Source organism: Pristis pectinata, chromosome 17, assembly GCF_009764475.1.
Source record: "Pristis pectinata isolate sPriPec2 chromosome 17, sPriPec2.1.pri, whole genome shotgun sequence".
NCBI classification, from domain to species: domain Eukaryota; kingdom Metazoa; phylum Chordata; class Chondrichthyes; order Rhinopristiformes; family Pristidae; genus Pristis; species Pristis pectinata.
The window spans coordinates 7,004,466-7,505,149 of NC_067421.1; the positions used below are offsets into that span (position 1 = coordinate 7,004,466).

The 500,684-nt window shown below is 42.8% G+C and overlaps 6 protein-coding genes across 16 annotated transcripts; 3 read left to right on the forward strand and 3 right to left on the reverse strand.

The window, feature by feature from the left end:
- Positions 1-21,699: 21,699 nt before the first annotated feature.
- Positions 21,700-65,462, reverse strand: patz1 (POZ/BTB and AT hook containing zinc finger 1). 4 transcript variants are annotated; one of them, XR_007957648.1, is made up of 6 exons: positions 63,893-65,353; positions 47,857-47,920; positions 47,224-47,395; positions 40,094-40,276; positions 36,097-36,792; positions 31,983-33,807 (listed from the first exon to the last, which is right to left on the reverse strand). XR_007957648.1 is itself a non-coding variant. In XM_052031848.1 (5 exons), exons 1-5 carry the CDS (start codon positions 65,101-65,103, stop codon positions 36,326-36,328), a joined length of 2,097 nt encoding a protein of 698 aa, XP_051887808.1. In that variant the 5' UTR covers positions 65,104-65,353; the 3' UTR covers positions 31,983-36,325. The 4 variants fall into 4 exon arrangements, 3 of the variants coding, with proteins under 3 accessions (XP_051887810.1, XP_051887808.1, XP_051887809.1); XM_052031848.1 differs by having other exon boundaries at positions 31,983-36,792; XM_052031850.1 differs by lacking the exons at positions 31,983-33,807; positions 36,097-36,792; positions 40,094-40,276 and adding an exon at positions 21,700-21,842 and having other exon boundaries at positions 63,893-65,462.
- Positions 65,463-94,801: 29,339 nt separating this feature from the next.
- drg1 (developmentally regulated GTP binding protein 1) lies at positions 94,802-108,471 on the forward strand. Its single transcript, XM_052032010.1, has 9 exons — positions 94,802-94,962; positions 98,170-98,293; positions 99,825-100,000; positions 100,529-100,598; positions 100,718-100,887; positions 102,121-102,251; positions 106,208-106,375; positions 106,464-106,586; positions 106,711-108,471. Exons 1-9 carry the CDS (start codon positions 94,924-94,926, stop codon positions 106,808-106,810), a joined length of 1,101 nt encoding a protein of 366 aa, XP_051887970.1. The 5' UTR covers positions 94,802-94,923; the 3' UTR covers positions 106,811-108,471.
- An 831-nt stretch (positions 108,472-109,302) lies between these two features.
- eif4enif1 (eukaryotic translation initiation factor 4E nuclear import factor 1) lies at positions 109,303-153,143 on the reverse strand. Its single transcript, XM_052032336.1, has 18 exons — positions 152,853-153,143; positions 152,395-152,486; positions 147,488-147,561; positions 145,838-145,971; positions 137,116-137,405; positions 136,214-136,415; positions 131,942-132,108; positions 127,795-127,933; positions 126,021-126,209; positions 125,079-125,314; positions 121,037-121,208; positions 120,003-120,082; positions 118,494-118,642; positions 117,891-117,978; positions 117,257-117,383; positions 115,124-115,459; positions 113,016-113,198; positions 109,303-110,869 (listed from the first exon to the last, which is right to left on the reverse strand). Exons 2-18 carry the CDS (start codon positions 152,482-152,484, stop codon positions 110,817-110,819), a joined length of 2,709 nt encoding a protein of 902 aa, XP_051888296.1. The 5' UTR covers positions 152,485-152,486; positions 152,853-153,143; the 3' UTR covers positions 109,303-110,816.
- A 9,817-nt stretch (positions 153,144-162,960) lies between these two features.
- On the forward strand, positions 162,961-186,847 carry LOC127579597 (protein SFI1 homolog). The gene is made up of 9 exons (XM_052032488.1): positions 162,961-163,177; positions 166,057-166,504; positions 167,290-167,460; positions 173,746-173,817; positions 178,823-178,933; positions 181,189-181,283; positions 183,155-183,272; positions 184,847-184,948; positions 186,817-186,847. The coding sequence occupies exons 2-9, from the start codon at positions 166,401-166,403 to the stop codon at positions 186,845-186,847; spliced, it is 804 nt and encodes a 267-aa protein (XP_051888448.1). The 5' UTR covers positions 162,961-163,177; positions 166,057-166,400.
- Positions 186,848-187,775: 928 nt separating this feature from the next.
- Positions 187,776-308,176, forward strand: LOC127579282 (protein SFI1 homolog). 2 transcript variants are annotated; one of them, XM_052031965.1, is made up of 26 exons: positions 187,776-187,927; positions 193,212-193,373; positions 193,913-193,983; positions 194,851-194,943; positions 203,112-203,209; positions 204,412-204,478; positions 205,229-205,342; positions 213,656-213,786; positions 215,651-215,732; positions 216,365-216,543; positions 218,537-218,612; positions 224,825-224,920; positions 228,101-228,177; positions 231,586-231,688; positions 232,613-232,709; positions 249,059-249,219; positions 256,000-256,074; positions 256,816-256,890; positions 272,190-272,366; positions 274,743-275,032; positions 276,835-276,927; positions 293,640-293,961; positions 295,449-295,608; positions 299,644-299,737; positions 303,408-303,507; positions 306,743-308,176. In XM_052031965.1, exons 1-26 carry the CDS (start codon positions 187,792-187,794, stop codon positions 306,848-306,850), a joined length of 3,237 nt encoding a protein of 1,078 aa, XP_051887925.1. In that variant the 5' UTR covers positions 187,776-187,791; the 3' UTR covers positions 306,851-308,176. The 2 variants fall into 2 exon arrangements, with proteins under 2 accessions (XP_051887925.1, XP_051887927.1); XM_052031967.1 differs by lacking the exon at positions 205,229-205,342.
- Positions 308,177-308,325: 149 nt separating this feature from the next.
- Positions 308,326-401,236, reverse strand: pisd (phosphatidylserine decarboxylase). 7 transcript variants are annotated; one of them, XM_052031969.1, is made up of 8 exons: positions 401,158-401,236; positions 393,195-393,274; positions 380,023-380,204; positions 317,865-318,101; positions 316,483-316,621; positions 314,853-314,999; positions 310,087-310,247; positions 308,326-309,091 (listed from the first exon to the last, which is right to left on the reverse strand). In XM_052031969.1, exons 1-8 carry the CDS (start codon positions 401,211-401,213, stop codon positions 308,867-308,869), a joined length of 1,227 nt encoding a protein of 408 aa, XP_051887929.1. In that variant the 5' UTR covers positions 401,214-401,236; the 3' UTR covers positions 308,326-308,866. The 7 variants fall into 7 exon arrangements, with proteins under 7 accessions (XP_051887929.1, XP_051887932.1, XP_051887931.1 ...); XM_052031972.1 differs by lacking the exons at positions 393,195-393,274; positions 401,158-401,236 and adding an exon at positions 326,051-326,216 and having other exon boundaries at positions 380,023-380,144; XM_052031971.1 differs by lacking the exons at positions 380,023-380,204; positions 393,195-393,274; positions 401,158-401,236 and adding exons at positions 326,051-326,216; positions 368,828-368,918.
- Between the last annotated feature and the right edge of the window lie 99,448 nt (positions 401,237-500,684).

Here is a 500,684-nt window from a genome sequence, read left to right on the forward strand (position 1 = left end):
AACTTTAACCCCGAGAGTTGCCCGCCAGGAACGGTTCCCCGCGGTAAGTTTCCCATGGGAACGGGATATCCTGAAGCCAGTCGCCGCCTGAAGTGCGAACAAGGTACAGGTCCTCTCCGCGTTACGGCAGGGAACTGTTCGTAACGCGCAGCAGTCCTCTAATCCCGCCGGTCTTCCCAAAACGGGCAGTACATAAATCGGGCGTCGCCTGGGGAGGACCTGTAACTCGCTTATTGATGAGGCTGGACCGCTCTGTGCGGGTTGTTCAGCTGCTCCGCACATCTCCAACACTTCACAACCAATGGATTATGTCAACCTTGTTAATAGAACAAACAAGGAGACTAATTTGCTGGGAATATCCCATAAATAAGGACAGGATAATGACCGTGTAAAGCCGGATAGTAGCTCATGAGAGGTTCCGTCCTTGAAGGAGGGACCCACTACTGCAGACACGTTCGCGCTGGGAGTTTGGTGTGTGGATTCACCCTCATCCTGAACTCAGTCCTCACCAAGTCTGATCCCGCCAACCCCTCCCTCACCCCACCCCAGGACATTATTCTGCATTGACCATTTAATGTCACATCTATCCGAAGGTCACGACCGCACCACTTTCAAGCCGCATCTCCTCTCCCCGCAGTTCTCTGAGACGGGTTTCACGTTTACCCTCTTCACCCTATCCGTGATCAGTGGGGGAGGTGAGGTGTAAACTGCCCCAGGACCACTCCCCCTGCTTTGTTCTGGCTGCACAGGTCAACAACCTTTGCGTTTTGTTCGGCGCTCTGCGCGGCCCACAACCCATCCCGCCAATGGTTGGATACACCTCCCAGCCAAGCGCCGGTATTGTATTATATAATATACTGTATATACAAGCGCCAGGACACCGGCAGCTTTTATCCCCTTGCACTGATCAATTTAGTGGATCTCTCTATTTCACACAGAGTTGGTCCATTTCATGGACTTTTCCCTTATCAAGTAATAGTGTGGAGGGCTGTCGGAGTTTACAGAGGGATATTGATAGGATGCAGAGCTGGGCTGACGTGGCAAATGGAGTTCAATCCGGAGAAGTGTGAGGTGGTACACTTTGGAAGGACAAACTCCAAGGTGGAGTACAAGGTTAATGGCAGGGTTTTGGGCAGTGTAGAAGAGCAGAGGGATCTGGGGGTTCATATCCACAGATCACTGAAAGTTGCCACACAGGTGGATAGGGTAATCAAGAAAGTTTATGGGATGTTAGCTTTCATAAGTCGTGGGATCGAGTTTAAGAGCCGCGAAGTAATGATGCAGCTCTACAAAACTCTGGTTAGACCACACTTGGAGTACTGTGTTCAGTTCTGGTCACTTTATTATAGGAAGGATGTGGAGGCGTTGGAAAAGGTGCAGAGGAGATTTAGCAGGATGCCGCCTGGATTAGAGAGTATGGATTATGAGGAGAGACTAAGGGAGCTAGGGCTTTACTCTTTGGAGAGAAGGAGGATGAGAGGAGACATGATAGAGATATACAAAATATTAAGAGGAATAGATAGAGTGGACAGCCAGCGCCTCTTTCCCAGGGCACCAATGCTCAATACAAGAGGACATGGCTTTAAGGTAATGGGTGGGAAGTTCAAGGGAGATGTCAGAGGGAGGTTTTTCACCCAGAGAGTGGTTGGTGCATGGGATGCGCTGCCTGGGGTGGTGGTGGAGGCTGATACGTTGGTCAAGTTCAAGAGATTGTTAGATAAGCATATGGAGGAATTTAAGATAGAGGGACATGTGGGAGGAAGGGGTTACATAGTCTTAGGTGTGGTTTGAAGGTCGGCACAACATGGTGGGCCGAAGGGCCTGTATTGTGCTGTATTGTTCTATGGTTCTATGGTACACTTTTAAACAACATCTGGAGACAGCAGCTTGTGGTCCATCTCACTCTCTCTCTCTGTTACTCTTACCGATTCGTCCTGCCTCTCTCTCTCGGCGTTACTTTCTCTGTCTCTGGCGCTTTCCCGTTCTCTCTCTCTCTCTCTCTCCCCCTCCCCAGCCCTTCCTTCCCGCCTCTCCCATCAGTCGGTCTCTTGGACTCTTTCCCTCTCTCCCACCTTCCCTGGCGGAGCGGGAATTCCAGCTAGCGAGGCCCAGGTCGGGATGTTGGGAAGGAGTGAGAGGTGACCGCACAGGGAGACCGGAGTACCCGGGGGAGAGTCCCGCTCTGCGCCGGGACCTCTCTGCTTTGGAGCAGGTTGTCTGCTGGTCCGGATTTGCGGGGGATGGAGGGAACATTTCACAGCCGAGAGCCCCGGTGGAGGGGACGAGATGTCGGGTGGGCGATGCAAGGGAGCAGGGGTAATTCCAACAGATTCCTCCAACAACCAGGCGCCACACTGGCATTCAATGTTTAGGTGGCTGGGAAATCAGGGTTTAGGGCTGCGTGACACATGCGGGTAACGTGTTAGAGGAGGCCTGTGAGGAAACACTTGCATCTAACTTACTGCAGAGCGGCGCAGCCGCCTCACAGCTCCAGAGACCCAGGTTCGATCCTGACCTCGGCTCCTGTCGGTGTGGAGTTTGCAGGTTCCCCCAGTTTCCCCGGGTGCCCCGCTCTCCTCCCACAAATTAGTAGATTAACTGGCTGTAAATTGCCCCGAGTGTGTAGGTGGGGGTAGAATCTGGGTGGGGGGGGGGAGATGAGTTGATGAGAACGGGTTGATCGGAGGGTTGGAGTAAATGGGCGCTTGGTGGTCGGTGCAGACTCGGAGGGGAGAGGGACCCGTTCTGTGCTGTGTGACTCCATACAGCAGGGCATCCCGAAGATTTGTCAGTCAGTGATGAAATGTGGTTGCAATTATAATGGAGGCAAATTTACCCGTAAAGACAATATGAGCGATCAGCTGTTTTAGTGTCGTTGGTTGGGAGACACCAGTTCACATGGATGGAGGCGCGATGGTATTGACACCAGCCTCCGAGGACAGAGGGGCCCTTGGTTCAATAGCTTCTCCCGGAAAGACGGAACCTGCGGCAGTTCAGCGCCCCCCGGACACTGCTCCGGTACGGCAGCGACCATTGCGTGGTCAGGTCTCCGCAGGTGGGCTTGAACCCCCAAGGTGCGGGCTTGGAGAGACGGTGACAGTTACCTGCGCTGAATGGAGATGAAGAGATGCTCCCCGATTTGTGGCCAGTCCTCCGTTTGTCACTCGCTAGTCCAGCTTGTCAGTGACTGGGTTTACAGAAGGCACAGCTCCCTTGTTGAAATTGAATATTTTCTCCCGACAACACCATCAGTGTCGAAAGCTTCACCTACCGGGTGACGTGTTGACCTACATTACTGTAACACTGCGTTATTGTAATACTTTGTGTTACAAGGGCCAATGGACCTTTTACTGTAAGATGCGTGCTCCGCTGAGGGTAGGCAGGTCTGCTCAGTTTTTTGGAGGTTATTTAATCTGGAATGTGAACACAGAACTAAGGAACATGGAAAGAATACTCCAGACTCTGCAGATGAACCTCTTTACTTTATTAATTCATTAATATGTCGAACGGAACCCGAGCTAAAGCGAGCGTCAATGTTGCTTAACACCTTCAAAACTACCCGCAGGGGAATGAGACAAATGGAGATAAAAATAAGAGAGATTATTAAATATCGGGCAGAAATGTCAACGGTCAAGAAGTAAAGAAGCCACCTGCAATAACGCCAACACAAGTTCTCACTGATTTCCATGAAGATCAAAGGACATGCTAAGTTTTTATGCAAATCGGTTGGTGTGGAAAGAGTAAATCGGTAAATTAGTTTATTATTGTCACACGTACCGAGGTACAGTGAAAAACTTTGTTTTACATGCCATCCATACAGATAATTTCATTATACAGTGCATTGAGGTAGTACAAGGGAAAACAATAACAGACTGCAGAATATAGTGTTACAGTCACAGAGAAAGTGCAGTGCAGGCAGACGATAGGGTGCAAGGTCAATACAAGGTAGACTGTGAGGTCAAGGGTCCACCTTATCGTACTAGGGGACTGTTCGGTAGTCTTATAACAGCGGGTTAGAAGCTGTCCTTGAGCCTGGTGCTACCTGCTTTCAGGCTTTCGTATCTTCTGCCCGATGGGAGAGGGGAGAAGAGAGAACGTCTGGGGTGGGTGGGGTCTTTGATTATGTTGGCTGCTTTACCGAGGCAGCGAGATATGTAGACAAGAGTCCATGGAGGGGAGGCTGGTTTCTGTGATGTGCTGAGCCGTAAGTATGAAAGTATTTCTGTAATTAGAGGGGGCTGCGGTGAGGCCACATCTGAGATACTATGAGCAATTTTGGTCTCCTTACCACAAGAAGGATATACTTACCTTAGACATGGTACAACGTGAGCTCATCAGTTTGATTCCTAGGTTGAGAGAGCTACAAACTTACACAATTAATAGAAGTACATTCTTTATTTTCTATTGATGTCAAGAGAAAGTAGAAAGAGGTGGTGTGTATCTTTAGTTCACAGCCATACAACCTGTTCATACACTGATTCACCCTTTCCTCTCCACCAGTACCCACTCTCCTTCCCATGCCACTGCTGGAGGTGCAACATCTGCCTTACCCCCTTTCCCATCACCCATGGAACTAATCAGTAGTTGGGACCCAAGTATTTCCGATCAATACCTAAGGGAGCAGCCCCTTGGGAATGCTGAGAGGGGGGGGAGAGCAGAAGATGTGCCTTTTGGCAGTGTCACTTTGTGGGATGTGACTGAGGAATCCCCCCACTCTGAAGGCCATGGATGCTCAGTTGTTCAGTTTATTCAAGGCTGAGATCGATGGAGTTCAGGGCACTGAATTAAGGGATATGGAAATCAGCCGAATCAATCATCGATGTTATATATTAATCTGTATTAATTTGGAAACTAATAAAAAGATTGAAAAAGAAGAAAGTAAGTAAATCAGCTGGAAAAGTAGAGCTAGTATCCAACCACAGCTTTCATCCTATTGAAGCTATTACCTTGTCTGTTCCTGGATATGACACTCCTTCCAGGTAAAGTAGTGTCTCACTTGTACTTCTTCCAATTTGGTGCACAGCATCCAGTGCTCACCACGCAGTCTTCAGTACCACATTGGTATTGGAATTGGTTTATTATTGTCACTTGTACCGAGGTAAAACTTGTCCTGCACGCCGTTCATACAGGTCAATTCATTACACAGTGCAGTTACACTGAGTTTAGTACAGAGTGCATTGATGTAGTACAGGTAAAAACAGTAACAGTACAGAGTAAAGTGTCACAGCTACAGAGAAAGTGCAGTGCAATAAGGTGCAAGGTCCTAAACAACGTAGATTGTGAAGTCAGAGTCCATCTCATCATATAAGGGAACCGTTCAATAGTCTTATCACAGTGGGATAAAGGCTGTCTTTAAGCCTGGTGGTTAATGCGGGTTGGGTGACCACCCAGAACACATCCTCTCAGTCTGCAAGGGAAGTCCCGAGCCTGTCAGCTTAAGTCTCCATCCCATTCTCTATCTTCTATGGCTTGGACCTCTTACATTCTTCCAAGGAAGCCCAAATGGAAGCTCGAAGAACAACATCTCATCTTCTGTCTGGGCACACGACAACCCTTGGGATTCAATGCTGAATTCAACACTTTCAGATAACCAGCCTTCCCAGTTTGGTATCCAACATTTCCTATATTTAATGACCTTTCTCTCCTCTTCTGGTATTTCAGATTTCATTCACCTTCTCCTGGTTTCCCCTCCTCCAGCCACACTCTTTCAGCCATCACACTGTCACCTTTCCCTCCAGCTCTCCATCCTATCACAGACATTCCTTTTTATTTGCTCTACCCCCCCATCCTTTTCTGCAACTTTAAATTTCTTTCCTTTCTACCTTTTCCCAGTTCTGATGAATGACCATTGACCAGAAATGTCCTCATTCTCTCTTCACAGATGCTGCCTGGCTTGCTGAGCATTTTCTGTTTTTATTGGAGAATTTTCTCCTCATCTCTGTACAAGATGCCCAGAAACTTGTCCTGAAACAACATGCTCTGTGTCCCAAGCTTCCTGCAGGTCTGTGAAGGGTTTTCTCTGTTTCCATCAGATCATCTTTCATTCTTCCAAATGTTACGAACCAGCAACAAAAGAAACACACTGAGTCATGATTCAGTGTTAAAAACTATTTTATTACTCACTACTTAGGATAATAAGAAAAAATAAAAGTAAAAATGTTAGAATGTTAGAAGTAAAAACGTTAAACCTTGAACATTAACCCCAAAAACTAACCTCATCGTGTGTGTGTGGCAAAGTCCCAAATTCTAAGTCCAGGAATTGTTCTTAAAGTTCAGTTCAGCAAGCCATAAGGTGAAACATGAGCAAAGGCTTCTTCAACACCCACCGTTGTCTGAAGATAAGACGTAGATGTAGAGAACATAGAGAGAGTAATTATGAAATCCAAATGTTCCACGATGGAACCCAAACGACACCTCAGTGTTTACTCGGTAGTGACTTCCTCACCCCGAAAAGCATCCGACTCGTGGTCGTCCACACAAATACCTGTTTCCTTCTACAAGTCAGCAACAAAGTGAACTCCACTGGATTACTCCCAATTTCCATACGTAGATTGCAGTGACAGACACAGTTATTGTTTCTCATCAATCGATAGAGAAACTAGCAGGCTGGTGTCTCTATCCCTCCCCCCCCCTTTCTCTCTGTGACCTCGACTGACTTCTTCAACAACGTCATTATGTCCTTTATCTTCTGTTGACGTAAGCACCACACACACACAAACACACACACACACACACACACACACACACACACACACACACACACACACACACACACACTCCTACTACTCTATCTTAAAGGGACATTCAGTGAGTCGGTAACACAAACACCTGAGAATATAACTTCTCCTCAGAATGGGCTTCTCAATGAAATGACTGGTTGATCTTCTTTGCACTTCCTCTGAAGATAAGTAAATATATAGAACCATAGAACCATAGAACCATACAGCACAAAACAGGCCCTTCGGCCCACCATGTTGTGCCGTCCATCAAACCACCCTCACACTACCTAACCCCTTCCTCCTGCATATCCCTCCATCTCACACTCCTCCATATGCCTATCCAACAAACTCTTGAACCTGTCCAATGTATCTGCCTCCACCACCACCCCAGGCAGCGCATTCCATGCACCAACCACTCTCTGGGTGAAAAACCTCCCCCTGACATCTCCCCATAACCTTAAAGCCATGCCCTCTCGTCTTGTGCATTGGTGCCCTGGCAAGGAGGGCTCCTAAGGGAAGTGGAACATAACTGTACACGTAACCCAGGTGTGGTCTCACCAGATCCTATATAACTGGAGCAAGTCTTCACTCTTGCACTTCAATCCCCTTGCACCAGTTGATGTATCATTTTCCTCACTGTGCCCACACTAACTTCCTGTGATTTGTGCATGAGGACAACCACGTCACATTGGCCAACATTTCCCAGTTTCTCACCTGATTTTTCATTGTTCTACCTTTCAAACTCACCCTCTGCTATCTTCTTGCCCAATCACTTTACCACTTATCTCTCATTGCACCCTCTCTGCGTCCTACTAATATTCTTATCAATAAGCAAACTTAAAATTCAGTTTAATTATCTGTCATTGATATCGATTGCAAATCCTTTGGTCTCAACTACTGATCTCCATTAGTTACACCTTATCTAGTTACAGTGCAAGTTACTCTCTCAAAAAGCTCTGATACATTTGTTGAGCCCCTTTCATGAATCATAATGATTCATCAAGGAAGGAGGCAGACACAAAATTGCCCTCCCTTTCATACCTCCTGGACACACCAGAGACCCATGATATGGATGTTACACTGGATGATTAGCTATGCACAGTATTTGAGGGCTATTAAATACTTTGCAGGTGAGGGTATGTCCAGGATGTTTGTTGTTGGTGTAAGGTGTGTGATCAGTGGGACAAATAGAAAGCATCTTACCTGGATGTATCATGGCTTGGTATGGCAACTGCTCTGCCCAAGACCGCAAGAAGCTGCAGAGAGTTGTGGACACAGCCCAGCGCATTAAGGACCCCAGTCTCCCCTCCTTGGACTCTGTCTTTACCTCTCGCTGTCTTGGTGTAGCAGCCAGCATAATCAAAGACCCCACCCACATGGGACATTCTCTCTTCTCTCCTCTTCCATCGGGTAGAAGATACAGGTGCCTGAGGGCACATACCACCAGGCTTAAGGACAGCTTCTACCCCACTGTGATAAGACTATTGAACGGTTCCCTTATACAATTAGATGGACTCTGACCTCACGATCTACCTTGATGTGACCTTGCACCTTATTGCACTGCACTTTCTCTGTAGCTGTGACACTTTACTCTGTACTGTTACTGTTTTTACCTGTACTACATCAATGCACCCTGTACTAACTCAGTGTAACTGCACTGTGTAATGAATTGACCTGTACGATTGGTTTGTAAGACAAGTTTTTCACTGTACCTTGGTACAAGTGACAATAATAAACCAATACCAATACCAATAAAAGTTTCCACCTCAGCCAGGATTTCATGCATTACAGTAAAAGATAATCGGCATCAATATGATAACAAAAAGATAAAGTTTAGACTTGCATTTTGTGTATCTTCCTGTTAACACCATGTTAACGTGAGGAATGGAAACAGCAGACATTGTCCTCTGGATATCTGTGTCTTTGTCTTTTTGTTGGATGAGTATTTTGCACTCTCTGTTCTTTCCTCACTGACTCAATCCTCTCAGTGGGGGCGGCACATGGGCTGAGGAATTGTCCGGTCCATTGGTCAGGAAAGACTTGGTATTACTTGGTGAATGCCAATCCCCTGTGCCGAGGTTTTTCACTTAGGGACAAGGTGACAAGCAGCTTCAGTAAGGCCCTACAAATATTTCTGACAACACTTGGGATCTTCATTTATAACCAACCTCACTGTTGTAATCTATTCACAAACAACAACAAGGCCACCTGCTCAACAACATCATCGTCATAGAGTCACACAGCACAGAAACAGGCCCTTCAGCCCATCTTGTCTATACTGACTATCAATTATCTACCTATACTTATCCCATTTTCCAACACTTGTTCCAGTGCTTTCTCTGCCTTGGCAATTCAACTTATCCAGATACTCCTCAAATGCTCTGAGACTTACTGTTTCCACACTCACTCAGACAGGGTGTTTCAGATTCCAACTATCCCCTGGATATAAAAAAAGTTCTTCCTCAGATGCCCTCTAAACCCTTTACCCCTTATTCTAAATCTACGCCCTCTAGTTATAGATACATTGGGAAAAGTTTCCGAATACCTACCCTATCTATGCCCTTCATTACTTTTTGCACTTCTGTCAAGTCCCCACTCAACCTCCAGCTCCAAGGAAAACAAACCCAGCCTCCCCAGTCTCTCCTCATAACTGAAACACTCCATCCCAGGCAACACCCTGGTGAGTCTGCTCTGTACCCTCTCCAGTGCAGTCACATCCTTCCCGAGATGTGTTGATCTGAACTATAGAGAGTACTCCAGCTGTGGCCTAACCAATGTTTTATAAAATTGCACCATAACATCCTTGGTCTTATATTCCAAGCCCTTGCTAATGAAGGTAAGAATCCAATATGCCTTCTTCATCATCTTATTGACCTGCTGCTGCCTTCGGGGAACCTTGGACTTAAGGTCCTACTATTCAGTGTGTACATCTTTCTCTTAGTAGTCCTCCCAAAATATCACTTTGCACTTATTAGGATTAAATTCTCTCTGCCATTACTCTGTCCATCTTACCAACAGATCAGTATCCTCCTCTATCCTAGGACCATCCTCACTCTAAACAATGTCAGCGACTTTTGTGTCATCAGCAAACTTTACCAATCATACCTCCTGCATTCACATCCAAGTTGTTAACGTAAGGGTCCCAACATCTGTGGTACATCCCTGGTCACAGGCTTCCAATCTCAAAAATTAACCCTCCACCATCTCCCTCTGCCACCTATTACCAAGCCAATTTTGAATTCAATTTGCTTACTGGCCTTGGATCCCTTGGGCTCTAATCTTTGCACCAGTTTCCCATGTGCGGCCTTGTCCAGGGCCCTACTGAAGTCCAGGTAACCATAGCAACTACGCTGCCCTCAAGAATACATTTTATCTCTTCAAAAAATAAATCAAATTAGTCAGACAGGATTTCCCCCAAACAATGTTGAGTATCTTTAATCAATCCCCTACCTTTACCAGTGCAATGTAATCCTGTCCCTCAGAACTTTTTCCCCAATAAACTCCCTACCTTGTCATTGATCTTCTTAAGAGAATATATTGTTGTCTCAATTGTCGAGTGACTAACTTAATCCTGTGGTGTAATATTCCTGCTAAAGGTATCTTGGTATTGGTATTGGTTTATTATTGTCACTTGTACCGAGGTACAGTGAAAAACTTGTCTTGCAAACCGATCGTACAGGTCAGTTCATTACACAGTGCGGTTACATTGAGTTAGTACAGAGTGCATTGATGTAGTACAGGTAAAAACAATAACAGTACAGAGCAAAGTGTCACAGCTACAGAGAAAGTGCAGTGCAAGGTCACAACAAGGTAGATCGTGAAGTCAGAGTCCATCTCATCGTATAACGGAACTGTTCAATAGTCTTATCACAGTGGGGTAGAAGCTGTCCTTAAGCCTGGTGGTACGTGCCCTCAGGCTCCTGTATCTTCTACTTGATGGGAGAGAAGAGAGAATGTCCCGGGTGGGTGGGGTCTTTGATTATTCTGGCTGCTTCACCAAGGCAGTGAGAGGTAAAGACAGAGTCCAAGGAGGGGAGGCTGGTGTCCGTGATGCACTGGGCTGTGTCCACAGCCAAAATTCTTTGCCAGAATTCTGCAATTATTCATAACAATCTCCAGACAGCTCCATTCAGAATGTTAGAAGTGAGTGTGTAGATTTGGTGTGAATTGGATGCCAGGCTCAGGAGATCAGTGGGCACTCTGAAGAACACACAGGAGCCGAGACCACGCTGTGGATCCAGAGTGGTGGTCTGCCGATCGAAAAGTCGGGTTTTTAAAGAAAGTAATTTTCCTGCCATAATTGCCATTATAGCATTTTCTTTCTTAACGTTAATTTCCAACTAGATTAGGCATTGACTGTTAAGTATTTGCACTAAAATGCTTGTCAATGTGCTGATTAACCATTAGCTTTATCACCCATCAACAGGAGCCTCCGTCATACTATGGCTGGTCCTATGTAGGTTAGAAGATCAGCGTTGATCCTTTAAGTCAATCATTAAACAGACTCCCAGTGGATCACTGAGCAGCTATCTAAGTATTTCTACAAAACATCCACTTTCAACATGTATAAGCTGCAGAAAGGGTAGATAATATAGAAGGATCCTCTCTAGAGTCAATATGGGTGGAAGTTAGGAACAAGAAAGAAGCAGTTACTCTACTGGGAGTATTCTATAGGTCCCCCAGTAGCAGTAGGGATACTGAGGAGCAGATTGGGAGGCAGATTTTGGAAAGATGCAGAAATAACAGGGTTATTATAGTGGGAGATTTCAACTTCCCAAATATTGATTGGCACCTGCTTAGTGCCAAAGGTTTAGACGGGGCAGAGTTTGTTAAGTGTGTCCAGGACGAATTCCTGTCACAGTATAATGACAGGCTGACTAGAGGAAATGCAATATTAGATCTAATTTTAGGTAATGAACCAGGTCAGGTGACAGATCTATCGGTGGGTGAGCATTTGGGGGACAGTGACCACTGCTCCATAACCTTTAGCATTGTCATGGATGGGGATGGGAGCAAAAAGGACGGGAAGATATTTAATTGGGGAAAGGCGAATTATGAGGCTGTAAGGCGAGAACTTGGGAGTGTAAATTGGGATGATATTTTTGAAGGGAAATGTACGGTGGAGATGTGGTCGATGTTCAGGGATCTCTTGCAGGATGTTAGGGATGAATTTGTCCCGGTGAGGCAGAGAAGGGATGGCAGGGTGAAGGAACCGTGGGTGACAAGAGAGGTGGAACAACTAGTTAGGAAGAAGAAGGCAGCATACATAAGGTGCAGGCAGCAAGGATCAGATAGGGCTCGTGAGGAATATAGAGTAGTAAGGAAGGAACTTAAGAAGGGGCTGAGGAGAGCGAGAAGGGGACATGAAAAGGCTTTGGTGAGTAGGGTTAAGGAGAATCCCAAGGGTTTTTACTTGTACGTGAAGAGCAGAAGGATGGCTAGAGTAAAGGTGGGTCCAATTAAAGACAAAGGTGGGAAGATGTGCCTGGAAGCTGTGGAAGTGGGTGAGGTTCTCAATGAATACTTCTCTTCAGTATTCACCAAGGAGAGGGGTCTTGATGATGCTGAGGACAGTGTTGGTAAGGGTAATATGTAGATATCAAGAGAGAGGATGTGTTGGAGCTGTTAGAAAATATTAGGACAGATAAGTCCCCAGGGCCTGACGGAATATTCCCCAGGCTGCTTCGTGAGGTGAGGGATGAGGGAGGAGATTGGTGAACCGTTGGCTAGGATCTTTGAGTCCTTGTTGTCCACGGGGATGGTACCGGAGGATTGGAGGGTGGCGAACGTTGCACCCTTATTCAAAAAAGGTAGTAGGGATAGTCCAGGGAATTACAGACCCGTGAGCCTTACGTCTGTGGTGGTTAAGCTGTTAGAAAGGATTCTAAAGAATAGGATCTATGAGCATTTAGAGAATCATGGACTGATTAGGGACAGCCAGCATGGCTTTGTGAAGGGAAGATCTTGCCTCACAAGCCTGATAGTTCTTTGAGGAGGTGAATAGGAAGATTGATGAGGGTAGTGCAGTAGATGTGGTCTCCATGGATTTTAGTAAGGCGTTTGACAAGGCTCCGCATGGTAGGCTTCTTCAGAAGGTCAGAGGCCAAGGGATCCGGGGAGGCTCAGCCGTGTGGATTCAGAATTGGCTTGCCTGTAGAAAGCAGAGGGTTGTGGTGGAGGGGGTGCATTCAAATTGGAGGGCTGTGACTAGTGGTGTCCCACAGGGATCGGTTCTGGGACCTCTGCTTTTTGTGATATTTATTAATGACTTAGATGAGGGAGTGGAAGGCTGGGTTAGCAAGTTTGCAGATGACACAAAGATCAGTGGTGTTGTGGATAGTGTGGAGGGCTGTCGAAGCTTAGAGGCATATTGATAGGATGCAGAGCTGGGCTGAGAAGTGGCAGATATTCAATCCAGAGGAGTGTGAGGTGGTACACTTTGGAAGGACAAACTCCAAGGCGGAGTACAAGGTAAATGGCAGGATTCTGGGCAGTGCGGAGGAGCAGAGGGATCTGGGGGTTCATATCCACAGATCACTGAAAGTTGCCTCGCAGGTGGATAGGGTAGTTAAGAAAGCTTATGGGATGTTAGCTTTCATAAGTCGTGGGATCGAGTTTAAGAGCTGCGAAGTAATGATGCAGCTTTACAAAACTCTGGTTAGACCACACTTGGAGTACTGTGTCCAGTTCTGGTCGCCTCATTATAGGAAGGATGTGGAGGCGTTGGAAAGGGTGCAGAGGAGATTTACCAGGATGCTGCCTGGATTGGAGAGTATGGATTATGAGGAGAGACTAAAGGAGCTAGGGCTGTTCTCATTGGAGAGAAGGAGGATGAGGGGAGACATGATAGAGGTGTACAAAATATTAAGAGGAATAGATAGAGTGGACGGCCAGCGCCTCTTTCCCAGGGCACCAATGCTCAATACAAGAGGGCATGGCTTTAAGGTAATGGGGGGGGAGGTTCAAGGGAGATGTCAGAGGGAGGTTTTTCACCCAGAGAGTGGTTGGGGCATGGAATGCGCTGCCTGGGGTGGTGGTGGAGGCTGATAAGTTGGTTAAGTTCAAGAGATGGTTAGATAAGCATATGGAGGGATATGTGGGAGGAAGGGGTTAGATAGTCTTAGGAGTGGTTTGAAGGTCAGCACAACATGGTGAGCCAAAGGGCCTGTATTGTGCTGTATTGTGCTATGGTTCTATGGTATTACCTCACTCCCATGTACCAAACACAGTATAGACCCCATCAATAAAAAAGATGGCAAGTTGGCAACAAGCGTGGTCAAGAACAATTGTTGGACTGGTTATATCATTGGAACTGATAGGGCCCTGCAGCAGGGTGGGGGGAGGGGAAAGGGGAGGTGGTCACAGAACAAAATTCAGGCTTGGGTTTTAAATAAACTGTGGATTGTACAACTTTAAGCAACGTCATAGCGAAACGTTCCAAGCTGCTTCACAGAACCGTAATTAGACGTGGTTGCATGCCAGGTCATAGGAGGCAATGTCAGGAATATCAGAGCTTAGGGCCAATGCAGCTGAAGACACGTTCTCCAGTAGTGTGTGGAGGATTCACAAGAGCCCAGAGTTTTGCTGCAGGTAGCTATAAAGCTGAGTATGATTACAAGATGGGAAGGCTAAATCCATCGAGAGAATTAAGCGCAAGAGTGGGAATTTTACGTTGGAATTATCTAAACCAGTGAAGATAGAGGTGCCGGAAACCAGAACATTTGAACAGGGATTGTATGGAGATATCTATAGAGTAGTTATTGTTCCTACTTAAAACAGACATGTGTAGACTTCCTACAACAGTTGTGTGGATGGTACCAATACCAGTGTAGAGTGAAACTCTGATAACCTGGCATGCCAGGTGGTGCTGGACTAGTAGATTTTCTGGTCTATTAGATGTAGCTTCTATCCCAACGCAGTTTAGGTACATTTTTCCAAAGACGTTTATAATAAATACTGTGTAACCAGGTAAGTTTAAAGGGAGCACGGGAACTGGACTCTGGGGGTGCAAAGGAAGGACAGAAGCCACAGTCCCAGCTAATGGGAAGGGAGTGTTACAAATATTAGCTGGTGAGCCAGATGCCCAACCATCGTGATTTGCAAGTCGTTAGATAGTGGATAATCAGAGTTTTACTGTAGACAATATTGAGTGCTGTTCAGGTGAAGTGAGGAGATTCGATTGCATTAATTGAAGAAGACTAATTGGTGTCCTGGCTAAATAGTGACTCTCACCCAACACCAGCATTGCAGCTTAACTGATTATGTGCCTTCTTCCCTGTCCAAGGGCCCTGTGGTGCATAAGTTGTCTCCACATTGACACTCCATTAACAGTTCACTGGATGTGAGAGGGTTAGATTGCTGTGAAGATGTGAAAGCTGGGGATAGATTGTTACTATGACATATTCAGTCCAATTGTAAGATGGAATAAAGATTTATTAATGTAAAGGAAAACATTGTGCTTCACCAGAAAAAGTTTTCAGATGAAAAAATAATTAAACTCTCCAATAAAGGGGGGCAAATAGACAGGAATAGTTCTAATAATAACCATAATGTTTGAAATTGTTTGGCAATGCTTGGAAAATTTGCTTTGCTCTGATTAATAATTTACATAAAGGTTGCATGAAATTTAGCAATTTACAATTTGTTCCCAAATTATTATGAAAATTAACAGAAATGAACATCAGCTTGGAGAGGTGTACGGAATAGGAGAGGACCTTTTTATAATTCACTGTGAGAACATTCTGTCAGAAACAGGGCGAGAAGGAGCAGTCGGTGACACTACAGGTGAAAACAAGATAACTGGCACCTATTGTTTCTAACCCTTAAAACGATTGGCAATGGAACCAAATTATGCCATTGATCTGCGTCACTGGGAGCTAATATTTTATTTGCAGTTCAAATTTCACATCCAACCGATGACATGTTTGAAAGACTTGGTGTTTTTAATTGGACTTTTGCCCCATTTTCTGAGAAGTTTGTGTTTTGATTAGAAAGGCCCAGCAGAACGCAGCAAGGGGGAGCAATTGAACTATTGGCCCGGCACTCAGCCGCACCGTTAATACTTGACAAGTGTTTAAAATTAGACCTCGGTGAAAATACACTGGAAATAAAAAGGAAAGTATGGATGGGAGGGGGAAGAGTAATGTGGAAATGATCCAAAGCTCTTACTTTGGAAATTAAATTTGGACAGGTATTGTGGTAATGACTGGAAGTCCATGTCATTTTGAAGCTGTCTTTCATTTTGCGACCACACTCATGCCCCAGAGCCCTTTCCACATCACCACTGGAATATCATTGTGTACATAACTAGAGCAAACAGAAGGGTCACAGCAACTGCTGCACAGAATAGGTTTTTTTTAAAATCGTGGAGTTCAGTGTTTTGTTTTTAAGTGGTGCGTCATAATCACAAACATTTGGTTTTCATATCTCGCTGAGTAAAGAAGATATTGAAGGGCTTCATTCAAAAGTGTCAATAATACCCTGGCTGCTGATTAAGTAGGTTGTAGGGTTAAGGTCTACTCCAAACACCAGAGTCTCAACAAAAATCTTTCACCTCAGCAACATTTACATCCGAGAGAAAGGGTACAAATTAAAAAGCAGAACCTTAAACTTATTAATCTATGTACTTATTAATCTATGCATTTTTATCTGGATGATGTGGAAATTAGCATTGGGAATTAAATCAGGAGTGCAAGAGTGGCTCACAGGGGCACACCCACAAAACACTGAGCACATACGTGAGTTTATACAAATAAATTTGTTGAAGGCCTTCGTCCAGAAATGGTCAAATTCCAGCACATCCGTGGTGTGTGAGACAGAGGAACTGACATTGGTAATCGAAAGGGGGAGCTGTTCTTCTGGGATGAGCTTCACTTTGTAGGCAGCAGAGTAGCGTAGCGGTTAGCGCGATGCTATTACAGCGCCAAGTGCCAGTGATCGGGGTTCAATGCCCGTCGCTGTCTGTAAGGAGTTTGTGCGTTCTCCCGTGTCTGCGTGGGTTTCCTCCGGGTGCTCCGGTTTCCTCCCACATTCCAAAGACGTACGGGTAGGTTAATTTGGGGGTTTAAAATGGGTGGCACGGACTTGTTAGACCGGAAGGGCCTGTTACCACGCTGTAAATAAAATTTTTTTTTTAAATTTTAAAAATAATTAAGGTGGTGGAGCTTTAAAGTAGCACAGGGAGGCTGTTTAGTGAGGTCAAATTTTATCTATTTGAAGCAGAAAGTCAAGACAAGGAACACGAGTGAAATGGATCGAAGGGACAATGAGTTTGATAATGCTAACAGGTTTTAGGAATGAAGGCCATGAAAGATAAAATTACAAAAGACTGAAAGTTAAATGTACAGAACAAGACAGACAATTTGACAGCACAAATGATTTTGATCTAATAGTTATTGCTTGAAATGGCGAAAGGTGACCACTGTTGGTGACTAAATATCACAGGGTACCGAGGCAAAATAGAACTGGCAAAGGTAGCACAGTGATGTTAATGTTGCTACATCACAGCTCTGGGGAATCAGGTTCGATCCTGACCTCGAGTGCTTTGTGTGTGGGTTTTTCACTTTCCTCCCCGACTTCCTCCCACATCCTCAAGATTCGGGGAAATAGATTCAGGACGGAGAGGAGGAGAAACTGCTTTTCCCAGAGAGTAGCAAATCTGTGGAATTCCCTGTGCAGGGAAGCAGTAGAGGCTACCTCATTAAATATATTTAAGACACAGTTAGATAGCTTTTTGCACAGTAGGGGAATTAAGGGTTATGGGGAAAAGGTAGGTAGGTGGATCTGAGTCCACGGCCAGATCAGCCACGATTTACTGAATGGCGGAGCAGGCGTGACGGGCCAGATGGCCTCTTCCTGCTCCTATTTCTTACGTTCTTATCCCAAAGACATGCCGGTGGATTAATCGATGACTGCAAATTATCCCTTAGTGTAGGTTAATAGCAAAAAGAATCCAAGGGGAGTTGGCAGGCATGAGAGAAAATGAGTTCCAAATACACTGGGTAAATAAGGAGTAGGAGGGTTGGCAAGAAATTGGATTAATGGTTTGCCCCTCTGGGAGCTGGCATGGACTTAATGGGTCAAATAGTTGCCTTGTGTTGTTATGAGATAAAGTGTTGTAGCCCAAAAAATCCAGTAGTCAGTTGGTTCATCATTAACAAAGGGTGATGAATCATTGTGAAAGCTCAGTGACTGGGTACATGTTCAATTTGAGGTTTTAATCAGAAGGGAATGAAGGGATATGGGGAATAGGGCTGGGAAGTGGAGGGACGGAGAGTGTTACTGATTTTACTGAACAGTGCAGCAGTTGGCAGAGGCCCCCTATTTCTTCTCATTTCCCCCTTCCTCAAGCTCTCCTAGCTCCTCCCCAGACCTCTCCCACCCTTCCCACCAACCTCCCCATCTCTTTGTAACAAAACTCGTACACCCATCAGCAGTGAATCCGCAATGTCAACAGCAGATGCAGGCCTGGAGAGAAAGGGTAAGGAAACAAGAAATTTTGGAGTACATGTGTTGTTTTGGGATACAACTCTCTGGTGGTGTGGATTAAAACAGATTTGATGGTAAATGAAAAAAAGCTGCAGGATGCCGGAAAACTGAAATGATCCACAATAAAGACTTAACAAACATTTAACTAATTTCCTTTTGAAAATTACTATTGAATCAGAAATAAAAACAGAAAATGCTGGAAACACTCAGCTGGCTCGGCAGCATCTGTGGAAAGAGAAGTTAATGTTTCAGATCTAAGACCCTTCATCAGAACCCTTGCCCAGTTCTGACAAAGAATCTTCAAACTGAAATATTTAAACTGTTTTGCTCTCCACAGATGCCGCCTGACTTGCTGAGTGTTTCCTGCATTTCTTGTTTTTATTTCTGAATCAATAGTAATTTTCAAAAGGGAATTAGTTAAACGTTTGAAAGGGCTATGGTGAAGCAGGGATGTGAGGCTAATTGGATAACATCTGGTACAGCGAACACAGGTACCAAATGGCTCTCTTTTGTACAGTAACATTTGACAAAAGTGGCCTGTGATGCATGGGCCAGGCAGCAGCCGGGAAAATTGCTTGGGTTAAAACTGCACGTCATTTACAAACAATGTTATGCAAATTGATCCTAACAACAACAGAAGCCAGATTAACTTCTAGACAAATTAATCCAACCATTTCTGTACTGTATGACTGTGAAAATACACTGTGTACTAAGTTTTGAGTCTGCCTATCCTTTGTCACCAATGCCCTTCATGGTAGGCTGTGACATCTGGAGGAACTTTCAAACCTTGAAGTCTGCATTAGACTTGTTTCATCTTCAGGAGTTAGTGAATCGCAGCACCCCCTTTTGCTCAACTATTACTCATGCATGCCCACCTACTGCCACTTGATGCCGATTCATCTCACACATTTTATGTACGCCCAACACTCACTTTAGTGAGCTGCTGTGCTGTGGCTGCTCTCTGCCAGTCATTGGGTTGTACCTTTCCTGTCCTCGACACCTGGAATCTTTGTGGTAGTTTCCAGCAAGGCAAGAACCATCCTACTGCTTAGAAGCTTCTACTGTATAAAGACAGTAGAAATAATTCTTGCAGAAGAACCTGGAAGTCCATTTCACAGCTAAGTTTCTTTGGGAAGGAGTAAGAGGTGAAACTGGAGGAAAGGAGAGCTGTGGAGATTGGTGGTGGGAGAGGATAAAGGATGTGCTGGGAATCCAGGGATTTTGCAGCATTATTGATGGTAGATACAAGGAGGAAAGCTGGAGCAAGACAGCTCTGAGGGAGGGAGGCAAGGATAACCGAGGGACAGGGAATGCGAGGGTAATGGTGACTATCTGAGGCAAACAAGGGACGTAAGCCGAGTGGTCAGTGGTAGAAATGGTGCAGGGGTTACCATGGGGGAGGCTTGAGGAAAGGGATGGACCATGTATTGTCTTTGCCCAACAACGCACCAGGCATCTGAACAAGAGAAAATTAGTAATGATAGAGGAGCAGAACAGGGATAAGGGAAAAGCACAAGCACGGTCAGGGCGACAGGGATGTAGAAGGTCTGCAGTACTGAGCAACATAACACTTGATCCACTGGGGAGAAGAAATAAGAGCTCTGCGTTTGCTCTAGACATTTATTAATAAGTCATATTACATCCATCCTGTAAATACACAATACAGGGAATATAACTTGCAAGCTAGTACAAAAACAACACATGCCTGTGGGACTGGCATGTACTCACTTTACAAAATGCAAATAAAAACACTTCTAGTTTAGTAACAGATGGTCAGGATAACACTGGTACAGTTTTAAAATCCAATTCAGAATGCCTGGGATAAATGATACAAAAACAAATGCAGACTAAACGGATTCTCATATATAAACTGTACTCCAGTCAACATTATAAGTATCCCATTGAAGGCACATGGTAACAGATCCGCATCACTTATGTATTGTCGCCACATAATCAATATTGGAGTTTAACAAAAGATAAAGGAGGTGCATTTTTCTTATGCAGAACTACAGTGTGATCAGGTTATTTCTAATTCTTATATACTTATGGCTAAAACAGTCTTCCAGCCAGCATTATTTCAGCAGTCTGAATTATCAGACAAGCCCAGAAAAGGTGGGAAAGGAGAAGGAAATTTACATAAATTTGCTTCTCTCTTAACTTCTTGAGAAGCCATCCAATATCATCCACCTGATCATTAAATCAATGGGGTGTCCAGCTTTTAGCTGGCCCAAGGACTCTATCCTGTCAATCCAGCCTCACGAACTGTAGGCTGTTTACTACTCTCTGTGCTCCATCATGTACTTGTGGCTTTGTGCTGTTCAGATATTGTAGCTTTGCTGTTTTGACAGTGGCTGTTCTTGGTTCTGTTGTCCCTGGGAGGAGGAATTGGAATCCCCTGCTCGGTCAGTATCCACTTTGTATTATGTGAAGCTTCACAGAAACTTTACACATGAGCCCTAGGGCCCCAAGGTATATACCTAAGCAACCCACAGAGACCAACAGATTGGGGTGTCACTGATTTATCACAATAGATGGGTGATGGAGGTGGGCAAAGGAGGGGGATAGCAAATGTAATAATCACACAATTAAACTCGCACCAGCACTCTCTCCTTATTCATCAGGGTTAAACTTTAGGAAATGGTATCACTGTAGTGAAACAGTGAGCACCACAGTGGAGAGATGATTAAAATGCCACTGCGTTTAATTAGAAACAGCTCCTTCTGTGTCAAAGCACAGACTGGTGCAGTGTTGCTTATTCACCAGCAGTAACCATCACATTACCTAGTCAAACTTTCTACCCACGCCCGAGTCCCTTAATAATCCTAATAAACTGATTGAATGATGGTCTTTGATTAATCAAATTGCTACAAAATAGGTTAGTTCCAACAACTCTCTTATCCTTTTGGAAACCAAGTAAAATCACAAATACAAGGGGATCAATCACTGTCTGGAGGACCTGACAGACATGAAGAGCCCTGACTATAGGCGTCTTCCATGGGGGTTACAGCACATGGAGCTTTCATTTGGGGCAGGTGAAACTGCACGTGCGGAGAAAATGGGAGACACCCAATTGCTACAGAAATGCCCAGTTTAGTGTACTGGAAAACAGATGCATTCAGTCTCAATCAATGGAAACAGCATTTACAAGTTCTGATCTGTTGCTATGGAAAACACTGTATACATATCCTATTACAGAGACAAATTAGCTAGGATTTCTTTTACAGTGCTGGAACACATGTTGCATATCTTGGCTGCAGGAAGATGCAGAAAACTAAGTGACACAATTCTGCATGTTTTGCTTGAGCTACATCTGCCTAGATGTCAAAGTGAGCAACTGTGCAGAATGCTGTGCCCTGCACCAGCCCACTCTCCTGACAAGGGGCTAGAACACAAGGTATCTGACACAAGGCACCCACCTCCATCTCAACTACCACACAACCTCCATTCCTGATAGGTCAATAGGAATTAGCAAGCACCATCCTCCTTGCTGACAACATAAAATTGATCAAAAACTTACAAAAACATCAGTGCATTCCTTAACCTGGCTACTCGCTGTGGCAGCGTGACCTGTCTGGACTCTGTAAACCATCCTAGTGTTCCACAGTTTGAAATTCTCTCCCTGGACACAGCCCAGGCCTGAAAGGGAAAATTCGACAATTGTATTGAGGGGTACCTTCAGTTAAACTGATGAATTTCTACATGCCTACTCTACAGTTTACTGGTATTTTGGATAAAATACTGCACAGGCACACAATTCAGTTCATAACAGTGAACAGCAGATGTCATCAATGGATCTAAAACTCAAAATTTGACCAATAATTAACCAAACAGAAACTAAAATGCACCGTAGTTATAAGCTGTCTGTAAAATAACTCATATTAAATGCGAACAATGGAGTAGATAGATTATCTGGGTACAGAAGCTTCCCAATCTATGTTGTGAATGAGGGTTATTGGACAGGTCTCGTCTGTGGGATATACTAAATATTCCACCACTACAGCATTTTAAGACAGTTAAATAATTAAGACACAGACAATTATTAAACATATTTAAAAAGTTGCTTTTAATTACATGGAAACACAAACTAAAAGGTAATTCCTCAGGTCATGAGCACTACCATCTGAATTCATCACCCTCCTTTTCCCCAACATCCACAGTATAAAAATATTGAACAGATTACATTACATCATCTACTTCAGCTTTCTACAGTTTACAAGCCATTTTAGACCAAAACAAAGGCTTGTCTCTCAAGTAGCTTTGCAATCATCAGGGTCTGTACATGGTACTGAATAACCTATAAAAAGAAAAAGTTAGTAAATTTCTAAACAGTCACAGGATGAATATAACACATCTGTTTGTATGGAGGGTGAAGCACGCACCAGGAAATTTATTATGTTCTACTAAACCTGCACACATCACAAGTAGAGCACAGGAAGCAAGCAGTTTAAGGTATTAACAGAATGTAGGGTTCAGATTTAGCATATAAAATGGTTCATACTTTTAGTACTTAAATGCCTGTGACTTCCCATCCACCTACCAATTACTGTACATGTTAAGAATTAATGAACTTACACTATTGTACATTTCCTGTCAAAAGCATTTGAAGCGAAACACTCCCAGTTTACATTACCAATGGGATTACTGTACATGCTGGTGCCAGAGCTACCTCCCTCTCCTGTATTTTGCACTAGCCTTCAAATATTGTTTTAATTACCTATGTGAAGCCCTGTAGCTTCAGTGACTGCCTAGAGATACTCTCTTAGATTGCTCTAAGCGAGGCAAATCGTTCTTGGAGCTCTCTATTGTGAACAAACATTTAAAAGGTGTCAGACATAATGGAAGCCAACTCTGACCTGGGGCCCTAAACCATTGTTTGTATCCTCTGGCAAACTGCACTGCGTCAAAGGACCATCCCACCAGCCGCACCAAAAGACCGGCTGAGGGCAAGTAAATAAAGGGGCTAGAGCAGAGTATCAAAAGAAAAATGGAAGTACTTGTGCTGAACCTGCAAGCAAATCAGTGGGTTGTAAGGAGTGAATATTCTGTTGGTGTACCAGGTGAGGCCCATACCCTGCTCATTGTACAGTGCTGTTTCCAATGACGCGCTTGCCATCAGCAATATTTTCAATACTGTTTCTGAGCACAGACACAAAGACTCTTCGAGTACACTTGAGGGCAAGAGATCCATTGACAACTGCTAAGGAATAAACCTCCAATAGGTCCAGCATTTAGATTCCACCTGTAGGCACCCTTAGTGATCAGCAGAGAACTTACGACATATACTGGTTGCACAGATTCCATCCTGATATTGAGAGACAGCTGCAGGTGAGAGGGAAATGAGCACACATTTAGTGTGTGTGGAACTATTCCAACAGTCAAAACTCCCCCCTGCCTTGTAGTACAAACAGGGAGAATACAGCTGGTTGGAACAGCCACACATTGACATACGCTATCAATGCATCTGATAACTCTAGTCACAACTGGAGCGTGTGCTCCTGCTTCATGCTATCAGACTGGGGCTGAGTAATTCAAATTCCTGAAGTAAACTTTGTCGTCAATTTTTTCCTCCCAAGAAACTGATGCCAGAATCAAGTTGGTAACTCTGTACCAACCAATGACCTCACCTGGTAATGGAGAACCAATGAACCAGAATCAAGGAGGTAACTTGGGATAAATCAAGGAAACATACCAACCAATGAACCAAGCTGGTAATGTGGGTCCAACCAACCAATGAAGTTGGTAATGAAGTACCAATGACTATGCCAGTAACAGAATACCAACCAATGAAACACAGTAATACTGTATCAACCAACAAATCAAGCCAATAACATAGGACCAACTGATAAATGAAGTTGGTAATGTGGCAACCAATAGACCAAGACAGTAATGTGGGCCTATCCATATCTAATAATACCGTACTAAATGACCAAGCCTCATCTCCACTCCAGCTAATGATCTGAGAAATAACGTTGTATAAACCAATGGCCGAAGTGGATAATGTGGGCGCAATCAACAAATTAAACTGGTGGTGTGGTACCGACCATTGTAGCATCCCTTATGCTAGAGGGAAGGAGACTTAAGAGTGAAGGGACGGAGAGGGAGTGATGTGGTGGCGGCTGTGTTCAGCATGATTCTACATTAAAAAGGCTTTCATACAAATCCAGCTGGCTTCTTCAGGAAATTCTGTCCATGAACCAAAATCCTTTATTTTTCTATAATACTATTTTATATTCACTACCACAGACATACCTGTTAAATAGCAGATTGGGGCGACAAGGTCATCCCCGAACTTTGACCCCTTAGTGAACAACCTCCGCCAGCGTTGGTTTGGTCCTGACAAAATTAAAGTATCAGGAAATCCTACCTTTAACAATAGAATTTATTAACTACTCAACGATAACTTTTATTTCTCTTTGTAAATCACAGTAAATAAAGCAGTGCAGATTGAATGTTTTCCAACTCTCAATGAATGTGCTGCAATATTGGTTTGGACAATTTTAGAAGAAAAATTAAATCAGTTTCACTGGAGTTTATCTGTTTGGGGGGGGGGGGGGGGTGACTGACCAGTTATGTCCACAATCCCATGACTTTACTTTTGTCGTTTTGCACTGAGACAGCAAATCACTCTACATATTGTAAGTGGGTTAGTCCTGAAACACTAAAATAACTTGAAAAGGTTACTTAAAATTTCACAATGCCCTGACTGCCAAGTGAGCAAATGAAGTACCACCAATATCAATAATCACCAAGGCATCTCTGCAGCTTTATATTACTGTTCCACACTGGTACCAAAAGGAAGCTCACAGGAACAGGTTTGGAGCTGTTAACATGATTGGGCTTAGTTGTGATGCAATGAATGGTCAAGCAGGATATCGATGTTCACAGGAAGAACACAGAAATAAAATAAGATAGGCCGCCAGCACCAGCAGGGAACAATGTCCCAGCCAGTCAGTACTGGTGGGGACCAACGTCCCAGCCAGTCAGTACCAAGTTGGTAATAATATCCCAGCCAGTCACTATTGGTGGGGACTGGTACCCATCCAGATGGAGTACTGGAGGAATCAGAACACCAGAAAAGCTATTGCTATTCCAGCCTGTCTGTACGAGTCGGGATCAGTATTCTGCCAGAGTCAGCTCCAGCAGTAAACTGCCTGAGTTATGACTTGCATTCACTTTGTTTCCCTAAAAAAGCCACAGCTGCTGCACAAACAAAAGGGTCAATTGGACAGGGGAGGAGGGAAGTAGCGTGGACCCAACCTCTGAATGCACAATGCCAGTTGATTAAAGACAGCTAGCACTAACAGGAGGATTAGTGCTCTGATACTCAGCCAAAGAACCCACCTTCAGGCAGAAAAGTTAAGGCTTGATAAATAGAATTGCTCTTTCAACAGACCTATTTATTTCATGCCTCTCATACGAGAGAAACTTCAAACTATGAAGTGACAACCCTCACCAGTGCAATGAGAAACTGTGGACACAATATTACATTTCATTTATATTAATGACCTGTAGGCGAATGCAGTGAATAATTTCAAAGTCCGCAAATCATACAAAGATTGGAAATGTGGCAAACAATGAGAGGATAGCAAAAGAATTCAGAAGAACGTAGACCAACAAAATGGACAGAGACATGTCATGCAAACAAGTGCAGAGTGACATATCTAGGTAGAAAACATGATGGGTGGCACAATATTGAAGTGGGTGCAGGAACACAGGACCCTGAGATAATTGTGCACAGAACTTTGAAGGTGGTGGGATAAGCTGGGAAGCCAAACGGTATCCTGACTTTATTAAGAATACAAAGCCATGCCGAACCTTTATAAGCCACTCAGAAGATCTCATGGTTTATCATATTAACGTCCTGGCAGCATCCTTTACGACTGTCAAGGGCCTTGAAGGTGTTGGAGTGATTTACCACAATGATAGCAGGGATGAGAGACCTCACTTCTGTGGAGACAACAGAGCTAGGGTGGTTCCCCTTACAGCTGAGAAAGGCAAGAACAGATGTGGCATAAACTTTCACACTCATGAAGGATTTTTACTAACGTACGAAAGGGAAAACAGGGAGAGGCACATCAGACCAGATGAGACATGAAGAATCAATTTTTTTTTAAAAACCATTTAAAAAAGGTGGGAGAGAAAGCAAATGAGGAAGTACACACCAGTTAGCCTGACATCAATAGTAAGGAACATGCTGGAATCTATTATTGCGGCAAGGATAACAGTGTTCTTAGAAATTAATAACAGGACTGAGCTGAGTCAACATGGATTTATGGAAGGGAAATCACGTTAAGAGTATTTAAAGGTTGTAACTGGCAGAATAGATAAAGGGGATACATATACAAGTCATCGAATGGACTGTCAAAAGGTCTTTGATAATGTGACACATAAGTTATTACACAAAATAGCGAGAGGTTGAAAGGAATTGGCATTGAGGTGGACCTGGGTGTCCTCGCAAATGAATTATTTTAAGTTAATGTGCAGGGACAAAAGAAATCAGGAAGGAAAAATGCTAAGTTGGATATTATTATGAGAGGATTAAAGTACAAGATTACAGATGTCTTAGCTGCAATTATACAGAGCATTGCTGAGATCACGCCGGAATTACTGCGTATGTGGAGGCGTTAGAGAGGGTGCAGAGGAGATTTACCAGGATGCTGCCTGGATTGGAGAGTATTGAATATGAGGAGAGGCTTAAGGTGCTAGGGCTTTATTCACTGGAAAGGAGGAGGATGAGAGGAGACATGATAGAGGTATGTAAAATATTGAGAGGAATAGAGTAGACAGTCAGCGCCTCCTTCCCAGGGCACCAATGCTCAAGACGAGAGGTCATGGCTTTAAGGTTATGGGTGGGAGGTTCAGGGGAGATGTCAGAGGGAGGTTTTTCACCCAAAGAGTGGTTGGTGCATGGGATGCGCTGCCTGGGGTGGTGGTGGAGGCAGATACATTGAACAGGTTCAAGAGCTTGTTGGATAGGCATATGGAGGAACGTGAGATAGAGGGATATGCGGGAGGAAGGGGTTAGGTAGTGTGAGGGTGGTCTGATGGACGGCATGACACGGTGGGCCGAAGGGCCTGTTTTGTGCTGTATGGTTCTATGGTATAATTTCAGTATACCTACACAAGGAAGTATATATTTGTAACACAGGGAGTGATTGATTCCTGGCATTTGGGGTTTATCCTGAGAGGTTGAGGAGACTAGCCCATACTCTCGATTCTAGGAGAGGCAAACTAGTGGAAATGGGGAAACGCTTTCAGGGTTCATAGATTAGATGCAGGATGATTTTTGTTTCTTGGCTGGCACGTCTAGAACCAGAGGTCACAGCTTCAAGATAAGTGGCTGACCATTCAGGACTGCAATGAGAAGAAAGCGTAATGAATCCATCTGCACAAGAGGGTATGGAGGCTCAGTTGGTAGCATATTCAAGATAAAAATCAATAGATTTTTAGATATTAAAGGAATCAAGAGATATGAGGTTAGTGTAGAAAAAAAAACAAAGTAAAAGATCAATGATCTTATTGAATGTCTGCCTATGGCCTACTTCTGCTTCTATTTCTTATGCCCATTAAATACTGAAATTGATAATAATGTACAAGAGAGAACTGGATAAATACTTGAGGGAAAATGATTACAATTTATGGGGGAAAGAGGTATGGAATTAATTGGATAGTTCTATCGAAGATCTTTGGATTGATCAGCTAATGGGCTCCATCTATGGAAAATGATTCGATAAACTCAACAAAATCTGCTTTTTAAAAATAAGCACCTTTATAATTTTGCTAGACAATGCAGAAGATTTTCTCCTTCACATTTGTGCACAGTTATAACAAACAGAGCAGTCCCATGCAAATATACTCAAGTCTGCTCTACAGTTTAACTTTTAATAAGATATCTTTACTATGCACATGTACATCGAAACACACAGACTTCCTGGAAATTCTGCAGAGGTCTAGTCTACAGCTGATAAACATTAAAAAAAATCTTCCATATCCTTTCTTGCACTGGTTTTGCCTCCACCTCACCAACACTAGGAAAACCTACCCCTGGAACCTTAACCTGCATTTCCAGTAGGTTCTCCTGTTTCTTTTGCCCATTCTAATTGTGCATGGGCTTCTGGTATTCAGGCAGGCAGTAGATGGTGCTGCAGAGCAAAGGACATTTACTCATGGTTTCACTGTAACCTTGTAAAGGCGATAGTGTGCTGCAACATCACATGAACAAAAACTTTCATTGTGAAATGGGAGGGGCTGGGAGGATGGTGGTGGGGTGGAACCAGACTAGCCAAGTAAATGATATAAAAACAAAGTTGTGGAAGGGTTCAGTAGGTCAAAGCAAATCAAAAAGAAACTAGGTGCTAGAAATCTGAAAAACAGAAAATGGGGCTCACAGAGCAGCCTGGGTCCCACAGAGCAGCCTGACTTGCTGAGTATTTCCAGCATCTTCTGTATCTGTCTATGCTCAGCAGATCGGTCTATATTTAAGGAGAACAATTAATAAACAACTTGAAAAGTTAACTACTTCTCTCAGATATGGCTTATTTCTTTTCCATAAAACCCACCACAAGTTTATGTTGGTATTTTTGACCACCTTATCCCCTACCCAAAGACCACAACTTCTCTCATTATTTGAAGACATCTCTTGGCCTTCACTCAAGTTTGGTCATTATCTAATTCAGAAGAGGGAGTTAATCAACCACAGAGGAGGTAGATATTGTTGCCAAGTGTAACTCAGCCACGTTTATATACATGCAGCTCCTAATGGTGACTACGAGTGGGTAGCAATCATGTGGAATCTGATTTTCTTCCTTCCTGGATTAAAGAAAGGAAACTAATTACAGCATTTCTACTGCTTCTTCTTTTGAGATAACTCAGCTTGGTACCAATCAGGCTGACATCAACCATGCAATCCACCTGTTTTGTACAGCTCCCAGTAGCATTAAATGACATCCTAACCAGTGAAAGCATCATGCGCCCTGCATCAGAGCCTTGCTGCATCACCAGTATGTATATTTGGCCACAGCTTTTCTAAAGAAAACATCACGTAACCAAATATTGCTGGACTCAAAAGAGCAGGCAAGGCTTCCATTTTTACAAAGCCACTTAAACCTGGAACTTATTGATTCAGAGGTCAGTCTCCTATTAACAAACTATGGCTGACATGATTCCTTCCTTTGCAGACTGAGTGAAGTGGCAGGATCCTGATCAAAAAGATGCGGTCTAAAGTTTCTCCATTAGCGTTAGACTCCAAACTCCACACAATTTCAGATACATTTCCGGAGATGAGCAATACAAAGTAGGCACAGAAAAGCCCCAAGCAAAGAGCTTAAGCTAAACTCCAACAACAAACATTTACAGTATCCACGCCCGGGTGTTGGATCCCACATAACAAGTATATAGAGGTAGTGAAGATGCAAACAAAAAAGTGTACATGATAGTGCCAAAACTGAGAGGCCGTACCTATCAGGAAAGGCTGAAGAGACTGGCCTCTTGGTCAGAGAAAAATACTGAGGGATAGCTTTGCAGAATTTTAAGTTTGATACAGTATATATTTTATGTGCAGAAGCTATTTCTACATGTCAGGGAATGTCAAAATTTGAACTCGATATCAAGATATCCATTAATAAATCTAAGAAAATCAGGAGAACCTCCTTTACCCAGAGTGATTAACTTGCTACCAAGTTAGCAGTCAAGATGAATAGCACAAATGTACTTCAGAAGAAGTTAAATATGCAGGAGGACAGGAATAGGTTACATATTGGCTTAGATGACACAGGGTGACAGGACGCTCACGTACAACCAAAGGCTCACTGGACCAAGTAACGCTTCACTGCTGCAAGTTCCATGTTGCACACCTGAACTAACAATCAAAATTTCAGATTTCCCTAATTATTTAATCTTGACTAAAAGTAAATAATCAATTCTAAAACAGAATGCCATTACGTTATGGCATCCAAGGAGCCGTCACACTGGTGAAGCAGAGTTCAGAAACTGCAGGAATTCTAACAGTTTAAAATATACCCAGGTCTGATTTCATTTTTTTTGCATTACTAAATGCAAACTTTGCCCTCTCTCCTCGAAAATGCACATGTATTTCTGAGCATAAACAGGTGCTACCACCACCAAACTTCCAGCCAAGGAGAGATGACCCAATTGTTGCCACCGCACTGTCGCCCACCTGAGGTCAACCAGCTTGGCAAAAGTCAGGATCAAACTCACTTGATAGGCTCTTGTCATCTGGTGCTATATTTTAGACCTGATCAAAGCACCGTCGGTACTGCAGAAATGATGCTCTTTGTTTAAAAAAAATACAAGATGTTAGATGCTAAAAATCAGGAATAAAAATACAGAATGCAAAGTTCTTATACAAATAGGAGTAAAAGAAAACTACAAAATTTTATAAAACCTTCAAAAGGACATTGGTCCCAGGACAGAAATCTGTACAGGAGTGTTTAGCACCCAATACTTCACTCCTCTAAGGCAACTACCTGAGCCAAAGCAAACTCTTGGGAAGTTAGCTCTTCAACTTCATGACACTGTCTATCATTATAGATTTGTAACTTTTTAAGTCGCTTATGCCTGCCATTTAGTGCTTTATAAATAATACGGCACCTGCAAGTTACCGGCTACTAAATGCTTAATGGGAGGTGAGAAATCACACTTTGTAAGGTGCCATATAATAGTTTGAGCAAAACTTAAATAAAATCCAGTTCGGGTTCACCATTTCTTTGGTAACATCCACACCCACACAACAGAACAATGATGATGTTGCTTATCAAAGGTTTAAACAAAAAAGGCTTTTCTGATTAAATGTAGATTTTATGTTATTCCCATCCATGTATGCTACTATTTGTGAGAAAATGTATAATAGTTTTCACTCAAATAGTTTTCATCTGTGAATCAATTATTCTTGTTAATCAAGCATCCCCTTCAACAAAAAGTATCCAATAGGGTAGAGAAACAAAGGACTGCAGGTACTGGAGGAACTCAGCAGGCCAGGCAGCATCCGCGGAGAAAAGCAGGCGGTCAACGTTTTGTCCGAAAGGACTGAAAATAGGAAAAGAGGAGGCCTAATATATAGGAGGGAAAAGCAGAGCAAGTGATAGCAGGTGGTCAATGTTTCGGGTCAGGACCCTTCTTCAGGACTGAAGATAGGAAAAGGGGAAGCCCAATATATAGGAGGGAAAAGCAGAGCAGTGATAGGTGGACAAAAGAGGGGAGGCAACATGGGAACAAGGTGGTGATTGGTAGATGAAGGTAAGAGATGGTGATAGGCAGGTGTGGGGGAGGAGGGGAGAACAGATCCACCGGGGGATGGGTCAAAGGGAAGGAAAGAGAGGGAAATAAAAAGGTAGAAAATGAGGTGTTGTTCCTCCAGTTTGCACTTGGAATTCTGCTCATTTTCCATCTTAGAACCTTGCAGCCTAACGGCATGAACATTGAATTCACCCACTTTAAATAACCCCCACCCTTCCCCACAACCTCCACCATGCTTCTTCTCTTCCCTTTCCTAGCCTCTTTTCTACCTCCCCCCCCCTTTCTCTCCTTCCCTTTGACCCATCCCCTGGTGGATCTGCTCTCCCCTCCTCCCCCACACCTGCCTATCACCATCTCTTACCTGCATCTACCTATCACCACCCTGTGCCCACCCCGCCTCCCCTCTTTTGTCCACCTATCACTGCTCTGCTTTTCTCTCCTATATATTAGGCTTCCCCTTTTCCTATCTTCAGTCCTGAAGGGTCCTGACCCGAAACGTTGACCGCCTGCCTTTCTCCACGGATGCTGCCTGGCCTGCTGAGTTCCTCCAGCATCATGTTTTGTATCCAATAAGGTACTTAAGAAGCAAAATAAAAACCACAGATAATGGAAATCTGAAATAAAAACAGAAAACGCTAAAAATAGTCTGGCAGCATCTGTGGAAAGAGTTACAGAGTTAATGCTTTGAGCCAATGACATATCAGTAGAATTTACTTTCCATCCTCTCCCCATTATACTAAATTCTTAATATAAAAAAGCCTCCTGCATATATTTCTGTTAACTACTTTTATAAAGATCATGGCATTTTCACTCAGTGATGTTCTTCCCTCTGCTCATGAAGGCACTGAGTTTTGAAGGACACAATAGCCTCCAGTACCATAATATTTTGTGTGAGCCAAGACGATGGAGTGGCAGCAGTGATCTTAACTGGGATGAGAAAAACACAGCCAGACCTAATCCTGTGGCCACACAAGCAAGTTCAAGCAAAGTCATTGCATAATGATCAGGAGAATGGCAGTAATTTGGTGCACTGTCCATGACTACAGGGCTTTCTTCAGGGTGCTCCAATTTCCTCCCACATCCCAAAGACACGTGGGTTGGTGGATTATCTGGCCACTATAAGCTGTCCCTAGTGTGTAGGTTGTATGGCAGTCTAGGGATAGTTGATGAGAATGTTGGGAGAATTAAAAAAAATGGGATTAGTGTAGAAATAGTGTAAACAGATGTTGATTGGCACAGACTTTGGGAGCTGAAGGGCCTGTTTGTGTGCTGCATCTCTCTATGATTCCATAAGTGTTAGCAGGATAGTTCCCAGTGTTTGGAAAGAAAATAATTCATCATAGTCCTCTCCACACTCGACAACCCGAAGCAGTTCCCAAAGGTCACTGAATAAGTAATCAGGAGGACTGCGAGGTCATGTATCTCACCCATTACACCATTAGGGTGAGGTGAGCCTACTAGTTAATGATCAAAACTTCAAACCTGGAAACTGAACAGGTCTCATTCAAAATTTGTAACAACATGATAAAAATGAATAATGTACATAAGTAATAAATTAGTCTTTGAAATGTAAACAGACCAATAAATCTTAATCTAAACAGGACATTTATTGGGAAACTATTTCTGGGTTTATCAAGATATTTTTAATCCAGTGACAAATGAAGGATGACTCTTAAGTTTTAGACATTTAAACAAATGAGGCAAAAAAAGGGAGTGAATCAGATATGTGTCCCCTGCTCTTTTATCTCCAATATGTGGATTAATATAGATGATATGGAGGATGATCTTTCTCTGCAGGGTATGAAGCCATTAAGTTATAAACACCTTCAACTAGTTCCCAAGAGGTGTCTCTGGATCACAATACGTTAGTTCTACTCCAGAGAAGCTGCAGGGGTAGCTGATAGACAGGAAAAGGTTTTATTTGAAAAACATTGTGGTGCACATGCCAGACCTGACCCGAGGAAGTGTTCCAAACTCATGAGTCATCCAAGTAGAAAATTCCCCAGTACAAAGCCTCAAGAAATATATAAATACATATACATATTTAAAAAAAACAAAAAGACAAAACAGGATAAATAACCACGCATTACTAAAGTATCTATAATATTAATTTAAATGGGAAAGTACTAATGGCAAAAGAATTTTAATCCCATCCAAATAAAATCACAGAAACTCGAATGAAAAGGGCAGGATCCAGATTCAGCCATACCTGCAGTCAGATGGGGAACTACACTTGGGCCTGGGTTTCTTTAAATATACAAGTGGTCTCCTGTATCAAAGCTCAATTGGTATCTCAACCATCTCTGTGACCCTTCCGCCCGATCAGTTTTGGACATGATTCTGGCGACTGAAAGACAACTTGAGTTTACTTGCAATTAGAGTTTGTAAACATTGTGTTTCTTTGAAATATTTTTAAAGTTTTCTTTTTCCTCTGTTGATTTCTCCTCACTAATCACCTCTGCTGCCCCTAACCCACCCCCCAGTTCTCCCATGCTGATTCACCACCTTAAATCCTTCTCCCGTCAGGTGCTACAGCATTTACTGCAACTGTCAGCTTCAAGGCTCCACAATCAGCCAAAAGAAAAAAAGCACTCAAACAAGGCCAGTTATCCACATTTACCCTTCATGTCCAGATACTGGAGCAACCAATCCAAAAATAACTGATAAGCAACTCCATGACTGAAATGACCATCCTTTGGTTGGAATCATCAATGTGGTAATTAGAATGAGTACCACGCCCAAAGAATTCAGTTTGCAGCTTAATTTTAAGGTGAGGCCAAGTTTATAAATGTTAAAGCATTTACTATCATTCTACTGTAAAGAGAATAGATGGTTTGACATTAGCCAAATAAACACCTAATTTTAATCACATTACTAAGTAATAGGCATTTCTTTACACTGCACCCTTTAGCTCTGCTACATTTAAACAGGGGTTTCATTGGTTAAACAGTTTTTAGATGCACATCTCAGGCTGAAGACATGATGTACAAGATTCAGAATCGAGGCATCAAATATATTCAGTTCCTTTTTCCCTCTTTCTTACCAAAGACAATTTTACCAAAGCATCACATAACTGTTTTTATAAATTCACTTAGTTCAATTTCACCCCATTGGCAATCAATAAATTATCAATAAACTCCTAGAGCTGCATTTGCCCTGTTATTGACGAAATGAAAGTCTGGTGCAATTGTCCTCAAGAACCTTGAAGAATTGACATGCCTAATGGCCCTTTTTCCCATCTCACACATTTTTATTCCACATATTTCAAAGGTTTTATAACCAAACTTCAGGCTTCCCATAACCTGGACAAAAAGCTCAAGTGCCCACCCAGATTCTTTTTTTTCCATTAATTATTTAAATTAATATAACATTTCCAACAGAATTCTTTCATCCTATTAGGATGTAGTCAATCACTACTCTTAAGAGGTGACTAGTAAGTAACCTGGTGGTGTCTGATATCAAAAGATCACAACATTGGTTAAAATGCACAGGAAAATGATACAAGAATGAAGCCTCAGGTAACTTAAACTGGTTTCATTAAAAACTGAATTAGATTGAAGAGCTTTTGTGCGTTAAAAAGCTTCAGTGAAGAAATGCTTAAAAAAGGATTAAATTACCAAAAGTCTGGACATAAAACATTGTAGCGTGCTTACAAAAGACTACAGGCTCTTTCCACCAGTAGTTAATAACTGAAGATAGCTTTCAATTTGAAACTTGACAGCATACTTTGTAGTTAAACATACATCAGTAGATTTTTGGCTTATCTTTGTCTCAATGAGCTTGTAAATATGTTTACAAATAATTCTTCTTCTGATGTCATCTAGATACATTTTTCCACAACTTAGCCACAAATACCAAACTGGATATCAGCACAAACCCATACGGCAATCAGTTGAAACCCTGCCAGAGAGGTTTGGATTTTGAGAAGTTTTTTTTAAATATAAAGGAGTTGTAATAGACTGTTCAAAACCTAAATACTGCAGATGTAGAAAATTTGAAATAAAAACAGAAGATGCTGGAAACACTCAATGGGTAAGGCAGCACCCACGGACAGAAAAAAAAGTCTTAACGTCTCAGGATGATGAACAGAAACGTTAACTCTTTTTTTCCCTCTTCACAAATGCTGCCTGACGCCAAGTATAGAAGTGTACTTACTCTACAGGTGAATCCATGGCTGACTCTGACTTTCACTCTCTATCAACTAGAGCACTCAAATAATATTCTATTTGTTGTGCACCTAAGTCTTTGCAAAGAGGGAACCCAAAAAGAATCAATGGCTTCTGCAAGAGATGCTCCTTCTGGGATCTGAAGTTACAAATACTTTTAAAAAAAAATCACAGTTTATTACTAAAATGATTTTAACACTTGTTATCTAATTCATTCCATAATGTCCTTTCTAAATTTTAAAAAAGACATTATTGTATATTTTTAGTATGTTAAAAATACAAATTGCTCATTTTGAACAAATTTCATCAGACTGACACTTGCTAGCTGGCATTGGGGTATATCACTGCAACAATCTGATTAGAATCAGTCAAATGGAAAATTCAACTGCAGGAGCCAACTCCTGATTCACATATTGAATGAGGTACAAATACACCTGCTGCATCCAAGATTTCGGGCAACTGATACCTACTGTGCAAGGAATCATCATTTGCCCAAGGCAATGTCCTGGAGTACACAATATCTGATCACGATGGTACAGACCACACCATCCACAAGTTACTGTCAGCTTTTCAATCCCACCCCAACCGGCACTGTTTTGTTTTGGATGTCTTCTTTAAAAAAAAATGTGGTCATTCTGAACACTGCTTCTCAACCCTGACCATGGTTTGTATTTTGAGGAGTTGCTCCTGAACAAGATCTCACTTTTGGTCAGCAGGGTCCTCAGTGCTCTGCTTGGGTTCTTGATCTGGACTAGGATCAGGATCTGCCAAGGTTGAGCCAAACGCATTCTGCACAATCTGAAATCCAAACGACTCCAAGAGAGACATGTTCTGATGGGGTGAAAAGGGAGAGCTTAGGCTGGTAGGCAAGTCATTCAGTGGCCCCTCGCTGGGTTTGACGTGGGCCTTTAGCATATGCTTATTCAGGTAGGACTTGGACTTAAACACAGAGCCACAGTCTGGGCAGGTGTACTTCTTCGGTTCTGCGTATAGTTCAGCGTTGGTCTCAACTTTAACTTTCCCATTGTTGAGGTCACACTGAAAGGACTCATCCTGGTCATGTTTCAGAGGAGACTTAAGGTCACTGATATCTGAGAGATCGCCAAAGGAGTCAGAGTTGTCCTGCGAGTCCTGATGCTGGCACTTCAGCCCATCCATCTCACCATCTGCAGAAACACAAGGAAAACAAAATGCTACAGCTTGTCACGGTAGGAAATTCAAACACAAATGTTCACCTTCGCTGACTTGTGCCACCACATTGCACCAATATTCTGATGCAACTACAGACCGAAAGACATTCTTCTTTTCAAGCACGCATTTCCCAATCAAAGCTGTTGCATTCATTGACACAACTGACCCATCAACAAATAGTATTTAAATCAAGTGAAGGAACCACAAGAAGTAGATTTGCTTAAAGGGTCTAAAAATCAATGATGATTCCTGGAATAATAATTTTCCAGTACTTATTTGTGCAAGAGGATTAGAACCCAAACAACAAGGCATAGTCCTACCTGCCTCACTGGGCATCAACACAGCACTCTCTGAAAAGTAATAAGCAGTTAAAATGATGGCAGAATGACTGAAACATAGGTGCACAGAATGTGGCAACTTAAGTTTTCAATTCAGCCAGGCTCCCAAAATAAAAGGCAGAGGCCAGGAGACAGCGAGACACAAGACAAAGCGTGAGTAGGCATTCACTCACGTCTACTCTGTGCCATTAGCAGAGCAACTCTGGTATCTACAAGGTTGGACAAGACAAGAGATCAGTATCATGATTTCAGAATCCTGAAAACACGTTTCCTGTATTCTCCCTCAAAGAAAGAAGACAAACAGTGAAATTTAAAGCAATTTTTAAAAATGTTAAATAAACTAGAGTTATACATTAAGGAAACAGGCCCTTTGGCCCAACTCATCCATGCTGACCTAGGTACCTTCCTGAGCTCGTCCCATACCTAAACCTTTCCTATCCATGAACCTGTTCAAATGTCTTTTAAACATTTGTCTTTTAATTGTACCTGCCTCAACCACAATATTGGTAGTGCATTCCATATACCCAGCACCTCTCAGTGTGAAAAAACCTGCCCCTCAGGTCCCCTTTAAATCTTTCCCTTTAAACTTACGCACTCTCTTACCCTGGGAAGAAGACTGTGGCCATCCATCTTATCTATACCGCTCATGATTTTATAAATTCTATAAGGTCACCTCTCAGCCTCCTTCACTTTGGGGAAATCAGTCCCAGCCTATCTGGTCTCTCCTCATAACTTAAGCCCTTCTGTCCCGGCAACATCCTTGTGAATCGTTTCTGCACCCTCTCTGGCTAACTAAACAGAAAATACAAATAAAACAAGTTGTGAATGGATATCTTTTTGAAATCTGCTCCACAGCATTGTTCAGTATTTATAACAAAATTCACTCAATAAACAAAGTGTTACTGAAGGACTGGTACCAATATATTGTAGGAAGGCTTGGTGGGAGTCAAAACTAGGCTGATAGTAGTCATCATCTTGACCTGATGCAACTCAACAAAATAATAAATAAATTTTAATACCAGAATGGATTATAATAAAAATAATTTCATCAAAATTTGTCAGGAAAGCAAAAGTTTCATATGATCAGATCACTTCTGTGTTGCAGTATGATTGGTCTGTTTGGACAGTTCTTTCTAAATGTCAGTGAACCATAAGCAAAGGTGATCAGAAATTGTTTGACATAAATATTTCTCTTCTTCTTCATGAAATATTAGGAGAACTCAGTTCTAGGTCTGAATGACAGATGTGTGAGAAAACATTTATATAAAGTTTCTAAATGTAAGTTTTATAATTTAACATTTTTATAATTAATTTTCAAAGTTGTCGATTTCTTTCCAAAACTGAAAGGTTCTCTGTTTAAAAAACTACTGGTTTGAATTTATATTTTATGGTAGTCAATGAACAGTGGAGCACATTCTCAGGAAACCCTTCTGCCTCCTAATTTGATGATGATTAACCCAGTTAATCCAGTGATTTAAATCCATTATAGACTACCACCTGGAGGAACAGCACACAAATATGCATCACACAATGCCATTTCTTCATCTAAAACTCATTTTAGTCTGTTCTCTTTGTTTATTAGCTTCTCGCTCTACAAACCATCACATTCCCTTGACACAAAGTTTAGCTAGATGCTTGCTGAAATTTCTCTCCAGGTGCCATACTAGAAGCTGAAAGTGTTCGGTCCCCTCATAACTCAATGCATTTTTCTCTTCTGTCTCAACTCACTGCACAGTGAAGATCATGACAATGTCCTACAGGAACTTGGTAAACAAACACATGCCACCCAACAACCCACCTCCGTAGTAATTTAGCATTTCAGGGTGGCATAGCTGAGAAGCATCAAGGACCTAAATCCAAAAGGTAGTTAAAAAGTGTCAACAAAATACAACAGCTACTTCTGTGTGGAACAGCGAGGGAACCAGGCTCTCATAAACTCTTGGCCTCTCTGACTTTTCATGGAAATAGGCTCTAAATTAGCTTTGAATTTTTTTAATGGATGACCAATATTGTACTAAAGAAGCATTCTATATTCTGTTGTATATTAAGGTGAAGCTTTTTCCTCTCTCCACAGATGCTGCCAGACCTACTGCGGCATTTCCTACATTCTCCTTTTGGCTTCAGTTCACTGCTGTGGATCTGAACTGCATTTCAGAACTTTTACAAGGCTCTAAATTTTTTATCCTCTTTTTTTCTAACTGCCCTCAATCTATCAAGTAGGCAGCTTCATAAACAGCAACCCTGGCTCACATTTTCAAAAAAATATTCCCTTTGTCTAATCTATCCTCTCACTCTGCAACTTAAAATTTGTTTTCTCACTATTCCAGATCTGGTGAAAGGTCTTTGATCTGAAACACTAACTCTGTTTCTCTTTTTTCAGATGCTACCAAAATGCTGAGGTTTTTTTAAGCATTTTGTTTTATTTCATATTTCCACCATCTGCAATTATTTTTATTTTCAATTAGATTCCATCAGGAGTCACTGAAACACTTAATCAGAGCTTAGATAGCAATGTTGATCCTTTTCCTTTGTTCTATCACCCCCATCCTGCTATAATTACTCATATTAATGAACGATGACTCCCTACTCTGCATATTTTCTTGCAAAAAAGAATGCAATACTGTGGTGTAGCATTTCAAATCCCTTTTTGATAATCTTTTCCTCTTTATGCAGATTAATCCATACTCAAAAGCTCTGACTGTTGGGATTGGTTAGTCAACCTGGCAAAAGACTTCATGGGTATACAGTATATCTGTGCTTTGCCATAACAGGAAAATTTGCAGTTGTTAATATAACCATTGATAACATCATCTCCTTAGTAAAACACTTATTCCATATCAGGTAAAGATAGGATTTACAACACGATTTGTGTTATACAACTATTTCTGCACATTTCTGCCCACTCACACAATACAAAGAATGATGGCCGTTAGCTTGCCTTGTAACGAGCGTGTTCTGTCAAAGTGAAAAGCCATCTCCCCGCTCTGCGTTTGCTTGTGAATCATGATCTGAGTCTGGGGCTTGCACCGCCTGTCACAAGGATCAGAAGTGTGCGAGGTGGGAAGAGGGACACCATGGTGGGTTTTAATATGGACCCTTAAGTAGGAAGCAGTAGAAAAACCTGAGGAAAAAGACAGAAGAGATTCTGTCACTCCATCAGATGAAACCTCAGCACCCAGCCTTCTGAACACCCAAGGTTAAAATATTCCAGAATTTGAAGATTAAAATATGCTTTTTCTAATGGGGCTACTTTATGTTCAGTACATTTTCTTCTCAGCAGCTTCTTCCAGTCATTTTCTTCAAATATATGTGATACTTGATGTCAGGCAGTCTCCTTCAGTCTGGAGTGGAATGCAGCAACTTTTTCAACTAGTTTTATATCACACATTGGTATCAGGGCATTTTACAGGTATATAAAAAAACATACTTGCATCATTACACTTAAATGCTTGGTGATTCTCACGTTCTCAAGCAGGTCCAGGCAATGTTACCACCAGCGAGTCCCATACCCAGCAGCACTTCTGCTGTTCCAAACTGTCACTTTGGCAACTCAAGTTTAGAAGAACAGAGTTTAAAATTGTGAAGTATTTTCTTAAAACAATTGTAAAAACTCTTTACTTTCAATCTAAAGATTTTCAGGTTTGGCATTACTCCAATCCACCCACCTCAGTTCAGGCTTGTAGCCTTTATTGAATGCTGTGTACAAACTAGGCCTTGATGTGAGGCAGTGCTGATGTATATTAGTTACACTTTTAGCTGGGCCATCAGTTAGAATTAAGAGATAGGTTGGCGAGAAATTAATGCTGAAACAATGTGGTCCCAAAAGAATACCAAAGGCGTTCTTCCTTCACTCTGAAGGAAGCTAGAGGAACCAGCTTAACAGAGTCTGAAAAAATCTGGCTTAGTTGACCTCGCGACACAAAATGAGGTACAGTACATTAACGAGCAGCTACTAAATAGTTGAAAGGGTACAGGCCTGGACTTCAGATTGAGCTCATGAACATAAACCCAACTAGGATTTGCAATGGGGAAAACAAACTTCAGCGTTAGAAAGGCTGCAGCAGTCTACTTTGGTGGAAGGTGGGAACGCTGTATGGATGGCATCCCTTCTGTGGATCTCTCTAAATTGAACTGCGTGCAATTCTAAGGACACAAGTATGAAAGGAATAAGACTAAGGTAATGAAATAAAAGTGGGTAATACTGTGCATTTTCAATGTAGAGTACATGAAATGTGTCTTTTAAGTTAGAAAGGTCTCTGCAAAAAGAAAATCCTACAATGACTGATTTTCTAGATGTTAGATTGCCCAATAAACAGTCAGCAGCCATCAACAGAAAACATTAATACACAGAATAGAGAGCTGGCAGAACCACCAGCCATCTGGAGGAGCAAAGCAGAAAGAAGTTAACAAAGATTATGTTGACTGATCATAATCACCAATCTCAGCAGATCTTGCAGCAGAGTAACTCGCACTACTGAGGAAAAGTGACAGTGTAGTCAATGACATAACTGCAACATGCATGTGCTTAGCTGACAGATCTTTGATATCAGTAACTCTATGCTGTCAGGATCAGACAGTGCAATAGCAGAGGCGACAGGTGATTGTCACAAATGCACTTCTCAACTCTCACCTCTTTTGAGCTAGGAAGGCATGAAAACTACAAATAATCAGCTTGAGATGGCTGATTTCTACTCCTATGCTGGAGAATGAGAATCCTTGCCCTTCAGTGTCAAGAGCATAAATCTGAGTATGGAGACAATGGTCCATGGATTGCCCCTGTTTTTGGAACAGAGTTTGCAATATACTTCTATTTCATTCTATCTAAAGATACTTCAAAAACTTTCATTAAATAGTCAGGCTAAATTTTAAACTTTAAGTTTATAAGCAAGACTCAATTGCAGAATTAAAGTAAAAAAAAATCCTGAGATGACTTTCACCTCTTATCAACTGGTATATTGACTTCAACCTACTCTAGACTAAACTATGAAATAAATTTGTCCAGCTCCATCAAGAGATAGTCACTGTACTCTAACCAACAGTGAACACAGGATGCTATAAAATTGTTTCCATTTCAGGCTTGAATACAATTATAATAATTGAATAACCTTATTAACAACAGATTGTTAATAAACAAATTCTAGTACACAGACCAATTGCCCACAGTTTTCATCACCGTTTAATACGGTTTGATTTAATCCCAGCCTATTTGAGCACCACGTTGGTCCTAGTATTAATATGCTGTGTGGAGGGGGATCCAGCTGTGGAAAGTTAGACTGACATGCAATTCTGAGGAGCTGTGCATGAAAAGTAAGCACTGGAAGGCAGTCAGCGATTACAAGATCACTGATAAGTGGCTTCAGGATTGGAAAGAAAATACAATAGGAAAATGGCAGGTGGGATCAGAATAGTGTTTTAATTAGGATGCTACTTCTCCATTGTCCAATCATCCCCCATCAAGTGTACCTGATCTGTAGTCCAAGGTTTTAAGGAACACATTTCAAACAAATCTACAAATGGCAAGGCTTTGTATCACGACTAGCTCTAGATATGAACTAGATCTTCATTTAGATACTGCAACATAAACTTTAAATGAAAATGCTGCAGCAAAAATTTTAGTTGCACTTGGTTGAGCACTAAGACTAGAGCAGGATTTCAATTACATCTCCTGTGTAAAAGATTAAAGCATATTTAATGAATAGGTGCCTACGTCACACTAAAATAAACACTCAGAACATTAAACATGTCTCAACACACATGGGAGGAAATGTTATGCAAACCAACTGATTTAGTGCATAACCCAAACAGTCCAATTAGATCTTTTTCTTGACTTCAGCTACTAGGTCTGAAAGGGCTACATTTTCATTTCTTCTGGGTACAGTGAAGAATTATAGTTAAGAGAAAACTTCACAAAAATCCTGCTTTGTTGCATTTTTAAAAAATCAAATCAATGATTTTTACATTATTTTTATCCCAGCTGGTAAAGCAACAGTGACACTGGTTAGAAAATTTACCTACTCTCAATCTTGGTGGTATGAGGAATGTATATACTCATATGAAGGAATAGAAAATCTTCCAACATTCAGAACAACTTTACCTATCTCCACGATGCCTCAATTAATCAATACAGTAAAACTCTGATAATCTGCTTCCCCAACATTCAGAAATCCCAATGGTTCAGCATCTAGTTCAGGTGAAGTTTCCTGCATTCCCTTCAAACTCACTTGGTTCACTGGAAAATTTATTATGATACTGTGTAACATCTAAAAAGTGAATTGAAAATATGCTGAGGTATTAATGGGAATAATATCCAATAATCTGGAAAATCTGCCAGTCCAGCACCACCAAAGTCCCTAGCATGTGGGATCATTGAAGTTTTATTAGATTGTGATAGCAATAAGCACAGGGATGTATTTAAACTGGATCATGCACCAGTAGCCCTGGTCTCCTCAATGTTACAATACACACCAATTATCGGAAATATTTGAAATGACTGCCATCTGTGAAGTTGGATATTGTTTGTAGGATTATCTGAACAACTGCACTCTGAGATACCCTCCACACACTGGGAGTAACATCTCCATGGTTCCAACGTTGAGTGCTATGTTTATGGTATATGCTCAATTCTTAAGTAAAAACATCATCGTATTCAACAATCAAAATCCAGTTCAACAGGAACTTCACTCAGAGGCCACAGGATAGCTGATAGGGAAAGCATCATACTGGCCCTCTACATCATGGGGCCACAGTTGTGCAGAGGGAAAGTTCTTCTGCATCTAAAAGTCAACACTGCATGTCCTAAAAGATTGCCCAGCCTAATCTCTCTTTTCCTGAGTTGTGCGATTCAGGAAAGGATAAGACCCTCAGAATATTAGCAACATCAGTAATAGGATCGACCTGTACAATAGTCAAATTCAAACAGTGTAAATATAAAGCTTGTAAAATGTCATAGCTTTATAAAGCCCAGATAGTGGGCATGAAAAAGCCATCAATTATTTGCTGGATTATTTCCCTACAAGGTGGTAGCAGTGTACAAGGGACACAACCACCCATTTAGTTACCTGGCTCATATCTATGCACTGCACAGGTAAACAATTGACTCCTACACAAATGCCATAATTGTGATATCTTCAAGAAAGTGGATAAGTCCAAATGACATGGGGAGAGTCTCTAAAAGTGTCTTCCTCAACCATCTTCTCGTCGCACTCTGAACCACAGTGTGGATTCTGTCCATCTAAAAGGCACGACGGGCTTGATATTCAAGAGAAATGCAGGAAGCAGAAACAATCACTGTACATGCCCTTCTTCTACCTCACAAAAGCTGTCAATCAAGGGGAACTGTGGAGTATCCCTTCAAATATGCCTGCCCTCAGAAAATAGTCTCCACCTTATGTCTCCTATGTGATGTCATGCAAGTCATGATATTAACCAACAGGTCCACAACAGACCTAATCTTAGTGCAACCTAGTGTCAGGCAAGGTTGCATAACTGCCCAACATTTTTCTCAAACTTTCTTGCTGCAAAGCTGCACCTCATCTCCAACAAGCTTTCCACTGGAATGGAACTACAGGATAAAGGAAACTTACATCACTTCTAGTCCAGAACTAAAGTCACTTCAACCACAGTCATTGAGCTGCAGTATACAGACGATGCTTGTGAATCCAAACACTAAATTGTCAATGACTCATTTAATGAAGCACATGAGAGAAACAACCACAAATCTCCCAGTAAGTATCTTATATGCTTCAAATGCTATCGTTCCCGCAACTTCTGTTGGAATTCCGGTGATTCCAGCATAGCCAGCTCTCTCTGAACAGCAACTTTTCAACTTCTGATCATTTAGAAAATACTCGACTTCTGTATTTTTCAACCAAAGTGGACAATTTCACACTTTTCCATTTCATTTTCTATCTGACACGTCCTTTCATTTAGATTTTCTATATCCTCTTGAAATTTTTCTGCATTCTCTTCACAACTCAGACCGCCACCCATTTTTGTATTATTAGAAACACACTTGGTCCCCTCATCAAAATTCCAAACAACTGGGTTCTCAGCATTCATCCTTCTAGTTACAGCATGCCAACCTAAAAACAACTTTTTAAAAACATTTCCTTTCCCCTTACTTTGTTTTCTATTAACTATTCCAATCCACACCAGTATGTTACTTCCAATCCTGCATGTTCTTTCTTTATTAACAATGTCTTATGTTGCACCCCTACTCAATTACTTATGATATCAGAAAATTATAGATAAAATATACAGAAGTATCTGTGTCAAGCAAAAGAAGAAACTATTGTGTCTTCACTGTACAGATTGGGAGTAACTAAAAGCAAGAGTAAAACAGATTTAGACTAAGATTATTTTCCATCCACATGACTCATTTTGCTACAAAAACTAAAATTATTTTCTGACTAAATAATCTTTTGGGATACTGGAGATTTAAACATATGGAGCTTCAATCATCAATTAAGCCCCAATTTCTCAATTATTTCACAAGACAGATTTGGATTAGTTATAAAGTTCATGCAGCAATTTCAGCATAGTCTTGTAGAAAGCCCCTTTACCCATCTCCATTCCACAATCCCCTTTCAATCTTAACAAATACTTGTTAATTGCTTCTTGAGTGTTGATTAAATGTTTGCAATGAAAGACAAGGAAGATTAGGTATAAATTTAGGAATTAGTTGCTGCCACTATTAAAGCAACTAGACTAATAACAATGAGTAAAGCACTGAAGGGACAAAACACAATTTTACACACTCTCAACACTGGGGTATCACAGCATTATGGCTGGGTTCCTGGACTAGACTTCTTGACCACTGACCAGACACGTGCTCAAATTTTACCATGGCAGCTGGGGAGTTTAAATTCAAGTAATAAATAAATCTGAACTTGAAGCTAGTTTCAGAAAAAGTAACTTGGAAGTACTGAACTATCATAAAAACCCATCTGGTTCACTTATGTATCTCAAGAAAGGAAATCTGCCACTCATACTAGAGACAATCCCAGTTTGGTTACTAAATACTGTGAATGAATAAATAAAGCAAAAACCTTCCTAACCCTACTCCAGGAAATAGCTGGAGTTCATGCCCCAGTCCATCTCAAAGCAAAGCAGCTAATCATATCCAGAACAATAACAGGAGCATTACTACTTAATCATGTTAAAGATAGAGCAGAAAAAGGATCAGTGAAGTTTCCCACTCTTGATCACCTCTATTAAGGTGCACTGGAAATTTGCTGGTATGGTGGACATCAAGCAAGGGAAAAGTTCATTGGCATTGCCTGAAAATAGTTTCCAAAATTCACTGACTGGATTCACCATGTTGCAGAGAACACGGATCAGCAGAGTCAGCGTCCAGAAGAAATAAAGAGGAAAAGCTCCTGGATGGGGCAAGGTCATTAGGAAGGAGGAAAGATCTATGGCACCTCACCTGGAGACTGGAGAAAGCTTCCAGGGTAATCCAGCAATAATTACATCAGTGGTACATTTACAATTCTTTTCCCCCCTCGTGTTTAGAGAATTCAACCAAAATACATCAAACAATTTAATGCCTAGCCATATATATATTGTCAGAACATATTTTTGAAAAAATTCACATTAGTTTCCCCTTCACAACTGTTCACTTGAAGTTGTACTTTTCAGTGAGTTTCCACTTTTTTAGTCAATCATCCAACAATATCTAAATACATACCTGACTATTTGACATTAAATGTGACAAATATTTTGCATATGTGACACTCTGAAGTACAACATGCATTTCTAAAACAGTTCAGGCTTATAGCACATACAACCTAATCACATAAATGTTACTGACACTTCGGTGACAAAAACATCTATTGTTTCTGTCATTTATTTTAAAATCAAAAACCAATCATGTTCTAAAGCCATGTTATAAATCCATGAATGTTGGCACCACCCTTTAATGTAAAGATTCTCAAAACAACCAGGTACATCAGTTGAGTAGAATTTGCATCTCTACGCAATAACCTTTAACTGAAGAGAAGAGCCTAGCAACTTGGACTTCCCTTTTTAAAATGAATAATTTGGTTGCTTTTATCTTTAGAAAGTTACCTTTGTTACAGATGTTGCAGATGTTATTTGGTCCTTCATTGTGCTTTTTGATATGATCAGTCATATAGGCTGCACGCAAGTACTTCCCGCACACCTGACATGGAACTTTCTCTTCATGACATGTCAAGTGAGAGCGTAGACGGTCTTTGGTAGCAAAGGAAGCTTCACAGGTCTGTAAGAACACACCAGCGATAAGGAAACTGTTCAGACAAGTCAACCGTCACTATCTACTGAACACTTTAATTTCAAATCAACATTTAGAGATTAAGCAGGCACAATAATTCCCTTTAATTCTACCAGCATAGACTGATCCAGAGAAGTGGAAGTGGCCTCAGCATCATGTTGAGCTGGGAAAGCAATTGTATCGTGGAGTAGGGGAAGTTATTATGAATTAGAGTTTCTGCATCAAGATTCTATTTAGTAGCCTCTATCCTATTTTTCCACAATAGAAAAAAATAAGTATGTGGATCTATTGGGTGAAGATAGATACGACTTTCTGCAAACATCTCCATAATCAAATCAAGCTGTGAGTTTCAGTGGTAGAGGGGCAACATGTGCTTTGGAGAAAGGCATGGAGTTACCTTAAATCACCATTTTTCTTGGATGATGCAAAATGTTGAAGCACCAACTCACCTGACATTTAAAGGGCCTCTCTGCAGTGTGCACTTGTTTGATGTGGCCATTCAAGTGATCCGGTCTGGAAAAAAAAGGGAAGGTCAGCTAGGTACTAAAATGCAAGACCACACACAGCCTTGGGAAACTAGGCATCTCTGACGCAAAATGTCAACTTTTTTTTTGAAAGGTTATCAATTTTTGGGACGTGAACATCACTGAGAAGACTGGTATTTATTCCAAGTTGCACAAGAAACTAGTGGTGAGATTCTTCCTTGAACTGCTGCAGTCAGTGTAGTGAAACTCTTCCATTGTTGTCATTGTGCTGGGTAGAGAATTCTAAGATTTGACTCAATGATAATTAAAGAATTACAATACACATTCAGTCAAGATGATCCCACCATGCACTTGCTTTCCTTGTCATTTTAGGTGATTTGAATGGTTCTGTTAGAGAAGTCATTGCAACCCCCTTGATGATTCCTTGGGGTGAATGGTGAACAGAAGAGTCGATATAATCTGAGAGAGGAATAAAGGAAAAAGATTTTGCTTGTGTTAACAGCACTTTCAGCCTGTAAATGAATGACAGGCTGACACATTTGTTGAAAATTTTTAATTCATCCTTTCAAAGTGCTTTCCCAATGGTCACCAATGTATCCAAGCTACATTGCACTGAATATGTGCAAATCTTTAGCAGAACAGACTAATTTAGATTTTAAAGATGTAATGTACTGGCTTCAAATTCTTGAGGCTATCAACACGGCACTGTCCCATATACAGTGAACACCTCACACACACAAGTGCAATTCCCAATGTACAGAAGATAATACACTGCTACACTGCACTCCTGATTCAGTATTCTTTACAGTGGAGACCACATACAATTAGACACGCCACAATCTACTATGCTGGCAATCCCAAATATTTAACTAGATTAAGAACGCAAGGAATAGCAGCAGGAGTAGGCCATCCAGCCCGTTGAGCTTTCTCCATCATTCATTAAGATCATGGCTGATCTCCCTCAGCATAATTTTCCAGCACCTCCCTCAATTTCCTTAATGTCCAGAAATCTATTGAGCTGTTGAATACAACATCTTCCATCTGAACAGGATGCAACCTTCCAGACTCAATATCAAGTTCTCCAACCCAAGGTAACTTGCTCTGTCTGAATAAGAACTGGCCATTTCTGCCAGTCATCCATTTGTGATTTTAGCTCATTTTTCCTCTCTCTATTAGCATGCCCTGCTGGGCATGTCATATAGCCCTAGTATTAGCAGCACATAACACTGACAAAGCATACTCTGCTCCTTACTGCCACAATAACTCACTGTTTCAAAGATACTCTCTGTCTTTAAAATCCCCTCCCCCTCCCAACCTTCTCTGAAACTTGTTTCCCTTCTTTCCCAGCAGGGATAACAGGTCTCTGACCCAAAATTTTAACTGTTTCTCTTTCCACAAATGCTGCCTTAAGGACTGTGTGTCTCCAAAATTTTCTGTTTTCTTGTGACAAGCAATAAGGCACTCTAAGTACTGCTTTGAAAGCACCTTGAGAAACCATAGTAAATCGAATGAGTAAAGGATTGGAAAAAAGTACAAGAAATAAGTTGAGGTGAGCTTAGCAGTGATTAGGTGACACTAAATTTTAAAGGCATACCATTTGCCGACAATGGCAACAACTGAAGTGAGGAGCTGTAAATAGTAAATGGATTAAAATAAGGGACTTATGAATCCTGAGAAAGAACACATAGGACAGAATACCTGGAATTACAAAAGGTAGCAGCAACTTTCATGCATTTAACAAAATAAAAAGAAATGGAATAAGGAGAAAAAAGGTAATGATAACTGGTAATAATAGTAAGAATTAACATGCAAATTATCTGTCATGAACAGAAGATTTGGTTCCTGCTCCAAACTGTAAGCAAAGAACAAAAACTGATGTTGAATGTACACTGAAGTCAAACACTTCAAGTCAAACTATCAAACATGCAAAATGTGGAGATTTGTTTCCAGATGAAAATACCAAAATGTCACCTAGTTACAGCTGCTGGAAATTACTAGAGTCAAATGGTCAATGATGTTTCTGAGACCTCAGGACACTTTAGCATTCAATTTACTTGTTCTGTTAAGAATTTTAAATGTTACCCCAGAATCAATTGTTTTCATTTTCAACTTCTCATGGCCCTGATCCAGATCTCGATAATTTGGTTGCTCCTTTCCATCTTCTCTCCATTATCTGAATATCCTCATTGTGGTACAGCAGCTATTGTAGATCATAGACCCAAATGTCAATCCAGTCACCATTTTGTCATTTATATGGATACTTCTTTGTTGGTCAAAGACCTGACTAATGAACACCCAAAGGATAGTGAAATGTAGCCTGATACTTCATTGACTAGTGTGGCAGATTATATAACATTTGCGATGTGGTTTTGAGAGTTGATGTCAATTAGCTGTATGGCATTGTGCATCAAAAGCCAAGTCATTACAATGGACATCTAACCTGTTTCCAACATGTATCAATTTCAGCAGGATAACAATGCAAACTTTCAAACCCTGACAGTTAGTGCTTATAATCTGTTGCAGGTTCTTTTGAAGGCTGGGCATGATACATGGAAGTTAACAGATATTCACTTGCCCAGATTAAACAATGGGAAGTCCAAAGCCAATGGCAACAACTCCTGTCACAAATTATATAATCCGTGGAAAAACTTCATTCTACTTCCCAGGCTGCATCTCTGATCTCGTACCTCAGTGGAGCAGCACATGACACAGCTAGTACAGCTACTACCTCACAGCCCATGATCCAGATTCAATGCTTATCTCTGTAATGGCTGCGTAGAATGTGCACATTCTCCATGTGACTGTGTGCGTCTCCTCTGGGTGCTCTGGCTTTGCCCCACATCCCAAAGATGTATTGACTGGTGGGTTAACTGGTTACTGTAAAATTGCTGCCAGTATGTAGATGAGTGGTAAAATTTGTGGAGAGTTGAATGGAATGTGGGGAGAATATGATAGGATTAATATAAATGGGTGCATAATGGTCAGTGTGAACTCTGTGGACCACAGGGACCTGTTTCCATGCTGTAACTATGACCCAAAGCTAAACTTCACATGTCCTTTTTACTACAATTACCAATTCATTCTGGTCTGTCCATATGTTTCTGAAACTCCTAATCATCTCTTGCCTTGGATATTTAAGTCTTTTCAGCTCTCAAAACTATTCATTCCTCTGAATATTAGCCCGTGTACATTCCCTTTCCCTATGGCCACAACTACCAACATTGTTTAGCTGTCAAGACCCCATGTTTTGGAATTTTTTTTCCATCTTCCTCTCCTGTTTAGACTACCTCTTTGGTCAACATTTGCCATCCTAACATCTCCTTCTGTTACATTTCCATCTTTGTCTGATTATATTTCCATGAAGTACCTTGGAACTTTTTTTCTCTACTAGATAAATTAATCTATTATGAAATTTATAATCTTTAATGGCATCATTTTCATTCACAAGTAGCTGTTTGAGAATTCTGATAGCAAATAATACATCAAATAACTCATTTTGATCTTCAAAGTTTATATAAGAAATTGTGATCTAATATTTGCTATTTATCTTCACCAAATATTATTTAACACTAAAGAGTAATCAAGATGTCACTAAACTGAAGTTCATTTGATGATAGAGTCCCTCATGCCTTCTAGAAGCCTTACAAGTTACACCAGTGATGGAACTGACCACTATGGATCTTTACTGGCAATTTTTCATAGGTCAAGAGTTCTAATCAGTAGAATCATTTTTGTGCAGGGAACAGAACAAAATTTTGACTCCCATATCTCAAGTTATTTTCCAAGTGACTTCCTCAGGAATGGATACTGAGTCAATAATGTGCACTCTGAATCACTTCACTAAGTAGTGATAGATATCGGAGCCCTCACTAATTGTGCCATTATTGCATATACATAGCAGAGACCCAGGCCAGACAATACATAGGACAGCAAACCTTTGCCTGGGGCCACTTGTGACGAGGTACTTAATCTGTGCCAACCACAGGTGTGGGGGGGGGGGGGGGGGGGTGGGAGCTAAGAAAAGGGTAGGAAGGGGGTACTTTGGGCTGCGATCATGCACACTGAAGCTATACTGATCACCCCCTCCTCCAACATCCCAATCCATATAGACACCCTCCTCCTCAATTTCTCTCAACTCCACTGCCTTTTATACCATGACAGCAGCAGAATACTTTGCAGCCAAGACCCCAGTAGCAGAGGTACTTGCTGTGATCCCTGTAGACAACTGGAGTCAGAAGCTGCACAGGCTAACATGAGATTGTGGAAAGCACTCCAGTGATGTTTTTTTAAAAACTGTAAATTTCTCCAAATTTAAAAAAATCTTTTGAAAAGGGCTGGTGGTTGCCCCAATTGGGTGACAGACAAAACATTGTACCCGTTTCAAATCCCAAAGGTGCATTTAGACTCCAGCCTTGATGAAGACTATTCTATTCCATTCAGCCCCGGAGCAGATGGCTTTGGATTTCGCCACCTAAAGGTCAATATATCACACTTTAATTCAACCTGTACATGCATAGTGAGGGTTGCAAGGAGGATGCAGAGAGGCTTCAGGGGAATTTGGACAGGCTAAGTGAGGGTATGGTAGAAGGCCTGGCAAGACCTTCCAATGGCATCTAAAGTATGGGAAGTATTAAATCTTAAGCAGGCAAAGGTTGGTAGCATCACAGTTAAGTCACTGGACTGGCAGTCAGCATTTTGTGCCACTGCCCCAGAGATGTGCCCACCACCCTGGCAGCTGGGGGATTTAAGTTCAACTCACCACATATATTTGGATTTAATATTGGTTTCAACATAGTGACCACGGAATAGTAGTTAGGATTCAACCAGTTAAGTCATCATGCTACAGAACCATTCTTGATGATGGTCATTGAAGTCACCACCCTGAATACATTCTGGATCTTGTTACCCTCAGTGCTTCATCCAAGTAGTAGTTTCAACATGTGGTAGTAGTCAAATGCTCAGCATGAGCCTGATGGAGCTATTGGATTTTCAGTTCTTATTGTCATAAATAGCAAGGTTCATCAGTCTGGTTGAATACAGATCTGTGTCATGTGGGGAAACCCAGGATTCTTCTTGCATCCTGAACAAGCACGCATGCAAGAAATGTCACCAAATGAATGAGTTGAAGATCTGTATTTTGGACATTAAGCAGTGATCAGCATCACTACATTCACAAGGCCAAATGATGGGTGGATGGCATGTTCCGGGGTAGTCACCCCACAACTCATGGTCTACAGGCAGAGAGGGAATGTTCCTTCAAACAAGGTGGCCTGTGTAGTGCAGGAGTCCCCCAAGTACATCATGCTCTCTAACAGGCATCCACTCCCTAATAATATTAGAGAAGGCCAAGATTCCTCAGGGGCCACAGTCACAGGACAGCCACAGTCAAGACCATGGCACTATGGCTGACTTAGCTAGGTGGGAACAAAAAGGAAAACTATAAGGGATTCAATGAGCAGGTATGGAGTTGGACATTTCTATGGCCATGGTCATGATTCTAAGGTGGTTCGGAGACAAGAATCTGCAGATGCTGAAATCTGGAGCAAAAACCAAACTGCTGGAGGAATTCAGCAGGTTGAGCGGGTTGGGTGGAGAAAGGAATTGTCAACCCGAAACATGGACAATTCCTTACCCCCAACAAATCGTCCTTGAGCCACTAATTTCTTCCAGCAGTTTGCTTTTTCTAAGATGGTACGTTGTCTTCCTGGTGCCACCAGCTACAAAACATTGAGGGGATACAACCAGAGGCTGCGGTGTTCATTGGTACCAACGGCATAGGAAGAGGAAGACTTACAGGCAAATTACAGGGAGGTAATGACAAGATTAAAAAGCAGGATCTCAAAAGGTAGCAATCTTCAAATTACCCCAAGTAGCACCAGTAAGTACAGAAATAGGATAATGAAAATGAATGAGCAGGTGAAGAGGTGGTACAAATAGGAATGGTTTTGATCCCTTGGACAACGAGGCCACTTCTGGGGAGGTGAGACTCAAAAGTGGAAGGGTTGTAAATCAATCTGGCTGCGGCCAACATCCTTACTGGAAGGTTTGTTCACACTGCTGGGGTTTAAATTAGGCTAGTGGAGCAGAACTGCGGTGAACATGACAGCAGTTTCATAAAGAATGCAAAATTGGGGTTTGGAAGGCAGAGGAATAAGTTTGGAAATCAGAGAAAACAAAGATGGGAAAGAAATACAAAAGTTTGGCAGTACTTACATTTACTTTATAGCAGGGAGTCTTGGAAGTAAAGGCAATGAACCGAGGACATGCAGGAGTATTATATACTGAAACATGGCTCAAATAACAGCAGGAAAGGCAGCTCAATGTTCCTGTTTATAGAATTTTCAGATGATACAGAGAAGTGGTGGGGGTGGGGTAGAATGTAGGGGTCACAGCAATATTGTTTGATGGAACAATTAGAATTATGTTGGAGAAGTAATATGCTAGAAACAGCAACACATTAGGCCATACGAATTGTACTGATGAACAAAAGGGCCAGTCACATTGCTGAGAGTGTACTTTAGGCCCCAACCTACCAGAGATAGGCAAAAAAAGCAGATATGCAAGCAAATTCTGAGAAGTGTGAAAATAGCAAGGCAGTGATGGTTGGGGATTTAAACTACCCTTACATTAACTGGGACAGATACAGATCAAAGCTATAAAAAGTACAGGATTCTTGAAATGCATTCAAGAGATTTTTTTTAAACATTAGTACACAGCAAGCGCAACCACAGGAGTCCATTTTAGGGAATAACCTGGGCAAATGGAAAGGGTAGTAGTGAGACAGCATTTTGGAAACTGCTATCCTAATTCTGTTAGACTTAGCAATAGTTATGGAAAGTGACAAAACTAGACCAAACCAAATGTTCAAAATTAAAGCGAGGGGTGTGATTATAGTAAAAGTGACTGAAAGTAGCTACTTGAAGGGAAATAAGTATCAGAACGGTGGGAGCCATACAAATAAGATGGAGAAAGCTCAGACCAAACTCGTCCCCAGTAAAAAGATGAACCCCCAAATCAAGACCCCCATGGCTATCAAGGATAGGATAACACAAGAAGGGGAAAATTATGACAAATACTAAGAACTGTATTCCTCTGCAATGGTAAGAAGGTGCAGGGGCGATATTACGAAGGCAAAGAGGATGCATGTAATACCACAGAAAACAAAGCTTTTTTTGTACAAATATGTGAAAGGAATCAAAATAAATGACAGGTTAATCAAGGACTGTCAGCAATGATTTATTAAAGGAAGGTTATGTCTAGCTAACAATTGAATTTTTTTAAGGCATAAACAGAGAATGGTGATTAGGACAATGCCTTTGATGTAGTCCACATGGATTTCAGGAAGGTGTTTGAAAAAATTCCATATGGCAAATTAAATAGGAAAGTGAAAGCCCATAAGATCCAAGAAAACGTGAAAAATTGTACTAACATTGGCTTAGTGTGGGGAAAACTAAACAGTAATGTGTTACTGGAGACACAAGAGACGGCAGATGCTGGAATCAATGGAGGACTGTACATAATAGAATTGCACAGCATTCAGTTCTAGGTACTTTACTTTTCATGATTTATATTAATGAATTGGATTTAAAAGCAAGGGCCTTGATTTAGTAGTTTGCTGCTGATTGTAGAATTGCCACTGTGATTGATACCAAGTTTCTAGGTTACGAGAAGACAACAACGGACTAGATCGGTGTGCACAAAACTTGCAAGTGAATCAAATCCAGTGAGGTAATGCATCAGACAACAAAATACACAACACATGGTTGAATACTGCGATGTGTAGAAGAACCAACGGATCCTGGAATGCATGTCCACAGATCCTCAAAGGTGCAGTTCAGGCAGAAAAGGGCTGTCTTATGGGATATTCACCCATTTTTCCTGAGACATGGAATATGAGAGCAGGGATATCAAGCCAGAAATATTTATAACTCTGGATTAACTGATGTTTGAGTACAATGCATAGTTCTGATCACCATAAGGTGTGATTTTACAAAAAGAGGATGCAGAGGAGATTTCCCTGAATATTGTCAGGGCTAATGGACTTTTGGTACAAGGAAAGACTAATTAGGCTGGTGTTATTTCCATTGGAATAAAGGAGGACGAGGGGAGATTTACATACTAAACTACGAGGGTCCTGGACATGGTAAATAAGGAGGACTTACTTCCCTTGGCAGTGAGGCTGATGACTAGGGGATATTGATTTAATTTAATTTGTGGAATTAGAGGAAAAGTGAAAAAACATATTTTCATCCAAAGAATAGTAAGAAACCAGAACTCACGGCCTAAAAGAATGGGGAGGTGGAAACTCTCATTATATTTAAATGGTACATAGATGAGCCCCTGAACAACTGCAAGGTTACAGGCCAAGGGCTGAGAGGGTAACTTAAATTTGCCTGACGTGGGCCAATGGTTTCCCTCCATCCCATAAGATTCTACAAGTACTCATTCATCAAATCACAGAGGGTGGTAATTGATTTACTTGCACAATTTAGCTGATACAATTTCACCCCAAACAAAATCAACATAGTCTTGCAAGGCCAACCTTACATAATTAGCCAGATCAGGCAAAAGTGGTTTTAGTGGACAGTAGTGAGACTGATATATTTTCACCATGATAGTTTTACATTTATTGCTATTTATATTGGCATTTTATTCTTGATTATTTAATTAACTGATTTTAATCTCTCCAACCACCAAGGCAGAAATCAAACTAGTGTTCAAATCATTGGATCTCTGGTTACAAGTGCAGTAAGGTAACCATTATGCCACCATTCTCTCAGAGCACGTTTGTGAGATAAAGGATAATTGTCTCCACCTATAATTTACTGCAACAGATGCAAAAACAGATGGGTATGAGAGATGAGCAAGCAAACCATTTCTCTAGTAAGCTCTGTATTTCAGCAGACTATTAAACAGAGGCCTGGGAGATTGTCTTCTCTGCATCAACTTCCACTCGGTCGTGATGTGGCAATCAGAAAATTTTTAAATTATGTCTGTGTCCCTGAAAAGATCATATCCTAGCAATAACCACTTCCTCTGGCAGCTCATTCCATTTACTTAACGCCCTCTGCGTGAAAAAGTTGCCCCTCAGGTCCCTTTTAAATCTTACTCCTCTCACCCTAAATCTATGCCTCTTAATTTTGGGCTACCCTACCCTGGGGAAAGGACTGTTACCATCCACCTTATCTATGCCTCTCATAATTTTAAACAATTCTATAAGGTCGCCCCTCATTCTCCCATGTTTCAAGGAATAAAGTCCTAACCTGGCCAACCTCTCCCTTTGACATGCTTGGATAGGAACATGGAGGGGCGGAGCTTAGAGGCATATGGGTTGAACACAGGAAATTGGGACTAGCTGGGTTGGCACCATGGTCAGCATGGACTCGTTGGGCCAAAGGGCCTGTATCCATGCTGTATTGCTCTATAACTTTGAAGTACTGTGGTCATGTGCTGCTACCCTGTTGCAGCTGTGTTGTTTAAAACTAATACAGTATCCATCAGCATTAAAATTTAAAATAGTCTTGCATTACCCAACTATTCAATATTGTTGAAAGTGAGAAAGTGTCATTTTAATTAAATGCTCATTAACCAATTGATTCTGCAGTATGAAGGGAGTGTAAGATGATGGCTACCAAATCATGAGGGCAGGGGAGTAGGAATTCCATAATCTGGTACAAACTCGACAGACTGAACGGCTTCCTTCTGTGCTGTGAAATTATGCAACATTGAGGGTGCACCGATGTGTGAGGCACTTTTCTTTCAGTATTTGAAGGAGTATTTCACACTGAGTTGGGAGGGAAGTCTCCAATGTGGAGGGAGTATTTCATACTGAACGATAGAGAATTCTGGAATGCAAGTCAAGTCATTCTTCTAATGATAGTAATACATTAAGGGAACATTAACTTTAAACAAAAGTGTTTGTGCTCATCGTGGGGAAAATGTACATTTTTCAGATTTAAGCAACGTTCTCCACAATTGTGGCATTTTACATTTCCTCAAAGCATTCTAAACGGCCGCCAAGGAATTACTTTTTAAAGTTAATTCACTTTTAATTTTTTGTAGTCAACTTGTATATCATAAGATGCTACAATTATTAGTAAGATAAATAACTAGACAAATCTGTTTAGTGAGCGCACTAGAATTTCCCACACCTCCAATAGGCAGACAGAACTTTGTTATCCGATTGAAAAGGCAGCATCTGATAATACAGCTCTCCATAGTACACACATAATCCACACTGCCGAAAGTGCATTCATAATTTTCTGACTTGCAGCCATCACAGCCATTTCTGAGCAAAGTGCATTTGTTCCTGCTTCTGCTGACCCTACCTAGAGGTCTGTTTTCAGGAAGGTGAGGGTGGTAAGAGGGGTGAGCCTACTTAATAGTTCTGGCTGCAAGTAGGTGAGAATGAGCAGGACAGCAATTGAGAGCAAAATGGTGGTCCACAGAGCTTCCATTCCCCTTACCACCCATGCCGCTTCACTTAATGTGATCAAAAGTCAGAAATTTAAATAGTCACAAAATCAAGCTGTTAAGTGCAAAACCAACTGAAATCCAATGACTTTTTTTTAAAAGAAAAAAAACACCCCCTGGGGCATGAGCCCATTTTAAGTGTCCAATGTCCTTGGAGTTTAAATTTCACCAGGTGTTTAACCCCCAGGTTCTTGTGCAAGATGACAAGAGCAGAGTTATCAACATTTCAGTGCAGTACCTTAGTTCAGTTATATTGCATTAATTCCAAGCTTTTTTCAAAAAAAAGTTTATTACATTTAACTATTATCAAAGTATTAGTACAAAAATCCAGTCCTATAATGCTTATGCAACAGTTGCTAAGGAAACGATTTATTTTATATGGGGGCATCTCTTGACTTGAGACAGTGACTCCTCTAGTTGGTGAAAAATTTCTTAATTTGTTGCATAAGTAACCAAGTCTGTAAGCAAATTTAAGGGAAGTAATTTGAAGTTCAAAAATTGACAAGAATTTGCAGTTTCATGAGAAACAATTAAAATATCACAACACATTAAATTGGAAGCTATTCTGATCATCCCAGTTCATTCAAAGTACACCGTCTCTTCCATCAACTATAACATCCAGCTATTTCTTAAAAGTTGCTAGGATTTTTGTTCCGCCCAAAATTCTGCTCACTCTGAAGAGCTTTCTGGCAGCATTCCTGAATTTGTCTAGTTTCTACTAGTTTGTGATTCTATCCCTCCTCACACCAGGACCCCATCATCCTTACAAACTACCAAACCCCTCTCCAGCTTCCCTATTCGCTCTGAAAATCTTTGAACATGATGAGTATGGATTTGTAAGGCAACATCTCTGTAATCACACATCTGAATTGCTCAATCAGATTTCCTCACCTGCTGCAGTGCTGAGAGTTAGAATGAACATTCTTTTGACTGTGAGCATTTTAAACTAAATCTTCTCATTCTCTTTGGTCTTTCTGGAAGTCTTTGACTGCACCATCCTCCTCCACTGCATACCATCTACCATCCAGGGTGTGGGTCTGCCTTTGCCTTGTTCCATGCTTATCTACTGAATCACAGCCAAAGAAACATCTAAAATGACTTATTTTCCTGTCCTTCTCGTTCCATCTCAGGAAAATATTCCAAGCTCTATCATTACCACCCTCCTATTTCTCATCTACTCACTGCCTCTTTATGATATCATCCAAACCCATGTTGGATTCCACATAAGTGCCGATAATATTCAGCTCTCTCTTTCTACTACTTCCCCAGATCTCTCTCCATTGGTTCCGATCTGTCCAGTCTTGTATGACAGCCAGTACTGGGCAAATAGAAAGGTCCTCCAATACCTCACCAATAATGGGAAGCCTGAAAGCACTAGCTTTAGTCTCCTTAGACTACGTTCTGTGGAAGCCTGAAACCGCTAGCTTTGCTCTGCTTAAACTATGTTCTGTGGACTATTTATTTTCATTTCCCCAACAACCATCTGAAGTCCAGCCAGACTGTTTACAACCTTGGTGTCCGACCCCAAGGGAAGCTCTGACCTCTTGTCTACTCCAGCACTAAGATTGCCTAATTCCACAACATGACTCGAATGATTATGCCACAACTCACCTGCTACTAAAACATTTGTCCATGCTTTTATAACAATCAGAACTGATATTCAAATACTCTGGCTGGCCATCAATTTCCACTCAAAACAAAAGCACTCTTCAAAACCCTGCTGCTTGTATTTAACCTTAAGTCTTGTTCACCCGGTTTCCCTCTATATGACTGTCTTAAAATCCTTGTTTCAAATTCCCCCATGGTCTCCCTTCTTCCTATTTCTGTAACTTCCGATTGCCCCTTTGAGACCTCCGACCTCCTCTCCAATCTGATAGCTTGTATGTTCCCTGTTATTACAGGCCTCATCATCTGAAATAAAAGCACAAAGTGCATCAAGCACGGTGGATTTCACAAACAATTTATGGAACACTGCCATTCAGTCTGCAAGTGACCCACACATTGCTTCGGTTCTCAGGTCCACCCTAATCTCTCTGTCCCCAGACATCTATACAGTTCCAATGGTGCTCAACAAAACTGGAGGAACAGCATCTCATCTTTCAGGCACCTTTCAACCTTCTCAACTTAACACTGCATTCATTGCTTCCATATAAGCCTCTTCCAGACCCAAATTGTACTTACCTACTTTGTGTGGTTGTATACTCTATTAGTAATTATGGCATTGTGTGGTATACAAATTTGTCATAAATTTCACTTGTTTTTTCTTGAACTATTTAACCCTAACCTCTTGTGTGGAATGATCTGTCTGGATGACACACAAACAAAAGCTTTTCACTGCATCTTGGTAAATTCGTTTATTATTGTCATGTGTACTGAGGTACAGTGATAAACTTTGTTCTGCATGCCATCCATACAGATCATTTCATCACATCAGTGCAGTACAAGGGAAAACAATAACAGAATGCAGAATAAAGTGTTACAGAGGAAGTGCAGTGCAGACAGATAATAAGGTGCAAGGCCATAACAGAGTAAATTGTGAGGTCAAGAGGCCATCTTATCATACTAGGGGACCATTCTATAGTTTTATAAAAGCCTGGTGGTACGTGCTTTCAGGCTTTTGTATCTTCTGCCTGATGGGAGGGGGGAGAAGAGAGAATGTCTGGGGTGGGTGAGGTTTTTGATTATGTTGGCTGCTTTACTGAGGTAGTGAGAAGTGTAGACAGAGTCCATGGAAGGGGGAGGCTGGTTTCCGTGATGTGCTGAGCTGCGTCCACACTCTCTGTAGTTTCTTGTGGTCTCAGGCAGAACAGTTGCCATACCGAGCCGTGATGCATCCAAATAGAATGGTGAGGGTGAAAGGGGACATGCCAAATTTCTTCAGCCTCCTGAGGAAGTAGAGGCATTGGTGGGCTTTCTTCGCCATGGCACCTACGTGACATCCAAATGACAGTAATAGGCCAATTCCTTTTTGTTCTTTCCTTCTGCCCTGACCATTTTTTCCTTGCCTCTATGCTTGCTTAGAAACTGTTATGCAACTTTTTACCATTCTGATGTTTGGCAATTAACTATCAATATTAGCTTGCTTTCCCTCTTCAAAACGGCTGCCCAATCCGAGTATTTTCAGTTTTTATTTTGGATTTTACTATAGGCCCTCAGTCACACATGTGCAGCTCAGAAGTAAAATGCTCGTTACTCCTGCATCAACTCACTTTTGCTTCAACAACGGGAGGGCAGTATATTTAACAATCTTCTATTTCAGTCTTCTATTTTGATTTGCTCCCAAGCCTGAATGAGGAGGGGAAGTCAGTCACTTGGAGACCCAAGTGGCATACGGTGACTGTTGTTCATTTTCTCTCCCTGCTCAAAATTTTTCAGGTCATCTCAATTCTGCCCCCACTTTAGAACCACATGGTTTCAATCAGAAATTCACCACGTAGGAGGTACAGACAAACTGCATTCAAACTGCTCTCTATAGTACATAACACACTTTGCTGGTGACCCAACTCCTTGGCTGCATTACCTTATAGACTCAAAGTCATACAACACAGAAACAGGCCTTTTGGCCACCATGTCCATGGCAACCTTTTTGCCCCATCTACACTAAACCCATTTGACCATACCTATTTAAGTTTGTGCTTAAATGCCTCTTAAGCGTAGTAATTGTATCCAAATCCCCCACCTCCTCTGGCAGTGCATTCCATATATCAACAACTCCTTGTGTAAAACAAGCTATGCTTGTTCAGCGTGTGATTCCACTAAGCTAAAATTTCAACGTGCAAATCCATACATATTGTATACCAGGACAGACATTCTCATGTTACCTAAACACACACACACACACACTAAAGCTGACACATGAACCATGAGCACCAACACCAGGTTTCTTTAAGGCAAGACAAAAATGCACCAATTTGTCCCTCAAATTTTTCATACTGGACACACCTGCAATGAACAACATTCACATTGTGTTCTACAGAAACAAGATAATAATGAGACAGTCAAGGGCAGATTCTTCAGAGATCACCTATAAATCTAATACCAAAAGCATGAACTATTTTGGTTTTCTCCCCCCCACAATTCCATAAAAAATTTCTATTAGATCCATATGACAATACTGATTCAATCTGAAACATAGGGAAAAAATATCAAACTTAAGAATTAAAAGGCTGGTGCAGTTCGAGAATCAATGCACTAGGTCATAAAATGATTAGCTGTGCCATTAGATACAGCTCCCCCATAATGCCAGTCTCAGTCACACTTCTCAGATCAGGCCAGTTACCTGGTATATTGGGTTGACAGAGGGAGTGAAAGATGGACAATGCCCTGACCAGATAGCCAGTTTTATGGTGCCATTAGCTAAGCCTGCATGCCACCTGACCTTCCTCCCCATCCCAAAGCCTTGAGGAAAATCACAAAATGCATCAGGGAAAATAAAATTATAGTCACAATAAAGAGAAAGCAGTCCAATGGTACTGCATTAGGGTGCAGGTTAGGAAAATATCTGCTTGTTAAACCTCTGCTGGGAATTTTGGAAAGTAAGAAAAAGGTAAAATTCAGAATTTGACTTAAATAATGATTACTCACAAGTTGCTTCTGGGTGTTAGTCCCACACTGACAATCAGATGCCTGTAAATGGTTTGCCCACCAATGCTTTGATGATGAGGCAAGGATGAAGTGGGGTGGAGGGTGGTTGGGAGTGAATGAAATTTGGTTTTAAAACAGCTTACCAAATGGCAGAAACTGCAGCAGAGTGTCAATTTTTTTGTTAATACAAGTAATAAAATAAATACTCTTTTATTAAAGCTCCAAATTCATGTTCACAGATTCAAACTTTTGTCACTGTTAGGCAGAGCTTTTAAACTCTTGCTTATTTGTTTAACATTTCTATTCATATACAGCCCTGCACAACAATGATTAAATTTTATATCACATGCTATTGAATATTTCCTTTTTTTGGTCCAAAATCAAAAACCCAATTCACTTTGAGTATGGCACTGAAGCATAAAATTTGAGTTCCGTAGTAGTACAGTACACGTGTTTTGCAATAATAAACACCACAGAAACATTTCCTGACAACAATACCACTTAGGAACAATGTCGTTCAGGATGTCTGTCATACTTAATACCAATTGCACTTTTTTTTGGATCACCAAATATGTTTAAACGTGAACCTCTTGCGAATTAACTTCACTTTCTTTTATTAACTCACATTTTCAACAACCAGAGTGTTCTACCTCCCCCACCTCCCCACAAACTAGGACCTGTTGTTGGCGTTACAGTGCTCTGTAAAATGCACTCTCAAGATATACAAGTTTGAAAACTATAATTACATTGTTGGGAGATTTTCCACAGTTCAAGGGACAATAACGTGAAAGTTCCACACTCCAAGGATGACAATTTTAGTTATTATCATTACATTTTCTGTTTTTTCAGACTGGCTTGTTTCCACTTGCACGGTACTTGCTATGCTAATCGGACGGAGTTCTTTTATAGCACAACAACCTTTTCATTAACCCTTTCTACTCACCTGGAAAAGCCCTTCCCGCAGCTGATGCAAATGTAGGGTTTGCCCACTGCTCCGTCGTGAGACCGAATGTGATAGGTCATCCGGTCCTTCCGCTTGAAACGCTGGTGACAGATGGGACATTCAAATGGCTTTTCCCCTGAATGCGAGAGCTTGTGGCGGTTCAAGTGGTAAACATCCCTGAAAGCTTTGCCGCAGAGCTCACAGGCCACGTTTTTCCTCATTCTGCCTCTCTTACGGGGACTGTCGAGGCTGCTCGAAGAGGCTAGCAGATTGTCCCCGAGTCCTGGAAGCTGATTCTCCCCCGACCCCAGTTCCACATTCAGCCCTGTGTGCTGCGCCTCATGGAGCAAGAGGCGGTTGGCGTTCTTGAACACCTTCCCACAGAAGCTGCAGGGATAAAACCCCTCGTCCCTCATGGCCAACGGAGCCGTGAGCAGCGGCAAGTCAAACAGAGGAGCCTTCCGAGGCCGCCCTCGCCCCCTCTTGACCACCTTGGCATGGTCAGTGCCCACCGAGTTCACCGGAGCCTGGAACTGACCGGCCACGAGGGTCGGTGCCGCAGGCGAAGTCACCAAGCCATCCATCACAGGTAAAGAACCCTGCAGGGGCGGCAGGGCAGGAGCTGGGGCTGGGGCACCAGGGCTACCTACCTTGACATCACCAGCACCCTGCAGGTGTCCATTTTCCCCCACAAAGTTGCCATTGGCACAAGCAGCAGCAGCCAAGTCCAGGGCAAAGCTGAAGTCCACATTGGCAGGGCGGAAGACCATCATGTCTCCCCTGGCTGGTGGCACCATGATCTGGACGTTGGACTGCTTGATGACCTCCTGGCAGATCTCGATGACCGACCTCATGAGCAGGAACTTGGCGGCCGTCATGAGCTCGGGGAAGCTCTCTAGCCTCACCACGATGCGGGAGGTGTAGGCGAAGTCCAAGATGTCCCTGAAGACCTTGGCGCTGATGGTGTGCATCTCCAGCTCACGGCCTTGGGCCTCGTCGACGGGCGCGCCGAACACCGACTCGAAGTAGTCGCTGCAGGCGGCCAGCACGGCCTTGTGAGCCGGGAAGCTCTCGTCGCCCACCCGCAGCACCACGTCGCAGAAGCGGCCGCCGTTCTTCCTCTGGCCGTTGAGTTTCTTCAACATGTCGGCGCTGTGCTGGCTCACCTGGTAGGTGTAGCTGTTCCAGGACTGCTCGGCAGCCCTTTCCATCGCCTCCGCCGAGTCCGAGCCGCGACGGGAAGAAAACGGCCCCCCTCAAACTCCGCCACTGAACAGCACGGTTCAAACCCAGGGAGGTTTAAAAAGGAGCGCGCGGTGCCGAGCTCCGCCTGCCGCCGAGCCGAGCCGAGGGAGGGAAGGCCGCGCAGCGAAGGCCGGGGAGCGCTCGGCGCCGCTTTTGTTCCCCTCACAGCCGCCGGGCCCTGGCGCCGCGGGAGGCTCGGCAACATGGCAGCGCGGCGCTTCCTGTCAACTGCGACCCCTCCCGGGGGCCCGGGGAGGCACTGGCTCAGGGTGGGAGGCACTGGCAGCCCGCACTGGCTCGGGGCAGCCCGCACTGGCTCGGAGCCGGAGGGCTCCGCGGTGGGCTGATGGTGGGAGACGGTGCTCGGGGTAGGTTGGGGTAGGTTGGGGTAGGTTGGGGTGGGTTGGGGTGGGTTGGGGTGGGACCCTAGCAAAATAGTTGAGGGTGGGGAACTCTGGCTGAAGGTGGGAGACGGTGCTGGGGGTGGGGACTCTGGCTGAAGGTGGGAGACGGTGCTGGGGGTGGGGACTCTGGCTGAAGGTGGTGCTGGGGGTGGGGACTCTGGCTGAAGGTGGGAGACGGTGCTGGGGGTGGGGACTCTGGCTGAAGGTGGGAGACGGTGCTGGGGGTGGGGACTCTGGCTGAAGGTGGTGCTGGGGGTGGGGACTCTGGCTGAAGGTGGGAGACGGTGCTGGGGGTGGGGACTCTGGCTGAAGGTGGGAGACGGTGCTGGGGGTGGGGGCACTGGCTGAAGGTGGCGGACGCTGGCAGAGGGCAGGGAATATTGTCTCAGGTGGGAACTGCTGGCTTGGAGCGGGTGGTCTCTTCATGAGATTGGGAGACACTGGTTGATGGTGAGAAACTTGCTCATCGTTGGGGGGGGGGGACAATGGCTCAGTGTGGAAAATAGTTGAGGGTGGGGAACTCTGGCTGAAGGTGGGAGACGGTGCTGGGGGTGGGGGCACTGGCTGAAGGTGGCGGACGCTGGTAAAGGGCAGGGAATATTGTCTCAGGTGGGAATTGCTGGCTTGGAGCGGGTGGTCTCTTCATGAGATTGGGAGACACTGGTTGATGGTGAGAAACTTGCTCATCGTGGGACACTGGCTCAGTGTGGACAACAGGTTCAGGATGGTGGTCACTGGCTCAGAATGAGGAACACTGCCTCAGAACGGAGCACACTGGCCGACAATGGGAGACTTGCTTCGGGTGGAGAATAGTAGCCGAGGGTAGGAGACACTAGCAGAAGGTGGGAGGCACTGACTCATTACAGGGGATACTGGCTGAGATTGGGAGACACTGGTTGATGGTGAGAGTGTTTAAGGCTGAGGATGGGGAAAACTGTGGAAGGAGGCATTGACAGAGGGTGCAGCATACTGGTTCAGAGTGGGCCATGCTAGCTGAGAATAGGGGACATCCACTGAGGCCAGATAATAGGCTCAGAGTGGAGTATATTAGCTCAGGACAAACGACATTGGTTGAGGGTGGCAGAATTGCTCAGAATGGCAGATACAGATAGAACAAGGTACACTGGCTTAGGATGAGAGGCACTTGCTGAGGATGGGGGACACTGATGGTGGGACACATTGCTTCAGGACGGGTGACTCTGGCTCAGGATGGGGAACGTTGACTAAGGGCAGGAGACACTCTGTGGGACATGTTGGCTCAGGGTAGAGGATACTAATTGAGTACGGGGGAAAATGCTTGCTGAGGACAGGTAATAGGCTCACAGTGGAGAATACTGACTTAGGACAGAGAACGCTGGCTGAGAGTGGGAGATACTGGCTCAGGATAGAGGACACTGGCTCATGGAGGATAAACTAGTTTGAAGCTGGGGTTACTGGCTTAGACTGGAGATACCAGCTCAGGATGGAGCACACTGGCTTAGGATGGGGGAGGCAGGTTGAGGCAGGGCACACAGGATGGGGCATCCTGGCTAAGGAAGGGGGACACTGGCTCAGAACAAGGGAAACTGGCTCAGAGCTGAAGGCACTGAATGTGAGATACTGGCTCAGTGTGGAGGATGGTCTGAAAGTAAGGGAGCACTGGTTCAGGGGAATACTATGTTGGAGGAGGCATTCATACAGGGGAGACACTGGCTGATAGTGGGGGATACTGGCTCTCGAAGAAACTAGCTGAGGGCAAGAGACCTTGGCTCAGCAAGTGCATAAGGTACGGGAAGACCACAGATACGTGAATGTCAACAGCTGGAGGAGCTCAAAATCTAGGCTTTGGAATTTGAGCAACAGCTACGGTCACTCAGGTCCATTAATGTGTCTGAATGCATGTTTCAGAGAGAGTGCAATCAAAGAGGGAAAGAGTGATGGCCAGACAGAGGAGACAGGTAGTTCAGGAGAGCACTGAGGGCATCTTGTTCACTACCTACTATTTGGTTCTGAATACAGATGGGGAAGATGGCCTTCAAGGGGACACAGTCAGAGCCAAGACAATAGTGCCTTGGCTGGCTCGGTTGTAAAGGGAGGCAAGAGAATGCTTAAGGGACCAATAGCTACGGGAGATTTAATAGTCAGGGCAGCAGACAAGTGTTTCTGCAATCCCAGACATAATTCCAGCATGGTACGTTGCCTCCCTGGTGCCAGGGTCAAAGATATCACTGAGCCATTGCAGAACATTGTGGAGGGCGAAGGTGACCTGCCAAAGATTGTGGTCCGTTTCTGTGGCCACAACATAGATAGAGAAAGGGTTTAAGAAATACATGCTTATTTATTTATTCAGCTTTGGGGGTATAGATATGTCAGCAAGGCCAGACTTATTGCCCATCCTTAATTGCCCCGAGAAGGTGTGAGGTTCAACCTTGTTGAACCTGCTGCCATCCTTCTGGTGAAGGTACCCCCACAGCACTCTTAGAGAGGGAGTTAAAGGAATAGTGATGATGGAACAGAGATATATTTTCAAATTAGCATGCTGTATGACTCGAAGGAGAACTAAAAGGTTGTGGTGTTCCCATGCACTTATTTCTCAACCTTCTTAATGGTGGGTTTTGGAATGGTGATAAATATCCCTGGATAACCATAGGTGCCACACATCAATGAGTGTAGAAACAGGAGGATTGTAGAGGTGAATACATGGCAGGAGAGATGGTGCAAGAGTGAGGGCTTTAGATTCCTGGGGCACTGGAACCAGTTCTGGTACAACCTGTACGGGCTGGATGGGATATACCTCAGCAGGTCCATAACCAATATCCTCATGGGTAGGTTTGCTAGCACTGTTGAGGTGGTTTAAGCTAACCTGGCCTGGGTTTTGGAAGCTGAGCAAAGATTCAGAAGAGAGAAACATAAAACTAGAAATGGAAGGCAGAAAACTAGTGAGAGTTTGAAGACAAGGATTAGAAAATAAACCAAAAATGAATCTGGTTGTGTTGCTTGGAAAAAATCTAAGTGCAGGAAATAAGGCAGCTGAACTGCAGGAACAGATAGACATGTGAAAGTCGATATTACACCTATTATGGAAATGTGTTTTAGATAGTGTCAGGATCGGAAGCTTAATGTTCCTGGGGACAAGGTCTTCAGACAAAATAGTGGCATTAAAGAGTGGTGAGTTGGCAATATTAGATAAAGAAACAATCACAGCATTGATTGCTTTTACAGGGAATGTTTTATTAAAATGGGGTTGGGAGTGTGTTATACACCTCCAAACAATCATAAATTGCCTTCTGGAGAACTTTTTTGGCTAGTATATTGCAAGCCCAACAAGGTAGTGTGGGATGGGGAGGGGATCAAATTGGGTGGAAGTTCTGAATTTCATTTTAGGCATTGAAGCTACGCAGGAGGGGCTATCAGTGGTAGTGATCACAATTCAATCAATCCTCTTCCCTCTCAGTCCTGATGCAGGGTCTCAGCCTGAAACATTGAATACACCTACAGCCTCCGTGGATAATTCACTCCTGGGAAAGGAGAAACAGGAGTAAAGATTCTAAATTGTGATAAGGGCGATTTTTACCACATTGCAAAGTGATTTTAGCAAAAACAGACGAAACAGTTAATTGAAGGTGACTCAGTCTTGAAGCAATGGGAGGCAGCGGAGAAGGAAGTCCAAGGGGTGTAAGGTAAACGTATTTCCAAAGAGAACAAGGGTGGGACTGCAAAATCTGGAGACCCCTGGATGACAAGATGTACTCAGGGTCGGATATGGTAAAAAAAGAGCTTTTTGCCGTATCCTACCATCTGTGCAAGTGTCATATTGGCCTTTATTGCTAGGGCTTTGGAGTTTAAAAATAAGTATTGTTACAATTGAACAGTGTTAGTGAGTTCTCACCTGGAGTACTGCGTACAGGTTTGGTTACCTTATTTTGAAAAGGATGTACTGGCATTGGAGGCAGTCCAGAAGAGATTCACCAGGCTAATTCCTGGGATGAGAGGATTGCCTTATCACTAGCAAGTAAAAGTTTAGAAGAGTGATCTTATTGAAACATATAAGATCATTTTACGGCATGATAAGGTATGTATTGAGCTGTTTCTACTAGTTGGAGAACCTCAAATTACAGGATATGGTTACCAGATAAGCGGGCAATCTTTAAAACTGAGGTTTTTAGGAATTTCTCTACCCCAGAGGGTTGTGGAAGTCAGATTAAAAGAGGTATTTAAAGAGGAGGTAGATACATTTTTGAAAGTTTGGGGAATTGAGGGTTGTGTAGAGCTGGCACAGACGACATTTAAGACCTGGGGCAGATCAGCTATGACCATATTGTGAGGCGGAACAGGCTTGAGGAGCAGATGTTCCTATTTTCATGTGTTCTCGTAATACTGCAGAAAGCCTAGAAGTGTAGGAGTGAAATTAAAAGGGAAATTAGGAAAGCATGGAGAGGTGTGATACAATAATGGCAGGTAAAATTGAAAGAAAATCCAAAAGCATGAGGATAACTGAGGAAAGTGTGGGGACTGTTAGAGACCAAAAAGGTAATCAGTGTGCAGAGGTGAAGTATGTGGACAAAGTTCTTAATGAATATTTTGCAATTGTCTTCACAAAAGGTGAAAATAATGCTAATGTTGTGTTTAAGGTCAGTGAGTGTTAAACATCGGATGGGCTAAATACAGAGAGGAAGGATTGAGGTGTTTATCGTGTTTGAAAGTGGATAAATAACCAGGCCCAGGTGAAATATATCTCAGGCTCCTTTTTAAAAAAAAAGTGGGAGGAAAATACGGAGGTTCTGACTATAACCTTTCAATTCTACCTGGTTACAGGAGTGGTGTCAGAGGATTGGAGCCCTACTAATATTGTAGTATTATTTAAAATGGGGAGCAGTGATAAACCAAGTAATTAAAGGACAGTTAAGCTTAACTTCAGTGTTGGCAATTATCTGAGTTAATTCTAAGGGACAGCATAAATCTTCATTTGGAAAAGCACAGATTAACCAGGGACAGTCAGCATGGATTTGTTAAGGGAAGTTCATGTCTAACTGATAACTGAATTGCAAAGGTATCAAAGGGAGTCAATGATAGCACTGCATTTGACACAGTCTATGTGGCTTTCTGAATGACTTTGGTAACTTCCCATATGGCAGGCTGGTCGTAACAGTAAAAGCCAATGGGATCCAAGCAAGAGTGGCAAATTGGATCCAGAATTGGCTCAGTGGCAGGAACCAAACGGTAATGGTTGAAAAGGGTCTGTGTGGATATAAATATATATTTTATAATTTGGATCCAATGAATATGGCTTGATAAAGAAGTTTGCAGATAAAACTAAAATTAGTCATGTGGTTGACAGTGAGGAGTGGAAGTTTTTGGATCAGGAAGATGTAATTGGGCAGAAAAATTGGCAATTGAAATTTAATCGAGAAAAGTGTGAGGTAATGGACTTGAGGCAAGGTGTGGCAAGGCAAGAGAATATACAATTCACATGATAGGAGGAATGTGATTGCACTGGAGAGAGTGCAGAGGAGATTCACCAGGATGTTGTTATAGGAGAGACTGGATAGGCTGGATTTGTTTTCCCTGGAGCAAAGGAGGCAGAGGGATGACCTGATAGAAGTATATAGGGTAGATGGTCAGAATCCTTTTCCCATGGTAGTGACATCAAGAACAAGAAACATTGGTTTAAAGTGAGAGGAAGGACTTTTAAAGGGGATCTGAGGGCTAAGTATTTTTTTACCCAGAGGCTGATTGAGATTTAGATAGACACTTAAATAGGCAAGGCATAGATGGATACGGTCCCAATGCGGGATAATGGGATTTGTGTAGGTGGACAAAAAGGTTGGCATGGACACGGTGGGCCAAAGGGCCAGTTTTGGTGCTGCACAACACTATGGCTGTATGACAGTCATTGGGAGGAGATTGAGAAGCATGAGGGAACACAAGGAACCTGAAGTGTATGCTCACACATCCATGAAGGTATCAGGACAGGTAAATAAAGTGAATAAAAATGTACACAGGATGCTTTCTTTAAAAAGCTGGTTGGTTATGCCGGAGCCAGAGGCACACAAACATTAGTCTAGGAGCAGGCAACAAGGGTTCAGGAGCATTGGGAGTGGAGGACACTGGTTCAGGAGCAGTGGTAACTGGGGACACTGGTATGAGACATTGGTGAGGCCAAATATGGAGTACTGCGCGCAGTTCTGGTCACCTAACTATAGGAAGGATATCAGTAAGATTGAAAGAGAGCAGAGAAGATTTACTAGAATGTTGCCGGGTCTTCAGGAGTTGAGTTACAGGGAAAGCTTGAACAGGTTAGGACTTTATTCCTTGGAGCATAGAAGAATGAGGGGAGATTTGATAGAGGTTTACAAAATTATGAGGGGTATAGACAGGGTAAATGCAAGTAGGCTCTTTCCACCTAGATTAGGAGAGATAAGTATGAGAGGACATGGCTTGAGGGTGAAAGGGGAAAAGTTTAGGGGGAACTTCTTCACTCAGAGAGTGGTGGGAGTGTGGAACGAGCTGCCATCTGACATGGTAAATGCAGGCTCGCTGTTAAGTTTTAAGAATAAATTGGATAGGTATTTGGAGGGGAGAGGTCTGGAGGGTTATGGACCGAGTGCAGGTCAATGGGAGTAGCGGAATAAAGTTTCAGCACAGACTGGAAGGGCCAAATGGCCTGTTTTCTGTGCTGTAGTGTTTTATGGTTCTATGGTTCAGAAGCAGTGGGAGAGGAGGACACATTCTCAGCACAGTAGTGTGGCTCTGCAATCTTATCATCGTAAGAAAAAGTTTCCAGAAAGGGAAGGGGAAATTTCTTGCTGGTGAAAGGCTGATGAAGGTGTTTCCAAAGAGCAAGATAAATATAAAATAGAATGCAGTAGAAGAACAAAGGAAAAGTTCTGACTGTGGTTGGATATTAACCATAAAGATATACTCGTGCAAAATATATCTCGGTCACATCTTTTTCACTTGATGTAAAGTCTGAAGGGTCATGGACTTAAGTGTGCTTTGTTTTCTTCAACCATGTGAAAGCATTTATTTCCTGGCAAACCTCTCCTCCCCTCTAACAAAGATGTGTCCTGTATTTGTAGGAAAACCATGATAATGTTTCCATAATTACAGTGCACATGCTTTTCTTCTGTTGTTCTATTTCTCCTTTTCCACATTTTAAAAATCAGACAAGTATTTGACCGTATAATATGTATTGATTCATGGGTCACATAAAAGGACTGTGCAATTGGGCAATTCAACAAGTTGCACTGTAAATAGAGCTGACCAAAGTTGATCCCTGTTCCTTTATCACAAACAGCTTGTTTATATTTAATTTTGAAAACATCTTTGGGGGAAATTGCTACAAATTGGGGGAAATTGTCCAAAAAATGGAAGTTTTCAGGTAAGTTACTTTCTGGACCTACTTGTGCACTCTTGTTTCAGTCAGAGGGAAAAACAAAGTTGTCTATATTTTTATGTTACACTGCATCTTTACTACATGTTACAATGATTCCAATAACCAAACCTATGAAAGCGCACCTTTATTTTAAAATAAAGCTTTACAAGTGTTGTTATCCATAAGACCATTGTTTGTGGTTTAAAATATCATCCCCGATTAAAAATGTCAAAATAAAGTTCTTTTATTAGTACAGAATTATATTTTGTATTTTAATATTTAGAAATCAGATGTGGTGTTCTTTATTTCCATAGACTGGTGTCCCACTGCATACACATTCCATTGTCAATCAAGCGTGAAACTGATATAGTTCTCTTACATCTAGACATTTTGAAGAATAAGAATTTTCTTGACAAGTTCAGAATGATTCATTAAATGCAAAATAAGATGGATTGCTTTTACTTTGTCTCCTGCATATTCCAGGATGCTCCAAACTGTTTCACAGCTAGTGGACCACTTTTTGTAACGTATGTGTCATATGTAATGATGGCTTGGAAGAATCATTTTTTATTAAGGCAGTACCACTCAAAATGACCCCATTGTGTGACAACCACTTTCTCCGTTCTTGCAATCATGTTTAAAGTTGAATGTTCTAGAGTTTGTCTGCCTCTGTAGAGAAAGCCACAGTAAGGGAATGTTCTCCTGACCTGTAAGTTTTTTTAAAATTTAATTATCCCTCTGTGTTAGGTTGAAATAGCAACCCAACCTATCTTCCAGGATTTTGGAGAGGTACAGAAACACTTACAGATGTAGCTAGTCATTGTTATCATACAGCAAAACAGAAAATCATCTGGAAATGCTAATTCCAAAATAGTATGCAGCTTTCAATACTGAGATTAATAATTTTTTTTAAAAAATAAAGTGGTGGAATAAAGATGGGAAAATAGAGTCAGGATGCATATCAGCTATTAACAATTGAATGGGAACAGAAATAAGACATTACTCCTCCTCTATCATTGGCCAGCATAACCAGAGAAATCACTGGTCTCCTTCAAATGGTGCTGAGTCCTTTACGTTTCTACCAAATATATGTCTCAAAGGTTGAAAGATTACATCTTGAATCAGTACTATGTGGTGAAGTAGCAGCCCAGTTTATTTGCTGGAGTCTCAGCTTGAATTGATTTCACATTGCTGATACAATTGGCAATATATGCATAAAACATTTCCAACATACCAAATGAACTGAAGGGAAAATGAAACAAGATGTAATTATAAATTATGCACTAATGCTTGTTTCCAGGTATCACATTTGATTTTGTATTATTTCTGGGGTTTCTTTAAAATAGCATACCTCTATTTTGGAGCGGCCATTGGAGTGGCCGCGTTTTGGAGCGGCCACTGTCGGAGTGGACAGAGTCAGAGTGAGTGGCTTTGGCACAACAGGCTTCGGCATCAAGAGGCGGAGGCCATCTGCGACAACACTGGTGAGTAGTTGGTAAGTAAAGGTAAGGTTTACTGTTATTGTTATAACTTTTAAGTAGACTACATATTATATGGTCAAATACTTGTCTGATTTTTAAAATGTGGAAAAGGAGAAATAGAACAACAGAAGAAAAGCATGTGCACTGTAATTATGGAAACATGATCACGGTTTTCTTCCAAATACAGGACACGTCTGGGGAGGTGGATGGGGCGGTGGAGGAGGCAGGTACATTGGTCAAATTCAAGAGATTACTAGATAGGCATATGGAGGAATTTAAAATGGGAGGAAGGGGTTAGATAGTCTAAGATGAGGTTTACCTTAGGTGAGGTTATGAGATGAGGTTTATCTTAAACCTAAGGTGAGGTTTAAGGGTCGGCACAACATTGTGGGCCGAAGGGCCTGTATTGCGCTGTACTGTTCTATGATCTATTAAATGCATACTTCTGTTTTAATTTCGTAAAAGATACTGGGATTAAACTGATTATGGGTGATTTTCTTCAAATAAACAAAGTAGTGAAAATATAAAGCAATATTTTGTATTAATTACAAAAAGATAACCGACTAACTGTGTGCGTCAGGTTATTTACTCACATCCTGCCCCATCTTGCCGACTGGGAGGCTCAGCTCATTATTGCATAGAGACTGTTCAGATACATGTTTTGTAGAAAATGAAGAAAGGAAACAAAAGGAGAAGTATGGGAAAAGTATTATTAATGTGCCACTGGATTCTCATTCACACCAATTGTTTACCCTAAATCACTGTTAAGTGCCAGTGATGGAGGTCCATTATCTTTCTTTAGTCACAAGGACTACCTTTTGAATTAATTGCTCAGCAACCTTTCAGGTATAAAGCATTATTTAATGTGAAATAATATTTTCTGGTGTCTGGTAACTTACCTCATTTCCTAGTTGCTTTAGGCAAACTGGTTGTTGCATTTCCCTACGATTACAACAGCCACAACAACTTATTGACGGTGAAGCACTTTGAGCTGTCCTGAGGGTGTGAAAGGCCCGAGATGATACAGTTCATTTGAACAGGTCCATCTTGGCATTGTTCATACAGAACTGGCAATGTATTGTTTCCCAACGTTGGGGGTGATATTAGTTACAGATTATTTCTGTGCTATATATTTTACTATATTTCTTTATAACACAGGAGGCCATTTGGCCCATCAAAGAGCAAACCTATTTCTCCAATAATTTTCCCGATAACCTATTCCATGTTCCAATCAACTCCCCCCATATTCCACCAATCACCTACACACTAGTGGCAATTTTCAGCGGCCAATTAACCTATCAATCCACACTTCCTTGGGATGTGGGAGGAAACTGGAGCACCTGGGGGGAAACTCACAAAATCACGGGGAGAGCGTACAAACTCCATACAGATAGCATCAGAGGTCAGGATTGAACTCAGGTGGGTGGAGGTGTGAGGCAGCAGCCCTACTAACTCTATCACTGTGCCAGCCCTACCACAGAATGCGGTGGTGTATATCTCTACTGCTGCTGATGGTCCGCAGATGCCCAGTTTTGAGCTGCCAGATCTGTTCTCAGTTTATTCAATTTAGCATGCTTGTAGTGCCCCACATCACATCGTTGTACTCACAGAATCATCTCTTACAGACAGCAGACCAAACTACTTTACCATGGTCCCAGGGCATGTAGAACATAGAACATTACAGCACAGTACAGGCCCTTTGGCCCATGATGTTGTGCCAACATTTTATCCTGCTCTAAGATCTATCTAACCCTTCCATCCCACATAGCCCTCCATTTCTCTATCATTCACGTGCCCCCCCCCCACAGTTCATCTTCCACCCACAGTATTACTTAGTCCCTTCTTTTCTCCCTCTGAACTTAAGATTGCCCGAATCTGTGCTCAGGCTTCTATATTTGCTAATCTGTAATCAAGTACAAAAGCCTAAGCAACTACTTTACAGGGCAATTGTTGTGAAACAGATTCTGGGTCTCGAAGGACAAGGACTCTGAACACAGTCTTAGGGTTAAATGATTTATTTACAAAGATAAACGCGGGGAGAAGGTAACGGGGGCAACACACATACACACGCGCACCGGTAATAGCAAGCGTGGGAAAATCGCAACAGGGATAAAACACACACGCACACACAATGAACTGGGTACAGACAATCAAGAAAAAGCAATACGATACCCGCCACCCCTGGACTCAGTGCAGGCATGGCTCTACGCTACCGGGAATACCAACTGGAACACTCCTAACCCTGTTGGTGCACACCTTACCAACGGTCCCTCCAGCGTCGTTTCACGATTCCTCGGAGCAATCAATGATAGTGAACCAGGCACATGTAGCACTCTTTATAGTGCTGGCATTATCCAATGAAAGGACTGCCCCACCAGAGATGGAAGAAACAGTGGTATGCAGGGTGGAAGGACAAGCCACGGGTGTCCTCAACATCAGTTCCAGACCCCTTGAAGTCTCATGACATCACGTCAATCATGGGCAAGGAAACTCCTCATGATTATGATTATGCACATTGAACAACACTTGTAAGGAGCACTGAAAGTAGGAAGGGCACAACACCTTCCTATGCAACTTCTGGGGATGCAACACATTCCCTTGCTGTGTGCACCATTTACTAAATGCACTGCAGTTCACCAGAGATATTTCCTCCGAGGTCTGACATCACCTCCCAAAACTAGAACCTGTACCATCTTCGGCAGATGCTTTAGCACATAGGAACTCCACTGCCTATATGCTTCCCCCCCCCCCCCAACAATCACACAACATCTTGATTGAAAATATATCACCATTCCTTCATCATTGCTACATCTAAATCCTGAAACTCCCCATCCAAAAGCACTGTGGCAGAACTTGAACAGAGGGACTGCAGCAGTTTAAGAAGGTGGCTCACCAATGCCACCACAGCTGACCATGAACCAATGCCTGTCTGTGGGCACGGAAATAATCTGCGTGCAGGACTTGGTGTGAATATGAAGAAAGGCAAACTTTAGAAGGAACCTAAATGTTACAAAGGATGCAAGATAGGAGGCCGCTGGGAGAGCATTCGTGTAGTCAGGTGTGTTAATAAGAAAGCCATGGATGCAAATCAGATGAGCGAAGGAAAGCACGAAATTAGACAATTTTCCTGCTGACCATAGAAGACTTTGAGGTGGAGAGGATATGACATCAGAAATTTAGCTCGGGGTCAAATAGGATGCCAGGGTATGTACAAAGGAATTTGTTTTGTCGGTCAAACCTGCGTAACATTCAAGGTTTATCTGTGAGCTAATTTCACAATCCAGGGATTAACAACCAGTTGCATATTCTCTTTAGGAATTAGTCTCAAATTGCCCTCAATGCCATTGACTTAAACCATCTTCCTATATAGAGTACTTTTGAGATCCAAGCATTGTAGAACACAACTTTAGTGTAGCAGCCAAATATGACAATCATATGATAGTGATTGAATCTCCTAGCACTCATAGTGGCACAGCACAGGGTTAGAGTTAGGGACCCCATCAAGAGATAATTTCAGAGTCCGAAGTCCTGCAGGCAACATGTACTTTAAGGATGTCCTTTCAGGGTCCCATCATTAATCAGTCATCCCAAACAAACCCCCCGAAATAGGCATTAGAGTGCTTATATATGTGTCTTAAACATCTTCTCTGGCCTTAGGTCTCTTATATGAAATGCTCACAGTGTCAAGTTTTTTATTATATTTCTGATAAGCACTTTGGAGCATTTTTCTATGTTAAAGGTATGGTTGTCATTGTCCAGAGTATTGTCAGGAGATAATGGAAACATCAATAAAACTGACATTTATTCAATAGCTGTCTCTCAGTAAACTCAGGTTATTGCTGGTGAATGTGTTATTCTTCCTCTGAGGGAAACATGGATGGAATAAATTGCTTTCCTCCTTTTTTAATCAGCTTTAATTGTTTTAAAATGATGCTAGGAATGGCAATACATATCCATGACAATAAAAGCCTGGACACCAAGTCTGAATGAAACAAAATGTTGGATAGAAAATTGCAAATGCAGAGCCAGTTTCGACTTCACGGGATGAGTTTGTGAACTACCACACCCGTTTGTGCAGAACTTCAGACAATCATTAGCCAGCACGGAGAGTTTAAATGTCTTGAAATGAAAAATAATCTTTTATATACCAAAATAAATAATTGTTTTTAGCTTTACTACAAATAGCTGCTGTTCATTGACAAATTCCCCTCCCAGGGAGCTGATATCAATCAACATGCCCTTCTCCCACCTTACTCAATAAGTGATCTTCAGTCCATGGATTTAGTGCTTCAAATTCTGGTGCAACAAGTTCCTTCTCAGGAAGATAGTTCAGCAATTTAAACAAAACCATTGTCATGGAGAACCTGCGAAACATGAGAGTGAGTGTAGAACACATTTTGAAGCATGATGTGGTACGTATAATATGGTGGCCAAAAGAAGAAGATGGCATCTGTTAGAAAGATGTGCAGGAAGTTCCAAAAACACAAGTGTGATAATGAGAGGAAAATAACCCATTACACAAGCACCAGTGAGTGAGTGAGGATATCACTGATTGATTTGAGTTAGGGAGAAGATTAAGTAGGTTCCGGTAACAGCAATGTGGAAGGCATAAAACCAAATATTTCTTACCCTACGACAGCTCAGGAGGAGTTACAACTTGTTGTACCAAACCTTGCACAACCATTACATGGCAGCGAGAACAGTTTCAGACTGGTTAGCAATATAGAAACAATGTGCCTTGAGGACATCATAAATAATTGGATGCAATCTTTGGTGTATATTTTTTGAAACAGAATTGTTGAGCATGTGCATTTCCCTCCATGGATGCTGCCTGACCTGCTGGGTTCTTCCAGCATTTTGTGTGCGTTGCTTCAGATTTTCCAACATCTGCAGAATCTCTTGTGTCTCCTTTCCTATCATTCCCAAGGTTGAGGATTCATGATAGTGAAGTTCAACGATTTGTGAATATAGCTAGTTTTACTTCAATTTGTTGCCATTATTCCACTGAATTAGGATTGTAAATCAGTTAGGATAAAACACTATAACTAATTTTTCCAGTGCAGTATTTTCCAGTTATTTACAGATGGTCCCAGCCAGTCAGTTCAGAATCAGGGAACGTTTAGGTGAATGTTGTCACTGTGTGCTATCGGACTTAAATGCGGTTCTGTCATTGTTTCATGTTAAAACTGTCTAAGGTCTATGAGCGAAATGGCCTTTAACATTTTGTAGAGTTAATCCATTCTTTGCATGTTTAGTAAAATATTCACCCAATTTTCATCTCTCTTTGTTCACCTCTCCTATCTCCTCCCCCTACCTGGTTCCATCTGCCGATCATCCCCTCCTAATCTGATTCCACCTATCACCTATGCACCCCCCCCCCCACCCCTGCACTAATCTTTCCTATTCCCTTTTAGTCCAATCCTGATGCAGGGTCTTGACCCGAAATGCTGACTTCCACCTTGTGCCTCCGCAGATGCTGCCTGACCCGCTGAGTTGTTCTAGCATTCTGTTTCAGGTTCTAGCATCTGCAAGTCTCTCTTGTCTTCTGAAAAGAAGGGAAACAGGTTTAACATCCAATAGTCTGGAAAATCTGCTAGTCCAGCACAATCAACCACGGGTGCTAGATTATTGGAGTTTAACTATTCTATTTCCAAAATCCTTTCCCAACAAAATTCTTTCAGTCTCGGTCTTGAAAATAGCTCACGGCCTTTCATTTATGAGGGAAAGTTTACAGTTTCACTACTCCATCTGTGAAAAGGTGTTTCCTAGTTTTACTCTTTATTTCCAGAGATAACTTTAATATTTTTGCCTAGAAATTTCTTTCTAAGTTTGTGCTGGAGCTGAAACAGTGTTTTTAAAAGTCCCATTAAAATTGCAATCTTCTTACTCAGAGGAATATTGTCAAGTTTCCCTGTGTGATGCTGGGTTTTGTCAGTTTCAATGCACACTCCTCTTCTCAGACAGACCATCAGTGCTGAGAAGGACTTGCTTCCACTCCAGATCTCTGCGTTCTGTGGTGGCTGCTGAGGTCAGTGTGGGAACTGCCGACTCCGCCACAGGTGGAGCAGGAGGTGCTGACAGCGTGGGTGGGTAACTTGGAAGGTGATGCACTCCTTCCGCCATTTCCATTGGGCCTCTGTGTTCTCCTGACGAAGAGGCTCCAGGTTATCAGTGGTATCCTGTACGCTTCTTCTCCATTCTTCAAGGAGGCTCTGAGAGTTTCTTAAATCTTGTCCTCTACCTTCCTGATGATCTCCTGACATGACAAAGCTTAGAATACTGTGCCTGTCACTTTTGGGAGTATTATGTCAAGCCTATGAAAATGTGCTAGAGAAACAAAGGACTGCCGATGCTGGAATTCAAATGGAAAAACAACAAGATGCTGGAGGAACTCAGCAGGTCAGGCCGCATCCGTGGAGAAAAGCAGATGGTCAACCTTACGGGTCCTGAAGAAGGGTACTGACCTGAAACATTGACCGTCTGCTTGCTTTTCTCCGCGAGTGCTGCCTGACCCGCTGAGTTCCTCCAGCATCTTGTTGTTTTTTCATCTCTGAAAATGTGCCCTGCCTAATGAAGCTGACTGAGTGTAAGCAGACCCTCAATACTGTGCACTCTTTTTCTCAGACTGCTAAAGCACGATAGACAATGGTAAATGGTAAATTTCATTATCAGTGTCATAATCAATATTAATGAAAAGTGGTTCCTGGGATAGGGGATGTGATCCACAATTTCCAGGAGTGGGGTCAGGTTGGGAGAGGTCTTTGTTTTGTAAGTATTTAATTTAAGGCTCATTCTCTTGTGAAGTTCTGTGACTAAGTCAACAATGATACGGAACTTGGTCTCAAAATGTATGCATATGCAAGCATCTGTGTACTGCATCTCAATGACCTTGGTTCTAGAGAGGAGGAGATATAAGTTGGATGGTTTCCCATTTGTTGCGTAGATTAGCTCTTCTCCAGCAGGAAGCTCGCTGGAGGTGAGGTGCAGTATTGCAGGAGGAAAGATTGAGAACTAGGTTGGAGTGTTGGCACTCTCTGCTTGACAATTGTCTGCACCAAGATTGGGTCTGTGATAGATCAATTGGTTAGGATAGCAACTTGCATCATGTAGCAGACGTCAGATAAAGATGAGCTTTTGAGGGCAGCTAAAATTGAGAAGGATTCTCCACAATCCCTCCTGGTTCATTGAGCTGAAGTCAGCAAAGGCTCTGCTTAGTAGTTGGTGCTTCTCCCTGAATTCCTCTAAATGGACAGAATCCACACAGTAATTGCGTGAGCATCTTGTTGGCTACTGGGAGGAGACAATGGTGATGATTTTTCCTGTGGAAGAGAGCAGAGACAATTGGTAGTTACTGCAATTGAATTTACCTCCATTCTTTAAGATGGTTGTGATTATGGCATCTCTGAGGTCTCCTGGCATGTCCACTTCTTTCTAGAGCAGGGAGATGTGGCTATGAAGTTGAGTCAGAAGTTCCCCTCTGCCAAGTATTAGAACATCAGCAGGGATGCTGTTTGCTCCTGAGGCCTTGTTATTTTTCAGTTGTCATATGGCCATTTGTCTTCTTGTCAGTATGAGGTGGTGGTTAGGCTGCAACAGACAGTGTGCTGTAAGATGGAGTCAAGGATATTAGTGTTAAAGACAGAGCTGTGACTGAGGAGTTCTTAAAAGTGATTCTTCCAGTGGGCACTGACTTTGATAAGCATCTCCACTTTTGGCTCTTGGTGGGTGGGCCCTTGTATATTTGAGCCATGGGTGAAGGTGCTGAAGAAGCTTTGCATGTTATGATTATTAACAAGTTGCTGGACCTCCGGTGCTCATTCTTACCATGGTCTATTTGTTCTTAGGATTTTTATAAATCTCAGCATGTAGGTACCTGTACAGCTGTTTCTCTTCCCTTGCAGCATAACAGAGTTTCCATTGCAAGAATGCCTTCTGCTTGTAGTTAATTAGTTCCTAGACCTATTGGTTGTTCTTGTCAAACCGCGCTGGAGTGTGCCAAGAGTCCTTTCACAGGTGCTAATTACGGTGGACACAGGGCAGTTCAGGCACCGTGGACACTCCTGTAGGTTGGAGGCATTGTTAAGGTGTGCATGGTGCAGGCGTCTTTGAGGTCCTTCACTCACATCATGACATATCCACTCGATGCCTCAATGCCTGGACTGGGGGTGTTGACATGAAGCAAGCACTCTTAAACTCCTTCACTTACTGAAATATTTTTGCTGTCTTCATGGGAAGTTTTGCTATCAGAATGATCTGGTCTGGTGTCTCAATGAACTCCCCACGACTTTCCAGCTCACTCTAGTATAGAACATCATGTTGATGTCAGTGTCAGAGTGTATGAGTTCTTGGCTATGACTGTTGAGTAACATTCAAGTCTGTTGCTGCCAGGATAGTCAATAAGGGCCCTGACCTCCTGGGTCCCAAATATCATAGTGAGGGGTGGGATTTGCTATGTGTACCTTCTTTTAACATATTGGATGGCCATTGAATACTATCACATGGACTGGATAGAGTGATACATGAGGGTTCAAGGTGATTGAACATCAAGCTCTGCTTCATGGACATTAACACACATATAAGAGGAGAAATGCACAAATGCCTGTCTACACAAAAACACACAGACACACAACCTTGCTCACTTCCTCCTTCTTGGACCCACCTCTCTCACCCACCCTCTGCTTGACCCATCTCACCTTTGGTCACCCCCACCCCCAATATTTCCTTCACTACTGTATTGTGTACTCTGCTGTACTGTTCTTTTGCAAGATCTTGCAGCTGCAACCTTGGAATGCAGCCCTTAAGGGGGCACACAATAATACAAGCAATACTCTTCCAGCCATTGGACAGTGCTGCTACTTCAAGAATGGATACTGCAATGATGGTCAAAGAGATGGAGGGTGTTACTGGACAGTCTGGTCAACAACATTACCTGAAGGAGGCATGTTTTCTCTGCAAGGATTCCCTCCAGTGACAGCCTGATGCTCCTGACAAGTTGTCTGCGAGGTTTCTGCAAGGATGAATATTCCATGAGTGCAGTTTATTAATACAGAGATAGTTAAGTTTGTTGTCATGTGCACAAGAATCGTGAGGTACAGGCACAGGCACAATGAAAAACTTGCTTGCAGCAGATGACAGGCACATAGATTCGACAACACAGCTGAACATACCTGGACTTTGAGGAAGTTGCAATGCCAGCAAATCTCCTTGCCTACTCTGCCTTCTGTGCACAAGAACTTGAGGAGACTGCTGCACCACAGGATTTCCCCCACGGCAGACCTTTGGGAAAGTGGCTGATGCTTAAGGATGCAAAGTCCTTGGAGGAAATCCCTTGTCACTACTGAGTCGAGGGGCTCTCTACCCAGTCCCACAAAAGGAAGTGCATCTGTCTGTCTTTGATGTTCTCGTGTTCCTCAAAAGGTACCTTGAAGGGTCAAGGAGAAGAATATGCATGGCATGTGGACAAGGAAGAGAGGCACGGTAGTGTAGCGGTTAGCGTAATGCTATTACAGCGCCAACGAACCAGGTTCTATTCCCGCCGCTGTCTGTATGGAGTTTGTACGTTCTCCCCGTGACTGTGTGGGTTTCCTCCAGGTGCTTCAGTTTCCTCCCACATTCCAAAGACTTACGGGTTAGGAAGTTGTGGGCATGCTATGTTGCCGCCGGAAGCATGGCGACACTTGCGGGCTGCCCCCAGAACATTCTCAGTAACGCAAAAAGATGCATTTCACTGTGTGGTTCAGTGTACTTGTGACTAATAAATACATATCTTATCTTATCAAAGCCAATCTGAAGGCAGGTGAGGACGGCAACATCAATGAAAATGCAGATGTTGAGGATGTGAAAGTGCCAAAAACACTCAGCAGTTTAGGAGCATCTGTGGAAAGTGAAACAGTTACAGTTGAACACACTTCCAGGAAATTGAGGGCGGTGATGCTAAGAGCTAAACTTGTTGTTTCATGAAACCGCAGTCAATGCAGTACTTCCTGCACCACAGCTGTGGGAATCCTTGAGCAGCACTGTGAAGAGTGAGATATCCCAGCTCTGGGACCATGGAGCAACACTGCATAAACTGAGTATTCCAATTCCTGGAATCTGGGAGGAGAGTGGAGAAGAATGCACACCAGCTCCAAGAAAATAGGAGAAGTGTTTGGAACATCATACACCAGCTCTGGGCATCTGAGAACGGCAATCTTGTTAACAAAGGTCAAGAGGAAACTTCAAATGTCAATCACTTGGGTCCTCCCCCCCACAACATTGCCTGCTTCTCCACAGTGGAGTTGGTAGCTGAAGCAGATCAAGACCCGTGCCTCAGACCTGGTCAGTTGAGGTAGTTCATGCACACCATGGGCATGATGGAACAAAGAAGCTAATTGTGATGTGACATTAGTCTGTATATGTTGTTATTAAAACTGGGATTAAAGATTGCATCTATAAACATGAGTAGTGTCAAAAGCACCATGCATTGTGTTGTGACTATAGATTACCTCACTAAGGTCAAGGTCAACTTGCTTGACTTCAGGTCATCAGGTCAATGACTCCTGGTCATTGACTTCAGGAAAGGGGGCGGTGTACATGCACCTGTCTACATCAATGGTGCTGAGGTCGAGAGGGTTGACAGCTTCAAGTTCCTGGGAGTGAACATCACCAACAACCTGTCCTGGACAAACCATGTAGATGCCACGGCCAAGATAGCTCACCAGTGCCTCTACTTCCTCAGGAGGCTAAAGAAATTTGGTTTGTCCCCTTTGACTCTCACCAACTTTTACCGATGCACCATAGAAAGCATCCTATCTGGATGTACCGTGGCTTGGTATGGCAACTGCTCTGCCCAAGACCGCAAGAAGCTGCAGAGAGTTGTGGACACAGCCCAGCGCATTACGGACACCAGCCTCCCCTCCTTGGACTCTGTCTTTACCTCTCGTTTTCTTGGTGTAGCAGCCAGCATAATCAAAGACCCCACCCACCTGGGACATTCTCTCTTCTCTCCTCTTCCATCGGGTAGAAGATACAGGAGCCTGAGGGCATGTACCACCAGACTTAAGGACAGCTTCTATCCTACTGTGATAAGACTATTGAACGGATCCTTTATACAATGAGATGGACTATGACCTCACGATCTACCTTGTTGTGACCTTGCACCTTATTGCACTGCACTTTCTCTGTAGCTGTGACACTTTACTCTGTACTGTTATTGTTTTTACTTGTACTACATCAATGCACTCTGTACTAACTCAATGTAACTGCACTGTGTAATGAATTGACCTGTATGATCGGTTTGTAAGACAAGTTTTTCACTGTACCTCGGTACAAATGACAATAATAAACCAATTCCAATACCAATTTTTGCAGGGGAGCAACTTACTGACAGTGATGATGACCCCATGGGCAATCAGTCTGGTTATGACGCAATAGTAATGGTTCCTCTGGCCTGGGTATTTTGCTGTGGGGAGTGAACTTCACCGTTGCTGAAGTCAGAGAACTGGGAGAGAGTCATGTCCTCATGGTAGGCGTAACGAACAAAGATACCCTACTCAGGATCATCAAGGTGTATGCCCTGGCTTGAAGGAATAAAAAGATGATCATTTTCCAGCAACTTCCACTGCTGTTGGCAATATCCCGGCCAGTCATTCTGGGCGGTGACTTCAACTGCATTATTCATGTGGCTGAATGATCTGGCAGAGATATCAGCAAAGTCAATGCACGTCCAAAGTGTTGACCGGAATGGTAAAAGGTGCAAAGTTGTGCAGTGTCTTCAGGAACCCTGCAGAGGGAGCACTGTGACATTTCACCCGCTTTAAATGGGAAGAGTGGGTTCAGTTTCCTTTCCGACTATTGCTTCCCGATGACTTGATTGACAACTCTCTCATCTTTCTGCAGGTGACAGAGGTTATGGAAGTTGAACATCAAACTGCTAACCCTAGGAAGTGTAGAGGAATTTAAGAAGGACCATGCCATTTGGGGAACTATAAAACCACTCTTTGATTCCCCAGAGCACTTGTGGAAAGCAATAAGGTGAACGTCAAGGATGTTCAGAAAGGCAAAAAGAGGTGCACGTTGCCAACTCCAGGAAAGGATGCAGAATCAACTCCTTTGATGGGGGTGGATATTGAAGTGAAGCTCCACGAGGTCAGATGCTTGCAAGTCTTGGTCCTTGCCTCGGACTCCTCCAGGATTACCTTTGGTTCCAGAGTCTGGTCCATGGAGCAGGATGAGATGCTGGCACTTCCTCTTACAAAAGGTTCACAGAAGGAAATGATGGGTCAGTAACATCCTAGCAACCAGATATTTTAAGGACTTGCAACTTCTTCTATAGTGGGCTATATAATCCAAAGGTCATAGACAGCACAGCCTCCCAGAATAGGATTTGGAGAGTTTCCTGTTTTCTATCTCAGAGGCTTTAGGTGACAGAAAGTGGGGAAGTCAAACCGACTGTTGACCTCAGCAAGCTGACAAGGTCAGTCCATTTCTTCAAGCAAGTAAAACGTCTGGAAGTCTGAAAAAAAAACTTTGGAGGTTTCGTGTGTTTCGCTTCAGCAGGCATGGGAACTTCGAAACACCTAAGTTTTTCTTTTTTTGTTATAAGGTTTTTATTATTTGAGGTTTTTTTTAATAAGTTTTTTTTAATATAAGTTCTCGTCGGGAATAGTGGGGGCAGGACTGCGCAGGCGCGTGACGTCAGCAGGTAAAGCGCGGGCAGTTTTAAAAGCAAACCGCCATATCCAGTGGGGAGTGTCGGAGCGGGCAGCAGAGTGAGAGGGAGCAGAGTGATTTGGGCTTTGGCTCAAGGGGCTTCGGCTTAAAGGGGCAAGGTGGGAGAGTAGCTGGTAAGTAGTTTTACCTGTTATAAATTTTTAAGTAGGAAAAACTAGGTAGGGAGAAAAAAAGGAATTAGTTCAGATGGAGGACAGGGTGGTGTGCTGCAGCTGCTTGATGTGGGAGCTCGTGGACCTTGCTGTGGTCCATGATGACCACGTATGCAGTAAGTGCTTGAGGCTGGAGGAACTTCGGCTCAAAATTGATGAGCTGGAGTCACAGCTTCAAACACTGCGCAGCGTCAGGGAGGAAGAGAGTTATGTAGATGCTGTACGTCAGGAGACAGTCACCCCCCCTTAGAGCAGGTACTTCTGGGGTCCAGGAAATAGACAGAAGGGTGAGTGTCAGGGGAGGGAAAAGGAAAAAGAAAACGAACAGGCAGATCGAGCAGAGGAGCCCGGAGGCTGTTGCCCTCAATAACAGGTTTTCTGCTTTGGAGGCTGTTGAGGGGGATGACTTGCAGGGATCAAGCAGCAGTAGCCAGGTCCCTGGCACTAGGACTGGTCCTGCTGCTCAGAAGGGAAGGGAGGAGAAGAGGAAGGCAGTAGTGATAGGGGACTCAATAGTCAGGGAAACAGATAGGAAGTTCTGCGGCAGTGAGCATGAATCCTGGATGGTATGTTGCCTCCCTGGTGCCAGGGTCTGGAATGTCACTGGATTCTTGAGTGGGAGGGAGAACAGCCAGAAGTCGTGGTTCATGTGGGTACTAATGACATAGGTAGGAAGAGGGATGAGGTCCTGAAAAGTGAGTTTAGGGAACTAGGCAGAAGGCTGAAGAACAGGACCTCAAGGGTAGCGATCTCGGGATTGCTGCCAGTGCCACGCGATAGTGGAATAGGAGGAGATGGCAAATAAATGCGTGGCTGAGAAGTTGGTGCAGGAGGGAACGTTTTAGATTTTTGGATCATTGGGATCTCTTCTGGGGAAGGTGGGACCTGTACAGAGAGGACGGGTTACACCCGAACCTGAGGGGGGCCAAAATCCTTGCAGCCAGGTTTGTTAGGGTGGTTCGGGAGGTTTTAAACTAGTTTGCAAGGGGGATGGGAACTGGAGGAGTAGGTCAGAGGAAGAAGGGGATGGGGAAATGTCAGATCTCACAGGTAGAGAGGGTTTAAGGAAGGAGAAGCAGAGTACAGGCTATAAAAGTAGTAAGGTGGATGGGCTAAAGTGCATTTACTTAAATGCAAGAAGCATCAGGAATAAGGGAGATGAACTGAGAGCTTGGATAAGTACATGGGACTACGATATTGTGGCTATTACAGAGACGTGGCTGACACCAGGGCAGGAATGGATATTGAATATTCCTGGTTTTCAGTGTTTTAAAAGGGATGGGGGGGGGGGAGAAGAGGAGGAGGGGTGGCGGTACTGGTCAGGGACACTATTACAGCTGCAGAAAGGGTGGATAGTGTAGAAGGATCCTCTCTAGAGTCAATATGGGTGGAAGTTAGGAACAAGAAAGAAGCAGTTACTCTACTGGGAGTATTCTATAGGCCCCCCGATAGCAGTAGGGATACTGAGGAGCAGATTGGGAGGCAGATTTTGGAAAGATGCAAAAATAACGGTTATTATTGTGGGAGACTTCAACTTCGCAAGTATTGATTGGCACCTGCTTAGTGCCAAAGGTTTAGATGGGGCGGAGTTTGTTAAGTGTGTCCAGGACAGATTCCTGTCACAGTATGTTGACAGGCCGACTAGAGGGGATGCCATACTAGATCTAGTGTTAGGTAATGAACCGGGTCAGGTGACAGATCTATCGGTGGGTGAGCATCTGGGGGACAGTGACCACTGCTCCATAACCTTTAGCATTGTCATGGACAGGGATAGGAGCAGAGAGGACAAGAAGATATTTAATTGGGGAAAGGCGAATTATGAGGCTATAAGGCGAGAACCTGAGAGTGTAAATTGGGATAACATTTTTGAAGGGAAATGTACTGTGGAGATGTGGTCGATGTTCAGGGATCTCTTGCAGGATGTTAGGGATGAATTTGTCCCGGTGAGGCAGAAAAAGAATGGCAGGGTGAAGGAACCATGGGTGACAAGAGAGGTGGAACAACTAGTTAGGAAGAAGAAGGCAGCAGACATAAGGTGTAGGCAGCAAGGATCAGATAGGGCTCGTGAGGAATATAGAGTAGTAAGGAAGGAACTTAAGAAGGGGCTGAGGAGATCGAGAAGGGGACATGAAAAGGCTTTGGCGAGAAGGGTTAAGGAGAATCCCAAGGCTTTTTACTCGTACATGAAGAGCAGAAGGATGGCTAGAGTAAAGGTAGGTCCAATTAAAGACAAAGGTGGGAAGATGTGCCTGGAAGCTGTGGAAGTGGGTGAGGTCCTCAATGAATACTTCTCTTCAGTATTCACCAAGGAGAGGGGTCTTGATGACGCTGAGAACAGTGTTGGTAAGGGTAATGTTCTGGAGCATGTAGATACAAGAAAGAGGATGTGTTGGAGCTGTTAGAAAATATTAGGACAGTTAAGTCCCCGGGTCCTGATGGAATATTCCCCAGGCTGTTTTGGGAGGCGAGGGAGGAGATTGCTGAACCGTTGGCTAGGATCTTTGCGTCCTCGTTGTCCACGGGGATGGTACTGGAGGATTGGAGGGTGGCAAATATTGTCCCCTTATTCAAAAAAGTTAGTAGGGATAGTCCAGGGAATTACAGACCCGTGAGCCTTACGTCTGTGGTGGGTAAGCTGCTAGAAAGGATTCTAAGGGATAGTATCTATGATCATTTAGAGAATCATGGACTGATTAGGGACAGCCAGCATGGCTTTGTGAAGGGAAGATCTTGCCTCACAAGCCTGATAAGGTTCTTTGAGGAGGTGAATAGGAAGATTGATGAGGGTAGTGCAGTAGATGTGGTCTACATGGATTTTAGTAAGGCATTTGACAAGGCTCCGCATGGTAGGCTTCTTCAGAAGGTCAGAGGCCAAGGGATCCGGGGAGGCTCAGCCGTGTGGATTCAGAATTGGCTTGCCTGTAGAAAGCAGAGGGTTGTGGTGGAGGGAGTGCATTCAGATTGGAGGGCTGTGACTAGTGGTGTCTCACAGGGATCGGTTCTGGGACCTCTACTTTTTGTGATATTTATTAATGACTTAGATGAGGGGGTGGAAGGGTGGGTTAGCAAGTTTGCAGATGACACAAAGATCAGTGGTGTTGTGCACAGTGTGGAGGGCTGTCGAAGCTTACAGAGGGATATTGATAGGATGCAGAACTGGGCTGATAAGTGGCAGATGGAGTTCAATCCGGAGGTGTGAGGTGGTACACTTTGGAAGGACAAACTCCAAGGTGGCATACAAGGTAAATGGCAGGATTCTGGGCAGTGTAGAGGAGCAGAGGGATCTGGGGGTTCATATCCACAGATCACTGTAAGTTGCCACACAGGTGGATAGGGTAGTTAAGAAAGCTTATGGGATGTTAGCTTTCATAGGTCGTGGGATCAAGTTTAAGAGCCATGAAGTAATGATGCAGCTTTACAAAACTCTGGTTAGACCACACTTAGAGTACTGTGTCCAGTTCTGGTCGCCTCATTATAGGAAGGATGTGGAGGCGTTGGAAAAGGTGCAGAGGAGATTTACCAGGATGCTGCCTGGATTAGAGAGTATGGATTATGAGGAGAGACTAAAGGAGCTAGGGCTTTACTCATTGGAGAGAAGGAGGATGAGGGGAGACATGATAGAGGTATACAAAATATTAAGAGGAATAGATAGAGTGGACAGCCAGCGCCTCTTTCCCAGGGCACCAATGCTCAATACAAGAGGGCATGGCTTTAAGGTAATGGGTGGGAAGTTCAAGGGAGATGTCAGAGGGAGGTTTTTCACCCAGAGAGTGGTTGGTGCATGGAATGCGCTGCCTGGGGTGGTGGTGGAGGCTGATACGTTGGTCAAGTTCAAGAGATTGTTAGATAAGCATATGGAGGAATTTAAGATAGAGGGATATGTGGGAGGAAGGGGTTAGGTAGTCTTAGGAGTGGTTTGAAGGTCGGCACAACATGGAGGGCCGAAGGGCCTGTATTGTGCTGTATTGTTCTATGGTTTAAGTGAGGGCTAGCCAGTTGAGTTGTACTGGGCCCTGTGGTACTGGCTGTGTCCAGACCTGCTGGAAGTATACAGCGTTACGCTTTCAACTGGCAGCTTGCCAGAGTTTACGAGCAAGGATGTCATCACAGTCATCTTTATGCAGAACTAGGAGAGGGACCAAATCAACAACTGGCAATCCATCTCCCTGCTTAATGTCAATTACACGAGGCTCTTCAAGGCTACCATCAATGGAAGTCTGTTCTGGGTCTGGTGATTCACCCGGACTGGATTAGTGCCACATCCAGCAGGAAGATCTCTGATAGTTTTGTGCTACTTAGGGATGCCTGCCTCAAGGTCAATGGTCAAACATATTGTTAGACAGCTTGGACCAGGGGAAGCCCTTTGACAAAATATCACATGTACGTGATGGATATGCTTTCCAGAATAGGATTTGGTGAGGTAATGTTTAATGCAGGCACGGTAGTCTAGCGGTTAGCGTGACACTACTACAGCACCAGCGACCCGGATTCAATTCCCGCTGCTGTCTGTAAGGAGTCTATATGTTCTCCCCGTCTCTGCGTGGGTTTCCTCCGGGTGCTCCGGTTTCCTCCCACATTCCAAAGATGTACGGGCTAGGAAGTTGTGGGCATGCTATGTTGGCGCCGGAAGCGTAGCAACACTTGCGGGCTGCCCCCAGAACATTCTGCTCAAGAGATGCATTTCACTGTGTGTTTCGATATACATGTGACTATTAAAGATCTTACCTTAGATATGACTTCCCTATGCATCAGTAGCATAGTCCTAATCAGTGGTTGGAAAACAGAAAGCTTCCCAATCAAAGCTGCAGTTATGCATGGTTGGCCTCTCTCTTCATTGTGCATTGCATAGAGCCTTTTGTTGAGTCCATCAGGAAGGATGAAGTTTGTAAGTATAAGAGGGGTGACAATCCCAGACAGCTAGAGCACTCAAGTCAAAGCCTTCCTGTACACAGACTAGCTGGGATATGCACCAAGAACGAGGTGGAACATGTAGATCAGGTGAAGAACAAACTGATACACTGCCAACAGCACTCACAGTCGATCACGGGAAAGAGCCTGATCATCAGGCTGATATTCCAACCACACGTGGAAGATCTAACTCTGGGCATGCAAAAACCAAAAGTTGCTGCTTGCTGAGGTCTGTATGTCCTCAGTGTTGTGAAGGATGGGTCTGGACAAGTTGCCGTGAAATGTTCCTTTAAATCGGACCACTCTGCATCTCCAATACCTAACAGAATGCTTTATTCCAGAATAATATTTGATCTTGGTGTTACTGAACCTGGTGCAGGTGTGGCCTATACCCAACCGCTGCACTGTAGCATCATTCTGTTTCATCTGGACCTCAGAATGGAATGAGTTTGCAGACACTTGATGCATACACCTCAATAAAGAGGGAAAAATGTACCCAACAGCCCTCATTCTGATGGCTACCTTTCTGTGTGCTACATTAAGCTGTATGTAGACCCTGGGTATGTGAACAGCAAGTGTCACAATGTGCTAGGGTTCTATCTGCCTCTGGTGTTGTAAAGGATGGGTCTGACCATGTTCCCTTGGGATATTCCTTTAGTTGGACCAGTATGTATCACCTGTCTTTAGTAGAACACCTTATCCAGAGGAACACCTTTGTTCACATATCAGTGGTCTGCATGAACTGTTATCAGAGGCCTGAGCAACAATAGACAGTGGATCCTGTGGGGTGGATAACTGAACAAATTGACAAAAAGTCTTTTGTCAGAATTCCTCATCACCCAAACATTCAAACAAAACCTTGCCTGGTTCATCGTGAGAAAGACCCTCCTTGTCAGATCTCTCATGTATGGTCAGAATATCTGCCACACCGTGTGCTGCCCTTGTGATAGCTGCACTGGAAATGAGACTGATTCCCATCTCCTTCCTGAATTTCCCTTTTTCAAGAAGGTCTGGAAAGAGACGTAGTGGCATTTTGAGAACTTCACTCTGAATCACTATATAACACAGGACTCGGCACTGTTCCCAGGGACACACACACAGACAAATATCAGTTGCTGCTGCGATACCACCAAACACTGAGAGGAGTCTTTCTGCTATATCCAAAACTTCCAGGTGTTCCAGAACATGGCATTGTCCATGACTGAGTGCTGCAAACTGGCACACTTTAAAGTTCAGGAGTATGCACTGAATCTTGGTGCAGTCACTGCAAGAGCTCTGTGGGGACGGGCCACAGTTTAGGGCCGCCAATGCACACATTGGTTGAAATTTGTGTCAACACCTCATGACCTAATTGCTCAAGGGTTGTATATGAATGATAACTGATGACATGCTCATGTTAAGTAGTGGCAATAACATGATTTAAATGTCCTATATTGCATACAAAATATTTTTTGTGAATAAAATATATTCTGAAATATGTAAGAGATATGACCCTCCAACCAATGGATGAGATCAAAGCTCTGCAGTCCTGGCACATCGAGTTGTCAATGGTGGTGAACAATTAAACATCTAATAGGAGGGGGAGACTCCAAGAACACCTTCCTGCTCATCAAGGTAGGTGCATGTGAGTGATGAAAACAAAGCTGAAACACTCGTAAGCATGTTCATCCAGAGAACCAAGTAGATGATCTATCTCAACTACCTCCAGAGATCCCTACCATCACAGAAGTCAGTTTTTAGCCAATTCAACATACTCCTGGTGGTATTGAGAAATGTCTGACAGCACTGCAAGCAGAAAGGGCTAAGGGACCAGGCAACTTCCCGGCTACAGAACCAAAGACCTGTGCCCCCTGCCACATTGGTTCATTGGTCATCTCACAACACACAAGACCAGAATGGAAGCAAGTCATCCTCGATCCCCAGGAACTGCCTAAACAGAACGCCGTGCCGACCAGAGAAAGTCTCCTCTCTCCTTCCTGTCAGCCAGCGCATCACCCATGTTATCTCCTTCACCATGAGCTTTTATTTATGAGGGCACGTACCACCAGACTTAAGGACAGCTTCTACCCCACTGTGATAAGACTATTGAACGGTTCCCTTATACAATGAGATGGACTCTTGACCTCACGACCTACCTTGTTGTGACCTTGCACCTTATTGCACTGCACTTTCTCTGTAGATGTGACACTTTACTCTGTACTGTTACTGTTTTTACCTGCACTACATCAATGCACCCTGTACTGACTCAGTGTAACTGCACTGTGCGATGAATTGACCTGTATGATCGGTTTGCAAGACAAGTTTTTCACTGCACCTCAGTCCAAGTGACAATAATAAACCAATACCAATACTTTCCACAATGACCTTTGATGTGATGCCCCATTGGTTCCCCAGAGCCAAAGCTTTAGTCAGTCACTACGTCTGCAAAGATCGCTTTTAAACTTTCTGCCCCTGACATAAAACTTGCTGCACAAACGAGGTTCCAACCTGCTCGTCCCTTTGGAGACGGACAGCGCCTGTCCCTTTAAGAGACCGAAGGCTTAGGCGGGGAGGCGTCGCCGAGCAACCGCGGCGGGAGGGCGCATGCGCCGATTGGCCCCGTTCCTGCCCGCCCCCCCTCCCTCCCCTTGTGCCGCCGAATCCCGTCGGTCGGTTGATCTCGCGAGTTTTGCGGCAGTCGGCGGCCTGAGGTGGGAGCGGGCGCCGGTCTCTCGCTGAGGCGTCCGTCCGGGTGTAGGTCGGCAGCGGTCGGGCCCGCCGAGGGCGCAGCGCCGGGATGAGCATCCTGCAGAAGATATCGGAGATCGAGGCCGAGGTAAGGGGAAGCCGGGGCCGGTCACCCACCGGGGGCTCGGCCCAGTCGGCGGCGCCCACGCTGTCCCCCCTGCGGCCTGGGTTTCTGGGGCACTTCAGCCGCGGCTGCTGTGAACACGCGGGGCCGCTCCCTCCCGCCTGCAGATATCGTCTCATCATCGTGGACCACAGCACAGTACAGGCCCTTCGGCCCACAATGTTGTGCTGACATTTTATCCTGCGGTAAGATCTATCTAATCTTCCCTCCCACATAGCCCCCCATTTCTCTATCACTCATGTGTCTAAGAGTCTCTTAAACGTCCCCAGTGTATCTGCCCCCACAACCTCTGCTGGCAGTGTGTTCCACGCACCCACCACTCTCTGTGGGTGTAACAAAACTCACCCCTTACACCTTCCTCCAATCACCTTAAAATTATGCCCCCTCGTGTTAGCCATTGTCGCCCTGGGAAAAAGTCTCTGACTGTCCACTCGATCTGTGCCTCTTGTCATCTTGTACACCTCTATCAAGTCCCCTCTCATCCTCCTCCTCGCCAAAGAGAAAGATCCCTAGCTCACTCAACCTATCCTCATAAGACATGCTCTCCAATCCAGGCAACATCCTTGTAAATCTCCTCTGCACCCTCTGTAAAGCTTCCACATCCATCCTATTAATGAGGTGACCAGAACTGAACACAGTACTCCAAGTGTGGTCTGACCAGAGTTCTACAGAGCTGCAACGTCACCTCGCGGCTCTTGAACTCAATACCCCGACTAATGAAGGCCAACACACCATTACATCCACTGACTTTTACTGTTAAGCCACTGACGTGAACCATAGTGGCATATATCTAAGCTGTGATGGTCAGTCATCTTGAGTTGATGGGAACCCATGCACTTGTTCCTTTTGGGCTGTGTTTGGGTGGTACCTTTCATGTACATCTTGCAGGTGGTGTGTAGGAGGTGTAAAGTTTATTGTCCTTTATCCCATCTGGTTTACCTTCGGATGACCCCAGAGCTACAGCAATATGGTTCCCTGCTAACTGGTCTCTGAAATGGTCGATCGAGCCACTGTGTTCATCAGACTATGAAAATCTCAAAAGTTGATGAACCTCCACGCATTGACGTGGGTAGTGCATACAACAAAGCTGGATGAGTCCAGTTGACTCAACAACATCTGGGGCTTTGTCCCAAAATTGAGAGCTGTCTCATTAATCAAGTAACAGCTGGATATAGCCAAACAGGCTTTCCCCAGCTAATGAATGCCTGAATTATGGACACCCCCTACATACGAATGAGGTTCCATAATATTAAATTCAAGTTTGACTTGTACATACGTTCGTTCCTATGAACGGCAGAACTAGTTTCCTCTCTCACTCCACTTTTACTAATTGTTCTCTCTTATCAGTCTTATGTGCTTTTGACACCGGTTGTTACAATACAATGGAGGTACGCTGACCATATCAAGTGATTTTTGTGTATTTTCCGATTTATGGACAAAATCAACTTATGGACGTCTGTGAAAACAGAATCTGTTCGTTATCCAAGGACGTACTGTTACACCCTGAGCCTTTCCTGTCATCCACACTCTTCCGTTGCAATCCCTGCATATGCCCTGTCCTGCCGAAAGGACAGACCTAGGAGGTGGTGGTATACAGTGGGGAGTGGGAAGCCCTTGGGGTTCTTAATAGTGAGGAAGTGTCCTACTGCTCTCCCTCAGTTGATGAAACTGTATTCCCGTAGTGTTGAATGCCACGTGGAAGAATTACTGACAGTAGCAGCTGAGTGTTGAATACACTCTGTTATTGAGGTAGGTGGGGTGTAGTAGTGGGATCCCAAAATTCATCCCCTGAAGTAGTTTCTGACTCTTTAAGGGCATGGCTGCCTGATTGGTCCCAAGGCACATGGGGAGAGAAGCAATTCAAGGGATGTGCTTGATCTTCTTACCAGTCTACCTGTCACGGAAGTATTTGTCGGTAGTGTGGAGATGAAGTTCTGTCTTCACTGAGCTCAGCCTCCACTGCGTGGCACTTTCACTGGATTAAATGCGGACACTTCAGAACAGACCCCGCAGTTCAAAGCTGGCCATGAATGAGGCTTTCTGTTTCCATCTATTTCAGCAGAGTTATATTCCATCACAATCTATAATTTGACAGGACATATTCAGAAGGGTGTGTAGAAAAAGGTACTAGGCATACCTAAAATGAGGTGCCACCAAGATGAAGCTACAACGCACATCCACGTACTGGCTAAGCAGTGGGACCATACTATAGATAACAAACCAATCCCATTAACTGAATGGATTAGTGATCTTCGATTGTCACATTCAGTTGTGAATGACAGAAGACAATTAAGCAGCTAACAGAGGAGGAACATCTCCATCCTCAATGATGGTAGAGCTCAGCCAGTGAGTGCAAAAGTCAAGGCTAAAATATTTGCAACCAACAGTTGCTGTAACAGAAAATACTGTTCATTTAATTTGCTTCATTGTTCATGAAATCAAGAAATGGTTGCAAGCACTGAACTTGGCTAAGGCAGTGGGCCCCAACAACATCCTAGCTCCTGTGCTCCTAGCCAGTGTGTTCTAGTACAGCTGCAATGACATTTGTTCAACCAAGTGAAAAATTTCCTAGTAATGATCTGTCCACAAGAAGCAAGACAAATCTAATTCCATCAATAGCTGCTTCAACTTATTCTTAGTCATGGCAAAGTGGAAAATGTTGTCAACGCTGTTGTTCAAGCAGCACTGAACTCACCAATGCCTCATCAGTGTTTGGTTTGGGATTTGCTTCAAACCTCCTTATGGACTTAATCAAACATGCACAAAAGAGTTGAATTCCAGGGGTATGGTGAGCAGACTGCCACTTGTAACAAGGCAGAATCTGACTGAGTATAGTGTCATCTAGCCCTTGTTTAAGGTGTTTGCTTTCAGTAAGAGGGGAAATGACCCGAAGAATAAAATGTCACACTTGTTTCAACTTAGCATTACAGTCTTTTGAGTTTGGAGATTTTAAATCCTGTTATCAGTCTTGCATGTCAGAAGTTCCACCCCTCCAGTAAATAACTCTCTCTGAATATGGTGGTGATCTTTCTGTTGGATGGCATTGTGTCAGTTATCAAACTGTTCAATAGTAATGATTGCAAAGCTGCTATTATGTACATGTATTGGTAACAAAAACCAAACAATGTGGTGCAATAGTTCAATAAATCTCTTCCTTGGTCTCTTGATTAGATGGCCAGGACACAGAAAAACAAAGCAACAGCTCACCACTTGGGGCTGCTGAAAGCCCGTTTGGCCAAACTTCGCCGTGAACTTATTGCTCCCAAAGGAGGAGGTGGAGGAGGACCCGGTGAAGGTACTGGATTCATGTTAGAATATCTGAGGAAGCGAATTTACATGCTGTGTTATTTGATCAAATTTGGGAGATCTACAAATGTTGATTTTGACAACATGTTTGTGAAGATTAATGCTTTCAAAGCCATCATGTATTGTTCAGAGTCCTCCCTCTATCCTGCTGTAACTGTAGCAAAATAATGCATTTTCATACGTCATAGGACGAGCAGCGTGGTATAATTGGAGAGAATGGTGTTGGGAAGGATTCTGAAAGTCAGTATAGTTATGAGGGAGAGAATTTGCAGTGACAATAATACCATGTTTGCTAGCACTATCACTAATATTGGAGCAGAGGTTAATGATTGGAAGAGGTGAATCAAGAAGGAATTCAAGAGCAAGGTGAGGGCTCTTGAGGGAGCCAGTGCAGCTCAGCAAGGGCAGTGGTAAAGGAGGGTGGTCGGAAAATAAACTGCTGGAAGGACTCAGTGGATTCGTGTGGAGGCAAAGGGAGGGTTGACCTTTCGGGTTGAAACCCTGTATCAGGACTCAGCCTGAAACCTTGACCATCTCTTTGTCTCCACAGATGCTGATTAACCCAGTGGCTTACTTTTTTTCTCCAGATTCCAGCATCTGCAGGAGTCTTGTGTCTCCGTAAAGGAGGCTGAGACTCTTCCAGTCCCTTTGGGGGAAAATGAATTGGTTGGATTGAGCTGGATCAGGCTCGCCATCTGCAGTCCCTGCTTGCCTGACTTCCCTGGGCCATATGTGGAGTTCTGAATGCTCTGACCCTTTGCCCATTGCAAGGTGTAATGAGGCCTCTATGGAAATAGGCATATGGCTGAGGATCTGCCCAGGACAGCCTTTGAAGGGGGCAAAATTTGCTGACAAATCCTTGTCTCCTGTCAAAGTCTATGCATGCTTTGTAATGGTTTTGAAATGTCTCAGATGTTAAGATTGCTTTAAATAGTTTGAAATTTCTAAAGTAATATTAATTTAAGCACATTGAAACTGGGAAATAATTTAACACATTCAAACAAAATATCTTGGTTGGTGGGGTTGGGAATCCCCATCCAAATGAATGGGATTGCTGCTCTTATGCTAGAATGTGAGAGCACATTACCCAACAGTGTGGCATCACAAGTAGACAGAGTGGTGAAGAAGGTGTTTGGCACGCTGGCTTTCAGTCAGGGTATTGCGTATAGGAGTTGGGATGTTATGTGACCTATGTCTTGTAGATGGTGAGTGGCTTTGGTGTCAGTAGGTGAGTCACTTGTCTCTGCTATCCAGCCTCTGACCCTCTCTTGCAGCCACAATACATGCAAAGCTGGTTAATTTTCTGGTTATTGGTTATCTCTGAGGTGTTGATGGTAGGGGAGTAGGCAGTGGTAATGCTACTGAATGTCAAGGATAGGTGATTAGACTGTCTGTTGTTGGAGATGGTAGTTTTTGTGGCACAAATTAAAAGATGTTCTTTTATAATTTATGCTGAATTTTTATGCTGGTGTGTTTTCATTGATTTCTCCCTCTCTCGCTCTCTCTAATGTTGGTACTAGGGTTTGATGTTGCGAAGACTGGGGATGCCCGGATTGGGTTTGTGGGTTTTCCTTCTGTTGGGAAATCCACATTACTAAGCAATCTGGCTGGAGTGTACTCTGAGGTAGCGGCCTATGAGTTTACTACTTTGACCACGGTACCAGGGGTGATTCGCTATAAAGGAGCCAAGATACAGGTATGATGTGAACCCACCTGGGTAATTGTAGGTAGAGTTAAATTATGCAAAATTTGGTTATCCTTCAAACTCACCAACATAGTCTGTGTGAGCTTGGTATTGCAAATGTCAGTCCATTATCCCCTCTGCTGGTGTGTTTAAGCATCCTTAGTTTACTGCAGTGAAAAGAAAATACCTGGCCACAGTGACACTTGTTACCTTCAGTAAATGTGGCCTTTTAATTGTGTGATGGAAACAGTAATATGGAGGGAAAGGTCCATAAACGTGCTGTATAAATGCATTGTGTAAAACCATTTAAACGTTCGTACAGAACAACAAGCATGTGCTTGAAACTGAGAGCTGATCTCGGCCAAGGAAATGATGGCCGTGGGATCCGGTCTTCTGGAAATGATGACAGGAGTTGTGGGGGGACAGTGTATTACAGTGAGGGTGGGAGACGATGTTGGGATAGAAGTGGAGAGCTTTTTGTCTGATTTTGTGCACTTTTTTGGACACTTACCATTTAAATGTACTTGTCTTCCTGCTCAGCTGCTTGACCTTCCAGGTATCATTGAGGGCGCCAAAGATGGCAAAGGCCGTGGGCGACAAGTTATTGCTGGTAAGTTGCTGGTTTCAACGTATGATTAAAGATCAAGCCCATTTTTGAGTAAAGAACTGGTCTATCCCAGCATATCTTGTGTGTAGGAGAAGGTAACCAGTAACCCTCTTGTCTCATAGTGGCTCGAACCTGCAACCTAATCCTGATTGTACTTGACGTGCTGAAGCCCCTGGTACACAAGAAGATAATTGAGAATGAAGTGGAAGGGTTTGGAATCCGGCTCAACAAGCAGCCTCCCAACATTGGGTTCAGGAAGAAGGACAAAGGAGGAATTAATCTGACATCCACGGTGGGTGATAAGAATTAATTAAAAAGGTTGAAATTAGTTCAAAATTGTGAACTAATTTGATCAATGTGGGGGTGGAGAGGATCTTACTGGAAATTGATAACAGTTGTTTGGTGCTGGTTGTGGTTGTGCTACGTTACAGTGTTGGGTTGCAGTGTTGTATTATCCATGAATATTGTGGTCTTTAAATTTCGTGGTGTAATATTAGCACGTGAATGGTTGTGAAGTTCATTTAGAATCATTGAGTTATACAGCACAGAAACAGGCCCTTCAGTCCAACTGGCCCATGCTGACCAAGGTGCCTTTCTGAGCTAGTTCCATTTGCCTGCATTTGGCCTGTGTCCCTTTCCTATTCATGAACCTGTCCAAACGTTTGTAAATGCTGTCATTGTACCTTCCTTTATCACTTCCTCTGGCTGCTTGTTTAATATACCCACCACCTGCACACAAGCACTCTTCCCCCTCCCTCATTATAAAAAATAAGGTGTCTGCAGCTTGATCGAAGGTGACCACAATGTTGCTGTTGGCTGGTCCACAAGATGAACACACAGATGTTAAATACGTTCTCCATCCTGGAGCATTTCAGTCACTGTTTTGCAACTCTCATTAGTGCTGGTTCTATTTATCATTTCGCTGCTCTGCTGTGTTGAGAGCTGATAAGTGACTGTTCTGATTGTAAAGAATTCAAAAAATGTGTGCAGATCAGAGAAGAAATCTACAGATATGTCTATAATTTTAGATAAGAACTAGCCTGTGACTGTGTGCTCCTATTTGGAGTCCCTAATGCTAAATTATGCACATCTGAGTTGAGTGTCTGAATGCTTATGGTGAACTTAGCAATTGATTCAAAGGTGGACACAGCACTTACGTTTGCAGGGTCGATCAGCTCTCTTTTATGCAGAGCCTTGATTTTTCCTATACTATTATGTTCCTGTTGCTTTACAGAATAATCTCCGGGCTTCCCAGGTCCTCATTGATCAAATGTCACTGAGCTACAAAAAGAGCCTAAAATGGCAATACCAGTAAGAACTTTCCCATCAAAAGGCTGAGTTAGCACAAACATGCAACTGTCTACTGGCCATGCCAGTGAGCTGAAGAATTAACTGATCTTGTGTTTCATCTTCTGAAGCCCAGTTTTTGTCACTTGGTAAAACTTCACATGCTTCATCTTAGGAAATGATGTGTTTAGTTACCTTTTTATATATCTCTTTTACTCCTTGTTTTTGCTCTATATAGTGTGTGCAGTCCGAGTTGGACATGGAAACTGTGAAAAGTATCCTTGCTGAATATAAAATCCACAATGCTGACATCACATTACGGAGCGATTCAACAGCAGACGACCTGATTGATGTGGTTGAGGGTAATCGGTAAGTGTTCTGGATTAGCATCTGCATCAGGTGCTGCCTTTGAATCAAAATTCAGACCATTATATATAGAGCTAATGGTGGTTGGAGTTTAAAAATAGAGAAGCCACACCTGGAAATCTGAAATAACAACAAATTGCTGGAAACATTCAGCAGGTCAAGGCAGTATCCATGGAAAGAGAAACAGAGGACCCTTCATCAGAACTGTGTACAATTTTGGTCCTCGTTATTTAAGAAAGGATATACTAGAGATGGAGGCAGTCTGGAAGAGATTCACTAGGCTAGTTCCTGGAATGAGAGAGTTAGATGTGTACACTTTAGAGTTTTGAAGCATGAGGGGTGATCTTATTCAAACATAAGAGACCCTGAGGGGTCATGACTAGGGAGATGTTGAGATATCCCCACTAAGTGGAGGATCTTGAATGAGGGGACAGTTAAAGGAAATGGGGCGATTATATAAAATTGAACTGCAAAGGAATTTCTTGGGTGGCGAATCTGTGGAATTCTCCACCCCAGGGGGTTGGGGAGGTGAGATCACTGGAGATAAGAGCAGGTAGATGCATTTTTAAAACACTGGTGAGCTCGCAGAGGAGTTGAGGTCTGGGGCAGATCAGCTATTAGCACAATGAATGGGGAGCAGGCTCGAGGGGCTGGGGGCCTGCTCCAATTTTGTGTGTTTTGTGTATTTGGGCTGCTAACCTAATTAAGCACTGATATCATGATGCTTTGTAATTTGAATTTGGGATTCAGAATGTATTGTAACCCATCTCACAATTTCCATATACCACAGAGAGGGATTTAGCTGACAGATCTTTGTCAGTTGCTCATTCGCCTGCCTGCTGGAAGTTGTCAAGGGTAATCGCTCCACTCTGTCCAGACCCCTTCATCATCATTTTGTATCCTTCTAACAAATCTCCCTTCAGCCGCCTCTAATGAAAACCGGTGACAACCTCTCCAATGTGTTCGTTCAACTGCAGTCCCTCACCCCAGAATCCATTTTTGTAACTCCTTTCTGGATCCTCTCTAATGCCTTCATGCCCTTCCTATAATACTGCCACAATTTGGGGTAGCACAGTGGCACACTCATCGACACCAGGGGCAGTTTACATTGACCAGTTAATCTACCAACCAACCAGCATGTCTTTGATTTGTGGGGAAATCAAATGGGGGTAAAATCACGAAGGGTGTAGATAGAGGTGAATAGTCACAATCTTTTTCCCAGGGTAAGGGAGTCTAAAACTGGAGGACATCGATTTAAGGTGAGAGTTGTGAAGGGAAACCCATGTGGTTAATGGGAGAATGTGCAAACTCCACACAGACAGCAAAAGCATTGCTCAGCCACCTTCATCGGTCGGGGCATTGAGTACAGGAGCCGGGATGTCATGTTGCACAAGATGTCGGTGAGATCATACTTGGAGTATTGCGCTCAGTTCTGGTCACCCAGCTATAGGACGGATGTCATTAAGCTGGAAAAGGTGCAGAGAAGATTCACGAGGATATTACCAGGACTGGCAGCCTTGAGTTATAAGGATAGGCTGGGGCTAGAGTGTGTGGGAGGCTGAGAGGTGACCTTGTAGAGGTATATAAAATCATGAAGGGCATAGACAAAGGTGAATAGGCACAGCCTTTTTCCCACGTAGGGGAATCTCAAACTAGAGGACATCAATTTAAGGTGAAAGGGGAGAAATTTAAAAGGGACCTGAGGAGCAACTTTCTCACGCTGATGAGTACATGGAATGAGCTACCAGAGGAAGCTGTAGAGAGGTACAATTACAATGTTTAAAGGACATTTGAACAGATACGTGGATAGGAAAGGTTTAAGGGGATAATGGCCAAATGCAGGCAAATGAGATTAACTCAGATAGGTTGGCATGGACGAGTTGGGCCAAAGGGCCTGTTTCTGTGCTATATAACTCTGACTCTTTACTAGAGTCTGTTCATCCATTCTCGATGTGTGTCATCTCATATCTCTGATAACTCCTTTGTAAATCATGAGTTATACAGCACTGAAACAGGCATAGAAACCAGCCCTTTAGCCCACCATGTCCATTCCAAGCATCAAGCAGCCAACCACATTAATCCCATTTCCAGGCACTTCTATGTTTGACAATTTAAGCTGCTTCTTAAATGCTGTGAGTCTCCCCTCTTGGTCAGTGTGTTCCAGATTCCCTCTGGGTGGAAAAATTCTTCATCAGATCTCCTTTAAACCTCTTCCCCCTTACCCTAAATCTGTGTTCTCTAGTTTTTCCACACTGGTTATGCAGAAAAATTTCTTGCTTTCTACCCTGTCTATGCCTCTGGTAATTTTTGAAACCACAGTCAGGTTCCCCTCAGCCTCGTCTGCTCCAAGGAAAACAAGCCCAGTTTATCCAATCTTTCCTCAAAAGTGAAACACTCTATCCGTGGCAACATCCTGGTGAATCTCCTCTGAAAGCTCTCCAGTGCAATTACATCCTTCCTTGGTGTGGTGACCAGAATTATACACACTGCTCAAGCAGTGACCTACGCAATACTTTATGAAGTTGTACCCCAGCTAATGTATTTTGTGTGCCACCTTCACCACCGTTATCTACCTGTGCTGTCACCTTCAGGGATTCTTGGTCTTGTAGACCAAGGTGCCTCTGTTCCTCAATACTCACTGGGGCGTTACCATTCATTGTGTATTTCCTATTTGTATTAGTCCTCCCAAAGTGCATCACTTATCAGGATTAAATTCTGTCTGCCTTAGTCTGCCCATTTTACCAATTGATCAATATGCTCCTGTAACCTGAGATTATCTTCCTCAGTATAAACAACACCATCAATTTTTGTGTCATTTTAAAATTCATACCTTGATTTGATATTTTAATCAGTGGTGCACTTTTAGTGATTGGTGTACTTGAGAGCATTTTGTTCTTCTACTCCACATGAACTCGCATTTTCAAAGAAATAACTTGCTTCCTTCCTACCAAAATGTACGGCCTCGCAATAATTTGTATTTAACTTGATCAGTAAGTTTATGAAGATCCTCCAGTAATTTGTTGGCATTCTTGTTCATATTTACAAGCCCCCAGTTTGATATCATCTGTAAGTTTAGACATTGTTCTAGATAGTTAATGTAAACTGTGTACAGCTGTGACCCCAGTGGAACACAACTACCATTGCAAATAGAGATGCAAGAGACTGCAGATACTGGAATCTGGAGCAACAAACCATCTGCTGGAGAATAGTGGGTTGAGCAGCATCTGGGAGGGGGGTGGTGGTGGGGGTAGGAATTGTTGATGTTTCGGGTCAAAAGTGTGCACCAGGACTGCTGTTAGCTCAGAAAGAAGCAGAGAGCTATAAAAACTTCCTGGTGGGGGATGAAGGTATATAAAGACTGGGAGATCTTTGCTGCAGAAAGACACACATGACGCAGGGTTTCAACCCGAAACGTCGACAATTCCTTTCTGCCCATGGATGCTGCTTGACCCGTTGAGTTCCTCCAGCAGATTGTTTGATGTTCCGTTTGTAAATAACTACAGTACCTTTTACTCTTGCTCTCTGCGTTCTGTTCTGAAGCCAGCTATTAATCCATTCTGCTGTTCGTCTCCTGGTTCTGTAAACTCAGATTATTCATTAGTCGAAGTGATGGAAAATCTAGCTATAATTACATTTTATGTATTACCATTGATGACGACTTCTGTTACTTCAATGTTCAATATCTTTAGCCATGTAAGATTTACCAACTTAAAATCTATTCTGACTTCATTATTATACTTTTTGTTCACCCTTGTATTACTTCATGCAGTATCTTAATTATAAAAGAATGTAAGTCATTAACTGAACATCCAGAATATTAATTGAGAGGCAATGCCTAATTTTAAAATGTATACCTAGGCTATATTTTAGTGAAAGTAATTCCATGTGGAGATAATGAGTGTTTTCAAGCCTTATCTTAGATAATGCACAGACTCAATATCCTGTTTTCTCCACTGCAGGGTGTATATCCCATGCATTTATGTTCTAAACAAAATAGACCAGATCTCTCTGGAGGAGCTGGATGTCATTTATAAAATACCACACTGCGTACCAATTTCTGCACATCACCGTTGGAACTTTGATGATCTCTTGGAAAAGTTATGGGACTACTTGCAACTTGTTCGTATGTAGGTAGCACTTGAATGAGGATGGGATTCATCTGCTGTTTTGTTGGGATTCTTTAATATTAAATGGTCTGAAATATTGTTGTTGCAGTTATACCAAACCCAAGGGGCAGTTACCTGATTACACTTCCCCAGTTGTATTACCACATCGAAAAACTACGGTTGAGGATTTCTGCATGAAAATCCATAAAAACCTAATTAAGGAGTTCAAATAGTAAGTAATCCTTCCTCCACTGTTGTTGTTATAGCCAAGGTGGTTGAGAAAGAATATGAGACAAGATAAGGATTGCATGATGGACGAAGTCCTTTTGGTAATGACTGTTTGTTTTCTGTTCCAGTGCTTTGGTGTGGGGTTCCTCTGTGAAATACAATCCACAGAAGGTCGGCAAGGACCACGTGATGGAAGATGAGGATGTAATTCAGATAGTCAAGAAGTAAAATGGGACATGATTTCCATCTTTCATCAAAGTTCCTCTATCCTATTTCTTTGATGGTATCAATTTATCACATGAAGCTCTGCACAATGTAACATGATCTGGACTGGGCCCCTCCCTTCAAACTACAGCCAAAGTGTTTCATCCAAAATAGTTGCATAGGTGGAAGCAAAAGGATCTTGATCTTGACTTTAAACATTTCAATTGTATAATTCAGCCAATAAAAGACAACTGGACATTGCAACTTAGTACCAGAACAGAATATTAACTGCACCTAATGTTTTGGCAGTATTAAATTAAGTACCAATAAAAATGCTTGATAGCTTCTTTTAGGGTGGGGATCAAAGACACTCTGAATTGAAAATTCTGGTTGCTTTCCCACTGTATAGAGGTTCATTGCAGAGGAAAGTGGCCACTTGCTCACTAATATTCTTCCTTGTAAGATTAAGGTGTGTTAAAGTTTCCTATCCTGACTTTTCAGTACGATTTATGGTTTAATTTAGTCTGTCCTACCCAAATCTGCACAGGGACTTAAACATGGCAAGTAACTGCTGTCTCTGGTACTCATGAGTGCCCTGTAACTATTTTTGTTAATCTGCCATTTTGTCAGGGGAGGGGAGAGCATCGCATCAGGCACCACTTAATTTTCATGGAGGTTATGCATCTATTTAAAAGTGTATTCACATGTTGGGGAAAGTAAACTTAATACCTAGTATTCTTGTACCTATTATCAGCTCAGATCTTAGAAAATAGAATCAGATCCATTAACCAGCAGTAATTAGATCTGTGTGCATTTGGGTTCAATTTTGATTGGCTTAATTGTTTAAAAACCTGTAACTCCTGGAAGCAAGTACAGGAAGAGTATAGAAAGACATGCACAGGGTTCAGAATGCACAAGGGAGTGGATTAGTCCCTGCCATAGTAGGAAGACAGTTTCAGGGGACTGCATAAACAGAGGAAGCTAGCTGAAGAGGATGGGACAGAGGCAGATTAGAGTTGTAGATGGCTGAAGTAGAATATAGCTGTTAGAGAATATGGTTCAGAAAGGAAAAAAAAAGTGCAAGATATTAAATCCATCTATTATTTACAACCTTGTGCTAAAAGACACTGTCCTTGTACACATTTTGAAGTGTAATCAAAATGGCTTGATGATAGTTTCAGGAGCCTTGGCATCAATGAACCAGTTATCTAGAAATAATTCAGGAGGACCTATGACCAAACAGTTTCACCTGCTTTTGGGTGAATTCCTTCTCCCTACAGCCAGTCTGCTGTTGATTGCAGGGTCAATATTAAAAAACACCCAAGTGCCAATTAAGAAATCTGGCAAAGATCTCATCCAAGGAAGTTCATTGCAGGTTAAGGTAATAAAGTGGTTTTAAAATAAAAAAAAGGGTTTGGAGGCACAGAATTCAAAACCAGGACAATTCTGGTAACCATAAATCATGGGTTAGGCACCAGCTACTGTTGCATCTAATTCCAGAAACATTTCAGGACAAAGTCAAGAGTTGGGTGCAAGTGTGAAGGGGGTGTACTGAAAGGTGCAAGACCTTGGGATAACAACTGAAAAATAGGATTACTAGAGTAGAGCAGTGTAGTCGATTTCAATTGTTATGCTTCCCTTTAACAAATTGTTTTTTTTAAAATAAAGCTAATTTTTGGATTGGGTAGAGATGGAATTTGACATAATCTATCCACCATTCTATGTGGTGGATTCTTTTTATAGTAACTTTCAAAAGTAAATGGATACGTCCTACAATAGAGAAACAAAGGACTGCAGATGCTGGAATCTAGATGAAAAACACGATGCTGGAGGAACTCAGCAGGCAGGCAGCATCCATGAGGGGAAAAAAAAAGCAGGCAGTTAATGTTCAGGTCAGGACATTTCTTCAGGACTGAAAATAGGAAACCCATATACAGTATTGGGGGGGGGGGGGAAGAGAAGAGAAGAGGAAAAACGAGGAGAAAAAGGGAGGAGGGGGGAAGGAAAGGAAGAACAGGGATAGATGGGCGAGGAGTGGAGGTGGGGTGGGCACAAGGTGGTGATAGGCAGGTGCAGGGAATGGGGGGATAGGAGAGTTGAAATGACTGGCAAACAGGGAGATGCAGACTGCAGTTACAGACACAGCACAGGTGTCTGTGAAATGGTCACCTAGTCTGTGTTTGGTCTCACCAATGTAGGTCTGACAAATTACTGCACTGTTGTGCAAGCACCACTAGAATCAGCTAGAAACAACTGAGTTTCAAGGGGAACAAGTCCATTCAGTAAATCTTAAATAGCAGTAACTAGAGCAGAAGATTGTTACCTATGTGGAGTTTAAAACTACACTAGTGCCATATTGGAGTGTTGTGCCATAGTAAGTCTATACCTCCAACCACCTCAGGTGGATGTGAACAGTCACACAGCACTGTTTGAAGAGAAGAAGCATCCTTCCCAGCATTCTAGGCAATTTTGAACCACAGGTATCTTGTCATTACTGAGATTGCTCTGCATATTTGGCTGCTCTGCATGTTTAAACATGTAGCTGTGTCAACACAAGTGTTTATGTGTATCTATTTGAATTTGGCACTATAGAACAAACTCACCTGTTTTTGTCATAGGACAGGTATTCAAACACTGCCTGCAATTCTAAATTATAAAAAGGCATACAGCCTTTTGGAGAAACAAAATTTGCATTAATTGGAAGAAACTTAACATTGAATTCATATTTTATTGTCATTTTGAAAGTCACCTTTGTGCTTTTCCCTTCCCTAAACAACAAATTCCAGCAGTCATGGTCACATTACTTAATGCAAAGCAGAGCTTTACAGTGTAGTGAGAGGACAGTACATTAAATTGGTTTGGGAGAGGGGAGGAGAGAAGATAGCATTTTAAGCCACAGAACAAAAAAGGCACAAAAAAAAAAACACTACTTCCTGAACACTAGAGGCAACATTGTCTGTATGGGTGCTGAGGGCCTTCATGCCAAACTGGTAAGCAAATTTACAACTCAAGCACTCAGCCATCTCTTTGCAAAATGAAAGTTACCAAATTCAAGCTTGCATCCCCCACTCCCCTGCCCCAATCCAACCCAAGCAGTCTGTGTGGACATCAGGGTCAACTAGACGAGTAGGGATGACTTCATGCTGAAGACTTGGTTCCCAGCCCAATAGCACTAAACTGGATCCAATCTGACCTAGTTTTTTCCAACAAAAAAGTTTACAGCATTTTCTGCCATTTCCTGCTCCCAGCATCAAATCAAATCTAGTATATACAGAACATTCCCAGTACAGAGTTGCCTGCTTAATTACTACCTACTGGTCAATGTTCACAGGCCTGCTCAGGAACCATGTAGTGCATTGGAAATTAAAAATATTCATGCTGCAAAATTCCACAAAAAAATTACAAAATTTCAGCAAAACTGGTGTACAAGTCATTGCATTCATCCTTCCAGCAGTTTTATGTACAGTCAGCCACTGCATATGTACAGATGTGAGCAGTGTTATTTTACACAACAAGTTTCTGTACACAAGGTCTATACAATTCTCACGGTGGCCTACATTTGTAAAACCCCTCAAAACCCACTTTTTGCTGCTTTAAGAGTTCACTGGATTCTTAAAAGTATCCAGTGTTCAAGACAGGCATTTGCCACAGAGATTAACTGATCAAACTTTTCTCCACCTATCTTACTGTTGGGATTTAGTTGCTTCCCCAGGTGGTCATGCTCCCAAGTAGCTTTTTTTTCTCCAGTCAAGGGGGTCAGGAAACACTGGGTAACAAAAACAATCCACTTTCAGGACCATTCCCCTAGTACTTTGATGCCTGCAGCTCCCTTCTTAAACGGTCTCATCTTTTCACATATTTTTACATTGCCACACTTCTACTGATGGAGTTCAAGTTCATCCACACTGATCACTTTGCTGGGCATAGACGGCAATGGCTGTTGAAGGACATCACTGCCGAACCACTTGGAGAGATTGACAGGGGATCCACTTCTCTGATGGAGAGGCTGCAGTGTAGAAATTCTGCTGGTTCAGATGCAGGTGGCTCCAGGTCCTTGGCCACTTGTGTTTGGTGACTGCAGCACTGAGTTAGAGAAAAATATTAGATGTAAAATCTCTCTCAAACTTGTTAGAACTACACACATCCAGGCAAGTGGACAGTATTCATTCATCGCTTTTGGTTTGTACCTTGTAGCTGGTGGAAAGGCTGTGGGATGTCAGGAGGAATCACTTGCCATAGAAAGACCCAAGCTCTGACTTACTGTTGCTGCCACACAATATTAACCGATCCATTTGTTGCTACAAGGAACTAAGGAGTCTCCCCCACAAGCCCACCAGGTATGGTTGGTGGGGATTCAAAAAGTAAATTGGATTGAATGTTAAAGGATAGGGAGAGGTTAGAATCTTGGCTGGCATTGTGGGAATTTGTCTCGGCCTTGTTTATGCAGGCATGGACTGCATTTACCAAGTTGAAAAATGGAATTGAGTAGCACAATAAGCAAGCATACCCATTATAAAGTGACATTGAAGCAGCAATTGAAGATAGTTGGGCCACTGACACTACCCAAGGAACTCCTGCATTGATGTCCTAGGTCTGGATGATCAAACTCCTAACAAATCTTCCTTTGTATGACTACCATTTGAGTGTTTTCCCCTAAATGTCTATTGACTTCAGTGTTACCAATGCTCAAAATGCTGCCTTGATGCCAGAACAGCACCCTCACTCAAATTCAGTTTGGGTCCATTTCAGACAAAGGCTGATGAGACTGGTTTTCGTCAGGACTGCTGTTCCCAAACTTAACAGCAAACAGGTCAGAGTGCAAGTGCTGCTTGATAATAGTTTCATGTTCCATCAATTGGCCAATGAAGGTGCCCATTTCATACAGGATATAGCTGTGCAAATTTCCACTTGGTTGGTGGATTCCAATAATGCAATTACCAGCTCAGCCTTCAATTAGGAAATGTTAAAGATCAAGACTCAAAGCCAAAGCTTATTCCCTGTATGCTTAGGAGGCACAGAGAACCTCAATATTCTAAAAGTACTACCAGCACCACCTCAAATTCTCCAAAACCATTGTCCCGATGAACACAGCATCTTTGTCTCTGGTCACACAACCAGCAGCACGCTACCCTCTGCGTGGCCAACAGACCCAGCAAAATAGTGTGAAATTCCTGGTGTGACCACTGAAATGGAGGAGCAGAGTCCATACACTAACAAACAGAAGCACATAACACTTCCAGCTAACCACCAGTGGCAGAGTCTGAAGGTCATGCCTATGACACTGTGGGTAGAGGTGGCTGAAGTAGAAGTCATTAATCCAGGAGGGACTTACAATGTTTACGGAATAGCTGGAGGCACAGCAAGTTCTGGAGCTCAAATCTTAAGTACTACAGCTGAAACAATGTCTGGTCCCATTGCAAATACCTGCCCTCAACTCCATTTGTCAAAAATACTAATGCTTTAGATTTACTTCTACACAACTATTAAAACACTGAGCAGCTTATTTTCCACCCTAATGTTTGCTGCCACTATGGTGCACAATGCCATTCACTACCTCACAGTCTAGTACCCTTAGCTCCAAATAAAAAACATTCTTACTTTTGGATTAGTCAGTAACTGTTAAATTCTACTGACTCCTATTGACATTGCTTGCGAGTCGTTTGATGCTGCATATGGCTTTGCCAACTGGAGCAGAGCATAGCCCATCTTCAACATGCACTACAGGAGTCTTCAATGCAATCAAATGAGAACTGGCAAGGTGTTTTTTTTTAAAAATTTATTCCATCAAGTGTCTCAGATCAGAGGCAATTGGGTGAAGTGCATAGCTGGGTTTTGATTCAAAGGTTAAACATGTTAAGCATGGTAAACATGCATCAGATGGAGTTGTAACGAAATGGGTTTCATCGTTACCACATCTTCAGCTCAATGTTATGAATTACTTGAATTCAAGTGCCCAGCTGCCATGGAGATTCAAGCTCATCTCTGGATCAAGGGTCTAGGACTCTGGATCATAGCCAATAGCAACCACCCCATTCCCAGCCTTCCTTCTTGGAGGGGTGAAGGTCAAATGGACAGCATCACAATCAAATCCAAACAATCTAGAAGCTTTCCTGCCAAGTCAAACTTCCAACAGTTGAAGAAAGATGAAGTTTTCTATCAATGTGATTGATTTTTCCCAATGATAATCCAAATTTGAAACTTCAAGAGAAGTGCAAAATTGAACTTTTACCTTGTCTTATCATAGCCAGGTGCTGTAAGGATGTTCCAGATGCCTGAATTTGTGCTGCAGAGATTGCAGCTCGAGGGTTCAGGAGAGGGAGTCCACTTGCTGGAAGAGGGTAGAAGGTCTGCCCAAGGAGAGTTGGAGGGAGGCTCTGCAAATGTGATAGATCCACACCCGACTGAAACATACCTGCCACAGAAGATTTGGGAGATAACTGGTTTACAAATCGTAGATTTCTGAGCTGTTTGCAATTCTTGCATACAGCACAATTTACTGGAGACTTCAGCATCTTTTCATAATGCTTAACAAAGGCAGACTAACAAACAGCATTCTGACATGGAGGTTAGCCCTCAATTGCTAAGAGACTGTTAATCAGCTTTAAAAAAAAAAGCACTGTCTGGATTAATAAGCAAATTAAAATGCACTTTCAGTTTCTGATGTTCCAAGCATTTCAACCAAGGAAGCTGCCAAACCAATCCCTAACTAGCAAGGAGCCCCAGGAACCCAGGGCTACCATTGTAGCAACTCCCCTCCACCCAAGATTAACATTTTATGTTCTCCAGCCTTGTGCTCACACAGCTTCCTTGCTTCTTATTCCTCTATTCTAGAATGGTTCCCTCCTCCCCTCTTGTCCCATTAGAAACACACTTCCTCATCAGTGCTCAGATGGTCATGCTGTCAGCTTCAGTGTAGTGGCAGCATTCACCCCTCCACATCAGGAGGTAACAGTTAAGCTTTGCATCTGAAACTTGAGCTCGAGCACAATCTGGATTGGCAGCCCCATACAGTATTAGTAGTGGGGGGCAAGCAGCGCCATTGGAAGCACCAGCACAATAAATCAGTATTCAGTGGCTGTAAGACTTGGTCAGAGGTCATGAAAGGCATTGAATACACACACTTGAGTGACAGTCATCTCACAACAAGAGGCAGGGTGACAGGTGGACTGAGATCAGTTAGCCATTTTCTTATGGCCCAGTACATACAAGTGGTAGAATATTTTGGGGGGGGGGGGGGGGGGGGTGTAATTGTTGGGAATGTCAGGATAATGTTGTTGATTGGTGTAAATGGTGCTTGGTCACAGTGGATGATGTGTGCCTAAAGGGCCCACTTTTGTGTGTGACAATGATATTGTTAGAAAACAAAAAGATGTATCTGGCCATTTGAACATCTTAACCAAGCAGCTCAGACCAGCAAATGATTCAGCCTGTATCTCATTGCTAGTTCTGTGGGACACAACTTGGATTCTTCATATCCTTATCAAAATTCTGACAGTTATGTAGTTTGGCATCATATCTGTGACATGCAATGAAAAACTGCATACAAAAATCAATACTACACAATTCTTAGAGCTAGCACTGTACCTTGCAGGGCAGAAAGAATATCAGCACAGGGAGTTTGACCAAGCCATTGACTTTTCGATACAAGTTGAAAAGCTGAGTAATGTACACACATTTTTAATCACCACCTTAACATGAAATTGGTACAAAGTCCATTCCAGTTGTATCCTGTAGCTAATCAACAATCATCTATTTCTAAAGAATCTGATAAAAGAGATACGTGATAGATTTTGACTGCAGGCAAACCACAGACATGCTTGCAATCTTAGAGAACACCCAAGCTACGAGGGGCAAAATGAAACTGCTGTTTCTGTCTGCTTGGGTGTTATAGTTTCTTCCCACATCCCAAAAAATGTGCTGGTAGGTTAATTGGTCACTGTAAATTGCCTCAGGTGTGGGGGGGGGAGTGGGAAATCAGGGTAGAGTTGAGAGAATGAAATGAGAACAGTCTGAGAGTTATACTTGATGGGCTGAATGGTCTCAAGTCATGAGAAAAATTTGAAAAGTTACGCATTCACCTGACTTACACTTGGGTCAAATTTGACAACTCATTCAGTTTCATAGGAAGCATTTACTCCAAACACATCTTAAGTAGGTATGGAGCCAATTTGATTCCAGTAGAAACTAGTTTGAGGCACTCAATGTTTCACACAAGTTCCTCCACCTCTGGTTAGGAGGAACAGAAAAAGCAAAGCACCTCCATGTTCTCCTGCCCAAAATTTACTCAATTCTATTGTCATGATTCAAGATTAACATATTGAATTGGTCTGCACTCACCTGCATGAAGTAGCTGTTGTGGTGAAATGCCTTGTGCCAGCATCCTCTGAACTACCCCCGGAGGCAAATGAGGGGGAGACTGACGCACAAGCGGTACGTGTGACATGAAGGATAGAGGACAAATGGGTCGAGGAAATGAAGACCCAGGAACTGGAGAAGCCCCAGTTGGGGTTTTCCTTCCTGTGGATCTAGGTCTATAGTCTTGGTCTTTGGTGAAACGCATCTGGTTTAACTGAGGAGTTGTACATGCAGATCTGTGATAGGTTGACCTTGTTCCTCCTATTGGAGATGCCCCCCTGTTTGTATTTTCCTGTTGAGAACCAGGTGACAAGTGGCCTGCAAATGTGAAGCAGCAAAAAGTTGAATTTAACATTATGGTTAAAAAAGCCCAAGGAAATATCCACACATTACTGAGTCACAGAACAGTTACAGCATGGAAGGCCCATCAAACACCCTGCAATCTTTTTCAGATGCCAGTCTTCTTGACCATTGTGTTAATTGTAGTTTTCACGATACGTTATAGCATTATGTTCTAGATCTTAACTGTTCACATGGACAGAAAAGTTCAATATCATTTTTGGTTTTTGCCTTCATTCTATGTCCCACCTGCCAATGGAAATAGGTTATCTATTGTAAATACCCTTTGAGATTTTCAATACCAATTTCAACAAACCACCGTACATATGTGAGGTGGTGCATATTGAGGTCAAATGCAAGGGGAATGTATACAGTAAATGGTAAGACCCTTGGGAGCAACAATGTACAGAGGAATCTTGGGGTGCGAGTCAGTAGCTCTCTGAAAGCAGCCACACACGTGGATAGAGGAGTAAAGGTAGCACAAGGCACATGTACCTTCATTGATCAGGGAATGGAGTATTAAAATTAGGAAGTCATGTTGCAGCTGTCTATATATAAACTTTGGTTAGGCCACATTTGGAGTAGTGTGCACAATTCTGGTTACCATAGCTATAGGAAGGACAGGGGGCTTTGGAGGGGGTGCAGAAGAGGTTCACCAGGATGTTGTTTGGGTTGAAGAGTATTAGCAGTAGGGAGAGGATGGCCAAACTTGCCTCGTCTTCTCTGGAGAGTCGGAGCCGAGAGGTATACAAAATTATGAGGCACAGTCTTTTTCCCAGGGCACAAATGTCAAATACTAGAGGTTATAGAGTGCACTGCCAGGGAAGGTAGTAGAAGCAGATACTATAGCAACATTTAAGAGGCATTTAGACAGACACATGAACAGACAGGGAACAAATAGATATGGACCACGTGCAGGCAGATGGGATTAGTTAGGTCGGCATCATGGTCGATGCAGACACGGTGGGCCAAAAGGCCTGTTCCTGTGCTGTACTGTTCTATGTTCTCCAGTCTATTCACATAACCATGTCCCCCACATTTAGAATAAAAACAATGCACAGGTCAGACTAATGAAAGACTGGCATAAATCGTTAATGCTTCCCTTCTCCACCGATGCTGCCCACAGTGCTTTTATTTCTGATGCCCCACTTCTGCAGTCCATTTATCCTTAAATTTTGGCAAATTCCTTCTGCACTTTAAAGCACTTTACACCTTAGTATGATGATCACAACTGTAGCCAAACTAAGAATCAAAAGATTTGAGACTCCCTTGCGAACCCTGCCTTTTATTTAAAAGTCAGATGCCAAAGACTTGCTTTCAAAAAAGTCTCAACCTCACTGACTTGTACATTGTGTGCCTCTCCCTCTATCAACTCCATAACCCTACCCAACACCAGATCTGTTCGTGCACCTTATGGTACTGTAACCTTAGGTTTATACTACTTCTTAAAAGTTCTCAGCATATTTCATCTGCTTCCCCTTTCCTCATTTAAACAGCCTATCACTCACCTCAACTCCAAAGGCCTCAATTTTGCTCAGATACAAAATGTTTTTCCAAATGTGGTATTAATCCAACAGAGGTGAAGCAATATTAGTATGTACTGACTTTACCAGTGTAAGGAATAGTCTCAAAGAGAAGACACTTGTTACTGTCTGATGAGTTGCAAGTACAGTAACTGGAACTCCCACCTCTCTATTTGCTTTCTGGGGGTGGTGGGGAGAAGGATGAACAAAATATTAATTGGTAATGACAAATACATTTAAAGCTCTGAAGTACCTTCCATTAGGCCGTGTCCATCCTCCACAAAGTCCTTCACTGGATGGCTCTCCTTCCCATCCTTGGCTTTGTCCTTGCTTTCAAACATCTTTCTGATTACTGAGGTAGGAGTGAATGATGGAGAAAGCTTCATGTGGGGAAAGACAAACATGGGAGAATTATAACCTGGAAACCTTTGCCTTGGTCTGCCTTAGTGTTCATCTACATTTGCTTCCAATGTCAAACCTTCCTTCCACCTTTTGTCTCAACCCAAAACAGTAATGCGGTCTTTGTTTGAGACAAGTTTCTCTAGCTTGGAGCAAAATTTGTGTCTTAAATGTTGCATCGACAGCTCCTCATTTGACAATGACTGCTGGAAATAATGGGAACATCTGTCATAGCTGATTCAGTAAAAATAGAGGTCAGAAATATGAATTTTGTGTGCTAAAGTTTGTGTGGAACCTTAACTCAAATTTGACAAGAGCAGCTCTGAGGGTGCTGACCAACATGAGATGTTGGTCTGTCTGCTTTCTCAGGTTGGCAGATTCTGTGGACTCTTTCAAAGAACAATACTTCTCTCATTTTTCTGGTTGTTTTACCCATCTGCACAATTCCATCCCTTCTAGTCCTCTGATGAAAAATTATAAATTCTTACCATGTTTGTGAACGAGGAGGCCTGCGATGGTGATGCTGCATTCAATCTGTGCTGACTAGCTGGTCCAGGCGACCTAATTCGCTGCTGCCTAAAACCAGGAGAGGGTGTTAGAGAATGGAGTATGCATTGTTACTTGGTACAGTAGTCTGCAGACTCAAGTCAAGAGTACTTCAGATACAAGACCATGTGGATCACTCGATTATATAACTGGAGTATGAAAAGGAAACCCAATCAAGTTCAATCACAGAAGTTACCCACTTAGTCCCATTTCAATGCTCCTTCCAAAACTCTAAATTTGAAGGGGAAAATTTGCAGAGTTATTGAAAGTTTCTATGTACTACTTCCTTGAGGTAAAAAGTTTTGACAAAAAAAAAATTGATCCCTTTAGCAAATTAAAATCAGAAAGGAGTCTTCAGGTTAAACTGACCATTTACAGTAAATACCTCAGATTTAAAATTTATAATGTCTTTGCCTGAAACCAATTAGCAAGTATTTAAGTTCATGCACAAATTAGTCTATGATCTGCCAATCCAAGTTAGAAAGTTGTATTTATTGAACTAATTTACACTTCATTACAGTAAACTTACATTCTAAATTCCATACCTGACACTGTAGCTATCCCTGCTGTGTTCATGGTGTATTTTCCCATATCCAGGTTGGTAAACATCCCCACCAGGCATGTGCAGGTCTTGCGCAAAGGGAAGACGTTCCATGGCTCCCTGTCGCATATCCATTTGGGATGAACTATCAGCCTATTAGATCAAGGACAGGATCAGAGGCAGCTACTGGCCCACAATTTATATGGCCTCCTCAGTTTTGGTACATTACATTCTGCCTTGTCTTTATCCACCTACTTAACCCATTTCCCCATATAGTCTCCCTTCTCAACCCACACTTCCTCCCAGCTTCCCATCAGCAAATACGAATATATTATCCTGTATCCCAATCATAAATTGAGAGCCAATACCATGGAAGCAATCCCTGTGGCAGTCCACTTGACAGTATTACAGCCCTGCAGCACACCAAATCCATACCATCAGGCACTTAACTTTATATTGATCTCATTTTATTTTTCCCACATCCCCATCAACTTCCTTCCGATTCTACCACTCACCTATACTCCAAGGCCAATTCAGAGTGGACAATTAGCCCACTAATTTGCAAAGATGTGCAATGTGGAAAGAAACTAGAGCATCCAGCAAATAAAGACGAAGTTACAGGGAAAGACCAGAAGTCAGGATTGAACCCAGGTCTCTGGAACTGAGGCAGCAGCTCTACAAGCTGCACCACTATGCCTCCCCAGTAGTATGCCAGAAGTTGGGACTCAAACCCACACAACTACAAATAGGGACCATAAAAAAAAATCACATTGCGACCTTTGACAATGGCTAGGATTGACTCTGGTGCCTTAGGCAACTTGGTCATCCCATCATGGGTTAAGCCAAAAGTGAATTATTTGCTCCTACTGTTCTGCACCCATTTACCAATCCTCAATCTACACCATTATCCCAATATCATGAGCTCCAATTTAATAACTTTGGCACCTTACTTATTCCATCAGTTACTACCTCAATGCCAGATGTTAGTTTCTATAATTTTTTTCTAAAAAGATTAGACTGGGCAGATCCAAGTGCCCATTACCACTTAGATACTACAATCTTCCCTTCAACCATCAGGCTAACTGGTCAGGTTCATAAATTTCATCCTACTACCTTAGTGGAAGCAATACTAGGAATTCCATAGCCACCCCCTTCAAAAGCCCAGGATAGTCGTCATCAGGTCCTGGGACATTACGTTCAAACCCAACTTGTTTTTACTAATGCCAATTTGAAAAGCATTCTTTTTGAAAAGCAAAATCCATGTCTTGATGCAGGGTTTCGACCCAAAGCGTCAACAATTCCCTTTCTCCCAGATTCTACTCGACCTGCCGAGTTCCTCCAGCAGATTGTGTGCTGCTCCTGACTTCATATTGTTCCAGGACCAAAATATATAAGTGAAACAAAAAGTTTGAAACTTCTATCATATCCCAGCTTTATTCTGAGCCACTGAAAACAAGCAGTGATCTGTCTGAATTTCAAATTGTCAAAAAAAAATCAAGTGACTGACACCTACCTGTGGAATAGGAGAGACGTTTTTGGACAATGGCAGTCCTTGGTAGTGATCTTGAACATGGGTAGAATTTGGGGGATAACCTACAAAAAAGGTAGAATGGGATGAGTTGACTTGGCTTGCATTTTGATGGCAGTTGTACAAAAATTGACCATAACTAAACAGAACCCAATTTGAAGTTTTTTCCTGTAGTTGCAAGGCGTCTTCAGACAGCCAAACCAAACCCACTATCCCTTTCCAAATGAGGAGCTATATGTGCCTACAGCTCTTTTTCAGAGCACACATTTTCAGTAATCTTCACTCCCCTTTAAATTTGTGCTAAATCACTGACTGGCAACCTAACCCATTAAGCCTTTTATTTACTGACTGGCTCCAGCCACCCCATCTTTACAATTATGGGAGTACTTGCTACTTAAATCATGCAAGGGAAATGCCTACATTTCTCCTTCCAGTTTTGAAACTTGTGGTTATACCTAGCCAATAATACTAGCTGTACTCACTAGAACAGCAAGTGAAAACAAAAATCAAGTGAGGGGTCCTTTTGAATTGATGATCACATACCACAGGCTCAAGGACAGCTTCTAGCCCACTGTTGTAAGACTACTGAACGATCCCTTAGTACGATAAGATGGACTCTCGACCTCAATCTACCTCATTATGGCCTTGCACCTTGTCTGCCTGCACTCTCTCTGTAACTGACACTATTCTGCATTCTTGTTTTCCCTTGTTCTACCTCAAAGCACTGTTGTAATGAAGTGATCTGTCTGGATGGCATGCAAAATAGTTTATCACTGTACCTCAGTACATGTGACAATAATAAACTAATGTAGTGAATGGGAGCTGATGAGCAATAAAAGATTTAGAGATAAAAACATTGAGAATTTGCATGCCTCGTGGATAAGTGAAATTTAAATAAAGCCTACCAAGATTTAGAAGTGTATAAGCATCTTGTCTATCAGATTGTCATTTTAGTCTTGAAGCACAATGGGTACTGAGATTCATCAACATTATTAACTAGATGCAAACTTTATGCTCACCAATCGGAGACTTGACTCTGAAGAATTCCGATGGGGATGGCTGCTGGAATGCTGGTATGGGGGACGAATGGCCTTGCTGATTTAGGACTGGTGTATGATGATTCTGACTGCCAAGCAGGTCACCTAGAATATCTGGGGATGGAGGCCCCATTACAGGGGGTGGTAGAATTTCCTGTACAAAAATTCACAATTTGATCCAAGCAGTTACACCACACAAAGTATTTAAAATTAAGCAAAGGCCACAGAACTAGAGTACTGAAGCTTCCAAAAGTGAACAGACTTTGCCAGAGGTCATATCCTGAAATTAAAATTTGGTTTCTTTGCAGCCACAGTGGTAGTTGAGAATTGTAATACTCCTGTCAAAACATACATGCAGTGGCTAGATGTACAGCAAAAATTTGGCATTCAGGACAAAGTTGAAACTCTCCAAAATTTGATGTTAAAGCTATGCAACACATACTAAATTGATTTCAGTGCCTGTTGCTTCATTTAAGTCCTGCATCAGGGAAAAAACTTTGCAAGTTGATCAGTGGTGCCATGCATTATACTGGAGGTTGTGTGGAACACTGAAGTCAGTCTCCAAAAACAAGCATGATGAACAAATCAACCTGCCCTTCCACATATCATTACAACCATTATCACTATCAAGACTCAACTCTTCTTCTGGATGATTCAATATGGATATTACTTTGTATTTTAATATCAGTGGATCATCACACCCCCCCCCCCCCCCCCCCCCACCCCCCCCCCCCCCCCCCCACCCCCCCACCCCCCCCCCCCCCCCCCCCCCCCCCCCCCCCCCCCCCCCCCCCCCCCCCCCCCCCCCCCCCCCCCCCCCCCCCCCCCCCCCCCCCCCCCCCCCACAAGCTCAAGAAACATTAAGTACTTTGAACACTCAGCAGTTCAAATTATATTCTGGCTAGATTACCATTTGCCCTCAGTTGCCAAAACCAAGGAGAAAATACAAGTCAGAGACTGCCTTTCCACCTTTACAAATCTAGGATTGAATTACAAGAAAGCTGACCAACTACAAAGGATCACATGGTAAAATTAATCCAAAAAAGTTACTGGTGCAATGACAATTTACGAGTAATGGAGTGAAACAGAAGCACCAAGAAACAAATAAAAACAGGAATATTCAAAACTGTCAAATTCAAATGATGTGCAGTCCTACATATTCAAATCATTAATGTTCAAATTTAAATACAAGTTATTGCTAAATGTTGAATTCACTAGTGAAATCAAATCATGTTTGCCTTCTGCAGGTTATAGCCAAGAAATTAGTTACACAAGTTGAAGCAACACATCAGCAAAGAGAAATAAGTTCTTCCTTAAAACAGTTAACTCTACATGAACCAATGCTACTGGGATTTATACAGTACTTCTGAATGTGGAGATGCCCAAAATGTGGAAAACATCAGTTACTAAGAGGCTAGATCAGAAGTGGCTTAGAGAGAACTGTTTTGAAGTGTGCTTGGTTCAAAGGAAGGAGAGGAATTTAGGAAGGCAATTTTATAATTTGGGCCCAAGCAACTGAAGGGACAGCTGTCCTTTGTAAGTGGGGAAATAATTAAAGTGTAGAAAAGATACCAGGGGGAAGAAAAAAAACAGGTTGGGGTGCAAAGAAGGGAACAGAGAATCTGGACACTGCAGGACCTAGGTTTATGTCAGCAAGTTTGAGATTCTGGCCAGGCAATACTCATTTAGGACAAAAGGAAAAAAAATTGGCACCAGCTGAAATTGAGGTTGACTAGTGAAAACCCAGGGTGACAAAGGATGACTATTAGATCAGCCAAGAGACGTTGGCAGCAAATGATAACGCAGGGCAGTTGAAATCAATCTTTAGTAAGTGAGAACATTTTGTAAGGTTTGAAATAGTGGTCAAATTGGACTAACTGAACAAACTCCAAGTTAATTTCCAGGCAGTAGAACAGGTGAAGGAAGTTGTTCAAAATGTTGTAATGCTTCAGTGGCACATGTCTCAAAGAAGAATGCCAGGCAAACATTCAACACACGAGCAGCATTGATTTCTTATCTGCGAGGTCATTGCCTGCAAGGGATGGAAAATTTAACAAGGGAATGGGAATAGATGTCTTATCTGGAGCTGTCCTGGCTACAAGTGGTTCTGTGAAAACTGCAACCAAGTGAGAGTAAAAGATGGACAAATGTTGCAGTTGCTGACTAAACTTAATAGAAAGGGTGCCAAGGGTCAAGAATGAACTTGGGAAAAGAGACTTGCATCAGTTCTCACGAAATAACAGGGTGGAAATACAATTACCAGTTAAGTGCTTGAAAAACAAAAAGGCAGGAAAACTGAGCAAGGCTAATGGACAAGGCTTCAGTCAAAGGTCAGCCACCATACAAAGTTGGGGATAACAAGATGTTCTAAATATTAGATTCACTCCATTCAAGGACAATCCTAACACAGGAAAGAGATGACCAAGGACCATGCTCCTTGAACCGATGTGATATTGGGCAACCTGATGGGCTCCATGGAGTCTGGAGACAGTCAAATGGACAAAAATTTGAGGGGAAAGGCCACAGTGAGAATCTGCAGTAGAATCAGGAGGAATAAGACACAAGTGGCTGATGTTGGGATCTGGAGATTCAAAAATAAAAAAAGGGCCCCAACTAGAGTTGTAAAAATTAGTGAATTGAAGTCCAGTCGATTATGAAGGAACTGGCGACAGGCAGCAGAGGTACAGACTTCTGTGAATCTGTCTAGTGCATAGGACTGGTTCTGAAGGATGGAAAGCAGAGATGAGTCTCACTACAAAGAGCACAATGTACATAAGCCACAATTGAAAGGCTAGAATCTAGAGAATAAACTGTGCAGTGGCAAGCAGCAAATAATGCAATAGGGGTCTTCAAGTCAGAAAGATACAAGTGAGAATCCAGAGAACAAACCAAACCAAGAATTTGGGAGCAAGTGTTATAGCCCAGTAGGTAACAAGGGAAGGATGGCTACAGTAGGCCGAAACAAGTTACTTAAAACTGTCTTGCATCCATAACTCTGATCTGCAAGGTTCTAAATGGGTGAAGTTCAGGGCAGTACAAGTCCCAACTAAATGGTGCTGTGTGAAAATGCTCCCACCTCGTCTGCTAAGTTGACAAAGTTTGCCATAAGGTGTCCAAATAGTTTCAATTTACCAGAGGCTGACCAAATTCACTGAACATTCTTTCAAAACATCTTTCTACAGATACATTGTTTATAGCAAGACAAGGACCGAGAGCCATAGCATGGAAACAGAACCTTCAGCCTTTACCAACCATTAACCCATTTACACCAACTGTACAGAAACCCATTTTATTCTCCCCACATTCCCATCCACCTCACCTGCACAAGCAATTTATGGCAGCCAATTAACCTATCACCACATACCTTTGGAGATGCACAAATCAAATTAGAATAACTGGAAAAAACTTCGCCAAAATGAAGGTCACCTAGCCAAATTAGGTCAAATGCAGCTTCTGTTGCTCCCAAAGAACAAGCTTGCAAAAGCTTATTTTAGCAAGAGGTTTCAGGAGAAATTCACATCCTCAATGGATACAGCCAATGGATAGATGGGCCATTTGAGAACAAATTACTTGGAGACAAGAAACTGCAAATGCTGCAATCTGGAGTCTAAATTACTTGGGAAACAATTCCCATATTAGTTTCCAAGTGAAATGAGTTTGCATTTCCTGTTGTAATATTTGAACACTATGCCCTGGTAAAAAGGATATTTAAGAATGCATTTTGTTAACTTGATTACATAATGTTGCTGAATTTACATAATCCAAAAGGAACTGTACAAAGCCAATGATAAACAAGCCCCATTAGGATGCCAGGTTACGAGACAGGCAGGAACTTGGTATAAAAGGTGTTGACCTAGCCAGATGTCCAAAAAAATGTGAACGTTTGACAGTGAGTGTCTGCTTCAAATTTTCAATGATACTGGTCATTATGCCCATCACCAAGCATGAACTACAAAATACTCAAACCATTACGAAAAACGTGTTCAAGTTTATGACTTGAATCTGCAGTCACATTTCTACTTACAGGGGGTTTTGATTGTGAAGGCAAGGTTCCACTTGCCTTCATACTGTTAACTAGTTTATTGAAAGCAGTCATATCTGTGTCTTTTTTTTGTATTTGTTTGGGACCAGATGATGCAGTGAGAGTCTGTTCCAGATGTTCCACCATGAATGGGGTGGCAAGCTTCCTCTCAGATTCCATTTTGAGACCTTTCAGTTCTGCTTCCACCTCTTCTACAGACAGAACCACTCCAGTCTGTGCTGCAAAGCAGAAAGAAACATTATACACTACATCTTGAAACAACCCATCAATAATCGTAGCAATTTAAACAGTCCAGTTACAAACTGGGTACTTTATGCATCTGCTTTTAATGTTCAAAGAACACCAATCATACATGGCAACTTCATAATCAGTTGTGGATACTGGACTACACTTCAATAAATGAAATACATCAATTTTTGCTGGTGAAATACAAAGTTTCTTGAAGCTTAGCTCCACGTTCACAGGGAAAACAGGAAATACCTCTTTGCAGGGTTATTAAATCCCTTTGTGGCAGTAGCTAATGCTTTCACGATTACTGAAACTGCTGACAAATAATAAATGAGCCATGTACCGTCTTTCCACAAGTACAAAAAATGTTAATATAATCAAAGCAGGTGAAGAACTGGCTAAGAGCACAGTTACTTGGCACCACAGTAAGTGTCGGGGGCAAGGAAACATTGCCTTTCAGCCCAAGCCTGTACCAACAATTACATGCCCATTTACACCAATTCTAATTTTATCCTACACATTTTCATCAACTCTACACCCCCCCCCCCCCCCCCCCATTCTACAACTTGCCTGCATACCAGGGTAGTTTAAAATGGGCAATTAACCTCCCAGTCCTTAAAACTATATCACATAAAGAGCAGCATTAATGCAACTTAAAATGTAGTCAGTGAATAATATGCAGAAATAGACACATACAACTCTCCTTTAGTTTCTCCTTGTTGGCAGTGAGACTGGACAGCAGTGGTTTCACATCCACATTTGCTTTTCGCAGTATCTCTAAAATGTCAACCTTTTTATTAATCTCCTTATTATCTTCTCGTGATTGAATGGGAGCAAAATAGTTTCCAAGTTGTGAAACAGGAGTTGGGATCCTCTGCTCCAGACCTGCACCCACCAAAACAAAAACTTGTTAGATTTAGTTAACTTATTTAGAACTTAAATGTTAACATGGCTTAAAATAATACAAGTTGTAAGCTTACCCAATACAACTTGGAGCCAATGCATTGTCAGATGGAGAGGCAAGAGTTGGGACTATTTAGGCATAGGTAAAAATCTAGCTGTCAGCTGAGTATTGCCAGTTGTGTGGGAGCACTTCACCTCTGAAGTTACCCATAAACAATTTCTATACTCCATAGTCGTACTTCCTTAAATTAACAAAAGAGGCTGGTACTTATGTACAGATAGATGCATCTTACCATAAGCAAGAAAACTGCACTAATTTATACAGCTTATGTTATGCAATTAGTTGTTTGTGCCAAGACATTGTCCCATAATGTACCTGTGAAATGCTGTAATCTAGTTCTGATGAGCCAACAGGCAAAGTGTAACAACTGAAAGTACCAGTGTTTGGGGTTTCGTTAATGAAAAGTACCACTTAGTGTGAACATCAAAAACTGCAGATGCTAGAAATTTGGAAGTGCTGGAAGAGCTCGGCAGGTCAGGCAGCATCTGTGGAAAGAAAGTCAAATGTTTTGTATCTGGAACCTTCAGTCAGAAGAGACCATTTCTTTCCACGTATGCTCTCCAAGCTTTCCCAGCACTTGTGTTTGTTAAAATAAAATGCATCTTGCTCAGCTGAAAAATAGATTCAAGTAAATTCATATTCAGAGCCTAAATTTTCTTGATTTGACTTAAAACAGCTTGTAACTTCCATAATGTGCATAGGACATTAAAAGCAGTATTAAGAAACCAAGGCAACTCAAAGCCAAGTCTATATATAGTCGCCACTCTGCTACCAGGAGCAGGTTCCAGACAGATCTCAATTAATCCTGGAGTATGTAATAGTGAAAGATTGAGCAGCAATAAGTGCTTTTACAATGGTATTTTGCTGGAATATCATAATGTGAATTTCTTATTACTTTTGAAAGTTACCAGCCAGATATAAATATTCTAGTTTATTGTTAATGCAACTCAAGCATTCCAACAAGCCACCATCATTTTAAACAAATCATGCTCAATTATGGAGTTTTCATACTTTATCTGAACATTTCTGCAAACCAGCTATTGTCCATTTGCTTTAATTTTGATGAGTTTATTACCAAGGTCTGCGAATTAGAAACCCAAATACTTACCATCTGAATTTTCCAATAGATAGGAAAGTTACTTGTGCCTTTAAACCAATACATTAATTGTACTTCAAGAAACAGGACAAGTTACTTTGGTTTTGTGTCACTCATTTTTAGGCTCTGAGAAGCTTCATTAAATTTCCACTCCTTTGCAATACTAAACCTTCACATGCATCTTGCCCCAATCCATGCTGAAAATTGTACTGCTTATTCCAACTTCACAAACTAAATTTAATCTTTTTTTTTGCAATATTACCCAAGAAATTAGAGGTTTTGCTACACCCCCTGAACCCTAGAGGGGGGTAATTGTTGCAGCCTGTTATTCAAGACCCAAGAACACAACCATATTTGCATTTGGAGATATTGGGAGCAGGTTTTAACCATATTAGACAATAACTATTTACCAGCAAGTCTCTCGAGTTCTTCGTGTGGGGTAGATCGCAGGCTACTGGAGCGACTACCTGGTCTACTTAAGTTACTCGAGAACCATTGACTGAACCGGCTGGATGACACTGATCCTTCACCAAGCACCTCTTCAATCATCTAGTTAAAAGAAAATCAAAATTAATGCCACACTCAAACCAAATGCAACGAGGAAGTGATGTAGAAGAGAGTTTTGAACTTACATCATCACACAGCCCTTTGGTGCTAAATTTTGAGCTCGATTTCCCAACGATAAATGGGGCTGCAGAATGCATCTCCACCTTGCTGCTTGGTTGCTTTTCAGTATTAGTGTAAAATAAAATAAATCACCCCTCCCCCGAATAACCACATTACCATTTAAGTTTAATTTCACACATATTCATCATTAGTGATGGGCATAACAAATGCATTCAGTCTTCACTGGCATTCCTAATTTTATTTCAATAATTCATAGTCAGGTATTAAATATTTAGATTTAATATACCCAAAAGATTGGAGTGTTCCTGCTTGTCCTATAACATTGGCATCAATGTATTTGCAGCACTAATTTAGCTATAAAGGTTTTACCATCCCAAAGAAATAAAGTTAGGTTTTAGAGACTAAGCAACTATCCCAATCAACATCCACAGACCCATTTTTTATTATTCAAACTTGAAGATGTATAAAATCTTGCAACTTTGATATGCTAGAAAGCCAAAACCACATTTACCCCCTCTTAAAACCAACTTGGAAGCTTTATTGAGCCAAACATCCAAGATCTTCACATTTGAACAGCAACAAAATGTAATTTCAAAACTATTGCACACAAATTGAAAAATTTTCCCCAACTTGCACTTGTAATATTTGCTGAAGTTACATGTATTAGTCTCAAGGAAACTTAGAACATTAAGCACATCATACTTTGAATGTTGCAGTCAAGCTCTGTAAAGCAAAATGGATTGCAAAAAATCCCAGATCGCTGACCCATAAAATATCTTGAAAGATGTTGAATGCTGTACAAACTAAACTAGTAATGGTTGCTCATTGAAGGAACAGTCCTCAACTACACCATTTCAATTCCATGAACAATTTAAAGTTCTCCCAAATGGGACCAACTGTCAAAGACCACTTTTGCTGCACAAGATTCTATTCAGAAATTCAGGCTTTCCAGGGAAGTAAAGTTATAAATTCACTAAAGTTCAGAGGCTCATGCAAAAATCCCTTCCATTTTTATGCATTTTTCTGAAGGATATCCATGGCTGTTCATTTATTTCTCCCTTTAAGAACATCATGTCCCAAGAGGTTTCCATTCAAGGCTGACCACTCACTCACTCTGGTTTTGTCAAATCAACCCCAATTTGGAATCTCATTACTGCTTGTGCAACCTCAAGATTTCCATCTACCCATGTTTACTTCAAACTCAGATAGCCACTTATCCTTTTATATTAACATTACCCCTTCACATGTTTGATATTCTCCATCAACCCCAAATCAAACAGCCAAGCTCCTTCAGGACCACAACTCACGATGCATGAGAAAGCACAAGTGTACCCCGATGAAAAAATATTGACCTCATAAGGGCCCTACTTTTCCCCAACATAATGAATGCACTTCATCTTTGGTCCCAATATTTTCACTGCCCAACACCTGGATGACCACCAATATCAAGCAAAATATTTCAGTACCTTAACCTTGGAACAAATCAGGTTTTATTCCCCTCTCCATTTACATGCTCTGCTCATCAATTTTGTACCCTACCCAATCCATGACTGGAGTCGTTCACATTCTATAGACTACATTCTCTAGAAATAGCTATCCCAATCTGTTCCAAGATTTTTAATGAAGCTTTTGTAGGACGTGGAATACAAACATATTGCTTGAAAGGTTTAAAAGTAGACAAACAACATCTCTTCAGTACGGTCAGAATTCTTTCACCAGCAAGAACTCACTTGGAGTAGCAAGGCTGCAGTAACAGGGGGCTGCATTTGGCAATTTGAATTTAGTTTAAGCACTGTGGAGCACAAGCAGAGTAGCCAAAACTAATCCACCCTAACAAAAAGCACTTTGCTACCAAAGTAGTCACAACCAACCTTGGTCCTGGAGAGTGAGAACCAGAGTTGTTACTGATGCATTGCTATAGGACAAGTACAATGCATTTTGACTTCACTGAAACAGTTCCTTTTGTACATAAAGCCAAGTACTGGGGGAGGGGGAGAAGACAATTTAGCTACATTTTTCTACAAGCAACTGAAATGGAAAAAGATTTTTGTTAATGAGAAGGTTCAGAATCTACCCAACATCCTTGGAGTAAAGATTTTGGACTATTTTACAGATCACTAGATATTTAACAAGTCTGATCGAGTTAAAAATACTGCATATTAAGTTATCACAAGCTTGTTGCAAATATGCTCCTCAGGACACAAGAACACAGAATTAACAAATTGTTACAAATAAAAGGCTTCTGAAGGCTAGGACATCCCCAGAACTAGAATAGGATTGGTACTCAGATTGGTAGCAATGAACCACAAGAACGTTGTGCTGTCAACTAACAAGTGATTTAGATGGGAGAGAAAACCATGACAGACAGTAAGATAGCAAGCATCTAGATATAGGAAAAATATGGAACCTGGGTTGACAATTAGACAAGGAGGGCATTCAGAAAATCTTAAAGGACAGAATAACACATTTTAAGATGTTGGAAAGTTAAATCTGGGAAATCCAAAGCTTCTTTTGGAGGAGGGGGCGAGGCAGGTAGTAGCATGCATTAGAATTGTTAGGGGCAGGTACTGAAAATAAAGCTAATGTCAGGCTGGTCAACCCAAAAGCTGGGACTTTGCTTTTACATGAGGCAGTTTCTTTGCTAGTGCTTATGGTTTAAATAGGCAATGACTTCTTGCTTTCATCTGTGCTGCAGACTTCCCCATTGGATGACTCAAAGCCAATGGGGTAGCGGCATGGTCTTCTGCAAGTTGGGAAAGCAGCCCCCAAGCCTGTGCTGATTAAAATGTGGCACAAGCAAGTGGGAAATATCAGTTCCCAGAGAAGCTGCTTCAGTTTCTCCTATGTTCATTTTAAATGTTTTTAAATTGATACCAGTGCTTTAAACTCCAAATATTACAAAATAAAACATCCCTTCCATATTGTTAGTGTTTGCAAAAACATTAAGCCTTCCACACAAACATTAAAAGGCTCCCGTCATAGTTTTAGCAGCCTGTGTAAGGGGCTGGGCTTCACAGGTTGTTAAAGTGGTTTTGAAGGTGCAGCCAGCTGCCCGTGCTGAGGTAGTATCAATGCAGTGCAGTCTTTTAAGTGCTCAGAACTGGGGCTCCCAAGTGAAAACCTCACCCAGATAAATAGACAGGCAGCACAGCAGCAAGAGCAAGATCTGCCTAATGTGTTCTTTCACAAGTGTGGTTTAAATTAATATGGTCAGTGTTTTAGCAACAGGATTAACTTTTTACAAACTACAATTGTTAATTTTTTTTTAAAATGTAGGGCTTGTGTTAATCACAGGTATTAAAGAATATAGGTCAAGTGATTAAGTCACTGGATCAGCCATTTTATCAATAGCAGAGCAAGAACCACAGGCAAGTATCCTCCTGACCAACATAATCTTTTAAACAAGGTCCAAAAGACAACCCTGTGTAATTTCAGGAATCAGAGGACCTGCCATTTCCCGTAAGTATCTTGCTTTTAATGCTGCATACAATTTTTGTAAGGGCTTGAGCAATGCAGCAAAATAAACCCCATCAAGAGGGGAAGATGCTCTTAAACACCAAATGGGAATCAACTTAATGCCCAGGACAGAAACAAAATGCCAAAAGACTCAAGTCAAACAGCATCTGTGGAAAGAGAAAGTGTTTCAAGTTTGATATTCTTTCATCAGAATATGTTAACCATTCCTTTCCACAGATGCTGCCTGACATACTATGAGCTTCTAGCATTTGCTGTCTGTTTCCAGTACTTGCCTTTTTTTTTTATTTGCTATGAATGCCTGGAGGATTGAGATTAGTGGAAGATTGTATAAAGTGCACCACCAGCAAATCCGTGAGTCATTACCTTCCCCTCGGTTCCATAATAATCCAGCTACAGCGATTAGCTGTTGGTGGATCATTACACTTTATCCCAACACCAAAAGTGCCAACTAACCGATGCTAGTCCAGGTACACTTTTCTCCATGTTGAAGAACTCATTGAAGTCAAAATCTCCTAACGAGGGTTCAGGCAGAACTGCTTCCTGGGGAACTTCTTGGTCAGCTTCTGATGCAGAAGCAGTAGATACTTCTGTTGCTTGGACAGCACCATTGCATTCTACACCTAGAAAACAATGAACGTTTCAGAAGTATTAAGCAATCTGTTATTCCTTACATTAGCAGTAACCCAAATGAAATTCAGTTACTGCAGTGTTTAGATTCAGCACAACTTTAAGTTAGTCAATGCCATACATTTCTTGTACTGTCGTCTTTTTGCTTCACCAACTCATTTAATCCTGAAAATTGACAGTTGCCTCAATTAATTGCAACATGCAAATGAACCATGTCAGCACAAAACATTTAAGTAGTGAATCACAATGGAATAGTAGAGAATGGGAGAAAAGAGTCCTGCAGCAAGTCAAATGTTCAATTAATTAAATGAATTTAGATGTAATGATTCTTGGGCAGTCTTAAATTGTCCCCATCTCATTTTACAAAGTCCAATCTATTTTTTAATCCATGACCCAGACTGGAGCCTGAAATATCTGCTTCCTTCAACAGCCAGATCTAGTTTCTAGAATATGGATACAGAGCAAGCCATTTGTCCCATTACGCCTGCTCTTAAAGCTATCTAAATTTGCCCTTCTCACTTCTTACCCCATTGTGCTTTGAATCTTTTTCCTCATTTACGTAGATATCCAATTGCCTTTTGAAAATGGGGTCTTTGAGAATGCTTTGAACAGCTTCAAAGGTATTTCACAAGCTCAAGTGCTTAGGATGTCCAAAAACCATAAAATACTAAATTCATTGTTTTTCCCTGCACAGATCACTGCTCTAATAATTTCTATTAGATTTTGAGAGTTACCATAAACATGCATCTTCAGGTTACCAGCCTTTTTGCTGCTTGTTAATAATTTATTCAACTGATATTTGTCCAAAGTCTTCACTACTGTAAAATTAAGGTTCAACACCTAGTGCAATGCTTAAAAATAGAATTGTTCAGCTGCCAAACCAACCTTCAATACAATTTCCTTGATTTTACATTCTATGGAGTCAATAACATTGTTCAATGGTCTTAATTCACAAAAACTCGTGGTACATTTCCAGATCTCTTCCTGCACATGCATATTTGCTGACCACACATTCCTCAGCATATGGACCTCTCCAGCCGACTCCATCTTGTACAAACTTTAGTAGGAAGCATCTAAAGCACTCTACTGTATTCACTGGTGTTCCAATTTAATCAGCAACTTCGCACCCTCCACTGGACAGTTCAAGTTTTTGCACCTCCCTACAATTCACCAGTACAAAAAATTCAACCACCTTCAAATAATTGCCTATATACATAATGGTAATCTAAATAACTGACAGGTTCACATTTTTACGCAAATGCAAGTAGACAATGTGGAAACCTTCAGAGACCAAGATCTTAGCTGATCAGATCTTACTTTGACACTCTGCCCATTTCCCATAATCTTCAACTCCTCTATAGACCAGCTTCTCAACTTTTAATATATTCAATGTTTAACCCAAATTCTCTCCCACATAGCGAGATTAACTCCTCTAAATTCTTCATCCATCAAATGAAGATCTAGCCCTAGATTTAAGTTTCAATAAAAATCACCAACTCTAAACTGCTTTACCATTCAAGACAACCCCTCCATCCCAGGAATTAACCAACTGAATTTCCTTTAACCTCCATTTATACCATCTTGAAAGAAGAAGAAAACTACATACACAGAACTCTGGGTGTAGCCTTACCAATATCCAGTATGTTATGGCAAATTTCATTTTTCCTAATCACTTCCTTATCTGCTTGTTATTTCATAGACTCAACCCATTAAGCTGGCTCTGCCATTCAACTCTGCATTCCCTTCAACCACCAGTAACCTTTCACTCCTTGATCATTAACTATCTACTTCTGCCTTATTCAGAGAATTGCTCCAAGTAAAAGCAGAGACCAAAAGGCTAAATCTCTTCACACCCTTCTCGCTTCACACTGCCCCCTCAATATCACCTGCACTCGTTCCAATTCACTCACAATAGTAAACATCCTCTCTACATACACCCATCAACTGTCAAGAACTTCCAAGATTCCATTTAATCAAGTCCAGCAGAAGAAAGCCTAGTCTGTGGAACATTTCCCAAGACAACCACACCAAACATGCCTCCCTAAACCCAATTACAGGTACTAGTTTAGTAAACCTTCTCTGAGATGCTTCCAACAAAAGACCAATGCTGTACAGTACTCCAAATATAGTCTCAGCAGTGTCATACAAAACTGAAATCTAACCTCAATGCATTTTCCTATTCAACTCCCTCTCACCACCCACTTCTCCAAGTGCCTAGGAAAGAAATGAAACATTCTATTACTTGAAGCAGCACACCAGCCTTTTGTGAATCATGCTCTAGGACACCCAGATCCTTCTGCATCTCAGCTCTTCACTCTCGCCAAGAGGTTTTCCCCCTGCCTAAATGGGCAATTTCACTTTTTTTCCTCCACATTTTTTGTTCACGTTATAATCACATCTTTGCTCACTCATTTCCACTAAAAATCCTTATTGTAACCCCACGTCCAAACAAAGTTTTCCTAGGCTTTGTGGTATCAGCAAACTTAAGTCATGCCTTCAATGCCTTTTCCCCAGTCATTTATGCAAAACTTGCGAATCATCAAGGCCCCAACCACAATCTTAACAGTGCACTGCTTGCTACATCTTGCTAACCAGATGACCCATCTGGCCTATTGGCTGCTTAACAAGGAGTCTAGTAGGTTACCTCCAAAAGCATGAACATTCATTTTCCTCTATAGCCTTTGATGTGGCACTTTATGAAATGCCTTCTGGAAATCCAATAGTCCCCCTTTTCTCCCCCCACAGGATATGTTCCATCTTCAGCCAGCTCCAATAAATGGGACTTCTGAAGGGAAATGTTTGCCTTTCTATTAAATCATGCTGATTTTGCTTATTATCTTGAATTTTACTTTATCTGCTATAACATATAATAGCTTCAAACATCTTTCAGAGGGAAAATATTAATTTAACTCACATGTAGTTCCTGCTGTCTTATGCAAAAAGGTGAGGAAAAATTTACACTTGCTATTTTCTGATCTAAAGGAACCTTGGAAAATTAAAATCAATGCATCAACTCACCAACCACCCTTAGGATCCATTAGGACTCAAACTTGTCAGCCCACAGCTGTTCAGTACTACTTCCCCAGGTGATCATATTTTGTCAAGTTACTCATTCCCTTCCAATTTCCGAGTTACAGCCATCTCTGGAAATTTAATTCCCCATGATGCAAAATACTTCAATCTGTGTGCCATCTCCTCGTTTTCCATACCAATCCCATAGACCAACACTCGCTTTAAAGCATTAGATATGATTGAAAACTATTTCTTGCTCACTTTACCACATACTAATTTTTCCCTTATTCTTTTAATCGTACCTTGCTATTTTTGTGTCATTCAATCTAATCTGCTACCCATCTTTGCACAATCACATGCTTTAACTTAACCATACATGGTTTCATGTACAAGGGCACCTAAATCCCTTTGTATACCAACATATTGTTTTTATTTAAACAATATTCTTTCTACTAATGTGGATAACTCAATATTTTAAACTTGGTAACACTATCCCTTGGTAGACTCCACACCTTCCTCAGGCAATTTTATTATAGGTGGAAAAGCAAGCCAAGTACATCTGAGACACTAAATGGTCAAGTACCCAATAATCCTTGGGCACCCACTTGTTAGTTTACAAACGAAGTGAACCCATCCTGGCTTTTGTTAGCCAATTCTCTCTCCATACTAATATTATCATATCTTGCATTATGTGGCACTTGATTTTAGAAATCAAGATACATTTACCCTACTTATATCAACCTCAAAAGAACTTTGTCAAACATTCCTGTTTCACAAAACTATCTCGATTCTACTTGATAGCATGATCTTCCAAATGCCTTCCTGCTTCTCCCAGAATAATGGATTCTAACATTTTCCCCTGAATGTTAGCTTATTTTCCTAAATTTACTGCCCCTTGTAGAATACCTACAAAAAATAAGCAGCAAAAATGATGAAATCCCTATAACTTTAGCCCATCAAACAAGTCTACATAAGAGGAATTTGAGCAGGGACATTTATAGAATGCTAAACAGAATTCAAAATATGAAACTGTGTTTAACATACTGTGCTAATCACACAAGTATTTTCAAGAAGATCAAAACTTGCCTTCTTTAAGGGTTTCCGATCGCTTCCTCCACCTCTTTGCCCGTCTCGGATCCTCCAATAGTACTTTATCATCAAAGCCAGTCAGCTCTATTGTTTCTGACTGACTAGTGGGGCCAGCGGAGAACCATTCTGGCTCCTCTTCAGTGTAAGAATCACATCGCCTTCGCTCACTAAAAATACGTTTGCCATCGCCAAACTCCCTCTGCAGAAAAGGGAGACAATAAGACTAAGAATCAACTAGTTTCCCACCCAAGTGGTGTGCTTAGCAGATTAAGGAATATTCCTAGATCCTATATTCAAGATTTAAGACTGCACTACCTGATATTATAGTTATCATTAATACAATTTGTTTGGAAGTTTGAATGAAGTTACAATCTTTGAATCAAAAGATCAACTTGACAAATTCCTTTCAAGTCATGGCACAAACAATTCCCCTGAATGAATGGGGGGGGGATACCAAGATCTTAATTGCTCAACACACTCATATTTACTACTTGTAAAAAGCAGTCATATGGTTGCTAACAGAAAAATATAACACAATGTGATCAAGCTTAATAGTGCCACAAGTAGCCCAAGACAATGATGCTGTCAAGTGCTACTATCAACTGCCTTTAAGGAAAAGAATACTGCCAATTAACCCTTCAGCATAACATTGATCAAGTTAATTCTTAGCAAGGACATAACAGTTAGTTCTCCACCCCCCCCCACTTTTACCAATGGATTACATTCAACATTCCAATCCAGTGGCCACATGTCCCCTCCAAACTACTCTGCTTCAAGTGTAGCCAACTGGATTTTAGGACCAATGGTCTCAAGTCACACTTATCTGGTGGTCAATTTCCACCTCCCCCCCCCCACCAAAGTCATGATTATGTACATGTAGAATCCAGAGCAAATCTAACCCTAAAACGCTTCTCCTTGTAGTCTCGTTCCCTTCCTTCTCTAGCATCTCTGTCACGCAAGTCTTTGTCTCTGCCATCCCGATCAAAGGTTCTTGATGTTATTATGCGCCCACTTCCAATTCTCCGCTGGCAACCCAACCCGCGAATATTTTCATTCTCTTTATTTTCCAATGGGCTTCCAGATCGTCGACTATTTGATGTATTGGTCACATGACAGCCACCGCCAAAGCTTCGGCGTTGAGGACTGAGTACAACATCAATATCTTCTTCCTTTATTCTCTCTCGTGGATCTAGAACAAGGACAGATATTTGATCAATGTACTTGCATGGTCAAAAGGTAGACATTAGGGTGCAGCTTCCACCAAGTTCCAGATTTAGATCAAATTACCGACATTCCATGTCATAAACACCAGATATGGGACTACTTAGTTAAAAACGAAAGGCCATTTAATGCTTGAACTTAACTCAATGTCAAACAAAATCAGGACCCATGTCTCTCACTTGCAGTCAAGCTACTGAAGATAACTCAACTACCAACATATCTATTAAGTGTAATGAATGAATTTGTATTTTTATATCCCGGTTCCAATTGCAAGTCAGCCATTGGGTCCTTAGAGTCTATCCTGCCATTTAATACACTCTGGCCGATCCACTTTTTCTTGATGCCTTGTCTAGAAATCCATTCTCCTCAAATATATTCAATAATTTAGCTGCCAAAGCCTTGACAGAATTTCATAGCTCAACTGCTCTGGGTGAAGAATGCTCTCATTTCAGTCCTAAAGGTTTTAACCCATTCAAGACTGCAATCCCTTGTTTTAGATCTTCTGCCATTCAGAAGGAAATGTTTTCCCTGCATCCAACTCACCAAGCTCTGCTGGAATTTGCTAAGTTTCAATAAGCCAGCCTCATCCTTTAAACTAGAGAATACATGCCTAATTGACCCCTCATATACAATCCTGTCATCCCAAGAACAAGTATAGTGAATCCAAGTACATCTTTTCCTCGGTAAAGAGACCAAAACTACACAATTCTGTAGGTCTTAGTTTTGTATAATACATTCTTGCTTCTGTACTGAAAACAAAGTGAAAGCCAATGCAAGATCTCTTAACTGCTTGCAGCACTTGCTTTCAGTAACTCATACAAGGACACTCGGGTCACTTGCTACATAGTTTCCTAATTACCATTTAATATTCAGCCCGTTTTCCCCTTACCAAAGTTGGTAACTTCATTTATCCACCATAAAGCCATATCTACCATCCATCTGTCCACTCATTCAAACTTGTCCAAAACCCCTTGACAACATTTTGCACCCTCCTCATAACCCCACCCAGTTTCACATCCCCGGCAAACTTAAGTGTATAGTTCCCTCAAAAAAATCATTGACATGTCATGAATAGTTGGGGCTGAAGCATCAATCCATTACTTACCGTCTGCCACCCTGATGTTTCTCATTTTACATACCGACTTTCAGTCTATGCCAGTACATAATCCCAATTCCATTTACAATTTTGCACACCAATTCATTGTATGGGACTTCAGAGAACTTTTCAAATATATTAGAAGTGAGAGTTCCTCAGGGGGCCAAAAGGGAAGTCTTTGTATGGTGTGGTGCTTGAAGGACCAGGGAGATGGAGAGTTAGGGGAGGGGTACACTGACAGTTTAAGAACACATGCCTCAGGATAGAGGAAGTCTTGAGATATTGACACATTAAGGTGGACAAAACCCAGGGCCTGATGATATCTATCCTAAGGTGTTACGAGAAGCAAGGGATGAGATTGCTATGGGGCCAATGGAGATTTTTATGAATCATTAGCCACAGGTCAGGTACCAGAAGACTGCAGCTAATGTTGATTCTTATTCAAGGAGGGCAGTATGGATAGGGATAAGCCAGAAACTGCAGGCCAATGATCTTTAGACAAGTGGTACAGAAACTATTGGGGGAAAAAGATCTTTAAGGACAGGATTTATGATCACTTGGAAAGGCAGGGACTGATTTCAGTGGGTGAGGAAGAAAAAGAGGGGGGTGGAGTCAGGAGGATTTTGTACATGGAAAATCCTGCTTCAAGTCTTTTATTATTTTTGATGTTACAAAGAAAATTGAAGGCAGTAAACATGGTATACATGGACTTTAGCAAGGCTTATGACAAGGACCCACACAGTAGGTTGGTCCAGAAAGTTAGGGATCCAAGGTGTTTGGGCAAACGGGATCCAAAAATTGGCTTGGGAGATAGTGAGGTTGAAGATCGAGGTGGAGGGTTGTTTTTGTGACTGGAAATCTGTAACCAGTAGTGTACCACTGGGATTGATGCTGGACCTTTGTCTGTCATTTACACAGGTGACTTGCATGAGAATGTCCATGGCCTGATAAGAAAGTTTGCTGATGAATAGTGGAATTGTAGAAAGCCAGAATGGTTGCCTAGGGATAGAGGGAAATTAATCCACCGCAAAGTTACACGGAGTGGTGGCAGATGGAATTTAATCCAGACAACAGCAAGTTAATGCACTTTGGGTCATCTAATACCGGCCAGACATTCACAGTAATTGGCGGGTGCCTTAATGTACAGAGGAATCTTGGGGTGCCAGCTCATAACTCCAAGAATGGTGACACACACAGATAGGGTAGTGAAGGCATTCAGCATGCTTGCCTTCAGGTGGGGTATTGAGTACAAGAGTAGAGATATCACATTGCAGTTGTACAAAACACTGGTTAGGTCATGCTTGGACTATTGTGTCATTTTGATTACCACACTATAAAAAGGAAGTGGTAGAGCTCAAGAGTGCAGAAGAGATTCACCAGGGTGTTGTCTGGAATGGAGATGTGATATTAGGAGATTTGATGGGATGAGATCATTCTCACAACATTGCAAGAGGAAGAGGGGTTCATAAAATTATGAGGGGCACAGATAGGGTAGGTAGTCTTTTTCCAAGGGTAAGGCAGCTTAAAACTAGAGGACATAGGTTTAAAGTGAGAGGGGAAATATTTAAAGGCGATATGAGGGGCAATTTTCCCCTCCTCCCCCCACCACAGATGGTGGGGAAATGGAACAAGCTGCCAGAACATGATAGAGACAGTTTAAGCAGCATTTGAACAGGTACATGGATAGATGAAGAGGGGGATACAGGCCAAATGCAGGAAAGTGGAATTAGCAAAAATAAGCATCAGTCAGCATGGACAAGTCAGGCCAAAGGGCCCTGCTTCCATGCTGTATGATTACGATTCTGACATGCAAAAAAAATATCACTTCCACGAATCCTCCCTTATCTGTTCTACCAGTTACATCTTCAAGTCTGAGGGTTGTCAAACAATTCCTTTCACAAAACAATGTTGACTTCTGATCTCATTAACTGTTATCACATTTACAATACTTGAGCATTTTCCTCATCACCTGGCACTAGTGTAACAGCCCGCAGTAACCAGACACATATAAAGTGAGGCTATATTTCCCACCTTTTAATTTGCAGGAACCATTGCTAATTTTCATTTGACTTGTTTACCATACATTTTTTTGGCAGACATCTTCTCACATGGAGACAAAAACCACTATTTAATTGCTCATTTTGTTTCCCATTATGAACTGCTATTTGACTTTTATTGTCTGCTTAAATTCTTTGCAAGTCTGCTCCATTTTACCCCCTCAATCTTGAGATCACTTTTGCGGGGGGGGGGGGGGGGGGGGGGGTGATGGGCGGTGATTCTAAACTGTTCCTAAACTTCAGGCTTCCTACAACTTCTTTTGATCCAATACTACGAATTTTCTGTTCCACTGTAATATTGTGCCTGAATGAAAATTTTAAACTGTTGAAGTTCCTACATGTTCCTTAAGCATTCGCCATTGCCAATTCATCACCTTCATGACTGAATAGAAGGAAAAGAGATACAACACCTACAACCTCGTTTCAATGCACACTTGTACAAATGCATGGCTTAACAATGACAACCAAAACAGTTTACAAGGACATGGAAAACAAGAAGGAAATAGCTCAGGGAAAGAGTGGATGAATTGAGACGAGATACTTATAAATTATAACAGCAACCATTAAGCAATTGTATAGAATATGGGTTTACATTGTGGTACATCCTTAATCACTCAACTGAATTTGGTTTGCTGGGCCTTTTCACAGGATCAAGTACATTAGCCTGGACTTGGCAAAAAAAATCTAATTCTTCCCATGAAGGTAAAAAAAAAAGCAGATGGTGTTTAAGTGTCAGTAGTTTCATCAAATGCTGGAAATAGCAGCTTACACAGCATTGCTAGAGAGAAACCTTAATGTTTCACGTTAACAATCTTTCAGATGAGAATTTAAGTCATGCAGAAACATTAACTGTTGCTCCCTGCCTTATCTGCTAAGAGCAGTTGTGTGCAGAAAGAGGCCAGGAGACTGAGCAACTTGCTGACAGCCCACTATTCATGGGTTCATCAAACACTCAAGGCCCCACCTCAGAGTTAAGCACAGCCAACAATCAGGAAACAGATAGTCAGCAACCACAGGGCAAACTCAAGACCTCTTCAATCATCTCTGCCCATCTCAACTCCATTCTACAGAAAATTTGGTCCAGCCTTGCCACAAGTGATTTGATATTTGCCAAAAATCAATCAAGATCAGAAGTTGGCTGGAGTGATTGTTGGCAGAGGGTAGTTTTTCCTGATGAGATGTTTGTAACCAATGGTATACTGCAGGGATCAGTACATAACTGACTTGGATGAGAAGGTACAATACCCGATTCACAACTCAGCTGACATGAAAATTGGTGGCATTGTAGAGGGGGAAGGTTGTACAAGGATACAGAGGAACACAGCTTAGCTGGAAAGTTGGGCAAAGCAGTGGTAGATGGAATTTAATTCAGATGATAGACAATGCACTTTGGGAGGTCAAATTCTGGTAGGACAGAGTATAAATGGCAGGGACCTTCAAATCCTTGATGTACAAAGACTTTGGGGGTACTAGCCCATAGTTCCCTGAAAGTGGTGACACAAGTGGTCAAGGTAACAAGAAAGGCATTCAGTATGCTTGCCTTCATAGGCAGAGGCATTGAGAATAGAGTTAGAATGTTACGTTGCAGTTGTACAAAATATTGATTAGACAGTATTTGGAGTATTGTCCTGTTCTGTTGCCACACTACAGGATGTAGTACCAATTGAGAGTGCATAAGAGATTCACCAGGATGTTGCCTGGAATGGAGAGCTGTAATTAAAGGAGAGATTGGATTATTCTCACTGAAATATAGGTAGCCGAGGGATGATCTTGTAGAGATTAATAAAATGATTGGGTAGATAGACTTCACTACTAGGAAAAAGACTAAACTAGAAGGCATAGGTTTAAAATGAGACGAGAGAAATTTAGAGGAACTGAGGGGCAAGATCCCCCCTACCCTGCCCACCACAGAGGGTGGCGATTATATGGAACAAGCTGCCAGGAGGCAGATACAATTACACATGTTTAAAAAGGCATTTAGATGGGTACTTGGATAGGAAAGGAGAAATATATATTGGTCTGAAGTAGGCAGATGGGATTAGCATTGTTAGACAATGGTCAGCATGGATGAGATTGGGCAAAGGGCTCATTTTGGTGCTCAAAAGCTGTGATTAGCACAAAATAGATTGTCAACTGGACAATAATGAAACTTTTCCTTACACCTAGACCTGGATGACTTGCAGACATCCCAATTTACTGGAAAAATACCACCAACACCATCTCTGCCAGATCCCCAGCAGGACAAGGAACCCAATCTGTGTTCTTCTGTCAACATTTCTTCTGAGGGAGAAATGATACTCAGTTGGCTTTAAAGGGCACACCACAAACTCCTAAACCAGATACTATTAGCAAGAGGACAAAAAGAGTTCAAGGTTTTCAAAACTTCAAAAAATCCTCACTGTCTGCATTTAACTGGAGCAGAAAAAAAGTCTTCATTTGATCTTCAAGGGTCTACCAAAGATTTAGGAAATTAAAACAAGACACTAGCATACTAATGATTCAAGGATGCTTTAAAAACCAAAGTGTTTAAGTAAAAAAAAAAATTGCTTTGAAGTCCTTTCCAGATAGCCAAAGACATTATGCAACTCTGGTAACCCAAGAGGACAAATTATAGTTTTGCTGAATTTAACAATATTTAATTCAGAACTGAATGCAGTCAAGCATCCCATTGTTATGAGGATGGAGAAAATAGCACTCAAACAAAAAAAAAAGTGGAAAATGCTGCAGTTAGGTCAGGCAGCATTTGTGAAAAGAAACAAAAGTAATTTTTTAGGTCAGAGACTCTTACTTCAGTGCTTCAGAAACTGACCTTACCACAAGCAAACAGAGGCAACCCAATATTCTTCTGTACAAAAAAAAAGTTAGCCTCAGCCTATTTATTACCCAAGTAGAACACTCTCTGCAACCCACTGCTTTTTCGAACAAAGAATACCATGTCGAACTGTTGAAGAAGAGCCAAGTTGACTTTTAAGAACTGGATAAATACTTGGAGTGCAAGCCACAGTAAGACAATAGGGGAGTGGAATTTCTTTGGTTGCAGAAAAGGGACCACAAATGCATGGATTAAATAAGTTCTATGTCATTGGTTGCCCTGAACACATGACAACATGAAACACTTTGCAGCCTTGAAGTCATTTTAAAACCATACATTTGAGCTAAATACCCAGCTGAAGCCTGAATGATCACTACAATGTTGAACACAGGAATCCATAACTTTGGACAGACTGATATTCTATGTCCTAAAGACAGTACTCAACAACAATGCACTCAGATGACTTTATTTTTAAAATACATGTCATTTTTACTCAAGTAATTTAACCAACTGAACCAAGCTAAAAGTCAAATTATTCCACATCATTTATACACCTTGGATAAATTTTAGGAATGTGACTAATAAATATTTTACATCTTAAGATATAGGAAGAGGTCAACATTTTTCAGTGTCTTCCTATGAATGTACTGTCAGAGGACAGTGTGGTGCAGCAAGGCCAGGTTGGCAGATGCCCTTTGCTTTGTGGATATTGAATGCAAAACCCATCCTCACATGCTTTTGGGAAAGCATTGATGGCTTGGAGCTTGCTGAGTTTAGTTTGACACCAGTCTTCACAAGAAAAATTGTTGTAGACCCATTGGTTACTATCATGCTTTGTAATGAACAAGATGGAGATATTTCTGTGGGCAATTGATTTGATGTGTGTTCCACACTGCCACCCCATTGCTGGAATCAAAGGCTCGAGGGATCAATAAAGGCTGCTGCTGTTTCCTCGGAGTTACTACTAGTGACGATTACATGCCTCTGTTGTTTCAAACAGGATTCAGGAAGCAGCTCTATGGCCAATGGAAGGCAGCAGCCAATGTAAAACTCTGGCAATGGCTTTTCTTGTGGCAGACAGCAGGGAGATCCCTCTGTAGGTAGTTGAACTCATCTCCTTTCTTGATGATGGTCACAAATACAGAACAAGGTCCTCTGGAATATCCTTTTCCCCCTGCACTGCTCCCCCCCCACCCCGATGTGTGAGGTGAGACCTCGGTTGTCAAAAGATGTGGAAGTTCTGAAGGATCCCACAAAGCTAACTCTTCAGACAGCATCTCAAAATTCATCTAATCAATTCCCAGCTTACAGAAGATAGAGTCCACAGCTTACAGGCTGCCCCATCAGCATTGGGCCCATGAATGGAGTCTTGGTTTCTTTCAGAAAAAAAAGTATGATAAGAATGATTAACAGGTAGAGGAATTGACTAACTGCAAACACAAGGTATTCCTAGAATGAAAGTTCCACTTTTCCCTCAATGTGGAAAGAAACAGCGCTTTCCAGTAACCCAAAGACAGAGGGCCAGCTTAAAACAGAACACAAAGAACAATGGAGGATGGAGAGTACAGCCCTAAGTATAGGTGCTTCAGTATAAAATCCAATGATCACAACACCCAGAGGCCCATCCCACTGAGCCAGGAACAGAGGCAATCAACACCTGCTGGAAACAACACTTGAAAGACTTCCTCAACTATGATTGTCGTCAATGTGATTGAACTTCATTCCGAGTTAGCCTTGCTGCCATTTCTGTTGAGAAAACCATATGCCTGCTAGAAAAAAAACTGAGGAAGTTTCACTGCTGAATTCTAAAGACCATATTTTGATTGTTATACTTGAAAATAATGTTATGCGTTAAACTCATCTCAATAAGCACCAATGTTTTAATGGCAGGTGGGATATTTGCTTTGAGTCCTGGAAAGCAGGAAATCCATAACCTCAGGCTTCTCACAATCTTAAAATGAAGAACATGAAGCCACCGAGGAAAAGGAGCTCATGGCTAGAATCATCATCAGCTTAATTACAGCCCTTCAAATATTTTCACTTGTTTGACATGCCATCTTTACCAACTCAATAATCCTTCATCTTACAAAATACCAGAATGCCAAGATCCATGCTTGCCAGGTTTAACACTCTGAAGACATGTGAAATGGGCCAATTAGTTACAATTGATATTACCATTCGAGTTATGTGTTGGGAACCAGAATCTAATTATAGGATAAAATTATCTTCAAAGCATACAACATTGGCTGGACTAAATGGTCCATTTTTTGCACTGTACATCCCATGTAATATTGATCCTTAATCAATAAGATTCATTATTCAGCCAGCCAAACTATTTATTCAAGATGTTAGATTTGGCCTAAAAGGAACAAGCTGTAAAAAAAAATACAAACCAACTTAAATAAAATGAACCCATTGTTTTCCACCACGCTCACCTGCAATTCTTCGCTTGAGAACTGCTCTCTCCAAATCTGAAGCATAGTCCCTCTTAGTTCCATCCAGTGGCGAACTCCTGCCAGAACTGGGATACAAGGATGCATGCCACTTTTCAGGATCCCAGATGCCTTCACTAGAGAAATACCAGTCAAGAAATTACTCAGTTCATTGGAACTTGACTAAAGATAGACTTCTTGATATGCAATATGCTGAACAAATTAAAACAAAGTAAAATTGCTTTTTGTTGCAATTCTGCTGGCAGCCTTAAACTGTGGGCCCTTAAAAAAAAAACTGGTCTTAAGGGTGTATTTTTCTGCTTTGAACAGCAATCCCCAAGTTGCAGATTATCCCACAACGAAAAACCCTCACCACATCCACCCTGCCATTTCCCCATAGGATCTTGTTTCAGTCAAGTACCCACTTAGTCTGAACTCCAGAGAAGATGTGGAAAAACTTGCCCGGGCTTGCAAGATAAACTTATTCCAAATAGTGCTGTAGAAGGCCTTCTCTGAACTGCTTCCAACATTTGAATGTTCCTCCTTAAGTCACAGTCCTCCAGACTTGGTCTCAGTAATCCCCAGAACCTAAACCTAACTATGTATTTTTCTATCCAATTCCTCTCGCAATAGAAACACTGACATTGTTAGTTTTCCTTCTTGTACCTACGTACTAACTTTTGCACTAGGACACAGATCCTTCCTCATCTCCCAGTTGTGCAAACTCTTGCTATTTAGATACTGCCTTATTTTTCCTGCCAAAATGGATAATTTCATATTTTCCATATTATAGTCTGTCACACCCACTAATCCAACTCATTTAATAACCTCACATTCTTAACTGGCTTGCTATCATCTTTCCTTTCTTTTAAGAGGTATTTGTCCGTGAAGTTGGTGTTCCCGGGTTTAAAAACGCAGAAGTTTGCTCTAGGTTTGGCATGCAGATATCCAAACTTAGAATTGTAGAACAGTACAGCACAGGAACAGGCCCTTCGGCCCACCATGTCTGCGACAACTATGATGCTAACCCAACTAATCCCATCTGCCTGCACGTGGTCCTTATCCTTCTATTCCCTGCCTGTCCATGTGTTTGTCCAAATGCCTCAAATGTTGCCTAACTTATTGGCTTTCTACTACTCCCCTGGCAGTATGTTCCAGGTACCTACCAAATGTTTTTGAAACACTGATTGTACCTGTACCTACAGCTTCCCCTGGCAGCTCCTTCCATATACCCACCTCCCTCAGAGAGTTACCCCTCTGGTCCCTTTAACTCTTTTCCCCCCTTCTCAGCTTAAACCTATGCCCTCTAGTTTTAGGCTCCCCTACCCTGGGAAAAAGGCTGACCATCTACCTTTATTTACTTACCTCAATTTTATACACTTGTATAAAACATCACCCTTCAACCTCCTATACTCCAGGGAAGAAAAACTTGCTTCGCTAATCTCCTTTAAAAATTTTTCCCCCTCTCACCTTAAACCTATGCCTTCTAGCACTTTGCATTCTACCCTGGGGAAAATATTCTTGAATACTTACCCTGTTTTCTGCAGAAAGTGAAAATTGTTGAAAAGTTGACCAAAATACAAGACTTTCCTCACAGCTTCGTTTCTCACTGAAAATCTACTCATTTCAATCAAAAATGATGCAAGCCTTTACCTGTCATATTTTTCCAAAAGACATGCTGGTCTCTGCTTTGCATATGGGTACTCTTTGATTTCTAGCAGCTTTTCCTGGACAAAAATGGAAGACTGTTAAAAACCTCACATCTTAAAACACTCTGGCAAACTAACAGACTTATGTTGCATCTTTTTAATGTGTGCATACAGCAGTGCTACTAAGCTAGTTCCACATTTCAATGTTCAACTGGGGTATGTATATAACTCAGCATTATAAAAAGGCATATACTGCTTGGCCAAAATTAAATGTGTCTTGTTAGATTGGTTTCCATTTGGGAAGAAAAGTCTATGAAAATACCAGCGAGTATTTAATAACTTTGTAATGACCCTGACCCCAGAATCCAGTGCAATTTTGTTTTGCATGGAGGCAAAAATTGAAAAGGGACAGGGGGCTTCAGTTATAGGAGATTTGGAGGACCAAAGTTATTTTGATTGTGGATTTCTATGATCTTGTCTCCAACTTTGTAGTGTTCAATCTGCCAGGAAAGTACAAATGTGTCATGTCATCTCAAGCTATGAACTTCCATTTGGCATACCGATGGTGGCAACTTTGGATTAATTTCAAGTACTGGAAGCAGTGACCCTCCCCCTCCAAGGGTGGGGGAGGTTAGTTTAAAAAAAAACAGCATTGTCAAAGTGTAGCCAAGATCAAAAAATATATTTAATGGTATTTAACATTTGTGCTGTTTCAAATCTCATCTTAAATTTAACCAAAGTTGGATTTGCATTTGAATGTCTTAAAAAAGTTTCTCTCCCACCCCCCCAAAAGTCAAATTTAACCACCTGGTACAAGCAGAGCAGACCAGCAATTTCCTTGTTGATGACTGTACAGTAAAAACAATTCTTAATCTATTGGACTACAGAAAAGGAACTTCATAAGTTTTTCAAACGATGCAGCACTTCAAAAGCAAATCATGAAACACACAAGGCTACACAGGTGGCTTTAGCCTGCAAAAACTGATTTTGAAAAAAGGGGGTTATGAAATAACTAGAGATTGTGGATGCCTTGGGATTGATTTCTATGGCATTCTAGAAGACAATTAGCCCATATTCTGTTATGAGGGGCTTAAAAGTCACAGAACTGAAGGAAAAATTGATCTGGCTAGGAAATTACTAACAGCAAGAGATTATTGCAAAAGAACTAGAGTAGACAGGCACCCAAATTGGAAGGATAGGATTCTGCGTCTCAAGATTGCACTATCCTACAAGTATTGTCAATATTTGTCTGCCCAAAATTTGCTCATGAATAAAGACCAATGACATCTTGAGCAGTATGGGCAGAAGCTTAAAAGGGGAAATGGATTTGGTAAATCTGTAAACTGCAAAAGGATAGATCACTACTTTCTAAATAAGCAGCACAGCATCAGATACTTTGCAGTCAATATGATTAAAATGTCAGACAGGTACAGAAGAAGTTTAATAGAATTTTGACATTTGTATCCAGAGATAGAAACAGGGTGGTTGAAGTTAGGCTACAAATCAACAAACAGCTGGTTTATACTGCATTTAGAACATTGAACAAGCAGTGCTGTGCACACTGTGCATGAACTGAGCTGACAGCCAATCAGACTCTAGGGTTAAATTACAAAGAACACAGAAGTTAGGGTTGTAAATCCATTGTTTAGGGGATTATTTGATTAAACTTTTGAAAATACAAGATGGAAGAATAGAGCATTTCTAATGCCTGGGAAGGTTTATGTTTGGAGGCAAAGTCCAAATCAGAATACTTACAATGGCAAGTGTGGTAGAAACAAGTTTACATTTCCAAATTTTGCAAGTGGAAACTTAACCATAAAAGCTATAGACTATTAAGTCAACAATATGAAATGGGGGGGTAGTTACAATTTTTTCAGCAATAGTGAAAAATTTGATCTCAGCTCTTAATGACTACCCATGCATGCCAGAGCTTCACCCTCTCCTAGTCTAGGTTCCCAATCTTAAGTGCCCAGTAGCACAGATAAGAAGACAAGATTTAAAGTCTAATGTAGACCTGTTTTTATTCTGAAATTTGCATTTATTTGGATATATCCAATCTACTGACTATTCTATAAGGTCAATGGGTGGGGAAAGAAAATCTTGTATCCATATGCTTACTTTTGCCAAATTCAATAAACTCTCACCTATACTGAATTTGGGTATTGATGCATTTTCAAAATGAGGTTATTGTTCATGAGAAAATCAATTGCTGAATTCAGCAAGTAATTTAATAAAGTTCACAATTTGCATTTTACAGTTTAATATGACAATTTATTCATAACCAGACAGTGAAGTATACCATTCTTTCAGACAAAGTTGTCATTTGGAAAGCATGGGTGAATAAGAAAGGTGACACTGCTTTTATGATAAAGAGTAGATTCTATTCAATAAACTCAAGAACTGTGATTAAACAATAGGTTTGCTTTGGCTAATTAAGTTCCTACTGTGTATGCATGCACGGTGTTTGATCAAGTGGCACAAAGGTTGGATTTCAAAACAGCAAATTCAAAATATGAGCACCACAAATATTAAGTTACTTGAGAAATAAGTGGTGAACAGATCCCAATTGCAAGTATAAAATTGTTACTACTAAGACTAGCACACTGAATTATAATAAACACTGAAAGTATTAACCCAACTTCAAGAGGACAGTGGTGAAAATAAGTGTTGCATTTCAAACAAAGAATAAACTTATGTAAGAAAATGATAAAGATAATTCAAGCAGGTGCTTTTATAAAAAACATTTGGAGTTGTTAAAACAAATTGACAAATAAAGGCATGCATATTTAGGCTGATATATGTGTACTGAAGTTTATAGCTGATCCTAAGCACCAAACCAAGGATTTCAACATTTGAAGAGAATGCAGAGCTTTATTAGGCCAGCAATCAGGACAAGGGAAAAAAGTGAAAGACTGTTTGAAATCCATAAGGGTAAAAGGGCTTCAAAAATCTGATGGATTGTCAAGTAATTTGGGAACAGCTGGTCTCACTGGAGGAATGACTTAAATAGAGGGGTTTTGAAGTAATTGACCTAAAACCAAAATTTTTTTTTTAAAAACAAAAAGCTGTACTACTCCAGATCTGCATAGCAGAACCTCAAATGTGGTTGAAACCATCGGCTTAAGTACCTGAAAAGCAATTTGCAGCAGGGGCTTGTGCTGGCAGTGTGGAAGGAGAAGAATGAGTTCGTAGTGTAAAGAGGAGACACAGACAAGAGTGACTCATTGATAATTATTTGAAAGCACAATGGTCAAATACCATAGTTCTATGTTGCACTGCCAGAGAGGAAAAGACCCACACAAAATGGGGGTAGTTAGCCTTTGTCTCAAAGCATATCTGCTTAAAATTAAGGGATATGGCTCATTTTTAGTTAGTATTTTTAAAATAAATTTCTAGTGTGTAGTAAGTTCTAGATCGAGGGTGTGATTTAATTAAAATCCAATTTGCCCAGCTTCACTCAACTTACAGTACTCTTCAAACAACTTCCAATCCCTGCCCATGTTGAAAGAATGGAAACTCAACGTGACCAATTTAGCGGATATCAATAAACCAAATTATGGAGTGTGCCGCTATTTAGTATGTGTTTTTTTTTAAAAAGTTATGCACAGACAGACACTTAGTCACTAAATACCATTCTTGTAAAAATAGTTTGGCTTGAGTGCCATTGTCCTGCCTCATCTGTTCCTCACTGGCCCCTGCCAATACATCTCACAGGTACATTGTGATATTTAACTCAGTATTTTTTCCCAAGAATATGTTTTCATTTCTGCAAATGTATACACCAAGGGTTTTCATCAACTCACATGTAAATGGAACTTTATTCTGTATTGTAAAGATTCATCTGAAGTAGTGAACAGTTAGTTTCAGCATTACCACCCAGCTTTTCATTACATGCAAAGTAGTATGATTAAAATTTTCTGTCTCCATCAGCTAATTTTCCCACCAATATGCAAGTTTTATAGGGAATTCACAAGACCACAGCTGATGTACAATATTGTTCTATTTAAAGGGTGCAATTCAGAAATCTTTACTTAAATTGATACCCGAAATGGACAGGTTATTTTTGCGGAAAGATTTGGATGGACTAGGCTTGTATCTGCTGGAGAAAAGCAAAAGTCAACCAGATTGAAACATACAAGAACCCAAGTTTGGGGTTGGGGGATTTGAAAGCATAGATATGCAAAGGATGTTTCCCCTTGAGAGAATCTGAAACAAGGTCAATTACTGTCAAAAAAAAATTTACAAGAGGCAAAAATTTCTCCTCCAAGGGGCATGAGTCTTTGGAGCTCTTCCTCACAGGATGGTAACAGAGTGAATATTTTGAGGTAGAGGTAGTTACGTTCTTGAGAAGCAAGCAATAAAAGGTTACATGGTATAGATGGGAACAGGGTGGAAATCACAGATCAGCATTTCTTGTTGTGTGATCAACCTGGAGGGGCCAAGTGGCTGACACCTAATTTTCATGTTTATATCCAAACTGATTGAACCAAGCTGGCCAAGAGCTTGTCATGCAGATTCCCAACCTGAACAGGTTGGCAAGGTAGTCCCAAGTTAAATTTTAGCAGTTATCAGTTTCTGATGAAATCTTAAACTGCTGGGATATGGTGTAATGTACACTTCCAAGATGCAAATTTTTGACCACACGGCATTTTTATTTATTTTGCTTATCTTAGTACAGATACTAGGCCAAAGAAAGAACCATCATCAGATTATTCACATGCAATACTTGAAAGATAACTGAACTATTAAAAAATGAAAACACTAAAGCCAGAAATATGAAATAAAGTGGAATATAAACAGCAATCCTAAATTATCAAAATACATAAATCCTACAAATATTTCACAATAATAGCAAAAGTTCCTAGGAGTTAAACCTACCTAATTAAAAAAACACTAAATATTTGAACTTACCTTGGAATATCTATATGGTTTTTTCATGCCACACATTTTTAATGTATCATTTAATTGATCTTTTTCTTCAATCCATTCTTTTTTATCCATGCCTGCCATGAAGTTTAAAGACATCAAAACAAAATTTACAAACTGTTGCACCAATAGCTCAGACAAACTACAGTCCTAAAACGATCACAATACAAACAGCAAATAGGCCCTTCAGTACACCATTTCGCCCAACAAACCTACAGACTGCATTTCATTCAACGTAAAAAGCCCAAATGCAGGGCAACGCAGACGTACAATATCACCCACACTACAGAAGAGGCAAGGCAAACCGAAACATAGCTTTGACCATTTAGTTCGGAAGAGGGGAGAATGTGCAGACAGAGTGGCTTCAATTCCAAGAAACAAAAACCCATCCCTTCTCCCACAGCACGAAACCCAGACCACTTCCTACACGCAAGCACACGTACCTGAAAAGGCAACAAGGCACCTAATCTTGCTTATTAGGCGCCTGGCTGAGGAGGCAGGGGAATGAGGGGGGGAAGGAGAAGTTGGTGCTGGGGGAGGGAGAGGGGACACCCAACCGCTCCCCGGGTTACCCGGCAGCTTGTGCAGCGGCCCCGGGGCAGCCCCAGCCCGCCACACGCCAAGTGGCGGCCGACGAACGCACACGCACACTCGGAACACGACCGGCCGAGAGAGCGACAACACCCAACGGCAACCGACTGCAGGCTCCGAGCGCCGAAGACGGGGACCGAAGGCTGAAGCCGCCGCCGAGCCTCAGCAGCCGCCTCCGCCGCTCCGCTATGAACCCCCCCCCACCCCCCTCCCCCCGGCAGCCGCGTCACGCGCCCGGATGTACGGGCCGCCCGCCGCCCGCCCTCACGCAGAGAAAAAAAATATTCAAACCAAAAGTCTTCAACATTAAAAAAAAGACACATCGAATCATCATTTTAAAAACTCTTTACTTTATTTTCAGACTGTTTATGTTTCGTACTGATTATGTATTTTAAAACGCAAAGGACCTCCAGGCGAATCAAGTGGACGACTATAGTTGGCTGGGCTCAGCCAATCAGAAGGGCGGGTTGGTGGCATCGTGCCGCCAGCCGGAGCACCGTGCGGAGCGGTGCCGCCTCCTGTTGCCGCTGGTCCCGCCAGGGTCACTCCGGGTGTCACCGCGCACAGCTGCTCCGCCTGTGGTCGTGGGATGTGCCTGGAGGATCTCTGTCAGTCTGCTTTGAGATGTGAATGGACTCCTGGGGTCTGCAGTTTCCGTGGCCCATGTTCCTTTCCCATTGCTGCTGATGGTTGTGTGTCTAAACCCTGGGGATCTCGCTGCCCTCCTGGCCAAAGGCGCAGTGGGACCGTCTTCACTACAGGGGCTCAGGAAGGTAGTTCATCGCCGTCTTGGAAAGGGTAGTAAGGGACGGGCAGTAATGCTGGCCTTGCATTATTGCATTTGGCTGCAGATATGCTCTGTATTCCTCATCACTGGCCAATAAATGAGGAGGATTTTAAAAATGGTGCAGCTGTAGGTGCTCCTGGGCCTGGTCAAAGTGCTGACAATGAGTCAACAGATCAAAAGGAACAAGGAGTAGAGAGGTTTGTTTAGGTTGACTATCTGCCCCCGATCTGGAGCTCTGCTTGTGCTTTGGTGTCTGTGGAAAGGGGGCGCACGCTGTCAAATGGAAAATTAAAGTCCTTCATTGAATCGTGGACAACTGAGGTGCTGAAGTGCATCATGGATTCCTGGGACAATATTTTAGAACATAGAACAGTACAGCGCAATACAGGCCCTTCGGCCCTCAATGTTGTGCCAACCTTTAAACCTTTTAACTTGATTTATGTACTTCAAAAATATACTCCATTTGCTTGTTGACAATTATTGCCACATTGTAAATATGTATTTTTGTAATTTATATAAATATTTTCTGAGTTGAACCCCTGAAAAAACAGGAATCATTTATGTTAACAATAGCTCCTCCACTATTTATACCCAATGAGAGAATAAATAGATTTATTGCCAAAAAGGCCATTGCATCAGCGTGATGGTAATGATCAGCATTTTCCTTGATCTAAATTAATTGATACTTTGAGTCCATGAATGGGCCCATGTTGGCTAATACTGTTAACTGTTGCCTCTCCTCAGGTGCTGACCCTACTGCAGGTACTGACAACATTAGCCTCCCCCCAAAATACTTGACTCCAATAGCTTTGCAAGCTCCAGCCCCATTTTCAACCTCATTAATGCCTGTGAATGTGTTCTATTCCCTGAATCTATGCCAATCTTTCCCAGAACTTAGTCTTAATGTATCCCGTCAAGTTTGCATCTTTCTCATTGTGCTGGCACACATTAACATTATAAATGTGATTAAGAAGGACCATAAGGAAAGTTGCAATCTTTCCCAAGTCATTGATGTGCTTTATCACAACATTCTCCTCATGTCAATTTCTGCATCAGTGGCTTGGTATACATGTGTAAGCCAGAATTGTGACCTGAGATTGCATAGCCTAAAGTATGCACCAAGGTCTCTGGAGATTCATGAATTGCTGGAAAATCTCTGTCAAACTCATAGGATTTGCAGATGTGCACTGTTCCAGAGTATTCCAGCTGGGAGAGATGTTGCTACCCAGTAATTTTTTTTATTTATCCAGCAGTAGCTACAGAATTGACTGTCTGATTTCTCTTTCCCCTTCAACTCTGTTGTCTCCTACCTATCTCTAACCCTTCCCATTCTCAAATACCTACCCCCCTCCCCACCCATAATGGTATTTGAAAACACACTAGGTTCTGTGTGTAGGTTGGTGAAATGTAGCTTAACCTCTTCCCCACTTAACCCTTGCATACTCTAAATTATTAGATACTTGTTTGTTGTACAGTATTGGATGAGTAGAAATTTTCTTTAAATATCTGGACTATCACTGGCATTGTTTTCAACACATTCTTGGCCAGGGTCCCATATTCCATCATTTTTAAGGTCTTCCAGAGCTTGCCCACCCATATTCCAAATTGTCCTTTGTCTCTTTCATTCATTGCCCTAGGCTCATATGTATCCTGCTGATTTACCTACATGAAAGTTTTAATGTTCTCACTACCTTCATTACTTCACTCTATCAACCATGGCTTCAGCTGCCTAGGCATCTCTGGAATTCTAAACTTAAACCTCTCTCTCTTCTCTTTTGAGATGTTTCTTAAAATCTGCCTCTTGGCCAAGCCTTTGGTTTTTTGCCATACCAGCAATTTAGGTGGCTCAGTATCAAATTTGGTTTAATAATCCTCCGGTGAAACACCTTGAAATGTCTGCATTAGTGTTGTAATGAAACAAGTTGAATATTGCCGTGTTTTCTATCAGTGGTCAGTGGAATTTAAAGATTTGATTTATATTACAAGAAAAAAAATCTTGCATTTAACCACCCCAGGATGAACCAAAACATAGCCAATGATGTGCCTTTTGAAGTGCAGTCATGTGCTTTACTAGAGAAAACAGAAAAGCTAAGATCTACACTGCACTTTTCAAAAATATCTATAAAAGAATTGACGAGGTAATCTGTTTTACTAGTGGGGTGGTTGTGTGATGAACATTGGTCTGGACATCTGAAAGCATTTATTTCCCTGCTCTTGTTGGAAATTGTGCCAAAGAATATTTTATTCTGAGGGGGTAGATGGGCCATCAGTCTAACATCTCATTGAAAACACAGCCCCTTCAATATTGTCACACCCTCTCAGTACGTCACTGGAATATTCATGCCTCTAGAGTTGGACTGGGACCAACAAGTGTCTGATTTGGATGAAAGTACTCCAATGGAACCAAGACTAAACCAAAAATAGTGCTCATCTGGTTCAGACAATGCATCACCAAAGCCTTCATGATCTTTGTTACTTTCTTAAATATTTGCAAACATTCAAATCTCACTTCACTTTGGTTACAAGGAGAAGCTGGTCAGCAAGAGAACATGATCCTGGGTGCATGAATGGCAACATGCACCAATATCACAACTTGCAAAAGGAGTGGTATTTTTGTTCCACAGTTGTCAGACTTTTGACCATTTCTTAATCTATTTATTATGATGGAATTAACTCTATTTCATACACAGTCATCACAAATAAAATGCTCTGCTCTCAATGGCATACGTAATGAAAATAGAGGCTGTGAAACCAGTTTGGGATCAAGTTAGTTAATCTTTGCACATAGGTAAAAATTGCAAATGGAAACCAAAAGTAAGATTGTTCCTGTTCTTCCTTAATTGTGGAAACAGATACACGCAGTTCCCAGGTTTTCTATTTGGGTTTGTGCAAATATAGATAGCTGAAATCTTAAATTTCTGTTAATTTAAGATCACAGCTATGTACATTGATGCAAAATTGCATTACAAGTGCATTGTAGGGCATTCAGCGAAGATCAACAATGGAGACTAGCTCATTGGAAGTATTTAAAGTGGAGGTAGATAAATTTTTGAAAGATCAGGGAATTGAGGGCTATGGGGATCTGACACAGAGAAGGAGTTGAGGCCTGGGGTAAATCAGCCATTCTCGTATTGAATGGTGGGGCAGGCTTGAGGGGACTGTTCCTATTTTCTTGTGTTCTTGTGATTCTAGGACATGGGATTTATGAGTTATGAAGAAACAGTCATTTTTACAGTTGAAGTGTAAGAGTTATTTTAAGTGCTGAGAGAGTTTAAAATGGGAGAAAATGGAGGCTGTTTAGCTTAGATTATGCAGAAATTGAGCTGATAAAAGTAAAAAAAAAGGAAATTGATTGCAAGAATGAAGAATGTGTTTAAGATATTACTCAAATATTTGCTGAATGCAAATTGCTTTAAAAGAGCTCATTTGGTAAACATGGTAAAATGGCAAACATCAGGCAGTCAGGTCCATGACCTTTCATCAAACACCTGATGAAGGAGCATTAACTGAAATGCTAACTGCTTCCATTTCCACAGCTGCCTTAAATGCTGAGTATTACCAGCATTTTCTGTTTTTATTACGGATAATAAGTAATGAGATCAGGAAAAAGCAAGTTTAAACATTTGACTCCACAATTTGATTATATTTTGGTTAAGGGACATGCTTTTGAATACTTCCTTCAGGTAAATTAGTAAAATTCATGATAGGGCACAGTAAGAACCATCTGTAGAATGAAAGTTTTGAAGATGGGATGGCAAAATACGAATATTAAAAAGAAACTACGGACATTGAACCTCTCAATGACTGCAAGATGCACCAAAGTATATTACAGCCAGTGAATACAGCCAGCATAATCAAAGACCCCACCCACCCGGGACATTCTCTCTTCTCTCCTCTTCCATCGGGTAGAAGATACAGGTGCCTGAGGACACGTACCACCAGACTTAAGGACAGCTTCTACCCCACTGTGATAAGACCATTGAACGGCTCCCTTATACAATGAGATGGACTCTGACCTCACGATCTACATTGTTGTGACCTTGCACCTTATTGCACTGCACTTTCCCTGTAGCTGTGACACTTCACTCTGTACTGTTACTGTTTTTTTTACCTGTACTACATCAATACACTCTGTACTAACTCAATGTAACTGTACTGTGTAATGAATTGACCTGTACGATCGGTTTGTAAGACAAGCTTTTCACTGTACCTCGGTACAAGTGACAATAATAAATCAATACCAATACTTTAAAAGTGTAATCACTGTATAATTTAGGAAATATGCCAACCAATTTAATCAGCAAGCACCCACAAGCAGCATGAGAAACTAACCAGATAATTACCTAAAAATTTGATTTCATCTTCTTTTGGTGCACAACACCAATTAAGTCTCCCAAGAAGATTGTAAAATTGCTTTTAAACCAGTATGCATGCATTAACTTGTAGGGGAATGGGAATGGTCTCAATCTAGAGCAAAAGTCATAGAAGGGGAAGTTGCCTATGGCAGGCAGACAGTAGCACCCTGACAATAGTAGCATGTTATGGCTGCAGTCATGGAAAGAGCACCATGGTTATCATGTTGGAAGGACTGGTGAATGGGATACATGGCAGAAGAAAAAAGACCCATGCACAATGGAGCAATGATGGACAAATATAATTACATCATTGGATATGTAAGGATAACTTTTAGAGGACTAAGTGCTGCTGTTTAATGGTGACACTTCCTCCCTCTCGCACACAGAAACACTCTTTCACCGTCTGTAACTCCCAGTAACATGAATAGGTCACTCATACTGTCCTGCCATCAATTTACTTGTACCTCAACTGCATTTTCCCTTCTTTGGTCCAGAGCACGTTATTGACTGCAATCTTGAAAATTTTAACTGTCCCCTAGCAGCCTTCAACTTTAAAACAGATAGCTCAATATTTTCACTAGCCTTTATCTTAAAAATTTTCTTCCAGATTTCACTCAAATAGCCAAACTCAGATTTCAAGATTACACCTCCTTATTCTGGATTCCATCTCAGAGAAAATAATTGCTCAATATCAATGTATCGAATCCTTTTATAAATTTGATTACCCCTTAACCCTCTAAATTTAAGGGTATAAAAGTTAAATGCATAACTTAATCATTTAAACCCTGATTTTTGTTCTGGTAATTCTACATTGTGCCCTTATAATCATATCAAACAACAATATATAATTCTTGTAGTGCAGTAGCCAAAAATCACACAGTGCTCTTGTAAGCACTACCCACTTCTGATGGAAACAGGTGGGGGAAGGGTGGGGATGGGAAAGGGAGAAGAAACCCAGGTGGATATGTGTGTGGGTGTTGGGTGGATGGAACCAGGAAGGGAAGGGTAATGTTTACATAATGGGGCTGGGGGGGGGGGGGGGGAGGGTGGAAATGATCAGGCGAACAGAGAACCTGGGTGGAATGGTGGGGTTTCTTCTCCCTTGATTCACCTTTCCTCTCCCCTCTTTATCCCCTATCTGGTTACATCTGTCCATCAACTCTCCCTTATCTGGTTCCACATATAATCTTCCAGCCTCTCTCTCCACCCTCCCCACCCCACCCCAGTTCCATCTGCCTAATTCCACCCCCCCCTCCTTTTATTTGTTTCCACCTATCACCTACCAGCTTCTGTCTCAACACTCCCCTGGTTCCATCTGTCCATCATCCCCACCTCAGCTGATGCCACCTAAAATCTCAAGCTTCTATCTCACCCCTCCCTCTCACTTCTATATACTGGTCATCTTCCCTCTATACCTTCACTCCTGATGCAGGGTCCTGACCCAATATGTTGACCATCTCCTCACAGATGCTGCTTGACCTGTTGAGCTCTTCCATCAGTTTGTTTTTTTGCTCCAGATTCCAGCATCTGCAGTCTTTTGTGTCTCCATCGTACCCGCTCCCAGGTGTCTGACATGAAAATAGCATTAACACTAGTCTGTGCTGAGCTGAGAAATACTTATTTCACTAATTCAAACATACATACTTCTTTCCTTCTCCCAGCCTGGTATCCAATCACTTCTAATAGCTTTGTGTTTACCATATAATTGTAATATAACATCACATATCAAATAGAAGCAGGAGTGAGCATTTGGCTTTTTGTGCCTTCTCCATAATTCAGCAAGTACATTGTTGATATTTGACCTTGGCATTGCTTTCTGCACTAAGCCCAGGCCCACTGAATACCTTAATATCCCCCCAAATATTGATCTCTGTATCGAATGCACTCAGTGACTGAGTCTCTGTTTTTTTACTGAGGTAGAAAATGACAAAGCTCGATTACTTTTTGGGTGAAGAAATGGAGAAACAAGAGACTGCAGATGCTGGAAATCTAGAGCAATACACAAGGGTGCTGGAGGAACTCCACGGGTCAGGCAGCATCTACAGAGGGAAATGGACAGTTGATGTTTCAGGTTGAGACCTTTCATCTGGACTAGAAAGAAAGAGGGGAGATAGCCAGTACAAAAAGATGGAGCGAAGAGCTGGCAGGTGATAGGTGGAACCAGGTGAGTGGGGTGATAGGCAGATGAGAGTGGGAATAATGTTAGAAGCTGGGAGGGGATAGGTGGAAGTGACAAAGGGCTGAATATGAAATGAAGACTGACACAAAATACTTATTCAGTTTGTCCGCCATTTCTTTGTTCCTCATTATTTCTTCTCCAGTGTCATTTTCCAGCTGTCTGATGTCCACTCTTGCCTCTCCTTTACTCTTTATATATCTTTGATATCCTCTTACCTTCATATTTCATCTTTTCTCCCCTTATTGCTTTTTTTAGTTGCCTTCTGTTGGTTTTTAAAAGCTTCCCACTCCTCTAGTTTCCCACTAATTTTTGCAATAGGATACACCCTCTCTTTTGCTTTTATGCTGTCTCTGACTTCCCTCATCAGCCATGGTTGCCTCATCTCCCCTTTAGAATGCTGTTGCTTCTTTGGGATGAACTGATCCTGCATCCTCCAAATTACTCCCAGAAACTTCTGCCATTGCTGCTCTACCGTCATCCCTGCTACGGTCCCCTTCCAATCAACTTTGGCCAGCTCCTCGCTCATGCCTCTGTAGTTACCTTTACTCAACTGTAATATTGATACACTTGATTTTAGCTTCTCCTTCTCAAACTGCAGGGTGAATTCTATATGATCACCGCCTCCTAAAGGTTCCTTCATCTTAAGCTCCCTAATCAAATCTAGTTCAATGCACAACACCAAATCCAGAATTGCCTCGATTGCAAATGTATCCTTCCTCAGATAGGGAGACCAGACCTGTAAACAATATTTCAGGTGCAGCCTTATCACAGGATAATTGGAGCACGATATCTCTCCTCTTGTGCGGAAATACTCTTGCTGTAAAGGCCAACAACCCATTCACCTTCCCAATTGCTTGCTGTAACTCTGCAACCGTGATTTGTGTGCAAGGATACCCGTTTCTTGCTGAACACCAATCCCTTACTATTAAAAAAAGTTTTTTTTTTAAACCGAAGTGGCTGACCTCGCAATTTTCCACACAATGTTCCTTCCACCATGCCCTTACACATTACCTTAAGCTGTCCATATCTCTGCATCTTCAAAGCCCACATTGCCAGCCATCTTTGCATCATCACAACTTGATCCCCTCATCCAAAGCATTGATAAAGATTGTAAACATCTGTGGCCCCCGTCACCAATTTACAGTCACTCATTAGTCATAATCTTTCAATCCAAAAATGATTTACTTATTCCTATTCTCTGTGTTATTTCCATAGACCAGTCCCAAATCAATCCCAATATATCTCACCCCCCGCCCTGAAAATTGTGCATTCTAATTTTGTTGAATAATTCCTTGCGTGGCATCCTATAGAAAGGTTCCTGAATGTCCAAATACACCGGGGAACCAGACCCTGGTGAACTGAAAGGGAGCCCGGGAAATGAGGTCAGTGAGTTTCAGAAAGCGTGGCAAACATTGCCTGGTGTACCAGATGTCGAACCGAAGGGATTTCCATTCAGCTGGACAGCAGATTGTAGGTGTTTTGCTGCAGTCATTTTCAACGCTTCCTATATCACTGCACTTTACCTTCTCTCACACACATGCCCATCAAATGTTCAATTCTTTGCATTTGCCATTAATCTAGTCTAAGGAGCAATTTACAATAACCAATTAAACCACCGGCACGCCGATGGGTCGTGGAAAGAACTGGAGTACGTGACGGCACCTGAGGTCAGTATTGAACACGAGTCCCCAGCTAATCTTTTCTGTTTTACGTGTCTTTACAAGCTCTGAACTACGTTCCTCACAAGTCTACTCTTGTATTCTACTTTGCATTTCGTTGTTTTTGGCTTTGGTTCTTCCTTTGCTGAATTCTGAAATTTCCCAAATCCTCCAGGTTATTTTTGTTTCTTTGGGGAAACATTAGATGCCTTTTCCTTTGACCCAATACTGTTAACTTCTCTTGAAAGCCCTGGTTGGATCACTTTTCCTATTGAGTGAAAAATTGTACCGTGGCTCAGACCTCTTCGTGAATATATTGTTACGTTAGAAATATGACCTAGTCCGGAGTCGGTTGCCCGTCGTGGCACAGGCAAACAAAATAAATGCTTTCTTTCTTGCTCTTACCCTTTCCTTCGTTCTAAGTTCTCCCGTTTAATAAACCACTCTATTAATTTAACCTCAAAAACAGAAAATGTTGGAAATAAGCTGCACCTGTGGGAAGAGAAACAGTTTCAGGTCGGGGACTCTGCGTCAGAATTGAATAGGATATTTTCCAGTATTTTTTTTGTTTATATATCCAGCATTTACAGTTTGTTTTTCTGCCTTTAGTTTAACTTACTAGCTCTCCGCTGTATCATTGAAAGTGACGTTGGATAGTTAGTCCACCCAGCCTCGGAGCTTCTCGTTCGTCCCGCCCTCTTCCTCACCGCTCTCTGAATTTGTCTACAACCTGCCCCATCCGATGGCAGGGCAGGGACCCGAACCGTTAACTCTGTTTCCCTGCGGAGGCCTCGAAAGAAACGCCGCCTGACCCTCTGGATGTTGCCAGCGCCCTCTTGGCTTTTGCCTCAAGACCTCCACCGTGTGCGGCGTTTAATATTTTGACTGCTGAGAGGAAACATCAAAGGTGTGTGTGTGTGTGAATAGTCCCGCCCGGCTGGGGTGGCCGCTCGGCCCGCCCTCGGGCTGGCCCGCCCCTGCCGCATGGCGGCCGCGGTTGCCATGGCGACGCGGGCGATGCAGGATGGGAGTTGGGCGCCCGGGCGGGAGAAATGGCGCCGACGACCGGGAGGCAGAAGCTGCCGCTGCTGCTGACAGTGAGAGAGCGGTGGCCGCTACGTCGTGAGATGTGTACCGCCGCCCACTCTGAGTCGGTGTCGTTTGCTTGAAGGTTTTGTGTTTGCTTCGGCCGGTGCCGGTGAGAGAGAGAGCTGCCGTTCTTGTTTCCCTGGGTACTTCGTGCGGTAACCGCGGCCTCTCTCACCCGAACATGCCGGCCTCCCCTTCGACCTGATTGGCCGGTCCCGGCAGGGGCAGGTCATTCAGATGGCGTGTCGGCCTAGCTCATCGTCTTGACACAAACTCGGTTTATTATTGTCACTTGTACCGAGGTACAGTGAAAAACTTGTCTTGCAAACCGATCGTACAGGTCAATTCATTGCATAGTGCAGTTACATTGGGTTGGTACAGAGTGCATTGATGTAGTACAGGTAAAAACAGTAACAGTACAGAGTAAAGTGTCACAGCTACAGAGAAACTGCAGTGCAATAAGGTGCAAGGTCACAACAAGGTAGATCCATCTCATTGTATAAAGGAACTGTTCAATAGTCTTACCACAGTGGGGTAGAAGCTGTCCTTGCCTCTGGTGGTACGTGCCCTCAGGCTCCTGTATCTTCTACCTGATGGGAGAAGAGAGAATGACCCGGGTGGGTGGGGCCTTTGATTATACTGGCTGAATGCCACTCGGGTGCAGCAGCCCAAGTTGTAGTGTGGTTAAAGTGGAGAAGGATTCATTACGTGTTATGTGATTCTGGCTCTCAAGTCCCAATTTGATGTTTGAATCGTGGTATGTCAAACCAACAACAGAATCTGAGCTTATGAAAGCAAAATGTTACTTACATTTTGGGCCAAATTCAAATAGATATGGTTCCTTCTTGCTGATTTTTAATTGAGTTCCAGTGTGTAGTGGTAGTAGAGCTTAAACTGTGACCTTTCCCCATAAGCCTTTTTGTGGTTGCTTCAGTGGTACCGTAGCATAGAGTCCCGGGCCTTGGAATGCAGCATTCTGATGTCAACAGCTTCTTTTTCTAAAAGACAGTGAAGTGCTGGGGACACCAAAGGGCCTTTTTCACTTAGCTTGGAATCTTTCAGTGGTAGTTGTTGTTTGTCTCAGTATATGTCCCTGGGAACTACAGTGCTGTCATATTATGTAGATGTTCAGGTGACCGTTGAAGACCACTGCATCTCTTTCCAGACTTTGGTATTCAAGAAGGAGATGGATGGCACTCCTACCTGTGGCAGTGGTCTTGAGATATGTTGGGATATGCTTAAAGATTTGACAGGGAGGGCCTTATCACCACCAGCTAAGCAAGATCTTGGTGTTGTTTGAAAGTTCTGGTGATGTTCTGCAAAATAAATTTGATAGTCTGCTCTGGGAGCCACAATCTTATTTACCTCAAGGCCATTTTGTGCAGATCACTGATTGATTGTCTTATGCTTAAAGGTATTGTTCTGCACAAATATTACTACAAGGAACGCATGTTATTGCCTAGTCCAACCGAATGAAGAGCACCATGGCTGTATCCATCCTAACCCCAGCACGGGTGACAGATTGAACTTCAACACTTGGTATTTGCATACTTGCAGTTTAACGCAGCCATGAATAAAAGTAGTTATCAGGATAGGAGCCACATTTGGGTACAGTGTTTTTCACCCTTTCCCTGGAGATTTATACATAGCATCTTTGTGGACACAATCCATTTTGAAGTCCAAATAAAGTAGGTGTCTGCTGCACCATGGCGTGGGATATGATCACACCTGTGCCACATACAGCAACTCCCAGAGCACCTTGCACCTGATAACTGGGTTCTTTTCCCTTAATTTCGACCATCACTTTCACATTACTAGTTTTTACTTAACCTTGGTTATCTGCTGTTTCTAGTTCTTGATTTGTAGTTTCTCTTTTGAATCGTATTCCCAGCACCTTTAAGCAATAGGACCTGATGGCAGTTGTCAAACAACTTTTGTGGCCATTAACTCAGATGGGAAGCCATTTTCATGCTCATCAATCTGCGGTCTGACAGTGGAGGGGTGTAGAAGATGGCAGCAACATTCATGTCCAGAGAGGTTTTGACCTGATTGCCTTTGCTGCCTAGGATTGTCAGCCCCCTTATACCCACATTCTTACTGATTGGCTCAGTAAAAGGCTTGATAAAACATGCAAACAAGACAGCAGAGAGGCTAACATTGCCCAACTCCAGATCTTATTGAGAAGCTTTAAGTTTCCCATCCTTTAACTAGAGCTGCACCACTGATATCCGTGTAGAGTAGTTGTATGCAATTGTAGCTCCTTCCTCACATGGAGCACACCATCCTGTACGTATGCAATACAGGAAGTCCCCGGATTATGAACGAGTTCTGTTTTTGAGTCTTCGTAAGTTGAATTTGTATGCAAGTCGGAACAGTTACGGACAGTTCACATCGAGCGTCAATTAGTATATATTTTACCTAAAACATCATAAATATAATAATGCAGTAATAATAATAACGTGCAGTGTTTTGAGCGTCGCGCAAAGTACTCCGCCCGTTTGTTAGTATGAACCATTGTGTGTAACTTTTTTTAAATACTAGGCTTTACTGACGTCAGTTCGTAAGTATGGGCGTTCGTAAGTCAGGTGTTCGCGACCCGGGGACTTCCTGTACACTCTCTCAAAGATCTTGTTCTGGTCCAGGCTGACGAAGAAAGTGTCCACATGTCTGCCCCACATGTAGGCATTTGTATCCATGTTTAGAGTAAGGCAATTAGAGATCTTTAGGTATCATGCAGATCTGATCAGATGAATTGTCAGCTGCAGGGCAGACTTGACTCAGTTGGCTCTGACCTGTGACAGTCTCATAATCCACTTTAAATAGAGATATTGTGATGTGTTTCAGGAGGCTGCACAAGACTTCCTCTTGTGTCAGTGGTTTGTGTATCCTTTTTTCTGTGAATGGATCTACCTTAATGTTAAACACTGTAACAACTTATATTTAGGAAACACAGGATTCATTATTTTTATTTCTTTTTGTTTTACACAGGTAGCCAGTGAGCTTCGTTGAGAATTTAGTGACCTGCTGGACAAACAGCATGTAACTGACAGCAGTTAATTACTTGCCTAACATGTACATTTGTTTCATCTCTTCGAGCATTCAAGCTTATTGAACCCTGTTGGTGATCTCTCAATGGGACATCGTTGACTTTTCTTTGAGAAATTTATGATAGTCAATCACATGATTTTTATGATCACATGAACCCTTGAGTATGACTAAGAGAACTGCTAGCTGAATCAGATGGTGTTGCTGTTTACAAAACAAAACTTCACAAATCTTATCCCAGCACAGTTGGTGCTCAACTCCAGTGCTAATTTCATTATCGTTTGCAAATGGATCCAAAACCAAATAGAACTGCTTTGAATCCTGCAAAGCATCCAGTTCGGAAGGACCTGCAGATGAAGAAATGTGATTTCTCAAAGAAAGCTCATCAGAGGTAAGTTTAGAAAAAAAAATCAAAAGACTTTCTGATTTTAAGATCTGCCAGTTAGACGGCTTTTACGTTGGGCCATATAGAGAAATATTATGGCCAGGGTTCAAAAGCATGCTCATTTATATTTTTAATTATTTAAAAAGAGATTTGCTCGAATTAAATCTTGGGATAACCAAAAGCCATTTTCTTCAGTCTCCCTCAAAACGTTATTCCCTGGCATTAACATTCACCATGTCCACAGGTTGGTAGCATTATAATCTGGATTAGACTAATTTTCTCAAGGTGCTGATTAGGAATATGCCACCAGGTGATCCTGTTTAGAATGGGGAAAAAAAATTGCTTTGGATATTGATGTGCTGTGCACTAAACCGTTGTTTGACTTAGTACAGTTAGTGCCTTTGATTCCATGTATAATAAATTTCTAGTCTCAGCTGTGCTATCTGGAAAAGTTTGAGATGATTTGTGCTGAAAAAATTGAAAGTTAGACATAGCAATTTATGTTACAGGGAGCCATTTGATCCATCATGTTCGTAATGATAATATGAAAATGCCTTTTTGGTGTGTAAATATTGTGAGTCATGTTAGTGCTAATGATGCAATACTTAATATTTTGGGCATTCAGTAGTAGCATTTAACACACCTGGATGATACTTAGTTCTGGTGAAGAAATGAGTGAAAGGATATTGTTGGGTTTCTTATTCATTGACTGTTTCTGGGGATTAGTTGTGAAGTTAAACATTTTCTATAAGAGGTAGATGTTCAACTGTTTTTTTTCCCTCCGCCCCCAGTAACGTGACAGCAGGCCTAATGGTGCAAGCACAGCTTCCCAGAAGTGCATCCCAGCAGCGTGCCATGAAGCATAATGGGAGTAATGTGCAGCGTGTAAAAAGAAGCTTGATTCCGTATAGAGTCAATTACAGCTGGAACAGAGGTGGGCGATTAAAGGAACTTCGAATCAGGTAAGTCTGCTGCTATTTCATTAACAAAGCCCATTTGGGATTCAACCCAGATTGGTGATAGAAGTAAGGGTTGAAATTGAGGAATTGTCCATAACTTCGGTTAAGTGTCCATAACCAAGACATGGGTGAGGCTGCATTTGGAATATTGTGTTCCATTTTGGTCACCCTGCTATAGGAAATATGCCATTAAGCTGGAAAGCGTGCAGAGGAGATTTAAATGTATGTTGCTGGGACTCGATGACCTGAGTTATGGAGAGAGCTTGAGCAGATTGGGACTTTTTTCACTGGAGTTTAGGAGAATGAGGGGCGTAGATAGAGTGAATGCACTTTGTTTTTTTTCCTAGGGTTGGGGAATCAAGAACTAGAGGGTATATGTTTAAGGTGAGAGGGGAGAGATTTAATAGGAACCTGAGGGGCAACTTTTTTTACCCAGAGGGTGGTCGGTATCTGGCATAAACTGCCAGAGGAAGTGGTTGGGACAGGTACATTAACAACATTTAAAAGGTACTTGGACAGGTACATGGATAGGAAAAATGGGCCGAGGGGTATGGGCCACACGTGGGCAATTGGGGTTGGCTGAGATGGGAATCTTCGTCAGCGTGGACCAGTTGGGCTGAAGGGCCTGTTTCTGTGCTCTATGACTCTATAAACTTTCAAATATTCCTTGTCCATGGGCATGGTGCCAGAGACTGGCAGATGTTCTGCTGCGTTGGGGGGGAAGAAATTAATATAGGATGGTACAAAGGCACTGCAAGTAGTGCAACTGTCTCACAGCTTCAATGATCTGGGTTCCATGGTAACCTCCTGTGCTGTCTTTGTAGTCTGCATGTGGGTTTCTCCTAGTGCTTTGATTTCCTCCCACAGCCAAAAGAGATGCTGATTGTTAGGTTACGCACCCTCTCTTTAAATTAACTGGAGCCCTGTTTCCTATGCTCCCTTTAAAATCACCTGGTTATATTTCCCTCACTCCCTTTAAACACAACAGAACTCTGTTTCCCACATTCCCTTTCAACTCTTCACAGTGCTTTTTTTTCAGTGCTTCCTTTAAGGCTGCCTGTTTCCCACACTCTTTTTAAAATTATCTGTTCACTGGCAAATTTATACCTCGTAACATCTACAGAAGTGTGAATTAAAAGTGTGTTGTGGTATTAATTTCCCCAGGGCTGAATTGGTGGCCACAAGAGGACATAGGTTTAAGGTGCTGGGGAGTAGATATGGAGGAGATGTCAGGGGTAAGTTTTTTACTCAGAGAGTGGTGAGTGCGTGGAATGGGCTGCCGGAAACGGTGGTGGAGGCTGATACTATAGGGTCTTTCAAGAGACTGTTAGATATGTATATGGAGCTGAGTAAAATAGAGGGCTATGGGTAAGCCTAGTAATTTCTAGGGTAGGGACATGTTCGGCACAGCTTTGTGGGCTGAAGGGCCTGAATTGTGCTGTAATTGTTCTACGTTCTAATAATTATTAACATCCCATAGCCTGGAAAATCCATTGTTCTGGTGCTGCCAACATTCCGAATGTGATGGGTTAATGGAGTTTTATTGTATTGTTAAAGAAAAATTATGCTTAAGTTCATTTTTTTTGATAACATCAGGGTTGATTAGAACAATGTGGTTGATGTGTATATGGAAAGAGTGGCACATGAGAAGTTTGGAAAATTAAGGCTCATTTAAAAAGGCATCAGTGGTATCAGTACAAAACTGCTCAGAAACAGGAAACAATTGTGGTTACTGGCAGTTTTTCAAACTGGAGGAAGGTAGGTTTAGGTCTTCTGCAAAGGTTGGTGGTTTTCTAGAAGCATGCTAATGTAGACTTGGATTTGGATGTAAAGAGCAAAATATCAACATTTGCAGATGATACAAGAGTTGTAAGAATGAAGTGCATGATTCTGAGAGCCTCGAGGATTTATGGAAATATCTGGAATTTGTGGGCATGGTTTTAAAAAGGGGAGCAGAATCACGGTGTGATTATGGCACAGGAGACCTTCATACCATTAAGACTCTGGTTCTCCAGAGCAAATCCATGCACTCCATTACCCTGCTCTTTCACTGCAGTGTTACAAATTATTTGCACTCGTACTTTTCCAGATTCCTTTTGAAAGCATTCCAAATTGTAAAATTTCCCTGTGTTTTAAAACAAAACATATTTCCCTAAACCTCTGACCGCCATGCCCCCCTCACCCAATTCTATGAATTTATATCCCCAGTCCCCAAAGTAATCAGAACATATTAATCCAAATTATGAACAATAGTTGCAGATTAGCATTTTGTAACATCTGAATTGAAATTAACCAAACTCATTTCGCAGCAACCTTAGAAACCTCTTCCTCATCTGAAAACATAAAATAAAATGGAGACTTGGATTTTGTCGGTAAGGATTACAAAGCCAGCCAAGTCAGTAAATGGAGTTGAATATACAAGATTGATCATGATCTGTTCAGATGGTATAGAGGTTGAAGGTGGTGAATGGCTAACTTTGTTCCACTTGACTGTAGTAGAAGTCAATGGGCATGAGAAGGAAAACACCAACAGCTAAAGTCTACATAGCACAAAGGAATATGGTTGTGGTTGTCAAAGGCCGATTATCCCAGCCCCAGGGCATCACTGCAGGAGCTCCTCAGGGTGGTGTCCAAGGCCCAGCCATCTTCAGCTGCTGCATCAATGACTTTCTTTCCATCATGATTCAGCAGTTAAGATGGGCATCTGACTGAAGTCCCCTGGACCTGATGGCCTGCATCTTGGAGTCTTAAAGAGGTGGCAGCAGATATGGTGGATGCATTATTATGACGTTGCAAAGTTCTTGGGTTCTGGAAAGGCCCTGGCAGATTGGTAAAAATGCAAATATAATATTCTCGTTCAAGGAAACAGAAAGAAAGAACTGATAGACCACTTAACCTGACATTAATCATTTGGAAAATGTTGGTATCCGTTATTAAGAAAGTAGTAGCAAGGCACTTTGAAAATCAGCACTATTGAAGAGAGTCAGAGTAATTTTATACTTTTTTGTAGAAAGGATGCAGAATGGTTTATCTGGTGGGCAACAATTTGGTAGATGTGGCATATTGTGACATTGGCTAGAAAAATTACAGAAGCGGATTATTGTTTTAAAGGAAAAAGGCTCCAAAATGTTGCCCTTGTACGTAGAATAAAGCAAGAAATTAGGAAGGCCAATGAGATCTATTCCCAGAGATCCTCATGTTGAAATGTATCCAATCATTCACTCTCCATGTTTTGATCCATAGGGGAACTGAGGATTATAGGAAATGGGCAGGAAAGTGGAGCCAAGGCCCAGATCAGATTTGCCTAATTGAATGCTGGAGCAGTTCAGAGAAGCTGGCCCGTTTCTTATGTTCTTCCAATGTTCTAAAGTTTGAAAGGAGAATGATGTAATACTATTTCTATTGGTTTGTTGAACAAATAAAATTGTTCTGATGAAGGAGAATACAGAGATTCCTTGGCAACACAAGAAACTACAGATGCTGGAATCTGGAACAAGAAACAATCTGGTGGAGGAACTCAGTGGGTCCCCTTATGGGGGCGGGAGAATGAATTGTCTAAGTTACAGGTAGAAACCTTGGATCAGGGCTGAGAGGGGAGATGGCCATTATAAAGAAGAGAGGGGGAGTTATGAGACTGAGGCCAGAGGTGATTGGTGGACTGAGGTGGGGAGCGGGTGTTGAACGATGACTGGCAGATTGAGCCAGATAGGAGAGGGGGAGGGGGTGGGAGACATGATGGATAAAGGCAGGTGAAAAAAGGGAGGAAGGTGGAGCCAGGAGGGGATTGGGGAGGGTGAAGGTGGAGACGGCTGCTGGAGGGTGATGAGCAGGAACACAAAAGCTATCAGTGCTGGAGTCTGGATAAGTAAGGACAGTGCTAATGGGAACGATTAGGGGAGAAGTGAAAGGCAAATGGAACATGACCAGATGGGGGACAAGGGGATAGCCAGTGGGTGGAATGTGTATGTAGTAGGTGGATGGAACTGGGAGGGAGACGGATGTGTTACGTACCAGCGACAATAGAAACACACCGAGTCATCAGTGTTTAAAAACTATTTTATTAATAACTACTTAAAATAGTAAGAAAAATAAAAATGTTAGATTTCAAATATAATCCCCAAAACTAAACTCGAAGTGTGTGTGTGGCAAATTCCCAAACTCCAAATCCAGGAATAGGTCTGAAAGTTCAGTTCAGCATGTCATAAGGTGAAACGTGAGCAAAGGGTTTTGCAAAACCTCCGTTGACTGAAGACAAAATGTAGAGAGAGAATAGAGAGAAATTACAAAATCCAAATGTTCCACGATGGAACCCACACGACACCTCAATCACTGATGATCTCCACTGCTTTGTTCCGAAGTATCTGCCACCCTGAATGGCATTCGAGACGTGGCCATCTACACAAATACCTGTTTCCCTCTACAGGTTAATGACAAAGTGAACTCCACTTGTTTGCTCCAAAACTCCATACATGGATTGTAGTGACAGACGCAGTTCTTGTTCTTCATCCATTGTTACGCAGTCAGTCTCCCCCCTCCCCGACCAAAAACCGTCAGCACGTTGTAATCTTGCTGTCGTGACGACACCATACACACACTACTACTGTACTGTACTATGTCTTAAAGGGACATTCACCAAATAGCAACCTGATCCGTAACAGATGGAAATGGGTGACATTGGGGCTGGTGGGTGGTGTGGAAAAGGGGACAAAAATAGTGGGACCAGAGGAGGATCAGAAGGAGAAAGAGTCAGAGCGAAGGGGGTGGTTTGAGTGGGGGGTAATACTGGAGGTGAGGGAATATGAGGTGTTCCTTTAGTTCGCATTGGGTTTCACCCTGCCAGTGGCACCCAGGATGGAGGGGTTGGTGTGGGAAGGGGAACTGAAATGGCACGCAACTAGGAGATGGGGATGGCCATTGTGGACCAAGTGCAGGTGCTCTGTGAATTGGTCACCCAGTCTGTGCTTGGTCTCGCCACTGTATAGGAGGCCACGTTGGGAGCACTGAATGCAGTAGATGAGGTTGGAGCAGGTGCATGTGAATCTTTGTCTCACTTGGAATGGCTCTTTAGGTGCCTGTCTGGTGAGGGAGGAGACGTAGGGACAAGTGTTGCACCTCCTGCACTTGCAGGGGAAGGTGCCAGGGGTCTGGGAGGGGTGAGTGGACCAGGGAGTCATGGAGAGAGTGGTCCTTGTGGAAAGGGGTGGGGAAGAGAAGATGTGGCTAATAGTGGGATCTTGTTGCAGCTGGCAGAAATGATGAAATGACCGTAATTCCTTTGTTGGGTGGGCATGGTAGTGTAGTGGTTAGCATAACGCTTTACATCGCCAGCGATCCAGGTTCAATTCCAGCCGCTGTCTGTAAAGAGTTTGTACGTTCTCCCCATGTCTGCATGGGTTTCCTCTGGGTGCTTTGGTTTCCTCCCACTTTCCAAAGACGTACAGGTTAGGAAGTCGTGGGCATGCTCTGTTGGTGCTGGAATCGTGGCAACACTTGCAGGCTGCCCCCAGAACACCCTATGCAAAAAATGCATTTCACTGTGTGTTTCAATGTACTTGTGACTAATAAAGATATCTTATCTCTTAGGAATGCTAAATGTATAAATTTTCCCTGTAATGCTCCAGTGTACGTGTTCATTGACAAAGCCTTTTTTTTTTGCTACGGAGGGAGGCATGGCGAAGGGTAATTTGGCCCAATTTCCTGCCGCTGAAGACCTCACTGAGGGAAGTTGAACAATTAAATTTACTTCAAATAGTTATTGATTCTCCAGTTATATCTCACCTTTTTTCCTGCTCCCCTTTGATTTGTAGCTAAGCCCTGCAATGTAAAATCAAATTGTAGAAAATAAACACTCCTCCCACCACTTTGAACTACATTATTTCATTTTCAGTCTAACTCCATGATATTATGTCACTTATGAACTGTAAACTAAGTAGTTTGATTTGCTTCCATTGGTTGTAGACAATTCATGATAACAGGCTTGCTTCAAATGTGGATGTTTTGTTATCTTCTAAGAATAACTCAATAAAATGTGACAAGAAACTGCAATGACAACTACAGTTTCACCAAGGAGAGTTGGAAGAAATTGCAGTCTTTTCAGTGAGGTGGAAACCTACTGATTTAATCATTGAGATTAAATCTCTTCTGGTTTTCAGGCTGTGTTACAGATAATGATGAATCGGGTGATGATAATCATCAATATTTTGTCTAAAACCTCACGATTGAGGAAGTCAATGTGTATGACCTTATAGGGAAACTACACCAAACAATAATGCAATCCTGTCATTCCAGGCACCTTGCGAGGAAGTTCCTGCACTTATGGGTGCACAAGACATTTGGCAGAGTCCTTCCATCCAAAGCAAGGTAAGATTCTACTTGCTTTCCTTCAGTTTGTTTAGATAGAAGAGGAAAAATGGACAAAGAGTTTCAGGGTGCAAGCAGAGAATTCTTAATTTACAGATGTGGTAGAAAATAAGAACGCTGAAGGTTAGGAGGAAACACGTCAGCACGGACAGAGAAATGGTTAAAGCAAAGGGCAGGAATGAAAGGATTATTTTCAGATTGGCGGACTGTTACATGTGGTGGGCCACTGTGGTCACCTCTGGGCCCTCAACTGTTCACAATTTATTTAATGACATGGATACATCACACTCTCTTTTCCAAGTTTGTTGACAATACAAAGCTAAGTGGCAAAGGTGAGCTATGGGGAGGATGTAATGAGGCAGCATAGGAATTTAGACAGGTTAATGGAGTGGTTAACAGAGAATTACAAATGATATAATGCACAGAAATGGGTGAGTTGGCCTAGCCAGTCTATGCAGGGTTTATGTTCCATTTGAACCTCCTACCATCCTTCAAGATCTAAATTGAACACATAGTCCTTTATTTCCTTCTCAGTTAAATGCTTGTCCAGGCTCTCTTGAAATGCATATACACTCTGTGCTTCAACCACTTACTGTTACAGCAAATCTCACATTCTCAGCACTCTTTGGGTCAAGAAGTTTCAATTCACTTCAGTGACTGCAATTAAGCAGTTGTTGACTTACCAGGTTGCAGGTTAACCGTGCAATGTTTCAAAGCCTGCACTGTCAATTTCAGAGACCCATCTCCAGGCAATACACTGAGGTGTTTTGTTCTAAGAATCATGCAATAAAATGTGACAAGAACTTGCAATGACAACTGCAGTTTCACCAAGGAGAGTTGGAAGAAATTGCAGTCTTTTCGGTGAGATTGAAACCTACGGATTTAATCATTGAGATTAGTGGGCTCTGGGTGCTCCGTGACTGAGCACGTTAAAATATGAGATTAATACACCTGGACAGTTTGGGAGTTGGAAGAAGTCAGGGGTGCAGCTAGTAGAGCTGATGGCTCGCTGCTCCAAACAACTCTGATTCAATCCTGATCTGTTTGGGTTGCAGTCTGTGGAATTTGCATGTTCTCCCTGTGTTTGGGTTTTTCCCAGCTGCTCCGGTTACCTCCCACATCCAAAAGAGACACAGATTGTTAAGTTAATTTGCTACTGTAACTTGCCCCTAGTGCATGTTGACTGACAGAATTTGGGTGGGGTTGATTGGAATAAAGAATGGTGCTTGATGGCTGATGGAGACTCGGGCTGAACCCCTTTTTTCCATGCTGTATGACTCTGACTCTAATAGAGGGTTTGGCAAGAAAGTGCAGAAGGCAAAGGATCGAGCATGGTTTAATTAAATGGTGGAGCAGGCTCGAGAGACAAAATGGCTGATTACTACTATATCTTGCGTTACAGTGTTCCTTTTTAGTAAGTGCCCTACACTTGGATTTTCAAATAGACTTTGAAAAGGAAAGCAAAATTGACCACAAGAAACAAACTGCTGGAGGAACTCATTGGGTCAAGACCCTGCATCTGGAGTCTGGATGAGTTGAGACCCAGACAACAGGACAAGGAGCAAATGTAGAGTTGATAAATGTAGAGTTGGAACAAATATCAGGATTTGGAGTTCAAATAGAAGTTGGCCAGGTCAGGTTTTTATTCCTTGGAACAAGAGAATGAGGGACAACCTAATAGAAATGTTTAAAATTATGAAAGGCATTGATGAGGTGGATGATAAGTCTTTTCCCCAAGGTAGGGGAGTCCAAAACTAGGGAGCGCAGGTTTAGGGTGAGGGGAAAGATTTTAAAGGGGACCTGAGAGGAAACTTTTTCATGCAGAGGGTGGTGGGTATATGGAATGGGCTGCCAGAGGAAGTGGTTGAGACAAGTACAGTAGTATCATTTAAGAAGCACATGGATAGGTACATAGAGGGGTGGGGCTTAGAGGGATATGGGCCAAAACGCAGAAAATTGGGACTAGCTGGGTGGGCACCGTGGTTGGCGTGCACTGGTTGGGCCGACGGGCCGTATATGTGCTGTATTGCTCTGTGACTCTATAACTTAGTTGGAGAGTGATGCACCACAAGGATTAGTGCTGGCAATACTGCTATCTATATGGAGACACGAGAGAATGCAGGTGCTGGAAATCTGGAGCAACACACAAAATGCGGGAGGAACTCAGCGGATCAGGCAGCTTCGTGGAGGGGAATAGACAGTCGACATTTCAGGTTGAGATCCTTCATCTGTCCTGAAACGTCGACTGTCCATTTCTTTCCATGGATGCTGCCTGATCTGCTGAGTTTCTCCAGCATTTTGTGTTGCTACTGCTATCTACATTTTATGTAAACTCTGGACTAGACAATTTCGAAGGTGATTGAGACTAACTTTTGGGATATATGGAGGAATGATCAATACTAGGAAAGACCAACAAAATATAATCAATAAATAACAAAGATAAATGACGAATGACTTTAAAGAGATAATTGAGAGTAGGGTTCAGCTACACAAATCATAAAATAGTGACTCAAGTAAATGAGACTTTATGAAAACAAAAGCACAAAAAGAATTGGGATTCATCACTGGAAATACAGAACTGAAAATGTCAATTTCAACAGAACGGACTGCATTTGATGTTCTGTGCAGTTCCAGTCTCTATTATTTTAACTATGTAGAGGAACTGGAGAAGGTGCAGGGAGGAGAAGTTGTAACAATTAGGAAAGGCTGAACTGACTGAGACTGTTCTTCTCTGGAGTGGAGAAGGCTGAATGGTGAGTTAATAGAGGTTTGCAGAACTTTATAAGGGTTTTATAGATGGATACAGAGGTGATGCTTCCACATAGAGGAATCCAAATTGTTGATCACAAATATAAGGTAGTTCGGAATTCAGGAGAAATTTTTTAATCAAGAACAGTGATGCACAACGTATTGCATGTGGAGTCTCCTGTCTGCATGCAGTATTGGTTCAGAGAACAGATAGAAAGTGGCATTCTATCACTACCACAACTCATTAGAGCTATTAAGAACAAATATTCTCATTTTGTTTCTTTCATTGACCATCGTTTGTTCTGGCAGCTTCTGTATGAGAGATCTGAACTACTAAAATGTGCAACCTGATCCAGATTGGGGTTAACACTGGGCTGCAAGTTCAGAGCTCTCCAAGTAGTGACAGAGGTGGATAGGGTAGTGAAGAGGGCATTTGGTAGGCTTGCCTTTGTAGGCCGAAGCATTGCGTATAAGAGATGGTATGTCACGTTGCAGTTGCGCAAATTATCGATCAGACATGATTTGGAGTATTGTGTACAGTTCTGGTTGCCACACTCTGGGAAGGATGTGGTAGCATTAGAACGAGTGCAGAAGAGATTCAACAGGATGTTGCCTGGAATGGAGGGCAGTAGTTATAATGAGAAACCCGGATAAGCGTGAAGTAATACACTTCGGGAGATCGAATTTGAAGGCAGAATACAAGGTTAACGGCAGGACTCTTAGCAGTGTGGAGGAACAGAGGGATCTTGGGGTCCACGTCCATTGATCCCTCAAGGTTGCAGCGCAGGTTGATAGGGTTGTCAAGAAGGCGTATGGAGTGTTGGCCTTCGTTAGTCGGAGTATTGAGCTCAAGAGCCGTGAGGTGATGTTGCAGCTCTATAAAACTCTGGTTAGACCACACTTGGAGTATTGTGTTCAGTTCTGGTCGCCTCATTATAGGAAGGCTGTGGAAGCTTTAGAGAGGGTGCAGAGGAGATTTACCATGATGCTGCCTGGATTGGAGAGCATGTCTTTTGAGGATAGGTTGAGTGAGCTAGAGCTTTTCTCTTTGGAAAGGAGGAGGAGGAGAGGTGACTTATAAGCCTGTACAAGATGTTAAGAGGCATAGATTGAGTGGACAGTCAGAGACATTTTCCCAGGGTGACAATGGCTAACACAAGGGGACATAATTTTAAGGAGATTGGAGGAAGATATAAGGGAGATGTCAGGGGTAAGTTTTTTTTTACACAGAGTGGTGGGTGCATGGAACGCACTTTCAGCAGAGGTTGTAGGGGCAGATGCATTGGGGACATTTAAGAGACTCTTAACCACGTGAATGATAGAGAAATGGAGGTCTATGGGATCTATATTGGAACAGGACAAAATGTTGGCACAACATTGTGGGCTGAAGGGCCTGTACTGTGCTGTAATGTTCTATGTTCTAAATTGGATAGACATTGTTTGTTCTCACTGGAACATAGGAGGCTGAGGGGTGACTGTAAGGAGATTTGTAAATATTATGAGGGATATAGATAGTCAGAATCTTTTTCCCAGGGCAGGGGAGTCTAGAACTAGAGGGTACAGGTTTAAGGTGAGAGGGGAGAAACTTAACAGAGATCCGAGGGGTAAGTTTTTCAGAGGGTGGTGAATATTTGGAACGAGGTGCCAGAGGAGGTAGTGAAGGCAAATTCCATTACAACATTTAAAGTGCATTTGGACAGGTACTTGGATAGGTAAAGAGTAGAGGGATGTGGGCCTAATGCAGGCAAATGGGATTGGCGTAGATGGGCATCACGTCCGGTGTGAACGAGGTGGACTGTAAGGTCTCATTTCTGTGCTGTAGGTTTCTATGATTCTATGAACTACTTGGAGTGGTTGAGAAGAATGGCAGGTTGTTAAGATAAAACAAATAGAAGGGACAGTCATTTTAGTTGCTGTTGGGGGAGAGGAGATATGTGGAGCATAAAATACTCTCCAACACAGATCTACTTTTGAGCTAAATGCTCTGTTATTCTGATGGAGAGTAAATGTGCTTTGGTGGCAACAGCCAGATCTTGAAACAACTTTCTAAAAAGAAGGCTGAAACTATAACAACATTTAACTTGCAGCTGGATGGTATTTGAAAAATTTTAAAAAAATCTTTAATGGATGGCAATATGAAGATCTAATTCAGGTGGTATTGTGTCGGCTTTACAATCTATACTTAGCCATTTAATAAACATTTTCAAAACGAAATTGCAATCAGCTGTTAAGTGATGCTGTCCTTTTCTTTTGCCAGGTCCCATTACTGTCATGCATTGCTGAATAAAACATTTGATGAATGGAAGGAACAATGGTGGTGTGCTCGTATAGAATGGAAGCTGATGGTTCGCGCAGATTGTCACTACAGGTACTTTTATTTTTCTTCTGCTGTATCTGTGTCATGGGTTAGGGTGCACTCTTACAGCTGCTCAGTCCTTGTTATACTTCATCCAGAAGGTGTATACAATATTACCAATCCAATCCAAACTTCAATTGGATGCATTACTGGATGGCTAGAAAGCAAGGACAGGAGCTGTGGATAATCACAAAAACTGCTCTCTGAGATTGCCTAACTCTGGACACAGTTGGAAAAGTTTCAAAATAACTTGTTTTGTACAGAAGGATGTACTTAAGGGTTGTATTTATTACCTTACCACTGTAGTGAAATGTGCTTGAGAACCAGTTCCCTTGATCTGTGAGTTTAATCAATTTAGGCAAAGTAACTGGTGACTGAAAATGATTGCTCCACCTAAGAAGCTCTTTATTTTGTTGACATTTTTCTAGTTTTCTCTCAGCTTTTTTTGTAGCTGTCCAAAGGTGCAGTTCCACACAATGCTGTCAGTCTTGGGCTACTTCTTACAGATTTTGCTGTCCCATTTGCAACCCCAGTTTGAAATCTGGCAAATTATTTGGGCTGTGGATGGATCACAGTCTTGCTAGATCTTCTCAGAGTCAGAGTAATACGACACAGAAGTGGGTGTTTCTCTGGTTCCCCCTTAATTGCATCTGTGCTGGTCGCTCTAGTAACACTTTTTTGATAGTGAAATGTATTAGCTAAATAGAGCCATAGAGTCGTCTAGTAATACAGCACGTAAATGGGCCCTTCGGCCCAACTTGTCCATACTAACCGAGATACCCATTTCCCTCTAAACCTGTCCTATCCTTGCATCTGTCCAAGTGTCTTTTTAAATGCTGTTATTGTATCTGTCTCAACCACTTCCTTGGGCAGTTTGTTCCATATATGTACCACGCCCTGAGTGAAGAAGTTACCTCCCAGGTCCCTTTTTAAATTTTTCTCTCTCAACTTAAACCTATGCCCTCTAGTTTTCGATTCCTTTTCCCTGGGGGGAAAAAGACTTGTCTATGCCCCTCATGGTTCCATACAGCTCTGTGTGGTTGTCCCTCATGATTTTATACAACTCTCTATGGTCACCCCTCAGTCTCCTATGCTCCAAGGAAAATACTCCTAGCCTACCCAACGTCTCCTTATAATTCAGGCCCTCGAGTCCTGGCAACAATCTTCTTTGCACTCTTTCTGGCTTAATAATGTCTTTCCTGTAACAGGGTAACCAAAACTGCACACGGTATTCTAGGTGCAGCCTCATCAACGTCTTGTACAACTGCAACGTGATGTCCCAACTCCTATACTCATTGCCCTGACTGATGAAGGCCAGCGTGCCAAATACCTTTTTCACCACCTTGTCTACCTGTGATGCCACTTTCAGGGAACTATGTACTTGTACTCCGAGATCCTTCTGTTGTGCAACACTCCCCAGGCCCTACCATTCACTCTGAAAGACTTGGCCTTGTTTGACTTCCCCAAATGCAACACCTTGCACTTATCTGGACTGAATGCCATTTGCCATTCCTTGGCCCATCTACCTAGCTGATCAAGATCCCCTTGTAATTTTGATAACCTTCTCCACTGTCTACGATGTCACCTATTTCAAGGGAAGGTATTTTTACATGTACATGTGCACGGTAGTGTAGCGGTTAGCGTAACACTATTACGGTGCCAGTGACCCAGGTTCAATTCCGGCCGCTGTCTGTAAGGAGTTTGTACGTTTTCCCCGTGTCTGCATGGGTTTTCTCCAGGTGCTCTGGTTTCCTCCCACATTCCAAAGACGTACAGGTTAGGAAGCCGTGGGCATGCTATGTTAGCGCCGGAAGCGTGGCGACACTCGCGGGCTGCCCCCAGAACGCTGTACGCAAAAGATGCATTTCACTGTGTGTTTCGAGGTACATGTGACCAATAAAGAGATCTTATCTTGTATACTTTCCAGCAGCATTTTCTGGCTGTTGATCAGAAATGGGAGCCCTTCAGTTCCTATCTTAAGCTGCTGGTCTATAGTTATTGAGATCACCAGGAGCAATTCCGTCATGGTTAACTTAACAGAGACGTAGGATTGAATGAGATATCTTCTCTGGCAATTAACAATGGATCAAAAGGGCTGGGAAAAACGATGATATTTTGACTGCCTTGCATGCCAAGGTCCTCACTAGTTACAACCTGTCAGTTTGCAAATGACTTGTTTATTCCTAACCCTTGTGACCTTATGTAGAATGCTTCTGATTGATAGTCTCCTACTTTTCTGTAATCTGCCCCATTTCTGTCCATAACAGGTACTACATGTACAATCAGACATGGAGAGCCTGGCAGATGTATGTTCTTCAACACAAGAAGAAGAAATCCAAATGCAGGATTGCCTCTTCACATGGTATGGGGCGGAGATGCTGACAGTTGATGACTGAACCCTTTTCAGAGGCAAAATAATGCAAGATGATTTTGAATGGCATTTGAGCTGCATTTCAGTATATAAATACAAAAGCAAAAATACTGTGGTTTCTGGTATTCTGAAATAAAAATAGAACACATAGGGAATACTCAGCAAGTTAAGCAATAGCTTGAGACAGAAACAGAATATTTACAGCATTTTCTGTTTTTAAAAATTCCAATCCACAACCTTCCCTATTCAGGCAACTCTCAATCTTGGGTTGCATTTACTTGTAGTAGTTGGTAGCATGACATTAAAAACACATTAATAGAATAATATACTATAATTTTCTGTTAAAATAATGGTGAGCTCATGTTGTACTGTCACTTCTACACAGACTATGTCAATAAGCAAGCTGGTATCTAAGTTGCCCTGTTCTGCAGTTGGCTGAGCAAAAACAGGATTCAGCTACCTGCTTCACTTTTGAAATGCATTGTTATTTTAACATTTTTAAAAATTAAAAACCATTTTAAAATGCATGCAAGTCGATGTATTAACCTGGGAAATAACAATTAAACTTATTACAGCAAGTTGAAGTTGTTCATTTAATTCCAAATACCCTTCATAGACATGAATTTGTTGAATTCTGCCAATCAGCCACTTTCAGTTTTGGGGACGGGAACAGATTGTAGATGTATATCTTTTCAGAAAAAACAGGGAAAGCAGTGCCAAACAAAAAAGAAGAGACAATGTTAAGATCTTGAAAAAGTAATCGAAGGCAAAATGAGTATAACGGTAATTTAAATAGAAATGAGAAGTCGAAATAAATTATTACTTGGAGGTTTTTCTTTGAATAACCATTATTTTGACTGTGCCTCTATTTACAGCTGCAGAGACATTTAGCTGCCATTAACAACCCATCACCATCCCCTTTCACTTGACATTATTCTGTCATCTACTTTCTTTTGATCTCTGTTCTTTCACAAACATTACCTCTTCTCTTCTCCTCCCCTCCCCCACACCTCACCCCTACCCCTACCCCACCCCACCCCCAACACCACTTACATAAAACATCTGTTCTGTAATGTTTCCTGGTTCGAATGAAATTCATTGAGCTCGAACACTTCTCTCCCTGCAGATACTGCCTATTCTGTTGAATATTTCCAGCATTTTCTGTTTTTATTCCTCTTATGTTGTGACTCGTACTAAACACACAAAATCATATGTTTGAACCATTATGCCTGTATTGGCTCCTTGAAAGTGCTGTCTAATTTGTGCCTCTATTCTTTTTTCTAATCAATCCACATATGTCCAAGTGCTCATGTCCTTGCTTTTTTTTCTCAGGGTCCTGTTCATGTTGATTTTCCCATAGAATATGCTTCCACCGTTCTTTAAGGTAGTAGATTTCAGATGATCAGAACTATATAGACTGAAAGAAATTATCTTTTTTCTTCTGGGTACCAATTCTCCTGCCAGCTTCTTAGTTACTTGATCAAGATCTCTCGGTTGGTAGAAACTGAAATTTTAGCAAATTGCCAAAGAATGATTGGGACAAAAAGTTGCTAGGTCACATTTGTTTTCAACTGGCTTTCCTGTGAAAATGAACAAATTGATGCACTCCTTCGGAGTTCCATTTCCACAACAGCCTCCTTTTGAGTTCTAACACTGGGTTTGTGATAAGTTATGTTCTTTGGCCGAGGAGCAAATTGATCCAAATTGAAGTTGCCAGTCTAGGTAATATTGTCACCACCATACACTGCTGGCTCTGCCTAAGTGATATAAGCATCACTTGCGTATGCTTAAGTGATATTTACGTTAGCTGTGTCCTGGTTAAATTTTATCAGTTTACTGATACTCCTTTTTGATTCTTTCAGCTCATTTACAGTTGCTGCATAAGGTCTGGATCCGGTGGTGCTTGTACATAAAAATTCGCAAAACCAAGCATTTGATGCAGGTTGAGGCACAACTGTTCCGTATAAAAACTATTGTTCGGTGAGTGTAAACTGTTATTTTAATTAATTTTTATTTTGGATGAAGTACTACTAATGAAAAACTGGTTTGCTTTGGCCACTTGGTGTCAAAATGATCAGACACTTGAGGTCCAGTCAAATACATTAGCATCTGTTACTGGAATCAAATTACTTGCACAATGGTCAGTTTTAATAGTTTGTACTAAAACTGAACTATCTTTGCAGTAACGATATCACGAGTATAAATTGGCAGCATTGTTGCACTGGGCAGGAGGTTCTGTGTCTGTACATTTTCAGTGTTATGATTTTAAATATTGCTCACATTGTTGGCATTTTAGTCTGTTTTGTAAATGCCTCCCCTTTTTTGTAGATTTGCCTTTTCAATCTTCCAGGGTTTTTTTTAATGTTTTTTTCTTGATAGGTTCTAATTACAAATCTATTTCTATTAGGATTACTGGCTCCTTATTGTTTTCAATAACATTTGTATAAAGTCTTTAGTGTTGTAAAGTATCCCAAGATGTTAGCAGAAGCATATTCAGACAAAAATTGATGAAGACAAAGAAGAGAAGGCAGCACAAGTAACTAAAACTTTGCCAAAATTGTAGGTTTTAAGTAGGCTTGTTAACAGGAGAGAGGGAATTCCAGAGCTTTGAAGCTGAGCCAGCTGTAGACACAGTTGTCGGTTGTAAACTGAAGTTGCAAATGTACATGGCCAAAGTGGGAGAAATGTTTTTGGAGGGTCGTGAGGCTGGAGATTGGCAGAGTTGGGAGGAAATAGAAATGGTTGTGCAGGGTGAGAATTTTAATTTTGTGTCCTTGATTTTCTGGTGGCTGGTTTATGTCATTGAGCGCAAGGATAACAATTGAGGGGAACCTGATGTGAGTTACGATGTATGCAATATGAAGGCTTTATTAAGTTAAGTTAAACTGTTTTCAGTGGCCTAAAGGTTTTTTTTAAAAAAAAGAGTTCACAAAATTAAATTGATTGTCAAAACAAGCAGTATTGAGGCAAAACTACTACTGCCACACGTAGTTTGTATTTGGAATGGATTGCCTTATTGAAATTCAGTAGCATCCTTCAAAAGTAGTTTGAGTAAATACTTGGAGAAAATATAGTTTTGATATGTGGAAACGCTGGGGAGTTGGAAAATCTGGATTATTCTACTAAAAGGCCTGGGAAAATTTGATTCCAAATGTTGTGGGTGAATTGAAGTCCTTGGAATGTGGAAGGAGAGGTCAGTAGAGAGAACTTAAGGTAAGTGAAGTCTATGATCAATAGAGGTTAGATGAGAGTTTTCTACCTGAAGATCACAGCTCATCTAATGTATTATTTGGAACAATGTTCAATGTTTTACCTTCCATCGTGCTAGGAAAGCATTATTGAATGCATCTACAATTTCCTCCATAAGGGTCTGTCAGAATTGGCATTATTCCAGGCTATTTCTGGATAATTTAAATTCTTCACCCCTTTACTCCACAGGTCTTTGATGTTTCAACAGGTCCCATTTGCTATGCCTTTGTCAGTATTTGATGTAATCTTTAATGGTTAACCACGAATAATCAAATATTAACAAATGAACTTGTGTTTCTTACTAGGAATGTGTGGTCCATTTGGACTAAACAGTTGGTGAGGAAGGAAGGAAATCGTGCAATGGATGGCTTAGCAATGCAGCACTGGGCAGAAACCTGCAGCACAGGGTAGGTTTGAGGACGGGTATTTCAGGTTTTGATATACAAGGTTTGTGTACCTTAACATTGAGGAAGTTTGTGATCTTTATGTTGTATACGTAACTTTTTTTTTGAATGTGTGCACAAGATATATCTGGTGAGTTCTTCCCTATGCATGTAATGGGGAATTGCTCAATTGTGTGGCATTTGTCCCATATACGTTATTTCAAGCTTTTCAGTATGGTGGTTCCAAAGGTGTTCTGAGATCTTATTCGGTGGTCATAAAATAAGCCAAGTCAGTAAGTGTCAGCAAAGGGCAACAAAGTCGTGGTGTATCTAATCCCGTTTTGAGCTGTTGTCCACTTCCAGTCACATTTTACCCAGGAGACCTTGATTAGTAATCTGGAATGTTCACCACCGGAAGGTCAGTGAAAGCACCCCTTCTACATTTTAGGTTGTGGAAGTCTCTTATTTTGTATCATTGAATAAAGTTGTGGACTAGCAGCTTTTTTAAAAATAAAAGCCTTATTGGTGTCAGACTAACACATTACATGGTTAACAAAGCAAAGCATTTTAGTAAGCAAGATTAATAACTGTTACCTTTACCTATCTTTTCCTGATGGAACATGGAGTGTTTCAATGCAGAAAATGCTTGAAGCACATTTTGAAGTATGAATATTGGGAAGAGAAGCAATCTGAATTTGAGATTCCAAGCTGCTTTGGTCATGTAGTCTCCAGTTAAAAGTTCAACCATCTATTTTAGTTTTTCTCTGCACTTGAATATGCATAGGAAGTGGAAAGTGGAAGCCTTTTACTACTTTGCCATTCTGTCAAACAAATTTTCTAACCCATGTTCCATGATGCTATCATCAGACACCTGATGCCAGACAAAAATGAAAATAACATCCATTTCCCAATTGATCAGGGTGTTCCTTCCATCTCTGAGCTGAAGCTTGTCTGTTTCGCACTGTCTGAATCCGAACCTACATTTTACAGCTTTTCTAGGTTCTTCGTTTAATCTCTTCAGCATTTCACAAGATCACAAGACAAGGGAGCAGAAGCAGGCCATTCGGCCCATCGAGTCTGCTCCAAGGAAAAGGGAAAAAATAAGAAATGGGGGGGGGGGGGGGGGGAAGAAGAAAAAAAACTATTCTAATCCCAATTTCCGGCCTTATCCCCATGCCCCTTGATACCCCAACTATTTAGATATCTATCTATCTCTTCCTTGAACGCCCCCAATGATCTGGCCTCCACTGCTGTACCTGGCAAGGAATTCCACAATTTAACCACCCTCTGGCTAAAGAAATTTCTCCTCATCTCTGTTTTGAAACTGTACCCTCTAATTCTAAGACTGTGCCCTCTGGTCGTGGACTCACCCACCAAGGGAAACAGCCTAGCCACATCTACTCTGTCCATTCCTTTCAACATTTTAAATGTCGCTATGAGGTCCCCTCTCATTCTTCTGTACTCCAGTGAGTACAGTCCAAGAGCCGACAAACGCTCATCCCCTGGAATCATCCTCGTAAATCTCCTCTGAACCCTCTCCAACTCTCAATTATTTATTTATATATCAAGTTATTTAACTCTCAATTGTATCACCTTTCGCATGAATCCTTCTCTGGCAGCTTGTTCATTTAGCAGGTCCAGACTAGGGCAAGGTAACAAGGCACCTTGACCCTCCATAACCATGCCCAACAAGACAAAGGGAGGAGCATTGATAAGAAGGCGAAATCAAAATGAAATCGAGCTTTGTATAGAAATTGCATGTTTATTTTATTATATAAAAAATGTAGTAGAGGTAAAGTGGCTAAAAGCAATCTTTATTTCCTTTTCTGCAGCAATTTTCCAGATTTCTGTCCACGTGGTTGTAAGTGACTGAGCTGTGTTAATGTGTTTAGCCAACAGGTGGCAGCCTTGTTTGTGACATGAGCTGTTATTTACAGTCTACAAAACGACTTAACAACCGTTGATGAAACTGGTCAAATAATGTGCATGGAACATTCTAGAAGCCTTAAGTGAGACAGGAGTACTTTGTGTTAGCTGGTTGGGTTTAATTTATATTTCTTTTCACTCCATCTTCTCCCTTTCCTGTCCATTGTTTTTCTTACTGGTTTGCAGTTTCACAGATACCAGCGTTTTCCATTCCTTACATGTATCCATATTTGCTGAGTAAGTTTTGATAGCGAACATTGACAGGTTGTTTGACCAGAACATGGACTTTGAATTCAATTCTTTTCTTCCCTGACATTCTTATCAATGCTCACCAGTAGGAATCCCCAGACAGTGATTTGCCACCCTGTTTTGTTTTCTTTTTATAAACCAGATTTACTGAAGCCATTTGTTGAGTACCTTCTGCTGAGTCTGATCAGGATTAAGACAAGAAGAAATTTCTTGAATTGGAGGGTAGTGAATCTTTGGAATTCTGTACAGTGAGGCCTTGGCAGTTCAGTCGCTGAGTATATTTAATAATCTTTGAATATTATAGAGTATGGATTCATGCAGGAAAGTGGCACTGAGTAAAAAGGCAGCCCTGTTCTAATTGCAAGCATGAGTGGCTTACTGGCCTACTCCTGTTTCCAGTTCTTGAGTTCTGCCTGAAATTAGCTTATGTCTTGAAAATAACATTAGGGGAGTTCTAAGTATGATGCAAAAATAAAAGACTTTAGTTTTCAAGTACTGACTGTATTTTGAGCATTAGCAGTTTTTAGTTCTGTGCTTTACAATATTTTTTAATAGCAGCATAGTTTATTACTTTTCCTTCAATAGGATTGAATATTTTGACGAATGCTGGAAGGATTTATTATGTAGGTTGTGTGCACTGTTAACTGGTAACGTCTCCGCTTTGAGTGCAGGCTTGGCTTCAATGGAATGCAATGTTACATCAGTTGATAAAAGATCAGGAAAGTGCTGCTCGAGCTCAGCAGATACATCAGCGTCGGTGCCTGCGCCATTCATTCCTGGCTTGGCTGGTTTATGTCCAGGTTCGCAGGGAGAAGAAATGTCAACACAGTAAGTTTCTGGGACGAAGGCTTAAAATCTGTGTGCATGTGGGTTTCTTGAACCTCTATAAATGTTGCCTTCTGAGGTCCTGAGTTATAATTTGAGTTCATTGGCTTGATGGTGTCAATCATTTATAGTGGTACTTAAATGGATTCTTCAATTCTAGTGTACTGACTGAGCTGAGACAGGATGTTTGCAGCTAGGTTGTATTGCCTGGTTTTAAACATGATGAGTACTCTTTTTCATTATCCCCTCACTTCTGATCTGTGAAGACCACAACTTACTATAGTGTCCAACTTGTAAGGGTGTTCCTGGCCTTCAATCTATACAGATCAATATTACACTCCGCAGTGATCAAACAAAGAAGTAGATTTTTTTAAATCTTAAATTTGAAGTATCCATTAATGACTTGCATAGGGAAAAGTGGATGTGAGCTTCAGAGTGGTGAAAGCTTGGTTGCACAGATAGTTTTTAAGTGATTTTTAAAAGACCAATGTAGAGGTTTTTTAATGAGAGAATATCAGATAAGGATAAGCAGGCTGAAGACATGAGTATCTTTTATGGGGAGAATAGTGGTGGAATGAATGGAAAGCTGGAATTACAGGAATGGATAATTGTGGAGTAAGTAAGGTGATGAAAGCCAAAAGACATTATGTAAATGGTTTGGAGCACGATACAAGTGATTTCAAGATGACAACGTTGCAGAGCTGGGAGCAGATGGTGGGTGTTGAACAGGAGTGATTTGATGCAGCAGTGTTGTAAAAGGTTACACTTTATACAGGGTGGAGGAACCATTGGGGGGGGGGGTGTCTAAGGCTCTCGGTTCTGAAGTTGAAAACTGCTCAGATGATTTCTCATTTGGGGCAAGTGATTCAGTAGCAGTGAAGTGGATGCACCTAGCTAATAGAAGCCAGCTAATTATCCAAGTAGTGAGGAGGGTTATTCAGAGAGGAGTCAGTGAGGATTCAAAGCTAATACTTCGGGTTGAGAAGCTATATGGTATTGTGGGTTTCATAAATAGAGCCAGAAGGAACAAGAAGATTATGTTAAACTTAAGTAAAACACAGGTTCATCTGAAGCTGTTGTTCAAAGTTTGTTCACCACTCTCTGTTGAAAAGATGTAAAGGTCTTAGAAACAGTATAGGATAGAATTTTCATAGAGATGAGGGATTTTGGTTCTACTGAAATCTGGAATGCTTTCCTTGGGGCAGAGGAGGTTGAGAGGTGATTTGATGGAAGTGTTCATTAAGTGTCCAAACACAGGACAGAATAAAATAAAATATATTGCATGTAATCAGTAGGTCAGGCAGCATCTATAGAGAAGGAAAAAGTAATGATTTCAGGTGGATGACCTTTCATCAAACCAGGAAAAAAGAGAAACTGTTTCCATTGGAAAGAACCAGAGGACATTGATTTAAGATGCTTGGCTAATCGTTGACGTTAGGATAAACTTTTTCAAGCTGCGATTAGATATGCAATGGAATTCAGTGCCTGAAAAGGTGGTGGAAACTAATTCAATCGTCGCATTCAAAGGGAACGACATTGTTCCTGCGTGGAGCCAGCACATGCTGATAGGCCAAATGGCAGCAGCCTCTGCTGTAACAATTCTACAATTCATATACTTTCAAAACAAAGAAGGCGGGATTATGAATGCAGTTGCCTGGATGTCAAGAAGTCAAAAGGGTAGGCCAAGTGAAAGAGAGAGGCTTGTGTCAGGTACTCGGGGCTCAACATTGAAGTAAGCTAAGAAGAATATCGATAGCGCAGGGTGACATTAAAAATGAAATTTGGGTATCAAAGAGAGGACAAGGAAACATTGCTAAGTAAAATAGAGGAAAACTCAAAAGTGTTTTTAGTGCAAATGGAGCAAGAGGATGACTTAGGAAAGATTGGGGCTAGTTAGGAACCAAAAAAGTTAGTGAATATGCTTGGAAGCAGATGATAGGGGTTTGGCTCTTATTGATTCTTTGTGTCAGAGAAGAAGGGAGATAGATATTAGTTTGGTTGAAAGAGTGAAGTAGTGGATTGGGTAAACATAAAGGGGGAAATGTTAAGTTTAATATCCTTGAAGATAGATGAAACACTAAACCCAGATGAAATGTATCCCAGACTCTTTAAAAAGTGCAAGGATTGTATAGAGGCTCTGACTGTCATTTTGCTATCACCTCTGCATTCAGGGTTGGTGCTAGAGTACTGAAGACCACAAATAAAAAGCGACAAAGGAGTAATTATTGTCAGCCAATCTAACCTTGGTGGTGGAAAAACAAAGTTTTTGTGGGTCAGTGTTAATTGCCACTTAGGCTCAGATTAATCAAGAATGTCAGATTGGATTTTATGGGGAGGATCGTGTCTGACAACTTGAACTTTTTGTTGAAAAAATAAGAGGCTTAATCGTAGTTCATTTGATGCAGTCTATGTGAAATTTGCTGATGCTGCTAAAATTGGCTGTGTGTTCGCTAGTGAGAAAGAAATCTATTTATTGCAGGAATAAATCAGTAGACTGGTCAGGAGGCAAATGGAATTTGGTTCTGAGAAGTGTGATATGATGTATTTGGTGGGGAGGGTAGCAAGTGAATACACAGTAAGTTGTAGGATACTGACGATATATGGAGGAACTGAGGGATATTGGAGTTTTGAGAAGATCCTGGAAAGTAATCAGAGGGAGTGAAGTACCATCTTGTTGGGCAGCACTGTGGTGCTGTAGGTAATACAATTGTTAATAGTTTGAAGAACCTGGATTTAGTTATGTCCTCAAGGGTGCCCTGTGTGGAGTTTGCGCTGTTATGCTGAATTCGCTTATATTAAAGATACACCACTGACAACCAGTGAAAGGTATAATTAGCTTTATTTGAACTCTTAATGGCAATGACGACATGCAATCATTCACACATTGCACAGTGTACTGCCTGTCAAGACACAAAGGGATCTCGATCAAACTTGTGGCTTCCTTGTGTTCCCTGAGTCCCAGACTCTGGGAGGGGGCAGGGGGTGTTCTCTCCTTGTGAGTGTTGGTCCTAGGATCTGCCTATGATCCCAGGTTCTCGTGCTGTTCCAGGGTTTAGTCAGAAGTTTCCAAGACCCATCTCCCCACTATCTGTTCTCCTCCAATGAAGTTGTTTAAAATATCAATTAAGCCTTAGTCTTGCAGTTCTGGTTGCCATGTTATAGAATGGATATGAGAGCACTAGATGTTGGCAGACTTCAGAATTTTAGAAAATATTTGATAGAATGTGGTGTTTATTTTCTTTCGGGACAGAGGAGACTGAAGGAAGATTAAATTGAGATGTATAAAATTATGCCTGGAAAACAAAGACCCATTTCCCTTCACGGAGATTGATAACCAGGGGCCTTAGATTTGAATTAATTGACGAAGGGTCACAGGTATTGAGAATTTTAATTTCACCCAGCAGGTGATTGGAGATGGAGCTTGTGAGCTGAAAGAGTGGCAGAGGCAGGAATCCATATGCAATTGGTATGCTATAATCTATATGACTTCAAACCAAAGTCTGAAGTGGTTTCAGCTCACAAGTTCCATCTCCAATCACCTGCTGGGTGAAATTAAAATTCTCAATACCCTGTGACCCTCTGTTAATTAATTCAAATCTAAGGCCCCTAGTTACCAATCTCTCTGAAGTGGGAATAGGATTGATAATAGGTCTTTGTGATGGAACCTCAAGAATGAAAGGCAGGCAAAAGGTAGAATCTAGCAAAAAGAATGTGCTGGGAGGTTGAGAATGGGGTGATCTGATTGAAGTGTTTACATTTCTAAAAAGGATTAGGTAGGGTGGAATAATTATATATTTCATGTAGCTGTAATGTAATTGAATTGTAGAGCAGCCGGAGAGGGTGAATAGGCTACTATTGTAAGCCTATTAGGAGCAACTACCTGTTACATCAATGTGGTAATTTCTTTTTCATTCTTGTCACCCATGTTAATGTCCCAATTAATAATTCTCTAATTAAATGCCCTCTGAGTTGTAGCGAAGCAAACTGAGGCCTGTTTATAAATCACTTGGGATTTGATTGACTGTTGTACCTGGGAGCTGTGAAATGGTACACGAGAGACTTCAGATACTTGAAATCTGGAGCAACATGCATGAAATGCTGGAGGAACTCAGCAGGTCAGGCAGCATGAAATGTCGGCTGTTCATTTCCCTCTGATAGGTGCTGCCTGTCCTGCTGAGTTCCTCCAGCATTTCGTGTGTGTGGCATGAAATGGTAGACCATTCCAGCCCGCCTTCACCTTCTGTCCTCGTGCTCTCCTTTGCACCATGCTTGTACCCCTGCCTGCCCTCCCTATCCCATTCCTCCCCTTGTGCTAGGCATCCCTACAAGAGGAAACATTTTACTCTGTCGAGCCCCCTCAGAATCTTGTTTGTTTTTTATTGAGATCACACTTGTTCTTTGAGCAGAATGTGACTCAACTTCAATCTCCTCATAGGACGCATCCTTTATCCCAACATCAGCCCAGCGAACCTTCCTTTATACTGCCTTCAAGGCAAGTACATTTTTTCCTTAAATAAGGAAACCAAAACTGTTTTCCTGGTGTGGTTTTGCCTAAACTCAGTATAGCAGTAACAAAACTTCCCTACTTCAGTTCTTTTTCAAATAAAAGTTAACGTTCCATTTAACTTCCTAATTCCTTGCTGTTACTGCACGCGAACTTTGTGCTGCTTGTGTGAGGATACTCAGTTTTCTCTCACTCCAACTGTAATGGTTCCACGCAATTTAAATAGCGTTCTGCTTGCTAAAATGATTAATCTCTCATTTTGCCATGTTTTGCCCAGTTACTTAACATGTTTATTCTGTTTTCTTCGCATGACTTAGTTTGCCATTTGAATTTAGAGCAGACTTGAACATATTACATCCATCTAAGTCACTGCAATTAGCTTGGCCCTCGGCAATAATCCCAGTGGAATCTGAACTTTCAAGCTTCACTTAAAAATGGCCTGTTGATCCTGAGTCGGCTTTCTTTCTGTTAGCCAATCCTCCATATGTGCTAGTATATTTCTCTGAACTCTTGAGACCTTACCTTGTGCAGTAAGTTTTATATAGCACCTCCATGAATACCTTCAGGAAAGCAAAATATACTGCATCCATTGGCTTCCCTGAGTTGGTCTTTAAAAAAACGAAGTTTAATTTTTCCATTTTCAGAAATGGACACTTTTTCCATTTCTATTTAAAGTGGATGGATCATTTACACTTGTTGCATTCTGAATGAAGCATGGTAATGCAGCGATATGCCTAACATCCCTCAAATTATTATTGCCGTCTTTTCAATCTCTTCACACAGGAGTAGCTGAGCAGATGTACACAAAAAATGTTGTGTCACGATACTTTTCTTCGTGGTTCTTGGCCTGGCGTCTTCGAAAGAGCGCCCATGCCCTTGAGACTCGCATCAGTGAATTGAGCAGGAGATGCAGGCTGCGGAGGACCTTTCAACATTGGAGTCACTGTATCCTTTCACCTTAACTCTTGACTTAAATCTGTTTAGGTTGCATGGTAAACCATTAAGAATTACTTCAGGTCAGTTGAATAATTTAGTATTGCTAAAAGGTGTTCAAACTAAACGTAAACTCTGTGATGAGGTGATGGGAAAAAAAACAATATTGCTGAGAGAAAATCTACAGTTATAGTATATGAGAGAGAAAATTCATCACTACACAAAGGTTGATTTAAGGCTTTAAGACTGCAAGTTCAGCAGCACTAATGGCTTGTGGGCTAAGGGAGATATCTGTAAAAGGGGACGTATGAATCACTTCTCATAAGCATTCCTCTTCTCACAGCCTGTCATGCAGAACCTTATGAAAGTGCTTGCTGAAGTCCATGTAGAGAATGTCTCTGCCCTGCCCTCATTGACCTTCTGGGTTGTGTTTATTTCTCATTTGACTTTGTGTTTATCTCTGAAGGGCCTCAGCCTTTCTTATTTTGCAACAACAGCTAATTGTTAGCTTAATTGTGTATCTGCTGGTGATTCCATTAACTTCAATGCAGACATTGTTCTGAGGGCTGAAAAGATTGCACTGTGCAACTTAGCAGATCGTCATTACCGCTGTTACCTGCTGGTAAGGTTTAGCTGTATCATACCCCCACAGCAAAATCTTGTATTGCATTTTTGCTGAGTTTTGTATTGCTGAAATGTGTAATTGCTTTATTCAGGCACCAGTGACATTTTTATGTTCTATTGATATTCAGTATTTGAGTTTTGGATTTATTAATAACTTAGCAGCTCAGTTATATTCAGGTTAGACTTCAGGACCATCGATCCACAGACATGAATTTAAATGCCACCATGGCTGTTGGGAATTTAAATTCCAGAAATGAAATAAATATAGAATGTTTAAAAGAGAAATTACAAGCATCAGTAACGGTAAACACAATGCTACAGGAGCATTGTATAAACCCATCTGATTCATTAATGTCCTTAAGGCGAGGAGACCAACTGTCCTTGCCCAGTCTGCTGTGTATGTGATCCAGATACTTCAATGTGGTTGACTGTTAACTGTTCCCATTTCAGGAGCGTTTAGGAAGGGGCACTGAGTGCCAGTGTTACTGGAGACGTGCACATCCTGCGAATGAATAAAAAAAGATGAGTTGCGTGTACTCAGTACATAATACTATAGAAGTTTGAGTTAGTTAATGTGGAGATGGAGCTAAATTATTTAAGATAGAATCAAAGAAGAATTGTACAGATTTATAATATGCTATGAGGCCAGTGGCTTATTGTGTCCATGCCAGCCAAATACTCTGATTAATTCTAGCTCTTGGCCTGTTGGCTACAATGCTTCAACTATTCATTCAAGTACTTTTCCAATGTGATTGCTTCTGCCTTCTACATCTTTTCAGACTCAGAGGACCATGATTGGAGCTAAACCATCCTGTTTGATGTTAGAATGCACTTTATTTTAAACTAATTTATTCTCTCTTACTAGCAATCGAGCATTGTTGCTCTGAAAAGTAATGTGGGAAGCATTCGTCTGAAACAAATGCAGAATAACTTGGCTTACCAGCAATCAGTCATATGGGTAAGATTTTTATTTTTATTTGCATCTTATTCTGGACACTGAAGAAAGACCATTTGGTGACCAACCCCCTCACTCCACAGATGATGTAGCATTTTACATTATCAGGGAATCTCACCCATACAATGTGATTGAGAATGGTTGTTTCAGGGCAGGCTTCCTGTGGTTGTTCCAGTATGACAGAAACTTGCAGTAAGCAATGGAACCAAATAACAGCTTGGAGCTTTTTGTAAATGTTTAAGAAATTCTGGACTCATTTAGAGTCAAAATGCCAGCATTATGTTGGAGCAAAGAATCTATTTATAACTAGTTGAATGTGAGACCTTGAGCCATGTGTATGCAATCTTAAAAAAAATGCTGTATTTCTGAAAAGAGATATTTCTCATTTATTTCATTTTGACACACGTTTCCAAGGTTGTATTGCTCAAGTGACTGTTCTTTATCTACGCTAGTAGTGTTAGTCTATTCAAATACTTGGGGGGGGGGGGGGGGGGGGGGGAGTCACAGCTGAACTTAATTTGTCAGCGAGTGACCATTTATGCACATTAGCTGGTAGGGGTTAAGGAATAGTAATTGAGGAACTGTTGGTTGTGAGGCTGTTTTACCTGCTTAACTTTGATGGGTTATACACTCTAAGCATTTGGAGAAGAGCAGTTGTTTCAATATGAGTTGCATGCTATTAATCTGATTTAAATTATGTGATTCCAACATGTGTTAACAAACTCAGGATTTTGGGTATGCCAGTCACAATGTAATAGTTAATTAACTGTGTGAAGCATTGGTGGACTAAAATTGATTCTTGACATTCCTGTAATGTTAAAAAAGATCTGAGTATAGGATGTGAGTTCAGTTGCTATAGTTATGTTGCTTGCAATATAATTTTCTCATATTATTCCTTTTGTATAACATCACTAATTCAAGTTAAGGAATTTTAACTATCCTTAGTAGCTGCAGTTCATCTTGTGCTCCAATTAATGTGATCAAAGCAAAACGTGACTTTCATTGTAGGAATTATGATGGGGAGAAAAAAGCAAAACCTGATGTAATTCATGAGAGTAGGAGGAGTTCCTTTGTTTATGGCATTTATTTATTTGAATTTGCATCAACCTTTGAACAATTTGATTAAGTATAGTCTTTTTGCATTGATCTTTGTTGATGCTGGCAGTAGTTTGATGCACCTATTTTTTTTGTAGGTGAATTATTGCAGGTTTTATTCATTGATTCAAATGTGCACTGAACAGGAATAAACCATTTGGAATTAATGATGGTGCCGTTCCAGCAGCCTGTAGCTCTGATCTCGATCAGCTTGGATGTTGCTCTTTTCTAAACTGGACGTTTGAGTTATAAAGAAATATGTTGTGGTCTCTTTTGATGTGGTTCTGAATATATAAAAATGGATTCTGTTTGAATCCCAAGAATTTGCCAATTTAGCTGCTCCCAGCTACTGCAGGATAAAGGTCCTGCTGTTGAATTCATTGTACTTTGCCAGCTCGGCAAAATTTCCCATTCGTGATTGCAGTTCAGTAACTCGTGGACAAAGGTTCCCGTGAATGTCTGTGGTTTGAATTGTGCATGGGTGAGGTATCTTTCAGAGTGCCACTGCTCCCTGTTACTTGCTCTTATGTGAAAGAGAGCGATCTGGCTATCCTTCTAGGACTGCGGTCATATTGTTTGAAAGATGTTTTAAGACTTAACCATTTGCACAATGGCTCTGTGAAGTGCTCCACCAGCACAAGCTCTCAAGTTACATGATGGAAATACTACAGCAAAGAGTGAGTGTTTGAATTAGCTTGGCAGAATTATGCTGCAGTAATGGAGCTGTAGCAGAAAGTGGAATGAGTTTAGGTAGCAACATTTATCGTGATGGGGTTGGAATCACGTGAAGTTTATCCTACTTGGATGGACTGGGCAGAAGCCGGATATAAATTTGAGAAGGAAAAGAAAGGTGCCGGTGAGTCATATGTATAATACATTACTCCCTGAAGTAATGCTGACTGAAGGGTGTGAGAAGCTTTAAGAAACTAACTTGATCTCAGAGGAAAAAAAATGATATTTGTCATGCAACAGAAAACTTAAAAGTTGTTCATGAGCTGACAGGGCAGAATTGGTAGGGATGACAGGTGAAAGCTGCAAGTTAAAGCTAAAGAAGCCCCTAGGATGCAAGAGTTTTGGATGGAAACGCAAGATCTACGGCAAAGAATTGTGTCCTACTTTGAGTAAAATAGATAGCACTTAGAAGGATCTTGCAAAGAAATGCTTGGAAGGGAACCATGTGCACATAAATGGTCAACCAGAACAATCAATGGGGATTCAGGAACAAGTTTTCATTGTCCGTCTGATTAGTGCTGTTGTTTTGGATGATAAGTGCTGCACTTAAAGTCAGGCAATTACGGGAGACTTCAAGTGGATGTGGGAGACCAATGCAATTTCATTTCATTTGGACAAGAAAGTAACCAAAGATTTTAAACTGGCAAAGATGGAATCACTTGTGTCTGTGATTACGGTTTATGGTAGGGCTTGTCTTCATGTTACTGTTTGTGATACACATCAACAATTTGGATTTGGGAGATATCAGTAAGTTTGCAATGAAAATTAATCCTCTCTTTGACGGAGAGGAGGATAGGCTACAAGATGATACTGATGAGTTGATAAGATGGGCTGAGTATTGGCAGGTGGAATTCAATCCTGACGTTGAGGCACTTTGGGGAAAACTAGTAGGGGTTGGACCCAAGTATTGAATGGTATGGCCCTTTAGGAGTATTGAGGAACAGGAGGACCTTGTCAAGCATCCCTGAAGGTGGCAGCATAGATAGATAAGGTGGTGAAGAAGGCACATGGGAGACTTGCTTTCATTAGCTGGGGTATAGAATAAAAGAGCAGGGAGGTTATGGTACAACTTTATGAACATGGGTCAGGCCTCTGCTGGAGTACTGTGAGCAATTCTGGCCTCTACACCATGTTGCCCAGGAGAGGGTGCAGAGGAGATTGCTAGGATGCTACTTAAGATGGAGTGTTTCAGGATGGATGGGCTGGGTTTGTTTTCTTTGGATTGGAGGAAAATGAAGTGGAACATAATTGAGGTCTACAAAATTACGAGGGGTGGAGAGTGAGAAGCTTTCCTCCATTTCAAAGTGCCTGAAACCAGAGGGTATAGGTTTAAAGTAAGACGCTTCAAGGGGAACCGAGGAGGATTTTCAGGCAGAGGATGGCTGGGATCTGCAACCCACTGCTTGAGGGGCGGTTGGAGCATTTAAGAAATATCTGGATGAGCCATTGAATCGCCGAGACACAGATGGCTACGGACCAAGGGCTGGTAAATGGGATTAGTGTAGATGTCCATACTAACCATCAAATGCCCATGGTGGGCTGAAGGGTCTATTTCAATGGTTTGGCTCTCTGACACTCTGGTCTCAGAAACAGTAAAACTGCTTGAATCAGTTCAAGGGTAGCAAGGTAAGATAAATAAGATATCTTTATTAGTCACATGTACATTGAAACACACAATGAAATGCATCTTCACTGATATGTAGTGGCATGCAAAAGTTTGGGCACCCCTGGTCAAAATTTCTGTTACTGTGAATAGCTAAGTGAGTAAAAGATGACCTGATTTCCAAAAGGCATAAAGTTAAAGATGACACATTTCTTTAATATTTTAAGCAAGATTACCTCTTTATTTCCATCTTTTACAGTTTCAAAATAACAGAAAAGGGAAAGGGCCCGAAGCAAAAGTTGGGGCACCCTGCATGGTCAGTACTCAGTAACACCCCCTTTGGCAAGCATCACAGCTTGTAAATGTTTTCTGTAGCCAGCTAAGAGTCTTTCAATTCTTGTTTGGGGGATTTTAGCCCATTCTTCCTTGCAAAAGGCTTCTAGTTCCGTGAGATTCTTGGGCCGTCTTGCATGCACTCTCTTCTGAGGTCTATCCACAGATTTTCGATGATGTTTAGGTCGGGGGACTGTGAGGGCCATGGCGAAACCTTAAGCTTGTGCCTCTTGAGGTAGTCCATTGTGGACTTTGAGGTGTGTTTAGGATCGTTATCCTGTTGTAGAAGCCATCCTGTTTTCATCTTCAGCATTTTTTTGTTTACAGACGGTGTGATGTTTGCTTCCAGAGTTTGCTGGTATTTAATTGAATTCATTCTTCCCTCTACCAGTGAAATGTTCCCCGTGCCACTGGCTGCAACAACAAGCCCAAAGCATGATCGATCCACCCCCCTGCTTAACAGTTGGAGAGGTGTTCTTTTCATGAAATTCTGCACCTTTTTTCTCCAAACATACCTTTGTTCTATTTTAACTTCATCAGTCCACAGGACTTGTTTCCAAAATGCATCAGGCTTGTTTAGATGTTCCTTTGCAAACTTCTGACGCTGAATTTTGTGGTGAGGATGCAGGAAAGGTTTTCTTCTGATGACTCTTTCATGAAGGTCATATTTGTGCAGGTGTCGCTGCACAGTAGAACAGTGCACCACCACTCCAGAGTCTGCTAAATCTACCTGAAGGTCTTTTGCAGTCAAACGGGGGTTTTGATTTGCCTTTCTAGCAATCCTACGAGCAGTTCTCTTGGAAAGTTTTCTTGGTCTTCCAGACCTCAACTTGACCTCCACCGTTCCTGTTAACTGCCATTTCTTAATTACATTACGAACTGAGGAAATGGCTACCTGAAAATGCTTTGCTATCTTCTTATAGCCTTCTCCTGCTTTGTGGACATCATTTATTTTAATTTTCGGAGTGCTAGGCAGCTTCTTAGAGGAGTCCATGGCTGCTGATTGTTGGGACAGGATTTGAGGAGTCAGGGTACTTATAAAGTTTTGAAATTTGCATCACCTGGCCTTCCCTAACAATGACTGTGAACAAGCCATAGCCCTAACAAGCTAATGAAGGTCTGAGACCTTGGTAAAAGTTATCTGAGAGCTCAAATCTCTTGGGGTGCCCAAACTTTTGCATGGTGCTCCTTTCCTTTTTTTTCACTCTAAAATTGTACAAAAATATTACACTAATCTTGCTTAAAATGTTGAAAAGAATCTTTAACTTTATGACTTTTGGAGATGAGTTCATCTTCTACTCACTTAACTATTCACAGTAACAGAAATTTTGACCAGGGGTGCCCAAACTTTTTTGCATGCCACTGTAAGGTATAAGGTACACTGAGGTTTAAGGAGGATTGATCACTTTGTGTATGTTTAGATCCTAAAGACATGAATAACACTTTTGAAGGAAAGTATTATTCACTGCCAACTATAGAAAATGCAGCTGCACTCATTTTGTGGTGCCAAAATATCTACAGTTATAGATACTCTAAATGGATTTTGGCATATGACCTTGCATGAACACTTGTCATGTTTAATTAAAGATTAAAAAAGGCTGCAGATGCCAGTAATCCAAAACAAAAACAAAGTGCTCAAAATACTCAGCAGATCAGGCTACATCTGTGAGAAGAGAAATAGGACTTTTCCACATATCCCACAAAAAAAAAACAGCCATAGTTTGGGGAAATGTGAGTAGTTCCAGCTTTGATCTGGACAAAGTGAATGCTGTTGAAGGAGAAGTTTTTCAATGTGAGAATAAGTTCAGCCAGGCAAATGAGTGTGTTGGTGACGGGGAACTGGTTGGGCTCTGCTCCAGGAAGAAGTCGAGGTCCTGAGACCATCCTGAATTGAGATGAAAAGGTCCTCCAGACTATTACTGCTAATTTTTCTTTGCCAAGTTTATAAGTAGAAAAACTCCTTGATAATTATTAGAACAGTACAGCGCAGGAACAGGCACTTAGGCTGACAATGTTTGTGCCCAACGTGATGCCAAATTAAACTAAATCTTTTCTCCTGCACGTCACCCATATCCCTCCACCCCCTGCATATTCATTCACGTGTCTATCTAAAAGCCTGTTATTCTGTCCTTTTTGCGTGTATATTTAATGTCTCGATTTATACCTTGCCTTGTATTGCCACTGCTAGTTTGGGGCTTGCATACAGTTTCCACTAATGCTTTCTGCCCCTTGTTGATTTGTTTGTTCTACCTAAGCTGAGTCTATTTGATTTTTTTGGAGCTAAAATCCTTTCTCGTTTGCCTTTATTCCATTCTTTCATATTCCATTTTGCCTACTTTAGAGTTAAGTATGGAATAAATAATTCTCTGTCTTGGCTGATTTGTAACCATGTTCTGTAATGGTGATTGGTTGTACCCATTTATTTCTCTTTGTGCCATTAGTCGATCCATTTTGTCACGAATGCTGCGTGCATTCGGATGAAGAACCTCTAGTTTGGTCTTTTGTCCTTTTACTCCACTCTGACTCTAATTGACTGTTTATGTTTGTTTCTTCTGACACCCCTTTGCTACCCCTTTTGTCCTTTTTAACTTTCTGAAATATCCCTCAACAGAACGTGTCTCCCCACTACTTAGTTTAGTGTCCAATCTGCATTCCTCATTTTTGGTTTGGTAGGACATTGATTCCTTCCTGATTCATGAACTGCCTCAATGGGGAAGCCATTGAAAATCAGTAAAAAAGCTACAGATGGATCTTCAACTTAAAACTTCAGCTGTATTTATCTTTCCATAGATGCTGTCTGACCTGCTGAATGGTTTCACTATTTTCTATTTTGTCAACAGAACAGTTCTATCTTTTCCCAGTGCGGTTCCCATTTTCTCTTGAACCAGTCTTTGAACCACACATACAGTTCTTGGATCCCGTTGACCTTATGCCAATCTGCATGTGGCTCAATGGGTGTCATGGTGGCACAGTTGATAGAGCTGCTGCCTCGGAGTGCCAGTGACCTGGGTTCGATCTGATTTCTGGTGTTAACTGTGTCAAGTTTGCACGTTCTCCTTATAACTTATGACTCTGTGAGTTTCCTACCACGTCCCAAAGATGAACAGGTTTGTCGGTTACCTGGCTGCTGTAATTTGCCCCTAGTGTGTAGCTGAGTGATAGAATCTGGGGAGATTGATGAGAATGTGGGGAGAATAAAATGGGATTCCTGTAAAAGGGTGCTTGATGGTCAGCATGGACTTGGTGCATTTGTTTCCATGCTGTATGACTCTATGACCTTATCAATCTAATCCATAGATCATTGCCTTTATGGTTATGTTTTTTCTATTTAACCTAAGTTTCTCATACTCCTTCAGTGGAACCTCCAATGTTATTGGTTCCCAAGTGGACCATGACAACTGGAATTTTCCTCTCCCACTAAGTTCCTCTCCACTGGGTAGGCAGCACAAGAATCTACCTTTTGAATCCCCTACTTGTCTCACTTGTCACATCCTTCTGTCTCACTTTACAGATCTAAAGTACTTGATCTAAGTAGGGTGATTGATTGTCTCCTGGAATAAAGTATCTAGGTAACTTTTACCTGGAGATCAGCTCATCAACTCTGACATGAAGTTCGTTGAGCTGCAGATATGATTCCCTTGGATCCCAATTATTTCCAGCAGCTCCCACATACCACAACTATAACACACGTCCTGCCATGTCTGCCCATCTTAAAATAATTTTCTTAATTGATTTGATTAATTCTGTCTCCAACCCCTGAATCTCACAGATGTCTCTTAGTTACCAATATTTAAAAGGGAAGACTTCAAAATTATGAGGAAAGCAGGGATTAATTGCATGCATCTTTCAAAGAATTGATACCGGTATTATGGGGTGGAAAGTTGCCTCTTTCTGTGTTAAATGTTTTACCATTCTGTGAATTGAATATAATGCAAGCTAAACCTCAAAAGTGCTACACTTGATGCATCCTGTGGTTTAGGCAGTTGAATTACGTACTTCAACCATATTCTGGCATATCTTTGGAGTGTAGTTTAAAATACTGTCTGTTCCCTTGACTTGTTAAGAGATGTTATTTCATAACGAGAGGGAAAACACAAGAATTCAATCCAAGGCTTTGTGCAAGAGAAATTGTAGCTTTTGTTCCGTCCTTCAAAAATCTGCAACCAAGATTATTCTCTAGCTCCTAAATTGTCAGTTTTTTATGCAAATGAGCATCAGCCATGGGTGAGGACAGAAAGCAATTAAAATTCATTTGTGTGAACCTGTGATTAAAACAAGTTGATGAATGTGTTTGTGATTAAGTTGCTATGTAGCACCTGGACCCAATCAACAGACCAGTTCTATAAATACATCTGTATTAGGGCCTGAGCCTGTATTTCTGCTTTCACAATTTGCCTTGTTTGAACAGATGATGCAAAGGTGCTGGAATCAGTGGAAGTTACGTTCGGAGAAGCAAGAAGAGCTTGAGCTTGAGGCACAATCTGGAGAAGCCCAAAATCACTTCAGGTATTCTAATGCCCATTGAATTTCTAATGCTTAAATTTCCATGCTAAAGGTAGCTTCTAATGTTATGAAAAGCTGAAAATGTCCTTTGTATTCTGAAACCTTTGTACTTCTACTGACCGCACTTGATTTGCCAAGGTCCGCATAAAGGTGCCTTTAACATTTTATGGTATTTTGGTTCTCAGATGTATACTAATGAGAACTAAAATTCATAAATAGGGGCACTGTTCTTCACATTTCACAGCATGTGAAATGATGTCACTCTTGCAACTTATTTGATCTTTGTGACTACTCCAGATGATTAATTATGGATTGTTGCTGAATCTTGGACTTAATGATTGCACATTTCCAGTTCAGTCAATGGTCAGTGTAAACAAGGTTGAGCAAAAGCCTCAGAGGGCAGCCTTTTCTGATAAAGAGGGTACTTTCATGCCAGTGCTCTGATGGGAACATAAATACATGAAGGTTGTGAGGGTAAGGCAAGTGTGATCTCTGGAACAGACTGCTGATTATGATAAACTTTGATTTTTCTGAATTCCTCTGAGCCAAAACCGGATCTGTGTTCTAGCTGAACTGCAGCATGCCCTGGGTAAGTATTACATCCCCCTCACTGACCTTGATTTTGTCATCTGGCTATTCATCTCTCCCAGAAGATCACATGCTGCCAGGCGAATAGGGAGAATCCACAGTGTGATGCACAAAATCTTATGTTTTTGTGAGATACCTAGGTGGGCCAGTAGTCATACCCTGTCAGTATGCTTGCTTATTTATTTTCTGATTGAGGGCTGATTGGAACAGACTTGCCCTGATAGAATGATCTTTGCTGTTGGTGATCTGTGATGCTTCCTATGCTATAGTAGAAGTTAGCTGTCTCTGGAAAGTGCTTACCATTTGCAGCTGACAATTGCATCCATATTTAAGCAGAGCAGCACAGTCTGGAGCCTCTTCAAGTGCAATTGCAACTTGCACAAAGCAGCCTGAAGACACACTAATTTTATTGTACAGGAAGGTAATAATTTAGAATATTAAGTCTCTTAAGTGTAATCAATGGAGAAAACAAAATCAGTATTCTGTTTCTGTTTGGAAGCTAATCAGCCATTTCATATTTGACTTAAATTCTCCAAAAATGTTGATTATGTCTTCTGTCTGCAAGCCTGCTTCATGATACTTTTTTTTACTGAAACAATTACATCTGTCTGTTCCAGGAAGGTATTGTTGAAGAAATCTCTGCACTATTGGATGAAACACATTCAAGACAGGAAGTGGTATGAGGTGAGGTATCAAGTGGTTGTGATTGTGAACAAGAATGTTGAGAGTGAGTAAGTCTGTCCAGTAGTTACAGAGGTCCAGAAGCCAATGGCATAATGATCTTGGGTTTAATATTCAGCTCTCAGTTAATTTTTAGCTTTGGAATGGTGTGAGAGTTGAACATTTCAGTTCCACCGCTGGATTTGTACTAGATTTGTAATATTTTTACTTTTTCTGATGTGAGGATTTAAACAAATTAAAATCTACTTCTGCCCCACACTGTAGTGTGCTCTGCTTCTGTTGCATTCCCGGCCGTCAGCGATAAATTTCTTGGACTTGTCTCTTACTTCCTGGCTCTCAAACCAACCCCTCACCCTCTACACCCCTTTCTTGGTCTCAGCCACGTTCTAGGCAGCTTGGTAAGCCTGTTTTGACTGAAGTTTTTGGGACCCATGCCCTTCATTGCATCAATCCCTGGGCCTGCCACTGTCACATGGGGTCTGTGGGGATGTATACTTATCCCTCCTGCTGCCCCATTCCTTCAGCCTACACTGCTCCTACCATGCTTCCTGGGCCAATTCCAAGCTCTGGGGTTGCTTTGCCACAATAGGACAGTTGGTATTTTCTTCATGTGACTAGGCTGCTCATAAATCAGTATTGAACTTCAATTCTTAACAACTTCTATTTAGAATCATGGAGAGCTGAGATGTATGACTCTTGAGTCCACACCCATTTTACACCAATCCCATTTTATTCTCCTCGTATTTTCATCAGCTCCCCTCAGATTCCACCACTTACCCACTTTGCATTGTGGGAGAAAACCGGAGCACTGGAGGAAACTTGTGCAGACACAGAAAATGTGAAAACTCCACACAGACAGCACCAGAGGTTAGAATTAAATTCAGGTCACTGGAGCTGTGAGGCAGAAACTTTATTGGTTGTGCCATTGTGCCATCCTTGCAATATGTAGTGCGTAAGTCTCAAACAAGAATAATGATGGAGAGCTTTGAAAGGGGGTGTGATCAAAGACAAGATCAGAAATGGGTTTTAAGGTATATCTGAAAGGAAGAGACACTGTGGTTAAAAGCTGAAAATGTTGGACATAATCCATGATGAAAGATCATTGACCTGAAAGGTTAACTCTGGTTTACTCCTCTCAGGTACTGCCTGACCTGCTGAGTATTTCTGGTATCTTATGTTTTTATTTCAGATTTCCAGTATTGGTAGTTTTTGTTTTCAATTAGAAACTGAGGATTTGGAAGGAATTCTAAAGCTTGGGGTCCTAACAGCTGAAGGCAAAGTCAATAATGTTGCAATTACTTTCAGGGCTGATCAGGAGACTGGAATTGGAGTATAGCTTTCTTTGGGGTCTTTAGGACTTGGGGTGATTACTGAGATCAGGAGGGGCAAGACCATGAGGGACAAGAATTTTGAAATCAAAGTGTTGCTCAGCCAAGAGCTAGTGAAGGTCGTGAGGGATGAATAGCACTAAGTGTGAGTTTGTTCAAGAATAATAGAGTTGAGGATGACCTTGGGTTTATGGAGAACAGGATGAGGGAGGCCAGGTAGGAAATGTATTGGAGTAATCAAGTCTAGAGGTAACAAGTATTTGGAATTGACCATTTCAATGCACAGCTGTGTTGCTGTTCAGGAGTGCAATTTGACAACTTGGAAAGTAACAAGGAACTGTTGTGAAAAGTAATTAATTTTCAGCTTGTGAACGAGTCCCAAGAGAATTATGCTGTTAAAGTGTTTCTTGATTCATAGTTGCATGCTGATGTATAAAATTGCTCCTGAGGTTTCTAATTGCCTGATTAAGTTGCTGATCTCATGACTTGAATGGCGCACCACTGTTTCACTTTTGTTTAATAATGGGTAATACAAAAAAAAATGTCTGGGGAGACTATACTTTCTACAAGCTTTGCAAGATAGCTGAAGTTACTGCTTTCCCAGAAAAGTGATACACAGAAAAATTACAATCTGCTCGCTTTACACTGCTTTGGGCATGTATTTCTGTGATATTAATCTTCTATGGAAAGGCATTGTTACACTCAATTTATTTACTCTGCTCTATGAATTTGCTTCAGCTAGATACAGAATGAACATATATCTTATTTCGGCAAAAAGATTAATTAAAATTTTGCACAAGGTACTTTCTACCCATCAGACTTTTTACTTTCTACACAATTTTTGCTGATACTTTCGTGTCAACATTGACTTTTATTTTATTACAACATTCATCGTTGATGGATCAATCAAATCACTTAATGTTTTGTTAATAAATTTTGTATCATTCATTCAGTTAAAATTTCTAATGGTTCAGAGCAAAACTAACAATGTACATTCATAACATAAGCAAATTGTCTTTTGTGGTCTTTTAGTAGCATCCGCAGATTTTACTTCAAAGCTGCAGCCTGGTCTTTGATCAGATTATTTTTAGCCTTAATAATTGAGAGAGCTTTGTTCATTTTGAGCATGTGCAGAGATGCAGAATATTTTGCCATGAAATTTTGCATCAGTAGTTGAACAGAAGAAAAAAACTGAATTCCTATCCTTCAGCTTCTATCCCGCTGTTATTAGACTATTGGATGGTTCTCTAGTACGATAAAATGGACTCTTGACCTCATAATCTACCTCCGTTATGACCTTGCACCTCATTGTCTACCTGGACTACTTTCTCTGTAGCTGTGACACCTTTACTCTGCATTCTGTATTGTTTCACCTTGTACTACCTCAATGCACTGTGGAATTAATTGATCTGTATGAACGGTATGCAAGACAAGTTTTTCACTGTACCTCGGTACAAGTGACAATAATAAACCAATTCCAGTTATCCCAAAACACTTCATATTCCATTTGTTATTCTTGAAATTTGCCTGCTGTAGTCACATAAGCCAGCCTGAGAGCCACTATATCAATAGTTTCATGAATAGTGAAGGGGTCAATGTGTTTTTATTATTTGGGGAGTGCATGTTAGTCAGGTAGGAGACCTTCTCTGCTATTCATGCATCCATGGGATCTTTTTAAGTTAACCTGAATAGACTTTTCCAAAAAGGTGCTATGTCTTGTGATTCCACACTCGTTTGGTGTTACACCAAAATGTTACCCTGGATTACGTCTTGGGGTTCTGGAAAGGGGCTTGACATTTATGGAACATCTTCCTGAGGAAGATGTTGAAAGAAAATAGTGTTGAATTATTCAAACACAAATAAGTAAGTAAAGTAAGTAGATATGTTTTCAATATAATTTGATATTTGATGCATGTTAAGCGGAGCATGCTTAGCAGGAGCAGATGACTGATTTCCTTTGCATCTTTAATTTTGCACAGCAAGAAGTCACTTGATCTATTATGCCCACCCCAGCTTAGGATGTTAATCAATGAGTCTAACAGCCTTACTCTACTTTTGTAGTCCAACAGAAATTTGCTTTCTAAGGATGTATCCACTTCTTTGAAAATTATTTTGGAATTTGCTTTAATTAGGCTATCGTGTACATTTCAGAGACTGCTTGTGTACAAAAAAAAACTCATCTTCTTTGAATTCCCATGAATTAACTTAAATTTATCTCTTGTGGTACCTGCCCTCCTGCTGCTGGTATTGCTTTCTCCCTACCTATTTGATTAAAAGCTCCTTTGCTCCAAGGAGAATAATCCCAGCATTTCTAAATCCTCCTTGCAGTTACTTCATCCCTGGTACAGTTTGGTAAATATCCTTTGCACCCTCTCTTGGGCCATGATATCTTTTTTGCAATGTGATGCTCAAAATTAGATAGAATACTCTGTTGGAGTTCTAGACAACAATTTATGAAGGTTTAATTTTATTACTTTGCTTTCCAACTATAGTTATAAGCCAAGGAACTTGTATGATTTTTTTTCACATGTCCATCTTTCTAAATGTGAACCACTGAATCACACAAATTTATGACATAAAAAGAGACCATTTGGTCTATTTTATACAAACCTCCCAACAGTGGACACCTTATAGAATCAGAGCAATACAGCACAGATACAGGCTCTTTGGCCCAACGAGTTCATGCTGACCATGGTGCCCACCAGGTGATTCCAATTTCCTGTGTTTTGCCCATATCCTTCTAAGCCCTGCCCCTGTGTCTGCCTGTCCAAGTGTTTTTTAAATGATACAATTGTACCTGCCTCAACCACTTCCTCTGGCAAGTTGTTCCATATACTTCCCCTCCCCCCCACCCCACATGAAAAAGTTGCCCCTTGGGCCTCTTTTAAATCTTTCCTCTCACCCTAAACCTATGCCCCCTAGTTTTGGGCTCCCTGATCCTGGGGAAAAAGACTGTTACTGCCCACCTTATCTATGCCTCTCATAATTTTAAACACTTCTGTAGGGTTGCCCCTCATTCTCCTACGTTGCAAGGAATAAAGACCTAGCCTGGCCAACCTGTCCCTGTAACTCAGGCCCTCTAGTCCTGGCAACATCCTCGTAAATCTTTTCTGCACTCTTTCCAGTTTAACCACGCCTTTCCTATAACAGGGTGACCAAAACTGTGCACAGTACTCCGAGTGTGGCCTCACCAATGACTTGTACAACTGCAACATAATGTCCCAACTCCTATATGCAATGCCCTGACTGATGAAGGCCAGTGTGCTAAATACCTTTTTCACCACCCTGTGACGCCACTTTCAACGAACTATGCACTTGTACTCCTAGGTCCCTCTGTGCCCTGCCATCCATAGTGTAAGTCCTATGCTGGTTTGACTTTCCAAAATGCATCACCTCACACTTATCAGGATTGAAATTCATTTGCCACTCCTCGGCCCACTTTCAAGGTCCCCCTGTAATCTATGATAACTTTCTTCACTATCAACAGCACTCTACAAACTTGCTAATCAAGCCTTGCGCATTTGCATCCAAATCATTTATATAAGTAACGGATAACAAGGGTCCCAATACAGAGCCCTGCGGCACACCACTAGTCACCAGCCTCCATTCTGAGAAACAATGTTCAACAACCCCCCCCCCCCCCCCCCCCCCCCCCGCTTCCTAACTCTGAGCCAATTTTGAATCCACCTGACTGGCTCTCCCTGGATTCCATGGGACCTAACCTTCCAGACCAGCCTACCATGTGGGACCTCATCAAAGGCCTTGCTAAAGTCCAAATAGACAACATCCAGTGCCCTACCCTCATCTACCTTTTTGGTTACCTCTTCAAAAAAAAATGTTAAAAAGCTCGTCAAGCACGACTTTTCACACACAGACCCATGCTGATTCCTCTCATCACAATCTGTCTATCCAAATGCTGGTAGATCCTGTCCCTTAGAATTCCCTTCAGTAACTTCCCCATTACTGATGTCAGGCTAACTGGCCTGTCGTTCCCTCGCTTGTCCTTGCTACTCTTGTTAAACAACGGAACAACATTAGTCACCTTCCAGTCTTCAGGAACTTCACCAGTGACTAACAATGAAGCAAATATCTCTGCAAGGGCCTCTGCAATTTCTTATCTAGCCTCTCACAAAGACCAAGGATACACTCTGTCAGGCCCTGGGGATTTATCCACCTTAATGTGCTGTGAGACTGCAAATACCTCTTCCCTGGTAATATGAATTTCCTCCAAAACATCTCCACTAATTTCCCTTCTCTGCTGAGCAACCGTGATCTTCTCAGTAAACACAGAGGCAAAATGCTTGTTAAAAATCCCACCCATCTCCTGCAGCTCAAGACATAGGTGGCCCTGCCGATCTCTGAGGGGACTTGCCCTCTCCCTAGCCACCCTTTTACTCTTTATATAGCTATAGAACCTCTTGGGATTTTTCTTAACCTTGCCTGCCAGATCCATCTCACACCTCCTCTTTGCCCTCCTGATTTCCCTCCTAAGAGTATTCTTAATCTCTTTGTAGTCGTCAAGGGATTCACTCATCCCCACCCTCCTAACCCCAGTGTATGCTTCCTCCTCCTTCTTGACCAGAGCTTCAACATCCCTCATCAGCCAAGGTTCCCTAAACTTGCCAGGTTTACCCTTCACCCTAACAGGAATATGCTGCCCCTGGACGCTTCTATCACATTCTGAAAAGCCTCCTCCTTGCTATTTGTTTCTTTCCCTTCAAACAGGCTCACCCAATCAGCCTCTGCTAGATCCTGCCTAATTCCCCCAAAATTAGCTCTGCTCGTTTAGGGACCCTAACCTGTGGACCTGTCCTATCCCTTTCCATCACTAATGGAATTATGGTCACTCGAGCCAAAGTGTTCCTTAACTGCCACTTTCGTTACTTGCCCTACCTTGTTCCATAAGAGGAGGTCCAGTATTTCACCCTACTGAGTAGGGTCCTATATTTATTGACTTAGTTAATTCCACTTTCTGGTTCTTAGTCCTTAGTCCTGCAGGATGTAGCTTTTCAATTGTCTGCTCTTATTATGTATGGTGAGGGCTTCTGTCTTTTTAGGCAGTGACTTCCACAACTCATCAGTGATATAACTTTTTTCAACCCCACATTACCTTGAGTCTTTGGAACCTCCGCTAAGGGAAGTAGGTCACTCTTATAATTTTATTCTCATATTCTTATTTTTTTTAAAACGGCAAACGAGTTCATTCAGCCCATCAAATCTATGATGCCATTTAGAACAATCCCATTATCTACTTAGCCTGCTATCTTTGTGGATTTGTGAAAATGCTCTCCAAAATCCCTTTGTTCCACTACACTTTTTAGTAATCTATCATTTACTTTGAATTCTCTCGCTGTGTTTTTCCTTCCCAAATGCTTTATCTTATGCTTGTTCAGACTGAATTCCATTTGGCACTCTTATCTCCACCTAGTTTACACACAGTCAATCCCATGGTCAGTTTTGGTATCGTTGGTGAGCATCTTAATTATGGCCCCAACAATTGTCCAAATCACTTATATAAATTATGAAAAGCAAGGGACATAGTACCGAAAACATTCAGTTGATTTTGTTCTTGTTCATACTGGGATGATGGAGTAAATGGCTTTGTGGCTAAGTTTGCGGATGACACCGAGATAGGTGGAGGAGCAGAGAGTATTGAGGAGACAGGAAGGTTGCAGAGAGACCTAGATAGTTTAGGAGAATGGGCAAGGAAATGCCAGATGAGATTCAATGTTGAGAAATGTGCCGTTGTACACAGAAATAAACGGGCAGATTCTTATCTAGAAGGAGAGAAAATTCAAAGTACAGAAGTACAAAGGGACTTGGGGGTACTCGTGCAGGATACCTTAAAGGTTAACCACCAGGTCGGATCGGTGGTAAAGAAAGCGAATGCTATGTTGGCATTCATTTCGAGAGGTATAGTGTATAAAAGTAAGGAAGTGTTGATGGGGCACTAGTGTGGCCTCGTTTGGAATACTGCGCACAGTTTTGGGCCCCATATTTTAGGAAGGATGTGCTGATGTTGGAGAGGGTTCAGAGGAGATTTACGAGGATGATTCCTGGAATGAAAGGGCTTGCGTATGATGAGCATTTGTCGGCTCTTGGACTGTACTCACTGGAGTACAGAAGAATGAGAGGGGACCTCATAGAGATATTTAAAATGTTGAAAGGACTGGACAGAGTAGATGTGGCTAGGCTGTTTCCCTTGGTGGGTGAGTCCAGGACCAGAGGGCACAATCTTAGTATTAGAGAGTACAGGTTTAAAACAGATGAGGAGAAATTTCTTTAGCCAGAGGGTGGTGAATTTGTGGAATTCCTTGCCACGTACAGCAGTGGAGGCCAGATCGTTGGAGGCGTTTAAGGAAGAGATAGATAGATGTCTAAATAGTCGGGGTATCAAGGTATATGGGGATAAGGCCGGAAATTGGGGTTAGAATAGTGTGTTTTGTTTTTTGCCCCCCCCCCCACCCCAATTTCTCATTTCTTTTTCTTTTTTCCCTTTTCTTTGGAGCAGACTTGATGGGCCGAATGGCCGCCTACTGCTCCCTTGTCTTGTGATCTTGTGACATGTTTGTTATACAAGGTGAGATTGAGTAGACTGGGCTCACTAAATTCACTCTAATTTAGAAGAATGAGGAGTGATCTTGGTGAAATTTAAAATATTCCTGCAGGGCATGACAGGATGAATGCAGGAAGGGTGTTTCCCCGTCTAAGGATCACAGTCTCAAGGGGAAGACCATTTAGGACTGAGATGAGGACAAGTTTTTTTTTCATTCAGAAGGCATTGAACCTTTGGAATTCTCAACCCAAGAGGGCTGTTGAGGCTCAGTCATTAAGTTCATTCAAAACGGTGATCAGCAGATTTCCGGATATTAAGGGAGTTAAGGAAGTGAAGCTGACATTGAAAATAAGCCATGATTTTGATGAATAGCAGAGCACACTCTCTGGGCTGGATTGCCTGTTCCTGCTCTAATTTTTATGTTCTAATGTGACTGCTTTTCATTTTTTAGTTTGAAATGCAACTTTTTTTGATAGCTCATGTTTTCCTTGAGCCTTTTATAGACTGTTTTGGTGCTTGCCTTTATTAGACATCTGCTCCTTTTTGTCACCAACAGCTCCTTCAATATTGTCTCCATTTATGTTTGTACCTTGCTGCCCTTGCAGTTTCTCGGAGTTCAGCTTCCAGTTAGAACTCTATTCTGGGCATTTCTGTGCAGTGGTCTTCATCTATAACTGGATGCACTGCAAAGATTTCCAGATGCTATCTTAATGGAGAATGGAGGTTCCCTTCACATGCTTCGTTCAAACCCTGGTGGAATGTCATCATTGTGAAATTTCATTTGTGTTCTGTAGTTTTCTGTTGTGACTTGATAGAGGTGTATAAGATTATGAAGCATAGATAGGGTGGACAGCCAACACCTTTTTCCCAGGGTGGCAATAGCCAATACCAGAGGACATCCATTTAAGGCGAATGGAGGAAAGTTTAGGGGAGATGTCAGAGGTAGTTTTTTTTTTACACAGAGTGGTGGGTGCCTGGAACGCAGTGCCGGGGGTGGTGGTAGAGGCTGAAACAATAGGAACATTTTCAAGACTCTTAGATAGGAACATGGATGTAAGAAAAATGGAAGTTTATGGGCTGTGTAGGAGGGAAGAGTTAGACTGATCGTGGAGTAGGTTTATTTGGATCGGCACAACGTCGTGGGCCGAAGGGCCCGTACTGCGCTGTACTGTTCTATGTTCTATAAACTTGTTTTGAAGCCGGTGATACCCAAGTGGAGATGGAGGGGTTGAGTAGGTAATGTTACTGATTGCTTGTGACTTCTTTGTTTAATGTAATTGTTGTTTACTGCTTCAGGTTCAAGAAAAAAAGGCTATGGCTCACTACAGTAGGGTGCTGTTACCTCTTTATCTGAAAAGGTGGAGATTGTTTGTGAGTGAGAAGAAACGTCTGCACCAAATGAAAGAGACTGCAGGGGTATTTCACAGGTACTGTCCGAACACTAGGTACAAAGAATGGCTTTTTTCTTTGTTGCATCTTTGCCCTTTCCACTCCCTCATGCACTGGATAGAAGTAAGTGATCTCGCAGCCAATGAATCTGATTGCAGCTGTACAATCCTCCAACAAATACTTGAGTAGTGGCAGGCAGTTAAACAGATAATGGGAAGGGGGAGCTCTAAGAACATCCGCATCCTTAACGATGTGGAGCCCAGCATGTGAGTGCTGCAAGGGCAAGGATGAAACGTTCACAACCAGGTTCAGCCAAATGGGATATTTGCTTTCCACATCTCAGCTTCCCCCTGTGATCACCACTATCGTAGAAGCTGGTCTTCAGCCATTTCCATTCACTTCATGTGATATTGAAAAATATTTGAGAGCACTTGATACAGCAAAGGCAATGTGACCAGACAACCTCCCAGCTGTGGCACTGAAGACCTGCATTCCAGAATTAGTTGCAGCTTTGGCTAATCTGTTCCAGTACAGTTACAACATTGACATCTACTGATCGTGTGGGAAAATTGCTTGGGTATATCCCCTTCACAGAAAGAATGGCATAATCTGTCTAGTTATCATCCAATCAAACTACTCTGTCATCAGCAAAATGATGACGGTGTCATTGACAATGCTATCAAGTGGTACTTACCAATAATCTGCTCACTGATGCTAGTCTGGGTTTACCAGGACCTCTCAGTTCCGGACTTTATCACAGCCTTGGTCCAAACATGTTCCAAAGAGCTGAATTCCAGAGGTGAGATGAGATTAATATCAATTGACCAAGTGTAGTAATCCAGGATCCCTGGATTATGGATTCCATATTGAATAATGGGTTAAATGCTGCAGTGGTTGAAATCATACCTTGCACAAGAAGATTGTGATTGTTGAAGGTCAATTATTACAAATCCAGGACATCACTGCAGGAATTTCATGGGGCATTGTCCTAGGCCTGACCATCTTTAGCTGCTTCATCAATGACCATCGTTTCATCATGTTATCAGAAGTGGAGATGTTTGATAATTGCACAATATTCAACTCCATTTGCAGCAAATGAGCAAGTCCATGCCTACATGCAACAAGACCTAGACAACAATCATGACTAGACAGGTAGTGTGTGCCACAAATGTGCCAGGCAATGATTAACCCCAACGAGAGAAGTCAAACTGCTTATCCTTGACAATCAATGGTATTGCTGAGTCTCTCACCATCAATATCCTGGGGGTCACCATTATGCAGAAACACAACTGGACCAGCCACGTAAATACTGAGGCCGCAAGAAAAGGTCAGAAGCTGGGTATTCTGCAGCAAGTGCCTCCTGACACCCGAAAGCCTTTTCACTATCTGCAAGGCATCTCAGGAGTATGATGGATGAGTCAGCTCCGACAGTTCTTGGTTCCAGGTCAAAGCATCCCCATCCACCATTCTCAACATTCATTTTCTTCAGGACTGGCATGCACAATAGCTGTTATGTGTACCACCTGCAGAATGCACTGCACTTATGTGCCTGTGGTCCTCTGCCAGCACATTGAAAGCTGCAACCTCTGTCACCAATGAGGACAGAAGCAGCAAGTGCCCAGGAACACCACAGCACCTGCAAGTTCCCTTCAAGTTGCACAGCTTCTGATTTGCAATTGTCATGGTCCTTCTAAATCCCAACAACAGCACTGTGGGAGTTCTTTCACCGGAAGGGCTACAGTGGTTCAAGACAGAAGCTCACCAACACTTTCTCGAGCAGTTAGAGATGGGCAATAAATGCTAGCATTGTCACTGATGTGCAGATCCTGAAAAATGAATAACAAAAATAAACTGTGACTGTCTGTTATCATATACTATAACAATTAACAAATTTCTTCACAGGGAGATGGTGCAGAGATTGGCTTTTTGTACTTGGTGGAACACGATGTATCATCATCGTGAGAATCGACTGGCAGAGAGACTGGTAAATATAACTTGTATTCTTCTCATGGTTGATCATAACTGTTGATAAACTAAATTTGAGCAATCCTGTTTTGTAGAAATGTTCTGTTGTCGGTTCAACCTGAGGAAGTTTTTATTTTGCTGGCCATATTTAAACTTGTAGATTGCAAATATATAACTACTTAATGTGTCAGCTTTAGCTTAGTGGGTGGTACTCGCCTCTGAATCAGAAGGTTGTGGATTCCTACTGCAGACCATAAACTATCACGTGTTTGATTGTAGCTCCAAGAGGTTGCTGCTTGAGGGATATTGCCTTGGGGCATTAAAACGGCCTCCTGAAGTGATTGAAAATCATATGTGCTATTTAAGGAATTGTGTGCTGACTAATATCTACTCCACAACTAACAACAGTAAAACAGTATCTGATCTCTTTTTTGGGATCTTCCTGTGTGCCAGTGGCTGTTATGTTTCCATGAATGGCAACAATGATCAGTTCAGAAATAGTTTTTAAGCTGAGAAATAGATTTGTAAAGAAGCAGTGTCTTATTCCAGTGACGAAGGTATTGCTGCTCTTCTACTGGCTTTGCTTCATTGGGTTCTATTAAGCAGGATTGCAATGGGAGAGAATTGATGGACGAATTTCCATTTCCGCAGGCAGTGATTCATTCTGATCGACACATGTTACTTCGTTACTGGTGTTGCTGGCGTGTGCAGACTGCTGTCTGCGTGGAGGAGAGAGAGAAGGAGGTCACTGCTGAAGATTTTTTTAGGCGTCAGTTGCTGCTTAAGTTTATTCACTTTTGGAGAAAGACTGCGGCAGAGCAGAAAGCAGGGTATGGAATCACTGGGCTTCATTGAATGTTTCCATTGTTGAACCAAGTAAAAGGTTGGAATCTAATGGTTGAGTGTGTAAATAACTTTGTGGTGCAACATGGAAACACAAAATAACTTGGATGTTTTTATCTGTTGAATTAGCTGGGCTGACGGTAGGATTGAGATTGTTAGCAAAGGATCCCTCTTCAAGTAATTATCCAGTAAACCGATGATGAAAAACATGCAAACTTATGAGGTAATCAACCAATGCCTAGAAGACCTCAATGTAAAACTGCCTGCTGACATTTTGTTCTGGGGTTCTCAAAAGGTGACCATGTGCAAGGTTCCAGAAGGCTATTGGAGAGAGATAAGAGATACAATATCTTTATTAGTCACATGTACATCGAAACACACGGTGAAATATACCTTTGTGCATAGTGATTTGGGGGGCAGCCCGCAACACCCCAAGATGAGTAATATTTTAAAGATGTTGAGAAAACTTAAGCTTTTGCAAATTTACTGTTGTATGATGGCACCCAAGGGTTGAACCTCAGTAGTTCACATTAACATTGAAGGAGCAATTTTTCTTTCTATTCTCCCTTTTGCTTCTTACTCCTAAAGAAGCCACTCTGGACTGCTGCTTTGCGCTTTGACCCGACGGTCATGTTAAACATTCATCAATTTTCATGCAAAACAACACCTGATATATAAAGTGCCTCAAATATACTACATGCCTAAAGACTGTGTTCACAGGAGTATTAACAAACAAAAATGAAAGCTAAGCCAAAGTGAGTATCAGAATAGGGCAGCCCACTGGAACTGTTCACCCAGCAGGATAATTACAAATGAAATACCTTGAAATTTGGCTTGTATCTGCAGGGAAGACTTTGTATGACAAAAGTATAAGAAACAGTTTGCTGATCCTAAGTGATCAGTGTCAAAATTCAATTTCCATAAGAACTGTAATGCCCTGTGTCTGCTTGTTCCATTATCTCTTATTGCTCATTTCCTTTATCCCCACCTTTCAAAATATTCATAAGCAATGTTTTGCTCTCTGTTTTTATCAATAGCTGTGGAACTTTAATTCTATAATCTCACAACTCTTTAGAACTAGATTGATATGCTCAAGGGTTCAAGTCTGATTCTGGTCCTACTGGTCTGTCACCAGAAGTAGTATTGATAGAAAGTATTTGAAGTACTTTCACAAAATTGATTTATAACATTCTGCCGTGTTGGTACCAATATGGCAAATAAATCTTGTGATTGACTCATAGTCATTGAGTTGTACAGCACAGAAATGGGCCCCTTGGACCCCTTGTCCATGCTGACCTTTTAGCCCATCTGCACTAATCTCATTTGCCTGCATTATGACTATCCTTCTATGCTTTGCATTTTTAGATGTCTGTATGAATACTTCTTAATCACAGTAATTGTAATCTGATTCCAGCATCCCCTCTGGCAGTGTGTTCCAGATATCAACCACTTTGTTTTAAAAAAAAAACTTGGCCGTCGGATTCCCCCTTAAAAATCCTTCCTCTTACCTTTATAACTATGTTTTTGATACCCCTACCATTGGGAAAAAAATTTTGACTCTTTATCTATGTCCTTCATAATCTTATATGTTTTATCAGGTCACCCCATAGGTGCCTTCTCTAGGGAAAACAAGCCCAGTCTCTTTGATCTCTCCCCATAACTAAAGTCCTCCAATTCGGGCAATATCCTGATGAATCTGCTCTGCACTCTCCACAGCACAACCACATCCTTCCTGTAGTGTAGTGACCAGAACTGCATTTAATACTCCCAAGTGGTGCCCAACCAGTGTTTTGCAAAGTTGCACCATAACATCCCAACTCTTACAGTTCATGCCCTGACCTTTGAAAGTGTGCATGCATTGGTGACATCTTTTTGCATGCAAGTTTCAAATGAGTTTGTGTATAAATATGTCACTGGAGACCAAAGATTGGTATAATTTTAATTCTTGGACCTTTTATTTCCCCCCTACCTTTGCTTTAGACGAGACAAAGAAATGCAAGCTGTAAGGCACCGGTACAAGTTTTGCTTGCAGAGGACCTGGAATGCTTGGCGGCAGGTAAGAAATTAGCCCTACTTAGGTGGGTGTATGATACGAAATAGCAATCAAACTAGAATGAAATAAAACCAAATGGATCTGACTGCCAATGTGTCTTGGTATAAACAGGTACATGAATAGGAAAGGTTTAGGTAGAGATATGGGCCAAACACGGGCAAATGGGACTAACTAAGATGGGCATTTTGGTTGGCATGGACTGGTTGGGCCGAAGGGCCTGTCCCTGTGCTGTATGACTCCAGGATGGTCTTGAGCTTTTTGAGAGTTGTTGGAGCTGCAGTGATACAGGTGGATCATTCCATCACACTTCTGACTGTGCCTTGCGGATGGGTATAGGCTTTTGGGCTGTCTTTAGAGTCCTATAGCCCAGAGACAGGCCCTTCAGCCTACCACATTCACGCTGACCATCCAGTACCTATCTTTACTAATCCCATTTACTGACATTTGGTCCATGTATGCAGTGTTTTGGTAGGTCAAGTGCTCGTCCAGATGCTGCTTAATTGTTGTGAGAGTAGCTGCCTCCAGCGCCTTTCCAGGCAGTTGATTCCAGATTCCGATCACATGGAGGTGAAAGAAATTCCTTAAGGTTCCCTCTAAACCTCTTGCTCTTCACCTTTAAATCTATGCCGTACTAACATCTCTATCAGACCCCCCCCCCCCTCATCCTCCTCTTCTCCAAGAAAAACAGATGCAGCTTATCCAGTCTCTCCTCATAAACTTTCCATCCCAGGAACCATCCTGCTGAATCTCTTCTGTATCCTCTCCAGTGCAGTCATGTCCTTCCTATAGTGTGTGGACCAGAATTGCACACAGTACTTCAGCTGTGGCCTAACCAATGTTTTATGAAGTTGTACCCATTTTGCTCTTGTACTTTATGCCCCAGCTAATGGAGGCAACCATCTCTATATTAATCATACCTCCTACATTCACATCTAGCTTGTTAAAGCAACCCTCCACCCTTTATCTCCTATTACCAAACCAATTTTGGATCCAATTTGCCAGCTAATGAAGACAACCATTTCTTTTTCACCACCCTATCAACCTGTACTGTCGTCTTCAGGTATTTTTGGACTCCTGCACCAAGGGTCTTAACATTCATGTTATATACCCTACATTTATTAGACTTCCAAAGTGCATCACCTCACAGTTAACAGGAATGAATTCCATCTGTCATTGCTCTGCCCAATATACCAGCTAACTAACATCATTCTGTAGCCTAAGACTACCCTACTGTCAATTAACAACACTACTAATTTTTGTGTCATTTGCAAACTTATTAATCGTTTCTCCTACATTCACATCTAGCTTGTTAAAGCAATCCTCCACCTTTTATCTTCTAGCACCAAGCCAATTTTGGATCCAATTTGCCAGCTTACCTTGGATCCCATGGTCTCTTACCTTTTGAACCAACCTTCCACGTGGGACCTCGTCAAAGACCTTACTGCATTCCATGTAAACCACATCAACAGCATAACCCACGTCAATATATTTAGTTACCTCTTTTAAAAAAAAGACTCAGTCAGGCAGGATCTCCCATCCACAAATCTGTGCTGACTATCCCTGTTCAGTCCCTGCCTTTTCAAGTGCAGATTAATCCTGAACCTCGGGACTTTTACCAGTAATTTCCCTACCACTGATGTTGGGCTCACAGGCCTATAATTACCTGTCTTATCCTTCCTGCCTTTCTTGAATAAAGGAATCATATTTGCCGTCTTCCAATCATCTGGCACCTCGTCTGTGGCCGGCAAAAAATCTCCTCCTTTACCTCTTATGGCAGCCTGCATTATAGCTCGTCAGACACCGAGAATTTATCTGCATTTTGCCTGCTGAGGCACCTAAAATGTCCTCCTTAATCTTAATGGTGTCATGAGGTCTTATGCAAAGCAGATGCCAATCTGCATTTGGTTTCTCCACTGTAGTTAAAACGACATTGTGAGTATTTAATCGTGAGCATTCTAAATTAGAAGAACAAATAAGTTGCTACTTCAGCTGGAAATAATGTTTGTGTCCCAGGACAGGATATGTGATATTTGCCTTTAGCTGAGGCACAGAGCTTGAGATCTGTGGAACTGTACAAAAACATTAGTTAGACCACAGCCAGAGTACTGTGTGCAGTTTTGGTCACTACACCACAGAAATGATGTGAAATACTAGACGGGACATGGGGAAAGTTTATGAGGACATTGCCATTGTTGGAGAATCATGGTTATCAGGGGAGAGTTGTAAGGCTGACCGATATACCTTCATATAGACCAACGCATATAGATTTAATTTAACTGGTGGAAAGGTTGGAGAAGAGCTGAGCAAACAACTTTTAACCCAAAGAGTAGCTGGAGTCTGAAGCTTGCAGCCTGAAAAGGAGATGGAGACCTCACACATTTCAGGAATACTTGGAGGATTACTTGACAAACCACAACCTGCTTGGCAATGATTAAGAGCTGGGAGGATCCCCATTTATAGGCTTTTCAGGCAAACTTGTGTTACAGACGTTTGGATTATGGAAATTTTCCCTTACAAAATTCACAGTATGAAATCATAAAGGTTGTAACACAAGCAGCCATGCATGGCATTGTGTCAGTGTCAATTGAAAATGAGCTACCCAGTCAAGTTCTACCTTTCAGCACTAGGTAATGGCCTTGCAAGTCACAGTTCTTGTACACATCCAAGTACTCTTTAAATGTGATAAAGGCTTCTACCTCTACCACCCTTTCAAACAATGAGTTACGGACTATCAGTATTGAGTTTTTTTTTATCATCTCCCCGCTAGTCCTTGTATTACTTACTGTAAATCTATGCCCCATGCTTTTGATCCCTCTTATTATGGAAATACGAATCCTTCCTATTTACTCTTTCTAGGCTCCTCATAATTTTATAATTTCAATTAAGCTTTCTCTGTTCCAAAGAAGAAAACCCCAGCTAATCTGATCTTTCCTCATTGCTGCAATTTTCTAGTCCTGGTAATGTTTTTGTAAGTCGTCTTTGCACTCCCTCCAGTGCAATCATGTCTTTCCTGTAGTGTGGGTGATCAAGTTGTAACCTAACTAGTATGATGTGCAGTTCTAGCATAGCCTCCCTGATCTTGTATTCTGTGCCTTGGCTAGTAAAGGAAAGCATCCTGTATGCCTTTTTAACCACCTTATTGACTTGTCCTGCTACCTCGAAGGATCTGTGACTGTACATCCCAGGGACCCTACACAATGCTCAATATATTGTCGTTAAGGTTCACCAGAGACATTCCTGGGATGGGAGGATTGCCCGAAGAGAAGTTAAACTGACTAGGTTATGCCCTCTAGATTTTAGAAGAATGAGAGGTGATCTAATTGAAACCTACAAGACTCTTATGGGACTTGACAATGTAGAGAAAGGAATAATATTTTGCCTGGTTGGGGTGTCTCGATCAAGAAGTCAGTCTCTAACTCCATAATTGACTATTCAGGATTGAGATGAGAAGAAATGGGTTTACTAAAAGGTAGTGAATCTTTGGAATTTTCTATCCTGGATGGTTGTGGACGGTCAGTTGCTGAGTATGTTCAAGACAGATCAATAGGTTTTTGTTTTAGGTATTAAAGGAATCAAGGAATATGGGTTAATAAAGGAAATTGGTGCCCAGGTAGAAGATCAGCCATGGCTTCATCAAATGAAGGAACAGATGCAAGTGTCCAAATGGCCTGTGCCTGCTTCTGATTCTTGTGCTTTGTGCCTTGAAAAAATTTTGGATTCAACTTGCCGCAGTCTTTCCTGGCTACCATGCGTTTTTACTCTTTTGATCAGCCTGTTAAAAATCTTACTAACATCTGTGTAGCTGTATCAAGCACACTGCCGGCCACGGCCCTCCTTGTAACAAATTCATAAAATTCAATCAAGTTTGTCTGACGTGAGCTTTTTCTTAAATCCATGCCGACTATCTTTAATTTGTGCCTTTCCAAATGAAGATTTTATTGTTCCTTACAATGGCTTCCAATACTTCTCCCACAATCAAATTTAAACCAACTACTGTGTAGTTCCTTGGTTTATCCCCTCCTTTTTAAGTAACAGTACGATATTAATCGTCCAGTCCTGTAGCCAGGGAGGATTGAAAAATCGTAGAATGAGCCTTCATAGTTTATTCCCTTGTTGATTTTTAACAATTTGTGATGTATTTCATTTGGGCCAGGCAATATATTCATTTACAAAGCAGCTAAATCCCTTGCTACTTCCCTTTTTTTAACAATGTTTATCTCATTTGATTTTTCATACTCATCTGCTTTAACTACAACAGTATCCCCCCCCCACCCCCGAATCTTGTGAAAGTAGCAGCAATTTATTAAGAACCTTGCCCACGCACTGTATTTTCAGCCATTCTCTTTCCTTATTTTACTTCTTGTTCTTTATGTACTTAAAACATCTTTGAGTCTTCTTTGATTTTATGTGCAAGCAAGTTTTTTTTTACATACCCTTTCTTTCCAACTTTTCTTCACCCTTCCCCTCCAGAGGTTCTGCGTCTTCTGAGTGACATCTTTGACCCTGCCACTAGGGAGGCAACATATCCTGGAATTACATTTGCAACTGCAGATACACTTGTCAGCTACCCTAATTGTAGAATCCTGTATAACTATTGCTCTCTTGAGCTTTCTCCTTTCTTCATCCACAGCTTATATATCCATTCTACAATGGTTTTAGCTGTGGCAGCACTCTCCAGGGCACACTTTCTCTCTGCTCAACTTTCAGGACTGACTACACATTGTAGAGCAGTGCCCTCTGGGGTCTCCTGAACTGCTGGCCTGTTTTTCTTATATTTGTCTAGCTGTCACCAATTCCCTCTCAGGCCCCATTCTCTTGAGTTGGGGAGTGGCCACCTCCTGAAATGAAGTGAAGCTTTGTGGATGGACTGCAGTAATATCAGCAGTTGTTTTGTCTTCAAAACTCAGCTCAAGCTCCTCCAGCTGATAATGTCTTGTACCTGTGATTGTCCATGACACGTCAACAACCTGGATTTCCACATGCACAGATCTATGCTTGCCATGGGTCTGAGGTGCCCAACCATGCTTTTATTTATTATATCAACTTGCTAGCATAAATTAAGTACCAGACTGCCCCCTTCCTCCACACCCAAGCTCTGAATTCCACACTCACCAAAACCTTGAGTTTCATACTAAAGAAGCAGTACTCCGTGCAACTGGTCTCAATGGTACCTCAAAATCAGTGGGCCAAGTGGACTTCTAGCTTAAGCTGGCACAGATTCAGCAGACAGAGGTCTTGGTGCTGGGTAGCCACTGGGAGTTGGTGATCCTCTGGTGGAGCCTATCTGTCTTAACATATCATTCACAGTTCTCTTGTCAGAGGTGATTAGCTGTGTGGAAATTTTGGGCTTCTGCAATCTGGAGTCCCGAACATCCACAGTTAATTAGATAAAAAATGGCAGTTCTAAACTGAACTGCTAGCCTTTATTGGAAAGCATGCGGCTGTAATGTTTTCTCTCTTTGTAGATGTTAGCTCAACTGCTGAGTATTTCCAGAATTTTCACTTCTTGTTTGCTTGTGCCTTCAGTTTACCACATTGCAATTCCTGCTCACAGGTCTCCTCTACTTTGGGGAGGCTCAATGCAGATTGAGTGTTTGCTTTCCAGAACATCCCTTCTCAGTCTGCAAGTGTGACCCCAAGCTTCTGGCCATCTGTCACTTCTCTGCTGTCAGCTTCTCCTGTTGTTCAAATGCAGCTCAGTTAAAACTTATTGAACAGCACCTCGTCACTTGGCAAATGACAACTTTTTTATCTCAAAGTTCGGTTCAGCAATTTCTGACAATGGTTTTGCTGCTTTATTCACATCCCCTGTGGGTTCATCTTTTGTTGTTTAATGTTCATTACTATTTCCCTTTCCCTTGTGGCAGCATCCCATTTTCCACACAATTGTCCTGCTTTCCACCCTATTCCAGACTTTCCCTTTTGTTCTTTCTGTTTGCCCTTTTCACTGTTTCTTGAAAGAGTTAAAGATAGAACAATTTTTGTTTGGTTCTAATCGAACATCATCAATCTGAAATCTTAACTGTATTTCATTTCTCAAAGGCTGCCTGATATATTGAGCATTTTCAGCATTCTCTGTGATTATTGAACAATGTAAGGTAATTTGAAAATGGAGCCTATGGCTATAAATTTTTGGCCACCCAAGAGTGTTAAAGGTGAACTCAATGAATTTAACATTGGAGTGTCAAAAAATACTATAATTTGCACTTTTCCAGTACGTGCAGAAAAAGCACGAGAAGTGGAAGAAGATGATGTGTGCTGATGTCCATTTTCACCGGGTATTGCTCTGCAAAGCTTTAAATGGATGGAAGGTGAGAGACAGACATTGCAAACTCACTGCAGCATTTCTGTAATACATGCCGAATGAAGGCAAGTTGTGCTGTCCAGCTGGACAAAAACAAAGTTGGTATTTTAAACTAGATTTGAACTCCATATGTTGTCAAGTATACTGTTGAGGATTTGGAATATCACACATCGGTACTGGATGCTTGCATATTGAGGAGGTGACTTTTCATTGATACTTTGGAGTGTGGCAAAATTTGGATCAAATTTGGGAATACTCTTTAATTGTTCCTCCGAATTTTTTCTCTGGAAATGATATTTAGTCCTTTTTGAATACTCCTTAAAGCAGAATAGCACAGTAGCACAGGGAGTGGAGCTGCTGCCTCACAGTAGTGAGTCAGTTGTGCCTGGTATTCCAAAATGTTCTCCCATCATGGGTACTAACAAGTTGCAGGGCTATAGAGTAATAAGAAGAGGGAGGATCGGACTAAGGGATTGCTCTGCTGGGAGCAGGCATGCACCCACTGGACAAAATGGCCTCTTTCCATGTTGTGATCAGTAAGACTAAGTTTGCTTACTGCATAATTGAGGGTGATGAGAACCAAGTTCCTCTACTGACCCGTCCCTTAGCTTGTTTACCCAGTCCATCTTGGACAACTAGTATTATACTCATACTAGTATTATTCCCCTTATTTAAACTGAAGATGCTAGTTTTGGACCTATGGTGTTCATCCTCAAACTGCATTTGGAATTCTATCCTATTGTGGTCCCTGTTCCCCTAGGGGATCTTTAACCACAAGGTCCCTCATTAATCCTTCCTCATGACATAAGACCAAATCTAAAATAGCCTGTTCCCAGGTAAGCTCCGCAATGTACTGCTCTTAAAAAAAACAATCCCCGATGTATTCCACAAATTCCTCTACGACACCTTTGCCAGTTTGATTTGTCCAATCAATATGTAGATTGAAATCTACCATGACGATTGCAGTTCCCTTCAAACATGCCCTTTTGTTTTCCCCATTTATGCTCTGACCTATTGAGCGGTGTCACCTTGTGGGTCTATAGATGACTCCCACCCGTCTCTTCCTTCTCCTGCTGTTCATGACTTCAACCTAAGTGGATTCCACATCTCTGTCCACAACCTTCGGGACTTTGTCTTTGCTGCAGAGAACAGTGTCTACTCCATTAACTATGACTACTCCATGACTACTACATTTTTCTTTCCTCCCCCTCATTTGAATGGCGCCTTGTCCCATGGTGCTATGGACGGTTTGCCCATCCCCATCCAGACAGGGAGCAAGAACCCGATAGTGGTTAGGCAAGTGTAAGGGCTGAGGCTCCTCTGGAACTATGCTCTATATCCTCCTCCTCCTCCTCCTCCCCCTCTATAGTCACACCGTCTTGTCCCAGACCATTTGGCAATTTAGAGGTAGTTAATTTAAGGGGTATGACTGCCTCCTAAAATACCATGTCCAGGTAATTCTTCCCTTCCCTGATGTGTTGCAGTGTTTGGAGCTTGGACTCCAGCTTTTTGACCCTGAGCCAAAGTTCCTCAAACAGCCGACACTCTCTGCCTATATGGTCACTTTTTATTACGATGGGTTCCACCAGTTCCCACATCTATAGTACATCGCCTGCCCAGTCATCTGTTCTAATTTAGTTAGTTGTATTTAGTGGTTGAATTAGTTTATATTGGCTGTTACCATTTTAAGAATATAGACTTTGTTCACACTAATGTACTCTGATTTTTAAACATGACCAATCAGAATAGGCAGAAAGAAAGCAAAAGAAAAATACCTGCCAATCATTTACCTAGTTACTGCAGTCAGCTGATTCATACTGACCAATCAGCTGTCTCCTATTGCCACACTTCACTTTCTGGAGATAAAATATTTCTATCTTTTTGAATCAGGTTTGTTTATCGCTGACATACTGTACATTGTGAAATTTGTTGTTTTGCAGCAGCAGTACAGTGCAAGACATAAATTACTATAAGTTACCAAAACAAACTAATAAAATAGTGCAAAAGAGGAACAACAAGGTAGAGTTCATGGACAGTTCAGAAATCTGATGGCAGTGGGGAAGAAACCGTTCTTGAAATGTTGAGTGTGGGTCTTCAGGCTCCTGTACCTCCTCCCTGATGGTAGTAATGAGAAGAGGGCATGTCTTGAATGGTGAGGGTCCTTAATGATGGATGCTGCCTTTTGAGGCACCACCTCTTGAAGATGTTCTTGATGGTGGGGAGTGTTGTGCCCATGTTGGAGCTGGCTGAGTCTACAACCCTCTGCAGCCTCTTTTGATCCTGCACATCGGAGCCTCCATACCAGGCGGTGATGCAACCAGTCAGAATGCTCTCCACTATACATCTATAGAAATTTGCAAGCGTCTTTGGTGACATACTAAATCTCCTCAAACTCCTAATGAAGTAGAGCCACGGGCGTGCCTTCTTCGTGATTGCATCAATGTGTTGGGTCCAGGATAGATCCACTGAGATGTTGCCGCTCAGGAACTTGAAGCTGCTCACCTTTTCCACCGCTGACCCCTCAGTGAGGACTGGTGTCTGTTCTCTTGACTTCCCCTTCCTGAAATCCACAATCAATTTTTTTTACCTCTGGTTAATTTTTTTAATATTTAGTTTTTTTTAACTTATTTTCTTACTTGTAGTTAGTTATCTGACCAATATACAGACATCTGAGGAAGGACTTTGATAAACGTGAGTTGATAACCTCTATTGACAATGGACATTTCCCAGAATGTTAACAATCTTTGTTCATTCAATTTAAGCATCCTGCCTTCTTGGTATCCTAAAATAACAAGTTTTAACTTCACTGAAAGTGAAGGAGGTTGTCAAAAGAGGAAAGCCCTGTTTCCTGAGCTACATATTTGGTTTTATACATACAAGATGCTGGAGGAACTCTTGATTCTGCATATTCAACTTAATAGTCCTCCAGAATACATCAGGAATGCTAGCTTGGTCAGTGCGGTCCATAGCAGCATTCGATCACGTAAGAACTGAAAAAGTGTTTCAACCATCAGTTTGACATTCAGGGTTAGTGCAGGAATGGCTGTTTTATCTTTAACTTTGAATTGTATACAAATTTGGAATTTTTCTTATTGTTCTCTGTTGAGTATGTTTGTTTTAATCCCAAATAGTCAAGGCTTAATGTGACCCAGAAAGTTCTCCTATTGCAACCCTTTCTCTCATTCAGGTTTACCATCAAATCACTCAGCAGATTTTATATAAGGTGGATGAGAAGGAGAAAAAATGGAGGCGCAATCTCTTGAGGTAATACACCTTTGTCATGCTTTGTGTTTGGAAGATTTATACTACAAATAACAATCTGTGTGTTTTACATGGATTAAAGTTCGCATGGCAGAACGAGATCATTTCATATAATTGTATATTTTAATGAATGAATCATTAAATGTAATTGTTACTTTTAAAAGTGACCTCTATAATATCACCACCTTCCAGATCATTGAATCTATTTAAATCCTGGGTATTTTATCCTCATTGTTAGTTATTTAAGAACCAAGCATGCGTTCCACTTGCTTCCTATTGCCCTTTCCTATCTAGTATACTTTACATTTTATAGAACGTAGCACAGGAACAGACACTTTGGCCCACAATATCTGTGCAGAGCATGGTGCCAAATTAAACTAAACCCTTCTGTCTGCACTTGATCCATTTCCCTCCATTCCCTGCATATTCATGTGCCTATCTAAAAGCCTCTTGAATGCCACTATCATACCTGCTTCCACTACCACTCGTTCCAGGCCCCTATCCCTCCGTGTATATTTAAAAAAAACGTGCCCTGCACATCCCCTTTAAACTTTCCCCTCTCACATTAAAGCTATGCTCTCTGGTATTCAACATTCCAACCCTGGGAGAAAGTTTTTTTTTGTGGCTGTCTACCCTACCTTTGCCTCATGATTTTATAAACTTCTATCAGGTCTTCCCTCAGCCTCCTGACACTCCAGAGAAAACAATCCAAGTTTGTCCAATATCCCCTTATAGCTAATACCTTCTAATCCAGGCAGCATCCTGGTAAACCTCTTCTGAACCCTCTCCAAAGAACTCCATATCCTTCCTATAATGGGGAGACCAGAACTGCACGCAATACACCAAGTGTAGCCAAACCGAAGTTTTATACAACTGCAATACGACTTTCTGACTCTTAAACTCTAGGCCCCAAGCATGCCAAATGCCTTGTTTGCCACTCTATCTGCTTGCGTTGCCACTTTCGGAGAACTATGGGCTTCAACCACAAGATCCCTCTGTACATCAATGCTGTTAAGGGCCCTGCAATTAACTGTGTACCTCCCCCTTACATTTGACCTCCCAAAGTGCAACACCTCACACTTGCCCGGATTAAACTCCATCTGCCATTTCTCTGCCTATAACTGTGACATATCTAAGTCCTACTGTATTCTTTGATTTCCACCTTCACTGTCTGCAACTCCACCAATTTTTTGTTGTCTGCAAACTTACCAACTAAAGTTTCCCTGGATCCCATACCTCCTGACTTTCTGAATAAGGCTTCCATGAGGAACCTTATCAAACACCTTATTAAAATCCATGTACACCACATCCACTGCTCTACCTTCATCAATGTGCTTTGTCACATCCTCAAAGAATTCAGTCAGGCTCATGAGGCACGACCTGCCCCTCACAAAGCCATGCTGACTGTCCTTAATCAGCCTATGCTTCTCTAAATGCCCATAAATCCTGTCTCTAAGAATGAGGACATGAATCTCATTCCCACAAGCAATGATCGAGAGCACGCCTATGGACGCATCAATGGAGAATGCGATTAAACATGAGGAGGAATGAACGTCAGGGTGAGGTGAAGTAAGGCCTGTGTGGTGCATAAACCCCATGGAATGTGGGCCAGGCTTATTGACTAGCTAGTCCAATACCACACGGTCATCAATGTGATATTGTATAGAACACAGGAATGTGAGAATGTGCTGCCCACTCTCCTCTCACCCCCAGGGTTCCTGAGATTTTCCCTGCCATCTCCCCGTGGCTCCTCAGGGGTTCCAGTGTGACCACGCTGGGAGAACTGTGCATGATTCTGGTTTCCAAATCCCTCGGTTAGACCACAATCAGAGCTCCGCACACAATTCTGGTCTCTGTATGACACGAGCACTGTGGTGTACATGGATTTTAATGAGGTGTTTGATAAGGTTCCTTCTGGAAGGCTTATTCAGAAAGTCAGGTGGTATGGGATCCACGGAAACTTGGCTGGGTGGATTCTGAATTGGCTCGCCCATAGAAGACAGAGGGTGGTGGTAGATGGAGTGTATTCTGCCTGGAGGTCGGTGACCAGTGGTATTACGACAGGATATTGATAGAATGCAGAGCTGGGCTGAGAAGTGGCAGATGGAGTTCAACCCAGACAAGTGTGAAGTGATACACTTCGGGAGATCGAATTCGAAGGCAGAATACAAGGTTAATGGTAGGACTCTTAGTAGTGTGGAGGAACAGAGGGATCTTGGGGTCCACGTCCATAGATCCTTCAAGGTTGCCACGCAGGTCCATAGGGTTGTTAGGAAGGTGTATGGAGTGTTGGCCTTCATTAGTCAGGGTATTGAGTTCAAGAGCCGTGAGGTGATGTTGCAGCTCTACAGAACTCTGGTTAGACCACACTTGGAGTATTGTGTTCAGTTCTGGTCGCCTCGTTATAGGAAGGATGTGGAAGCTTTAGAGAGGGTGCAGAGGAGATTTACCAGGATGTTGCCTGGATTGGAGAGCATGTCTTATGAGGATAGGTTGAGCAAGCTAGAGCTTTTGTCTTTGGAGAGAAGGAGGGTGAGAGCTGACTTGATAGAGGTGTACAAGATGATAAGAGGCCTAGATCGAGTGGACAGTCAGAGACTTTTTCCCAGGGCGAAAATGGCTAACATGATGGGGGCATAATTTTAAGGTGATTGGAGGAAGATACAAAGGGGATGTAAGTTTTTTATATATACACAGTGGTGGATGCATGGAACGCACTGCCGGCAGAAGTTGTGGGGGCAGATGCATTAGGGACATTTAAGAGGCTCTTAGATAGCCACATGAATGATTAGAGAAATGAAGGGCTATGTGGGAGGGAAGGGTTAGATAGATCTTAGAGCAGGATAAAATGTCGGCACAACATTGTGGGCCGACGGGACTGTGCTGTAATGTTCTATGTAACCCACCTACATTTGGTTTATTTTTAAATTACATCTGCCACTTTTAAATGCGGCACTTAAACAACGAAACAGCAAATTTCATGACGTATGTCAGTGATAATAGACCTGATTCTGATTCACTTTGGCATTTTGATTATTGTAATTTCTCAACATCAGTGTTGTTTGACATCCATACTAGTTCCTTCCAGTGTTGACCTGACCACCTTCTGCTTTACAAGTTCTTGTAGAGGGTGGTGAATTTCTGGAATTCTCTACCCCAGAGGGTTGTGGAGGCTCGATTATTGAGAGTATTTAAAGAGGAAATAGACAATACTTTTTTAAAGATCAGTAAATAGAAGGTGAGAGGGAACTGGCACAGAAGAGGAGATGAAACCTGGGGAAGAATTGCATCGATCATATTGAATAGTGGGACAGGCTTGAGGGATGGAGTGATTCACTTCTGCTCCCAGTTTCTAATCTACACAGTACAATGTAGGTTTGCTTTTCATTGATTTAATCTTTTATTACCCAGATTTTCTTTCTCCACTTGGAAACAAAATGCACATGCCCTGGCTGATGAAGCAAGGAAGACTGCCAGAGCGGATCATCATTATCACCATGTACTTTTATCGACGGTATGGCTCAGTTTCTTTACGAAAGAAAATTGGAAGAAATTTCTTGAGTTGAATGTGAGAGATCATGATTTTTTTCATTAGCTGTGTTGCTTGCCATCAGATTTTACCTTTGAATTCTTATTTTAATTTTTTTGTTTTATTTTAATTATTTATGCGAATCTTCTCTTTCCTCTGCACGGAATCGACACACAATAGTAAGTTCCACCCAGTTGCCTCCGCTTTTGATGCTCTATTGTCAGGTTGTTAGGAGGAGCAGAAGAACATCTTGGGGTAATTTCCTGTTTTCTTTCCACAGTCTCATAGTTATTAGCAAATAGCTTTTTCTTAGCAAGTAGGTAATCTGCATTACAGAGCATGGGACTGGGGTGTACTAGAAAAACCCCATGGTTGATTATACCAACTGTGTGCTGTTATTTGATGGAAATCTGGTTGCTACAAATGGCCTCAGTACCCCTCTCACAGATTGAGGAGTTTAAGTAGACCTTGATAATGGGCCAGAAAGGGCAAAAAAAAGCCAAAGGTTCTGCTGCTAATCTCTATTCATTGGTCAGACTCAGCAGTGATCAACTCATCTGCAGCCACATACTGTCTGGATATCAATATGAGTTGTCCCTTGGAGGAAAGTTGTCAGCACTTATGGAAACTTAGCAATTGGTAGTGCATTTAGAAAAGGAGTGTGTGTATGTGGACATGAAAAGAAATGGATTATCCTCTCTCCCTGTAGTGTGCCCTGTGCCTTTAGCTTGATATCTGTGCACAATGACTTCGATTATAGTGAGTCTTATTCTGTCTTGTAAAAATCAGCTTGGAGCCAAATTTTAACTGTTCAGTATTTTCAAGTGTTGTTTTGTAAGTTTTCTGAGTCGTTAGCACGAGGCAGTTGTATGAAGACACTGAAGGGTATGTGACTTTACCTTTATAAAGGTTCTTGGGTGCTGGAGGGATGCGATCTCGATTCAAGTATATCGACGACAACAGAAGGAAAAAGTCGTGCTGAAAGCAAAACAACATATTGATTTTGGTAAGAGAAAATACAATTCATGTGTGCGTAAAATGTACCAAGAAATGTTCTGCGAAACCTTTTGCGTCTCTATGTATTGGCATGGCAGTGTGACTATATACTCAATTTTACACCTGTTTCGTTTGTCTCTGTGGAGACTTGAAAAGGACCCAGAGCACTTTTGTTCTTGTATTAGCAGATTTGTACTTCATCATTGTGTTTTCCTTATCTGAAGGTGCATAAGACTCTGCATAGAGTCGCACAGCACAGAAACAGGCCCTTTGGCCTGCTTTGTCCATGGTGACCATCAGGTACCCATCTATACTTGTACCAGTTACCAGCACTTGGTCCGTGGCCTTCTATGCCTTGGTGATTCAGATGCTCATCTAGATACTTCATAATGTTGTGAGAGTCTCAGCCTCCACCATCTTCTCAGGTAGTGCATTCCAATTCCAATCACTCTGAGTGAGAAAATGCTTACTCTCATTCCCTCCAAATCTCTTGCTCCTTACCTTAAACCCATGCCCTCCCGTTACAGACACACCTAATATGGGCAAATGTTTATTCCTATCTACTCTATGCCTGTCGTAATTTTGTACACCTCTATCAGGGTCCCCCTCAGCCTTCTCTGTTCCAAAGAAAATAAACCCAGGCTATTCAATGTCTCCTCATAACTGAGACACTCCATTCCAGGCAACATCGTGGTAAATCTTCTCTTCACTCTCCAGCACAATCATGTCCTGTTGATAATGTGGCTCCCAGAAATGCATATGGTATGTGGCCTCATCAATATCTTATAAAGCAGTACTGTAACTTGCCTTCTATTCCCAGGTTAATGAAGGCTAGCATTCTGTATGCCATCTTGACCACTATATCTACCTATGCTGCCTCTTTTAGGGATCTTTGGACATACACCAAGATCCTTCTGTTCAATACTCCCTGGGGCCCTACCACTCATGGTGTATGTGCTATCCTTATTTGACCTGCCACAATGCGTCACTTCACACTTAGCAGGATTAAATTCCATCTGCCAATGCCCTGCCCAATTTGCCAAATGATCAATATCCTACATTAACATCTCGGTTATTAAGGGTGTCATTACTGATCCCTGTGGTACACCACTGGTTACGGGCTTCCAATCACAGAAGCAGCCCTCTACCATCACCATCTTTCTCCTATTACCAAACTAATTTTGGATCCAATTTGGTCTTGTGCCTTGGATCCCATTGGCTCTAACCTTTTGGTCCAGCCTGCCAAGTGCGACCTTGTTAATTGCCAAACTGAAGTTGTATTGTCCTTCCTCAAGGTGTTTAATGGACATCCTTTATCAAAGCAAATAATTCCTTAGGGTTGGATGCTGTTTATCCCATTGTTGACAGGAGATGAAATTTCTTTGGCACTGAAATAGTCATTTGGTGATTGATACCAGCAGATTGTAAATGTTACTACATATAAGCAAAAGAAAACCAACAAGCATTCAATCTTGCATAAATTAATAAAATATATTCTCAGGAAGAAGATGGGAGATAATTTGTTCACTAGCAAATTACTAGTAAACTATAATTCTGTTGTCTTAGATGCCATAGAAAATGCCTGACAGCCCTTACTTATTTCTTTGAGGGGGTCATAGCCAAGTGGACTACATTGAACTCTACTGTCTGCTAACCTGGTCGTTCTACCTCCTTGGGAGACCTGAGAGATTTGGGGATAATCTTTCCTCAAGTCCAATCGATGCTGGGTTGACCTTATCTGGTACAAATTGGTTTAGCCATCTACTTTCAAATCTGGCTGACTACATCGATTGCTATTGGCCATTTTAGACCACTGCATTGAATGCTCATAATGTCAGGATTATACGAACTTCACTCCTGTTTTTATTCTCATTACCAGCTGTCTCCTTTGTTTTTGTTATGCCTCCAACATCAAGCGTGAGAAGCTTGTGGACTTCCTTCTCGTGAAGATCAAGGGTATCCATTTTGTCTCTTGCCTTTGCTGCAATTCTCCCTTCCTCTTTCTCTCACATGCAACCTCACCCAAGGCATGCCCTGCTCACACATTGTCTCATTTTTGTTTCTTTCCTGTCTGTAATGGGTGTAGTTACATATTGTAAGGTCACTGGACGAGCATGCATAGGTCTACACCATAGATGCAGGAACACGAGTTCAGGTTCCCTCAGTTGGGAAATTTAAATTTAAGTAATCAAATAAATCTGGAATTAAAGAACCAGTTTCATTCATAGTAATCATGAATCTACTGGATTGCTATAAAAACTCACCAGGTACAAGGAATCTGGCTTGTATGTGACTTCAGGCCAACCATGTGGTTGACTCTTCAGGTGGTTAGGGATGGAAAATAAATGCTGCCCTTGCCTGTAACACACCACATCCCACAAATGGTTGCTTGAATGGGGTGTCAGTGCTGATTGCCAGCATGGAACATTGATGAAGTTTGCCTTAATATAGTTGCAGTTTTACTAACTTTGATTTGCTTGGAATTTTTTCCCAGACCACAGTGCACCAATATCTCTTTAAGGTATCTAAAATGGAGAAGAATTTGCTTGAGTAAGGCAATTGACAAGGTTCTACATGCAGGCATGTCAGAATGTAACTTCCAATATTAATACGAGTCACAAGATCACAAGACAAAGGAGCAGTAGTAGGCCATTCGGCCCATCGAGTCTGCTCCGCTACCTCATTATGAGCTGAACTATTCCCATCCAGCCCCAATTCCTGGCCTTTCCCCAATATCCCTTGATACCCTGGCTAATTAGATACCTATCAATCTCCTCCTCAAATACCCCCAGTGATTGGGTCTCCACAGCTGTACGTGGCAACGAATTCCATAAATCTATGACCCTCTGGCTAAAGAAATTTCTTCTCATTTCTGTTCTAAATGGGTACCCTCTAATTCTAAGACTGTGCCCTCTAGTCCTGGACTCACCCACCAAGGGAAACAACTTAGCCATATCTATTCTGTCCAGTCCTTTCAACATTCGAAATGTTTCTGTGAGGTCCCCTCTCATTCTTCTGTACTCCAATGAATACAGTCCAAGAGCTGACAAACGCTCATCATATGTGAGCCCTTTAATTCTGGGAATCATCCTCGTAAATCTTCTCTGAACCCTTTCCAACATCAGTACATCCTTCCTAAGATAAGGGGCCCAAAACTGCACACAGAGTCAGCAACTACTTCCTGACTTTTTGACCTGTCAAACTGGGGAATGGCTAGAGAGTGTGCCTTTGTGGTTAATGCCCTATTTCAACAACAGTAGCCCATTGATAAGACATGCATGGCTTATTAGTGAAAATAATTGGGCTTTATAGTGGATTGATCCCTTCTGGTTTGGTTAAATGGCCACAATCTTGTTTTGATATTCCAAGTACCTCAGTAATCCTATCTATAAAGGCCCAGAACTGGGATGGGGTGACTGTGGAGTACTTGTCATGTTTCTCAATGATATACACTAAATGGCAGCTTGAGACAGGATTTTGTAGCCCTTTAGACAGGAACCACCATAGATAATGGTTAATGCAGTCCATCACTGAACTTTACTGACTCAAAACATCACTTCCCGAAGTTCAAACTGATTATATGTTATCATACAACTGGGCAGAGGAGAAATATTGATGAAGTCAATGGAGAAGTAGGAAGAAAGCTTGCCCAGCAATCTGTACAGAACTGTCAAAACTGGCAAGAGAAAGCAGAAAGCTAGGTGTATCAAGATTCTAACTCCTGAATGACAGTAATAGACAACTCACTGTTGATGAGCATTAATACTTTATACATCCTGTTCCTACAATTGGTGCAGCAGAGTGACTATTTTACATTAAAGGGGAAGGGGAGTGCACAATGAGTCATGCTTTCAAGAGACCTGTACCCATCACTGTAGTAACAGTTGAGTGGAACTCTGTTCTGGGCACCACAGCTCTGGGAGGATGTGTTGGATAAAATTATTAGGACAGGTTGCATGGACTAGGCTTGTATTTTATTATATATAGAATGATGTAATTGAAGTTTTAAAATGATTGACGAAGCTGATGGGTAAATAGAAACATTTGCCTCTGGTGGAGAGTCCAGAACAAGGTCAGAAACTGGAGCTGGATGACTGGTGGAAGAGTGGATCTCTGACCCCCAGAAGTTGTTTTGAGAATAAGGTCATTTGGTCTTTCACACCTCTCTGCCATTAAGTAAGATCATAGCTTGGCTTTTACTGAGGCATCACTTTCCTACACTAAATCTATATCCCTGGATTCCCTTAATTATGATTAATTGATAATTTGAAAACTGAGATAAATGAGGTCTTTTTTGATAAGCAAGTTTATATTGGTCATAGAACCAAGATAGGTCATTGGACTCGATGTAGACTGGCCATAATCTCATTGAATAGCACATCAAGTTCAGGGGCTGAAAGGCTGACTCGTAGTCCAATGTATTCTATGTGGGCGGCACAGTAGCGTAGAGGTTAGCGTGACGCTATTACAGCGCCAGCGATCGGGGTTTGATTCTCGTCGCTGTCTGTAAGGAGTTTGTACGTTCTCCCGTGTCTGCATGGGTTTCCTCTGGGTGCTCCGGTTTCCTCCCACGTTCCAAAGACGTCCGGGTAGGTTAATTTGGGTTTAAGAAGGGTGGCACGGACTCGTTGGGCCTGAAGGGCCTGTTACCATGCTGTAAGTAAAACTTAAAAACTTAAACTTAAAATGTATAGCCTCACTCAAGCAGCCAGTCAAAATCACCATGATCTTCTGATGCTCTTGCCTCCATCCCCAACCACTGAAGTGTGATCATTGAGCTATGTAGTTAATAGTTTACTCACAGATGTTAGAAATTCCCCAGTGGTAGCCCGGAGGCAGATGTTATCTGTAAATGCAAGAACTACATAATTTTACACATGCACATTTTCAGAAATAATGAAATTGTACATTTTAGTTACAGTCACATGGTAGACTACCATGCGGGTGGCACAAGCCTTTATCCAGTCTCAAAATAACCAACAGCCTATTACTCTTTACCCTTTCCTTCCCCCGGCTTTTTAAATCTCGATGGGTAAATTCTTGGTTCTGAGCCAGTAAGGCCAGACACCAGTGTAAAATGTGATGTTTGTGTCGCTAACTTGACTGTTGACGTGCACTTCTACACAAAAAGGTGAGATGTTGGCAAACCAGAGAAGCAAAGGATTGCGGATGCTGGATTCTAGATGAAAAACACAATGATGTTGGGGGAATTCAGCAGACCAGGCAGCGCCTGTGGAGAAGAGCAGGCGGTCAACGTTTCGGGTCAGGACGCTTCTTCAGGACTGATGATAGGAAAAGGGGAAGCCCAATATATAGGAGGGAGAAGCAGAGCAGTGATAGGTGGACAAAAGAGGGGTGGGCATAATGTGGTGATAGGTAGATGCAGGTAAGAGATAGTGAAAGGCAAGTGCAGGGGGGAGGAGGGGAGAGCAGATCCGCCTGGGGGATTGGTCAAAGGTCAGGAGGAAAAAAGGGTAGAAAAAAGAGGCGAGGAAAGGGAAGAAAAGGCATGGTTGGGGGAGGAGGGAGTGGGGATGACTTAAAGTGGGGGAATTCAATGTTCATGCTGTTAGGCTGCAAGGTTCCGAGACGGAAAAGCAGAGCAAACCAGTGGGGTCGTGTGACATTCAGGAGTCAGGATCAATTTTTCTGTCATTTATTTCCAGGTCCTTCACAAACTTTACTTCTAAAATTATATTTTTTAATATTTCATTGAAAGGTATCACTTATCAGAAACTGTCTATTAAAATTTGAGCCTGTGGTCCAGGGACTGACACATGAAGCTCCTGTTTTCCCCATGGAATGTAATTAGCCTTTTTTTTGTGTGAATTTATTGGGAAGGCAATAGCAGAAGAAAATAATTGGTTGTGAAATCTCCTATGAATCAGGCTCTGGTAGAAGCTAGTAATTTTGGCCAGACCATGCCTGATTTCTGAGCTTCCTCTGTTGGAACCTGCACCAGTTCTATTTAGGTTGACAGATTAATTAAGGACAATTACAGAATGAGTAATGAATGTAAAATTTCTCTAAAAAGACATTTAACCATTTGATACAATGACCAACTCAAAACATAATGTTTATTTTGGTGTTTTCGTAAAATAATTAATTTAGAAGGCTTATAAAGAGTTCCCCGGTCTCTCAGATATTTCTGCTGCAATTCACAGGCAGTCAAATTTAATAATGTTTTGTAAAATATCAACTTAAAATAAAAATTGCACATTGTTAATGCAGAATTGAAGAATCTATATGATTTAGAAATTGATGGTTGTTACTGAGAAATGGCAGAATTTCACCATGTAGCTTACTTTGTCTTTTACTTTTTGCTCAGAGAAAACAAATCAAATCAAGCAGTTTGTTCTGTAAATGGAGGGCTATGTCGTGTTCACATTGTATTATGTTCCTGTTTCCACCACACTCTGTGACGGCTAAAAGAAATTATTGACTTGTGCAAATGGGACACTGGCAAAAGCATTTTAACCATATGAATTAATTTTAGTAAAAAAAATTCCTTGTGCACATCTAGACAATACAGGTAAATTTACTTCACAATATTATTAGGTTTTAAACATGAAAAGATGAAGAAAAATCAGCAATGAAACTGCTCAACTGGAAGGGAGTTTAAATTAATTGGAAAAAGATATGACCTGGGAAGACGGGAATCGAGCATTGTGAATTGAAACAAATGTGCAATGGGAGGCATTTTGAATGGTTTCAGACAAGGTGTATTCTCGTGAGGATTACAGAAAAACTATTTGTGACTAGCCACTCATTGATTTTAAAAAAAAGAACAGAGAAAGAGAGATAATAAAAATGTAAGTTCTGAACTGCATTGAGATAAAGTTGAATGTTTTTCAAAAAAAAAGTACAAGGGAGAACTGAAAAGGAATTAAGATGTGCCATGTAACTATGAATATTTATAACATAAAATCTTATACAAGCAATATAAATAGTCATAAAACAGTACTCAAAGGAAGGGTGAGGCTAATTGGGACCAAAGAAAAACAGTCATGTGGAAGGCTTGGTAAAGATACTAAAATGAGTACTTCCACAAAGAAGTGGATGCTGTCAATATTGCAGTTAAGGAATAGGTGCCAGATAAATTGGATGGTATAAGAAAATGAGGAAGTATTTAAAAATTGGCAGTACTCCAGCTGGAAGTGTTTACAAACTGCACCTAGGGCCATCTATACAGAAAGCTTGGAAGTTAGCAGCACAAGTTGAAAAGACTGCTTAAAAAGGCACACAGTGTGGAGTGTTGCCTCAGGGGTTGGTGTTGTGACCTCTTTTTGATTTGTGATTACTGACTGTGGTTAGGATAGGAAAAGTGTAACTTAAAAGCTTTCAAATGGCACAAAACTTGGAAATGCAGTCAACAAAGAACTCAGTTTATATAATGCCATAGGTTATCCCTAAATATATTTCGAAGTGCCATTAATGTTGTCATGTGTAACTGTGACAATCAATCAGTTGGGGCACAGCAAGCTTTTGTAAACAACAATATGGTAATAATCAGATTTACTTAAGTGCTGTTGACTGAAGGATAATGTTGATGTGAGTAAATGATTTTTGCTCCAAGTGATGTCATGAGGTTATTTTAGGTGGTTCTTAGAGACCAGGTGAGCCCTTGGTTTAATGTTTAATTTGAAAGTGGAGCACAACCTCATTTATTGAACTGGGGCATTGGCCAAGGTTTTAGTGTTGGCTCTGGTTCATATCTTCTGATTCTGATGGGGGATTGCTACTAACTGAGGCTTGACTGGCACAGGAGGATATTAACATACAGCAGTATGTAGACTGGTGGAGTGGTCAGGTACATGCAGATTAAATTTAATGTAGTGGGTTATAAAGGAATACATTTTAGCAAGAAGAATGACAAAAAGAAATATAAACCGAACTTTAAAACTTTTAAATTTTAGGTAATATTTCTTTCCTCTTTCTTCCTGCCAGATGTAGTAAACAAAGAAATGAAATGAGTGTAGGAACAAGAAGTCCTAGGACTGCCTGTACACCAGTCAGTTGAGTTGGCTATACAAGGTCAGAAGGTTATTTAAAAAAAAAATTGGCTACTTGTTTTAACAAAAAAACTGTTGTGTTCAAAATACTGACCAGGCTATCCAATTCTGGGCACCTCAACTTGGGAAAGATGTCAAGGCCTTTAAAATGATACAGAGAAATTTATTTGATTAATATCTGAGAATAGGGGCTTCAGTTAGTTGGGAAAAGGTGGGGTTTCCTTGTTTGAAAGAGAAGGTTCTCAGGCAGTTTGCAGAGATGTTCAAAAGCACGAGTACTTTTGATAGTGAATATAATTCAGAACCCATTGTTTGCAATCCCAGCAGGGTTGAGAATAATTTAAGAGCCAGAGGTGCTATGAGGAAGATAAACTTTTACAGTGAATTTTGATCTGGAATGCAGTACTGAGATGGTATTGGATTGAATAATTTTACACAGAATGATTATATGGAATGACACCATTAGATCTATTATGTACACATTAGCTGTTCAAGTAATTGAGCCATTCCTGCTGACCTACCCACCTAAACCCCACAGCTCTGAAAAGTCATTCCTTCCAGATACTTACTCCAGCTTCTGTTTGAATGCAACAACTGAATCTGCCATCACTACTGCCACTAACCCTAGCGATGTATCCTAGACCCTAACACTCACTAAAGACCATTTTCCCTCCTGTCACCTTTGGTTCTTTTGACAATCATTTTCATTCTCTCCCCCTGCTCTCCCCAGAACAGTTTGTCTTTATCCTTCATGATCATAAATACTTCAGCTTCACCCCCACCATAACTTCCTTAGTTCCAAGAACAACCAGTTTCTTCAGTCTATCTATATTACTCAAGTCTCTCATTCCCGGAACCATTTTAGTAGAGTGGTAGAATGATGACAGTCATAGAGTTATACAGTATGGAAATAGGCCCTCTGGCCTAACTTATCCATGCTGACCAAGTTGTCTACCTGAGCTAATGCTGCCCCACCACTTTAAACAGACTATGCACATAAACCGCCTGATTTCCATGTTCTTAAATCTCTTTTAGAGTTGCGTTCTCTATTTTGTCTCTTATCTTCCTTGCCAAAATGGAACACTTTCTTACCATTAAATTGCTACCTATCTGCTCATTCCATCAGCCTGTCTCTACCTCCTTGAAGTACACAACAATCTTTCATTCAATACGACTACCTTCCGTTCAATACACTTCCAAGTTTTCTATCATCTGAAGATATGGAAATTGTGCTCTATATTCCCAAATCTGAATCATTAACATAATCTAAGAAAAGTAGAGGTCAGAGTCATACAACGTGGGATCAGTTCCATGAGTGGCCCTCAGTTCACTGAGTCTCTGCCAGGCATCAAGTACCCTATTTTTTATTAAATGAATATTTTAAAAAAAAAACTGCAATCTGAAATAAAAAAAACAAAATGCTAACACTCAGCAAGTCAGGCAACATCTGTGGGAAGAAACAGTTAGCACTTAACATTTCAGGCCTGAAACCCTATGTCTGAGACCCCACCCTACATCTGTTAGACACAGGTAGAGTCATACAGCCCTGGAACAGGTCCTTTGGCCCAACTGGTCGATGCCAACCAAGATTCCCATCTAGTTCCATTCGCCCAAGTTTGGCCCACATCCCTCTTAAACCTTTCCTATCTATGTACCTGTCCAAGTACCTTTTTTAAATGTTGTTAATGTACCTGCCTGCATCTGTTAACTGTTTATTTCTCTACCGATGCTGTCTGACCTGCTGAATGTACCTATATTAATCCCATTTTCTACCATTCAGCCTTCTATGCTATGGTACTTCAAATGATCATGTGAATACTTAAATGTTGTGAGTGTACCTGCCTGCAGCACTCCCTCAGGCAGTGCATTCCAAATTTCAACCATCATTGGGGTGAAAAAAATTCTTTAGATCCTCTCCAAATATCTTATCCCTTAAACCGATGCTCTCTGGTTGCACTGGTGCTGAGAGTGAAACACTTCTCAGTATCTGCCTCATCTATGCCCCTCAGTTTTGTTTACTTCAGTCGGGGCTGTCTTCAATGTGCCAAGGAAGATAAACCCAGCCTGTCCAGTCACTTCTGATAGCTGAACCACTCACCCCCAGGCAATATTCTGGTGAATCTCCTCTGCACCGTCTCCTGTGTAATGGCATCTTTTATAAAATGTGCCACCCAGGACTGCACACAGTACAATGGTTGTTGCCTAATTAATGTTCCATAGAATTGTATCTTAACGTCTCTGCTCAGTACTCGGTGTACCAGCTAATGAAGGTACGTATTTGGTGTGCCACCTTAACCGTCTTATCTATCTGTGTTGTCACTTTCAGGGATCCTTGGACATGTACACCAAGGTCCATCTATTTCTCAGTAGTTCCTCGGATTCTACCATTCATTGTATATATCCTAGCCTTACTAATTCTCCCAAAACACATCGCCTTGCTTTTATTGGGATTAAATTCCACCTACCATAGATGTACCCATCTTACCAACTCATCAATATCTTTCTGTAATTGAAGGTAACTTTCAATACCACCAACTTGCGTATCATCTGCAAAATTACTAATCAAGCTTCCTCCATTCACATCCAGATTGTTAATGTGTATAATGAACAACTAGGGTCCCAACCCCAATCCCCATGGTGCACTACTGGTCACAGGTTTCCAATCATATTGACCACTCAGCTGCCACCCTCTGCCTCCTATCACCAAGTTAATTTTGGATCCAGTTTGCGAATTTGCCCCAGATCCTATGGGTTCTTAACTTTTGGACTAGTTTGCCATAAGTGTGTCAAGAGGGTATTGTAGCTGATGTAATCGATATGGACTTCAGTAAGGACTTGCCTTACTTACCTCTTTTAAAAAAAAATTCAATCAAATTAGTCAACAGGATCTTCCATCTCCAAATGCAGATAAATCCTGTCCCTCAGACTTTTTTCCAATCACTAGTCTCATAGTACAGAGTTCTGGGAAATCTATTGCTTGCTTCCCTCCAGTCCAAAAACAATCTTTCATTCTGCATTTATGTTACTTAACAATTTTCCATCCATGCTACTGCAGCCCTTTTATTCCAATCCTGATGATGAGCCTCTGATGTGGGCCTTTTATCAAATTAAAATTAATAAGTACCACATCAAAAATCATCCCTATTTTGCAAATTTGAAAATGTGGATGATATGACATACATGATCTTACAAAAAAATATTATCTTTTGGAAGATCATATATACCATATCACCCACATTTCCCCTGGCACTCTCTTTTACTTTGTCTCTTATCAAGTTAATTGGAGACTCATTGCCTCCAACAAATCCATGCTGGCGTTCTCTAATTAATTGAGATTTGTTTAATTGATTGCTAATTCTCTCCAATTATCATTTCTGGAGCTTATGATATGAGAGAGGTTAAACTGACTGTTGCTGGATTTATCCCTACACCTTTTTGAACAAGGCATCAACATTTACAATCTTTCAGTGCCCAGACGTAAGTCATCAAAAGATATTTTGAAAATTATGTTCTGGGCCTATACAATTTCTTCCTTTGCTTCCCTCAGGAACCTGAGGTGCATTGCACCTGGACCAGGTGCTTCCATTTATTTTCAGTGCAGCTGGCCTTTCCTGCACAGCCTCTTTATTGATTCTTTTAAAAAAAAATATAGTTCATCCAGAATTTCAGCTACATCTTGCTTTGTTTAATAACTGACATAAAGAACTCTTTTAGTAACTCAGCCATGCCCTCTGCCTCCAAAAGCAGATTTCCTTTTCGATCTCTGGTCAGCCCCATCTCTCTCATAAGTGTTTTCACGTTCACTTGCCTAGCAACTATTTTTGGATTCTTTTTCGTGTTTGTTGCTCATCTTTTTCCATGCTCTTTCTTATTTCCTTATTTACTTGCCGTCTGAATTTTCTGTAATCCCAATTCTCATTTATGAAAACAACCTGACAAGCTTATTTTTCCTGCTCTATGTTTTAATATTTGAGGGAATACTTGCTTTAATTTCCTTGCTCTTTTTCCTTGTGGTGATGTACTTGGACGAGAGCTGAAACATCTCTACTTTGAAGGCCTCCAACTGTTGAATTACAGTTTGGGCTGTTCAACTTTGATTCCATTTTCCCTGGACAGATCTATTCTCCCCTGAATGAAAGTGGCCCTTGTTTAATCGTCTGTTTTTACTTTGGAGTGCTCCACATTCTTTCTATAACTATTCTAAAGCTTGTGATACAGAAATGGATAAATTCTTGAAGAGAGAAAACTTGCATGGCTATGAGGTAAGAGTATGGGAGCTGGCACAGACATAATGGGCTGACTGGCTTCATTCTGTTTTCATCATTCTGTGATTATTTGAGTTTATTTAATTACAAACTTAAGTTGCCACAAGGATATAAAGCTCTCAAAACTATCATAAGGAGCATTCAACACTCGACTTTTTGTCTTAGCAGAGACAAAAACTTGTGCTGTCTGTATTATTCTGAATTTAGTGCTCAATTCTCATCCACCCCACGATCTGGGAAGATGCACAAAACCTACAAATCCACTGACTCCCACAGCTACTTGGATTATAGCTCCCCTCACCCTTTCGCTTGTAAGGATGCCATTCCTTTTTCTCGGTTCCTGTCTCCACCGCATCTTTTCTCAAGATGAGGCCTTCCACTCCAGGACATCTAAGATGTCTTCCTTTTTCAGAAAAGGGGGTTTCCCCACCCCCCACTATTATTGATGGAGGCCTTACCCACATCTCCTCAATTTCCCGCACTTCTGCTCTTACCCCATTCCCTCTCAGACGGAACAGAGACGGAGTTCCCCTGGTCCTCACCTATCACCCCACCAGCTTACGCATCCAGCGCATCATTCTTTGCAACCTCCGCCAGCTGCAAAGTGATCCCATCACCAGCCACATCTTCTCCTCCCCACCCCTTTCTGCAGGGATCACTTTCTCTGTGACTCCCTAGTCTGCTCATCCTTCCCCCTCCCCAGGCACTTTCCCCTGTAACTGTAGGAGGTGCAACACCCGTCCCTACACCTCCCTCACCACCATCCAGGGCCCTAAATAGCGCATCCAGGTGAGGCAGACATTCTGATCCCTCTCCTCTGGCTTTGTTTATTGCATCTGGTGCTCCCGATGTGGGCTCCTCTGCATCGAGGAGACCAAGCACAGACCAGGCCACTGCTTTGTTGAGCACCTGCGCTCTGTCTGCCTTGGCTGTCTGGAGCTCCAGGTTGCTAGCCATTTTAATTCTCCCCATTCCCACCCCAACGTATCTGCCGTCGGTCTCCTCCACTGCCAGGGTGAGGCTAAACACAAACTAGAGGAACAGCACCTCATATTCCACCTGGGTAGTCTACAACCCAATGGCATGAACACTTGAATTCTCCATTTTCAGGTAAACTGCTCCTACTCTGTCCCTTTTCTTTCTCCTCCTTGTCTATCCAGTTCTTCCTACACTAACCCCAGCCCCTATCACCCTGTTTCTTTCCCCTCCACCCACTCCATCTGTCCATCTTCCCCACACTCCTTCCCCCACTGTTCCCATCTGCCCTCCCCACCTCCCTTACTTGATTCCATGTTCCACCTATCAGATTCATCATCTTCAGCCCTGTTGCCTCCACCTCTCACCTCCCAGCCTCTCCACTCCATCTCCACTCTCCCCTCCTCAATCTGCCCATCACCCCTCCTCACCTGGATCCACCTATCGCCTGCCAGCTCTTGCTCCACCCCTTCCCTTCACCTCTTTATACCGGGTATCTCCCCTCTACCTTTCAGTCCAGATTGAAGGGTCTCGATCCAAAACGTTGACTGTCCATTTCCCTCCACAGATGCCTGGCCTGCTGAGTTCCTCCAGCATCTTATTTGTTGCTATAGATTCCAGCATCTGCAGCCTCTTGTGTCTCCAGACTCCGTTCTGACTCTGATTCTGACTAGATACAAGTTTAAGGAGAAGATCAGGAAAAAAAATAAAATTACAGTATAAAAACAGGGAGGAGCCCACTGAGGTGTATATAAGATGTTAAATCATAAGAACAGAATATCACTGAAATAAATCAATAGAATCAGATATTGATGTATAAGAGTACATTTTAAATACATCACAGGCCATTTGGCCCTCCTTAACTCTTCTTGCCAGAGTCCTGATCCAGAACTAGAGGCCAAACCAATTATACCCAGATATGAAACAATGGTGGTGGTAAGTTGTCCTGTCCAGTGTTTTCCTGACAGCAGCTGTTAGAGTAACTGGCCTTGGGTCCTGTGATTCCTCACCCTCTCCTTTCTTTGGATGGTAGTGTCCTAGGCCCAGCCATCTCCAGCTGCTTCATCAGTGACGTTCCTTTCATCATAAGCTCAGAAGTGAGGATGTTCACAGATTACTGCAGAGTGTTCAATACCATTTCCCAACTACTCACAGTCTGTGTTTTCATGCAAGACTGAGATAATATTCAGGCATGGGCTGATAAGTGCAACTAACATTCCTTTCACAAAATAGCCAGGCAGTGACCAATTTCAGTCATGACATATTATGGCATTATCGTCCAGGGGGTAACCATTGACCAGCTCCCTAATACTATGAGAGAAGGTCAGTGGTTGGACATCCTGTTGTGAGTGACTCACCTCTTGACACCCTGTAGCATTCCTGCCATTTATAAGGCACATCAGGAATGTGATGGAATATCCACTACTTGACCAGGTGAGTGCAGGTCCAATAACTCTCAGAAGCTTAATGCTATCTGCTTGATTTGTACACTGCCCACCACACTAAACATTGCTTCCTTCTATTGGTGCACAGTAGGTGAACTGTGTACTGTCTACAAAGTGCAGCACATTACTCTCCTGAGCTACTCTGGTAATGCTTCCCAAGCCTATCTCCTCTATGATCAACAAGGGCAATGTCTTCAGGCACAGGAAATTCCATCACCTGTGGATTTCCTTCCATGTTGCACATCATCCTGACTTGGAAGTACGTTGTTGTTCCCTCATTGCTGGGTCTAAATACCAGAGCTCCTTCCCCAACAATTACATGGAAGTACCATTATCAGAGGGTTTGCAGCAGGTCAAGAAGGTGACTCACCATTACCTTCCGGGGGCATTTGGGGATGGGCAATAATTTCTGGCCTTCAAGCAATGTCCAGATTATGGAAAAATGAACAAATATGTCAAAAGCCTTGTCTCAGTTAATGTGACCACCTTATATTCCAATGTACAAATTTGCAGCTCTTCATTCTTATTAGTTACACCCCTCTTCCCCTCCCCTGTTCTGTTCCTCATCTTCTGTCCATTTTGTTCCTCACCCTTCTATCCCTCCTCCTCTCTCTTGTTTTCCTTTGCCGTTACCTCCCTGCCCTGCGGTTCTCCCCCTCCCACTGCCCCATCAGGTTCTCTTAGTATCCAGATGAATTGTTGTTTTAATCCCTCATCAATCCCAGACATGGTTACTCAAATCCTCACTTCTCTCTTCTTGCAGTGTCTCATCCAAAAGAAAAACTATTCTTGTTCTCTAAGCTTGGCATTGAGTGTAGCCAAATTTTTTGATAACAAGCTCAATGGTGGCCAAAGAAAATAGGGGATATGCAAGAAGTTAAAACTGAAAACTAAATACACATCTTGGGGTTAAAGGACTGATGGAAGTTACAAAGATGGGGGGAAGCCTGCAGAAGAGTTTGAAAATGATGAGATTTTTGTCACACCAGAAGTCATTTTGGTGAAGTATTTTCTACAGGACCATTTAAAATTAAAACACATGTTGTAGAATGCTCTAAGCTATTATTGTTTAACACTGTAGTTAACTCAATATTCATTCTTTGTAATTGCAAGATTAATCCTGATTTTCTTTTAAATTACTGGGCAGCCCTAGTTTAAACCCATCAATTTTGTTTTCATGCAATTAACTTGTTACGGTCATGGTGTGAAGTGTTAGATTTGGTATGTTCTATAATTTCAGTGGGAGATTAACAGGATTCTGAATTTGTGAATTTATCTGATTCAACCCCCCAACCCTCCAAATGAGAGCAGTGAGTCAAAGCTGAGAAACAATCCCTGACACTTAATTGCTTCTTGATGTACTGCACCATGTCAGCGCCCTGCACACTTGAGGAGCCATTGGAAATACAAAGCAGGCAGCTCTCAGCTCCAGGTTTGGAATGCTGAGCTCTGATCTTCACTAATTTATTCCCTGCATACTTTAGAGAGAGCGATGTTTTAAAAGAAAAATTAATAATCACTTTATTGGAATTTGAGCAGAATGAGTTGTAAACTCCACACTCCCCCCCCCCCCCCCCCCCCCCACCCCTCAGCATCTTCACAGACAATCTGTCGGGTTATCCAATTGATCCGAGATGAGAGTTTTATTTTCGTCTTCCCCAGTTCATTTGCAGCATGCGTTTTCTCACTGGAAACGGCTCAGTCAAATAACAATGACTCAGCGAGGCAAATTGGAGGCTGCTTCACAACACTATAGACAGCAGATTGCCAAAAAATGCCTGATGTCATGGAAACGGTATCACGACCATTGTGTAAGAGTAATGGTGAGTAGAAAAAAAAATGATTTGTACAACAGATACTGTTCTGATTATAGAAAAATTACATGATAAAAAGGACCTGGAAACTATGTGACACATGGTCAGAATTTGGGATTAAGAAAATTCAGCGTCAGGAGCAGTCAGTTCTTTTCCCATTTTTTTTTCTTTTCCCATTGAGACTATTTTATGGGTTAATTTAAATTTTTTTCATTTGCTGACTGGACTTGCATCTCCTCACTTGGGCTTAACACAGCATGAACTTCAAAACTGGTTGTAAATGGTATGCAGTTCTTTAGGCTGAGATATGGATATTTTGAATTAAAAGTACCCTTGTTCAGAATCACCAAGCAAATTATTTGCTTTCTATGTTGATGACCCATTTCCAGTTTTATTTAAAGTGCATTAAATTTATCATAAATCTTAGCTGTTTCTATTTATCTTTTAGAGGGTGGTTTGACAGATATCTGAAGTTGCAGTTTCCAGATGTCAGCCCATGATATGTTTGGGGTTGGTGTTGGGTGTGTTTGTTTAAAATAGCCTTTTTTTTTTACTGTTTATTCCACTTTATTACAAGTGCAACAAATCTGTATGGGCAGGTGGTTTTAGGAAGCTTTACAACTCGTGGACCATGAATGCCTTAACTGCAAGGAAGTAAAGTTGCAGAATAGCTGGGCACCTGAATACAAAGAAAATGAATGAATGCCTGGAAGAATGTATGTTGAATGGCATTTATGCCACAAGATGTTGACATAGGATGAGATTGCCATGTGTTCAAGACTAGCTGTAGAATAAAGGGTGACAATATTGAGAGATACATTCGCAGTGCAGCACATCACTCTCAGATGGGATGAGAGACCTATGGACAAAGGTTTCGTAAAGTTCTGCTGACCAGGAGTAATGGTATTGTGTACGTACTTGAGGGAAGTCCTGAAAACCCTGGTTCAGATGGAATGCGTTGTTTTTCTGGATGACAAGATGATTTGAGTTGCTGGTAATTGTGCTGAGCTATATCCAAAGATTGGCCTTGAGCAGAGACTGGATCAGAACACTTTGGTCTGAACAATATGTCTACTGAAGTGGAATAAGTGCTAACAGTTCTTTTTACTTCCAGAGTTACCTACTCTGCTCCAGATTTGTTGCTTCAGATTCTAGCATCTGCAGTCCCTTGTATCTCTATTTCCTACTCTGCCTTGCCTTTGTGCGATGGAGAGAGAGCAGAGGTCTAGGCAATCTACAGCTTGGTTTTGAAGCAAAGGGGAAGATTTGCAAGCAGAATGGGCAAATTCAGGAGCCAGGGAGAATTTGCCAACATACATTAAAATGGAGGAAAAGGACAGACACTTGTGAAAGAACAAAACAAGACCAGGTGAAGTAATACCATGAGATTACAATTAAAAAGGTGTGTGGTGTTGGAAAGTTCTTGAAGTACAGGGGCAAGGGAGGTGAAGTAGATAGTACAGAAGCTATTGTGAATCTTGAAGGAACACTGGACCACACTGGCAGGAAAGGACAGCTGTGAACGACTGACTTTGAGAGAGAACTGACAGTTGTGTGTTCTGCTATGTGTTAGAAATTTGGAAAGAAGCTTGAGGAATTGAAGAAGTCATTAAATAACTTTTTGGCCGAAAAGGAACTTCTGGTTGTTGATGTCCAGATTCAGGCTCTCTGAATTTGGTTCGATTAAAATTTGAAACCAAGAAACTAGGATAGATGAGACAAACTTGATAAAGAATGCAATAAAGGAGACGATCCAAGAAGACAAAGGAATTGCAGACATTGTCAAGAACCTTCTGTGCAACGTAATATAGAGTAATCCTAAAGAAATTTTTGAAGATTATATGAGCATTAAATTTCCAGTCTCATGATTTTTCAGGAATTTGAGACCTTGTGCATATTGAATTTGAAAACACAGAGGCTTTAGAAAAGTATTAAAACAGAAAACTGAGGTCCAGGTGAAAACTGAAGGGCCTTAAGAGGTTGGTTATGGCTAGAATTAACTCCTACTTGAGCAAAGACCTGGACCCACTGCAATTTGCTTACCGCCGCACAGGTCTACAGCAGATGCAATCTCACTGGCTCTCCACTCTGCCTTGGAGCACCTACATAATGGCAAAACATTATATCCAGCTGCTGTTTATTGATTACAGCTCAGCATTCAACACTGTCATCCCCTCAGTATTAATCACCAAGCTTCAAAACCTGGGCCTCCGTACCTCCCTCTGCAACTGGATTCTCGACTTCCTTATCGGGAGACCAGAGTCAGTGCCAATTACTGCCAATCAACATGGGTGCACCTCAAGGATGTGTGCTTAGCCCACTGTTCTATTCTGTCTACACTCAGCTGTGTGGTTAAGCATTGCTCAAACGCCATCTATAAATTCGCAGATGACACCATTATTGTTGGTAAAATCTCAGATGCGACGAGGAGCCATACAGGAGTGAGATAAATCGGCAGGTTGAGTGGTGTCGCAACAGCAACCTGACACTCAACGTCAGCAAGACCAAGGAACTGATTGTGGACTTCAGGAAGGGGAAGTCAGGAGAACACACGCCAGTCCTCATTGAGGGGTCAGCGGTGGAAAGGGTGAGCAGCTTCAAGTTCCTGGATGTTCAACATCTTGGAGGATCTATCCTGGGCCCAACATATTGATGCAATCACAAAGAAGGCATGCCAGTGGTTCTACTTCATTAGTGGTTTGAGGAGCTTTGGTATTGTCACCAAAGATTCATGCAAATTTCTATAAATGTACAGTGGAGAGCTTTCTGACTGGTTGCATCACCGCCTGGTATGGAGGCTCCAGTGTGCAGGATCGCAAGAGGCTGGTAGAGGGTTGCAGACTCAGCCAGCTCCATCACAGGCACAACCCTCCCCACCATCGAAGACGTCTCTAAGAGGTGGTGCCTCAGGAAGGCAGCATCCATCACTAAGGACCCTCATCATCCGGGACATGCCCACTTCTCGTTACTACCATTGGGGAGGAAGTACAGGAGCCACACACTCAACGTTTTAGAAACAGCTTCTTTCCCTCCACCATCAAATTTCTGAACGGTCCATGAACACTACCTCATTCTTCTTTTTTGCACTGTTTGTTTTGTCTTGTCTTTGCACTGTACTGTTGCCACAAAACAACAAATTTCATACAAGTCAGTGATAATGAACCTGATTCTGAGGTTTGGTCCATCAATAATGAAAGTTCATTTAATGCAAAACGGAGATAAAATATTCCCATATTTGCATATTAAACAACCTACCATATTCTGTTACAGAAGTACTTCTTAAGAATACTCTTGAAAAGGCATCCTTGATCAAACTGCCAAGCAAGAATAGAAAACCCAAATCATTTGCAGTTGTCTAATTTCTATCTGTTGAGGATGTAAAAGGGATTCTGTATTATTACAGCAAAACCCAAATACGAAGGAGGTTGAAATTTGTCACTTGGGGACAAGGAGACTCTAGCTATTCATGGTCTTTGACACAACTGAGGAAACTGCAAGAAAATGTTGAAGAAGCTGAGAGCACCAGAAGTAAGACATAGATTCGAGAAACCCATGTTTCTGGCCTGAAGATCCTTGCGTCTAATAAAGATTGAAAATAAGGCGGTGGGTGGGGAAATACTACTGTCAAATATGAAGAAGCTCCAGGGAAAGTGGCAACGGAGCCTAAGAGAAATTCTGCTGAAACTTAAAGGGGATGGACCAGTTGACTTTCAAGTGAAAGGATAAGATTTGGGGGACATAAGCATTGATGCAGAGGTCTGAAATAGAGACAAGACCCATGGTATGGTTAAGTCTATAAAAGTGATGTACAATGTGAAATAAATTTTTTTTTTGAGAGTATGGTATTTATTGGATTATTTATAAAAGGACTAATTCATTTAAGTACTCTTAATACTGTGTCATGTCATGTTCTCTGAACTGTTACATTGAAGCTTCCAAAGCTAGAGACGCGAGACTGCAGGTGCTGTAATCTGGAGCAAAAAAACAAACTGCTGGAAGAACTCGGTGGGTCAGACAGCATCAGTAGAAGGAAATGGACAGTCGACATTTCAGGTCGAGAGTCTTCATCAGTCTGGATGGAGGGTCTCAGCCCATAGCATTGACTGTTAATTTCCCTCTGCAGATGCTGCCTGACTCACTGAGTTCATCCAGCAGTTGGTTGTTTTTTTTTGCTTCTAAAGCCAGTTTTGAAGCTCCTAAAGTCTGGATTTGTTCAGCATCTCACTAGCCACAGAGAGCCTAGACTCTGCATTTACAGCATTTTAAATTTGCCCTGACTCTTTCACAGTTTCTGTCGCACTCAACCCTTTTATGCCATTAAGTGAGGGATTGGGGCAAAAATGTAAAACTGCGGAAGGAATTGTAAAAGGGTGAAGGAACTGTGGGTGACGAGAGAGGTGGAACAACTAGTTAGGAAGAAAAGGGTAGCATACATAAGGTGTAAGCAGCAAGGATCTGACAGGGCTCGTGAGGAATATAGAGTAGCAAGGAAGGAGCTTAAGAAAGGGCTGAGGAGAGTGAGAAGGGGACAGGAAAAGGCTTTGGCAAGCAGGGTTAAGAAGAATCCCAAGGCTTTTTTCTCGTACGTAAAGAGCAGAAGGATGGCTAGGGTAAAGGTAGGTCTGATTAAAGACAAAGGTGGGAGGATGTGCCTGGAAGCTGTGGAAGTGGGTGAGGTTCTCAATGAATACTTCTCTTCAGTATTCACCAAGGAGAGGGGTCTTGATGATGCTGAGAACAGTGTAGGTGAGGGTAATGTTCTGGAGTATGTAGATATTAGGAGAGAGGATGTGATGGGATAGTTAGAAAATATTAGGACAGATAAGTCCCCGGGGCCTGATGGAATATTCCCCAGGCTGCTTCGTGAGGTGAGGGAGGAGATTGCTGAACCGTTGGCTAGGATCTTTGAGTCCTTGTCCACGGGGGTGGTACCAGAGGATTGGAGGGTGGCGAATGTTGTCCCCTTGTTCAAAAAAGGTAGTAGGGATAGTCTAGGGAATTACAGGCCCGTGAGCCTTGCATCTGTGGTGGGTAAGCTGTTGGAAAGGATTCTAAGAGATAGGATCTATAAGCACTTGGAGAAACATGGACTGATTAGGGACAGCCAGCATGGATTTGTGAAGGGAAGATCTTGCCTCACAAGCCTGATAGGGTTCTTTGAGGAGGTGACCAGGAAGATTGATGAGGGTAGTGCAGTGGATGTGGTCTACATGGATTTTAGTAAGGCGTTTGACAAGGTTCCGCATGGTAGGCTTCTTCAGAAGGTCAGAGGCCAAGGGATCCGGGGAAGCTTGGCAGTGTGGATTCAAAATTGGCTAGCCTGTAGAAAGCAGAGGGTTGTGGTGGAGGGAGTGCATTCAGATTGGAGGGCTGTGACTAGTGGTGTCCCGCAGGGATCGGTTCTGGGACCTCTGCTTTTTGTGATATTTATTAATGACTTGGATGAGGGAGTGGAAGGGTGGGTTAGCAAGTTTGCAGATGACACAAAGATCGGTGGTGTTGTGGATAGTGTGGAGGGCTGTAGAAGCTTGCAGAGGGATATTGATAGGATGCAGAGCTGGGCTGACAAGTGGCAGATGGAGTTAAATCTGGAGAAGTGTGAGGTGGTACACTTTGGAAGGACAAATTCCAAGGCGGAGTACAAGGTGAATGGCAGGATTCTGAACAGTGTGGAGGAGCAGAGGGATCTGCGGGTTCATATCCACAGATCACTGAAAGTTGCCTCGCAGGTGGATAGGGTAGTTAAAACAGCTTATGGGATGTTAGCTTTCATAAGTCGTGGGATCGAGTTTAAGAGCTGCGAAGTGATGATGCAGCTTTACAAAACTCTAGTTAGGCCACACTTAGAGTACTGTGTCCAGTTCTGGTCACCTCATTATAGGAAGGATGTGGAGGCATTGGAAAGGGTGAAGAGGAGATTTACGAGGCTGCTGCCTGGACTGGAGAGTATGGATTATGGGGAAAGATTAAAGGAGCTAGGGCTGTTCTCATTGGAGAGGAGGAGGATGAGGGGAGACATGATAGAGGTATATAAGATATTGAAAGGAATAGATAGAGTGGACAGGCAGCGCCTCTTTCCCAGGGCACCAATGCTCAAAACAAGAGGACGTGGCTTTAAGGTATTGGGTGGGAAGTTCAAGGGTGATGTCAGAGGGAGGTTTTTCACCCAGAGAGTGGTTGGCGCATGGAATGCGCTGCCTGGGGTGGTGGTGGAGGCTGATAGATTGGACAAGTTCAAGAGATTGTTAGATAAGCATATGGAGGAATTTAAGTTGGAGGGATATGTGGGAGGAAGGGGTTAGATAGTCATAGGTGTGGTTTGAAGGTCGGCACAACATGGTGGGCCGAAGGGCCTGTATTGTGCTGTATTGTTCTATGGTTCTATGCTGCTTCTGATCGTCACCCAGAAACAAGAAAGCATTTCTCATGCCATGCCATAAATTATTTCCCAGCTAATTATTACATTTGAAATGCAAACATTAATGTCATAGCCAGTTTCTATGCTGTGACCTTCCTAAAGAGCAATCTATTAATGCTGCTGTTGGATGGAAGATGAGTGCTTGCAGGAAAGTTGGAAAATCTTTCTTTGCATAGTAACACTCGCTTTGGAATTGTTTGGATGCCTGTGAAAATGGGATTGCTGGCACTTTGTAAGTTTAAACGTGAGGGGACCAGATGGGTAAAGTGTCTGAGCGTGTGCAACCATGGAATTATACCCCAGTTAGGAATTGTGCTTGCCTGTATTGTGATTAAAACAAGTAAAAACTTTTGCTTTTGATTGTGTTCTAGCTGTTACGGCGACAGGGACAGTGGTTTCAGGCATATCGACTTTGCAGATGCTACTTCACAAACTGGAAAGTAAAAGTAAGAAGTTAAAATTGTAGAATTTCATTCAGTCCCTGTGCTTGTTCTGAGTTTAATTTGGGCATGGTACACCATTAATATATTTATCCAAAAGTTCCGGTGATTTTGGGTTTTACTTTTGGCCCATTTTTTTTCTCCCTCTCCTGGCTACATTTATTTATTATCAATGGGCCTTCCCAAGCAGATATCTTCTATGAGTGGCTGATTCTGCTCCATGTCAGCTGTGTGGAGGATTCGTTCGTAGGTACAACAAATGCTGCTGTTATTTTTTTTAAGAAACATATCCTTGTGAATCTGCCCACACTTAGTTTGAAGAAATAGTTCTGTTGACATAAAAATTACCCCACCACAATTCCTGTTTCAAATTTCCAAATCTTAAGTTAGCTTAGGATTTAAGATGTGAATATCAGAAAACGTAAAATGAGAAATGGACTTGGCTACAATGTTGTTCCGTCCGCTTGACTGAATAGATTGCCAGTATTTGTTAAGGAATGTACAGAAGGACTGGCCATTCTATTTAAGTACTAGGGCATCAACTGTCCTTGGACAAATAGCAGAAATATTTCTCCTTGGCTAAGCATCTTCCTCTGTCTTCCTCTTGACTCCCTGCGATAGATACTTGAACATGATTGTGTTATAAAATCGGGACTGCAATGGACTGCTGTGTTGTTCTGGTTATTTCTCACCGTGCACATACATTTCATTTGGAATGTAACTTGTTTTATTTTATTACTTGTGTAGCTGTTGGAAAAACATCGAGAGGACAAGCAGACAGCAATAGCTTTATGGCACTGGTCTATCGTACTTCAGGGAAAGGTGAGACACCACGTGAACTAAACTTTCAGTGGAGAATCAATTTTGTGTGTTTGCACTGCCCACACACACAGCAGTTAAATTTATCAGAGCTAAACATCATTTGCCAGTCCTGAGTCAATCACCTAAATCTTTAAGATCTCCTGAAGCAGATTATATATACTCCTGAAATTTGTACTGCTCATTGTACCATCAGCAGGTTTTCAAACTGTATTCCCCTAAATCTTGATAGTGGATTCCTGATGCTATGGTCATTCTTATTTTCTCTACAACCTTTGAAATATTGGCTGCAATCAGAAATTTGATGGCAAATGATAACAGTAGTCCAAACACAATTTTCTATCAGGCTTCCAACAATGTTTCATGCTCTGCACACTTAGTGTAGGTGAGTGGTAGAATCGAGGCAGTGGCCTATTTGGTAGGTGGATGTAACCTGAGTAAATCAAATCTTCAACCAATGTAAAAGATCATTGTATTTGTACGTTCTCCCCCTGTCTGCGTGGGTTTCCTCCGGGTGCTCCGGTTTCCTCCCACATTCCAAGAGACGTACGGGTTAGGAAGTTGTGGGCATGATATGTTGGCGCCGGGAGCGTGGCGACAGTTGCGGGCTGCCCCCAGCACGTTCTCAGACTCTGTTGGTTGTTAACGCAAAAAGATGCATTTCACTGTGTTTCAATGTACATGTGACTAATATTATTATAAATATTATCATTATAACTAGTCTAGGAGATCAATCTAGTCCTGGATTCCATGAAATATGCACTTTTTGAAAAGGTGATGTCAGCCCCAATCAGAAACTGATCCAGCTCTCTTGTTTAAAGATATTTAGCAAGTTGGCATTCATTGAGTGAGACGACAGCCTGTTCTGGCTTAATGTTCCTCGGAGGGTAAAAATCCACCTCCTGATACTTATCACTGAGATGTGGCTTGATGCACTTTAATATTGTGAGCCCACAGTTTTCCCTTTTCAATTGGAATACATTTCTAATTTGAGAGATTTGTGCACCAAAATGTGTGTATATTTTTGTCCACTTTTTAATGCTTTAGGAATTGGTGGAGAATCAATTTTGTGTGTTTGCACTGCCCACACGCATAGCAGTTAAACTTATCAGAACTAAACATCATTTGCCAGTCCTGAGTCAATCACCCAAATCTGTAAGATCTGAAGCAGATTAACTTTATATATACTCTTGAAATTTGTACTGCTCATTGTACCATCAGCAGGTTTTCAAACTGTATTCCCCTAAGTCTACATCAAGATCATTAATAAAAATAGAAAAGACCAACAGTCCCAACATATATCCATGAAGACTAGTCTCCACATAGATTCAAATCTATCCGTACTTATTTGTTTTTCCTTCTGCTATCAGCCAGTTGTCAATCCAACTCAACATATTGTCTCTAACATCGGAGGCTCCAGTCATGGGAAGCCTGTGATGTGGCAACTTATCAAGAGCTTTATGGAAGTTTAAGCTGACAGCTGGACATTCCTCATCCCCTGACTTCATGTCTAATAGTATTTTTAAGTAGTTTTGTGTGATTATTATTTTAATGAAACCATGTGCCTAACATGGGTTTTCTTTATCCAAACAATCGTATTTGCATCCCTAATGATTCTCCGGTATCTTTTCTGTTAATAGTGCCATCTAAGGGGCCTATTATAACTGAGGTGTGTTTTGTTGCCTTATTGTAAAGATGTGGTATATTAGGGTCTTTCCATTCTATAGGAAGAGTAGTGGAGTAATTTAAAAAGCTGGATTGGTGTTCACTGAGCCATTTCCCTGTAGACATTTAGTGGACATCAGTCTTTCTGATTACTCTATTTTCAGTTTCAAATTCTACCTAAAGCAAAGTTTATCTAATTTAATGCCATTGATCTTATTATTCATTCAAGTTTATTGCAAACCATCAAGTCAGGGGATGAGGAATGTCCAGTTGTCATACTTCAGTTATCAACAGAATTTTTTTGTAACCTGCCCTGTAAATCCTGCAGTGGCCTAGGACATTCTCTGACAATAAATTCGGGTGTTGTTTTTAAATTCCTTCCTCCCTTTTACATTCTGATTTCCTACAAGATTTGGTATGTTCTTTACATCCTTCACCACAAATATATGATATTTATTTCCCCTTACTGATTCTCCTGTTTCAGCTTCCTGGAAACCATTTTTGTTAAGGCTCTGACTATTTTTGTATTTCTTATTATTTTGCTCACATACTTTGTTTTTCTGTCTTGATTAAATTCTTCCAGTCCTCAGGCCTACCATTATTCAATGCGAAGTCGTAATTCTTTCAGCCTTTACTCAGTGGTGCCTATCTTTGTTGAGAGTTATGAAATATTTCTTTAAATGTCTGCTACTGCTTACCCACTGTCATGCATTTTTTAATTCAGTTTCCCAATCCATTTATATCCATGTAATTGCCTTTATTTAAGTTAAAGACCTTGGTTTTGGAATTGTCACTGAGAAGTTTAATGTGAAATTCTATCATGTTATGATCAATATTATACAAAGGGTCGTTCATTATGAGGTCAGTAATTATTCCCACGTGACCAGGTGAGAAATAACTTGTCCACAGGTTGGGTCCACAAAGTATTTTTCTAGCAATTTGACTTGAATACATTCCATGAATTCATCCTTGTGTACCTTTGCCAATTTGATTTATCCATTTTCTGAAAATTTAAGTCATCCATGATTGTGTTACCCATGTTATAAGCCCCTTTTATTCTTTGGATATCCTGACCAACAAGTTTAGCCCTTATTAAAGGGAGTTTTGCCAAATCCCACCAATGATTTAATTTCTTGGTTATTTCTTGCTTCTACTCAAATTGATTCTACTTGGTAATTTTCTGTGCTAATCTCATTTTTCACTCCAGTCCTAATATCGTCCTTTATTATCAGAGCTACTCCAATTTCCTTTCCATTCTCCCTACCTTTCCAAAACATCAGATGTCCTCAAATATTCACATTCCAGCCTTGGTCACCTTGCCTCTGCAACAGCTGCTAGATCAGACAAGTTTATCTCCTATTTGTGCCATCAATTCATCTATTGTTATGGTTGCTTCAAAGGAATGTGTACAATAAACAAAATGAAGCGATACCATAACTGTCGGATCAGATCAAAGCTCTCCAGTCCTGATACATCTAGTTACGAGTGGTGGTGGACAATTAAACTACTGGAAGCGGAAGCTCCAAGAATATTGGCAGCCTCAGTGATGGCAAGACCCAGGTTGAGAGTGCAAAAGGCATGGCTGAGGCATTCACAACCGTCATCAGGCCGAAGTGCCAAATGGATGATCCATCTCAGCTTCCTCCTTTGACCCCCACCCCCATCACAGAAGACTATCTTCAACCAATTTGGTTAATTCCATGTGATATCAAGAAAAATCTGAGAGTGCAGGATACAGAAAAGTCTGCAGGACTAAGCAAAATCCTGATACTGAAGACTTGGGCTCTAGAATAACATATGCCTTTAGCCAAACTATTTGGAAAATTACCTGGATAGATTGTGTTCTCAAGAAGCAGGGCAAATTTTGAATTACTACCGGTAATCCTGTGAATTACTGCCTGATCAATCTGCTTTCAGCCATTGGCAGAGTGATGGAAGGTGACAGAGCACCTGACTCCTGATCTCATTGCAGTCTTTATTCAAACATGGACCAAAGAGCTGAATGCCACAAATTTCAAACAACAAATTTCACGACACATGCCATTGATAATAAACCTGATTCTGAAAGCCAGAGGTGGGGCAAGAACTAAGAAGGAGGTTTGGCTGTAGAAGCTTTTGGGTTCAAGTTATGAATCAGGAAGTTAATAATATCTGAGTTACAACTTGAGCCATGTGCATATTAACACAGTATCAATAAAATCAGAGAGTTGAATGTATGTGGCTGAAAAATCAGGATGGGAGAAGTGTGTGTCACTTTATGGAGCACTGATACCAGTACTGTGCAAAATGGGAAGTGTTCCAGTGGGGCAGACATCACTTGAATTGATCTGGGACCAATGAGCTAATGAATTGAATAACTGAGTACCAGGGATTGCATTCAAGTGAGTAGAAATTTAGAAAGCGAGAGAAAACACAATGTGATTGTGCAGGATAGCAGAATGGATAATGACAACCAGTTCATCAGGAAGGGACAGAGCAACTTAACAGCATAAATGGCAGTGATGCTTCACTCCCCGACGAGCTGAACGCCTTTTATGCATGCTTTGAAAGGGAGAATAACCCTACACCTGCGAGAATCCCCATAACATCTGGCAGCACTGTGATCTCTGTCTCGGAGGCCGACGTCAGAACGTCCTTCAAGGAAGTGAACCTTTGCAAAGCAATGGTCCCTGATGGTGTACCTGGCTGGGTACTGAAAATCTGTGCCGACCAATTGGCTGGAGTGTTCAAGGACATCTTCAATCTCTCGCTGCTGCAGTCGGAGATTCCCACCTGCTTCAAAAGGACAACAATCAAGAAGAGTAGGGTGAGCTGCCTCAATGACTACAGCCCAGTAGCACTCACATCTACTGTAATGAAGGGCTTTGAGAGGTTGGCTATGGCTAGAATTAATTCCTGCCTGAGCAAGGACCTGGATCCACTGCAATTCACCTACTGCCACAACAGGTCTACAGCAGACGCAATTTCACTGGCTCACCACTCTGCTTTGGAGCGGCAGTTCGGCTTCATTCATGGTTTGAGGCAATTTGGTATGTCACCAAAGACTCTTCGAAATTTCTATAGACGTATGGTGGAGAGCATTCTGACTGGTTGCATCGCGGCCTGGTATGGAGACTCCAATGCACAGGGTTGCAAGAGGCTGCAGAGGATAATACTCAGCCAGCTCCATCATGGGCACAACCCTCCCCACCACTGAGGACTTGATCAAGATGCGGTGCCTCTCTAAGGACCCTCACCGTCTGGGACATGCCCTCTTCTCATTACTACCATCGGGGAGGAGGTACAGGAGCCTTGAAGACCCACACTGAACCATTCAGAAACAGCTTCTTCCAACTCCGCCATCAGATTTCTGAATAGTCCGTTAACCCATGAACACTACCTTGTTATTTCCTTTCGCACTATTTATTTATTTTTCCAATTTATAGTAATTTTATTTCTTTGCACTATGCTGCTGCCGCAAAACCACAAATTTCACGTCGTGTAAGTCAGTGATGATAAATCTGATTCTGAAACACACAAGCATACTTGCAGTTTGAGTCAGACCAGGGAAGGCTTTAATCTGAATGCATGCAGTATTCATAACAAGATAGATGAATTAATGACAGTAGTGGAAAAGTAATGTGTGCGACTTAATAGCCATTAGAAAGACGTAACCAACTATGGGAGGTAATTATTCTAGGACAGTTAACTTTTATGCAAACTGGAAAAAGAGGTGGGGAGCACAGATAATAACCTGATGGAATAAAAGCAGCAGATAACTACATTAAAATGTATATTTTTATTAAAAAAAAGCAACGACTAGCATTTAATGAATTAAAAAAAAACACAGCAAATTAAATATCCCTTTAAGGCACAAAACCCAGCAGAAAAACTGGTCCAGCTGCAGCTAATAAGTTAACATTCAATCAAAGGAAAAGGCTTGTAATGTTAGCAGTAATTAGCAATAAACCCGAGCATCGGAAAAAATTCAGAATTAAACAAAAGGGGACTAAGAAATTGATAAGCAAAGGGAATGTATATTATAGCAATGATCTAGTAAGAAATTTTTTAAAAAACACGTTGTAGAAGTTACAATAGATATGTAATTTCTAGGGTAGGGACATGTTCGGCACAGCTTTGTGAGCCGAAGGGCCTGAATTGTGCTGTAATTATTCTATGTTCTATCTTCTATGTAAAAAGGAAAAGATTAGCAGAAGTTACTCTGCTTCCCTTACAGACTGAAGTGAAAGTATCAGAGAAATAACGAAGAAATGACATTCATTTTCTGTCTATCTATACAGAACACGTCCCGGAAATAGAGAACAGCAGGTTAGAGAGAAAGAGGTGCTGAAATAAACTTAACATTTGGGGGAGAAAAAGTATAAATTAATGGGACTGAAAGCTAACACCTGATTACCTTCATCCTTGAGTTTTGAAGGAATGGATGTAATGATAATGGATGTATTGGTTGTCAACTTGCAAAGTTCCATAGATTCTAGAATGGTTTTCAGGGATTGGAAGGCAGCAATTGTAACCCACTATTTAAAGCTGGGAGCCATAGACCAGTTAGACTGACATGAGTAGTTGGGGAAAATGCTAGAAACTAAAATTAAGGAACTGTTAACAGGACACTTAGAAAATCACAATAGGACTGGGCAGATTCAACATGGATGAAAAGGAAAACATATTTGACAGATCTGTTTAAAGTTTTTTTGAGGTTATAACTAGCAGGTAAAGGGGAGCCACTTGATGTTGTGTATCTGGGGTCTGAGAAGATGTTTGATAAGGTGCTACACAAGAAGCTATTAAACAAAATTTCATCACATTTAGTTAATAGAAAACAGATTTGGAACAAGCAAGTTTTGTTTGGCTTGGGAGGCTGAGAGAGGTGGATTGGTGCTTGAGTAACAGTGCTCACAATCAGTGGTTTGAATGAATGGACCAAGTGTATGTGTCCAAGTTTGCTGATAATACAAGGGTTGGTTTACCTTAAGTGAGGACGTTGAGGACTCTTCTTTACCATGAGGGAGATCAGCTTCAGTCAGCTCAGATCATTCCTTGAATTGAAATCAAGAAGCTTCAGGTTACTGCTCAATCCTCAGCAACAGACATCTACGTTTGTATCATTAATTTTACTAACATTTCACCAGCTAAATTAAATAATAAGCAGAAAACATGATTTTTTTTTTCCCCTCAATGTGATCAGGTAGATTTACAGGCACAAGAGACTGCAGCTGCTGGAACCTGGAGCATAAAATGAACTCCTGGAACAACTTGGCAGGTCAAACTGCATAAATTTGCACTTCTGTTTGAGCCAGGTTGTGCTAAATTATGGCTGGTGTTTCCCAAAGGGATTGTTGACTATCAGCCACTGATGCCTCAGCACGTATGGACTTCTGCGCATGCGCTGTCAAACATGGAAGTCTGAAGTCCAGATCATGGCCATCCAATTGGCTCCTCTGTCACAGAGCTCACCATTGAACCCAGTGGTGAATCAGTCACAAGCTGAACAAAGGGTCCAGATGTCCTTCAGTTTCATGGTAGGGAGGGCTGGCATTTGAATGGGATTGCTGACCCAGTAGGGGGATGGGGGGGTGAAGATAAGCATCTCCTTTATTTTACCATTTTTAATTTATGTAATCTTTTTAATTATTAACATTTTAATATGCTTTTTTAATTCAATTTTTTTTAATATTTAAGTATTTGATTAGTTTTTAGATGTCTATATCGGATCCAATTAAAAGCTGTTTAAAAAGCCCTTTGACAGCAGTGAACTGTGAGGGTGTTCTGTGTGGGGACAGGCAGGGTATTGGCACAGGAGCCTGATACTTGCACGCTGCTTGGGTTGCTCTACTAAATTGGGCACCAGTCGGGGTTGGGGAGTGACAGGTCAGCTTTTCCAGCCCTGTCCATCCAGGAAAGGTGGGGGAACCACAGGTGGTGAATCCAAGCAGCAGGGTGGTTTTGGTGATTATTATGGGAATAATTTTGATCTCATCAGCTCTAAAATATGCTATTTTAATCAGTAAGTCATCTGCCTGCAAAAATTTTTTCTTAACTGTTAGTTTCCAAGGAGCAGCTTTGTTTCAACAGTTTACCTTTTCCCTTGGGGATTAAGTTTAAAACTTGGGGAATTAGAAGAACAAATATGCAGCGAGATTGTGCAGAGTCATAAGAATAATAGGGTTGTCATAGTAGGGAATTTTAACTTTCCTAACATAGACTGGGACTGCCGTACTGTTAAGGGCTTAGGTGGGGTGGAATTTGTTAAGTGCATTCAGGAAAGTTTCCTTGGGCAATACATAGAGGGCCTTACTAGGGAGAAGGCAAAGCTCGACCTACTCTTGGGTAATAGGGTGGGGCAAGTGACTGAGGTGACAGTGGGGGTGCACTATGGGACCAGTGACCATAGTTCTATTAGTTTTAAAATAGTTATGGAAAGGGACAGAACCAGTCCACAGGTTCAGGTTCTAAATTGGGACAAGGTGAATTTTGAAGGTATGATATAGGAGCTGGCGAAGGTTGATTGTAGTAGGTTGTTTGCGGACGAAGAGTCCACAGGCAAGTGGGAAGCTTTTAAAGGTGAGATAGTGAGAGCTCAAGGTCTGCACGTTCCTGTTCGAGTGAAGGGCAAGGCTGGCAGGAGTAGGGAACCCTGGATGATGAGGGATGTTGAGGCCCTGGCCAGGAAAAAGGAGGAGGCATGGGTCAGGTACAGGCAGCTTGGAGTAGAAGGGATGCAGAAGTGTTCTCAGGAACGAAATCGGGAGGGCAAAAAGGGGACATGAGATAACTTTGGCAGAGAAGATTAAGGCAAATCCAAAGAGATTTTATGTATATTGAGGGAAAAAGACTAACTAGAGAGAGAATAGACTCCCCTCAGAGACCAAAGAGAACACCTTTGGATGGAGCTGCAGGAGGTGGGCAAGGTCCTTGATGAATGTTTCTTCTCTGTTTTTACTGTGGAGAAAGACGTGAAGACTTCAGAACTGGGAAAAGTAAATGGGAAGGTCTTGGGGATAGTCTGCATTACGGTGGAGGAGGTGCTGGATGCCTTGAAAGGTATGAAAGTAGACAAATCTGCTGAGCCTGACCAGGTTTATCCAAGGACACATTGGGAGGCTAGAGAAGAAATTACGGGAGCCCTGGCTGTGAGATATTTGCATCATCATTAGCCAGGGATGAGGTGCTGGTAGACTGGAAAGTAGCGAATGTTGTGCCTTTATTTAAGAAGGGCGGCAAAGAAAAACCTGGGAACTATAGGCCAGTAAGGCTAACATCTGTGGTAGGTAAGTTGCTGGAGAGGATTCTGAGGGATAAGATGTACGTACACCTGGAAAGACGGGTTGATTAGGGGTAGTCAGCATAGCTTTGTGTATGGGAGATCATGTCTTGCGAACTTGATTGAGTTTTTTGCAGATTAATGAGGGCAGGGTGGTAAACGTGGTTTATGGACTTCAGTAAGGCCTTTGATAAGGTTCAACGTGGTAGGCTGCTCTGGAAGGTTAAATTGCATGGAATCCAGGGAGAGCTGGCTAATTGGAATTGGTTTGCTGGTAGAAAGCAAAGAGTGACGGTGTAAGGTTGTTTCTCGGACTGGAGGCCCGTGACTAGTGGTGTGCCTCGGGTCGGTGCTGGGCCCATTGTTATTTGTCATCAATATCAATGATTTGGATAAGAATGTACAGGACATGGTTAGTAAGTTTGCAGAAATAGGTGGTATAGTGGACAATGAAGAAGGTTATCAAAAATTACAGGGGGATCTTGATCAGCTGAGTAAGTGTATCGAGGAATGGCAAATGGAGTTTAATTCAGATACATGTGAGGTGGTGCGTTTTGGAAAGTCAAATCCAGGTAGGACTTTCACAGTGAACAGCAGGGCCCTGGGGAGTGTTGTAGAACAGAGGGACTTTGGAGTACAAGTTCATGATTCACTAAAAGTGAAGTCTCAGACAGGGTGGTGAAGAAGGCTTTTGGCACACTGGCCTTCATAAGTCAGGGCATTGAGTATAAAAGTTGGGAGGTCATGGTGCAGTTGTACAGGACACTGGTGAGGCTGCACTTGGAGTATTGTGTTCCGCTTTGGTCGCCCTGCTGTAGGAAAGATGTTATTAAACTGCAAGGAGTGCAGAAAAGATTTACAAGGATGCTGCAGGGACTTTGGACTGAGTTATAGAGAGGGGTTGGACAGGCCAGGACTTTATTCCTTAGAGCATAGGAGACTGAGAGGTGATCTTATAGAGGTGTATAAAATGATGAGAGTGCAGAGATAGGGTGAATGCACTCAGTCTTTTCCCCAAATTGGGGTATCAAGAACGGGAGGGCATAGGTTTAAGGTGAGAGGGGAAAGATTTAAGAGGACCTTAAGGGGCAACTTTTTTTACCCAAAGGGTGGTATCCATGTAGAATCAGCTGCCAGAGCAAGTAGTTGACGCAGGTACAACAACTTTTAAAAGACAATTGGACAGGTACATGGATTGGAAAGGTTTAGAAGGTTATGGTCACAATGCTGGCAAATGGGACTAGCTTGGATGGGGCATCTTGGTCAGCATGAACCAGTTGGGCCGAAGGGCCTGTTTCCGTGCTGTATGAATGTCTTTCCCTTCCTTTCCAGAATTCCTTAGTGGTTTACATTTTATGGTTACAAGGTATCATGTTGCATGGAAAAGCTAACCCATTTTGATTGTAAGATTATGATATTAGTGCCCTACTCTTTTCTAAGTTGTGATACCTCCCCATATTCTTCCATGTATATCTACCCTATGATGGCTGTGCATAAATCCAGTACAATTAATGTTAAACCCTGCCTGTACATTCCTTGTGTTTTTCAAGTGGTCTGTTGATCATGATTGCAGTCTTCAGAATTCATTTTTCAAGATGTGGGGTGTCCCTGCCAAGCATTTATTGCCATCCCTAGTTCTTGAGAAGGTGGTAGTGAAGCTGCTTCCACAGTGTTGTTGGATACAGAATTTCAAAAGTTTAGTCTATACCTTGGCTGGTTCCAAGTTTTTACATTCTGCTGACTTTTTAAAATTTTATACACTATGATGCTGAAGAACATCTGCTGTACTGGCCGAGTGACAATATATGTAATGTACACATTGTAATAATGATCCTTTCATTATTTAGAAGTACATTGCATCACTCAGTTTCTTTTACTTCTGTCAGTTGATTTCTTTTGTAAGGATTTTGAAGTAAAACTTGACGCACCCTTCATTGTAAACTCCATCTGATGAAGACCATTGAAAACAGAACAAGTTTGAGAAATGTAGAAATTCTATTTCTCAATTGCAACAAGTAATATCTAATTTGACTGTAATGATAAACTAACCATTTAGTCTTTTCACCGAGGCATCGATATTTTCACGTTTTCTCTCCAGGTAGATTGCTTGTGTATGAGGAATATAGGCTTGAACAGCCTTTTGTACGGCACGCTTCTTAACATAGCAATTTTGCACTTTTCAACTTTTCATAAGTACACTCCACCTGTAAGTGAGCAGAACTCGTGTGATTTGGTATTGTGTGGACCAGAAGACCTCAGGCTTTCCCTCCACGATGTCTCTGTCAATTCCTCCCACTCTCTGAAGATCAAAGGGGTACCCATAGGCACCCAAGTGGGCCCTAGCTACACCTGTCTTTTTGTTGGTTATGTGGAACAGTCCTTGTTCCAAGCCTATTTGGTCACTGCCCCTCAGCTCTTTTTCTGCTGCATCGACAGCTGCAGCCGTGCCACCCTCCTGAACTTGTGCAGAACTAGGCAATTTCATCACCTTCACCAGCCTGCCCTTCAATGTACTTGGGCCATTTCTGTCACTTCCTCTTCCTTTTGTGGATCTCTCTTTCTCCATTTCAGGAGACAGACTTACCACTTGCATCCTCTGTAAAGCCACTGACTCTCAGAGCTACCTCGACTATCCCTCCTCCCACCCAGTAAGGATGCCAACCCTTTTTCTTAATTTCTCAGTCTCCACTGCATCTGTTCTCAAGATGAGGCCTTCTGCTCTGGAGCTCCTGAGATGTCTTTTTTTTCTGGAAGAGTGGTTTCCCCTCTGCCATGATTGATAGAAACCCTCGCACATAGTTCCTTCATTTCCCGCACATCTACTCTGACTCACCCCTCTCTCCCCAGATTTCCCTTGGCCCTCGCCCTTCACCTCACCAGCCTCAGCATCCAACACATCCTCCAGCATTTCTGTCAGCTTCAACACCATCTAGTAAATGCTGTCTAATTTCCAGCTCTCCATGTTGGATTTGCCATTTGTTAAATGCCAAATAATTAGGAATTCAGGCTAGTTTTCTGTTTCGACATGTGTCTACTAGGAGCTGTAGTGGAGGTGCCCAAAATTTTCTTTTATTTCCCTCCTGTTAGGGTATAAATATTCAGCATAAATTGCATTTGAATCTAATATGCATGGTTTCAAGATCCAGAAGGAAGGAGATGACCCTCCATATGCACAGGTTAATCAGACTTATTCACAGTTTCCTTGTGAGTCGATAATGTTTGCCTGGGGACCCCCCCCCCCCCCCCCCACACACACCTTTTGTAATACGAAAAGATCACAATTGATTGACACAGACCCTCCCTTTATGATTGTCCCTTCCATCCCCTCTTTATTCCTTATAATTCGAGCATTGTTTTGACGGGAAAGGGCTCCGAGCTTATCAGCACCTAGAAAGTATTTTTTAAACTCTACAGAAACTTTGCAGAGAATCAGACTGCAAGGTCACTGTGGGGAAACAGAATGAAAATTGTATCCTTGAGTTAATCTTGTTTATGAAAGAGAATGATTTTTCTTACAGATTCTTGAGCTCGCATCCTGTTGTTTCAAAAGGTCCACTGGTTTCTCAGAATCTTTGGTCACTGTTGATTCATCAGGAATTAAATGCACATCTTGCAGAAGGTACTTGTGTCAGCATTTTGTTTAGCAGTTTTTTTTCAGAAATGGAAACTGTTAAGTCAGTTCAGGCACAACAGGGGTAAATGAAAATATAAAATTGTTATGTGGAGACAGCTCAAAAGTAATTCCAGTGGCTGGTCAGTATCCTGGGGTCGAGGTGATTCGGGAGCGAGTCAAGATCTGAAGTAGGTTTGGGTCCGTTCAGAGTTATGGAATTTGATTACGACATGGTGTGATGGAGGAGTACGTAATAAGTGGGCATGACTAAAGCCTGTTTGCCATACTTAAAGAACATTGTTTTGTTTTATTCACATCAAAGGGAGATGTTTACTTCATTAGTTTTGTGCTGGATCAGATGGCTTTTCTCTTTTGGAGAGGAAAATGTGCTGATTTCAATCATTTTTTGTGATCCATTCCTATCAAGAATTGATTTCTTAAAAAAAACCTGAAAAATTACTTGTTTTAGACATAATTAGACAAAAAGCTCTTAAGTGAAAGATTGGAATCCTGCATCATGAATAAGGGACCAGTCATTTAAAACTGAGGTGTGTAGAAATTTATCCTCTCAGAGGAGGGTAGTGAATCTATGGAATTCTCAGCCTCCTCCGAGGGTGGTAGAGGCCAAATCATTAGACATATCTAAGATGGAGATGGAAACCTATTTGAAAGATGGAGGAATTATAGGGAAATGGTTATGGGGAACTGGCACAGAAGAGGAGTTGAGGTTAGTTAAGATCAGCCATGATCATATTGAATGGCGGGGCAGGCTTGAGGGGCCCAGTGGCCTTCTGCTCTTACTTTCTTGTGCAGTGCCATGTTACTTCACAATAATGACATTCCATCTATTTACTGGTGACCTTTTTGTTTTTTTTTGGGGAACTGCCATCTTGATCAGATGACAGAATTATTTAGTACAGAAACAGGCCTATTGGCTCACCGTGCCATGCTGACCATCACATACCTATCTATAATAATGCCATTTACTAGCATTTGGTCAGTAGCCTTCAATGGTTTGGAGATTTATGTGCCCATCTAGATAATTATTAAATGTTGTGAGAGCATCCACCTCCACTGCCCATTCAGACATTGCATTCAGATTCCAACACCCCTGTGGGTGAAGATGTTCTTTCTCAGATCCCCTCTAAATCTCTTGCTCCTTGCCCTAAACCTATGCTAGCTTGTTTTTGAAACCTCTGCTAAGGGGAAAAGTTTCCTACTATCTCCCCTATCTATGCCCCTGGTAATTTTGTATACCTCTGTCAGGTCCCCCTCAGCCTCCTCTGCTCCAATGAAATCAAATCTAGCCCCGCACTCATCAATACATCTTGTTACCTCTTTTGAAAACAATTCAATCAAATTGGTCAAACACAACCTCCCCATTATCTTTGATTAATCCCTGCCCTTCCGAGTGCAAATTTATCCTGTCCCTCAATTTCTTTTTCCTCCATAATTTACCGACATGAAGTTTAACAGAATTGGGTTGATAACAAGGAGAAAGGCTGTAGATTGCAGATGGTCAATCTAGAAAATAACTGTGAGTTAATACACTCAGTGGTGAATAAAAGCTGTAAGTGAATGTAAGGTAAATAGTTGGATACTGAGATGTGTAAAAAAACACACACACACACACACACACACACACACACACACACACACACACACACACACACACACACACACACACACACAGACTTGAGAATTCAGCCTGAGCCTTGTATTTCCCAATCCAAAAGACAAGACATTCGGTACAAGTAGCCATTAATCTGACTTGTAGAAGGAGCCATTCATTTCTTTATTTCCCACCCCCATTGTCAGGTTGGTTGCTAGGGAAACAATATTTGCTTTAAGACCAAACAGTACCAGGCTGAGAGAGGCTTGACATAGTTCTAGTTGTTCCTTATATTAATTAAACATAAAACTGTCAACTGCCATCAAAGGAAATTTGATGAACATACCTTGTTTGGGACAGGACAGATGTAGGTATATTATATGAAAGTATATACTTAGCATATATTCATTTTATATCCAAAGATGCAGTCATTCTGGTGAAGGAACCTTTCTAAATTCTGTAACTCTATCCTACAAGGTTAATGGGCGAAGACTTAAAGGACTTAGACCCTTACTGATGATGAAGGAATGGTGAAATATTTCCAAGCTGGGCTAGTGTCCTCTTGGAAGAGGAACCTGCAGCTGGTGCTGTTCTGTGTGTCTGCTTTTCTTGGTGGCAGAGTTTCGGGGTGTTGTTGGGAGTACCCCTGGTGAGTAACTGCAGTGCATTTTGTAAATGATACACACTGCAGCTCCGGTACATTGGTAGTTCGAATGAATATTTTAAGTGGTTGGGGTGCCAATCAAGTGTGTTGCTTCACTTGAGACACAAGAGACTGCAGATGCTGCAATCCGGAGCAATAAAAAATCTGCAGGAAGGATTCAGCGGGTCGAGCAGCATCTGTGGGAGGGAAGGAATTTGACGTTTTGGGTTGAAACCCTGCAGCTTTTGACCCGAAATGTCGACAGTTTCTTTCCTCCCACAGAAGCTGCTCGACCCGCTGAGTCATTCCAGCAGATTGTTTTTGGTGCTGCTTTGTATCTTTTTCATTGACAATCTTATTACTAGTGATCAAATACTACCATGGCAGTGACTTGATCTGTGCATCAGCTTCTGTATTTTACAGTCTGTTTTCCCTTTGGAATGAGAAGCCTGAAGTTGTACTCCTCCTGTGGTTAAGGTCTTTAGTCTTCAGCTTGTTTCTTTTTCAGGTATTTGATGCCTGGCTAATATATGTGCAGGAGCAGCAGAGAAAAAAGTTGCGCATTGCAAAAGCAGTGGAAAACTATAGGAGTCACCTTTTACGAATGGGAGTTGCTGCAGTTCTTCAGTATACCTCTGACATGATCCATTTGCGCAACCAAATTGCTGCTGAACATCAAGTGAAGGTAAGAGGGAGGTTTGAAGTTGTTATCTGTGAATCTCACTGAAACTTTGCACTCTCAAGCAACAATACTATAAGGAGCAGTAAATCTGTTTTTGGTGATTAAAAACAGAAAATTCTGCGAACACTCAGCAGGTCGGGTAGCATCTGTGGAAAGACAAACGGCAAACATTTCAGGTTGAGACCCTTCATTGGAACTGGGAGGTGAAAAGCAGGTTTAAGTTACAAAGAGGGAAGGGAAGGAACGGCCAGGTCAAAGGGAGTATCTGATATGGTGAGCATTGTTTTCGAAATTGTCTGAGGACAGCTGGAGGGGGAATAAAACAAACAAAGGGACTTGTAAAACTACAAAATACAGTTTAGAGTTGTTTGTAGTGAATGGAAATCAAAAAGAAATGCTGGAAATACTCAGTGTCTATGGAGAGAGAACAACTGAGTTAGCATTACAGATGGATAATCTTACAGGAGAAATAACTAGTTCTAATGCATACAGAAAAAAATAAGTAACCTGAAATTGTTGAATTTGATGTTGAGTCCCAAAGGCTGCATCATGCCCAGACAGAAGGTGGGATGCTGTTCCTTAACCTTGTGTTGGTCCTTGATGAACATTGTAAAAGGGTACAGACGGATGAATCAAAGTGGATGTGAGATGGAAAATTAAAGTGACAGACAACTGGATAGTCCACAAAGCGGTCATCCAATCTGCATTTGGTTTCTCCAATGCAGATGACACTGTACGTGAGCACTAAATGCAGTACGGTGGATTGGAATAAGGGCAAGTGAATTGCTGCTTCACCATCCGTGCACCCAAATAGTCCTTCCAGGTGTGAAGGGAGGAGGTAAAAGATTAGGTGTTACATCTCCATGGGAAGTGCTGTTAGAAGGGGAGCGGCTGGTGGATACAGAAGAGTGGAGGAATCGCAAAGGGAACTGTCCCTTAGAAGAGAGGGCAGGATGAATCTGGTAGTGGAATTTCGTTGAAGGTGAAGGAAATTGCAAAGGATGGACCATTTACTGCAGGGGCTGGTAGGGTGGAGAGAGAGGACCATCAGAACTGTTATCATTGCTCTGTCTGGAAGGAGAGCAAAGGTGCAGGAAATAGCTGAGACATAATTGAGGGCTTTATCAAATAGTTAGAGGGAAAGCTATGATTATGAAAGGAAGCAATGTTGGTTGAGTGATAAACATTGAATAGGGAAATGGAGATGACGTGGGACTTTGTTTGCATACACTGAGGGAGCTGGTACAGCAAGTGCTGTAGTGCACCAACATTTAAACTGATACTCCAGTATAGCAAAGAAAAGACAAGCCGGTGGACATCACTGAATGTCAGCCAACAGTAAACATCAGCCAACTCATTTGCATGATGTTGCCCTTTATTTGCTGTACTGGAGAGTCAGCCCTGAAGTTTGGACTAAGGCAGTGGAGTAGTGAGAAGGCATCAAAACACGATGGAAAAATAATGGTATGTAAGTGGATTGCACTGTTATAGATGGTCAAGTTGATCCAGCAAGTTCAAGAAATACAAGGATACACTTTGAGCGGTACTGAAGTCCTGGCCAATATTTATTTGTAGAAAAGTGGGGAGAGAATGATTTGGATTAAGGCAGACAAACGGGAGAAAATTGACAAACCTGAAATTTTAAAAATCTGTGAATTTACCATATGCTAGAATAAGATTGACTAGTTGAAATTGGACCAGAGAATTTGCTTGGCACTGTATTAATGATGATTCTGTTTTTTAAAAAAAAGTACATTTGCATATTCCCTAATTTTGGTAATTAGTAATTGGTTTGTTATTGTCACATGTACCAAGAACGGTGAAAAACTTTGTTTTGCATGCCATCCATACAGGTCATTTCAAGTACATCGAGTAGTAGTACAAAGGGAACAGAATGCAGAATATACAGTTACAGAGAAAATGCAGTGCAGGTAGACAATAAGGTGCAAGGGCCACGACGAGGTAATTGAGAGATCAAGAGTTCATCTTTATCGTACAAGAAATTTTCAAGAGTTTAATGGAAAATTGATTTGCAAATCCAAGAGGTGCTTAATATTGTGAAGTCTTTGAGCAAGATGCCATTTATGTGAGGCAGACTGCTGGCCTTCATAAATTGACCAGCAAGTTCTGGAGATTTATAAATACCTCATTGTTCCTTTTTTTTGTTGGAGTTGAGAGTACCTTTCCCCAGAGGGGTTGCAGTAATTTGAGAAGGTGGCTGACAACCACTTCAGAGAAGATTAGAGCTGGCAATTAATGGTGGTGTTGTCAGCGATGCCCACAACCTGTAAAAATGAATAAGAAAACAAATATTGAGCAATCTACTAATCCGAACGGTTGATGTTTAATCTTCACTGAACCTCAAATATTTCTCTCCAGACTGCTTATGGCCTTCATCAAATTGTCTATCGTTGTGCAATGATTTGGAAGCAAAAAGTGCTCTGCAAAAGGGAGAGGCTGAAACAGAGGTCCACTGCTGTGACACGAAAAAAAAATGTGGCTTTCAAGCTTCCAGTTGCTGATGTTTGCAAAGAGAAAGATGTCAGTACGAAAATCGGGATCTCGAAGAGTGCATCTAGGAAAATGATTACAAAGGCTACAACAAATCCACTCCAATGTGATAGCTTTCCAACAATGCTACCTGGTGGTGATACGGACTTTGCCAATTTGTAAGTGAACTTTCTGTCTTGTGATAAAGCAGTGGACTCATGTCGACACATCAGTAGTCAGTAATATCGTGAGCCATTGCTGCTGACCTGAAGTGCTTATGAGATGCGGATACTTGTAAAAACCTAATGGTTACAAAGAGACACCTCCCATAAACTGAAATAAATGGAGTTGAAACTAAGACTGGAAAAATATAAGTACATAATATATGAAGAATAGAATGATGACATCATTTGCCCTTGGTGTCAATTTCAGTGTCTGCAAAAGATGGGCGCAAATTCTTTCTGTAAAAATGATAAGCAGCAACCATAACTAAGCTGTGAGACGTTCCATTGGTAACTGCTGATAAGGTCTCTGTTCACATAGAATTATATGTTAAGTATAGCTACAGTTGCAGGTCCACTTTGATGCACGCTCACTCGCGCCCTAGAAGTACAGAAAATACCCATAAAGGTTAATTCCTAAAATTCAGGAAGTCTTCTTTGATAAGACTCTGCTCAAGATGACCTCATTCCGTGGATGTGCAAAGATAAGGAGCTGTTCAGTCTGTAGCAACACAGAAAGGAGCCAGAGGAACTGAGCGGGTCAGGGCAGCATCTATGGAGGGAAATGGACAGTCGACGTTTCGGGTCGAGACCCTTCATCGGGACTGGAAAGGGAGATGGGAGATTTCCAGTCTTGATGACGGCTGTCAACCCGAAACATTGACTGTCCATTTCCCTCCATAGATGCTGCCCGACCCGCTCAGTTCCTCCGGCTCCTTTCTGTGTTGCTACAGATTTCCAGCATCTACAGTCTCTTGTGTCTCCCCTGTTCAATCTGTGCCACTTTTAAGGCTCTGGTCTCTTCTTGGTAATCGTTCAATGAAATCCATGTGTCTGTAGTCTGCCCATGTTGAACAGCTGTAATATACTGCTGAATAGACTACTGAAGGTTTAGTGATGCATAGAGTACTTGCTTTGCTGCCTCACCCAGTGCCCATTTCATGTTCTCCCTGAATTGGATCGTTGTTCTAATATTTTTGAGGTGGTGGTGATATGTTAGTGAGTAATATGTTAGTTAATTATCTAGGGTGATGCTCAACTTGTGTTGACGCCACTGTATGTCCCAAGCTGCCACTTTAGGAAGCAAACTTCACTGAGCTTAAGGTGACATACCAGATGCACTTCAATTTGGGGAAAGTCAGACCACTGGACTGCAAGAACAAAATTGTTTCTCTATGTAAGATTCTTTGAGCTTCATCAGGAAATGCATAAAAGTATTATAAAACACTGAATGTTGAACCTCTATTAGCCCATGATAATCTGAATATGGCTTGTTTACTCCCTTAATATGTTGTACCTAAAGCTATTTGTTACTAATCATTATTAAGCTATGGTGTTCTGTAGAACAAATTGTTTTAGACTCTTTGCTCAGCTATACGATAAGCACAGGAAATACCCCATTTCTTGGTATTGACCCCCTTTGTGTTGTCCCTCTCCTATTCAGAGAATTGTAAAAGGAGAAAAACAACTTTGTTTTGTGCACCCATTGCTCTGCAAAAGTTGAGAGATTAATAATGTGGGCAGTGGGTCACTATACCTTGTGGCGCAAGAACTGTTGGCACGTAATTCTGGAATGAAGTGTATTATTGCAAGTTTCTCATTGGAAGTGAGTGATTGGAGTGGAATGAGAGCACCAAGTGAAACTGTAATAACAGAATTATCAGAAACTATTCAGAAGGAAGTTAATTGCAAATGATTTTGAGAGAAGACTATGGCATCTATCTTTTGAAGATTAATTCAATCCTTCAATGTATCAATAGACACCTTGCACGTCAGGCAAGACTACAACCAAGAAAACCAACGTTTCTGCTCAAACCATCACAAAAGAAAAAGCTGGACAGTGGCAACCACAGGTATGAATATATTACAGAAACAGTCCAGTGTTATCCATTGTTCTATGAGAAGTGGTCCTCACTAATTCAAAAATACAAACATGAGCTGTGTCTTTCTTGTAGGCCGCATTCACTAACTCATCAAAGTAAAACAATTCCATGTTCTACAGTGTATTTCCCATCTTTCCATCCCTCTGTTCTATTCTCCTTCCATATTCTCACGCACTTCCATACCCTTATCCTGAATCACACCTTTCCTCTCATTTCTGCTGATCCCTTTTTATTCCCTCTCTCTTATTCTATTGTTTTCCCCCCCCTCCCACTTTCCCTCCAGCTTTGACTTGTATATTCTGTCTCAAGATCTCCACTCACACACCTTGTTCTTGACAAATCTTTCTATTATTGAGAACAGGACTTGTGGAAATGAGTTTCTGACAGATAACCAGTCCATTATCCTACTCTCTAAAGATATCGTACCTTGTGTTTTCTTTCTTATTATTAAGCAACTCTTGCCAGTATAGGAACCAGACAAAACTCTTCAGTGCAATCCATACCCAAATACCTCCTGGGAATGAACAAATTAAAACCATTTTGTGATATAGGGTGGTGTATCTTCCACTTTCCCCGTAGCATTTCTTCCCCTCTGTCCTGTTCTCCCTTTCTTCTTTGCTTCCTCTCTCTTTCCTCCCCACTTTCTCTCCTCCTGCTCACTCACAGGTTTCCCCTTCCCCCTCTTCCTCCCCTTCCCCTACCTGCTGTTGCAGCATCAGCACCATCATGAAAATGAAGCGTGCAGCAAACAGCATAGTGCTTGAACAAGAATTATCTAGTGAATGCATAAGGGTATAAATTAACAAGGATATAAGAGACGAAAATTAAATATTTTTCAATTAATGTTCATTAAACAAGGGTGAATGTAAGCCTCATCTTTATTCTGACTTGCCTTACCTAGTTTCTTTGTAGAGTGGATTGCAAATCTTGGTAATTCAGTGGATGCTCAGTCATTGAATCTGTTCAAGGCTGACAGTGATAGATGTTTGGGTACAAACACAATTAAGACTGTAATAATTGAGTGGGAAAGGAGTCTTGAAACACAATGAGCCACAATCCGATTGACCCGTGAAGCAAGTTTGAAATACCTGGTGGCCGACTCTGTTTCCATTCCTTAGATGAGCTACAGGTGTAGCTGTCCACGATCAGTAATGACCTCCTAATTCCAGTGCCCAGTTTCACTCCTGCCATATCTCATCTGTTGATGAAACTCTCGTGCATATTTCAATTCCTGCAGACCTGACCATTCCAACTCAATGTTGACTGCCTCCCCTTGTTCCACCCTTTGTCACCTAACTTATTCCAACTCATGGAAAACTAGAAGATTCCATTTTCAAACCAAATAATGAATACACAGGAGTCCATTTAGTACACTACAACCAGGCTGGCCTAAAAATACTTCTTAAGGTTATTTCCACTTTCCAGCTCTCGGTCCATAGCCTTGTAAGTCATGGCTCTTCAAGAGCTCATCCAAGCAATTTTTAAATGTGGTGAGACTTTGTCTCCATCGCCCTTTCAAGCACTGCTCTTTGAATGAATTTATTCTTCTCATCTGTGCTCTAACTCTTCAATTAATTAACTTAAATCTCCGTCTCCTAGTTATTATTCTCTCCAAGGGAAAGCCAGTCACATTATGTTGGCCTCTCATAATCTTATTCAGCTTAATTAAATCTTCCAGATTCCTTTGCAAAGAAAACAACCTGAGTCTACTCAGTTTCTCATGAGTACAATTCTCCAGTCCTGTCAACCTCTTCACCTTCTCTAGTACTGTCACATCCATCCCTCTTGTGCCATAATTAGAACTTTACACAACAATTTAACTGTGGCCTAACTGGTGTTTTTCGCAGTTCTAACATGACTTTTCCCTCATCAGGACCATTCCATTTCCTGCACTTCTGCTCCCATTTTTCCTCCCTCTGAACCGGGATGTTTCCCTCTATCGGCATTCTTCACAGCATCATTTTCCATGTTCAGTGAATCATCCTCTGCTATTGCTGGCAACTCCAGCAAAATGCTAAAAACAAATAGATCTTTCCCTCACCTCCCCTTCAGCATTCTGACGGCCGGTCCCTTGGGGAGACTGGTTCACTCCTCCATCAGTGGTTGTGCATTTTAAAATTTCACTTATAAGTATCCCATAATTTATTGCATATTCTCTTGCCTTGTATACTCTCCCAAAATGTATTACCTCACACATTTCTCTCAAATGAATTCCATTCACTACCATTGTACCCACCCAACCAGTTCACTGATATCTTTCTGTAGTCTAGACCCACCTTCCTCTCTTCAACCTCGTTGCTAATTTAAGTGTCATCAGCAAACTTCTTAAACATAGCCTCAACTTTTAAGTCTGTGTCTTGACTACATATTACAGAATTGAAGGGATTTTGTACTAAACCCTGCATAGCCCCACTAAAACTCTGGTTGATCATTACTCTTTGCTTTCTCCCAGAGTCGATATTTAATCCAACACCGATTCCTCTTCGATCACATGGGCTTACACTTTCCTCATTGATCTACCATCTGGGATCTTTCCTTCCTAAAATCCATAAAGGTCATGTCAATAACACCATTCACACCTCAAATAAATTCGATCAAAATAGGCATGACCATCCCTGACTACTCTCAACTAATCTGTGTCTAGTTAAATGTTAATTACTGCTGTTGCTCAAACTGTTCTTGCAATAACTTGGTGAATTTATTTGATCTTTCACCTTCATCTTTTTAAGCAATGACACCACATTAGCTATTTCCGAGATCTCCAGCATCATACCTGTAAACAAGGAGAATTGGAAAATGATAGATCCTGTACTGTTTCCTCCCTTAAATTTTTTTTTAAGAGTTTGGGATACATTTTAACTAGGCCTGGTGATTTATCCATCTCTCCTGTGCTGATTCATAACACCTAGGTAATCGAAGCCTTCGTAGTCTTATTCTCAAACCTTTCATGGCTTTAATACTCCCTATCTCTAATATCTGGCCCTACAGCCCTCAAAATAGCCACTCATCCAATTCTGGTTGCTTAAGTATCCACAATTTTAATAAGTCAACCATTAGTAGCCATGTCTTTAGTTATCTAAGTATCTCTCTTTGCCTCCCTACCACTCATTCTCCCTTTGAGGTACACCTTAAGCCTCACCTCTGACCAAGCTTTTAGTCATATGCCTTAATACCTCCCTAAAGGCAAATTTTGTTTGATATTGTTCCTGAGAAATACCTAAGGACATTTCACACTATTAAAATGTGCTGTATAAAGTTTTTTTTGTCACTAGCCAAATAAATTCTGCAATCTGAAAACAACACTAACTCAGGTGATCCAGTCATATGACAATTTTGCAGGATAGTTATTAGGTTTAACCACTCCCTATGGATAGATACAGTGGGAGGCAGAGGAAATTATTATTGTCTCCACAAAGGACACAAGTGAGAATACGGTTGCTAATGAATGTCTGGGCGTATAAAAACAATTCTGTTCTCTAGGCTTCTTTGAGGAATAAAAAATGATGAATATCAAAGAGTACAACTATGCAGAGAAACAAGTTTCATCAATTCTAAAGAAGTACTTTAAAAACCTTCAAAAAAATGTGTGGGATGAATAGCACTAAATACATCAGTAAATGTTAATCATATTCTTTTAAACATATCCGTAATATTCGTAATACAACTTCATTAGAAAAGGGCCTCTCCTCTTCCCAGGATTTTATCAGAATCAGGTTAATTATCACTGACATATGTCGTGAAATTTGTTGTTTTGTGGCAGCAGTATAGTGCAAGACATAAAGATGTAAAAATTACTATAAATTACAAAAATAAATAGTGCAAAAGAGGAATAACGAGATCATGTTCACGTGTTCATAGACCGTTCAGAAATCTGATGATAGAGGGGAAGAAGCTGTTCCTGAAACGTTAAGTGTGGGTCTTCAGGCTCCTGTACCTCCTCCCCGATGGTAGTAACGAGAAGAGGGCATGTCCCAGGTGGTGAGGATCCTTAATGATGGATGCCACCGCCTTGAGGCATCGCCTCTTGAAGGTGTTCTTGATGGTGTGGAAAGGGTGGGGGTTGTGCCCGTGATGGAGCTGGCTGAGTCTACAACCCTCTGCAGCCTCTTTCGATTCTGCACTCTTCTGATTGAAGCCTCCATACCAGGCTGTGATGCCACCAGTCAGAATGCTCTCCACTGTACATCTGTAGAAATTTGTAGGAGTCTTTGGTGACGTACCGAATCTCCTCAAATTCCTTATGAAGTAGAGCTGCTGCTGTGCTGCCTTCATGATCGCATCAATGTGTTGGGCCCAAGATAGATCCTCTGAGATGTTGACACCCAGGAACTTGAAGCTGCTCACCCTTTCCACCGCTGACCCCTCAATGAAGACGTGTGTGTGTGCTTTAGCACATCTTAACGTCTTCTGGACTTGACATAGTTCAAGAATTTTAGATAATGAGTATTTTCTACTTTTATTTGAGATTACAGCACCCACAGTATTTTTCTTTGACAATTTCAGGTAAACTTGCTGCTCACATTTATGCTTCCCCAAACCATTCTTTTTTCTAATACCACACTTGCTGAAGCATCACTTTGGTTTCTCTTTCCACAATGGTACTGACTGCTGAGTATTTCTAGCTTTTTCCTTCTATAATCATTTCAAATTTCCATCATCTTGTAGGTTTTTTGTTAAAACTTTGTATTTAATTGAAGCAAGTTTCTGCTTTTCCTTTGCTGGGTTCCAAACAGTCTGACAATTTGGAGATAGTGGAAGGGCTAAGTGGGGCGTCCACATAGTAATGTTGGGTGTTATTAGTGCACATACGGGAACTCTTTTTTTTTTTTGGAATGATACTGCACAGAGGCACCAGAGGTAATAGTGTAGGAGCAGATAAAGAAACCAGCTGAATCTCTGTTGGGACTGAATGGAGCCAGGTGAGCACAGTTGCTTGATTCAGATGGACAATAGTGAAATAAGTGTCTGCAGAGGATGGTATTCCAGAACCATGTCAAAGGCTGAAGAAGTATCGAGAACAAATTGGAGGGACTTCGTCACAATCACATAGAAAGATATTGTGATATTGATAAGAGACATCTTGGTACTGTGGCAAGGCAGAATGCCTGATCAGAAGGATTCAAGAAGTTCCATATACAATGGGCAGAGGGTTGGGAAGCCACATGGGAGAGTGATGTTGGAGGTTTGCAAGGATGGGGGAGGGTGGGGTTGAGTTTTTCTTGAGTTAGCAGATGGAAGATTTGAAGTAGAGAGGAACAGTACAGGTATAGGGTCGAAAGAACAGGATCTAGAGGTGGGGACTTGTGGGTCAAGGTAAGCTGTCAGAGGCCATGAGAAGAGACAGGTGAAAAAAAGCTAGAGAAGGATTTTGTGTACGAGTCAAAGAAGTTGAAGTTCTGAGGAAGTTTGGTCCAGTGGGGTCTAGGGAAGCAGCAAAACTACAGTTGTGACTGATGGAATGCTCTCATATTTAGAGGCATGCGAGTCTTTGAGCTCCTTGCACATGTTTAGGAGATGACGATGGCTGAGTTGGGAGAGGAGATTAAGAAGATGATCTTTTTGTGAAGCGAGGTAGGTGAAGTTATCTTTGCATTGCAGAATGATCCTAGAATAGACGGTGATTTTTTTGCAAATAGGAGTTGGAATCTGCTAAATGTAACATAATATACGTATGCAAGGCCATGTGATAATTCTTCATGCATGAACCTAGACAGTAATGCCAGCAGCATATAGTTAACTGCACAAGGCAGCCAATAAACTAGGTTTGGCCCTCACCTGATCTCTGCAGCTACTTTCCAACAGAGCTTCTTAGATAGTGATTATGTTTGAGATCTTAGAAAACTTTAGTTACCTTCAGCAGCTCGGAAATCCTGAAGCAATTATAGCAACTTGTGATGAAGGTGTGCACTCCACTCTTAGCAGTGTGGAGGAACAGAGGGATCTTGGGGTCCACGTCCATGGATCCCTCAAGGTTGCCATGCAGGTTGATAGAGTTGTTAAGAAGGTGTATGGAGTGTTGGCCTTCATTAGTTGGGATATTGAGTTCAAAAGCCCTGAGGTAATGTTGCAGCTCTATAAGAAATCTAGTTAGACCACACTTGGAGTATTGTGTTCAGTTCTGGTCACCTCATTATAGGAAGGATGTGGAAGCTTTAGAGAAGGTGCAGAGGAGATTTACCAGGATACTGCCTGGATTGGAGAGCATGTCTTATGAGGAAAGGTTGAGCGAGCTAGGGCTTTTCTCTTTGGAGTGAAGGATGAGAGGTGACTTGATAGAGGTGTACAAGATGATAAGAGGCATAGATCGAGTGGACAGTCAGAGACTTTTTCCCAGGGTGAAAATGGCTAACATGAGGGGGCATAATTTTAAGATGATTGGAGGAAGGTATAAGGGGGATGTTAGAGGTAAGTTTTTTTTTTACACAGAGAGTGGTGGGTGTGTGGAACGCACTGCCTGCAGAGGTGGTGGAGGCAGATACAGTATATTAGGGACATTTAAGAGACTCTTGGATAGGCACATGAATGACAGAAAAATGGAGGGCTATGTGGGAGGGAAGGGTTAGACTGATCTTAGAGCAGGATAAGATGTTGGTTCAATATTGTGGGCTGAAGGGCCTATACTGTGCTGTAATGTTCTATGGTCCAATCAGCTGAGTTGAGGCAATTTAGGATAGATGGATCAACAAGGGCTTACCAGTTTATATAATTTGACACAGCAGTAATTAGTGTGTCCCTATATTTATCAAACAAGATAACCCATATCCATTATTTATTTGAAATTGTGGATTATTGTCAGGGCCATAGGTTAATGGTAATTGAATAAGCTAAATTCTGTTTTGGTCGTGACTTAGGAATACATCTGGATTTATTGGAATAAGTTTGGTAGTTTTTGCCTAATTTTAATATTTAAACCTGTAATTATTTCTTATTATTTCAAATTGTGGGCTTTGATATTCATGCCCGAGGTCTTTTGTAGACCCATTCAAAATGCTCCTCTTATTTTTTCATGATGTGAGCATCATCAGCAAGGTAGCAATTATTACTAACCTAAAATTCCCTTGGAAAGATGGCAGTGAGCCACCTTCTTGAATGGTTGCATTTCTTCTGCTGGAGGTACTCCTGCAATATTGTTGGATGGAGAGTTCCAAGATTTAGATACAATGATGAGGAAGGAATTACGATATATTTCGGAGTCAGGATGCAGCCTGATTTGGAGAGGAACCTGCAATTGCTGGTTTCATCTCCCCGTTTCCCTTTTGATTGGAGTGGTCACTAGTTTGGGAGGTGTCGTTAGAGTAGCCCAGGTGAGTAACTGCAGTGAATTTTGTAGATAACATGCTGCAGCCATAGTTTGATGATTTTGAAGGGAGTGAATGTTTAGGGTGGTCGATGACACTGCTTTGTCCTTGATGGTGTCAAACTTCGAGTGTTCTTCAAGCTGCAATCATCCAGGATGGTTGATCTCTAACAACCCCTGTGCAAGGCTCCAATGATTGCAGTGTTTTCTTCATGATGGCCATTGACTTCAGTTTTACTGGGGCTCCTTGATGCGGCACCTAGTCAAATATTGCACTGATGTCAAGGGCGGTCACTTTCATCACCCCTCAGGAATTCAGGGCTGTGGTCCACATTTAGACCGAGGCAGTGATGAGATCTGGAGCCTTGGTCCTGGCAAAACCCAAAATATGCACCAGTGAGCAAGTTATTGCTAAGACATTTGGCAATATGTTCCGTCATTTCATTAATGTTTGAGTAGACTGATTTGGCAGTAACTATCCAAACTGGACTTGCCTCGAAAATCAAAAAAACCTCCAGATGCTGGAAATCTGAAATAAAAACAGAAAATGCTGGAAACATTCAGTAGGTCTTTCAACCTGAAATGTTAACTCTTTCTCTCTTTCCACAAATGCTGCCTGATCTGCTGAGTGTCTTCAGCATTTTCTGGATTTATCCAGCATTTTGTGGGCAAGAGAAACCTGGCCAATTTTCCTCGTACTGTTTGCACAGTCTTGCAGTAATTGCTCCTGGTTATGAATGTATTTTTGGCAAATTTTGGACAGCCTTGCATCTCTGAGGCAATGCTTCACTTCACAATCTGAAATAAAGCTAAAACTTGCAATAATATAATTTTGGGTTTTCGCTGTGTGTTTTAAAGTCAAATACACCAGTATCTCGTGTAGCACTTTGAGGTCCAAGGAATGAGTACACCAATGGAATCAGCATGAAAAGGGGTCAGTATATTGTATATTAGGAACTGTGTTACTGAGAGTGCTGCTGAGCTGGAAACCTGGCTGCTGTCCTATTGGATTTGCTACCATAGAGAAGTCTCTGGGCTGGGGAAAGCTGTGCAATGAAACAAGGAGAGATGGAGATGGCAGCTCTCGTCACATTCAATAGGAGGTGATGAGAGATGATGGGATCTGGGAGGTCTGTCAACAAGTGGAGCAGGCTCACTGTGCCAGCCAGGGTGCAGTCTTGAGCCCCACATCTCAACACTGAGCAGCCACATCATTCTCCTCAGCCCTCGCAGGCAGCCCTTCCACATTGAGCTGTGTGGAGTGGGAGTGACAGTGCCAGGTTCCTATCTCAACACTGAGCAGCAGTAAGGAGGGCAGGAGGGTGCATCAGGTTCAGCCCTACACAACCTGAGTGGATGGCTTTTTCAAAGAACAGGGGTCTGTATACCTGTGACTGTTTGGACTGAAGGGCCATGAATGGTGTAACGAATTGGCACTCGGTGAGGTAGAATTAAGTGGTTCTGAAGAGTAGTGTAGTGAGACCTGCATCCATGACCTCTGATATAGATGTATATTTGCTCTCAACCGATGTTGCAGTGTGTACTCTAAGCTGCAGCCATCTTAAAGATGAATAGTTAAAATACAATCATCTCTGTACCACGAAGTGGATGCTAAAAAAATAATCCTATGACGTTATTTGAAGAGCAAATAATTCAGTGGTGTCTTGGCCAATATTTTTCCATCACTGAATTAGTTCCCTGAAAGTGGTCACACAGGTAGACAGGGTGGTGAAGAAGGCATTTGGCATGCTTGCCTTCATCGGTCAGGGCACTGAGTACAAGAGTTGGGATGTCATGTTACAGTTGTACAAGATGGCAGTGAGACCACACTTGGAGTCTGGTGTGCAGTTCTGGTCACCCAGCTATGGGAAGGATGTGATTAAGCTTGAAAGAGTGGAGAAAAGATTGACGAGGGCATTGCCAGGACTGGAGGGCTTGAGTTATGAGGAGAGGCGGGACAGGCTGGGACTGTTTTCCCTGGAGTGAAGGAGGCTGAGGGGTGACCTTGTATCAAATGCTGAGGGGCATATAGATAAGGTGAATGGTCACGGTCTTTTTCCCAGGACTGGGAAGTCTATCACTGGAGGGCGTGGGTTTATGATGAGAAGGGAAAGGTTTAAAGGGGACAGGAGGGGCAAGTTTTTCACACAGAGGGTGGTGGGTATATGGAACGAGCTGCCAGAGGAAGTGGTAGAGGCAGGTATAATTACAACGTTTAAAGGACATTTAGATGGGTACATGGATAGGAAAGATTAGAAGGATATGGGACTAGCTCAGGTAGGAACCTTACTCGGCAGAGGTGGTCTGGTCTGAAGGGCCTATGCCCATGCTGTATAACTCTATCACTCTGTGACCTAGTAACATCATATCACATTATCTGCTCACTTGTTTCATTGCTGTTTGTGACACTTTGCTGTGTGTAGATTAGTGACATTTTTCTCAACTTTAAAACAAAGCAGCTCAAAAGTGCATCAATAGCTGAGAATCATTTTCAAATGTCTTGAGGTTATGAGCTTCATTAATTCCTCCTTTCTTCTGTACATATTTTTAATTCCATGTTTTTTTTAAATCCAATGTACAATTGCATTTGACCTTTCACTTTATCCTTGCTTTTCTACCCCCACCCCCCACCCCCTCTCTTTCCAGTGGAAACAGCCTATGCTTACTGGCCACCTGTACCTTGCACGTGCCTGCATAATCTGACCATGCAGAACGTCACTGCTGAGTCTGATCCCAAACTTGCACAACATCCACTTTCCTGCGGGAATCACTGGCTAACGATTAGAAATGGGGATGTGGCTGAGTTTATTTTTGTCTCTCTCCTCCCTAATTTACAGGTGCTGGTCTTTGCTGAAGCCTGACTTTGCTGAGAGCACGTAACTTGGTGCATATAGAGAATCACAACTGAGGTCGATAGCGGCAGGAAGTGCTTTTGTCTGAGTATTGCCTGATATTTTCTCTTGTTTATACATTGCATGAAAGCTGTGTACTGTTAGATGGAAACTCCCACGATTATTAAGAGTGTATCTTTTTACTTAATCTGCTATGTAAAGTAGTTACATGTTTCCTAGGTGACCAGGAAGTGACTCAATGTATTGCAAGTTCTCCTTGAAAAAGATAGTTGTACTGCTTCCGCCTTCCTTCAAGGGTAGAGCAGTGGTTAATTTACCTTACTTGGTTACGGACTTAATAACCCAGAGATGTGAGTTCAACTCACTCAACAGCTGCTGTGGAATTTAGTAAAGACCACAAAAAAAATACCTGGCTCACTAATGTCCTTCAAAGGAGGCAATCTGCCATTCTTCTGCTCTGGCCAAAATCTGACTCCCCAAATGGCCCAGCAAGCCACTCAACAATATCAAATCCTTGATGTTAGAACAGTAAAAGAACCAGATGGACACCTGAATTCGGGCACAGCAAAGTAACTCCCAGCGCAGTCATGTTCACAGTCAGAAACGTGGAGATTGAGGTCAAAACTGGGAGAACTGTCCCACAGATCAGTCCAGCAATACCATACTCAAAGAATCGTACAAACTGCCAGACTTGTGTCAGACTCTTCCAAACACAGTCCCTAGGTGTGTCCTGTCCCACCAGCAGCACAGACCCACCAGATGTGGTGGTACCGTGGTATACAAGGAGCCACCCTGAGAGTCCTTAACATTGACTGCAGACTTCATGAGGTTTCATGGCGTCGGGTCCAACGTGAAACTCCTGGTTGCCACCCCTTGATAAATCAGTGTTCATGTTGAACAACAGTTGGAAGAAGCACTGATTGTAGCACCCGACCTGCTATACAACAGCTTTAGGTGGTCAATATGTGCTTTGGCTGGGGGACTTCATTGACCATTACCAAAAGTGATTTGTTAGCACCAATGCTAAGCGAGTTGGTTGAGCCCTGAAGAACGTGGGTACCAGACTGGATCTGTGGCAGACACTGAGTGAACCAACTCAAGGGATAAACTTACTTGATCTTATTCTCACCAACATACCTGTGGCAGATGATCCGTCAATGATAGCATTAGTAGGAGTCACCACAGTCATTTATGGAATTTTCTATAAAGATTAAAAATCATTTAGTTTAATCTGAGACTAGGGTTTTATATTCATACAAAGCAAACTACAGAGTTTTGCAGTGTGAGATGACTATGGTAGATTGGAAAACTACATTAAGGATTGTGACAGTAAACAAGGAATTCATAGTTTACAATAAATGTGAATCCCTTCAAGGCACAAAAACCCAATAGGGAAATACTCCAGCTGTGGCTCACAAGATTAAGATAGTATTAGATCAAAGGAAAAGGATTATTCTGTTTCCGAAAAGAGCAGTAAGCCAGAAGATTGGGAAAATTTTGGAATTTAGCAAAACGTGTCCAAGAAATTGATAAGGAAAGGGGAAGTGGAGCGCAAAACTAACAAGAAAATAGCAACAAATGTAAAAACAGACTGTAAAAATTTCTGCAGCTTTGCAAAATTCTTCTTCAGTGCTTGGCCTCTTCTACCTTTCACCTCACAGCTTATTACATCTTCCCCTGCCCTCTACCTTCCCCCCCTTGCCTGGACTCTCCTATCACCTGATTTCGCCTATCCCCTGCCCGCGTGTACTGCTCCCCTCCCCCCCCACCTCTTATTCTGGCTTCTGCCCTCTTCCTTTCTGGTCCCAATGAAGGGTCTCGACCCGAAACGTCGACTGTTTATTTCCCTCCATGGATGCTCCCTGACCTGCTGAGTTCCTCCAGCACTTTTTGTGTATTGCTCCAGATTCCAGCATCTGCAGAATTTCTTGTGTCTCCATTTAACAAAAGTTAATATGGGTCCCTTACAGACTGAGACAGGAGAAGTTATATTGAGTATGGAAATAGCAAAGAAGTTAAACAATGTCTGTCTTCAAGGAAGAAGAAATGGAAAATCTCTGTGGAGACAACAGGTCTAGAGAGACTGAGGAACTGAAGGAAATACATATTAATTAAAAGGTGATATTGGAAAGATTAATGAGACTGAAAGCCAGTAAGTTCCCAGGGCCTGTTGAGCTAAGTAGCAAAGTCTTGTAAGAGATGGCTTCCATAGATTCTAGAATGGCCCCAATAGCTTAGAAGATTGTAAATGTGACCCCACTATTAAATAAAGGAGGGAATTACGTCAAGTTAGCCTGATATCTGTGCAAGTGACCTTCAATTTACAAAGAGCTTACATTCAGGTTAGATACGATGTTAAGTGAAAATTTGTAAATCAAGAAAGTATTTCCTATTAGTTTCAATGTAAAAATATTAATTGCATTCTGGAACTCAAGTAGTTCAGTCAAAATAACTAAACGCTTAAAATATATCAACACAAGTGTTTGGAATAGTTTAAGTACTGTTTCATTAAGAAATCTTGGATTCAAATAAAAATATCTCTCATTGTACAAGAAGTCACTCTCGCCCTGCTGTCAGTCTCGTCCCCCCCCCCACCCCCCACAACAGAACTCCCAGCTTTCACTCTTGCTGTCTCCCTGCACCCCCACTTGGGTTGGGTGTGAGGGGTAGAGGTGGAATGCATTACTTTTAATTTGCCTTTTCTTTTAGATGTAGCACAGTAGTATAATTTTTCCAGTGAACCAGGTTAAAGGACAAGCAGGAAGGAAAACCAGTGAGTGCAGAGGGATTTGGGGAAACACTCCTGCTGGCTGTGTGGTATTCCTGGTGGAAAATGCCAGTTTGTGGAAGCCTGAGAAAATGGTGAGATTGCTGAGCGTCCCATTGGCACTCGCTGTTTGTGCCAAGACTGGGAGACATGGAGAGGAAATAGTAAAAATAAAACTGGTTGCTTTCCAGATGAGGCATGCTGGCATACCTTGTGTCAGTGAGAGAGCAGCACTGTCAAGGAATAAAAGCACCCTGAGAGAGGGGCATGTGAGATGTGACATACGAAATCTCAGAATAAGAAAGTAACCTGAAAATACTTGCAAAAGGTATCCTGACCAAATTAGTAAGCGCACAGAAAGAGAAACTGTGTGAACATTTCGGGTCCTTTTATCAGAACAGGCCTAAAAAGTGTCTTCCTCGCAAATACTGCTTGACCTACTAAACTTTGCATCATTTTCCGTCTTCCTGCGTCTTCAGAGTTCTGGATTAAGACTTCAACAGCTTTAGGACTAAATACTATTTAACATTGATAGCAGTGGTTTTTTTTCCTCTTCTGAAGTTGCTAAGTTGGCAAAGCGCAATTCCAGCAAGTGTGGATTCTTAATGGTTCCCCAAAAGCTGTTGATGGGTGATTGGTGAGGATCCCAACAGGTGCATGGTCCTCCCTGAGGTAGATTCCAACAGGTGTGGATTATCGGTGGGCGAGGGTTCCAGCAGGCGTGGACTGGTGCTGGGCGAGGGTTCCAGCAGGTGTGGACCTTCCATGGATTAGGGTTCTTGCAGCTAGCAGCTGATTAGTCTTTTTTTTTGTTGTGTTATGGGACACTGTTACGGCTGTGGAAAAGATGGATGTTGTAGAAGGATCATCTCTAGAGTCCGTATGGGTGGAATTAAGGAACAAGAAAGGAGCAGTTACTCTACTAGGAGTATTCTATAGGCCCCCCGGTAGCAGTAGAGATATAGAGGAGCAGATTGGCAGGCAGTGTTTGGAGAGAAGCAGAAATAACAGGGTTGTTATAATGGGAGACTTCAACTTCCCAAATATAGACTGGAACCTGTTTAGTGCCAAAGGTTTAGATGGGACGGAATTTGTTAAGTGTGTCCAGGAGGGATTCCTGACGCAGTATATTGACAGGCCGACTAGAGGGAATGCCATGTTAGATCTAGTTTTAGGAAATGAACCGGGACAGGTGAAGGATCTATTGGTGGGTGAGCATTTGGGGGACAGTGACCATTGCTCCATAACCTTTAAAAATTGTCATGGACAGGGACAGGTGCAGAGAGGACAAGAGGTTTTTTCAATTGGGGAAGGGCTAACTACGAGGCTATAAGGAGAGAACTTGGGAGTGTAAATTGGGATGTCCTTTTTGAAGGAAAATGTACCATGGAGATGTGGTCGATGTTCAGGGATCTTATGCAGGATGTTAGGGATAAATATGTCCCGGTGAGGCAGAGAAGGAATGGCAGGGTGAAGGAACCGTGGGTGACGAGAGAGGTGGAACGACTTGTTAGGGAGAAGAAGGTAGCATACGTGAGGTATAAGCAGCAAGGTTCAGACAGGCCCGTGAGGAATATAGGGTAGCGAGGAAGGAACTTAAAGGGCTGAGGAGAGCTAGAAGGGGACATGAAAAGGCTTTGGCTAGTAGGGTTAAGGAAAATCCCAAGGCCTTTTTCAAGTACGTGAAGGGTAGGAGGATGGCTAGGGTGAAGGTAGGTCCGATTAAGGACAAAGGTGGGAGAATTTGCCTGGAGGCGGCAGAAGTGGGAGAAGCTCTCAATGAGTACTTCTCTTCGGTATTCACCAGGGAGAGGGGTCTTGATGATGCGGAAGGGAGTGCTGGTAGGGGTAATGTTCTCGAGGTTGTTGATATCAAGAGAAAGGATGTGTTGAAGTTGTTAAATAATATTAAGACAGATAAATCTCCGGGGCCTGACGGGATTTTCCCCAGGCTGCTTCAAGAGGCTAGGGAGGAGATTGCTGAACCGCTGGTAAGGATCTTTGAGTCCTCGTTGTCTACAGGGGTGGTGCCGGAGGATTGGAGGGTTGCGAATGTTGTCCCCTTGTTCAAAAAAGGTAATAGGGATAGGCCAGGGAATTATAGACCGGTGAGTCTCACGTCTGTGGTGGGTAAGCTGTTACAAAGGATTCTAAGGGATAGGATTTATGAACACCTTGAGAATCATGGACTGATTAGGGACAGCCAGCATGGCTTTGTGAAGGGAAGATCTTGCCTCACAAGCCTGATAGGGTTCTTTGAGGAGGTGACCAGGAAGATTGATGAGGGTAGTGCGGTGGATGTGGTTTACATGGATTTTAGTAAGGCATTTGATAAGGTTCCTCATGGTAGGCTTCTTCAGAAGGTCAGAGGCCAAGGGATCCAAGGAAGCTTGGCTGTGTGGATTAGGAATTGGCTTGCGTGTAGAAAGCAGAGGGTTGTGGTGGAAGGAGTGCCCTCGGATTGGAAGGCAGTGACTAGTGGTGTCCCGCAGGGATCGGTTCTGGGACCTCTACTTTTTGTGACATTTATAGATGACTTAGATGAGGGGGTGGAGGGCTGGGTTAGTAAGTTTGCGGACGACACTAAGATAGGCGGCGTTGTGGATAGTGTGGAGGGCTGTCGGAGCCTACAGAGGGATATTGATAGGATGCAGAGCTGGGCTGAGAAGTGGCAGATGGAGTTCAATCCGGAGAAGTGTGAGGTGGTACACTTTGGAAGGACAAACTCCAGGGCAGAGTACTGGGTGAATGGCAAGGTACTTGGCAGTGTGGAGGAGCAGAGGGATCTGGGGGTTCATATTCACAGTTCACTGAAAGTTGCCTCACAGGTGGAAAGAGCAGTTAAGAAGGCCAATGGGATGTTGGCTTTCATAAATCGCGGGATTGAGTTTAAGAGCCGTGAGGTGATGATGCAGCTTTACAAAACTCTAGTTAGGCCACACTTAGAGTACTGTGTTCAGTTCTGGTCGCCTCATTATAGGAAGGATGTGGAGGCGTTGGAGAGGGTGCAGAGGAGATTTACCAGGATGCTGCCTGGATTGGAGAGTATTGAATATGAGGAGAGGCTTAAGGTGCTAGGGCTTTATTCTCTGGAAAGGAGGAGGATGGGAGGAGACATGATAGAGGTATATAAAATATTGAGAGGAATAGATAGAGTAGACAGTCAGCGCCTCCTTCCCAGGGCACCAGTGCTCAAGACGAGAGGTCATGGCTTTAAGGTTATGGGTGGGAGGTTCAGGGGAGATGTCAGAGGGAGGTTTTTCACCCAAAGAGTGCACTGCCTGGGGTGGTGGTGGAGGCAGATACATTGAACAGGTTCAAGAGCTTGTTGGATAGGCATATGGAGGAATGTGAGATAGAGGAATATGCGGGAGGAAGGGGTTAGGTAGTGTGAGGGTGGTCTGATGGACGGCACAACATGGTGAGCCGAAGGGCCTGTTTTGTGCTGTCTGGTTCTATGGTTATCCATTTACTCTCCATTGATATAGTTTTTAAGTTGGTGTTAGAATAATGAATTGTTAGCTCAGCATTAATTATTTTGTGTTTAAAAATGGAAAGTGCTGCTAAAAATGTCCTGAAATCATGACGAGAGAATCAGTAAAACATTTTAGTTTCCTCAGAATAATTTCTTGATCGATGAGCTTTTCTCTCTCCACAGATGCTTCCAGTTCTGTTGACTGTTTCCTCAGTTTTCTGTTTTTATTTCTTATTTGGAGCACCTGCAGTTTTTTTTAATTGATTTGTCCTTGTGTTTTACTGTTTGCAGTGGCAATGCTTTGGTCCTGGGCCCTTCAATGTCAACAACCTGTCTATCAGAAGGCAAAGTGGAGGCTCCAACACAATCCAAAGTTCATGAAACAAGGACTCGCACAAGCCGAAGGATCGGGTCTGAGAATGAGACCGTTGAGCATGTTACCTGGCAACCACAAACAGCAAACCCACTGACTGTGCAGTCACAAGTGGCCTTGCGTGTTGCCCACTCTGTTGCTTCATGGCCCACCATGGGCAACCTACAGGAGCAGCCAGTGCCGAAGGAGGTCCTTCTGCCTCCCTCAGCATTCCTGTCCCTGGGGAAGGAGAAAGGGAGTGTAAGTCACTGTTATTCAGTTGTGCTCTTCTGCCAATCTTCTCTGTTCTTCTGAGGATGCTGATTCTTGCTTTGCATACTGTCTAATCCCAGGTTCCCTTCTGGTACCTTGGCTTGGTTTCCATTCCATATGTGTGCAGTATCTACTCCACTCTCCAGTTGACGTTCCTCTCCATTGACTATAATGGCATAAACATTGTTTGCTGGGTACTGCAGTGCAAAATCTGTTCGGTCATTGGAGGAGCTATTGTCTTTGCCTGTTGCCTAAATAACTTGTCTGATGTGGAGAATAATGAGTGTAAGATTACACCTCTCGTATTTGGAAACTGTTCTGCAGTGGGGAAGATTAGTTGTGAGCTGTGTTACACAGTTAAAGGCTAAAACTTGTATGTCCAGATAGTGGTAACGTGCATGAGATTAGATACTGGTGATATTCAGCTCTGTCTCTCTATTATTCTACTTGATTCTACATCTGTCTTGCTGTCCAATATTGAAAGGTGGAAGAATTAAAATCTCCTTCAGTAAGTGTCAACAGGACTGAAGACAACGTATTCTCCTCCACACAATATTTTTGCCTCACATTACTGATTCCATCTTCCCAGCTGGCAGTTTAATCAGAACCTTTGGTATGGTATACTGTTGGCAGAGTTTCAAACATCACCACTCGTGAGTGTTGGAACCAGGCCCCCCCCCCCCGTGTGTTAACGGGAGTGCGGGAGCCGGGGTCCCGGTGTGTTAACGGGAGCATGGGAGCCGGGGCCCCAGAGGACCCTAGTTTCCACCATCAGGATCTCACTGCACACTGCTAGATCACTCAACCACACCTTCACCAGCACAAGGCTCAGTTACTGAAATGCTCTTCTACTCAATTATCCATGCTTGTAAACAACAACATGCCTCAGACTCCTGAGCATCCATCATTATCCTACAACATGCCTCCAGTGTCTTTGGCTCTTATTTATGCATAGACTGTGTGAGAATAAATTAATGACAAAAACTAGTTCAAAACATAATCATATGTGAGGTAGTTTAGGTTGAGCTTAAGATGCCAAAGAAATGTGAAGTCTTTCCATATACAGTGAGTTGCTGGTCCCTGGTTCCCATGCTCCCATTAACACACTGGGGCCACGGTTCCCATGGTCCCCAGAAACTTACTGGGTTTGCTGGAAAATTCATTGTAGTACTGAGTAACATCTTACAAAAAAAAGTGAATGATAAGTGTGTTAATAGTTGGAGTAACATCCAATAGTTGCAAAATCTGGCAGTCGGCAAATTGTTGAATATGCCAGATTAACAGAGTTTTACTATCGTTCAACTATAGTTACTGATGGTGATGTGCAGAAAGAGCTGGGGGTGAACCTGTCATGTGGGCCGAAGGACCTGTATTGTACTGTACTGTTTTATGTTCTATGCTGGTGCTCCTGTCTACCAGTCATCATTATAGGGGATAGAAATGGATCTAATGGTCTCTTCCCATTTTGATTTTAGACAAATGAGTATCACAACAGGAACAGTGGGTTTGGTGCTCACCAAGTTCAAAAGGATAAGAGAATTTTGACTAAGCAGTCACACACAACTCAACAGCTGCTCTCTCCAGATCGTTTGTGGGACAGATCAGAATTCCTCAGTCTAACTTTCCAGGACACAGGTAAATGGATAACTGGTAGGAATACTTCTCATAGAGACATGCAACACAGAAACAGTACCTTCAGCCCACACTGTCCATACTGACCATCAGGTACCCATCTAGACTACTCCCATTTACCAGCACTTGGTCTGTAGGCTTCTATGATGTTTTGAATGAATTGGTGACTCCATAAGGAGACTCCATAAGGAAACTTCATCTCAGGCAGTCCCTAGGGATCGTGGATATCCCACTGCCACTCCAGTGTTTTGGTTTCTGAATTGACTAATGTGGCCAATGTGGAACCCCACAGACTCTGCTGCAGATGGGGCAGGAGGTGCGTGATGGGGTGGGCAGGTGGGTGGCGCATTTCTTGTACCATTTATGTTGGGCTTCTGTGTGCTGCCAGTGTATGGACTCAAGGAATTCGATCCTTCTATTTCACTTTGGGTGATCGTGGGCCGGGTATTCCTAGGAATCGGTGGGGATGTGGCACTTTTTCAAGATTTTGAGTATTTTCAAGGAGATTTTGAGTACATCCTTAAATCATTTACTCTGTCCACCTGGCAATCCCTTGCTGTAACAGAGCTCAGAATAGTGCGTCTGTTGTGAGATTAAGCATGTGAGTGATGTGGTCTGCTCAACAGAGCTTAACGTAATCACGGTCTTGATACTGGAGATGTGGCCTGGCAGAGGATGCTGATGTTAGTTTGCTTACCACCAAATCCACTGGTAGGGTATCTCTCCAGAGCTTTGAGATGCCTGATTTAAGTAACCCAAGACTTGGAAACACACAAGAGGACAGGGATCACTGCTGCTTGGAAACCATAACCTTTGTACTAGGTTGGAGATGCTCTTTTCCCCCAAAGGCTGTACTGGTCCACTGAATTCAATAGTGAATTTCATCATGGATGTCAGCCTTCGCTGTCAGAGAATGGTGTTCCACAGTGGGGGCAGGTTGGTAGAGGACCTTTTGTTTTGCAAATGTTTACTGCAAGGCCAGTCCTCTCATGCTTCAGTGAATGAATTGATGGTGACTTGGAGCTTGATCTCAGATTTTTTGCCACATGCGCATATTCCAAGTTGAAAATCTTCCGGTTCTTGCAGAGGACGCTCTTGTACAGACGGCCTGATGATCCCAACACATTGTCCTGAACTCCATCATAATTAACACCTGTGAAGATGCTGATGGCTTCTCTCCCAGAAAACGCCAGGAATGATGTGATGAGAATGAAAAGGAGATGCAGGAGTTAACCAGCCGCAATCTCAACGATATTGGAATGCCTTGGGTTGGGCGAGGGTGCTGGGAACGAGCTCCAAGGGCGCTTGAATGCTGGGTTTGAATGGAAAAACCTGTGGCGATTGGAAGGAGTGCAGAAGGTCCAGCAGCTCGCTGATAATCGTTACGAGTGGATTCTTCAGAGCCACAAGACCCAAACGCCCAAGGACCCAGAAACTTTTCAAGGACAGGGAGGTGGTCAGTGCCTGTTGGAAAGAAAACTTAGAAGACTTCCTTAACTGCATGTGCCCTTGACTCCTATTCCACAACAAACTCTGGTCCAGCCTCACCGCCACTCCTGACTGACAAGGAGTTGAAAAGCATCTGGAAAAAAACAAGGAGGACCTGGGAGGAGATGCCTTCCCTCAAAGTTCCAATACTTGGCAGTGAGAAACTTCCATCAGAAATTCACAACTTCATCTCCTTCGTCTGGGAAAAGGGCAACCTCTGAGATGTTGTAATGTGACCATCTTCAAGAAAGGGGACAAATCCAACAGTGTTACCTACAAGGGAGTTCCCTGCTGTCTGCCTTGAGGCAACTCACCCCCAGGGTCCCCCTCAACCACTGCTTTGTCGTGGCTGAAGAGCTGCTCCCAGAGCTGCAGTGAGGATTCTGTCCAGCACTACATGATAACGCAGGGAGGAACAGCGACACGTGGCCTTTTTATACCTTTTCTAAAGCTTTTGACTCCATCAGTTGAGAAGGACCCTAGAAGAGTTTGGCTTCCAACAGAAATTTGTCTCTATCTTATCTTTTCTTTCCTTTAGCTCATGGAGCAGACTTTTTTTCCCCGTTTCTCATTTCTTTTTTTCTTTTACCCTTTCTTTGCTTTGGAGCAGACTCGATGGGCCGAATGGCCTACTTCTGCTCTCTTGTTATCTTATATTTACGCCATCTTGGCATGAAGGCTTGATCTTAATCATTGGGTCCACAGTAGATCCAATCTCAGTGCAGACCTGTACCAAACAAGGCTGCGTCATCGCCTCAACATCTTCAAGAGGCGGTGTCTCAAGAAGGCGGCATCCATCACTAAGGACCCTCACCATCCGGGACGTGCCCTCTTCTCGTTACTATCATCGGGGCAGAGGTACAGGAGCCTGAAGACCTGCACTCAATGACTTAGGAACAGCTTCTTCCCCTCCGCCATCAGATTTCTGAATGGTCCATGAACACTACTTCATTATTCATTTTTATTTGCGCTACTTATTTATTTTGTAATGTATAGTAATTTTTATGTCTTGCAACTGTACTGCTGCCGCAAAACAACACATTTCGTGATATATAAATCTGTGATAATAAACCTGATTCTGAACACTTTTAGTTTTTCTCACCACACTTCCAATGAGCTTCCCACTGGAATGGAGCTAATCTACAGGACCAATGGGGAAGCTATTCAACCTGTGTTACCTCCACTCCAGAATCAAAATCACTCCAATCTCAATGGGCAAATTACATCATGCAGTCAAAAAGGAACCTTTCACCGAAATGAAAAGGAAGCTGATGTTCAGCCCAGTAGTTAAAAGGTCAGTGTGCAGACTACATCAGTGCTGTTCCAAAGTTCATTACACGTCACCTTTGCAGTATTGTTGCCATGAGTCAAAATGTCCTGGTTTCAAACACTGCACCGACACTTAATGCAGCCTGACAGTAGTACAGCACAGATCAGGTGGGTGTATAAAAAAACATCTTGGTGTACTTTCGAGATCAAAGTTTTTGTAGGTTGATGGGCGAGGCAAGATTTGCTTATGTCCTGTCCATTGTTTTTTTGCAATCGGTGAACACTTAACTGCTCTTTGTGAAAACACACTTTGTGCAAATTGGCTGTCATATTTCCCTGCAAGCAAACGGTATACATGTTTCAAAAGTATTAGTTCTGCAACTCTGGAAGAAGGTATACCCACACCTTGTTGTTTAAACTGGCAATCTCATGCATTTGGTGTCTCACTCAGTGCAGTGATATCAGCATTAAAACATCTGAGTTCCCAAGCTATGATAAAGTGGCATTCAGTCTGTCGCTGCTGGGATTGTCCTTGAGGATCTTTGCGCTCCAGTTCCAGAATAGCACATGGAGTGGTAGCTGCTTGCGTGGTTTATTTTGATCTGCAGTGACCATTGCACACCAGCTACCACATGGGCTTCACAGGGCAACGCTTTGACCCAGTAGTATATGTACAAGAGCAACAATATCACAATGAACCTTTAGGGAACAGTAGTTTGGCCACACATGAAGTTTTAGGCCTAGTTCTGAATGATGCACTTTAAGAAAGATATAAAGGCTTTGGCAAGGCAGAAGCGATCTACTAAAATCTAGGGATTACTAGGAATGAGGGACTTCAGTTATGTGGATGGACTGGAAAGCTAGGATTTCCTTCCTTGGGTTGCAAGGGCATCTGATTGCAGAGGAAGCTGGGATGCAGAGAGACCAGGCAGGGAGGAGCAGAGAGACGAGAGCATTCATCTCCACACAATGTTGCTGGAAACTGTAAAGAGGTTCTGGGGTCGTACTTGATGGGGAAGGGAACAGTGTGCATCATAATCTGTCTCACGTCATGAGCACGTAAACACGGAGGCCCCTAGAACCAGTCATACTAATCTTTAGTATCTTTCACGTACACAGAATGGTCTTCATTGCACAAAATGCAGACTGCAGTGTACATTTTTTTTTGCTCTGATGTTCTGAATGTTTAATGTGAAGGTCAGGCTCGTTTTGAGAGAAACGAGCACCTGCAGCAGTTGAAGAGCTGCTTGTGATTAATCCTTTTCCATTCCCGTAATTCAGATGCTGCCTCTGATGAATGTAGTCAGCTGGAGGCTGAGCTGCAGGCAATACGTCAGCAGATGCGGAGCTTCCATGGCAGCAAGCTGAAGCTAAGGTAGGTTGTCTGGGAAGTGCTCTGTTTTTGGCACTTACTACTAATACCTGCAGCTGCAAGAGTGGATGAGCCAAAATGCTGTCAGCCTCGGCCAAATGCTCCTGGCATTAGTGCAGTCAGGCATGTAATTAAACCTCCCCCCACCCACCACAATCCATCTCTCTGCCCCAGAGGAGATATTCTATACTTAGCCAACGAATGTCCCCCAAAGGGAATGCTGATTCAGAAAAAAAAAGTGTTCAAGGACGTTGCTGAGACCCTCCCTCACCCCCAAATGTTGGCTCGCCTGCATTCATTCACTCCCCTTCTCTCTGCCCCCCCCCCCCACAGCCTTCTCCCTACTCCCACCCTCAAATCATATTGCTTCCCTCCCTAAGCCTCTTCTCTGCCACCCCCCACCTTTGTCCCTCTGCCCTCTATAACATCTGTTAACTGTCTGTATCAGAACAGGCCATTTCCAACATGTCATCCATCTTATCCACAGGGCAACCCTGGCCTCACCCTGTCACCGATGGTCTCTCTGTTCTATTTTCCTCCAACCTTCTCTGCCACTTAAAACTACTTTGTTTTTCTCTCCCAGTTCCGTCAAAGGATCTTCAACCTTAAACATTAACTCGTGATTCTTTTACCACAGATGCTGCCTGACCTGCTGAGTGTTTCCAGCATTTTCTGTTTACATTTCAGATCTCTCACTATTGCAGTTTGTACTTGATTTTCATTTACTGTTGAATTCACTGCCACTTCCCTTCCAGGTACACCATCCTTGTAGAATTTCTCCTCCAGTCTTCAGGGATGTTTCTGTCTGTCCACTTTGCCTTGTTCACTCTCACTGGTCTGTTTCCCCTCTTGTTTACGATAAGGTGTTCTTCCAAAACTTGTTTCCACAGCCACATCCCTTACCTTAGCTTCTTCCCACCCATATGGATTTCAACTGAAATTCCACCCTTCACTATTCAGGTGCAGCCAGGATTACAGGTTCAAACTATCCAGTATTTCTCAAGGCAAGTGTTCTGCTTGTATCCTGAGATCCACACTTGGATCGTGCTGGAAAATGTATGCTCTTGACCTCTCTCTACAACATCAAATCACTCTCATCTCTAAGCTGTGATGGTCCGCCTTTCCACTGTGTCTTGTGATGACTTTTCTCCTCCTTTTCTGACACCAAAAATCACAAACCACATTCTTGAGGTCCGTTACCCGTCCTGAACCTTTCTCCCCTTCCACCTTTCTTTGTGTTTTCTCCATCCCTTTTGATTACCCCCCTCTGATCCAGAGGAATCAATTCCCTATCGAGGCCTCAGCTTTGCCCCCTACGGTCAACTGCCAGCTCGACATGGCACTGAGCTTGCTCCCACTCCCATTCTTCGCTCCAGACTGTGGCACCTTTCTTGCATCTCCAGAATTCCAGATCCACCTGGACACCTCTCTCTGGCCTCATAACCTCTCTGGGTCTGTTCACTGCTAACTGCTGATGTGACATTGACCACCATGACCTTTCCGCTCCCCTCACTCGCTCAGACATACAATCTATGAACTTGTGACACTCCATTCGCTAAGAACAACCCTAATAAGAACTTCGTTCTCCCAATTCCTTCACCTCTGTTGTATTTGCTTTGATGATGAGATTTTCCATACAGGAGTTTCTGAGATGCCTTCTATATTCCCGAACCATAGCTTCCTCTGCACCATAATTGGCAGAGAGCTTGCTTGCTTTTCCCCCTATTTCCTCCACCTCTGCTCTCTTCCCCTCCTCCCCCTGGAAATTGCAAAGGTAGTATTCCCCTTATCCTTGTCTTCCATCCCACCAGCTTCTGCATTCAACGGATCATTCTTCACAATTTCCACCAGCTCAAATAAGATCCCACCACCGGACAACACATCCCTTTCAGCATTTCAAAGGGATCACTCCCTGGTCTGCTTCTGATCCCACCTATCACTCTACTTTTTACGGCACATTCCCATACAACCCGTCCTTTCCCCTCTTCCCTTCCCACCGTCCAGTGTCCAGACAGTCCTTCCAGATGAAGCAGTGATTCGCTTGCACTTCTAATCTGATGTACAGCATTTTGTGTTTGCAACGTGTTTTTCTTACTGTTCCTGGTCTGACACACAAAAGTTCTTGGCCTTAACTCTGTTTCTCTTTCTTCAGATGCAGCCGGACCTGCGTGGCCGGAAAGGATGCTGTCAGTCCCACTCCCAGATCTTTCCTGGTGTCCTCGCAAGTTTTTCCTTTCTTAAGGATAGACCCAAAATCCTTCTCAGAACTATCATTAAGTCAGTTCCCACCTTTTCAGACAGTGCACTCCAGGTCATCACAGCTTACTGGTTAAAAACATATGTGCTCACTTCACCAATCCTGTCCCATCAGATTTCCTTTGCTTTTGTCTCATAAATCCATGCCTTTTTTGCTCCAAGGAAAACCTTTTCTTGTGTTTCTCCACATAACTGACTGCTTTTATCCTGTTACCGGTCTAGTAAGTTGCTTCTGCTCCCCTTGAAAAGCCCAGGATTGCTGTAGTAGTAGAAGAATACTTAATATTCTCGGTATCTTTTTGTTCTTGTCTCTAGGGTGCATTTTTGCAAGTGTAATATGCTTTTGGCTGTTTCACTGAGTCCTTGTATCTTCCCTGTACAATCATTTTAACTCCCGCCCTCATTGCCTCATTCGTCCACCTCTGGTCACGTTTCCATTTCTTGGGGTTGTGTTGTCAGCATCCATCTTTGCTGTAAGGATGTATTTCAGGATTTTCTGGTCATTTTCTCCAGGCCCATCCTTCCTCTGCAGGTTCCCATTTTTGATGGTAATAGAAACTACAGAGATATTTGATTCCAACAGAACTAATTCAATAATAATCAAACATCTCTAGTAATCAGGGGCTGATGCTCCTTTTGGAAAGATGTGTAAGAAATCAGCACACATTTTTGAAGGTGACTTTTGATGTAGATACTTTTATGGGTATATAAAAGTGTCATTTGACTCCATTCATACTCAAAATAGATTGCTCAGCCTCACCATAAGGCGGCTGAAAGAATTTTGTGAGAGATGAACAGCTCCTTAAATGTGCTTTCTGGTGCTACCAGCTAATCTGATATTTTAGGCATATTTATGTTGGCTGGTGTCTGAGTACCACTCCTGTACCGAGTGAGTTCACTGATCAGGACTCCAGTGTGGATGTGATTTCTTGCTTTTGAGATCCATAACATGGTTTATTGCAAATAGGGCTGATTCAGGTCTCCCATTATTGCAATTTATGCACATCCTTTGGGACGACCCGGTGGAGTGGAGAAAGCTTTAATCTGCATTTAACAGTGCTGCCTGGATTACAAGTATTGAAAACAATGCTCGGTGGCTCAGCTACTGAAGCTGTTGCATCTCAGCTCCAACGCTCTGGTTCATTTCTGGCCTCCAGTGGATGGAGTTTGTGTGTTCTCCCTCTGGGATGTCGGAGGAAACCTACACAGTCAAAAATGTGCTAGTTGATAATTGGCCACTATAAATTGCCGCGGGGTGTAGGTGGATGGTAAAATTGATGGGAATGGGGGAAAGGATAGTTGCAAATAAAATGTGTGAGGAAATGGGATTGCTCTGTGAGCTGGAATAGACTTGATGAAGTGAATGGTCTCCTTCTGTACCATAAGGAAATAAACATTCCATTGCATTTCCTTCCAGAATCTGGCAGAAACAGGCTGCTGTCCTGCAGAATTGGCTTCAAGTAAATGCAACAGAAGAGGGAGAAGAAGTATTGCAGATGAGGCAGGAACTAGAGCAGGTAAATAATTACATGTCCAACAGCAGATCCATTCACAGATACATTGAACTGACTGGGATTAAAACATTTATGGTGTTAGAGACATTATTTCATTATGTAGGGACAAGTCTTTCCAACCTTGAATTCCTCTCAGTAAGAGGTGGACAGCTGTTGAAGGTGGAGAACTATTCTCTTTGTACTGATGCCATTCAGCTTTCCTCACTTCAGAGTACAAGTTGGGCTTCTGTTGAAAAGTATCACACAAAAAATCGGTTAATGTCATCCAATGATCAGCTAGTTGTGGTCATGGGTTAAGTGAAGCAGAAACTGGGCAATATTCTTGAAATTATCGTTCCAAGACCTTATCTCCCTAGAAAGTTCATGTGTAGGTCGAGGATGAAGATGTGCTTCAGGACAGAATTGGGCTTCTCATCCTAACAGCAAAGTATAGCTGTTGCTGGGGTAAAGGCAACAATCAGTGTCTATGGAGGTGTAACTGGTCCCGGGAAGGTTATAATAGGGGAAATAAGTTATTAGATTTCTATATATTTTTGTTCCTGGTGTGTGTTATGCATCTTCTGTAGAGGCTTAACAGGTTTTTGTTTGGCTGGGGGTATCTCATTGTGATTATCCTTTGCAATGATGTATTCAGGTTTTAATCTATTGTCAATTGATGGGATTTATCATTATCTCTGTCTATTAAATGCTGACAGTGGGGATGGAGCTGCACTGACATGAATAGAAGGAGGGCTGGACTATGATTTGTGGTCCGCTCTGTTTCCAATTCACAGCAGCGGGGCCTCCTTGCCGGTGGGATGTCGAAGGAATATGGAAATGGATTGTAAATGTGCCATTCCCAGCAGCTGTGTCAAACCAGATAAAATGAACCCTGTGCAAAATCCCCATCCCCTTCACTGCCAGCAGCAGACTCTGGTAATTCTCCACGAAGCACATTTTATTCCAACACAGCAGTCACAAAAGAATACTACACAATGCTAAATTTATTCATTTATTTAGCAGACTTAGTTACTGATGCAGCAGAATCTGAGGAAAATCAGTGCTGGAAAGGTTAAATGTGTCTTACAGATGCCATCAGCAACTATTCACATTTGGCTCAAAATTTCTGATGAGAAGGCCATAGTTCATGTATGTTAGGAGGCAACACATTTACGGGATGGGAAGAGCTCTGTGGTGAGGTGAATATATTTTCCACACTTTCCCTTGTTTGGCCTTAAACCACAGAAGCAAAATTCTACTAGTGTTGCCAAAAAAAACAGTACAAGGCAATATATTACCTCATTCCAGAGGTCAGCCTAATGAGACAAAACACAAAATGGTGAAGGACTCAGCAGGTCAGGTCAGGCACCAGCTCTGCTGGGAAAATAAAGTTAATATTTCAGGTTGACGACCTTTCATCAGAACCCGGTTAGAAATTAAACATACTTTAAATTGCAAAGAAGAGGGAGAGTGGAGAGAACAAGGGTAATCTCTGCTGGAGACTGACTGACATAAGAGTGGTGGTGCGAGCTGAGAGAGGGTGGTGAAGGTTTGTTAGTGACAGCTGATCTGTCTGGAGGAGGGGTAAATGGAGAGTGAATAAGAACAGAAGAGAGGAGAAATACTACAACTGAACATTTCCAGCACCTGCAGTTTTATATTTGCTTTTCCATGAACTTTGTGGACCTTCTCTGAACTGCCTCCAATGCAAGCATATCCCTTGCAACTTATGACCCAACTGTGCATATGGTCTCAAACCCCTGTACAGTTGTAGCAAGACATGATCCTCCATCCCTTGCAAACAAGACTCAAGTTTCATTTGCTGTTTTAATTACTTCTAGTACATGCATGCTGTGTGTCTTATACAAGGACACCAGCAGTTAATAGGTTTTATTTAAATAAATTCAAGCACAATTGAACATGTAATCTATTTCAATACCAGTTGGTCTACTGCTCACCCTTGATTGACGTGGAGCACCAATGTGTCTTCTGAGCCATTCCAGCAGCTTAAAAACAGTCATTGTAAAATGAACACTGAGCAGACAACTGATGATGGTCAACCTACCAATTGCATCAGTTGCTGAGGGCTGCCTCTTTACAAAGGGAATCCAAGACTGTTCCAAGAACTGCAAACTTGCTTCACCGGTCCATATTACTGTGAGGGTTGTGTTATTCAGAGTCTCACTGAGAAAGCCATTCCACTTAATATTTCTGAGTTGTGTAGTGGGTACAGCTAGCCCGTCTCAGGAATTTATTGGTCGGTTCAAAAGTTCTCTTGGAAATAACACACATTACAGTTGCTTTTAATTTAATAAACATTGATAACTTGACAACTGTCTGTTTTGAGGATCTGCCTTATTGGGAGGCATTTCTCTTTCCCAGCTAAAGATCTCCCTTTTATTCTATTACTGATATCCTGCTTTGTGGAAGATCAGAATGAAAAGATGGTACTTGGCAGGCATGTCTTCAGTCATCAAGTGAATTGCCCATCTCCTTGTGCCTTGAAGATGCTGTATGCTTCTAGTGTTCTGATTCTTTGATGGATGTTAAATGAAAATGGCATTATGTATTGTGTGATATTGGCTTGTGCTACAGCAGCACATTTCATCCAATTTTATGTCCTAAGGATAATTTCCTTAATCCAAGTTAGATTGACTGTTGAGGCTATAGTAAATGAGATTCTATATTGGTAGGGTGATCTGCTTTACATCAATACTTATAGGTGTCTATTTCAGTCAGGCATGGGGGAAACTGTGTTCCCAAAATGAAACTGTACTATAGGGTAATAGTATGCTTAAGATTTCTGCTTTAAATTTTGTACAATAGGAGTGAATAGGGATAGTTTGGTACTGCTTTTAATTAGAATTCATGTACAGCATGATGTTTGACATCAGATTGGAACATGGTAAATTGACCAGCAGTACTGACAGGGTTTTGGAAATTGACCCCTTCCTGATACTCCTGCATACCACTAGATTGCTAAGAAGTTGCAGGCAAAAACCTGTTTTTTTTAAAATACACATCCTTCTGCAATGACCAGCTTTGAGTTATCCCCAGTTGCAGGTTTTCTGCTATTTGGTATATTGCTAGACAAAGCAGCACTGATATAATTCAGTTTATACTCCTCACCATATTTGAGCATGTACATAGTGTTTATTTCATTCTAATAAACACTGTTCAAATACTCTACATGTAATGTGTAGGAGGTTGGTTCTTGGTATGGTGAGAGACTTTGACTATCTTTTGCATTCACTTTAAGCTGGAGACAGACATCGAAATGCTTTCAATGAAGTTGAAGAAAGATGCACCATTTATACAGCGCCACATTGCCAGAGTGCAGGAGATCCAGGACAGCCTGACTGTATGATGGCATCCATCACCATTTTGCTATCTTTGGTACGGTGGATTGAAGAACCATTGTGTACATCATCTCTTGGAGCTTTGTGAGGCCATGAGAATGGCTAAGGAAAGGGGGTACAGTGGTGGTTGAACTTTTTCAAAGCCTATAGATATGTTTAAAATATATTTCATATTTTTACATAAAGTAAACCACTTGTATAACCTTAAGTTTACTCCAAAATACATGGCTCTGACAAGGACAGCTTTTGTTGTGGCCCAGTGCTGCATTTCACAAATACTTAACCAAGCTCCCACATAAATTAGAGAGGTGTACAGCACCCTTGATTATAATCCTTTTCTTGCCTGCCTTCAACCAGGCTTTCTGCAGTGCAGTAGCTGAATGGACCAAGGTTAATTCTCGAGGGGGCGGTGGGGTGCAGGCAGAAGGAGACACTGTTTAGAGGAATACATGGCAGAATGCTGGTGAAATTTTGGAAAAATCTCAGCAGATGATGGACAATAACCCATGCACAGAATCCATCATACATTAAGGTTTCATACCAAAGATGTGAGGAAAATTTAAAGCAATAAATTAAAAATACTTGTGAAATACTAGTTTATTTTATTCCTTGGTCATTGTTCACTATTCCACATGAAAATAATCCTGCAGTGAATGGCAGCAGGTTTGAACCAGACACTCCTGAACTATAGAAACAGATCACAAAAAAAAAATACAATTAACTGTCAATAAAATCTCCTGTTCCTTCTAATGCTGCAGGTAAGAGATGCTTCGCACCAATCTGTGAAAGAAAATCTAAGGAGCCCTAAAAGGACATTTGTTATGGCACTGGTTTAGTGCTTAAGCCAATAACTGAATAGCAGTCTCCAGAACACGCAAGGGAGGTCACCAAGCACTAGCAGAATTTAGTGACACTGTTAACCAAGGGCCTGCTGATGTGCACTCTTTGGTGGTGGTTTGATATAAAAGCACACTGACAGCAAAGAAAAAAAAAAGTCAGCAACCTGGGTTTGCCCCCACCTTTTTAAACCTCATTTATGGATCAACAACATGATTTATATTAAAAGTAACAGAGAGCAAGGAATAATTGTCCCTTAGATAGTTTAATTGCAGGTACCCCAACATGCCTGCTCTATTACCCTCAATCATGCATTATTTCTTAGATGCTACAATCCAGGTCTAGGAAGCTGGTGCTCAGACCGAGATAGATAGAGGTTGAATCACGAATGCAGCAGCTTAAACAGGGCTAAAGCCAAATTGTGAACTTGTAAAAAATATAAATTTATCTTCATCATTTGGATGTTAAATACTAATCAGTGACTTGTTTTACACCTTGCACCTGATTTTGTTTCCCCTATTTGTTCAATGCCCACCTGCAAGATTGACATCTGGATGAACACTTGCAGCACAAAACAGCACTCGTTTTAGCATTTTTCCCCTCAGCCCTTTTAAAAAAAAAACAAAAAGAGCTCAGCAGCAGTAGGTTTTGGTACAGTCATTTTTATTTTCTCTGAAATGTAATTTGATGAGATTTATTTTTAAGGATATAAAAATACTGCATGAACTTAGAATGACCCACTTGCATGGAGCTATTCAGCAAACATTCTTGCGTCACCAACTCCTGCAACGTTTCACGGGATCCCTTGCCGTGCCCCTTTAGACTTGGGCCCTAAAATCTCAGTCCATCTTTCAAAGTTCTTTTGTTCCTGGTGACCTGCCAGGTTCCTCCTTTGCACAGAAAGTATGGCACTGCACATGCTCAAAACCCTATCCTCCCATCAGCTTCCTATTTAAAGGGGTAACTGGGTAGGGTCAGTACATGTTTCAAGGGAGACCATTGCACCAGTCATGGTGCAGCTGCTCCCTTAGATGGAGGCTGTGGGAGATGCTTCTGCAGTAATGATGAAAGGAGGAGCAGCCAGAACTTAAACCATATTTCAGTACGGCCATTTCTCATGTTTCCTAGTCCGAACTCACTCCTCATTACTCCATTCCGATTTGAGATGTGTTTTGATGGTAATGCTATTAGATGGACCCGAGAGCCTCTCCAAACCTGATCTTCTGTCCAGGTTTAAGATTAAAGGTGAAGTCTTTTGGTGCCTCAAAGATGAGAACAATGGTGGAACCCAAATTGAACTCGCCCAGATGCTCTCCTTTCCTCATGGTAACCCCTTCTTTGTTGTTGTTTGTGACAAAACTGAAGTCATTGTAGGAGCCCTTCATGTAGCGAGGGCTGTTGGTGTGCAGATCCTGTGCAAAATAAAAGGTACAGTAAGGTGTTATTTTCCTGCTGTGCCCTCCCACTCCATGCTCAATGGCAGACAATGACTTCAACAATATTGCAGTCCAAGTGTTAACACTGGGGCTCTTCATCCATGCAGAAAGCTGCCCACTGAGGGGCGAGTGTGCAAGGTAATGGTTCAATTTCCACTTTCGACTGAAAAACAGGATGCCTATCCCACTAGTTCAATGAGAAATTGTGAGGAAATTGGCTAAGGAAACACACTAACCTAATATTAATGAAGTATGCGATTCTTAAAGTAAACAAATAGAGATAATGAAATCGGGCCACAGACTAACATGCCGGGCGAAGGGTAGGATACGAGAATCTGCTGAAATAGGTGAAAGATTATGAACAGCAGAAAGTAGGCAAGAGATGACACTAGAAGAACGAGTTCCAGAAGAGACAAGTTTCTTTCTGTAATATATATTTTTCAGAGGTATGCGACTCCTAATCCACACAGATATTACCTTTAACTGGCTTATCGAGTCATTCACTTCTATCAAAGCTGCTGCATCTAAAGACAAAGCACGACTGGACCAACCACCCAGCACTAAGCCTGTGACCTCCAGAATGTAATTTTCTGTCCCTCCCACTTACCGTGCAGACCTGGTAAATAGTCACCATCAGAACCATATTCTGTTTCTCTCTCTCCTACTGGTGCTAGCCAACCCACTGAGTATTTCCTGTACTTCCTTCCGTCACATTTCCAGTATCTGCAGTGTTTTGAATTTCTATCTATTGTTTTGTGGATAGCCTGTTTCTTCCTGTTGATTTTGGTGGAACTACTGTACTTGTGCCAGGTCTAATCAAGCACAGGCTCAGAGGGCAGATTTGCTGGCCTTTTCTGATTTTATTTCAGACTTTCAGCAGCTGATTTTCACTTGTCCCAGGCACAGGGCAGCAAGCAGAAAAACCCTTACAAATATAGGGTTTCCTTCCCGTAACCGTTCACCATACTCACGTTGTCAAAGTAAATGCGAATAGATCCAACATTTGTGGCACCGACTGCAGTGAGTGAAAAGAAGCCGTGAGTCCAATCTCCAGCCAGGACAACCCGCTCATTGTGGCAGAAAAGCTCCTTAATCCAACGAGCTACTCCAGGATTAACCGACATAAGGGAGCCTGAAGGAAGACAAGAACAAATATGCAACCTGGTTTTATACGTGCAGCTGTAAATACACAGCCGTTGTTACAGTTTCTGCCAAGTGTGCACAATGAAACACACATCTAGCCATGTGTTCTTCCTTGTAAAAAATTGTGTACAATTTATGCTTGTTTTTCTTGTGAATGCTGCTTATCTGATGCTGTGTGCCTGTGATGCTGCTGCAAGCAAGTTTTTCATTGCACCTGTACACACAAGGACTTGTGCATGTGACAACAAACTCAAATTTGACACGTCACCCTTCCTGCCTCCAACTTGAACAGAAATTTGCTATTGAAAAATGGGATGTCTGTCCCACAACTAGTTTAAAGACATCGAAATACTGCTATTATCCTTTGTAATTCCAGAATCTTTAAATTGAACAAGGCCATTTCCGCCATCTTGGCTGTATCCCCTCTTTAAAACAGGCATCAATTAATCTCACACTCTTGTTCTTGCCCTGTAACCTTGAATTTTTTTTTTCCATCCAATTTCCTTGATATTGAATCTCTTTTCAACTCTGCAGCAGAGAGTTCCAGATCATTGCTCAGAATAAATAAAAAATCTCACTCCCTCCCCTCCACTGATCCTGTCTCCAATTATCTCAAAACCGTTCTTTTCGGTGACTGACACCCTGCTGGTGGAAGGAGGTTTTTCTCTACCAAAATCCCATATCATTTTGATCTTCTTTAAAGCTCCTTTTAACCTTCTGTGCCCTGAGGAGTACAATCCATTTCTCCACTCTCACCCCAGCTGAATGGACCCTGCAATTTTCAAGCAGGAAACTTTTGTACATTTTTATTTACGTTTTGGATTATTGAGCTAGAATCATGTTGAAAATCCAAGTTATTTCATTCAAGAGTGTCTCTTTCACCTTTTACTGTTTCAGGTTTAAATATAGGACTCAGTGAGCCAGATGAAGCCCAAAGAGCTGATTACCAACAGCTCCACAAATCTCATTTAGAGATTAACAGAAGAAACTCCCCACCCTGCTGTCAATCTTCAGAGAAAGCGGTTCTATTTTGGCAGCTCTTTTGACCATCAAGGAGATTTCATTAATACCAAAGTGATTTCTGATTGAGGTCGCGTTTTAGACCCATATCCTTCCGGACTAGGAGTTAGCACAAGTAGCTGGATTCTAGCCTGTGTTATGGAAGCTGATTCAGAAGACCAAGGACCTTTTTTTTATTTACAGTGTGGTAACAGGCCCTTCCGGCCCAATGAGTCTGCGCCACCCATTTTAAACCCAATTAACCTACCTGTGCGTATTTGCAATGTGGGAGGAAACCGATGCAGACACGGGAGAACGTACAAACTCCTTACAGACAGTGACGGAAATCGAACCCTGATCGCTGGCGCTGTATTAGCATTGCGCTAACCGCTACACTACCGTGCTGCCTCCATTGTCTGTCACTGGATACTTGCCAACAGCAATGTGCTGAACTGGGCTGAGAGAAGAGCATCAAGACCCACAACACAATTGCTGGCCGCTGGGAAAGTTTCGGAGACTAGCTAATGGCTCAGCCCAGCCATTGCTTCCATAATGATTTGATGAGAATCAGAGAGGAACTGACCAGGACCTGGAAAAGACACCAAACTACAGGGTCCAAGGACCACTGATCGCTGACCCTGAACCCCAGGGCCGCTGACTCCTTTGGCCACCAGTCAATACAGCTACTATTAGGCAGGAGGTACAGAAGCCTGAAGTCCCACATCATCAGGTTCAGAAACGGCTGCTTTCCTACAACCATCAGGTTCTTGAACATAACTGCACAACCCTAACCCTACCTCAGCAACCGAACACCTTGGACCACCTCTTGCACTGCCATACATGTGTCTTTGATTATGCCTTTGTTTTTCTTGGACTAAGATCTTGCATTTTAACAACCTTTTTTCACTGTATGGTATAATTTTACGTGCAGTTTATATCCTGTGTGTTGTCTGTACCTACGTGCCTGTGATGCTGCTGCCAAGTTTTTCAATGTACTTGTGCACATGACAATAAGCTTGACTGGACTTGAAATGACCCTGAGCCCCTGACCCCAAGTGCCACCAGCCCATGACAACATTTATGTTCCATTCAAGCTTCCCCCAACTTTACTCAGCTAAAACCATTAGTCAAACTCTCTATTCCCTTCTCCCTCATCTGTTTGAACCCCACCCCCCTCCCTTAAATACACCCATAATATTCACTCCAATCACTCTTTGTAGGACTGAGTTCCATAGTCTCACTAGCCTCAGTAGAGAGGTTTCCCTTCAGTTCCCTGTTGGATTTTTGGTGTCTTGTCATATTTAAATGGTCTCTGGTCATCTTTTCTCCATAACATCTGCATCCATTCTGCCTTGATAACATTACTACTCAAGTGAAGAGTGACCCAGTTAGTTCCTTCTCACATTTCTGGTACCATCCTTGTATAAATCTTCTCTGCATTCTCTCACTACCTTCGTATCCTTTTCACAACATGTCGACCAGAACGGCACAAGTTTAAGTGTGGTCTAGTGATCCCTCCAAAAGAAACCTTGCTGCTTGATGTGCTTCTTTTTACTAACATGTGATGTAACTTTTAGTGATTGGTGAATGTGTACTTCCAGATCCCTCTGTTCCTCCACCATCCTCCCAATTCCTCTCCACCAAAGTGTACTCCCTCCATGTATCTTGTGTTGAAATTCATTTGCTAATTATTTGCCCATTCTTCAAGTTTATTAATGTTCTCCAGTGATGTGTCAGCGCCATCAGTACTCAAAGGCTCCCAATTTATTATTACCTACAAATTTAGAAAATGTGCTCTCAATCTGTGCTTTAATCATTAATACAAACCGTGAATAACCATCCTTTTACTCCCACTCTGCTTTCTGTCCTGAAATCAGCTTGCAGTCCATTCTCAAACTTATCCCTGGGCTCTACATTCTCCAAGCTTATCCATTAGTCTACTACAAGGGACCTTACTGAAAATCCATATAAATTACCTCAACTGTATTCAGCATCATCTGCACCAGATTGGCCTTTTTGACATCACTGCTGACTAATCTTTATCATACTTTGACCTTCGGTTTTTTTTCTCCTTTTGTAAGAATTCCATTAGTTTCCCTATCGAGCTGACTGGCCTATAGCACAAAGATAAAACCACACCACCAGAAGGTGTCCTCAATGTGAAGACAGGGCACTGTCTCAGTCACAAGATTATGTGGTCACACCCACAAACACTGTTGTGGACAGATTCAACTGCAAGAGATTGGTGAAGATGAGGTTATCCTCGCGTTGTTTACATCACCAACGTGTGTAGACCCAGCCCGGTAGTTATGTCCTTCAGGGCTTAGCTAGCTGGGTCTGTGGTGGCACTGGCAAGCCACTGTTGGAGATGGACATTGAAGACCCCCAGAGTACATTCTGTGCCCTTACTCCTTTCAGTGCTTCTTCTAAGTGTGTTCAACATGGAGGAGAAGTGATTCATCAGCTGAGGGAGGGTGCTGGGCAGTAATCAGGAGGGGGTTTCCTGGTTTCATAGGGCTCAGTGTTGAGGGCTCCCATCTGCTACCTTGATTGGTCTGTCCTGGATTGCACAGGGCTCTGGGATGCTGGCCGTAAAGTACAATGTTGTGAAAATTACTGTGTCAGACTTATTTAAAACTTCATTTATGGGAGGTGGGCAGTACTGGTAAGGCCAACATTTAATACTCACCCAGCAGGTGAACTGACTGGCTTCTGGTGGCCTTCAGGGGGCAGTTTAGGATCAACCACATTACTGTGGGCCACGTGCAACTCACACTCAGTCATGAAGACATACTTCTTCCCCAAAGGAAATTAACCAGATGCAAGTTTCCACACGATCCAAGCTCACTATTACTTGCACCAACTTTTCATTCCTACGTAATTAATTGAATTTAAATTGCACAGCTGCTGTGAGTGGATTCAAATTCATGATTTCACTCATCCACCCTCTAGGATGCTAGTCCAGTGACTAACCACTAAGTTACCACATCCTCGACACCCACTGATCTTCCTGACTAAAAGAGCAAAATACAGCGGACGCTTGAAATCTAATCAGAAAATTCTCAGCAGGCCATGCAGCAGCTGTCGAGAGAGAGAGAGAGAGAGGGAGAGAGAGAGAGAGAGAGAGAGAGAGAGAGAGAGGGAGCCATTCATCACCAACCTGAAACATTAATTCCAATTTGTCTGACCAGCTTGCGCAACCTCTCCCTCTTCAGACACCGGTGTGCAGATGTTCACAGAAGGATTTTACAAGGTTGGAGTATTTTCCAAGTCAGTCAAGCTTGTTAACTGCTTCTCTCTCTACAGTTACTGCCCAACTTGCTGAGTATCTCCAGCACTTTGTTTTAATTTCATTCCAGCAGCTTCAGGTTTTATTGATTTGGAATTTTTTCATGCCTGAATTTGATACTGGTTGGCCTGTACATTTTTATTATTTACTGTTTTTCAGTAACAGTTTAATACAAAGGATTGGTTTAATGCAGTCAACTGGGCAAACCTGGTAAGAGAATTCAAGGTCACGTCACAGTTTCATGGCCACTCCCAACATCATCAATTCAATTCCAGAGTAAAACCCAGGTGAACAATGAATTCTTACCTGGGAAATGCCGCCTGTGAGAGACTCGCCAATCAGTTGGTGAATGAAAACAGTGATAATCTCCAGGGGCCAGGTAGATGACACAGTGATAGAGATCATTGCCTTCCTTCGTCACTAGGTGTTCCTGGAACGTTGTCTCTGTGTTATCTGTAGGATTTCATAAATTACACAGCAAAGAGTGCATTAAAACAAGATTCTACAAGTCACCACTGTACTTTGGACATTACACTAAGCAGCTGGTGTGGCCCAGCCAGAACCACAGACAACGCTAGTGACTGTGCAGAGAGTTCTGTCCAGTTGAAGAGTGGTTTAGATTGTAGTTTGGAGGAACTGAGCTGTGCATTTTACTTGCAATCTATATTCCAAGAGCACAGCACCTCACAGATTGTGCACTGGATCCATCTTTTATTAGTCCTCTTGAATCGCCCCCATGCTGTCTCTCAGAAACATAAAACTACACGTGTGAGTCAACTTCCAAATATACATAACAAGAACTCCACATCTCAAGCACCCTCAACCATTTTTGCACCATCATTAAGTCTTGGATGAGTTCTAACTTGCTCCAGTGCAATATTGGGAAGATCAAAGCCATGGCCTTTGATGGCCCCACAAGCTGTGCCTCCTGGCCCTCTCTCTGGTACCATCTCATACCTAATCATTGTCCAAAATCTAAGGATTTGAACCTTTTAGCCTTAAACCAACCATGGCCTGATCACTTTATCCGTGCAAACTCACCTGGCAATACATACCCATCCCTTCCTGACTATGGTTTCTGGTTCACTCACTCTACAACATTAGTGGTAGAGCGTTCAGCCATTGGCATCTTGCACTCTGGAACTCCCTTCCTAAAACCCTTCATTATCAACTTGTTAGGTTTAAGATGGTCAAAATTCATTACATTTTAGTCATCTGCTCAAAACATCCATTGCAGATTTGCCTTCCGTCCCTCTTAAGCCTAACCAAAAGGGTCTTGGAACTTTTCAATCAGTAGAGAAACTTTCTATTAGAGCTGGAAGGGTACACATACTCAACTTCCTACCCCTCCCATCCTCACTGCCAAACCCAATACAAGCCTGCAACTGTTCCAGTGTCACTGTAATAGAAAACTTGCCGAACCCTGCCTGTGAAAACGTCATCTCTAAACAAACAGACACCATACAACTCTGACTCTGAAAAGCATTCCCAATTATTGCCCCACATCCCTGACCCGGGGTGCTGTCAGTGGTGATCAACATTTTCACCACTGCCCAGTGATTACAGAGTCATAGAGAAAGAGAGAGAGAGAGAGAGCACAGATACAGACCATTCGGCCCACAGATGTCTACCACCCACTTACACTCATCCTATGTTAACAGAGCCTGTGATTTTGCATCACAGCCCAACACACACACAATTCACGCTTTCCTCTGGAGCCCTGTAAAAACATGCTTCCTCTCACCTTCTGCTTTCCACGTTCAGCTGCAGTGGAACAAGTTGTCCAATATTATGCACACAAAGGATTTTAAGGATATAATTCTGGGTAACATCTATTGACATAAGCCAGAGAGAAGCTGAGTGCTTCATAAGGGTCAATTCAGAATTTTGAACTGTCTGAGAACGTATGCAAACCAATATTCAGAAATGAACTTACTGTTGCTAATCTCCAGGTTCTCTGACCAGGTCTGAGGGCCCAGGAAAGTCTCCAGTGAGTAAGTCACACCCTTCACTTGCTCCACTTCACAGTTCTTCACCCTCCCAAAGTGCAGGATTTTCCCATCAGAAGGGCTGATCTAGGAAACAGCAATGAGGAGAGTGGCCATTGTTGTTAGGTTGAGAAACATTCACCACACACGATGTTTAAATGTTAACCTGCCCATTGCATGGGACCAAACACAAGCCAGTCCTCACATTAAGGAGCTGATTGTGAATTTAAGGACAAAGGCTGGATATGGAGGATGTCCTGGGCAGCATCTAATGCACCCACATGGTGATGCTACTGTACCCAATTATCTGAGCACACGTTACAGAGATAATGCCATGATTCAGTACATGTGAAGCTGCTGTAGGGGTTTTGCCATTGATTCCTCTACTTTCTCCTTTGCTGAAGAAAAGGGCTTCTTTATCCTCATTCTTTTACACTTCACTACGTACACTTTGTTTTACTGCGTTTCCTTACAACGTGACTACATTGTCAGAAATTCTTCACTGGCTATTCAGTATGTTGGGATGGCCTGAGGTCATGAATAAAGCTGCATAAATGATATTCATAGATAACAGAAAGACCTTTATCCCTACCTCTGAATATTTTAGTGAACCAGCTCAAGCAAAAACTAACAAGATGTGATAACACATTCTGTTGTTCACTGTAAACCCATTACTGACACATTGAGGTGCTGTACTATAACTTGCTGCTGACATAAGGGGATTAATTAACCCTCGCATTGCATTTCCCCTATAGATGTGGCAGGAAAAAATATGGCAAAAATAAAACCAGATTTTCACTAAACAGGAGCCTATAGTCTTTACACTGCTACTAAGGTGTTAGATATGAACAAAAATTCTGTGAAGCCTAGTGCAAAACCTGGATGCAGTTGGACGCACTGTGCTGTAATTCTTCTGCAGACTGGCAGTCCATCCTTACCAGGTAGCCCTCCAGTCACTGTGTACAAGGGCAAGACAGGGCAGTCGGGGAGGAAAGCCACCACTCATGGCAAGTCACCGGACAACAGTTGGGACCAAGAACCCCTTCTGATTTCTTGCCCCCATCCCCCCTGCCCCATTTGAGAGAGAAACTAGCTCCTCTGGGATTCAGAATATATCTAAATACATGTCAGAAGTTTCTGTAGCCAGAAGTCACTGCAATGGGCAGTGTGACTTATCAACCAGACACAGTTCAAGCACCGGAAGCAAAGAAATCTGAAGGAGAATCCGAGAAGAGGCAGAGAGGCAGGTAACCTGTATTTTCTTTTGATAGGTTCTTCAGAATGTCACTGTTGTACGTGGAAACATTGAGCACCAATGAACACAACTTACCACACAGTGAGAGTCACAAACAGGACGTGCCTGCGGCTTTAGCTTTCTGCGGAAGAATTCACTGAGGTTTCGATAGTGCTGCAAATCTTCAACCGCTGCTTCCTTCATATTGACCCCAAATGTCCATATGTACAGATTATAGACTGGCTTCCGCATCCAGGTGGGTAACTCCACCTGATTGAGCCGGCCCCACGCACGAGACAGCAACCGGGTGGGAATTGTTTTATACAAACCAACCTGCAAGATTCAGACGGGCAACATTACACACTGGACACCGGCAGGGCTGCGGCTTCAGCTGGGGGAGGGAGAGTAACGGCTGAAGTCGCAGTCAGTAAAACCAGTCCTGCACGGAAAAACAGTGCCAACTCTTAAGGATGTCAAATGTTTTAGATAACAACAAATTTCAAAGCATACATTTAGGAGAATGGTTTTACATAAGAGCCTACTTCACAGAGGAACAATTACACATTAGCACATTACTGACAGATCACACCCGTTGGGAGAAATCCCCAAACATAATTTCAAATGAGTAAAAGTTACTACCTGAAGCAGAGGTACTTTGCTTTTGAAAATTAATTTATATGTTAAGGAGGTCAACTCCAAGCATCAAACCTGCAGAGATGTTACCAAGCTGTCCCCTGATAGCTCACACCAAATCAATTCCCTACTGTGTGCTCCCAGGGAGATGGATAAGGCAGTCAGCATCAAAAGGGAGACTTCTCCTTGCTTCAACATTGCAATTCCTCAGCACCAACTCGTGCGCTCTGTCAATCCCAAAAGAGGGCCGAGAAGAACAGGCAATATTACTGGCCAATCCAGTGCTGCCAATCACAGGGAAATGTAAAATATCTGCCGGGGAGGGGGAGGAGCTGCCAGGAACCGGCCAACCCTGTCTGCTTCCTTCACCTTTGGCAGAGGGCAGCCTCAGGTAGCATCTGTTTAATGAACAAACATCAGTCATTGTTAATCCTAAACAGGAAACAAACAGGGACAGTCAGCATCCGTAATGTTCCAACTGCAGAACTCTGCCAGAATGAGAACAAAGGCTCCACACAACTATAGAATTACCTTATCTGCTCTAAGACCAGTGACTGACCTCCTGAGCAGTTCCAGTATTTTCCTTTTGCTTAGTTATTGGCAAAAAGAACATAACGTGTGTGAGAGAGAGAGAAAAAAATTTGTATATACTCAGGTCAGAGAATAAAAGCAGAGTTAATGATTCAGTCTCCACGGATGCTGCCTGACCTGTCGAACACTTACAGCATTGCTTTACAAACTTATATCGGCTGCGGTATTTTGCTTTTCATCTCCCATTTATACAGTTCCTTTTAAAATACAAACTGTCCCAAATTGCTTCACAGGAATGTTATTACACAAGATTTATTAGTCTCATTAGATATTAGACAAAGGCATGGTCAAATAGATGGGTTTCCAAGGAGTGTCTCAAAGGAAGACAAGTTTAAGGAAGATTTAGAGAGCCAGGGAGCCAACGTGATGGAGGAAACAAGATGAGGCACCTACAAGAAGCCAGTATAGGAGAGCAGGGCAGGGATCATGGGGTTTGCAGGGCTGTGGGAGGTTGCAGATTGGAAGTGGGGGAAGCCACAGGATTTGAAACCAAGGATAAAAATTTTGAATGGGCTCCAGACCAGGAGCCAATATCAATCAATAGGCTCAGGATGACGGCTCAACACCTGGGTCCAAGTCGGAACGCAGGCTAGAGATGTACTGACAGGATGCACGCTGCCTAGGAGAGCAGTGGAAATGATGGCTGTAACCAAGTAGTTAAGGCGTTAATAAGCGTGGAGATGGGTGATAGAACAGAGGTGGAAACAGGCAGTAATAGGGATGAAGAAAACATGAGACCACCCCTAAGGCTGCTGCCAATTCGATTCAATCTCAGGCAGCCTCCAGGGAAAGTATTAAATATTTTACTGGGGCCAAGGGACTTGGCTTCAGTCTTCAAACATTTAACTTGCAGTAGAGTGTGCAGGGAGGGGGAGGAGGGGGAGGGGAGAGGGACACACACATCCTCCATAAGCCTTGATGGTGCTGCAGTGTTATGGTTAGGAGAGTGGGGAAAAGCATTGCAGAAAATTCTCTGGGTACATCTATCTGTTGAGGAAGGGAATGCAAGGAAAATCCCACCCAAGTGGCAAATGGAGGAGAGGAGCCAGAGGAATATTGCATGTTCACTTGTGGCAAAGACTTCAGCTGAGGCTGAGGAGAAGCAGGGTTAATTTCAGTGCTCTGGCAAGGTTTCCAAAATGAAAGGAACAACAGAGGTTCGTAACACCCCTCAAACCTACTCCACCATTCAGTCAGATCATGGCTAATCTGATCTTGGTCTTATCTCTACATTTTTCCCCAAATCCTTATAACCCTCCATTCCTTTGAACTACAAATCCATTCCAGCCTTGAATATCCACAATCATCCCGTCTCTGCAACTCCCCTGGGGCGAGAAATCCCAAAGATTCATACCCTGCTGAGAAGAAATTCTCATCATCATATATGGTTGACCCTTTATCTGGAGATGATGCTCCTTGGCTCTAGTTTCTTCTCCAGAGGAAACATCCTCTTAACATTTGCTCTGTCGAGTATCCCCTCCCCCACAGGATCTTTTGAGTTACAATAACTTCATCTCTCGTTCTAGCTTGAGAGCACAGGCACAACCTGCTTAACCTTTCCTCAAAATGATCCCTTCATACCTGGAATCAACTGAGTGAACCTTTTCTGCACTACTGCCAAAGCAAGTTTATCCCTTCTTAAGTAATGAAACCAAAACACACACAGAACTCCAGGTGAGGTCTCACCAGTGCCTTGTACACTTGTAGCAAGCCTTCACAACTTTTATATTCCATCAGCCCTACAATTATGCCGATATCCAATTTGCCTTCCAAATTACATGCTACATCTCCAATGTATTTTTGTGTTACTTCTAAAGGAACACCAGAATTAAACAGTCTCATTACATTTAAAAAATCCACTTTTCTATTTTTCCCCAGTAGATGATTTTGCAGTTCTCCACGTTATTTGCCCACTCATCTATTTATATCCCTCTGCAGACTCTGTATCCTCACTTTTCCACCTATCCATAAATCCTCAGCAAAGTTCAGACACCCAGTCCCTTTGTAAATAGCAATTCCTGTGGCATCCCACTAATTAAGGTTCACCAACCTGAAATGACCCATTTTTTAAATTTGAAAATATACTTTATTCATAAATTCAGAATCAGGTTTATTATCACTGACATATGTTGTGAAATTTGTTGCTTTGCGGCAGCAGCACAGTGCAAGACATAAAGACATCAAAATTACCATGTTACAAAAATAGTGCAGAAGAGGAATAACAAATACAGAACATTAAGTCAACATTTTCATGACATGGTTATTCCATTATTTAACATTAATACATCTTCAGATATCATCCATTTGCAAACTTAAATAGTTCATGGTGTTTTAGCAAAGATTTTAACTGATTCACACGCGATTGTAGGGCCCTAACTTGTGGCCCTTCCCCAAAGAGATTATCCCTACCTTGGCTTTCTGTCAGCAAACCCAAGCTCTATCACTGCACACGGAATGATTTTTGAAATGGAGATTTGCTCAGGTATAAAAGTTAAAACCTGACCGAAATCCAGTCTGACCACAACCATTCTGAATCTTTCCAGTTGTTCATTTTTCAGGATCTATACACCATTTCAGGGCCGGCACTTGTGCCCTTGAGGTGGTGGTGGTCTGAGTCACATTAGTAATAGAGTTGAACAGCACAGAAACAGGCACTTCAGCCCACCATGTCCACACTGACCTTTCCCACACCTACACTAATCCCACTTGTCCAGCTTAGGACAGTATCCTGCTATGCCTTGCCTATTTAAGTGCCTGTCTAAATGAATCCCAAACATAGTGATTGTATCTGATTTCATCAGCTCGTCTGGTAGTGTTCTCAATATCAACCACTATGGAAAAAAAAACTTGCCCCTCAAATCCCCTTTAAAACCCTACAACCCACCTTAAACCTATGCCGCCTTGTTTTTGATACCCTACCATAGGAAAAAGATCTGACACCTCTTACAATTTTATATGCCCCCATCAGAACACCCCTCAGCCCCCTCCACTCCAGGGAAAACAATCCCAGCCTATCCAATCGTTACCCATAACTAACATCCTCCAATCCAGGCAACATCCTGGTGAATCACCTCTGCACTCTCTCCAGTGCAACCATAGTCTTCCTAATAGTGTGACTACCAGAACTGCACACAGTGCTCCAACGCCATTCTTCAACCACTGCAGTCCTTCTGGTTAAGGTACTCCCACAGCACCGCTGGGCAGCAGGTTCAAGGATTTGAAGCCAGCAATGAAGGACCAAAGCAGGATGACGTGTGACTTTCTGGTGTTCCCATACACCTGCTGTTTGCCCCTCTTGTTGGTAAGGGTTGCTGATATTAAGAGTGCTGTCAGAGTAGCCTGGGTGAGTAACTGCAGTGAATTTTACAGATGGTGCACATTGCAGGCACTGTGCAGTGGTGGTGGAGGGATTGAACATTTAGAATGTTGGAAGGGTTCCCATGAATCAGGCAGCTTTCTCCCGGATGGTGTTGAGCTCCACTCATCCAGGCAAGTGAAGACTATTCCACGGCACTCCTCACAGTGGTGCCTTGTAGATGATAGAAGACTTTGAGATGCCAAGAGGCAAGTCACTTGCTGCAGGACATCCAGCTTCTGACCTGCTCTTGTTGGAATAGTATCGGTCCAGTTCAGGGTCTATGGTGACCCCCAAGATCTTGATGGTGGGGGACTTGGTGATGGTAATAGCACTGAATATGGAGTAGGTGGTTAGACTCTCTTGCTGGAGGTAGTCATTGCCTGGCACAAGTACTACTTGCCACTTCCTAGCCCGTGCCTAAATTCTGTTTAGGTCTTGCTGCCTGTGGGCATGGACGGCTTCAATTGTTGAGGAGCTGTGAATGGAATTGACCATTGTGATCTTCGATGAACATCTCCTCTTCTGACCTTATAATGGAGAGAAGGTCATTGATGTAACAGCTGAAGGTGATTGGGCCTAGGATATTTCCCCAAAGAGCTCCTGCAGTGATGTGGGGCTGGGATGATCGACATGTGACAAAGTATGACTCCAAACACTGGAGTTTTCTCCTTGGTGCCTGGTTTTCCTCGGGCTCTTTGATGCCACAGACAAATACTACCCTGATGTCTAGCATGGTCACTCTTACCTCACTTCTAGAATTCAGCTCTTCGGTCCATGTGTGGAGCAAGGTTGTGATGAGGTCTGGAGACAACTGGTCCTGACAAAACCCTAACTGGGTATTAGTGGGCAGGTTATTGATTAATTGTTGCTTGGTAACCTGTTGATGAGACCTTCCATCACTGCTGCTGACTGAGCAGCAGCATTTATCCCATTTGGATTTGTCCTAATTTTAGTGAACAGGCAATTACCCACATTATTAGGTAGATGTCAGTGAAGTAACTGTACTGACCAGAGGTGCATTCAGTGCTTGATCATTGGTCTTCAGTAACATCGCCAGATTGTTACCTGGTCCCGTAGCCTTTATTCATCCAACGCTCTCCACTGTTTCTTCATATCATGTGGAGTGAACAGAATTGGCAGAGGACCGGCTTCAGGAGGATGCCTAGAAGTAATATCGACTTCTGGATGAATGAACACTTCAGACTGACCTCTAGCACTCATATGCTTGGTCATTGACGATGGGAATGTTCCTGCAGCCTCCTCATCCTGTTACCGAGAGATATTCTTCCGATGCCCCACCAAACCACAACAGAGAGTCAAGCTCTGAGAGGCTTGGGCCTGGTAGTCAAGCTCTGTTTTGAAGATCCAAGTAAACTGCATCCACTGATTCCCCATTGTTCACACTGTTCAAAAAACTGGTTTTCAAAACATGATCTCCCTTCCTTAAGCCATTCTGACTCTGCTTAATTATTTTATGATTTTCTAAGTCTTCTTTCACACATTTTCAAAAATGGATGCCAGCGATTTGTCCAACTTTTAACCCGATTAGAGGAATTCAGACACAGTGTTTTGGGAACAACAGCATCAATTTTAGGGTCAAGAAATTGGTAAATTGGTTTATTATTGTCACATGTACCGAGGTACAGTGAAAACTTGCCTTGCATACTGTCCATACAGATCAATCGATTACACAGTACAGTGAGGTAGTACAATATAAAACAATAACAGAATGCAGAAGCGTTACAGTTACTGTATAGAGAAAAGGCAGTGCAGGCAGACAATAAGACATAACGAGGTAGATTGAGAGGTCAAGAGTCCATCTCCTATTCTTACTGATGCTCCTAAACTGGGAGTTTCCAGACTGGGGCCTGTGGGTTACCTCTGTAGTCCAAGCCCTGCCAACCCACCATCTGAAGCCTCTAAATCCTCAGTATGATTTCATTTTTTCATTCTGCAAGTCGTATTGGTGTTTTGCATGGCCCTCTCTACCCTGTGGATTTGAGTGCTGTTTCCTTTAAGAATACAGTCTTAACGAAAGGGAAGTGAAGTTTCTTTTTAATTGACCATAAACAGTGCCATTAATCCATCAGATAAAATATTGTACAACAGTTTCCTTCTTAAACTCTAAAACTAAAAAAAAGTTTGGTAGGGGCATTACTTAATGTGGGGGAAAAATTCTCAGGACCTTTCAGTACTTATACTTCAATCAATGGAAGCCAACAACAAACCAGAAGAGATATTGGGAAGAGTGCCCACAGCTTGGTCAGTGAGACAGCTTCTGATGTTGAATGTTTAAGAGAGGGTTTTTCAAAGTTTCATTCCCAGATGGCTAAACTAATAATGATATCAAGGACATGGTACATGAACCAATCAGTTGACCTGCACTGAATTCTCAGTTTATCTCATTTCATCAGATGAACAGGAGGACCACAGAAAAAAAACTAAATTATCAATCAACTCTTCCAATGTCTAAAACAACCATCCACATACAAGCTCAAATTCTGATGGTCCAGAAGAGAAAATATCGTAAATCATGTTTTGAATCAGACACAATGGCCCAGCAACAGAACTGGATGGAGGCCAGTGACCTGTTTAACATTTTAGCCAAGCTTATGCCGTTAGTGCTGACGGTAGTAACTGCTTGGGAGTGGAGCCACGCCAAGAACGTTACAATGCTGGCATCGTAATGTCTGCATGTTGCAACAATCTGGGCCGCACCTTGCGTTTCTATGAAAAGAGAATATGGTCTGATCATAGTTTATATCCACCCATCGTGCCGACTGATGATTTGTTTCTTTGTTTTGGTTATAATGGTGTGTACTCAACTATAGGTACGCACAGAAACAATCTGCACCAAAGGAGGTGGCCACCCATTGATGTACCTGATGAATACCTGCTACGTTCAAATCCCACTGTGTGTAAATTTCTAATTAACACAATTCCACAGCTACAATGTGACGTCAGATCTTTTCAACCAAGCAGGCTGACGGAGAAGTTAATTCAAATTAATGACAGACATAATAATAAAACAGAAAACACTGGAACCACTCAACAGGTCAGGCAGCATCTGTGGTAAGAGAAACAGTTAACATTCTGGGTGAAAGACTTTTCGTCAAAACTGGGAAATACCATCTTCCACTCTTCTTCCACAGACACTGCCTGACTTAAGTGTTTCCAGCATTTTCTGTTTTTATTTCAGATATCCGGCATTTGCAGTTTGTTGATATTAATCATAATGACCTGCATTGATACAGCATCTTCAACATGGTAAAATTTCCCAACCTGCTTCTCGGGAGTGTAATCAGATGAAAATTAAACACGACGGTATATGGACTGATCAACACAGAGGCAGATTTTAACAGGTACCTTTCTATAGCCTGAGACCCAGACAGCACAGAGGCACCGACAGTGGGCCAGTATCGGGGCATGAATGAGTTGGATAAATGCAGAATACACAAACACAGTCGAAATATAGACAGTTGCTCACTTTATCAAAACAATCGTTAACATATTGTTACCTACATGCCACCGCTGGATAGAGAAACAGAGTACAAGTATTGGTGGGTACACCAGAAACCACAGCACATTATACATCGGAAACATACATTAATTTAAAAACCAGGCAAGCTGTGGATGCTGGGATTTACCCTCTCCTCACCTTACCCCACCCACCACAAACCTAAAAATAACACACACTTACCCTGCTTGTTGGCCGCCATCCTACCTTTGCAAGAGGCTTAAGGACACTAAATGGCAGGAAGAAATAGAGAAAAGACAGAGGCCAGGTACGGAGCTTGAGTGCGGGCTTGGACATACAGCTCAGCTGGCCTAACCTGCGCCGCAAAGCCAGCTGGGGGAAGTGCAACCTGTGGAATTACACATACACAGCTGATCAGGCAACGCGACATCCCAAACATAACGCGACAGCCTAAACATAACCTCACACACAAAACCACTCTGCTACAGGGCTTGATGATAGCTCAACTGCCCAAATGGCAGGACACACTACTGTGTTTTTGAAGCTCCTTCTCACCACTTAATCCCACGTACAACACATGGAACTTAAATTGATGAAGGTGAACCACAGAACGGTACAGCACAGAAACAGGCCATTCGGCCCCTCTAGTCTGTGCCGAAACTTTATTCCACTAGTCCCATTTACCTGCACCGAGTCCATAACCCTCCAGATCGCTCCCCTCTATATATCTATCTAATTTATTCTTAAAATTTAAGAGTGAGCCCGCTTTTACCACATTAGATGGCAGCCCGTTCCACACTCCCACCACTCTCTGAGTGAAGGAGTTCCCCCTAAACCATTCCCCTTTCACCCTAAAGCCATGTCCTCTCGTACTTATCTCTCCTAATCTAGGTGGAAAGAGCCTACTCGCATTAACTCCATCTATACCCCTCAATTTTGTAAACCTCTATCAAATCTCCCCTCATTCTTCTACGCTCCAAGGAATAAAATCCAAACCTATTCAGTCTTTCCCTGTAACTCAACTCCTGAAGACCCAGCAACATTCTAGTAAATCTCCTCCGCTCTCTTTCAATCTTACTGATATCCTTCCTATAGTTAGGTGACCAGAACTGCACACAATACTCCAAATTTGGCCTCACCAATGTCTTATACAACCTCACCATAACATCCCAACTCCTATACTCAATACTTTGATTTGTGAATGCCAGGAGACAAAAGCCTTCTTTACAACCCTGTCTACCTGCAAAGGATGACAATTGTACCTCCCCTCTTTTTAGACAATGAGCTCCTACAGATCAGCACCAGCTCAACAGTGCTCGTCCATATTGCTCTCAAAAACCCAGGGCTAAAAATAAAACATGCACAATAGCATTGCCATCACACTGGGGGATAAGCATAGATGAAAATGGCTTTAATTTGGCTGCCTAAAACTCACTTCATTGGAAACTTTCTCACATTTCTGGAACACAGCACAAGGGCTAGGAGCATGGGTAAGTGAACTGGCCTTTGAGCCTGCTCCATCAGGATGCTGATCTTCTCCCATTTTCTAGCAATACATCCCTGGATTCCCTTAAATATCCAGAGGTCTATTGATCTCTGTAGTTCACAGTTATATGCATGTTTCTTTTAACCAGAGGAGATGATTCCAAATTCTGAGCGACCCAAGTTAGTTTTTACGATATTGGCTTAAACTCCCAGTGAAGAAATTTCTCATCTCAATCCTAAACAACCTACCCCTCATTCTGAAACCGTGCCCCCTGGTCCTAGATTCCTCGGGTAGGGGAACCTTCCTCCCTGTATTTAGCATGTAAAGCCCTTTAAGAATTTTAGAGGCATCAATGAGTTCTCCTCTAACTTTTCTAAACCTTAGAACAAATAGGATGAGTTTGCATAACTAGTTCCTCTCCCAGCATGCATTTTTGTACAACTTAGCTCACTATGCTGCTTGCCAACTTTGTGAATCACGTTCTCAAAAGGATTTATTCAACAATAGCATAAAAAGTCCAGAATGAGATTCCAGAGATTTTATACAGATTCCATTCCACAATATTACCTCTATTCTCCCAAAACAGCATAGCTGGACAATTAGACAAAAATAAGTTTATCTCTGGCTGAAAAGGTCATCAGACAATTGGGGAAGTACAAATCAAGCATAACGCCCAAAAACAGAACCCAAAAATTAGACCGATACGAAGCAATTTTGTGGGAGCTAAGTTGGGTCCTCGCTCAGAATTTGGAACAATCTAATCCGTTAATCAAAAAGCAACCTTGTAAATGTCAACTGTAAAATAGCATCTTCTGCATTTAAGTTAGCATGTGGCCTGAAGCAGCTCCTCCCTTCTACATTAGTAGGGCAACAGTTAGATCGTGCCCAACTATATTGAGTGATGTCAAAGGCTGATGATCTCAGATAAGCAGTTGTGAGGAGACACCAGAGAAATGGGGGCTTTATCTCTGAACAGTCAATGTTAAGAGCTCGCTTTGAAGTCTGCATAAGGCAACTTTCCTCTGGTTAACAAGTGGAGATGTATCCCTGACTGGCCAAAATGAAGGGAAGGGTGAGGAGAAATTAATACTAGGTTATTAGGACAAGGCAGTGCATCAGCAAAATCGTTAGTAATAAAAGGGATCTCAACCAAATATTCAAAGAATTTATAAAAATGCTCAGGGAAAAGGATCGAGAAAGGCGTTATACTACAAAATCAGCAAAGCACGTTGGATTGCAAGGCTCTTTCGGCAGCACAATAGTTATCTCTTCACTCCAACCCACCCTACTTTCTCTGCACGAGGCTCAAGGTTCACTAGTTTTTTCCCCAGTCATCGATCTGAGAGATTAACCCTTCCTCTTGCCACAAATTCTGCCCAGGTTGATGAGTTCTTCCCGCTTTTACTTTTTTACTTCTGGTTTGCGTGTGTCAGGTATCGTCTTTACCTAATTTGTCTTTTTTAAAAGCTTTAACCCAAGTGTTGCCAGCAATTTGGGCTGATTCAGAACACCTTGCAGAGCTCAGACAGCTGTAGGAATGGTAGGGGTAATCAGTTCAGTGCCATGTTGGGAGAATGGCTTATCGGAGGAGGTTGTGGAGAGTTGCCAACATCTTACACTGTCCGGGGGGTGGAGGTAGAATGCCAGCAGGATGCCAAACCTACTGAATTAATGGCATCAACAGAATACATTTACAGAACCAATTCTATCCCCCGAGGATGCTAACCAGGCAGTTCTATAGATTCTAGTGCTACCCAAGTAGATATATCTCACATGAACCTTGAGAGTGAGTGTCAGCAAGGTACTTGATGGTACCTCGGTCAAGTCTGTCTTTGACAAAATCCATGTAATTACAAATTCCAGCAAATGTTACTGAATAGCATTTGGGACTGGGAACCCTGACACACTTCCTCCATTTGCCTAGAGAGGCTGTGACCAATTATGAAGGGGAAAGGAGTTTACCCCAGGCCATTTTGAACGCAAAGCAAAGCTCGTGAGTCGTTGTGGTATGTGCACACTGGATTAACAGAGACCTTACTGTAGTCAATGACGAAAATGAATGTGTTAATTCAAATAGGGCCCCTTCAGGCTATAATAACTAACACACTATGCCCACAGATAAATTAGAAGCGGTTGGTTAATCCTTAACAAAAGGTGGAACAAATCGGCACCTAGAAGGCACATTGTTGTTCCCACTGTGATCACAATCGACAAGTCCCTCCCGATTCCTATGCAGTATGGAATCGATCTCTCCTGTGCTAAAACAAGGTATATTTCAGCCAGAAGTAATAAGGACAACCTAGCCTGTGCCAGCTTGTCAGTGCGTGACAGGCAGCTTACATGCTGGTACTGGAGAGAGGTGATCTCACTGCAACACATGATTCTAAGGGGGCTTAATGGGATTGTTGCCATGAGCACATGATCCCCTGGAGGGATAAATCTAGAATTAGAGGGCCATAGTCTCAGAATAAAGGGATGGAGATGAGGAGGGATATCTTCCCTCAGTGTTGGAGTCTTTGGGATTCTCTATCCCCAAGTCATTAAGTATATACAAGGCTGAGAGACTTTTTTGCACTAGAGGGAAATTCGAGGCTTATGGGGATCAGGCCGGGAAGAGGAACTGATCAGATCAGATCAGACGTGATTTTATTCACCAGCAGAGCAGGCCCAAGAGTCAGTCATATGGCCAACTGCTGCTCCTAGTTCTTATGGTTTCACATCTTAGGCAAGGGCTCAAGAGAATGAGTGGCTGCTGTATGAGGGGAGAAGGCAGTGGACACAGCAGAAAAACAGAATACAAAAGACAATTCTTGGTAATGGCAGTCATTTAAAATATCCAGGATCTTTCACAATTAATATTAAAGCATGCAGTTCATAAAGATTGCATGATGTGACACCAATAGTCATATGAGATACACTGGACAAGGAGAAAGGCTTCTACACAGGGCCAGAAAAGCGAGACTTGCCTTGGGCTAAAAGGACACTGCGCAGTATGTTAACAGAACCATCCACAGGAACTGGAAAATGCTCATTCGTAGAGGAGGGGCAGGATGTCTTGACAGAAAATCAAGTCAGTGCTGCCCCATTTAATACATTTCGATGGGCTAGAGGACAGGAAACACATGAACAAACTTTACACGAAATCAGAACCTGGGTGGGACGGGAGTGAATGAGCGAGGCATGCAGCGAGAGGGCGAATGAAATGGTCAAGTTCCTAATCAATTCAATTTGGCTAAACATGCTTCCATTTTGATTCAGCAAGATAATAAAAAAATCTAGCATGTTTTGAGTTAATTTAATTTCAAGCCCTTCTGTAAACAAGAATGACTTTCCCGTGCACAACAGATCGATAACTACAATTCATTTTGTATCAAACACGTCGGACACAATCCTGTAATGTACTCATGATACTGATATCCCACATCTCCCAGTCAAACGTCTTAAAGCTAAGAAATTAGGTCCTGCATAATCCAAAAAACCCAAATCATTAAGCTGCAAGCTTCATCAGATAAGTTTTTGGTCTCACTGCCAGAACATTTTCATTTTGTTTGAGAAGCCCTGTGCATGTCTGGTCCTCAAAGGGTTAAATTATCAAGTGGCTTGGGAAGTGAACTTTGAGCAATACAGTGATTATAATTGAGGGATCAGGTTTACTGAGTAACCCCACCTGGGGAAACGTGTCGAGTCCAATGTTTCAATGTTTTAAACTGATACCTAACAACCTGCGGTACAGACTGTCAGTAACAAAGCTGTGCCCACCCTGAAAGGATAAGCTTGACCGGGAGGGGACTGCATCTTAATGGGAAGGAACCAACATCTTTCTTCACACCAAATGTTGATATATTGAGGCCAGTTTGCAGTGCTCCCCATTTCACCCACACAATGGCAAGGCCCTTTAATTCCTACAACTAGTTCTGCGTTCTTCTTTGCGACATCCTGTATATTTCCATGACAGATAGAGTGGTAGTTACTCCTCCCCACCTTTCACTGCTTCTGATCGTCACAAAGTTATATTTTGTGTTTATTGCTTTAAATCATTAATAAAATAGAGCAGAAAAATAAACTTCCCTCAGCTGTATTACTGCTGCCATCCCTGTGACACCTTCGAAAACTGCTAAGAGGAAATCCGACACCACTCACCAGAATCGCACCATCTCCCTGCCTGGCACGCTGCGCATTTGCCGTGCACTCTGATTTAGCCGCGCTTCTCCAAACACGAGCCATCTCCCTCCCTCCCCTCTCCACTGCAGAGAGTACCTGGCCAATCATCAGCAAGCAGCATCACTGCATAGAAACACCAATCACCCTCTTCTGCATCCTCTCGGCATCCAGCTCGCAGCTTTACAAGCAATGAATCACAGCTTTCCTGCCAGCACCATCTCCCCCAGCAATATCTCATGGACCCTCCCCTTCCTCCATCCCACCCCCACAGCCTAGCAGCACTTCTCCCTCAGAAATCAAATGGCAACCTCTTTCTCCTTTCGAGACAGCTCCTAGAGGAATTCTCCCCCTCTGCCATTCCCACCTAGCTCCCTTTCCCTCTTTGGCCCAGCCCCCTCTCCAGGTAAGCTGAGGCAACCTCTCCCCTTTCTGTATATCCCGCAGGTACATCCTCTCCCACCTCACAAATCTCCAGTCTCAGTTCTCCAACCTCACTCCCTCCTCAAACCTAACATCAAGCTGGAGCTCTCTCACTCTAGATACGTTGTGCAAGCACCCCTTCCCCCTTCATACGTAACCCCACTAGCACCTTCCCTCATCCCATCAACCAGAATTGTTAATAACATGGACCACCTCTCTTGCAAACGTCTGCTGCCTGTCTCAACCTCTTCCTTCCCAGCAACCTGCAGCTGGCATCCTCTCCTCCCTCCACAGGAAGCCCCTGCTGACAACCTGCCCATAAGCCACAATTCCTACAAAGACACACTCCTTTCCCCCAAATAACTTCAGCTGCTGCGGGATTGTTCAACTCCCAGATGATCCACACTGGCAGCCCCCACAGCTTTCCTGATACCCCCACGTAGGCAGCATCTCTTGCCTAGGTAACACCAACCAGCAACCTGCACCCCAGCTATTGCCTGCCAGGGGCCTCCTTGCCCAGGAGATCACCCACCCCACCCACACACCGGTGACCCAGGAGAACCCCCCACTGATGACTTCACCTGCAGTGAACAACCCTCCCCCACCTTCCCAGTAACACACCCACCACACCAGCAGCCCCTCTGGCCCACTGACCTCCCTCCCTCCCCCCCACCTCTTTAGCCCACTGACCCCCCACTGGCAGCCTCTCTGGCCCACTGACCACCACCCCCACCCCCCCCCCCCCACCAGCGGCCCCTCCAGTCCACTGACCCCCCCTCCCCCGCCCGTGACCTCTTTAGCCCACTGACCCTCCCCACCTCACCGACCCCCCCCCACCACCCGGCCCACTGACAACTCCAACCCCCCCCCCCCCCCCCCACCCACCCACCGACAGCATCTCTGGCCCACTGACCCCTCCCTCCACCGGCGGGCCCTCCAACGCACTGACTCCCCCCCCACTGACCCCTCCTCCCCCCACCGGCGGGCCCTCCGGCCCATTGACCACCCCCCCCCCCACCGGAGCCTCTCCGGCCCATTGACCAACCCCACCCCCACCAGCGGCCTCCCCCGGCCGGGTGACCCCCCACGCCCGAGGGGAACCGTCCGCAGGATGCTGCCCGGCCGGCCGGGAGTTGCCAGCACTTCCTCCAGCCGGCCCGGCCCAGCCCATGGCTGCCCTCGGCCTCTCCTCGACCGCTTTCCAGCGGCGGGACCGGGACAGACATACCTGAAGCGTGCCTGCCTGCAGGAGGCGGCGCCGGTGGACGCCAGCGAGCCGCCGGCGGGCGGCTGCTGCTCCGCCGGGTTTGCATCGGTGCAGCGGGCCCTCCGGCCGCGGGCTCTAACCCTGTGCAGGTTGTAACATGTGGCAGCCGGCGGCAAACGTTGGCGACATCTCACCATCTCCGTCCCTTCCGCGCCGCCCCTGCAGCCGCGGCCTCGATGGACACATGACCGGCGGCAGCTGTCCGGCGCCCGGCCACCCGCCCCGCCCCGCCCCCGCTGTCCCGGAAGGGCCGCCCCACCCCTCACCGGCCGGCGGGACACGCCAGGGTGCTCGTCCCTACGGCTCTTGTTACAGCAGAGCTGCGTCTTGCATCAACGTTGCAGGCTATTCGTCCCAGCTCATCTCTACTGGCCCTTGCACGATATCAGCAGCAAAGTCTAGTCTCTTTCCGCTCCAGCTTCCCTCCCTGCTGGCGAGTCCCAACCCTCTACCCGAGGATTATTACACTGACGGCCCCTAATGGTCTTCCCCAGCGGTAAAAACATCTCTCTTCAAATACCTAAATAACTTGACAGCTCTATTTGGTCACTCCTCGGCTGCTCAGCCTTTCCCGTCAGCTCTGTTATCGATGCAAGTCTATTCGATGCTTCCCCTTGCAGTTTTACTTAATCTATCTTACTTACCTTTACTTAATAATATCGTCATGGCCCTGCGCCTTAGTGCAGTGCAGGCAGGCAATTTCTCTGTAACTGTAACACTATTATCTGCATTCTGTTTTTGCTTTTCCCTTGTACTACCTGATGTACTGAAGTGATGAAATGATCTATCAAAACGAAGATTTTCACTGTACATGTGACAATATTGGTATTGGTTTATTATTGTCATTTGTACCGAGGTACAGTGAAAAGCTTGTCTTACAAACCGATCGTACAGGTCAATTCGTTACACAGTGCAAGTTACATTGAATTAGTACAGGGTGCATTGATGTAGTACAGGTAAAAACAATAACAGTACGGAGTAAAGTGTCACAGCTACAGAGAAAGTGCAGTGCAATAAGATGCAAAGTCACAACAAGGTAGATTTTAAACTTTAAACATTCCTGAATTTTGTACAAATTAAATTAAACTTCTATGCATCCTATCCACCAGTGAGAAAAGAAAATGATCCAATCTAGTTCAACATTGCCACAGGATTCCTTTGTTTGAAAGGAAACATCGCCCTGAAGAAAGATGGACAAGAGGATAGGCTTTTTGACAGATATCTCCAGAGACTCAACTGCACGCAAGGAAGGCGAAAAGGAAATTACTATTCCTCACCCCTGGAATCCGGGTTGGGTGTCTCGTTCACTGTGTTAGGATGAACACTACAACTCAGCCACTTCTGGGGCAGAGGTGACCTGTACAAGAGGGACTGGTTGCACCTGAATTGGAAGTGGACCAATACACTGGCAGGGAGATTTGCTAGAGTGACTTGGGAAAGTTTAAACTAGTTTGGCAGGGGGTGGGACACAAAGTAGTAATGTATCAGATGAGAAAATTGAGGGAAATATAGAAGTCCACTTGGGAGGAGAGTCAGAGGCAGGACAGGAAGCAAGGAAGGTCTAAACTGCATACATTTTAATGCAAGCAGCCTGACAGGCAAGGCAGATGAGCTCAGGGAATGGATAGGCACATGGGATTGTAACATTATAGCTATTACAGAAACATGGTTGAGGGATGGGCAGGACTGGCAGCTCAAAGTTCTGGGATACAGATGCTACAGGTGTGACAGAGGTGGAGAAAAGAGAGGAGGGGGAGCTGAACTTTTGGTTCGAGAGAACACCATGGTAATACTTAGCAAGGATATCCCTGGAGGAATGTCCAGTGAGGCTGTATAGGTAGAACTTAGGAATAGGAAGGGGGTGATCACTGATGGGATTGTACTGTTGCCCCCCCCCCCCCCCCCCAAATAGTCAGTGGGAATTAGATGAGCAAATACGTAGGGAGCTCGCAGGTAGTTGTCAGAATAATACAGCTGTAATAGTAGGCAATTTTAACTTCCTGAATATTGACTGGGACCGCCATAGTGCTAAGGGATTAGATGGGGCAGAATTTGTCAAGTGTGTCCAGGAAAGTTTTCTCAAGCCACCTATAGATGGCCCTACTTGAGGGGGGGGGCAATACTTAACCTCCTATTCAGAAATGAGGCTGGGCAAGTAGCTGAATTGTCAGTGGGCAGCGTGTTGGGACCAGTGACCATAATTCTGTTTTACCTTAGCCACAGGCAAGGTATGGAAAAGGCAAGGTATGGAAAAAGCTAGGTCTGTTCTGCAAGTTAGTCCTAATTTGGGGCCGGGCTAGTTTTGATGGAATTAGCCAGGAACTTGCAAAGGTTGACTGGGAGACGATGTTAGCAGGTAAAGGGATGTCCGGCAAGTGGGAGGCTTTTAAGAGTGAAAAAGGGAGAGGCAGGGCCAACATGTTCCTGTTGGAGTGAAGGGCAAGGCCGACAGGATTAGGGAACCCTGAATTACGAGAGATATTGAGGCTCTGGTCAGGAAAAAGGAGGCATACAACAGGTATAGGCAGCTGGAGTCAAGAGAAGTCTGTAAAGTAAATTTAAGGAGGAGATCAGGAGGGAAAGAAAGGGGACATGAGATGTCCTTGGCAGATAAAGGTGAAGGAGAATCCCGACAGATTCTGTAAGTATGTTAAGAGCAAAAGGGTAATTAGGGAGACAGTGGGTCCCCTTAAGAATCAGTGCAGTCATCTATTTGTGGAGCCATGGGAGAAGGGTGAGGATTTAAATTAACATTTCTCATCTGTGTTTACCAAGGAGAAGGTCATGGAAGGTAGGGAATTCAGGGAAGAAAGTAATGATGGGAAGCCAGGAAAGAAATTACTGGGGCCCTGACAGAGATACTTGTATCATTGTTGGCCATGGGTGAGGTACCGAAAGACTGGAGGGTGGCTAATGTTCTGCCTTTATTTAAGAAAGGCTACGAGGACACACCAGGGAGGTACAGGCAAGTCAGCCTAACATCAGTGGTAGGAAAGTTACTGGAGAGAATTCTGAGAGATAGGATCTGCCAGCATTTGGAAAGCCAAGGACTGATTAGGGTATCAGCATAGCTTTGTGCATAGGAAGTAGTGTCTCACAAACTTAATTGAGTTATTTTTTTTTTAAAAGAAGAGGTGACCAAGGGGATTGACAAGAGCAGGGCAGTAGCCATTGTCTATGTGGACTTCAGCAAAAAGGTCCAGCTTGATAGACTTGGTCTGAAAGGTGAGATCACATGGAATCTAGGGTGAGCTAGCCAACTGGATACAAAATCGGCTTAATGCAGGGTTGTTCTTCAGACTGTAGGCCTGTGATGAGTGTTGTGCTGCAGAGATCCATGCCAGGTCTCCTGTTGTTTATAAATTAACAATATGGATGAGAATGTAGGTGGCACGATTAGCAGCTTTGCAGATGACAGCACAATTGGTGGAATGGTGGACAGCGAAGACCGTCTAAGGTTACAACAAGATCTACATCGACTTGGAAAGTGAGCAAAGGAATGGCAGATGGAATTTTACTAAGACAAGTGCAAAGTGATGTGTTTTGGGAAGTTAAACCAGGGCAGGACTTGCACCATAAATGACAGGGCCTTGGGGAGTGTTGTAGAACAGAGACACAATAGTACCGGTACATAGTTCCCTGAAAGTAGCAACACAGGTAGACAGGGTGGTGAAAAAGGCATATGGCACGCTTGTCTTCATCGGATGGAGCTTCGAGTACAAGAGTTGGGACGTCTAGGACCGTATAGGACGCTGGTGAGACTACATCTGGAATATTATGTGCAGTTCTGGTCGCCATACTATAGGAAGGGTGTCATTAAGGTAGAGGGCGCAGAAAAGATTCACAAGGATGTTGCTTGGACTGGAGGGCTTGAGTTATGAGGAGAGACTGGACAGGCTGGAACCATTCTTTCCTGGAGCAAAGGAGGCTGAGCAGTAACTTCATAGAGGTTTATAAAATTATGAGGAACATAGATAAGATGAATGATCACAGTCTTTTTCCCAGGGCCAGGGGAATCTAAAATTAGACAGTATAGGTTTAAAGGTGAGAGAGTTTAAATTTAAAGGGGACCCAATGGCCAAATTCTTTCCCCACAGAGACTGGTGGGTATATAGAACAAGCTGCCAGAGGAAGTGGAAGAGGCAGGTACAACTATAGTGTTTAAAAGACATGTGGACAGCTTCATGGATAAGAAAGTTTTAGAGGGATATGGGTCAAATGCAGGCAAACAGGACTAGCTCAAGAAGGCAACTTGGTTGGCATGGTCGAGTAGGGCCGAAGAGCCTGTTTCTGTGCTGTATGACTATGACCCAAGCCAAAATGCACATTGGCTTTTTATTCAGAAGTTTCTACATCTGCAGTCACCCAATCTACAACATAAACTCTCTCAAGCGTTCCATCTCCGATTTGTCAGGCTACTCGAATGAGGTCCAGAATTAGCAGATGTTTCCTCCGAGTATTAGGAAAATGAATAACTTACATTTACATAGCACCTTTCATGTTACTTTCAAAACATTACGAAGCGATGAGATACCGCAAGTTCTAGTCATGCATTTCAACGGTGTCAATTTTCCCCACAGATGCAGCCTGATCTGTTGAGTATTTCTGGTATTTTCTGTTTTTAGTGTCAGCAGTTTTCAACGGAAATTATGATTTGATTTTCAGATGAATAACATTTAAAAAAGGTAACAGAATACAATATCACCACTGTAATATAGGAAATAGACAGTTATATAACACAGAAACAGGCCCTTCAGCCCAACTTGTCCATGATACCAATTTGCAAACAGCAAAATTTCAGAAGTAGCAATGTGATAGTGACCAGATAATCCGTTTTAGAACTGTTTATTGATGAAAATGTATTGGCCAAGGTAACAGAGAGAACATCCCTACTCTACTTTGAAAGAGTATTCAATGACAACACCATGTCAGTCAATGAACAGCATGTGGGGCGGAACATCTGACTCACAGCAGAGCTCATTGTACAGCAGAGTCAAATTACCCAATCAAATCTTACTTGAAGAACAGAAGAGACAAACTACAACTTTCCTAAGTAAAAACAGAGTAGTTTCTCCAGAAAGAAAACGGAGGGAGTAAAGGATAGATTTTTTGCAGAAAGTCAATTCCTGTCATTTGTAGCACCAGGCACGATTGACAGGGGAACTATTCATCTATCTCCACTCTGGCTAATTAAAATATTGACACCAAATGCAGCCTCTCCAAAATAGTGCCAAGTTCTTCTACATCCAGTAGCAATCAGGGACTCATTCAAAACACAATCTGAGGCACTAAAGTGAAGGAGAAAAAAACATGATTTTCTCTGGGTTCTGTCACACGATCTGTTCCCTAGCTATTGATTCCACTGGCAACTGTATGAGGCTAAACGTGATATTTGCAATCTTGGTGTCATTTCTGACTCAGAGGAGTCAGACCACATACTAAGACTATCCTTGCAACCAGGCTTGAGTACAACTGCCTTAGCTCTGTCTGCTGAAAACTTCATCACCTCATCCATGACTTTGCTATCTCTGGATACTATTCAAATGCATTACCACATACATACCACCTGTAATGAATCTGCACTTATACAATATCCAAACAGTGCAACCATCACACCTGAGCTCATTAGCCTCTTGGTCAAACACATCAATTTTGTCATCTCCACTTTCAAATCCCTCTATGGACACCTCCTCATTTCCTCACCCTAACAACTTCAAGGTGTTTGACCCTCTAAATGAGGCCTTGAGCAATTCTGACTTTAAGTGCTCCAACGCTGACTTATCATGCCTTCAGCTGCCTTGACCTGAAGTTCTGGAATTTCACCCCAACACCCTCGGCCTAATTATCTTTTCTGTCTTAAGATACTCTTAAACTGCAGTTTTAGTCACCAGGTCTAACGTGCATTAAATTTTGTCTGATAATGCTCCCATACAGCATCATTCGACAGTTAATTATGTTACAGGCAACACATGAAAATGAGGGGTGACTGTCGGTGCAAGGAGCACGAGCAGTGGCCGTCAGTGCAGGGTTGTCCGTCAACAGGGGGAGCATACAAGTGGCCCCTGTCAACACAAGGGGCAGCCAGCATGTGAGATGTATCAGAGTCATGACTTCACTGGATGTTCCCACACATCAGTGGGGCTTGTTTCATGTTCACTGATCAAAAGCAGAACCCAAAGCAGCTTCTATTCTTGGCTCAACATCAAGGCTAATTGAAATGACCACAACTACTCTTGGTGAGAATGAATGAGTAACTCCACACATACTAGGATTAAACATTCTTGTTTTTTGTGTTTCAATATTACCCCAATCAGTGTATTTACTGTTGCGATATATTTCTCCTAGATGAGAAGGGATGGGTGGATTCAATCCATCATTTCCTTCTCTTTTTGAGGCACTGACAGTTGTTGTGATCCTGTCCCACAGCCACCTGTTGATCCCTGGTATCTTACTCATTCTGCACGTGAGATCCTGGACAGGGAAAGTCAGCAGATTATTCTGCTGTGGTCATCACAGCCCTGCACCAATCCTTCAAATGACACCAAGACATACAATTTAGCAACAGTAGTGGGGCAATGATCAAAAATTAACAATATACAACTTTGAGAAACTTTCACAATAGCAGGACATTCAAATTCACTACTTTTTATTAATTACACCTTTACATCAGTGACTACAGTTCAAAAGTACTTCATTGACTTTAAACATTTTAGGGCTTTGTCAAGTCCCGTAAGCATACGTTATGGAGGCAAGTGGCAAAGAAGCTGCAAGGTTCTACAAAGGTTTTACAAACTAATACGTTTGTGATATTGGCAGAGGATAAATTTTAGTCAGAACACGAGGAGAATTGCCCTGCTCTTCTTTGAATAGTGGAATGGGATCCTAAACCTCTGACAATGCAGTAGCACTGTAATAGTGCTCTGAAATATCAGATGAGATTACAGGTTCAGGTTAAAGTTGGGTTCAAGCCTGTGAACTTCTGACTCATTTGTAACATGAATGAACTGCAACTTACATTTCCAAGCACAGAAACCATGACAGGTATTTCCTTCCCTTGCCAAGGCTATGAAAGTTAAAGTAATGTACTGCTACTAATCTTAAGAGTAACTAAGAAATGCAGAGAAGACACTTTGAATGCATTGTTAAGTAGCTCACATTGAGTATTTAATCACTAAAGTCACCATACAATACAACAAATTTAATTTTTTTTTTAAATCAACATTTCTTTTGGAAATTAGCAATGATTAATCAGTAAAGGCATCATCCGTAGGGTTAAATAGCGAGCAGTTAGGCACACATTACAGAGCCCTGGTGATATACTTCATAATCAAATCTAAGGCTTAGCTTCATGAAGTGGCCTAGTACGCACTAGGCAATTTGTTCCCCCTTATAAATACCAGAAATGGCTTCCAGATATTTTCAGTGGATTCCAAGCAACATAAAGGTACTCATTAGCATTTGACAATACACGTATCATAAGAGTTCAAATAACGGTCCAGACTAAACAGTACTTTAGACCTTGTGTTTCCAGACTGCAAACGGCAGACCCATTGATTCCGAGGTTATGATTTCTGACTGCCTTTATCTGTGCCCTGTAATCAAGGCAAAGCTTATTTGCTGAAGTATATTTAATTGTACTATATTTCTGTTACTGTGTACTTACAGAGCATGCTTCCTGCAAGAAATTTGATTCTTACTTTTGGTGGTGTGACATGGTCTTTTCACCTCATCGCAATGGCTGAAAACTCTGGCTCACCTCTTCCCGTTCTAATCGCTATGACGCACTTAAAATTAGAAAGCATACAGTAATGGAACTGACCAGGATGTCTGCAGATTTAAGCTGCATTTTCTGCTGAAAACTTATCACCAATAGTTGGCTTCAGCTCCTTAAATTAGGCATTAAAAAAAAAATCACTTCATTTATACTTGCAACCTTAAAATAGCTAAATAGTGTTATACAGCAAAATGGAAGGAAGGCAGGTGGATGAGAGGGACAAGCGGTACTGTGCGCGAGGCGAGAGGCGAGAAAGGAAGAAGGGAACAGCTCCAATGTCTAGAAATGTAAACACTGAACTAAGTGCGCAAGAAATAAAGGTATTTCTGCTTGGAAACTTGAAGGATAATTATTATAGGGAAAGGAATGTTCCCTCAGCTGTAAACTGCATTCCTAATGGAGCCTGCGCATTTTGCAGTGTTATAAAGCACCTCTTCTTAGGCAGTCCCTCAGGATAATGGATGACTTGCTTCCACACCAGCTCACAGGACTCGAAGATGCCCCTACATAAACTCTTTTATTGCGGGGTGCCAACTGCACATCAACCTGCCACACAGTTTTGACAGAGTGAGGTGCTGGTCCTACATGATTGGAGACCAGGCTCTGCTGTACAAATGCTGCACACATACATATGTGGACACACACACTGAACACAGGAATAGGATCCTGACCACACCTTTTCTCTCAGCACCTGATAGCCACTACCCCACCCTGATCCTATCCAGTCTCCCCATCTCTGATGTCCTTCCCCTAAATGCCTCCATCAGTTATCCCCTCTTGGCTGCCTCCTCTTTCACTTCCCACCTTCCCTTTCTCTCTTGATTAACCTGCTCTCCCTCATTACTCTCCCCCACCCAGTAGCCTATACCAGAAACCTTGGAGTATCATCTTCCAGGGAATCATCAACCATCAGCTCAGTGTTGTCTGATGTCCGCAGACTGCAGTCTCCCAGTGCTGCTTGTGCTACATTTCCTGGCCAAGTAGAGGCAGGAAATATATCCCACAGGAAAAAAGAACATCCCACTTGACTGCCTACATCACTCAGCATATGTAATCAACCAAACTCTCTCTCTCATCCATGCTTTCTCCCACACTCCTCAAAAATGTGATTGAACAAAAAAAGGGCAAACCAGATTAGTGGGACCTGGGACCTCATCACCTCATTCCTTTCACTATGTTAACTGTCTCAACCATTCCCATTGCAGCGAGTTCAACGTTCTTTAACTCTGTATTTAAAGTTTCTCTTCAATTCCCCATTTGTTTTTTTAGTAACTATTTCACAAATTAAGATGAGAGGGGGAAAGTTTAAAGGATTTTTAAAAAAAATATAAGCAAGGGAGTAGTAGGTGCCTGGAATGTTCTGCCAAAGGGAGGTGGTAGAAACAGATACACCAGAAACGTTTAGAGACGTTTAAGAGACATTTAAACAGACATATGAACAGGCAGGGAACAGAAGGATACAAATGACATGCGGGCAGATGGGACTAGTTTGAATTGGCATCATAGATGGTACAGACATGGTGTTCCGAAGCACCTGTTCCTGTGGTGTACTATATTCTAAACGTGATCTTCTGGCCTGGCTTTATACTAATCTTTCCGTGCACTCTTAAATCTTATACAGGAGTCTTTAAGGTAACAAAAGATTACAAGTTTACTCCAGGATTTCCTTTTTTTTCTTAAAAACAAGTAAAATGTCCAGTCCAACTTTTCCAATTGGTTCTAAACTCTCAGTTCAGATAACATCTTTGCACTTGCTCCAGAGTCTCCTTTACTTCCTTTACTGAGGACCTGTAGCACCCCTGAACTCCAAGTGCAATTTAACCAAGGTTCTGTATGTTTAATGTCATATTCCTATTTCTCAATTCTGCTACAAATTCTTTATAAGTCTGCTACTCTGAGTGTCTGATTCTCCCTGTTCCACGATTTGATTCAGTCATATATTCCAAAGGCATACATGGTCTCATGCTTCCTGTCAAATATACTACCCTCTACTAATCTATTCTGACATTTGTGCACCAATTATATATCCATTCTGCATAATCATACGTAACAACTTGGCTTTTTAGTCCTTTTTTTAAAAACTGGTTAACATACCCTACCCTGACACCACAACCGATCTCCACACAACCGTGCACTTGCAATCCATCTTCTCCACTCACTTGCTCAACACATGCCTATTTAAAGAACCTTCAGATGGGGCTTAAATTGCAATGGCTGTTTTTAAATATAACTAAAAATGTTCTTAGGTTGTCATTGAAAGTTTATTGGCTGATTACCAATGTCAGCCAAATAATCTGCTACTTCATCTAGAGTTTGCTGCAGACTAGAAGTCATTTCCCACCTCTGAATAAATTCTGCAGAAAGGAAACTTAATTCTAACAGGATAAATTGACTCAGGTCTGTATCCTCATCTTGCACACTCAATGTCTCCAAAAAGAACAACTTCCAAAATGCAAGGCCAGGACTTTTCAAATTAATCAGAGCACTCCAAATACTTTCTGATTTTTCCTTCAATTTAAAGTAGCATCTTGAGGAGTTTCCTGAATTGTGCAGTTTCACTTGGAAGAATGAATATTTCTTACATAATTTCCACAGCCTCATTAAAGAAAGGATGTGGAAGCTTTAGAGAGGGTGCAGAGGAGATTTACCAGGATGCTGCCTGGATTGGAGAGCATAGATAGGTTGAGTGAGCTCGGGCTTTTCTCTTTGGCGAGGAGGAGGATGAGAGGTGACTTGATATAGGTGTACAAGATGATAAGACGACTTTTTAGACAGTCAGAGACTTTTTCTCAGGGCAACTATGGCTAACATAAGGGGGCATAATTTTAAGGTGACTGGAGGAAGGTATAAGGGGGATGTCAGAGGTAATTTTTGTTTTAAACACAGAGAGTGGTGGATGTGTGGAATGCACTGCCAGCAGAGGTTGTGGGGCAGATACATTAGGGACATTTAAGAGACTCTTAGATAGACACATGAATGATAGCGAAATGGAGGGCTACGTGGGAGGGAAGGGTTAGATAGATCTTACCGCAGGATAAAATGTCAGTACAATATCGTGGGCCGAAGGGCCTGTACTGTGCTGTAATGTTCTATATAATTTCAGGTTCAGTCCATGTACCAATACTCAATTCTCAAGCTGCATTCACAGTTGGGAAATCCCATTTGGACTCTTCAGAAACCTCAGTATTATTTTGTTTTAAATTGCAGAGGGGATAATGGGTTAAAAGCACACAAAAACTGCAGTTAGGCAGTTCCAGGAACTGTATGCTTGTGGTTAAAGTGTGGCATAAGTGAAATCATTCAAACTGATATATGTACTTCCTTAATTGGAGCTGTCCACATGTCCTGAATGACACACACATTTATAGGCTCCTTGTCACCAATAGAAAATTTACACCTTATGTAGAAGCAGAGAGTCTTGCATTCAAGTAGCACCTTTCATGACCTTGTGTTGTTTTACGCTGTTTCACCACCAATAAGCTACTTAAAACCACAGTTGCAGGAAATACACCAACCAATTTGTCCACAACAAGCACTAGAGACAACACAACATTGATCAGGTATTCTATTTTTACATGCTACAGGTGACCCCTGTAGTGTGGACAGGTTGCATTACTAGAAAACGGTCTGCATCACAATTTTCTTTAGCATAGAACTGTGTCAGCTGTGCACACGTCAAATACGCGAGTTGAAAAAAAATTGTGTTGATTTATTTTTTGTCTCCCTACAAATTCCATGAGAGCAAATTTTATTCTGTTTCTCAAATTCATGGGCAGTAATTTGTGAATTCTGTAAGGGCAAATTTCCATAATCCAAATGACAACAACTCATCTGGGAGAATATTCCTGGTTTTCTTTATGTAAAAAAAATGTCATGACTCATTTATGTTCAACAGAGAGGGTGACTGGGGCTTCAGTTTAATGTCTAAACCAAGAAAACAATGTCTGGCAGCATTCCCTCAGGTCTCTAATAGAGCATCCATCTGAATTTTTGCTAATTTATTTGGAATGGGCTGGAAAAGCATTTTGACTCATGGGCTGGGTTGCGTTGCTGGGAGTTGAGGGAGGGGTGCCTTCAGAAGAGGAGGAAGCGGGGTAGCACTTTCAGAAGAAATGAGGGGTTACATGGGCCAGTGATTTCAGAAAAGGAGGGTTGGCACCTTCAGGAGTGGAAGTGGGTGAGAGAGCAAATAGTTTGCTTCACTGCTTGCCTTGCCAATCAGCCCTACCTACACGCTCTCAAAACTTTGCTTTGACGTTTCACTTCCTTTACACAGAGACCTAGTCACGACATCTTCCAGCCGCTTTCCGAGCTCTCCCAGTTAATCCATTTTACTCGCCCCCCTTCTGCCAACCCAGTATTCCAATCTGTAAGAGTCCTGTTATTTTTTTTGTCACTAGGAGCGCCCCTTCAGTACAATTTCTATCCCATTCTTCACAAAAAGAATAGCCTGTACAATTAAAACTTTCCTCTGCTGTAGTTCTCTAGGGTCCCAGATTCCTAATATCAAAACATTCAAATAGGCTTTTAAAAATAATTCAATCTTCCAAGGTAAAACATCCTATATGACAATAGTTGTTCCATCCTTATTCACTCAGTTTCTTTCCTAAACTTTTGTAGCTGAAAAATTCTATTTTTGTTTGCAACTTCATAAAATATGAAACTAAGTATCCAAAACATGTAACATCCGGAACAAATTTGTTTAAAATATTCTAAAAACACTGCAGTGTTCTCATGAAAATGTCAACACAATGGATAACGCCACACAGATGCAAATTCTCCTTGCCATTCTGCCTATACACAAAAAAACCCACTATTAAGCAGGAAATATAGATGAGGAATAAATGATGCAGAAAGTTGGTATCATCTGGAAATTGGACAAGTACTAGAGGTTCCAGCTCTGACAAATTAAAACCATGACACAAAATAATATACTGGCAACAAGAAACTGGACAGGCACATTCCTTATACCTTTTAGTAAATGGTGCATCGTCTATCTATTGGAACTGCCTCTTCATTCAAATGGCCAGCAAGGCATCTGAATCCTCCTGGGCTTCAAGCACCAGGAAGTCTACAGTGCAGCTGGTGTCACAAGTGCAGCAGGAATGAGGAACAAGCTGGAACACACAGGAGGAGCTGTCCGACTATGGCCCATTGTTTCTAACTTTCTTTCCTACAACAGCACTCGTTGCTTTGGTTAATGCTGAGAGATGATTATTTCTAGATGGAGTCCACTGTTTGGCAGGTTATGTACATAGCAGTAAGTTATCCCAGGTATCTGATGGGCAGACATGTCTGCAAGAGCAGGTTACCAGGCATGAATTTTTTCCCTGCCATGTAAAGGATATAGAACGATCTATCCACCCAATTTTGTGCTAAAAGTTGTAGTGTGTGCATTCCTGAAATTATTCCAGTTCTGACTTGACATATTTGGAATAAATAGTCATATGGTGCTGCAAACATTTTATCTGAACAAATACAGAGCCTACTAGTTTGTGCCATCTGGGAATATTAATCAAATATTTCTTTTGTTTAAAAAAGGTAATCCTGCCTGTTTTGAAGCCATTCTGGCTAAACCAGGCTCTGGATTTCATCTTCAAACTTTTGTAGAATTGGCAGACCCTAGCCAGGTTTTCTCAGAACCTTTGTGTTATCAGAAGGAAAAATCAGCCTGTGCTTGCCACGTGATTGTGTGGGGATAAAACAAGATCAAAATTTGGCTCAGGTATGATGCCCCCAAAATTTGATAGTCCACAATTCTCTTCTCTGACCTCTAACATGAAGGATCGTGGCACAGGAAAAGCAATATAGAACCACAGAACACTACAGCACAGAAAAAACAGGCCATTTGACCGTTCTAAGTCTGTGCCGAAACGGTATTCCGCTAGTCCCATTTACCTGCAGCCAGTCTATAACCCTCCAGACCTCTCCCCTCCATATATCTATCCAATTTATTCTTAAAACTTAAGAGTGAGCCCGCTTTTACTACATCAGATGGCAGCTCATTCCACATTCCCACCACTCTTTGAGTGAAGAAGTTCCCCCTAATGTCCCCCCCTAAACTTTTCCCCTTTCACCCTAAAGCCATATCCTCTCGTACTTCTCTCTCCTAATCTAGGTGGAAAGAGCCTACTCGCATTTACTCTGTCTATACCCCTCATCATTTTGTAAACCTCTATCAAATCTCCCCTCATTCTTCTGCACTCCAAGAAATAAAGTCCTAACCTGTTCAATCTTTCCCTGTAAATCAGCTCCTGAAGACCCAGAAACATTCTAGTAAATCTCCTCCGCACTCTTTCAATCTTACAAATGTGTTTCCTATAGTTAGGTGACCAGAACTGCACACAATACTCCAAATTTGGCCTCACCAATGTGTTATACAACCTCACCATAACATCCCAACTCCTATACTCAATACTTTGATTTAAGAACGCCAGGATGCCAAAAGCCTTCTTTACAATCCTGTCTACCTGCGACGCCACTTTCAGGGAATTATGTACCTGAACTCCCAGATCCCTTTGTTCCTCCACACTCCTCAGTGCCCTACCATTTACTGTGTATGTCCTACCTTGATTTGTCTTTCCAAAATGCAACACCTCACATTTGTCTGCATTAAATTCCATCTGCCATTTTCTGGCCCATTCTTTCAGTTGGAGCAATATGAGCAAGGTTAATGCCTCAGAATTCAGTAAACTGGAGGGGGAAATAATGGAGTACCTTCCACAAACAGTAAGACCAAAACTCTTTTCATTGTGGCCTTGTTGGAAAATGCTGTCCAGTAGCTCACAAATCAGCCTGTGCTGTGATAGCTGGTTTCTACTGTCCTGCAGTCAGGATATAGGATTTATTTTCAGATCAACTTTTTGGGATAGACAATAGACAATAGGAGCAGAAGTAGACCATTCGGCCTTTCGACTCTGCACCGCCATTTTGAGATCATGGCTGATCCTCAACAATCAATGTCCTGTTCCTGCCTTGTCCCCATCTCCCTTGATTCCCCTATCTATAAGAAACCTATCTAGCTCCTTCTTGAAAGTGCCCAGAGAATTGGCCTCCACTGCCCTCTGAGGCAGTGCATTCCACAAATTCACAACCCTCTGGGAGAAGAAGTTTTTCCTCACCTCTGTCCTAAATGGCCTAGCCCTTATTCTTAAATCATGCCCCCTGGTCCTGGACTTCCCCAACATCTGGAACATATTTCCTGTCTCTATCTTGTCCAATCCCTTAATAATCCTGTATGTTTCAATCAGATCCCCTCTCAATCTTCTCAATTCCAGCGTGTACAATCCCAGTCTCTCCAACCTCTCAGCGTAAGACAGTCCCGACATCCCCGGAATTAACCTCGTAAACCTACGCTGCACGCCCTCTATAGCCAGGATATCCTTCCTTAACCCTGGAGACCAAAACTGTACACAATACTCCAGGAGTGGTCTCACCAGGGCCCTGTACAAATGCAAAAGAATCTCTTTGCTTTTGTACTCAATTCCCCTTGTAATACAGGCCAACATTCCATTAGCCTTCATCACTGCCTGCTGCACTTGCTCATTCACTTTCAGTGACTGATGAACAAGGAGTCCTAGATCCCTTTGTATTTCCCCCTTACCTAACTCCACACCATTCAGATAATAATCCGCCTTCCTGTTCCTGCTCCCAAAGTGGATAACCTCACACTTATCCACATTAAACTTCATCTGCCAAGTATCTGCCCACTTACCCAACCTATCCAAATCACCTTGAATTCTCCTAACTTCCTCTACACATGTCGCACTGCCACCCAACTTTGTATCATCAGCAAACTTGCTAATGTTATTCACAATGCCTTCATCTAAATCATCAACATAGATCGTAAACAGCTGTGGTCCCAGCACCGAGCCCTGTGGCACCCCACTAGTCACGGCCTGCCATTCTGAGAAACATCCATTCACCCCTACCCTTTGTTTCCTATCCGCCAACCAGTTTTCTATCCATGTTAATACCTGCCCCCCAATTCCATGAGCCCTAATTTTACCCACCAATCTCCTGTGCGGCACTTTATCAAATGCCTTCTGAAAGTCGAGGTATACAACATCCACTGAATCTCCCTCGTCTATTTTCCTGGTTACATCCTCAAAAAAACTCCAGTAGATTAGTCAAGCATGATTTGCCCTTGGTAAATCCATGTTGACTCGACCCAATCTGGGCGTCAGGACAGGGGAAACATTTACTGTCCATCCTTAGATTGCTCTCGAGAAGATGGGTAATGAGCTGCCTTCCTGAACCACCACAATCACTTTGCGTTAGATACTCCACAGTGCTCTTTTATAGAGGGGCCTAGGGTTGAGACCCAGTGACGATCAAGAAACAGTGATACTTCCAACCAGAATGGTGCGCAGCTTGGTGCGTAACCTGAAGGTGATGGTGTTCCCATTGCACCTACCGCCCTTCACCTTCACGATGGTAGAGTTTAGGTGGTGCTGTTGGAGTAGCCAAAGGAAGTAACTGTGGTGCATTCTGTACATGGTACACCTGCAGCTACAGAGTGCCAGTGGTGGAGAGAATGAAAGTGATGGATGGTGTATTGAACAACGAGGCTGCTGTGGCCTGGATGGTGTATTTAGTTACCTCTTCAGAAAACTCAATTAAATGAGTCAGACAGGATCTCCTACCAACAAATCTGTGCTGTCTATCCCCGACCAATCCCTGCCTTTCCAACTGTAGTTTAAACCTGTCCTTCAGGACTCTTTTTCCAATAATTTTCCTGCCACTGATATTGGACTCACTGGCTTATAATTATGCAGCTTATCTCTGCTGTCTTTCTTGAATAAAGGTACCACATTTGCTGTCTTCTAGGCATCTGTCACCTCATCTGTGGCCAGCAAACATTTAAACATCTCCACTGGGTCCCAGCAATCTCTTCCCTTGCCTCCCAGTGCAGCCTGTGGTACATCTTATCAGGCCCCGGAGATTTATCCTTCTTCATGCCCACTACAACATCAAATACCACCTCCCTTTTAATGTTAACGTGCTCTAGAATTTCACCGTTCTAACCGAAATCTCCAGTTACAATATCTTTCTCCTTGGTGAATACAGATGAAAAGTATTCATTTAAGACTTCACCCACGCCTTCTGGTTCCATGCTCAGATTGCCCCTTTGGTTCCTAATGGGCCCACTCTTTCCTTGGTTACCCTCTTGTTCTTAATATACTTATAAAATGACTTGGGATTTTCCTTATTACAATTGAATGCAATTTATCTGAAAAAATGAAGGCATTTGCTGCCGTGGAATCGAGGGCAAATCCCACAGGATCTGAACTATTTGCTCTTATTGGGGTCCAGAATAGCAGGGCACAGTGTTAACCTTAGAACCAAGTTTATCTGGGGTGGGGGCAAGGTTCCTGTCAAAAATGCACTTCTTTCAGTCCAACACTCCAGGACTGAGGGAAGTGGGGGACACTTAAATGAAAATTGCAAAACTGAGACTGACAGATATTTGTTAAACAAGCACATTGATGATGATGGAACAAAGGTGGATAAATGGAGCCAAGATGAACAGGTATCAAGGGCTGCATGGTTGACTCTTATTAACATGCTCCAAAATGAGCAAAGTACTGCGTCGACACTCATAAAGGAAGAGTTGAGTGGGCAGAATGGGAAAAAGGCTGCTTTTGTGTCCAAGTTAACTGAAATTTACAATGTGATGAAATGCAAATGTGTTACGTACATGTAGTTTGTAGTGGGAGAATTTAGATTGGCCTCGATACAAATGCAGCCTTGTTAAATTAAAACCAACCGGTTGACAGGCAGGGGCAGCATAATATGGCGTGAGGCGAGAGAGAAGTGTGGAAGAGAGGTGGTGTGTCAAGACAGAGAGGTTCAGGCATAACTCAATTAATAGCACTCTGGCCCAACCCAAAGCTGTAGGTTCAAGCCACCGTTGCTAACATTCCAGCAGTGTACCACGTAGAGACATTGATGCACTGCTGAGATACTCTCTGGGATTAAACGTTAAACCAAGATGGCATTCAGCCATACAGTTGAATGCACATTATCTGGAGAAAGGCATGGACCTCCTCCCGCGCTGTTCAACACTCCTCCTTCAAACAAGATCGGATATCTTGTCACTTATCATAATGCTCTTTGTGGACCCTTGCTGTGTGCACAGTGCCTGCAGCGCTGTGCTCCACGATGACTACAATTCAAAGTCAATGCAGGGGACAAGAAGCTGAATACACAAATTCATTTGCTCATGCAGGAATCTCAGCTGTTCTGCTTGACAGTAAATCAACTTAGCTGGCGGCTGGGATTTCAGGGCAATGTTAACCAAATTAGCTGTCATGGGGATTTGTTTACCTTTGTTGAAAGACATCTCGCTCTGATGTACTACTTTCAGATTGGTGTACAATAAGTGGTGTGATATTAACAACTTCACCACTAATGGCTGTGCCTTTAACTCCTTAGGTCCTAAGCTCTATCGTCTTCTTTAGGAAAATCTTTAAAGCCTTCCTCTTTGGCTGAATATTTGATTGCCTGTCCTAAAATCTCTTTATGACTCTGAATGAGGGATGGCAGACAGATGGAGCCAGGTGGGGGAGGGGGAGGGGGAGGTGGAGGGTGAAGGTAGAGACAGAGGCTGGAGGGAGTTAAGTGGAGGCACAAGAGGTGCAAGTGCTGCACTCTGATAAGAAAGGGAGGTTATAAGTGGAAACAGATGACAGGGCTGATGGCAGCTGGAACCATCACCACCTAGGTCCACCTATCACCTACTGGCCTGTGCCTCAGCTGCTCCCTTCCCACCACTACCACCTTTATACTGGGTATCCTCCCTCTCAGTCCTGATGCAGGGTCCTGACCCAAAACATTGACTATTCCTTTCCCTCCACAGATGCTGCTCAACCCACTGCTCCAGTCTCGTGTCTCTGAATGCTATGACCAAATAGGCATGAACACATACATCACAATAATTCTATCGGTAAGAACACGTCTCATTTTCACATTGTAATAATCCGTCCCACTTTTGTCTGTAATCCCAAATCAAGAGGGCAACCAGAAAAAGTTCTCAAGAGTTAAGCATGAAGACATGATGGGTTGTGATACTCCACAAGCCCGAGATAGGAAATGGTTATGAATAACTTGCGATGAAGCATTCGGATAATTCTCTTTCCCTCTGGTACTACGGGAAAGAATGGTCACTGATTAGATCTCACTGCTTAGAATTACACATGTATTACGTCGCAAGACTCCAAAAGTATGCTACAGTCATTTCTTCTCACTACCCAGAAAATTTTGATTGTTTATCATTGGTCAACACAGAGTAGATTTGGGACTACAGAGAGAAAAGTGAATGTAAATGTCAGTCTTCAGTGGTGTATTCTTGTCTCAAGAGTGGTTTCAACTCCCAGTACATGGATGGAACACATTACCTATGCAGTGCAACATTGAATGAATGCCATACTATTGGAGATTCAGTGCTTTAAATGAGGTATTCAAGCAAGGTTCTCCTCATTTTCTTAGGTACAAGATTCATGACACTACTTGAAGATTAATTTTTTTTTAAATCGACTACAACCTCTGGAAGGACACAGGTTGCAATTTATCCAGATGTCAAACCAAAATCAAATGTGCTAATTTTTCCCTTTAACATGACATTTTTGACATGTTGGATGATCTGTTAATTAACAGTGCAGAGGGCACAAGTTCCAGAACTTCCTCCCAAAACCTCAACACCTTTTTCAAGGCCCTCTTTAACCAAGTTTCCAATAACCTGACCTTATATTTCCTTACATGGCTTAGGTTGAAATTTCTGTCTAATGACATTCCTATGAATTGCCTTGTAATATTTTACAAAATTAAAAAGGTGCTACATAAACTAAAGTTGTTGATAAACACAAGTTCACTCTGCTCTTTTGCACTAGAGACATCTTTGCCCATTGCTCTATGGAGTACAAGATCTGGCTGCTGCTGCTTTAACTCTTCCAACTATTCTTAGTCCTGGATAGAAGGTCAGAGAAAACCTGGATTATTTGGCAGTCATTTGCCACTAGCCTTAACTTCTCACCTCCTACAACAATCTTCGTTGTCTCACCGATACTTCTTAATCGATAGTACTTAGTGTTACATACTTCCTGTTTCCTCGCTGTATTAAAATTCAGTGTTGTTCCTCAATGTTCTACTGCAGATCATTCTTTCCATGTTCTTCAAAAACACATGCAACTCTTTTGCAACCTTAGCCTTCGACATATTCAACATGCAGGACCTTCCAAATCCAAGCAGATGCTGATATCATCTCTGTTGTCTTCATCTTTGATGATGCCTTGTACAATCAGTCACATTTAGGTCTTCGCTATTTCAAGGCTCCTCACACACTCAAGTTAATGATTGGAAAGACAGTGATTCCAGAATTCAATGAGGGTAATTTTTAGTCTTTAAAATGGCAAAACAGAATTGTTAGCACGTTGACAGACAATTATTTAGAGACTCTGACACCTTTATATTCCTGGCTTCTGCAGCAACACAAATGAAAAATAAATCAGTAGCCTCCTAACAAAACGTCTGAGTAAATGCAAGCTGCAACCAGAATACCTTTTGCCCAAGTGTACAGCAAGGTTGGGGTTTAAAGCTGGAATCTCTAGATGTAAGCTTTTCAATTTCCCCGAATGGGAACAAAGATACACATAATGTCATCTGTCATTTTAATGCAAACTGATTTAAGTAAGTCATTAAAGGGGAAGGATGATCTTGTGGTGGAATGAAACATAAAGCATACTCCTAATTGAAGTTTACTTTGTAAAACCATGAGCCCTTTTATTCTTGCACTGGCTTTAGATGTTCAAGTACATGCACAATAGCAGTCAATACTTCCAAATGCTAATCTGGAGACACCAAATCCCAGAGTGAAAAAAAGGGAAAGAGTCAATAAAATGACAGATCACTGCGTCGTCACCTGCAGATCAATTGAGCTGTCCAGGATTCGCGCTATAACAAAATGTGGTATGGACCAAAGAAATGAAATCCCAATTTCCATTAAGACAAAATTGTTCATATTTTGCAAAGATAGCACTGGGATTGTTAAAAAAAGATATCTTTATTAGTCACATGTACATTGAAATACACAGTGAAATGCACCTTTTTGCATAGAGCGTTCTGAGAGCAGCCCGCAGGTGTCGCCAGGCTTCCAGCGCCAACAATAGCACGCCCACAACTTCCTAACCCGTACGTCTTTGGAATGTGGGAGGAAACCGGAGCACCCAGAGGAAACCCACGCAGTCACGGGGAGAACGTACAAACTCCTTACAGACAGCAGCTGGAATTGAACCGTGGTTGCTGGCGCTGTAAAATACTGTGTTCAAATTGATTAATGGTCACCAGCCTGAAATGCCAACTCTGTTTCTCATTCCACTGATGCTGCCTGTCCTGCTGAGTATTTCCAGAACCTTGTTTTTATTTCAGTCTATTTCACCTTCTGACATTTTCGTAGTTGATTGATACATTGACTAATAATACTAACCAATCACTCTCACAACTGGGCTATAAAAAAAAGCCAGACATAAGGGGCAGCCTCACTGACAGAAAACCTGAGAAATCAAAGAGAACAGTGTGTAAAAATTCTCTTTTCCCCACCATCCAAGACTTGCTATTGTACAATACAGTATAAAAGACCTTTCAACTTATGTCTGTTGCTACTGCAATACAAAACCAACGCCACACACAGTTCTGCTGATCCTCAAATATCTATTTCATGTATTTATCTATCTCCTACCAGCTACAATGGTCTCACCTTAAGTATTCCCTACAACAAAGTTTTACAAGAACCAACAACTTAAGTAAATATAAGTAATAAATGTGTCATTTGCTTCTTTATCAGAGTGAATTCAGAATTACAGGAATATAATTACTAACTCAGGTATTACAAAGGGACTTTCTCCCACATGGGACTGAAGTTAAAAGGGGAAAGAAACAGCTTTTATTGCTTTTCTGTGCAACTACCATGCAGCCTACTGATTGAAGTCAATTAATTTGTTTTTGACAAAGCCTGCTCTGCTTTAAGCCTTTTGAGTGAGCTTTAGCAGAAAGATATGACGTGGTTTTGCTGGAGGAAGTCTAAACAGGGAGTTTGCTCAAGCTCTTGGCCACATTTGAGATTTTACAATAAAAAAAAACTAAGCTCTGGGTGAGATTCTGTGGAGCAAGGATTCTGTGGTCTCTGCCACAATGTTCATTATCTCTGATGGTCTGGTCAGGGGAGGTTGGTTGGAAATACATACTCCATTTAAAGTAAATCAGGAACAAACCATAACAGCTACTACTGAATCACTTCCACTATCAACAAAAGCACAAATCTATTCTTAGTGGCAACTCTTAGCCATACAGTTGAAAAGCCCCAGTGCATGCTCAGCAATGCACTTCATCGTCATTCAGGAGAAATTCAAAATTTCAAGCATGAACATTGAAATAAATTGTAAGGGGGACAAAATTAATCTACTTAAAATAACATTTTATATAAAGTTTACATCAGAAAAAAATGCTGAAATTTAACTGGCCATATTAGATAAGTAACCAAGAGCAAATATGTTAGCTATCTAGGAAACTTCAAAATCTGGAGATAGCTCTCACTGAATGGTGATGTACGTGAGGAGTAGGAGCAGGGATTTCTAAATAAATAATGATTTCCATTTATAGCACAGCCTTAATGTTGCCAATGTCCCAAGCCGCATCATGGGTGCATCAGCAAACAAAAACTGACAGCACCAACTCACAGACTGAAGTTAGATCAGATGCATACAGATTGATCAAAGGGATAGGAGTGTCTCGAAGGGACAAAAGGAGGGAGAGAAAAGCAGGAGATTCCGGGAGGCGATTTCAGAGCATAGAACTATGGCAGCTGAAAGGTCAGCCACTGAGGGCCACAATTTGAGGAGCACAGATATCCGAGGATTGTGAGGCTGAAGGAGATTACAGAGATAGATCATAACGGGCCTAAACATGCAGGGATTTGCTCATCAGCATAATCAGGATGCTGCCTGGTTTGGAGAGTATACATTATGAGGAGAGACTAAGGGAGCTAGGGCTTTACTCTTTGGAGAGGAGAAGGATGAGGGGAGGCAATGATAGATGTATACAAAATATTAAGAGGAATAGATAGAGTAGACAGCTAGCACCTCTTTCCCAGAGCACCAATGCTCAATGCAAGAGGGCATGGCTTTAAAGTAATGGGTGGGAAGTTCAAGGGAGATACCAGGGGGAGGTTTTTTACCCAGAGAGTGGTTGGAGCATGGAATGCGCTGCCTGGGGTGGTGGTGGAGGCAGGTACGTTGGTCAAGTTCAAGAGATTGTTAGATAAGCATATGAAGGAATTTAAAATAGGGGGATATGTGGGAGGAAGGGGTTAGATAGTCTTAGGTGAGGTTTAAAGGTCAGCGCAACATGGTGGGCCGAAGGGCCTGTATTGTGCTGAACAAAAAAAAAAGAAATAACCAGGAGCCAATGTAGGTCAGAGCTGACAGGTGACAGGAACTTAGTGCAAGTTAGGTCACAACACCACGCTTTTGAATAAAGTCATTTATGGAAAGAAATAGTCACCAAGGGAACTAGTCAGCCACGAGCATTTTAGCAGAAGAATGGAGGTGGAGAAAAGTCATACGATATTTCGCAGGATGTAGGCTGTCTTAGTTACGGCACGTATATATGGTCTGATGTTCAAATAAGGTTAAATATGAAAATGAAGGTGCAAACAATCTTCTTCAGTTTTAGACATCTACCAGGAAGAGGGATGGAGTTGGAACAAGCCAAGATGGCAGTTTCAGTTTTCCCAGTATTTAGTTCCAGGAAATTTCTACACATGTATTTTTGAGGTGTGACCATGACAGCCATTTGACACAGCATCTAGATAAAAGGGAAGGAGCATTTCCCGATCTTGTCTTTGGTAATGTAGCCAGTCAGATGAAGGGTGTCAGTGGGGAAGCATTTTGGAAATAATGATCATAACTCCATACATGTCAAAATGATTATGAAAAAGGTAGGGACAGATCAGGAATAAAGATCTTAAATTGGGGAAAAGGCCAATGTCATTAAAGTAAGGCAGAACCCGATAAAGGTAGACTGGAAGCAGCTACTTTCAGGCAAGTCTACATCGGCACAGTGGGAAGCATTCAAATGAGAAATAACAAGAGTTCAGGGCCAACATGTTCCTGCATGGGTGAAGCCAAGAGCAATAAGTACAGGGAATCCTGGATGTCTCGGGATATCAAAGATTGGATAAAAGGGGAAAAAGGAAACATATGGCAGGTTTGGAGAAATTATGACGGGGTAGGCCTGTTGAGTATTAGAAGTGCAGGGAGACTCTTAGAAAGGTAGGATTAAAAAAAAGTTCTTGGAAAAAAATTCTGAGGGACAGGATTAATGATTACTTGGAAAGGCAGGGACCAATCCGAGATAGCCAGCATGGTTTTGTCAAGGGCAGATCTTGTTTGACCAACCTGATTGAACTTTTTGAGGAGGTTACAAAGTGCACAGACGAGGGCAGTGCAGTAGACGCAGTTTACACGGACTTCAGTAAGGCCTTCAGCAAGATTCCACATGAGAGACCTGTGCAAAAGGTTAGGGCCCATGGGATCCAGTGCAAGCTGGCAAACTGGATCCAAAATTGGCTTGGCAATAGGAGATAGAGGGCTGTTGTTGTGATTGGATGCCTGTGACTATGGCAGATGGAGCTTATTCCTGATAAATGTGGGTTGATGCATTTTGGGAGTACTAATGAGGCCAGGACATATACCATGAATGGCAGGAGTACTGAGGAACATAGGGACCTTGATGTACAAGTCCAAACGCCCTTGAGGTGGCAGCAGAAGATAAAGTGGTTAAAAAGGCATATGGGATGCTGGCCTTCATTATTTGGGGCACTGAATACAAAAGCAGGGAGGTTATGCTCCAACTTTACAAAACATTGGTCATATCTTAGCTGCAGTTCTGGTCACCACACTTTTGGAAAGATATGACGGTGCTAGAGAGCATGTAGAGGAGATTCACCAGGATGTTGCCTGGTATGGAGTGTTTCAGTTATGAGGAGAGACTGGCCTGTTTTCCCTAGAGCACAGGAGGTTAAGAGGGATCATGATTGAGGTTTATAAAATTATGAGGCATATGGATAGGGTAGACTTCAAGAAACTCATTCAGTCAGAGGGTTGTGAATCTTTGGAACCCTATATGCCAGGGGGCCCTCAACACAGAGTATATTCAAGAGATCAGAGTTAGATAAAACTAGAGGACATAGATTTAGGGTAAGGAGATTTAGAAGGGATATGAGGGAGACCTTTTTCACCCAGAGGGTGGAGAGTACCTGGAACACTCTCCCTGAGAGTGTAGTGGAAGCAGAGTCGCTGAGAGCTTTTAAGAAGTGTTTAGATGAGCACTTGAATTGCCTAGACATAGATGGTAATGGGCCAAGTGCTCGAGGATGGGATTAATGTGAATGGGTGCCCATTGGTTTGCGTGGATATAGTGGGCCGAATGGCCTGTTTCCATGCTGTACCACTCTATCTAGTACTAGATGTCGAACATTCAATTGTTTAAGGGCCAAGAGAGATGGTGATGTTACGGAAGAGCTGGACATTGTTAGCATACATAGGAAATTTGATGTTGCTTTCTTCGGATAATACTGCTGACAGGAAATGTGTGAGTAATTGGTCACCAGTGGAGAGAGAAGCCACTCCTGGTGATACTCAGACTAAAGATTGGATGGGATTGAAGCAACATTGTGTGGCAGACAAGTTGAGGGGAAGACAACCTGTTCAAGACATTGAGAACAAGCTCATCTGGAGGCCAAGAAAGAGAGCCAGTGGATCAGCAATTTAGTGGTACAAAATCAAGAGAGCAGGAACTGGGTCTCAATGAAAAGACGTTCTAAGAGGGAGCACTGGAGAAGTGGAAAGCAAATTGGAGAAACATGCAAGTTCAGGACTGGGGTTTATAGTGGATGAGAGAGACAATATAAAGTCTGGCTAGAAGAGCAAGGAAGCAGCAGAGACAATTGACCAGATGGTCTTAACTTTAGTGACAAAAGAGCTCTATAAACTTCTCAGATTAGTTGTTTGAGGCGAGGTCCACATTCCATCCCCATAACTCTGGCTTTATTTGGCATCCAAGATCATTGATCACTCAAACATAATCTCAGTGTTGAGAGCACCCTGAGATATAAACCTCCAAAGATTTACAATCCTCTGACTAAGTTTCTCTTTCTCTTAGTTGGAAATATCTGAACTCTTGACCCAAGATTAGAACAATAACTTGATTTAGACACTCATAATATATTGAGAAAAGCCACAGGAAACTGCATTATATCTTTCTTCTTCTATACTCCAACTGAAATAGCCAGTTTACACAACTCCTCACACTGATTAATCTTGTAAATCTCCGTTGCACTGCCTCCAAGCATCTTTCTCCTTAGGAAAGAAATATCAGAGATGTACCAAGTGCTTTTGTTGTGGTCATATCAAGGTTCTATTTAATCACAGCAAGGCTTCTTAACTCCCAACTACCAATGCAGTAAAGGCTCATACACCACTTCTTCTCTGAATAATTGTTTACTCTTGTTATTTCTTGGCTCTACTGCCAATAATTCTATCTTCTGATTTTCTTGGTAAGGTCATTTCTCCTGACTGCCTTCATCCCAACCATTATTATCAAGGCCATCGCATCTCCTTTTCCAATTTGCCTACCTTTGCCAAAATTCACTTATCCAGATACATTTAGTTCCCCATCTTGGTAACTCCAAAATCACATTTTCTGCATTGGTGATTATAACAAACCCTCTATTTGTGACATTCAGGCTTAGTCAATAATGACCTATTAATGTTTTTAAACAAAGGAGATGAGTTAACCGTCAGAACTATTAGAAAGCTATTCAATCTATGATGGCTACCGTCCAGAACCAAGCTCAGTCACCCCAACATCAGCAGTATGGAGAAAATGCTAATGTCTGTGTGCTCCCGGAGGCTGAGCCCCAAAGCCTCGCTGACTCATTCAACAAAGCATACCAGAGGACGGGTCTTACACTCAGCATTCGCAGGACAAAGGTTCACTACTAACTATTCAGATCAAGGGATTTTGTCAGAACTTGGGGAAAAGAGGACGGGTGTGACTTCCTCCACTCGTCCCCCAGTTCTGCCATGAAACATTAACTGGTTTCTCTTTCCACAGATGTTGCTTGACTAGCTGAGTTCTTCCAGCATTTCTGTTTGTGTTTCGAAGTCGGTATTGTGTGTCACCCACACGCAAATGCTGAGGCCCCTCCATCGTTGTACCAGCAGACATACATGATCAATAAACAAACCTAAAACACCACACAACCTCTAAGAGGTGTGACTGCATCCTGGGTCTCAGAGTAATGTGCCCTTTCCCTGATGACCAATGTCTGCAACCAACTTCAGCTCAATAACCGAGCTGAAGCTCAAATACTAAATACATTATTCTGTTGTCTGGAATCATAATGCTCTCCACAAAATCAAATATTCTGCAGTTGAGTAGCACACCCACCACCCATTCTCAGTAGTGCCATGTCTGCTTAACAGTAAATGAAAATTAACTCACATCTCCTGAAGGCACGTTGCGGCCTTTGGGACTCAATATCAAATTAACCAGTTTCAGATGGGTCGCTTTTCCTACTTTTACCGGGACTAGCCAGTTCTGCTGTACGGTTATTCATCTTGAGTTTTTCCTTCTCCACTGACCCTGCCTAAACTGCTGGGTATTCCCAGCATTCTCCCTTTATCTTCAGGTTTCAGCAACAGCTCTAACCTGCATTTCACAGCCTTAACATATTGCTTTTTTTCCCCTTCCTCTCTCTTGCTCTCTCTAAATTCCTTTAATCTATCAACCAGGTGGCTTTGTAAACAGCGCATCACCACAGCGATCTTGGCCCCATCCTTTGCCCTATCCATCCCTCCCCCATCCTCACTTAAAACTAACTGGTTTCTTACTTTTTCAGTTCTGATGAAGTCTCTGCATTCTGTAACGTCAACTCAGTCTCTGCCAGATCTGCCAAGCTTTTCCAGAACTCTTTGTATTTTAGGTCTGTTTAACCTTTTATTTATAGAGAGGAACACCTCTTTCCTTCACATTCCACTGTATTTCTACTTTCCACTTCTCACAATTCCAGCACCCTAGGCTGAATTCTGACCTCCAGTGCAGTGGGCAGGGAGTTCTCCATGTTGCCATATGTGTTTCTTCCAGGTGCTCCGGTTTCCTCCCACATCCAAAATGTGGGGGTTGGTAGGGTAATTAGCCACAGAATCAGGAGGATGAGTATTAATGGATGTGTGAGAGAGAGAAGCGGGGGAATGTGGTTGATGGGATTACTCTGAGAACCACCATTGACTCAGTGGACCAAATGTCTGCCTTCTGTGTCATCAGGGAATGTGAGGAATAGGGAATTATCAGCATCCACCATTTACGGTGTTTAAATTTTCTGTTCAGTTTAACTCCCTACAATATTCCTCTCCACAGAAATGAATTAAAGTCCTTGGACATTTTGTTAGTTCAGTATATGCCACACCCAAGTGAGAATTCACAGAAGCATTAGTATAGGTGGGTCCCAACTGTTTCCAGGGTAGTAAATTGAACTAGCCAGGAAAAACTGAAGTAAACAGCATTTCTAACTTAATTACCTCAAAAACAAACAAAGCACAGCATCAATGGACAGTTAAAACAAGTGCTCTGCTTCCCAATCAGCTCCCAGTACAGACCAATGTTAAGACCCCAATCACTGCTTTCAATGACAATGTCTCAGGCCCATCCCCACCACTGATTCCACAAAGTAGTTCTGTAGAAGAGTGAGTTTTTAGGAAGATAACTGCTTTAAACATATTTCACTTTGAACTATTAAACATCCCGTATGCACAGGACATACCAAAATGTTTTACAATCAATTAAACGCTCCAAAAGTACAACCAATGCAGTCGTGTATGGATCAGAACCAATTTGCACACAGCAAGGTCCCACAGACACCAATGACAAGATAAAATGTTTTAATGTTTGGCTTAAGGATAAATATTGGCCAGGACAACTGGGACATCTCTCTTACTCTTCTTCAATGTAGTATCAGGGTTTCTATTGCAACTGTTTTAATGCTTCATCCAAAAGTCAATGACAAAGGTGCAACCCCGGCTCAGTACTGTACTTCCTCAATTACATGCTTAAGTCTTTGAAATGAGGGCACAGAGGAGATTCACCAGGATATTTGCCTGGGATGGAACAGTTCAGTTATGACAAAAAACTAGATAGGCTGAGTTTGTTTTCCCTGGAGCAGAAGACACTGAGAGGGGACCCAATTGAGGTGTACAAAATTAAGGCATGTAGATAGAAGTGTATAAAACCAGAGAACAAAGGTTGAAGATAAGTGGTGGGAGGTTTAGAGGGAATCCGAAGAAGGATTTTTTCACCAAAGTGCTTGGAATCTGAAACACAAACAGAAAATATTGGAAGAACTCAGGTCTGGCATCATCTGTGGAGAGAGAAGCAGTCAATGTTTTGGATCTGTGACCCTTCGTCAGAACTGGGAAAGAGAGATGCAAGTCAATTTTCAGTAGGAGAGAGGGTGGGGGAGGGATGTGTAGAACAAAGAGAACGTCTGTAATAGGAGGCCCAATGGCAGCACATTAAGCTTCTTGGTCTTAACCTGCAGCTCTCTCTTTTCTAGTTCTAATGAAGGGTTGCAGACCCAAAACATTGACCATTTCTCTTTCCACAGTTGCTGCCCAACCTGTTTCCAGTATTTTATGTTTCAGTTTCACATCTTCAGTACTTTTGATTTTCATTTGGTTGGAATCTGGACTGCACTGCCCGTGGGGTGGCGGATGCAGAGACTCTCACGACAGTTACATATCAAGATGAACACTTAAATCACTAAGGCATGGAAGGTAATGGGCCAAGTGGTGGAATTTGGGATTACTGTAGATGATCAGCATGGACATGGTGGCCTGTAGGTCCTGTTTCCCTGCATTACTGCAGATGATCAGCATGGACATGGTGGACTGTAGGTCCTGTTTCTTCTCCTGTATGACGAGTGAAACTTAAGCACACATTGAGTCACAAGAATGTTACCAACTTAGCCACAGTCCATGCCTACACTCATGACCGTGCAAAAGCAAACTCTGATGTTAAATGATGCAGATGGTGGATCTTTACTTTCCCTTCCCTTTTTGCATGCATTTTGTTAACGTAATAAGAAATGTACTTTTATAGAATAACAAATCAGAATCCTGCAATCAGAGCCATTTTACTGGAACCTGGACCTTTGTGTTTAGTTGCGAGAAACTCTCAAACTTCTTTACCTTTGTATTCACAACTTTTTTTTTGTTAAAATCAATGACTATTAGAACATAATTTTAAACTTTCATGATTTTACATCAAAGGCTGCTCTTTGCAAAAGCAACGTTTATGCAGTCCACAATATACAACAAACGTAGATATAGAACCATGGACAAAGATCAATGGCTGCAGATTGTTTTTTGAAAAAGGCATATTTTGTGACAAATCATTTTCCTTCTACTGAGATTCCCTACATTTTGTAGCTGGCTACAGTGCTGCTAAAGCTATCAACATCTGTCACATTTGTTCACTGTCATGGGAAATTGAAGGTGAAAAAAAATGGTGCTTTTAGATTAAAGCAATGTGATTTCTACAGCATTAATTCCATATTAATGGAGATCGTGAGGCTCAAATTTTCAGCATGGCACGTTTTATCTGTATCCATCAATTAACTAGTAGGGCACCAAAGGTCTCTGTCCCTTTATCCTGATCTGGTTGAAAGGACAGGGTGTACTGTAGCCACATTTGCTGACGATGCAAAAAACAGACATATTAGCAAGTTGTTAGCAGGACACAAAGAGCCTGCAAAAGGGTGTAGACAGATTAAGTGAGAGGGTAAGAAGTTGGCAGATGGAGAATAATGTGGGGAAATGAGGTTATCTAATTTACAATGAAGCAGCAAATTCTTATTTTAACAGAGAGAGACCACAAAATATGGTGGTACAAAAGGATCTGGAAGTCCTTGTATATTAACCATGAAAAGTTAGCATGCAGGCATAGCAACTAATCTAAAGGAATTTCACCACTGCAAGGAGTGTAAAGTTTTATGTAGGGAGGTTTTGATGTAACTGTACAGATTGCTGGAACACTGCATAGTTTTGGTTTCCACGCTTAAGAAAAGATACGCTTGCATTGAAGGCAGTGTAGAGAGGGCTCACTTAGCTGGAAGAATTGATGTTTGAAGAGAGATTGACCAATTTGGGCCTATACACGTTGAAGTATAGAAGAATGAAAGATGATCTTATTGAAGCATACAAAATTCTTGTGGGGATGACAAGACAGACAATGACAGCAAACTTTCCCTAGTGAGGGTATCTAGAACTAGGAGGGATAGTTTCAGAGGATTACAAAAGGTTGACATTGCAGAGAGATGAGCAGGAATTTCTTCCCTCAGGAGGTTCACAAATCTTTGTAATTCTCTGCCTTATAGAAGGTATTCAAGATGGAGACTGACAGATCTTCAAACCACAAGGCAGTCAAGAGATAGGGGGACAGAGTGGGATAGTGGCACTGAGGAAAAGGCTGGATCATCCATGATTTTATTGTGTGGTGGGACAGGTTCAAAGTCATCAGGCCTACTCCTGCTCCCTATGTTCTATGAAGTTTAAAAAAAGCTTGTCTTATTTCCATTTCACTGCTATAATCAAATTTACCCCATTAACAAAAGGTAAACACTACCTAGCTGTAGTAATTAGTGGCGTTAATAAAATGTCCTCATTTCCTAATGGTGAATGTGGTGGTTTCATACAAAGCTCCCCTGCATCATGAGCACATTCAGAAATACACTCAAAGATCCTGTTCTTGGACTGCGTGCAGAGAAAACATCGAGTTGCAGAACTTTAATGGGGTGGGCTGCTAGCGATATTACATTGGTCTCATAACAGTCCCACCTTGCATTCTCTATAAACTTGAGAGCTCAGTCAAATCTCTGTTGCCATACGCTAATTACCCCAACTCATATCATGTTCACCACTGTGCACGTTGACCTACATTGATGCATTGTCCAACCGAGCCAATTGTATAATTCCAATGCATGTAAGATGCTCCCCGCTCTCTTACTCTAATTTCCTTTGGGGATACAATCATCCAAGTTAAAGATAGTCTTAGAGAAGGTACATGTAGAGGAGGAGTTTAAGGAGGAAATTCCAGAGTCTTTAGGGCTTAGACAGCTGTGACATTGATGCCAATGAAGGAGTGAAGCAAAAGTGAAGACAGGCAGGAGCCCAGAATCAGAGAAACTCAATTAATCAGGATCACAAACCCATCAAGTTTACTATTTTGACTACATAACAAAACTTGCAAGACGAAACAAACTGGCAATGCGATCTGAACAGTTCACTTGTCTCGTTGGTCCAGCAAGATAAGCGGGCCCCGTTTGAAAAACATACAACAGAAAAAGAGAACATTCAGCACACATTGTGATGACCTCTTCTCCCCACTGGCAGTAAGAGCTGTCCTTGAAATAACAGCAAGAGTTATTTCTGTAGTCTTTGCATTGTTTGTATAGCAAATAAATGCCTCAACCAGGGAACTGAGATTGCTAATGGCAATGACAGACTTAAGAACATGAGGAATACAAGGAGTAGGCCATTTGGGCCTTTGTGACTGTACTGGCATTCAATACGATAATAGCTGATCTTTTACCCCAGCACCACTTTCCTGCACTAAAGTCATAAACTTTGCTTTTATTAATATCCAAAAATATAGTGATGCTGAGTTTAAAAGAATGAAAGATGCCCTTTCTGAAAATGTTCAAAATTCTTATGGAGCTCCTCAGAGTAGTTACAGAGTGATGTCTCCCGGGCAGGCATGTCTAGAACCTGTGATCACTGTCTCAAAACGAGGGATCAACCATTCAGGACTGAGAGGTGAAGAAATTTCTGCCTTCAGAGGGAGAAGAATCTTTGGAATTCTCCACCCAAGCAGGCTGCTGAGTACATTCAAGGTCTTTACCTTCAAGCACCCTTTTCTTCAGAAGGACATAATGCTGGAATGAAACTAATCTGCAAGACTAATGGGGCCTTCAGATCCATGGTCATCCCAATCTCAGTCATCAAGCTATAATATGTTGACCACAATTACTTTTGCATGCATTCAAACATTCACGGCTTGTTCACCGAAGCATATGAAAGGATAGACTTTACAGTCAATGTGCATAAAACAAAGATCTGCTACTATTCATCTCCCACCCCTGTACAGCATTGCCATCCAACAATAAAGATTCACAGTGAGACAGCACTGACCACCTCCCATATCTCAGGAGTCACCTCTCAAAGAAGTCAGATGTCACTGACAAAGTTCAATGTCACCTTCAGTGTGCTAGAATAGTCATTGAATGTCTGAGGAAAAGGGTGTTTGAAGATCAAGGGCTTAAATATACTCAGCAACCGAGCCTCCACAACCTGCTTGGGTAGAGAATTCCAAAGATTCACTTCCTTTTGCATGAAGAAAGTTCTTCTCCTCTCAGTCCTGAATGATGATCCCTTATTTTGAGACCAGGTTCTAGACATGCCAGCCAGGGGTAAACATTATCCCCGCAACTATCTGACCCTTGACGCAAACTCTTTAAACTTCATCAAACAGCCAACTATCCAGGTCCAGCCTTGCTATCGCTCCTGACTGAAGTTTAAAAGACCATCTGTCAACTGAAAGACTAGGCCACAGAAATGGACAGTACCCGAGCTGAAGTTCAAAAATTCGGTTGTGAGGAACTCCAGTTACAAATCCAAAATCTGATCCCCTTTTCCCAGATGTGGGAGATATGGCCAGGGTACCTCAGACCAAGAAAGGAAACAAATCTGACCAGGTAACTGCAGAGGGGTGTTCCTGCTGCTTGCCACAGGGAAAGTCATTACCAGGGTTCCCCTTAATGTCTCCTTCTGGTGACTGAAGAGCTGCTCCCTGAACTGCAGTCTGCCATTACAGGTGCCTTCACCATACAACTCCACTCCAAGGGAAACTCAGACAGCTGCACCAACCACTGTACATGGCCTTTATCAAGCTCACCAATGCTTTTGACTACAATTGAGGGGGACCACAGAGTATCTTTCTCAAATTTGGCTGCCCTGCAGACACTTGTCTCCACCTTGCACTTGCTTCATGCTTGGACGGAAGCTGTGATCCTGACCAACTGGTTCACAACAGAGACAACCTCAAGCAAATCAGTGGCAAACAAAGTCGTCTCATTGTTTTCTACCCTACCCCCCCCCCCCCCCCCCCCATCTTTCTCACCTCAGTGCTGCACCACACCTTTAACAAGCTTTCTGCAAGACTGGAACTCATCCACAGGAGTGACGGAAACTGCTCAACTATATCATGTCCATACCAGAACCTAGATCACCCAAGCTCAGTAGATGAGCTCCAGTATGCAGACTATGTTTCCATTTGCCCATGTTTGAAGTCTGAGATCCAAGTCACCATCCACTGTTTTACTGAAATTCTTTTAGTAAATATAAGAGGGTGGCTCTTAAATCCAACATGCACAAAACCAAGATCCTCTACTAACCTGCCCCACACTACACACTAAAATCCAATAATAAAGGTTCATGGGGGAAACCTGAAAAAAATTAGGGCCACTTCCCACATCTCAGGGTCCACCTCTCAGGCAAGCAGACGTCAATGATAAAATTCACTATTACTTTCAGTGCGCCAGGCACCTCGATGCGCAACACCAAGACCGTTTCCGCAAAATCCTCCAAATCCATTGTCAAGATAAGCAAATCAGTATCACTGTTCTTGCACAGCCCGATATCTCTCACACTGAAGCCCCAAATGTGTTCAGTCAGCTCCAACGAATAAGTCATATTGTTCGCATGCTCAACGCCAGACTTGTAAAATAGACACTCAATCCAGGCTAGAGATTGCAAGGTGGATTTAGGAAAAGCTTGTGGACATTCTCAAAACATCATTGAAAAAGTGTACCCCTGGGAATCCCTGGCCTTTGACCAAAATGGAACAGCAGCATTTGGGAGAGCACAGAGTATATCGAGGCTATCCATTAGGAGAATGTGGAAGCCCAGGTTAAACGGCAATAGGAGTGCACCGCTTCACAATCTACCCATTCCCCCACCCTGTCCCTCCTGCTCCACCAGATGTATATAGGTCCCACTCTGGCCTCAACAGGCACCTCAGAACCCATAAAAATGGAGTGAAACCAAGTATTCCTTGATCCCAAGGTACAGCCCAAAATGATTTTGCAAGTGTGAAAAAAAAGTGATGCTAACAAGGAGTCCCTGAGCTGGCATTCTGGAAAATGAAATCCAAACCACCTCAGTATAAAACCAGTTTTGGGGAGGGGACAAATACTACACAAAGGCACACGGCAGTGCATGTCCAGAAACTAATGCTTTCCCACCACTCATAATTCCGCATGCGTTTTACTTAATCGTACGATTTCAGTGAAGTGTGCAACAGGCCACCTCATAAATCTGTATTCTGATTTATCATCGCTCCCTGGTCTCAACTACGAATGATAAAACAATTCCTTTGTTCGATGTAGGCTGAACCACACAATAGCTGCCTATTAAAGATGGGTAATCCGATCTATCAACATTTAAAATCTAAAATTTAAAAAAAACTAAGCATTTTGATCTATTTAAATTAAACAGTTTAATCTTTCTTTTACAAAATGATTCTATTCCGCGTTAAAAATATATTCTGAAGGGTGCGGAAAGCGCTCGTCCTTTTGTTTTCGCGAACGTAACCAATTCCTTTTCTTTCTCCCAACCCACCCAACCCCCCCAAATCCTGACTCAAACACAACGGACTTCATAACCCCACAGCAGTCGCAGCCGCGGCTTTATTTTACGAAGACACCGCCGGTTCCCTGCTCACCTCATTCCGCAGCGTCCGGGGAGCCGAGTGCAGTGCCGACACCAGAGGGAGACTCCTCGCAAGGAGTCTGAAGGCTCTCCTCCTCCTCTCGCCCAGACACTGCCCTCTCATCTAAACTATCGCGGCGTTGTCCAGGAAATGCCAATAAAGCAGTTCACTTAAAAAAAACAGCACCTTGCGTGGTTTGATTCCGCCAACCCTCTTCTTTTCCGCCGGTTAGACACAAAATCCTCATTTTTGAAACAATGGACCTATCCCGAATGCCAACATCCCCCAAATGGAGAGAATTCTTAAAGTGCCCCCGTCCATGCCGTTCAGTAAAAACGTCCTCAATTGTGTCCATTTTGTTTCTGGAATGATTGCTCTGCTGGAGTGGCACTTCTTGCTGTTTTACTTGCACAAGCACTGTTCGCCAGCCGCCCATTCTTTGAGAAGAAAGGAGCAGTCTGTTTCGCTTCCCCCACCCCGACACCCACCCTGCAGAGCCGGCATGCCGACAACCATTTAAGCGCCTACAGCGCTGACTTCAAATGGTAACTCAGTACGAAAGATCGGCCCTGACACCGATCCCTCCGCCTATTAATTGCATCTGCAACAAATTAGCAAAAAAAAATTTCATCTTTCGATTGGTATGCAAATAGAATAAAAACTTTTTTATCTGTCTGTCTCTCTCTCCACCCACAACTGACCTCCTGATTAACCACAGCATTTTATGTTTTTATTTCAGATTTCCAGCATCTGCTTTTTCTTATATTGGATTATTATTAAAATCGAATTGGATAGCTGATACAGTGGTAATAGGCCAAACAGCCGCTTCCTGTACTGTATTTCACAACCCAGACTCAAATGTGCAATGACATTTACTTGGAATTGTGAGCACCCTTAAACACATCCTCATATTCAGTTGGGAGGATGTGGTTATTGCTGATAAGGCCAGGGTTTTATTGCCCATCACAAGGACAGAGGCAAACTGCGTCCAACCATAGTCACTTTGAATGGCTGAATGGCAGAGCAGGCTTGACCCCTCAAACCTGCTCTGCCATTCAATATGACTATGGTTGATCTGCCCTAGGCCTCAACTCCTCTTCTATGCTACTTCCCCAAAGCCTTCAAATCCCTGGGGGGGGGGGGGGGGGGGGTCTATCAAAAATTTATCTACCTCCTCTTTAAATACCTCCTGTGATCTAGCCTCAACAGCCCTCTGTGGTAGACAATTCCAGAGATTCACCACCCTCCACAAGGAGATTCCCACGCACCTCAGTCTTAAATGATCTTCCCCTTATTTTGTAAGCATGCCCCCTTGCTTGAGTCTCTCCCACTAATGGAAGCATCTCAACATCTACACTGTGATGCCCCCCTTGGGGATCTTATATGACTTGGTAAGGTCACCCCTCATTCTTCTAAACTCCAAAGAATACAGATCTAACTTTTTAGCCATTCTTGATAGGAGAAACTCTCATCCCAGGAATTAGCCCAGTTCATCTCTTTTGGGCTACCCCCCCCCATGCTTATTTCTTAAAAAAGGGGACAAAAACAGTATACAATACTCCAGGACGAGGCCTCACTAACACCCTGTACAAATATAACAATATTTTCCATTTCTAAACTCCAACCCCCTTGCAATAAATGCTAATATGCCATTTATTTTCCCATCTACTGAACACCTAGAGCCCTCTGTGCTCCAGTCCGTCTTCATTTAGTTAATAGTGTGCCTTTTAATCCCTCCTTCTGAAGTGGATAACCTTACACTTCTCAACATTAGCCTCCATCTGCCAAGTTTTCACCCACTCATTCAATCTATCTAATTCTGCTGCCGAGTCCAAACATCACCATCACAACAGGCCCTCCCCACCTAGATGGTGTCATCAGCAACTTGGATACCTTGCACTCTGTATCCCCCACCCCCCAAGGCATTAATATAAATAGTAAATATTTGAAGCACTCAACTAGTTACATGCATCCAACCTGAAAATAAAATTTTTTCCAATACCCTGTCTTCTGTGAGATAAACAGTCTTCAATCCATGTTGACAGACTTTCACCAATACTGTGAACTCTTGTCAAACTGTCCTCAAGGGGTGAAATGAGATCACTTTCTTTATCACAAATTGGCATCACCATCCTCTGTTTCTAAGGAAGAATGTTGGGTTAACTGACATTCCCTTCTAATACTCTGTCTGCCCCTCTCATTTTCCTTTTCTGCTTTGCGGTCTCCCATATTTAAGTTTGGTTCTCACGTGAATTATGGACTGACATGCATCAGACATCATTTTGCTTCATCTTTCACCCTTTGTCATTCAGGTTTTGACTCCTTTACTTTTTCCTCTTATGGGAATGTACCTGCTGAGTACCTCCAGCATGTTCTCCTTATGTTTTAAATTTCCAGCACTTGCCATTTTTATTTTGGATTAGTATTAAAATGGAATTGTTTAGCTCCTACAAAGCTGATATGGACAATAATGGGCCTGTACTGTTCTTCCTGCACAGTGTGGAGGTGAGATCATTGGGGCTGCATAAAGAGTAAGTAGATCAGGGAACGGAAGGCTATAGGGAACTGGAATACAGAGATCAGGCCTGCGGCAGATCAGCCTTGATCATGTTGAATGGTGGGGTAGATTTGAAGGTGGCCTACTCCTGTTTCTATTTTCTTATAATCTTATATATCCTGCGTGCACCCAAGACATCTCTTTAAAAGAGATGTATTGTTCCTTTAGAAAGAGTGTGAGAGAGAGAGTGTGTGGTCCTCTTAGAGCATGGCTCCACATACGTGTGTGTAGTAGAGCCTCATTTCCAATTATCTGGGTCCATCTTACAAATGGACCAAGTCCTCGCTCTGTCAAGTCTGTGTAGTGGCTGTTATGCCACAGCCACCTCCTTTTAAAATAATTCATATATTCCTCAAAACAAGATTAAAAAGGTATTAGATGTCTGTGTACAAGTCCAAAGATCCCTGAAGGTGGCAGCACAGGATGCTTGCTTTATTAGCCGGAGCACAGAGTACAAGAAGAGGGAGGTCTTGGTACAACTTTATAAAACATTGGTTAGGTCACAGCCGAATTGGTGTTTGCAGTTCTGGTTGCTACACTATGAGGAAGATATGATTGCACTGTTGACAGTGCAGAGGAGATTCACCAAGATGTTGCTCAATATGGAGCATTTCAGTTACAAGGAGAGACTGACTCAGTCACTGGGTATATTCAAGACAGGAATCAATAGATTGATAAATATTGAGGGGTTCAAGGGGTATGCAGTTACTGCAGGAAAGTGACAGTTGTTTTGCAGTGCCTTACTGGTTTGTGATTGGAAGCTAATTCACCACACAATAAGCTTGCAACTTTACAAGTTCTTATTGAATGACGGGGCAGTTAAAAAGAGGATGAATGGCCTTCTCCTTCCTCTATTTATATTCTAATGACGCAGTGTCTGTCAGCTATAATGCACTTAAATGGAAAGGTTTTCAGAGTCTCCAGTTGACACCTGGCTCGAACACTACTCCACAAAAGTTGTGAAGTTGTGAGCTCATTGTGTGGTGAATTAGCTGCCAATCATGAACCAGGATGGCACTGCAAAATGACTCTGGAATCTTGGCCAGAGAGCAAAACTGAAGTCAGCCAGGTCTTCTGTTCTTCATTACTGATGCACAGGCTAGAAAGCAAGTCAGAGAGTGAGCATGGAAGAGAAAGAACGAGAATGGATCATATAGACTGACATGCCAAGTGTAGCACGGTAGACAACGTAGAGCCGTCAAAGCCAGCAAACTTATTAAATGTCATCTTCGGACATGGGGTGGCCTCAGGCGACAAGGTCTAACCGAGAGCTTTCAGAAAGCTATACTGTTACAATGGGCCCAATGGCCTGTATTGTATAACTCTAGTAGATGCTGTTTTAGTGGCATGATCTAGTCACATTTATACAAGATAAAGTCAACAGCTGTATTTATTCTGAATTAGTCTAGTTTGACCTTTAGTTCAGAGGAATATGCACTTGTCTTTTTATAAAGTGTTCCTGTTATTCAGTGAATCACTGAATGGTAATTTATTGTTAGGACTATCAACATGCCAAAAAGCTAGTAACTTTGAACAAAGGTGGATTGAAATCATTGTTAAGATCTAAAATGGCTGCTCAGAAAACCAGAATTAAATTGCATGCTGTAAAGTGTAGCCTGCAACAAGTTCTACTACTGCCAATGCTCTGCCAATCTTGAAGTGATGAACAGCTTAATAAAGATTTGGTTTTAAACAGCACCTCATCACATCTTTCAACATGCACCTCAGCTGAATTCAGACAAAGCAACTTTGGAAAAAAAATCATGGTTTACAATGTGAATAAAATGTCTTCCTTTTAGCTTAAGGTTTCAGAACACATATTTACCTCTTGTTAATGTTTCCCATTCCTACAATTGTCATATCCAAATGCATTACCACTTTGGATATGAATAGTGGTGCTTATTTTCAAATCGATTAGATCAAGAGGAGTATCTGTTTCAGTAGCTCTATTCAACCTCATGGCATTTGGAATTACAGAGGCATCAAAGCGCTGGGCTTACAAACTCCCTACAAGCCAGTACAATTTTAGATATTACAGGAAAGAGGACCAGGATGACTGGCAGTCAGTGGGAAGTGGATGCCTGGCTGTTATGAGAGGAATTCCATTTGGAGCATGTCATAGAAAGAGGGGTCCAAAGTTTCTCCGTAAGATACAAAGATCCTTTCAGTGAATTAAAGATCTATTTTACTGGGCCACTTCTGGTCTTGTCTGCAATCCTGCCGAGTGCTTTTCTTGTCCCATTCTCCACACCTCAAATATATTGTAAGATCCCAATCTGCATATTTTAAGAGGATCTTATTGACCTGGGCCATGTGCATTTGTTGCATGAAATGTTAAGTTGGGGCAGGAACAGGGTGTATAGTAACCTCTTCCATTGTAAGCATACACACCTACCCTCACCTGCACCCCTCCCCGATCACCTTCCATCACAGTGTGTTTCTACAGGTGAAAAACTCAGTCTCCACACCCTCCCACACCAGCCTCCATCAACCCCATCGGGCTGCTCTGAACTGTCTTCAGAGTTAAATGCAGAACAAGCTTCTGACTGCCTCTAAAACAGCTGCTATTAGACACAGGTATCTAAAGCATGAACCTGCTATTAACTTACCTCCAATTGACAATATCCTTAAGAAAGTCAAGGGTGAGGAATAGGCAACAGAATTAGTCCAGTTGAGGAAGATTGAGAGAGAATGAATTTCAAGGACACGATTAGACCAGATTGAACTTCAGAGGCACTGGCCCGGGTATCCTGTGGTGAGTGGCTTTATGTTTTATTGTATCTTCCAATAGAAGGCAGTTTGAAGTATGGAGAGAGATAATCTAACCTTATGGGCTGAATCTATCTTTTCCATACAGATAATGTTCAATATAGTATTTGATTAATACTTTTGTTAATGTACATTATTTAATTCTGAAAGACAAATTGGTTATCGAGTGAGATTATTTTCAGTCACTGGTAATCCCACATAACATCCCAAATCATTAATTAACCAACCTCAGATAACATTAGTTCTGCAAAGCACAATAAGGATTGTAAGGAAATTATTCATCTTACAAAAACCATTGGCAGTGAGAGAAAAGACAAGAGACTCTCTTATGTAATGGTCATACTTCTACATTTCTATATAATCCAGTACAGAGAAACCAGTCACACTGCACCATTTAGAATTGATCCAATTTGGTGGCTTGCCAGGAACACATGGTAACTTAAATATACAGTAAACAGCAAAGTCTCAGAATCCACCATGTGAATTCACACCAGAGCTTCACATTTATATACACTTCAACACAAACATACCACTTTCTATGTGCATAGTAAAACAGACGGAATAGATATCACGAGAGATGAAATGCTACCTTTCCCTGCTGGTTGTTAGGGCAGTCTCTCCAAATTATCTTCCAAGTCACACACCATCCAGCTTGGATATAAATCAGCATCCTTTCATTGTCTCCTAATTAGTATGCTGAGATTCTCTGCTTAACACCACCATGGACAGCCACTGTTCAAGTAATGAACCCAGCATTATTTACTCGAGGAAAAGGAATATATGTATAGTCTGACCATTTTCACCCACATCCAGGGAACCCAAAAAAAGAAAACTGTAGTGGAATTAAAATGCAAGTGTTGTCTGACTGTAATTCAAAATGGGGGGGGCAAAAGAAAATTGAAATTGCTTTTTTCTGGATACAAATCATATGCAATAATAGAAATATGAGCCCAGATTGCATGTATTATCTCATGCCATTCATTGTCTTGTCCCTCTGACACTACGATTCATTCCAAATACTCTTAGGTTGCAGCAATGCTGTGGTAATTCCCTGACCATCAAATCTAATATTGAACTAAACTAGTTAATTACTTGTTAAAGTAGTGAGCAACTTACACATCAGAAACTTTGTCACGGGTTTAAGGTCGAAGGAAAAAAATAAATTTAACCCTCCATTCATGTACATTAATACATTGTACTTTTCCTTTGTTATAGATAGATAGGAGGACAGTTCACAGACAGAGACTTACAGCATGGAGACAGACCCTTCAGCCCTATCATGCTGATCTTCAAATACCCATCAAAACTAAGCACTTGCTCCGTAGCCTCCTAAGCCTTGGTGATGCAAGTACTTCAATGTGAGTTTCTGAGCCTCCACCATCCTCTTGGGCAGTGTGTTCCAGATTTCAACCACCATCTGGGCGAGACAGTTCTTCCTAAGATTCCCTCTGGTTTTAGAAGCCTACTTTAACAACGTAGTGTGCTTTGCTATTTCAATGCATTATTTTGCCTTTAAGTTAACTTTACCAATGATTTCAGTCTGTGCATATAGGTCCAGCAATGTTTTCTCCCAACAAATGTGAAAAGGAATACATTCCAGGCACTTACTACAATTTTGAATCAACATTAATCTGAATGGAGCACACAAGGCTAGTTATGATCATACAGAAACAACTGTCCAGCTACAAACACAGAAAAACAAGACTTGAATAAAATCCCAAACCACAGCTGTAACAAACACGGAAAAACAGAAGAAATCTACTTTTTGTGCAGGTCGCAAGTATGATTCGAGATTCCCTCTTGTGGAAGCCACAGTGCAGGAAAATCTGACTCGTATGTGCCCTACACATCACTATGGTCATAAGACTATTCAGTGATAATTTCACTTCTTTCTCCTAAAGGAACAGGATTTTCCACCATTTGATAAATAAAAGCATGATTCCTAATCCCCATTCTAACAAAGTGTTGTTGATCTAAAATGTTATCTCAGTTTCTGTTTCCACAGATTCCAGTTTCCTCCCGACTGCAAAGTTTGGGTTGGTAGGTTAACTGGCCACTGGAAATTGCCCCCTAGCATAGGAGGATGATGGAATTTGGGGTGAGTTGATAGGACTGTGGAGAGAATAGGTTACACAGAAATTTAGTAGGGCAATGGATTTGCTTTGTGAACCAGTAGAGACTTGACAGGCCAAATGGAACTACTCTCCTGTGTGAATGTAAACAAAAGCAAATGGTATTAGAATTGGTTTATTATTGTCACTCGTACCAAGGTACAATGAAAAATTTGCCTTGCATACCGATCGTACAGGTCAATTCATTACAGAGTGCAGTTAAATTTAAAAGCGCAGAACAATTATAGTAAGGGTAATGAGTAGATCTGTAGAGAGCAGCTTGCAACGAGTCGCCATGCTACAGCACCATTTTGGTGATACCACAAGTAGTTCCAGGATGGAGGAGATATCATCGAGCTATTAGCACAATGGTCGTTAAGCCAACCAATTGTCATCATACTCATCAACTGCAAGATTTGATGAATGGTACAAATTTCATGGCAATACACCAGTTTTCTTCCAAGACTCATAGTGAAATTCTCCCTACAGCCTTTCTGAACAGATTTCTTGTGGACATGTGAATTGAACAAACATTGTTCAAAATTATGTTCAAAATGTATGTACAAAAGCAGTTTGGAGTTTGAAATAGGTCACTAAAGAGTCCGTGGACAACTCAGCAACATTACAGCATTATTATGTTGCATGTGAAATGTGTTTAAAATCAGACAGAAGCTCACAATGTGTGAAGATTAACAACTCTGCTCGAAGCTTATCAAAGAAGCAAATCACATGAAGGTGGGAAGAGCTACAGACCATCTGTGCTTGTATCAGCTCTTGTTCAATAACGGGTTCACAGCTATCCCAACACTGGAAGAGATGAAAGAGTAATGGGAGAAAGTATAAAAACCCTGAAAGGGCAACAGTAGGGAAGGAATGGGAAAAAATACAACACAGATAATTCACTCAAAAAAAAACAAGTCCTTCATCTTCTTACAATGCAGAAATCTCTTATTTATAGATAATGCCATGGATCACGTGGAAGTTTTCAACAAAATAACCTTAAAGAGCCTTAGAACTGGACTGTGTATTAATGCAGTGATCACACTGCACAGTTGACTAAGCTTGTTGCATCGTGATTTAGGTGGTAATGGTGTCAGTGAAGGAAGCACAGAATGTACATAAAGATTGAAAACAATTTACAACACACAGCCAACAAAGTCTATCTTCAGCTTGAACACACTATGCAATCCCAACATCCAGTGGCTAAATTGTCTCCACATTCCTACAGGGCACCGTGGAGCCAGATACATATTAATCGAAAGCCTGTTCCACAGAATGAAGCACATCACAATACAAAGCATATTATGCAGTACAAGATAAAGTTATTAAACTACATAGTGCAGAACAGGATTGAGTATTGTGATTTTTTCTGTCAGCCATCAGAACATTTGTTGCACCATCCTGGTACTTCATTCCAAATTCAATTAGAAAAATAACCTTCCATATATTTCACTCCTGAAAAATCACATCGTGTGTTTAATGTACATAACATCTACCAGTTCTGTGCTGACAGGAGCTGAACCTGACAGGCTCCTCCACAAGCAAATTCTGACTTGATGCCCATATAGGCTCCCAAACCCAACTCACCAACAACCCACAGAAAAAAGCCACAGCTTGCCGTAATATCAAGGTTTGAAGGTCTGTGACGAGTTAGAGAACTGCAGTTTTGGCATCTCAAGGCTCAAAAGAAGAAAAGCTAAGGTTTACAATTCAGCGATTTCTGTTCCAAAGTGCAGGGATTTCAAGAAACCATCAGAGAATGGAGAAAAAAAATAAAATTCCAATTCTAGTTTGTACAGACTAAACAATCCCAGCATTCAGCAACTAAACTATCACCACATTCTGATAGGTCACCATAGAACTAAGGTTAATATCTTAGTACAGGTTGAAACTCTCTATACCGGCGCCTTTGGAACCTGACTGGTGCCAGACCATAGAAACTGCCCCTGACCATCTTCCTCTGAGCACGAGAACTGTTCTTTTTTTTAAGTCTAGACACTCCCCAGAAATTGTACATAGCTCAAAATTTCTGTAAATCAGAAACGCTGTCAACTGAGATTACAAAAATTGCACTGGGAGTTTAATTAGCTACAGATTAGAACAGTGCTCAGTTAATTTTAGATTTTAGTTAGAATTAGTTAATTAGTACAGATGTGTGCTACAGATTCAAAACATGCCGGATCATGGGAGCTGCCAAACCCAAAATGCCAGAATAGAGAGTCTCAACCTTCTAGTATTATGGAAAATCATTTAAAAACCATCCACTTGCGTTTTATGTTTGTTCATTAGTACCAGTAAAAAAAACAGCAGAGAGAGAAAATCACCACATCTGGGAAGTGGGAATTTTAATAAAGAAAGGTGATAGAGAAAAACAAAATCAGTGGTGTAGCTCTAGGTGGGAGTTGGGCAGATTTTTCTCCCTCACGTAGAGTTCAAGGTACTTGTAACACACTACAAGAAAAGATGCTGTAGGTTGTTATCAAATATTATTTAGAAAGGGTGTTGAATAAGATGAGAAGTTTACAAGTTATGGACAAAAAGCAGACATATCAGATTAACAGGGATTGTTTTCTCAAAAAGCCAGATACATCTTTATTGAGGCTCTTTGAAAACCAGCACCTCCAAGCTGTGATTTTTACAATTCTCTGAACAACATTCAAGAACATAAAATCAAGGATAAGAAATCTATAACCTCATTACCATTAGAGCCTAGTAATGCACTGATATGTTCGGTTGTCTTCACTCTTTCACTGAAGCACAAGCTTCGCTGAAATTTAATACCCACACAGCCATAAGTCTATCCCTACAATAACTTCACGGTTCCATTGAAACCCATCCTTCCAATGCCTTCACTCTTCCGAAACTCATCCCTCCGGTTTCCTAACTCTCAGATCTCAGGTCTTTGGAGAATGAACCCAAATATTTATGATATCATCTTCAGTTTCAGTCCCAGTATTATTGTTAGTCAGCGTCTCTGACCCCTCACTGCCAAAACGTAGCTAATATCTCCTGTACTGCAGAGATACAAGAGGCTGCAGATGCTGGAATCTGGAGCAAAAAACAGTCCAGACGAAGGGTCCTGACCCGAATCATTGGCTGTCTATTTCCCTCCACAGAAGCTGCCTGATCCACTAAGTTCTTCCAGCATTTTGTTTTTTTCTTAAATCTCCTGTACTGCTTTGGTTTATAAAAAAAGGGTCTGATATTCAACAAATAATAACTTAACTGAACAGTCTGACAACACACTTACTTCCATAACTCTACTTGAATATAGCCTTACCAGACCGTTCATTTTCTTAGGGATACTTAAGTTTTTCACCAGCTTGGTTTCTTTCCTATATAATTCTCGGCTATAAGGTCCACTATCACAAGCCCAGTCATGCTCTTAATATCTGCAAGGATATTTCCTTTGCTTTATTTAAGTCCATTTTCTAAACTGATAAAGGAAAAAGGTCAAATTATGTTTAAAAATAAATTCACTCTACCCAGTTCACCTAATCCTCTTTAGCATTAACACATAGGAGGCTGGAGAATTGTTATGAGAAAGTTCAAAGAAGCTTTATTAGAGAACTACAACCATGCAGTGCACAGAGGCAAGCATTTTCACAATGGGACAATATCAAACTTATCGCAGCTGTGTGATAAAGAATGGCATGGTGCCCTCATGATTTCCATCTGATTTCTTAAAGGCAGGGGACTTTGTGCCAGTGTTAAAACAAATGACACTGCTGATTAATAACATTAATGATGCCCAGTTACCAATGACCTACCTGCCATGCAGCAGCTAAGCCCCGTTGCCTCAGCCCTTCTAACCCACGACGTTTGAGTTCTCGTTGCTTGTACTTGTCATACTGCCAGTATCCCACATACCCACCGCCTGTGGCTACCAAGAGGTGCAAAGGACGGATACGAGTCACTGTTCCAAAAGAGATTGTTTGCAGAATCCGGTGATCTGCTTAGACCAAAAACAAAAGCAAATCAGAATATAGGTTAGACTAACAGCCATTTTATCACTAACACAATGATACATAAAGGGACAGGACTAATGTATTAAAACAAATGACACCACTCTTAAGTAAATAACATTAATGATGGCCAGTGACCTACCTGCCATACAACAGCTATGCTGTTGCCTCAGTCCTTCTATCCAAAATAATTATAGTTTTTGATCTTCCCTATTTGGGTTGTGTCTGGGAAGAATAAATTAAACTGCAAAGCACAAGTGAAGAGACAGATGACTGAACAGGAGGTGCTGGCTGTCTGGAGGCAAATTATGGTAGATAAATCCCCAGGGCCTGACAAGCTGTCCCCTTGGACCTTGTGGGAGGCTAGTGCAGAAATTTCAGGGGCCTCGGCAAAGATATTTAAAACGTCTGGACTGGAGGATAGCTAATGTTGTTCCATTGTTCAAGAAAGGCTCTAAGAATGAGCCAGGAAATTATAGGCCGGTTAGCCTGACATCAGTCATGCATAAATTATTGGAAGCTTTTCTAAGGGTCAGGATATATAAGTATTTGGATAGACAGGGCCTGATTAGGGACAGTCAACATGGCTTTCTGCATGTTAGGTCATGTCTAACCAATCTTATAAAGATTTTCAAGGAGGTTACTAAGAAAACTGATGAAGGAAAAGTGGTGGACGTTTTCTACTTGGACTTTATCAAGGCCTTTGACAAAGTCCCATATGTGAGGCTGGTCCAGAAGGTTAAGTCGCTTGGATTCAACATTGGCTTAGAGGGAGAAGCCAGAGAGTGGTAGTAGGTGGTTGTCTCTGACTGGAGGCCTGTGACTAGTGGTGTGGTCGCAGGGATCAGTGGTGGGTCCGTTGTTGTTTATCATCTATATTAATGAATAGATGATAATGTGGTAAACTGGATCAACAAATTTGCAGATGACACCAAGATTGAAGGTGTAGTGGACAGCGAGGAAGGCTATCAAAGCTTGCAGCGTGATCTTGACCAGCCAGGAGAATGGGCTGAAAAATGGCAGATGGAATTTAAAATTAAGATTTATTAGTCACATGTACATCGAAACACACAGTGAAATACATCTCTTGCGCTGAGTGTTCTGGGGGCAGCCCGCAAGTGTCACCACGCTTCCGGCGCCAACATAGCATGCCTACAGCTCCTAACTTGTACGTCTTTAGAATGTGGGAGGAAACCGGAGCACCCGGAGGAAACCCGCGCAGACACAGGGAGAACGTTAAAAGCTCCTTACAGACAGCGGCTGGAATTGAACCCGGTTGCTGGCGCTGTAATAGCACTATCGTAGCAGACAAGTGTGAGGTGTTGCACTTTGGAAGGACAAACCAGGGTAAGACTCACACAGTGAATGGTAGAGCACCGAGGTATGCAGTAGAACAAAAGGGACCTGGGAGCAGATCCATAATTCCTTGAAAGCAGCATCACAGGTAGATGGGGTCATAAAGAGAACTTTTGGCACATTGGCCTTCATAAATCAGGGCATTGAGTACAGGAGTTGGGATGTTATGTTGAAGCTGTATAAAACATTAGTGAGGCCGAATTTAGAGTATTGTGTGCAGTTCTGGTCACCTACCTACAGGAAAGATATAAATAAGCTTGAAAAACTGCAGAGAAAATTTACACGGATGCTGCTGGGACTTGAGGACGAGTTATAGGGAAAGGTTGAAAAGGTTAGGACTTTATTCCCTGCAGCACAGGAGAATGAGGCGGGATCTTATAGAGGTATACAAAATTATGAGGGGTATAGATAGGGTGAATGCATGCAGGCTTTTTCCCCTCAGGTTGGGTGAGCCTAGAACTAGGGGACATAGGTTTAGGGAGAAAGATGAAATATACAAGGGGAATCTGAGGGGAAACTTCTTCACTCAGAGGATGGTGCGTGTGTGGAACGAGCTGCTAGAAGAAGTGGTAGATGCGGGTTCAATTGTAACATTTAAGAGAAGTTTGCATAGGTACATGGATGGCAGGGGTTTGGAGGGATATGGTCCTGGTGCAGGTAGATGGGGCTAGGCAGATCAGGCCGGCATGGACTTGATGGGCTGAAGGGCCTGTTTCTGTGCAGTAATACTCTATGACCATATATTTGTTTCTGCTGGCAAGAGTAATTCAACTGAAGAATTATTATATCAATCATATTATATAGATATCTTCCAGAAAAATGTTTCGAGATAAAATATATCATTGGAAATGTGCGGTATTTTTGTCATGTCTAGATAGATCAGGTAACTGGATGTACCGTTTCCAAACTCTCCACCACTGCAGTTTTCCCTTGGTTTCCGTCTGGATCTGTTGTAGATTAACTGACCAATAGATCATCATGGCAATATGCAAGCACTGTAGGAGGTGAACCAAATGTTGTCTACTGAACAGACAAAGGTCAGACCACTACTGATGTTTACACTCCACATAGCATCCTCTCTGCATCTCCATTTAAATTTCCACCCTTCCTCTGTGCTAACTCATCTATCAACATGGAGGGTTGGAGGGAAGAGGACGGCTGTGCAGTAGACTGAAAAAGAAAGATAATAACTTTAAAAACTAGCATGATTAGATAAACATTCACTGAGGAAATGTTTGAAAGAATTGGTACCAAAGAAGGTTGTCCTACTTGCAGCATATACTTTTTTGATGGAGATCAATAATGTTCTCCATACAATTATAGTAAACATCCAGGTTCTCAGAGTCATAAATTCAAAGAGTAATACAGCATGGAAACAGGCCCTTTGACTCAACTCGTCCATGCCGAACAAGATGTCCATAAGCAAAGTCTCAAGGAAAGTTTGCTTGGATTTGTAAAGCTTTTGTCACAGTTGCAGATCTTGTGATTCAGGGAGGAAGAAGAGTTAATTGAATCCCAAGAATAAGTAGTAATTTAATCTTGGTCAGTGGTTTTGGGCAGGAGTAGTTGCCAGTGAGGAGCAGTTATGAGAATTCAATATATAACAATGTAGGACCCTAAGCCTTCATCCTTATCCACAAAGGTACATGCTATGGAGCTGTGGGCATGCTATGTTGGCGCCAGAAGAGTGACGACACTTGCGGGCTGCCCCCAGCACATTCTCAGCAATGCAAAAGGACGCATTTCACTGTTTTTTTGATGTACATGTGACTAATAAATAAATATCTTATCTTAGATTTTTTGGGAAGAGGTATAGATGCTGTTTTTAGCGATGACATTACAAAGTGTGTTGAAGTGCTGATGTCCAGAAAAGATCTTGGATTAGAGGAAAGAATTCAATTGTTGAGCACCATGTAAACTAGGAATGAGGAAATGGAACCAAATTAATAAGAATCTCTTGATGACTATGATAATTACATGAAGAACCATACAGTCAAACAGATCAGAGTTGGCTGCAAGGCTGAAACAAGAACCCTTTTATTCAGTCCATCACTTTGGTATCTCTTTTAATCATTAATTATGTTAAACTTTAGTCTGCAATCACAATTTTCTAGATGCTTTCAATGTTTACTTCACTTCTTTGTAAAAGTTAATTTCCATTACCAAATTCAGCAGTGATTCTCTTCTCGGATTTCTTATGCACTGCACAACTTCCAGTAGTAGTCCTGCAAAAACTCCATTCCCTTTTCCTGCTTCCCCCCTCATTTTGCTAATTTAATTTGGAACAGTTGAAATCTCGGATGAGTATATGCTACATATTTTCTTTCCCCACTTCTGCTAATAAGTGGTCAGTAGAATGTCTCTCAAAGTCTGATTGATGCCCTTGTATCCTTTTGGCCAGGTTGGGACTCGCAGACATTGCCATAGATGGGGCAAGAGGTTTTCTGGGGGCTCCCGAACACAGAGTCAATGTTCTCAATACCATCCTGAATGCTTGTTCTCCATTTTGAGTGCTCATGGGCCAAGGACTTCCCCAGGTCAGTGGAAGTGTTACACATTTTCAAGTCAACATTCTCAAATCTTTTCCATTGTCCACCTGGTAACCTCATGCCACTCTATGAATAGTTTCCATTTCTGGAGTTTGGTGTCAGGCATGCAAACGATGTGACTCCAGCTGTATCAGCTGAGTGTAATGAGAGCCTCAGTAGATGTTGGACAGGGTAAGTACACTGGTTTATTTATCCCACTAATAGATCTGAGGATTTTACAGAGTTCACATTGGTGGTACCCCACCAGTGCTTTGAGGTGGCTGCTGTACAGGTTGTGCATGTTCCAGAAACATTCAGGAGGGCAGCAATTCTGCTGTCTGGTACTTCATGAGCTTTGTACTAAGTTTGAGGTCTTGAGCCTCAAGCTCTTTTTCTCCTTGATGGTCAAAGGCTGCACTGGACCACTTAAATCTATGCTGAATTTTGCTATCGACAGGTGCCTCCTGAGATATGGTAAGTGGTCAACATTTTCCAGGGTCTCATGGTTGACCTTCATTGTCGGATGGTCATTGGTAGAACAGCGCCAACCAAGGTGGTTGAGGAACTGTTTTGTAAACATTAAGTGCAAGGCCAATTCTCTCGTATGCTTCAGTGAACAAATCAATGACTTGGAGCTAATCTCCAAATGTGCAGATATGAAAGCGTTGTCTGCATACTGCAGCTCAAAGATTAAAATTGGAGTGACCTTGATCCTAGCATGGAGGTTACAGAATTTGAACAGTTTGCCATTGGTCACGTAGAATTAGCTTCTTTCGTGGGAAACCTGTCGCAGGCAAGGTGCAGCATTACCACTAGGGTGCACATGAGAGCAATCCAGGCTTCATCCAACAATCCCCAACAACAAAACAGTGCCCTCAAGAGGAACTGTTTAGTGTTTTTAAAAAATTGCATGGCTGTTCTTTTAATTTAACGGATAGTTAATCCCATGATTTCAGTACTCCTGATCAAGGAATATTTTTGGTACCCATCACTAAACCACACAAAATTCTTGAGAAAGTGGAGCTAATCTTAACTAATGGGGAACTGTTCAACCAGTGGCAACTACACTTCAGAACCAAAATCACCCAGACCTCAGTAGCTGAGCTGCAGTATGCCAATGATGACATTCTTTGCACATGCTGAAGCTGAACTTCAAGCCATTGTTGACTTGTTCAGTGAAGCATACTAGCGGATGGGTCTCACACAATATTCGCAAGACAAAGGTCCTCTACCTACCAGCTCCCATTGTACGACACTGCCCTCAGACACAAGAATACAAAAAATAGGAGCAGGACGAGGCCATCCAGCCCATCAAGCCTGCCCCGCCATTCAATAAGATCATGGCTGACAATAAAGGTTCATGGCAAGACTCTGTAAATCATGGACCACTTTTTATAACTTGAGAGCCACTGCTCTGTAAAAATAGACAAAGATATTCACCAATGCCTTCAATGTACCAACACAGTCTTTGATAAGATCAAGACCTTAGACCTGGCAAAAGCTCATGGTCTACAAGGCAGCAATGATCTTTGCCCTCCTGTATGCACCCAAGACCCAAACTAAATATAGAAGGTGCCTCATGACACTGGAAAGATACTACCAAGGCCATCTCGGCAAAATTCTTCAAATTCACTAGGAGAAGGAAACTAACATCAGTGTTCTGTCCCGGGTCAACATCCTCAGATTGAGGCCCTAGTTATACTTAGTCAGCTATGTGGGAAATACCACAGGCAAGGTGCAGCATCACTACTAGGGTGCACATGAGGTCAACCTATACAACCATCAAAGATGCCTTCCGAGCCCCCCCTCGTCCTCACTTTGGGAAACCAGACCACCAGGCTGTGCTCCTTCTCCCTGCATACAAACAGAAAATGAAACGGGAGGATCTGGTACAGAGAGTCATGCAGTGATGATCTGAGGAAGCAGATGAGCTCCTATGTGACTACTTTGAGACAGTGGACTGGTCCATGTTCAAAGACTCAGCTGCCAGCCTTGATGAGTATGTCACCACTATCACGGACTTTATCAGCAAATGTATGGAGGACTGTGTACCAAAGAGGACAATACAGGTGTTCCCAAACAGGAAACCATGGATGAACCAGGAGATTAACTCCCTACTGAAGGAGAGGATGCTGCACACAAATATGGCGATCCCAATCTGTACTAGAAATTGAGTTATGACCTTCAAAAAGCTATCAGGAATGCCAAGAGGCAATACCAGCTCAAAATAGAGTCCCTGACCAGCCGCCAGTTATGACAGGGCTTACATGCCATAACAGGCTACAAGATGAAGTCGGGCTGCATAACTAACAACAGCTCGTCCCTTCCTGATGAACTTAATGCATTCTATGCGTGTTTTGAACAAAAGGGAAGTGGATTGTCACCATCCACCCTGACAGCCACCATTGCAGCTGAACCTGTGATCACAGTGGAGGACATAAGATCAGTCTTCCGGAGAGTGAACACGAGGAAAGCACCTGGCCCAGATGATGTCCCGGGCCACGTGCTCAGATCTTGTGCTGATCAGCTGGCAGAAGTATTTGCAGACATATTCAACCTCTCCCTGCTTCAATCTCAGGTTCCCTCCTGTTGTAAGAAGGCCACTATCATCCCGGTACCAAAGAAAAGCAAGATAACATGCCTCAATGACTACCGACCAGTGGCTCTGACACCCACCATCATGAAGTGCTTTGAGAGGTTAGTCATGACACACATCAACTCCAGCCTACCAGACAACCTGGACCCATTGCAATTCGCCTATCGGCAAAACAGGTCTACAGCAGATGCCATCTCCCTGGCCCTACACTCAGCTCTGGAGCATCTGGACAGTAAAGACACATACGTTAGACTATTGTTTATTGACTACAGCTCTGCCTTCAATACAATAATTCCAAGCAAGCTTGTCACCAAACTCCGAGACCTAGGACTCAACACCTCCCTCTGTAACTGGATCCTTGACTTTCTAACAAACAGACCGCAATCAGTGATGATAGGCAGCAATACCTCCGGCACAATTATTCTCAACACTGGCGCCCCACAAGGCTGCGTCCTCAGCCCTCTACTCTACTGCCTATACACTCATGACTGTGTGGCCAGCTTCTGCTCTAACTCCATCTACAAGTATGCAGATGATACTACCGTTTTAGGCCGTATCTCAAACAGCGATGAGTCGGAGTACAGGAAAGAGATAGAGAGCTTAGTGGAATGGTGTCATGACAACAACCTTTCCCTCAATGTCAACAAAAGAGCTGGTCATTGACTTCAGGAAAGGGGGCGGCGTACGTGCACCTGTCTACATCAATGGTGCTGAGGTTGAGAGAGTTGAGAGCTTCAAGTTCCTGGGAGTGAACATCACCAACAGCCTGTCCTGGTCAAATCACATAGATCCCACGGCCAAGAAAGCTCACCAGCACCTCTACTTCCTCAGGAGGCTAAAGAAATTTGGTTTGTCCCCTTTGACTCTCACCAACTTTTACCGATGCACCATAGAAAGCATCCTATCTGGATGTATCACAACTCGGTACGGCAACTGCTCTGCCCAGGACCGCAAGAAGCTGCAGAGAGTTGTGGACACAGCCCAGCGCATCACGGACATCAGCCTCCCCTCCTTGGACTCTGTCTTTATCTCTCATCGTCTTGGTGTAGCAGCCAGCATAATCAAAGACCCCACCCACCCGGGACATTCTCTCTTCTCTCCTCTTCCATCAGGTAGAAAATACAGGAGCCTGAGGGCACGTACCACCAGACTTAAGGACAGTTTCTACCCCACTGTGATAAGACTATTGAACGGTTCCCTTATACAACGAGATGGACTATGACCTCACGATCTACCTTGTTGTGACCTTGCACCTTATTACACTGCACTTTCTCCGTAGCTGTGACACTTTAGTCTGTACTGTTACTGTTTTTACCTGTACTACATCAATGCACTTTGTACTAACCCAATGTAACTGCACTGTGTAATGAATTGACCTGTACGATCGGTTTGTAAGACAAGCTTTTCACTGTACCTCGGTACAAGTGAAAATAATAAACCAATACCAATACCAAATACCCAGGCTTCATATAACAATGCCCAACAACAAAACAGTGCCCTCAAGAGGAATTGATCGGTCATTTGAAAATAAATTGCATGGCTGTACTTTTAATTTAACAGATAGTTAATCCCATAATTTCAGTATTCCTGATCAAGGAATATATTTTGTACCTATTACTGAACCTATCCGAATGCATCACGGCTTGGTACAGCAACTGCCCTGCCTGAAAGCGCAAGAAACTGCAGAGAGTTGTGGACACAGCTCAGCACATCACGAAAACCAGCCTCCCCTCCATAGACTCTGTCTACACTTCTCACTGTCTTGGTAAAGCAGCCAACATAACCAAAGACCCCACCCACCCCATTCTCTCTTCTTCTACCTCCCATTGGGCAGATGATACAAAAGCCTGAAAGCACGTACCACCGGGTTCAAGGACAGAGCTTCTATCCCGCTGTTATAAGACAATTGAATGGTCCCCTTGTACAATAAGATGGACTCTTAACCTCACAACCTACTCTGTTATGGCCTTGCACCTTAATGTCTGCCTGCACTTTCTCTGTAACCGTAACACTTTATTCTGCATTCTGTTACTGCTTTTCCCTTGTACTACCTCACTGCACTGATGTGATGAAATTATCTCTATGGATGACATGCAAAACAAAGTTTTTCACTGTACCTCGGAACATGTGACAATAATAAACCAATTTACCACACACAATTCCTGTGGAAGTGGAGCTAATTTTAACTAGCGGGGAACTGTTCAACACTTCAGAACCAAGACCACCTGAACCTCAGTAGCTGAGCTGCAGATTATCAGGTAAGAGGAGAAGGTTCAAGGATGTGCTCAAAACCTCCCTGAAGAAATACAACATTCCCATCAACTCCTGGAATTCTCTGGCCTATGATCACTCAAAATGGAGAAGGAGCATTCCAGGTGGAATTGAGAACCTCAAGAACATGCATCAAGAGCACAGAAACTGAGAAAATGGAGGAAGGAGCAACCACCACACCCCATCCCACAGGCATCACCTGTCCCATCACTGGCCTCAGAAACGACAAAACCAGAAGGGAAGCAAATCAACCTCAACCCCAAGGCACTACCTAAGACAGCAACACATACACTGCATCAGACCACAGACCAAAACCAACTCTCTAACTACCAAAAGAAAGTAAACTATTTGAGCACAAATACTGACAGAATGAAAATAAGATGATGCTCCTTGAATAATCTTTATTAGCTACAATAACTAGGAGTGTTGGAGGTTCAAGTGTCTGCCCTTTGCACAGGCAGCTAACTCAAGTGAGAGCAGAGATGTGTACAGCAACTTACTCAAAACAGAAATGCTGGAAACACTCAACATGTCAGGCAGTCTCAGAAAGAGAATTTGATTTAAATGTTTATCATGATCTCTGGAAAATTAACTCTCTTTCTGTAGCATTTTCTGTTTTTATTTCAGATTTCCAGCATTTGCGATTTTTAAGCTGTAGCTTTCAATTACAGCCACTGACTCACTACTCCAATGTCAGGATATGGAAAGATAAATCAGGGTTCCCGCTCACTATGCAGCCCTCCTAATGGACGTGTGTCTGTGGACATCTTCAAGATAGAACCGCATTCTGCTGCAATATATCTGTATTCCAATGAAAAATCAAGTGGTGGCACTGTTGATAATTGAGGGGTAATTGTTAGGCTTCTTCTTATTCAACTCAGTCACGACCTGACATTTATATGGCACAAAATTGAGCTGCACTGGTCAACTAGCTCTGGATGTTGCCCTGGTCCCACTGTCAGCACTAGAAAAGCTTGAACAGAATATTACAGTGAGTGAAACTGAACCCTATAGCTGAACAGCCCCACCTCTAACTACAAAATTGCCATTTAAGCTGCTGAAAATGGTTTGACTGAGTACACTGATCCGAGAAAATCTTCCTTTGTGTCAGATCAAACATGAGCTGCTGCATAGTTTTTTTCCCCAGAGCTCTCCAGTTCCACACCTAGTCAATGTTGCTTTAATATTAAAAACAGTTACTTTTACACCTTTGCAATTCACGCTTTGCTCAGATTGAGGGTTTAAGGAGTTCTGGGTCCAGTAATTTTGATAGGCCTTGAACTCAATGTACATCATGCATTGGTGTCATAAGAATATTTTAAAAAAGTAGCCATTCAGTCCCTCACACCCACTCAGTTATTCATTACAACCATGGCTGATATTTCACTTCAGCACCACTTTCCTGTCAGCCTCATATGCCTTATAATATGAAAATCTATTGTTCTGTCTTGATTATACTCAATGGCTGAATCTCCATAACTCTCGTGTACAGAATTCTAAAAATTCACTATCCAATGGGTGAGGATACTCCTCTCATTTCAATTCCAAGTGGTTGACCCCTTATTTTGAGACTATGACACCTAGTTCTATTCACCCAGCTGAGAGAAACATAATCCCTGCATCTACCCTGTCAAGCCAATGTATTTGTTAATGTTCCAATGAGCACACCTCTCATTCTAAACTTCAGAGAATAAAGGCTCAGTCTGTTTACTCTCCTCAAAGGACAATCCCTGGAATTAATCTGGTGAAACAAACTTGCTACAGGGGGAGTACAGCGATCTTCTTCCTTATGTAGGAGACCAAACCTGCACAATATTCCAGGTGGATTATAACCAGGCACACTATAATAACACTAAGTTATCTACTCATACATTCTAATCCTCTCGCAATCAAGGCAACCACAATGTGAACTCATGAGTTCTGATGAAGGATCTTTGATCTAAAATGTTAACTATTCTTTCCACAGATGTTGTCTGACCTAGTTTTGATTCCAGCATTTTCTATTTTTATTTCAGATTTTCAGCATCTGCCATATTTTGATTCCCACCACAATGTTTGCTCTCTTAATTACTTCTGATATCTACATATTAACTTCCAATGACCTGTACAAGGACACATGGTCTCTCCAATGTTTTTCCAATCTCTCAGCATTGAAATAGATTGCGAGCACCAATCCCTGCAGCACCCCCCCAATAACAGACACCGAGGCCAACAATGACCTGTTTATTCCTTCAAGTCTGTATCACCACAGAGCAACTGCCACCATTTTACTGATAACTAGAATGAGCTGGATGGAACAGAAATTGACCTGGTTAGAAATTTTTGTAGATAGGAAATTCCTGGCCAGCCTTCCTATTTGGTTGAGTAGATGCCAGAGTCACAGAAACCTTGGAATAGCATCTCTAATACACGCCCTTCAACACTGCAGAGCAACCACTCCAGCACTTGCACTTAAGTCTCTTTCCTAACATCACATATAATGAATCAAATTGACTGGATGTCAGCAACTTGAGCCTTCAGGAGGAGCACTAGAATCATCCACACAACGTTTGCAAACATTTCAGTATCACCTTACACTGCTGTGCTGTGCCCTACCTGCCTGGAGATGAGCATGTTAACTAAACCACCACCTCCTGATTAGTTGCTCAAAAGGACACGGCAGGGCCACACTGCTTTGATCCACTTGTTGATGAAGGAATGAGTTGCTCAAACATTACCTACTTGATGCACAGGTCGTCTACGTAAAAAATTTCCTGAGGAATTAGAATTCTGGCAACCAGGTCTCAACAGTTTTCAAAAAAAAATTAATTCTCTCACACAAGCAACCTGACAGTATTTTCTCTTCTTTTCGGTTAAACTTTGCCAACTTTACTTTGCTGGAACAGTTGGATCTTAATATTTACAGATTTTTCTGCTCAGGGCTGACTGTAGTTGGCAAGTTTTTAAATTAGCTTTCAAAATTCTATCAGTAAAGCTTTGTAGTCGCATCCAAGTAATGTTTGCACCCATCTTTATCACCTCCTGGATTATTTGAACCCAGGCGATGGGAAATAACAATGTAGGAGAACTCAATGTTCTGGACCCTGATGCTGCACCTTCTAATGAGTAATCTCAATGCACTTATTGTTACTCAGTTTGGAAATCAGATGCTCCAATTCCTTCACAGAGAGTAGAAATATTGGCAAGTCCTCCTGGTTACAGAGCTATCTGGTTGTCCTAGCTGCAAGCAGCACTACTTCTGAATGGTCATGATTCAGTAAACCACTATGCGTGATCTTCTGAATGTTGAGATTTGAACTAGAAACCAGAGAATGGTCTGTCTGCTCCTCATACTTCTCCAGTAGGATCTAAACCTGTCAAGGTGATTGCATTCTAATGAGCATACTCCAGGGTAGTCATTAGTCCTTTTGCAATTTCTCTGAACCTTCCCCAATAGCATGCAATGTACCCTTGATGTTGAATCCATTGATGAGTTTTCAGTGCTTTTCACCCACCGCATAGTTAAGGCAAGTTTGAGTTAAAGGTAACATCTACCTAGATGCAGCAGATAGCACCTTCAGCTTTTAACAAGGATGTTGCAGGTTTCAGGTCCATTATTGCAATTTGAGCATATAATTCAGGTTGATATTACAATGCAACATAGAGAGTGTGCTACACGGAAGTGCCATCTGGTTATTACTTCACTAGAGTAGCATGCTCTCCTGGTAGCCTTGTGCAATGTACCTCTCCCTCCCCAACTCCTGCAAATATTACAACATGGATTACCTGATCATTTACTTAAATGGATCTTATGGGATTTTGTGGGAGGCAAATTGGCCCATCGCTCATGTTCTTGACTACCAGTCATTGCCTTCGGGAAAATCAATAACTTTTTCAGCAATCCCCTTAAAAGGCACCTTCAAATGAAAACCCCACCTTAAAAGGTAACACACACAAAATGCTGGAGGAACTCAGCAGGTCAGGCAGCATCTATGGAGGGATATAAACAGTCAACGTTTCAGATCGAGACCCTTCATCAGGGCTGGAAAGGAAGAGGGAAGAAGCCAGATTCCTTTCCAGTCCTGATGAAGGGTCTCGACCAGAAACGTTGGCTGTTTATTTCCATCCAAGGATGCCGCCCGACCTGCTGAGTTCCTCCAGCACTTTGCGTGTGTTGCTGCAGATTCCAGCATCTGCAGAATCTCTGGTGTCATCCTAAAAAGTTGCAGGGACAATTGCATACTTACAGTTGGAAAAGCTTCGAATGGGTACCCTTAAACAGCATGGAGCCAGTGAGGGGTGAAGCACACACCATAACGGCCTTAAACTAGGAAGGGAAGAAAAAGAACACCATTAAAATGTTTCAGAACCCATTATCTCGTACAAAACAGCCAGAGCAATCAACAAAGTTGGAAGCTTAAAATACAGGTCAGCATGAATGGAAAGTGTAGCTCTCATAATAATGCAACATTTTACCTTTGTGTTTTGTTATGATGCCTCATTCACTTGGCACCACACCTGGAGCTAAACAAATCTGCTGTAATGAGACCACATCACCCACATGAAATTTGCCCCTGACGGGAAGCAATATTTACAATGCTGCATTGGGACTGGTCTAGCTGATAGCTGAATTGAATTAAACAGTGTCATTTCATGGAACGTCCCTAGCCCCAGTGGGTACCACAGATACAGAGTCTTTTACTGAACTCAAACTTGTGAAAAATTTGTTTTAACATTTAATTCAGACTAGCTGCACAGATTGCTCGTACTACCTCTCCAGCCTGGGAGGAGGAACATTACAATAAAGAGTGGAGTTCAGAACATTAAGATGTCAGACTGATTACCTCAGAGCATCTGACTTGTGCACAAAGCATGTCTGAGGATATCATACAGGCCTGTGAATGGATTCTTACTACGTGGAGCCAAGTCCAATTGTGTGAGAGTTTAAAGCCACTAGGAGACTTCTCGTTGTTCTCAATGCCTGCCACTTGGGATGCAGATTTAATCCTATTTAATTTTTACATTGATACGGCAATCAAAACCAAACGTGCAATATCCTCAGCCAGTGTCCAATGGAATCCTCACTGTATGCTAAATCTAGAAAAATGGATCTGCCTGAAAACGCCATGTTCACCTTCAGACTTCAACTTTTTCATACCTAGACTTATTCAAGGCTACCAAAAACACATTGTGTGGCCTTTGGAGTCACTCACCAAGACGTAATAAGGAAACCTAACTAAGGGAGCTAGGGCTTTTCTCTTTGGAGAGGAGGATGAGAGGAGACGCGATAGAGGTATACAAACTATTAAGAGGAATAGATAGAGTAGACAGCCAGCGCCTCTTTCCCAGGGCATCAATGCTCAATACAAGAGGACATGGCTTTAAAGTAATGGGTGTGAAGTTCAAGGGAGATATCAGAGGGAGGTTTTTTACCCAGAGAGTGGTAGGTACATGGAATGCACTGCCTGGGGTGGTGGTGGAGGAGGCAGGTACATTGGTCAAATTTAAGAGATTACTAGATAAGCATATGGAGGAATTTAAAATAGAGGGATATGTGGGAGAAAGGGGTTAGATAGTACTAGGTGAGGTTTAAAGGTCGGTACAACATTGTGGGCCGAAGGGCCTGTATTGTGCTGTACTGTTCTATGATTCTATGAAAGACTGGAGTAGCAAGGAGGCCAGAACAGGAAGAGAGGCAGGTATTTTTTCCTGAAAGTTTGTGCAGGGTTAGTGTCATTATTTCTACCATGACATAATTCATCATAGACTTGAGGGAAGCAAAATAATCATTTAACATCTTTGACCTTAAATAGGATGATCACTGGGCATTACAAAAATAACTTGCATTTACAGCTTGAAAATGCCAAGATGCTTCAGAGGAACACGATCAGACAAAACATGCATTCCAAAAGAGGCGATATTAGGTGGTCACAGAAGGTCTCTAAGGACAACAGGAAGTGACCCACACTCTTAGGCAGCAAATTCAAGGTCTTAAGATGTCTAGTCAGTTGTCAATAGCGAGGTTAAGGACGTGGCAAATGAACAAAAAGAATGCAGAGCTCCTGAAAGTTGGCAGGGCTGGAGAATGGGACATTACAACGGGTCAGTTGTCGATCCAGGTTGTTAAACACAGAGATGATGGACAAACAGTTCTTAGGATAAGGACAGCAGAGTTTTGAGCTCTCAGTTTTTTTTGGAGGATAAAAGAGACCAGCCAGGAATCTACTGGAATAGCCAAGCCTGGACGAACCAAAGAACACACTATCTTAATTTTTCTTGATTCAAGGCACACAGACATCACGGTCAAGATCCAGCATGTATTCCCAACCCCAAGCGCCTTCAAGATTGATTCAGTTCATTTCAGTGTCACAGCCCGTAGGAAACCTGACTAGGAAGATTCAAACAGAGGAGCAGGGAAGATGGAAATGAATCTGCAGTATTCAAGGATTTGAGAGAAAAAGGATGGAATGTGGGCAGCAGTTTGCAAGTCCTGCTAGAATGCAGGCAGAGGACAGCAGAGTTGAAAATACCTAACTAATGGAAACATTTACATTATCAAATGACAATGAAAGCAGGAATTTACGTTGGGGGATTATCAGTTTAGCGGGAAGAAGGTCGAGAGGACAGGTGTTGCCCCATGTTCAAGATGAGCTCTAGGAGACAGGTAAGGAACTAAAGGAAGATATGGGGTAGGGCAAGGCAGGAAAAGAAATACTGGATTTCAAAACTCTATCCAACTCAGTCATGAAAATATCAACTGATTCATCCAGTTGGCCAAACGATCCATTTTGCTTAAATGGAAGGATCCAATACCCCCTACTACTTCTCAATGGTTCTCTCAAACTATATCATGTTTAAACAGAAAAAATTAGGAGTGGTACTGTTGATCCTTCGCTTAAATTTGAGGAAGTTTGGAGTCCATTTATTCAATATTTTCACATGATATAGATCCCCTTATAATAATCTTTCAATTTAGAGGAACGGAGTTGACGACATAATATTGCTCTGCTTCTATTGAGAAATTTTAGTCCAGTTTTTTTTTCAATTTTGTTTTTCTTTAGCTTAGTTTGCTTTGATATATTGTTTATAATTTTTCTTATTGTTTTGGGGATTTTTTTTCTTTCTTTTATACTTTATAATAAATTTTTTGCTTTTATATTATATTCATTCACTAACAGATCATTGGATCTACAGATTTTTTTTAATACTTTATTGTTCTTTATGATTATCCATGTCATGATTGTTCTCCTGATCTCTTTGTATTACATGTATAAACATTGATATATTAATCTGTATTAATTTGAAAACTAATAAAAAGACTGAAATCTAGTCTTTTAAATAACAAAATTTCAGATTTTCACTAAACTTGTAGGGGAAAAAATGCTTCCGTATTTCATTGTTAAATAATTTGCTCCAATTTCTTCCAAACTGCCCACAGTGGAAATAGGCTGCTGGCTGAAAAACTATTAAATCCTTTATAATTTTAAATTTCTCAATTAGGTAAGCCTTCTAAACGCAAGGAAGTACAAGGCAAGCTTGAGCATCTTTTCCTCATGGTTTCCTAATGAACGGCAGCATAAGCAGAAGGGCACAATTGCTTATCTGTATGCTGCTGCAAGAATACTGAAGCTCACCCCAACCTAACCATGAACATCACCACTTTCACCAGAATGTATCAGGAAAAAAAAGCTGTTTTGCTTTCAGCTCCCAAGAGGCCTTCAGGTCAGAATAACATGAGAAAAAATAAACTTCAAGCTGGAACACATCGATGACTTGTACTGTCCCCTCTTTCCTAGCCATGGACCCATAAAATTATCCTGAAAACATTTTTCAAAGGAGTATAACAAAAATTAATATGGAAGAGAGAAATGGGAGCAAAACACAATGGATTAAAAGTACTTTGGTTTGCTCTGCCTCAGTTAGTAGCACTCCTGTTTGAGTCTGAAGTACTTGAAGAAATTATCTTAAATACTGGAGGAGCTACCACCTTTTCGATGACTTGTTGAATCAAGGCCCATGAATGTCCTCTCAGGTGGATATAAAAGATCCCATGGCATTATTTCAAAGAAAGGAACTGATAACCGACATTCTCTCTCAACCAACATTTGTGAGTCAATCTGAACACTGGGCAGGAATGAGCTGCTGGCTTGTCTGCTATTCTGTAGAGAACTGGCTAGCTGTGATCCATGTGGTAGCACGTTCCAGACATCCACACTGCAGTGTGTGGGAATGTGCTGCAGGTTAGGAGTATGCACATCTGACTTCTCTTTCTGTTTCCAGACTAACTGTCAAGTTCACTGACTTTTCCAAGTTGCTAAACCAAGAGCCTATGTAATTTGTGTCTGGTACTTCAGCTTTTAACCAGCCATAGGTGTCACCTCCAACACTGCTCCATTAATTTAAATGGCATTGCCAACTTCCTTGAAAGGTTTATTTTGCTTTCTTTCATTATGTTTTTAATTAGCAGCTGTTTAACATGTTTCAAATTTATTTTGTTATTTTTATTTAATTGGAAAGGGAGGTCTTATGACAGCAGAAGGCTTTGAGGTTGATCCATAATTGGGGCTTTAATTCCCACCATCTGCAACCCCCTGCAACTTTCAGAATGACTGTGGCAGCTTGCCGGTAGAGCCTCAGGAGCTGCATGGTCTCCAAGCCAGTGACTGCCCTAGCCTGCATCAGTATTGCTTTCTAAGATGCTGCAGGATAGCCAGTGTTAACCTAACAAAATGCTTCTTTAATCTAAAGAACAGAGAAAAATGTTCCATATTTACAGAGACTTCCTCCAGAAGTTTGTCTCCAACCTTTGTTGCAACCTACACAGGATAGTTGGTCACATGGTACAATCCATAGAAGAGCACACACCTCACTATCTCTGATTCTTAGAGGTGACAGGTATTTGGCACTTGTTTTTCCAGTCACTTCCTGGATCACTGCATCTTTTTTCAATCCTGGCTGCTGGACTACACCACTTCATAGTATAGGTGTGATATTTGTCTATGAAAACTCCACCTCATTTTTTTCTCATTCCTTTGGGTATACCACCCTCAAAAACACATCTACCAGCTGGCTTCAGTGTCATTGCACATCAGTAGGTCATGACTCAGATTTAACTGCCCCACTTCAGGAAATGTTGGCTCATTTTGGCAGGACATTAGGTGTTGTTGAATCAAACTGAAATGTCACTGGTTGTTCATGTACTAATATCGTGGTGCAAATATCATGCACTTGTACCAGGATGACAATGTTTGGCACCAGATGTGAATTCTTCCAACCAATATTGGCATTGGTTTATTATTGTCACTTGTACCGAGGTACAGTGAAAAACTTGTCTTGCATACTGCTTGTACAGATCAATTCATTACACAGTGCATTGAGGTAGTACAGGGTAAAAACAATAACAGAATGCAGAGTAAAGTGTCACAGCTACAGGGAAGTGTATTGCAGGTAGATAAATAAGATGCAAGGACATAACAAGGTAGATTGTGAAGTCAAGAGTCCATCTCATCGTATAAAGGAACCGTTCAATAGTCTTATCACCGTGGGACAAAAGCTGTCTTTGAGCCTGGTGGTACGTGCCCTCAAGCTCCTGCATCTTCTGCCTGATGGGAGAGGGGAGAAGAGAGAATGACCCGGGTGGGTGGGGCCTTTGATTATGCTGGCTGCTTCACCAAGGCAGCGAGAGGTATAGACAGAGTCCATAGAGGGGAGGCTAGTTTCTGTGATGTACTGGGCTGTGTCCACAACTCTCTGCAGTTTCTTGCGGTCCCGGGCAGAACAGTTACCATATCAAGCCATGATGCATCCAGATAAGATGCTTTCTATGGTGCATCGATAAAAGTTGGTGAGTGTCAAAGGGGATGTGCCAAATTTCTTTAGCCTCCTGAGGAAGTAGAGCTGCTGGTGAGCTTTCTTGGCCTTGGTGTCTACATGGTTGGACCAGGACAGGCTATTGTTGATGTTCACTCCTAGGAAGCTCTCAACCCTTTTGACCTCAGCACCACTGCTGTAGACAGGAGCATGTACACTGCCCCCTCTCCCAAAGTCAATGATCAGCTCTTTTGTTTTGCTGACATTAAGGTCATTATGATAACACCATGTCGCTCAGCTCTCTACTTCGTTCCTGTACTCTGCCTCATCGTTATTTGAGATACGGCCTACTACAGTGGTATCATCTGCAAACTTGTAGATGGAGTTAGAGCAGAATCTGGCCACAGAATAGGGAGTAGAGGGCTGAGGACGCAGCCTTGTGGGGCATCAGTGTTGAGAATAATCGTGCTGGAGGTGTTGCTGCCTATCCTCACTGATTGTGGTCTGTTGGTCAGAAAGTCAAGGGTCCATTTGCAGAGGAAGGTGTTGAGTCCCAGGTCTTGTAGTTTGGTGATGAGTTTGCTTTGAATTATAGTAGTGAAGGCAGAGCTGTAGTCAATAACCAATAGTCTAACGTCGGTGTCTTTACTGTCCAGGTGGTCCAGAGATGAGTGTAGGGCCATGGAAATGGCATCCACTGTAGACCTGTTTCGGCGGTAGGCGAATTGCAGTGGGTCGACGTTTTCCGGGAGGCTGGAGTTAATGCGTGCCGTGACCAGCCTCTCTAAGCACTTCATGATGGTGGACGTCAGAGCCATCGGTCGAGGTCTGAGCCAATACTCTGAATCCAAGCTTGTCTGCGACCCCGCACAGTTCATCTTGTCCACTCTGTACCGACCTGAAGTCCTCTTCAGTGTGCACTGTTTGTAGAATGATTTTCCATACCACATTGAGTACTTCTTAAAGCCATTCATGTTGCTGTCTACAAAATTTAAGCAACTCTTAGCTGTTCTTTCCCTGTTCTGCCTTCTGTCTCGTTTCACTACACAAATTTTTTTTGGCCATTCAACATTTCTAGCCTGGCTTTGGATAGCCCCACAGTTGTGCACGTCTGTATGCAGTTTTCAAGAGTTAATTTTTTTCCTAACATAATAACTATTCCTTCTGGTTGAATTCCCAGATTCCACAAAGGATCTAACCTCTTCTAAGCAAGTCCTACAAAGCTGTGAATATCACTAATAGTCTTAGCTCTGTAAAGAAAGTATCCAAATATTCTCTCTAGTCCTGACTGCAAAAAAAAACTTGCAATGTCTGACTGTTTTATTTCTATGCAAATTGTAATGTGCTCAAACTGCTTCTAATGCATTTGCCAGGGTTTAGTTTTGAGGCCTTCTGGTCTGGCATAATTTGCTTCCCTTATGTCAACATCTTAGCTTTTATCTGTTCTGGTTTATTTTATATATCCAGCTCCATACATTGTGTAGAGGTTTCCCTGCAGCCACTCCATTCTTTAGACAGATTACCTGACTGGAAATCCAATAAATTAATTTATTTATTCCATGTCATACTTCACTTGAACCCCATAAACTCACCGTTTCTCAGCCCCCATTGTGCTATCTTAATCTTCAGGCACAGAGGCTAATTGCACAGCTCATTAAAATGTACATCACGCTACATCAATATCACTAAGATATCAAAGAATAGCAAATAAGCTACTTCGACAGCAATTAGTTAAATAAAACCTTGAGAGACATGCATCCTTTACTACAAAGAAATCGGCACCCAGCTACTCCAGAGACACTTTCTGGAAGCTTCTCCCTAATGATCATTGCACTGTATTGTATTTACAGGGCGCAGCGGCTCACACGCTACAATCCTTAAAGGGGTACATAGCTAAAATTGCATCAGCCGCGTTCCAGGACGCAGTGCTGTTTGTGGAACATTGCTGTGCAAAGACCGACCGCTTCACTTCATTACGCTGACAGTAAAGGCCACTGAGACATTCCGAGGTTGTGAAAAGTGACGATTCTGAGGGAAAAGGAAATGAATAGCTTGGGGTCCAAGAGCAGTCTGATTTCCCAATACTCGGGAGTACTGACCTTCCATGTACCACAGACGGCCCTCACCTACCTGTCAAATATCACAGCTGACGGCTTAACCACTCGTTTGGTTTAATTTTCATACAAATGTCAGTAATATTAACCCAGCAATAAACCCGTGAGCTTTACCAACACGCAATCGCCGCCCCTCCCCCCCGTTCCCTCTTAAAGTGGCCTGACACCGGCCCGTCACCGAGCGTTGCGCGACAAGGCCACCGCTTCAGTGAACCCAGCGCAGCAGCGGGGACTTGTCACTAGATCCCGACCCCCCCAGCCCAGCCCCTCACACCTCACCCCATACCTGGTCAAGGCCACCCGCCACCGCACCGACGACACCCACACTCTGGAAGCCGCCATTACGCAGCACAACACAACGACAGCCAATCAGCTCCCGCTCCAAAACCTTCCCAGGGTGCGGCGGGAGCCGGCGTGGCGTTGCCGTGGCGACCGCAGTGGGAAGGTGGAGGGGAACCCTTTGGGCAGCAATGGCCTCATTAACTTTATATAGAACAGTACAGCACAGAACAAGCCCCTCGGCCCACAATGTTGTGCCAACATAGCTATCCCCTCCTACCTACAGAATGCCCATATCCCTCTATTTTCCTTTCATTCATGTGCCCATCCAAGCTCCTGCTTAAAAGCCCCCAGTGAATTTGCCTCCACAGAAAACCCAGAGTCCTGATGAAGGGTCTGGGCCCGAAACGTCGACTGTTTATTTCCCTCCATGGATGCTGCCCGACCTGCTGAGTCCCTCCAGCACTTTGTGTGTATTGCTCCAGATACATCCGGCATCTGCAGAATCTCCCGTGTCTCTGCTTTCAGTTATGCGCCGTGCTGTGGAAATGCTCCGCTTTCTGTTGGAATGAGAGAATTGTGCTGAAGGCGATTCCCCATCGGTGTTCCAAGATGTGCATAAATGTGGATAATCCCTATCAGGTCAGAGAGAGTTTTCCAAGTCCCTGAGCGTTACATCCTTAAAACAAAATCACCAATGTTACCTGGCAGGGGAGAGACTGTGATCTAGTCATAGAAACCTACAGCAAGGAAACAGACCCTTTGACCCACCATGCCGGACAACAAATACCCAACTATACTAATCCCATTCACCACAGCACTTGCTCCGTACACTCACACGTTATGGCGGTTCAACTGCTCAATTACACCTTAAATGTTATGAGATCCCTGTCACCCTCGCCGTCAGACTGTTTGTTCCAAATTCCAACCATTGTCTGAGTGCAAAAAAAGTGCTTCCTCAGATCCCCTCTAAACCTTAAACCTATGCCCTCTAGTTTTTAGATTGCTATGGGGAATATATTCTTACTTTCTACTCTATGCCCCTCATAATTTTGTGTACCTCGATCAGGTTACCCCCTTAGCCTCCTCTGCTCCAAGGACGGACTCCTGTCACAGTATGTTGACAGGCCGACTAGAGGGAATGCCATATTAGGTCTAGTATTAGGTAATGAACCGGGTCAGGTGACAGATCTCTCAGTGGGTGAGCATTTGGGTGACAGTGACCTTTAGCATTGTCATGGACAAGGATAGGAGTAAAGAGGACAGGAAGATATTTAATTGGGGAAGGGCAAATTATGAGGCTATAAGGCTAGAACTTGCGAGTGTAAATTGGGATGGCATTTTTGAAGGGAAATGTACTATGGAGATGTGGTCATTGTTCAGGGATCTCTTGCAGGATGTTCGGGATAAATTTGTCCCAGTGAGGCTGAGAAAGAATGGCAGGGTGAAGGAACCATGGGTGACAAGAGAGGTGGAACATCGAGTTAGGAGGAAGAAGGCAGCATACATAAGGTGTAGGCAGCAAGGATCAGATGGGGCTCTTGAGGAATATAGGGTAGCAAGGAAGGAACTTAAGAAGGGGCTGAGGAGAGCAAGAAGGGGACATGAAAAGGCCTTGGCGAGTAGGGTTAAGGAAAACCCCAAGGCATTTTTCACATGTGAAGAGCAGAAGGATGACGGGAGTAATGGTAGGACCGATTAGAGACAAAGATGGGTGATGAGGCTATTTGACCTTAGTATGGTGTATGAAACACCATTCATATTGTTGGATCTGGAGATGATATTGTCCAGAAGGTTTTTCAGAAGTCAAGAATGAGGCACAAATCTTATGGTTACAGCCAATTTATTAGATATCCATCAGGTCAGAGAGAGTCAGCCTGCACCAGCAAGGCAAGTAACGAGAGGTAACAAAAGACTAGAGACCTCGTGTTGCCCTTTTATACTCCAAACTAGTTTAAGCTGGTATGATAAGGAAGTTTTCCCTGCTTAAGGACAGTTCTGTGAACAAGGACAGTTTTGATTTACACTGCCATGACATCTCAGGCCTACAGAAAACTTAAAAATCTACTAAAAATTTACAGACAAACAGGTGATTATACAAACATATAAGCAAGCACAAAGAAAGTTAAACTACAAGAAAAATAACAATTTAAGTAGCAATTTAAACCCTAATCCAACCAAGTTCATGTGAAGTCTTTTGCAGCTGCAGCACCTTGGCCACAAGGCATCATCATTAAGGTGTTGCTTGAAGTGTGTGGCTTCAGACCGGAGGAAATCTTTACATGACAAGCTTTCCCTCATGCAGGTATTTCAATGTAACCTGTCAAAAAGTGGATGGATGCTTGAAGGTGTTGAAGTTCTTTAATGAGAAGGGTTAGCAAACGCACTTGTCATAGCCAAGTGTGAGGTTCTCTGTCTTCTCCCTCAAGAAAAGGGACAAACCCTAGTTGCCACAAGGGTAAGTCCAGTCCAAAATTGATTTTCTTTCCATGTCCAAAAAACTCACTGTTAAATCCACCTAACTTATGTCAGCATCCTTCACTGAGCACTGCCTGCTGTTGGCTGTGTAACACCGACAGGAAGACCAGAGGGCTGGCAGAGGGATATGGAAGTGCGAAATTGCTGACTGCAGGAAACATCAAGGAACTCAGGATGGATGATGCACTTTGGAGAACCATGAAACCTATTTTTGATAACATGCCTTAATGTCTACCGCCCAGTGGCTCTGACATCCACTATAATGAAGTGCTTCAAGAGGCTGGTCATGGCGCACATTAACTCCAGCCTCCCAGACAACCTCAACTCACTGAATTTTGCCTACTGCCGAAACAGGTCTACAGCAGACACCATTTCCCTAGCCCTACACTCATCTCTGGAGCATCTGGACATTAGACTATTGTTTATTGACTACAGCTCTGCCTTTAATACTATAATTCCAAGCAAACTCATCACCAAACTCTGGGAACTGGGACTCAACACCTCCCTTTGCAACTGAATCTTTGACTTCCTGACCAACAGACCACAATGTAAGGATAGGCAGCAACACCTCTGCCATGATTACTCTCAAGACTGGTGCCCCACAAGGCTGCGTCCTCAGCCCTCTACTCTACTCCCTATACACTCATGACTGCATGGCCAGATTCTGCTCTAATTCCATCTACAAGTTTGCAGATGAAACCACTGTAGTGGGCCGTATCTCAAATAACGATGAGTCGGAGTACAGGAAGGAGATAGAGAGCTTAGTGACATGGTGTTATAACAACAACCTTTTCCTCAATGTCAGCAAAACAAAAGAGCTGGTCATTGACTTCAGGAAGGGGACAGTGCACATGTTCCTGTCTGCATCAATGGTGCTGAGGTCAGAGAGTTGAGAGCTTCAAGTTCCTAGGAGTGAACATCACCAATAACCTGTCCTGGTCCAACCACGTAGACGCCATGGCCAAGAAAGCTCACCAGTGCCTCTACTTCCTTATGAGGTTAAAGAAATTTGGCGTGTCCCCTTTGACACTCACCAATATTTATCTATGCACCATAGAAAGCATCCTATCTGGATGCATCATGGCTTGGTATAGCAACTGCTCTGCCCAGGACCGCAAGAAACTGCAGAGAGTTGTGAACACAGCTAAGCACTCCACAGAAACCAGCTTCCCCACCATGGATTCTGTCTATACTTCTCACTGCCTCGATGAAGCAGCCAACGTAATCAAAGACCCCACCCACCCCAGACATTCTCTCTTCTCCCCTCTCCCATCGGGCAGAAGATAGAAAAGCCTGAAAGTACATGCCACCAGGCTCAAGGACAGCTGTTATCCCGCTGTCATTGAACGGTTGCCTAGTATGATAAAATGGTCTCTTGACCTCACAATCTACCTCGTTATGACCTTGCACCTTATTATCTACCTGCACTGCTCTTTCTCTGTAGCTGTTACACTTTATTCTGCATTCTTGTACTTCCTTGATGCACTGTGTAATGAATTGATTTGTATGAACGATATGCAAGACAAGTTTTTCACTGTACAGGTGACAATAATAAACAAATTCCAAATTCCACTGGTGGGAAGCAATCAAGGCAAACATCAAGAGGTTCTTCATGCTCAATGGTGTTTGGAAAGAAATAGAGAGTCAGAGGGAGATGTACCATCTCCGGGAATGAATGCAAACCCTTCTCCTTCAGTAGTGGATGGGAGTAGATGTTGAGGAGGAGCTTCAAGAGGTAACGAGACTGCAACCCTCGCTCCTTGCCTCAGAATCCTCCCAGATCATCCTCCACTTCAGAGTCCACTCCACAGATGCGATGTGCTTGTGTTTCTTCCAAAAGAGTCAGAGGGAGCTCTGTGCTCAGTGGTCTTAAGGATTAGGGTGAATCAATAACATCCTAGCAGCCACACATATTAAGAATCCATAGGCCACAGATAACACAGCCTCCCAGAACTTCCTGTATTCTATCTCAGAAGCTTTAGATGACAGCAAGCAGGGGAGGTAGGACTGACTGTTGACCCTGAGTTCCTCTAGCAGCTCAGTTTTTGCTCTCTGGAAATGAGACTGTTGCCTAGCAAAGTCTTGGAAGAGATGCAGAAGTATTTGTAGTGGTTTGGCCTGAACAGCTGCATAAATCAGGACTATGCTGGATGGGCTGTTCCCAAGGATACACACTGAGACAAATGTCAACAGCTGCTGGAGAAACATCAAAGCGGTGAAAGGTGCCCTTTGGTCTGCCTGAAATTCAGTGATATTCTGGAGCAAGGTGCTGTGCATGACCAAGTGATGCACATTGGCACACTCTAAAGTCCAGGACTATCTGTTGAGGGACACTGAAGCTGGGTGCAGCCACTGTAAAAGGATGTGAAAGGAGGACTTCTGTTTACACAAGAGCTCTTAAATAGTTAACTTACTTTGAAATAGAGTCACTGTAGTGTCTGTCATCTCTTGCTTTTTGTTGCTGGTCACTCAGGCAAGTTAAAAAGATCGAGAGCACTACAACACATTCTTTACCAAAGCCATTCAACACTCAATCAACTGTAATAGCTGGAACAACAATACTTCAAAAGTCATATGACTTGGTACACAGTTCCTGCATTCATATGTACTGGACTGCTTCGCCCCCCAAAAAACTTACAATCCCTTGCAAACTACCTACTATATAGAGAGAGTTGCAGGCCCTTCGGCCCACCACGCCCGTGCCAACCTTTTTGCCCACCTATACTAATCCCATTTGCCCACATTAGGACAGTATCTGTCTATGCCTTGCCTATTTAAGTGTCTTACTAAAGGCCTCTTAAATGTTATAATTGTATCTGACTCCACCACCTCCTCTGGCAGCATGTTCCAGATATTCACCACTCTCTGTGTGTAAAAAAAATCCCCTTTAAAACCTTAGAACTATGCCCTCTTGTTTTTGATACCCCTCCCATTGGAAACAGATTTTGACTATCTTTCTCATCTATGTTTCTCATAGTCTCATATTCAGCAGGTCAACCTCAGTCTCCTTCATTCCGTGGAAGACAAACCCAGCTTATCCAATCACATCCCATAACTAAAATGCTCCAATACAGGCAACATCCTGCTGAATCTCCCCTGCAACTCTCTCCAGCATAATCACATCCTTCTTGTGTGTAGTGACCAGAAGTGTACACAATACCAGCCAGTCTTTTATAAAGTTGCAATATGATATGTTGCCACTTTAAAGGAACTATGGACTTGGAACCCTAGGTTGCTTTTTTCATCAACATTCCTTAGATATATGTTATATAGACTGGATATGTGTACACCTTTAAGAACTATGTGTATTCTGTGGTATGAGTAAATGTTGTTAGCCAAGTGTCAACTGCATTCAATGAAGGATATTTACTGAGAAGCTTGTTTGGACAGTGTTGTTGATGAATCCTGCTTGGGGTAATTTGTTCCTGTCTGGGGAAACCTGCCTCAGCAATACCGTTTGGGGTTACTCATGTTTGACACTCTGGTTAATGCACTTCTGTTTTGTGGATCCTGTTTGGGCAGTCTTGTTTAGGATATTCAGTTTGGGTGCTTTTGTTCAGGGAATCCTTTTTTTATCCAATTTGAGGTATCCTTTTTAGGCACTTCTGTTTTGACACTCCTGTTTAAGAGCAACCTTTTGGGGAACCTGTGCAGCAGATCCTGCTTCAGGAATCTTGTTTGGGCATGCCTTTTTGAAAACTGACGTTCGGGGCTCCTATTTGCGGGCCTCTTTTTGGGGAATTCTGTTTGGCCTGTTTGTAGGCTCCAGCTTGGGCTCTTCTTTTTGAGCTCTCCCTGTTGGGGGCACCTGTTCAGTTACTCCTGTTTCAGTGCTCCTGCTTAAGCAATCCTTCTTGGAGAATCCCATTCAAAAGCCCTGTTTGGACATTATGCTTTTGGCACACTTGTTTGGGCTGTTCTACTTTGGCAGTTTTGGGGATGTTTTAAAGTTTTATAGGTTTATATACTGCATGGAAACAGGCTCTTTGTCCCAACCCATCCAAGCCAACCAAGATGGTGATCTAAGTGTGAAAGTTGACCCACACTCTGTAATAAATCAGGCAACAGCAGAACCAAAGAACTTACGATTAATGCTTTATTAGTTTAACGCTAGCAGGAGTGGGGGATACAGAGAAAGAGTAAACAGTGTAACCCGAGCTCTGTATTAGACCCACTCGAAGATGCCTCGGTTAGTGTGTACCTTTTGTACCCACCATGAGAAACCTTCATGGGAAGTTGCACTTACTATGGCAATTGCTTACAGCAAGCTTTAGCAAAACAAGATATGCCTAAAACAAACTATTTCTTTGTTACCCACACCTGCCCTCACACTTCCAGCCATAACTATAGTCACCCCATGGCTGAGGTAATTCTTTACCATGGGAAGAATAGGTGTCTATCAGGAGACCAGCGGCATACCATTAACCCTTACATTGCCAGTCATTAACCTTGCATTCCCAGTTATCTTTTACAAAGTTAATCCCATTTGTCTGTGTTTAGCCTGTATCCCGCTCAGCTTTTACTCTCCATGTACCTGTCCTAATGTTATTTTACCTGCCTCTACCACCTCTAATGGCAGTTTGTTCCATATATCCACCACCCTCTGTGTGAAAAACTTGCTCTTCAGGTCCTCATTAAGGCTTTCCCCTCTGACTTTAACCCTATGCCCTCTAGTTTTAGACACCCTCCTTCTTTCCTGGGAAAAGACTGTGACTATCTGCCCCTCAGTATTTTATAAACCTCTATAAGGTCACCCCTCAGCCTCCTTCACTCCAGGGAAATCAGTCCCAGCCTATTCCATCTCTGAGAAGCCCTCCAGTCCAGGCAACATCCTTGTGAATCCTTCCAGCACCCTCTCCAGCTTAATCACATCCTACCTATAGTACAGCGATGAGAACTAACACATATTCCAGATGTGGTCTCACCAACATCATTTACAGCTGTAATGTGACATCCCAACTCTTGCACTCAGTGCCCTGATTGATGAAAGCAAGCGTGCCATATGCCTTCTTCACCACCCTGTCTATGTGTGTCACCACTTTCAGGGAACTATGTACTCATACTCCTAGGTCTCTCTGTTCTACAACACTCCCTAGGGCCCTGCAATTCACTGTGTATGTCCTGGCCTGGTTTAACTTCTCAAAATGCATTACTTTGCACTTGTCTGAGTTAAATCTATCTGCTATTCCTTTGCCCACTTTTCCAGCTGATCAATATCCTGTTGTAACCTTAAACAACCTTCATCACTGTCCACAATACCCCCAATGTTGGTGTCACCTGCAATAATGTTTGTGGTATTCTGTTTGGGAACCACATTTTGTGAATCCTGTTTTTGGAATTATTTTTGGAGTAGCCTTATCTGAGAGCTCCTTTTTAGGCAAGTTATATGGGCACTTCTGTTTGAGCAATACTGTTTGGGTGATCCTGCTTGGTTGCTGCTGTTTGAGGAAACTTGTTTATCAGCTCCTGTTTTGGGGTTCTGTTTTTTGGGAATTTTGTTTGGGAGCTCCTGTTTGGGAAATCCATTTTGGATCCTCCAGTTTATCAGTCCTGTTTGGGTGTCCCTGCTTGGGCCATCCTTTTTGGATGTTCCCTTTTGGTATTCCTGTTTTCATGGTCCTGTTTGGGAAATCATGTTTGTGGAATCCTGTTTGGGCATTAAAGTTTGGAGAATGCTGTTTAGAAATCCTGTCTGGGTCCTTATACTTGAGCACTATTTCTGGAATTCATTTTGGGAATCTTGTTTTGCAAATCCTGTGTATCTGGTGTAACCTGTTTGGGCTTTCTCATTTTGGGTTTCTTGTTTTGGCTATACTATTTGGGAACTTCTCTGTTTGGGGATCCTGTGCATTCTTGTTTAAGAAACACAGTCTGAGGGATCTTATTTAGTGAATCCTGTTGGGTCTTCCTAATTGGGCACTCCTGCGTGGTCCTCTTTGGGCACTTCTGTTTGTGTACTCCCCTTTGTGGGATCTCATTTGATAGATCCTGTTTTGGTATTCCTGCTTGGTCCTCCTAATTAGACACCCCTATCTGAGGAATCCTGTTGGACACTTCTTTTAAGGCATTCTTATTTAAGCACTCCTGTTTGAGCGCACAAGTTTTTTTTAACTCCTATTTGGGGACTCTGGTTTAGGAGCCTTCGATTTAGAGCTCCTGTTTGGAGATTCCTGTATGGGCATTCCTGTTTCTTGAGCTCCTGCTCTTCCGCCCCAATTTGGGGTCTCCAGTTTGGGAGCTCCTCCTTGGGTGCTCCTGTTTGAAGTCTCCATTTTGTGGACTCCTGTTTGAGAGCTCTGTTTGAGCAGTGCTTTTCCAGTGTATCTCTTTGTGCTCTCCTACTTAGACATTCCAATCTGATGGATCCCGTTTCAGCTTTCTTGCTTAGATGCTCAAATATAAGCATTCTTGTTTGTCTCTGTTGTCTTTAGGGCTCTATTTGCACAATCTTGTTTGGGCATTCCTATTTACACACTCCTGTTCGGTGCTTCTGTTTTATTTTGGTCTGGGGCCTCCTATTTTGGTGATTTCCTTTAGGCTCTCCTCCTTTGGTGTTCCTATTGGATGAATCCTGTTTGGAGGTTCCTATTTAGAAGCTGTTGTTTGGGAGCTCCAGTTTGGTGCTTCTGTTCAAGGGCTCCACATTGGTTACTCCTGCCTCTATTCTGGCATTGCTATTTCAGGGCTCCTATTTGAGCAGTTCTGTTTAGGTCATTCTTTTTTGGTACTTCTGTTCTGGAAATCCTTTTTGGGCACTTCTGTTGGGTGTTTCTGTTTTGAGAATCTTCTTAGGATGCTCCAGTTTTGGTGCTCTTTGTCCATGGAATCCTACTTCAGCCCCTTTGTCTGCTCACTCCTGTCTGGGTGCTTCTGTGTTTTGAGCTCTTGTGTGGGAGTTTTGATTGGGTAACTTTGTTTGGGTCTTTCTGTTTCTTATTACATTTTGTTTTGAGTTACAGTTTGGGCGTATCTGATTGGGCAGTCCTGTTCTTGGAGCTTTTGTTGAGGTGTCTGCTTGGGTAATCCCTTTAGGGGTAATATTTTTCCATTGTTCTTTGGTCTCTCCTATATGGGACATCCTATTTGGGCACCCTTATTTGGTAAATCCTGTTTGAGTGAATTGGGGAATCCTTGTGTGTTCTTGTTTGGGCATGTCTGTGTGTGGAATCCAGTTCTAGTTCAGGCACTTCTGTATGAATGTCCCTCATTGGGTGCAAGTATTTTGGACTCAGGTTTGGATTCTCTTGTTTCAGTGGATCTCTTTGGGCTCTCCTACTTGTCAAATCCTGTTTTGGCAGTCAAGTTTGGGTGCTCCAGTGTAGGTGATCCTGTATTTGGGCTCCAAGTCAGGCACTTCAGTTTGGGGAGTACATTTTAGATTCAACTGCTTTTTTCGGCTGCAATTATGGCTCAGCATTTTGAGCCCTCCTGCTCTCCTATTTGATGATTCCTGTTTGGATGATCCTGTTTCGGCACTCCATTTGTGGGAATTCTGTTTTGGCACCCTTATTATTTATATTTCTCATATTTCCTTACAGCATATAAGAAGTATATTCAGAACATCGTGTATGCCAGCTCTCAAAGCAATCCCATTGATCCCACTTCCCCACTTATCTCCCTGTGACCTATTCTCTCACACATATCCACTAACATTCCCCTGATTCTCCCACCAGTGTTATGAGCCAGATTGCTATTTGGTGCATGTCCCTTTAGGGCACCTGGACAGTAGAGTAGTGGTGTGTGTGTGGTGTCATCAAGACAGCAAGATAACAACATGCTGGCTGTTTTGCTCAGTGAGTCGAAGAGATTTGGAGGGAGAGAGAGAGGGAGAGAGAGAGAGGGAGAGAGAGGGAGAGAGAGAGGGAGAGAGAGAGAGGGAGAGAGAGAGAGAGGGAGAGAGAGAGAGAGAAAGAGAGAGAGACTGACTGCTGGTCTCCGTATCAATAGATGAAGAACAACAGCTGTGTCTGTCACTACAGTCCACGTATGGATTTTTGGAGCAATCAAGTGGAGTCCACTTCGTCGTTAACCTGTAGTGGGAAACAGGTATTTCTGTGGACGGCCACGTATTGAATGCCTTTGAGGTGGCAGACACTTCGGAACAAAGCAGTGGAGATCATCGGAGATTGAGGTGTGGTATGGGTTCCATCGTGGAACATGTGGATTTTGTAATTTCTCTCTACATTCTCTCTACATTTTCTCTTCAGTCAACAGTGGTTTTGCAAAAGCCTTTGCTCATGTTTCACCTTATGACTTGCTGAACTGAACTTTGAGACCTATTCCTGGACTTGGAGTTTGGGAATTTGCCACACACACACACACACACACACACACACACACACACACACACACACACACACACACACACACACACACACACACACACACACACACACACTTCGAGTTTAGTTTTGGGGTTTATGTTTAATATCTTTTCATTTTTTACTTTTCCTACTATTACAAGTAGTTACTAATAAAATAGTTTCTAACACCTATACATGACTCAGTGTGTGTCTATTGTTGCTGGTACTTAACACCAGCAGCTAGTTAATCTACCAACTGGCATATCTCTGGCATGCAGAAGGAAGCCGGAGCACCCCGGAGAAATCAACACAATCAAAGGAAGAACATACAACTCAACACAGAAAGCACCGGAGGTCAGATTTGAAACTAGGTCATTGGAGCTGTGAGGCAGCTGCGCTATATGCAGTGCCACTGTACTATCTTGTCTGAGTAATTTTTGTGGGTAAACATTTTCCAGACTCCCGTTTGGACATTGTCTTTTTAGTGCTCCTCTTTGGGGTCTTCACACATGCCTGTTCGAGGGACCCTGTATGGATGCTTCTGTCTGGTGCTCCCGTTTGCAAAATCCTTTCTGTGAATACTCATTCTGCACACCAGTTTTGGTGCACCTGTTTGGGCACTACAGTTCTTGAGTTCCTGATTTGATGCACTAGACTTAGGACCAGAGTTTGGGAGTTCCTCTTTAGCAACCCTGTTTGGGGACACCTGCTTTGGCGCTTCTATTTGTGTAATCCTTTAGGGTAACCTTCCTGGAATTCCTGTTTGAGCAATATCTTTTTAGTGTACTTCTTTGATCGCTCCTACTTATGCATTTATGTTTGAGGAATCTGAATTGGGTGCTCCAGTTTGTTAGTTCTGTTTGAGCATTCTGTTTGGCACTCCTGCTTGGGGAATCCCTTTTTGGGAATCCTCTTTGTGTGGAGTAATTTGAGTGCTTCTGTTTGGGTGCTACAATTTTTTTGGGTTCCTGATTCAGGGATCCTTTCTGGAAGCTCTTAAATTGGCAATCCTCCCTAGGGGCTCCTTTACAGAGAATCCTGTCTGGGGGATCCAGTTTGAACATTCCTGTCAGGGTCATACTTTTTGGAGACTCCATTTTGGCACTTATGTTTGTGTCAAACTTCGTGGGCACTTCTGTTTGAGCAATTTTGTTTGGACACTCTTGTTAGGCATTCCTATTTGGGCATTATAAGAACTCCTGCTTGGGAATGGCAGTTTAAGTGCTCCTGTTTGATAGCTCCAGCTTGGGAGATCCTGTTTGGACTCCTCTGTTTTGGCACTTGTATTTTGCTGGGCTTTGCAATCCTTTTTGAGTAATTCTTTTTGGAAGAATCCTGTTTGGGGAATCCTGCTTGAGTGTTCATGTTGTTGTCTTGCTTTCTAGGGACTAATTTTGGGCGCTCCTGTTCGGGGAATCCTTTTTGGATGATTCGGTTTGGGGAGTCCTGTTTGGATGCTCCTTTTACGGTATTCCTGTTTGGACACAATTGTATTTTTGGTCTCCTGTTTGGGTTCTGCAATTTGGGGACTCCAGTTTAGGAGCTCATACCTTTGATAGTCCCTGTTATTTGGGCTCATGATTCTTCACTCTGGTTTGGGAGATCCAGTTTGAGAGGTCTTCCTTGGGTGCTCCTGTTTCATTACTTCTGTTTGGAGTTTCCAGTTTGGGGACCCCTGTTGGGGACCCCCTGTTCAGGACTCTGGTTTAGAGACTGCTGTTTTGAGAGCTCCTGTTTGGACATCTCTTTTTTGGAGCATCTCTTTGGGCTCTCCTATGGGCCACTCCTATTTGACAATTCCTTTTTCAGCACTTATTTGGGTGCTCAAATTCTGGTGCTCCTGTTTGGGGAATTCTTTGGAAATAATGATCGGGTGTACCTCTTTGAGGAGCACTGCTATTGAGGAATCCTCTTTGGACACTCCTGCTTTGGTGGTTCTGTTTGGTGAATCCTGTTAATCAAGCCTTTCTGGACACCCCCCCCCCCTCTCCCATTTTGGTGCTCTTATTTTGATATTCCTGCTGCATAATCTCTTCAGGAATCCTTTTTAAGCAATCATTCTGCTTCAGTACTTCTATTCATGGAATTTTGTTCAGGTATTTCTGTGGGGGAAACCGCTTTGGTGAATCCTGTTTGGACATTTCTGTTTGAGGAATCCTTTCTGGGGATTAGACTCTTGGTTGGGCACTTCAGTTTGGAGTCATCAGTTTTGAAGCTCATGTATGGCGAATGCTGCTTGGAGATTACTGTTTCTAAACTTGCGTTTAGCGCCTCTGTAGAAGAAACTAGTCTGGTCAATCCTATTTGGACATTCCTGTTGAAGGAATCCTATCTTTTTGTGCTCATATTTGCTGCTCTTATACGTAGAATCTTGATAGGCTACTTTTGTTCGGATGCTCCTGTTGGTTGCTACGTTTGGTAGTTCTGTTTCAACAGTTCTGCTTAATGAATGCTATTTGAGCAATTCAGTTCGGATACTCCTGTTTTAGTGCTCCTATTTGGGTAATTGCTTTGGAGTATTCCCTTTTGCATAATTCTTTTGGGATTCCTGTTTGGCCATTGCCTTTTCAGCACTCTCTGTAATTTGGGAGTTCCTATCTGAGGAATCCTGTATGGATGCTCTAGTGAGGGGGACCCATAAGTGGGTGTTCCTGTTTGGTGCTGCTGTTTGCAGAATCTGTTTTTGGACACTTCTGCTTGGGGCGTCTTGTTTGGAAGCTTCTGTTTATTGTTCTAGTTTTCTTCATTTCCTGTTCCAGTGTTTTTGGTACTCCTACTTTGGTGCTCCTGTATGGGTAATCCTTTTTGGATAATCGTACTTGGGTGCTTCACTTTAATGCCCCAATTTGGGGCATCCCTTTTGAGCACTTCTGTTTGAGTGCTGATTTTGGGAATCTTTTCTCAGAAATCCTCTTTTGGTGCTCCTATTCTTGATAAATCCTGTTTGGATGCTCCTGACTGGTACTCCTATTTTGGTGCCAATGATTGGGTAACCATTTTGAGCTATTTCCATTTTCATTAATCCTTGTGGGTAGTCTGGTTTTGGCAGTATCTTTTCTGCACTCCACTTTTGTCTGTCCTATTTGGGAGCTCCTGTTTGAGGAATCCTTGTTGGGTGTTCTGTTTGGACACACACTTGTTTGGGCATTACTGTTTTTGGGACTCTTGTTTGGGTGCTCTTGTCTGGGTGTTCCTGCTTTGTTTTGACCCCTGATTTTCCATACCAGACTGGGGACTTTAGTTTGGGTGTTCATGTTTGGGAGCTATTATCTAGACACTCCTCTTCTATTGTGATGATGATGCCCCTAGCTGGGTAATCCATTCTGGGTAATTCTCTTGGGCATTCCTATCTGGATGCTTTTGATTAGCTCTCCTGTTTTGGCCCTGCACTTTTTGGGCTCCTGTTTTGGTGCAGCAGATTGAGGGCTCTAGTTTGAAAGCTCCTTTTGGGAAACTCATGTTTTGGCACTTTTATTTTGGTGCAATTGTATTGGCAATATTTTTGAGTGGTCCTTTTTTAGGTGATCCTGTTTAGCATTCCTGCTTGAAGAATTCTGTTTGGGCAATCCTGTTTGTAGAATCCTTTTTTGAGAATCTTCTTTGGCTGCTTCAGTTTGGGTGGTCCAGTTGGGTCCAACCATTAGGCCCCCATCTTTTTGTGTGCCAGGTTGTGGAGCACCTTTTTGGGTACTCCTGCATGGACAACCCTGTTTGAGCAATCTTGTTTGGGCATGCCTGCTAATGGAATCCTGTTTGAGGGCTCCTGTTTGCGGAGTACCCTTGGGGCACTACTGTTTGTGCACTCCTGTTTGGGGGAGAGAGCACAGTTATTTGAGGAATCCTGTATAGACAGCCCTTTTTGGAAGCTCCTCTTTTCATGGGATCTGTGCTTTCAAAGCTCCCTCCGAGGGGAATGCCATTTTGGGAACAACAGTTTGGATTCTGCTGTTTGAATGATCCTCTTTGGGTTTTGATGGCCCTGATTATAGGATTCTTTGGAAATACTGTTTGGCATTCCTGTTTGGTGGTTTATCCCTGTTTGGGATCTCCTAGCTCAGGACTCATGTGTTGGCACACCTCATTGTACATTTCCTGTTTCTTCTCTTGGTCCTCTTGATTCAGTAATTCTGTTTTAGTAAATACTGGTGGGCTTTCCCTCTTTGAGGAATCCTGTTTGGACACTCCTTTTTCCGAATTCCTCCCTTGAGGCCCCTGCCTGGAGAGTGCTGTTTCAGGAACTGCTGTTTAGGATACACCTCTTTGGATGGTCCTCTTTGGGTATTCATTGTTTTGAGCTCCGGTTTCTGGAATTCCTTGGGAATACTATTTTGTTGCTCCTCTTTGTGAAATACTTTGAGAATAAAATTTAAGTGCTCCTGTCTGGTATTGGTATTGGTTTATTATTGTCACTTGTACCGAGGTACAGTGCAAAACTTGTCTTGCGTACCGATCGTAGAGGTCAATTCATTACACAGTGCAGTTACATTGAGTTAGTACAGAGTGCATTGAGGTAGTACAGGTAAAAACAATAACAGTACAGAGTAAAGTGTCACAGCTACGGAGAAAGTGCAGTGCGATAAGGTGCAAGGTCACAACAAGGTGGATTGTGAGGCCAGAGTCCATCTCTATATGGGAACCATTCAATAGTCTTATCACAGTGGGATAGAAGCTGTCCTTAAGCCTGGTGGTACGTGCCCTCAGGCTCCTATATCTTCTACCTGATGGAAGAGGAGAGAAGAGAAAATGGGGAATGCAGTTTGGGAGAGGGGTCTTGATAACGCGGAAGGGAGTGCTGGTAGGGGTGATGTTCTCGAGGTTGTAGATATCAAGAGAGAGGATGTGTTGAAGTTGTTAAATAATATTAAGACAGATAAATCTCCGGGGCCTGACGGGATTTTCCCCAGACTGCTTCGAGAGGCTAGGGAGGAGATTGTTGAACCGCTGGTAAGGATCCCTGAGTCCTTGTTGTCCACGGGGATGGTGCCGGAGGATTGGAGGGTTGCGAATGTTGTCCCCTTGTTCAAAAAAGGTAATAGGGATAGGCCAGGGAATTATAGACCGGTGAGTCTCACGTCTGTGGGGGGTAAGCTGTTAGGAAGGATTCTAAGGGATAGGATTTATGAACACCTAGAGAATCATGGACTGATTAGGAACAGGCAGCATGGCTTTGTGAAGGGAAGATCTTGCCTCACAAGCCTGATAGAGTTCTTTGAGGAGGTGACCAGGAAGATTGATGAGGGCAGTGTGGTGGATGTGGTTTACATGGATTTTAGTAAGGCGTTTGATAAGGTTCCTCATGGTAGGCTTCTTCAGAAGGTCAGAGGCCAAGGGATCCAAGGAAGCTTGGCTGTGTGGATTAGGAATTGGCTTGCATGTAGAAAGCAGAGGGTTGTGGTGGAAGGAGTGCCCTCGCATTGGAAGGCAGTGACTAGTGGTGTCCCGCAGGGATCGGTTCTGGGACCTCTACTTTTTGTGATATTTATAGATGACTTAGATGAGGGGGTGGAGGGCTGGGTTAGTAAGTTTGCGGACGACACTAAGATAGGCGGTGTTGTGGATAGTGTGGAGGGCTGTCGGAGCTTACAGAGGGATATTGATAGGATGCAGAGCTGGGCTGACAAGTGGCAGATGGAGTTCAATCCGGAGAAGTGTGAGGTGGTACACTTTGGAAGGACAAACTCCAGGGCAGAGTACTGGGTAAACGACAAGGTACTTGGCAGTGTGGAGGAGTAGAGGGATCTGGGGGTTCATATTCACAGTTCATTGAAAGTTGCCTCACAGGTGGAAAGAGCAGTTAAGAAGGCCAATGGGATGTTGGCTTTCCTAAATTGTGGGATTGAGTTTAAGAGCCGTGAGGTGATGATGCAGCTTTACAAAACTCTAGTTAGGCCACACTTAGAGTACTGTGTTCAGTTCTGGTCGCCTCATTATAGGAAGGATGTGGAGGCGTTGGAGAGGGTGCAGAGGAGATTTACCAGGATGCTGCCTGGATTAGAGAGTATTGAATATGAGGAGAGGCTTAAGGTGCTAGGGCTTGATTCACTGAGAGGAGACATGATAGAGGTATATAAAATACTGAAAGGAATAGATAGAGTAGACAGTCAGTACCTCCTTTCCAGGGCACCAATGCTCAAGACGAGAGGTCATGGCTTTAAGGTTATGGGTGGGAGGTTCAGGGGAGATGTCAGGGGGAGGTTTTTCACCCAGAGAGTGGTTGGTGCATGGAATGCACTGCCTGGGGTGGTGGTGGAGGCAGATACATTGGACAGGTTCAAGAGCTTGTTGGATAGGCATATGGAGGAATGTGAGATGGAGGGATATGCAGGAGGAAGGGGTTAGGTAGTGTGAGGGTGGTTTGATGGACGGCACAACATGGTGGGCCGAAGGGCCTGTTTTGTGCTGTATGGTTCTATTATATGGAATTGTTTGGCAAGACAGGTTAGGTGCTTCTATATGGGGAATCCTGTTCTTTGGGCAGTTCTTTTCAGGGAATCCTTTTTGGGCTCTCTTTTCAGGGTGTTCCCGTTTTGGGCTAGCTTATGTAGGAAACCCTACTTTGGTGCTCTTGTTTGTGTGTTCCTGTTTGAGGACTCCTCTATGTGTAACACACAAAATGTGCTGGAGGAACTCAGCAGGTCAGGCAGCATCCACAGAGAGAAATAATCAGAATGAAGGGTCTGGGCCCGAAACGTCGACTGTTTATTTCCCTCCATGGATGCTGCCTGACCTGCTGAGCTCCCCCGGCACTTTTTGTGTATTGCTCCAGATTCCAGCATCTGCAGAATTTTTTGTGTCTCCTGTATGCGTAATCCTGTTTGGGTGGTCTTAGTCGAGGATTCCTGTTGAGGTGATTACATTTATGCACCTGTGTTTCCTGCTCCTGTTTGATGAATCACATTTCGAGAAATGATTGGAAGGGGAAACTACTTTGGTAACGTAATTTGGATGTTCCTGTTCTTGTGCTCTTCTTTTGGGAATTTCCTTTATGGTTTTCTATTTGCACATTCCTGTTTTGGGGAATCCTACTTTGACATTCTTGATTTTGAAATCCTGTTGGTTATCTCTTTTTGGCACTCCTCTGGGCAGCCCTCTTTGCGTGCTCCATTTTCGGGGCTCTATGCTTGAGGAATGTTGTGTCGGTCACCACTGTTTGGATGCCCCTCTTTCACTGTTCCCCTGGTTATTCCTGGTTTTATGCTCCAGTTTTTAAAATTATTTGGAAAAACGATTTTGGTGATCCTGCTTTAGTGCTCTGGAATACAGCTTTGGCTGTCATCTTTGGGCATACTTTGGGAATACGATCTTTGGGAATCTCATTTATGGAATTCTTTGGGAATACCGATTTGCTGCCCTTGTATGGATGCTTGTGTTCGTGCCCTCCTCTTTGGGGAATGCTGTTTGGGAAGTCCCATTTGAAGAATGCATTTGAACACTCCTGTTTGCTTGATCCTCAGGGGAATCCTTCGGAATACTGCCTAGTTGCTTCTGCTTGTATGCTCCTCCTAAGGGAATGCTGTTTGGGGATTTCTTTGGAAATACTCTGTGGATGTTTCCCTTTGTTTGCTCTTTATTGATGAAATCTGTTTGCACATTCCAATTTGTGAATGTCTGTTTGAGAAATCCTGTTTGGGGTCTTCAGTCTGGGCATTCCTGTTCTGGGAAACATTATTGGGTTCTCATGTCTGGGTGTCCCTGTTGAAAGGATTTCCCAAACTCTGTTCCCCAAAGAACAGCACACAGTCAGAAACACTCAAACAATATTCTGAAGGATTCCTTTGTGAAGCAACAAAACAAGAGCATCCACACTGGATGCCTCAAATAGGAGCACCTCTATTCAGTAGCTTGTACTTGTGGCCCATGTTTGGACAAATCCCTTTGAAGAGTCCTGTTTGAATGCTCCTCTTTGGATGCTCTTATTTTAGAGCTCCCTGCTTCAAGAATGCTGTTTCAGGAATACTGTTTTAGGAAACAGCTTTCCTCTTTACATATTCCTCTTTGGGTACTCCCTTTTGGGTATTCATGTTTTGGGGCCCCAGTTTGTGAAATTCTTGGGCAACATTGTTTTGTTGCTCTGCTTTGGTGAGTACTGTTTGGAAGTTTCTGTTTGGGTGCTCCTGTTTGAGGAATCCCGTCTTTGGAATTATTTCGAACATGGATTTGGTAATCCTGTTTGTGTTCCACTCTGGGGAATCCTTTTGTGAAATTCTTTGCGAATTCTATTTCAGTGGTCCTGTTTGTCTGCACCTCTGTGGAAACCTTTCAGGACTGTTTTGGCTCTCATCTTTAGGGAATGCTATTTGGGGAATCATTTAGCAATACAGGTTGTGTGTTCCTGTTTAAGGTGCCCTGTTTGTGGAATCATGCTGGGCTGGTCCTGTTTGAGAGATCCTGGTTGTGGAATCTTCTTTGAGGTATTCAGTCTGTGGAATCTTCTCGAAGAATCCTACGTGTAGAATCCTAGTTTGCACTTCCATTTGAGGAGTCCTGTTTGAGGTGGGAAAACTTGTGTGCTCCTGCTCCAGTTTGGTGAATCCCATTTGGCAGTGCTGTTTCATGAATCCAGCTTGGGTATATATGGTAGGCTGCCTCTATTTGTGGAATCATGTTTGCAGAATTCTTTGGGAATACTATTTTGGTGCTTCTATTTGTGCACTGTTCTTTGGGGAATCCTGTTCATGGCATTCTTTGTGAATATTCTTTGGTGTTCCTGTTTGTGAGGAATTCTTTTGGGAATATTGTTTCCTGTTTGAGAGCATGTCTTTGAGGAATCTTATTTGCGAAATTCTTAAAAATAATCTTTTGCCATTCCTGATTTTAGGTTCCTGTTTGGGGAATACTTTGGAAATACTGTTACGGGTATTCTTTAGGAATATGATTTTGGCATACCTGTTTGGGTGCCCCATTTTGTGGAATTCTGTTTGTGGAATTCTTTGAGAATACTGTTTTAACACTCCTGGTTGGGAATTCTATTTTGGGGAATCTTTGGGGAATGCTGTCTGGGGACTTGTGCTTGCGGTGTTCCCTTTGGGCGCTTTCATTTGGTAGCTTTACTCTGGGGAACCACGTTTGTGCAAATCTTTGGGAATATTGTTTTGATGCTCTTGTCTGGATGCTCCCTTTTGAAAATCTCAAAGGTGTACAAAATGCAATTATAATGGACGATTTCAATCTGCACATTGATTGGACAAATCAAACTGACAAGGCTACCAAGGAAGAGGAATTTGTGGAGTATAACCAATGTTCTCAACTTAAATGAGAGTAACTATAATGTTATGAAGGTAGAGTTGCCTGGTAGGCCTTTGATAAGGTTCTGCTTGGTGGGCTGCTATGGAAAGTTAGATTGCATGGGATTCAGGGAGAGCTGGCTAATTGGATACACAATTGGCTTGCTGGTAGGAAGCAGAGGGTGATGGTGGAAGGTTATTTTTTTGCACTGGAGCCCTGTGATTAGTGGTGTTCCCCAGGGGTCAGTGCTAGGCCTGTTGCTATTTGTCATCTATAGCAAAGATTTGGATGAGCATGGTAGGTAAGTTTGCAGATGACACCAATATAGTGGTATCATAGACGGTGAAGATGGTTATTGGGAATTACAGAGGAATCTTGATCAGCTGGGTAAGTGGGCCAAGGAATGGCAAATGGAGTTTAATTTCGATACGTTCAAGATGTTGCATTTTGGAAAGACAAATCAAGGTAGTAATCTCACAGGGCCCCAGAGAGTGTTGTACAACAGAGGGACCTAGGAGTACAAGTACATGGTTCCCTGAAAATGGTGTCACAAGATAGACAGGGTGGTGAAGAAGGCTTTTGGCACACTGGCCTTCATCAGTCAGGGCACTGAATATGGAAGTTGGGATGTTATGTTGCCGCATTTGGAATATTGTGATGTTGGTGAGGCTGCCTTGGAGTATTGTGTTCAGTTTTGGTCACCTTGCTATAGGAAAGATGCTATTAAGCTGGAAAGAGTACAGTGGAGATTTACGAGGATGTTGCTGGGACTTGAGGGACTGAGTTATGGAGAGGGGTTGAGCAGGTTGGGATTTTATTCATTGAAACATAGGAGAATGAGGGGTGATCTTATAGAGGTGTATAAAACTATGAGGGGCATAAATAGGGTGAATGCATACAGTCTTTTTCCCAATGTTGGGGTATCAAGAACAAGAGGACATAGGTTTACGGTGTGAGGGGAGAAATTTAATACAAACCTGAGGGGCAACATTTTCATCCAGATGGTGGTTTATGTATAGAATGAGCTACCAGAGGAAGCAGTTGAGGCAGGCACATTAACAACATTTAAAAGGCATTTGGACAGAATAAGTGTGGGACTGCTAGAAAGCAAGACTGGGAATTAATTCGGTCAATATTTGCATCAGTTTTCTGTGGAGGTCATTACAAAACCACAAAGATATTTGAGCTAGTTTCAAACAATATGGAAGAACTTGTAACAATCATTATCACAAAGACAAGCTATTGGAAAGCCTAATGGGACTAAAGTTAAACAAGTTGCCAGATCCCTATGGCCTGCACTCAAGGGTTTTAAAGAAAGCAATTGCAGAGATATTAGAGCCATTGCTTGAAGTTTTTCAGAACTCACTGAATGTCAGAAGGGTACCAGCAGATTGAAAAAAACTCTGACTCTATTGTTCAGGAAGAGAGGAAGACAAAACAAGCAAGTAACTAGGTCTGTTGACTTAACATCTATTGTTGGCAAGATGCTAGAGTCCGTAATCAAGAAAGAAATAGCCAGTCATTTCAAGAAGCTTAATGTGATCAAACTAAGTCAACATGGTTTTATGAAAATTAAGTCCTGTTTGATAAATTTTCCAGGGATCTTTGAGGATGTAAGAAGCAGAGTTAATAGAGGGGAACCTGTAGATGTGGTATATTTGGATTTTCAGAAGGCATTTGACATGGTGCCACATACAGGCTGGTGCACAAGATAAAAGTTCATGGTATCGGTGTATTAGCATGGATTGAAGATTTCTCATCATACAAGTGAGTCTTTTTCAGGCTGGAAGGTACGCACCTTCTTAGACCACTGCAATCCTTCCACAGTGCTATTGGGTAGAGTATCAGAATTTGGATGCATGATGATGAAGGACTGGCAATATATTTCCAAGTCAGGGTTGTGTGTGACTTGGACAGGAACCTGCTATGATGGTGTTCCCCAGCACCTACTGCCCTTGTCTTTGTTGACGGTAGAGGTGTGGGTTTGGTTGTTGGAGTACTTACAATGGATTTTGTAGATGGTTAACACTGCAGCAACTGTGTACTGGTGGTGGAGGTAATGAATGTTTAGTTGTTTATAGCATGCCTTTCAAGTGGCTGCTTTGACCTGAATGGTGTTGACCTTCTTGAGTGTTGTTGGAGCTGTACACATCCAGACAAATATTCCATCACACCCTAACTTGTACACTTGAACCTTGTAAATGGTGGCAAGGAATTGGATGTCATGAGTTGAGTTATTCCCGGCAGGATATGCAGACTCTGACCTGCTCTTATAGTCATGGTACATCTTGGTTGAGTTTCCAGTCAATGATAATGCCCCAGGATATTGATAGTGGGGGACCTGGTGATGGTGATGCCATTGAATGTCAAAGGTAGGTGGTTAGACTATATGTCACTAGAGATGGACAGCATAAATTTAAGGTAAAAGGAAAGAGATTTAGAGGGGATTTCAGGAAGAATATTTTCATCCAGAAGGTGGTTGAGATCTGGAATGCACTGCCTGAAGGGATGGTGAAGTTAGGTACCCTCACCAACTTTTAGTGTTTAGATGAGCAGTTGTAACAGCATGGCATAGAAGGCTGAAAATGGGATTAGAATGAATAGGTGCTTGATAGCCAACATGGACATGATGGGCCAAAGGGCCTGGTTCATGCTGTATGACTCTGTGACTCTAAGGCCATTGACTGGCACTTCTGTAGAGTGAATGTTACTTGCCATTTATCTGTCCCTACCTGAAAGTTGTCTAGGTCTTGCTGCATGCTGGCACGGACTGCTTCATGCAATGAGGGGTTGCAAATGGAATTGAACTTAATGCAATTATCAGCAAACATCCCCAATTCTGACCTTAGTCAGAGAGTCACAACAGCACAGAAATCGGCCCTTCGGTCCAACTCAACCATGATGCGTATCTATGCAAATCCCATTTGTCCATATTAGGCTGTATTCCTCTACTCCCTTCCTCTCCAAGTACCTGTCCAAATGCCTTTAAAACATTGTAATTGTATCCACCTCCACCACCTCCTCTGGCAGCTTGTTCCATGTACCCACCACCCTCTGTATGAAAAATTTACCCCTCAGATTCCCTTTAAATCTTTCTCCTCGCGCATTAAACCTGTTGGTAATTGGTTTATTCTTGTCACATGCACTGAGATACAGTGAAAAGCTTTTGTTTTGCATGCCATCCAGACAGATCATTTCATCTATAAGTACACGGTAGTGTAGTGGTTAGCGTAATGCTTTACAGCGCCAGCGACCCGGGTTCAATTCTGGCCGCTGTCTGTAAGAAGTTTGTACGTTCTCCCCATGTCTGTGTGGGTTTCCTCCGGGTGCTCCAGTTTCCTCCCACATTCCAAAGACGTACGGGTTAGGAAGTTGTGGGCATGCTATGTTGGCGCCGGAAGTGTAGCGACACTTGCGGGCTGCCCCCAGAACACTCTACGCAAAAAGGTGCATTTCCCTGTGTGTTTCGATGTACATGTGACAAATAAAGAAATCTTACCTTATCTTATCAAGGTAGTACAAAATGAAATAAAAAGAATGCAGAATATAGTGTTACAGTTACAGAGAAAGTGCAAGGGCCATTATGAGGTACGTTGATAGATCAAGAGTTCATCTTTAGTGTATGAGGTCTGTTCTTGATAGAACATAGAACAGTACAGCACTGTATGTGTCCTTCTGCCCCCGATGTTGTCCCAAACTATATGAACACCTCCTCCATGATCAATATAACCTGCACAGCCCATAACCCACCATTTTTCTTACTTCCATGTGCCTATCTGAGAGCCTTTTAAATGTCCCTATTGTATCAGCACCCACCACTCTCTATGTAAAGAACCTACCTCTGACATCTCGCCTGAACATTTCTCCTATGACCTTAAAGATGTCCTCTGGTATTGGCTATTACCGCCCTGGGGAAAAGGTGCTGGCTGTCCACTCTATCTATGCCCCTCATAATCTTATACACCTCTATCAAGTCGCCTCTCATCCTGCATCACTCCAAAGAGAAAAGCCCTAGCTCGCTCAACCTTTCCTCATAAGACATGTTCTCTAATCCAAGCAGCATTCTGGTAAATCTCCTCTGCACCCTCTCTAAAGCTTCCACATCCATCCTATAATGAAGTGACCAGAACTGAACACAATACTCTAAGTATGGTCTAACCAGAGTTTTATAGAGCTGTAATATTACCTTGCGGCTCTTGAACTCAATCCCCTGACTAACAAAGACCAACACTCCATATGTCTTCTTAACCTCCCTATCAACTTGCGCGGCAACTTTGAGGGATCTATGGACTTGGACCCCAACGTCCCTCTATTCCTCTACACTGCTCAGAATCCTGCTAGTAACCTTGTACTCTGCCTTCATGTTCGTTCTTCCAAAGTGTATCACTTCACACTTTTCCGGATTGAACTTCATCTGCCACTTCTCCGCCCAACTCTGCATCCTGTCTATATCCTGTTGTAACCTACGACAACCTTCTATACTATCCACAAGCCCTCCAACCTTCATGTCATCTGCAAACTTACTAACCCATTCCTCCACTTCCTCACAAAGAGTAGGGGTCCCAGAACAGATCCCTGCGGAACACCACTAGTCACCGATCTCCAGACAGAATATTTTCCATCTATTACCAACCTTTGCCTTCTGTGGGCAAGCCAATTCCAAATCCACGCAGCCAAGTCTCCATGGATCCCATGCCTTATGACTTTCTGGATGAACCTACCATGGGGAACCTTGTCAAATGCTTGACTAAAGTCCATATATACCACATCCACCACTCTATCTTAATCTATTTGATTTGTCACCTCCTCGAAAAACTTAATTAGGCTCGTGAGACACGACCTGCCTCTCACAAAGCCATGCTGACTTATCCCTAGTAAGACTATGCTTCTCCAAATGCACATAAATCCTGCCCCTAAGAATCTTCTCCAATAGCTTGCCCACTACTGACATAAGACTCACTGGTCTATCATTCCCAGGATATTCCCTATTACCTTTCCTGAACAAGGGAACAATATTAACCATCCTCCAATCCTCTGGTACTACCCCTATGGCCAGGGATGACGCAAATATCATCATCAGCATCCCAGCATTCTCTTTCCTCACCTCCCGTAGTAACCTGGGGTATATCCCATCCAGTCCCATGGACTTATCTATCCTAATGTTTTTCAAGAGCTCCAACACTACCTCTTTCTTAATCTCAACATGCTTCAGCACATTAACCTGTTCTATGCTAACCTCACATTTGTCAAAGTCCCTCTTCCTGGTGAACACTGAAGCAAAGTATTCATTAAGGATCTCCCCTACCTCCTCTGCCTCCAGGCACATGTTTTCCCTTTATCCCTGTGCAGTCCTACCCTCACTCTAGTCATCCTCCTGTTCCAGATGTTATGTGTAGAATGCCTTGGTGTTTTCCTTTATTCTACTTGCCAAGGCCTTCTCATGTCCCCTTCTAGCTCTCCTAAGTCCATTCTTAAGCTTCTTCCTGGCTACCTTATAATTCTCAAGAGCCCTGCCTGATTTTTGCTTCCTAAAGCTTAAGTATGCTTCCTTCTTCCTCTTGACTAAATATTTCACCTCTCTTGTCAACCATGGTTCCTTCACCCTACCATCCTTTCCCTGTCTCAGTGGGACAAACCTGTCCAGAACCCCATGCAAGTGTTCCCTAAACAGCCCCCACATTTCTTCTTTGCATTTCCCTGAGAACATCTGTTCCCAATTTACACTCCCAAGATCCTGCCTAATACTGTCATAATTAGCCCTCCCCCAGTTAAAACCTTTCCCATATCGTCTGCTCCTATCCCTGTCCATGGCTATGTGAAAGGTCAGGGAGTTGTGGTCACTATCTCCAAAATGCTTGCCCACTGAGAGGTCTGTCACCTGACCAGGTCCATTGCCTGGCACTAGATCCAGTATGGCCTCTCCTCTAGTCGGCCTGTCCACATACTGTGTCAGGAATCCTTCCTGGACACACCTAACAAATTCTGCCCCATCTAAACCTTTTGCACTAAGGAGGTGCCAATCAAGATTAGGGAAGTTGAAGTCTCCCATGACAATAACCCTGTTATTGTTGCACCTTTCCAAAATCTGCCTCCCGATCTACTCCTCAGTGTCCTGGTGGCTATTGAGGCGCCTGTAGAATACTCTCAATAGAGTGATCCCTCCCTTCCTGTTTCTAACTTCCAACCACATGGATTCAGGAGACAATCCCTCCAGTAGCTACCTTATATATGCCCCTCATCATCTTATAAACCTCATTAAAGTCACCCCTCAGCCTCCTACTTTCCAGTGAGAGTAAACCCAGCCCATCCAGTCTCTCCTGATGAGCAAAGCCTTCCAGGTCACATCTTGGTGACCTTGTCACGAAGGAAGGTGATCGATGAAGCACTGTGGATGCTTTGCCCTGGGAAACTACTGCCTTAACTCTGGTTGTATTAGTTGTGGGGTTTCATTAATTGAACAGGGTGTATCCATTGGAGGCGTGGCGTTGGTCGGTGCGGTTGTGGTTGGCGGAGACTGCTTTATTTGGTCGTATCCGTTGGATTGGCTGTGATGCTTTAAGGGTCGGTGTGTTCAGAGGGTTTATGTGTTTCCGCGTAACACATGGGGGTTGGCTAGTTAGGTGGAAATGTGAAGGTGCTGGGTGAGTTGAAGGTTATACACGATCTGGTTTAACTAAAGAAACTGGAAGTGCTTGAACAAACTGCACTAAGTGGTGGGTCAGTATTACTCCGAGAGCTTTATTACGTAAGGTCAGTATTAGTTACGAAGCACCATTATACTCTGGATGTCCATTTAAACCGGAGAAGTGGCCTGTTTATGTGTTTACCCAGGGCACCATTTTTGAGTGACACTTATTCACAGGGAACATTTTGTGCAGGAGCCACTTCAAGTCTGCTGGGGTTGTGCCGGTTCAGCTCACTTACGGCAGTTACGGATCAACAGAATAATTGGCAACACTGGATATCTGACGGTGTAAAGGAGCTGCTGTCGGAACTTGGACTGCGTCACCCCATAAATGAAAGTGTTTGTACAGCAGCTTAAATTTATCAGCATAAACCCGACCTTGTGGAAGTTGTATTCAGAGGCGGTGTAATTGGTGGGATTCTTCCCCGCGATGGTGTAGTAGAGGAAATGCGCAAGAGCCACCGTCCACAGTAAGATGAAGTTGGCCGACAGGCCGAAGAGCAGAATCACCGACTTCCTTCGGCTCTCCATCTCCGGATCACTCGCGTTGTCGCCGCTGTTCGCGCCCCTCAGTCCCTTACGGATCCGACTCGCTACTAAAATGTACCTGACCGTCAGAACGTTGAGCAGCAGAATTAAAGCGAACGGGAGCAACGGTGTCAAGACCGAATCAAGCCAGTCGTACCCCACCCATCCCGGCTCAATAAAGATGCTTGCCTTTGTATTACAGTCCCACGGAATGTTATTAATGATCTCCCACGGTTCAATTGTAAAGTAGTGGGGGATATTTTTGAAAGCGAACAGGATGCCGGTTGTAGCCAGAACCACCGCTGCAGTTTTCTCGGTACAATACTTTGTTCTCAGTTTCTGCAAGCAAATGGCAACGAATCGGTCAAAGGTAAACACGACCGTGAACCAGACAGAATAGTCTGTGGACGTTCGGACCAGGAGAAAGATAATCCTGCACACGGGGGTGATGTGCAGGAAACTCTCTGGGAAATAGTGATAACTGATCTGTCTGAGTAAGACCTCGCTGATAATGAGCAGGAGATCGGCCGCTGCCATGGCCACCAGGTAGCGAGTGGTGCAGGTGGAGAGACCGCACTTCCCCCGCCAGAGGATCACAATCGCCGCTAAATTCACTGAAATAGAGAGAGAATGGAAAAAGAGACTGACAACCAGCAATCTAACACTGCCCGGGGCTGGCTCCATGTTGTCGGGGAAGGAGTTGGCCCCAAATCGTGGCAATTCTGAACACAACTCAAACCGCACCCAAATCACGTAAAAACCAATCCGTGTGAAATAAGGAGGGAGGGCAAGGGTCGGGGAGTCGACTGCTCCCAGGAGCTGTTCCGGCGGACACAGGAGGTTGCAGACGCTGGCATCTGCTGCAACAGGCAACGTGCCGGAGGAACTCAGCGGGTCGAGCAGCATCTGTGGGAGGGGGAAGAGGAATTGTTGATGTTTCAGGTCGAAATCCTGCATCAGGACCTCGAAGGCACGAGTTGCCGGGTATTCTGAAGCCCACCAGAGTGGGGTTGAGGTTATTCTTGAGAGGGAAAACAGAACCAGCGTGAGAATTGAATCTATAGTTCTAGTAAGCGGCTGGTCGTTCAGGCCAAAACGGGACTTACTGGTCGCCAAGTTGCGTCCCACTCTCACCAAAGCAGAACTCAGTAAAGGAAGGGTGGAAGGTTTGTGGGAAAAATGGCCGTTTTACCAGGAAGGCTCTCATCCAGCAAAGTGTAGCGCTTAACTTGTGTTAGGAGCCAGGGGGACCATCTTGAGGGTATTGAAATAGTGGATAACGATGTGCCAGAGAGGGAGGCGCGAAAAGGCTGGTGAAAGGCGAGCGGAATATGGGTTTGGGGGAATCCTTAGCTCAATAGGGCTGGAATAGCGGAGCTGAATGGGATTCGCGCTGGGTGGGAATATAGACAAAGAAAACGGCATGGAATAGAGCAACTTCAATGGGGATTCCCCGTGCGGAATCAGTCACCAACCGTGGACAGAGATCCTTGCGCGTCCAAAGGTGATACCATTTTAGAAGCATTGGTTTGGAAGGATCCGAATGCGGGGGGTGGCAAAATGCAGGGAATCTCGAGTTTCACGAGTACTTAAACTGGGTACAAAACCGGAAAAGTTACGTCGAGCCCTTGTCAAAGTTTAGGAAGGATGTGAAGGTCCTTCAGAAAGTAGAAGAGGAGATTTACCAGAATAGTTCGGGGATGAGAGATTTTACCCACAAGGTCGGGCTGGAGAAGCTGACGTTTTCTCCTTGGAGTAGAGACCAGGGTGGTACGGATGAACTAGATTATGACAGATTTGGGTAAAACGGAGAGTGAAAAATTGTTTCCATTAGCTGACGGCACAAGGACTGGAGCACAAGAGGTATGGGGGGGGGGGGTGGAGGAGGGGGTGCGGCTTAACGTCTGCACCGCCAGTGGTAATGGCCTGAAAGGATGGTGGGCACGGAGATGATCAATTATTTCAAAAGGAAGTTGTACAGCCAACTGAGGAAAATAAACTCAGGGCTACGGTGATGGGCGGGGATGGGGCCGAGTGGATTGCTCTACAGAGAGCCGGCGTGGACACGATGCGCTCCTCATAGTTCAGTGACATACTCAGGGAGTGCAACCTTGAAGGTGGGAGAACGATCTGCAGAGAAATACAAATGGCAAATCATGATCGAATACATTCAAGCACATTGAACTCCTCTGGCACGAAGTTGGGAGATAGTTGGTGTAAAAGTCTAGCTGTAAAATATGGTCACAGACCAATGGATAAATTCAACAAATTTCTTTGAGACGTTAATGGTGGAAAACGGAGATGATTTATTAATTGATCAAAGGCATGGTAGAACTATTAATTTGGATGAAAAACACAATGATGCTGGAGGAACTCAGGCCAGGCAGCATCCATGGAGAAAAGACCCCGGAATCCAAGTATTTTAAATAATAGTATGAGACTGCAGAGGGAATATTAATTATCCATACAACTGAATTCAGAAAAATAATCGCGGAGGAGTGGGTGTCCTCCCAACAGAAACAGAGCAGGACCAGGGGACTCTAATGGGCCGGCAGTCTGCAAAATAGTGCGATCCTGGTTCCACATAAAACAAATAAATACGGAAATCCTACAACCTTGTAGGCAGGACATCTACCTAAAATCAAGGCAATATTTGGAGAACCTTAGGGAATTGCTTGAAAAATTATCAGTAAGTGTGTGGACAATGTGCGTCGACTGTTTTCCACCCTCCCCCCCCCCCCCCGTTACTAGTAACACATCTCACCACACACAGATGCACACACACCCTTCACACCCTGAGGTCTTCATAAGGTACATGTAGGTTCCTAAATAATGCAAGGTCGGCACCAATCTGAGGAAAACTGTTCGAAGCATCTGAGCCTCAGCTTCACTGATCGCCATAAAGTAGGAACGCAGACGAACAACGTCAGAAAACGTAGTCAGTCCACTGACAATCCATTGCAAACAAAAACCAAACTGGCGGAGGAACTCAGTGGGTCAGGCAGCATCTGTGGAGGGAGATGGACAAGTCAATGTTTCGGGTTGAGACCCTTCATCTGCACTGTAGAGATCACACTGGGTGAGTAGTGAGAGAGGGTCTCGCAGAACTCCCGTCAGAGAGAGGAGGGACACTTCTTCAAGGAAGTGGGCATACCTGCAAGAGTCTTAACAGGGGAGCAGTAAAATTAGGGACACAAAAGACCACAGATGCAGGAATCTGGACCAATAAAAACAAGTGTCTCGACTAGAAATGTCACCTGTCCACTTCCTTCCACAGATGCTGCCTGACCCACTGTGTTCCTCCAGCAATTTCTCTATTTTTTTGTTCCAGATTCAGATCACTATCATCCTGATACCTAAGAAAGACAAGGTAACGTGCCTTAATAACTTCCGCCCGGTGGCTCTGACAGCCACCATCATGAAGTGCTTCAAGAGGCTGGTCATGGCACACATCAACTCCAGCCTCCCAGACAACCTCGACCCACTGCAATTCCCCTACCACCGAAGCAGGACTATGGCAGATGCCATCCCCCTGGCCCTACACTCAACATCTGAACAGTAAAGACACCTACATTAGACTATGTTTATTGACCACAGTTCTGCTTTCAATACTATAATTCCAAGCAAACTCATCTTTAAACTCCTAGACCTGGGAATCAACACCTCCCTCTGCAACTGGATCCTTGACGTCCTGACCAACAGACTGCAATCAGTGAGTTATTTGAGATACAGGAAGGAGATAGAGATGGTGACATGGTGTCATGACAACAACCTTTCCCTCAATGTTAGCAAAACAAAAGAGCTGGTCATTGACTTCAGGAAGGGGGGCAGTGTACATGCTCCTGTCTACATCAATGGTGCTGAGGTTGAGAGGGTTGAGAGCTTCAAGTTCCTAGGAGTAAAGATCACCAATAGCCTGTCCTGGTCCAACCACATAGATGCCACGACCAGGAAAGCTCACCAGCACCTCTACTTCCTCAGGAGGCTAAAGAAATTTGGCATGTCCCCTTTGACACTCACCAACTTTCATCAATGCACCATAGAAAGCATCCTATCTGGATGCATCACAGCTTGGTATGGCAACTGTTCTGCCTGGGACCACAAGAAACTGCAGAGAGTTGTGGACACAGCTCAGCACATCATGGAAACCAGCCTCCCCTCCACGGAGTTTATACTTCTCACTGCCTGTGTAAAGCAGCCAACATAACAAAAGACCCCACCCACCTGGGACATTCTCTCTTCTCCCCCCTCCCATCAGGCAAAAGATACAAAAGCCTGAAAGCACATACCACCAGGCTCAAGGGTAGCTTCTAACCCGCTGTTATAAGACTATTGAATGGTTCTCTGGCACAATGAGATGGATTCATGATCTCAATCTACCTCGCTATGACCTTGCACCTTATTGTCCACCTGCACTGCACTTTCTCTGTTACGGTACGCTGCATTCTGTTATTGTTTTCCCTTGTACTACCTCAATGCGCTGTGTAATGAACTGGTCGGTACGCACGGTATGAAAGACAAGCTTTTCACTGTACCTCGGCACAAGTGACAATAATAAACCAATTCCAATTCTTCAGTTTCTAGCGTTTCCACTGATAATTCGTTCTCCGAAATGAAAGGTACATAAACAGAGGAAGGTGAACCGGGATAAAAATCAAACTACTGCCCAAACTGGAAATCAGAAGTGAAATCTGGAAATCCTCCGCAGGTCAGGCAGAGTCCTCCAGCTGAAATGCCAGTTCTCCTTCTCTTCCCACAGATGCTGCCTGACCCGCTGAGTTTTTATTGGTGAATTTAGATTTCAATTATAAACTGCTCTGAGCTTTCTGTATAATTCTACCTTCCGTGTTGCAGGGGGAAAAATCAAAACTACCAATTATTACAATTATAAGCAACTTACTAATGCTATCTCTGGAGATCTATTATGAAAACAGGATATATGCGTCTTCAGTTGTACGTGTCTCCCCTCGAAGGGACTTCGATCTGAAAGCGGAGATCCGCGCAGGTACAACTGTGGCGACTGTGAATCCTGCTCCTCCACATTTAATGAAATATAGGTTGAGAACATTCGAGGACCTGCGCTATAAGAAGGTAACAGCAGTCAGCATTCAAGACCCCTCAATTGTGAGGAAGGTTGCTGAGGGAGGGAATGATCTGGTATCGATATCGATAAACATACACACACAGTACAGTGAGTGTGTGCACCTGTGGGTTAGCTGTTAGCAAGTCCTTGATGGGCTCTTAGTGGCGACATTCAAGAGAGGAAGAAAATGACTTAAAGTCATTTTACTTTATTACAAAACAAAAGTAACAACCGCCCCCCCCCCCCTTTCCAATCCAACACCTCACGAATGGACGGGAGTGTTCCGTGTCCTGAAAGTATGAGTTCAACGTGGGGTTGAATTGTTCCACTCCAGTTGTTGACATGTACATCAGTTAATTCATGGACGCTGGGGTCAGCTGCTCCACGCCGGGTAACAAACACTCACTACAACTCGCCAGTAACTCGCAATCAGAGTGATTGATACACGGTGTGCGGGTCAGGTACAACGCCGGCTCTTCACTACGCTCTCAGGGACTTGCCTGCATCGACGCCGAATTGAGCAGTTCATGATATTTCACCGAATGCAATAGGCTAATAATTCAGCGAGTCTTTGTTAGCCGCAAATGTAATTTAGTGGGCGTAAATTTTAGATTTAATTCAGGTCTGATATCCATTCCCCGTGGACCGTTCACATTATATTGTCAGTCACAGAGCCGGGCTCATACACGAATACTGATTTACACAACTTGAACGGTGCTGTCACTTACCAGGAACACCAAGCACAGCGAGGATTACGTGATATTGTTCGTTGATACTGTTGAATATTTCAAGCATTTTCTGTCCCTTCGCGTTGCACGCGTTCTCTCAATGGCGAGACACTTCCAGAGCTTGCCATTTATATACCGCGTGATCTCCACCGGGACAGAGGGGTTGCAACATCCTTCACTTAGTATTATTGTTTCCATTTGAACAAAGAGATTACGACAGCCGAGCAAATCCCTGCTGTGATACAATATGTTTAGTGCCAAGGATGAAGAAGGGAACCCTGAACGCTGAGAATGTCAATTGTGGTCAGAGTCAGAATGAATGGGAGTCATACAGCACGGAAACAGGCCCTTCGGCCCAACTGGTCCATGCCGACCAAGATGCCCCATCCAAGCCAGTCCCATTTGCCAGCGTTTTCCCCATAACCTTCTAAACCTTTCCAATCCATGTACCTGTCCAAGTGTGTTTTAAAAGCTGTCATTGTACCTGCCTCAACCACTTCCTCTGGCAGCTGATTCCACATAGATACCACCCTTTGTGTAAATCTTTCCCCTCTCAGTTTAAACCTATGCCCTCTAGTTCTTGATTCCCCAACCCAGGGAAAAAGATTAACTGCATTCACCCTGTCTATGCCCCTCATGATCTTACACACCTCTATAAGATCACCTCTCAGACTCATACGCTCTAAGGAACAAAGTCCCAGCCTATCCAACCTCTCCCAATAACTCACGCCCTCAAGTCCTGGCAGCATCCTTGTAAATCTTTTCTGTACTCTTTCCAGTTTAATAACATCTTTCCTATAGCAGGGCGACCAAAACTGAACACAATCCTCCAAATGCGTGGGACAGTTAGGACTGAGACGAGGAGAAATTTCTTGGCACAGAGGTTGGTGAACCTGTACACGTTCAGTCATCCTGTTCATTCAAAACAGAGAGATGGATTTCTGGATATTGAGGGAATCAAGTGATACAAGAATGGTGCAGAAAATAGCACGGCAGGAGAAGATCGGCCATGACCTTGGTACATGACAGAGCAGACTGGGAGGACGTGGCTAACACTTGCTGGCATCCTGATAAACAAGTGTTGGTTTACCTCAGCAAAGGCAGAGGCTGGAGGCAGGGAGCAGCTGCTCTCTGTCCTCTAGCAAAAACAGTATGGTTCAGGAAGAGGGAACAGGGTGGCTCAGAAAAACTCCCAAGGTAGTTGGTGAAAACTGAAAGCTACACGTTCCAGCAGTGGGTTGGTGTTTCAATCATCACCAGGTTCACCTCTTGATCTGATGATAAGATAAGATATCTTTACTAGTCACATGTCCATTGAAACACACAGTGAAATACATCTTTTGTGTAGAGTGTTCTGGGGCAGCCGCAAGTGTCGCCACGCTTCCGGCGCCAACATAGCACGCCCACAACTTCCTAACCTGTATGTCTTTGGAATGTGGGAGGAAACCAGAGCACCCGGAGGAAACCCACACAGACACGGGGAGAACGTACAAACTCCTTACAGACAGCGGCCGGAATTGAACCCTGGTCGCTGGCGCTGTAATAGCGTTGCGCTAACTGCTACACTACTATGCCTGGCATACCTCGTTATTCTGAAAGTCCCATTGAGTTTAAACATGCATTTGCTTTTATAAACAAGTGAAGCAGCAAGTCATTGTACTTTAATTATATTCTCTTTCTTTCAATTGACAATCCAATAAATAGACCATACCAGTGCAGTCCAAACCCGTGCAGTGACATGCTGTGCAGAGAGGCTACTCCAGGGTACATAAGAGCACAAGAAATAGAAGCAGTACTCCACTCAGCCTTACAAGCTTGCTCACCAAACCACACCATCATGACTGATCTTATCCATTGTCCGGCCCCAGCTCCAGGTCCCATATTATTGAAAACTCCATCCATCCCTAACATGAATATACTCAGCGAATGAACCTCCACTAATTCCTTCACCCAGAGGGCAGAGAATTCCAAAGGTTCATGCCCTCTGGGTGAAGAAAGTTCTTCCCATCCCAGTCCTGAGTGGCTTATTTTGATAGTGACCCCCACCCCCTCCAGCCCAGCGAAAAATCCTCCCCTTCACCTCACTTGTCAAGCCCCCTAAGAATTTTATTTGTATCATTGAGATCACCCCTCAGTCTCCTAAGCTCTCGAGAGTACAGGCGCAGTCTGCTGAAACAACATCAGATATCCGAACAGGAGTAGGAGTTCAGTGAAGCCACTGACCGATTTTCTACTGCTCTATTTTCCTGCATTATTCCGAAGTATCCCTTGATCCCTTTAATTTCCAGAAATCCATCAATTTTTGTTCCAAATGCAATTGATTACGGAACCTCCATGGCTCCCAGCTCCAGAGAATTCCATTGAGTGAAGAAACTTCTCCTCACGTGCTGCAGGGGTCGGTGCTGGGTCCATTGCTGTTTATCATCTATGTTAATGATTTAGATGATAATATGGTAAACTGGATCAGCAAATTTGTGGATGACACCAAGAATGGGGGTGTAGTGGACAGCGAGGAAGGCTATCAAAGCTTGCAGCGTGATCTGGACCAGCTAGGAAAATGGGCTGAAAAATGGCTGATGGAATTTAATGCAGACAAGTGTGAGGTGATGCACTTTGGGAGGACAAACCAGGGTAAGACTTCACAGTGAATGGTAGGGCACTGAGGTGTACAGTAGAACAAAGGGACCTGGGAATACAGATCCATAATTCCTTGAAAGTGGTGTTACAGGTAGATAGGATCGTAAAGAGAGCTTTTGGCACATTGGCCTTCATAAATCAGGGCATTGAGTACAGGAGTTGGGATGTTTTGTTGAAGTTGTATAAGACATTGGTGAGGCCAAACTTGGAGTATTGTGTGCAGTTCTGGTCACCTACCTACAGGAAAGACATCAATAAGCTTGAAAGAGTGCGGAGAAAATTTACACGGACGTTGCCGGGACTTGAGGACCTGAGTTATGGGGAAAGGCTGTATAGGTTAGGACTTTATTCCCTGGAGTGCAGGAGAGTGTGGGGAGATCTTATAGAGGTATACAAAATTATGTGGGGTATAGGTAAGGTGAATGCATGCAGACTTTTTCCCCTCAGGTTGGGTGAGTCTAGAACAAGAGGTCATAGGTTTAGGGTGAAAGGTGAAATATTTAAGGGGAATCTGAGGGGGAACTACTTCAGTCAGAGGGTGGTGCGAGTGTGGACGAGCTGCCAGCAGAAGTGGTGGATGCAGGTTCAATTGTAACATTTAAGAGAAGTTTGGATAGGTACATGGATGGGACAGGTATGGAAGGCTATGGCCCAGTGCAGGTAGATGGGACTAGGCAGAAAACCAGGTTGGCATGGGCCAGATGGACTGAAGGGCCTGTTTCTGTGCTGTAGTGCTCTACGACTCCATGACCTTCTCCTGAATGGCCGACCTTTCGTTCCAAAACTATGATCCTCAGTTTTAGACTCCTCAGCTAGGGGAAAAAACCTCCTGTGTTGGGCCCTGTAAGACATTTATGTATTTCAATTCAAGAACATAAGAAAATGGAAGAGGAGTAGGCCATCTGTCCTCTCTCCTCTGTCCCATGTTCTCCATAGCAAATATATCTCCTCAGGAAAGAAGACCAAAATGGTACATAATACTCCAGGTGAGGTCTGCATAAGGCTCTATGTGACTGCAGTAGAACCTCTTTCTCTTGCATTCAAATCCTCTTGCAGCGAAGTACAATACGCAATTTGCCTTCCTTATTGCCTGCTGCACCTCCATGTTAATTTAGTGATTTTGGAACAAAGATGCCCAAGTAGCTTTGAACATCAACATTTCCCAGTTTCTTGCCATTTAAAGAAAAACAAGCTTTGTTCTTTCTGCTAAAATTAATAACGTCACATTTTCAACATTATGCATTATCTGTCGTGTTCACTCAGCTTGTCTATATCCCTTTGAAGCCTCTTTGTATCTTCATTACTTCTCACATTCCCACCTAGTTTTGTGTCCTCAGCAAACTTGAAAATGTTACATTTGGTCCTCTTAGCCAAATTTTTGATATGTGAATAGCTGGGGTTCAAGACGAACCCCAGTGGGACTGCACTTGTCACAGCCTGCTATTCACAGCAAAATCCATTGTTAAAAATACTTACTCTTTGTTTTCTATCTGTTAACCAACTTTCAATCCAAGTTAAAAAATTAGCTTCATTTCCATGTGGTCTAATTTCTCATTTGGGACCTCATCAAAAATCTTCTGAAAATCCAAATATACCATATCCACTGTTTTTCCTTCATCTACTCTACCAGATATCAGAGATATCCAATAGATTATTTGAACATGATTGTCCCTTTCATAAATCCGTATTGACTCTGCTCAACCATATTATGTTCTAAGTGTCCTGATAACACATCCTTTATAAGAGATTCCAGCATTTTCTCAACTAGTGATGGCAGGCTAATAGGTCAGTAGTTCCCTGTTTTTCTCTTCTTCCTTTTTTAAACCACATGGTCACATCTACTAATCGATCTTCTGGAACCAATCCAGAGTGTTTAGACTGTTGGAAGGTAATAACCAGAGTATCCACCTTTTCTACAGATACCTCTTCCACAACAGATTATCAGGTCCTTGGGATTTATCAGTCTTTAGACACTTTTCCAGCAGTATTTCCTCCCTAATATTAATGTGGCCAAGAGGAAAATCTCCACAAAGCATTGGTGGGTAAAGAAGCCAACCCTATTGTGGGCACATTGGAAGAAGAGAAGTAAAACCAGACTGCTGATACAACCTCCGTCAGATGCCAGTCACCAAAGCAGCGATAACTCAAGACCAATCATTGTGAAGAAGAGTAGCCTGAATCCAAAGCTCAGAGGACATTCTCAGAGTGAACCTTGTCAGTTCGTCTAGACAGGGTAATACCTGGGTCTGAATCTATGAGGCAGAGCTAAGAGTGTACCGAGTTGTGAAAGTGTTTAAGCTAAGTAGTAAACAGTAATAAAGAGCCTTAAATTTGGTCCTCTGTCTGACATATCAGTTGACCAGAGGAGAACAGGCAGCACTAATTTTCTGTACTTCCAAATCTGCACTGGATTCTTGATTCTCTGTATTTCTGGAAGTTCTTGGAGTCTTCTTCCATGAGGTAGACACAAAATATTCGTTCAATTCTTTTGCCATTTCTTAATTCTCCACCATAAATTCTCCTGTCTCTACCCTCCTTTGCTGAGTTGTGAAACGCCCCCAATCCTCAGGCTTACTCCTTTTTCTGGCAACCTTATAAGCTTTCTTCGATTTAATGCTACTTGTAAACCAGGGTTAGACCACTTCATCCTGTTGTATTTCTGTGCCTTAAATTAATGAATGTTTATTGCAAATCAATATTATCTCTTTAAGTGCTCGCTTATCCACTGTTGTAGACTTTAATGTAGATTCCCAGTCTTATCCCAGCCAATCCTACCCCTCCAACCTTCATAGTTTCCTTGGCTTAGACTAAAAACTCTAGTTTCAGTTTAAACCACATCACCTTTGAACATAATGTAAAATTCTATCATATTATGGCCACTTTTCCCAAGGGGCCTTTTACTCTTTGCACAGTATTGGATTTAAAATGACCCATTCCCTTGTTCAGCAAAGAAAGCATTGATAAGGGAAAACAGAATATGAAATTAGGTGAAGGGGAAACATCAAAACAGGCTGTCAGAACTTCTATAGATCTGTAAAAAGGAAATTTTAGCAAAAGTTAAAGGCTGAGGCAGGAGAAATCATAACAGGGTTTAAAGGGATAGCAGAAAAATTAAATAAATATTTTATGTCACTCTTCACATATGAAGCCATAGAAAACCTCCTGGAAATAGTGGAGGTCTGCAGGTTACAAGGAGCTCAAATAAATTAGCATTATTAAAAAAATAGTATTGGAGAAATTAATGGTATTCAGAGACAATAACACCCAACATCCAATGACCTGCATCCGAGGCTTTGAAGAAGTTGGTTACAGAGATAGTGCATGCAGTGATTCTCATCTTCCAAATTTCCATAGATTGTCGAATAATTCCCACAGATTGGAAGGTAACAAATGTGACCTTGCTATCTAAGGAAACAGAGAGAGAGGAAGAGCAAGGAAGTTGTAGAGAAACTGCTGGAATCTATTATTAAGGAGGTTATAACATGGCACTTGGAAAATAATATTAGGATTGGGCAAGACTTGAAACTAAATAGTCTAAAGTTATCCTGAATATATCAAAAAGGGAAAACATGATGGATAAATTCTATTTTTTTTTATTTTCTAAACTGGGATCTTTCCCATCTACCACCTTTATCCTTAAATTTATTGCTGCCTCTCCTCCTTTTCCATTTTGCCTATCTCTTCTAAAAGTTAAGTATCCCTGAATATTTAATTCCCAACATTGGCCACTTTGAAACCCTCACTTTGTAATGGCTCTTGGCGTGTACCCGTGTCATTAATTCACCTTGCTTATTTTGAATATTGTGTGCATTCAGATAAGGAATCTTTAATTTTGTCTTTTTACCATTGGTTCCTGCTCTGACTCGAATTGATGCTGCACTCTTATGTTTGTCTGCACTGTCTTCCTGTCAGACTCTGGTTATCATTGTCCATTTTGCTAAACCAGACTATCACTTTGTCCTTTAACTTTCTAAATTTCCCTTCACAAGAACCACCCCCAACTATTTAGGTTAAAGTCTTGCCTGTAGAACATATGGCTCAAGTAATAATGCAGAGGTTATTATCTTTGTGATTTGGCTTTTTAATTTGCTCATTCTTTCAACTGAACCTTCTTCTCTGTCCTGTAAGCCATGAAAATTGGGTCATTCCCCTCCTGTTTCAAGTTCAATGACACTGGCACTGGGCAGGCAACATAGTCTTCAGGACACAGGCTTGTGGCTGCAAGGGACATCGTTACACCAGCTGTTCCCCATTACCACCTCATTCCACTTCATCCCTCAACTTGAATGTCATCCCCATTGCCTCTATATACAGAGCCCTGCATTGACTTCCCCATTTTCTGGAACCCCACTTAAATTGGCCTACTCTGGCTCCAATTTTCTTGTATTCTTTTTAATAGTTTAAGAATAAGTCCCTCAAAATGTTTCTCCTTTTTTAAAAGAGCCAAATGACTGGGTGAAATTCCACTTTTTTAAAACTTTCTTTCACAAAAACATGAAGGTTTTGGTAACATGATGATTAATTTGTTTCCAGATTTATTTATTTAGTTTATTTTAGTTTCTGAGAAACTCAAAGATACTTGAAGAAAGAATAGCAACACATTGTAATTTACTGTGTTTGTTCACAAACGTGTTCTTTATCTCTGTTGGTCTAACTTACTTTCACATATTGTCTAATCAGTTAATAAATATTGATCTGCATTAATATTGGATAGAATATGCATCTGATTTCCACGATGGTCATGTGTAATTCCAGTTAATATTGTGAATTATGCAGAAGTCTCTAATTTCAGATACAAGACCTCACATGTTGAAATGTTACGGGCCAGGTTGCTATTTGGTGCATGTCCCTTTAAGGCACCTGGACAGTAGGGTAGTAGTGTGTGTGTGTGTGTGTTTGTGTGTGTGTGTGTGTGTGTGTGTGTGTGTGTGTGTGTGTGTGTGTGTGGTGTCATCACGGCAGCAAGATTACAACGTGCTGGCTGTTTTTTGCTCAGTGAGTTGAAGGAAGAGAGAGAGGGAGAGAGAGACACTGACTACTGGTCTCCGTAACAATGGATGAAGAACAACAGCTGTGTCTGTCACTACAATCCATGTAGGGATTTTTGGAACAAACAAGTGGAATCCACTTTGTCGTTAACCTGTACTGGAAAATAGGTATTTCTGTGGGCGGCCACGTATCGAATGCCTTTGGGGTGGCAGACACTTTGGAACAAAGCAGTGGAGATCATCAGTGATTGAGGTGTGGTATGGGTTCCATCATGGAGCATGTGGATTTTGTAAATTCTTTCTACATTTTCTCCAGTCAATGGTGGTTTTGCAAAAGCCTTTGCTCACATTTCACCTTATGACTTGCTGAACTGAACTTTGAGAACTATTCCTAGACTTGGAGTTTGGGAATTTGCCACACACACACTTTGAGTTTAATTTTTGGGGTTACTGCTTTCTTTCTAACATTTTTACTTTTCTTATTATCATAAGTAGTTATGAATAAGATATTTTCTAACACTTGTACATGACTCTGTGTGTTTCTATTGTTGCTGGTACGTAACAGACAGTAAATAACTGTTGAATAGTTTAAATTGGAACTTTGGGAAATAGTTTGACTATAATGGATGTAATTTTCCAAGGTGCCTTTCTTAATGTGCCTATCTTTTTTTCCTCGGGTTAACAAATTTAAGATAAGATAAGATAGGTATAGTTTCAAATATTCCGTTTCATTTTTGAGCTTTGAGGTGGACTTTGGGTAAGTTTTGTAAGTTAAAAAGCAGTTAAAAGAGTTAAATTATATTAACCACACTTACTCTCTGCAACTTGTCTTGTGCCCTCCATGCTATTAATATTTATTGATATCCTCCCCTAATGATTGCATTCATTAATTTCTTCCACTGAACAGAGCAGTCTCTGATTCCCACAGTTCACAGAATATTCTACAAATTTGCTCCTTTTCCAGTGCCATTTCCTATTTCTTTATTTAATGGCACACACCCATAATAAGTTTGCACATCCCTCACTAATCCACTGATTAACTTGTTTACTATCACCCTCCCAGTTCCCTGTTTTCTAGGTTTCAATTACTGGCAGTCTCTTCCAATGACCACATTACAAATGCCCTCTCCCGTTCTGCTCAGTCATGTTCTCAAATTCCTGATGTCTTTTGCCTCCACTTTCTTGTATCAAGGTCACCTGTACCATCTCTTAATGTTACGTTTCTCCTCTATCTGTCACCAATTCCCCAAATTCTCTATTTGCCTCTGTCCTTCCCCTTCCCTTCCATTTATTGATGCACATGCACATGTACCCTCATTTACTGAACTTGCTTGTTTCCCCCATTTACTAAATGGGGGAAATCCTGCACTAAACTGCAGGGAAGCCCTGCACTAAATCTCTACATTTGTTTGTCCTTCCAGAACTCCTCATTTAGCTGTTAAACTCCTGCCCTCTCCATTTATTGGTGTTACTTGATGAACTTTCTGATATCTGCCACCTCTACTTCCTGGTGTATGTTAGCAGAGTCTTACAGATGACAGGATAGGTTAATAGGGTTGGATGTTTGCAGTTATTGGCCAAGGCAGAAAACATGAGAACAGGGAAGTTACACTACAACTGAATATAACATTAGTTAGATGACACCTTGATAACTGTGTGCAGTTATTGTCAGCACAGTACAGGGAGGATGTGACTTCAGTCGAGAGAGTGCAGAGGAGATTTATGAGGTTGTTGCCAGGATTGGCAAAATTTTAACTGTGGAAAGACTGGATTGGCTGAAGGTGTTTCCTTTGGAAGAGAGGAATCTGAAGGGAACCATAAGTTATGAGGAGACAGATAAATGCAAAAGGAAGGATCAATTTCCCTGAGCGAGGGTGAAACATGGGTATAGATTTAAAGTAATTGGTAGAAAGATTAGAGGGGAGATGAAGACATTTTCTTTCACCCAGCAGGTGGTGGGGATCATGGCTTGAGAGGGTGATGGAGGCAGAACCCCTTCCAGTAGCCGGATGTGATGTGAAGAGCCGTGACCTGTAGAGCTACAGGTCTGCTACTGGACAGTGGGATGAGGCCAGAGAGCTCTTTATTGACCCGCACGACAGATTGGCCTCTTTCTGTGCCGTAACTGCCATAACTTTTCCCATTCTATGATTCCAAGAGCTGTATTGTTTGTAGGTTTGTATGAATTTGAAATGCTGTATTAATTTTTGCCCTTTTACTGCTTTGCCGTGGTTGCATTGGCTTGAGTGAGCTGACTCCTGCAGCACTGTATCTGCATGTATCACTTATTATTAGTTTCACTAATCCGTAGAAATTACAGTTGCTTTAAAAGCAGAAATGGTTTGCTGTGCTGTAATAATTTGACGACCTGTATTAATTTAGTTCTTAATTCCATTGGGGCAATTACACCTCTTAGTTAATTAATTGAATTGCCACAAATAAGAAAGGCTATAACTTCCCAAAGCTCACTGATCCATCCCCGTGATCACTCTAGCATTACCACAGCAGAGGGAGGGATGTTGCTGAAACAAAGCAAGATAAGTTGATGGATGGAATTGTGTTCAAAGGAACAGGCCCATTGTTGGAAGAATGTAATTTCCAATTTTCACTGCATCAGTTATTCTGCGATTACGTGTACACCTAATTGAATATTGCCCACACCTTAACAAGATGGCATTTACGACCTGGTGCCCTTTCCAGGTCCTATGATTCTTCAGCCAGTAGTTGGAGGTAACATCATTTTTAAATTTTTTGATGCCAACACCTTGATAGCTCAATGTTGTCCATTTATTGAATTCGGCCGATCGCCAATCAATGTTAAATTTTGGCGGCCTAGCGTCGTTCTCGATGTTTTGTCCTAAATCTGCAACCAATTGCTCATTGAAGCTCTCGGTATGTCTATCCATAATACTGGCTAGTGCGGATACATCTTCATGAGATCAGAATTATCCAGTCTATTGAGCTTTGCAAATCAATATCAGAACTAGATATATTGTGACTTAGTAAGGATTGGTGACATAGTCTGTTTTCTTGTTTAAAGGAATTACCTCAATTATGTTGCAATCTTAATGTCCCCATAGAGATCTTACAAGAGTATAAATTAAAAACTGAGAATGTATTGCCTCAGATTAATGACAGCTCAAAGGATTCACCAGAAAATGCATACACAGCAAAAATATCCCAGGTGATTATTTTGCCAGTTGGTAAGTGATGTTTGCTTTTTAAATTGTTGAAATCTGCGTGCAAAGTAATCTCTAGTTTTAGTCTTAGACAGGTAATGCTACTGATACTGTTCTGGTGGTGAGCGCGAGTGCTTGATCCATAATTTAAAGATTCTTGATCCTTCTCTTTGCTTGCAGTTAATTTGGTGGTGATTGCGATCCTGTCCTGGGGAAAGTGTGGGCTCTTCACCGCATCTCTTGTTACTGGCGACAGCAGTAGATTTATTGACTGATATCACTGTGGCCACAGTGTTACATTTCTGTTACTATTAGGTCCCAGGATCATTCCTACAATCAACCCCCATACACAGTACAGCCACAGCCTGCTCTGTCAGGTTCTTCTTTTGTTCAATTGGTTGCCAGAGGCTGAATACAAAGAGTTGCAGCAAGCAACCTGCGGCTCCAGATCTCACGGTGAATTGTAGATGCAGATGGAGGCCATTTGGCTCATAGCTTCTGCGCAAGTCTAAGACGGGTTTGCAGTCTAATCAGCCCCAAATCCATGTCCCTGCAGTTCACGGCTCTTTGTGGACATCTGTTAAAATGTGGTGAGGGTTTCTGCCTCTCCCATCCTTCCAGGCAGTGAGCTCCAGACCCCACCACCCTTGAGGTGAGAAAATGTTTCTTCATATCCCCTCTAATTCCTCTACCAGTTTAAACCTGTACCCCTGATCTTGCTCCCTCAGTTAAGGGAAATGTCCAATTTACTCGATTTAGAACCCTCATTATTTTATAAATCTCCTCTCAGCTTCCTCTGTTCCAAACAAAACAACTGCAGCCGATCCAACTTTCTTCCAATTTTCCAGTCCTGGTAACATGTGTAAATCTCCTCTACAACTTCTCCACTGCTTTCACATTCCTCCTGTAATGTGCTCCTCAGAACTGCATGTAGTGCTCAAGCTGTGGTCTAACGAGCATAGTGTACAGTTTTCTCGTGATCCCCCTGCTCTTGTATCCTATGCCCTTGGATAGTAAAGGAAAGCATCCTTCTACCATTTACCCACCTTATTGCCCTGTTCTGCTACATTTAAGAGTTTATGTACACACATACCTATAGGCCCCCTATTCCTCCACTCCATTCAGTAACTTCCCATATATTGGATATTCCCTTTGTCTTTTGCACATCCTCAAATACATCATCTCACACTATGAATTAAATTCCACTTGCTTTTATCTGCCTATCTGACCACACCCTCCAGGTTTTCCCGCAGTCTAAAAGTTCCTCCTCACTGTCAATCCTATGGCCAATGTTTGGCTCCTCTGCAAATTGTTTTATCGTGCCCCCTACATTGAACCATAAGTTGTCCCAGCCAAAGCACCCACAAATATACCTCATTTCATGCAAAACACATCCAGCGTGACCCTCCCTCACTGCCCCTCCCATAGTGTGACCCTCCCTCAGTACCACCCCTCCCACAGTGTGACCCTCCCTCAGTAACGCCCCTCCCACAGTGTGACCCTCCCTCACTGCCCCTCCCACAGTGTGACCCTCCCTCAGTACTGCCCCTCCCACAGTGTGACCCTCCCTCAGTACTGCCCCTCCCACAGTGTGACCCTTCCTCAGTACTGCCCGTCCCATAGTGTGACCCTTCCTCAGTACTGCCTGTCCCATAGTGACCCTTCCTCAGTACTGCCCCTCCCACAGTGTGACCACAGTAGATTCTGCTTTAAGAAAATCCAAACAAGCTGCAGATGCTGGGAATCTGAAAAAACAGAAATGCTGTGGGAACGGCAGATAATTTACAGTGTTTGCTGTTTGCACTTTATGTCTGAGCCGGGACACCTATGTCGCGGTGAATTTACATTGAGCCTGGTAAAGAGGGATTTGACTGCTTTGAAACGTTTTCGATTTTTTTGATTGCTCCCACTGTTTTAATTTAATTTTGTTACCTGATGCTTTGCCAGTTCAACACCTTTTAGTGGCCAGTCATGTCTATGGAGTAAGGGAGAGAATCATTGTGACCCAGACGTGTGGAGGGGAAGGGATCACGTTTACGTTCACATGGCAGGCAGCTTCATATCTCATTGCTTTATGTTTGTTGAGCAGTTCTAGTAAATTATGCCTTGCTGAAGCAGAGTAAGGTAGTTACAACATTGCTAAGTGCGTCTTGTCACATTGGATATATGCTATAAAGTACTCGTTGTAGCATGAGTGCAGTGGAATAATCTGTCGGTGTCAATTATGCAATTCATTAGTTAACCAGACATCTGAGCACAGCCCAGGGGCAGGTCCTGTTGTTTCCAGTTCCTGACTGCAGAGACTTCCATCATTTGAATCACCAGGAGTACCTGAGGTCTGAAAATACAAACCATTGTGATTTGGACTTGGCTTCTCTTTTTACACAATCTGGTCACCTTCTTCTGAGGCAAGTGCTCTGGTTTGTTGCAAACCATCTAAAGTTTTCCGGGAAGAGTCAGCTTAGCTCATCAGGGTAACAATTCATTTACAACTGGAAGAGGACGGACCTCGTCACAAGGTAGCTGTATTGCTGAGGCTCGTCAGAATGATGAGCTGTGCTGGTATTTACACTGACTATGAGGTGATTTTCCTTGCATCTACCTCAGGCTTCCAGCAGAACTCTTTTCCCTCATGTACTCCTCTAGGTTCTGTTTGAAAATGTTTCAGCTATCTGTCTCTTCATACCCTGTGGAGGTCTCATTAGCCTTTTTGCATTTATCCTCCTTTGTACTGCTCCCTCTCGCAGCTCAAGCCATTCTTGCCAAGTGTGCGCCCTCCAACTCACTTCTGGAACACCGTACTGCGCAGCACAGTAACAGGCCCCCCGACACACAACGTCTGTGCTGAGCATGATGCCAGATTAAACTAATCCCTTCTGCCTGCTCATGATCCATAACCCTCCAATTCCTGCATATTCATGTGCTTATCTAAAAGACTCTTAAACGCCTCTGTTGTATCTGCCTCCACCAGCACCCGCCGCAGCGCATTCCAGGCACCTACCACTCTCTGTGTAAAAACCTACCCTGTGTATCTCCTTTAAGCTTTTCCCCCTCTCACCTTAAAGCTGTGCCCTCTAGTATTTGACATTTCTACCCTGGGAAAAAGATTCTGACTGTCATATCTATGCCTCTTATAATTTTATAAACTTTTATCAAGTCCCTCAGCCTCCAATGCTCCAGAAGAAACAACCGAAGTTTGTCTGACCTCCCCTAATAGGTAATACCCTCTAATCCAGGCAACATCCTGGTGAGCCTCTTCTGCAGCCTCTGCAAAGCCTCTCTATCCTTCCTTCAATGGGTCAAACAGAAATGCACACATTACTCCAAGAGTGGCCTAACAAAAGCTTTATACAGCTATAATTATACAGTTGTAATTCTAAATCTCTCTATTAGGTTTCCAGCAAGGTGTTTCATTCTCTCTAAAGTGAAATTCCCAACATATTCAATCCTTCCTAAAAGATGTAATTTCTCATTTCCTGGATCATCACTTTCCAATTCCTCTTGTCAGTCTCAGTGGAGGACCCGGGGTTGTTCCCCTCTCAGGTAAGCAGGCTGGGAGGAGATTTGATAGAGGTGTGGGGCTGATGTGGAGAGGGCTCTTACAGGGAAGTTATTCCGTGAGTGGATGATGGAAGGGCCAGTGGCCACAGATATATAATGCTGAGTGAAAGACAGAGACGAACGGGAAGGAAAAAGAGCACTATTTTATGCAGAGTGTTTATCATCTTGTAAGGGTGGTAGAAATAGAATCAATCAGGACTTTCAATAGGGAATGAATACGCACATGACAGGATGTGATTTATAGGGCTCTATCCTCCACCCACCTAATACATTATATTGGTAAATTGGTTTATTATTGTCACATATACTGAAGTTCAGTGAAAAACTTTGTTTTGCATGCCATCCACACAGATCATTTCATCACATCGGTACATCAAGGGAAAAGCAGTAACAGAATGCTGAATAAAGTGTTATGGTTACAGAGAAAGTGCAGTGCAGGCAGACAATAAGGTGCAAGGCCATATTACCCCCAATGCCCTGAGCTCTTCAAGTCAAGTCAAATCAAGTCGAGTTTATTGTCATGTGCACAAGTACGGTGAGGTACAGGTACAGTGAAATACTTGCTTGCAGCAGCATCACAGGCACGTAGGTACAGACAACATACAGAACATACATTGTACACAAATCATACAAGACAGTGAAGAGAGAGAGAAAAAAGATTGTGCAAAAAATAAAGAGACAATCAGAGACAAGTCCATGGTGGTGCAGGAGTATGAACATTCAGGGAATGGAGGGATATGGATCATGTACAGACAGAGGAGATACAGTTTAATTTGGCGTCGTGATCTGCACAGGCAGTGTGGGCCGAAGGGCCTGTTCCTGTGCTGTACAGTTCTGTGTGTTCTACAAGGTGGGCCGTAGTGTTCCATTGCTGAGGTAGGGTTAGGGTTGTGCAGGTTGGTTCAAGAATCTGATGGTTGTCAAACTTTATTCAGTAATCTTTTATATGGCACCTCATCAAATCTTACTGCGAATCTAAATACACAACATCTACCAGTTCCCCTTTATTCTCCTTGCTCGTTACATCCCAAAAAATGTAAAAAAAAAATTATCAGGCACACTTTCCCTCTCACAAAACAAAGCATGTTGACTTTTCTGGAAAGTGTCAGCTTACCTGTGCAAAGAAAGAATTCAGCTGAAGTTTCCAGAGAAAGGACCTTGACATAGATAGGTGGATGAAGATGAGCTGTGCTTTACAAGGTTACATTACATTGGTTGTAGGGCCAATGTAAATTTGGGCTGCATTGTTCAGTTTAGTAGGAGGGACTAAATAAAAATTGTAAGGCCTATATGAGTCACTGTTATTGAGTCATAGTCATAAAGCACAGAAACTGGCCCTTCAGCCCACCATATCCATGCTGACCACCAAGCATCCATCTATACTAACTTTATTTGTGAACACTTGGTCCACAGCCTCCTATGCTTTGGCAATTCGACTGCTCATCCAGACATTTCTTAAATGTTGTGAGAGTCTCTGCCTCCACCACTCCCTCAGTGAGTGTGCTCCAGGTTCCAGCCACCCTCTGGGTGAGAAGTTCTTCTTTAGATCCCCTTGAAACCTCTCCCCCCTTACCCTAAATCTGTGCCCTCTAGTTTTAGTTTGAAGGTCCCTCTATTCCTCAGCAGTCACTAAGACCCTACCATTCATTGTGTATGCCCTTCCCACATTGGTCCTCCCAAAGCGCATTATTGCACACTTATCAGGATTAAATTCTGTCTGTGCATCTTATCAACCAATCAATTTGTAACCTATAACAATCCTTATCGCTGTCAACAACACCTCCAGTTATATTTGTGTCATCTTTAAAGTTAGTTGGAGGGCTGATGATTGTTGCTGGGTCTGCCTCAGTTGGATGCTCTACATAGTTGGTTATCTGGACTATTTCCAGATGTACTTGTTGGCAGGACTGTATTAGTTGGTTTTAGTCATACAGCATATTCTGAGTGTAGTATCCATAGACTTTGGTAAACAAGGGCTTTATTTTACGCAGAAAAAAACTGCTGGAGAAACTTGGGGTCATGCAGCATCTGTGAAGGGAAAGGAATTGCCAATGTTTTGGGTCGAGATCCATCATCAGTCCTGCTGCAGGGTCTCGAACAGAAACATTTCCTCCACAGATGCTGCCTGACCTACTGAGTTCCTCCAGCAGTTCTTGCTTCAGATTACATCCACAGTCTCTTGGCTCCAAGGGCTTGATGTTATTTTAATTTAAAATGCATTTAATTTAGTTTTACAGTTACATTCTCTTAACCTTGTAGAGGTTCCATGGTATAAACAAAGTGCCTTCTGTCCAGCACCAGTTGATTGAAGTCAGGTTGCTGGCTGAAAGCGCAGTGTGTTTTTGGTACAGTGTCCTCCAAAGCAGTGTCCACTAACGTTGGAGAGCGAGGGACTTTGGTGACGTTAGGGCCATAGGACAAGATGTAATAAATTGATTTAAATTAAATGTTTAAATTAAATAAATGTTTTAAGACAGGCGTCACAGGGCAAGTTGCAGCTGTGGTGTGTGGGAGTTGATAGAAGCCATCGGAATCCTCAGCTATCACATCTGTTGTGGGTGTCTGCAGCATGAGGACATTCAGCTTAGGGTTGATGAGCTAGAGTCTGAGATTTGAACACTGCAATGCATCACACAGGGGTCAAAAAACCTGGACACTTTGTTGCAAGAGGTAGTCACAAACTTTAGATTTAGACCTGGTTAGTCAAGAGGGAAAGGAGTGTATGACTGAGTGAGGCAGCTTTGAGTATCCAGAGGTAATGCTGAAGGAGTCTCAGCCCTCCAACAAGTGTTGAAGTTCTTATAGCCTGAGCAATGTGACCACAGCGCCTTGGTATGGGGGTCATTCAGGTTGGGGCAATGAAAAGGAATACTGTGGTAATAGGGACCATAATGGTTAGTGGGGTAGACGTTACTCTCTGCAGTATGAGGGTGAATCCTGCTCAATGGCGGGGTGAAGGACATATCCTTGGGCCAGAGGAGATCCCGGAGTTTAAGGAGAATGATCCAGTTGCTAACCTTGTGGGAACCAATGACATGGAAAGGGGAAAAGAAGGACGTTCTGCTGAAGAGATATGGAACCATAGAACCATAGAACAATACGGCACAATACAGGCCCTTCGGCCCACCATGTTGTGCCGACCTTCAAACCACACCTATGACTATCTAACCCCTTCTTCCCACATATCCCTCTATTTTAAAGTCCTCCAATTGCTTATCTAACAATCTTTTGAGCTTGTACAGCGTATCAGCCTCCACCACCACCCCAGGAATCGCATTCCATGCCCCAACCACTCTCTGTGTGAAAAACCTCCCTCTGACGTCACCCTTGAACCCCACCCAATACCTTAAAGCCATGTCCTCTTGTTTTGAACATTGGCGCCCTGGGAAAGAGGTGCTGGCTGTCCACTCTATCTATTCCTCTCAATATCTTGTATACCTCTATCATGTCTCCCCTCATCCTCCTTCTCTCCAATGAGTACAGCCCTAGCTCCTTTAGTCTCTCCCCATAATCCATACTCTCCAATCCAGGCAGCATCCTGGTAAATCTCCTCTGCACCCTTTCCAACGCCTCCACATCCTTCCTATAATGAGGCGACCAGAACTGGACACAGTACTCCAAGTGTGGTCTAACCAGAGTTTTGTAAAGCTGCATCAGCACTTCGCGGCTCTTAAACTCGATCCCCCGACTTATGAAAGCTAACATCCCATAAGCTTTCTTAACTACGCTATCCACCTGCGAGGCAACTTTCAGTGATCTGTGGATATGAACCCCCAGATCCCTCTGTTCCTCTACACTGCCCAGAATGCTGCCATTTACCTTGTACTCCGCCTTGGAATTTGTCCTTCCAAAGTGTACCACCTCACACTTCTCTGGATTGAACTCCATCTGCCACTTGTCAGCCCAGCTCTGTATCCTGTCAATATCCCTCTGCAAGCTTCTACAGCCCTCCACACTATCCACAACACCACCGATCTTTGTGTCATCTGCAAACTTGCTAACCCAGCCTTCCACCCCCTCATCTAAGTCGTTAATAAGTATCACAAAAAGCAGAGGTCCCAGAACCAATCCCTGTGGGACACCACTAGTCACAGCCCTCCAATCCGAATGCACTCCCTCCACCACAACCTTCTGCTTTCTACAGGCTAGCCAATTTTGAATCCACACGGCCAAGCTTTCCTGGATCCCATGGCCTCTTACCTTCTGAAGAAGCCTACCATGTGGAACCTTGTCAAACGCCTTACTATATAGATATGAGTGGCTAAAATCCAAATTAAAAAGCAGAACTACCAAGGTGAATCTAATGGGCAATGCAAAGTGATCAAATTTGGGAGCTAAGTATTCCAGGATACTTCATTTACCCTTAGCTCAGAATGTCAAGAAGTTATAGAGTACTGAAAACAGGTGAAGCCCTTCAGGAGTGTGGAATGTGCAGGAAAAAGAAATTAGGAAGATAAAGAGGGGCCATGGAATATCATGGGCAGACAAAATTAAGGATAAACTCAAGGCATTTTATAAGAGCAAGTGGGTAACCAGGGAAAATATAAGCCCTGTTAGGAACTAAGGAGGCAATCTGTGCATGGAGCCAGGAGATGTGGGTGAAGTCTCAAATGAATTTGTTTCATTTCTATTTACTAAGGAGAAAGACACTGTAGTTCAGATTTTAGGGAGGCAATTGGGATATTCAAGGGTATGTTTGCACTAAAAAGAAAGACACTGTAGTTCAGATTTCAGGGAGGCAATTGGGATATTCTAGGGTATGTTTGCACTAAAAAGATGTATTTGATCTCTTAGTGGGCATAAAGGTGGGTGAGTCCCCAAGGGATGATGAGATGTATCCCAGGCTGGTATGGGAGACAAGGAAGGAGATTGCTGGGTCCCTGACAGAGATTTAAATCTTTGCTGGCCACAGGTGAGGTTCCAGATGACTGGAAGACAACAAATGTGGTTTCTTTATTCAAGAGGGGCAGCAGGCCAGTTAATTACAAGCCAGTGAGTCAAACGTCAGTGGCAGCGAGGTTGTTGGAAAAAGTTGAGGGACAGGATTAACCTACACTTGGGACGGCAGGGGTTGACCAGGGATAGTCAGAAAGGCTCTGTTTGTGGGAGAGTCTGTCTGACATTGATTGAGATTTTTGAAGAAGTAACAAAGATGAGGTTAATGTTATTTACATAGATTTTACTGAGGCCTTTGACAAGGTCTCACATGGAAGTATGGTTGAACAGATTAGAGCCCATGGGATCCAAGGCAAGTTGGCAAAGTGGATCCAAGACTTTGTAATAGGCAAAGGATAATGATGGAAGGCTGTTTCTGTGACTGGAAGCTCGTGGCAATGTTGTTCCACAGGGATCAGTGCTGGGACCCTTGCTGTTTGTTACATACATTAATGGTCTCAATGTGAAGGTCGGAAGGGTGATCAGTAAACTTACAGATGGTATAACAATTGGTAGTGCTATTGATAGTGGGAATGATAGTCCTAGGTTACAAAACAATATTGATCAGCTGGTAAATTGGGTAGAGCAATCCTGTTAAGTGAGAGGTGATGCATTTTGGAGGATCTAATAAGGGTAGGACATACACAATGAATGATAGGGCCCTAGGGAATAACTTTACAAGTATAAAGATCCCAGAAATTGGCAGCACAGGTAGATAAGGTGGTGAAGAAGGCAAATGGGAGGCTTGCCTTCATTAGCTGAGATACAGAGCATGGAGGTCATGGTACAAATTTGTAAACATTGGTTAGGCCAAAGAAGAAGTATTGTGTACAGTTCTGGTCAGCACACCATAGGAAGGATGTGGTTGCACTGGAGAGGGTGCAGAGGAGACTCACCAGGGTGTTGCCTGGGATGGAGTGTTTCTGTCATGAGGAGAGACTGGAGAGGCTGGGTCTGTTTTCCCTGGAGTGGAGGAAGCTGAGGGGAGACGTGATAGAGGAGTACACAATTATGAGGGGCACAGATAGGGTAGAGAGTTAGAAACCTTTCCTCATGACAGAGATGTCTGAAACTAGAAGGAATAGTGTGAGGTGAGAGGGTTGGAGGAGATCTGAGGAAGAATTATCTTTCAGCTGCAGTGTGGTCACATGTGGTCACGCTGGAGAAGAACGTGAAGGCAGGTACTCTCACAACATTCAAAAAGTATCTGGGCAAGTATTTGAATCACCAAGACTCAGAAGGCTATGGATTGGTGTCAGTGGATACGATGGCCAGCAAAGTCAAAGTCAAAGTCGAGCTTATTGTCATCTGCACGAGTACGTGTCTGCACAGTTGCAGTGAAAAACTTACTTGCAGCAGCACCACAGGCACATAGCGTCAGGGAAGCAGCATTCACAAGAAAAACATAAATTAAGCACAATTATTACAAGAAAGGACGCAACTAGAACAAAAAAAAGACAATGTCCATTTTAGTGCAAAGTAATCAAAGTGGTCATAGTGTTGCTAAACTGCAGCGATTCGGCTTGTGTAGGTTAGTTCAAAACAGAATGGTTACAGCATGGACATCATGGGCTGATGTGCCTGTTGCTGTGGTGTATACTCCAGAATCAGTGTGTGTGGAGCGAAGAGGCAGCAAGGGACAGCAGTCATTGACGGCTGTTGGATTGGACCCACAAACAGGAGTGGTAATGTAGAGCATGGCACAACAATAAATGGGCTGATTTGGCACTATAATAATCGAACAAAAATGAATACAATAAACTTTAATGGACACATAGACCAGGTACATCAAACTAGCAGCAGTACAGTTGATCATTTTCTTAATCATTGAAGAACCAACTAGCTACTCTCGTATTGTATAATGAGAAAAGCTTAATTGATGATCTGGTAGTTATGTGGCCTTTAGCTGACGGTGGATATAATATAATAGATTTTTTAAATATAACTTGAAAGTGATTAAGTTCCATCTGAAACCAGAGTCTTAAAGCTGAATAAAGCAAAGTATGAAGGCATGTGTTGTATACGGTCGATTAGGAAACTGCATTGAAAGATATCACAGTAGGCCAGGAATGGATAGCTTTTAGAGAATTAACATATAGTTTACAAGTAATATTGCCTTTAGTTAAAAAAACAAATGGAAAATGAGTCCAGCCTTGGCTATCAAGAGAAGTTAACGAAAGCACTAAACTAAGGGAAAAGGCTTATAAGGCTGCCAACGGTGGTGGAGAAGTTATTGGAAAAAAGTTCTGAGGGACTGAATTAACCTACACTTGGATTGGGAAAAATTCAGAATTTAACCAAAGCAGTCAAAGAAATTGATAGGGAAAGAGAAAGTAGAACACAAGAAGTAGTTAGCAAAAACAATTAAAACAGTCTGTTAAAATTTGTATAGATATGCAAAGAGTTAAAGAGAAACAAAAGTGAATGTGGATTTTAGACTGAGACAGCTTATGTTGGAGATTTAGGAAGCAGTAAGAGAAATTAAACAAATAGAAGACACAGAAAGCCACCTGAAAGAAAGACGATGGCAGATCGAGAGTGAAAGAGCAGCTCAGAATGAGTATAAAAAATATTAACACTGGAGAAATTTATAGGACTGAGAGATGATAAATCCCCAGGACGCGATGACTATGGTCTTGAAGGAGGTGGCTGTGGAGATAGCGGATCTTCTTCCAAATTTCCAGTTTCTAAAACGGTTCTTGTAGAGAGAAGGTAGTAGATGTAACTGCACCATAAGTGAGCTCGGGCTATTCTCTTTGGAGAGAAGGAGGGTGAGAGGTGACTTGATAGAGGTGTACAGGATGATGAGAGGCATAGATCGAGTGGCCAGAGACTTTTTCCCAGGGCAAAAACAACTCACACAAGGGGGCATAATTTTAAGGTGATTGGAGGAAGGTATAGGGGGAATGTCAGGGGTAATTTTTTTACACAGAGAGTGGTGGGTGCGTGGAACGCACTGCCGGCAGAGGTTGTGGGGGCAGATACCTTAGGGACATTTAAGAGACTCTTAGGTAGCCACATGAATGATAGAAAAATGGAGGGCTATGTGTGAGGGAAGGGTCAGATAGATCTTAGAGCAGGATAAAATGTTGGCACAATGTCGTTGGCCAAAGGGCCTGTACTGTGCTGTAGTGTTCTATGTTCTATGTTCTAAGAGCAGAGTGAAGACGGAATGACAGACCAGTCAGCCTGACATGTTGTAGGGAAAATGCTCGAATCTATCACCAAGACAAGGCATTGAAGGATACGGTCCTAATGTGGGCAGGTGGGATTATTGTAGATGGGCAAAAAGGTTAGCATGGTGTGATGGGCTGAAGGGCCCATTTCTGTGCTCTATGACTCAATGACTCTAAAGAAGTGGTAACAGGGAACTTGGAAAATAATGATAGGTCTGGGCAAAGTAAACATGGATTTTTGATGCTGCAATGAGCAGAATGGATGTGAACCAGTTGGTGCAGCGTATATGGACTTATAGAAAGCTTTTGATAAATTGTCATAAGAGATTACTGACACAGTGGCTCAGTGGTTAGTGCTGCTGCCTTACAGTTCCAGAGACCCAGGTTTGACCTTGGATTCACTCGGTGTGGAGTTTGCACATTCTCCCTGTCACTGTGTGGGTTTCCCCTGGGTCCTACAATTCCCTCCACGCATGTCAAAGGTGGGCTAGTTGGTAGATTAGTTCCTACCGCAAATTGTCCCTTTTGTCAGTGGATTGCAGGAAAATCAGAGGAGGCAGGGAGTTGATGGGGATCCAAGATCTAACAAGAGATTAAAGTGTAGGTGAGAGCTTGATGGTTTGCATGCACATTGTGGGCAGAAGGGCCTGTTGCCATACTGTTTGACTCTGCATTGGGGTAACTGACTGGTGTGGATTGGTTAACGGACAGGACAGAAAACAGAGCAGGAATAAACCTGATTAGTGATGGGCCCAGTTGTGCACAATCCACATCAGTTATCTGGATCATGCATAATGCATCAGGTTTGCAGATTTAGGTTGTAGTGTGGGCTGTGAGGAGGATGCACGGAAACTCTGGGAGGTATGTAGGCAAGTAAATGGGCAAGACTATGTTAGGTAGAATATAATGTGGGTGACGTACATCTTCCACTTGGGCAGAACAAATAGAAAGAGAGGGAGTGTTTTACATGGTGAGAGGTTAAAACGTATTGGTGTTCAAAGATGCCTGGGTGCCCTTGCTTGTGTGTCAGTGGCAATTGGCAAGAAGCTTCAGAAAGTAATTGGGAAAACAAACGGTACATTGGTCTTTGCTACAAGAGTAGAGACATCTTACTGCCTTTACCCAGAGCCCACTGGAAAGGGTCTGGTCTTCCGACCTAAAGAAGGATATACTTGTTGTAGAGAGACGGCAGCGAAGATTCACCAGACTGATCCCTGGGACGGCTAGTTTGTTGTACAAGGAGAGATTTAGCACACTGGGCCTGTAGTATCTTGAGTGTAAAAGAACAAGTCATGATCCCTGGAAATGTGCAGAGTTCTTAAGGGGCCTGAGTAGATGCGGGGATGATATTTGCCTGGACTGAGTTGTCTGTAGCTTGAGGTCACAGTCTTGCAATAAGGAAATGGCCATTTAGGACAGTGGTGAGGATTCACCCACAGGGGAGTGAATCACTGAAATTCTCTTTGTGAGAATGATGTGGAGTCTCAATAATTAACTATATTTGAATTGGAATTGGATTGGTATTGGTTTATTATTGTCACTTGTACCGAGGTACAATGAAAAACTTGTCTTACAAACCGATCGTACAGATCAATTCATTACACAGGTCATTGAGGTAGTACAAAGTAAAACAATAACATAATGCAGAATAGAGTGTCACAGCTACAGAGAAAGTGCAGTGCAGGCAGACAATAAGGTGCAAGGCCATAACGAGGTAGATTGTGAGGTCAAGAGTCCATTTTATCATACTGGGGAACTGTTCAATAACAGTAGGATAACAGCTGTCCTTGAGCATTGTGGTACGTGCTTTCAGGCTTTTGTATCTTCTGCCCGATGGGAGGGGGGAGAAGAGACAATGTCCGGGGTGGGTGGGGTCTTTGATTATGTTGGCTGCTTTATTGAAAAGCAAGAAGTATAGACAGAGTCCATGGAGGGGAGGCTGGTTTCCGTGATGTGCTGAGCTGTGTCTGCAACTCTCTGCAGTTTCTTGCGGTCCCAGGCAAAGCAGTTGCTGTACCAAGCCGTGATGCATCCGGGTTGGATGTTTTCTATGGTGCAACGATAAAAATTGGTGAGGGTTGACAGGGACATGCCAATTTTCTTTAGCCTCCTGAGGAAATAGAGGCGCTGGTGAGCTTTCTTGGCTGTGGCATCTACGTGGTTGAACCAGGACAGGCTATTGGTGATGTTCACTCCAAGGAACTTGAAGCTCTCAACCCTCTCGACCTCAGCACCATTGATGTAGACAGGTGCATGTACACCACCCCCTTTCCTGAAGTCAATGACCAGCTCTTTTGTTTTGCTGACATTGAGGGAAAGGTTGTTGTCATGACACCATGTTATTAAGCTCTCTATCTCCTTCCTGTACTCTGACTCATTGTTATTAGGAATACGGCCTACTACAGTGGTATCATTTGCAAACTTGTAGATGGTATTAGAGCAGAATCTGGCCACGCAGTTGTGAGTGTATAGGGAGTAGAGTAGAGGGCTGAGGACGCAGTCTTGTGGGGCACCAGTGTTGAGAATAATCGTGCTGGAGGAGTTGCTGCTTAACCTTACTGATTGCGGGCTGTTGGTCAGGAAGTCAAGGATCCAGTTGCAAAGAGAGGTGTGTAGTCTCAGGTCTCAGAGTTTAGTGATGAGTTTGCTTGGAATTATAGTATTGAAGGCAGAGCTGTAGTCAATAAACAATAGTTTAACTGAGGTGTCTTTACTGTCCAGATGCTCCAGAGATGAGTGTAGGGCCAGGGAGATGGAGTCTGCTGTAGACCTGTTTCGGTGGTAGGCGAATTGCAATGGGTCGAGGTCGTCTGGGAGGCTGGAGCTAATGTATGCCATGCCCAGCCTCTTGAAGCACTTCATGAAGCACTTCATGAGATAGAGACCCATAGGTTTTTAGATACCAGAGGAATTGAGGGATGTTGGGTTTGTGCTGGAAGGCAGCACTGAAGGAAAAGATCAAGCACTATCTTGTTGAATGGTAGAAGAGACACATGGGCTGAATGGCCTCCTCCTGCTTCTGTTACATGTCCTTATGTACGTTCTTCTGCTACTAGTCCCAGCTTGATTCAATGAAATCCTGCGCAAAAGGAGGAGCTCCCTCTTTCCCCCGTGTCCTTTGCTCATCCAAGTCTACAGTCCACGGATAACGCATTAGTGGGCACTGCACACAACATTAAACCATGCGACGGCAGGTATCAGGCTTGGAGTGAAGGCGGGGGCCTTGGTGGCAGCTATTCCCACCACTGCTCAGCTCAGCAAACATCACACATCCCATACAGACTTGCTAAATGTTCCACTTCACTGTGGGACATGACACTTTGGGCTGGAAGGAGTTAACTGAAGCTGTTTGTTCAGTAAATGTAGGTAGTCTCAGTGGAGCCTGACTTTGACCCTGGAGGGTTTCTCTATTGCATTAATAAGGTATTACTTTCATTGAGATGGGTGTCATTGTGAGCACAAACTCAGGCGCTGACGGGAATCAGCAGGAAGGGGAGAGACTAGAAGCGTAGGCTGCAATGCCACAGCAATGAGGCAGAATCTGGGAACAGTAGATTGGAATGTTTCCTCAAAGGGTCAGAACCTCTTCTGGTTTGTTGAATTTTTTCTACACCTCGACTACCAGTGGGCGATTGGACCTTTTTGGCACTCCAGACCATTCAGCCAGTTTATTATCCAGTCTTTGCTATTACTGGTATCCCTGGTAAGTCTCCGCACAACTACTGATTCTTTGAACCACATTTAATTGTATACCCTTCTAACTTTTATTCCCCACATTCCTCCTTGCAGCTGTTGTTATTCCCTGTTACATCCCAAATTACATGGATTAATCTGCTATCTGCATTACTGTCTTTGTCATAGACACTCCCACTTCAGCCGCTCCTGGCTTCCCTGTTTAAATCTCAGCGTCCACTTGTAGCCCTTCACTATACTATTATTCTTCTCATTTTAATGTTGAGAATGCTGAAGGAATTGGCTTCCGCCTACAAAGTCTGTTCCCTCACCAGCGGCTTCATTTTCTCCCTGGATAAGATAAAATCTTTATTAGTCACATGTACATCGAAACACACCGTGAAATGCATCAGTTTTGCGTAGAGTGTTCTGGGGGGCAGCCCGCAAGTGTCGCCACACTTCCGGCGCCAACGTAGCACGCCCGCAACTTCCTAACCCGTACGTCTTTGGGATGTGGGAGGAAACCGGAGCACCCGGAGGAAACCCGCGCAGACATGGGGAGAACGTACAGACTCCTTACAGGCAGCGGCGGGAATTGAACCCAGGTCGCTGGCGCTGTAATGTCGTTACCCTGAGCTCTTCACAGCCTTGCCTTTCCACAATCATTTACCCATCTATCAGCAGCCCCAACCCACAAATGGCCCATCTCAGTCTCTGTCACAGCCCCTCTACTGCTGGAGCCCTCATCATTGCCCTTGTTAATTCCAGGCTTGATTAACTTGATTATTCAGTGTTCCCTTGCTCATACAAAACTCTGCCTCCCATTTTCTAACCCACGTCCACTCCTGTTCATCTGTCACGCTTATGTTCTTCGATCAACATTGGCTTTGGTTCAGCATCACCTCAGTTATAACGTTCACATCCTTTGCTTCAAATTTCTCTTTGACCTCGCCCCTCCAATAGCCCTCCTCCCCTGTGGTTTTCCCTAAGTCCGAGAAAATTTTCCCCTTTGAGTTTCATTCCGAATGCGCCATCTCTTGGAAAGAGCCATCACAATGCACCACATCTGGCTCATTTCCCAGAATCTGCTGCTTTTTCTCATATTCGCACACTTTCTTTCTGAAATTCCTATCCAGTTGTGCTTCCAGGTGCTATGTTCCAGATCGTAACTACTGTCCGTGGAAAGAAAATTGCCCTCACCCTCCTCTGCTTCTTTTCCCAATTACTTTATATCCATGTCGAGTTCATCCACAACTTTATTTAGAAATATTTCAGCTGCAATTAATCTTTCAAAGCCTTTCATGATTTGAAACACATGAATTAACCCACCCCCCTTAAAACACTGCTACTCCCGAAGACAATTTCAGCTGTTCCTCACTGTCTGTGTGACGGAGTCCCGATCCCCTGCTCCACCATGGTCAATTACCTCCACACTTTCTCTGTGATCTTGACATCCTTGCTGAAGCACCGAGCTCAGAACTGGGAATATTGTTCCAACTGGGGATGATCCAATGATCTATTAGTGATTAGCATTTCTTCTGGGATTTTGTAACTCATTACCGTTCGCAAATCAAATGATCTTGTAAAACTTTTCAAAAGCAAAAGTGAAAAGCACTGTGGGAACTTCAAATGTGAAAATTCCGGGGATGTGGGAATCTGAAATAAGAGTGGATGTGCTGGAAATGCTGAGAAGATCAGGCAACGGATCAGGAGATGGGAATAGAGGCGAGAAAGGTGACAAAGGCAGAGACCCCCTTCACATTTCAACAGTATTTGGGTGTGGACTTGAATAGTGATTTAGGTTGATGGCATTTCCTTGGAACTGAAAAGAAAGGACAGTCTAGGACACTTTATCAGAACCGGTGATGTTGTTGATCCCAGAAGGCAGTCATGTACCCAGTCAAACTATGAGGTGTTGTTCCCTTTACTTCTTACTGCCAGAAGGTATAGAGGGTCTGATCAGTTGGACAGGAAAATATCAAGTGGAATTTAGCCAAGTGAAGTGCAAGGTCATACATTTAGGAAAGTGTCTTAAACCTACGCAATAATTGGTAGAAACTGCGGTGTGTGGGAATAGGGAGACCTTGTCCACAGATCCTTTAAGGTTGCAGAACAGATTGATAAGGTGGATTCAAGGGCATTTGGGGTGCTGTCTGTTATATCCTGAGGCAGAGAGTATAAGAGTAGGGAGGTTATGCTGCCACTGTGTACAGCACTAATTAGGCCACAGCTTGAGTGTGGCTACTGTACTGGTCATCACGTTCCAGGTAAGATGTGACAGAAGGCGTTGTAGATAAAGTTTACAGGGATGTTGCCAGGACTGGAAAATTGTAGCTGTGAGGGAAGTGATCAACTGGGGTCATTTTCTCTTGAACAGAGGAGGCTGAAGGGAGCTTAACTGAAGTGTATAAAACTGTAAGGGGCATGATGAAGATTTAAGTGATTGGTAGAAGAATTACCGCCAGAAAGGTGATGGGGGCAGAAACCCTCATCACATTACAACAGTAGCTGGGTGTGAACTTAAAGAGCTGGGAAATGGGACCAACGGACCCAGCTGGGATTAGGCCTGGTACCACTTTAGTGAATGAAACAGACAAATGCATGACCGAAAAACACGACGATGCTGGAGGAACTCAGCAGGCCAGGCAGCATCCGTGGAGAAAAGCAGGCGGTCAACGTTTCGGGTCAGGACCCTTCTTCGGGACTGAAGATAGGAAAAGGGGGAAGCCCGATATATAGGAGGGGAAAAGCAGAGCAGTGATAGGTGGAGAAAAGAGGGGAGGCGGGGTGGGCATGTTGGTGATAGGTAGATGCAGGTAAGAGATGGTGATGGGCCGGGGCAGGGGAGGAGGGGAGAGCAGATCCACCGGGGGGATGGGCCAAAGGGAAGGAGGAAACAAGAGAGAGTCTCGGAAAGGGAAGAAAAGAAGAGACGTGGTTGGTGGGTGTGTGTGTGGGGGGATGTGGGGAAGGGGGGTGGGGATGACTTAAAGTGGGGGAATTCAATGTTCGTGCCGTTAGGCTGCAAGGTTCCAAGATGGAAAACGAGGTGCTGCTCCTCCGGTTTCAGTGATACAGTTTCAGTGCCTCTTCTTTTCTTCCCTCTCCCAGCCCCTGTCTCCTTTTTCTACCCCCCACCCCTTTTTTCCTCCTTAACTTTGCCCCATCCCCCGGTGGATCTGCTCTCCCCTCCCCCCCCCCGCACCTGCCCATCACCATCTCTTACCTGCATCCACCTATCACCACCTTGTGCCCACCCCGCCTCCCCTCTTTTGTCCACCTATCACTGCTCTGCTTTTCCCCTCCTATATATTGGGCTTCCCCCTTTTCCTATCTTCAGTCCCGAAGAAGGGCCCTGACCCCAAACGTCGCCCGCCTGCTTTTCCCCACGGATGCTGCCCGGCCCGCTGAGTTCCTCCAGCATCACCGTGTTTTTCAGCAAATACGGGAAGTGTTCCATATTTTTTGGGGTGGCACGGTAGCGTAGCGGTTAGCGCGACGCTATTACAGCGCCAGCGATCGGGGTTCGATTCCCGCCACTGTCTGTAAGGAGTTTGTACATTCTCCCTGTGTCTGCGTGGGTTTCCTCCGGGTGCTCCGGTTTCCTCCCACATTCCAAAGACGTACGGGTAGGTTAATACGGGTTTAAAATGGGCGGCGCGGACTCGTTGGGCCGGAAGGGCCTGTTCCCGCGCTGTAAATAAAATTTAAAAAAAATTTAAATTTAAATTTAAATTTAAAAATGGCATGATTACAGCTTCTGGATGTGTCCTGCCAGGATGTGTGTAAATACAAACCAATTTTCTCAGGTCCTGCACTGGAATTGATATTGTCCTGTTTGCTTTATATTCCTCTGCATTTGCTTCCTGTTGTAAAGCCTCACTCCACACATGTCTATGTCTGACCACTTCCCTGGCACGAATCTGATGTCCATTATTCTTCTTGTGGTTTATGTACATTCCCAAGGGTTACAGCACCTTAAAACAATGAAATAATAGTCCTAATGTCCCAGTGAATGGTATTAATGCATCAAAAAGTAGTGGTCCTTGTGCAGAGTACAGGGAGACACCACTGTCTATCTCTCAGCAGCGTTCAGAACAACTGACCGCTTGGACTCTGTTTCTTGTCTCTCAGCCAGCGTCGGAGCCATCCTGCCACTGCCCCCCAACACCCCCCCCCAACTCATAATCACTCTACTGTTGTATTGTATCAGATGGCCTTTGAGGAGATGACCAAATGACAATATAGGAACAAGACCAGTCACTGTATCGTCGAGTGATGCCAGGTCGAAGGAAGCCATTTGGCCTGTCGGATCTTCTCTGGCTATTTTGAAGGGCAATCCATTCAGTCCTATGCCCCGGATTTTTTTCCATATCCCTGGAACTTTTTTTCCACTTCAAATCTATGAGGAGATTACGCAGAGTGTGGCTGCACTTTCTGGAGTTTAGAAGGATGAAAGGTGATCTCATTGAAACGTACAAAATTCTTATGGGGATTGACAGGGCAGTTTGGATTTGGGGTATCTACAGCCAGGGATCACAGCATCGAAGTAAGAGGTCAGCTGTTCGTTTTCCTCTCGGCCCAGGGGGTACCTAAAGTAAAAGATCAGTCCCGAGCTTACTGAATGGGACTGGAGCAGACACAAAGGGCCGAATGGCCTCCTCCTCTTTCTTGTGTTCTTCTGTTCATCCTATTCCCTTTCGAAGGCTGCTGTGGAATTCATCGGTACCACCCTATCAGAGAGTGGTTTGTAAATCCTAACATCAAGTTCTCTGAAGAAGATTTTTGGGAACCGTGTCTGTCTCGTCCACCAGGCAGCTTTATTTGTGGCCCTGAGGAGGCTGGCTCATTTCTCTTTACTTAATGTCATTTATAATCCTGCTCTTTGTCGTCCCCTCTGCTCTAAGGGAAAAATCCAAGTTTCTTCAACCTCTCCATCATCCCTTCCATACCCCCTCCACAGCCTACGTTATCCTCCCTTGAGGGTGTAGCAGACCACTGGTTTTCACAAGATCACAACATCACAAGACAAGGGAGCAGAAGTAGGCCTGGGTCACTGGGTAACGGTCAGGAGAGAGATCCTGGGCTGATAAGAGACCATAGGGTACAGGAGGAGAATTAGGCCATTCGGCCCATTGAGTCTGCTCTGCCATTCGATCGTGGCTGATTTTTTTTTCCTTTTCTCAACCCCATTCATAGAACAGTACAGCACAATACAGGCCCTTTGGCCCACTATGTTAACTAGTTTTATGTTTGAAGGTTATCGATGCTTTGTGGATGTCTTTCTTCTGTCCTATTTAAACATCCCTTTACTTTTACTGGATTGCTTTGTTAACCCTGTCCTGTCACCTTTAACGGTTTGTTCCCAGGCCCCTCTGTTGTGTCACAGAGTCATACAGCACAGAAACAGGCCCCTCATCCCACTGTATCCATGCCAACAATCAAGTACCCATCCACACTTATCCTATTTACTAGCAATTGATCCATAGCCTTCGATGCTGCTGTAGTGAGTCAAGTGCTTGTGTAGATACTTCTTCAGTGTTATGAGAGGACCTGCCTCCACTACCCCCTCAGGAATGTGTCTGAAACATCAGCCACCCTCCGGGTGAAGAGGTTCTTCCTCGGATCCCTGAACCCCCACAGTAACCCTGGGTCACTGGGTAACGGTCAGGAGCAGGAACCTCGCCCCACAGTAACCCTAGGTCACTGGGTAACGGTCAGGAGAGAGATCCTGGGCTGATAAGAGACCATAGGGTACAGGAGGAGAATTAGGCCATTCAGCCCATTGAGTCTGCTCCACCACTTGATTGTGGCTGACTTTTTCTTCCTTTCCTCAACCCCATTCTCCCACCTTCTCCTCATAACCCTCAACCCCCTCACCAATCAAGAACCTACCAATCTCTGCCTTAAATATACCCAATGACTTGGCCTCTACAGCCCTCCGTGGCAACGAATTCACAGATTCACCACCCTCTGGCTGAAGAAATTCCTCCTCATCTCAGTTCTAAAGGGACATCCCTTGATTCTGAGGCTGTGCCCTCGGATCCTGGACTCTCCCGTGAATGGAAACATCCTCTCCGCGTCCACTCTATCCAGGCCTTCCAATATACTGTAGGTTTTAATTATATTATCCCCACTTATGATCTATACTAACCTTGGATTATTGAGTTTAGTTGCTCTTCCCTAACTGAAACTTCGCTCTTGTGGCCTTTGTAATCTGTGGCATCTTTTTACAAGAAAGGATCTTCTCCCCGAGTACTTAAACTGCTGTTGCTCACATTTCTTCCCAATTATCAATTTTCATTTACCATTTTATTTCATTCCGTGCTGTTCCCTGTCTCCAGAAGATAACATAGAATATAGAACAGTACAGCACAGAACAGGCCCTTCGGCCCACAATGTTGTGCTGACATAGCTATTCCTTCCTGCCTACAGAATGCCCATAACCCTCCATCTTCCTCTCATCCCTGTGCCCATCCAAGCCCCTCTTAAAAGCCCCCAGTGAATTTGCCTCCACCACCCTATCAGGCAACGCATTCCAGGCATCCACCACTCTTCTCAATAAAAAAACATACCCCTCACGTCTGTTCTGAACCTACCCCCCTCTCGTCTTAAATGCATGCCCTCTGGTTGCTCAATAATGGGAAAAAGATATTTCTTGTCCACCTTATCTCTGCCCCTCATAATTTTATACACTTCCAACAGATCACCCCTCAGCCTCCGCTGCTTCAGAGAAAAGAGCCAAGTTTGTCCAGCCTCTCCTGATAGCACATGCCCTCTAATCCAGGCAGCATCCTAGTGAACCTCCTCTGCACCCTCTCTAAAGCCTTGACATCCTTTCGGTAGTGAGATGACCAGAATTGCACTCAATACTCTAAATGCAGCCTAACCAGAGTTCTATAAGAGATACATCATAGCTTCTTGACTCCTGTACTCAATACATTGTCAAATGTATCACAGGAATAAGTTTACAAATCCCACTTACTAGTTAGCCACACTGTTAACTTTGCTTCCAGCATGATGCTTAATCCCGTATGTATTTCCTTTCCAGTTAACCTAATGACGATTGTGATCCTGTCTCGGGGAAAGTGCGGTCTCTCCAAAGGAGTCACTCACTAGCTGGTGGCCATGGCAGCGGCGGATCTACTGGTCATTATCTTCGACCTGCTGCTGCGGCAGATTCCTATTGTTTATGCGCAATGGTTTAGTTTCCTGTGGTCCGTGCCCACCTGTAACATCCACGCTGTCTTCCTTTATGCAGTCACAGACTGTTCCGTCTGGTTCACCGTTGCCTTCACCTTCGACTGGTGGCCATTTGTTTCCAGAAGATCAAAACTAAATATTGCAACGAGAAGACAGCCACGGTGGTTCTGGGGACGGTGACTGTGGTAAGCTGTTTGAAGAATATTTTCTGGTATTTTATGTTCACAGGCGGATACTATCTTACTAACGATCCTTGGTTTTGTGTCGAGAGGGATGGCGTCCTGTATTCACCGAGCTGGGCAGTGGTCGAGTTCCTCCATTATCTCATCACGCCAGTGACTGCATTTGTCCTGATTCTGCTGTTTAATGTTCTAACCATCAGGCACATCTTAGTGGCCAGCAGAGCCCGCAGGAGACTCCGGGCTCCTGGCTCTCGAGGTAGTTCCAGAGACCCCGAGATGGAAAGCCGAAGGAGATCAGTCGTCTTGCTGCTGGTTATCTCGGGGAATGTCATTATTTCATGGGCATCATTTATGGTCTAGTCCATCTGGGTCCGACTATGGTGGATGGGATATATTCCTGTCAGCCACCAACGTTCGGTACAAGAATTGGGGTGCGTGTTGCAACTGCTGAGCTGCTGTACAAACACTGAGATTTATGCCGTGACTCAGAAGAAGTTCAGAGCGGAGTTCAAGGACTTGGTGACATCTCCCTTTGTTCAAATTGCAGAACGCATTAAACAAGGAGAGCAGAAGTTGCAGCCTTCTCTCGCCTGTCCTGGCTCCCTTTCTCCCTCCCGCTCTCCTGAACGGCCTGAGACAATTTTCCCAGCCGTTTCCATCCAATGTCGACATGTTCAAGCAACTGGAAGCGATCTTGGCCGATGTCCTGCTGTGTGCTCGGTCGTCTCCTCGCCTACATCTCACCCCTCGTCTGGTCCGGCTCCCTCCTTCCACCCACCTTTACTGCCGACCTGTTTAACTCTCTTGTAGCCACAGGCTTCCCGAAAGTTGTGGGTTTAACTCCTGATTGGCCAGCCTCAACCAAAATATAAGCAAAATACTACACAGAATACATGAGAAGCCAGATCTTTTTAAAAGCAATATTTCTAAAAATAAAACGAATTAATATTTGAAGAAGTTGCAACGAACAAGGTTTACCCGAGGACACAATTTACATTTCTGTTACAGTCTAACAGAGTTGGAAAGTGTAACCGTGATGGTCTGCTCCTCCTCAGACTGTGCACTATGCACGACCTAATCATTACCAACACCATCTTCCGTTAACCAAATCATCAGTAAACTTCTTGGATGCATCCATGCTCTAAACACTGGCATCTAATTGACGATGTTATTGTTAGGAAAAAAGGCCATCAGGACATAAGAGTGACTAAGGCCACGTGTGGTACAGATTGCTGAAGAGCTCACAGGCTCACTATCCGTAAACTCAGTCCCCATATCCAGACTAAGAGGCGTCCCCTACACACTAAGTCTGTTCAACCGCTCGATGTAAACGAACTCATGGATGAGGCAGTGAAGCAAGGGTTTGCAGCAGAGCTTGGCAACCACCTAGCTAACCTGGACCTCAGAGACACCGTATACATATCTACCTAAGGACAGCTTGGACCAAAGACATTGAAACAACCGGAATGGTTCAATGAAAATGATGAGGAAATTCAAGTCTCTGCTTGACAAGAAACACAAACTTCACAGAGCATCCCAGAGTGATCTTACGTTACTAAAAAGGATGCTTTCTCCAACATTTATACAAGCGTCCAAAAAAAGCTCTGCATGAAGCAAGATCTGTGGCTCAGTAATAAGGCAGATGAAACTCAGTGCTATGCCGATTAGAACGACTCTAAAATTTTCCATGCTGCTCAAAAATCGGTACCTGGTCGTCAGTCACCTGGTGGTTCACCTCTACGAACTACAGATGGGCTGAACTTCTTCACTGAAAAGAAACAGATCTGAGAGAGACAGGCTGAGCAACTCAATTCTGCCCTAAATAGACCATCTACAATTAGTGGTGAAGCAATAGATTGCACGCCACAAATCCCAACAAACCTCGCTCTGGATGAACCCCTGGACCTGAGCGTCACAATTATCATGTGGAAAGTCTCCGAGAGCAGATGCTTTACCAGCAGAAGTCTTCATAGAAGGGAGCCCATGGTTGACTGAGAAACTGAGAGCTACTTCAGGTGCTACAGAACAAGGGAAAAACACTCCAGGTCTTCAAGGATGCCTCAAATACACAAATGTCAAGGGAACAGTCAAGGCTGCCACAATCACAGAGGAATCTCTTTACTCGTGACTGCGAGTAAAATCCTCACCAGCGTCCTGTTAAACTCACCTTGAAGAAGGCCTACTTCCAGAATACTGATGTGGTTTCCATGAGGGGCGTTGAACGGTGGACATGATCTTCGCAGCAAGACAACTCCAAGAGAAGTGCCAAGAACAAACCCGCAGTTTGGTTCATCACCTTTGTCGATCTCGCTGGAGCTTTCGACACTGTTTGCCGTGAGGGCCTCTGGACGACCGCGGCAAAGGACGTTGGCTCCAGGAAGTTCACCACACGTCCGAAGCTTCCCTGACGGTATGATGGCTGGAGTGCTGGATGATGGAGAGTCTTCAGACCCATTCCTGGTCACCAGGGGTGTGAAACAAGGCTGTGTGCTTGCCCCCACAGAACCAAACATCCTTGTGGATGGGCAGAAGCTTTCGGTAGTGAACAAGTTGACATACCCTGGCAGCACTCTCCGAAGGTCAGTCAACATTGACATCAGGATGTGTGGGAATGAAGAGGAATCAGCCGAAAGACCAAGCTGAAGGTAAGCACAGTGAACATCAGATACCAGACAGCTTAATCACGTCCACATGACGTATCTGTGCACAATACTTCAAACCAAGCTGCAGGGCAAGGTTCCAGACCCACAGGTTCTGTCCCAAACAAACCTCCCTGGCATTTACACATTGTTGAAAGAATCACGGATCCGGTGGGCAGGACACCTCGGAAGAATGTCTGATGGCAGAATACCAAAGCAGCTACTTCACAGAGAGCTGACTGACAGCAAACAATCACGTGGAGGATAGAGGCAGGGACTCTCGTACAACATCCCTGAAGAGTTTCAACATTGGTGCATCCCATTGTGAACAGCAAGCATTGAATCGCCCTGTTTGGCTTAACCGCACAAAAAGCAGTGCTCGTCCTAACCCTAACCCTAACCCTAATCCTAACTCTAACTCTACTTCTGAGCCCTACTTCTTAACCATGCTGAACCAGACCAAGATCATGAACCCGTGGGCCAATCAAAGTGGCAGGGTACAGTGAGACTGAATCTCCAGTAACGAGATCAATGAACACAAGAGGGATAATTTTCCCACTGCCCGCTAACTCACAACCTAACTCTAACCCTACTTCTGAGCCCTACTTCTTAACCATGCTTTAGGGTTAGGTTGTTAGGGTTAGAATTTAAATGAGGAGGCTAAAATGGAGGGAGCGCAGAGGAAAAAAGGATCTTGAAAATCAGGAACCACTGCTGCTACAACATCCCTACACCTCTGTTACCTGCGTGAAAGGAACGTTTGAGCCTGGATTGGTGTCATCAGCTGTCTCCATACACATCGCAACACTGTGGACTAGATTCATGGATTTAAGAACGAGTGACGGACGACAAACTGTCTGCAGGATATCAATAGAGTTGGAGCTTTTCAAGGAGCCCTTTCCCCCATGAAAACAACCCTCTTGTGAAAACTGGTGCTCGAGGAGTGATTGGGTTAAGGTGCATCAACTTGTACGCAGTGAACTGGGCACCGAAACTGCAATCGCAAGAGCTGGAGTTTGCACCAATCAATTGTCACAGACGTGGACCTTTTGGATTATAAAAAAGGACAAACCTGGGAAACTGTGGGCAGGTCAGATAAATGTGTGCAGTCAGGAGCCAAAACTGGGTGTATCAGAATTAGAGACGATTACACAGGTCCTAAAGTTAGTTAAGAATTTAAAACAGTTAAGATGTTCCTAGCTCTGAGATGTTCAGCTCAATGAGGTTTGGATACCCCACCTAATACATAACAGGCATCAGGGAGACTACCTATGGAATGGTACCTAAGTCAGGGCACATGAGTGGAGAAATGTGGAAGCTATGGCAGAGCGGTAGCTGTTGAAAAATGAATCGTTTGTGTAATTGTGGCTTTTTCAGACCCTGTATAAGAGCTCGAAAAATGGGAGGAAACTCCTACTGCTGAGACAAATTAGAAGCGTATGAAAACTCTGCAGTTATTAGTGTACGGACAAAAGCACGGGAGTTAGTGTGGCAACATCAGGAGGTGGCTAGCAGTTCAAATGGAAAAGACGACCTGCTGAAGAAACAAGTTCTACAGTTTCTGGAAAGAGGTACAAATTTTGTACCAAAAGGTACAAAGAGGTAAAAGTTCAGGTAAAGAATGTGGCAACAGCAAGATTGATGAATGAATTGTTAGAGATTTGACAGGAGGGTGAGGAGGGTGCCATAGGGATGTTGTAGTGAGGAGAGTGAGGGGTGAACTGGAAACAGGAGCAGCTTAACAACAGTGCAGGAAATTATGAAAGGAGGCGAATAGAGAACCGCAAGAGAAGCTGAATGTGGATGTGGAGTTTGGTGAGGGGGTGCTTGAACTTATAACTTTGGATAAACAATATCTTCTAGCATTCCTTTGTGCTTAAGAGGTTAAAAATCTTCGAGGTACATTTCGATTGTGTTTGATATTGTCCTGTGCTTAATCCATCAAGTAGATTTTGTTTCAGGGTCGAGTTTTGTAAATTTACATATAGCTTGGCAACTTTTTTGTTGTGTGTGTGTGTGTGTGTGTGTGTGTGTGTGTGTGTGTGTGTGAGAGAGAGAGAGAGAGAGAGAGAGAGAGAGAGAGAGAATGAAGGCTTCTATGTGTTCATTAAGTCTGTGCTGGTAAGTAGATATTAGGTAAAGATGCTGTGGTATTTTGGGGGTGGCACAGAAGTGTAGCGGTTAGCATAACACTATTACAGCACCAGCGATCGGGGTTCAATTCCCGTTGCTCCCTGTAAGGAGTTTGTACGTTCTCCCCGTGTCTGCGTGGGTTTCCTCCGGGTGCTCCGGTTTCCTCCCACGTTCCAAAGACGTACGGGTTAGTAGGTTAACATGGGTGTAATTGGGTGGCGCGGGCTCGTTGGGCAGGAAGGGCCTGTTACTGTGCTGTAAATATAGTTTTTAGGAAGTTTTAATGTGAAGATTAACACCTTATTTTGTAGTCATATAAATCCTATCTGTGAGAGATGTAATTCTGAGGTGGCTTCCCTGACACATATGTTTTGGTCCTGCCTTCTTTTGGAAAATATTGGAAAGACATTTTTGATATCATTTCAGTGGTGTTGAATATTGATTTACAACCACATCCTATTACTGCAATCTTTGGGTTACCAATGATGGATTCTGGCCATTTATCTGCCTCAGTTTGTCGTATGATTGCATTTGTCACATTAATAGCCAGGAGATCCATTCTATTTAAATGGAAAGATCCTAAACCCCCTACTACATTCCAATGTTTTTCCCAAACTATAACATGTTTAAACTTAGAAACAATTAGGAGTGGTACTATTGATCCTTCGATTAATTTTGAAGAAACTTGGAGCCCATTTATCCAGCATTTTCATATGATGTAAGCTGACCTTTTCCGAACCCTTCTCAATAACTTTCTATTCGAATATAGAGGAGCAGAGTTAATGACATAATAATTCTTTTAATCGATGAAATACGACAGCCCAGTTTTTGTTTAATTTTTGGTTGGTCTTAGTTTATTATTACCATTCATTTTGCTTTGTTACTTTTTTTTAGTTTGGGTTTTTTTTTCTCATATAATCAAATTTCTTTTAAATCTTTTTCATGTTCAGTTATTAAGAGATTGGGAGGTTCAGATTACATATTTTACTCTTTGTGTCTGTATACATTAACTGTTATTATTGCAAGCCCGATCTCTTTATATCATGTGTTTAATTACTATTGTTACGTACATTAATTTGAAATTTAATAAAAAAATTGAAAAAAAACACCTTAAGGAGCTGCGTCTCTTTTTATGTATCAGAGCTGTGTGGGGTTACACCTGTTTTTACCTTTTTCACTATTCTTTGGCTCTGGAAAATAATAATTTAAATATAAAGTTCCGCAGCTATTCATAATGGTTTGTCAAGAACGAACACCCTGACATGGATTTTGCCTTTCTCCCTGTTGTAAATATGTGCTCTTTTGTATCCTTTTCATTGTGTGTTCATTTCCTTTTCTCTGTTGTTTATCCTGGTCATTTTTTTTAATAATCTGAATTACTCGAGGATGGAATAGGACCTGAATTTCAATATGGTCATGTGCAATTCTTGTCACTATTTTGAATCTCTAGTAGCAGATTTGAGATTCTCACATACTGTATTAACAATCAGAAATATTGACTTGGTATTTGGAGAGTAGTTTGTCATAATTGGAAGATAATCTCAAATGCTGATTGCCTTAATAGGTAAAATTCCCCAAAGGTTAATCACAATTTTCTGGTCTTTAAGAGTAACATTTTTGTGTGTTTCAAAAGTTATTCAAAATAAAAAAGTAAAAGAATAAAGATGAAATTATTTTCACAGTATTCTGACTCAAACAATACCTTGCATATAATATAAGTAAATGGAGATGAGTGTGTAACCAATTGAATCTTTATCGAAAAATATATTTTGATTTAATTGCAGTGCTTTCTCTCTCTCCTGCTTCCAAGTCCAAATCTGGAATCACCTACAGGGCAATACACAAAAGGTGCAGGAGGAACTCAGCAGGTCAGGCAGCCTGAAACATCGACTGTTTCTTTCCCTCCATGGACGCTGCCTGACCTGCTGTGTTCCTCCAGCACTTTTCGTGCATTGCTCCAGATTCCAGCGTCTGCAGAATTTCTTGTGTCACCATTCATCCTCTCAGTGAATGGACAGGAGGAGTGACTTGAGAAGCCATTTGTAAGTTTTGTAACTAATAAGTTACTTATTAAACCAGCCAGATCTGCCTAGCTCAGGTCATATAAAGGGGCCAACACAGAGCAAAGCTTTTACTTTGCTTTATGTCAGGAGGGAAGACAGTGGAGGGAGGTTGTGTTGGCCACAGTTGGTGCTCATCAACCATCACGTGTCTAGAACAGCAGCTAAAATTGGGAAACAGGACGCTAGGGGAATTCAGGCTGGAACAAATGGTTGAGATGAAAGAAGGAAGATCCAACTTTGAGTCATTCAGGGATAGCCCCAGTGCAGAAAACCTAAATTCCATAAACCACAGATATACTGCTCACACTTGTACCTGGAAACCAGCTGCAGGGAAAGTTGAACATTGAGATGGTAACATCTGGGTGACAGTGCGTGAGTGATGGTATCGTCTGCTATGGGCTGAACTGGAATAACTGTTATGAGAGCAGTTACTGTTGTGAATGTTTTGAAAAGTTGTATCAATAAAGTTACCCAAACTAAGGCAACAACATTTTCTAAAGTATCCAAAGCAGCTGGCGGGACCTGAAAATGGACAGGCATGATCCAGATGTTGTATCAGGGCGCACTGATTCAGACAACCCACATATGACCAGAGTGAAGGCGCAGATGGTGTAACACAAAGATTTAGGCAACAAGTGGTTAATGAGAACATTTGGGGGATTTGTGGGAATTCAAAGGTTTGGAAAGTCAGTTTGAAGAAGTAGGAAGGTGGGGTATATCACAGCTCAAAGCCCACCCAGGAGAAAGGGCAGGGGATTTCGTAAATGGTCTAGTGACATTTAACACAGCAAGTATAGCTTCGAATAGAATAAATTCAATAAATAGTGAATTAAAGATAGCAAAGCAGCAGATTTCAGCAGAGTGAAACAGCTACATGGGAATCAGACTCCATTTTGCAAAGTTTACAAATTCTACTTTACATACAGCTCGGAAGATAAATCAGCCCATAAAGGCAGAAGGAAATGTAGGTTCTGGGGCAAACCGGAATGATGTGATTGGTTGACACACAAACCTGTCACAACTGTTCCCGCTCCCTGTTGACATCCTCTGTTTAGAATGGAAAATGTCGACTGGGAAATGACACCATGCACCCTTTATCAGGGAGATGTGGGATTATTAATATGGCCTATGGAAGGAATGGCACAAACGTCTTTTACTCCTAATGTGCTCAGTTATGCATCTACATTTGATTTTGTACCAACTGATCATAGGACATGGAATCCCACAACCCTTGCATCAGGTGAAGTTTGATATATCTAACCAATTGTTTCATCTCAAGTGGGATTAGCGAATTTGGAAAACATACTGATTTACTTGAACTTGGAATCCAAACTGAAATAACCAGACTATGAAATGATCTGAACAGCACTCAGTGTGTATTGTGGGACTAAACCACAGACAACGTGTCATTGGGAGAGCATACAAGATATCAGCACAGCCCTGGAGACACAGGAGACTGTGGATGCTGGAACCTGGAGCAACAAACTACCTGCTGGAGGAACTCAGCAGGTCGAGCAGCATCTGTGGTGGTGGGGGGGGGGGGGGGAGGGAAGGAACTGTTGATGTTTTGGGTCAAAGCCCTGCATCAGAACCTTCAGAGTAGCCCAGATGGCAACAGTTGGGGAGTTACAACTAAGATAAATCTGTGGCTGAGACTTGTGTCATCCACATTTCAAAGATATACAGGTTAGGAGCCGTGGGCGTGCTATGTTGGCGCCGGAAGAGTGGTGACACTTGCAGGCTGTCCCCAGCACATTCTCAGCAACACAAGAAGGCACATTTCACTGTGAGCTTCAATGTACATGTGACTAATAAATAAATATCTTATAAAAATATCTTATGTGCTGGAAGTGGTGTAACTAGTCATTGTGATCCAGCAATGATCAAGAAATGACAATAGGAAAAGTGGGAGAAAATAATATGAGAGGATCCATCCCAATAAGGAGCCAAAGGAGTTGGTTAGAACTGGCCAACGTCTTGAGGGGTCCAAGACAGCAATCACCAGGGGGTGGACTCCTGCAGAGACTTCCTGGAAGATGTGTATTTAACTCCCGATTGGTCGATATTAACCATAAATTGAGCAAAATCTTACCCCACGTGCAATGAGAGAACACACAATCAGAAGGAAGGAAAAGTCCTTTACATTCACAAACAAGATTAATCCAAAGACGTTGCTCCGTGCTGATAAAGTCAATGTCCTTCCCATTCAAACCTCTCTGAAAATCAATGACACAGGAGTAATATGGTGAAGGTGCATTCACTAGTAGTGAATAAGCTGGGCACAGAAACAAGAGGACTTCTACATCAATCAATTGTCACAGGTACGGTTCTTTACTGTAAAACACAGACTTGGGGTAAACCAAGGGCAGCTTGCAAGGAAACTCTGGGCAGGGCTAATGAATCTGTGCAGGTGAGGGCAATACTGTGGGGACTTGTGCCCAGAATCAGAGGGGTAATTACAGGAGAGTTAAAGATACAGACAGCTTAGAATTACAACCACATTAGATCATTGGAACGCAAAGGTGCATGGAACTTTATCTTAGCTTGTAGCATTTCTTATATCCTACATCACATAATTCTTTTGTTGTATCTTGTAATATATTAAGTTTTATTACTTGTAATGTTTTACATTATGTTAGCAGTGTAACTTAGTGCCAATAAACTTTGAAAAAAATATTCTGAATTGTGTTGCTCTGAATCTCATCCAGTTTCACTCCACCTGAAAGGGTTGATGGGCCAACACAGATAAGGGAGGATTATCCACAAACCCACACTCTCACTGATCTGCCTCACTCTCATCTCTATCCCTCTCGATATCCTTTCTGACCTCGGCTGCTTCACTCACCGTTCTCTCTATTTCTATTCCCATCTCCTTGTTCCCTCTCCCCCAGACAGCTTGTCTCCCAGTGTGGAACCTGTACATGCGTCCCTGTTTTTAGCATGTGGATCTCCCTGCGTGTGGTCATCTGTGTCACAAGTGCCCCTGTGTACATTCGAGTCTCCCAGCAGGTGGAGTCAACAACCCCGTGTACAGCGAGTTTCTCTCCCACTGTAGAGTTGAACTCTGCAGTAAGTGTCCCTGAGCACAGTCTTTATATCTCCCAGTTTGTAGTAATTCCATGTAACCAGACTTACCAGACTTAAGGTCAGCTTCTACCCCACTGTGATAAGACTATTGAACGGTTCCCTTACACGATGAGATGGACTATGACCTCACGATCAACCTTGTTGTGACCTTGCACCTTATTGCACTGCACTGTCTCTGTAGTTGTGATACTTTACTTTGTACTGTTACTATTTTTACCTGTACTACCTCAATGCACCCTGTACTAACTCAATGTAACGGCACTGTGTAATGAATTGACCTGTACGATCGGTATGCAAGACAAGTTTTTCGCTGTACCTCGGTACAAGTGACAATAATAAACCAATACCAATACCAATAATGAGTGTCTCTTGCATGTGTGTCTCTTCCACTGTGAGCTGGACTCTGTAATGAGTGCCCTATGTACAGTGTGTCACTGCCAATGTACAGTAAGACAGGGTAACAAGTCCCCTTGCAAAACAATGGCCAACTATTCCTTTGAATTCATTTTGAACCGAATCTATTTCCCTTGAAGTAGATACAGTGTATAGAAAGCATCTAAAAATTAGTTTCAGATTGGTTACACTGCTGCCTCACTGCTCCAGAGACCCAGGTTCAATCCTGACCTCCAGTGCTGTCTGTGTGGAGTTTGCATGTTCTCCCTGTGATCTCATGAGTTTACCCCAGGTGCTCCGATTTCTGCCCCGTGCCAGATTTCTGACTCCTGGAGGTGGGTGGCAGGAGAATTAGGGGGAATTGACAAGATGCAACCGGAAAATATAGGTTTATCGTTGGATTAGTGCAAATGGCTGGCACAGACTGGGTGGGCCGAAGGTCCTGCTTCTGTGCTGTGTGACTCTGTGTCTTAAATGATAACAGTGAATGGTTGGTCTTTAAACTGCTGCTTTAGGTTGATTTTTCTTAAATTGAACTTGGACTGGGCGCAGTGGCATGATAACCCTCAAAATGACAAACGATTGTGGATAAAACATCAAAAGGCCATCTCACATATCACCATGACTCCAGTGGACGGATAATTAAAATGGCTGCATGGATGCAGAGGATTTTAACGTGGGAGATGTGTATCACTTAACTCGTCCACCATGTATCTCACCTTGGGTCATGTTAATGACTTCAAACAAACCTTCGCACAATAAAGTCACCAACCCAGATGTGCAAAGTGGGTGGTGCCTCAAGGTGAAGTTCTCAGTTTGTTCAGAGGAAGCTCTGCTCAGACATTCCTGGTTCCAAAACTCGCTGCGTGGCTGTCCTTTCAAAATAAAACAAGGAGGGGAACAGAAGGAGAGAACGGATGTTGGTTATAACAAGACAAGAGTTTCAGAGAAGGAAGGAGTGCAGGGGTCCAGGGATCATCTCTCAGTTCTGCAGATATCTCTCAGCAGCTTCCACTGACAATCAGCCTTGGTGAGAAAGCAGAGGTTCCAATGGGTTAACGATTGAGACAAGGAGATACCAGCAGCCCTGAGTAGATGTCATGGCGACATGAACCCTGTGTAAATTGGTTACACACTCAAGTCATCCAATTGAAAAATGGTCCAGTATTTCTATTTGCACAATCAGATTGCAGCATTTTTCAAAGCATAAAGCATCACAATAAAAACGGAAAATGTGGGAAATGCTCAGTAAGTCAGGCACATCTGGGGGGAGAGAAACAGTTAATGTTTCTGATGACCTGTCTTCAGAACTGGTAAAAGTGAGAAAATAATTTTGTTTTAAGTTGCAGAAAACCTTGTGTGTGTGTGTGTGTGTGTGTGTGTGTGTGTGTCACTGTGTGTGTTGTGTCCATGTATGTTTGAGACAGTGTGTGTGTGTGTGTGTGTGCGCGTGAGACTGTGTCGTGTGTCTATATGTGTGTGTGTCACGTGTGTATGTCCGTGTGTGTGTGTGTGGTGTGTGTGTGTCTCTGTGTGTCGTATGTGTGTGAGAGTGTGCATATCATGTGTGCCACTGTGTGTGTGAGAGACTGTGTGGGTGTCCATGTGTGTGTGTGTGTGTCTGTGTGAGTCTGTGTGTGTGTGTCGTGTGTCTGTATGTGTGTGTGTCATGTGTGTATGTTCATGTGTGTGGTGTGTGTGTGTGTGTGTGTGGTGTGTGTGATTCTGTGTGTGTGTGTGTCCATGTGTGTGTGTCCGTGTGTGTGTGTGTGTGTGTGGTGTGTGTGATTCTGTGTGTGTGGTGTGTGTGTGTGTGGTGTGTGTGTGTGTGTGTGTGTGTGTGGTGTGTGTGTGATTCTGTGTGTGTGGTGTGTGTGTGTGTGTGGTGTGTGTGTGTGTGTGGTGTGTGTGATTCTGTGTGTGTGGTGTGTGTGTGTGTGGTGTGTGTGTGTGTGTGGTGTGTGTGATTCTGTGTGTGTGGTGTGTGTGTGTGTGTGTGTGTGTTGGGGGGGTGATTGGGAGGGTGGTGGCGGCTGTTGGTGGAGAGAACAATGGGAGTGCCTGGAATAGGGCGCAAACCTAACTTTCTGAGAAAGGCTGACGGGTGCCAGTGCGTTTGGAGAAGGTGCAGACAGAGGAGTAAGTAAAGAGGAGGGAAAACTGCAGGGATTGTGAGGTGAAGACAGTCTTCAGTGGAAGGGAAAAGTAAACACTTCTGCAAGATCTTGTCCTCACACTGAACAACTTCTGCTTTAACTCCATTCACCAAGGGAACACTCGTGGATCCAAGCTCCCGTGTGATGTGGGGAACGGTCCTGGATTTAGGACCCCTCCATCAACCCTCTCGTCGGTTACTTTGATGCGTATCCGTACTATTTCCTGCTTCTCTGCAGAACTCGAGAGTCTCATCACGATCGCTGCTAACTCCTGCTCTGCTCTCGCATTCACCTGGTCCCTTCTAATCTCTTCCCTTCCTCGATTTTTCTGTCTCCATCTCAGCAAATAGGTTACCATCCAAACCCTATTATAAACCCATTGACTCCCCAAGCCACCTCCATTACACCCCTCCCCCACCTTACCTCCAGTAAGGATTCAATTCCCTTCTCCACCTTTGTAGCTCTCCCTTCAGAACCATGTCTGTTCCATTTCCTTCTCTTCTCTCTCACAAGGATAGGGTTCACCTTTACCTCACCTCACACCGCCCCGGAGTCCATGTTCTCATCCTCTGTAACATCTGGCACTTTGACAAGGTACCACCGACGTCTTCTCCTCCGAAAAGACTGATTCACTCTTCCTTCTGGACTAACACCTACTCGCCTCCTGAAGGCAGCTTCTCATGTAACCACAGGAAGTGCAACGCCTTCTCTTCCCACTACCCGGTGATCCAAATATTTCTTGCAGGCGAGGCAGTGATTCACTTGTACTTCTTCCAATCCAGTGCACTGCATTCGGGGGTCCACATTGTGGTCTCCGTGACAGTAGAGGAATCGATTGCAGATGAATGATCACGGGCAAGCACCTCTGTTCAGTTCGCGAGGGTGAGCCTGAGCTTCCAGTCACCTGTCACTTTAAATCTCCATCCCACTCCCACTCTGACCCCTCTGGCTTTGGCCTCACACCATTCCAACAAAGATCAGTGCAAACCTGAGGAACAGTGCTTCATCTTTTGTTCACGCACATTGCTGCCATTGAGACATTACTGAACTCAACAATTTCAGATAACCAGCCTTTCCAGACCGTGACAGACCTGTGTACTTCTGGAGTGAGAGCAGGAATGTTGGGGAGTTGCTGTTGGGGTCGGGCAGTGTCTTATGGGGAGGGCAGAACTGGTGTTTTGGGTCAATGACCTCTCATAGTGGGGGCTGTCAACCTGGGATGTTAGCTCTGTTTCTCTCTCCATGGATGCTGCCTGGCTCACTGAGTATTATCAGCATCTTCGTTTTCTTTTATTATTGCAGATTTCCAGCATTTGCAGATTTTGCTTTTCAATCCCTGGCCACTTTGGAGGTTTTTCTCCCTCTGCCGATGCTTCCTGACCTTCCGGGCCTTCCCCAGCTAGTTTAAACACGCCCATAATCTAAATGTTACCAATTCTGCTCACAGACCTTAGTCATTAACTCTGTTTCTCTCCCCACGGAGGCTGCCTGACCTGATGAGTATTTCTGGTTTTATTCCATAAGAATATTTTGTTGCAATCACTTCAGACTTCTGCACCCATGAGAATTCAGGCCCGTCCATAAACAACAGGCCTATCATTTCAGGGAATAACAGAGTGCTCTCCTGTCTACATCAATGGTGCTGAGGTCGGGAGGGTTGAAAGCTTTAAGCTCCTTAGAGTGAACATCACCAACAGCCTGTCCTGGTCCAACCACGTAGACGCCACGACCGAGAAAGCTCACCAGCACCTCTACTTCCTCAGGAGGCTAAAGAAATTTGGCAAGTCCCCTTTGACACTCACCAACTTTTATTAATGCATCCTATCCGGATGCATCATACCTTGGTACGGCAACTGCTCTGCCCGGGACCACAAGAAACTGCAGAAAGTTGTGGACACAGCCCAGCGCATCACAGAAACCAAACTCCCCTCCATGGACTCTTGTCTATACCTCTTGCTGCCTTGGTGAAGCAGCCAGCATAATTGAAGAACCGCCTACAGAAGATACAGGAGCCTGAGGGCACGTACCACCAGGCTCAAGGACAGCTTCTATCCCAAGGTGATAAGACTATTGAATGGTCCCCTTATACTATGAGATGGGCTCTTGACTCCACGATCTTGACCTCATAATCTACCTTGTTGTGACCTTGCACCTTATTGTCTACCTGCACTGCACTTTCTCTGTAGCTGTAACACTTTATTCCGCGCTCTGTTTTTCTTTTTACTACCTGGATGTACTTATGTAAGGAATGATCTGTCTGGATGTACAGGCAAACAAAAGCTTTTTCACAGTGTCTCGGTACATGTGGCAATAGTAAACCCATCCAGTCCAGGCCGACCCTGAACGCTTTGCAGGTCGCTTGGGGAGATGTTCTCCAATTCCTCGCCATCCAGTCTTCCCACAGCCCGTGTGCAGGGAGATCACGAACGCGAAGTAAGAGACGGCGCTGAGGTCAATGCATTGGCTTTATTGTAAGTGTGGCGGCGGATCCGGCGTGACGGGTTGTTCGGCGAGGCCGAGCTGAATTCACCTGGCACCGGACGGGCTGGGAGTCCAGGGGACGTGGTTCCTCCACTGCCGGTGTCTGCAACACAGGATGCCCCGGGGACAGGAGTCGGGGGTGGCGTACTCGCTGCGTTTGCAGGTCCTTTCGCGGCAGGCGCCCCGGCGCCAGCTGCAGGTGTACCTCAGCTCTACACGGGGGGAGCAAACGGAGGGCAGTTCATTCCTGGGTCTGCTCCCGGCCGCAGGGTGGGAGCCGCCGAGCCCGGGGCCACGCTTCCTGCTCTCTGTCCCAGCCCCGCCTGGTCCTAGCCCGGCACACGGGCCGGGACACAGCGGCTGCTTTCACCGCCCCGGGTCGGGTTGAAGAGGGGACACCGGTTCGCTGAAATACACCATGTCTCACTCCCTCCCTCACTCAGTCTTCGGCCACAGCCCCCGCCCTCAGGCGCAACCTCTCCCTCCCAGCCCCTCACTCTCTCCCTCTCCCTCCCAGCCTCTCCCTACCTCCCAGACCCTCCCTCCCGGCCCCTCGCTCTCTCCCTCCCTCCCAGCCTCTCCCTACCTCCCAGACCCTCCCTCCCGGCCCCTCGCTCTCTCCCTCCCTCCCAGCCTCTCCCTACCTCCCAGACCCTCCCTCCCGGCCCCTCGCTCTCTCCCTCCCTCCCAGCCTCTCCCTACCTCCCAGACCCTCCCTTCAGGCCCCTCATTCCCTCCAGTTCCCGCTCTCCCTCCGGGAGCCTCACTTCCCCCCACTCCCTCCCCCCCCCCCCCCCCCCACTCCGGGGAGCCTCCCTCATTCCCGGTACCTCACTGCCCCTCCCCTCCTCCCCGGCGCCTTACTCCCTTCATCCGGAGAGCCTCCCTCCCTCCCTTCCCTCCTGGGAGAGTCCGGGAGGGAAGGGCCGTGAGGTATCATTCATTGCGTGTTCTGGGCTGAAACAGCAGGTACCTCCCTCCAGTCCACCTCCCCAGACTCCGCTCGGCCCTCCCGCCCACTCCGACCCCTCCCTCCCTCCCGGCGCGCACGGTGATCTGGTTCGCTCCAACCACAGGCAGAGAATCTCAGATCACAGCTCGCTCTTTGACACAGGGTTTCCCTCTCACGCCGGGTTCCCCTGCCCCCGGTATCCTGCTGGAAGTGCCCAGCCCCAGCGCGGAGCCGGCCAGGGAGAGGGTCCAGCCCGTCCCAGGGTATATACATCTACAGCTCTGTGCCCCGGTGTCCCAGCCCGTCCCATGGTATATACATCTATAGCTCTGTGCCCCGGTGTCCCAGCCCGTCCCACGGGATACATCTACAGCTCTGTGCCCCGGTGTCCCAGCCCGTCCCACGGTATATACATCTACAGCTCTGTGCCCCGGTGTCCCAGCCCGTCCCACGGTATATACATCTACAGCTCTGTGCCCCGGTGTCCCAGCCCGTCCCACGGGATACATCTACAGCTCCGAGCTCTTCCTCACTCCGCGTGAATTATTCGAACACAAACCTTTCTGAAACAGAAAACGCTGCAGCTACTCGGCGGGTTGGGCAGCGCCTGTGTTGAGAGACTCAGAGTTAACATTGGCCGTCGACCTGAAACGTCAGCGGCTTCTCTCTCCACGGATGCTGCCCGACCTGATGGGTGGATTCAATTCTCCGGTGTGCCTGCTCTCCAAAACAAAGACCCCGTTGGAAACCACTCTGAGCACCCACCACCCCACCACCCGCACCCGCTGTGTGGGCGGTGACCCAGCCTCGACGGCTCCTGGTGTGTGGAGCATCAGACAGGTCTGCCCGAGCGATACAGGGGGTGTCCTCACACTGAGGGGGACGGGAGACCCGGAGCAACGCACGATCGGCTGGGGGAACTCAGCGGGTCGGGCAGCGTCTGAGGGGAGAAGAGGGATGGTCGCTGTCTCGGGTGGAGGACCTGTAGGTGTACAGGTAAGTGAGTCAGGGTGCAGGCGTGTGTCTGAGAGCCCAGGTCTGATGCAGGGTCTTGACCCGAGACGTCGACCATCCCTTTTCACCCCCTCAGACGCTGCCCGACCCGCTGAGTTCCCCCAGCCGATTGTGCGTTGCTCCGGGTCTCCCGTCCCCCTCAGTGTGAGGACACCCCCTGTATCGCTCGGGCTGCCCCTTCCCTCTCTGTGAGACCGGGCGGTGAAAGGCGGGGGTCTCCCCATCGCAGCCCGACCCTCGGTCTGCCAGTGTCCCGGGACAGTCCCAGCGGTGGGTGCTCGGAGCCGGCCCTGCCCGCTCTGTACCCTGGCGCTTGGATTGATCAGTGCAGAGACCCCACCAGCCCAACGCGCCCACCATCCGCTCCAGTCTTGTCGGGCCGCGACCCTCCGACTGGGAAACAAGCAGATTAAAAGCGGCAGGTGACTCACCTGTGGGGAAACCGACATCAGCGCTGGCCCAGACCGCCACCGAGATCACCAATACTCCAAAAACCAGAAGCGACGCGGTCCTCATCTTCCACGGAGGTACAGGGGCGGGGATCTGTCTGGGACTGCTGCATTTATAAGCGCACAGGGCGGGATAGTCGCCGCTCTCGGGAGATGTGCGGGGCGAGACACGTCCCTTCCCCTCCTGGGTGACAGAGACAGGGTCCACGACCTGGAATATTAACTCCCACAGATACCGCCTGACTAGCTGAGAGTTTCCAGCATTTTCTCTGTGTGTTTGATTTCCAGCGTCCGCAGTTTTTGCTTATTTTCAATGATAAACTGAGACAAATTCAGTGTCAGGCGGAAGACAGCGGGCCGGACATGAGATCTTGGGAGTCAGAATTTAAGGAGAGTTAACCCGGGTTTACAGTGATGTGAACGCGGTTCATATTCCACTCAAAGGGCGAGTCAGTAACTGGGCAAAGACTCTGTTAGAAGCTTAAGGAGATTTGGCATGTCAAACTTCTACAGATGTACCATTGAAAGTATCCTGACTGGTTGTATCACGGCCTGGTACGGCAGTTCCAACTCACAGGAGCCCAAGAGGCTGCAGAGAGCAGTGGACACAGCCCGGTCCATCACGGGCACAGCCCTCCCCACACTGACAGCATCTACAGGAGGCGCTGCCTCAAGAAGGTGGCATCTGTCATCAAGGATCCCCACCATCAGGGCGGTGCCCTCTTCTCGCAGCTACCGTCGGGCAGGAGGTACAGAAGCCTGAAGTCCCCACACCACCAGGTTCAAGAACGGTGACTTCCCTTCAACCATCAGGTTCTTGAGTCCTGAAGAAGGGTCCTGACCCGAAACGTTGACGGCCTACTTTTCTCCACGGATGCTGCCTGGCTTGCTGAGTTCCTCCAGCATCATCGTGTTTTTCGTCGAGATTCCAGCAACTGCAGTCCTTTGTTTCTCTGTGTTCTTAAATCAACCTGCACAAGCCTAACCCCACCTCAGCAATGGAACACCTCTTGCACTGTCGTGGACTTGTCTCTGTTTTTTTTGTATTAATGTCTTGTTTTGCAGTTTTTTTTCACTGTCTTGTATAGTTCATGTATAATTTATGTTCTGTGTGTCATCTGAACCTACATACCAGTGATGCTGCTGGACGTTTTTCATTGTACCTGTACCTCACTGCACTTGTGCACGTGACAATAAACTCGACTAGGTTTGAAGAAAGTGTCGGCCAGGGTGAGCTGAAGCAATCACCATCACTGGACCTGTGTCAGAGAGTCCCACAGCCTTCAAACAGGTCCTTCAGCCCAACTCATCCATGCTAACCAAGTTGCCTAACTGAGCTAGTCCCCAGATCGATGATTATGGGCATGAGTTTGTAGGAATCAGTGATGTCCTTCAAGCACCAGAATCCAGTTAATCTAAATGCCACCCTTTGAGCTAAATCTCATGAACAGGTTGATGAGCCAGACACATCGGAACTGGACAGTGTCCGAAAATGAACGGAACGGCGGGAAATGGGAAACAGACACCTGGGCACACATGGAGTCTTTCTCTGTCTCTCTCCCTTAGACACACACATGCACCCTGACACACATGTATATTTACAGCTGGGATCTCAGCATAGACACACTGACACGTGCTCCGGTTTCCTCCCACTTTCCAAAGATGTACAGGTTAGGAAGTTGTGGGCATGCTATGTTGGCGCTGGAAGCGTGGCGACACTTGTGGGCTGCCCCCAGAACACCCTACACAAAAGATGCATTTCACTGTGTGTTTCGATGTATTGGTATTGGTTTATTATTGTCACTTGTACCGAAGTACAGTGAAAAACTTGTCTTACAAGCCGATCGTACAGGTCAATTCATTACACAGTGCAGTTACATTGAGTTAGTACAGAGTCCATTGATGTAGCACAGGTAAAAACAATAACAGTACAAAGTGTCACAGCTACAGAGAAAGTGCAGTGCAATAAGGTGCATGTGACTAATAAAGATGTCTTATCTTATCTTATATAGATCAGCACGTCGTAGACTTACAATGACACAGAAAAGTCCCTTGCCAGCTCCCAGGGGTACGATGCCACAGTCTCATTCCCAAGCTCCTTATTTCCCTGCAACTTATCTCTCACACATCAAATCCCCTTTTATTTTTCTGTCGACATTAACCTGCATAAAGGGGTAATTTACAGTGGCCAATTAACCTCCCAGCATCTTTGGAATGTGGGGGGAAACCGGAGCACCCGGAGGAAACCCACGCGGTCATGGGGAGAACGTGCAAACGCCACACAGACAGCGCCCAAAGTCAGGATTGAACTCAGGTCTCTGTATCTGTTAAGCAGTGGCTCTGTTAATAGCTGATTGGTTTATTATCGTCACATGTACTGAGATACGAAAAAAAAGCTTTAGCTTGTGTGCCGTCCAGACAGATCATAAATACTTTGAGGTGGTACAAAAGGGAGTAAAAGAATACAATGCAGAATATAGTGTTAAAGTTCCAGAGAAAGTGCAGTGCAGGGAGACAGATAAAGTGCAAGGGCCATGACAAGGTAGATTGAGAGATCAACAGTTCATCTTTATCATACAAGAGGTCTGTTCAAGATTGTTATGACTGCAGGATAGAAGCTGTCCTTGAGCCTGGCGGTACATGTTCTCAAGGTTTTGTATCTTCTGCCTGTTGGGAGAGGGGAGAAGAGAGAACGTCCAGGGTGGGAGGGGTCTTTGATGAAAAACACCATGATGCTGGAGGAACATCAGCATCCGTAGAGAAAAGCAGGCGGTCAACATTTGGGGTCAGGACCCTTCTTCAGGACTGAAGATAGGAAAAGGGGAAGCCCGATATATAGGAGGGAAAAGCAGAACAGTGATAGGTGGACAAAAGAGGGGAGGCGGGGTGGGCACAGGGTGGTCATAGATAGATTACTTTCTCTCCTCACCTTTGACCCACGCCCCGGTGGATCTGCTCTCCCCTCCTCCCCCGCACCTGCCCATCACCATCTCTTACCTGCATCGACCTATCACCACCTTGTGCCCACCCCTCTTTGGGCTTCCCCTTTTCCTATCTTCAGTCCTGAAGAAGGGTCCTGACCCGAAATGTTGACCGCCTGCTTTTCTCCATGGATGCTGCCTGGCCTGCTGAGTTCCTCCAGCTTCATCGTGTTTTTCATCTAGATTCTGGCATCTGTAGTCCTTTGTTTCCCTGGGAGGGGTCTTTGATTATGCTGACTGCTTTACCGAGGCAGCAAGAAGTGTAGACAGAGTCACTGGAGGGGAGGCTGGTTTATGTGATGGACTGGGTTGTGCCCACAACTCTCTGAAATTTCTTGCGGTCCTGGGCAGGGCAGTTGCCGTACCAAGCTGTGATGCAACAGATCCTACCAGATAGGATGCTTTCTATGGTGCATCTGTAAAAATTAGCGAGGGTCACCAGGGACATGCCGAATTTCCTTAACCTAATGAGGAAGTAGAGGCACTGGTGTGCTCTCTTGGCCATAATATCTTTGTGGCTGGACACAGTTCATATTGCTCTGAAGGTGAAGATGCAAACTTGCCATTGGAGTTTGAGCCTGAAACAAGGACACAAAACCTCAGAGATAGGGCAGTGCTGCTGAATTGTGGTGACGGGTCCCTGTCTCCTTCACTATGTGGAGCTCATGCAGGCTGAGGGTCAATACTGATGTCAAAACCCCTAACCATAGATGTTTGCCATTTATCTGCCTCCGCTAACCGTATGATTGCCTTTGTTACATTAATGGCCAAACGATCCATTTTGCTTAAATGGAAGGATCCAATACCCCCTACTACTTCTCGATGGTTCTCTCAAACTATATCATGTTTAAACTTGGAAAAAATTAGGAGTGGTACTGTTGATCCTTTGCTTAAATTTGAGGAAGTCCATTTATTCAATATTTTCACATGATATAGATCCCCTTATAATAATCTTTCAATTTAGAGGAACAGAGTTGATGACTGTTTCTATTGAGAAATTTTAGTCCAGTTTTTTTTCTGTTTTTTTAAAAAAATTTTTTCTTTCGCTTAGTTTGGTTTGATATATTGTTTATAATTTTTCTTATTGTTTTGGGGTTTTTTTCTTTCTTTTATATTTTATAATAAATCTTTTTCTTTTATATTATATTCATTCACTAACAGATCGTTGGATCTACAGGTTTTTTTATACTTTATTGTTCTTTATGATTATCCATGTCATGACTGTTCTCCTGATCTCTTTGTATTACATGTATAAACAATGATATATTAATCTGTATTAATTTGAAAACTAATTAAAAGATTGAAAAAGGAAGAAAGAAAAACCCATAGATGTTTGTTTGTTGAGAGTCTGTGTATAGAAGTGAACGAGGGTGAAACCAAAAGGGAAATTAGTAAAGCGAAGCAAAGGGAGGGCATAGAATGTACTGGCAAGTAAAATCAGGGAAGTAGAACAATGTGTCATAAGAATATTACAAGGATGAATGAGAAAATTTTAGCCTTTGTTAGGGTCCTTGTTAATCTGCATTTGGAGGTGGAGGATGTGGGTGAGTTTCTTACTGGACACTTGCAGCTGTCTTAACAAATCGGTGGCATGATGCCGATGTTGTCATTAAGAAGGGAGAGTGTGGATTAAGAAGTGGCTGGAAGAAGCATTGTCAAAGAGGAATATTAAGGTGGTCAGCCACTCAGAGTGGATAAATCCCCAGGCCCAGATGTAATGTATCCAAGGCTGTTAAAAGGAGCAAGGGAGGTAATTGCAGAGGGTCTGACCAAATATTTTGCAGATGCAGCTCATGTTGTCCAATTGCCCTTATTCCTCTCATGTGAGAAAGGTTATTCAACTGAAAGCTCATATTGTTGTGTGAAATGTGGTTACTGCGGGAGCAAAGTGAGATCCTAACCCTAACCCAGTGGGAGGTCCGGTTTTGGATACACACCAGGCTGACCTCCCAAACACTCAGTGAATCACACCCTTCCCATCTGAAACAGGCTCTATTGGCTTGTTTAGATTCTGTAAACCTGGCCTTATGTTACTACTCTTTATGTAACATGCTATGTTGAAATAAAGTTCATTGCATTAATCCTCCTGGACAATTAGAGCCAAGGAATTGGAGGACTTCTGTAACAAAAATATTTTAAAATTCCTTGTTCATTCCTGATTCAGCAGCAAGAGGTATTCGCAAACCAAAGGAGACACTATGTACACTTTAAAGGTTACATAAAACTACCTTATTAGGATTATATATAGACTACTCACTAACCACTGTAATAAAACAAAAGGGAAGAACAAACAGAGGAGATTTACAGGGATGTTGCCTGGATTGGGGAGCATGCCTTCTGAAAATGGGTTGAGTGAACTCGCCCTTTTCTCCTTGGAATGATGGAGGATGAGAGGTGACCTGATAGAGGTGTATAAGATGATGAGAAGCATTGATCATGTGGATAGTCAGGGGCTTTTTCCCAGGGCTGAAATGGTTGCCACAAGAGGACACAGGTTTAAGGTGCTGGGGAGTAGGTATAGAGGAAGAGTTTTTTACTCAGAGAGTGGTGAGTGTGTGGAATGGGCTGCCGGCAACGGTGGTGGAGGCTGATACGATAGGGTCTTTTAAGAGACTTTTGGATAGGTACATGGAGCTGAGAAAAATAGATGGCTATGGGTAAGCCTGGTAATTTCTAAGCTAGGGACATGTTCAGCACAGCTTTGTGGGCCAAAGGGCCTGAATTGTGCTGTAGGTTTTCTACGTTCTGTATTCTAATACTTATCAACCAATCGATGAACTGATCTATATAATGCCGGAGGGAACCTCAGGTGTTCGACAGCCGTTCCCACAGCCTTCTCTCTGTCTCTGTTGCAACCCAGCCTGAGGGAAGATCCCGATTTGCACCAATAAATTGCCCTTTTTATACCCTTCAAAAACCTAACATAACTTTTACCCCAGTACTTTTCTATCCCCTCGTAGTACCAGCCTGTACCTTCTTATCTCTCACGACCTTCGGCCTCGGCACATAACTTAGAAACAGAGACAGGAGGTCTGCAAGGATAAAGACTCTTCACCAGTATCCAATCTCAAGGATGTGCATCCATGCACACCTTCACGGTATTACCACATTCCAAACTGACACCATTTTGTCTTACAGCCACCATTTTGTGTTACACACTACTGCACATACTAAGGAGGAATCAGAAATGACTTCTGGCTAATTTAACTCTTTCCTTACCACTTCCAATGTTTACCTTTATCTAAAAAGGGAGGTAGAGATAAACTGAGTAATTATAGGCCAGTTAGTTTAACTTTATCATGAGGAGGACTCTGATGTAGCACTTAGATTTTAGCAAGGCTTTTGACAAGGTCCCAAGTGGCAGCCTGATCAAAAAAACATGGGGTTCAAGAGGGAGTGGCAAATTAACTTAGTGGCAAATTAGTTCAGTGGATGTAAATAAGGAGTTATGGTTGATGGGCGCTTTTGTGACAGGAAAGCTGTTACCAGTGGGATTTCACAGGAGTCGACATCTGGACCCTTGGTAATACCTGGACTTGGATTTAAATGTAAGGGACATGATAAAGAAGTTTGCAGATGATATAAAAAATGAGCGTGTGGTTGACAGTGAGAAGGAAAGGTCTAGACTTCAGGAGATACAGATTATCTGATCAGTTGGGTAGAAAAGAGGAACATGACATTTAATCCAGAGATTTGTGAAGTAATGTGTTTGAGGATGATGCCAGGGCTGGAAAATTATATCTGTGAGGAAAGATTGGATAATCTGGGCTTGTTTTCTTTGAAACAGCAGAGGAAGGGGGAGATCAAATTGAAGTGAATTAAATAACAGGGTGGTTAGTGGGGGTCTGATTATATCTAACAGCCTCATTCAACAGAGACTGAAATTATAGCTAAGTAATACCTTGTGGGTTTACATGTTTTTAAGTCACCTGGGTGTAGGTATTTACTCTAGGTTATATGGGACTGATAACAGTGCGTTCCCTTTAACAATGTTGCTCTGTATTTATTTTCGATTTGTGGGAAATTTGTATCGAGGGAAATCGTTTAACAATGTGCAGAATGTTCTGTGACTCTGTTAAAATTAACCAAGTTTTTCTCTCCCTCTCATTATAAATATGGGCCAAAGGTGTGTGCAGCCAACGGTGTTTGTTAAATACTGTCAGAATTTGTTGTGACTCCAGTACCGACTTAGTGTCTGAGTCAATGTTACAGGGAATGTGTTAATATTAATCTGGGTTTTAGAGAGTATCTCAACGTTAACAATACAGGGTATTTTAGCATAACTAGATGAATAACTAGAGGCTTGGGCTTTCGATTCTCAGACTGGGGATCAAATCCCTTTAACTCTTAAGTTTGAATTTAAGTAACTAAATACATTTGCCAAGTGTCGGTAACCACAAAACAATGGGTTGTTGCCAAAACTCACCTGGCTCCCTATTGTCCTTCAGGAAGGAGATCTGCTGACCTTACCCTGGTCTGGTCCATTGTGCACCAACAGGTATTGGGGATATGTACTGAATGCCATTTCCAAATCCAGTGACTACATCCATTAAAATATAACCTGTGCTCCGGGACTACTTAGTGGACAGTGAACATTGCACCTTCGGTGGGAGGGCTCCCACTCTGCGGATTATGAAGCACAGAGTGAGGTGAGGAGTTGTTAATAGTTACATGTAACCCAGGTCAGGAACTGGAACAGGTTGGCACCATTGTGTCCGTAAACAGCTGCTCGGGCAGTAGCAGGCGAGGTGAGAACAGGCCAGCACCCTGAGGAAGGGGGTGGGGAGGAGAACGCAGCAGTGCGTCTTAGCATGGAGCTCAGGGTAGAATAGATCACTCCCTTTCCCTGCTTCACACACCCTGGCGGGGGCAGACTGGATCACAAAATCTAGGGGTGAGAGGACTGCCCCCACCCCCTCCACTGTTGGTACCGTGCTCCCCTGGGAGGGTAGATTGGTCTAAGGATAAGCAACAAATGCCAGCATTGTCAGTGATGCTCAGATCCCCCCAAAAATGAATTAAAACAACGTTGCTTCCATCTGACCACCAGCACCTTCCTGCAGTGTGCAGTCAAGGATGTTTGGAAAGTTTTGGCACAGCATCACAGCTAGCCAGAGCTTCTGTGTGGAACTACCAGTTGGCCATCAGTGGGATCTGGCCCAATGAGCTGTACGAGGCAGTTTTTAACAGGTAACAAGGTTAATATGCTTACAAGAAAGAGGGTATAGTTCTGCACAGGTTAGACCAGATTTCATTGTCCACTCCTGGCTCAGAAAGCAATTCACTGTCAAATGCATTGTTGGGTCCCTGAGGCTGGGACAGACAACAATGAGCAACAGGACATCCTTCCCAGATGCACTTATGCAGCATTCAGGTGCATCACAGTCACCTTTGCCAAGCAGTCGCTAATATAATACTCTAGCTTTTCAGTTCCAGAATTACTTGGTTACTTGATTTAAATCCCAACTAGTAGGATTTTGCACTCAAATGTCCATGATCAAGAGCAGGTCTCTGGTTATCAGTCCAGTAACTTAACCATGATTTGCCAAACCCATTTAAAAAAAAAACCATAAGAGGACCCAGGTTAATACGAACATGCTCACCAAGGCACAGGTTAATGTTAACATACGCCCCAGAGACACAGGCAGAGCACTCACACAGACAGCACCTGCACCGGTGTGCCATCAAATGCTGAAAGTATTCAATAAAACAGTTCCATTGAGCCTTGGTTTATATTTACAATCAAAGGGAGGGGAGGAAAAAAGACTTGGTTAATATTAAAAGAATAACAGAACAATCTGCACATCAGAGAACATTCCCTACAATGCCTGTCTTCCACAGATCAAAGATATGTATTGACTCACGCTCCAAGACATCTTGTCTGTGGATCAACAGGGCAGAGCCTCTGGTTACCCCAGGCTCTGTGTAACCAAAACAAGGGCCATTGGATCCATCTGTTCAAAGCTTATGTTCCACATGGAGTTTTATACAACAATTTTCATCCCATCCAGCATTATAACCTGTTCTGTCATTCTATCCCCATCCAGCCTAATCTATGCAGCATCTGAACCAGCTTCCTTTCTATAACATTGACTGCAGTTTTTTTTACTGATTGCGTTCAGATGCAAATATTAATTTTCAGATGCAACAAATCAGATCTGGAGTAAAGAACTGAAAATCAAATACAAAAGAATACAGAACTCTGGTTACAGCACACACTGTGAATATGTCTGCTTCTCATAGTAAGGGGTTCAAGAGGTTCTGGAAGATCTAATGAGATCAGAGTTGAGTTTTTTTTGAGAAGGGTTAAGCATGAAGACTGTGGGGCTGGAAATACTCAAGAAGTCAGGTATCAAATATAGAGAGAGAAATATCACAGGTCAGATAGAAACTGGAATATGAAATGTTAAATTCAACATTAAGTCCTGAGGGCCATAACGTCAACTGTCCCTTTCCCTCCACAAATGCTGCTCAATTGGTCCTCCACCAGTTTGTTTTTTGCTCCAGATTCCAGCATCTGCAGTCTCTGGTGTCTCCTTGAGGGTTGTACTGTGCCATTTGGGAGATGAGATGCTGTTCCTTGAGGTTAGATCGGACTTTATTGGAACAGAACGGGAGAGGAACCGGATTGACAGGTGACCAGAAGCTCAGGGATAGCCTTGTGGACTGAATGGATGTGTTCTGCAATCACCCAATATTGGAATTGGTATATTATTGTCACTTGTACCGAGGTACAGTGAAAAACTTGTCCTGCATACTGTTTATACAGATCAATTCATTACACAGTGCATTGAGGTAGTACAAGGTAAAAACAATAACAGAATACAGAGTAAAGTGTCACAGCTACAGGGAAGTGCATTGCAGGTAGACAATGAGGTGCAAGGTCAAACAAGTCCATCTCATCGTATAAGGGAACTGTTCAATAGTCTTATCACAGTGGGATAGAAGCTGTCCTTAAGTCTGGTGGTACGTGCCCTCAGGCTCCTGCCTGATGGGAGAGAAGAGAGAATGACCTGGGTGGGTGTGGTCTTTGATTATTATGCTGGCTGCTTCACCAAGGCAGTGAGAGGTAAAGACAGAGTCCAAGGAGGGGAAGCTGGTTTCCATGATGCACTAGGCCGTGTCCACAACTCTCTGCAGTTTCTTGTGGTCCTGGGCAGAGCAGTTTCCATACCAAGCCGTGATGCATCTGATAAGATGATTTCTATGGTGCATTGATAAAAATTGGTGAGTAGGACATGCGACATGCCAAATTTCTTTAGCCTCCTGAGGAAGTAGAGCTGCTGGTGAGCTTTCTTGGCCGTGGCATCTACGTGGTTGGACCAGGACAGGCTATTGGTGATGTTCACTCCTAGGAACTTGAAGCTCTCAACCCTCTCGACCTCAGCACCACTGATGTAGACAGGTGCATGTACACTGCCACCTTTCCTGAAGTCAATGACCAGCTCTTTTGTTTTGCTGACATTGAGGGAAAGGTTGTTGTCATGACACCATGTCACATGACACAATATGAAGGAGACCTGAGCACTAAAAGCAACACAGTTAAATTGGAATAGTACAAGTGAATTGTTGCTTCATCTGGAAGGAGTATTTGGGTCCCAGGATAGTTGGAAGGGAAGAGGTAAAAGGGCAGATGCATCTTCTGCAGTTGCTTGGGACGGGAGTTAGTGGAGGTGGGACAGTGAACCAGGGAGCTACTGTGGGAAGGAACCCTTCAGAAAGCTGAAAGGAGAGGGCGGGGAAGATGTGTCTGGTGGTGGCATCTTGTTGAAAATGGCAGAAATTACTGAGGAAGTACTGCTGAACATGGGCGCTGGTGGCCTAGAAGGCGAGGACAGGGGGAACCCTATCCTTGCTTGGCTGGGAGGAGAGGAAATGGAAGCATAAGTCAGGGAAATGGAACGTGTTGTTGAGAGTCCTGTCACCAACTGCGGTGGAAGGAAGCCACAGCCAAGAGGATGGAAGACTCTCGGGCAGCACTGGTATACAAGATGTCAGAACAAATATAACACAGAGAATGAAAAACTGGGTTACAGGAAGGAGATGTAGTCACTGTGGGAGTCTGTGGGCTGGTAATGGGCTTTGGTCGCTAACCTAACTCCTGAGCTGGAGATGGAGAAGTGGGGAGAGGGAGGGGAAGTGTCAGAGAGGGGGGAAAGTGGCTGAAAACTTTCAAGTTCTGTATGAGTGCTGGGAGCAGCACAGTTACAGGGAAAGGAAGACCGAAACAAGGCCTTTTCCGCATACCCCAGACAGACAGCAATAGCTGCAGCTCCCCATGGCTACACCTTCGATTTGGGGAAGTGGGTAGAGTCAAAGGTGAAGTCGTTCAATGTGAGAACACGTTCGGCCAGGAAGGGGCTGGTTGGGCGTCTGCTCAGATGAAGGGCCCTCAGACCATGTCGGTGTGGAATGGGTGCAGAGGATTGTACGGCCATGGTGAGAACGGGCCAGTTGGGACCAGGGAGCGGTGCTGGAGGATGTCAGAGGTGTCGTAGATGGAAGTGGGCTTCCAGCTTCATAAATCCTCAACCACTCCAAGGCCACTCCTACCTCCTCCTTGATCCAGAATGGTGCCAGTGATTGGTGGTCCGTTTATGTTGCACTGTTGTTTAACACAAGGGATAGGGATAAACTCAATGATTAAAGGGTGTCTATTTAACGGATGATGGACAAGTTATTGGAATCAATTCTGAGGCATGGTATAAACCCTCACTTAGATCGGTGCAGTTAAATTAGGAACAGCTAGCTTGGATCTATTATGGGAAGGTTGTGACTGACTCACCTGATTCAATTATTTGAGGAGGTAACATGGCGAATTGATGAGGGTAGCGTCTTTGTTGTGTTCTAATTGCAAAGCTTTTGATATATCCACATGGTAGGCTGGTCAGGCACGTTAAAGACCAGGTGATCCAAGGGAGAGTGGCAAATTGGATTCGAGGTTGGTTTTGTGGGAGAAAACAGAAGATGAGCATTGACAGGTGTTTTTGTGACTGGACAGCTGTTTCCAGAGGGTCTCTACATGGCTCAGTACTTGCCCCCCCCTTGCTTTGTGTAATATATAAATGACTTAGTCTTAAATGAGGGAGGCATAATAAATTTTGCAGCTGATAAAAAAAATTGGCTGTATGTTTGAAAGTGAGGAGGAACACTTTAGGTTGCAGGAAAATATACAGGGTCTGGTTAGTTGGGCAGAAGAAATGGCAAATGGAACTTAATCCAGAGTGGTGTGAGGTAGTGCACTTTGGGTGATGCAACAGGGCGAGAGGATGCACAATAAATGGGAGGATACCGAAGAGATGGGGGAGGCAGAGGGCGATGGTGGAAGGAGGTGCAGCCAAGGCCTCTGTGGAAGTCCGTGGGCTTGTAATGGTTATTGGTATAAGCTTGGTTTTGTGATTGGAAGGCTGCAACCAGTAGTGTGCTTTGGAATCGGGGCTGGGATCCTCATGGTTCTAATGTGAATAAGGAGATATGATTTGTAAGTTTGTAGATGACACAAAAATTGGTGTTGTTGTTGATGGGGGGGTGGGGTGTGGGCAGTAACCGCGTCTACAGGACAGTATTGAGTTGGTGGTAAGGTGGGCATAGCAACGACAGATGGAATTTAATTATGATAAATGTGAGGTGGTACATTTTGGGAGGACGAATAAGGCAGGGATGTAGGCAAGGAATGGAAAGGCTCCAGGGAGTAATGTGGGAATGGAGGAACCTCGGTGTACAATTCAGGAATCCCTGGAATTGACAGTACAAGTAGACAAAGTGGCTAAAAAGGCATGCGAATACTTGCCTTCATTGGCCCAGCAGAGATACAAGAGCGGGGAGATTTAGAACATCGTGGACAGTTCTGATTGCCTGCCACTAGATGGGAAAGACTTGACTGTAAAGGACATGGGGGCAAAAGTAATAACCAGGACGTTGCCGGGGATCGAGCAGTGAGATTGGGTGGAGAGACTGGACGGGCTGGGTTTGTTTTTCTCAGTGTGGTGGAGACTGAATATAATATATAACATAATGACGTAATGAATATAACATAATCTAATAGAAATATTCAAATTTATGAGGGGCTGAGATAGGTTAGAAAGTAGAAAAATTTTCCTCAGAGCAGAGCTGGATAAAAACCAAGGGAGTATGGGTTTAGTTTAAGGGGGAGGAGGTTTCGAAGAGATACGAGTAAGATCTTTTTCACTCAGATGCTGGTTGGAATCTTGAGCACACTTGCCCTAAAAGGGGGCAAAGATTCCTTGAAAATTACCAAGTGCCCAGATGAGCATCTCAATTGTCAGGCAAAGAAGGGTATGGAGCTGGTGCTGGAAATGGGTTCAGTGTATGTGGGTACTCACCGGTCAGGTATAGATGTGATTGGATGAAGGGCTTGTTTCTGGGCTGCATGAACTCTGTGATTTGCAAAACTTGTCCCATCTTAACTGAGGGACCGGATGGTTCTATCTATACAGAATTAAACGTGGCATGTTAAAAGAACGCCTCGTAAAGTAGACGAGTTTCTGGACTTCATAAATAAAGCACAAGAGTCCAACAGCAGGCAGGTTTGACTGAACATTTATTCAAGTTGACGAAGGCCGCAGCAGAGATATTGCGAAGAATTTTGGTCAGGGCACTTGTGTTGGGATATAAAGTTCCAGGAGAGGGAATGAAGAAAAGTTTTACAAGTAGGGTTCCAGGGATGCGGGATTTCAGTTACATGTTGCAAGTGAAAAGGCTGGAATTGTTCACTTTGGGGCAAACAAGTGGAGAAGTGAATTGCTGGAGGCGCACGGGATTGTGATAGACTTAGATCGGTAAATAAAGAGTCCAGATTTCTCAAGGGATGGAGAAAAGACAGAGGAGCAAGTGAGAACTGTCTGTAGCAACTGGCAGTTAGGAGTCGCAACCCTGAGCCAGAATAGTAGATTTGGGGTTTCCTTATGGAATGTCCTCATTGGCTTCCCTCCACTGTCAGGATAGTGTCCTCCATGATGAAGCTGCTGGTGACACCAGTGTGGATAAGTGAGTAATGTCAGAAGTGGAATTTGACCTTCTGCCCCTGCTAAGGCACCTCAAAGACTGGTAGTCCTTGCCATTGTCAATAGTTATCATCTTCTGTTCCCTTAGCAGGGGCATGTGGTCAAATTCCACTTCAGACATTACTCACTTATCCACACTGGTGACACGAGCAGCTTTATCTTGGAGGACAGAGTTAGGACGAGGCGAGTTTTGTGAGGAGGATGGTTTTCATTTCGTATGCAGAAGTCTGTGCAGTCAATGTACATGAAAGAGCCACATGTACAATATAAAGCAAAATGTGTCAGTTTCCTAATCTGGCAAGACAGGTGTGGAAAAAGCAATAACGGCAGAAGTGACATTCAATCCAATGCTCTTACAAATGGATCAGAGGGCACAGATCATTGATGATGGTAAGGATTACAAGCTCTTCGGTCTGCGTTTTAGACCACTCAGCCATCCTGACTGCTACGTGGTGGATGTCCAATTACCAATTGAATGTCTCAATCAACTGATTGCATCGTTATTACAGCCAGGCTTGGAAGCCGCAACTGCTCATTGCAACAGTTTTTCTTACTTCCCATCTATCTTTTCCACAACTCTGTCAATCTGTGACCTCTGCTCAACATACCAGGTAATTGAAATAGTTTCTCTTTAGTTGCTCATGAAAATCCATCATGACCCTGTACATTACCAGCGAATCATCTCTTAATTTCTTTGTTCCAAGATAAGCTAAATCTATGTCCTCTAGTTTTATTCACCTCTGATAAGGGAAAAAAATTCCTGTAGTCTGTACCCCTCATGATTTTATGTACCTCAGTCATGTTCCTTCTTAACCTCTTCCGCTCCAGGGAAAAACATCCTAAAAAAATTGACCCACAAAACAGCATTCACAACCTCTCTTGTCTCTCCTCAGAACTAAAAGGTACCCTGATCAAAATTGTTTGCAGTACTTCTTTTGCAGCAAACTTCAAGTTTTACAACATTTCAATATAACCTCCCTGTTATACTCTGTGCTTTATTTATGACATTCAGGATCTCATACACTTTACTAAACATTCCTGTAAAATGAGCTGTCACTTTCAGAGACCTGCAGACAAAACCAGCAAGTACGTCTGAATCTCTGTACTCTTAGAGCAGTGGAATTTGGTCCACCTTATGCAACAAACAATCTGCTGGAGGAACTCAGCGGGTCCTCTGTGGAAGGACATTTCAATTCAACATTTCAATTCAAAACCCTGCATCAAGACTCAACCCTGCATTGCCTATCTTGTCTCTGGTTGTTCCCTCTATCAAAAATACCACTTTGCAGTTCACTTTCACATGCCACTTGCCTGTCCGATCTACCAACCGACCTGTGTCTCACATTCGTCAACCCGCACGTTCCACCGGGCAGTTGCAGCCCAGAGGTTGTCCTCCTCCTGCTGAGATCCTAAGGTCAGAAGTTCCTTTTACCCTTCTTTCCTCCTCGAAGTCACTCCATAAAACCTACCTCCTTGACCAAGCTTTTGGTCAAACATGCTAATACCCACTTTATGGTTCAGTGTCGGTAATCCTGCCCACTGGCACCCCTGCATTCTGCCTGGGGTTACAGTCGATGCTTTCGTTGGGCTACAGTGATC

Coding starts and splice junctions, on each gene's coding strand:
- drg1 (XM_052032010.1), top strand. CDS start 94,924: ATGAGCATCCTGCAGAAGATATCGGAGATCGAGGCCGAG. Junction 100,599..100,717: donor TGGGCGACAAGTTATTGCTG/GTAAGTTGCTGG, acceptor CTTGTCTCATAG/TGGCTCGAACCTGCAACCTA. Junction 100,888..102,120: donor GAATTAATCTGACATCCACG/GTGGGTGATAAG, acceptor TGCTCTATATAG/TGTGTGCAGTCCGAGTTGGA.
- LOC127579597 (XM_052032488.1), top strand. CDS start 166,401: ATGGATCCAAAACCAAATAGAACTGCTTTGAATCCTGCAAAGCATCCA. Junction 166,505..167,289: donor TCAAAGAAAGCTCATCAGAG/GTAAGTTTAGAA, acceptor CTCCGCCCCCAG/TAACGTGACAGCAGGCCTAA. Junction 173,818..178,822: donor GTCCTTCCATCCAAAGCAAG/GTAAGATTCTAC, acceptor TTCTTTTGCCAG/GTCCCATTACTGTCATGCAT.
- pisd (XM_052031968.1), bottom strand. CDS start 333,299: ATGGTGAGATGTCGCCAACGTTTGCCGCCGGCTGCCACATGTTACAAC. Junction 326,217..333,123: donor TGCAGGCAGGCACGCTTCAG/GTATGTCTGTCC, acceptor GTAATTCCACAG/GTTGCACTTCCCCCAGCTGG. Junction 318,102..326,050: donor GATGGCGGCCAACAAGCAGG/GTAAGTGTGTGT, acceptor TGAATCTTGCAG/GTTGGTTTGTATAAAACAAT.
- LOC127579282 (XM_052031965.1), top strand. CDS start 187,792: ATGTTACATCAGTTGATAAAAGATCAGGAAAGTGCTGCTCGAGCTCAG. Junction 228,178..231,585: donor TGGAGGCGCAATCTCTTGAG/GTAATACACCTT, acceptor TTTATTACCCAG/ATTTTCTTTCTCCACTTGGA. Junction 276,928..293,639: donor CTGGACAGTGGCAACCACAG/GTATGAATATAT, acceptor TACTGTTTGCAG/TGGCAATGCTTTGGTCCTGG.
- eif4enif1 (XM_052032336.1), bottom strand. CDS start 152,484: ATGGATAAAAAAGAATGGATTGAAGAAAAAGATCAATTAAATGATACA. Junction 147,562..152,394: donor AACCATATAGATATTCCAAG/GTAAGTTCAAAT, acceptor ATTTTTGTCCAG/GAAAAGCTGCTAGAAATCAA. Junction 117,384..117,890: donor CCTCCTCGTTCACAAACATG/GTAAGAATTTAT, acceptor CCCCACATGAAG/CTTTCTCCATCATTCACTCC.
- patz1 (XM_052031848.1), bottom strand. CDS start 65,103: ATGGAAAGGGCTGCCGAGCAGTCCTGGAACAGCTACACCTACCAGGTG. Junction 47,921..63,892: donor TGCGGGAAGGGCTTTTCCAG/GTGAGTAGAAAG, acceptor TTTTTTTTCCAG/ACCGGATCACTTGAATGGCC. Junction 36,793..40,093: donor CAGAACACGCTCGTTACAAG/GCAAGCTAACGG, acceptor GTGTTTCTGCAG/ATGGTGAGATGGATGGGCTG.